Below are 571,706 nucleotides of genomic sequence, written 5' to 3' on the forward strand. Positions count from 1 at the left end.
TTCTCACAGGACAGACATAAGCAGCCTCCTGCCCAGACCTACAGTTTGCACTGCTCAAAGCTCCATACTCAGTGCCACTTGTTTGCTTTCTTTCAACATACTATGTTGCTCAACCCACTCAAACAATAACATGCATATGAAGTATTAACTACATAGGATTAAAACAGTTTTGATTATGCTGCTTCGTCATTTTTGACATAATGTAAACACAGCAAGTGATAACATGTATTGGAAAACAAATCACGTTTCTTAACTGAAATACAAGTAGCTATGAGGAAATACATGTCACTGGTCTCAGATGGCACCTTTGATTCTTTCTACAGAGGTGTTAAGCAAATTGTCTATCAAATGTCATCCTGACTGACAGAGCAAGAAAGGCTGGATCCTCCCATTCAGATGTTTCCATCTTAGGAACCAGCTGTTAATCTGTATGATGCCCATGTCCTAAATCACAGTAAGTGGAAATGGAGAACAAGGCTAAAGGTTTTTCTTCTGGATTTTTCACACATTATATCAAATTAGCTCCATAGAACACTCGTCTTGTGCTGTTTAACAAAGAACTGCAGGTGTTTGTTTTTTCTCATTGCTGCAATAGATATTAAAACGTCCTCCAAACTGAGAAAGCATATTTAATTGTTTTCTTGTAGCATCTTGTCCCATCTCCATCAAGTCTTGTGTGGTCCCTTATCTCACAGACTCTGGGACTCTGTTCTTGTGAGATCCACTGGCATCAGTAGGATTTGGTGTTTAATAGCAGGAAGTGTAAGCATCACATCTTTGCAGCACCCTCAAGTTAAAAAGGACAAGTATCTGCTTAAACAAATCCCAGACTGTCCTAGGGGTCCAAGTGGTTCCTTTCTTGGGCCTAATACCTTGTGCTGGTATTAGGCCCACTTCCTTTTTCATTCATGCCTCACTCTGTGAGATGTCACTGGAAGTGTCTGTATTGCTTGGAAAGACAGTCCCTTCCTGCTCCTTTTCATGTGGATGGGCCACAGTACTAGAAGATTGGTGGGATCGTTTTCTTTCTGTAGATGAGACAAATACATCAACCCCTGCTCTTGGAGAGATCCTGCCCACCTCTCTGAACTAAATTGTGGAAATACACTTTGAGGGGTTCTCCTGCTTGTAGACAAATGTTGGGATGGGCAAAAGCAGCTGGAAGTTGGAGGAAGAGGTAGGAAAGCTCTGAAGGCCCAGTCAATTCTGTTCAGCATTGATGCAAGTCCCTTTGCAATTTGCCCTGGCAGCCTGGGAATTCCAGTGATTCTTTGTTTGAGTGTGCAGTTTCAGACTGTGTGGGCTTCAACTGTACCTACGCCAGCTGAGCTGCGTTTGCAGATGAAGAGCAGTTCATGCTTAATGGCACTCCTGTGCCATTAAGATCCAGGAATGGGCTCAGAATTCTGGGCTCTGTTCTGCTTACACAGGAAACACTTTGGAAACCTTATCAGAGAATGCCTGGCCATTGGTAAAATGAGACAAATAAATTAAAATACATTTCAAACCAAAAACTGAAAAAAATAATGTTTGGCCTTTCTGTGCTCAGTTTGGCCTTTTCCAGGAACGATGTTAAAATTTGTCATTTTGGAAAACTCTGTTTATTTTTGTTTGGATGGTTTGCTTAGGAAATCAAGGGCATGAGATCACACTCTGTGTGTATACATATATGCATGTATGTGGAAGATGTCTGCCCTCTATCCAACACCAATTGAACACTGTGACAAAACTTACAGAGCGGTAGAGGCCTCAGAGATATTAAGATTCTACCAACTTCATGAAAGTAGATGGGAAAGAAATAGGGATTTCGTAAACGTCCTTGTTGAAAGGAAGACTGTATCAAGAGCTGAACCTCTATAACAGTGAAACCATACTGGAGAAAGACCTGAAAAACACTCAGCTGCAGGCAAAGCTTATCTTCTTAAATACACAAGCCAGCCAACACTAAGACACAAAGCTATGGGGTTCCAGGTTCCATTTACTCCTCTGTACATAGAGTTACAGGTTCAATTTCTTCTTGGTCATTGTTATGAGGAATAATAGATCAAAATAAATCTTGACTCTTAACTAGACCATTTGATTTTTCTCCCAGTGCAATGCTTCAAGTAAAAATGTGGGGTTTTTTACTTCTGGAAAATTCTGATTGCAGCAAAATTAATAAAACTGCAACTGCTTCCTGCACAGCAGCGCTTATCACCTTAAAAAGCCTGCTTGGATTTTGATGTAATGGAAGTTCATTGCTCATGGTATTTTATATTTTTGAAGAAGAGTTAATGTTTGGCTCCACACTAATCAATCCTGCTTGCTATGCTTGTCCATACACTGTTGTTTTGAATTGCTGAACTTAGTATAGCTAGCTACCTGACTGCCATCATCACTGACTTTGCTTCTGGTTTAATGCTGCCTTAGAGAAATCTCCACAGCGTTATTTATTGATGTTCTTAGCTGTCTATTTAATTTTTTGTTTTTGTCAGTTCTTCTTCTGTTAACAGTGTTTGGACATGGCAGAATGACCCTACAAGGATATTCAGAAGAGCAGTATCATTATCAATATTTGTTGTGAAATTTGGATCAGTTCTTTAGAAATAGTCACATGACACCTGCATTTTGAGCACTGGGATGTTCTTGTGCAGAGATGTCCTGCAATTGTCACCTCTTTATTTCCAAAAATATCACTAGAGTACATTTCCTAGCATACTTTTAGAAACTTCTTTCCAGCTAGTTGGATTTGCAGTGCCCAAAGCACAAAACCATATATTTAGAACCCCCTCTTGCTCAGACTGCATTGTCTGTGGGCAATAGCAAGAATGTGATACAGTTCCCAAGTGTCTTATGCCTTAAAACACCACCATAAACTTAACAGGTTAAATACTTCAAGAAGCATAGTTCCCTAATTCTATGTCTGTAGCATTTCCAATCCTCATGCTATCCAAATCCTAAATTTTAAGGGAGATAGGTTTGCCAAAGGTCTTTGCTTGAGACCCTAATCAAGGGAAGTCTTTCAGGGTAGCATCTTGTTTGCTTGAAGTGCTTGTCCTCTCATGCTTAGCTTGTCTGGGACACGAAGAGAGAAGGAGTTACTTACGAAGGAAGAGATCAATATGGGGGGAAAGAGCCAGAGAGATGCGCAAAAGTCCCAGAAATACATCATGGTTATACTGACATTTTTAATTAAATCTTCTCGGTTGTTTGTTTTTTTCTGGTTTTGCATTCCACAGAAATCTGAATGAATGCAATTTGCAAGCAAAATAATTTAAATGTGAGTGCTTCATGGTCTTGAGAAGGAAACTTCAGATTGTGTAACTCCTAATACCAACACACCTTTTAAAATCAATAGTCAGTGCCTCACGATTGAAGGAAGTACTTAAGTTAGCCTTGGATACTGAGCATTTAAATCTGAACGCTTTGGAGACTACAATGTATTTGCTGGAGAATTCTGTTCATTTAAAAGAGCAGATTTCAAAATGTATTTATGGGCTCCCTGCGCAGTGAGATGTGGAATACATAACTATTTGCTCAAGAGAACAATTATTATGGGAATAAGATCATGGTACAAATTTTACTTCTTTAACTCAAATGGATAAATAAGTTACATGCTTGAACTTTATTCTCAGAGCTTTGGGATCTTTTGTTTATTTAAGGTGTTCAATTTTGCATCAAGAGAATTACAATTCAACTAGTTTGCTTACTTTCAGTTAATGTATGAGAAAGTTCTGTCAAGTGTTCACCAGAATGAGCTACAAAAATTCATGGGTTTTTTCCTAGTAGATCTTTTCCGAATTTCCTTATTTCATCTCTGTTGTTTTCCCTTTTTCCACTACCTGATGTCCAAACTATCTCTGTTCACATCTTCTAGTTGGTGTTACTTTGAGATGTGTCTGGTTTAGTTGCACAGTGTAGGTACTTTGGTAATCAACTTGGCTTCCTATATTTCCCCTCTACTGAAGAGGGCTCTTCAGAAAGAAACTTTGATGCTTTGATATGCTCCATGGAGGAGCCTGTCTCTCCATTTTCTACAGAGGAAACCTCTGGAAATGTGCCTGCTAACTTTGGCACTTAAAAATGCTCTGAAAAATATTCCCTTCCACTGCCTCAGTGCCCTAACTAGCTCTTCTCTTTGATTATTTTGATTTACTCTTCCATTCCTCAACATAAAAAGGACATGGAACTGTTGGAACAAGTCCAGAGAAGGGCCACAAGGATGATCAGGGGACTGGAGCACCTCTCGTATGAAGACAGGCTGAGGAAGTTATGGCTGTTCAGCCTGGAGAAGAGAAGGCTGCGTGGAGACCTCATAGCAGCCTTCCAGTATCTGAAGGGGGCCTATAGGGATGCTGGGGAGGGACTCTTCATTAGGGACTGTAGTGATAGGACAAGGGGTAACGGGTTAAAACTTAAACAGGGGAAGTTTCGATTAGATATAAGAAGGAAATTCTTTCCTGTTAGGGTGGTGAGGCACTGGAATAGGTTGCCCAGGGAGGTTGTGAATGCTCCATCCCTGGCAGTGTTCAAGACCAGGCTGGACGAGGCCTTGGGTGACATGATTTAGCGTAAGGTGTCCCTGCCCACGGCAGGGAGGTTGGAACTAGATGATCTGAAGGTCCTTTCCAACCCTAATTATTCTATGATTCTATGATTCATACTCCAGAGTGTCTGTTAGCAGTTTTGACATCTTCCTTGTTATCTGCCTCCCATCCTCCTTTGTAATTCCTACTGCTAAATCTCTTGTGCTGCCTCACTCCTTTCATCCCTCCGTCTCCTTATATGAAGAAATTTTCTCATTCTCCTCCCTCTCACATTTCTTCTGCTAGAATCCCTTCTTTTCAGGACTCCCAGTCCCAAAAGGCATTTCCCTACAAATTGCTGTTTGCTATTCAGTTAATTCTTCCATTTTTCAAGTGTCTCTATGAACTGACTGCCTTGTCTCTCTTTTAAAACCCTTTCTAATCCTCTTCAGTCTCTCTTCTGCTCTCTGTCAAGGCTGCCCATGCTGGAGATCACACAGATACATTGCTTGGAAACGTTTCAAGACAGTTATGCATATTTGCACCAGCTCTATATGTTTAACTGGTTTGCTTGTCAGACATCCTCAGAAATTCATCACCAATGTACATGACAAAGGAGGTTTTTCCTCATGTCCAACTGTTTGCAGCTGCTGGCTTTGGTTTGGTGTGTTTCTTCTGTTTTGCTCTATAGCATGGAACTCATTACACCTATATCTAGTGTTATCTGGACATTTGAAACAGCAAATCCCTGTTTTTTTCAGAGAGTGGAAAAACTGCCAGTACCTATGGTCTCTCCCAGTGTGCTGCTGGGACACACCATAGGTTTTGTGGCCTCTTGAACTGCCGTCTTATAGCTGTTGCAAGATGCAGGGGAGTGGTGGGTGATCTGAGGTGGGTGAGGGACAGTGAGCATACATTATGTGGATTTTCATGACCAAACTCCGTGGAGGGGGGACTTTACTAATCCAGGCACAGGGGGAATCTTACAGTAATTTGTTTATTATTATAGTGTAGTGGTAACCAGCTTTAGTACTCATTCAAATAGACTATTGAGGGAGTTTTGATGAAAATGTGGCTGGTGGGCTAAGCCAAAGGGGAAGAAATAATAACTTTAATATGCATTTCTGAAGATGAAAAAAAAAAAGTAGTGCAGATCCAGCACAATAAAGCCCCCACAGCTTCTGCACAGTCCAATTTACACTTATAATGGAAATGCTATGTGACAGTGTTAGCAATTTGCAAAATCAGTGAATGCTGTTACGCACAAGGGAACACAGAGGTAGACATGTCAGTAGAGAAGTACTTTGGTAGCACCTGGTTTTAAGGAAAACCATCTCTTGGCACAGCAAACATCCTGTATCTGTATAGTAGCATTAGCTGATCACCATTTTAAGGGGGCTCATTTCATCTCAGTTTGAAACAGACACTGGTGGAGCACCTGCTAACTTATCTATGCAGCACCGTGTAAGTACCCATCTTCCACTGGAGGTGAATGCCAGGTCGGATACAGCCTTCTGTGCAGCAGGTGGCTATAGCCAAAGAGGTGAACTGCACCCTTAAGCAACAAGGACTTCACCTGCTTCATTGTCTTTTTTTTTTTTTATCTCACTTGGAGGTTGATGCTTATTTCCACTTTCTCTGTTTCTGCAGTATCAGTCTCCACCTAGGTATCTTTTGCACAGGGACCTATTATTTCAGTACATTTTACTTCTATCACTTGTTTTATTTGTTCTGATCATAACTTAGGCCCACAAGTCAGTATTAGCAGCAGCAGCAGGGTCCAAAAGCTTATTTAATTTTTGTGGAAAGAAGGGACAGCCTTGTTTCTTTCCTTAGTGTTATCGACATCTCTGCTCAGAGCATCGATAAAATTTTCCATCTCTTCCTTCAGAGGTAATTCTTTTCCAAGCAAAGCGCAGTTGTATCTCCTTGTAAGTTTATTATCACAGACAGGGAGTCATTGACTAGCAGCAACCTGTGAGTTACGGAGTTAAGAACACATATCTGAGATGTCCCTAGAATTCTTACTGCAGTATGACTAGGGACGTTATCTAAAAGTGGACCTGATTTTAGTGGCAAATCCTTCTTCAGGTAACACAGAATTTTTGAAACCAACCAAGGAACCTAGTCACGATTGTTTGGGCCAGTTTATATAGACCAATTCTGGAACTTTCTCACGGATAGCTACAATTTAGCAGCCAGTACCAACAGTTGATAACACAGTAAAAGTGGAAAGAAGGGCTGCTTTGTCTCTTGATGCTGTGTAAGTTCTTCCATTTTTCTAAGCTACCCATAAATAAGTCATCAAGCAGTACACACCAAAATTAGACTGCTTCATAACAGCCTCAGTTTAAGCGTATGCTTAAATAGAATTTTAAAGGTGGTTTGGATTGGGCTTTTTTTCCCTAAAGGGCTCTGCAGTGCTGAGATTTTTAGGCCTTTTCTTGAGAGTTTCAGCTTGTGATGATGCCTCTTGGATCTATGGGTCCAGGAATGGTTAACTGAGGTACTGTTTCTGCTGGAACCTCAGAGCAAAGTTAGAGCTGCATATTAGGACATCTGAACCCTCAAATAAGGAAAAAAAAAAACCAAACACCAAAACCAACAAACCCAAAACAAAACAAGAAATTCACCAAAACCTCAAACCTAGGTACTTACATTTTGGATGTATCTTGTATGAATGAGGTGGATGCAGAGACATGGAGAATAGTATCAGTTGCTTTGTATGTTACCTTCTATTCAGTATCAGGAACATCCATTCCTTTCAGTAACAAAACGCTGAGCCTGGCCTTATTTGCCCCTGGATGTCATGCATAACTGACTTGGCAAGTTTGAAGGCAGAAACTACTTGAGGAAAGAAATATCCTTGACCCTGTTTTTCTATGATTTTGTGTTTTCTACTCACAATTAGCTTCTCAAAATCATTGTGAGAAATTGCTGTCTTGGATTACTGATTTATTTATTATTATTCCTCAGTGGCTTTTTACAGATAAAGGGACAGATAAAGATAGAGCAAGAGGACAAAAGAAAGAAAACTGCATATGGGAGACGGCAATGATTTTGAAGAAAGCATTCTCTGGTGTGCACCTGTTTCTAAGAGATTTTTACAATTTCCTGTCTTCCCTTTTTTTTTTTTTTTGAAGATTTAACGTTACCTTAAAGCAGTTGTGATCCCACAGCCCCAGTTCACCACCACACTGTCATTTCCAGCTTCCAAACAAACATGAGGGATTTGGAGTGAGGGGGAATCAGAGACTTGGGGGCATAGCTTCAGATCAACTGCTAAAGGCTTTATGATTTCTTCCTCGACATGCCAAATAGCCAGGTTTCGGGACAGACAGAAATCTGAGTTAGACTGTAATCAGACATTTACTAGTCCCAAGCAGCTGATAGCCTGGAATCCAGATGGTCTCTGTCAAATCCAGATGCCCCTAGTTCTAATGGTGAGAGTGAAACGCAGGAGAGAATTCACATCCCTTTTGCAGAACAAGACTCTATCCTTCCTGTGTATTTTCCCTTCCCCTGCTTCCTTTGTGGGTCCTCTTCCTGCTGCCCCTGTTGCTCACTTTCAACAATGCTGAAGCCAGTTCTGCTGCTGCATCTGTGGCAGAGGAGTGCGATGAAGAACAGCAGAAGTGTTGACTACTGCAAAACCCTCCTATCCCCAGGCCATCTCTATAAATGATGTCTAGAGATGGAGCTAGTACAGTCCACCTGTTCCAGTTCTGCAGCAGGACCCTGACTTGCAATAGAGGAACCACTGGTCTAGATGTCTCAAGATGTCAGTGTCCCTTTCTGTGAGAGAAGTCCGTAATGTCAGGATATTTCAGGCATGAACACTCAACCCCACAACCAAATAGCTGCTGATATCTGGGATCTATAGTCCAGCTCCTTGTCCAAAACCCTCGCTGATCTGCAAAGCTAAGGGTAAGTAAGTGAAATTCTCTCCAGGACTCAACTAGCATTGACCTGGAGTTGCACTATTTGCAGAATCACTGCGCTTCAGGCATATTAGAAAAAAAATGTGGCCAAACAATCCCACCAGTTTGCAGAACAGGATTCCAGTATCTTGTCTGCTTTGATTTTGAAAATGCAAATGCTCTTGACAACATCCTACATAATCTTGTGGGGGGTTTTACCCGCAAGGCAAGGCAAAATGCCAGCTAGAAGCTGAGGAGGAAACTGGCAGTGAAAATATGTCATTGTGTTGCAAACTTCCTACTTTCCAGAGAAATTAAAACAGAAAGAGAAAAAAATCTGTTTGCTTTGGTTGAAAGAGAACACCAAAGACAATACGCACTTGTACAAGCTGCCTTCAAAGCCACACCAGCTTTCTCCTCTATGAGGATTTTGGAGAGCTCCTGTGATGCAGTGGTGTTCCAGCCACATGCACCCCAAGTTGTTCTGTGGGGTAACTCGAGACAGGCAAGGAGAAGGACTTCTGGGTTCATAACCAAGGCAGGTAACTTTCACCCCTTCAAGACTCCAGTTATTTACTTAGTGTCATTAATACTGATTGATGAACCTACCTTTAGGCATCCAAACTTGGAAGTTGTTTGGCTAAAGTCACGAGTTTTTCTGTTAATCTGTTTGCTCATTAATCTATTTTTAAAATGCTCTGTTTGTATTAATCTATTTTCAAAAGCAAGATCTTCTCCCAAAGAAATTCCCTTTGCAAACTCCTTTCCTGGGACATCCCCATCATGAGCATATGAACATAGTAGAAATCTTACAGCTGTGCACCTCTGCAATCTACAATATTCTGTCCTGGCTACTCACTGCCTTGTACTAGATAGTATGTCCCTTAGTCAGAAACAAAGTCTTGCACAGGTTTCAGGAGTGTTATGCTTGTGGTGAATACGTGTAAAACTATGATGGAAGCAGGGCAACTCTACAATTTTAATATTGTGTACTTAAGTGGTTACTGAGACATGTCATGGGGGGCATTCACAGGATCAGTTGCAGATATGCACATATAATGGGGTCATGCAGACTCTCTGAGACTACCAATTCTAAGTCATGATTCATTTTATTCTAACACAGATGTCTCAAGTACAAGAATGTGCCTAGATCTGCACTGAATATAAAAGGAGCTTGAAGTGATTGCTAAGGGGCAGACATGTGCATTGTAAATGCTTCAGGTTATGTGACATGTATTCTGCCCTGTGAGACCATCCTGGGTTAAATATGGAGGTATTTTACCCCAAATTACTACTATAAGGCTAAATTGACAGTGCTCATTTAAAACATAAACCAAAACCAAACCAAAGGAAAGTGTAACATTGACTCAAGGTCAGCCACATTAGCAGAGGACAAGACTGCTTTGCTTCCACATAGAGTGGCTCCGGCTCTTGCTGAGTCCTGCAAATAATTTTGAATGGCAGGACTTAAAAGGCCAGAAATGGAGAAGACATAGGAATCTTAGCCCTGCCCCAGAAGTGCTGATGGATTACTGACAGGGACTGGTGGTTGTAGTCTACAGTGGGTGTTTGAAGAAGTCAGATCTGCATAGGTGACTATGATAGACGTGCATATGCTGTTTTACCACTACCTCTACGTGCCTCTACTGGTATTACTACTGATAAGCCATCATTCTTCAGAAGGCCATCTGCTTGCTGTTAGCACGGATTTCTGAAGGAGACTTGCTGACAGCTGGGCCCACCAGATTATCACAAGCTGTTGGAGCTGGGGTCTGCCCAGCGATGGGACAGCTGCAGCTTTTCCGGGAGCAGTAAAAGAATAAAGCCTGAGGCTGGAAGCATTGCAGTCAGAGATGAGTGTATGTAGAAAGGATTTTGTTAACATAGCTTTAACTCATACAGAACTGGGGAAGTACCTTCTGGGTCAAAGACCCTTCCCAGCTGAAATGCCAGACCTACTGTCATGGCCATACTGGTTTTGATACCTGTGCTACTACCCTGAGGCTCACTCAGATGTATCTCTGAAGGCTATATTCAGTGCTGGTTGTAATGCAGTCCACCAGTATTTCTTATGGGCAGAAGCTCTCATGGACATCAACAGCTGCAGGTCTGTCACTCCTTGGAGAAGTTGTCAGTTTATAAAGGAGCATTTAACTTTTTAAAAACTTCCTCTATTTTTTTTTTCCTGGTGGCTCCTCTTCTGCAACAGACAGAGCACACCTGAGCTCTTCTCCCTGTTGCTTTCTATGAATGTCAGGTTTCACTCATTCCCTTGGATTATTTTGGAGCACATTCATCCCAGAAAGTTCCATAACTCATCAAGATGCTATTCATAATGAAAAAAAGAGATGTTGTGGACTGGTTTTTTTTCGAGTTCACAATATGTAGGAAATGTATTAGGTGAATTTACTGATCATGTATGGAGAAGTATTTGTGCTTTTAAACAGCTGCAATTGGTGCCTAAGCTCTTTTGTGGCTCTAGACCTTTCCACATACAGTTACCTGCACTTTCTCACGGAGCCTGAAAACACTTAAGCCGACCTTTTGGAACAAAAGTGCATTCTCTTCCCACTTCATGCAAGTGCCAGAAGTCCTTTCTATTTCAGCCACAGAAGAGCAAGCTTTAAATGTAACAGCTGTCTCTGTAGTTCTCTGACTTTATAGCTGCTGCAGGAAGCACGTTCCCCTGCCTGTCCAGATGGCTATCATGTTAATGGCTTATTGCCTGCCCATGGGCAGCTTTTCTGGATGCACCTGGCAGCATTTAACCTGTTGAGTCTGTTCAAAGTTGTGGCTCCCTACGTGCTCTTAATAGTGAACTTCAGCCATGCTCAGAGACAACCTTGTGTCTGAATAACCTGCATGCCTGGTTTCTGAGAGCGGCCTTGATCTGCTTGTAACAGGCAGGACAGGCAGGCTAGCGAAGGACAAACTTCCAAGCCTTGTAAGCTGCAACCCAAAATGGTCTGTCATTCTGAGCCTGCTCATACTGCACCTGCCCAAACCAAAGCTTCATCCAGCTTTTAGTTCACCTCCCATCTCCCCATACACATCCTTTACGTCCCACAACTGCAGCCACAGGCAGAAGCCCCCACCAGCCCTGGTACTGCTGTAAGCACAGCAGTGAACAGCAATCAGTCCGTGACCACTTTCTCTTGTGCAAACTGAATCTGGCCAGGGATGTCAAGGGCAACAAGAACAAATTCTATGGGTGCATCTATGATAAAAGGAAGACTAGGGAAAATGTGGGTGCTCTCTGGAACAAAAAGTGAGACCTGCTTACCCAGGATACTGAGAAGGCTGAAGTACTCAACAACTTCTTTGTCTCCATCTTCACTGGCAAGTGCTCCAGCCACACCATGTGGGCCACAGAAGGCAAAGTCAGGGACTGAGAGGATGAAGAACCACCCACTGTAGGAGATCAGGTTTGAGACCATTTAAGGAACCTGACAATGCACGAGTCCATGGGACCTGATGAGGTGTACCCCCGGGTCCTGAGGGAACCAGCGGATGAAGTGGCTAAGCCACCATCCATCATATTTTAAAAATCATAGCAGTCCAGTGAAGTTCACACTGACTGGAAAAGGGGAAACATAACCCCCATTTTTAAAAGGGTGAAAACAGGAAGACCTGGGGAGCTATAGACCAGTCAGTTTCACCTCAGTGCCCAGCAAGATCATGGAGCAGATCCTCCTGAAAACTATGCTAAAGAACATGGAAAATGAGGAGGTGGCTGCTGACAGCCAACATGCCTTCACTAAGGGCATATTGTGCCTGAAAAATGTGGCAGCATTCTACAATGGGGTTACAGCATTGGTGGATAAGGGAAGAGTAACTGGTGTGTCATCTACTTGGACTTGTGCAAAGCATTTGACACTGTTCTGTACAACATCCTTGTCTCTAAACTAGAGATACATGGATTTGACAGAATGGACCATTCAGTGGATAAGGAACTGTCTGGATAGTCACACTCAAGTGTCATGGCCAACAGCTCAATGTCCAAGTTGGGGACAGCAACAAGTGGCATTCCTCAGAGGTCAGTGTTGGGATTGATGCTGTTCAACATCTTTGTCGGTGACATGGACAGTGGGACTGAGTGCACCCTCAACAAGTTTGCCGATGACACCAAGCTGTGTGGTTTCGGTTGACACCCTGAAGGGAAGGAATGCCATCCAGAGGGACCTTGACACACTTGTGAGGTGGGCCAATGCCAAACATATGAAGATTAACCATGCCAAGTGCAAGGTCCCGCACCTGGGCCAGGGCAATCCCAAGCACAAATACAGGCTGGAGAAGAATGGACTCAGAGCAGCCCTGAGGAGAAGGACTTTGGGGTGTTGGTTGACAAGAAGCTCAATATGATCCAGGAATGTGTGCTTGCAGCCCAGAAAGCCTGGGCCACATCAAAAGGAGAGTGATCAGCGGTTCAAGGGAGATGAGTCTTCCCTTCTACTCCACTCTTGTTGGACTCTACCTGAAGTGCTGCATTCAGCTCTGGGACCCCAGACATAAGGACATGGACCTGTTGGAGCAAGTCCAGAGGAGGACCAAGGACTGGAGCACCTATGGTATGAAGACAAGCTGGGAGAGTTGGGTTTTTTCAGTCTGGAGATGAGAAGGTTCCAGGGAGACCTTACATCAGCCTTCCAGTACCTAAAAGGGGCGTATGAGGAAAAACAGAGAAGAACTTTCTTACAAGGGCCTGTAGTGAGAGAACAAGGGTTTGAACTGAGAGAGAGTAGATTTACATGAGGTGTTAAGAAAAAATTCTCCATTGAGAGGCTGGTGACACACTGGCACAAGTCACCCAGAGAAATTCTAACTGCCTGACCTCGAGCCCCCCTCCCTACATACGCCTCGGCCGACACCGGCATCCGGCATCCTCCACCCGCCCCTTCCGCCGGCGGGTCCGCCTCCTGCTCCCGGCAGCCCGCGGCCGGCATGGCGGCCCCCAGCGCATAGGAGGCACGTGTGGGTGTCGGTGTGGAGCTGCGGGGCTCGGGACTGCTCTGTGGGTACCGCTGCCGCCATGAAGAGCAAGTCCGCAGCCCACAAGTCGGGGAACACGCACCGGGTGAGCGCCCGCCCGGTTCCGCAGGGTCTCCGCGGCTGGTGGCCGGGGAAGGGTCTTGGGGTTTTTATCCTCGGTGTTAGTTCAGTAGTAGTGCCCGGCTCCCAGAGCGGTGCTGGGGGAGGAGGCCGGAGGGCGGGTAGTGTGGTGGAGCCGCGTTGGGTTCCCGCAGCGCCGCGGGGGGACCCTGGCCATGACACCGTCGCCGGAGCGCGGCTTCTCCCGTGTCCCGGATCGGGGACACCAGGCACGCCACAGCCTTAACGTAGAAAATGACATGATTTAATAAAAAAGTAATATCCAGTGTGGATACATCCTGGGTGCTGTTTCATGAAAGACAAGAGCTGAGCAGTTTGTTCAAATTCGGTAAATTTCATAGACTCATAGAATGGCTTGGTTTGGAAGGAACCTTAAAAATCATCGGGTTCCTACCCCTGCCGCGGGCAGGGACACCTTCCAGTAGACCAGGTTGCTCCAAGGCCCATCCAGCCTGGCCTTAAACATTGCCAGGAGTGGGGCAGCTGGAGGTTCTTTGGGCAACCTGTGCCAGTGTCTCACCACCCTCACATTAAAGAGCCTCTTCCTTATATCTAATCTAAATCTACCCTCTTTCACTTTAAAGCCATTATGCACTGTCCTATCGCTACATGTCCTTGTAATTTCGTTGCATCTTTTTCACTGTGTTGTGAAAACTTGTGGGCTGCGAGTCTTGGTTGTGCAGAGCAAGGGAGCAGAGCCTTGTTCATGGGCATTTTAAGCAGAGTTGGTTTTTTTTTTTGCCTTAAAACTTGTTAATAGTAAGTAAATAAACTCATAAATCTGTAAATAGTAGGACTGTTTACAGATTGATGGGTACTGTGTGGCAGCCTGCCTTTAAAAGTGGGGGTTTCTGTTTGCAGAGTGTGCTATTAAGAGGGCTGTTCTCAGAACTGAGCATGAAACAAGTATATCTTTCTGTTTTACAGTTTCTTACCTTTTCGGAGCGCTTAAGCAATGTTAATATCAATATTATTCATCGGATTGACAGAACAGGAAGCTATGCTGAGGTGAGAACAGTAGTTGTGGTCATTTTCTGAAATCATATCACAAGTAGCTACACTAATGAGAGATTCCCATAAGACATTTATTCAGGAGGAATTTGGAAAGAAGCTCCTGCAAGAGTTGCCTTTCCTGGAGCCTTATTTAGTGCTTTGCTCCCCTCTATTCTTCCACCAACTTAGCAGTATTGTAACTCTTGTAAGGACTCTTTGGCAGCCACCATCCTGATGGCTTCCATGTGGCTGGACCTGTGAGTGTTTCTGAGCATGGAAGATGCTGCTGTGGCAGTCGACAGTCCTAGGTCTGGACCTGCAAAGATTTACAGGTGCTAAGCAGTTGCAGTATTCACAACATATGTATAAAGCATGAGCATGTGTCTTTACATGTCATAAAGAGGAGTCATTCACATGTGTCCTATAGATCATCATTGTGATTATAGTGTTCACTCAATAGGTGTGAAGATGGCAAAAGAAATCCCAAAGCATTTGTGCTGGCTGGGCTATGGCTCAGCATCTTGTATTATGAACGCCAGTCAACAGAGGTCTAAAAAGCAATTATATAAGCAAGTCTTGTCACCAGATAATATTTTCATATGTGTTTTGAACATAGCAAATTCTTATTTTCAGGGAAATTCCTTAGAACTTTTTGAAATGAAGTTATCAGGATTTGTTGAAATATTCTGAAAATGTTTAAGGCATTTGATAGTTTTCTTTATTTGAACCTCTCATCTTTGCAGGCTACATTCATTAGGGTTGGTAGCTGTTATTTTATCTTTGTTTTGACAGGAGGTTGAAACCTACTTTTCTGAAGGACTGCGAAAATGGAGGGAACTGAACCTCACTCAGCATTTTGGTATGTCATTTTTATTCAGGTTTCCTGCTTGCCTTAAAGTGTTAAAATTTAAAATAAATTTCTTCTGCATCCAGAGCCCAGTGAGAGACTTTCTATTGATTGTTTTTTTGGACTGGGCACTGGGCAGCTATTATTCTTTGACATCCTACATCCAACTGGACTCATTTTCAGGGTTTTTCTTTTGTGCTTTGAACAGTGCAATTCTACAATGAAGTGGCCAACAAATGCCAGTCCTTCAATCAGCTGGTCTATTACCAGAGTGCCATTGTGCAAAGCTTGAAGACACATTTGCAAGTTGAAGGCAGTCTTGCTTACCAACCCCTATTAGAGTAAGTATATGGTAAACAAAATGTAGTCAGAAGTCCTAATGGTATTAAAAGTAAGAATGACTCCTGTTGTGAGTGTTCTTTCTTTTTACTATACCTGAGGAAAATATAGTAGTGTTTTTGTTTGATGTTATTTATGTCTTCTTGTTTAAACTGTTACCTGCTTGGTTTTTAAAAAATTATAAGACTTTTGCCATCCACAGCTGCCTTATGGCTTCTCCCTTAAACGAAAGTGAGAAGTAAATGTGATGCTATCTTTCTTTCCAAAGAGACTGTGCTGGATTATGTAACATCCAACTGTTTTTTTGTTGGATTGTTTTTGCAGTGCACTAACATTTGTGTATTTTCTGAAATACAGTCTAGTGGTGCAGCTGGCTCGAGATCTTCAGACTGATTTCTATCCTCACTTTTGTGACTTCTTTCTGGCCATCACCAAGTTACTGGATACACAGGACACAGACCTGCTGGAATGGGCTTTCACCTCTCTTTCCTATCTCTACAAATACTTGTGGAGATTGATGGTGAAAGACATACACAACATATACAGGTAAAAGTTGTGTTTAATAACTGTCTTGATCAGCAGTCATTAGATGCTTTAGAAATGTAAATACTTAATGTTTAATACTTGTTAGCATACTTTCCCATCTTTCTGAGAGACTCTGAGCCTTTTTATCATACACAGCTCCATTTGAGAGCCTACTGACTTTTACAGGCCACTGTACGGGAGGAGGGATGTGGGTTGGGCTGCAGATTTGGGCTTTCGATCTCCTTTCCTCCTGTGGGAATTTGAGAGGAAGCATCCAGTTCAGCTGAGTGAACAAAGCTCAGAAAGACACTGGATTGTCAGAGTCATCTTGAAAATCTGTGACCAAGTCTGAATTCAACACAGGTACCCTAAGTATCTGTCAGGTACCTCTGTCATAGTTCCATAATTTCTGTCTTTCCGAGTTGCAGACACCTGGGCTCATGACATTGAATGAATTCCTCAAGTCTTTAATCATTCCTTGCCCAGTATTTTCTCCTTTATGTTTTTTCTTTCTTCCTGTCTGTTTAATGAGAGCAGATGAGATATGCAGTTTTATATGCTTTGAAACTCGTTGCCACAGGATGCTGTGGATGTGGAAGGTCACTGTAGAGAAACTGACCCATCTGGAGGGAGTTACCAGATGCATAGGAGGCACTGCTGGCTTGAGGAGTCCCTGAGTTGTAGGTGGTTGAAGGCTGATCTACATGTGCTTGTCCTGTTTTTAAACATTTCACAGGCATCTGCTTCTGGCTGTTTTAGACTGATTACTGGTCTGGATGGACCTGTGGGCTGACCCAGTGTGACTGCTTTTTCAATTTTACATTGCTGTAGTAGCAGTGCTGTTGTTTTTGTCAGCCGTTGTGTCCATATTGCTTCCTCCCAGTTTTGATTTGGAGCAGATGGAGCAAAAGAGGGGTTACAGATTTCCTCCCCAACCCAGCGAAAGCTATCAAGCATATTGAAAAAACTTCTGCTTGGTTGTAAATCTGAGGCACCGCTCGCTCTGCACTGAATGTGTGGTGAGCCACATGCAACTGTTACTGATACTTAACCAGCAGCATGCAAATATTTATCACCCCTGTAAATTGTGTATCTTTAGAAACTTTTAAGTGCACAGGAGAGTCTGTGGCTTATCAAATCAGTTTCGGTTTACTTTCTGCTGCTGAGTATATATATTGAAAATTTTGATGTTGCATGTGAATCTGTGTGGATCCAGAAACTTCAGAGGTATTTCTGAATGTGGCTTAATTTGCCTGGTGTTATCATTTAACCTTCTTTGCAAAACTCTGTTCTTTATCCAGGGAAAGTGGGAGGGAATTGAGTTGAGGAAGGTATTTACCTTCTCTAGGAGGACAGATTCTTAGTGTTTGTAAAAAGTGGCAATGTAAACTGAAAAAATTTTGAACTCGGTGGCAATTCCTGCATTGCCTTTAAGACAATGGATTCTTTTGTGTCTCTGTAGCCTGTACAGCACCCTGCTGGCTCACCACAAGCTTCACATCAGAAACTTTGCTGCCGAAAGTTTTGTCTTTCTAATGAGAAAGGTAAGTGAGGTGTTTGTACTTTGAATCTATCTCCAGTCTGTGGTTGCTCTTGGATTCAATGTGTAATGTTGGGTTTTCACCAAAAAAGGGTTAACAAGGCCTGAAGTGCCATCCAGCATGTCATTTTTAGAGAGTATTTTACTGAGAATGTCATGCACATTGTATCAGCAGTGGTAAACCAGAGGTCTTGGTGTGCTCTGTTTTAAGAGCAATTAAACCACATGGCTGTGGTTGGTTTATCTAAAATGACTAGAAATGGTAGGGTAATCTTACAGAAGGAAGGCTTTAGTTTGTAAGTGCATATTTGCTCTCTGACTTTTTCATGAATGCTTTAAGGCCTTTGTAGAAAGAAAATTCTCATGACAACCTTTTTGCACTCCTGAAAATCAAAGTATATAATGTTCCCAGGAATATCAGTCAAGATCAGACAGCAGATTTTCATGGAGTAAGGAATGGGAGCAGTAGTTTGGTTTTATTTAGTCAAAATACACAAAAGCCTGGATTTCTGAGACTGGCTAGCAAATCTGAGTATCCTCATTTTTGTCTAAGTTGAGAGACCTTAATAAAGCAAATGTGTTTGTTCATTTTCAGAAAATGCTGAACATCAAGTTAAATCCTCAGAAATGGAGGGCTTTAAAATCTTGGGCCAGAAGTCCTTGCAGTATTTCTGACTGTAGTTACAGTGTTGGATTACTTGATTCTCTAATCAGCTGCTACATGTCTCTTTGCACACCAGTGCAGCAGCCTTTGTGTTTCAGTTGGGGTCAGTTTAACGGTGCATTTATGCACACATTTAAAATCATAAGAATAATCAAACCCACATATTTCAGCTGCAGTGACCTAAGCAGACCTGTGTACATCTTCGGGCCAGAGGTGCTGTAGTAACCGAATAGCTGATAATTTTCCTGCTTTCAATTTCCTTCTGTGGTTGCAGAAATAATGAGTTTGAACTGTTATGGGAAGGAGGGACTCGGAGAGTAACGTGGTGCTATGGAGCCAATTAATTGCCTCTATCCATCTGGCAGCTTTGAATAGAAGATAACCATTTTTTTTCTCCTTATATTTTGTAGGTGTCTGATAAAAATGCAATCTTCAATTTAATGCTTGGTGACCTGGGGGAGCATCCGGAGAAAGTGGAAGGTGTAGGACAGCTACTTTTTGAGATGTGCAAGGGTGTTCGAAACATGTTCCACTCCTGTGCAGAGATGGTAAGGACAAGAAAAGATTGTTGGTTTAAATGTTGCTGTAATGGGGCTTTAGGCAACTCTCAGTGAAACCACTGAGTGTTGTCGTGTTCACCTCGGTGGATGCTTGATGATAAGCATGCTGTTCATTGCATAACAGGATCTGAAAGCTGCCTTTTAAGAATATTCTTTGAGATAGAAAGGTTGTTTTTAGAAATTCCTGTGCAGTATTCTTATATATTAAAATAGAACTGCTTGCTGATGGTTCAGATTTTAAGTCATAACTTTTTTTTTTTTCCTGTAATTGTTCTACAAAGAATCAAACTCACTGGAATACTTTAGCAGTATATACACTAATTAATTTTAGGATTGCTAGATTTATTTTCCAAGTATAAGGACATGATTTGCTCTTTTCCTGTGCAGGCCATGAAGTTAATTCTGTCAAAGCTGGGGCCTGTTACTGAAGAAGAAATTGAACTCCCATGGGTTACTGTAGGAGAAGCCTTTGAGCAGATGATCAGATCAGCTGTAGTGCATATCCATAAGGAGCATTTTGACATTGTCTTCAAGTGCCTGGAGGTATATTGGTGGTTTGTTGGGGGTATTTTTGTTTTTTTTTTAATTCATCAGACTGAAAAAATCCTGTGCACTTATCAAGAAAAATACTCATTTATATCCTCTGGACAGAAAGGGACACTAATGGGAGTGTTCCAGAGCAGTTATATTTACTTATAGTGTAGTGATATGAGTAATCTCACAGAATCCATATCAGCATAATGATGCTTAAAAAGTACTTCTGATAATTCCAGTGAAAGCTGGGTGCTTCCTTACCATGGGCCAAGTACTTCTTCCTATTTTGTATGTAATCTATTGGCCTTTCAGGAGACCCTTGTCTAATGAGGTATTTGTGTTTCTGTCCAAGCAATCTGGGGTGTGCGTTTTCACATAATGGGAATCACACGGTGTTTCTGCAAGGTTTAGTTTGTTGAACATGAACAAGAGTCAACAGTAGTTTGTTGGGCAGATGAGATGTTGATTCTTCAGAATCACTTTCAAGTAACAATAACTTACTTGAATAAGTTACAGGGTCCGATAATTTCTCTGAAACGTTTTTGCTTTCGTTTTTCATTTAAACAGGGGTCACTCTTAGACTTACAGAGGAGAATAACTAAGGCCAATTGCTGTATGGTTTCAGAGCAGATGCAGAGGGTTCTGCAAGCTTATCTGATCCTAGTGGAACATGCAAATGGATCCAAAATCTCACTGCCTGAAGATGTCTGTCAGGTAGGTCAGACCATCACATTGGCTGTTGTGCCAGAGAATTATCAGTTGGTACAAAAAGGTGTGGTCAGCTGAAGCACTTTTACACATTTCTGATGCATCATTTTGCTTAGGATTCGAGTTGAATGAACAGAGACCTTTATTCTGAGTATTGCTACCTCTCCAATCCACTGAGAATTTACCTCTGTACTGTAATTCTGGTGTGGTTCTTTAAATAAGCAAGGCTTCTGCTTCTAGATAACAGTTCCTGCTTCTGTGAAGGAGATCCATATCAGTGATTAGAACAGTTGTAACAGATACACATATGTTTGACCCCATTAGGTTATAATGTAGGTTTAGTGCCTTTAAACTTCGACAGGACTATTAGGATTCATTTCTGTGAAACAGTTCTTTAGAAAACCATGTCCTCCTGCTCCAAGTACTGTGCAGGTCATTCAGACCAAACAATCGCTGTCTTCATAGACAAATACCAGTTCTCTCTCTTTCATTTCAGATTTTAATAAAAATGTTACAAACACCAGGTCTCTCATCATCTTGCTGCAAGACCCTGCTGAAGACCATTTCTTCATTCCTGCTGGCCGAGAATGTTTTCTTACCTGATTCTTTGACCAAGGAAGCTATTGAGAAGGTAACAAGGACTGCTGCTTACAGCAAAAATCCTAGAGTTTAAGTTACATATAGCAGACTGATTTCGGGACATTCTCCTTCATGCCGGGAAATATACTGTAAGGTTCCCTTTAACATTTTTGCAGAGATAAGGGAAAAGCTGCCTAATGCCTTAGTTTTTGGAATTAAAACTAGGTTCTGATTCAGACACCTACAGCCTCTGTAGATAATGGAGGGAGAACAGGGAAGGGACATGTTCTGCCTTAGGTTATAAAGTGGGTCACTGAGTTGGACTTAGTGAAAAAGGTATGTTTTTTCACTAAGTTGCTAAGCATTTAGTGAGCTTGGCTTAGTTTTGTGAACAAGGTTCAGGTAAGTGGTTTGATTTCAAAAGTGCAAAGGTAGGCACATTTCAGTACTACCATTGCTCCTGAAGCATTGACAGGATTACCTGTATACATGCCTATCAAATGCAGCCTTGCAAAGGTTAATAGGAGATGCTACTATGGAGTCTGATTCTTCAGTTTTCTTATTACATTATAATTTTGGACCATAGTTGTACTGTGCGTGTAAACGATATTTGAAAGAAAAGATGTAATGTGATTTACAATGGGAAAACAAGGCTGTTGCAGTTGTTTGAAAAAGATCAAATTTCACCTGGTCTTCAACACGTCCTTGATTGTGTTGAAGTAAGATTGGTTCTGCCTGTGGCATGAGTCTAGTTTCGCTCAGGAAACACAGTCCTTCAAACATCTGAGGGTATTTGTATGGGCTTCTATTAAGCAGGAGGCTTAAAGTTGTCTTCTGAAGGGTCTGGGGAAGGAATATCTGGGTGTGTATTTCTGTGTCGCACATCTTGGCATTGAGGAGCACTGATCCTGAGTATTTCAAAGGGCTGTTCCTATCTTGGCACCTTCAGAAGCACAGAGGTTGACTGACCATGAGGTGGTAAACTTTCTACGATCTACTGCACAGAAAAAATGCTGAATTGAAAAACCTTTTGAATCTAAGCTTTTTCGTAACAGTTGGTGTGTCTTAAGTCTTAGAACTTTCAGCTTACATTTTACACATCATACTAAAGAGGTAAGTAAGCTGACTTTGCACAGAGCCAGCTTGGATCCAGCAGGGTTTGTTAAAAATGACTGTGCTTGTCTGTATTTGGCCCATCACTGGAAACAGTACTGCTGTGTGTGCCTAAACTGACAAACCCTGCTAGCTGGGAACAGAGAGCCAGGCTGGATGGCTCAGAATTCAAAGCATGGTTGATTCATAAACCAGAAAAAATGTCCCACAGGTAATGTAGTGTTTACTATGAAATGTTTCTTGTTAATGTGTTCTTGTCAACCTTTCATTTGCATCTTGCAGGTATTTGCAAGTGGATTTGAACGGTGCTTTCTTTTGGACTTCTCTGAAGCAATGTTTACGATGGAGCAATTTGAGAGGGTACGTGGAGGCTTTTGTGCATTAGTTTATTTTTGTTGCCAAAAGGAAATCCATAGCATAGTTACCTGCCTTGCAAGCTGAAGCATTTTTGTATATTGACATAATATTTATTTTAACTTCTGGCATAACCTGGTAAGAGCGAAAGAGATTACTTATGCCATTGTGTGGAAGTTTAGTAATGGTGATTGGGGTTGGAAAAGGTGACAGATACCTGTATACTCACAAAGAGAAGCTAGTCTGTTGGGAATTAAAAGGGTAGCCTTGTTTTGGGTGAGATGAAGAGGAGGAGTCCTGGAGAAGCTAAGTGGAAATGAAGAATAAGGGATGTCTGTAGGTCAGGCCTGGAACTGGTGACCTAGGAGAAATCAAATTCATGAAACAGAGTGGAGGTGAAAGTAAAGTCAGAGACTGGGAATGTCCTGGTGAGGCTAGATTTCAGGCAGAGTAAGTTTTTACATCAAATCACTGTACCTGCTGGGGTGGGAGGATGAGGATGTCTGTGTACTGGCTGGTGTCTTGGGGCACCAGGACTGATACGTCTGGTGCTTTGCAAGTGCTCGGTTGTCACTGTTTGGATTCCTCTGTGGCTGGTGTCATGTGATTTTGGATTTGATCATGATTGAAGAGACCTACCAATCCTTGACTGGTTTTCTGCCTTTTTTTTTTTTGTTTGTTTTTTTTTGTCCCTTCAGCATTTTCTTCCATACTTTCTGACATATATTGAGCATTGCTTCTCTGGCACAGATGCCCTTGCAAAGGATGAAGCAGTGGCAATTCTGGCTAAACTCATTCTGGTGAAAGCAGAACCTCCTACCATTGGTTCAATGCCATTTGAAAAGTATCCTCTCATTTTCACTGAATCGTCTGTCAGGTGAGACTTCCCCAGTTTAGCAAACCTAGATGTGTCTGCATGGCTGCAGGCCTGAAGGCAGCACAGAGCTACATAAAGGTTGTTCTACAGTTTTAGCCAAAGTGGTGTAAATGTCAGCATTGCTGGTAGATGTGCAAACCAAATGATACAGTAGGATCCCATTTTTTTTCTGAGATTATTAGAGAAGAGATACTCTGAAGAGGTTATTGCTGATACAAAAAGACTAGCAAGTGTTGCAGTAGGCGTGTGATGGGGATTTGTGACACTAACATGCATGCTGCATCCTCAGGCAGTAATCTTTGTAGTGAGTGCTGCAGTCCAGGTTCTCGTTATTATTAACCTGTTGCCTGTGGCCTGTCTTTCTTCCCTGTATGCATATGTCTTGTCCAGGAGCTTTCTTGGCAGTAGTAGTATAATCTTAACATAGAACACAGCTGGGTACCAAAGGCCATGTAATTAATCCAGATATAGCATTGTGCTGGCACAGCGTGACTGTTAGTTGCAAAGCTATTTTTATTGCAATGAAGTGGCTGCTTTCCTCCTGGAGCCTCTAGATTTGGAGTAACCGTTGTCAAGCACAGAATGACCGTTGCTAATCTGCTGGTAACAATTGTTTTAATCATTCTAGTTCAGATAATTCAAAGCATTTACCTGCAGAGTGGTGATTTGTATTGCCTTTTATGTCAGGTTTTATCTTTCCTGAAAGCAATAACTGTGGAGTTTCCTAGTTTTATTTAATAGAATGGGACAGAAGGTTGAATCAGTATAATTACATTTGGTTTTCTTCCCTCGTTTTCTTTGTCTGTTGATCTGTCTGGATTTCCAGTGATATGGAGTACTTAGCTGAGAGGACCTTGGTCCTACCTGGGACTTCTTTATGGTCCTGCAATGTCAGTGGCAGAAATTAGGGCTAGGAGACATCTCAAGAGTTGCATACCTCATCTGCTGCCTAGGATGGAATTAGCAAGTCCTGAACCAGTCCTGAAAGATGTCCGACCGAATTGTTATTAAATACTCCAAATCTGGAGGTTCCAAAGCTGCGCCTGGCAGCCTGTGCCAGTACCTTACTGTTTTCATGATTACACAGGTGTTTGTTTGGGTTTTTTTTTACCAGTCCTCAGTGTATGAACTAAACTTCCTTTATTGCAGTTTAAATTCATTGTGTTTATCTGCTGGGAACACAAAAAGCAAAATATTTTCTCTCTTTGTATGCAAATTTTACAAATACCAGGCCTTGATCATCAGAAACATCTGAAATCTTCTTTCGGTGGACCACAGTCTTAATTCCTTGAGGTTTCACTTGTAAATTTTGTTTTTGAAACCTCTAATGGCTCTGTTTTTATTGAAGGGTGGATCCTATGCAGCTTCTAACTGCAGTCTTACAAGCACACTGGGTGGAAAGATAGCTGTCCAAGAGGTGTGAAGTACTCCATATGTCCCAGTATGATGTTAACCCTTTCTGCCTGCAGATGGGCTTGTGGATTTGAGCTTAGCTTGAGACTCTTTTAAGTCACCAGACTTTTAATTCACTGGTTGTTTTCTGTCATTCATTAGTTCATTGGTTATTAACAATAATCTCAGAGATGACTCTCAGGTGCTTCTAGAAGCTATATGTCCTGCTTATGAAGGTATCCAACTGAGAACTACTATCTTTCCTTCTAGAAATATTTGAACTTGAAATACAGACCTGACACTTCCTGTGGGCCATGTTTGGTGCTTCTTAGCATGACTAGTTAATGTTTTGTGCTGTGGAGGACATTAGAAATAATAAAAAAAATCCCTTAGGTTGTACAAGTCCTTTTTGCTAGAAGTAGCAAACGTAACTTTGAACACTGTGGGAGAAAGTGCTTACTAAAACATTTGCTTTTATTTTTAGCTCTAATACAAGGCAACAAACAAGTAAAAGACAAGGAGGAAAGGCAGAAGAATTGGTGTTGGATCATGTATTGTCTTTAATCCATTTACCAGAGAAAGAAGACATCACTGACCTTTCACAGCCTTGGGTTGCCTTGGTTGTACTGCCACATATTAGGTAAGGGGTATTCTAAGGTACTGTTGTTATGTATTTATGTAATACTTGTCTAGTTGAAATCAGTGTCTGTCAGAAATCATTGTACTAAGGGAAGGACAATAATTACTAACCCTAGTTTGGGGAAACAAGTTAGAAGGCAAAAAAAATGCTGTGTGGAAGTGCCATGAGTAAATGACAGTAGTAGAGTCAGGAATAGGATATCCATTTCTTGATTGCCTACTCCTTAATTTTAGTACTTTAGTACATAGTAATGTTAATGACATGTTTCAGTTTCTGTGTTTTAAGCCCTGACCTCTAGAAGGTGCAGTGAATGCTACAAGTTAAATTGTGAATCGGAAATAACAAAAATGGTTTGCTGCTTGTTTCAGACTTGGGGTGAGCTATCTGTAATGTAATAAAAGATAGATGTCAAAGAAAGCTTTCCTATGCATGTAGCTGTCAGTGTCACATAGAGGTAAAGTCTTCCCATTTATTTTGGACAGACCAATGGACAAAATAAACACTCTGCACCGTGTGACAAATTTCATAGACTCTCTCTTCACAGCCATTGACAAAGGAAGCCTCTGCAAAGGTCAGTTATGGTTATTTCCTGTTTATTTGCTTTTTATTGATACATAGATATATGTAAAGAGTTTTTCTGATGACATAAAGCATGAAAATGAATAGCAGTAGTATTGTATTCAAATCTATTGACAAGCTCAAGTGAAACTAGAAAAGCAAAGCTTGGGAGGAAATGCCCTCCAGCAAAGGATTCTGCATTTGCTGTTGATAATAATAATGGGGCAGCAAATGTTCTGCAAAGTGAAAGACAGATAATTGGGAAGGAAAAGAAGGAAGTGGGAAAATGAAAGGATGGAGATCAATCTAAACCAGAAGCAATCAAGTGAAGGAGAGACTATTGACTGACAAACTCCAACTGGACTGTTCCAGACCTATAGTGCAAAGTTGGGGACATTACCATCTCTGACCTCAGTGATAGCACCAATTCTAAAACGTTCATCTTTCCTCCAGGCATTGGTTGTCATTGATCATCTTCCTTCTCTGGCTGGGAAAAAAAAAGGGGTTTTAACTGTGCTCACATTATACAGTGCAGTTGTTAATGAGGGAGATTGCAAGTGTTGGAAAACCCCAGGTTCGCTTAGTTTGAAAGGGCTTTTCCAGAGTCTGGTCTTTTCCCTTAATAATGCCTCTGTTAACATTCCTAAATCTATCTGCCAACTGGCTCTCTTGCTTTTCCTTCTCTAGTCTTTGTCAAGCATGGTCCTGCTGAATTTAGCCCTTTTTTCTGATCTGTTTGCAGGGTTTGCATGCTGTCATGATTATTTACTGGCAATATAGTTACTCTCAAAAAAGGCATACCCAAACTTTCTTTTCTTGGGTCTCATGTCAGCTCTGCAGCAGCTCTATGTGCATGCAAGAGGCATGCTGTTGTTTCTTCCTTTGCCTGTAAGAGAAAACAAATGCAACCTCAGTCCTACACTTCTGCATCCTGTTGTCCCATCTTACACTTCTTTGCTTGATTTTCCTCACCTTCCTCCCAGACTAGGGTTCCTGGACACTTTCTTCATCCTTTGGCATTCTTTCCAGCTCCATGATCTCTGCAATTCCTTCACATTCTACTAGGACTCCAGTCTCCTCTGCCAGCCCATGCAAGGCACACCCCCAGCTCTGTGCTCCCTATTTGACTTGCCGGGCCTCTGAGGCAAACTGCAGCCCCCAGAACCAGCTGTCTTTCTGCGGTTGTTGTGGAGTGCAGGGAAGATGGCTTGCTCTGGGACAGAGCAGCAGCAAGATAACCCTGCAGCTGTTACGGGATAAGTGCCTGTATGGAAGTGGTTACCCCTATTGATCATAAAAGTGTGTCTGTAATGAAGTAGGAGTTGCCATCTTTGTCCAGCACAGACATACTACTGCCAGATGATATGAATATTGGGAACCTGTGCCCCTACACTAAGAAGCTTCATTCTGCCATTACGTGCTGTTCTCCTCTCTTTGAGGAGCTCCTTGTGGACATTAATGGTGAGCAGGATTCAGCACATACCTGGCGAATGGAGCAACTTGGAATAGAGGGACATTTTCAAATGAATAAATGGAAAATAAGCGCTCACTTCCCCTTCTCTACCATGGCAGTTGGCAGTGTGTAAGAAAATGATATTCTTTAAAAACTTTATTCAATTTGCCTGGTTTAGGAACAGTGTTCTGCTTGGGAACAGATAAAGGAAAGGGAATGTTTTTTAATAATTTTTTTTTTAACAACCTACTTGCTGACTTTGAAGTGTCAGGGGGAAGGAATTGCCCTTCCCCTTTCTTGCCTAGGAGTGCTTTAACTCTCCTGTGCTTCTGGAAAACCCTCCATCCCTAAAGGAGGCTGAGAGGTTTAGGAAGGAGACATGATTGCCGTAGCAAAGTTCAGCAAACCCTCTTTCCATGCACTAACAAATATTCAGTTTTTAAGTATCTGGAACGGCTTTGTAGATCTCGTACTGTGCATTGCTGAAGTGCCAGAATTTATAGGCACCTGTGTGGTAGCATCAGTATATATTTTTGCTTCTCTTTTGCTGCATTCGTATCAATTTGGGCAGCATTTCTTCATTTCTGAGTATCATTTATAGCATAGAGCTATCTGAGACTCCTGCAACAGTGTTTACCTCCAGATCTCTGTTCTCTGTATGTGCAGGTGTGATAGAAACAGATGCAAACTGGGAGCTGCTCACAGATTTCTGTGCTGGCTTGCAAAAATAAGTAGGCACTTACTTTGATAGCCAGAGGACCGTTTCCTTTACGGTTATGATAATGGTTAGGAAATACACATGCCATTTCTGGGATCCATATATTATCCTATTTCTGTGACTCCAGCCATTTCAGGATGGGCAATCACCATACAAACACAAGTCGTTGAGAGCTGAGTAAATATACAGGCTGTTCTTGTTCTCTCCCTGCTCCAGGAAGCCTGTTTGTGGCCTGCCAAGCTGTAAGTACTCTCCTTAGTTTGGCAGAATCTTCTGAAATACTCCATTTGTTACCTGTGGAGCGTGTCAAGAGCTTGGTGACGTAAGTAAACTCTGCCTGTTCTGTGATCTTTTCATGATTTTCCAATGCGCAGTGAGTTTACTTTGCCTTTATGTAGGCAAAAATGCTTCTTTGTGTGTTGCCCATTCTGTTTACGCCGATGTGTTGCTTCAGTATTGTGGTTATGTAAGATAGCAGTGCTGTAGGCACTGTTTGTAGAACCGGGTAGATGTAGTGCCTGTTCAGTGATATTTTCTCTGCAAACTGAAGTTTTCTGAGGTTCAGGGTAGTGTGCCAAATATGCTTGTTATAGTTTCACCTAGGATCGCCAAGCTTAGTAACTGTATGTTACATTATGATGATAAAAGAGATAGGAAAGTGCTTTCTGAGTTGTGTCAGTAGCCTCAAATGCTGCAGTCTGTGGTAGTGTTGGGATTCCACCACTCCCTGCACAGTGGGAGGAGGTTTTGTATGCTTCATTTTATTTATTGTAACTCTGTTCTGCTTATAATTAGCACACATAAGTGAGAGGCTGGAGGGATCGAGAAAGGTCAGTCTCCAGCAAATCCTGCTGAACTTGTCTCCCGTTGTTGTGCTGAAGCATCTCCAAGTCTTCAGTGGCTTGAGCTTCCAAACATCCTGTTCAGTTAGGAAATCATGGTGCCCATGTCTGAGGCATGGAGATGAAACAGCTTGCCCAGATCAGACAGGAAGTCTTAGCAGGGAGCTTCAGTCTAGTGTTTTTCTGACACCTTTGGGCTTGGGGTGAAACCCGCCTAAAGCAAGGGCTGAAAGTAGCAGAAGGAGGTTTCCCTGTGGGCAGGCAGGACTCTTCATATCTCAGCTAGGCCTGGATTATTTTCTTTCAGTTGAAGTTGACCACTGACTGGGTACCTGGGGGAGGACAGGTCCAGCCTTGCTATCCTGAGCTTGACAAGCCTGATTAATACAAAGGAGGAATCTCATGCCTCTTGGGCTGTCATGTGTTATTGGGCTTTGAGGCAGCAGGCCAGCGTGCCGATGAAGTCTGACTTCACTGGGCTGCTGGTGCCAGTAGAGTCTGAAGTCACGTGGAATTTTCATCTTAATACTGTTACCGTCACTACTGCCTTATTTTCAAATATTTATATTGTTACAGTGCTCTCCATATGCTAATAAAACACTCTGTTGTTCTAGCGCTTTCCCTTCAGACCCCTCTGCACTGCTGTTGGCTGATCTCTATTACACAAGGTTAGCATTCTGTGGCTGCCAGGAGCCCCTTTCCCAAGGGAACCTAATGGACTTGTTTGAGAAGTTGCATCCTAATATTTCCACTGGTGTTTCTAAGGTAATCTGCTTTTTTGAGCACATGCAAGATAATTTGTATTTTAACAATGTAACTTAAGTAAACTGAGTTAAGTGACGAAGACTGAAAGGCGAAACATGAGATTGTGTAAAACTTTACTTCTGTGGTATCTGTTTAGGACTGCGTCCATTTCTAAGAGGTTGCTGTGGGGCATGAGTTAACAGAGGTTAACTTTTAGACCTGCAAGGCTTGCCTCTTCCCTTAGGGTGAAGCAGAGCAGTAGCCTAACGTATTCATTTTGAATTGCCTACTAGACTACTGGACCTCATCCATTTCTCAGCTCTGGGAAGAGCCTAGTGAAATCAGCCTTCAGTGCAAAACGTTAACCTCTGTGTAGATGTGTATGTATCTGCATATGTAGCCTGCATTCTCCTGCATGCTTCTGACATATGTTTCCACTTTGGATAGGTCCGGCTATTGACTGTTCGAATTCTAAACCATTTTGAGAATCCACCTTCTACACAGATTGAGGTAGGGCTAAAACTTTACATGCAGCATTTCGAAGCCATCTTTGTTTGATGTTGTGTGTTAACTGTTTTCCACTTTGCAGAAAAAAAGAATGTGTTTGGTAGAGGTTGTCCTCTGCTTTTGTGCTTTCACATTCCAGTTTTATCTGTTTGTCTTCCTGCCTCCTGATATTTTCTGATGTGTGAGTTTTGATGCCTAAGTGGTGGAACTAGAGCAAGTCTCTCAACTTTGTTCTTTGATCCAAAAATGGCTGGGACTCTGGTCAATTCTGTTGAAATGCCTTTCAATGAGAAAAGGATACTCTTAATAAAATGCATGTCACTTGTTTGTTCAGGGTGACAGCACAGGCAAACTCCAGACAGTATTTGCCATATTACTTCAAGCAGAACTTGTGCCAGCGACAGTGAACGATTACAGAGAGAAGCTTCTCTATTTGAGGAAACTAAGGTGTGATATAGTGCAGCCTGCAATACCAAGTGGATCTTTGCAGGAGGTAAGTAGTTAAAGTCAAAAAGCAGTTGTCTCATTCCTTTATTCCAAGAGAGCATTCTCTGCTCCATCACATGGATTGCAGAGCTTTTAATGAGCATTCATTAAAAAATCAATGAGCTCTCAGATTATGTTTTAGAATACTTGGTAGAGATCAGAGCTGCCATTGTGTTTAGGACTGTTGTTTTCTTGGATATTTAGTAGAACAACAGTAGTATCTAGATAAATGGCTCACAACCAGATTAGTCAGGTTTTGATATGAACTCCCATATGTGAACTCCCATCTGTCATTGCAGATCCTAGCTTCTGGATCTTGCTGCAGAATGAAAATCTTGTGCACCTGTGACTGTTGAATCTCCTCTGCTGCTGAGCTAAAGGGGACTTCACTTTCTGGATGTTGGAACGGTCACAGTTTTACTAGTTAAATGATCGTGGATTTGGTGGGAGGGTTTTTTTTTTATTACTGTTATTTTTCTGGCTGTTGCTGTACCTGTATAATTTTTTTACATTGACTTGTAAGTTCCTGTGAACAAGGGCTGTAGATCAGTTCTACTGCATGTAGGTGAGCAAGGAGCCTGTCTGGAGGCCATGCTTCTAGCCCTAGTTCAATGAAGACTCCTCAGGGCAAACTTTCCTCTTTCTGAGGTCCCTAATGCTGCTATAGCAGCCCTGAAGTTTGAGAGGGAGGCAGGCAAGCCATATCGTCTGCTGGGCTGAACTGCTTTTTGCACATTCACAGTGTAGGTATGGTGACAGGATCTCAGTGCAGCTTATAGTAAAAGCTCTAGATTTCCTCATGCAGCTATGAGATAATGAGTGATGCAGTGTGTTATGTGCTTCATAACTTGTCACACTTCTGAGAACAACTTTGATCATCCTTTCCTCTTTGAGACAAAAAAAGGTTAAGAGAAGGCTGATTGGTCTTCAAGATACGGTTTTTTACATCTCAACGAGATGGTATTGTGTGTCATTCTAGGTGCCTCTTCGGTATTTACTAGGAATGCTTTATATTAACTTCAGCCCTCTGTGGGATCCTGTCATTGAACTCATAACGTGAGTATATGCAGTTGGGTGCTGCAATCTGTGGTTGTCTTACAGAACATTCTTTCCATTGTTTTGTGAACAAAAGCTTAGCTAAAAATGTCCACTTTGAAGATATTTGTGCAGGATAACCTTCATGTGAAATGTTCTGGAACAAATTTGATCTCAAATCACAATCTTTTATGTACTGATACTTGGTTTCTGATTTTTCTTACTATTAAAGGGAATTCACAATGAGTATAGTCAAATAGCATCAGAATTTTCAAAAGTAGCAGGATTTGATTAGTGTTTCACAAATACTTAAAGGAACAAGAAGTTCCTCTCAGTTAATTGTGTCTGACTTTTCTGCCCTTACTGGAAAACCTCTAAATCCTACTAACGAGAGGGAAGACTTACCATGGTGACAGCTGAGCTAAATGTCGACATCAGTGTCTGCTTTCAGCATGACTTTTTGTTTTTTTCCCTCTGTTGTATGATTAATGAGGATGGGATTTTCTTCTTCAAACTAGAAAATTAATTAAAAAATATTGAACTAGCTCTTTGAAAGATATGCCCATACTAATTCTTCCTTTAGTTCTAAATGATGTTACTTTACAGAAGTCAGTAGAAATCTTGAGAACATTTTTACTCAATTTAAGCTCATTTGAAGTCATGAGATACAACCAGATTATTTTAATAGCAATTGACGTATGGGATACATGAGTAAAGGCAAGGAAGTGCTACATCTGTGTTGTGCAGATGTCCTCTCTTCGGACACCCACATTAAAGCAGTGATCAAAGCGTACTTGTACTGGTGTACTAGACTGTACTAGTGATGCATGGGTTTTTTTATTTTCTTTTTAATTTCATGCTGTCTTACACTTCATTAGTTCTCATGCAAAGGAAATGGAGAATAAACAATTCTGGAAGGTTTTCTATGAACATTTGGAGAGAGCTGCTACCTATGCTGGTAAGTCACAGCTCCTAATCATTATTCTAACAGTAACACAGCTAACTGTGAGTGACATGACTGTTTTTATGTGCCCCAAATTTATGTGTGATGGGGGAATTCAGGTTCTTGACTACGACCATCATGTCTAGCGCAGGAATAGAGAGATCTGGGAGAAAACTGTCTCCTTCTGTCCTAAACACCAAGAAGAAGACAAAAAAGGTGCCTGCATTTCAGGAGGGAGTTGCAGATTTTGGGAAGCCATGCAGCAGTTTTGTCCCTGCATAAGGTGACTGCCCAGACTGATCAGAAGCAATGACAAAACCTGTATAATTGGGCTGACCATTTTTCTGCTCCATAGATTGTGTGGAAGTCCTGCAAACAGTGTCTTTCTTGAGTGTACTCTTGAGGTTTACCTATGGGTGCATGGCATCTGTGATTTCATGATAGAACCATGAGCACACAACCATTTGCGGACTTCTCTGTTATTCAAGAAAATTGAGGTTAGCTGAGGCTGTAAGACACCCTAGAGTACTTTCTAAGCAGTGGAGATCTTTTGTGTCAGTGTTAAATACAGACGTCTAAACAGTTACATGTCACCAAAAGTATTAGTTTTGTAATGGGGGGCTGATCCCTTACTACTGGCAATTATGAAGTAACCTGAAGAGCTTTTCTTCTTCTGTTCTATAGAAATGGAGCTGCAGAATGAACTAGATGAACAGGAAGAAACCATTGCTGAAACAGAAAGTGAGAAGATGCCAGAAGGAGGGGTGGGGGCTCTCTTCCTGGAGCAGCTGAGGACTAGAACAGATTGCAGTGAGCGGCTGGACCACACAAACTTCCGTTTTCTATTGTGGAAAGCACTGGATAAGTTTCCAGACAGAGTGGAGCCTAGGTCAAGGGAACTTTCTCCTCTTCTTTTGAGATTTGTTAGGTAGGTAAGATTTATTTTTCAATTGAGAGGACGTTGCTTTCATTTGTTGCTGAGCTTTAAAACTATGGCTGTCCCATTATAGACTTTTATTTCCTGAGTGCATGGCTGGTGAGATGTCTGCTTCCAGTTAAGGTAACCTTTTGATTGGAATGTCAATTCTGTTAGAAACATCACAGAAGAAACAGGCTGAAATGAAATGGCAGTTTCTGCTGCTCAGTCTCTTATTTATTGACTTCCCTCTGTCACAGCCTCTTTACTCCATTAGGGAGTGATTTCAGTGGAAATAAAGATCCTTTTTAAAAAAAAAAAAGAAAATGCATTTTAATTTTGAGTCACAGAAAGCGAAGTATTTTTCCCAAGATGAGGAAAATACTGGGTTTGTTAGAGGCTAATTCAGTTTCATGCCTCGGGAGGGAGAGCTTGCATATGTGCATATATCAGATAATACAGATAATATGATGCACATGGAGTAGGTGTGATCTCATGGCAAGGGAAGGTTTCTGATATTCATTTCCTGTAATTAGAAAATCTATGTTTTGCTTCCCTTCCTGGAAAAATTGAACCATGCTGTAGTAAGTTAGTTTCTTCACTTAGTATCACACTGCCATAATCATTGTTCATCTGCCCATCTGAGCAAACACAACCCCCATGCCCTCCACATAACTTTACAAACCTCTAGTATTTCAGTGATTCATGTCTCTCTTCTCTCCACCAAGTACCTCCAGTCTCCTTTAGGGTATTTGGCCCACTGCCTTATATCCTGCAACTTCTAGGCATAAAAACGTACACTTGCTGAAATATAATTTGGGAATTTTTAGCCATATAGTATCCCAAGACACAGTGCCATTAATAATGAGAATGGGGGTTTTGGGGGGGGGGGGGGGGGGAATTGGTTGTTCTTGTCCCGAAACCCTGTGCTTTGTAATCCCTTCCTTTTTTCTTTTTTTTTTAAACACAGAAATGAGTACTACCCAGCAGATTCATTGGTGGCTCCATCTCAGGATCTCAGAAAGAGAACTAGTGATTCAGTAGCAGCAAAAGAAATACCTTGTGAAGAGGTGAATGATGTTCCTATGGAGGAGGAGGAGGAAGAAGAAAAGGAAGAAGGGGAGCCAGTTACTGTGGGACTACCAAAAAGGAAAACAAGAAGAGCTGCTGCTAAGTAAGTATTTTTAGTTTTTTCTTGCTAGTGTTTTCACAGAAAGGCAGGTTCAGCAGCTCATATTGAGATAAAAGCTGGTTTTATATATTCCTTTTTCTTGTTTTGCTTGCACCTCATTATTTTTCAGTGGACTGTAAGCACCTTAGAGTCAGAAACTCTGCCTGCACAGTATTAGATATCCAAAGACTCTGCCTAGGCTTTATCATTATCTCATTACCTGCTGACAGTCTGTGGTTTGTTACTTTAAGCTGAAATTACATGGTATTTTGAAGTTTTTGGAGGCTATTGTATCTGCATTCCCCTGGCTTCTCTGTGTGTATCTGTTTGTCTTTTAAAACCATAGGTATTGCCAAGCACTTCAAAAAATAAGACTTCAGACTGGGATTCTGACATTGCCTACCTGTTATCAGTCTTGATCCTGGTTAGGATTTTTTGTCCTTAGGGACAAAGAGGTTTTTTTAGGTGGTGTTTTACACTGAAGCTACATGTTGTTGTAATGTCATTGCAGTGCTGAATACATGGAGAAAGTGACTCTTTGTATGAAGTCTCCACAATTTGTCTAATCTGAGTCTTTTTGCCCCGATGACCTCTGTCAAATGTCCATTAGAAATACACCACAAGGGTTTGTATTTTGCCACTTTTTCTGGAAGGGATGGGCCTTGTTACAAGACAGAGAACTTTAAAATATCACCTTACATGTTGGAACACATTTGATATATAATCTGAATTGTCATTTAATCCCAGGTATTTTATAGGTGTTTCATTTTATTCCCAAATTCTGGCTTGTAACTGAGCAAATGAGCAGCAATTCAAACACAGTGACAGTCCAAGATCTATGTTTTGGCTTGTTTCTTTTTTAAGCCTTCATCTCAAAATGTCCGTGTACTTAAGTGGAAACATTAGTGCTGGTAGCAGTAACAAAGGCATAAAAGATTTACTGGAGGTGTATTATTCAGTTCTGGAGTGACCTCCCTTCATCTTTCCCCTACGTGGTTCATACAGTTAGGCTTGTGCCACAGTAGAAGAGCAATCGGCCCGCAAGGGCTAGCTGAGGCAGAAGGAGGACCCTTGCCTGCCCCAGGCTCAGGGTGGAGTTATTGGAAGGTGTCCTACTTGTCCTTTGGCTGATCCCAGCCACGGAGGAGATTGGCCCAGCCCAAGTGGCAGGAGAGTTCAGTGTAAATTGCCAGAGGGTGCAACTGGATGCAGAAAGTCTCTACTAGCCCCACAGCGCATCTGGTAGAGATCTCACACCTTCCTTATCTAGGTCATCTCTCTCTGCTCCCACATAGTGGAGGTGGAGCAGATGTGGGATGACACTGCCACTTCTAGAGGAACTAACTCCCCTCTGGGCTTGCCTGGTGTAAATCCAGCACAGTCTGTTGCTAAATGCAGCCTTTCATGTTGATAGGAGCAAAATGACCACCAGTTAAGGACAAGTGAATAAATAGAGGTAAATTCATCTGTTGGTGTTCCAGGCTGGTCTGGCAGAGAGAAGCAAGCTGCATTCTGATTGATTATATTCCTTTGACATGAGAAGCTGAGCCCATCTAGTGCTGCTGAGGAAATGCCCCTCTCTATGCCATTAAATTATGTCTGGAAGGAGGTGCTTAGGAGTGGGAAGAGGATTCCTCTTGCTGTGTCTCTGAAATGGAGGCATGTAGACTAAGGATCCTCTTGTGTTGTGCTGGCTTTGCGTTGTTGGGTTTTTTTTCTTTCTTGTTAATTTTAATGAAACTTCCGAAATAGCTTATAATAATGCAGGATTATGTCTTCTGGTCATTTTAAACCAATGTTTTCTTTTACAGGCAACTAATAGCCCACTTACAAGTTTTTGCTAAATTCTCAAATCCTCGTGCATTGTATCTGGAACAGAAGTTGAATGCGTTATATATCCAGGTGATGCTTGCCTATCTTCTTAGTAAAATACTGAACAGATGTGTACAAAATAGTGTGTGAAGAACAGCCTGATGTAAGAGAGATTACTTCATCATTTACCGTTCTTCATTTGTGTCTTAACATATGTATTTTCATGTCTGGTGTGCCCATCTGGCATAGGAGCATCATGGTGAAGTGACCTTTGATTTTGGCCTGTGCTGTTTGGTGGCAGATTGAAGAACTGATAGGGATCCTACTTGGGGAGATGATTTGCATGTCTTAGGGTCTAGGTTACAAGGAGTAATCTTTAAAAGGGGCAAATCTCAGTGAGACTTTCCATATCAAATTCTAAGAGTATTTTGTGTTTTTCATGGGAAAGAAATAGGGATGTCTTTGGGTGGTTTGAGTAGTCCGGTTTTTAATCCAGTCTTCCCAGGTACACAACTGGTAACTAGTTTGTAAGTTGAAAATGCAGGCTGACAGTCCAAAAAACAATTCATAGAATCATAGAATAGTTAGGGTTGGAAAGGACCTTCAAATCATCAAGTTCCAACCCCCCTGCCATGGGCAGGGACACCTCCCACTAAACCATATCACCCAAGGCTCTGTCTAGCCTGGCCTTGAACACCGCTAGGGATGGAGCATTCACATCTTCCCTGGGCAGCCCATTCCAGTGCCTCACCACCCTCACAGTAAAGAACTTCCTCCTTATATCTAATCTGAACTTCCCTTGTTTAAGTTTTAACCTGTTACCCCTTGTCCTATCACTACAGTCCCTAATGAAGGGTCCCTCCCTAGCATCCTTACAGGCCCCCTTCAGATACGGAAAGACTACTAGGAGGTCTCCATGCAGCCTTCTCTTCTCCAGGCTGAACAGCCCCAACTTTCTCAGCCTGTCTTCATACGGGAGGTGCTCCAGTCCCCTGATCATCCTCATGGCCCTCCTCTGGACTTTTTCCAACAGTTCCATGTCCTTTTTATGTTGAGGACACCAGAACTGCACACAGTGCTCCAAGTGAGGTCTCACGAGAGCAGAGTAGAGGGGCAGGATCACCTCCTTCGACCTTATTATGAAAAAACGAATGTTACAACTATCCTATGTACATGGTGCGTGTGTGTGTGTGTGTGTGTGTGTGTGTGTGTGTGTATGCATGAACTACCAGCAGCCGTGTGCGCTTTTTTTGAGTGACAGTTGTGTGTTTGCTTCTCGGCTTTATACTGGCAACACACACATTTTGTTTCCATTTTAAGTTAGTCCAAAACCTGCTTGAGCTCTGGGTTGTTTCACTATTTTCAGTAAGCACTTCCTTCTTCTAGATAGGGACTTATTTTCTTTCTTTTCACATTTGCAGTTACTGTCCCATCAAGACCAGAATGTACAGAGAATAGCTCTTGATTGTATAATGACATACAAGCATCCTCATCTACTGCCGTACAGGTAAAAGCTTTATATTATTTTAGCATGGGTGAATGAGCTTCCTGTCATACCAGAAGCCTGCTCGGGGTCAGTTCCCTCAAAGAGAGAATTGTATTTGTTGAAAACAAATGAATAAATTTTAATTTTAGCCAGCTGTATATTTCCTATCTATAACAGGAAATAAGGTCTTGAGGTTGGTCAGTGTCTCTTTTTTTGTTTACAGGAAAATGGCAACACTTTCATTCTGTCCCAGAATAGTGTGTGCTTAGTAGTTACATCATTTTCAAAGACGTCTTTGTACTGGTGATACATAACCATGCAAAGAAAGTGACAGCATAAAACTGTAGTTTGTGGTTGAATAATCTCTTCAGAACGTGTCCAGGAGGTAATTTCCTAAATAAGTGGTTTGAACTTGCTGCCTTTTAAATATTTTTTTTTATTAAAGGGTGGGAACATAGTCCTTTACTATTTTATGTACAGCATAGATTAGATAAGTAGGCAATTAGATATAGACGTGTGTGTATTTCTGTTCATTTTTATAACCCTACCTGCCTTCAAATAATGTTTTTTACTTTCAGAGAGAATTTGCAAAGGCTACTGGAGGACAAGAGTTTTAAGGAAGAAATAGTCCATTTCAGTATTTCTGAGAACAGTGCTGTTGTAAAAATGGAGCATCGACCAGATCTCATCCCTGTTCTTATGAGGTGTGTCATAGAGTAAGGATTTAAGTTTCATGTCAAAGTACCATAAGCAGAGATACAATGCTACTGCTTCTCATTTTAAACAGTTGAGATAAACCTATGGTTAATGGTATAGTTTGACAACTTGGTTTGTGATGTTCAGTAGGGCTTCCTTATTAACACATTTATGTAGTGCATTACGCAGATGGTGTTTTCTTTAAGACCAGCTTTTTGGTAAATACTGTTTCTGTTAAGGCTTACAGAGAACTGTGAGAATATTTCAGTTCTCTGAGTATTGCCACTTATTTTTAAAGATAAGTGATGCAAGTTGTTGTGCAGGTAACTCGTTTGTACCTGAAGTCTCCAGCAAAGCTTCCGCTGCAGTAGCAGAAGCAGAGCTTTCGCTGGGATGTTTTCTGGGCAATGTGTATTAATTCAGTGGAGACCCTGAAGGGGGGACCTCCACTCAGCTTGTGCTCACTAAAGAATATTTTTAAATAGAGTTTCTCCCGCAGAATAAGAGGCTAGGAAACAGATGGCTTGCTGAAAGCTAATGCAACCTCTTTTTGGCTCTTGAAGAATTCTCTATGGCAGAATGAGAAACAAAACAGGGAGCAAGACACAGGGCAAGTCTTTGGCGGGCACTCGCATGTCAATCGTTCTGCGATTTCTTGCCGGCTCACTGCCAGAAGAGATACGGATGTTCTTGGATCTACTCTTTGAAGCTGTGAAGCAATTCAGTGATGGTAGGTTTGGGCAGTAGAACCTGGGATATGGTGCTTTCTGGCCTGTAGAGATGTAGGAGGATAAATACTGTTATGTGCTTCAGTTTTTCTCTTAACAGTGCCTTGGAAGGATGAAAGTAAACTTTTAATATGGATGGGGATTCCCCTGAGTTTTTCGTTACAAAGCAGGATTGCTCTGTTCTACAGGTCCAAGGTCAGAAAACTTAATGACTTGCTACAGCTGTGCAAGTAAGCTGTAGCAGGCCAGGAATGAGCAATCACTGGCATCATAGGTTAGCCTGCATATGATGGCTATAAACAGAGATTGTGAAGTGTTCTGATACTGTAGCAGTATGAGTCTGAGTGTCACAGAGAGATGGAGACCCAAAGTTGTGCTTATTTAAAAAGCAGAATGTGAGGATCTGTAATTTAGGGCTGGGTTATGCTATTTTTCATTGAAAATTATTTTTGGTAGCAGGTATCTTCATGGTACTTCTAGATAAGTTGCTGTCCCTTTGCTAATCACAGGGCCTTGCCAGACTGCAGTGCTTCGAAGTATGTCAGAGCTGGATTTAGCTAAAGTCCTGCCTCTTGGCCGTCAGCATAGTCTCTTCAATGGTCTCGAAGTTGTGTTGAAAAACATGGGACATTTGATCCATCAGTACCTGCCTGAAATTCTACAGATTCTGCTGTGCATGACAGCTGTGGTATCCTGCATCCTCCAGCAAAGAGAAAAGGTACAAAATATGCAAATGATATAAAAAAAAACATGTAAATTAAATTCTTTTCTCTCCTCCTCTGCTTAGCTTGCACATGTACACACACCTTCACTGGCTCAGGTAAAGATAAGTTTAATGCCAGCGTTGAGTGAAGCTTTGCCAGTTAGATATTTGTCAAAAGAGGGGCCACTGATATTTATCTGAAAGTGCAACAGGGCTCAGGCAGTGCAGGTGGAGTTAATGTATTTAGAAAACTGTTTGGACTGCATTTTTGAGTTACTGAAGAGAGACTTGGAGGTGATCTCTGTGCATTGCTACCTGCCTGCTCTGTGGAGAGATGGGCATGAGGGACAGCTAAATGATTTGTTGTAAGGATGTGACAAGATCTTATGGCAGGAAGTTGAAATTGTCCTCAAAGGTGTAGTTTCTTGGCTGCAAGAATAAAGCATTTAAACAGGGAAAGGAGAGGATTTAAAGTTCCTTACCTGGGGACTTCAGATCAAAACTTGGTTTTGAGATGTTTTGTGGCAGTGCTAGACCCAAGGATGATCACAGTGATTATCTGCAGTGGTTGTCTCTTGTGGTATGCAGGGAGAACATGGCTACCAGCCATGCTTTCAGCACTCTAGAATTGTGTTCAGCTCTGTATCAGGAGTAGTCATGCTGATCCAGTGTCACAATCTGGGTCTCAGTCAGATATCTGTAGAGCACTGTGAATGTTTCTTCCCTTGCTGTGCAATGGCTGTACATGCAGAAAGGGTCGGGTGAGGAAAACATTCTGTTAAAGATTGGCTGCACCTAAAGATGGGGCACGTGGGCTCCTGTTGCACAGGAGAGCAGTGCAGAGGTCCCTTGGCTCTAGCCCAGCTAGCGCAGGGGGCCTGTTGCCAGCTGTTGGGAAACTATGACATTGAGCCAAGCTTTTCTGTCTTTCTGAAACTAGTGCTTTGCCAGGCTTCAGTCCAAATAGGAAAAGGAAAGCTTGAGTCAGGTCTGCTGCAGTCTGATCATACTTTAGGTGTGAAACAAGCAAACCACACAGTCATCATCATCACTATGGTGTTGAAAGGAATTATGAGATGATAGACTTGAGCAAGTGATGCGTTGAAAGGAATTATGTGATGATAGACTGAGCAAGTGGTGTTAGGTAATGAATGTTTTGTCACCATGCTCATGTGGTCTTGCCAAAACTCATTTGTGAGAATCCGAGGTTAGAATTTGTCTTGAAAACAGTCCATCAGACAAAGCAAGCTCTTGCAGTCAGGTGGCATCCAAGGTCCCATAGCTGCCTGCAGGCTGCACATCCATAACTATCTTCACTTATGAAGGGCATGAGCAAATTTTAGGACAGCAGCATCCCACAGTCTGACTTAAGCATTGGATTGCATGTGCCTACATGTTTTAGACTGAGAAAGGAGTTTTAAAAGCTGCTTCATTCATTGCTGGGTTAGTCACATTTTGCCAGGGTTACTCCAGTAATCCTGTCAACATGTAACATGCAAAGTGACAGTCTGTCATTTGTCTGGACTTAATTTAGCACTTCATTAGCCCATGAGATACTAAATGCTCAGAAAGAGTGTGAAAAATCTGTTTATCTTGGCTAATGATTAGAAGACCTTCATGGATTTTGAGAGTAATTTACTGCAGGCCGATACTGCCTGGAGAGTTAAACATCAACTTTGACCATTTTAAGACAAGTTATTCATTTACCATTTCCTACTGATTGTGTTCAGTATCGAGTTTCTTTGTCCTCTCAGAGACTATCTCAGAGGACTACTGTTAATGGCAATTGAACAGTGGGGGACCTAAAATTATTTTGCTTAGGGGTCACCATTAGGAATAGCAGCCTGGTTTGTGCTTTTTTTGTCCCTTCAGGCAGCTCATTTGCTGGCTGGAAGCTGATTGCATGCTGTTAGTACACATTCAGCACAGCTTGAGAGTTCCTAGGCAAGAGTGCATTTGGTTTCTTTTCCACAATCTCCTCTTTTTTACCTAGGGTTCAAAGGGATTATAAAAGTGTATTGCACAGTAGAAGGTAGTGTCTTCAGAAGTCCAGAGGGTATATCAAATAAATTATGTCTTTTAGTGAGGCTTTGACACAAAGCTGCTTCATAAAATAAGAGGTACAAGTGTTTATACTGTGTGGTGAATCGTGATGTGTACTGGCAACCGTGAGGAACCCAAGACATAACTCCAGTCTTGGACTGTGACCTTTATTTTCTCTGACACGGGTCTCTTGTTTCTGAGACTGAAGTTCAGTAGCTCGGCACTGTGGAGCTGCCTCATATATTTGTGCTGTGAGCTGCATTTCACAGTAAGGAAATTGTTTAGGTTACTCAAGTCAATACTTTTCTCAGGGAGAAGAATGAGAATGCAGCAATGCATGAATAACCTCATAATTAGCTGTGTGGCTGATTTCCTTACTGAAATGTTTTCCCCAAGAAAGGCTATGGAATGTAACTGCTGACTGGGTACAGGAAGCGTCCTCCTGTAACCGAATGCTATGCTCCCCACCATGGTGTTGGAGGAGGTGATTCATGTTCTTGCCTTCCTTATTCCTTCCCCTTCTCTTTGTCTGTTGATTTCTTTTCTTTCCAATAGATCTGTGTCCAAAGTACAGTTTTGCTTTCAAGAGCTGATTTGGGTCCTTTCCTGTGTAGAATGGAATTATTTAAGTGTCAGGGCTGGAAATGTAAGTGTGGTGTAGCTTTCTGCATCTTGTCCAAAAAGGGCAGATGCTACTTCAAACTTGTCATCATGGATTTTGATGGGCTGAAGGAGTCATGTGTAACTGACTCCATGCAGGAACAGGCAACTCTTACTAATATTTAGGTCTGTGAGAGGTAGATTACTACTGTGAACAAGTTACAGTAGGAGACAGAAGATTGTGATAGTTCCATCAAAAGTTTTATCTGTGGTCAGTGAGTTGCTGTATTTAATTTCAGAGCAAGTAGGTAATAGTTGTTCTCCGAAGGTCTTACTGTTTGGTTGGTTGTTTTGTTTTTTACAGGTCCAACCTAGGTTGATTAATCCACTGAAGAATTTGAGACGTCTTGGTCTCAAGCTTGTGGTGGAGTTTTTTTCTGATCGGGAGACTTACAACTTTAGTGTGGAAGAGATCAATGCAGTTTTCCATGCAGTGGTATGGCCCCAGGTAAGTATTCTTTGTTCTTCCAAACAACTTGTACGTAACATGTACTGGAGTCCATCATGTCAGCTATGTCTGTCATAAGGTTAGACACAGCCTCAGATAGATTCTGGCATTGTGATGTGTATGTGCAAGGCGAGTTTCTTGGCTCGTGTCTGATTAGTCCTGAAATAATCAAGTCACAGGCTAAAGTACAAATTAATTCATCTGAATAAAATGGATGTCATTTCTTTGTTCTTAGTCACAGAAGCAGACTTCCTGCCTGGATGCTTCAGGGAAGCAAAATAGTACTTATCACTTCTGGGTGCACTTTGCTGCTTTTCTGTGTGCCTGTTATTTGGCCTGTGGCAGGGGACTGCAGAAGCAAATGCTGCTGCAGCAAAGGAGGGACCCATCGGGGTCTGTCAGTGGGCTGTGTGCTCTTTTGCCTGCCTGCTGGGAGTCCTCTGTGAGGACAGAGACAAAGCACAGGATTGTGGCTGTCATCAGAGAAATTTAGGTCACCTCTGAGCTGGGAAAATGCACTAGTGTGAGAGGAAGAGAAAACACAGTGTTTAAAATGAAACTGTGCTGGCTGTCTCAGTGCATTGAGCTCTGAGGTTATCAGGGAATGCCTGTACTAGATGCTGGATTGTCTGCTGTAAAAACAGTCCTCTTCATCCACAGGGTAGCTGAGCAAGATGGGTTGATTCCAGCAGAGCTGTTCTGCTGAGGTTTTTGGGGTATCTAAATGTCCTACTTCTTTGCAGCAGAAAAGCCTGTCAGAGCACCAGGAGTAATTGCTACGCTCTATGAAAGCTCAGATCTGCTTCTGTTGACATTGTGTGTGTTTACATCTACCCTGCTTCTCTGCTCTATGAGTAACAATATGATGTGTAGTATGTGTGTGTGGACAAATAGCAGATAAAATAGTTTCAGGCATGCGTATAGCTCTGTATTTCACTGAGCTGAGTTTGGTGCTCCTGGTTTGTCCGTTTAGTCTTGTCCTGGTTTTAGATACGATAGTTAATTTTCTTCCTAGTAGCTGGTACAGTATTGTGGTTTGGCTTTAGTATGAGAATAATGTTGATAACATGCCGGTGTTGCAAAATTGTGCTTACTCTAAGTCTAGGACTTTTCAGTTTCATGCCCTGCCAGTGAGGAGGGGCATAAGAAGGTGGGAGGGAGCACAGCCAGGACAGCTGACCCAAACTAACCAAAATGATATTCTATACCACAGCACGTCATGCCCAGTATAGCAGCTGGGAGGAGTTGGGCAGGAGGGGCCGGTAGTGCTTCTGGTGGCTGGACAACCATCAGCAAGTGATAAACAATTGTATTGTGCATCGCTTGTTTTTCTTTAGATTTAATTCTTCTTTCTTTTTGTTATCTCCCTTTTCATTACATTATCAGTAGTATTAGTATTGTATTTTACTTTACCTCAGTTATTAAAACTGTTCTTACCTCAACCCATGAGTTTTACCTTTTCCAATTCTCCGCCCCATCCCACCAGCTGGGAGTGAGCAAGTGGCTGCATGGTACTCAGTTGCTGGTTGGGGTTAAACCATGACAGTTCTTTTCAAGGCCAGGGTTCCACATGAGCAAAGCAGTGAACATTTACTGCAGCCCCAGAGCAGTTCAGGCTTTAAGTCAGCAATGCAGTTAGTGTTTTTGGGGAGTATTGTGTTTGGAAACACTGAGTAAATCTGAACAAGATGTAAAATTGTTATTAGATAGTTAGAATTCCTGTTGTCCTTACAGATGTCAGGAAGACATGGCTGGTTTTGGAGCTTGGAGGGTAGTATGATGCAGAAGCTCCATCTAGAGGAAGTCTCCTCTGGGGAAATCCATGAAGATGTGATTTTGGGAGAAGAATTGCTTGGCTTATGCACTTTCCTTTTTTAAAACTATGGAACTGAGATGTGTAGAAACTCATGGAGAGCACAGATTATTTTAAGCCTGTTGTACTTGGAGCTGGAGTTTTCTGCTTTTCATATCCCAGGAGTTTGCTGCACAGTCTTGATATCATTATCCTGCACAGCAGCATTGCTGCAGGTTTGGATTAACAGTTTACTCTTCATTGTACATTATTCAGAAAAGTTTTGTTTTATGCAGAGCGATAACATTGCCAGCCTCTTGGGGCAGGAGAAGAAGCTTTCTAAGACCTTGGCTATGATGGTCAGACCTGCCTTCTTTTCTCTTATGCTCAGGTCCTGAGCCTAGATGGAGCTCGTCCAAACCCTGCATGTACCATCCTGGCTATTGCCCTTGAATGCACTGGAGCTACCTCTGCCTGTATGCTCGCTAACAGTGCCTGCTCACAGTCCAGCTGTGGTCAGGGTAGAAAACCAGCTGCGTGACTTGCATGCAGCCTGTTGGGTTGCAGAGTGACAAAGACCTGCCACTAGGTTTCTTTTACCTGTATCCAGTCATGTGAAAGAGCAGCAGCTACTGTGTAGGGCTTAGGCTAGGACGCTCTTAGGAGTGGTTGTTTAGGGGACAGAACCCTGTTAGGAGATCCCATTCCTGGGATGTGGTGGAGTGCTTGAGCCTCTCCCTGGGCAGAGAGGGTGCTTATATAGCAGTGAGACAGTGGAGGCATAGAACACACGCTGGAATGGCGTGTGCTGCGGCTAGGACAAAGACATTATGGGAGAAGTGAATCTTGGGTGTTGCGCTTGAGATCTCATAGGTATGGTATGTCTGGGAGAGGTTGCTAGATCTTTACAGCAAATATGAGGCTCCATAGGGGGCCAGTTTTGTGGGGAGGACAAAAGTGGTAGCTGGAACAGTGTATACATAGGAGTAAGATAATCTAAGAGTGATTCCACAAATATTGAGGAAGCTGGAAAAATTATGATGAAATTACTTTCTAAATAAAGGTAAACTGTAGGTTACAGTCAGGTCTTTGTTAGGGATGAGGGATTTAAGTAACCTCATGTTGCACTGGTATCTGATTTTTATCTCCTTTAGGTCTGCAGACTGGCTTCAGAGAGTCAGTATTCTCCAACTTTTCTGCTCAAACTCATTCATACCTGGAGTAAGAATCCCAGGTAAGTGTTCTCCTTGCAAAGAAGTGTAAGTACTTCTGTGTGCACAAAATTCAAAATAAAAAAGGCATGCTAACAGATTATGACAAATTGTGTCAAAACTCATATTTTCTTTTTCTATTAGACTGTTACCCTTTTGAAGGCAGTCCAAATGCAGTTAAGAAGCTTTCCAATTTATGCACTTATTCTCTTTTTAGTAGGCTGGTTTTCCCATATGTTAGCAACTAAACACACATGTAGCCCAAACCCTGCTGGCAGGTAAGGAGAGAAGGGCTGCCTTCTTAGAATGTGTCTGCATTTTGACCTATGACTTCTTAGTCCTGGGAGGTGAGAAGTCAGTTTCATAATACATAATTTCATTCATGTTTTTTGATTCCTTATTTTTTTCTATATTGTGAAAGAATATCGGCAGGTTCAGCATGGAATTTGTGACTGAGACTGCAGGCTGCAAAAGAGGGATTTTTTTTTTATACGGAGACAGTGAGAAATTCCAACTCAGCTGGCTTGAGTGATTTTTGCCTCTTTCACAGACTCACTGCTTTTCCTTTGCCTCAAGTATCCAGTATCTGGTTTAAGACAGATCATTTGCAGGCATGAACTTACATACAAACTTCTGTAAAAAATGATATTGGATCATTAGATTAGGAGCAGACTAACAGGAGACTTGGTCAAAGCACCTATGGAGATAGCATCATCTAAACATAACCCTATCTTGAGGAAGGAAAAGAGACTTGATGACTTCTGAGGCTCCATTCATTCCATTTACCCAACCTTTTTTATAATCTTTCTCTCAGGTATTTCCCCTTGCTGGCTAAGCAGCAGCCAGATCACCCAGAGTGTGATATACTGACAAATGTGTTTGCTGTGCTGTCAGCCAAGAATCTGTCTGAGGCCACATCCAATCTTGTGATGGACATAGCTGACAGTCTTCTCAACAGCCCAGATTTTGAACCCACGGAGCAGGTTTCCAGCTTGAGCGTAACTGACTGTGCTGTCACAGTCACTGGAGACGTGGCAGAAGGTATGCCTGCAAAATAGTTTTGGGGGCATGTTGGGTGCTTTGGATGGAGGTGTTCGATTATGATGAGGTTGTCTTTTCAGTGGCTGGGAATACCAGGGAAGGAGACCTCCCAGTGGGGATGGAATTGTCAATGTATAAATTCATCTTGGCATGCTCAAAAACTGCAAAGTACTGCTTGTCTAATGACTGGTGAAATCCACATTTGAGCATCAGGGTCCTGAGCATGGAGCAATTCTTTTTGAAGAATAAAAATGTTTGTGGTGTTGACCTGTTTTGACTGTGAAGCTTTGACTGATGTGATAACTTCAAGAACTCCATTGCTGACTTGACTCTGAGCCTAACATCAAGTTTTATATAATGGCCTCACTCCCTATATGTCCACGGTCATGTATCACTTTGATGTTCAGTCTGTGCTTCCTGACAAGAAAGACCTGTCATTGATTCCTTTTATCTTTGAGTGGTAGTAGAGAGGAAGGGTGGTGTGGTGTGTTTGATGCTGTGGAGCCGTCTTTCACCTGTAACACTCAAAGGTAGTGGGAAGATCACTCGATTGCTGTGCCCTTGTTATGGCAGCTTTATTTGTCCAAGAACTCAGTGGCAGAATAGAGAAAGCTACACCTAAAAAATGTTCCAGCCATTTTAGGAGATGGTAACTACCTTTGAGGAATGTCCTTGGTACCTTTTGATAAGCCCAGATTTACCAGGGCTATTACTGAAATCTGCAAGGAGAGCTTTTATTGTCTGTATGCTTTCTTTGGTTCCAGCTCAGATGTGTTAGACTTTGTCTCAGCAAGTGCTGGGGCATATTCCCAGCATCCTGCTGCCCTGCACATTTGTAGCTGCCACTGATCTTCTTTCTTTCACTGATGAAAGAAAGAAGCCTCCTTTATGTTTCTCCCTTTGTTTGTTTAGGGCTGGACTTCCCTTCTGTTGCTTGCAGCACAGAGTTGGGTGTTGCTAACTGTTGTATCTCTTACAGAGACCCTCACCCTAGGTTGCCGCTTGGTTATGCCTCATGTTCCTGCCATACTTCAGTACTTCAGCAAAACAATGTTGCATATGGAGAAGGTGAAAAAGAAGAAGTATAGAGCTCAAGTCAGCAAAGAGCTGAGTATACTTTCTAAGTAAGTGACTTTTTAGAGCTCAAAACAATTAAGTTGGAAGGTGGGAGGAAGACAGAGGCTTTGCATAGTAGGTTTCAAATCAAAGCACATTATGTCTCAAACTATTTAAATTTAGAACAGTTGAAAGTACCTGGATCTGTCATTGACCTTGCAAGTTGCTGGTGACTGTGGCAAAAAGTTTTCAGAAATTGATTCTAGCTGTTTCTGTTGCTGGTACTTAGAATCAATACCTTGGGAGTAGCAAAAGGTACAGAAATGCCTTTTGTTCCATAGTCATGTGGAACTAAATACTTAGACTGATTTTGGTGGGAACACTCTATTTGCCTAGATGGGCTGACAAAGCCCTGTGATATGGCACTAGTGCTGGCTGAGGAGTTCTTTGCTCTAGACTGGTGATTGGATTGATGTAAAATAGTAAATTTCCTTTTCTCATTGTGCAGGATCAGCAAATTTATACAAGAAAAGAGTCAGAATTCAATGCTTGTGAGCCTTCTCCTCCCTTTCCTTTATCAGAGTAATATGGAGCAGGTAGGTAGAAATTACCTTTTCCCCCCTATTCAACATATGGGGTTTTTTTTAATAAAGTATGTTTGTTTAAGATGCCTTTTCTTATGATTAGCCTGAAATCAAGTCTTTATGTATTTGTAGCCTGCTCAGAATGCTATGCCATTGCGTGTTGATGGGTATGAGTCGTTGAATACTTTGCAGGAATGCCAGTGCCAAGGCTGACTCCATTCCCCCCTTTCATGGGGAAGGTCTGCAGAATTTTTTTATACCGTATTTATTTCCTTTGCCACTGTAGTTCAAATCCCTCACAGTGTTCTTCACTGTGGATTTTATGCACCTCAAAGCCACAGCATCTGGACAGCAATATGAATACATATGATTGAATATGTGTGTAGTACATGCTGTGTAATGGCCAGTGCTACACTGGTCTAGTTGCAGGATGAAAGGCAAACATACAGTATTATTTGTGTCCCTGCCCATGACAGGGGGGTTGGAACTAGATGATCTTAAGGTCCTTTCCAACCCTAACTGTTCTGTGATTCTGTGGGTATTAACGTGCTCCCATATCTCCTGCTTCCATTTTGTTCTCCTTCCACTCTTAAGGAACCTATCTGTAGGTACAGAAGTGCGACTCGGAACTGAAACTTCCCTAAAAGCCTAAACTCCTCGGGCACGGAAAGCATATGTGCTGCAATTGAAGGAAGCAGAGTTCTTCATTGCTTAGGCTTTTGTAAACTGTTAAGTAAATCAAACACTGAGGGTATTGGTAGACTATTTTGTCTGTTTCCCTCACTGCCAAACCTTGTTTTTGGGACTACAATACCATCTGCAATGAATGAATCTCTTGTTTATTCAGATTGATTGCCTGAATCCTTGGATCAAGGTTTTGTTTCTCTTAAAAGACATGCAGTTGCTCAATGAGAGATTTTAGGCTTGCAGAAAGAGCTGCTAGGCAGAAACCTGTAGCTTCTACTTTGCAAGTGGTCATTTAATTGTTCACAGAGGATTCTTGGTTTTTCAATCTTTGAGTTACTAGGGGACCACATATGATTTCTGTTCAGGGAGATCATGCAAGTATATGATGCTGTTAATGTTTGCTTCACAGGCTAAAGAAAGACTACTTTTTAAAGCTCTGTTAGCTCTCCTGATCTTTGAGTCATTTGAGGAAAGATACACAAAAAAAGTGTTCATCGTGATGGCACTTCTGTCTAGCACTGTTGTGTCTAATTGAAAGGTTGCAAGTGCTTCTGAGAGATTCCGTGATTGCATTGAGTGTGTCCTTATCTCTCTCTTTCAGAGTACAGAGATTGACATTCTGGAAACAGTACAGAACTTGCTGCAGCACTGCTCAAACCCTACAAGCTTTCTTAAACCACTGGCAAAGCTTTTTTCTGTCATCCAGAACAAACTGTCTCGGCATAAGTTGTGCTTGGTATTTCAGGTATTGCATTTTTTACGTGTTTTCTGTGCTTTTTTTTCACTTGTTCTAAGCAGTCAAGAACAAAATAAGTAGCAGTGTTTTGTCTTTGTTGTACATGAGCTTAAAACCGTTTTTAATCTACACAGTCTCTCAAGTAGCAGACTTGTGTATAATAAAAATTAATGAGCTGCACAAAAATTTATATAAGTTTTGGCTTAAGCCTGCTTGACGTGAGCATCACCAGGGTTCTTTTGTGTAAGAGAAGCGAAATAAAGCACAATTCCTCTGTAAAAAAAATGTTGTGTTTTATGAAATAAGAATGGATTTCAGCATCCTGAAGGTGATTTTTATTTGTGTTCTTCTCTCACAGGTTTGTAGCAGTCAGGCTGTTTTGTACTTGTGAAGTGACTCATATAACTTGTTTTTCAGCAGGAAAACTCAGGAAACACTCTGTAAATGTTTAAAAATGTACAATCTTAAAACACACATCTTCCAAGTTATGGAAGAAAAACTGTTAGTAAGCTTCTAAAAGGAGAAAGATTGATGTTGTTGCTTTATTTTTTTGTCTTGAGTGGTCAAGTCTTGAGTTCTCCAAAATTTTAACAACTATAGCTGTTAAACTATTATCGTTTATGTTTCTTTTTAGACTTTGTCTGATTTGGACAGTGAACTGAAGTACATTACTGATGTTGTTAAGGCATGTAACCAGTTTCTTTGTTCCCTTTTTTCCCTGACATTATATTGTCATGTTTTCTGGCTACCTTCATGAAAAATTTGTTGCTCTCTCATAGCTGAATGCCTTTGATCAGCGACATCTCGATGATATCGACTTTGATGTACGTCTGTCAGCATTCCAGTCAATCACAGCCCGCATCAAGGAAATGGAGAGAGTGGATATCAACTTCCTCATCCCTGTTCTGCACAACTGCTTCTATACCATCCAGGTTGGCTGAATTTTCCTTCTCTTGCTTTGTGCACCATGTGTCCATGGTGGATCTAATTTCCAAATTATTTCTGTTGGCTGATTTTTGACATTCACGGAGCACATTTGAGTCTTCTTACAAACACCTGTTTTTAAGATTTTTCTGCTTGCCTTTTCATCTGTGTGTCTAGAAGGGTGAATACAGTGCAGCAAGAAGGTTCACAGTGCAGTGCACCTTTCTGTCAGTGAACCTTTGAACTCTTCGATTGATTTGTACTGTATAAAAGGCATATTACAGTCTTTAAAGGCTGCTTTTCTCTTTGTTGCGGCATGTTCTGGATGTGTGGGCCTGCTGGTAAATCTAAAAGGATTTTTCCTGTTTGGAAGTATGGGCATTAGTTTGGGGCTAGAACTTCTATAGGAAAGGGTCAAGAGTTACTGGGTTGCTATAGGCCTTGTTATGTTGTGTCCAGCGATACTGTTCAGTGCAGTCTTTCAGGGAGAAAAAGGTGTCATACCCAGACTCATGTGCTACAATTTCTTCATCCACTCAGCTAGGGGATATGGCTCTTAGTGACAATGCAAGCCTTTGCTTGACAAGTTTTATCCACCGGCTGGCAGAAATCAACCACACAAATGATGACTACAAGGAGCTAATCCAGCATACTCTTCTGGAGTCTGTGAGAAGGGGTCTGAAGAGTAAGACTGAGGTAAGGCAGTGCTATCTGATTACACATCTCTAACTGTCTTCAGGACACCAGGGTATATGAGACATTCTGTAGATGAATTCTCTTGAGTCCCTTGATGGGATAAGAAGTACAAGTACCTGCTCTGAACTCACCATTCATTTGAAATCTATAACTTTTCAGATTTTTGTAAGAACTCAGCTGCCTTGTATTTCTTTGCCATTGTTCAGCTTTTCTTAGTTGTAGCTCATTCTTTGGAGGGGAGACTTTAATTTATGTGCAGTCCACAATACAGGTGTATTTGCCGTTACCAAAGACTAGGACTTGTTGGCCTAAGCCACTTGCAAATGACAGCACTGCTCTTCTGAGCAGTGTGTAGCAACCTCTTCAAAGGGTACTTAACCATTTGCTGCTTGTGGTTTGCAGAGCATCCAGCAGGACTACACATCATTGCTTTCCTGCCTCATTCAAACGTTCCCAGCAAATCCTGAATTCCGGGATTTGGTCCAGTTGACCAACTGCCATGATCCCGACATGGACTTCTTTGAGAACATGAAACACATGCAGGTAAAAGGCAACAGGCATTCCCTAGTGCATCTCCCCCCTCTGCCAAAGCAAAAGCATTTTACTGTGTGGTAGTGTTTTCCAAAGCATCTGTGCCTTGTCTTTACAGAGAAATTGAACCTGTGGTCATTAGACATTGTTAAAAAAAAAGGGATGTGGCCATCATCACAAGGGTGATTATGAGTCAAATTCATATTTCATCTAAGGAATTCTTGATTTTATGATTTAGGAGCATTTTTGTTTACCTCTTCCTAATTTAGCTAAAAGAACTGCTTTCGTTTTAGATGATTGTTCATGATCCTGAGCAGGCAACTCCACTTTACAACCTGTGCGTGACCCAGCCCACAGTCAGTAACTGTCCTGAGGATCCCTCTGACATAGGCAGGGAACAGGTCTTTTTGGTTTTTTCTTCCTAGCCTGTTCTCAGCTACTCTCCGTCTGGAGGGTCAGCAGCCCCTTTTCATTCACAGACCTTTGTAATTTAAATGTTGCACAAAGTCTGGTCTCCTTTTTTTGTCTTGCAGTATGAAAACACACCGTTTCTCCTGCTTTCAGACACACAATGAGAGAGAACCTTTATTACATCTTAATTATTTTCCCTGTAGTTTTATCAGGCCTTCTCATCTTTTATCAGTTGCCTCCCTTGTCTGATACCTGAAGAAGGCAGTCTTATGATTGTGAATTGACCATGAAATATCACATTGAGTTGGAATATTTATTGAGGCAAAATACTAGTGAAAGGCCAGAGACTGAAAGAAAAGGGAATTGCCTTTCCTTGGAAATGACCATAATATGTTTATGTAATTATTTAAACTGGAGGCATTTTCAGAACTGCTGAATGTATGTGCTTCCTCATGTTACCTGACTAAAGCCCCACCTCATTCACTGTCTCTCATGTTTGACTCAGATCCACAGGAGGGCACGAGCTCTGAGGAAACTGGCTAAGCATCTCATGGAAAAAAAGCTTGTGCTATCTTCTAAATCCCTGCAGAACTACATTATGCCTTATGCTACTACTGCCATTTTTAATGAAAAGATGCTTAAGGTAGGCTTTTAAATTAGATGCATCCGTTTGAATATTGTCACCTTTCTTGTATACCATTCTCCACAAAAGACTTTAAAAGGCTGATAGGTTTGTAGAGTGAGTGTTCCACTTTCAGACAAGAGCTCTCCATTGCTTTTGGCGGCAGAAAGAGGGTTTGCAAGCTGTAGATGCAGTCGGGGCCCATTCCTGTATCTGTTAAACTTGTCCTGTTTCTTAAAGATGGATCTCTGTAACTGTTTGGGGATTTGGGGCTTTTTTTGTTACTTTGAGTTTTTTACTTGGGGTTATATTTGTTCACATTTTTTTATAATCAGGTTATTTTTTTTTTCCCCTCTGTCTCCAAACTTCTGTCTTCCTGTTCAGTTGTGAGACTAGTTACTGTTTGGCAGCAGAATGTGTGTGTTAGGCAATGTGGGCTGTGCCTAGTAATTGAGGTGGAAATAAATACTGTTTTCTCTGGAGTTATAGGGGAACTGCAGGAATCGGCTGAAAACTTCTGAAATCATTAGCAGTTTTGTAATTAAAGTTTGAAGGGTGACATTTTGCAGTCACTTTCCATAAATTTATTGAAAACATGTGTGATGAAATTAATGGTAATGTCAATATGGCTATATTTTCTACTTGTGACTTAGAAAAGCAAGGTTTCACACTTCACACTATCAGGAGAACAGCAGAGCTGCTTATGTCAGACCAAGCAAATGTCTAATTCTCTTACTGTAAGAAATATTCTTCTGAAGCAGAAACAGTTAAAACATAGGACCCAGCACGTGCAGCCATACAGGCTGTGCCCAGCAGTAAAGTGACTGCAGTTGCTCTTTGACCAATGGGAGGTAAAATGTGTTGATTGAAACCTTGGTGAAGAAATAAACACATTTTATTTCACATCAGAAGTGGGTTAATGATGTGCATTTCTAGTTGACCAGCATAGCCCAGCAGTGTCCCATGTGTCTGTGGTTAGATACCTTGACTGGTTTCTAGTTCTTCACACAAGTGATCCCGTAGATGTGCTTATGTGGGAAAAGTTAAATGCATGCAGAAATGTTTGGAGAACATGGATCTGAAGATCTGCTTGTAGAGCTGTGACTTAAATTTGGTTTGATTTGGTTTACCTGGTGGTCAGGAGATCTAAAAGAGCTGAATTCCAGACGTCTCTACTAGGCAGACATTACATCTGGATCTTGTTTTTCTGAGTAAAGTATGGTTTAGAGACATGCTCCTCATGAATGCTAACAGCAAGTCAATTTCTATCTTTTGGGCAGCATGAAAATATGGTAACAGCCTCGGTTGAAGTTGTTGGAGCTGTCTGCCACCATCTCTCATGGTCAGCATACTTGTACCACTTAAAGCATTTCATCCATGTCCTACAAACAGGACAGATCAGTCCAAAGCTGGGAGTCAGGTAGGTACTGTGAGAAATGCTGCTCTAAGTTTCTCCAAAGACTGCTAAGGGAAAATTCAGTGTCTTAAGAAGCATCACATGCATTTTAGCCTCTTCCCTGGAATGAGAGATTGCTGACTTTGAGGTGAGCATGTGCAAGTGAAAGTGGGCATAGTCTTGCAGTCTGGAATTATGAAGGATTAACAGGCCATTACTTTATCATGCTGTGTCTCACTGAGTGCATGTCAGCATTAGCAGCCTCTGCTTCTGTCAGGCTGTCCCTGCTCTGTGGTACACATCCGGCGCTCCAGTACCACTGTCTGTGAGGTTTCACAATGAGCTAGGTCACAGAATGCATCTGAAAAGCAACCAGTTTTTATTTCCCAGATTGTTATTTTAGTATTTGAGCAGAGGGCTGATCTACCTTTTTGCACAGAGGGCTGATCTATCTTCATGTTTTCCTTCCGCAGCTTGTTAGAGACAGTGCTGGAAGCCTTTCACTTTGATTATGAAACACTTGAAAAACAACTGGTGACCATTGACAAAGAAGGTGAGCTTTCTGCTCCAGATTATAGAAACACTAACTACTCAAAGTGCACTGAATCAGCCTAGCCCTGAGGTGTGATTATCAGAAACCAGTATGCCAGAGCTTTTGTACCCGGTAAAACAACTCTGTTTGCTGTCACTGATGATAAGTAGCAGCTTTGTCCTGCTATCACAAGAGCCTCTTATAAGGGCTAGATTTTTTGGCCTCCTGTGTTTACCTATGCTTTTGGCAATTATTTGACAGAAGTTGCTGCCATGGACCTTGAGCCAGCAGTGGAAGCTGAAGCCATGGAGCTGGAGCAGAGTGAAGGGGAAGGAGAGGGGTTTGAGGAAAAGAAAGGCAAGAATCTCCCTGAGCAGCTGTCAGAACCTGAGCAAGCAGCTGAGACATCTGAAGATGCTGAGCAAGTGACCAAACCTGTTTCTTTCTTACCCCGAAATAAAGAGGAGCTGGAGTGTCTGATCAAACACATTCAAGATACGGTTACAGTCAACATCTTGCCTAAATTGCACAGGTGTATTGTTGCAAAGGTGAGGAGTTGGCATTTGGAAAGGTGCTTTACAGGCTGTGCCTGTAAACTGTAAAGGTTGGTGTGCTAATTCAGAGCCAGTGGAAATGCAGCACGTGAAAAAAAGTAGACACAAACTGAGAGAAACCACCTGAAAGCACAAAAAAGGCTTAATCTGCTTTGTTGTGCCATGGGTATTGACACACGCCCTCTGGACAATGTGAGTGTGGTGTCTTTACTTCCCTGCTGAGAACTGGCTTTAACCACACAAGTGAAACAAGTCAGTTTGTGCAGCTTATTGAAAAGTTCTCAGTCACTTGCTAGCACCCAACTGAGCTTCTGTATTGAAAACACAGGGATTCATCTCACCTGTCCTTTAGCTGTCTGGGTTTTTTCTGTAGTCAGATGAGGGTAGGAGCTTGCTTTGTTGGCTTCATCTAGAGTTTGTTGAGAAAAGGCCAGATTTGTTTATGTATATTAAAAGTGCATTGTGTCTTGCTCTCTCACAAAGGTTAAAAGAGATGAGGAGCACAAGCTTGTGAAATCCAACGTTGTGAGTGATGATGAGGTAGTTCGTATTCCATTAGCTTTTGCAATGGTCAGGATGATGCAGTGTCTTCCCAAAGAAGTGATGGAAGCCAACCTGCCAAGGTAAATCCCTTTGGAGTAACATAAATGCTGTTCATTGTTCCGGGAGTGACTGCAGGCACCTTTCTCAAGCTGTCTTTAAGTACAAAGTTAAAGCCAAGAGGAGCATTCTAACAATCCTTAAATACTTATCTTGGAAACTTGTTTTCCTAGTTTCCTGGTTTTCTCCTCTCTCAGCATTTGACTTGTGTAAAACTTAAGTTTGAAAGGAACTTGATAAATCCTTAAATAAGAGCAGAGGTGTGAAGCCAGGTGCAGAGGTAGGGGTGGCAGAGCTGGGGAAAGAATAATGTACAGAAAGATAGGACAATTAGTAAAATGTCTTGAAGGACAGTAAGTGTGTGGCGTGACTGTAAGGCCTTTCTGCAAGGCTGCCTTTGGGTATAGCTCAGGTTGTGGAAGAGCCCTGAAAAGCAGCTTCCTTAGCTGGCAGTGTAATTAGTTCCACTCTGTTTGAGGGTGAGCTAAGCTGTCTATCTGTTTCCAGCATCCTGCTGAAAGTCTGCACATTTCTGAGGAACAAATTTCAAGAAATCCGGGACATTGCCCGTAACACCCTCACTAAAATCATGGAAGTGCTGGGAGTACAGTATCTTCTATACATCTTAAAAGAGATGCAGTCTACTCTTGTCCATGGATACCAGGTAATGGTGAAATTCTTCCTCTTCTGCTCTCTGTAGGGTTTTTTTAATGTTAGGAGGAGAATCCTAAGTGCTACTTAAAACTATTTTGCACTGGTAGAATAGCTTGGTATAATATGACTAAACACTATTGGTAGTGCCTGTTGATGTCTTTGTAATGTCAAGTGGCAGATGAGGGTTTGTACCCACAGAACTTGGAGTCTAAGCAGGGAAGTCAGGATCTCCATTTTTTTGCAATGAAGAATTTAGGTATGGAGGTGAAGGATGACTTTCTAATTCCCATAAGAATTAGTGGAAGTCTTTCCAGTAAGGTCATTGGCACTAAGCGTCATCTGAGGTGAGTTGCCACAGAGACTGCACAGACAGTATGTGGTGATGCTAATTGAAGTCTTGCTTCCTAGATCAAGAGCCAAGGCTCTATTAATTCATATTTCCTCTTTCCACAGTGGTTGGAGGTAAGAATAATTTTCTATGTGAATTACCACAGTGGAACAGTGTGAGCTTCTGGCTGCTATAACAGTGAAAGTGCTGATTAGCCCAACCTAAAAATATCACTAAGCACTGGGGAAGGAGGAGATTCCAACCCTTCTGCCTGTGAAGGTGCAGGTGTCCTTTTCCTGCTGCCAGTATATGGATTCTTGTCCTCCCAGTGACTTCTTTTTCCTATGACAGCTCAAGTGCAGTGTGTGAGCTGTGATGTCTCTGATATGGTATCTTCCCCATACAGTATTATTAGAGTTCTATGCATGGGTTTGGAAGCATGATCTGTTCTTTTTTTCTCTAGCTCCACGTGTTGACTTTCACTGTGAACCTGTTACTGAAGGGCCTTACTACCAGGCTCAGTGCTGGTGATTTGGACCCCTGCTTAGATATCCTGATTGAGGTAAAAACTATTCAAGATTGAAGGAAACAGCATCATGGAGTACCTTGGACAGGTTCGGGGAGGAGAAGGTTTTGTGTAGATTTTTTCAGATTTGGCAGCAAACAGAGCTGTTTATGTGTGTGTGTGGCAAAGAAAGAGGCATGAGCAGACCCCTTGTAGAGATGCTAAGTATAGTTGGGGCTGTATCCTGAGCCCTGCATCCTGGGAGGGAATGGGTTCAAGATTAAGGTACCTGGCTATGTTTCCCTGTACTCTAAATGGCTGAGCAAGTCAACAGACTTGTCAAAGACAGTCAGTGTGGTTCATGGGGCCCAGGAGCTCAGATGACCACCCAGATGGGATATATTTGGATGGTTTGGTCTGACTGCAGTCAGACCTCCTTGTATCACACCACCACAAGTTAAGCATTCTCATCTGGTGTGCTTAAACTGGGGTGTTTTATGTTGACAAAAGAAACCTAGACATGATTTGTGGGAAACCTGGAGAATTATTTTTCTCTGTTAGTGAGGAAAAATCACTGTGTTCTGCTGCTATTGAAGAATCTGGCTTTGCTTTTCTGCTCCTCTCATTCACTTCTCTTGCCTGTTTTCCAAAGATTTTCAACCAAGAGTTGTTTGGGAATGTAGCCGAAGAGAAGGAAGTGAAGGGAATTGTCTCCAAGGTAATGGAAGCACGCAAGAACAAGAGTTATGATTCCTATGAAATCCTTGGAAAGTTCATAGGAAAGGGCCAGATGACAAAACTTATTCTGCCACTGAAAGAGGTAAGAAAAGTCAGCCAGAGTCTTTCTTAGCTCTGAGTACCCTAAATTCTATATGGTCATATGGTCTAAAAGAAACTCTAAAGCCTCCAGGTGGCTACTGTGAAATTACCTGTATAATCTAAGTTCCCATTTTTCTTTTGGAAAGCAGTAGGCACCCAGGTCATAAGATGAAAATGGCATTTTGGGAAGCTTCCAACCTTTGCTAGAGAGGAAACATCCCACTATGAGTTCTGCATGCCCTCTCCCTCTGCCAACTCTTATTTCCTCTGGAGCTCCAAAGTCCCGCAGGGCTGCTTTCTGGTTTGATCTTGAAGGAAACGTCACCAGCATGTATTCAGGGTCTGTCTACATGCAGTAATTGCTTTTCAGAGTTGAGTTTTTTTGAGCAGAGTGCAAGCTCACAGAAAAATGGAATCCATGCTTATGTGCTCTGGAGTGTCCTGGTGGCCATAGGTAAACTGACTGAAGGCTGAGAAGAGGTTGGAGAGAAAGGGAGTCATGCTGGAGTAGAGCTGAGATGATGGAATGCTCTTTATGAAGAGAGCTGGGGACTCAGGACAGCATGTGATGAGAGACAAATTGTTCTGGCTTTTCCCATGATTTCTGAATACAGATCACAAACCAGTGCCCTCATGTTGCCCTCGTGACTCTTATTATTGTGCCTTTGCAGATTCTGGAGAGCACCACAAGCTTGAAGATAGTTTGGAAGGTGCATGAGGCACTGCGTCACATCATGCAAGGGCTGATTTTCAATACAGACATGAATGCAGAGTCCCTTCTCCTGCTCAGTCATGGTCTCATCAGTGAAAACTTGCCTCTGCTCACTGAGAAGGCCAAGTGAGTTCCAGGATGTTATCTGGGTGGTCTGTTATCAACTGGGAGGTTTGCTTGCAGAAATAGCAGCTCTCAAATCCAACTGATCAAATGTGTGAGAGTTTCCTTGCTTTCATTTGCCTTCTGTTTTTAATGTAAGTGAATTATTTAGACAGTCAGAGGGCAAGAAGAAAGCTTGGAAATGGAAGTTAACACTTGCTGAACTCGTGAAAGTGTATTCCTGCAAGTGTTCAGGGTCTTCAGCAAGGTTTTTTCACTATCTGGTGAGCCCGTATATGCATTTGGGTGTTTGGATGAAGGGACAAGGGTCAGTGTTTAGAAGTGAGCTACAAACAGCTTTGTAAGAGGCGTTTGGGATCCTAGATATTTTCATGGAGTCAAGAACAAAAAGAACTGTGGGCTGTCACTTGATCACTTTACTGGTGGAGAAGTCAAGGAGAACCACTGGATTTCCTCTCTGTCTGGTGGTGTCACTGCTCAGAGCTGGGTCTGGATGCATTTCCTGTGTTATGTAGGCCAGCTTGCTCTATCATCTGACAACTGTTTGCAGACTCCTTGGAGTTTTTGTAAGCCATCAGAAATTGAAGTAAATATCAGCAAATGAAGTGCAGTGGGCAGTGGCAGGAGGTGCATTTGCTTGAAGGAACTACCAAAGCTGTTTGGGCCACTAAGGGAAAAAAAAAAGTGGGGATGTTATGCAAATCAGTATCGTCTTTGTAATAGTGATACTGTGCTCAAGTCTGAGAGTCCCATCTGTCATGCAGCTCTCAAGTTTGTTTTATTTCATTGTGTTCTGGCTGTAACCTCCTTTTTCTTGCTGTGTGGGTAGCAGCTGAGCGCAGTCCAGCTCTCTTCACTCCCAAGAGAAGCTTATTGTGTAGAGGGTTGAAATCTGAATATTCTCCTTTCCAGAAAACAAGTTGCCCCTCCTCCAGATCCTCGGCTGCAACCCGAGAGCTGCCTGTTGCTCCAGCCCACTCCTATGAGAGGGGGGCAGAAAGCATGTGTCAGCAGCAGGACTAACATGTGTATCTTGGTTGATTCAGGACTTCGGGTAAGGATCTCCCCAGATAGAAAGCTTTGCAGTCAGAATTGTTGTTAACAGTATTCAAAGGAAAGTGTTGTGGATATATTGTCTTAACAACACAGCCACTAGCCATAACTTTGTTTTGCATGTGGTATCTCCAGTGGTGCCTCTTAGAGAGCTATGAAAAGTGCTCAGCTTGTTGCAGATAGTAGAATGGGGTAGGGCATTAATTCTACTATAACCTGAAACAATCTGGAACCTTACTTGACTTATTTGAGTCCCAGGCTGACTTTGAGATGAATGTCCTGTGTTTTCTATGCCAGCTGCTGCACATGAGCCTGAAGAGGTCCAAAGTAAATTCTTCTGAGGAGCATGCTTTGGAAATGTTAGACCCTTTTGTTCTGCTGCTTCTAGACTGCCTAAAATCTATGGATATCAAGGTACAGTTCTGAGCTGAAGTCTGCTATTCTGTCTATTATACTAAGAAAGGTCCTGCCCACAAATGTCATCTTGCAGTTGATCTGCAAGAGAAGAGAAAACCATCCAGTTTTCAAAGCTTTTTTCATAGATGTGCAGATTAAGTTGTTTGAGGACATATTATCCCAAAGGGGAAGAAGGATTGTTGCTGATGGAGGACTGAATGGTGTGTCCCTAGTGCTGCAGATTAAAGTATGGACCAGTTCTCCTGGAGCATGTCCTTGTAAGGACTTTGCAGACTTCATACACTGTTTGTGAAGGAGGTTCATGAGGTCCTGTGGCTGCTGCAAGCAGTGTTGTCACAACTGCGGGGTTTTTTGATCCAACTCCAATGTCTTTATTCTCAGCACCATAGGCAGCTTCCTTGTTGGTCAGTTTTAGGTTTGAGTGATAGCCTAGGAGGAGATCTGTTAAATCTTGAGTTTTCTGGGAATGGAAGGCATGCCTCATATGCTCTCAGATACCTGGAACAGGGATTTCAGGTGACCTGGGTTTTTGGCAGAGCAACTTTTATGTCTTGAAGGCACCTCCGCTTCAGAAAGAGTGGCTGCCATCAGCATAGTGTTAATGTCTTTACCTAGTAAAATCAAAGTTAGAGAATTAGGGAGTGGTAGATAGTGGTTGTAGAACTCAGCAACTTTTTGTATTACATACAAATGGTTTGAAAGAGGTTGATCTTGTTAGCTAATTACCTTTTACCAGAGTTGCAGATAACCTGCTCTGTCTGTAACAGAGTGAGAGAGTGTTCTTTCACTGTCATTGTACACATGTGCTGTCCTTTGGTTCTTTCTTACAGGTGATAACTGGGGCTCTGCAGTGCTTGGTATGGATTTTGAAGTTCCCCTTGCCTTCTATCAGTATGAATCTGGAGCCACTGATCAAGCAGCTTTTCCTCTTGCTGAAAGAATTTGCCAAGACAGGAATAGCCAAAGGCCAGAATTTCCACCTGGTTGTGAGCTGTTTCAAAGTAAGTCAGACCCAGCTCTGCTCTTTCCTAATTTAGGATTAACTTTGTAGAATGAGAGTCTTCCAACTGCAGATCTCTCCTGCAGCTGACCCCAGAGGAGGTAGTCTGGAGATCACAGGATAGCAGGGAAAGTGTGGCCTTGCTGATTCTTTCCCAAGTGCAGACTTAAAGAAAGTTACCCCCAAAAAAATGCACAGCTTGGATCTGAAGAAGTGTTTTTATGAAAGCATATTCGCCTTCTTTCTTCTTTTATAATAGTATCTTGTTACCACCCTGTCTTTTGAGAAGTGTCAGTATTGTACTTGAATAGCTTGCTTTTAACATGATTCATTGGAGTAAGCCCTGGCAACTGAAGTGAGACAAGGGAAGGGGGCAGTTATTAGCAGTAATAACTACACTTACAGTATGCAGTGTCTTCCTGTAGATACCTTCTAAATGCTTTGCTAAATTAATTACAGCTTCATGATCATAAGGGAAAGTTACAGTAATTCATGCTGAATGCCAGTGCGTGCCAAAAGAATTTTTTCTCTTCCTGTGTCCCTGCATCATAGCTCATGTCTGTGAGCGTCCCCAGTCATTTCAAGGACAAGTCTGAATTTGTGTATTGGCTTGCTTTCAGTTTTTGTCTCAGAATTGCCAGCTGAAAGGAAGATGTGATGAGAACAGCGTTAGCTGCATGTTTCAGAGCAGTTTGTCTTTTCAAGCTTAAGTGGTACAAACAAAGGCTTTGGTGTAGGCTTGTGTTTTGTGGCACTGCATGTGTATTGACAATGTACAATTTGATTCCGTAGTGTGTAACAATTCTTGTGAAGAACACAAAGAGTCAGATAACAAGCAAACAGCTCCAAGTGTTGCTTGGCTTTGCTGAAGAAGACATTTATGATTCATCACGCCAAGCCACTGCCTTTGGCCTTCTCAAGGTAATTCTGTGCAGCATGCATATGGGTTCTGTGAACCGCTGGAATGGCAGGATTCTCCCCTCCTATATTATGTCAGGAGCAGGCCATAGAATCCTGTTAAAGCTTTCTGTTATGGGGAGCAGGAGCAAGCAGCAAAACTTTCCTGTTTAACTTGTCACTCTAAAATTCTTTGGGAGGCTATTTTATACACATGCATAAGAGGATCCATTTGGATCTGAGTTCATTTTTACTGAAGAGTCAACGTCTGTGGTCATTAGACTGAGTGTTCTGTGTCCTCCAAAAGAAACAGAAACAGATGTGGATTTGAAAGCCACCTTTTTTTTTTACAGTTGCTCTGGCTATGTTTGAAGGTGTGAAAAAGTCAGTGTTAATGTACTATCTGACACCATTGTAGTCCCAGTTTATAGTACTGTATCTCATGCTGTGCAAGCAAAATGACATTGCTCCAGCTGTGCTTTCACATTTCTAGGCTATTTTATCCAGGAAGCTGATTGTGCCTGAAATTGATGATGTGCTGAAGAAAGTTGCCCAGCTGGCCATCACGGGTCAGAGTGAGCCAGTGCGAGTCCAGTGCAGACAGGTTGGTAGAATGGAGTCATCTTACTTCCTTTCTAGCTGTCTAACAGCCTAGAGGGCTTAGTGTCCATCCCAGATCTAACAGACATGTGCCCTAGCCCTGCTGAACCCCTAACCCCATTTTCCCTTCTTACTAATCCTTATTTCCCGTTACCTGTCAGTCTTTAGTTCTTGAGACTGGTGCATAGCAGAATCACAGACCGCTTGCCTATAGCACCACATCTACACATCCTTTAAATATCTAGGAATGACAACAACTTCCCTGGGCAGCCTCTTCCAATGCTTGCCAACCCTTTTTGTGAAGGAATGTTTCCTAATATCCAGTCTAAGCTTGTCCTTGCACAACTTGAGGCCATTTCCTCTTGCCCTGTGGCTTCTTATGTGGGAGGAAAGAAGGACACCCACCTCACTACAACCTCCTTTCAGTTAGTTGTGGAGAGCAACGTAGTCTCCCCTGAGTCTCCTTTTCTCCAGGCTAAACAACCACAGTCCCCACAGCCATTCCTCACAGGACTTGTGTTCCAGACCCTTCTCAGGACGTGCTCCAGCACCTCAATGTCTGTCTGGTAGTGAGAGGCTCAGAACCAAACAGAGTATTCAAGGTGCAGCCTCACCAGTGCCGAGTACAGGGCAAGAGCCTGCTCAGCAGCAGTGACATAGTACCTCCTTCAGAAGCTTTTAGGCCGATGTAATGATGAGCCATGCCCTTTTCTGGATCCCAGCAGAAGAGAATTTGCCACAAATCCATGATTCCTTCCTACTACATCTTCATTCTTTCCAAGCTAAAAGCAATCAAAAGGGAAGAATTGGTTGCTTCATTTCAGGCATTAGGATACACATGCAGCAGGAGCAGTGTGTAACCAAATAGAGCATTTCCACAGTTACAGGATGAATTCTGAAGGATGCAGAATCTCTCTTAACAGAAGCCTGTGCAAATCACAGTAATACTCTAAAGACTGATCTGGCAGATGTCAAACACCTGCAGATCCTGTTCTGAACACAGAGCCTGGAAGCAGTTGTTGGCTCCTTGTGTAATAGGAACAGGATAAAAGGGATGATTCTCATGAACTTGTTACTCCATGACTGAATTATCTTCATAACCTTTTTACAAGCTTTTGTGAATGTTTCATGTAACTCCTCTCTGTGGTGTTGTTTTTTCTTTCCAGATTTACTTAAAATATATTCTGGACTACCCCCTTGGTGACAAGCTGAAACCCAATCTGGATTTCATACTCGCACAACTGGAGTGAGTTTATAGTCCCAACATATCTGTCAGACTGGAACCTAGTTCCTTAAATATGACCTTAGTGGCCACTAGGTGTGCCAAAGGGCTGTTGAGGAGGCAGAGACAGGTTGGTTGGTAAAGGAAGTCGTTTTCCGCTTCCCTATTTCACAGCTGGTTTTGTTGTTCTTTGAAAGCAAAGGTTCTGTGTTTGCTTAGTATTTAACCAGTTCCACTGGCTGTGAACGAGGTGAACTAGAAAATCCAGAAAGAATAATGGAATGCACTTACTTGATGGCTGTCCCATGGCAGTGGTCTCAGCTACAGTTGCAGGCACAGCTGAGATCAACTGCACCAGTTCAGCAGGATCAGTGTGCCTGAAACCTCCCCCTGAGCATGACCCCTCTCTTGCTCACGGTGACGGTAGCTGACCACATTCCCCAGCAGGTGCAGCTGTGCTGGCTCAAGGTGGCTGGAGCCCTTTTTGGCCTGTTTGTCTCCCTGTGACCATTCTCTGAGTGAAGAGCTGATGGGCCTGCTTCTTCTCTCCTCCTAAGTATCAGACCAGGTCTGGTAGCTCTTACAGAAAGATCCCTGCCAGTGTGTGTTTCTGGCATAGGCCATTCTTATAAATTGTTAGCATCTTTATAGAGTATTAACCCAGCCCTAACCATTAATTGTTTCCTCACAGGTACGAATATGAAACTGGAAGGGAATCTGCTCTGGAGATGATTGCATACCTCCTTGACACATTCCCAAAGGTAATAAGGACCTCTCAGTGTTCCAAGCATCAAGCAGTTACTGCAGCTTTCAGTAAGAGTGTTTTCAGAACAGTTTATTTTGGAAGCATTTGGTAGTTCCTGCAATCTCTTATCACAGGCAGAATGTTCACTTATCTCTAAAGAACCTGGCTTTGCTCCAAAAGAGATATGGCATGCTGGAAAGTCTGCAGTTCTTTATTTAATGTGCTCAGTCTGCAATTAAAATAAAGCTCAGTCAGCTGGGGTTTGGATAAACTTGGTGGTGATTTAAGAGACACAACCAGTTTAGGAAGTGGGGCATGAATACAAAGTCTAGAGTTTCCTCATTGTGGGGGTTTTCAGCACTGTTGAGAGATGGTTGAACTGGTATGTGATTGGTATGTGGTGTACTGTATGTTTGTTGGCCGAACTGGTGAGAGAGGGCTTCTCAGTGGGGCAGATCAAAAAGAAAGCTTAAAAATAACCATGATCTTCACAGGTTAACATACGCAAAATGCTAAAGTGCCTTGAAGCTCTTCAGTTGGAGCTTGACTGTGTGCATTCAGGAGACTGAGAGAAGTGCAATCAAACAAGAATGTGGGAGGAAGGAAGAGAAATTCTGCACAGTAAGCTGTGCTTCACCACCATCTGATTAGATTTAGTATCTCAACTTGGTTCCTTGGCAACTCTGTCAAGTAGCAAATTGCTGCTATCTGTGAGAGAAGGACCTTTGGGCTGATTGCTGCAGTGCTGAGGGACTGCTTCAGTGAGAGCTAGGCATGAAAATACCCTAAGGTTTTGACACTTACGTTGCCGTCCCAGGGATGTGTTAGCAACTGAGAGTCTCAGCAGGGCTGGGCTGTATACTCCCTGTGCTCTCCAACAGCTGGATCCCATCCTTTAATTTTGTCTGCCTTGGTGTGGACCCCACCCAGGGCTGACATTGTTCCTGTATGTGGTGCAACAAATACTCCTCTTTTCCCTTTAAATGCCAGAAGCTCCTTTGGGATCCAAGGTTGACTAATGGTTGTTTCTTTCTAGGATCTCCTCCACAAATACTGCGGGCTGTTTTTTCTCTCTCTTTGTATGATGATGATAAATGATGACTCTGCCAAATGCAAAAAGATGGCAGCTTTGACATGTAAATCTCTCCTGAGCAAGATAAATAATGAAAAACAAGATCTGATGTTTTCGCTGGTCACAGAGTGGTTTCACAGCAAAAAGGTATCCTTTGGGTCTGAACTCTGGGGACTGACTAAGCTTAATTCAAGTGAGAGATCCCTCGTACCAGGTCAGGTGGATTGGTGAGCTCAGTTGTGCCTGATGTAGTAGTTCTAGGAAAGACGTATGGGCAAGACTCAGCTTAGAATAAAAGCTCTTTAAAGGTGTGCATAGTGCCATAGTTCTTGCTAGTAAGAAGAGCAAGAAATGATACAGCTTCATAAAGCTACACAGATGCAGGGAACTGCTAGTGCCGTAAGTCAGCCTACAGACTTCCCAGCTGCACTGTGCTGCTTTCCAACAGTTCCTGGTTTTGGTCCGGTGTTTCACCAGGTGTAGTCTTAGCTCAGGGTAAAGGTTTGAGCAAGTTCCTTAAAGCTCCTCTGATCCCAGTAATTGGCTTTTTGTGCTGTTTTGAGCTCAGACTTGCTTAATTCTGTCACCAGCAGCTAGAAGGTGGCAAACCTGGTCTTTACAGATCTCCATTTGGTCTGGGCGTCTGGGTGTTTAGTTATTCTCAGAGTGGACTTGTGTTTTGTCCCTCTACAGTAGTGGAGTAAGTGTTCTGCAACACTTCATCCGTTCACCTGTAATATGTTCAGTTCTGGTTTATAGCTGTGAGACACCTGTGGCATTGTGAAAAATCAAAGGGTGCAAAGTAGCCCCCAGAGCTTTGCAGCTGGCAACTGGGCTGGAAAAGGCCTTTCCGCATTCAGTTTTAGGGTGTGCTACCAGGGATAATTTGTGCTGCCACACAAGTTCCCTGGCAGCAACTCCTTTTTCAGTAGTACTCTGAAAACCAGCTTTTCTCAAGATGCTGTTGCTACAGGCAAAAAGTAAAGGTTGCTGCCAGCTCCTGCGCAGGGGAGCCGCAGGATTTAGTATCAAGAAGTAACAAGGGCTGTTCCCCTTTCTCTTGGCAGAGCTCCCACCGGAGGCTGGCTGCCCAGGCATGCGGTTTGTTTGTTGAAGTGGACAGAGTAATGTTTGAACGGCGGCTTGAAGCTGTCCTCACCTTGGTTGAAAAAGAAATCAACCCGGTTAAATATGAAGACGTAAGTACCCTTCCCGTGTAGCTGTCTTGGGGAAAGACAGCTACGAAAATGGAAAAAAGGGAGGAAGTGTGGGAAGAGATCTAACAGTTGGACCTGCTGTTTGAGCTTAGGAAATGAAACACACCCATCTGATCTGAAGAGGACTTCACTGATCTTGAACTGTATTTTTTTTGTCTGTAAGCCCAAATTTCATGGCGTGGGTCACAACACAAGGGGCAAAGGAACTTTGCAAAGCTACCTGGCCTGAGCCTACACCCATCCTGTGTAACCAGCAGCTGCATTGCTCCTTGCCCTGCCCTCTGTCACGTCTCTGTGGAGAGGAGCAGTTTTTGATAACCCTCAGGTCTCAGGCTTTTGGTTTTTACTGTGACTTGGTGGGTTGACAGCATGTAGCATCATGCATGTTGAGATGGTTTTCCCTGCTTCCGGTCTTTCCTGATGTGACAGAAGAGAGACTTCTATTTGTTGTTTAAAGTGGAGTTATAAAAACCACCATCGGAAAGAACAGCGAGGTGCACAAGTACATTGGGATGGGTTAGAATCCATTTAGCTGGAAAACAGGCAGATGATCACACTGACAGCATTTGATTTGTGTAAGTGTGGAAGGTCAGGAGTGCATTGCTTGTGACTGTCTGCTTTGTTCAGTGTTATCTACAGCTTTAACTTTCAAAGGAGCTCCCTTCCTGTACTTCAGACCATGGTTTTGTTATATGAAAAATGTTTTCAGTGCACATGATTAACTGGGTGTAACAAAGCTGCCTCAGGTTTGCTTGCCTTGTGGTAATCCCAAAGGGATCCCAGTGCTGCGCTTGGGGAGTGGCCTTGTATATTACTAATGTGCAAGGGCAACACCCTGAACAACAGAGAAGAACCTCGTGGTGTGTAAATTGACAAGGGATGAAAATAAAATAACTGCAGGAGGAGAAATCCAGTGTAATCATCCCCTGTGCTGAGACATGTGGGGAAAGCACTGACCAGTTCCGTCAAGCCAGCAGGAGATTGCAGACAGGGTGAGGAAGGACCTGAAGGCCATTTAATAAATCACAGTGCACACAGTGTTGTCATAACAGTTTGGGGCTTCCCAGGTGACATGGGCAAACTGCACTCAGCTTGGCTCTAGTAATGAGAATCAAATGTGCACAAATACATGTATAGGCATAAATGATACACAAGGTATGTAATTGCTTGCATTTAGAAACGGAATATTTTGTTACAGCAGTGTCTATATAAAAAACAAGAAGAATGATTCTGGTAACAATCTCCTGCAGAGGTTCAGTCTCCAGAAGAAATGCTTTACTAGAGCTGCTTCTCTTGTGTTTATTTTGGGAACTGGGTACATGTCAGTCTTCTGTTTGCAGGGTTGATCTGAAATGTATCTAGTAGGGTAAGTAAGCACTGCCTTCTGGTTCTCATAAGCATCTTTCTCAACTTGCTGATTTTATTAGATAACTGAAGAGGAGGAGGAAAAAGCTGCAGATAGGCTACTATTCAGCTTTCTTGTGCTGGTAACAAAGCTAATCACAGAATGCAACTTGATTCACTTAACCAAGAACAGTGGAGTTCTGAGCAATATCTGGGGTAAGTATCAAGAATTATTATGGCTGTGTTATAAAGAAGATTCTTTGTGTGATATGTGGTTTTTCACACCCTGATATAAAAAAAAAAACAGACTTTGTCCTACAAGGGTTGTGTGCTGCACAGTGCTAATACACAGCAGTTACTGGGCAGTGAAAGAGAAGATCTCAATGGAAAAGGTTACATGGTTGATGAAAAAAAGATGCCCTCTGTCTCAGTTGCTGGGAAGTATTTTCTATTATCTCAAGAGCAAATAGCTGCAAACTGCTGCATGTTTGACCATAATTACATCCTCTTGGATGAAAACATTCAGTTCTCCTGGGAAGATGGGATTTTCTTGATGAGATCATACATACTAGCCAGCAGGCGATGACACATGCTAGTAGTGCAGTGAATGCTATGTGTCTGCCAGGATGTTAAAGCCTGGAGGTTGTTTTGATTCAAGCAATTTCCCTGTGAGTGAAACCGCAATGTCAGACTGGCTTATTGGCATTTTGTTGCCTTGTTTGTAATTGCTTCATTTGCTGCTATTAAGTGGCCTGGATCTGGCTGGTTAATGTCTTCAAAGAGTTGAGCCTGCCAGGTGCCTTTAGTGAGACAGGAGATAACCCTTGTAAATCCTGGATTGCTTGGTGATGTGCAGCTTGAGCAGAGGCAAGACAAGAAGGCAACTCCATCTTTTCTCTGGGGGACCCGCAGCCTCTGTCCAGGGGTTTGATCTGACCATCTGCAGCAGGGCCATCTCACAGAGTCTCACAGCAACCAGTCCCCAGACATCATAGGCAGGTGAGCTGTGGCGCCGAGTCCCTGAGAGGGCCACAGTTGCTGCAGACACAGGACTTGGCAGCCAGGATCAGAGCAAGTGTCTTTCTGTGCCATGCCCTTTTCCTGCCCAGTTGCCATCACTTTCCAGCAGTGGCCCTATCTTTGGATGTTTGGATGTGCTGTGCATGCATTCAAGAATGCCTGCTCACTGTGGGGACATTTGGTTACCTGTAGCTTTTAGCCACTCTGCTTTGCCTGGATAGAGTTGCTATGAAGTCTTCTTTATATATATGAGTATGTTCTGAACAGATGAGCACAGTTAATTTCCTTCCCCTTTTTTTACTGTAGTATGTGCTATGGTAATTCTTGAGGGACCTGGTTATTTTTATGCTCTCGCCGGTGATGTGCTGAAAGAGGTTTTCTTTCCCCAGGTCATGTCCAGTCTCACCTGTGGTATCCTCACAGCTGGGTCTGGCTGACAGCTACTGAGATCTTTGGCTTGTTGTTTGCATCTTACAAGCCAGAAGATCTTGTCAACAAGTGGAGGGAAAGAAAGGCAGGGAAGAGGAAAAAAATGTCAGCAGAGCTGTCTGCATCAACAGTGTTCTTGACTGCTGAATTGGACAAGAAGGTAATGATGTCTGTATTACTCCTTCCCTCCCTGCCCATTCCCTGGCTGGGACATTAAAATGGTGTTACAGTTTGGCATGCACATCTCTTTTGGTTGCTTGCCTGCTGCCTAATTTTGATCACAGAGGAGGCATCCCCTGGGAACTGCCTTTGGTGACTGCAAAACATTGCTTTGACTTTCTGCTACTGGCTCCCTTTCATGGAGTAACTTCCTTCTCCTTTTTCCTGTTTCCAGATGAAGGAACTTGCGTTTGCATTCTGCCATCAGCTGCAGTCCAAGTTCCTGGACCTGTCTCTGGGAGAGCAGGTAAGAGCAGGAGTGGGTTTGGGACTGCAGGAGGGCACAGCACAGGCCCTGGCCCATGAACAAAGGGGTCTAACGTTCTAGTCAGGACAGCAGCACTGTGGCTGGCGGTGGCTCAGGACACATGCGCAGTGCAGGGCCTGCTGCTCAGTGCTGAGGGCATCTGAGCAGGTCTGTGTGTCAGGGGTCCAGCAAAGTCTCCCTTGTGGTGTCAGCCTGGTGAGAGGGGAAGGGCTGACGGGGTGGCAGGGACAGAAGGGGAGGCACCATGCAGGGCCTCATCATTACTGGCGTCCCTTCTGGCAGGGAGAGTCTGGCTCTGCAGCCCAGGCTGGAGCAGGTTGGACAGCCACGTTCTGGAGCAGGGACCCAGGTCTCTGGTGCTGGCTCCATGTAGCTGCTCTGGAGCTCTGTCTTTGCTGGGAGCCTGTAGTCCAGCTTTATACCATTGCTTGATGGTCTGTCTCCACTGTAACTCTGGTTAGAGATCTCCTTTGGAGAGGTGGGGGCTGCCAGACAGGAGAAGACAAAGATAAGCAGCCCTGCCTCGGGGAGTGCTGGAGCCCAAAAGGCACAGTAGCTCATGGGGAAAGGCTCCCAAACTGTAGGAGGGTATTGAGGTGTGCCTTCCTGTTAAGAGCAGTATGATCTGTCAAATATGGCAGTGGGGGAAGCTGTTAGAGCTTCCTGGGTTGGCAGGTTTCTCTTTCAGATCTAGACTTGGCTCTTATGTGCCCTGGTGTCATGGTTGAAAGCCAGCTAGTAACTCAGCACCACAGAGCCGTTTGCTCACCCTCTCCCTGGACAGGATGGGGAGGAGAATCAGAAGAATGTAAACATCGAGATAAGTACAGTCTAATAACTGAAGTATAATACAAAACCACTACTACTATTGCTGATGATGATGGAAATAACAAGGGGAGAAAATATAAAACCAAAAGGGGAAAAAAAAACCCAAACCAATAAGTACAAGAGATGCTCAATACATTGCTCACCACCCGCTGATACCCAGCCTGACCCGAGCAGCGACTGGTCCCTCCCAGCCAACTCCTGCCATTTGCTATATTGGGCATGATGTGCTGTGGTATGGAATACCCCTTTGGCTAGTTTGGGTCAGGTGTACTGTCTTCTCCCTGCTGGCTTCTTGTGCCCCTGCTTACTGCCAGAGCATGAGAGACTGAAAGGTCCTTGATCAGGGTTAGTGCTACTGAGCAACAACTAAAACATCAGTGTGTTATCAGCATTGTTCTCAGACTAAAGCCAAAACACAGCACTGAACCAGCTACTAGGAAGAAAATTAACTCCATCCCAGCTAAAACCAGGACACCTGGTGCTGACAGTGCAGGAACCCGCAGTGACTGACTACTCTGCTTTCACACTTCAGGTTATAAAGAATTTGCTTTTTGTGGCCAAAGTTCTTTACTTGCTAGCCCCTCCTTCAGAAGAAGGTAAAGAGGCCAAAGGAGACCTTGGCTGTGAAGTGGAAGAGCAGGAGGCCTCAGAAGATGAGAAAGACATTTCTGCTCAAGCGGAAGAAGAAAAAGAAGACGAAGAGAAAGGCCAGCCAGCCACATTGCTGTGGTTAATGAAGAAGCTCTCTCTCATGGCAAAGCGAGAAGCTGCATATTCCCCTAAGGTCCCTTTAAAGGTAAGAACAGGGTTAGACCAACTGCTGTTGATGTGGCAGGCACTTCCACAAGAGAGTGTTGCCCTGGCTCTTCACTCCCTGGGGGCTAGCTGCAGGGGGTGCTGGGAGCTGGTGCTGAAGTGAGGTGTCAAAGAAACAACATGTTTAAGTTCAGGATTCTACAGAAAGGCCTGTGTCAGTCTGATGCTCCTTGCTGATGCTTCCAGCCTTCTGTGGGGTGTTGGAAGAGTGATAAACCCAAAGGCACCATGCTGAAGGGGGCAGAGCACTGCCTTTGAGAGCCCAATAGCACTAGGTTTCTGCGGGCAGGGAATGGCAGTGCAGCGTTACTTGCTCGGGAGAAGCAGAGGGTACAGGAAAGCATCAGAAAAACTGGTTCCTCATGGTGTAGTTAGGTTTAACTTTCATGTCTTCAGCTGCCTCAGTACAATGCAGCAAGAGCAAGCCTGTTGTTCAAAGTGATAACAGCTGTCAGTCCAGTGGAGTCACAGCTCCCATGTTTACAGATCCGATGGGATTGTGTCTCATCTAACGACTGTACTTGGCAGCAGTAAGACCTTGTAACAGCAGTTTCTGACTCAGGTGTCTGAGACAATGCCTTGTACATTGAGCAGTGACACGTAGCTTTCTTCTAGCAGTTCAGTTAAGCAGTGTCCTTCCAGCCTTCCTTACTTCATGTTCCACACACTCATTTTCAGAGAAGCTGCATCTTTAAGTTCCTGGGAGCAATCTCGGTGGATCTGGGAAAAGACAGGATCAAGCCCTACCTTCCAACAATTCTGACCCCTCTGTACCGGGAGCTGAACAGCACCTATGCAGAGCAAGGTAAGCAATTTCCCTCACAAAGACTTGGTAAAGAGGAAAGTATGTCAAAGCTGTGCCTTGGCATGAACACCGCATCTCATTCCTTTTGTCTGTTGAGGCACAGATACTGTCATCAGCGAACTTCACCTACTTGCAGACTAACCCAGAATTATCAGGAAAGGAGGGGTATATGACAGCTGAAACAAAAATGTATGTGTTGACAAAGCCTGGAAGAAGGTTAGGCAGGCTTCTGCATGCAAGTGGATACAGCTTGGGCATGTTATGTAGTAGAAAAAGTGTAGTACTCCAGGGTGGACTCAATGGTGGCAAGATGAATAGAGCCCTTGCTGAGGAGAGGAACAGTGTGGCTCTTATGGAAGCCAGAACAAGGCTGTTGCCGAGTGTTGTTTTTTGAATTGCCATGTTAGATGTGCTGTGGTGCTTGGGGCTGAAGATCCATGCCATGTGGTTAGAAGCATGCTTCAGCTGCAGTGTAAAACAGGGTGTTGTTTTATGGCGCCCTGGGTTACTCTAGTGCCAGGGACTGTACAAGTTGGAATTGCAGGTTGTTAGTGGTTGCTTGATATTTTCCCCAAGCTCCCCCTTTTGACACAGAGAAAATGATCTTCAGCGTGTGACATGTGTGGTGACTGAAAGAGCATGACCTCTGCAGGTAGGGAAAGAGAGCTGCGTGCCACAGGAATACAACACATGGTGCGTGCAGGCAGGCGTAACACCCATCGAGCTGCGTACAAAACATCTCCCTTCCTCCTGAATGAGCCCAGATCACTCTCTCCTGCTGACTGACAAGGCTGGAACCACCCCTATTTCTAACAAAGCCTATTCCAAGAGCCCTGATAGCCACTTCTAATAACCTCTGGGATACCATTATCCTTCTGAAAAAAAAAAAAAAACAACCCAAACCCTTTTGCTTCTCAGAAGCATTATTTTTTGTTTGCCTCTGTGAAGTGCCGCTTGTGGTCTTCAGGAAAGCTGCTGAAGAACCAGCAGATTTCACAACAGCCTTTGCTCTAATCTCTGCAGTCTACTTGGGCAAGATGAATCAGTGCAGTCATCCTTTAATAAAGAAAGAGGAATCCCTACTGTTTGGCTTTTGTTCCTTGCTGAAAAGATTAAGCAAGCTAATTTTGTTTTATTAGATCCAACACTGAAGAACCTTTCCCAAGAAATCATAGAACTGCTCAAGAAGCTGGTTGGACTGGAGGCTTTTTCACTTGCCTTTTCTTCTGTGCAGAAACAGGCCAATCAGAAAAGAGCCATGAGGAAAAAGCAGAGGGCTTTGCAGGTAAGATTCCACTTTATCATCTTCTGGGTAAAAGCATTAGGGTTTCTCTGAAGGCTTGAAAGCCGACCGGGAAGATGAGTTTGAGAACCTCCTGGGCAGGTTCTGGCTGATAGCAGTGCTGTGCTTTCCCACTTACCTGAAGACCAGTGATGAACTTGGGCAGAGATGCTAGAACAGCCTCAGAATTAGCGGAGCCTAAGAAAACCCATGTCTACAGGGACAGTTGTTTGTTTAGTAACAACTGTGTTGTTTTTCACTAGACTGTAGCAAACCCTGACATCGCTGCACGGAGGAAGCTGAAAAGACATAAGAATAAAGCAGAAACCCGGAAGAGAAAAATAGAATCCCTGCGCCCTACTTACAAGGCCAAAAGAGCTCGAAGTCATGCACTGAAAGATTTAGCAATGGTGGAATGAAGAGGCTTTTCCTTCCTGGAGGATTAATTTATAAAGTGATTTCAAGCTAAAGAACTAATTACTGTTAAAAAAAGTCTTTCCATATTTTAATTGTATTTATTAGTATTTTTTCCATGTCCTCTTTTCATCTAGGATCTAAAGTAAAAGCTTGGTCAATTTTACCAGAGCATGTACAGTTGAATGGACAAACTGCCATTATCTTTTATATTAAATTTTACTTCCTTTTTAAGGGAGGGGTTGATGTGATGACTGTTCATGCCTGTGAACATCCACACTCCTGAGGAGAAAGCAGATGCCTCCTGATACTGATTTGTCTTTGCTTCTGCAGCTGTACTGAGAACTTCACTGTCATTTCTGGCTAAGCTTAGAGTACAGGAATAACAGTTCCTGAGGCTGGAAGTTAAACTTAAATTATGGCCAGGGCAGTGTGTGGTGACTGAAGGCATTTTATTGTCTCTTCAGAAAACCACTGGTACGCTAACAGCTGGAGGTACACTCATCTCTGTCACTGCACGTCACTGTCACAGTGTATGTGCACTGAAGGATGATGAAGTACAACACCAGCTTAAGGAAATCTTTTTAAGTGTTCAGCTACGTGGCTGTTTGAACTGGCAGCAGTTGGACCTGCTCCTGTAAGCAAGCAGCCTTGAGCAAGCAACACACCTCTGAGTACAACTGACAGTTCCAAATTTTATTAGTGTTTTAATTACACAAATACAGCAGCCACTCAAATCCACCAAATCCATTTGTGGCCTGAAAATACCCAACTACAGAAAAAGGGATGATGGATGTAGCTGAAACTGCTTTGCAGTGGTCACTCTGAATCACTGCCTGCTCTTCAAGGCCTCCACCAACCTATGGAAAAAGGTTAAGGCAGCTTACTGAAGTCATTTCAATTATGTTGAAATACTTTTACGAGAAAGCATCTCTTTCTTTCCCTGTGGATGTCTCTCTTAAGTCACACAGGCTTTCCACAGATCCAAGTCTTAATAAATACAGTAAAAGACATTTTTATAATGAAGCCTAGTTAGGCTGTTACTCACCATTCCATTGCTTCATCAAGCCCTGTGCCTTTGGTTGCAGAGGTTTTGAATATCTGCCATTTTCGGTCCTTCAGAGCCGGTAAGCCAAGCGCGTTTGCCATTTCTGTGGGAGTCATGGCCTGCTCCATGTCCTGCTTATTTGCAAACACCACCAAAATGGCTTTCTTCAACTCTTCTTCCTAAAAAAAAGAGGAATCATGCAAGAGATTGGTGTTGCAGAGACTTTTACTCAGTTTATTTAAGCATCAAAACCCCATAAAATGAAAAGACACTTCAGCAGCTCTCATAATGATTTTGTTTGCTGATTTTTGTCCTTCAGAAAATTCTTTAGTGAAAGATCAGTATTTCCTTTCAATTCCAGCATGATACCTGGGATCAATTTCAAAATACAGCTGGTTATGCCTTATACCTTATGAAACAAGCTGGTAGTTGGATTTAACAAGGCATATGGAAGAACTTTAAGGAATTGGAGGAGGGATAGATAAAAATGTTTTGCTCAATTCATCTTCTTACCCTTATTACCTGTTCTACACATGCTCTTCAGCTTCAAAACACAGCAGGATACTAATTACTGTTAATCCTTCAGGGCCTGAATTTTGCCACCACTGTGGTACTGAGCAGCTGTCCCTGTGGACAAATACATTCTTGGATGACCAAAAGGCTACATGGAACTAACAACTGCCTAGGCACTGCTGCACAGAACTGTGAAATGGCTGCAGCATGTTTAGTGCTTTCAGCCACAAGTGTTGCATGGGCCTATGCTGAGGGCTGAAGTTTCACAAGTGAAGGTCAGTTTCACCAAATTCACTATATGAAATTTCACATTTGCTCCAAACAGAGGTTTAGTTTCTCAATTTCCGTTTCAATGCTTATTTCCGTACCTCTAACATAGCAACAAGCTCCGATTTTGAAGTGCCAATTCTGTCTCTATCACAGCTGTCCACTACATAGATGACCGCATCTGTATTTGAGTAGTAACACCGCCAATATGGCCTGCAGAAGAAAGAGTAAGTCCCAGTCATATAATTTGCACTTTTAGCAGCGCTTTTTAGCCAGATAATGAAAACCAGATATTACCCCAAGGAAGCAGTAGGTATCTTCAAGAGACAGAACAAATACTCTTGGGGCAGGGGAGGAAGGAGATGTAAAAAAAAAAAAAAAAGCAAGCAGCTTAAAAACAATGAAAGAAGTGCTGTGGACAGACTTATTTGAGAATCAGCCTGCAGGACATCAGGTCTATAACTAAGGGACAGGAAAGCAAAGAACATTTAAACACAGAGAAATCTGAAATGACTAATACACATAGGCAAGGAATTAACAAGAAACAAAACCACCTTTTTCAGAATTATCTTACTGAAACTAAAAAGGGAAGGAACCTGCATGTTACTTATGCACTAACTGCTGCACCTCACTACCTAGTGCTCAGGAAGCATTCATGAAAAGGTCATAGCAGGGTACCGAAAAGCTCACTACAGTTACGCATATAACAACTCACTGCAAAACTTGTAAAGCTCGCTAAAAATGTTATTGTCTATACCTAAATTCAACCTCCCTGCTTTGCATTAAGAACATTTAAATATCCCTTGGGGTTTACATCACTCACTTCCCTCTCAAAATGCTACACAAGTGCCTTGTGCCTCGTTTTTCAAAGCAGAACAGTAGATAAGTGAAAACATTTGCTTGTTCCTTTCCAACCTGTAGTCCAAACCAGGTTTCACTGAGTGAATTCCATCTAATGGAAGCGCACTCCTGACAATGGGCTGTTTTTAAAAAGAACCAATTTTAAAAAGTGCCAGCCGAGAGAATTCCCAAGAACTTTGCACTTCTGAGAGACATTTAATCCTATCTTTTGATTTCAAGAGATCTTTTACCTTATGCTTGTCTGTCCTCCCAAGTCCCAGACTTGAAACTTCAGATTCTTGTATGTCACTGTCTCAACATTGAAGCCAATGGCTGAAACAAACAGTTTCACAGTTGGTGATTTCTCTTTATTTCTGAAGAATGTTACAGCACTTCATTTACAATTTTCAGGTGGGAAAATTCTCAATAGCTCCATAATGAAGTTCATACCGTTGCAAAGTTACCCCAACATCTGTGACTCAAAATAATGCAGCCATTTTTTCCTTTGAACAATAAAAACACATTGCAAACGTAAAGATTTCTAACAAATGCTAAGGTTGTTAAAAAATGAACAGAAGTGTGCCTGAAATCCGCAAAAGAAACAGAGCAAGTGTTAAAGGAATGGCCTGTTTTGATGACCAAGCACACAACCAACAGCAATAAACCACTAAGAAATGAAGAAATGTGTCCTTTGTGTCAACACTTCATAAGACCACAGCAGAACTAACTTCTCAGCAAAATACTTGACACTGTGGTATCTGGAAGATGGCAGCACACCACATATGTGATCCTTCTTCCTGCCAGGCCAGAGAAACCCAACATAGGGAAGTGAATGATGGATGCAGACTACCTAAAACTTATGGAGGCTGAAATAAGCAAAACCCTAGGGCAAAAGGATTATGACACATTAAACTGCTGGCTTCTAAAAAGTGAAAAAGACCCGACTAAATTCAGTTTATCACGGCCATTCAGAAGGAACCCAAGAGATATGACAGGAACTCAAAAGCCAAGCATCTCTTGCCTTTCAAGGTCAAATATGTTTTGCTTTCAGGAGGACAGCATAAAATACTCCTTTATGTAGCACTTCTGTAGCATGCTGTAATACTGTTGTGCAAAAGTTCTTGAATACACCAGTGCAAGGCTCCCAGGGCACAAGATCCGTTTATTTCTGAAGGAAGCATGAAGTAAGTTCAGCTGACAAAGCTTCTGTGTTAGAGCTACAGGCAAACCGGCTGCTTTCACTTACTTGGAATGGTGGTAACAACTTCTCCGACTTGTAACCTGTAGAGAATGGTTGTTTTTCCTGCTCCATCCAGTCCCAGGATGAGAATCCTCATCTCTCGAGTTCCAAACAGACTGGAAAAGATGGTGGAGAAAAAGCCCCCTACATAAAACAGGACAGAAGGATGTTTCAGTGTCAGCTTGGGATATGGAGGCTACGGAAACGCAGACAGATCCACCTCATTTTTTTACTGAGATACAGTATGTGTCTTTGCTCCAGTGATAATAGACAAGTTCAGGCTGTTGCCCAGATACCCATGTGCTGAATCACATTACATTTTCCTGGCTTTATACTGTTATTTTACAATATCTCAATCCAGCAAAATCACACTGCAGAAGCATCAAGCTGCCTCATTGTGGTTACAACTTCTGTTTTTCCTCTTCTCTCATTTGACAAAATCTGAGCCAACTTCTGTTTTATTTGTATTGGACTCTACCTGTTCAGTACAACAGGCTATATGACAACATGCTGAAGTCTGAAAGAATTCTTTCTGATGTTTATGGACTCCCACAGGAACATCTACTTCTTTCTTCTTAAAATTAAGTATAAAACAATTGGTACATGTTAAATCACAGTCCACTACCAGATACAAAACCCATTCCATTTTATTTTTTTCCAAAACTGGCTTGCCCCAAACTCATTTGTTCTTTAAGTTCCTGTAAGACTACTTGTGGCTAGACTAATACCGGATTTGTGCCTGCCAGATGCAGAATGTGCTAAGCCAGTAACAATAACATTTTTACCAATTATTTTTGTAACAACTATATCTGAGGCTAAGTAATAATGTTGTAAATCCAGCTAAACCCTGTAAAAGGTAGTGAAACACCAAACAAGCTAGAATCACATTTGACAATGTGAAAGGATGCATTCAGAGGAACCCTGGCATGCCTGAGAGGTGGGCCTGTTCATGAAGTTCAACAAGGCCAAGTGCAAGGTCCTGCACTTGGTTTGGGGTAGTCCCAAGCACAAATACAAGCTGGGCAGAGACTGGATTGAGAGCAGCCCTGAAAAGGAGGACATGGGGGTGTTGGTTGATGAGAAGCTCAACATGATCTAACAGCGTGTATTGCACACAGAAAGCCAATCGTGTCCTGGGCTGCATCACAAGGAGCGTGACCAGCAGGTTGAGGGACATGATTCTCCCCCACTCTGCTCTCATGAAACACCCCCTGCAATGCTGCATTCAGCTCTGGGGCCCCCAATACAAGAGGGACCTGGACCTGCTCAAGTGAGTCCAGAGGAGGCCATGAAGATGATCCAAGGGCTGGAGTACCTCTCCTATGGAGACAGGCTGAGAGAGTTGGGGTTGTCCAGCCTAGTGAAGAAAAGGCTTTAGGAAGACCCTAGAGCAGCTTCCAGTACCTAAAGGAGGCCTACAAGAAATATGGAGAGGGATTTTTTTTTATAGGGGCATGCAGGGACAGGACAAGGAGGAATGGGTTTAAACTGAAAGAGGGTAGATTCGGATTAGATATAAGGAAGAAGTTCTTTATTGTGGAGTTGGTGAGACACTGGCACAAGTTGCCCAGAGAAGCTGTGGCTGCCTCATCCCTGGCAGTGTTCAAGGCCAGGATGGATGGGGCTTTGAGCAACCTGGTCTAGTGGAAGGTGTCCCTGCCCATGGCAGGGGGGTTGGAGCTAGATAAGCTTTAAGGTCCACTTCCAAGCCAAACTGTTCTATGATAAATATATCAGAGGAGAGTCAAATTAGAGAAGATTTGTGACTAAAATCTTACTGAAAGAGGTTCTGATAAAAACCACTCACTATGTTTGTCTTTCTAGGCATCTGTGATGCCTTTCCAGGGAAAGGAGAGACCAATGAGCTACATGCTTATGCATAAAAAGGAATTAAAACTGATAACAGGTTGCTTTACTTCTTCTAAGCCCACCCCATCGCAGAAGCCATACACACTACACACCCGGAAAACAAAGAGAAGGCACAAGGGACCATCTATCAGTATTTTGCATAGTGCTGCTCAAAGTGCTGTTTACTGTGAGACAGGCAAATAACCTTAGAACTGAGATGCAAAAAGTATTTCAGTGTTAGTATTTCCAGCAGAAGGCTAACTATGCGATTGACCCATGGACGCCAAAGAGATGGCAATTCTTTCCTCTGTCAGTAACCTTACTGACTGCCAGACACTTCTCATTCCTTCTTGCATCATATTTGGTTTTCCCACACTAAGACACTGCTCAAATACCATGTGCAATAGGACAGATTTATTCTAATCACTTAACCCCTTGATTCAGGGCCTCTTACTGTCCTCTCTATTGACTATTCTAAAACACCTCTTTCCATAATTAATTTTTTATTAGCCAGCCGTTACACAGGTGAATCACAGTTTAATTTAGACAGGTCTCAGGCGTACAGAAGCATTACAACAAAGGTATGCTCCAGAAGCAGCGCCGCAGAAGAGCCACACCGGCACTAGCCACCCGACCGCCGGCAGGCACCGCTCCGTATCAGGAGCTCAGGCCGAAGGCGGGAGGTACCAACCGCTCCCGCGGCCGCCGGGCAGAGCCGGGCCGTGGCACCCTCCCAGCATCCCGCCTCGCTCAACACCATCCAGCCTGCTGCGACGCCGCCGCTTCCGCCGACCCCACGGGCCCCTTCTCCCCTCACATCCCCACAGGCCGCCGGGGGCGTGGCGGGATCCCGGGAGCCTCCCCCCGGCCCTGCCGCGGTGCCGCCGCCCGCCCCTCCTTACCCATGTCGAGCCAGTAGGCCGCGCCGCGGCTCCCGTCCGGTGCGCTGGTCCTGCCGCTGCCGAGCAGCCGCCGCTCGCAGCCTCCACGTCGCACGGGGCGGCGAGTAAACGAGGCGGTGCCTCCCTGCTCGCCGTTTCGACACGGAGACGGGAAAAGCTCGGCCTCCCCGGACGAGGAAGGGAAGGGCTGGGCGCGGGGCTCCCCGCGCAGGTACTCGAGCACGGGAAATGGAAGCAGAGGTGACCGTTTGTAAATGAAGATGCGGGGCGGGGGTGAAATGTGGCGAATCTGCGGCGCCAGCGGAAGCGGGGTGCCGGTTGAGGGGCGGGGCCCGGCCACGCCCGTGCCAGGGGGGGCAGCACTTCCTGCTCGAACCAATGCGGCTGGGGGGGGGGGGGTCCCTCCTTTCGTCCCATCCTATTGTAAGAAGAGATGATGTAATTAGTTGTGCAGCTGAGCTGCGGTAGTTCGGCCTGAGGAAGGCTCCCGGGAAATCCTAGAGCAGGCTAACAGTACCTAGTGGGGGCCTACAAGAAATCTGGAGAGGGACCTGTTACAAGGACACGTAGTGACAGCACTCCAAGGAATGGATTTCAACTGAAAGAAGGTAGATTCAGATTAGACATTAGGAAAACGTTCCTTACTGTGAGGCACTGGCACAGGGTGCCCAGAGAAGCTGTGGCTGCCCCATCCCTGGCAGTGTTTAAGGCCAGGCTGGACAGAGGGGCTTTGAGCAACCTGGTGGAGTGGCAGGTGTCCCTGACCATGGCAGGGGCTTAGAACCAGATGACGTTTAAGATCCTTTCCAACTCAAACCATTCTGTGATTCTATGAACAAACACAAAATTGGAAAAATGTGAAATACTAAGAAAACACAGAGGAGACAGAATTTGCAATGCACACATTTAAGATCAGACTGTAATAAGAGAAACCCAACACAGCTCAGGTTAATGATGAGCTGTTACGCTTTTTTTTTTTCTCTTGCATAAGAGACAAGGAGATAGATACGAGTTCTTTAACTACAGAACCAATTCACCACTCAAGCATGCTGGCTCCTCCTCATGCATTTTATTCTGTTTTTATACTCCTGTTGCAGCAAGAACAGCACAGAAAACTTTACTTCCCCCTTCTCTCTGAAAGCATCCACAAATGCAATATTATCACAGCTGCAGAACTTCTGTTTCGTTTATGTCCTCCATTAGAATTCTTTCTTGCTTGAAATTTTACATTAATCGTAAGTTTTTAACAAAACAATCCTTTATTTTTCCTGACAATTTGGGAACAGTAGGAAAGAATACACAAAAAAACTGATCTATAGGGATAAGAAAAAAAAAGTAACAAAATATTTTTGACATTAATTAGAAAATGTATCATCTATAAAATCTGATTATCCAGAAAGCCTGCCCGTGTACATTTTTGCTTGCTTCAGGGGGCAAACAACATGTTTCAGTCTCTTAGGTCCTTGATATCCTTAGGAGACCACGGATACGTCTGACAAGAGCTTGAATAAAGGTGTACCGTGACCGAACCTTAGAATATAACCCTTCGATGTCCAGAAGCTTCTTCTGCAGAGATTCACCAAAGCTGTTTGCAGTTTCAATCTGAAGCTGAGAAACAGAGATTTGTTGCAGTCATTAATACAAAACCTTCTCCTTGCGGAATGTCAGCTTATCCATCATCAACTATCTGTCAACCCTGTCACTACAACTGATTCTCTAAACCACTTCTCAAAAGTAAGTTTTTTCTGACTCCCCTAATGAATACGGTGTACATTCTTCCCTTATGTTTTTCTTTCTATGTTATATAATGGATGGTCTTTCTACAGGGGTTTTTGGGTGACTCAGAACATTTACAGATGATCCAAATATTACCACCTTACAACCTCACTAAATTTTAGGGATTAAACTCCTGTTTTACGAATGAAACGGTTTTATAGAATTTAGCTTCTTCAGTTACAGTCATACAGACGCTTCTTCCAACTGAAATTTTCCTAGTCCTTTAAGGACTGCTTAGGAGTTAAGCATCCAATGTGTCATCCCTGGAGACATTCAAGGCCAGGCTTGATGTGGTTCTGAGCAACCTGATCTAGTTGAAGATGTCCCTGCTCACTGCAGGGTGGTTGGATTAGATGACCTTTGAAGGTCCCTTCCAATTCAAACTGTTCTATGGTTCTATAAACTATGAAATCGCTGTGTAAGCAGAAATCACGTCTTTGCTAGCGTTCACATTTTATAGTCTCCTCAGTTTCTGTTGCCCTTTTTGATCTCATTTCTCTACAGCCTAGCTGTAGCTGCCCTGTAATGAACAGCTGCAAGATGACAGAAAATTGGGAGTTCTGCCCTCATGCTGCGAAGCTGTCAAGGATAACTAGTGTTTTCAGAAAGCTGTTGTTAAAAAATACATACTGTTTGACTGGTTTATATACATATAGTCTTTTAGTAAATTAGCTGATTTTTCACTTAATATATTAAGACTTGAAATCACGTGTGCAGCAGCACAACTGCTACCTCCTTCATAATACTTTCAAAAAACCAAAAAAAACAAGGATTAATGAAACATCTGCAGTGTTTCATTAATCCTGAACTAAGTTACACCCTGTTGGTACACATTGTTCAGAGGTGGGAAACCTAGTCAGACTGCTCTGGTTAGATGGCTGTAGGGTAATGAAGTATATTCTGTATTTCTCAGTTGACCATCACATCTCACCTGTTCTATATCATGCTGGCTCACTCGATTCAGTCCACTACTGAAATCCAAGCTAGGCTCTGAACCAAAGGAATCTAGTGGTAGAAAATAAGACATTAAAATTATGTCGGCTGCTGCTCTCCACTCTCTTTTCCACATCAAGTTATAAAACAAGATTAAAACACGGTGTTTCAAATTGGTTGGTAAACTTGCATGTAAGAAAATGATAATTTTTTTTTTTATTTAAATGATTTAGAGAATGTAAGTTAAGGCCATAACTAATTTTGATCACACAGGATGGCATCTTAAGCATAAAGCTCCTCCCCAGATCACTTCTCCCTTTCTGATTTCCTTCCATTACTAATTTTTTCAAAAATACAAAATCCTACGAACTTCAAATCTTCTGGTGAATCAATGGTGCCTACAATTCTAGAAATAATTTTAAAGCCATCAATACTGATTTTAGTTTTTACCTTCATTTTATAGTTCCTATAACTTGTTTTGAGTCACTGATCTGATTAGATTATTTGAACTTCACTTGGTCTGAACAACAGAAATAAAAAAGTTAATTTTACATTCCTTTGCAGGTTGTGTATAACAGACAAAACCCATGATCTGTGACTCAACAATAATTGTATTGCCAGTTCTCCAGCAGAAAATCCAAAGGTATGCCAAATCCAAATGAAATTATTAAATATGAATGACATAAGATTAATAGTAGCAAATCTACTTTTTGAAGTAGATTTTAAGAATCTACCTTGTAATCTAGTTTTAAAGTTAACTATAAAAAGTTACTAAAATGCAGTTTGACGTTTGAGAAATTTTACCTTGCAGCCTTCCTTTCTGAAAGGACATCCTGGAGGACATCAGTGGGTCTTGAGAGTCAGTGGGCGTGCAATGCAGTAGATAGTGTTCCAGATGACGCCAAAGAATGAAGAGACATGTTTCTATAATATCTGTAGACACACCTAAGTGAAGGAGCCTAATTTTGTTGTTTTGAGGTTGTACGTGTACCATATGAGCTTATTTACACACTTTGAAGCACCTGAAGATGTTAACATCTGTCACCTGCAGCAGAAGCTTCTCACCTCCACTTCCATGGCAAGATCACTTATACCCTCCTTACCTGCCTGAGCATGGTTACTTCAAATGACTGCTACTCACAACAGGCAAGTCTGTAAGAGCACATCTTTCCCAAAGCAGGTTTCAAAGGAATCAGCTGCAGACAGTTACTTTGCACATGACTAGGTACTTCCATAGAATTACCAATGTTTATGATATTAGGTTTATGAAAGGTTAACTGTAAGACTGGCGAGTCCAGTTGTTCTGATAGGCACCTCAAAATTATTTTTCAAAATATTTCTTCCACTGCACTTGCACATATGTGAATGTTTAGTGGGTCTGGATACTGAACTGAAGAGCTGGGCTGTAATAACTCCTCTGTTATAATGTTGCAGAATGTCCTAGCAGGGTCTCCATGATGGAAATTACTAACCTAAAAATATTTACATTCTGACAACAGCAGGACAATACACTCTTACTAATTTTCAGAATTTCAAATTTCCTTTTTGCAAAATACGTTGTTTGAAGTGGTCAGAAATATAGGTTAAAAGAACCTGTTCCTATTTCTCTGCTTTTCTGGAGCATCATCTTGAGGGTCATTTCAATTTTAGAAGGATACAAGAACAGAGAGAAAGCAGCTTGGCTCGGTTGTTTATTAGCTTCACCAGGCGTCGCCTTGCCAAAACATATTTTTGGGAAGTGGAGATTTTGTCAACCCCAGCTGGCATAACTGACTGACACAGCTGCGGTAAGAAGAGGAAAAACAAGAAGACTGTAACAAATCACAGAACCTCAAAAGAAATAAGCAAACAAAATTACTTATCAATATATAGAACTTCCTTGTTAGCTACTGTTTCTTCAAGACTGCACTGTTCTAAATTTGCATAACCTTGCTTACCAAAAGTAGAGAAATTAAACACAAACCAAAGCAACTATAACAAAAATCACAACTTTGTAAAGTTAAGCCAAATATTTTCCCTGAAGTTATTCCATGGACCTTCCTTCATCATCAGTAGAAAGGAATATGCAGAAGAACTGGAACTATTTACTTGTCTAAGATGCTTTGAGTCTCTGTTAGAGCTGTGTCTAAGTTACAAACAATAAAAGGGCTAGTCAGAAGAACTATTACCTCTTTTATTTCATCTGGTGGGAGCTGCTCTACATTTTGCAGCTTGTTAACACTCTGACGATGGCTATCATAGTAACTGAAGAAATCACTAGTGCTTTGTTTCAGCAGGTAGACAATAATGCCCAAGCCAGGCAAGTGCCAGTATGGGACCACTGGTGCTTGTGTATCTAGAAAAGATGACAAACAATTCAAAATTAAAAAATAAAAGTAAAAAAGAACAAGAAACCAATAATGTATGCTGTCTGTCAATAAAGCAGTGAAAGATGTGGAAGTTTATCTTTTATACTTCTGTGTCAGAAGTAATACCAATGAGACACTAGGCAAAAAGTTCTGTGGCTGCAGTACTGGAAGGCAGTCAGCATAGCACAGTACTGAGTGTAACATGTGAAATATAACTAGGCCAGAAGATTTACTATTTAAAGATTTTAACCACTCAGCTGCATAACAGCACACTATAAGCTCCTGCCATGTGGCATAATGAATAGTTTCGCTCAGCATCAAAACACACATGTCACGAATTAGGTGCTAGTTTCACCTAATGTAATCCAGCACAGCTGCTGAAAAAAGAAATGCTCACTTTCTCATGTCTTGTGCTATTTATTTACATACACTTTTTTTAATTGATATGTGTGTCAGAGGCTGCCGTGCAAAGTTCCAGAATTAGAAAATAGGCACCCACAGTACTGGCATAAAAGTGACTGAAAGTGTATGTGATACTACAGCCTCTGGTTCATTATCTTCTACTAGCCCAAAGTCACACCATTCAGTCTCACAAAACAGCAAGCCAAAAATCTCACCCTGACGAGGCCCATCTCGGTTGGTTGATTCTGACAGGCTAGGAGTAAACAGACAAACAGTGTGCTGAAAACTGGGGGCGCTTTGCAACATAAGTGACTCACAGTATTCCATCACATTTGCACAGATCTGCCAAAAGAAAATCACAGCATGTCAGTTACACTATCTACAGGCTTCGGAGCACTGAATTTTAACTGGAATAATGTCAATAAACAACGTGTTTAGTTTCCTGTCTCCTCACCAAAATGTAATGATTCACTTTTCTGATCAGTTATAGCCTCTCTTCTATTTCAAGTCTAGAACTTGCAACGTTGCCTCTTTTCCAACCCGCTAGTTAAAATTTCCGGTCAATTTTAAGTCCCCTTTGGCTTTAACTTACTGTTAGCCATTGCCCTGTATAATCAGCCTTTCTTTTGAAAATTTCTGATCAGTGTAAGGTTTCAGAGTTCACAGAATTTGTACCCGAAACAGTAATGGCTGCTAATGCAAATTTAAGTAACCAAATTTTCAAGATTTACTTTAAATAGAAATAAAATGTGGGATCCCCTATCAGACTAAAAACAGTGTAGAGCATTACCACTATGGTATGAAAGCATGACAACTAAACATATTTGCGCAGCAGGTAAAACGTCACAATTTGAGACTGAAGGTTCTAGCAGATTCTTGTGTCCTTACCTGTTGCATGGCCAACTCAATTTCATCCCTCTTGTTCACTCTGTCCCCCTGTGAGTTATCATCTTGCAGTTTAAACTGACGTAGTCTTTCTGAACCACCAAACCGACTTAGAAGTCCTAAGCACTGGCGCTGCCATAAGAAATTAACATTTTAATTAGTATCTCAACAAATGAAGTGCATGATTCTTTTCACTTAAGTGATACGTTGTCTCTTACAACATCTAAAGAGCAATGCAGTTAAAACATTTTGTAAATTATATTTTATTAATTAAATGGTTATAACATAATGTTTTATCTCACCTTTAATTAATTTAAAAATTAATGGCATCCTAAAACAGTTCCTTGAGAAACAAATGCAATTCAAATGTGCACAACTTATGTCTCTTGCAGACTGACTAGCATCAATGACAGTTTAAATTTACCCATTCCCACTTTCAACACCTTTACCTACATAGACAAACTGTCAAAATCTGGATATAGATAATAAATACCACGGAAATAAGAGTACAAAAACCAACTCAAAAGTTTCATAAAAAGAAGTAGCAATCAATAACTTTGGGGCTAGTTTACATGTGGCATGTTAAGATCGCGAAAGTGCCTCAGACTGCAAGCCAATTTCACAAGAAACAGCAAAAAAAAAAAAAAAAAGATATTAAAGATTTATTGGTAATTACTTTTGGGGAAGGGTAGAACACTTAAATCCTTTTATTATAACTGGATAAAAATAACAGGACAAACTAGAGAGAAAAGCTACAATAACAGATGACTGATTTTGTAATTCTGTGCTGTGATTCTATCCTATGATTCACTCAGTTCTGCTCAGAACAGCTGAGTTTTCAAATTAACTAATTAAAATTCCTTACAACTAAAAAAAAAGCAACTTTCTGCTTTCCCATGGGAATTTCTTGCTGACATGATTCATCAGGAAACCAAATATCCCAGCACTGCAGCAGTCAGTTACAGCTCGCTACATTGCTTCAGCCTGATATTTACTATCAAAGTGTTCAGAGAATATGTCTTTCTCTTTCAACCAGAAGAATTTGACAGGCCAGACCTTTCTCCAGATAGCTTTCAGATAAATATTTCTTTATGAAAGCCCTTGCTCACATGACCCACAAAGCTTCAAAAACATTGCTGGATGCTGAATGCTGAGCTGTAAAAAAGTCTGCAATGATTTTGAGCTTTCAAAATAACTGCTTTCAAGCAAGACATTATCTTGGCTTTCATTCTGGTTTCCAAGTCCGGGTTATTTATAAAAGGGAAGGAAGTGAATAAAACACTAGCATGTTTGATATTCCAAATTACTGAGCTGGAGATATGCTTGCAGCAGAAGTAGCAACAGAGTACTTCTGCATTACTTCACATGCTCGAATTCTTCTCCTCCACATAAGGTGAATGGTTAGCCATGGAGGGAAACAAAGTTCCTGATGCAGAACTGATGTTGCTGAATGCTATTTTTTATTTTTTTTTCTATTTGGTTGGGGGAATAAAAAGAAAAAAGATGAAATAAAAAAAGCAAACACAAAAAAAAAAGCCAAACCCAAACCACCAAACCACACACAATCCAGCTCCACCCCACCTCATCCCACCCCCCAAAAAAAAAACCAAACCACCATGGTGGAAAACATCCCTTTCATACTGCTACTAGTCAAAGTACAAAACCAGGAAGAAGCTTATCTACAAACAATTTTAAAAGGACAAGTGTTAAATATAAAACTTTATTACCTGAAATCGGCCTATATGCCCTTGTAGCTCCATCTGCACACCTTCACTAACATCAATGTCCAGCTCACTCAGCACTCCTGATAAAAGATACAGGCATTAACTATTGTTGTTTAGGTTCTTTTCCTTTCAAAATAAAAAAGGATTTATGCAGTACATTCATTTAAATATTGGCATTGATCAGAAAAAAATTCAGCAAGAAATACAACTTATAGTTTGCACATTGAGGAAAACATTTAGATATGGAAACAGCTAATAGGAGATTCATGACACAGTGTAGCTTACTATTCTAAGTAATGTCTGTATTTTATTTACTTAGGGACAGTACTTACTGTGGGGGAAGGAAGGGAGGTTAGCAAGAAAATTGCAGCTGTTGTGCAAAGCTCAGTGTACTGTAAGCAAAGAAACATTTGGGCTCAACCTACAGCTTTGCACTCCCTTCTATTGTAGTCAGACATCTCTCTTGAACAAAGCAAGCCATTAAATTAAAACAGAGAGGTTATTATGAAATGGTAAGCAAGTCTTCTAGCACACAGAAGAAATCACTATATCCATTACAGTAATTATTAGTCCCTTGTGAAGATAAGTCACCCATGAGCAATGTTGAAATAAATAAAATTGGAGATGACATTAACAAAGATACGGGTATGCAGGCAATTTTCTCTCTTCATTTCCTCAGTCATAGGATTTGCTGAATGAAAATTCTTTTTAAGATACCACATGCACCTTGAACACTACTATTTGCAGGTCATGTCAAAGACAAAAGTACTTATTGATGGATAGCACAATGAAAAGAAAATGGGGAGTCAAATACATAGATACGGGTACTTTGTCCACTGCAAATCCACCATACTTAGTTCAAGAACAATTACCTAACATTTTTCATTTTCCCCAGAGCTATACATGTTAAGAAAATTCTGTACTGGAGTAGGTATTCCCTTATATGTCTTATAATTTCTTTATAGAAAACAAAGCCTGAGATTCATGCAGATGGGGCGAAGAGACTTCAAAACTGCAGTTCCTACCAGGCAAAGCTGCCTTGCTGATTATTCCTGTCAGGGAGGCCAGCTCCTGGAGAGACCCAACGCTAACATCTTGACATCTCAGAATTGCCTGGATAGTATCTGAATGGGAAATTAAAAACTGCAAAACCTGTATCACAAGAAGAAAAGGGAAAATATGAATGACTAAGAATTTAGCAGAGAGGAAGCAATACTTTTTACTTTTGGAAAATTTTAAAGTGGTCTCTCATACCAGTGAGGATGGGATTTTAAAAAACACTTACTTTCAGAGCAAAAGGACACAATTTCTTTGAATGAGCAGTAGCAGTGATACTTTAGCATCTTTTGGAACTTACCTGTCCTGCTGCTTGCAGGTGTTGTGCCATGCTGGAAGTGAGGATCACTTGACACAGTTGAAGAGCTGGAAGAAGAATCTGGCGATAACGTTCCACTGGAGCAGGAATGAAGACAGGAGGATCTCTCATTCCGTACATTCTTAAGAGGTTTAAAATAAATAAAGAAAAAAGATAAACAATGCAAGATATGTGGAGCCCACTAGTGAGGCAGAGACTCAGCCTACAGTCACCCTTGTGAACTTGCAAACATTTGTATTTCAGTAACAGATCTGTACTTGAACTGAGTTTATATTGGAAAAGCAACAAATTTATGATACACAGCTGCTGCAATTTGCCTAGAAAGCAGCTGCCAGGCATTTTCTCTAAGCAGAGAAAATTACTTCTTCGTACTATACTACATTAAATCAGATTACTTTGTGGTAGAAATATGACATCTGTTTACTTATACATAAAACTAAATATTCTTAAATATTTTAGGAAGAGGTGCGCTTAAACTAAAGCAACTGATAAACACAGTCCTCTACAAGAAACCCACAGGGCTTTTACAATCTTACACATCTCACTGGCGCTTTTAAACTTAATACTTGTCTAAGTCTGGAATTTTTCCAGTGTTTGAATCCCCCTTTATGTCACTAAGAACTGTAAATTTAAAGCAAGGACCGAGGTTTGAAAGCAATGAAAGCAACTTCCCCTAATTACGCAGTTTCCTTCTCTGAGATCTCTCGGTCATCTCACAATGACTAGCAGTGTGAAAACACATCAAGAAACTTGTCAAGCAGTATATAACTGTGATGTTTTTTTTGAAACACATCATAAAATATTTCTGAAATAACATTTACTTCACTGCTCTCTCATTAGTGCTTTATGGGGAAGGACAAACTCTGCACTTTTTGTTCACCAACTGCAAAGCCCCTAAAATAAGTTTACATTGCAGGCTGTTTTTCAAACATTATGTTTCAAGCATTAAATTATTTAACAGTAGTAACACATAGACCATTCCTTTCTAAGGGATCAAACAAGTAAGTTTTTGCACAGTCTAAGTAACTGGGCATGCAAGTATAACTTAACACTCACTTATTTGCAGTTTTTCTCTCAACAAAAGGTAGTTTTGAACTGAACTGACAGGTTAAAGAAGCACCACACACAAAAAGAATAAACCCACAAATAATTACTCAAAAAGACTTGTGCCTATAAAAAGACATCATCTGCTTCCAAGCTTATATTACAATTTCAACATGAACTAGGGAATCAACACTTACCCCTGATGGTCTGTTTCAGGTCGCATGTCATACACTTGACACTGTGCCAGCCTCACAATCACTCCAGACCGCAACAGCTCTAGTGCCCCTTGCTGACTTTTAGCAACTCTAGTGAGGAATGCCTAGAGAAGAGAAAGATCAGTATTAGATGCACAACGAGGCTTACAACAACTATTTTCTCTCTTGGATTTTAGCATGATTTCAAAGAGCAGTATTTTACTAAAATATCTCTGAGTACAATCAATGTGAAGTACAGACAAACAACTTCTGTTCAGGTAACAAAAACAAAAACAAAAACAAACCACCATACCACAAAATAATTTCTGAAGTACTATTACCATTTTGGACTCATAGGTGTATAGCGCTTTAAGTAAGGGCGGTTGAGGTGTGAGCAAGCTCTGAAGGGTCAGATCATCATCTGCTAGGCTATCCACAAGCACCTTCAGGTAGCCACTATTGGAGAGATACAACAGCCACTGCTGCTGCTTGTCTACTGAGACAATGCGGTCAAGTAAAGCCAATGCCAGCATCTGGGATGAGGGAAGAACAAACAAGCAAGCAAACAAACAAATAAAAATGAAAATATAGTTAAATCTATAAGATCAATGAGATTTTTAACAAATATGAAACGGTAAGCAGTTGCTTCTAACAGCTTAAGACAGAATGTGTTTCTGCATTACAATGCAAGCCTTTATGCTAAAAATATTTTAAGATTTTTTGATGGTCTAGGATAGTATGAGCCAGTTACTTTTCCCCTATTATTCTTTAACAAAATATTACAGATATTGTTGACCAATAACTACGCCAAAATATTTTAATGAAGCATTGCTACAAGCACTATTACTATTTAAAACTAGTTTGCATTCCTGTCTGAAGTTAATACAAAAAAATATTTCTTCCCGAAGTCACAGGTCTTCCCAAAGTGATAAAATAAACCAGTAAGTTGACAATTTAAAAATACTAACAAATAAATGCCACAGCAGTTCATGTCTACAGTCTTTTGCAGCAGTGCTTGCTATCCTTAAACAATAGGACACACAGCTTTTTCAAGAAAAAAAGTTAATGTAGATGAATGCTTCTACTTTCAACAGCTTGAAGGATGAGTGGGAGGACAGAAACATGAAAAAGATTAATTATCTACAAAAAATGTTCTAGTTCTACCTCATGAAATTTCCCCTCTCTGCACAGTAGTAAGGTGTTCTTTAAAACAAACAGAACAGCAACTGCAAAGGAATAGACTGATTTACCCGGCCTATCTCATGACCATCACAAGCATCACGACAGACCACCTCCATGAGAGCTGCCCCATAACTCTCAATAGTTGCCATGTTTTCCCGTTGCAATTTACTAAACACATCTTCAGGAGCTGTCAGACGTTCCCACATTGTTTTTTTAGCTGTAAAAAGCAAATAAAATAAAAAACTAAAAATGCAAAGATGGGCAGCTTAGCATTAGCTTAGCTACACTACAGCTGAGGCTACATCCCCCAGGGCATTCTCTCTACCCTGCAACAGAAATGCCCCAAACAATGGACGGGGGTTTTAATTGAACTGTTTTCCTACAAATCTACTCTTTCCTGAATATCGCACACAGGCCAGCCAGAATAAAAAGGGTACATGCCTGTATACATCCACCACCCTCGCAAACAGTATGCTTAAAGTAATTCTAAGATTCAGTACATGTAACAGAGTATCTGTTAGGCCTAAGAATTTTCACAGGGATCAGAACACATTGTTTGAGGGAAGTAAACAAGGTTACTCTAAGTGGGAAAGGGCGGAATCCAAAGCCAGTAATAAACTACAAAGGGGTCATAACAAGTTTATAGACTGTGGGTTTTTTTCTACTGTAGCTTAAAATGCTGACCAAGTAATAGAAGAGTCTGCATGCACAATACTAGTCCCAAGTTTGTTTTCCAATCCTTGTCCAAGTTCCAAGATGAAACAATCATTAGAAACACTGATGAATCAAATATTTAAGCCACCAACAGAGAAAACATGGTATCTACCATAAGCTCTCTTGGTTAAGCAGCAGCTTTGGCTGGTTTATGTTCTGGGGGTAGGAGGGATGCTATTTTGTTTGTTTTCCCCTTCAGCTAAAGAATATGAAGTAATTTGGGGGGGGGGGGCAGGGAGGGTTGGTTGGTTGGTTTCTCTGGGGGGTTGGTTGGTTTTGGATTTTTTTGTTGTTGTTTTTATTTAACAGGATCCTGTGATTTGAGTGAACATATTGATATGGAGGAAATATATTTCTACAGTTGGACCTACTTGAGAACAGGTAGTTACAAGTAATCTCCAGTCCTTTGACAATTTTGTAGCCATGATGCATAGCTTTAAAGGGACACAAATCAAATACCTTCTTTAGTGCTGGAGGTCAGAAATTTAGTATCTTCATCCAGAACAAAATATTCTGAAGGCATACATAGCTAGGCGGGTCACAGAAGAGGAAGATGTGCATCATTTAGGATAAGCAGCTAATTTCAGAAGCTCTTGGAGTAAAATTACTTCTGTCTACACAATATACCTATTTCCAGAAGACAACTGTATGCAGGAACAGTACTGTTCAGGGTTTAATAACATTTTTTGTTTTCCGTAACACAGTTGGACCATACCTGCTTCTAAAGTGTCCGGTTCATCTGGTCTCTGGGCAATCTGCAAATAATAAAGTAGGGAACCATAAAGGTGCGTCCTCACTCTCTGGAAGCCACCACCTGTTAACAGGAAATATTCACAATTAAAACCAAATAGATGTAAATTCCGTAACACCATCTTCCACTGGCACTTAATTTAACTTTCTTATGTCAATGCTGCCAGAAAGGAGTAAAACAACTAGATTTCTTAAGTCAGAGTTCTGTTGTTCACATAAAAGTGCAAATAAGTAAATTCAGCAAGTTAATGCTTCTCCAAAAACGTGGCAATATGATTCTGCTTGTTAAGAATTAATAAATAAATAATACACCTCCATTTATTTTTTTTTCTTGTTAGTAAAATTACTTAGATCTATACTAATCATGTTAGATCTACCTAATTGACTGCAGTAAAAATCTTCACTGCAGTAACAGGAAGCAGCTCAACCCATCTTTTTTATTCTTGGTGGTTGGATTTTCCACATACACACACTGCAAGGGTCAACACACCTGTTTTCAAAATGAAATCCAGGAGCTTTTTTAAGATGATGTGGAGGGAGGAGTCACCAATGGAAGCAAAACCCATGGATATGCTCTCAGAGCTAGGTGATGAGGTAAAAGAACCATCCAGCATCAAGGTGTACTGAGATTGTCCTGCCATAGGGAGTGCAAGTGGCTGTTTCTGCTCGGTTTTCATGGACTGGCTCAGGTGGGCAGTCAGGGTGAACACAGCCCCTGCAACTACCGGCATCAACTCCTGAGCTGCATCATCATCAAGGATCTTAATACAGAAGAAGACAGGAAAGAACAGGAAAAAGAAAAAAAAAAAAAGTAGAAAAGTGTCTGATTGCATGAGCTATTAAACCAATTAATTTAGCTTCTCAACTATTTCATTTAGGTATGCCTAAGGATTTCATTAACATGTCACTATTCAAGACACATCAAAATCATTAGTGTCATGAACTTGTTCAGAAAGGTAAATTGAACACATTTTAATGGAGAAGGCCGTTAGTATTCTGGGGTGTATTTACACAAGTCACAGGCAGGATGATAATTAAATCTGGATGGGGAAAGGGGAAGAAATGCATTAACATCTGACTTGCTGTATTAGTAAAATATCTAAACCAAAGTTAGGGAAAGAACAACTGACACCCTCTTGGCTTTACAGCTATTTAATAAAAATATTACTATTAAAAACAAAACCAGCACTATACTAAAAAATACATTTTAGGTAACTCCTACAGAAAAAAAAACAAAACTGACCCCACTGTAAATTGCAACAACAACAAACCTTCAAATAGTTATTTTTTTTGCTTGAATAAATACAACATTTCAATATATATTTCTCAAAACACAACTTGCCTAATCAGGAAAACTACCAACAGCACAGCTCTTACAATAAATAAATAAAATAAAAGATACCCCAGCAGCCTAAACAATGCAAGGACCTTCCATTAAAATTTGTCTTAGAGACTGGCTGGGTCGGTACTAACTGCCTAGTCTGTCTCAAAAATTATCAGCAGTAAAACATTTAGACCTTAAATATTTTAAGACAAAGCAAATTCTCACATTTCCAAAATTGCTCTGAATTGTAAAATCTTTATTTTTTCATCTATGAAGCTTCATTCTACTAATTTTTCAAAAGCAGCAGCAGTATTATTTGCAGTGAGTCTAAACACAATAGATTATCAACTGCAGTTCTGTCTGCCTTCATCCTTCCGGTGAGTTCTTCTATGCTCCTCATCATGCTGTCTCCTTTTCACACATCCTTTACAGACTATGAGCATACCAGATTATACTGAAGTGTCTTTGAAATTTGTCAATATAGAGTTCATAGTTCAACAGCAGCTATGGAAGAATTCAGAGTATCTCCTCTGTCCACAGTGCATTCAACTTCAGCACAGTAACAATCAGAAAACTAAAAAGAATACTAAAAGCAGACAAATTTTGGAGGGATCACAATTAAGAAGGCTGCTTGACAAGTAATTTCCCTCACGTAAAAAAATACAGCAACAAATTTCAAGGATATGGCTGATTTCCAATACAGAATTACCTTGTCATGCACATCCTGCAATAGTTCACGAATAATCAGTTGCCTGTCCTCAGCCTGTATGAGATCCTGGGGGCAGGCAGTGAGTATGATTTCCACCAGTTGTCTCCATGACTCTAAAGCATGCCTCTTAGCATGGAGGCACTGCAGCAGCTTGTTACGCTCCACTACATAGTGCAATATAGTGTTGACCTCCTGAATACCCATGACAAAGACATTGAAATAAAGTAAGTTAATGGCAAAGACAGATTTCAAGACGACAATTTTATCTACTAGTAATAGTGTTTAGGAGGTGGGGGGGAGGGTAAGGTTTCAGCATCTCAGAAACAAGCTGCTATTAATCATTTTAATGAGATAGGCCAGTCTATTTTCTGAGCGGCTTTTCACAAGGCCTTTCCATCACGAATGTCTCATGCTTATAGTGGGGAGAGGAAGGAGAGGGGAGGAGAAAGGAATTAACTAGGGAAATTCTTTTCTAACATACACTTGAAAATCAAAACAAGAACAACTATGAAAAATCTCTGTGCCTTTTCTTTGTATTTTAGTCTGACTCATTTCTCCTTCATCCTTCAACTTTCAAATCCATTTAGCCAATTTCACCTAAATTTAAAAGATGGCAGGAAGCTCAGAAAATAATTAAGCTCAGGGTTCAGTGAAACTACAGCTGTGCAGAAGAAAGGAGAAATAAATTAGTGTTCCCTGAGCCCAGTGTGGCTGCTACACTCTGTACTTGTGAACAGCCAGTCTTGACGTTAGTATGTACTGCTTTCTGTTCAGTGGGGTGGGAACTGCAATTATCAGTAACGACAAGGGAAAAGGTTAAAGAAACAAGAGACTCCAGTTCTGCTATTAATGTAACAGTACAGTGAGACATAGTTAATCTTACCAAATTTTAATGTTTTGGGGTTTTTTTAATTTATTTTTTCAGGCATTACTAACTTAAAGTTAGGGCTCAAATCCACAGGCTTTCATGGTAGAAGCTTACTGCTTGACAATAAATGAAATCCACCAAAAGCAACAACAAACAGTAGTTACTTTTTCTATACTTACCTCCATAAATAAAGGTCTCTGGCCTATTGCTGCCATTCCTTGAAGGGCATTGATTTCTGCAACCAGAACTCTGTGAAGGTACTGAAATTAAAAAGTTAAAAAAGAAAGTGTAATGGTGTTGTGGAATGGAGAACTGGGTAAAAAACTAAAATTCATGGGTTGTGATAAAGACAGTTTAATAGGACAGAAAAGGAAAGGATAATAATAGTAATAGCAACAATAAAATAATAATAATAGAACATACAAGTGATGTGCAATGCAGTCGCTCACCACCCACCAACCAATGCCCAGCCAGTTCCCAAGCAGCAGTCCCCAGCCAGCTTTCCCTCTAGTTTATATACTGAGCATGACATGCTGTAGTACAGAATATCCCTTTGGCCAGTTTGGGTCAGCTATCCTGACTATGTCTCCTCCCAGCTTCTTGTGCACCCCAGCTGACCTGCTGGTGGGGTGGTATGGGAAGCTGTAAAGTCCTTGATTTAGTGTAAACACTAAGCAACAACTAAAACATCAATGCATTATAAACATTATTCTCATCCCAAATCCAAAATACAGCACTACACCAGCTACTACAAAGAAGATTAACCCTATCCCAGCTGAAACCAGGACAAATGACAAGGTACATGACTTTGTCTCTCCTCGAAGTATTTAGGAGATGGATACATAATGACAGATGCAACCAAAGGACTGAGATTCAAACAAGTTTTACTCATTTTTTTTAGGTTTCCCCAATACTCCATTCTCTAACTACAGTACTTTCAGCTGTCCAGTTTCTCTCCCTACTCACTGCACTTCTCATTTTTGCACTTACTCATTTACTTCTGGTCCTAGGTTGTTCTGTATCTGAAGGGGGCCTATAGGGATGCTGGGGAGGGACTCTTCATTAGAGACTGTAGTGATAGGACAAGCGGTAACAGGTTCAAACTTAAACAGGGGAAGTTTAGATTGGATATAAGGAGGAAATTCTTTCCTGTTAGGGTGGTGAGGCACTGGAATAGGTTGCCCAGGGAGGTTGTGAATGCTCCATCCCTGGCAGTGTTCAAGACCAGGTTGGACGAGGCCTTGGGTGATATGATTTAGTGTGAGGTATCCCTGCCCATGGCAGAGGGGTTGGAACTAGATGATCTAAAGGTCCTTTCCAACCCTAACCATTCAATAATTCTATGAGCTCTTCTAACACATCGCATTCCTTTTCCTCTTCAACCTCTACTATAGTTCTCTGACATAGAAGGGTCTGTTTCCTTTCACGTCTAAAATACATTTTCCAATAGAGAATAGCTGGTTCCAAATAAGGAATAGCTGCATTCCTATCACCATCAAGAAAAACTGTACATTCTGCTCCTGCTCTGTCTCTTGTCTCTCAGAGGACAATTTTTTCAGGACTATTTATCACACACTTGTCAAGTACCCCTCACGTGTTAGTAACTTAACTACAGCCTCTAAGAACTACCCCAGTATACAAGAGTGTTGTGTATGTAATTGTGTACACATATGTAGTGCTACACAGTTCCATATATTGGAGATTAACTAAATACGTAAAATAGATATCATATCTGCAACATCACTTTGGTATTCCAAGATGGGAAAAATAATAAGATAAAAAAATTTCATGAAAATGTCTTAAACTGATGCATCTGTCTAGTGCAGACAAGAAATCAGTGTGTGCAATGCAGAAATAAACTAATCTGAACAGTCTGCATAAATTAATGAACATATCTGAAACAGCTGTACTTTTTACCTGAAAGCAGTTTTCTAAGTATTATTAATCCACTGATCATTTTTATTAAGATATAAAATAGGACATTCAAGACTATAGACCAGTGCACACCTTGACATTGCAGACCACTTGTCCACGTGCATTCTTATGCTCGCAATTAGCAATGACTTGCTCAATCTGACGCCACTCAAAAACATCCAGTTGCAAAGGCTCTGGTATGTCCTGACGGAAGTCAATTGAATCCAAGACACTTAAGATCTTCCTGCGCACTGGAAATGCAAATCAATTCAAACTGTATTCAGCAACATCAAGGGGAAAACAACAAAAAAATCACAATAGGAGCCTAACTTACACTTGTAAATCTGATATTAATGTGTAGAATTTCAAAATAAAACATTAAATATTCAGAAAGTGCTATCAATCTATATAAGGGGTTTAAAAACATTTTCTAGAGCCTTAAATTCTGTGTGACACTGCATCATTCTCCTGTTATGTATGCATGTAATCCAATATTTAGAAATACAAGATTCATATTTCTTCTCCTAATTAAGAGGAGGTTGGTTTTCAATGAGAACCACACAGTGTTTTGTTGATACTCAGAAACACTAAGGAATCTGAAGTTACTTAGCTTTTATATTCTTTGCTAAAGCTAAACATGTTTAGCTTTACATGTTTAAACATGTTTTACATGTTTAAACATGTTTAGCTTTACCAACAGTCTCACTGGTTTAGACTGCAACCCTGCCATGCTGCCCTTCCACAGACGGGAAAGGGAAATGGAGGAAAAGGGAAACAGACTTCTAACTTCCTTTCCAGTTCAGAATTTCCCACTCGCTCCAACCATCTACATTAAGATTCTAAAATTAGGGTTTTTTTTACCCACACTAAATAAAATTGTTCTAGGTACTGCTGCTGCTTAGAAAGTCTATCACTGTCTTTTCCAAAGTGTCCTTTCTAGAGCTGGCCCTCCCCCCCATTCAGAAAACAGTCATAATGTTTACCTTTGGAAGCAGTATCAAAGTGGAGAAACCCACTGACTGATCGACTTTCATCTTCCATTCCTCCTTCACCATCAGCTGAAGGTAATGAAACGTAAGTTGTTTTTTTTTAAATACCACCTACTTTATTAATACTGAAAAAGAGAGAGCACACACTGACAGGCCCTTCACATGGAAGTCTTCTAATACAGCTTTGATCCTTAATAAAATGAAAACAATACTTATCTCACAGAAGTTGGCCAATTATCAAATACAGATTAGACAATACTAGAAATGCCCAAAAGGACACCCCACCCTCCAGTATAAATAACGCAGCTGGATGAACACTGTAAAACAAGTAGGGTATTTAGACACAGTTTCCCACACTGAGATCTCCACAAAGACAAAAACACTGTGCTAAGACCTATAAAAGTGAGGGAAAACACCATATTGCTGCAGCCCATTATCTTCTAGTCAGTATGTTTATTTTCTTCATGTAAAGAGTTTTATTACCACCTGTTTCTCTTCAAATTGATTCACTTTTTCCTCTGCTCTGAAACTCTGAAATCTTGCCTTGTTATTTAATGTTGCATTCTGCATCATATTGGAATCAGTTTTGTAATGTTATAATGTCAAAAGCGAAACTGACCTGTAGCTACTATCTACTACGTGACAGAGGGTTGGAAATGTGTAACAGACAGACAGAAGTTAGGACTGAGAAAAACTTTGTCTACAACAGTTTACTAAGGAAAACCTTCCACCTCTTCTACATAGTGACAACATGCCCTAATTTCTCTCACTTCAGAGTCTAAAACACCATCTTTCTTTCCATCCCTCCAGTGGCAATTCCAGACCTGATACGACAAATGGGCTGTCCAAGTCTGTGGAGGAAAGAATTCAGATAAAGCCCCTCACATTTCCATTTATTCAAGTTTATTTACCCTCACAATAAATTCCTCTTACCCAAGTATGGTTTCACAGGCATGTCATCAAGCAGCAAATGCAGCAGTCTCTGTGTATGGGAGCGCTGGCGATTCAGAGATGTCACTCGCATTTCTATGGCTGCAGTCTTCATCAGCCAAGACATCTGGTTCAGTGTTGAAATTTCATGTTCTGGGTGGAGATAAGGAACAGTTATAAAACTGAACATAAATATTATGTTTTATAAATATATAATAAAATATAAATAATAATATTAATAATATAAAAATATAATGATGTTTTAGAGGATGTCATTATCTTCTCACTGTTTGTTTATGGGACAAAATGAACATGCTGTTATTGTGAAAACAAATCATACACATACATGCAATTAAGAGTATACACATATGCAAAAAATCTGAATATAAATGTACTAACAGTCTTTGTGGAGAATGCAGTGTTTCACGAGCAAATAGGATCAGTTCTAATTTCAGTGAAAAACATTTATGCAAAATAAACTATAACTTTCATCAAAGTTGATAAGGCTTGAATGTAGGTCTCCAAGAATCTTCATATTCTATATTCATCTAATTTAGATTCTTAAGTTACAATAGAATTATGTAAACTGCTTTACCCATGCTGGATACATGTATGTGAATGCTATGTTTACTATCATTTAACAAAGAACTAGTGGTCAAACATCTGATAAAGCGAGTAAGTAGAGTTATTCAGTTTAAGACAATTGAGAAACTGTTTTGGTCTGAGACATTAAAAACATTTATTAGCTTAAAAATTAATGCTGTCACCAAATAAAATTACTTTATTCAAAGGAAGGGAATACACAGATTGTTATAACCACCAGTCTTCTATTCCCTCAGTTCTTCACAGCATTCTTGCTTTTCAAAAATATTTTGTTCTGTAGCATAGTCTAACAAAACTATAACAACAACTGAAATATCAATTAGGATTTGCTTCTGGAGACTTGATGCATTTGAAAATTTAGCATTCTTTTACAAAAGTTCAGTGCTAATCGTCTAAACTTTCTAAATAGGCAGAGTTCAATTTCTACAGAATTAAAAGGTTAGCAGAGGTAATAATTGATTCAGTTTAATAATGCTACCTATATTTCTTCTTCTGTGTTCCTACGGAGTCAAAAGATAAATTGGATTTTAAACATGCACAATCTTATCTTAGTATAAAGTTACCTTTGACAGAAAATGGCAAATACTGCAGCTGAGTGAATAAGAAATCCTGGCTGGTCCTCAGGTACCTCATAGTTGGACCTGACGTGTCAGAGCATGCACACAACTGATAGATCACCTGACAATCAAAACCAGTAGACAGCCATTTATGGAATTTATTTTAAAAACAAACTAACCACCAAATCAAAATATGCATAGCACTGTTTTACTGCTCAAATATTATTACCTGTATTTACAGTAAGTTTTCTACTCCAAAGCTGAACATATTATATATAACAGACACTGAATTATGGCATTAAAGGAGTACCAATGTGTAGATGATTCCAATGGCTATTTGCTCACATGACACCATGTAAGCCTTTCTGTCTGCTCAGCTCACTTAAAAAAGCCTTTTTCCATCTCCAGGTTTACCAAGACAGGAAACACAATCTTTCTTTTTTTCCTCCTCCTGCAATATGGCCTCTTTCACTTTTAATAGTGTTTAAAATCCTGTCTAGATTCCACAGATTTTCAACATAATATAGGTGTGCAATCATATGGCTATATGATTTAAAGCTAAAAATCAACTACCTTGCACACATGCCTAATTCAGCTGTCTTCCTCATCTCATCCCCTTAGACATATGTACATACATTCTGTCATTGCTACAGAATAAAGAAGAGGATTTTATTGGCTTATTTAGAATCGTTATCTTACTTGCTGGCAAACTGCAGTTCCAAAATTAAAAAAAAAAAAATAGTAAAAAAAAATTTCGTGTATGGTCATAACAGATTCAGGGGCTTGCCAGAAACATTTAAAACATCAGTTATATGAGTACATCCCAATTCAAAATTCTGCATGAGTACAGATTCTTTTATTTTCTCTGTTGCTACAAAAGAATACTTTTTCACTGAGGAAATGGTAAAATAGAAAGAGTTCAAGGTATATAAAAACCTGACACATGCATTTGAAAAATGAAACAATTGCCAAAATCATCAGCAGTCTGTATTCACCAAGTAGCCAGTTTTATTTAGGGCCTATTTTCACTATATACCAACTGAAAATATGCTGAATACCTGGTAACAGAGTTCTGCAAGATGAGGAGATTCCTGAACTGCTGTAGGCCCATTCCTTGTTTCAGTACCCTTCTCTAGTATGTTCAAAATGGCATGAAGGCAAGTCCGCGGGCAACCCAAGACACCTTAAAATAGAGAATTTCTTAACATTCTTGATCTTACTAGCCCCCACAGCAAATGTTGGTTAGTATACAGAATTACAGAAACTCAATTGTTCAGATACCTTGTGCTGCGCTATACTGCTCCACAGAGCTAAAGCAAAAATACCTGGCAGAGTTTTTTTCTCCATTAATTAAAATGAAAGACGGAACTGTGTTTCAGCAAAATTCTAATGAAAATGTTTATTGTTAACCTGTAGGCTTTTGAGATGCTTTAGAGGATAAATTAGGCAATCAAAACTTAAGAACTTTTCCTTCAGTTCTATGAAAAAGATTCAATTATTCTTTAATATTCTGCATGAAAATACAAAATCCTGCTCTTAAAAACTTTTAACTGAATACTCAGTTGGCAATTTCAAGAAGAGCTTGAAATTCCTGTCTTTATTTTACAATTACAGCCATTTTATGACTAATGCTTCTAGAGGCACCTGATACTGCAACTAAGGGGAACGGGAAGGAGATTTTAATACTGAAGTCAAAATCCTGACTTTTTGATTTCTTCCTTTAGCAAATTAATTCTTTAATCAACCCAGAAAGATATCCTGACGCACTAAAGGCATCAATAACTGCAGTTCTTACAGGGGAAATCATCTTTGTTTGGCATGTATAATTTATGCCTTAGTAGGAAATTATTATCTCATGGCAAATGGCTTATGGTCATTATTTTTTCACATTATGAATGGGATAATTCAAAGATGTGCACACGACTCTCTCATGGCTTTGAGACAAAGTCCCTGTCACTGACCTAACATATGAGACCATATAAAATTGTGTGGGTGCAGATGAGTTACCTAGATCACATCACTACAGAATTTCAAAATACCCAAAACATGTACCACTGCAACTGAAAGCTCCTTTGCAGATGAAAAAAATAAGTTGGCATTTCTTTTTCATCTTTCTGATATATCAAATAACTTCAAGACTTTTTTTTTCCCCCATATAAAATCTAGGCCCTATCTACCCTTCATTTATAACTATGAAAGACCAAACACTGCTGGGCCACAGCATCCAATACAAACCTAGTGAAAAAATATTCTTCTCTAAATAACTAAAATGAAATGTTTGTTCAAACATGTTCACATAAAACATCCTTTAAAACATCAGAGAAAATCTAGAACTTTAGACTGGAAGGGATTCCATGACATCTCAGCTCCAAACTACTGCTCAGTTATGATATAAGACCAGATTGTTCATGGCTTTATACAGCTGGGTCTTGAAAATTTCCAAATGTGAAGATTCCTTGAACTCTCTGGCCAACCCACTCCACTGCTTCACTGTCTTCATGGTGAAAAAGTTTCTGCTATATCCACTTGGAGCCTCTCATTTCAACTTGTGCCCGCTGTCTCTCCCTGCCACACACCTCTGAAGAGCTTGGCTTCATCTTCTCATTAACCTCTTTGTAGATATTCAAAGACTACTACTACTGGGTCCCCCCAAGGCCTTCTCTTTTCCACTCCCTCAGCTTCTCCTCATAGGTTCAGTGCTCCAGCCTCCTGCCAGCTCTGCTGAACTCACTTAAGTTTATCAATGTCTGTCTTGTACTGAATACAAGTTAGAAACTGAGGAGGCAAACGACATACTAACATACTATTTTTCTCACCCTTACAAGAAACATCACAAATGTCACTTCTGTTGCTTTAAAGTTCATATTACTATATATATATTTATATGTATTTTTATACATATATATCACTTCCCGCCAGAACTCTAATTTCAAGTCTGTTCCAAAATTCAATTTAAACAAAGGATCAAATCCTACTGCTGTTTAAACACTGCATTTGGTAACAACATCTCTTTTAATTTAGCTTTTGAGGAACTGAAAAAGGCCTGTTGTATTACTTTTAACATTAAGAGGAACTGCTTCTCCCCATGAATTTTCCAATAAATATTCTCAGTATTGGTAACAAAAGAGATTAAATGCCAGATCAATGTTTCTTCCTCATACCTGGATCTTGGAGATTTGTGGTGCTGACAGGTTTCTTCAGTTCATATCCCAGGAGATACAAAGCAAGGCTGGGAGGACTGCACTCAAGAGAGGTGATAAGGAGATTCAGAATATGGATCCTTGTTTCATGATGGATTCGTGCCTGCTTCTTTTCAGGCTCCAGCTCTTGATTAAAAAAAAAAAAAAAAAAATAGAAAAGTGAATAATGAAGTGAAGAAATGCATTTAACAGAATAACCCTCAGAGCCTTCTAGTTAAACAGAAGAAAGTGAAGGCATCAATTTATATTAGTACAAAGGGATACAAGACCAAAATTTCAAATTACTATTAATACAGCTCTAAATAACACATCCAGAGCAATGATGTCTTCTGAAAAAACACTCAGTTTGTAGTTGGCTCATCACACTGTGGACATATATTAACAAGACATTGGTGCTTTTCATTCATTTAAAGGTCTAGTTCTACAGAAAACACCACAAGAAAGGGGTTTTCTGACTTAAAAGCACTTTCTTCACCTCCCATTAATTTAATTCTATACAAAAGACAACTACATGAGCCATTTTTAAGAAGCCTTTTACATACCCTCATCTGGATTAATTAATTCCTCTGCATCTTCATTGTCCAAACACTCCACAAACCCAGCCATCAGTTTCTGGCTAATACTCTGTATTCAACAATGAAAGGATGAAAATTAAGAGGATTTTAACTGTACTAAAAAGAATACCTTTCATAGTTCCCTGCATATTAGTTAACATTAGTTCTAGACAAAAATTATATAACCTAGTTAATAAGCAGGAGTTAAGAGTCATTGCTGTTCTAAACATAGGTTAGCAATTAGCCACTGAACAGAAAAAAAATCTGTTCTTGATACATATGATAGGTTATCCTAACAGATTGAAGACTATAAAGTCAAGAAAAAGTCTTACTATCTCAAAGAATATTGTTCTTTCCCTTCTTGCAAACATTAATGATTTTGGAGTTCTTATTTTCAATTAATGTAGTTGCTTTTCACAGTACCACAGTGAAAGACTTTCTAGAGGTAAGTAGATATAAGACATATATAGTTTTAATATACTTGATCTAGAACCCTGACCTTTAAAGTAACACAATGGAATACCAGTATTACTCCACCAGTTTCTCTTTCCAGATCCAAAGAAACCATCACTTACCTGATCATGTGTGAAATCACCAACTAGCTTTATTTGGATGTTGGAATTACAAGAAATACAGCACAAAATCTTAGCACTTTCAAAAGCCAGTTCAGGATTGCTGCTTCCATGACAAAGATACCTTGAAAAATACAAGATTATTGAAATGAATTATTGAGAATTTTACTATTTCAAGATGGTAAGACACAGATGAGAAATTAAACAACATTTAGAACTAAAACATGCACAAATCAAACTACATGAGATAACATTAGAGCTACAAACCAACCTTAAATCTATACGAAACACTTAACAGTCCTCCATTAAAAGAAGGGTACTAGGCTGAGTAGGGATAATAATCTCTTCTGGAATTTTTACCATTCTTTTTATCCAAAATCTAGCACAAACACTACAGAGTAAATTAAAACAATTGGTCACAGGCTCAAAGCAGAAACATGGAGAAAATAACTTCAGATCACACAGAAATACATGTCACTGAAGAACCAAAACAAGCTAAAATCAACTACCGCGTGGACCCAAAACACACAAGATAAAAAAAATTAAATGTGGAAGCACCTTAAAAGGCTTGCTTTTTTTAAACTATTTGTCAACTAGCGTTATGTGAAAAAAGTAATATAATTGAAAGACAAAAACATGTATGATGCTCTGTGCAAAAAGAAACATTGGATAGTAAAACTAATGACAGGACCAGGACCCAAACTCTTATGTGCCTCTGAAAATCCTCCCTTCTCAGTACTTCACACATACCGAGCGATATTCACCACATGATCTGCCTTTTTAGTGCGAGGATTGATTCCTTGGAGCAGCTGCTCCAATGGTGTGACAATAAGGGAAAGGTGGCTCTCCCGCAACAGATCCATAAAAAGATTCTCCTTCTGTAGGGTTAAGTTTAGAAGTGCAAGGCAATACTGTACAGCTTTCTCTAAATGCTTCTTCCCTGCAGTGCACAAACAACAACAAACCATAAGAAAATCAAAGAAGCAGTTAAACAGACTGCATTCATAAACCTCATTCATCAAGCTTTGCACCACGAAAGAACTTGTCAGTTGTTTACTCCTAGGAAAATTCCCCCCCAAGCCACACTTTTTAGATGCAAGAGAAACAACATGAGGTTGAAGATATGTAATGTCAGCTTTAAATCCTATGTAGTATGCATTTTAACTTCATACAAAAAATAAATTCCAGGCACATACCAGGAAATGGAGCGTAAGTATCAAGCTGCTTAACCCCTTCTTCCAGCAAACAAAAGGACAGTTCCAGCATTGGGGACTCATTCAAGAGATGATACATCAAATTGAATCCAGGTGGTTTGTAGGCTATTATTTCTTCTCCTAAAGAAAGGAGGGGAAAAAAATTAATATCTAATACAAAAGACATCAATTACTCAAGCTAGCCTGAGCTACAAAATGTAGCAGTCCCTGTCATTGTAAGCAACATCTAAACAGATGAAACATACTCCAAAGTCTTCAGAGGTTTTCTTTGCACGTAAGCCACTTAGGGAAGTTTAAAAGTTTGGGAAGAATGGTAATAGCAATTACCAATTCTTTTCAGTATCTAATAGCACAATTTCAACTTTATCCAGTTAGACTTTCCCTAAGTGAATTTGACCTTGGATTCAAATCAGTGCTAGGACTTTATACCACACTGGAGCTACATTAAATGGTTCTGCAAGATTGAAAAGCAACTGGGAAAACTTTGCATCCCCCCCCAGCCTGTGTAAAGACCCTGGATGAGGGAAAAAGCACTTCCAGAAATCAAAGCTGGGAAGGTCCACTGAACCCTGATCCTCATAGTGTACATACAGATGCTTGTATGTCTGTTGTAACAATCTATACAAAAATGAAACTACCAGCCTAAAACTCAAAGGCCCTCATAAATCAGAAGGCCCACTGAACCCCTGATGCTCATTGTGTACAGATGTTTACATGTCTGTTGTAATAATCTATGCAAAACCAAAACTACTAGCCTAAAACTCAATGGCCTTCACAAATCAGAAGTCAAGGCTAATGTTTATCTCGTTTCCTAGTAAACTATAATTTGCTATAAATTATAGTATAGGATAAAAGAAAGCAGTAAGAATAATTTTTCATATGCAAGTAAGAATGTGGATGAAGTTTCTTCTTGGCATCAGCTTAAACAATCCCCTTGTCCTTCCGTTCACACCGTGTCTGTACTGCTGCCTAACACAGCAGTAAGACATGCCACTGCACAGTCACACACTGAATCAGTTCAAGAAATGGATCTAGTAAAAAAGAATGGGTTTAGCCCATTTCTCCAACATACCATGTAACCCACAAACAATCACACAAGCTGAAGGACTAGCTGAGGACAGGAATTGCTCAAGCCAGTTAGGCTGTCAAGAACTGTTTGTCAAAAGTACAGGGCATAGAGGCCTCTCTGATTGAGGCAAGCTCACTGGAGAGGTACGCCTTAAAGTTGTCATTCACTTACGAAGTGACTCTTGCAGCTTTCTACTGCTACAAGCCAATCCACAGGCATTCAATGTTAAGAAGAAACTTTGCATTAAAACAAAAAAAACAAAAGAAACCCAAAACACCCTGCAGACCAAATAAGCCTTAAATTTCCTATAATGAGGCATCTGCCATCTACTTCAGCCTTTCAAAGAATAGTTGTCCAGAATTAAATTACTTCAGATCATAATTCTGCTACTACTGTCTGCTCTGAATAATTAATATATGAATAATACTAATATTAGAGGATATATCAAAAATACTGACACCTTTAAATTAACCCTGTGAATAGTGGTGATTTAGATATAGACCAAAGAAACATAGAGGAACAAGCCCGAAACCAAGGTGCTTTTTAAGCATCAAATGCTGCTCTTTAATCAAATCAGCAATGCAAGAGACAGAAATCATCCTCTTAGTAGAGCTACGGAAATAGGAAATAGTGTACATGAAGCCCTACTGAATCAACAGCTTAACTTCTGATAGTATGTGGATATTTATTGAATGTTTTTCTGTCTTAAAGCCTTGGTCTAGCTTTCTACCAGCCTACTTGCAATATTAAACAACATCACCAGAGAGAGACAAGAAAGCAAAGCAAGTTAGAGCTCTGTTGGCCACTGAATAAACGAACAAGTTAACCTTGTAACTCCACATATTGGTCCACAAAGTCTTCAAGTTGAGGTTCATAGTCCTGCAGCAATTTGTAAAACACTTCCAGAACTACCTCAGCTACTTCCCACTGTAGATAACCACAAAATGAGAAAAAAGTCATACACCAATTAAGATTAACACTGCAGCAACAAGACCAGGAAACAAAGAACACAACAGGTAGTGAGTGCAGTGATATACTGGATCAGAATTATCAGAGGACTATCTGACTCTGAAATGCTATCCAATAACATTTATAATTCACCATGTCAAATACTGTCAAAGATCAAGCTTTCTTTCTGAAGTGAAATGGAACACTGAAAGAGACCGATTGCCTATTTTAAGCTCTATTATACAATATACATATCAGCACAGTGAAACTACAAGGCATAAAGAGTCTTATTAGGTATACAGCTAAAAACAGATCATTAATAGCTTCCAGGATACAATTTGGCATGCACTTTCATCCAAATGTATCATAAAGGAAACTCAAATACCATGGTTCAGCAAGTCAGAAATATTCTATAAGTAGCACTGAGGAAAGAACAAATCTGACTTGTAGATTTGGGCACAGAAGTCTTTAGCCATGTAGCAGAGTTGCAGATCCTGTATAGCAAATTGAAATTTAGCAAAAATATATATTTTTTTAAATTAAGGATACTTTATACAGGCCCCTTAGAAGTAGTTCATAGATCCTGATGACCCAAGAGCTGAAAAATCACCTGTTCACAGAATCAAAATATTATGAGGTTAACTCTGCATCAACCTCTTACAGCCTCTGAAACAAATCTAAGCCAGCAGCGCAAATCATTTTAACTACATACAAAACAAAAGCAAACAAAAAAAAAACAACAAACAAACAAACAAACAACCCAAACAAAAAATAAAACAAAATTTACTTTTTCAGCAGCTCTCCGGTAAGCTCTGGTGCGGAATCGGAGAAACACAGAATCCCTGAGGAACTGGAGATAGGGATCAAAGCCTGGCGGACGGAGACCTGCTCCCAAGTTAGAGGGGAATGAACTCTCCACTAGCGTGCTGATGAGTCGACAGAAGGCACGGGTTAAAGGATATTCCTCGCATCGGGACTCAATCTCGTTCAGTTCAACCTTCCCAAGAAGAAAGCAAAAACAGAAGGAGAAAAATCAAAGACTTTGAAGGTAGAAGAAAATGTGAGAACAGATTCTATAAGAGCATCATCCATTAATTATTTTACAGTGAATTGACTTTGCTGCATTTTTGTCTACGGTACATGAGAAACAAAGCAAAAGCAGTGAAGCAACAGTAGAGTTACTTCAGTTCAGAAATACACCATTCATTTCTGAGCTACTAAGAGATATGCCTCAACATTTATACACTTTGCTTTTATTTACCACTCTTCTTAGAAGTGATCTGTACTAAGATGTAACAAAAAGCAAGGCCGGTTTAGGGAAATAGGAAAATCTTAATAAAAAGTGCTCATGAGAAATATAAGCGTTTAGATGCTGCTCTGTTGCATGAAACTGCACTGGATTCATAAATAGAGAAAGTTCCCAGAAATTACAAGCAGGCTTGAATGTAAATTAAGAAGCAGTAAGATGACGGTGCCTACTCAAAGGCTTTCCTGTGGACACAACAGCAGATACAGCCCCTGCAAGTGTTCCCTGAACTCATAAGCAGAGTAGTCAGAAAGCTATCTAGGTACAGAAAAACCCTCACCTCAATACCAATTGCTTGCCTCTGGCCTGGACTTCTCACAGTTTGTAGTATCTTCAAAACAGAAAGAGAAATGAAAACAGACATGAAACACGAAAAAGTACATTACAAATCATCAGTTCATCTGTATCATTTCCATCAGGACTAAAAGGTATTCATCACTTTTCAGCTGTAAAAAGAGGCTTCCCAAATCCTCTTTTTTCTACCTTTTGGTAAAAAGCTAAGATTTCTCTGTCTGAGAGGCTGGACTGTATGTTGTAGACTTACATGCTTCTAGCTTTGCATCATCAAAGATCTGCATTATGTTTATTGTTAAATAAAGCACAGAAATACTTTCATATTAACAACTTTTATCTTGTATTGGCTAGGGGAAAGACATTTACTTTGTTATCTCTTACAACAGTACATTTTAAGGTATCCTAAATTAGCAAGCAAAGGAGAAGCACTTAAAATACTATTATACAAGATGTCATTACTGTCAGGGTCTTTTTATTAATAGCTAATAAACCAGCATTTGCAGTTCAAATGCCTCAAGTTTTTCCACATAAAACAGCGACTAGTCTGAACCATAACAGACTATAAAATAAGCCGATCCCATCAAGATCTTTTAATTAACAATACCAAGAACATTTTGATATTCATCATCCTTAGGATTTATATTTAAAATTTTTCTCTGAAATCAAGACAGAAGGAAAAAAAAACTTTCTTAAAAGGTAGGGCTTTTAATCCATATCTGACTTTTGCCATCTAAATGTGAAAGCTGGCAACAATATCCAGTAAATTACTATTAACTTCCTCTGAAAACTAAATGTCTGAAAGTGGAGCGTTTTTGCCTATCCTTTCTTTCTATGAGCATGACTCACACTAGAACAATGTCACAAACAAAAAACCTCAGAAAAACCCTGCAGAACATTTATTACTGATGCCATACACTGGAGAAAAAACATACCGAATGCATAGGACTGTCTGTCAGGAAACCTGCATTTACGTAAAATAAGCACAGCCAATAAGATATCTGAGGCATAAAACCATACTGTCATTTTCAAGATCATGTCAAAGTAAGAACTGCATTAACTAAGTGAAAAAAACCCATATATTCATTCAATGGCAACAAGAAAACATATGAGGAAATGCAATACTATTTCAAATCTACTGACAATTTCAACCGATTGGGATACTATAGTTCTAAGCACTGAAAATCCTTAAATACCTGTGTATATTCCAGAGATTGCCAGAGTGAAGCAGCTATTTCAGGTGATCTTCCAAAAGCAGTAAGGGTTTCTAATAGCTCCGCTTTCAAAATAGGAGGAATGCTGCACTGCAGAAGTCCCAGAATGACCACTACTGGTGTCCACTGAGGGTGCTCACAAAGAGCCAAGCGAGCATTCTCACTCTATAGAGTTCAACAGACAAAACCACAGATTATCACTTTGAAGATTATTCATGTTTTACAATCTCTACCTCAAAGTTCAGTATCAATGACACTGCATTATACTTGAAACTACACAAAAAATAGATGAATAGCAAACCATTCCAAAGCAAACAATTTTCATTTAACAAAAAGTCCAATTTATTAATTCACATGTACTAAAATTGTGCCTATCCATAGAGAAGAATTATGTGCATAACCTGAGAAATCTGGTCTAGTGGTTAAGGTGTCCCTGCCCCTGGCAGGAGTGATGGAACTAGATGATCTATAATGTGCCTTCCAAACCAAACCATTTTATCATTCTGTGCTAATATACGCTTCTCATAACCACTCAATTTTTGTTTGTTTTTCAGTAGACACACATTTGTGGACTTAGTCTTAAATAGGTTTAAGTCCTTACACTCTAGACAGCTTCTTCAAGCATCAGTACAGGGACTTCAATCAATACTTCTATTACAAACTTAAATTGCATTTGGACATTTGCTAGGAACTTATATGAATTTATTTAAGCCTAAGAGCAGGGTCATCACCAGTGTAAGCTCATTTGAGCCTCTCATGCTAAATACGCGACAGGAACATGCCTCTAGCCTCATCAAATCATAATTCCCTGGTTCTTTTAAACAAATTTACTTCCTCCCAGGTTATGGCTTGATGATGTCAGAAAATACTAGCTCTAAAAGTTCCTTTTTCCCCATGCTTATCCAATGCTGACACAACAGCTCACATAGGAACGCCATTATCACCAAGGATGATTTTAAAAAAAACAAATTAGTTTCACTGATCTGTCTTGTGTTTGTGTCAGCAAAACCAAAGGTATATCACTACAATGCAGAATTTTTGTGCTGCAGAATTTGGTTGGTACTGAAGAGCTGAATTCCACACTGTCCAGAATTACCCAGACAACTCTGCACTGCTGTTTTATTCTCTCGGAATCCTCTTCCACTCAATTCATGGCACATTTTGCACTCTTGGTGTGGGGACATTTTAAATCTAACTCTGGAGGCAAATTTCACAATTGATCAGTTTTGTCGCCAATCTTCTACCACCTTCTTTTAAATTCATCTATTATTTTTGCCTTTTCAAACTCAATTAAATGCAAAGAACTTTCCTACTCTGCAGTCATTTCTTCTGAATATACCTCATTTCTGAAAGACATCTCCATGACACCAAAGTGTCAGGAAAGCAAGAAAATCAGTAACAGCAGTAACACAGGAAAAGGTGTTACTCTTCCTGCTTCCCCCAGACTGTGTATGTTCGGTCATAGCAGTTATTCCTGATGCCTCTCATACTTTTAAAGTTCACTAGTCAAATGACAACTGCTAGGTAAATTTGCCCTACACATCTTTTTGATCAAGTGAATTTCTCAGCTGAATGATGATGTTCTGCTAGAAAAAAATATACATTAACAAAGAAAACCAAGTAAAAGGCTACTTACCCAACTTACTATAGCAGTGGTCAGCTGTAAAAATGCTATTAATCCATCCTGTTCTTTCTGTGTGATTCCTCGGAGAGGCAGGTGGCGATACTGGACACTGTCTGCACTTGGCAAGTCTTTCCTTAAGTGCTCATGATAAAGCATCAAAGAGTGGAAGAAATGCTCCCAGGAGACAGGGCTGCCACCTGCTCCTTGGATGTTTTCCGCTAGAAAAATAACACACAGGTGACAAGATCTTTGTAGTCTTTTCAAGGGATGACAAACAGAGTAGTTAAATTTAAAGGGAAAACTTTTTCTCTGGAGGAAAAAAAGTAAAGTTCAAAGTAAAGCTGTTGTTGCCAAAACTAGTGGTTCTGGTTTAGGGTTGGGGTTTTTTGTTGTTGTTCGGTACTTTTGTTTGGGTTTTTTTGTTTAATAGAGACAGAAAGGTGCTAATATGAAGAGCCAGTACAAATAAGTTTCCATTTTATGAATCAAAATGTTTGCAGCATTATTTGTATCTTCAAAGTAGGGTGGGGTATTTTTCTAATTTGATCTATGCAAAACACAGGACTGACCAGCATTTCTTACTTTGATAGTGCTATTATATTACATATATAAAAGAATTCTAATAGAACAAAGTCCTTCTGGAAAAAGGCAAAAAGGTAACTACAGAATATACAACTTGAAATGACTCTCTATATTTTACAATAAGCAATATTGATATTCATCTCTTATACCCTTAGGTCACAGCTTTTAAAAAAAATGTATTATTTCATTATGTGAATTACTTGCTAAGATGCTCAGATGTTTAATTACCCAATCAGTTGGGTTTTTCTTTTCCCAGATTACACTTTCAAGTGAAGCCTTCCGATTTCACCTTTGGACTAATAATGAAATGTTAAAAGTACGAAGCCACAATTCACCTCAAATGAGTCTTTGTACTTTTCTAAAGAAGAGTTGAGAAAGAGCTGAAGTGTCACTTTTCTTACCATGACTACTGCCATTGACTTTTAGCAAACTAAAGCAGTAATGAGCACACTGAGGCCCACTAGCCAGTCCCCGCAGCATTTTCAAGTATGGGATGTAAATTGTGGAAGGAAGTAGGTCTCCCATTTGCCTAACAAACTTTGACAAGACAACCTAGAACAAATAAAGATCAGTGTTTAAAAAAAAAAAAAAATCTGAGTATTTTAGGAACACAACAGGCAGCCAACAGAATCTAATGTAACCAGGGTAGGACAGAGGGGTGGAATCACAACTCATACAAAAAAATCCTCTGTAGACTGGCCTATTCAGTTTCCCTGGAGGTGGAAAACATGTTTCAGAGAGGAAATAAAACATTTCAAGTGATTGCAAAGTATACTAACTCTATTAATTCTCCAATTCTATATTTTTTGTGATAAAATTTGCTTCAGCTCACAAACGCTGAACAGCAATATTATTAACACATCTCACAGTGCAAGTTAAGCGATGCTGAGAAGAACTCACTATGCTTGTCATATCCACAGGCACAGTAATTCACACAATGGGTCCTCCCACGGTCATATTAGGGTGCTTGCAGATTGCACCAGACCTAACTTAAGTTATTCTGGGTGAATCTTGGGATGTGCCCAATATATCTTGTACTAGGTTTTGCCTAACACTGCATAGTCCTTCAAGAAGCATTGAAGGCTGACAGCATCCCAGGTATTTAGAGAGTTTTGGAACATCTGTTTCATCTGTTTAGATTGCTTCTTCATTCTGATTTTAAGTTCTGTCTCTTATGGGTTGTAAGCTTTGAGCTTTAAACAACCAAAATATTTTTATGGATTCCTACCCCCCTAAAATATCATCAACTACAGTTAATAGATTTTTTTATAATTACGGAATTTATGTTCTCGGTTACATCAAAAAGATATGAAGAGGTCATCAGACAGAAAACACAAGAGCACTGTTATCAGAATTCATTTAGCAACTGTAACAAAAGCACATCTGAACAACATTTTCAAAGAGCTTTGCTTAGCACTCTTCCTTAATAAACTTACTGAAAACCATGAATGACTGGCAATAGCTCATTTTAGCGTAAGCAACAATAACCATGTTATGCAGAGCAGGACACATGCACATAAACCACTGATAAAAGATGTCTTTTTAGAGGCTAGCTGTGATAAGGATACGAAACACTCTGCTGCCTGGTTTTTGACTTTAAAGTTATTAATGATTACTCAAGAAAAGCTAGACAACCTGGCGTTGAGGAGGTCGCTGATGAGCTACTCCAAGGTAGGACCCCATGATGGTAGATGTCTGCAAAGGCTCTGATGGACACCAGTATTCAAGAGCAAGTTCCAGATTAAAGGGGTCTTTCCTATACAATTCCGCAATCTATCAGAGAAAAGATGTTAAAAAGCATCAGCTATATTGAGAAGATTACTTCAACAATAAGCACTGCTTCCAGATAAGCTAAACACATCTGAGAGGCAAAGCATCCCACGGCTGGTGTTCCATTCCTTAAAACTCTTTGAAAATGACAGCTTCTAAATAGCAATATCAGAACAAATGACAGCCAGATGCACACATAAGTGAAACTTGCACAACTTTCTATTTAATTATTACAAATTACATTGCTAAGAAAACAAGTGTAATTTCTCCTTAAATAACCATTCATGTATCTCAATTTGAAGACTTACAGTAACATAAAACACCATGTAACCACTGAGGTCTAGATACACAAAGGTGTTCCATTCAAAGAACATGCATGCATTTAGACAGATCTCAACTCCAGTGATAGCCTGCAGCCTTAAAATTCTAAGTTACATTAAAATAAGAGAGCTTAAAATAATAGATACGTTAAGATAATTTTAAAATAACTTAAATTTTAGGTATGTAAATATTTTGCAAAATAACTTCAGGTCAAAAGTTCTTCAAACATAGAAACAATGCAATATTTACTTACTAAATAAGAATTAAATGATGCTTCATTAACAACAGAAGCCAAGGCAGTAAATTAATGCCTTTACATGAAGTTACAGAAAGTGTCTATATTTGAGGAAAAAAAAAAAAACCAACAACAAACAATCCCTCCAACCCAGCACTGTACGGTATCATTCAGGTTTTCAGATGAAGAAAAGTCATAACCACCTTTTGCCACAGTAATGTGAAAGAAAATAGAGCTTACCAAAAGCATTAAATGCTCCAGATCCCTCCGAAGGGAAAGAGGTGGATCATTACCCATCTGAATGCTCATGTGGATCATGCGAGCATCTTCATCAGCACGGTTTCTCAGCTGTTTCACCTACACAATTTATGAAGTGTTAAAAAACCCACTGTCTGTCTGTAGCCAAGAATAAAACAGAACAGGCATAGGAGAGTTGTCTAAACAGACTATTAAAAACTAAGAAAGGAAATGAGCTTGCACATACATGACAAGAATATTCATTTTTTTCTAATCCCCTTCCCCCAAGATCATACAATCAAAGGGATATTCAAACACTTCTTTGCTGCCAACTGAAGAGCTCATAGCTAAAGCCCTGAACTTGTACCATGGGAGTTTTTCACAACTGACTTCTCCAGATCCTCTGGTTTTGCTCCAAAAGCTGGAGCATTTTCCTCCTTTTAATTCAAAAGCTAGACGGGTTAGCTTCAAACAAAGGATGTCAGACCATTATCTTATCTGTGACCACCCCTTTTTTAGCCATTTACAACTACTTCTAGTTACAACTACTTTAACATTTTGAAAAGTTTTGGATTAATGGAATTATCTTGGAGCCAGTCTGACTCAGCTAAAAGCATTATCACACATCGGTAAGTGCAACAGGAAAAAAAGAAAAACAGGAACAGAAAAAAGCAACCAATTCAACACACCAAAACCTAAAATATGGTGATGGTCTATACAGACCAGTTCAAGGTCTACCATATATTTTAATTTGCAAAATTGAATGTGCAGCAAAATAATTATCTGACAAAGAAAAAAAATAGTTAAAAACTAGAAATAACAGAGGAAAGGGTCAGAGCAAACTAATCAAATTAGTATACTAACAAAATTAATACATGGACAAAATTGTGTGTTAATAAATGAAATAATGAATTATCTGAACTACTAGACCTAATTATCAAGTTGTGACTGTAATGCAGTCAACACAAAGATTTACCCAAATCATCACTGGCAAGCAACATAAATGTTAAAAATATACAGAAGAGTTAAATAAAATGCTGACTTAGAGATTCAAATAAAACTGAACACAGGTTCAGACACTTCCCTACCTAAAATTTGAGATTCAGTAGAAACAGCTGAGCACAAAAGCCAACCACTAACTAACAGCACTTGAGAAATTCCTTTGAGGGGTTGTATCCCAGGCACCGGCTAACAAAGTCTTTCATGTAAAAAAACTAGTACTGGCCTCTATCAAACTGGAACATAATTCAACAGCCAGATTTTTGATTACATGTATTACAAAATCCTACTTGCAATGAAAAACATCTCTCTTCATCTTTAGGTCTTAGCTACAATCAACTCCAGATCTGAACCTAAGCAAAAAAAACCACAAAAAACAAAAACCTGAAATGGAAGAGAAATATTCTTCCCAGAGGTAAAGCCTCCAGTTCCATAATGCAATGAAGATGAGAGAAGTACCAGCAAATCAACCAATAGCTTTGGGATTTTCAAACAGTTCTGCGGATACAGGGGACAGCGTCATATCTGTTCTAAATCTAGTATGGCAGCAACCTCAGCCTGGGTCAGTCTCCAGCTCTTCAACCTTCATTCAAAAAGCTACCTTGTGTCTCTCACATAAAGTGGTATTGTTATGGGGAGACATTTCATCTTTCATAAAGCAACACTATCCAATGACTAACTGCCTCATAAAAAAGTTCCCAGTTCTAAACCTTGCACTTGATTGTTAAGGAACATCTATAAAATACACCTCACATATTCCTACTATATTCAAAAGATTCCTAAGGGATACTGCATCTGTATTACAGAAAACACCATTGTGTGCACCTTCAAAGAATGTCCAAGGCCTGTTGACAATGTGGTGTTGTTAGGCAGGCAGCCACTGCAGCAGAAATACAGCTGCACAGTTATCAGCATGAACTTGTTTGAACTGACATTATACTTTTCTATGGATATTCTCTCAGTTAAAAAGACAGCTCGAGAAAACAACATGCAACACCCAGATTATAAATAAATAAGGATTAAACCTAAAAGCTGTCTACAACTTGTTCATATATGCCCTTAAAGACTCTTAAGGCTAAAATACTGTTTTTCCTGACAATATTGTTCTCATTCAGAGACGTTACAATGAACAAAATATATTTTTAAATCCTTCTTTTGCACACTGAAAAAAGTAATTGTTTGGCAACTCCAACTATAGCTCAACACGGTGAAGTTCACAAAATAAAGCCTCCATCAATTAAATAAAAATATTTTCATAGAATTTTAATCTTCCATGCTTAGATACAAGCTCTTGCACAAACTAAACTGTTGCAACTGCTTCAAACTTTTTTTTTTAACCCTTTTGCAGTATTTCTGCTGTTCTAGTGAAAAGTACTGCTCAGTTTCCCAACAACTGTTATTAGTGAAAAAGTAGAATCCCTCCCCTTAAATATGGAAAACATCACTACTAAAAGAATAAATTAAGAATAAGAGACAAAAGCCATAAGTAAATTTAGGTTATGTTACTGTCTGTATCAAAAGAAACAAAACAAAAAAATCAATACCCACATTCACTGCCATCAATTTCTACATTCATTTAAATTTCAATCATGTAAAACAAAACAAAACTAAACCACTAGTGCCACAAAAGCTTGCTTTGCAAATCTCACCACACTGAAGTGTTTTAAGAATCACATTCTTCCATCACTTCAATGTGGAAAACAAATCCCAAACTACACAGGTTCCATAAAGTCAACAAATTTTCTGAACTGCAGAGCCTCAAGCTGAGGGTCATACCTAAATCCCTAAACTATCTCTTCTAATGTTAGAAATACAGAAAATAAGAACTGCTATTCATGCAAACAGCTTACTTTCATTGGCATGAGTGCAAGGAAGTCTGTGACAAGGTTATGAATTTTGCGAATGTAAAATTCCTCCTGGTAGAAATTTTCAGACCCCACAACAGATTCAGTCAGGAACAGGAAGACATTATCAGCAACTGCCAGCTCTGCCATTGCTTCATCTGCCTCAGTGAATTCTGCAAGAGCTGGGCCACAGAAATCACAACAGAGGGAAAAAAATAAATTATAGTTACCAAACAAAACATATTTCAGAATATCCGGCTGACATGCAAACTGACATGCTTCTAGCAACTATGTTTTTTCTACCATACAGGAAAACACTAGACTGGAATATACAAGTTAATGTTTGGTGATGATCTCAACTTTGTTCTTTAGTAAGTGTTAAAGCACATAATCCATTTACCCAATCAAACCTAAGACTATGAACAAAGAAACATAAACCAACCTTAATTAGACATTAATTATAAAGTTCACATTTTCTTTAAATATATATTCTGGAGTAGACACAATTCTGACCTAGTAGGGAGCCTGGGAAGCTTATGAAGTACACAGATAAAGGAAAAAAAACAACATTAAAACAGATTTGTTCTCTCAAGATCCTGAGGTTTAACATTTACAGGAGTAAAAAGTCGTAAGAGTCTATTCTCTATTTAAGTGTTCAAATAATACTAAAGGCTGCTAAAATGCAATCTTTCACATTTCCAGTACATTAAAATATCTTTCACTTCTATGAGACATTATGCAATATTACTAGCAACGAAATATTTCCAAATCCACGTACATTTCAGAGCAATTCAATGCTCAACAACTAAACTCACATACTGAGAAAACTCTGAAAGAGTGTCAACTGTAATTTTATCATAAAGGTAAATACTAACACTTCAAAAAGGTTACAGATACTTTGACTTCTATCTCTTGGAAGCTCTGAATACTAATGTGCAGCAACTGCACTTCAGGGTGATTTACCTGTCACATCAGATAATTGGGATATTCCTCGTAATGCCAGCGCCCAGGCTAATCTAACAGTAGCTTGCAGGCCTGGTAATTTCCAAGGCTGAGACTCCTGAAGACGAGTGTGTATTGTTGCTATATACTGTCTTTCTGCTAGCAGAGGGAGCCGGTGCACCAGATCTTGAAAAACAACAAAAACAAAAACAAACACAACACCAACACCTAGTAAACAAATGTGAAAACAAACATGAAAAATCCTACCAATTTGTTACAGATCAGTAACAAAATTGGTTAAAAAAACAATTAATCCATCTACACAACATAAGCTCTATGGGAAAATTGCCAGCATTACCATCACGATCTTCTGTGCCTTGTTCCAAAGAGCTGACATCAAAGCAGTAAAGGAGAGCCATGAGAAGAGACAAGTTCACACCATCCAATGAGCCATCAGCTTCCACTGTTACTTTCTCCAGGTAACTTATGAGGATGAGAGTGTCATCTTTACTCAGTGGTGACTGGCAGGACCACACAAACAGACTTTCAGCCAAGGACTGTCGGCATTCTTTAATGAGGTCAGAAACCTGTAAGAGAAAAACCAAACTCTGAATATAAATATTCTGGTAACATGTTCAGTTTGTCCTTCACAGTCAATCAGGATGACTAGGTCAAATTTAAAATTAAAGACAACAGCTACAGAAAATGTTGGGGGTTTTAACCGCTAAACAACAAAAGGCACACTTCTGCTTGTTAGATATGTTTGTATTCCCATGTATTTCATATAAGGTTTGAGTAGATACCCTGAAATATGACTGATCAGCATCTGTCAAGGCCAGGAGACACGAGTTGACACAGAATGTCTGTGACTGTAGACGTACCACACAAAAGTTACATTGTGTCTGTAATACCCAACTACGCTAGTAGTTATAGCCAGATAAGGTCATAGTCTTCTCCTTCTCCCAAAAGAGATGACCTCAGCTGACTTCACAAATACAAAACTTTCAGGATGCTGAGAAACGTGAAAGACAATTAAAATTACAACTTTCTTCCCCCCAGAAAAAAATATTTGTATCAACTTCAGGGAACAAATATAAATAAAATCTATCATCCCAAATTACATATGGGACAAATATGATGCCCAACATAAAGGCTACCAAGCCTTTTCATATTAAAAGTATTTTTCTTTTTATTTGGCAAAATATTTCATGCTGTGATACAATTAAGTACAACTGCTCTTGAAAACAAAATTTATCCTTTTCTCTAACAGTTGCAACAAAAACTACCTGTTTTCAAACAAAAATTCATTTAATTTGTTAACTTCAGTCCTCCCCCTCAGTTTAAACTGCCACTAATGGCCTTTCATAATGATCTTTGTCAAACTGTATTTTATTTAGCTAAATCGTGAGCGTCTGATGACGTTCTTTCCCTGTTTCTATTGTACCTGGTTAAATAAAATATAGCTAGCTATAAGCATTCTATTTCCACTAAAATCACATATACTGTGATAAAAGCTTTTCAACATTTAACACAGCAAGAGATTTGTGCACAGACTCCAGCTGAATAGTTCTAATGAATACAGAGAGAAATACAGTAGTCCACCTAAAAGGTGGATGAACAAAAACAAAAAAACCTTCTAACATTATGCATTAAATGAATTTTAATGTTAAATTAAGATAATTTAAGGTAAATCAGGATATCCTCTGTATAGTTTCTACATTAATAGCAAAAGTGTAAAACTAGTTTATTTGGTGGAAAACAAACTGACTGATTACAACACAGAATAATTTTCAGACAGATCACCCATTAGAAAGAAGTGTAGAAAATAAACCAATAATGTCTGAAATCTTCCTACTAGAAGCATACTCTGCAGTTAGCCACAGTCTCAATTAAGTTCAAGGACTACAAAAAACAAGAACTAATTTTCAAGCAATTCTCACTTCAGTATTAGAAATGCTTCTGCTCATATAAACACAACTGAATTATTAAAAAGAGCATTATTTTCCCAACTTGATTTGCTTTCAATCTCTCTTACTAATTTCTGAACTATTTTTGTTCCATGGTGCTGAGAGCAGATGATTTAATACACAGTCTTTAGAATAATATTAAAAAGAAGAAATCTACAGATAATGCAAATATTAGGCTTACTTTCTTACTGTCCTTGATTACACTTCTTCACTAAAAATAAGGTATACTCTAGCATCAGGGAGCAACAGCAAAATTGAAATGCAGGAAGTAACCTTGATCCCACTCTGGTATATCACAAGCTGTGACCTCTCAAGACAGTAACAGAGCTTGCAAAGGTAGAGAACAGAAACTAGAAAGTAAAATGAAAAATCACCTCTTGTCTCCATGCAGTTTAACTGTATTCTAATCTGTAGTAATCAGAAGTAATTCAGAAGAATGTTCACAGCCAGTGAATATTTACCTCTTTGCGATGTTTCTCACTGCCTAACCCTCGCTCTCTCTGGAGTTTATCAAATTCATTGTTCAAATCAATATGTGACACAAGAGTGAGGATCTTCTGAGTCAAACCCTGCTCCATTAGGTCATCTGTAAAGCGTGTTGTCATGGATATTAACTCTTGACTATATTGGAAAGAATATAAATTTAACAATTAATCATACTATTCCCAGTCACAGAAGAAGTCTAAAATAATGAATCCCATCAAATGTATTTGTTGATGGAAAGCCTACAACTATATTATACACATAAAATAACTAAATGTGCATAGCTAATCTCAAACCATTATGCTGAATGGATACAAAGTCTTTAGACAACTGTAGGTTCAAGAACATGGAATACGAAAATACAACTTGTATCAACTAAGATTGCTACCAAAGGAAAAAGTACTGCACATAACATTCACTAATGAGTCTATCTAATTAGTCCTAAAAGAACTCAAAGCAAAGAACTTTGATGAGCTCATCACCCTAATACAGACCTAAGGTCAAAAGTCCATGTCTTGCCTTGGCGTGACTGGATGAGGGTTCTTAGTGAATTCGCAATGCATCTTTTTCCATCCCAGTACAACAGAACAGCCACTAGACCTCTTGTAAGGCCAGGAAAATTAGGCTGCTGGTGTTCCCCTGTTGAATGAAAATGCACAGAATAGTCACAGAAAGTCTACCTTACACACTTTGATAACAGTCTTACGTCTTTGCATTTCCAATTGAAATATAAGTGTAGAATTCAAAGCAACCATGATTATTCACTGTCACTTTGTTTTGTTTCAGGCACTTGAAAGATAACACAGATATTTTGAATGCTAGTATTTAAACTGAAATTCAATTATTAAAACACCAAAAAATTCAGAAGAAATAGAAGTCCATAAATACCACAGTCCAAATGGTATCTGTAGCTCGTATCTACCCATCTTAACAATCAATTCAAGCTGATTACCAGCTAAGTATCTTTTCTTTATTCAAAATAAAATTTTCTTTCTGAATTTATATTGAAAACTCAAATTCACAATAGCAAGTGAGGCTGATTTGAAGATGGCTTTCAAAAGGTGACAAATTTGCAAGCTACTTCTTCAATGAATTATTAAAAAGTTAATGATGAACAGCAGCTAGTAGTGACAACTAACAATCATATTTTAATAACTCTGAAATCAATTTTCTACATGCAAAGCCTGTCACTTTCTAGAATATATTTCATAATCTAATCAGTTACTAGATTATGATCCAAACAGACTCACGTATCATTGCATAACTACTACATAATTTGAAGAACCAAGATCTATTACACTGCTTCATGGAAAAACTCTCAATCAATTATTTTTAAACTATTTTCAAATTCAGTAATAAAGTAAATCATAAAACCCCCTCAAGTTATCCTCCCTTTTGCAATAGCTGCATGAAATACAAACACTGGTTCAGAACAGTGTTATTGTACTACATTACAGTGACAGCAGATTTTTTTTTTTTTAAGAACATTCTATGCTCTAAGGCCCTGACTGAATCACACATTCATGTTAAGTATACACTTAAATAAGAAGGCCCTATTTAGGTAGTATTTCTCCAGCTCTTTTAAATATTTTCCCTTCTCACCAGCTAGAAGGAGCTCAACAGCTGCCAACTCTCCAATATCGAAGAGGTCACTGAGGATAAAGGCCTCTCTGATTAGCTGCTCTGGTAAAAGTTTAGTTCCCTGCTGTCCCTGGATAGCAACCCCTTCTGTACTTGCTTTCTGAACTTTCTCATGCTGCTGGACATTCTTTGGCTGCAAGAGAAACAAGCACCGTAAATTATTCCAAATGGCAAGATCAAATACTGAATAAAGCTTTACACATCAGTCCTCACAAATAATAGTTCTGACAGGTTAGGTTGTCAACATAAAAACAAACGCAGTGCTTTTAAACACAGAAATAGTAAAGGCACCCTAAAAATGCTTTACAGTCACACAGCAATGGTCTCTTTGTTGGGACATACCAAAAATAATCTTATACAATTGGTTTTGATATTTAGTTTACTCAGAATAAAGGAGACAAAGTAAATTTTTATACATTCCTCAAGAGGAATTTGTATCAGCTCAAGAAAAGACATCTGGGTTGTTGATCAGAACTCTTGCAAACACTCCAAACCACTGTTTTCTACATCATTCTTTTTTCTATTAAACTCAGACAGTAAAATATACTAACAAAACTCTATAGCTGACTGTTAAATTTTCTGTCTTATCCATATAAAAAGCCATATACTATCACGGAAGTAACACCACTGAAAGAAGACATACTGCTAGTTGCTACCTTGTGATCCATCACCCAAGAAACAGCAAGGTTTTCCACATATCTAATAAGACACAATCTATATCTTGTAAATTCATGTGTTCCTCTGTTCTTTGTGTTCATTAACCTGACCGAAGCATGAGCATGGATGAAAACCAGACAAAATAGTTTTGTGCTTTATTTCAGACATATAAGAGTAGTAATAAAAGCTAATACTTGACTGATGGATTATCAGGTACTTTTACTATTCCTTTGAAAATGGCATTCAAATAATGTGAGGGGAAAAAAAAAATTATAAATCATCCTGTACAAGACAAAAAGAAAGCGCATTATTCAAGCTACTTGTATTCTTACAGCAGAACAAGACTGTTGTAACACATTCGTCCTAGGTACAGTAATAACATGTAACGAAAAGGATGGTTAGGGCCAAAACAGTATGTCATACAACCATACAATACAGAGTAAATTGTCAGCTCTCCAACTCATTCCACAAAAGAGCACTAATCCAGTACCGGATTTCTGAAGAGAGAAATGAAGTCCGATTTGTGTTTCTTTAAAACCTGGTCGAGGCGATGAATAGCTTCAGGTTGCCTTTTCCAAATGGCATTCATTACAGTCTGCCATATGTCCTTATATGGACCCCACAAGCTGGCAGCTAAAAGAAATAAAACATTGTATTTTGAATGGAGAAAGAAAGAAAAAAAAATAATTACACACTATTTCCAATAAGTAGACTTTTTAAACTTACTGTTAGTTTCAGCTTGACAGTATAGACTGTTATGTCCATCAAAGCAAGCATATTTTCCTTTCTTAAGGCACAAAAAATTACAACAGTGGTCCAGTATAATACCTCATTGCATTTAGGGAGCTACAGAAGCAGAAAAGATGATGTATGCAGCTACACTCTGAAGTCATCTTATAAAGATATTTGATACAAGCTCTGTAATCTTTCAACCTTATATGCCTATGAGATTCCATCACTTGGATAAGATTAAAGGATAACTAAGACCTGCAAGGCAGACCTTGAATCTGAATGTAACTCAGCAAGACTGGCTTCCTGCTTTCTATTTCTGACAGAAGAATCCAAAACAGAGAAATACCTAATATATGAGGGACTGAAAATGAACAGCAGCGCTGTCAGAATTTGTCATATCATTGCATCAGTCTGTAGAATAAAATACATTAGAAACCAAAACCCTAAGATTAAAGGCACTATTAGATAAGTAAAAAATCATGAACCTAAGAACACTTTCTTTCACATCTACTCATCTTTCTCATTTTGATTTTAAAAAAATGATACATGTAGTTTTGATCCATAAGACACATCTGCTACTAACATTCTGTAACAAGAACTTTACATAAAGATATGAATTTCCTGTACTAGAATATAAATCATTACCTGACTATGCTTAGAAGAGACTAGATTATTTTTGGAAGCTAGCAAGCACAAATATATTAACTAAGAAAAGTCTGACCCTATTCTAGGAATACAGTCTCCTCTTCCTCAACACTGAAAGAGTTTCCTTTGCATATAGAATCATAGAATCCATTCAGTTGCAAAAGACCTTTAAGATCATCAAGTCCAACCATTACCCCAGGACTGCCAGTATGTCAAACTGAATTTAGCACAACAACTGGAACATGTATAATTCAGAACCCAAATCTGTAGTATGAAGACTGCACTAGAAATTTCCTTATGATCAGGTCTCATGAAAACAGTATACCAAACTTGTCTTCAGACTTCAGCCAGAATCACTGTCTAAACTGAAAATCTTACAGTTGGAAAATTATTCCTACCACCTACTATTAACATTCTATTAAAATATACATATATCAAAACTAAAGACCGACATTAAACAGAAGTACCAAAATGTTTCACTTGCTAGATTTCATCTGCATTTGTGAAAGTTACAGATTCTACATACAAGTCACTGCAAGCTACAACAGAACAACCACTGCCTGACTGCAGGTCACTTTCTGTGTTTCTGAGCATTTACTGAGACAGTCCCTGACCCAGAGATATTATAAGCTAGCAGCGGTTTTTGTGTGCTACAACTTTGCTAGCAGAAAAGCTTCTTTAAGAGGCTGCTGCTCTCCTTCATTCAGAGCTGCTTGTTCCCAAACCGTACACATGCCTGCTCCATTAACTCTTGATGGATAGCACTGTAAGTCTTGTTAGTCAAATGATCCAAATCAAGGGGGGGGGAGGAAGAAATATCTTCCAGAGTTCTTTCAATCTTGTTTTTAAAAATCAGAGTATTTCATTAACACAGATTACAAAGTGTCCCTGCTAACCATAAAAACTAGTGAAAGAGCAATACCTGAAACATGGAGAGAAAGAACGAGTGGGTAGTGAATGGCAGAGGCCTCTGAAACCAGCTTGGTTTCTGAAGAAATGATAAAATAGAACTATGCCTTGCAGAGTAGCCTATATACAAAAAAAATACTAACATTTCACCTAAAACTGGTTAAACTTCCCCCTCCCCCTGCCTCCTTCTTTTTAATGTACAAGTTAACACTGTGTTATAAAATCAAGTACAGAGGCAACATTTTAATTCTCATACTTGGTTTGATCAGACCTAACCCTTAAGGTAAACCTGACTAGATGCATCTAACTCAAAACGTATCCACACCTCATCTTGACCAGGCTGCTCACATAATATAGCAAGCAAGAGGTAGCTACTCTGACAGGAAGATGCCCCTCTTTTTCATACAACCAAACACCACCTCAAAGTAATGCAATATGCTACACGAATACCCTGAATAATGAGGCAGCATAAGTCAAACTGAAACGTAGTGAGTGAGCATGGAGACAAGAGCATGTTTCAGAGCAAGAGCACTGATTTCAGTCACTACCTAAGGTGTCTTGGAAGCAGTAAACTAAGTAAAACTTTGTCAGTTTTATTCTGTTGCCAAGGAAGAAACCACACAAAATAAGAATAAAACCAGAAAAAAAACACTCTCACCAAACTCAACACTAACAAAAACTACCCTCATTTACAGCGCAACTAGCAGCACCAGTAGAGCTGCATCCGAGTGGACAACCTGTAAAAAAGTACAAATCCTGTCTCTTTTTTTAAGCACCAGAGTGTTTTAATCATACAATATTACCACTGCCTAGATAAGTTCACTAAAAATAGCTACTACCGGATGAATAATTTCACACTCTGGACTGTAACTGGCTGTCTCACATAACTTCAGAGTTCAGAGATTTATTTCCACTCTAAACTGTATTTTCACTCTCATTAAATTACTGAGTCCCATAAACACAAGCAGCAATCCACAGTGCCTGCCAAAAGCTGTTCAACTATTTTCGTGGCCTATTTGTTTGCTCTTGTCCCTACAACCCAATTGCTTTGTACCAGCCCAAATACTGTAAGGCATTAAGACATTCCCATCATGGACAGCAAGGAAGGACAGGTTGGGTTGCCTTTTTTGGCAACAACAGCAGCTGACACAACTGAAGTTTTTGCCAAGTTACAGACTTAACCACATTATGTCTGTCCCCACAAAAAATAAACTATAACTTAAGGCAAAATCTTCCTTAGTTCTCATGCCACATCTGCTTTAAATTTTATCTCATCTTTCATGTATAAAACTCCTTCTTCCATTATTTTTTAATTATAAGGCTATAGAATCTCTTGCCATGTAATTTACAGAATAGAATCACAGAATCATAGAATAGTTAGGGTTGGAAAGGACCTTAAGATCATCTAGTTCCAACCCCCCTGCCATGGGCGGGGACACCCCACGCTAAATCATATCACCCAAGGCCTCATCCAACCTGGCCTTGAACACTGCCAGGGATGGAGCATTCACAACCTCCCTGGGCAACCCATTCCAGTGCCTCACCACCCTAACAGGAAAGAATTTCCTCCTTATATCCAATCTAAACTTCCCCTGTTTAAGTTTTAACCCATTACCCCTTGTCCTATCACTACAGTCTCTAATGAAGAGTCCCTCCCCAGCATCCCTACAGGCCCCCTTCCAGTATCTGGAACTGCTATGAGGTCTCCACGCAGCCTTAAGTGTATTCTCACTTGAACTAGTTCAATCTTTACTTTAACAAAGTCACATTTCAAATGAAGAGCCTTTGCTTCACCACTGCTATTCTGTGAGGGGATAGGGAAGTAACTGATTTACTGAGATCAAAATATACTATCTGTAAAATTTACTCCTTGCTTAATACAGGAATGGAGCTTTTCATTTTATTAACTAGTCAGTATGATGTACACCACATGTCATGGTTTAAGCTCAGCCAGTAACTCAGAACCATGCAGCCACTTGCTCACTCCCCCTGGCCCATATAAACAAGTGATTGCTGATACACCTCTGAGAGTCCTTCAGTCCAGTACTGTCTTCAGTTTTGGGCTCCCCAAAGCAAGACACTGAAATAGGGAGCCAAAGAACAGGATTAATGAGAAGAGGCTGAAAAAACTAACCTTTTTCAGTCTTAAGAAAACAAGGCTAAAGAGAAATGGGAGCCTTATTATCTTCAACTACGGAATGGCAGTGTACACAGGGAAGAGACAAGAGGTATCCCCCCAGAAGATGAGCAGCAACTGACATAAACTGCAATACCAAAGCTTTCAATCAGCTAACAGGAAAAAAAGAACCCACTACTATAAGGCTGGTCACACATTGAAACAGAGGTCCAGAGAGGCCTCTGGGAGGATCTTCATCCCTATGAGTATTCAAAACTTGCTTAGATAAGGACGTGAGCAACCTGATTGAGCTGGCCTTGTTTTAAGGGGGTGGAAAAGGCGGAGGGTTGGGCCAGATGACCTCCTAGGTTATCATCTGATTATCTAGTAATTTCCTTTTACATTAGATTTATTTCCCTAGTTATGCTGGGTAAATGCTGCCTTAGTAATGCAAACTGCTCCTTGGGATGGGCTCTGAAAGGACCATAGATCATACTGATGCTAATCCTTAGCAACATTCAATGCAAAAGAAACAAGCTCAACACTTCCAGACTCCTTGTGGTAGCACTGAGCAACATGCAGGGTGCGCTTTTTGTTTTACTTTCTATTGCACACAGCATTAAGAGATGAGGGCAACAGAGCAGTGATGCTTAACCACACACACAAGGAGCTACCACAGTGGCCTTTGTCACCACCTTAATCGGCTCCTGGCAGGGACCAGCCAGGCATGGCGCAGCTCCGACCGCGGAACTCCATCACCAGGCCGCCTTGCACGGCCTGAGCTCCCCTGGTACCGCCGCACGGAAGACACTCCCCTCGCCGCCTGCCAGCATCAACGTGGTCCCGGCAGCTTACAGCCCCGCCGCCCGCTAGGGCCGCAACACCGCCTGACGCCGGCCTTCCCCGTGCCGCCGCCGCCCTCACCCCCGCGGCCTTTGAGGCGGGGCCGTCGCCCCCCGATCGGCTGGCAGGGAAGACGGAGAACGGCCCCGCCGCAAAGGACGGGGAAAAAACACGGCCCCGTGCTTACGTTTCTCTTACCCGAATTTACCGCCAACAGCGCCGCCATCTTAGCGAGAGGGAGGGACGGGGCGGCGCGGCGCCGCCGCCTGAAGAAGGCCCGACACGGCCCGGGCTGTCCGCAGCGGCGCCTCCCGAGGAGCGGAAAACGGGCCACCGGCTCCTCCCGCCGCGGACAACGGGGACAGGGTCCCACGGCTTTTCCTGTCCAGCCCTGGGGCAGCCCGACTGGCGAAAGTTAGAGCAGCGGCCAGTTCCAAGCCGGCGCTCCCAGAGGTGCAGGGGCTGGGCGGTGAGCCCTGCGCCGCGGGCTGACGGGGGTTGTAGTCGCAGAGGGGTGCGGAGCCGGAATTGCTCAGCTGTTGCTGGTGTCAGTCACAGAGTGATAGTTCTTCGTGTCTGTCAGTCGGCTTCGTGTTCGCGCTCAAACCTGCTCGAGGCGGCAGCAGAAAAGGGAGAGCAGCGGGATTCTGCATTCCCTACTCACTGCTTTTGTAAATAGCGTATCAGTCCTGTGCCGTTCGTTTTCTCTTTTCCAGATCACGCTGAAGGGAGTTCTTGCTTTCAAACCCTGTCCTAAAAGCCATATTCATTGAATAAGGCAAAATGCCTGAAGGCAGATGCTGCACTGGGAGATAGGTTTATTAAAAATCTTCAGTTTGCATGGTTGCAAACTAAATCAGCGATTTGTAAATTTTTCAATTAAAAAATAAGTGCCCAGAATGAAGACAAGCAAGCAGAAGGGATGTTTGTACATGCACGTATATGGAGCTAAGGAACAAATACTTGTATCTGAGAAGTACCCCATATCTGAAGCCAATTTACCACCCCGTGTCCCTGTAGTAATCAGGTCTCCTCAGAAATTCCCTCCTGTATTATCTTTAAGATAAAAGATTCCACTACAACTATACACTCATTTTTACTGCCCATGGTTTCCCCTCTTGAACTTTATTAAAACAATATTTCATGGTTACAAAACCATGTCCAATGAACTAAACCCATGGGAAACTGTCAAAATAACTGTCTTTGCTTCTCTAGATTTTCCCTATAATGGGGTGGCAGAGGGGACAATATAAAGAGAAGCAGTAGTCCTGGGCTTAGAGTGAATTAGCAAAGCAGCTATAAGAAAAAAGAACAGGCAAACCAGAGAAACAGTTTCACAAGGATTAGCCAGAAGAGGAAAGAGAAAAAGAAATTAAAAAAGGGGAGGGAGGGAAGAGTTTGTCCTGACAAGAACAGCTCCTGTCAGAGTTCCATAGATTAATCCATTATGATCAGTTTAGCCGAATTTGTTTAGTCAAAGGGACCCTGTTTCTTTGAGATTTCTCTTTTCCTGGTCTTAGCCATGAACCAGAACAGACCTGTTCTATGATTCTATTGCAGTGAGAATGATAGACTGTGAATTATTTATTTTATTCTAGGAAAGGAAAAGGGCCAGGCAAGAGGTGAAAACAGAAAATGAATGTAGTTATTCCACAGGCAGCTGAAATGAAGCAGCCTCAGCACCTGTATATAGCATTCCTGTATCTTCTCCCGGGTATCCATTACTGTGAAGCCAGAGCTCTGCTTCCAGGCTGCCCACATGCCACCCCACGACCATGAAAGAGAGGCAGGTATCATGATAAATTTGGAGAAATATGTGCTGGTCACCTGGCCACAGCAAACTTACTGGATAGCTTGAGGTTTTGCTTCAGCCTTTCTAACCACAGGGAGCATATTTTTGATCTTTTTCCTTTATATATGCTCTGAATTTCACAAAGTTTGTGAGGACTTAGATTTTTGAGCCTTTTAGCCCTTGATCAGATTAGGTTGGAATTGGTTCAGGAATTCAAAAGTTACTGAAAAATTTTGGCAGACAGAGTGTGATTTCCTAAGCCTTGTTTCCTTAAGAAACAAGACCTTTTTTTTTTTTTTAAAAAAAAAAAGAGAGAAATAAACTAATCAGTTGGGTTTTGTGGTTTTGTTGTTTTGTTTTTTTTTTTTAAAAAAAGCCTTTTCCAGGCACTATAAGCTGTCATATTTCTTTTGGCATTCCGATGCAGCCAGATTGAACACACTTCTTTTTTTTCAATCTCTGTTGGAGGAAAAAAAATCCTTTCAAACCACTGCAGATTTAATATTTTAAATTTCCAGATAATTCACTCTTCTCCTTGCCAGTTGGCCGATGATGTTTTTCCTTCACATGGCAACATGAAGGAAAAACACCACCTTGAAAAGAGTGGATGGCATGGGGTAAAGTCATTGGGCAGGTGAACTTCAGAGGAAAAATACCACATTTAGCTCCAGCTGCACAGCATTTATTATACTGTTTCTTTGTTGGCAGTGTAATATTTTAATGCAAAATAGTTGTGACAGTACAGCTCCTAGTATGGATTAAGTAAGAGAGGTGTCTAGATACACCATGCCATACATTCTGCACATATTTATATTGGCATAACTGCATCCATCCATGCTTTGATGAGTAGGCAAGTCCATGAATAGTAATTCTTTGCTTATTCTAAGTTTATTTGCTGTCCTTTAATTTAGGATCTTACTGTTTACCTGGGATTCCTGTTTGATTTGGTAGACTATTTTTGCCAAGTCACTACAGGGAAAGAATACCTCGTTCCTCCTAACAGCTCTCAGCGAGTTCTCCAGTACAGCTGGGTTCAAGTGAGGGACACTATCTTCTTTCATCCTTAATTACTAGACAGAATTCTCAGAAGTATCAACGGTAGGCTGACATTAAATACCTGGGATGGATATTAGTTCCTCTGGATTCCAGGGAAAGGAGGTCCCAGATTGCCTATGGGGTAGTGAATTCTGCTTGTGCATTAAGAGACCTTCATTTAAGAGATGTTATTTTATACATGCGGAAATAACTACTAGTAGTAATTAAAATGAGCTGCACAATGGGGACCTGCTCTTTAATTGCAACTTGTAGGTGGTTTGTGATGTACAATGTTACATCTATATAATAGTAAATTCAGTCACTGTGGTACATAGCCAGATCACACATCAAGATATGAAGATAATGATGATATAATTAATTTTTATTTACATTTTGTTATGATCAGAAGAATAATTATTAGCAAAAAAGAAGTATTATTTAAACGGCTGAGAGGTCATGCTTAATTTCCTACCTTTGATCTTGAGTGTCATTGTGATCACATCCTGCATAATGGAGTAAAATGAAAATTAAAAGGCTTTTCTGCATCACAGCTGAAAAAGATGCCTTCTAGAAGTACATTTACATAAATAGACCACTATTAACATTATGAAATATGCCTCTTTTCCAAAAAAGTCTAAAGCATTTTTGGCTACTTGTTAAACCATAAAACTTCCTTGAGCTCTTATTTTGACTGACACTAGGTTTGTACATTTCAACTTGCTGGACTGTAAAAACGGGTAGAACATTTCGCAGTAGGCCTGGAATGCCGATTGACTGGATCTTTAGCCTGGCCCCATCTGAACAGAGAAAAAGAATGTGTTTTTGGGTTACATTAAATTGGCAGAATAAAAATTCCTGGATTCTCTTACTATACTGGCTAATTTTCCTGAAAACTTCTTAGCTAGTTATGATCCTGTCTTTGTTGAAAAAAAATGTGTTTTATACATTGAGATAGTTAGCTTGGCATCAAATCTTAGAAGAAAGTCTAAGATCTTTCCCTGCAGCAATTCCCAACAAAATAACTTTGTAATTTGTCTTCCATCCTAGATATTTCTACTGTCACCATGGTATCTAAGCTCAGCAGAGAAACTGCATGAGGTAAGTGGTTAATCTAGTCCAAGGCAACAAAGAGCTAAATGTTCTCAAAGTTATACAAATACCTTCCTCAGGGTCTGGGGGCAGGAGAAGAGGACCTGAACATGGGCGAGTGTTGCGTTTCCTGTATAGGTGAGGACAATTATTGATTGTAAGCATCTCACCAGAAATGAATATCCTGATAAAGCATTATCAATACTTTTCCTGCTTGACAACTGAGCCTTTAGGATTCCTGTTCAGGCTTCAGAAGTAAAATGAAAAAAGTGTTCTTGGCCATGTGATGTGTTGTGAATTAATTTTTTTCTAATTCCTGCTTTGTGACCCTTTTTGCTATCTGTCTTGTTATTCTTTTTTCCTCTATCCTAGAATTAAAATCAGCTTTTCTTTTTTTTTTGGTAATAATTTCTCCATTCCACTTCTGAAGGGGATGAGGCCATGACTAGCAAGGGAGATAATCTGATTATTGTACTGATGTAGCTGCTGGTAATTGACAACAAGGTGGGGAGAAACAACAGGGGAAATGATGGGAAGAAAAAACAGGAGTAAAGTGGAGATACTTGATACAGTAAGTAGAAGTGTTAGCACATAAACTGCCTTATTGATACTCATTCTGTTCAGTGATTTCCATATCAGATTTATGGATGGTTGATGTTTTTGCTATTTGCCAGTCCCACAAATTCAGGCTTTGTCCTGAAATTCATGCTGAGCTATTTCTCAAGCATGTCATATATATTCTGAAGGCTTAATTATACACTTTCTGCATCCTTTTGGGTTCCCATCAGAGAACAGGTGTGTTTGAATAAGTGTAAAGCTACAGAAATGTAATGAGGTCATTTGGGCAACCCTGAAGGTGCATAAAGTTGCATACAGTAAAAATCTGTGTGCTAATCAAGTAAAGCACAGGCTTTCTATAAGTGGGTATAATACAGGAAATAGGAGAGGAAGTATCTTGACGGTCAATCAGAGCCAAATCGGAAGAAATCATTACTTTATTTTTACAAATTGAGTGAATTTGATATGGGAACCTGTGACATGCAGGGAAAAAGGGCATGTCACAATGCCATCTCTACTGCAATGTAAAATTGTTTCACAAATTATACTACCATTCTGTTAATTATCTTCCCAGCAGTGCCCACTTCTTTGGAGTTCTCTGTGTTCAAGATAAAAAGCTCCTGTACACCAGAGAGGCGTGCAGAATTTCCCTAGCCTTATGCTCTGAGGTATCTTATTTGAAGGAAAGCCCTGTTTGAATAGATAGCATAAGAAAGGATTTGCTTTCTGCTCCAGTCCATTTTTGTTTTGTTGACATTTTCTGAGGGTTGGGGAGAATTATCTTCAAGAGCAAGAATCTGAAGACTATGGACTGAACAATTCCAGTTTCTGGAATAGACAACTGTATTAATTGGCTCTGCTGTCACAATATTTCACTGGAAGTCACATGTCTATTAAAGTCTCCTCCTGCCTTATTTAGTTATGACTGTGCTGCAGAAGGATAATGAGAAGCAATATTAGCTGTTCACAATTAATGGTGCAATTGTTAAGAGCACACGTTCAGTAACTCCTGCCAAGGTGACACCTTAGGCATTGGAGCACTGAACTACATTATGTGCTTGAGTGATCAAGGCTGGAGTTTATTGCTTGTGCTCATTCAGTTGCTTAAGTGCTTAAGAATAGAGCAATATAAAACCTTTTCTTATATACAGGTTTCTGAGCTGCTTATACCTTTCTTCTAGATGGTGTCAGATGGTCAAAATTAATTTTCCTCATCACTCAAAAGCATTGTTATCCTAAATCAGACAAACCTAAACCTCTGCCTTTGAAATACAGTGCTCAGAAACACCTGGTCAGCTAATCTGAACTCTCTTTACGATGAGACCTAACCAATGAAGAAGAAAAATTCTCAGAGTTAATTGTGTGTGTCTGTAGATGTCCAGCATGGTGGAATGGTAATCCTTTAGGTCCTTCTACAAGCCAAAACTACTATTATTGTATATTAACTTTAGCAGAATTATAATGAAGCTACTTTGGAGAATAGTTCACTCCAAAGTTAACAACCTATTGAAAGCATGCATACAAGAAATACTGATTTGAAGAACAGAAATTCAAAAGTCAGGACCTACATTCATACCAGTTCTCTTAAGTAGACAGCATAGAATCATGATTAGGATCTCAGGATAGCTTTACATCTTGTGCTATCTCTTTATAAACTACAATCAATGTTTGCTTGGAAAGAACACTCAGAATGTGTCAGCTGCATTCCTAGGCACCTACCTATTAACAATATAATTTTGTTTTTCTTATGCATCACTCTCAGTCTTGTTTAAGTACAGTCTCTGTGCAGAAACAAGTAGTTGTAGTAAGGTCCAGCCCAGGAGAAGCTTGAGGTACTGACTCATTCTGAGACACCGAGGGAAAGGTTTGCTTGCAGGTATATTTAGACTATAACTACACAAGGATACTGAGCTATGAGAAACCCCTAAAAATTAGGTGGCCTTATTTTTAATGAAGATTTTATTGTGCCTTTTGGGTGGTTTGGTTTCACATTGGTTTATACTGGCAGATAAGCATGTTGCAGAGTGTGATATACCAGAATTTCTAGTATCAATTTTGAGGAGAGATCCAGACAGCACTATAGGAAAGATTAATGCCTCCTTTTCACTGGAGGAGTTCAGATCACTTCTCCAGGTTGTGAGAGGCTTGCTAAGTTCTGCCCTCCCCAGCCTAACATACATCTACTTCACATCAAGGTGGGAGGGGACTTTGGCATTGTGTGCTCTCAATGTCTCATTAGTGCCACTTCATTTGCAAAAGTAATTAAACTTTCACAAGATATGGAACTAGAATCTGTCAGGGAATGGGGTATTGATAATCCTACCATTCAGAAAATTAACCTGACCACAAGATAGAGAATATTTCTCCTCCAGTTTCTCCTGATGATTAAGTCTTTTGGGCAAAAGAATCACCGTCAACCAAAAGACTTGAGAAGCACGACCCAAGGCCCTCAACTGCCTAGAGCTCTTGCTCAAGTAATGTGAGACTCAAATACTGAATTACTTTCTGCCTAAATCACAACAAAATGCAACTTAAAGTGTCAACTACATTGGAATGGTCTTGAAAGCCTGAGCCGTATGTAAAAGTGACACCACTTCCACCAGCTCTGTCAACCTGACCAGCTGTAGCCTTTTTTTTTCTTTACAGGTATTCCAAACTGAGGCAATCTGTAGTCTAAGGGCAGATTTTTAGGTTTTTTTTTTCTGATCCCTGCAAGAACCAAAACATATTTTTATTTTTATTGTTCAGAGCCATTTTTTAATAATTCCTAGTTTGTTTGTCTACTCAGATAGATCAGTGAGTCATATAGCCCAAGCGCTCTCAATAAACTGGACTTCTTGTCTGAAAGCTCTGTGCCTCTTCTCTTTAATCATGGTTCCATAAGTCAAGTCTCAAAATAAGACTCAAGTCTTACCTCACACCGACTTTCCTGCATAACACCAGAAAAAGGACTTTTTGAGGAGTTTGTCTCCCTCTAGAATTAACAGCCTTTTGCATTGCTAAGGCCTCCTGCTCATAAACAACTTACCTCCTCTAAGTTTGTGTAGACACAAACTTAGCAAAAGTTAAGGGGATAATAATAATAATAATAGTAATTGATGGTATTTAAAGTTAAGGGGAAAAAATAGGAGGACAATAAGTACACACACAGCTAGTATCACCTAAGATAGCATATGTTCTCATTCACATGATGCTCCTCTGCCCACATCCTTCTCTCATCCAAATCATGGCTGCTGTCAGCCACATCATAGTAAGTTCTTCAATGGAAGCCTAGATGCCATTGCTAAAGCCAGTTGACACAAGCACTGCTGTGGTAGGACAAGAGTAATTTACTTTCTAGCAACCTTTTGTCACATGCTGTGACATGAACAAACTTCCCAAGCTCAGCCTTTTCCCAGTGGGGCACACCTCACAGGTAATTGTGCTGTCAGTCTGCTCCACAGCAGACTAAGCTGCCAGAGCTCACTTTTAAAACTTTTATTTAAAATAACTGCCTGAATTTCGCAGGTGGAAAAGCTTACACACTTCCTAAAAAGAGAGCTTAAAACCACCATCTTTTTGAACATTCGTATGCTGAAACTTTTGGAGACTTCTTTCATTAAGTGGTTGCTTCATGACGTGCAGGGCTGTTCTATCCATGTGTAAGGCAGATGTGACATGCTACTAAGCTTTAAAGGTCTGTACAAGCTGTAGATGAGCCATGAAAACCTAAGGTGGCTCTGTTTATCCTCTTAATTCCTCAGTTATCTGAGATGAAAGGTACCAATTAAAGGTGAATGCTGTATCATATCTAAATTTTCTTTAGGGAACACACTGCTCAAAATATTAGCCAAGCACCTTTTACAGTTTTTATTGTTCAGTCACATCACCAATTAGAAAGCAATGCCTAATAAAACTCAATTAGGCCATCATGTTCTGCTTTGCATAGAAGTACAACAGAACTATTGTTATTCTTTCAGCAGTTTTACTTTTTGAGACCTGTGCTCTTTGTTTCTGCTCTTTTACTCTTCATTAAAATAGTCATACCTCAATAAATAGATATTGTACCTACTTAACTATTTTTAAATAAAATCCACAGAGGTATTTTCATTTACATTACGAAATTGAGGTAAGCTTGAATTTTAACTAGATCTCGAAGATGAAAAAATAACTCCCTTGTTTTTAATTGAGATCTCAGCTGAGGCAACTTACTGCTTACCTGTCTCACCTGAGGTGAGAACATAAGACTTCATTCTAGTGAGAAAAGGTGTAAGTGTTTCCTCTGATTCCTGTGCCTTTGAAGTAGGCCTGCAATGAGTCAAGGTATATACTGCTCAGAAGAATGAGGAAAGGTATATATTACTCAGAGGGAAGAAAGTCCAGTGTCTAGATTCCTATCTGCAAAGAGGAGGAGCAAACACACAAGCAACCAGCAACTTGCTTCCCTCTCATCCCTGATTTTGGCAAAGGCTTTTTACCCAAGTGGGAAGTAGCTTGCTGTCCTCCTAGTCTTTATGCTCCTACTCTGCTGCTTCTGTGCTTGCGAGTGAAGAAAATGATGGCCCATCACGTCGGCTGAATGAATGACTTGCCTTTGAAGGACAGTGAAGCTGTCCACATGCTCATGGTTGAACCTGCTGTTAGGCATCACCCTGTGCATCTTACTCCATGGTACATTCCTTACTCTCTTCTCTCAGGAGATTCTTTACTACCTGCTATTCTCCTTAGTCATAGCTTTACCCTGAAGTCTTTTCCAAATTTATTCTGACATAATACACCCAAGAGATGAAACGTGGAAGATTCTGGATACAGCCAGTAGAATATGCTGGGTCCCCACTTTTTTCATAGACTCATAGAATAGTTAGGGTTGGAAAGGACCTTAAGATCACCTAGTTCCAAATCCCCTGCCATGGGCAGGGACACCTCACACTAAACCAAGTCACCCAAAGCTCTGTCCAACCTGGCCTTGAACACTGCCAGGGATGGAGCATTCACAACTTCCCTGGGCAACCCATTTTTGTTTTGGTTTTGGTTTTGTTTTGTTTTTTTTTTTTGTATCATAAGACTATACCCAGTGTTTTCAACAGTGAAGGTCTAATATTTAACATGGAAATCCTATGTGGAAAACTTGCAGAATGGAACTGTCTTACAAAGAAGATGAGTTTTCATTGACCTCAGGAGAAGTTGCAAATGCTCACCTGTTTTGGAAATCAGGCTTCTTTAATAGGATCTCATGTAAATATAAACACCTAAAAATATAAACACCTAAAAGTTTTGAAAGTTGGGGCTTTTAGACATCGCACTGTTTTATTTACTAGGTAGGAGAAATACTGCTAGGCATGGAATAAAACCATGAAAAAACTCAGCATGTCCTTCCTTCTCCCCATGTCAATCCAACAACTGTGCAGTACATTTTAAGGTCCAGCATACAGTGATTTTGCATAAAACAAATTATAAGCACTTCAGGCAAGCATGACACAATACACTATCAGTGGAAGTGCTGACGGCACATCTGTTCTGAAGTTTTCCATGTAAAAATTCATTTTGGTTTCCAATGTATGATACCAATACAAAGAGAGTAAGGAGAAGAAAACCAAGTGAAAGTAAGTTAAACACAGCCCATGGTTTACATTGTTTAGCAAAATATGGCTGCTATCAGAGGAAGAGTTTAAAATAACCTGTTTTAGAATCAGAGGCAATTTATAACTCCTTAAAGAAAGAAAGTGCTAGATTACTGGAGGTAAAATAAACTAGGTCTGCCCAGGGATTTAATTCTACTCCTGGCCTGCCAGCTGGAAATTCTGCTATTCATGCAGTAATGTGTCAATGATTTCAAAATGTTGCAGGGGAAAACACAGCAAAATTTTAAAATGCAGATGAAAGAATAAAAAAATATATATTAAAATATCTACCATCCTTTAGGTGTCTTGGTTAACCTATAGAATATGGTTGGGATACCAGCCAGGTCTCTCTTCCCCCTGGATATGATCTCTGCCCTCGGTGGCTCTGAGCCCAGCCCTGTCATGGTGGAGGGTACTGGAGGGAAGATGGAGCAGAAGGGGGAAGAACAACACAAGGCACACAGCAGAACCTTCACACTGTAAGCATGTCAAGCACAGGCTTTTAAGAAGAGGAAATGTTCTCTATCAGAATATAAGGGCCCAATTTCTCTGTACAACAGCACATCTATGTCATACAGAGTCTCAGTTATGGTGCTGCCTGTATGCGAGACTGATCTTATTATTCTGCAATCTCTCATTTGTCATCATTACAGTTGGGTTCCTGCAGCTTCTTGAGGAACATACTCATATTTCTGATTAACAAATGCTTTGACTTTCCTAGTTAACCTATTATTTTGCCTATCTAACCTATAATTTCAAGTTTGTTTCTCTATCAGCATTATTTACAGAGCATAAAATTAGCCGTGGTAGCTCACATTCCTTTGCAAAAGGAAGTACATCTGCCTGGAAATCTGCAAGATTGCAGCTGGAGCTTGTCTGGTGCAATATATCTACAAACATCAAAGTTCACCCCAGCACTTAAATGCAGTGTCATACTTTCTTGACAGGTGAGCTCATGTCACACCTGGCCTATGCACAATGCTCCAATGCCAATAAAGTCAGTGGAAATTCTTTTAACAGTTCCTGTTTATACGGCAGCCATGGAATCAATACGCAGGATGAAGTATTGCATTTTCTCGAGCCGTGCACTTTTTATTTTGTCTCAGCAAATCCCATATGGCTGAGGCGTTTTTATAAGAATGCGAGCAATTTTGAGCTCTGTGGAAAATGCTGAGTGCTGTCAGATGCAGGCAGAGAAGGGCAGAAGAGGAAAAATACATTCCTTTGAACACACTAATATAGATGGCAATTAAGGGACACAACAACAATGAGCAATCATTCTCTCACATAATGTATGTTGTGCTTTAAAGAGCAGGTGAGGACTCTGAAAACAATAACAAGTAACCTAATGAAGTCCTGTCTACACAGGGATTGTTACTTCAAATATTTTACGTAAGTTGACTTGAGTGTGTTCACAAAGATTGTTTTAAAGTGGCTGGGCTTTCTTTTTGCATGAATGAAACTCAGGTTTAGCAGCCCACGGCTGTAAGCTACATCAAGCTCATGAGAGGATTCTCTCAATTTTTCAATGATTTTCCCTCACTGTATAATGTGATAAGGTTTATTTGCTGTCTGGCCCCTGAGTGCCCTCTTCTGTTACAAGATCATCCAGATTAGATATGTTATCACTCTCACTGAATGCTGATGGCTTCCTTTGCAATTCCAGTGTGTGTGTGTTTCCAGATTCATACATCTCTTTTCCTCCCCTGATATTGTCTCATGGGTTCTGTGTAACACGTCAAGCCCCAACTCTATGACACTGCCTCAAATATTAGGATTTGTGAGTGTTGGCCAAACTGAATTCAACAGAGAGACATTCCTGAGAAATGAACCACTGCCACCATAAAGCAAAATAATGTTGGCTGGTCTACAAGAGGACAAGGGACATGAATAGGCTCTCCAACATTTCTAAATGTCCAGAATAGGATGTGCTGTGACAGATTTATCCATGAGAAGTCACTGCTGAACACCATTGTTGTAATGTAGCCAGGTGATTTACCACAGCTGTCAAATGATGTCACTTCAAATAGGGAATTGTAGAGCTGTTTTTTTATAAACCACTAAACTGAAATGCAAACACTAAGGTTACAAAAATGCTGTTTGAAATCCAGAGAGACAGTCAGCTTGAAAATGCTGCAAGGGGAAATATTCCTGTATAATATATGTACTGTAGCTCTGCATCTCTAAACCAGGTAGTATCTGGTTGCCATCTCTGGTGGTGGACACAAGCTATATGAACCATAAGCCTCTTTCCATCTGTTTGGCACTGACCTTCCCTAGTGTGGTCATTGTGGTGCTCCACAAACAAGAACTCAAATCTTTTGTCCCCACCTCGCCCTACTTGACTATGTATCTGGGCTCACTGCTACTCTTCCTGCCACTGAAATACTGTGGCAGCACTGCATGCGTTAAAAGAGAATACAGACTGCAGGGCAGGCATATTTATTGCAAAAGCAGATGCAGAAAAAAGCAATAGCAAATGTACTTTGGCTCATAGTTTGTTCAGCACTCTTTAGCTCCTTTCACATTTTATGAGATGTATTACCAAAATTAAACATTTCAAAATGCTGAGATTATACGACACTTATAATAAAATCTTCAGCAGTACAAAATTCTTGGATTCAGGCCAATTGCTTTAAAGTCTGTTCCCTTCTGGTGCACGTGATGCTGACCTGTGTGTGTTACAGGAGATCTTAAGGCTAGGACTGTGCTCTATTTTACTATGCAGAGAGCAAAGCAACGCAGCCTTCTTGGTTGCTTATCTGCATGGTGCCTCTTTCACTTCTGCAACTGAATATATTTCAGTACCCTTCTAAGCAATGCTGCGTATCATTCTGATTTATCCATTGCCTTTCTTTGGTAAGACTTTTTCGCATCTTGTGGAAACATACTTCAAGGTTAACATTACTATAGAGGCACACATAGACGTGCAAACTTGAATCCTGTTACTGTTCACCTTTCATAAGCCCAGGATCTTCTTCCCTCCTTTCCATTCCAGTACCAGCACAGGATTTCTATGGAGAGGAGATGTAGACTAGGACGCATCTTATTTTGTTACACACTACTGGGTTCCCTGGGAATATCCATTGCTTAGGGGAGCCCAGACTAGAAAAACATATGGGAATGACATTTTGAAATTGAAGAAAAAAAACCCAACCTATTATCATTGGTGCTGAATTCAGTGTAGAAATGACAAATACTTGCAAGTTGTCTCTGGCAACCGAGGCACCATTATGATGAGGAACATGAGTCTTGCAAACTTCTTGATGCATAAAAGATGTTTCAAAAAAAAAAAAGAAAAGGAGGATAAGAAGCCCAAGGATTCTATGAATGGATTTCAGCACAGGAGCCAGAAGGCAAAAAAAGAGCTGAAAGAATGCTTGTGACAACTTGTGTTAACTTTCACTTGAGTGTCTAGATTCAGAGGAGTTTGGAACAAGGAAAACAACGTACGGGAAAATTTGCTGTAAATTGCGCATAAGGAAACAGACCTCTGAAGAACATTAGAAGTAGTGGTGGCTTCCTGGAGGTCCCCACTGCACCTTCCCAGAAAACAGGAGTGATTTTCTGCCTTCATTTGCAAAGATAGGTGCATTTAGCAGATAAGTTGCGCTGTGACAGAGTTATGCTGAATAAGTAAAAATTATCATGCAAAAATTGGCAGAGGCATCCCACTAAAGTTTTTGTTTTCTCTTAATAACACAAACGCATTAACAAAGATGCAGCTCTTTCATATCTTTGACTATAATACATGAATTTCTCAGCACTGTATTCTCTCATTTAAGAAAGAGCAGGACAAATCCCTCCTCCTGTTTTTCTGAGCAGTATAGACACCTCCTCCTTATAATGGATTTTGAACAAGACATGATGAACATCTGCCACTTGCAGCAAATATTGATCAGAGTGTTTGTAAGGCTCCTCCACCTGCCGTTCAATTTCCTAACAAAGCCTTTCATTATTATTCTACAGTTACTCAGAACAGTCACGTAGTTCCTTTCTCCAACACATTTGCCCAGCAAAAGGCATCATTAGCAAAAAGATGTCTGGATCTCCCAGAGTGACAAAAGGAATGGATGCATCATTAACATCCATTGCAGTCTGGGGAGCAATTCTTGTTTTTGTTGCAGTAAATAAGGCTGAATTTCTAAAAAACCTGTCATCAACTATTATATATCATTCTGCATTAATATCTGTGAACTTTCCATAGTAATCAATGAGGCTTTGCAGAAGCTTGAAAAAATACCTTTTTTTTCCTATTTATGAAACCTGACTTTGAGACTGAAATATAGGCACATGTGTCCAGCCACTGCTTCCAGCACAAATCAGGGTCAACAAGTTTCCAAATCTTTAAGTATTTTCAAAGTGCTGCTGTACTGGTTGGTTGTTGCTGAATATTCAAACTGCAGTCTGTACAGATGCTTTGCAAAAATTACCATGCTAAAAGTCTCAGCATAATTAATCTTCATCCCAACCAGCCATAGGAATTACTCAACCTCCACCTCCTCCTTTTCTGCCAGTATTGGTACACCACCATTGTGTCTCTTTCTAATCCCTTCTCAGGACACTCCACTGTTGATCTCTGTTGTGTTTCCTCCATACAGCTTGGCAGCCATTTGAGATAGTGGTAGCTTAACACCAGTGAAGCCCTGAAAATAGCTACAGAATAATAGCAGAATCACAGTAGGTTCCTATATCCTGCACCTTGGTTGGGGCAATCCCAAACGCAGGAGAATGGATTCAAAGCAGCCCTGAGGAGAAGGACTTGGGGGTGTTGGCTGGTGAAAAGCTCAGCATGAGTGGACAGTATGTGCTTGCAGCCCAGAAAGCAAACTATATACTGGGCTGCATCAATAGAAGCATGGCCAGCAGATTGAGGGAGTTGATTCTCCCCCTCTACTCTGTTCTCATAAGACCCCACCTGGAGTACTGTGTGCAGTTCTGGTATCTTCAACACAAGAGGGATGTGGACTTGTTAGAGTGAGTCCAGAGGAAGGTCACAAAGATGGCCACAGGGTTGGAGGACCTCTCTCATGAAGACAGGCTAAGAGAGTTGGGATTGTTCAGCCTGGAGAAGAGAAGGCTGTGCGGAACCTTTAAGCAGCCTTCCAGTACCTAAAGGGGGTCAACAGGAAAACCGGAGAGGGACATTTTACAAGGGAATGTAGTGACAGGACAAGGGGAAATGAATTTAAACTGAAAGAGGGTAAATTTAGATTACATATTTGGAAGAAGGGTGGTGAGACACTGGCACAGGAGCAACCTGGTCTAGTGGAAGTTGTTGCTGCCTATGGCAGGGGGGTTGGAACTAGATGATCTTTGTGGACCCTTCCAACTCAAACCATTCTGTGATTTGTTCCACGAGACAGTGGCCATGGAGCATTGCCAGGAAGAACACCTTCCCAGCACATGGTGGTAATCAATGCACAACAGTGAGTATGCAACAAGTCACAGGGAAACAACAATGAATAGATTGTACAGATACACATTTTTAGTCTAGCTAGCACACATTGGTTATTCCCAAGAAAACGTATTCTAAAAGCTTTTCCTTGTAGATATGGAAACAATTTCTTAGAAACAGTCCTGCTTAGTTATCAGACCCGTTCAAAACAAATAAAAAGCACGCATTTCCAGAAGCAAATAAGGTGACAAAATGTGGCTATGTAAGACTAATCTAATGAAAACAATTACAATTACTTAAAGGCAAGAAAATAATTAATTTAAAGACATCTTGAATCTTACGATGTCCAAATGATGGCCTAGTGAATTATTCCTACCAGATTAAAGCAAAGGTGGTAGCAGGGCTATGAGTAACCTTCAGTAACATTATCCGAAGAAATCTTCAGCCATGTAGATTTTTTTCTACATTATTATTGGATGCTGCTGAGATTTGTGTTCATGCAGGACTCAGCAAAGGGATATGGACAGACTCTTACTAAGGGAAAGACTCCTCAGTACTGGATTAAAAGAAATCACAGAATTCACTTAACATACAGATTCAACTCTGTCTAAGAAGTGCACCTTTTAGATTTATTAATTTTAATCTTTCATTCCAAGTCAGACTACTTGCTTTTATTCAACAGGAAACATTCCTAGGTATTAGGTGTGCCAGCAATTACATTACATATATAAGTTACTAACATAATGGGTACTGCTGAAACCTAATGCTTCATACACAGGTTGATGTGAAAATGTGAAAGGTATTAACTTTTGGAGAAATACATTATTTTATATGCATATATAGTCACCTGAATTTGATTAATACGTAGCTATATATATGAAGTATATGTTACAGTCGAATATATATGGAATTTCTCACATTTATAGGTGTTTATATTCCCTTGTATGTTTTGTTTTCAAAAGAACATTGCATTTGTGTTCATATGTCAAGACTATTGCTGAAAACAGAATTTATGTTTATGCAGACCTGGGTCTTGCCTACAGTCAGAAGTGGTAAAGTTAATTCACACAGCTTTCCTGTTGTGGATATATGTATATCAATATAAAATTTAATCTGCATAAGGTAGTGTCAACTTGTTTTAGGAAGAAGAATGAACTATGCCAAGACAAGGCACTTTACTGTGGGTAGGATGAGCGTATTGCACTTGGCTGTACTAGTATTACACTTCAATCTAAGACGCATAAGTGAAGAAAAAAACCATCATGCCACTAAACAAAGTAATTATGCCAGTGCATTCTGTGATGAAAACCTCTCTTTCCTATCCATTGCTGAAATAAGTAAAATTCTCAGGCGGTTAATTTCATGGCAAAAGTAGGAATAGCTTGTGCACTGGAGATAAGTGATAATGAAACACCAAGGCTGCCTGTTTGGAGAGCTGAGGATGCCAGTGCAAGGAGAGATATTGGATAGCAGTAAAGGCAGTGAGTAAAAGTGCTCTTTTTGTCTGTTAGCTGAGATGATGAGGTCCTTTGTGTGGCACTGGGATTAAAGGAAAAAGGAAGGGAAAGTTATGGGTTCAGTTTTAACAGGCCCCTGTCCCAGGCTGTCTGCGGTAGAAACAGAAGACAGAAACAATGTGGTTTGGGCAAGTTTCTGACAACACAAAGACAAAAGAAGAACAAAAGAATTAAAAAAAAATGTTTTTTTGGGCAGGTGAAAGATCTCTACTTCTCTACTTGACAAGGACATCAAGAAGTTGCTTCTGTCAAAATTACTTACAACCCCTATACATGAAAACAGAATTTTTCTGGATTTTGCAAATGAAGAGAGAAAAACCAGGGAAACACCTCTTTCTGTACGGTTGGGCTCTGCTCCAAATGGGTCATGGACTTGCAAAATCCCAATAATAGTAACAACAACTTCTTCATCGAAGGAGAAGCACCTCCATGGGAAAGCCATACCTGGGCACAGAGAAGTGCTGGCCAGGTCAGGGGACGTTTTGGCCACCTGAAGCTAGGTCTGGCAGGACAGCAGCACAGTGTCCCAGGAACCAGAGGGACACGGAAGTGGTTTCCAAACTTCGCACCTTCAGAAACAGATGTCCTCATTAGAGAAGCGATCCTGTCACTCCGAGTTCTCCTGTTTGCAGCCTGTGAGGGTGGAAAAAAATAGAGGGGGAAAAAGGGAAGGATAAGTGGGGAGATAGCGCGGGGGTGCCTTCTCGGGGAGCGAGGCTGGCAAAGTTGGGGCCCTGCTAGGAGCGTGACAGCAGACGGCGACCGCGGCAGGGCAGGGCGCAGTCCCGCTCTCCCGGCGCGTGAGGGGAAGGAGGCGCTGTGAGAAACGGCTGCCTGTGTTGAGTTTTGTGGGAGCCGAATCCAGCCCTGAGCTAAACGCCGAGGCAGGTGTCCCGGCTGACTGACAGCCGCTTTGCGGGAGGACATTCCCTCCCCGGACGTTATAGCCCACAGCCAAAACGGGCTGAGGGTGGCGTGGGGGAAGGCAGACGGGATCGCTTCGAGCTGGCGGGGGAAAAGAACCCAAAGGAGCATCAATGAGACTGGAACATAATAATAACAAAAAAATCAGCCCAGTACTTCTGACCTGCGGAGGTTTAATAGCCAGCAACAGGTGGCTGGAAGTGCGGCGGCTTTACGGCGCGCTGGGCAGTGGGGCGGCTCTGCCTGGAGAGAGGGCCTGGAGTCAGCGGCCGCATCCGGGCGACGGCGGCGGGTGGAGATGGGACCCCGGCTCGGGGCCACACACAGCAGACACCGCCTCCCCCAGCGCAACCCGTGCCGGCGCCTACAAGTTCCGTCATGCCGAGCGCCGTCGCGGTCGTTACTGTCGCTGCTCGCGCTCTCTCCGGCTGTTGCTGCCCGCCCACTGTCGGCGGCGCAAGCGCAAGGGGAGGCGGCGTCCGGGGCAAGTCTCCCTAATGTAAGATGGTGGCCGGGCTGGCAGCAGAGCGCCCCGAGCTCGGAGATTACTCGTCTCTCGCGTAAAGGTCGTTGGAGCAGCCACCCAAGCGCTCGGCCGGCCGCCGCCGCAGGTCCCGCCCCAAGAGCGTCGCTTCGGTTCTCTTTCCCCCCGCTTCTCTCTTTTCTCGCCGCCTCTCTCCTTCCCTCCCCACCCTTCTCCTCCTTTCCCCTCGCCTCCTTTCCCGCACGCTCACCCACCCACCCGCCCGCCCCCGCCGTGCCGGGCAGCGTGAGGGAGAGCCGCGCACACGCACCGCGGGCCCGGCAGGGAGGAGGAAGGCGGGTGAGTGCGAGCTGAAGGCTGGGCTGGGGAAGGAAGGAGGGAGGGAAGGAGAGGCGAGGGGGGGGAGCCGGGCCGCTGTGACTGCGAGAGCGCCGAGGCTTCCCTGGGACGGCGAAGGCCTCAGCCCACTCCCCGGTGCCAGCCCCGGCTGCGGGGGAGACGCGCCGGTCCGCTGCCGTGCGCGGAGGACACCGGGCCGTGTGGGGAGGGCGAGCAGGCGGGTCCTCCCCGGGGGCCGCCGGGGCCGGGAGCTCTCTCCATGCAGCTTCCTGGGGGAGGCTGTGTTTATTTCCTCCCTGTGAGGCGCGGGGAGCCGCTGGGCCTGGCCAGGCCGGGGGCGCGGGGGGTCGGTGTCCCCGAAGCCTCTCGCTTGCGCCGGGAGAGGCCGGAGCGACTGAGAGCGGGGATCGCGGCGTGATTCACTTAGGATTTGCGTGGAAATTTCCTCTCTCCACTTCTTCCTTCTCCCCGGAGCCAGGCTCCATTTGTTCTTGTGATTTGCACTTTTTTTTTCTTTTACTGAGAGAGGCAAACAGATGGTAAATGGCAGCCTCTTATATTTGGTGTTATTTTGGACAGTCCGTGTAACCTCCCGAGATTTGTGTGTCAGTAAAATAACCGGTACGTAACTTTCCATCTCCTACTTGCAAAATCCTAGAAGCTCTTTACATTTTGTGCGTTAGCAGAAGCAAATGATAAGGCTGCATTCAGGCTCTCATCCTATTTCTAGCGGCGGTCGTACAGCTCTACCTGCCAGTCTGAAAGTGAGCATCCTGATGCCTTCATCTGTACAGTAAAAGGGGAGGGAAAATATACTAGATAGTGATCTTAAAATGCTTCATTACTGTACCTGAAAGGCTTTAATTGTCCATGGCTTATGTATTTGTGTCAGTATGGTGATATCAAGTATGTAGTTCATAGGAGAAGCAATTCTCTTTAGAGCATATGTTAATGCAAGCAATGCCCATCAGCTAGTTAAAGCTGTGGAAACTCAAGGCCTGCAGATGTTAGCTTACTTCTGCCCAAAAGTTCTAGAAGTTAATGTTGGCCAATCACGTTTACTGAGCCTGTACAGATTTTTAACTTGCTGTGTTTTATTTGTGTGTATTTTGTTTTGGCTTTAAAATGCCTTGACTCCAGCATCCTTTTATTTTGACTCCATGTTCTTGTAAACATGGTGACTGGCACTAACAGAAGAGAAGCTCACACCAAAATACAAATATGTAGAAGAATAAAATTCCTTCTAGGCCTTTTCACTCCTTAAAAAAAAAAAAAAAGGAAAAAGAAGAAAATAAAGTACATATTTATGAAGAGCAGGAATAAAATAGCAGTTTGTCTTGAGAGTGTGAATTAGTTTCAGATGGCCCACAAATACTCAAATATACTTCTAGTTTCTTAGCATCTAATAATGTAGCAACCTAGTGCATGATCTAAGATCTGTTACACCTTAGGCTTTTGGGATTCTGTGATAGAGTTTCCATTTCATAAGCAAGACGGACACATGCAAGCATTTAGAAATGCTTAGCAGTTGAACTTGCCTGAATTGAAACAAAGTTCATTCTAGGGCAAGGGATTGTTTTGGAAAGGGGGAGTGCAATGATAAAATCATCTCGGCTTTTAACTTGCATGTGTCTTCAGTTGCCTCTTAATTAGCTTTTCAAATGGATGAGTCTTGGAGGATCCTAACAGTTTGTCCCTTTATAGAGAAAAGGTGGTTAGTGCCTATCAGGAACAGTGCTCTATTAATTTCTTGGTACCTTTTCTTCAGAAAGTTTAAGCACAGCTATACGGTTCTCACTAAAAAAAAATGCTTGGGTTAGTGAAGCTGATGAGAGAATATACACGAGTGTGTGGCTTTTTTGTTTAGTCAAAAATATTCATTATAAACAGGTACATGACATCCTTCATGGCTGTTGTTCAGGAAAGTTAGGATATTCTTTGTGAATGAAATGTTTTGAAATCACTGACCATGATCTTAAGTGTGGGCCCTGAAGGCTTAACTCTGACAACTATTTCTCAAAATTTTGCTTAACTCTGAAATGAATGAGATTGTTTCAAACAGTGTTTTGTAAGCACAGGTAACTGCTAAGTGAATGATTGTAGATTGCATCTTAGGCATTGGATGAGTAAATTTGTTGTTCTGTTGAGGCTGATCTATAGGCCTTACCACATGTTGGAAGGAAATTAATTGCTCAGCAAGACTGTAGGATCAAGAGTTCTTCAACTTCCACATGGTGAATGGTGTCTCAGGTTGTACAAACCGCCTTTTGTCCTTGCTTGCAGCTATGTAGTATTGCTGAGAACTTGAGTAAGTGCATGTGAAAGACTGCATAACTTACCTTTCTTTAATGTCCTGAGTGTTTCAGCTCTTTAAAGATGTTGATGCTTTCTTTGCTTTCCAGTGTCTTACCTTTCTTCCTTCATTGTCCTATTTCTGTTGGATAGAAACAGGGTGAGGAGTCAGAGATCTGTGAATCTGTCTGTGCCCCCCTCTTCTGGTTCTTGAAGAATAGTCCAGGAATTTCTTCATTTCAGGAGACTGGTTAACATTTGTTAACATTTCAGCAACTGTAAACACTTGACAGGCTTGGAAAATGCAGTATAGCAGCAAGTAGTGTGGCATGGCATGAGATGCCCATGGCAGGGGGATTGGAGCTAGATGATCTTGAGGTCCTTTCCAACCCTAACTATTCTATGAGTCTATTCTATGATTTTATGCTGCTCAGACCTTGTGGGTCTTCCTGTAAGCAAATCGGGAGGGCAGTATAAGTGTCTATCAGGAAATATGAATATAATGTCTGTAAGTAAAAACATGTATGTATTTTTGCATAAACTATTTAGGTCAGTTAGGTGCATGTTTGTATCAAAATGGATGTTGTTATGTCATGCCATAAACTTTGTGCTTGGTTTTGTCAGGTGCTGTTTTTCTTGTGCGAGTCTGAAAAGGGAATCCTTATAGTTTTCTTAAGAATTGTATCAAAGATTCTACTAATTTAGTGAACCTTCAGAATACATATTTTTGACTGACTTACTAGACTGGCTACACCAGCTTAATGGAAATAATTATTTTTTAAACTAGTGATTTTCACATAATATTAAGATCAAGTAGCTTTGGTGGTGGTGTGTGTGGTTTTGGTTTGGTTCTTTTTTTTCCTTCCCCTTCACTCTTCTGTGAACATGACAACTCCAAGGTATTTCTTGTAGGAATCTATCATTTTAATGGGGCTTACAAGTGTTTCCTAAACACATATGTACAAAATAACACATTCATAAGCTCTCATGCAAGTGCTTTGACAAATTGAGAAAGCCTGCATCCAAAGCCATCAGGAGAATGCAGGCAGAGAGAGTGGCTCTCCTCATCATCACTTTCGGTGTATCCTGAAAGCTATGTACTGTGGTTTTATTCTGGAGCCGAACATGTTAGTGTTAATTTCATAATGATTAATCAATCGGTTTTGTATTTTATTAGGAATTTCAACTGTTGCTGGTTTTCAAACTGGAGAAAGGTGTGTTGGGGTCAGCATAAGGGTTTGTTCTGTTTTTTTTTCTTTTAGTCACCAAGTTAAAAATCAAGGTGGATCAAGCAAATGTGCTACTGAACTTGGTGGAAATGGAGCTTGGGTCTTGGCTGAGGCTTGTGCCCTGAGCAGTGCCGTCTGCTTTTGATCAGGTTCTAGTTTTTTTTTTCTGTTTTTTTTTTGTTTGTTTGTTTGTTTTTTTTTTGCAAGGGAAGAAGGAAAAACTTCAGCTGTCTGTGAGTGGTCTTACAACATGCTATGATCCCAGCATCAGTTTATTCTGTCTTGCAGCTATCTCAAGAACAGATGCATAATAGGAAATGGGTTCCATTTGACTGCAATACCTGATACAAAGTAACTGTACTTCTAGTGTCTTGATTATGGGACTGAGGGTCCTCTACTTCAGCACGGTTCCTTGAACTGTCCCTTCTGGGCTATGGGTGTTTTGCTTGTCACAGATTAGCAGTCCTTGATTGCTGGAAGGTAACATTGCAGTATCTTCTATTTGGTTGTGAGCATTTATTATTAGCACTAGGAGTTTGGGGTGGTGATTTTGTTTTTTTTTTTTCAGAAGAGATGAAGTGGATAGAGAGAAACTGAAAATGACAGCACGCTTCCCTTTCTTGACATTAAATTTCTTCTAATGAATTTTTCAAATTTTGAACAGAATCTCAGGAGCTTTGTAGGAATGACTTAAAAATGTGGTGGGAGTGAGTGTTCTCTATGGTCTTCAAGCAGTGTTTCATCCCTGGTTTTACTTTGGCACATTTTTAGGCCTTGTTTGTGGTGGACTGCAACTTAATCTTCTGTTTTGGACTACTGAGCTCTAATCTGTTCCTTGCTTCACAGAAGGCGCATTTAGTTTTCCCAATGTGTGTTCTTAAATGGTTTCTTCCATGCAAGATTTGATACAGAGAAGTAATAACTTAAAGGGTAGCAATCTCTCTCATTGTAGGACAAAATACACTACATAGGAAGACTCGCTACCAGTTTCCCAATTTAATGCAGTGGAGAAGTGAGAAGCTGGGCAATTTGTTTCAGGAATACTGAATTCAACAGATGAGCTTTATTTGAAAGGAGGCTACCTGTTGTGTTTTGGGTTCAAGTTTCTATGACCAATGTAGATTTGCTGTGAATCCTGTTTGAACCATGTATGGTAATTTTAAATTGCAAGATCCTCAAGATCTTTCTAATTTTTAATCACAAGATTGGTGTGTGTTAATTTTAAACTGCAAGTGTGAAATATTGCACTTGAAGGTGGAGTAATATTGTTACTTCTAAGCCCATCTCCTATTACATGTTACAATGATACCATCTTTTTAAAAAAATGAACAAAATTTGTGTGCAAGAGCAGGAGTAAGTAATTCAGTTATGTGTGCTTCGGAGCTGCCTACCTGAGGGAGTTATAGAAGTTTTGATGAAGGTGATGTCACAGAGAGGGAAGCATGTGATAGCTCTGTTGTTCAGAGTTTCCATTTTGCAATACAGCCTAGAAATTTAGAAAAATAGTATGAGGAAAGAAGTACACAAATCGTTAGATGTGTGAAGAAAGTGTTCACCTATCTTTTTCTTCTTTCTCTCCAAATATAATGAGTGATGATAGGTATATGTAGCTACAGCTGTGCCTGTCAAAGACCTAAAACTTCTACACGATCTGTAGAAGTTACCTTGGACTGTTGGATGTTGCAAAAATAGAAGCTACTCTCTTTGAATAGCTACTGCTCCATTACGTATGACTTCTTCCTTTTTCTTTTTTTTTTTTATTATTATTGAATGAAATCTATAATGAGTCTTCAGTATCTCATTCATAAAAAAAATAGTGTCCTCTGAGATCTCCTAAATGAGCATACAGTGAAAAGCCTGAGCTTGGTAGGTCAAAATTAGTGTTTATAGGTCAACTTGAGTGACAGTTAATTTGAATGCGTTTCTCCCAATCAGTGTGCACTGTAGGGGCCCCTAAACTGTTGGAGTTATGTTAAAAGCACTGGTCTGAATGAGAGAGGCCCAGCAGCATTAATCCAATTTGTCTTAGTGACTTAATCTTACTGCCATTTATCATATAACTGCTGCTTGTCTGAAGGAGCCTGCTTGCATGCACTTCTGTTGGTTGTTTAGTAAGTTGAATCCCTTTGCCTAAGAAGGTAAGCTTTCGTTTTACGAAACTTCATCCTAGGTTAAGGGTCAAGGAAGTTGTAAGTGAGGAACCACATTTGATAAATTAATTATAGCTTCTTCCCATCTTTGAAAGTTTCTTTGTGAATACTTTCATTTAATAAAACATGTATTTAACATTAATATTGTGGTTTCAGAGTTAGTGACAGACTGGTTCTGGAACATCAGGTGATAATTCTGAAACAAGGATGATCACTGGTTTTCTGAACTGTTAGTGTATGTCGAAAATATGGAGGAACAGCTGGAGAGTTTAAGGAAATACCAGCTTTTATACTCATCAGGCTGTCTTCTGCACAAGGGTAGTGTCACCTTCTGGCTGGATTGCAATTTCATTTTTGTCTTGAATAGTAGTTATACGTGTAAGCATGCTTCAAGGTAGGTCTGTTCTCATGTTGTCACTAGTGTAGTGGCTTTCTACCCTAATTGAGCCCTTTCAGAGCCATTAATTTCTCAATTATTTTGCTCATGGTCTCATTCTGATTTAACCTTGAGGCTCGTGATTCCCTGGGGGTGGAGCAGTGTCATACCTTGTATGAGAACTATTGCTTTGGTTACTACTATATAAATACATAGCACAGTGAAACTTGGTAAGAACCAGCTGCGTTGTGTGACCATATGACTTTCTGACAGTGTTAAGAGAATACCATACCTTAGGCAGAAACTGCTTAGAATTGGTTCTGTAGACAAGAGTATCTTTTTTTTTGGAAACCAGTTAACTGCTTTTGAGTTTGGGGATCAAAAAGAGAACTCCATGCAGCCATCTTTCTAAGGAGGCTTTTATTTTTTTGAGCTTAGTTATACGGAGTATAATTGAAGAGAAAAATCAGGAAAAATCAGAAAACAGGCTCTTAGAAGTAAAAAGCTTATTCTGTCTCTAGTTATCATTAATACCACTTACTATGAGTCTTTTAAAATTCTTTGCACATATGTATATTCAACTATTGAGTAGAGTCAAAGCAAAATTTGTTTTCAAACAAATGTAATTTGGTAGGATAAGGTGAGACAGGCAGGTTCCATTTGGCACTTGCACTACTGTAGTCATCCATGCTTAATAAATAAGCCACTTGCTGGTTGAGAGGAACAACCAGCTGCTGTTTCTGCTGTGTTCAGTGTGTGCCAACTCTGAAAGTGTGGTGAAGGTAACTTCCATAGAGGCACTGTGCAGCATCTTTTCACAGTACTATTTTTTTTCTGAGACTTACAGGATTAGGAAAGACCCTAGTGTATGAAAGTACAAGAAAGGAGAAGGATTTGGTGTCACTGGTTTGGTGGTGGTGTTTATATTTGGTTGTTGGGGTTCTTTACTAGCTATAAAGCCAGATATTAGAGCATCCCCTCAAACAGAGCTGACATCAGGTAGAGCAACTTTAAATCTAATAGCCAGTTCTTCATTGTCTTAAGGCAGTTATTTGAATTTCATGTGAGTTCTGGTTAGTTTGCCTCTCATGTGGGCTTATTGTTCTGTAAAGGACCTGTATTCAGCTGCTCTTGATCAACAGAAACTTGGAACTGTCCCTGTTAGTATTGAAAAGTCACAGCATTTAAAGAATATTCTGGGCAAGTGCATTTGTCGTCAACTTGAATTTCTGTGCTTTCTATAGCATATATTTGTCATAGTGTGACATTATTTGTTTGGGATTTAATTCAGCTCTCTGCACATATCAAATGTCTTCATAACATCACCTGCCTGAGTTAATGCAGCTCCATATAGTTGAGGTAGCAGTAGAAGGAATTTGGATAAAGCCAGTACTACACATCCTGCTTAAGTTTAAAAACTGATGCTCTGCTTTTGAGTATTTTACTAGATCGTTTCTTTTAGAATACTAAATTAGTTTTCCATTTCTGCCCAGCCTTTTTAGAAAATGACCTGGAAAGCTGTTTCCCCAGGATAATTCTTAATGTTCTCCCTTTCCTTTTCTTGGTTTTATCTTGTAAGGCAATTGTTTTGTATGTGACTGTCTCTGGAACTTGTTTATGACAGCATATATGTTATCTTCAAGCAGTCATACATTCTATTCCCCACTGGAATACAGGTGTGTCCCTGAACGTGGGTCCTGATCTTTCTCAGCTTTTGTTGTTTTGTAACAGATATATATTTCCCTGAAAAATAGAAGCAGAAGATTGTAGCCTGCGTACAAGATATGTTGGAATGGGAACTTATAGTGTGAGTGAATATTGCATAAAACAGCTACTTTTCTGGATTTCTAGCAGGTGTGTGGAGGGAATGATAGATCAATTCTCACATCCTCTGAAGTGTTTCTAGGTTAAATGTTTGAACTCTGGTTTGCTTTTCAAATAAAACTCCATTTTTGTAAATACAAAATGGATATCTGCTGTAATACTGCAACATGTTTTGACCAGTTTTAGACTGGACTATGTGTAAGTGGTTATATCTTCTTGTTTAATCTGTGAGTTCTTAAATTTCATGGGTTTTATCCCATTGTGGGACACAACCTTCATTTGAAAGCAGTGATGCAATATTCTTATCTGGAGTCCTTACGCTTCTGTTTTTAGTTACAATAAACATAAACTTTTGAATGATCTAAGGTCATCTCTCATTTCTGCCCCAAGGCAATAGACTTCAGTTCCTTCTAATGTAACTTTTACCCTTGGGACAGTCTTGTGATTGTAGTTTCCAGATTCATCTTCATTTGTGCAGATTTCAGAATTTCTTATCTTTATTTGTCTAATAAAAGTGAACCGTAATCAATACTTTCTGAAAGTTGTTGCGTAAAATATTTAGGCTTGTAATTCTTAGCTCTGCTTTGTACTGATTTTTTTATGATTATGATCTTAATGGCTAAACAATGCAGAATTAAGTGTAATCTTCTGCCTTATCAGAGGTATATTTTATAGAAAACTACACTGTATGCTGAAGTAGTAGAAAGGTTGGGAATGGAGTGACTACTTCAGAATTGAATTTCACCCCATGATTCCTAATATTTCTCCTTTTTTTCCCAGCAGTGTCTTCAGGAAAAAAAGTACGCATGCGAGAGAGATTGTGTTCTGCTATTTTGTTTTCCAGTTCTACATTTATGGGGTGGTGTTTCTCTCTGGTTGGTGGTGTCCCCCCCCACTCCAAAGTAAAAATCTTAAGTATTCTCTTTAGAAGCCAACAGTAATCCCATAGTGTGATTGAATGTGGCTGTGACATGATAGACATTTGTACTATTTTCTGGTGATACAGATGTCTGTGAATCTTCTTGAAGCAGCATCCTGTTCTTCTCTGTCACAAGCAGATGATGTCCTAAGCACAGTATTCTTATTTTCTGTACTTGCACTGAACTTTAAGTCAGTGTTTTTCTTCAGCCGATAGAAGTGGTAGATCGTAGGATTTATTTGGTAGTGCATTTTAATTAGATATACTTTGTGGTTTATCCAGCAGTTTTCTGTTAAAAATATAAATTGCTAAAAGAGATACTTTTATTGTCTTGAATTATGTTACAAAATTCCAGATTTTAGAGAAGGTTCAGCATTTGCCTTTTTCAGCATAAAACAAGAAATAAACCAGAAGCCCAACTTCCATCTAATTCCTGATAGTGCCACAAATCTGAACGCAGCATGTGTGTGGTATTTGCAATCAACTTTACCTTCCAGGTTTACATCAAGAAAAATGAAATGCTTCAGCCGTGCATTTTTTTTTTTCCTGTCAGGCTTTGCAGTTACTAGCTACAGGGATAATGCTTTAGTTGCTTGTGCACTCTTGAAAAATTCTAAGTGTAAGTACCTCATGTAGGTCTTATGTCCCTTTAAAGTAGAAATGTATTAGATTTCTATTGTAACTTTACAGTTCCACTATACCGTGTGGATTTACACACAATACAGCACACTTGTATTGTGCAATGGCAGTCTTTAAATTTTAATAAAACTTAATTTTTTTGCACCTAATATTTCAAATGTAGGTTTTTTTCTGAGGGGAAAAAAGGCTGGCACACATCTTGATTACTGCTACAAGGTCTGAATTAAATCTTTGGATACATCTCTTCTTCAGTCCTTCCCCTCTTGTCTCTGGGATTCATTGACTGACAAGTCATGGCATGGATTTTCCAGTAGTTAGTGATTCCTAATGTTACTTGATTCATCAAAGAGTGTGTGTCTCTATCTGAAGAGCTGATGCTGTCCTGAAGTGTCTTGCCATTAGGCTGATAAATAACTTTGCAGGACTGGATGGAGGGTTGGGAAAACTGATGTAGGAACTTTTGCTGTAATTATCAGGAAGGCACTATACCTTACCTGAAATGTACTTCAGATGCTGGAGTTCTTGTGGCTTCTTTGTTAATGTCTTTCACTTTTTAATGGCAACTTAATGATTTAGGCAGCAGCCTTAGTAATGTACTGTTATTCTCTTTCCAGATATATTTCTGATCTAAGTATATGCCCTTCCGTTCTGGGCATCTTTCTCCTATGTATCCGAGTGTATGTGTGTTTATATAAGCCTGTAAAACTTCTGCTCTTCTGCACAGGAGATGCTGTCTCTTCAGGAGAGGAACTGTAGTGAGCCTAGAAAGGCGATGTAGAACTCATTCAGCTTGTACTAGAACAGGCTTTAGTATGAGATCTTAGCTCCTGCAGTTGAATCTGTGGAAGTGCAGCGATGCAGATCAAAAGACACTCTGAATCAAAACTTAACAGTATAATAGAAGACCTAAGTCTAGCATATGTGTATGATAAGTGTTTGCTAAAATTGTACTGGTTGTTAGGAAAATGAGTTTTCATCCTCCAGAAGAGAAGGCTTTGGGAAGCAGAGGGAACTAATAATAACCTTGCGGTACCTATGGACAGGCTATTGAGAGTACTGAGCCAGGATCTTTATAGCAGTGTGTGTGGAAGGCAGGCAAGAGACAGCAGGAATACATTAAAATAACTGCATTTAAGGTGAGTATGTTTCACCTTGGAGTGGAACAGTCACTGGGACAAGTGAAAAGTTTGTCAGTCTTCATCCTTGGATGTTTTGATGCCCAGCTGGATACAGCCTTGAGTAATTTAGACTGATCTTGCTAACCTTGCTTTGAGTAGAAGGTTGACTAGAGAATCCTGGAGATCTTTTCCAACTGGAATTATTCTGTGATTCTGTAGCACACACAAAAAAAATCTTTATAAATATAAAGTTTTCCGTGTTGGGGCTTGAAAGTAAGCATCAGTAATGAGTCTGTATTAAAAGCCTTAATGTAGATAATATGCCTTTAGTGCAAATGCAAGAAAGCTTTGAACTTAAAGGTGTGCCAATGACACCAAGCTGTGTGGTTCAGTTGATATGCTGGATGGAGGGAATGCCATCCAGAGGGACCGTGACGCACTTGTGAGGTGGGCTGATGCCAGCCTCATGAAGTTTAACCATGCCAAGTGCAAGGTCCTACACCTGGGTTGGTGCAATCCCAGGCACAGCTACAGGTTGGGCAGAGATTCAGAGCAGCCCTGTAGAGAAGGAATTGAGGGTGTTGGTCGATGAGAAAATGAACATGAGCTGGCATTGTGCGCTTGCAGCCCAGAAAGCCAACTGTATCCTGGCCTGCATCAAAAGGAGCATGACCAGCAGGTCAAAGAAGGTGATCCTGACCCTTTACTCTGCTCTTGTGAGAACTCACCTGGAGTATTGTGTGCAGTTCTGGTGTTCTCAACATAAAAAGGACATGAAACTGTTGGAACAAGTCCAGAGAAGGGCCACGAGGATGATCAGGGGACTGGAGCACCTCCTGTATGAAGATAGGCTGAGAAAGCTGGGGCTGCTCAGCCTGGAGAAGAGAAGTCTTCTTGGAGACCTCATAGCAACCTTCCAGTATCTGCAGGGGGCCAATAGGGATGCTGGGGAGGGACTCTTCATTAGGGACTGTAGTGATAGGACAAGGGGTAACAGGTTAAAACTTAAACGGGAAGTTTAGATTGGATATAAGGAGGAAGTTCTTTCCTGTTAGGGTGGTGAGGCACTGGAATGGTTTGCCCAGGGAGGTTGTGAATGCTCCATCCCTGGCGGTGTTCACGACTATGTTGGACGAAGCCTTGTGTGAGATGGTTTAGTGTGAGGTGTCCCTGCCTATGGCAGGGGGGTTGGAACTTGATGATCTTAAGGTCCTTTCCAACCCTAACTGTTCTATGATTCTATATAAACACTAAAGCTTATGGGTGCAGTACAGAAGATCACGGAATCTCTTGCACTGTCAGAGGATGTTTGTTGTATTCCTGCAGCAGCAGGAATAAAGCTGGGTAAAATTTTCAAAGTGGCAACTTTCCTGTACACTGTCCATGGTACTGCAGGTGCAGGCGTTGCCCTTCTGCAGTGGTACTCAGTCTGAGAATATGCTGGAATGAAAGCAATTCAGTATTGATGTTGGGGTCGGTTGTGCGTGTAGTGGGGTTTTATGGGTGTTTTTCTTCCTTGCTTTCCTGTAAGGTTTTACTTTTTGTTTCTACTTTGGGCAAGATGCTTCTATTCAAAGGCTCAGGAATGGGGACAGCAGTGTATGTGACTAAATGCTTGTTCCTGTAGTTGTGTGTCTGCAAAAAGTAGAGAAACAGACTTTACATTTGTTGGCTAAAAAGCACAATTTTACAGGAGGTAATCCAAAATAATTTCTGCAACTTGTAACTGCAACTGTGCTATAATTTGTCTTATGGCAGAACTTGGTCTCAATTGTCTGCTTAAGCTAAGACTTTTAGGTAGCTTCCTAGTGGCAGGATTATGAACAGTCACAAATGAAAGATAAATTTAGATGTTGAACACTGTTACAGTGGTTCACAGCTTCTGCAGTCTCCCCTGGGAGAATGCAGACAGTGGAAGAAATCCAGTCCTAGCATCCTAAACTTATTTTCTTCATCTCTGCACTGTACCTATGGATAGTGTCTTTTGTGCTAGTTATTCTAGATTTTGCACATATTCTTTCTCAGGATTGTGATTTTTTGTTTTGGTAACTAGAAAAGTGTGTTTAAACCCTTTATGTTGATATTGCTGTTAGAGGAAAGCTGAAGTATGCTAAGTTTTCAGTACCTTTAAAAACAAGGTACTGATCAGTAATTCTTAATCTTTTGACTCTTTTATACTGGCTTGTGATGGTTTAGTGGCACTTTCAAATTAAAATTAATTAGGGATTCATGACCTAGTATAGGTGTATGTAATCTATCCGATAACTTTATAGAATGCTCTAAAGAAAGTGAGTGTGTTTGAGAGAGCTTTTGGTGTGTCCAGTAGTAGTCTTCAGCTCTTTGTCAGTCAAACAGGTTCAGCGGGCGTAATATAAATAATGAAAGTGTACCTTAAATTTGGCATGTAGGAATATGAAGGTAGCTCATTCTTCAGGACTTTTTTTGGCTTTTCCCCACAACTGGTAAGTTAGTGTGGTACAGTGAGGTACTGTGGGTACTGGAGACCTGGACTCTGGCACTGAACTAGATCTAGGTGTCAGCCAAAAGGTCAGAGTTCTAAAGTATTCAGTGACTACTGGAGAAGGAGTGTTCTGCAAACAACATAATTTTGGCATTGTTTTTGAAGAAGAGCAGAGATGATGGACAGGCTCTTCACCTAAATGTGTCAGGTTTTTTCTTTTGTTCTTCGAAATGTTTAACAGAACAATATCTTTTTTTTGTTTTTGTTGTGAGTTGTTGCAGTTTACTTTCTATATCATTTATCAATGAATTGCATTTGGTACTTTGGCTGTTGCTAGATAAATTGAAAATAAAATTTAAATAATAATGCCTTTCTCCACCTAGAAAAGCAAGTGTAAAGTTTATCTGGAGTAAGGTTTTAGAGGAGGAAATCTACTTACACCATAAACAGTTCTGCATCATAGTCCTTTTATAGACAATTAGTATGAGAGCCATTCTGGAAGCTAAAATACCTTTTAAAGGTTGAAAAATGTGCAGAAACAGACCCTGTCTGTTTTGTGGAGAGTAGTAAATTCCCAAGCATTCTTCAGTTCAAGCATGTCAGATTTTTTTTTTATTTTTTATTTTTTTTCTGTGGAAAGTGTGGTATGATAACAAATTCTAGCAATACATGACTGTAGCTTCACCTAAATATTCGGCATTATTTAAATACCTGTGTAATGGATTTTGCCACCTACAACCCAAATTTGTGCTGAACTGTGAGAAAAGACTAAATGCAAGACTTGTAAACGCCTTTAAATAGGAAGCAAATCCTAAAGTTGGAATGTTCAGCAACCATAATGCTGCCTCTTATGGATACCATGTGATGACTTATAATAGATAGTTCGGGGATTTTTTTTGATCCCTTTCAAACTGATGCAAGATTCTTATTTTACTGCTCAGATACAGTATGCTAAATGCTTTCTTTTTCTCCTACTTGTCTGAAAAGACTCGGATAGTAGGTAACTTAAGATGTGTTTTGTTCTAAGAGTACCTTAAAGACCTCTTCTACCCCTCCTGCCCTCCAGGTGTAGCTATTGGTTTCCTCTGTTATGCCATAGTTATCTTAGTCAATTTACTTTCAAAATGACTACACTTATTCTCTTGCTGGTCACTGAGAAAGCAAGGGAAATGACCATTAATTTTAATACTTATGCATACCATGAGGACAATTTTTATATTAATTTCACAAACTTCTCTAATTTTGGTGAAAGTTTGGAACACCAGAATGTGGGATTGATTGCTGAGTATACTGAAGAGCTTATTTATAACTTACATCCATCAATAATTACTGAATTTTGGAAGTGTCAGATTTTATCATCCTGTCCCCCTGTGGGGGGATGCAGAGGTAGTATCTTCTTGGCTGCAGAGATAGTATCTTGTGTTAAACCAGTATGCCAGTTTGTTATATGTGTTGGTCTAATAAAAGATACAATCTCAGCCTACAAACCTTGTGGGTGCTTTGGAGTGGGATGAATGCAGGAGTGTATGTGAGGCACAAGGATGTGTGTGGCTTTTTCATCATTGGCAGCCTCAGGACTCCGCAGAGGTGTGCAGTGCTAGCAGGAAGACGAGTTTGCTTTCCCTTCATGCTCACTCTAATCTTCTTTTGTGGTTGTTCTTGATCTATGTCCTGCTGTGTAAGAAAAGCTGCTGTGGGCACATGCTTTGTCTTTGATATCAACACCTCTGTGTTCAGGTATAACAAAGGACTTGTGACTTCATGTCACAAACCTTAATTCTGCTTAAATATCACTTAAATAGTGATATTTTATTCTGTTTTATATGCTGTCTTTGAATCCTAGTCTGCGAAGAATATTCTATGTGCTCTAGCATTCTTAGTCTTACGCGTAGCTATGTGTGTCGGGGAATTAAAAGCCCCTGTGGCTATAAATGTCCCTTTAAAAGTATTTAGAACAATTTTCATTGAAACTGTTTCATATGAAAGTTATAAAACCAACATGAATTGAAAGGTGCAGGGGAGGAGAAACAATATGGATTTTGCATGTGGTCAGTTTGGAGCTCTTGTCTTGCAGAGAAGGCAGCTAACCTGGCAGCTGCTGTACTCTCTAACCCTATGGAATGGGGCAGCGGAAAACACGTCAGGCTTTCTTCCTCCTGGGAGAGGATGTTTCTTTTCTGTTATTCTGACTTTGGATTTCTTCTCTGCAGTACTTACTCCACCCAATGAGCATTTCCTTCCAGAGGGTCTGGGAATTGAGTTGCTGACGTTCCAGCAGCAGCAGGAATACTTCATCCTTTTCCAAAGTTTTGTTGTTTGTATGAGAGCAGGGAATTTATCCGACTGATGTTGTAGCGTAAATTTGGGAACAGTGACAGTGCATAGGTAACGAAGTTTTAGTAAGCAGAATGGAAGAAAAACAAGGGTGTGTGTGTGTGCGTGTAGTGACCCACAAAACCAAATGTGCCATTCGTTCACCCTAACTATTAATTTTTAGCTATTTCTGTTAATGCCTTATGGGCAATCTGAACTACCTGTGCTTTCCTACGTCCGTTATGTTATGAACTAAAACTCTTGATAACGATTTGCCTATCTGATGCACATTACTGATCGCAAGCCTTCTCTATTACAGAAGCTAACAAAAAACACTAATAACCTGCTTTATGAAGACAAATGTCCCTTCTTACAAAGCAGATAAAATCTTCTCTTTTGTCTGTGGAGTCAGAATAGCAAAGGTATTTACTGTGTGTTCTGTCTGTGCGCTGCTGTGTGGCTCTGACCCTTGTGCAGATGGGGATTGAAAGAGCTTGGAATGTGTAGCCCATTCCCTGTGAGGTGGGGTACAGTGCTTGTTGGGAAGCAGATAACCTGGGTGCCACGTCCCTGAATAATATGATACGCTACTCCCTCTCCAAGTCTCCAGGAAAGATGCTTCTCTAATTATGCTGTTTACCAGATAAATCTTGAGATTTTTTTTTTTTTTTTTTTTTTTTTTTTAGACCCAGGGAGTAAGTCTGGTGACTTAGCATTATTTTGAAAGTGGACATTTCTATTAGAGGCAGCAAAACCACTCCACTCTTATGTAGGAACACTAACAGGGGTTTTCTGGTTGCTCTTTAAAACACTTAATTACTATTCAACACCTTGCATATGAAGACTAAACCACACTGTAAAGTTTCTATTATAGGTTTGTAATCATGCACAAGCCCACGCAAAAGTAGCAGTGCAATATGACCCATTGTTTTATTTCTGTACACACATTTCAGATGGAACTGCTGTGGTTTTAAGGCTAATTTTGGAAGATTCTTTTTCTCATCAAAGTAAGCTTTGTCCTCAACTGTTCTCCCAAATATATGACATTGGATTCCAGGTAGTGCTGGTCTGTCCTGTAGTTAATACACACAGTAGCATAAATGTAGAGAGCACACATTTGTATTTCACTCTGATTCATTACATGACCTCCTGATGCCAAGACCGTAGAATTTCTGAACACTGAAACAACAGACTGAGTAGATTATTATTCCTGTTGAATGCAGCTGCTGAACTGATTCAGCTTTACTTGCATATTAATATTGCAGTTACCTTTATTAGTGGGGGTATGTGACTATTTAGAATAGCCATGTGTTTAGCTATTTTCGTGTGTACAGTTGGATTTGAGTGATTTCTCTCTAAACTAGAGGTGTCAGGTTTTTTGAGAATCAGTTTTACAATACGTGTGAGTAACACTATAGTTATGTCCAAGACTCAAATATCACAAAGTATATGAAGTGGAAAGTCCTAATAAAAAAAGAATGATGCTGTCAGAAGATAGTCATAAATGGTTGCACTTTGAAAACCGAAGGGCAAGAGTCAATAACAACACATCTTAAATACTTGATCATTGCAGGGGGAAATTATGTTCTGATGCTTGCTGGATTCTGGTATCAGGTGTCTCGTATGCAAGTCTGGATATGTTGAACAGCTCTGTCCAAGGAGCTGCTGTACTTAGCTCGGGCCACTAAAAGAATAAGGAGAAGTAGGGGTGCAGTTGCCTCTTGGTTCTCTCACCTGAATTTGGTTGCAGTTCATATGTGTGCGATAGATATGCCTCTTTTAATGTGAGGCTTGTTTGGAATATTTTGCTTATTCAGTTTGCTGTTAGGTGCTAATGACTTTCAGAATAAAATACATGATACTTTTTTAATAATAAATCCCTGCACCTTGTAATTTTACTTCTTGATGGCCTGCTTTGATACATTTCTGTATGGGTTCAGCTTCTCTGGAAGGAATGCTAGGAGAGCCTCCCTGAGCCAGTGTTTTGAAAGGGAAAGGACTGTTCTACTCAAAGGCCTATGCTGGATTGCCATATTAAGAAACTAAGACGTTCTTTCTGCATTTAGTCTTTTAGACCTACTACTTTGAGACTTCTTTTGAATCTCTGTTCCTGACTTTTTATCAAGAGAGGGCCATGATGCTTCTGGCAGTGTTTTGTACTTAGGACCTTGGTGATTATCACTGTGCTGGCCGTGAAGGGTCTGGCACTGGAACACATCACAATAAACAAAGCACTTTAGTTGTCTCTGAGAGTGGAGAAACTTGAAGAGAATGTAAGGGTGCAGTAAAAAAATTGTTTCCTGATTTGTGACATTAACATCTGTGGCCCCAAATAAAAAAATCCTTGCACTGTGACTAGTAGAAGACAGCTTATGCTTCTTCCCAGAGAGTGAGAAAGGGAGGTGATAATCAAGGCAAGGATTTTCAGAGAGAGCTATAGCTTTTCAGAGAAGTCACGATGGTATACTAGGTTTTTTGTTTGTGTGTTTTGTTTTTATTTTGTTTTGTTTGTTTGTTTTGTTTTTGTTTTCCCTACTTGGTGTTTTGATGCTTCCACAATCTTTAATCATCCTAGCTTGAATGGTATGAAACCTTAATGCAGTAAGCTACCTTTGCAAATGCAGGGACCTTAACTTTTAGGGAAGGCCGCAAGACTTAACTCATTCAGCTTAATTTATAGAAAGGTAAGAAATATTTTACAAGTGCACTCAGATTTTACTGAGATCTAAACATTCATCCTCTTAAGTCTGTTTGTGTCACTCTAATACAATTAAGGGATGAGTTACAAAATTTCTAGGAATGGAACATTCTTGCTAGTGTACTCTGAGAGTTGACTTTGGATATAAGGGCTGTGGCACCTGACATTGGTATGAGATTTCTAATGTAGTTTCAAACATTAGTAGCTTCAACAGCAGCCTAGTCATTCAGTGATCACAGACAATATGTTCTCATTACAGGCACATATTTTTCCTCCTTTTCTCTTGAAACCTTAGTTCTATCTTGGGGAGAACCCATGGTGTTTTCGTGTGAGATTGGGTGTTAACTAGTCATTGCAGTCTTGTTAACACCAGCCCTCTGAATTCCCCTTCTGCAAGACAGGCTGTGTAGACATAGTGTATGATGCCTGCTTTATGTCTAATGCAGTGGTTGAGCACAATGGACCTTGTTTAGAAGCAAGTGATTCTTCTGTAAAACAAACTGTACGAACAGCCTACAGTTGAGGATTGCCTGACTTGCAAGGTTTAATGTTGCTATTTCACAGTATACGTGCATTGTGGGAAGGCAAGGAAAAGACCTCACCTTGATGCAAGATGCCATTTAGCTGGTGGGGCTAACTGCAGCTTCTTAAATATTAAACCAAAATTCTTGTGTAGTGACTTCCCTTGTTGGAGAAATTCTGTGATAGTTTTCTGCAAGATTTTCTTGTAAATGAAAAGTTTTGAAACACATTAAATTAGTTCTTAGTCACGGTTCTGGTCTGTGATTGGTGGTTTTTCTTCCTTAGGAACTGATTTAGGCTTTTCTCAAATTCCTGTGATTTGACTAGGTTTGTGAAAATGATCAGATGCTTGTGTGCTGGCTGCATTGATGTCATTCTGTAGACTTACTTCTAGCTCCTGGTTGTTACTGTTATACGTGTGATCATTACCAGAAGAAATGAAGAATTTCTTCATGTGTCTTTATTGTGATACTGATCTCTCTGGGTGCTTGCGCTTGCTGAGGATAAAAGGGTTTTCCCTGGACCTGCTCAGGCTGAACATAATGACTTTTTATGCCTACTGATGGAGGTTGGAGGATGTACTGTGGCTTTTTGGTCCATTGTGGAGTCTTCCCTGTGCCTTGGTTCCTAAAGATCTGGGTAGTGTATTTTAATCCGTGGCAGCCTGGTTCTTCTCTTCTACCCACCTATGAGGACAGAATACAGTGAAGACAAGCTTATTCTAGCAGTTAACCATAGGCATCACTGAGATACTTGGCTGTGATTCACTTCAGTTTAAGTATAGCATTACTGTGAAGTCCAGCCCTAAATTATTGGCAGAAGTGGGTTTGAATTTTTAATCTGGGCAGATACAGGATTAACTGATTTCCTTCCCAGAAACCTTATCCAAAGCAAAGTGAAAATGTGTGGATTTGAACTCATTATATTGTCCAGCTAAGAGGATACAAGCAGAAAATGTTTGAGGATGATCTTTCTCCACCTAGTGGGAGTCTTGATGTGTTAAGGCTTGCTATGAGGTAATAAACAGGGACCCTTGTGGAGGCTGCTCAGACTGGGTTTATGTAGCCTCCCTTGGTTGTCCCTTTTCATTTCCCACATAGATGCACAGAGTTACAGGTACTGCTATGAGTTCTTGTGTATTTTGATGCTACTGTTTTTCAGGATTTACTTCAGTCTTTCTTTAGATCAAAACTGTACTCTTGGCTGTTGAAAGCCATTTGCTAATGAGAAGGAACAGGATCAGTGTGAAAAACTGTGGAATAGAGTCCTTCTAACCAGACAATATAAGGCCATGAAATTTACTGACCCTACGTGTTTCGCTGTTTTTTTCTTCAGATGGTTAAGATTTCAGTTGTTGCTGCAGATCGCTGTATGCAGATTACATATTAAGTTGTAGTACTTTAGGAGGTCTGAGCTGCTGGATGTGGTTATTTGAGAGATTGCTGTGTCAAGAAACAGCTTTGTTTATAATATCAAGTAAGAAAAAAAAATAGTATGGTTGCAAACAGCTTGCTCCAAGTAATATTAGCAGTAGGTAAGTTAGTCTCTTGTGTGAATGCTGAAGCTTTGGAGCTGGGTTATAGCTTTTGTGTAGTACTGTTCAAATAATACTACAGAAGCAGCTTTGTACTCCCACTTTACAAATAGAGTAAGCCAATCTCAATCTATTTTCTTCCTCTAATTTTTATCACTTGTGAGAGTCTAGAAAAGCCTTATAGACAGTATCTCAGTGCTATGATTAAGTATTTCTCCATCATAATATCTGTTATTGGTGGACACGGAAATGATTTTCACCATAGATTTGCTCATTGTACTTTTTAAAGGCTTGTAATTGAAAGTGTCACTACACAGCAGTGAGTTCTGGGAACTTTGGGTAGTACCAATGGTGTGAAAATCAGAGTGATGCAGCTGTGATTCTTCTCATGCAGTATATGCAGATGCAGATTTGTAACATTAAATTAGCTGCTGACAGCTTTTGTTGATCAAAAGTGGGAATATTTTTCAACAGTTCAACATAATTTCTTGATATACTTCTGCAAAGAGCTGTGACATTTCTTGGTGTAGGTATCTGTTGCCTGGCTAACTGCTGATAACCAGCTTGAGGGCTTCTAATGAAGCCACTTCCTTGGCAGTGTATTTTCTGCTTAGTGGTGTTTGAGCTACTCACTTTACACTGTGTCTTCCACCCTGGTCAGCTTGGCTGATAATTTTTAAGGTGTTTAAATTCTGTCCTCTGCAACTTTAGATAGCAAGGAGTTGCACAGTTTGACCTAGCACAGTATTTATTTTTGTATGTGTGTGTGTATGTGTATATATATATATATGTATATATAAATAATGTAACATATATAAAAGAGTGATTATGTTCATATTCTTTGTTTCTTCCATTCTTGTGTACCCACAGTACCTTTTCCCCAGTGGGTCAGTTTTGTTCCTTATGATACATTTGGTAAGTCTTGTTATTCCTTCTGTACTTGCTAGTTCTTTCTCCATGTGGGAGAGGGAAACAGAGCTGTTCTGGGTACAGGACGCACATGCATTGTAGGCTTCTGCAGTGATGGGTTTTGGTGCTTTTCCTCCTAATGTAGTTTGCGTTTAGTTTGGCTAATTACTGAACTGATGTATCAGGAGATACTTAGAATGGCTCAGATGTTTAAGGTTGCTAGATATATTGGGGCATCACTGTGCTCACTTAGAAATCATTTTTTCCTGGCTTGCATCATTTGGTATTTAGAAACAATATATTTCGTACTATTTATTTCTCTTTAGTCTCATGAGATTTAGATTTTTGTGCCAGTCTTAAATGGCAAGTCCTTTGGTGTAGTAATTTTTATCCACTTCATCCTCACTTTCTTTTTGGGAGCACGAATAAGTAGAATGGCTTATGTCTGTGATATTAGAGAATTCTGTGGAGCTACCATAGTTGGCTTCCCTTTTTTCTTCGTTTCCAAATTTTTAAAATCGATTCTTAACATCTCAACATAGAAGCATAGAATGGTTTGGGCTGGAAGGAACCTTAAAGATGATAAAGTCGCAACCCTCTGCTATGGATAGGAACACCTTCTGCTGGACCAGGTTGCTCGAAGCTCTCTCCAACCTGGCCTTGAACACTGCCAGGATTGGGGCACTCACAGCTTCTTTGTGCAGCCTGTTCCAATGTCTTACAACCCTTGTAGAGAAGAATTTCTTCCTAATATCTTATCTAAATCTACCTGCTATGTTTCTATGATCCGTGAGAGGATAGATGCTTCTTGATGACACCTTAGTTTTTAGAGGTCAGCAGAGCCCTACTGAAAGTCTTTTTGAAACTTAAGGAGAAAACAAGATGGTTCTAGTCCTCATGATCTGAGAGTTTCCTCAAAAATTATTTGGGGAATGGGGGAAAGGGATATAACTGTCTCTCCATGGACATGCTTTCACTGCATGCTAACTCTGGCTCTAACTAGTGTGGTCATTGTATATCATTATGGGCTAAATCTTTAAAGTTACAGGCTTTGCAGTATTTGTTCACACCTGGAGAATCTGATGTGTTTGTATTTATGAATGGATCCTCCTTTGGATGGTTAATATCTGGCTGGAAGCCGTTACTTTTGGTATGGCACATTATATCAATGTACCTCTGATTCTGTAAACCCAATGGGAGGTGAGGCAAAGAAATTCAATCTGCTTATTTTCAGTGAAATATCCTAATGCTTTTCTTAGCAAAACATTTCCTTCCAGTAAAGGACAAGTATGCTAAGTCCCTTTAAAAATATTTTTGTTATCAATTCCCATTCTTAAAAATCTGGTACTGCAGCTACCTGTTATAGAGCAACTCTGTAAACTCATGAGCAGAAGTTTTGAAGTATGGGCTCAGTAGGCAGGAACTGTGCTCCTCCCCAGCTGCTTGATCAATGTGTATGACTGACCAGACTCTCTAAAAGTAAACCTGCAGATAACTTCTAAACTAATCTTGTAGACATAAGCCCAGTCAACTTCTTAGACAAAATAGCTTTAAAAAGAAATATGCTTTGGAATGTATAGCTCTTTTGTATAAAATGTTGAAGAGATCCTGTATCCCACTGAAACTTGGTTAAAAATTGTCTGATCGAGCATTAATGACACTTTATTTTTATAAATCTGAACTTCTCATTTGTAGCAAGTAAAGCTTGTATAGACGGAAGTTGTCATATAACAAATGTGCAGGTATTGAGGGGAAAACTCTTTTTGCCAGTTTTTAAGGCCGTGTATTTTAACGCATTGGGGCTTTTACAATTCTAATAAATGGAGGCAGGAAATCCTAGTTCTAGACTAGTGCTTAATATATTCAAGATTTTTGTAATATTTGACTGGGAATGGCAATTCATGTGTCAGCATTCCGTGACTGCTGGTTGTCGCTGTCTTTCCTAAACTGTGTTTTTTCTTGAAAATGTAACTTCATAAACTTTGGCTTGATGCTCCTAAAGAAAACTCTGGCTGTGTTCTTCCTGTGTTGAGTCAGGAACACTTAAAACCAGGGGATTTGTTTGATTCCCACCAGCTCCTCTGCTCCAAGCTCCATTTCAAGAAATGACAAAATGTAGTGGCTTATTTTCACATCAGAACTGCACCTGGAAATTCATGTTGTCATGTATCGCAGTTGTCTGCATTACGTCTGCTCTCTGTACAAGTGGCCTCTAGACCACAGCATATTCAAAAAATGTGATGTACATGAAGAAAAACTACTGCTGAGATACCTTATTTTAAAAAAAAAAGAAAAAAGGCTCTTCCTCTTGATTTGACCATATGCAACCAGAGACATTAAAAGGCAAAGTACTTGGTTCAGATGTGGGAATATTTTAAATGGTATAGTGCAAGAAAAGCTGATAAACCACAAACTCTGTTGCAAGCTGTTACTGCTCCAGCAGTTTTCCCTGCAATCTCTGCTATAGAGGTATGGCAGCGGCTGTGCTACTGCTCCTACAATGCATCCCTGGGTCCAGAAATACAAAGTGATTTATAAGTTTTAAATTTTAACTTTTACTGTCTCTGTTCCATCCTGACCTTTACAAGAATGTCTTGTGTGGTGATCAGCAGTTGGGTTTTGATCATGTAATCATTTCTTTCTTACTCTGTTGCTGTTGTCTTCAGTTAAAGCGAAGTCTAGTTTAGTAGCCACTGCTGGGAGTCCTGCTTATAGGGCCGACCTTGGTGTGGAAACTTCTGTTTCAAGAAGGGAGAGGTAAAGTGTGGTTTCTGCTAGCTTTCCAAGGAAGCAGTTTCAGCTCTGGAGAAGAGGTACCTCTGGAATTCTCTCTATCATTTTCTGACTCTCTTAAATACACAGTGGGCTGCTTTTCCCTTACTAGGTGGGGTTTTTTTGTTTTTTATTTTGTTTGTTTTGTTTGTCTTTTGAGAACTATATAAACTTTCAGGAGGTAGGCATGCTTCTTGCTGATACTGAATCTGTACCATTCAGACTATTTCAGTTATCACAGTTAAATTTAAATAAGTCCTGTGAAGGCTTCATTGCTTCATGGCATCTGGTAGGACACTTAGAATTGTTGGGAATAAAGCTACAACCAGGAAAATCAGACGATGATGTGAGACTTTTATAAAGCATCCACATAATTCCAGAGTGAAATGAAGATCAGGAATTACTGTGTCGTTTTTGTTTGTTTTTTTTTTTCCCCCATAAGGTTAGACTTAAAGTACAAGCTACTACTAGAACCAAGGGGAGGCATTAACATAGGTGCTTCACAGTTTCTGAGCAGGGAAGGGATAAAGTAGTAGCTTGTGTTTTACTTGAACAACAATAAGCAGGCATGTTCAGTCTAGTGCTGTATGTGGCTGTTGATTTGTAAATCAGTGTGTCATGCTGCATGCTTCATGCCAGTCCTCTAATCTCTGGCAACAGCTGGCAGTGAGATTCAAGATAGAGTTGTGAGCACTGAGGAGCGTGTGGACTTTGACAAAGCATTTCTGTTCTTCTGAACTCAATGCTTTGCATTATCACTCGATTAGCAGAAGCACTCGGGCTGGAATTGCTGCTCATCCAGAACCTATAGATGAGCTGTATAAGGCGTTCTCTGTGCAGATATCTCAGGCTTATTTTGGTGCTTCTCTCCCCTCCAGTCCAACTCAAAAGTCTTTATTCTTTTATGGATTGTGGAAGAACCTAGAAGACCTAATACCATTGTTGCTAAGAAAACAATAATTAGGCTGGTATTATGTTCATGTTTGTTTTTAACAAGGCAGATACAGTGTTCAATCCCCCCTGCTTATAGAATCATAGAACAGTTAAGGTTGGAAAGGACCTTAAGATCATCAAGTTCCAGCCCCCCTACCATGGGCAGGGACACCTCACACTAAACCATATCACCCAAGGCTCTGTCCAACCCAGCCTTGAACACTGCCAGGGATGGAGCATTTACAACTTCCCTGGGCAACCCATTCCAGTGCCTCGTCACCCTCACAGTAAAGAACTTCCTCCTTATATCCAATCTAAACTTCCCCTGTTTTAAGTTTTAACCCGTTACCCCTTGTCTTATCACTACAGTCCCTAATGAAGAGTCCCTCCCCAGCATCCTTATAGCCCCCCTTCAGACACTGGAAGGCTGCTATGAGGTCTCCATGCAGCCTTTTCTTCTTCAAGCTGAAGAGTCCCAACTTTCTCAGCCTGTCTTCATACAGGAGGTGCTTCAGTCCTGATACTCCTTGTGGCCCTCCTCTGGACTTGTTCCAACAGTTCCATGTCTTTTTTTATGTTGAGGACACCAGAACTGTACACAATACTCCAAGTGAGGTCTCACTCTCGCAAGTGAGGTCTCCATTTATACATAAATGGAAAATGTACTACTTGCCATGTGTGTGGTTTTTGATACTAATACGTGGGTAAGATGCTTTTCTGGTTTATCACTGCTGTGACAACTCAGCAATTCATAAGGAAGAGTTAAGGAATTTGAAATGTTCCTGAGATACTTTGCAGGTAGAGACAAGAAGCCCTGACCTGTGATCATCCAGTTTTCCATTTTATACCTAGTTTTCTACAAATCACTTTGAGAACTGTTATGGGCTAAAGAAATATGTTCCCTTAAAAACAAAAGCTAATGATGAATTTTTAACAATCAGAGGTCCTTGAATTAAAAAATCTGAAGAGAAAAATTTCATCTGGAATGTGCCTTAGCTCCACTGGCATTTTCCTTAGTTATGGTTTCTGTGGAAGATACAGTTTCTTTAACTACTTCTTTAGGGGCAGATAACCGATCATCCTTTTGCTCTAGAGGAAGTTGTTTATCTAGTGGGTAATAATTAAATCTCTAGAGATCTGTTTGCAGAAGGTTTAACTGATGATTCTTTTTCCTTCATTTTGGTAACAGAAATATCTAGCAATTAATAGGAAAACTGGTTACAGGGTTTATGCACTGGATAGTGCAGCCTGTGATTACTGAGTACAGCTGGACAGGTAGGCTAGGACTTCTAAAGATGCTGCAGTGGTCTTGTTTGTGCTGTGTCATGAAAATGCAATTGAGAGGTCTTTTTAATGCAAAAGCTGAGCTGTCTTTTAATGCAAGTTTAAAAAAAAAGTATATTTCTCTTTCTGAGCATACTGCATTGATGATGCTCTGTGCTAGACTGTTTCATTGGTGTTAAGACTCCTGTTCTTCAAGCATCTTTTCAGATCAGTTGTAATATTAAGTGTTTGTGAACTAATGCAACTGGAGCAGCAGGTCAAAAATAAGTCCTTCTGGCAAGTTATCCAAGAGGCCATGGCTGCCAGCAGTATGTTGCAAACTGGGTTATATTCACATATTCAAACACAGTCTTTCAACCTCAGTGAGGTGACTTTCACGTGTGAGAATTTCTGAGTTGTCTATGGAGCTCTTCAGAGTTGAGCTTTTCTTCCTAATTGGATCTGGGAATACTGGCCATTATTAATAAGTATGTAGTCTAACACAAGTTAGAACAAGAATTTTTTGTTATAGAATGGCATGTTCTTACCTTTCTTTAGTGAAGAAACGGCCTGATAAAAATTCCAGTAGCCAGAATGGGTAATGCTGGAGTAAATGCTGGTTTTCACCTCTTTTGGATGAAGGCATCCTAGGAAAATGTAAATAGTTTGAATGGTACTGGGGAGACTGATGAAAAGTGGGAGATGGTGAGAGGGCTGCCTAGGAAAGAGGCAGACAGCTGAGCTGTGTCGTGGGAGAGGGAGGACAGCACCCCAACTGCTGTGCAAAGGGAAAGGGTACCACTGGTGTGGTGATGAGCAGCATGTTGTGGGTTTTGGGTTGTGGTTTGGTTGAGGATTTTTAAATTTGTTTGTAGATCATGTCTCTTAAAATAAGTTTTTGTTCAACTCCCACATCAAAGTCAGTAACAAGTGTTACAATGTTATTCTTCTACTTAGTAATCTTTGTCACTTAAATTAGCATTTCCTCTAGTAGTTGTCATATTCAAGCTATGAATAAATGATACTATGTACGACTTCTAGCATTCATTATACTAGTAGAGCTCACTACCGAAAAAACTGAAATCTGTTTATTTGCTGAACCAACTTTTAAAGGCACAGTCAGGTCTTCACTTTCACTAGAGGAACCAATTCTTTTAAGGCGAAAAAGCTTTTTTCTCTTTTTACCCTTGGGAAAGGAAAACGAGAATGTGCCATACTAGTTCTGAAATCTCGAAGGATTTGGAAATACAACCTACCATTAACATTGCTACTTTTAGATAATTGGTTTCAAGTTTTGTGAATATACTGTCTTATGTTACAAGCACATCAAAGAGTTTGTATGACTTCTGTATGTTACGCTGGTTTAAAATTCCCTGTAGATTTTTTTAAAAAGATGTTATTAAATACACCATTGATACTAGATTAAGAAACCTACCCTCAGAAATTGGAGGAACGTACTACATACTGAAACACCAACGGCTCAAGTGTGGGTAATACAGACTTTCTGCTGGGTTACTTGGTTTTGGTTTTTTTAAAGCTTTGTTTAGTTGTAAATGAACATATTTAGTAGTTACTGGTAGGAAAAAATGGTAGTTGAAAAGTTAAAATCAGTTGAGGGGAGGGTTAACTTGCAGTTTGTTTTAGAATTGGTGATTTTAAGTCATTGTGAGTAAAAGGCAGCAGAAGATAAATGCATAGATAAGATGCTCCAGTGACACAAAGTCATTGTTCAGGGGGTTGCAACATGGGATAAGCTGAAGCCTAGAGGTGTTCTAACCAGTGTCTCCACACTTATTCAGGATAGCACCAATGGAACACCTGTGTCTAGGATTTTTAATCTGCAGAGGTAAAAACAGTAGATGTTAGAAACATCTGTGAAATACACAAAGGACAGGTGGGTGAGGTCAAGATGCTATTACTCACTCAGCCTCTGTGGCTTGTTGTAGGGAGCTTGAGTAGCTGAACAGTGTTAGTCTGTTATGTTATCATTAAAAAAACTGCTGGGGGACTCTGCACTGGTCCTGAATTGTTTTATTATGTTAGTGACTGCCTTTACAATTAAATATTGTCATATCAAAAAATACTGCAAGTATATGGATTAACAAAGCTTTTAGTCTCTTAAATCATGTGTCTTTTACAAAACACTGTTTTTCCAAAGTACTGTTCCAGCTGTCTGATAGTGCTGCTGTGCTAGAATGTGAGTCTTCTACAATGAAATCAATATGCTAGTCTTCAAATGCAGAGATAACTGGTGTGCCAGGATGTGGAAAGGAGTTTTTCAGTGCTAGTAGTGATTTACAGATTCACCAGGAAGACAAGTGTGTGTTTTGAGTATGTATCACCTTACTAAGGACTAAACAGAACACAGCATTATGGAAAAATTGAACTCTAGTATGCTAATGTGTAGGTAGCCTAACTGCAGAATCAGTGTTTCGTACTGGTGTGCTGCGTGAACTGAATGAAGACTCTCCATTCCCCAAATAGGCTATTTAAAAGATGCCGGTTGTTGCTGCATGATTGGCAAGCTGATCTATCTAGATCATCTTTCTGACAGTGACTGGTAACAGATGCTTTCAAGAAAAAGTACAAGGAATGGAATAGTACCCTTTTTCCTAGGAGAGAGAGATTTAGGGAATTCAGGATAGTTCAGATGGAACGTATTTCATGTTAAACAGGAGCTGTTCTGTTCTCTGCAATATTATTTGACAACAATTAGTGATATAATTTGCTGTATGCAGGTCTGTATAGGTGTGGCTATTTTGTTTCACCTGTTGCTTGAGCATCTCATGTTTGTGTCCTGAGGAGTGGGAATTAATCATGCTGGAATATGTGTATCAGTACTAGACAGTCACTGTCTGTGACTTAGGCTTTTAAAATATTTAAGCTAATAATTGTATAGCCTACTTCTAATTCATTATCCACATGCCTTTGGCATATCATGTCTATATATAGTGGTGCTATAGGCACAAAAATGAAATGAGGGCCTGCAGGAAGAAAATAAGGAATACTAGCATTCAAGTTCTAACATTAATTAATGTGGGAAATTAATTTGGACAGTTACAGAGCAGTATTATGCTTTTAATTTCATTGAATGACTTGACCTAGATGCTAGGTTAGTGTCATTGTCTTGGATAATTGCATCCACAGTTTTATGTGCTTGAGGATGAATCTTACTCGGCCTATTTTGTTTGTAAATAAACTTTACCACCTTGATCCTGTTCATGATTTGTAAGAAAGTAATTTGAGTAAATAATCTCTTACTTGGCATTTATGTGTCACTGATAGTATGTAGCCCTTTATGCATAAAAGCCGAGTGCTGTAACAATAAGCCTACAGTGACCAATTCCTCATTCAGTATAAATGAGAAAAAAGCATCTTTTTGTGGTACATAACTTTTTTTTTCTGCCACGTAACTGTCTTGAAATAGTTTGTGTTCACAGTGAGTTTATAAAGAATTAGTAGCTCCCTTTTCAGTTAGCTGGTGGCATCTCACTTTTCTGTTTTTGTTACTAAGGTACCTTCAGGGCATTAGGCTGAAACTTAGTAAATCCTTTAGCTGATTTTTGCACTGTTGCTGAATCTGCTGCCTGAGCAGACACTACCTCTGGGTACTCATTTCTATATCTTTACCATGCTGGTGCAAGCTTCTGCTTGGCTGTGTGATGAACTGGATAGAGGATTGATTTAAGCTAAATATGACCCAGTAAAAATAGTTATGTTTTGGTCTTGTTGGTTCAAGTGTTAGTACAGCTGCTTATGCTGGCAGAATTCAAAGTCTGCTACCATGGGAGCAAGCCTAAGTACCTGCAGGGAGGCTTAAAACAGAGGAATCTCTAGAGACTTCAGTTTTGATGTCTTTCAGCTAAATAACTTGGGGATAATCCTAGTCAGTGTAACACTATTTTTAGGAATATTGAGATGGCTAATTGATTCTTCCTCCTATTTCTAAACATTCAGGACTTTGTCTACCTCTTTTGCATTGTTTGTACTGTGATCAAAATGTAGCTGAAGAACACAGAGTAATAAACATTATTTCAGAGAGAAGACATGAGAGAAAACAGACTGTGCAGTTACTGGGCATGATTTTTCAATGCGTGCAGTTTGCTTTAAATGTTTAGCACAGTCAGGAAAAAGAAGTATGAAGTGACCTTTCCCTCTGTCTCAAATGAAAATCAACTTGGATGAATTCAAGAGCCTGCTTGCTTGCCACTGAAGTGTCTTTGTTCTCAGTAATAGCACCATAAAACTTAAAAAAGCATAGCCTTTTTTCAGTACTCCTGCTGTCTCCTGTGTCAGTGTTGCTAGGTGGTTGTAAAATAGCACTGTATTTTGATGTGAGTGAAGGGCTGGCGGGAGAAAGGGATGACCTTCCTTGGTAGTGCTCTGAAAAATGATGGGCAAGTAGACAGGCAAGCAAACAGGTGGCCTGGGGAAGTTCCCTGGGTTTCTAATTTGTGTGGATGACTTAATTAAGACACATCATGCTTTAATGACTAGAACATCCATGATGAGACCTGCGTATCTGAATGCCCTTCTGTATGGGTTGTCTGTGGGGCCTTGAATGACAAATATGCTGGATCCCCCTCACTTCTGCATGCTTAAAGTAAAAATGAGCTTTCCTCTTGTCCTGGGTTCAGCAGTAGCAATCATTTTTCTCCTTCTTGGCAGCTGGTGCAGTGCAGTGTTTTGACTTTCAGCTCGGGAACAGAACTGATAACAATGATGTTTTGTTTTGGTCAAGGACTTTGGTGAGCCTCATGCTCTGCCAGGGAGGAGGGGAAGCCGGGAGGAATCAGAGACAGGACACCTGACCCAAGCTAGCCAAAGAAATATTCCATACCACAGCACGTCATGGCCAGGATGTAACTGGGAGTTAGCCAGAAGGGCTGGTAGACTGTGGGGTTGGAGGAGGTATCAGTCAGAGCTTGGTTGAGCTGGGGGGGGGGGCAAGTTATCGGTCAGCTGTGGTGAGATGTTGTATTCTCTTCCCTTGTTATTTCCTTTATCATTGTTACTATTGGTGGTAGCAGTAGTGATTTATGTTATACCTTAGTTACTAAACTGTTCTTATCTCAACCCATGGGAGTTGCATTCTTTTTGATTCTCCTCTCCATCCCTCCAGGAGTAGGGGGAGGGAAAGAAAGGGGGGGGGGAGTGAGTGAAGGAGTTGCCTCACCGGGTTTAAACTACGGCACCTCTGCAGCCTACCTGAGAAGGGTTTTGATATAAACCTTCCAGTGGTCACTACAGTGCAGTGAAGTGAATCAATCCCCTTTCTAACAATCAGAGGCTGAAGGGGATCAAGGTTGCTTTCCTTTCAGCAGCCACTAGCAGGAGGTAATGCAACTGTAGGCCTCGGGCTGCTGTGTGCCTGCCTGGAGGATAGTGCTGTGCTGACACACCTGCTGCTTGCTCCCCTGATTCAAGGAAGCGATAACCTGTTATAGCTGCTGCTTATAGTCTGCTTGTCTTTCTGCTTCCAGCTTGTATGTGGTATCACCACAGTGGTGAAGTAGGGAAAGAGAAGTGATCCTTCTGCAGGGTGGGAGCAGATGTTTCAGGCATGGGAGGAGGTGTGGTGTAGCTGCCTCCCCTGTGGCATTAGGGGCAGCATCCTCAGTGTGCTTTTGAGACTTTTTAGGGCTGATGAGTTTCAAAGATACAAGGCCACAAAAAAAAAAAGGAGTTTCTGTTTGTATAAGTTTAATGAGCCTTTGCTAAAGGTCTGGTGCATAGACTCTGACCTATTTCACTTCAAGTGTCAGGTATGCTTGAACTCTAAGGGAAACATTAGCTAATGTATGTCTGCATTTTTTTCCTCCAAGAGGCCATAAGTATCCAAATATTTTCTGGGATGAGAGTCCTTTAATTTTCATGGCTAGATTTTTCACAACTTTTGGGGGAGAACTTAAAGGGACGTGTTTACTGAAATGAACTGCTAGCAAGTGGAGATGTTCCGGTGTCTGCTCTGGGGAGATGAAGGGGAGTGTGTGTTGAATCTCAAATTGGTACACTTGAAAATAAATGGATAGCAAGCTTGTGTTTCCCCTGACCCCCCCCTATTTTTATGGCATCTTTTAAAATTAAATGGGGAAGATAAATTACTGGAAGCTAAACTTGCTCACCTTAATGAAGAAGGGAAAGACAACGTCTCCATCTTCAGTGGACTGAAATCACTAGCTATATTAAAAGTAAAATTGTCTTTAGTAGAAAAAGAGAGATCGTACTATTTGAGTACCCTTAAATAGTAGGCTCTCTTTCCCAACTGCAAAATTTGGAGGATTTCATCAAGAGAAACAATTGTACAGTGAAGCTGATTAGACACAGCTGTGAAATCCACCAAGTAAGCACTTTTAAAAGTTAATGAAAAATTATCTTTTCATTCTGCATATGTGTTTGGAAATGAACTTCTTAGTTGGTATGGTAGAAAGGATAAGACACAAAACTTTATTTCTGTATTTTAGTTATTACGTATTACAAATACACCACATCTAAAAGGTGCTGCTGGACTTTGTCCACCTCTGCTCCATCCCTTTGTGCATGAATGTTTTGGCAGAGTCTCCTGTAAACAGGATGTGGAGTTGTCAGGGCCCTGTTTGACTGCAGTTGTCAGTGTCTTGGAAAGTGTATGGACACAGCCTGGCTGCTTGTATTGTGTATGTACATGTGCACAACCTTCTTCCTGTTCCTCTTCTGAGATGCTATTAATTTCATCTCTTTGAACTTGATCCCAAAGACTAAATGCTCTGGATTAAACACAGCATGTAATGCCTTTTGGTTTTTGCCATTGCTGTGTTACTTTTCTGATGTTACTATTGAATTGTTTGGAATAGCTTTAGAGCTAAGTAATTACTCTGTGTTTCTTGGTAGTGCTGTATAGGCAGTGCATTAATGATGCCTTACTATGTATGTTATTCTGGGTTTGTAAAAAAAAAAAAAAAAAAAAAAAAAAAAAAAAAAAAAAGGTGTTGTTCTGATGCAGAGTTGAGACGCGAACCCTGGTGTATAAACCCTCCTGAAATGGAGACACACTTCAGTGAAGAATCTCTAAATGGGATGCTTGAATGGTCTTTTCCCAAGTAAATAAATACTGCCTCTTACTTAGTTTCAAGAAACATGGCACACAGCTGCTCTTTTCTCCTTGTTATAAAATAACGGGCCATTTGCTGACTGAAGCAAGCTATTGGCATTATTTGTAGCAGCTGCTGTACTCCTAGCGTTAACTTACACAACTCATAAATGTTAATCATGCTGCAGTTTGTCTGCACATCCCAGAGGCGCTAGCTAATATGTTGCACTATTTCAGAAATTCCAAATAGTGACTTCATAATTCAGTAGTTTTACTGTGGTGGCTGAAGTTTCTTCAAAACCATGCTTTTAATTACAGCTTCACTAGTAGTAGTGTGGCTTTATTTATATGTGTTTCAGTAGGCCTAGCTGCTGAGCGTACGGTGGAGTACACAGTCAAAGGGGATATGCTGTCTGCTAACTGATCCATTTGGAGATGTGTGACAAAGTCAAATCCAAATCTAAATGGAACGAAATCTATTCAGTTTATCCTTGCTTCGGCTTAAAGTCACTTTCGTGTTGTAGCGGTTTTGCTACTATACAAGTGTGAAAAGTTTACAGGAAATATAAGGGTTGCTGTAGAAATGTGTTCTCTGCATAATAAGTCATTAAATAATGTGCTGTGGCCTTTTAACAGTCCCTCCCACTCTTCAGCCAGTGGGAATGTGTTCTTTAAAACAAGTCAAAGCTCCCAAACGAATCCTTTCCTTCCTTCAGGTCATATTCTGCTAGTTTTCTCTGAAAAAAACACTGTTAAGGTCCCAGGACCAGGTTTTGAGCGTGTCAAAATGATTGTAAATACGGCACTGTAAAGAAAGCACAGATAATGGAGTAAAAGCTGCTATGTTACTGTAGATACTTTTTTTCTATTATTGTAGTAATTGTGAAGGTCAGGAAGAGGGCAGTGTCATTGCTACTGCATACCATACAGAGAAATTATGCTTACTGCATCTAAAATCCATTCTCTCATCCTTTTATAAGAACATCAAGTGGAACATTTTTTCCTCTAGAGCAGTGGTGGTACATGTTTACCAGAACTGTACTTCCTGCTTAGAGGCTACACTCCCTACCAAACTAGTGAAAATTGCAGTTGGTCCAGGCTTCTGGTATCAGCCTGTGAACACAGTTTAACCTACCTACAGTATGACCATTTCTGGACAAAGCTATATACTTGGCTTGTGTGGGTGCATGCTCTTCCTCTTGAGAGTTCTCTCCTGGCTGCTGTACCTGAAGAGATGTGCAGGTGAGGGATAAGTATTGCAGGCTGATGCTAAACAGATCTTATCCTTGTAAAGTAGGAGCTCCCAACTTGAGCTGGAATCCCTTAGGCTTTACAAGATAGACTTCATGTAAGTAAGTATGGTTTAGAGTGTGAAAGATTGTGAACAGTTTTGTGGTTTGTTTGTGGTTGCTAAAGTATCAAACCAGAGCTATGTAAGGCTAACCCTACAATATACAGAAACCTCTGAGTAAGGATTTAATCTCAAAACATTGTCAACTTCAAGTGCAAGAGTAAATGTCACTCTTCTTCAAGTGGGTGGATGTGAGAATTTGTTTCTGGACTTGCTCCTGAAAGCCTGGAGAAAGATTGGATAGTATACGATCTAGTAGTTTTTGGTTAGAACGGAAAACTCGCTGGGAAAGTAGCCTGGATGCCAGATTGTGTGTGTAGTTAAATTGTGATTGTGTCACTGATGTTGTGGGGAAAGCATAATTGTAAAACGAATTTTGGATTTAAAAAAAAAAAACTTACTGTAAAGAAGTGTTGTAGTTCATTACAGATAATGACCATCCAACTGTCCGTTCTAGTCCCACCTTTCTCAGTGGGTTTCTTTCTCCTCCTCTCCCCATTCCCCCCCCCCCCTCCAAGGTCCACCACTGTTGCCCTTGAGTTCTGTCCCATCTATATACATGTTCTCACAAAAAAAAAGAAAACCCCTTAAGTGATTGAATAGCTTGGTGACAGCCATATGTCCCTTACTTTGAGTGTGAATGTAACTTTCTTGTGCTGCGTTCTTAAACTGACAGAATAGAAGCATACTCAAATGGCTGAGTTTGAGAAATAAGTGAAGAAAATGGTGACCTGAATGTTGGTTCTCTTCAAAATTCTGATCCAGAAATACCTTGTTGTGGCTACACCCTCAAGTTAAAACCGAAGGATTTTGGGGGTTTTGTTTTTTTTTTTTTTTTTGAGCCACATACATGTATTTGGGCTTTGGTGTGAATTGGATGCTGATGAAAAGCATGAATGTGATGAAAGCTTTCTGACACACAGAAAGCTGTGTACCTGACAAATCTAGGCTAATGCTGTAGTCCTAAGGCTGATCTTTTAAATCAGTTTCTGAACCAAATAATAAGATGGACAAAGAAACGAATCCTGAGTAAGAAGCCTTCCTTGTTTTTGTTTGGCAGTTCAGTAATCCTACTGAAAAGTCTGAATGTATGACTGAAATGTTAGTCCAGATCTCGCATTGTTCCAAGTCTCTGATGAAAGGAATAAATTGATCTTAATCATCAAGTCCTGCATTCAAGGATTTGACTTTGGATTTGTAGAAGATTTCAAGAAAGCAATAGTTAAAGGACTTGACAGAACTTAGAAGCAATGCATGGTGTACACTGTTCAGCATTTCTCTGCAACTGTACAGTTTGTGATCTAAATAGGCTAGTGATCTGCTGAAGTGCTTGCCTATCCAGGCAGGGTGATACATCATCAGTACCATCTTTCATGTTACTTGTGTGACTCATAAGTAGGAAGATGCGCATGAATTTCTTAGGGAGTAACTTGCGTGTTAGTAGATAATTTGCATAGGTAGAAGGAAAGCAGTGAAGAACTGAAATATATGAAAGGTACAAGAGAAAGATTGTCAGAAGCACTAATCATTCTTTTCTCTTTTTTTTTCTCTTCTCCCCTCTTGCAGACCTTCAAGTGCTGACCTTCACGGTCTATTAAGTTATTATAAACTTTTGCTGCTCTGCGAACATATAAAGATGTCTCGCAGCCCTGATGCTAAGGAAGACCCTGTGGAATGCCCCCTTTGCATGGAGCCTCTGGAAATTGATGACATCAACTTCTTCCCTTGTACCTGTGGCTACCAAATCTGTCGTTTCTGTTGGCATCGTATCCGCACTGATGAGAATGGACTTTGTCCTGCTTGCAGAAAGGTAAATATCCTGGAACAGTGGCTTGTCTTGCACATACCACAAGGCTCTTGCTTTGTGTTGGTACCACAGACATCCTTTTCCTTCAGGAAAACATTCATCTAGTGATGGCCTAGATCAAGGGTGAGGTGTTGGATCTTTCAGATTCTGTCTGCATATGTGTTGGAGCTGTTGCACAACGGCTAGTTTTGGTTTGTTAAATTCAGAACTGGATTAATAGGGGAAGCTGTGGATCAGAACCAAGGCATGCTGATACTGGGAGAACTGCAAAAAAAACCCAAAACCTGCGAGTTGAAATGCTCATGCATTGACAGTCTCTTTTCAGGAAGGACAGTGGGGATTCCAGCACTTGGGTTTGCTGGAGACCAAGATTCAGCTAAATTATCAGAGCTGTCTGAGGCAAGCTTATAAAGCACCTGCTTGTTTTGTTTGTGGCACTGGAGCTTTTAGTCCGTATTTTTCTGGACACTAAACATGTAAAACCTTTGGAATATATATCCAGTGGTGTTAAACTTTTAGCCTAGATTTTTAAATGCTTTAGTCTGTATAGTATTCTGATGTTGTTGCCAAATGCTTAAAGGTAGTACTTTGAGTCACACTTAATTCCTCCCTCTCTCTTAATTCATGTCTGGCTGGTACTTTGGTTGGCCACAACTGTGAAGTTCAGCTTCACTAAGTTGCCTCCTTTTTTTCCTTTGAATTATTTTCCTCCTCCTTTTAGTGTTTTGCTTAAACTCATTTTCTCCTTGTCTTCAGTGTTTAATAAAATTCTTTCTCAATATCTTCTTCTCTTTAGCTCTAATGACTTTCCTTGATTATAACTTTCTTGCCTGGCCTTCCTCGTTTTGTAATCGCAGCTACTTATGTCCCCTCTTTCTTCTGTTACTTAATTGTGATCCTATCCTTAGTTGATGCCTTTGTTGGCTTCCTGTCTCATATTACAGCTCCCTTTTCAGGCTCCAGAGTGATCTTACTTGGTCTCACTATATTTATTCAGTGCCATAGTATTCTATAAGCACTTCCAGTCATACTTCTCACTGCTCTTTTGGGCTTTGGCTACCCGAAAGCTGATCTGTGTTTGGAATCCTCTGCAAGCCTAAAGGCATTCCCATAGCAACATATGTTTGTTAACAAATTGTGCAAATTTGCTGCAGTATTTGAGCTGTATGCCTTGCAAAGAAGATCCACCTATCATCAGCCAGATTAGTCTTCACATGGGATACCTGCTGCAGATGACACATGCTATATAGCACTTTTCCTAGTACAAGCAAACTTTTCTGACGCAACGTGAGATTTCTGGAGTTTCCTTGTCTAAGTCATTTCATTTACCTGGATTTATTGCACTAGTTTTTTTGCTAACAACTGTTTGATTCATCTCTGCCTGTTCTTACTGGAAGTTTGTGGAATATATCTAGAAAATCACAGAATCAGCATACTGTTCTCTGCCTTTGGGTATTTGAACTCTTTGAAATATGGATACTGCCACAGCTGGACTTTTTAATGTGGAATAATCTGGAGTATGATTGGATATGCAGATACTTTGCTGAATTGGATACAGTTTGCTCAGAAAAAATGGTTTTGGGAGGAAAGTTAAAATGAGTGCTACAGTTGGAACAGAGGAGACCTCTTTCACAATGGACAAAGATATTTCATCTGTGGACTACACGATGCTCTTGGGTAGAGTTGAAGCTGAATTGTAGGAGATTTGCATGGAGGAGATGGAGGAGTACACTCCTCTTGTGGCATAGACGAAGACATTGTGGCGCAGAGACCCTTTCAGGATCTTGGGAATAAATCATTTTGAGCTGCACAGTTGATGGCAGCATCAAATAAGTCTGAAGAAGCCACCTTTTGAAGTGTGCGAGACCTGAACCAGGTATGTGCTTTTATGTGCAGTGTGTCTAAATAGTTCCTAGCTCTGTGTAGTAAGGCTTCTGGGGAAAAGATCTAAGTAGTTTTCTAATTCATATCTACTATGGTGTATATTGGTTGTGACCACTTAAAGTACTGAAGTGCAGAAAATAGCAAAGCACCAAAATTTTTGCAGGAGAGTTTATAGTAGGTACTATGGATTCAACATACATCATGGTATATAACAGGTACATCATGTTTATAATGTGTATATTAGTGCAGGATAATTACTGCAAAATGGACTGTGAATAAATATATGTTAAAGCAAAGCTGAGTGTTATACACCATTGCATAATAGAAAACTGCTATTTGTGCCAGTGGGATTGAATCCAGTGCGAGTTTTCTAGTGGTTTGATCACTTGTCTGTGGAAAGGAGCGATGAAGTTCCCTATCCAGGGATTTTGGTTGAAAGGTTTGGAGGAGATTTTAGAAGAGTCTGATAAAATTGTTTGGCTATAAATTATAGTGGTGCTGGTGCCATTAGTTTGATAGATCTTAAATGTGCATCATATATATACCACTAGTTTCCTATGCTTCTCTAGTTTACTTGTAACTGTAATTTTTCTGTAACTTTACAGTTATTCTGTAAACTTTATATCTATAAATAAAATAAATTTGAAGTAAACTGTATCTATAAACTTAAAACAGTTATTCTGTAACTTTACAGTATTTTTTCTGTAACTTTACAGTTTAACTCTGTAATTGTAACAAGTTACAATTAACTGTAACTTGTAGTTTTTCTACCAAGGAGAAAATACTTGTGTGTGCTTAAACTGTTATGTAGCTTAACATTCACATGTGCAGAATATGTTCAGGGGATGGCAGTCAATTGAGTTAGTGTGTTTAAGTTTCTTCCTGTTAGTAACAGTAGTACACAAACATTTGTTTTGTTTCAATTTTGGAAAGTAAGATGCTAGTATAATTTAAATTGAGTGCTGTTTGGAAGCTAGCTTTTAACACATTAAAACACATTAAAAGCTTCCTAAACTTTGTCTGAATTTTCTGAAATAGACTCGGAAATTGTTTCTGTTTAATTCATTAACTACAGAAAGTACTTCCTAAAAACCAGAACTGACCTGCTTTGAGTTCCTGATGCCCTTCAGAACTGTAGGTGTAGTCAATTGTAAGATGCTAAGCAAGCCTTCCTGTTTTTTCCAGTCAATTGATTTCTTAACTGTAAGTGAAATAGCTGCTAACTAGTCAAATTAAGATGAAAGTAATGCTGTTCTTAGTAGAGACTTATGTAGCCAAAAGCTGGTTTACAGGTCACCAGACTGATTTAAAACCAGTGACTTTAATCGTTGCTGTATTATTTTTTTTTTCCTTTAAAATTCAGCAGGCTAGGTACTGTTTGTCACTCTCAGTTGCTTGTGTTGCTTTAATAATAGCATAGCTCTCTGATCTTGGTGTCCGTTTTTGCAATTTTTAAATCCAACAATAAAAAAAACCTAGCTTTTTCACATTTCTTTATTGCTTTGCCCTTCCACCAAATAATACAACTTGATATACAGCTGTTCCTGTGGTAGGGCTTTGCCTTGTTCTCCAGTTGCTTTATTTAGTGAGCTTTATTCCTCCTAGCACCTTGTGTTAGACATGGAGAGAAATAAACTGCTATATTTGTGATCAAGAAATGAACATGCTATAAGCATGTTCTTGTCTATGTTTCTCCTACTCCTGCTTCTGGTCTTAATGCACAGTCTCCAAATATCAGTTGTTTTTTCTAGTTGTTACACAACTGAGTAGTTTGGTGATACAATTGATACTTAGGAGTATGTAGGAAATCACTGTTATTCTTGATATAAGTAGTGTGGTATATACTGTGCATAAACCTTATTGACTTTCTGTGTATTTTTCATTTCAGAACCTATTCGGTAGCAAGGCAACAACTGGGAAATGTTGGTACATCCATTGTGTGGAAGGAATGTGACCCATCTAGGAATGACAAAAGCAAAATGCTTGATAAATCCCAGCTCAGCTTTCAACAACTGGGAAAATGTGGGGGAAAAAGTCTGAAAGAAAACAAAACTTAAATGCCAAGACAAACTTAGTCAGGAAGACTGAGAAATCATCTCTGATTAAAGAAACAAGACTATGGAAGAGACATTCAGACTTTTGATGAAGTTCTTGTAGGACTACCAGCAACTTGCAGTTAGTGTAAACAAAATCTGGTCATGTTCCACGTAGGCACACCTTGTCCAGGTGACTTCCGTGGTTTATGCTGAAGAGGATTTGTGTAACTTGAGTGGAGGGTGTCAGCTAAACTTAGTCATTGAATCTCTGATGTTGACATCTCTTAATGTCTTGCATCTGACATAATGCTGATAACACTTGATGTAGCAATTTCAGCTGTTGCAAGACCTAAGAGTTTCTGGTGCCTGTGGTGGTCTATCCGTATTTTGCAGGGTTGCACAGAGACTAAACAACAGATGAAATGGTACTGTGAGATACAATATCAGTCAATTCACCTTGCTTGGCTTTCAGAGAGCCAGGTTCTGCCAGCCTTCTCTGCATGTTTTCTGTCTATAGTTGAATGATCATCTGAGTTCATGAGCTTCAGCACCGTGGGAATCAATGACTCTGAAGATGAAATCATTTATTGTCCTGTTTGTAGGCTGACTGTATGTCCTTATTTGAAAAGAACAGGATTTCTAATACAGTCTTTTAGAATTAGCTTCTGGTGGTGCTGTGCTTACTTGCCTTCCTCCTTCAAATGCACAGCATCTCTTTATTTGTCATCATGCCACACATTAGAGATACATATATGAAAATCTGTCAGTTCATAGGATTGGGTTTCTGATTTATTCTTGGAAATCAAGAGGTGCATGTAGATTCATTTGCAGGTCCTGCAATTTAGGATATCCAGTCACAAGAGTGATAAACATATATTTGAAACATTTCATATATAATACAACTCTACAGTATTTAGCAAGAACTTCTTGTTATTCTGTTGCTCAAGCAACTGCTGTTATCCCTGATGGCAAATTAACTGCTCCTATTTCTTAATTGATTGAAATCCTTATTGAGGCAGTCTTGTACTTTCTGCTGAGATGAGGATGTTTCTGTTCCTTGATTCTGAAGTTGCTGTGTAGTCATGTGCTTCTCATCAGTCCTTGTGCTCTCCTGTACAAGTACAAACCACTAGTTTTACTGTGAGCAAATAAACATTATGCTTGAGCTACCTGGGATGTTTCCTGACTGATCTTCAGGACCTGCAGTAGCAAATAGCTGGACAGAGAAGGAGCATATTATCTGACTTGCTTCTCATTTGAGAATATGCTTTGAATGTGGCTATACTTGGCAAGAAAGAAGCTATTTGGCAATGTCTGCTGTAGTTTTCTTGGACCTTCAGGAGCCTTGCTGTGAACCTACTGAAAACCATGAATTCATTTCTTGTGCTGTACCAGAGAGCAGCACACTTGCAAACCTTGCCTTGTGTAGTACGGGATGTGGGGAAGGAATTAATCTGTGAAAGGCTGTGCATATACCACATCCCTTGATGTAGGGTGAGCCATTTTGGTTTTGGAATTATATCCACCTTATACTGGTGCACTTGTTTTCTTCCCATTCCTACCTGAACTCAGCTTGACTGTGATAACTGAATTAGCTCTTTGCCAAGCAGTCCGTCTTCCCTAAAAAAAAGTCTGTTCTTTATTGTACATGATTTACTAACAGATTTTGAGAAACTCTTTAAGTGACATGACTTGCAGAAGTATTCTGCATCTCTGAAGTCCTCATGTCTACGTGTTTTAAAACTCAAGGTAATCATTTGCTATAGCCAATCTCAAATGACTCCACTAACAGGTCGTTGCTGTTCATCAAGTACATTGTGAAATCTGTATGAGGTACTCAGTGTTACTTGTGAACAACATAACTTTTTAAGAATGGTATGGTTTTAACTGTTCTTCAAGGGTAACGTGAGTCTTTGCTGTGTTTTCATGTTAGGGGCTTAACGTACCTCTGGTTACTGCCAAAGCATTTTAAAACTTAAATTCCTTTGTGGTACTATAACCATGTTCCAGAGTAGTTGGTGTTTAACGGTGAGATGCCATCTACTGAAGTCAGCTGCAGCATATTTTCAGAAAATGTCTCAAGTATAGCATAGTGATGCTGAACTTTAAACTCTTTGAACTGTAAAATGGATCTTCTTTTGTTTGGGGGAAGTACTCAGAAGACTGTTGGGTCTGAGCACTTAGTGGATCTTTTAGTAGCATCGTGGCAAGCATGAGGAATATATGCTTTTAACTTTCAATATACTGGTGAGCTTTAACTTTTTTATCATAAGTCTTCATCTTAATGCGCATCTCCTGTACTCTTATTTTTTACTTCCTGTCAGTGTTTAGAAACACTGCTTTTTATTTTATATGTATTTTTGCATACTTGCTTCTGTGCTTTAGCATTACTTTGTATATAAAGTGTGAAATCCAGTTTTTCAGTCTGAGAAAGCATGTACAGGTAAGGAATAGGGAATTGCTTTGAGGAGTAATCTGAGGCAGAGGACAGTGCATTGTAGGCTACAAGACCAGGCTAAAATAGTGCTTTTGTAGCAGTGCTCTGTATGAGTAGAGCAATCTTTTGAGGTAACTCTGAGGACATTTATACTTCTGGTAGATATTTTTGAGATTCAAATCTACAGTGTTTGTCTGCATTTGAGGAGTTATCTGTAGATGATAATCATGAGGTTAAAAATTCACCCTTGTCAAGGGAAGAAAAAGCCCAGATTTCAAACTGGTACACAAGCATGGCAAGAATACTATTAAATCAATATGTAGTAAGTGTATTGAGATGTGTCTCTTCACTAGAAGGTAACCATGTAAAGATTGAGCTGTGTAATGGTGTTACTGTCTTGAACTTGGGTCACTGAAATTACATTTATATTTTGCTTTCTTTTCCTGTCGTCTAATACACTTAATTATCCAAATGTGTATCGGACAACTAAATATAAAATGAATATGCAGGATATGTCTTCACCCTGCTTACTATGCTATGTTAGTGAAATCTTAAGAAGATGTGTTGGCTGTCATGTTGCAGCTGCTTGTAGTGCTAGCAAAGTGACAGGCAGCTGGGTTAGAATGTGGCTATTGCCCAAATCATCTATCAATAGGAGTATTCCATAAAAATGTGCAAGATGTTCACCTTTTCCAAAGGGCTGAAAATGCTAGTTCTGTAATGTGTCCGGCCATAACAATCAGAACAGTATAATGGAAGGAAAAAATCAGCATGTTAAAAGATTGGGATTAATGATTTTGAAATGTGTTGTTTTGTATGTGGTTTGTTTTTAACGGTGTTTGTTATATTTAGCCATATCCAGAAGATCCAGCAGTGTACAAACCACTCTCCCAGGAAGAGCTGCAAAGGATAAAAAATGAAAAGAAACAGAAACAAAATGAGAGGAAACAGAAGATATCAGAGAATCGCAAACATTTGGCCAGCGTACGGGTTGTACAAAAGAACCTTGTCTTCGTGGTAGGGCTATCTCAGCGTTTAGCAGATCCAGAGGTGAGTGGTTCGCACTGGCAGATCTTTCTCCTAACTTACTGTCAAAGAGCGATTGCAATACCGTTGTGCCTGCTCTTGTCTGTGTTCTGATGGGTATAAAATGAAGCAGCACTGGAAAGGTTCACTGCTTCTGAGGCTCCCTCTCATAAGGGAACTTACTCAGCTTCCTATTCCAAAATAGCCTTAGTAAGTGTTTGTGTTTGCTTTTCAGAGTACAGATGCTCAATTTTATTTTTTTTTTTTTAAGGAAATAGTTCTTTGTTTAAAAATGGCTTCTTGTTAACCTAAAAATAAGTTTTTAAGAACTTTTCAGGTACTCCTTTTCCTAGGCAGAATCTGCTGGCAGAATACAGCTGTGTTATGTGCCACATATTCTAAAATGGGAGCTTGGTTGAATTATAAAGTGTAGCACAGACCTGTAGGGACATAAGAAAAAAGCCAGCGCCTGAAGTGTAGCTAGGAAAGAGCATAAGGGTGGTGTCAATTGAAGGAAGAGTGTTAGTAAGAGGAAGATCCAGGATAGAGTTGGCTTGCTACTCTGCATCATCAAAAAGAAACTTTTGGTTTGGAAGACTGTTTAAAATGTTTTATTTACTTCCATCATCAGTCATCTGCATGTGGCTAATGGAATTAGGGCTAATGAGTAAAAGTACTTTGAATTAGAAGTTAAATTCACTTTAAGATTGGACTAAATTGTCTGGAGAAATCTCAGCTAGAAGTAGCAGTTTCTGAGGACTTGCAGCATATGGTCTGCATTTCGGTAGACTGGGAAGGAACATAAGTAAAAAGCTGCTTTCAGTTGAAGGGGGGGGGGAAGGGATATGAAGGGAAGAGAAAAATAGAAGTTAAACTCATCTGGTGTATAACATTTCAGTTTCTACAAGAATACAGCAAAAAGTATTTGCAAGCAATTGTCAACACTGGCTTGTTACTGTTACTGAAAACTATGTTCTGTTTTTTGTCCAAATAGAGGATTTCTGAGAGAAATAATAATATATATAGTTAATTTTTTATTTAGCTGCAGGTAATTCCTCACTGGATACATGAAGCTATTAGAAGTGGGTTTGTTGGTGTAGTAAGGTGTGGCAGTCTGGAGTTGTACTAGGTTTGTTGGTAGCAGTATTCTCACTGACATAACCAGAAGATAATGTATCCTTACTGAATATTGCCTATTGCAGCAAGTTGACTTGATTTCCAAGAAACCTAGCTTGAAAGAGAGAGATGGGCTAAGAAAAAAAAAGTATTCAATATGTTCGGTTTATGTTTTCCACTTAAGCAGGCAAAAAACTTCTCCACAAATAAAAATGACCTGGGAGATATGCTGCTCTTTGCTCATTCTGAATCATTGTGATCTGTGGATCGTAATGGAGTACACGTAGATCCACTTCTGCTGGCATGCTTTTGTAAAAACTGTGAAGGCCACACTGCCATATCTTAATAGGAGTATAATCTGCAAGATACTTGAAGAAACTCTATGTTACTCAGCATTATCGGTCTCCTCTGCAATGATGCATGAGGGTGGGTGTAGGATCTGTCAAGAAGGATTTAGGTCGGGTGAAGTCAGAAGAAATCAGTGGGTGACTGGTTGTAGTTCTACAGGATGTTCCAAGTGTGATTAATTTTGTTAAATCTTGAGGATGTTGATGCTCCCTTGAGAAGGGAGACGAGGTGGTTCAGTAAAGAAGTTCTTGGTTCAGTACAGTTTAACTGTACTCTCCAGTGTTAATATGGAAGACAGAGCTGGGGAAACCAGTCTTCCTTTTTAACCTTTCAGGTTATTGTCTACAGCTAGAAACACCCATAGTTTCTCTAACTTCATTTTAGTTCAGTGCTTCTGCACCTCCTTACCTCATGGGGGTAGCAAAAGTCTTTTGGTAGAGAATGTGTCAGATATATTGCCAATTCCATTGACCCACAGGTAATCATTATTCAGCAGAGTTGCATAACATGCTGGAGATGTTCCTGTTTTGCGCAGGATCCCTAGACGGTGTGTTTGTTAGTAATAACTGATGCAGTGAAGGGCAAGACAGGAGTATTTTTTTTCTTCAGGGATGTGATATTCACTCATTTATTTCAGCATGATGTTGATTCTGAAATGTTTTTTTCTTGCCCCTGGGAAGTGTCATATATTGTCTTCCTGTACTGAGTCTGGTCATCTGAAAAATTGAGGCTATCTTGAGCTGTTTGGTATATTTCTCTACAGAGTGGGGCAAGTGAGCCAAGATTTAGCATCTTATTCCTAGCTGTTAATATGTCTGAATTAAAGTTTAGGGTGGTTATTTATTTTAAAACTGGAATTAATATGATTCTTATTTTTTCCCTGAAATTATAAAATACATGTATTTCTTGCTGATTGGATTTATTATGCGAGGGCAGGGTTTGGGTAATCTAAATACCCAAAGAAATTTAAAAAATACAACATAAAATGTTGAATATTATTTAAGTTCTTTACTGCAGTTGCAGGTTATTCTGTATTGCAAGTAACTGTTTCACAGTAGAAGACAAAACTACATGCTCTCCTCTTTGTAGAAGAGACCTGTTTTTATTAGTTAAAGGCTTTAGTTGAACATTTAGAGAAGAATAAGTACAGCTCTGTATGAATTAATTTCCCAACATACCACTTTGATTTTCTTTCCTTGTAGGTTTTGAAACGACCAGAATATTTTGGGAAGTTTGGTAAAATACATAAAGTTGTCATTAATAACAGCACATCATATGCAGGCTCACAGGTAAGCCAGAGGCCCTTGTGATTTTATTTATTCCTTTAGAGAAAATACATGTGTGCGGAGTGAATCTGGGGCTCCCTATTTCTGATTAAGCAATAGGTTAAAGAAGTAAAAACAAAACAGAAAAACAGCATTGCAAAAATCAAATTATTGTGAAGTTACTGAGGCACTGTCCAACCAAACTCTCAAAGTTGGATATAAGATGCAGTGTAAAAAGATGGAAAAGCTGGGAGACAGGATGAGAACCTTCAAAGAGGCAGCAATGTGGCATTTATTTACTAATCTGCTTTCCAGAGATAAAATACCTTTATTTTTAGAACTTTCAGGCAGTGTGTTGTTGCGATTTATTTTTTTTCTTTTCCCCATTCTTTATGCATCAGATCTAAATTTTTATGAATTCTACCATTTTTGTCAGTTTTTCTGTAAAAACATTTAGCCTTGAGTATACTAGTTTAAGTGAGCTGCTAAAAGGTAACTTTATTTTCATAACTTTTTTGGGGAAGGAGTAAAATAAATATAATATGGTTTGTTTTCTTTCTAGGGTCCAAGTGCCAGTGCATATGTAACCTACATCCGGTCAGAAGATGCTCTCAGAGCCATACAGTGCGTCAATAATGTGGTGGTAGACGGCAGAACACTTAAGGTGGGAATATTTTACATTATTACGTGTATGTGCTAGGCCACTAATATCAGTGCATAGTATAAAATTTTATGTGTATGGATACGCTTGTGTTGATGAACAGAAATGTCCAGTTTATTGGGATTGTGTTTTGACCTATTTTCTTAGCATTAATCACAATATAGAAGCTTAGTGAGCTTCCAGCAGGCAGTGTTTTAGGGGGTTAGCAGGTAACATCTTAAAACAAAAGTTTGAAACAAGACGAAAAAGTACCACCATCTCCTTTCCACAGTGACTTTTTTGCTTTATAGCTTAATAGCACAGTATGAAAACCTATTTGCTTTTACAGAGCTTTTCTGTAGTCCAAACATTGCACCTCTCAAGCTCCATAGGAAATGCGAGTTTTTTCCTTTTGGTATCACACAGTATGCTAGAGATTGGAAGGGACCTCAAAAGATCATCTAGTCCAATCCCCCTGCCGGAGCAGGAACACCTAGATAAGGTTACACAGGAATGTGTTCAGGCGGGTTTTGAATGTCTCCAGAGAAGGAGACTCCACAACCTCCCTGGGCAGCCTGTTCCAGTGTTCCGTCACCCTCACTGAGAAGTTTCTTCTCAAGTTTAAGTGGAACCTCTTGTGTTCCAGTCTGTACCCATTACCCCTTGTCCTATCATTGTTTGCCACTGAGTAGAGCCTGGCTCCATCCTCGTAACACTCCTGCTTTATATATCTGTATATACTAATAAGGTCACCCCTCAGTCTCCTCCAAACTATAGAGACCCAGCTCCCTCAGTCTTTCCTCATAAGGGAGATGCTCCACTCCCTTAATCATCTTGGTTGCCCTGCGCTGGACTCTCTCCAGCAGGTCCCTGCCCTTCTTGAACTGAGGGGCCCGGAACTGGACACAATATTCCAGATGCGGTCTCACCAGGGCAGAGTAGAGGGGAAGGAGGACCTCTCTCGACCTACTAACCACCCCCCTTCTAATACACCCCAGGATGCCATTGGCCTTCTTGGCCACAAGGGCACAGTGTTGGCTCATGGTCATCCTGTCGTCCACTAGGACCCCCAGGTCCCTCTCCCTACACTGCTCTCTAGCAGGTCGTTCCCCAACCTATACTGGAACCTGGGGTTGTTCCTGCCCAGATGCAGGACTCTACACTTTCCCTTGTTATATTTCATCCCGTTATTCCCTGCCCAACTCTCCAGCCTGTCCAGGTCTCGCTGGATGGCAGCACAGCCTTCTGGCATGTCAGCCACTCCTCCCAGCTTAGTGTCATCAGCAAACTTGCTGATAGTTCACTCAATTCCCTCATCTAAATCGTTGATGAATATATTAAATAATACTGGTCCCAGTACTGACCCTTGAGGCACTCCACTAGATACAGGTGTCTGTGTAAACAGGTATTCAAGCTGACTGGGCGAAATCAATGACTGTAGAAAATCATCTAGTTAATATTAATTTCCTGATCCCGCTACAAAACATTAACCAGTTTCATGTAACGCAAATTCATGACTACTTATTTGTCTTCTTAGCATTATGAATGCAAATATTTACAGAGGCTCTTCATTTGATGTTTATTTAGATAGGATGAAAATAGAAATACATCCTAATTATCTAATCCTCAAGTATATAGATTTCTCACAAATGGACTTCCTAGTCCATCTGCATAAAAAAAAAATGCGCTATGGTGGAACTCCAAATCTTGTGAAGGAATTTTTTTTTATTTCCTGAAATACAGCTGTTTCGGGGTTTGTTTTTCTTGCACTGTAAAAGGCAACCGTAACTTCAAGTACCTCAGTAATGATTTTTTTTTTTTCAGGCATCATTAGGTACAACAAAATATTGCAGTTATTTTCTAAAAAATATGCAGTGTCCAAAACCAGACTGTATGTATCTACATGAGCTGGGAGATGAAGCAGCCAGTTTCACAAAAGAAGAAATGCAGGTATGTGTAATGAGAGGGAATGGCATTAAATGTGGCATGTATGTGTATTACTATATATGATTTATTCAAATATGTGTATAACATAGCCTTCTGCTGAATGTTATGGCAGAGATGAACTTTGAAATCCAGAAAGTGATTAACCAGTTGGATATTGCAAGTTATATTTTTTCATTGTGTGCTGCTTTTAAAGGCTGTAAAGCCTACCTAGGGTTGAAAAGATGGAGTTTATTCTTGGCAGAGAATTCAGATAACATCAAGTTAGCTACTTGCATTTTGTCCATACCAATGCAAGGCAGCACAGTCTTTTAAGTCTCTGTGAAAAAAAATTAAGGCAGATCTGGGTTTTCCTATAGGTTTCGTGTGTGTGGCCAGTTACCATGGCTGTGATTTGATCATGCTGTCTTAATTCACATAGCCCTTTTAGCTTGTGAAGAATGTAGAAACTGTGTGCAAATAAAAGACTGAGGTTATATGGTATGTGGGTTGTTCTGTTCTTTAAGTCCCCATCCAAATGATGACCAGCACATATTTTGTGTTTGATTGCCAGTGCATAATCAACTAACAGCTTCAGAAATTTGTTGGCAGTAACTTCATTATCTCTTCTCAGAGCTGTAACAACTAGTCCACAGATTGTTAGTATGAGTTTTAGGCTGTGTTTTATTACCTGACATGACCCTGGTAACCTTCTTGACAAGTTTTTTGAGGCTCTTTTGGAATTCCTCATTCTCAGCAAAGCAGTTTCCTACCCAGAGAGCTTGATAGTGTCAGCAAAGAACTTGCTCTTCACTCCTTTCTTATGCGTACTTATGATGTTGCGTAAAACTGATACCGTTCATAGTCGTCAGTTGCTTCTGCACCCTGAAAGAGCAGCCAGTCATACCTTTGCCTTTCTGTCCTTGAACCAGCTTCAATCCACACAGGAACCTTTTCTTCATCCCAGGGCAGCTTCGTGAATAACTTCCAGTGGGAAACATCCTCAAACAAAAGCTTTTTTTTAAATTTTGTGAATTCTCTTTATTTATGCTTATGGACACTATCATAAAATCCCATCATGCTAGTCAAGTAGAATTCCCCTTTACAGAAGATGTACAGCCTGATTCCTGGCAGATGGTGTTTATCAATGAACTTCTAATAGTCTCAGCGATGGAGGTTGAACTTAAGCCCGTAGTTAACAGCATCTTTTCAACAGCACTTTATAGAAGGCAGTGGCAATCTGTCAAGTCCTCTGGCCTAACTGCCAGTTAAAATTGATAGGCTGCATACCTTGACCAGGAATTCAATCTCACATAATCATAGAATCACAGAATAGTTAGGGTTGGAAAGGACCTTAAGATCATAAAGTTCCAACCCCCCCCTGCTGTGGGCAGGGACACCTCCCACTAAACTGTTACCCAAGGCTCTGGCCAACCTGGCCTTGAACACCACCAGGGATGGAGCATTCACAGCTTCCCTGGGCAAACCATTCCAGTGCCTCACCACCTTCGCAGTAAAGAACTTCCTCCTTATATCCAATCTAAACTTCCCCTGTTTAAGTTTTAACCTGTTACCCCTTGTCCTGTCACTACAGTCCCTAATGAAGGGTTACCTCCAAAGTATCGCTATAGGCCCCCTGCAGATACTGGAAGGCTGCTGTGAGGTCTCCATGCAGCCTTTTCTTCTCCAGGCTGAACAGCCCCAACTTTCTCAGCCTGCCTTCATACAGGAGGTGCTCCCGTCCCCTGATCATCCTCGTGGCCCTTCTCTGGACTTGTTCCAGCAGTTCCATGTCTTTTTTTATGTTGAGGATACCAGAACTGCACACAGTACTCCAGGTGAGGTCTCACAAGAGCAGAGTAGAGGGGCAGGATCACCTCCTTCGACCTGCTGGTCACGCTCCTTTTGATGCAGGCCAGGATACAGTTGGCTTTCTGGGCTGTGAGCACACACTGCTGGCTCATGTTCGTTTTCTTATCGACCAGCACACCCAAGTACTTCTCCACAGGGCTTCTCTGAATCTCTTCCCAACCTGTAGCTGTGCCTGGGATCGCTCTGACCCAGGTATAGAGCTTGCACTTGGCCCTCTAGCCTGTCAACTGAACCACACAGTTTGGTGTCATCAGCAAACTTGCTGAGGGTGCACTCAATCCCACTGTCCATGTCACCAACAAAGATGTTGAACAACACCGGTCCCAACACCGATCCCTGAGGGACACTACTCATTACTGGTCTCCAGCCGGACATTGAGCCATTGACCACAACTCTTTGTGTGCAGCCATCCACCCAGTTCTTTATCCACCGAGTGGTCCATCCATCAAATTGATGTCTCTCCAATTTAGAGACAAGGATGTTGCGTGGGACAGTGTTGAACGCTTTACACAAGTCCAGGTAGATGACGTCAGCTGGTCTACCCCTGTCCATCAGTTCTGTAGCCCCATAATAGAAGGCCACTGAACTGGTCAGGCAGGATTTCCCCTTAGTGAAGCCATGCTGGCTGTCACCAAGCACCTTGTTGCTTTTCCTGTGCCTTAGCATGTCTTCCAGGAGAATCTGCTCCAAGATTTTGCCAGGTACAGAGGTGAGACTGACTGGTCTGTAATTCCCTGGGTCATCCATTTTCCCCTTGAAAATGGGGGTTATATTTCCCTTTTTCCAGTCGTCGGGAACTTCACCTGACTGCCATGATTTTTCAAATATGATTGCCAGTTGCTTAGCAACTTCATTCGCCAGCTCCTTCAGGACCCACAGATGGATTTCATCAGGTCCCATGGACTTGTGCACATTCAGGTTCTTACGATGGTCTCGAAACAGACCCTCTCCTACAGTGGACGCAAGGTCTTCATTCTCACAGTCCTTGTGTCTGCCTTCCAAGACTTGGGTGGTGTAGTCAGAGTCTTTGCCAGTGAAGACCGAGGCAAAGAAGTCATTCAGAACCTCAGCCTTCTCCAAATCCTGTGTAGCCAGTTCTCCTGATAGCTTCCTGAGGGGGCCTGTGTTCTCCCTAGTCTGTTTTTTATTTGCTATGTACCTGTAGAATCCCTTCCTGTTACCTTTCACATCCCTAGCCAAGTTTAATTCTAACTGGGCCTTAGCTTTCCTAACCTGGTCCCTAGCTTCCCGGACAACATCACTGTGTAAGAGTTTCTTTAGAAATCTTGAGTGGATCCTAGTTGATCATGGTGACTTAAATGAATTTTCCTTTCTTGTTCCTTGTTATATTTCTTAAACTTTCTTTTTGATTTCTTACTGCTTTTTTTTTTTGAAATTGTTGGAAATTACTGGAGTGTATGGTGCTTTGTGGAGTTTGCGTTAGTGTCAGTGAATGACACGTTTATTTAATGAGATTGAATGTTCGTTGTCATGAACTTTGATTATTTAGAAAAAAATAGAATTCTTAATGGATTAACTTATGTTCTGGGCTCAATAATTGCTAATAGAACTAAACATTGTGACAAACTGAAAACGGTGAAAAGTACTGGTAGAACTTCAGGAAGTCTCTGAAAGTCAGGTTGGGAGTTTAGGGTTAGTGTAAGTTGGAGATGCTAAGTTTGGGCCCTGGGTTGCTTGTCGTAAATAAAGTACAATTATTGTAAGCTCCTATATAGGTTTTTAATCTTGTGTCTTTCTTACATTTATGTGGCAGCTGAGTGAGTTTAGGAGTAGGCTGATGTTCAGTCTTCTGCCACTGAAGTCTTAAGCAAGATGAGATATCTAGGAAAGTGTTGCCTTACTTGGCTGTTCAATGTTTGCAGTGCAGATCTGTCAATCTGAGCTAGTTGCTTATATTCCATTCATAGTGGATGGTAAAAGAAGCATTTCCAGGGTGCAGTATATATCGTAAAGTTTGCATTTAGGTGAACTACACTCTAGAACCATACTTTTTTCTACTGTAAGTAGTAACTTGGTTGTACTGACAGAGTTGATTAAAATGACGCATACACTAGATGTTTCAGTGTCTTTTTTGAGGGTTGTGTAGGCTGACTACCTAGAGACATGTTCAGAACCAGTCAGTAACAGAGAAATGGAGAATGAAGTAGCGAAAAATTTGAGATATTTGTAGTGTTTGACTGACTTGGAGTATTCGAATGGGTTATGCACCTGCCTTTCTAAAGGAGCCCATAAGGGAATCTAGTTTCTCATCCTTACTGTTTTTTGAATTTTGTCAGCTATTCCTATTATTCTATATTTTTTTAAAGCAAGTAATGCTTTTAAAGAAAAGTTTTTACTATACTGTTTTGTATCTTGATTCAGCTCATTACAATACTTAACTTGCAAGTAGTAGTTCTTATGTTGGAGTAGTGTAACAACCTACAAAAATGGGAATGTCCATCTTGAATGTGTTTTAGATACCACTTTAAATGTTGGGGGGTGGATCTTGCTGCTGGTGTTTTAGCTATTTAGCCACAGAATGTTACAGATAAACTAGACTGAAAAATACTCCTCAATATCTGAAAGCAAGAAATTGTTCTCATGAATTAATTGAAGGAGTTAAGACTTTCAATTTTTAAGTTATTAAAAAATACTGATTTATCAGTTATTGCTCAGAATATACTGATTGTCATGTGATAGTTCACACTCGGACCACCTCAGCGGGTTTTATTAAACTAGTATAAAATTGCCTCCATTTTGGAACTTCTGGTTTGAGACTCTTTGCTCCTTCCCATCTTTTGAAAAGCTTCGTATGCTTGACATATCAAATGCAGACTGCCTGGGAGATTTAGCTGTTCATGATTTAGAAAGTATATTGTGAAGCTCTTGATTAGAACTGAAGAGCAAATTCTAATAAGGTTGTAACTATTTTTCTGCTTTAAAACTCTCAAAAGAAATTTATAAACTTGTCTAGAAACCACTTGGATGTATTTACAAGCTGTAAACTTGTTGAGATTACACCTGCTGAAATTGAGAATCACTGCTTTGCATTTGTCAGGGTTTACCTGTTCAGTTGTTAAAGCTCAATTACTTAGCTTTGGGATTTAGATACCTAAGTTATATGATTTTGGGATTTTAAATCTTGAGAAAAATATTAAACAAGTACTTGTTCACTGTCTTTTTATCTTAGGCGGGTAAGCACCAGGAATATGAACAGAAACTACTGCAAGAATTATACAAACTAAACCCCAACTTTCTCCAATTATCTACGGGTACAGTTGACAAGAACAAGAACAAAGTGACAGCACTGCAGAGGTATGATGCGTAAGTACTGATGCTGAACTGCCTGGCTGTTTTCTTTCTGGTTATTCCCAAAGAAACCTTTTTTATTCCTATTGTATCCACTAAGTTGCCCACTGCTTTTTACACGATAAACTGAGACTGGTTTTGCCTGTGCAGACACACGTGCATCACTTTATTTTAATACAAAGCGAGTGTGAATCTTACTTAATAAAGAACTGATTTTCTGCCAAGTGCATTTGGATCACTAGTTGGGAACAAGGTATTCTTACTCTGAAAGATGGCCTTGTAGTTTAGAAGAATATTATGTGTTTATATTAATATAAAGACCAGGTGCTAGTTTTCCTGGTATTGTGTCCTGATGTCAGTTTGTGCACTGACAACTGAGATACCTTTGAGTCTTGATACATGTGTTTTATTGGTTTTTACATCATAATTTATAGTGCAGTCCTTACATTAGATATAAAGATCTTGGAAATTGAAAGTAAAATCAGTTTCTTTTGTATGAGTAAGAATTGTGAATAAAAAATATCATTGCTTTCATCTAGCAAACTTCAGTTACGTATTTCTCTGTTGTAATTGCATATCACTCATTACTGCTTCTTAATATTCTGTTGAAGTAGCTTGTTCAGTATGTTATGAAAAGATTTCTGTCCATATGAGTACATAGTCCATAAAAATATGTACATAGTACATAAAAATAAATGAAAGCCTGTGGTCATCGGTCCTTATGTGAATTATCCACTCAAATATTATGTTTAAGATAAAGTAATAAAGTGTTAACAATTTCCTATGCTCCTTTTTGTAGGATTTTCAAAATGAGATGGGCACAGTGGAATGTAAAAATTAGATTGCATTTTGCACTCACCTTGGCCTTGTGATCAGGGTTTGTATTGTGTGCCAGTTTATCCACTGCTGATTTTTTTTTCAGACGATAATTTGCCACTTAGCAGTGTCACTGTGCTTTAAGCAATAAAGAGGGGACTGTATCTAAAGTATTGTCAATGGATCTTGAATGAGCAGAATATAATTCTGAGAACTGATATCCCGATTGTCATACTGGGATTATTTTCTGAAACTTCTGGAGGGAAGTATCAAATACTCTTTGACCGCAAGTGGTTGGGACCTCCAGTTGGATCTTTCTTAAGGACTGTGCCACTTCTTATTTCTTGGGTCACTGGTTCAATATTGACTTGAAAAGTAGTGGGCAGTTAGTAGAGCCAGTACGCTACTTTCTGCATTTGGGTATTGATTATTTAATGTTAAAAAGTCTGAACTAATGTTCATTTGAAACTTAATTACATCCCAGCAAAACAAATTATAGCAATGAGGAAATAATGCTTTATCTGAATGGACAGCAAACTTTTAAGCCTTCAGAAAGCAATTAAGAATTGGAGCTTGGCCAGTCCATGGTGCTGACACTTTGGCACTTGTGGGAAAAATGGCAACAAGTGGTCTGGAGTTAATTTCTCTTGTCAGCTGAACAGCATCATCAGAACACAGACTCTGTTTTTTGCTAATGGCTAGGCACCACCTTTTGGGTTGCAAAGTGAATTTCTTCTTGCAGCTGGGATTTTGGAATGTTTCTTGAAGTCCTATCTCATCAGTACAAAATGTAGCTTGTGAGCTGGTGAATGCATGTTGTTCGCTTTCACAGCTTTCTACACAGTCACGATCTTGGTTTTGTCTGATTTATTGATATAGTATTAATATTTCTGGCAGTTTGTCAGAGCCTCTGACAGTTTTCTGGTTGTTCTTGTGTTTCTGGGGTACATTAACTTTGGAATTGAACAGAAGTTGATGTCTAAATAGTAGACGTTTAGTTATAAATATCCAGTTATAGAAAACAGATTTTTAAACTGTGCATAAATGCTTTTTCAAAATTGTTCTAATTTGAAAGGTCCTCGCACCTTTTTTTTTTTTTTCTTGCTGGTGAAAGCAGAGGTAAAAATCCCCTAGTGCCACTTTGTGTATGTGGGTATTCATCTCTTTGTCACTTGATAGTCATACTGACTGACTGCCCTCTCATACAATTAGACGTATATTCCACAATTAAAACAGATCAAGCTATTTTTTCCTCCTTTTCTTTTATTTTCTTCTTTTTTCTTTTTTCTCCCCCCCTTTCCTTCTCCTGACCTTTTCCTAAAGAACTGAAATGAATGCTTTCTTATGCCACAAGTGGAAAACACTTGTTAAACGCTGGCTGGTCTTCTAGAAAATAGCATGCAGCTTTGAACATAACCGAATCAAAAAAGCCTATATGCACAAAAAAACACCCCAAAGCATAAAACAGTTTATTTACCTTTCTTCTTGGGTGCAAAGCTGACATAACTGGCATTTTAAAGTTATTTTTAGTATAGAGGTGGCTTTGCACTGCAGTGGACATAAATCTTGATATTTAAAATAAATCTGTTAATGGATTGAAAGTCTTGTTATATCTGGATTACAGCTCATTTTTTATAAGGGTGACAATATTAAATAACTGGCTCATGATATGTTTTTATTCTTTAGTGTTCAATATCTGATAGCCTTCCTATCTCTAACTTATTTCAAATGTGTACAAAGCAAAGACGGGATCTGTAAATCAGGTTAAGGCTCTCATCTGTGTACATATCTTATATGAGAAAAGATGGAGGTAGAATAACACATTTTATAAATACTGAGATTTGAGCGTAACTGGTAATATCAATTTTATCTGAATAGGAGTAAGAAACATGTTGCTATAATCAGCATTCTGACGATGAGCTTACTAAATTGTCCTAAAGATGTAGAGTAAATGTTGAAACATATAATGAACATATGAATGAAGGGGAGCATCAGGAGGAACACGTGTGTTAAAAGCTATTTTTGAAGGCTTCTTCCTTATGCAGAAAGCACTTGGACACTAAAAACAGCATCCTTAAGAAAACTGAAGGCAAAAATTAATATAAAAGAAGTGGAGAAGACAGAAGCAAACCTGCTGTAGTAAGACTGTAGGGTTAGGTGACACTGACTTTGAATACATTCAGTTATAGATGATATTCCAGCTCATTTCAATTTGTATAAAATATAACTGTTTTCAGAAAAAACTTGGGCTTTGAGTTCATTCTTGAGCTTCCTTCAGATCTAATGTGGACTCTGAAATTAAATTTCATTTTGCTTTATAAAAGGGAAGTAATTATGGCTTTAAACTGTCAGTTAAGTGAACAGTAACTTAAATGAACAGTGTGTTGGTCTGACTGGTCTCATGGTCTGTAAATAAAGCTGTGGACTCTTGTGTAGTTATAAAACACAAACTTCATCTGTTGTGGCCAGGCTTTATAGTGCCTGGAATATAAAATGTTTTCTTGAAAAGTGATTTAGTTCATGATTTGCACAACTTAAATACGTATGGGATAAAGCAGATAATTCTGAATGAGGTGTGAGTAGGTCTGGATACTTGAAGCTGATGGAGTTTTTTGGGTTTTGTTTTGTTCTCCCTCCCCCACCTCCCCCCCAAAATGGACAAGTTTGGACTTCAGCATTGGCAGAGCAGCTGTCTGTTCAGTGAAGAAAACAGAATTCCCCCAGTTTTCTCTCTCCCCTCCCTACCCCAGTAATTCTTTTTTTAAGTCATCAACATTTAAAATCTGAGAAATGATACCCAGATAAATCTATTCTTATGGATTTTCTGGCACAAGGATTCCTTTCCCCAGTACTTATAATTTTTAGAAACACTTTCTTCATAACTTGAACTCTTCTTTTTTTTTTTTCTTTTTTTTTTCTTTTTTTTACTCTTGCCTTTTTCCAGACCCAACAGTAATAACAAAGATGCCTGGCCATCATTACAGAGTTCAAGTAAATCAGCCAACGGTTTAACAATGGAACACAGGAAAACGCCTCCTATATTAGAAAATGGCACAGACCCAGAACACATGACTCCAGATGGTGCATACTCAGATTTCGGGTAATTGTGCTGCCTTTTATACTTCAGATAGCTTGCTTTCTCTCTCACTGGTTGGTGTGGAGGGAATGATTCTCCAGTCTCTCTCTCTCTGATTGGAGAACTGGATTCAAATCCCGATCAGGTCATAACAAGTTGGGCTTAGCCTAGCCCATGTCAAAAAGACTGATTGGCAGATTGTACAGGAGAACCCTAACAGGAAGTTAATAAGGGGTGGTACAGGTAAAGGCTGAGGGGGACTGAATAACTGTGGGATCAACAGCTTATGTAGCTTCATGGTCCCAGCCAGAGCTAAGCCCTTAATTTCTGTGCAGAAGCTTCCACAAAAGTAACACACTAGTTGCTATACATCAGGAGGCTTGTAGTTTGGAAAAGCTTCAACAGAAGGAAGCTGAATGTTAGGGCTGAGGTCCATCACCTCTTTACAGAGGTGTGTTGCAGAAACAACTGCAGAGTAAAGGGTGCCCTGATTATTACTGTGTAACAGGAGCCAACAGGGCAGAAGATTCGTCTGAGGCTTTTGTGCAGAGGAAGTAATTCATCTGCTTTCAACAACTTCCTTATTGCTAACCAATATTTTTTCCTCTTTGGTGCCCTCCTTGAATGGAACTGATGTCCTCTTCCATCATAACCATCACTTGCGGGTCCCATGATAGTCTGTAGTCATGCTGTTAGTTTATATATATTCATGGACCCCCTTAGGTAGTAGCGATTGGGCTCATTCATAGGTGGGGTGGGAAAACAACAAGGTAAACCTTAGTATTTCAAGCAGTGGGTGTTACCAATTAAGTAGCCAATATTGAACCAATGCATTAACACTGAGTACTGTTCAAAGTGGTATCTTAGGCTTAATAGCGGCCTCACTGAGGTGTGATCAGAGATCCTGTAGTTGCATCTCAGTAATAACATACAACTTCCATATCTTTTTTGAAAAGAATGTACTAAATTTAAGTAAAATTTTTGTAGCTGATAATGAATTGTGTTCATTTCTGAGGAGTGGAGGCCTGCCTTACAATTAAAGGCTCCTTGCTCAGGTTCGAATATAGTAAACCTTTTCAGCACTTAGATTGTCATTCAAAGTTGTCTAACGCATAGCTTTTTAAACTGCAGCATTGTGACTTTCTATCAGCGGCTTTGATAAAAGAATTTGGCTGGAATATCAGCTCGGCAGTCAGAATGATTATGTAGTGAAGAGTCTACAGCAAATACTTGTGTTATAGGTATTAAGAAATTAACTAACCCAGGGCAGTTTCTTCTAAGTGGAAGAACTGTATTCATGCTGCTCAACCATTGAGCATGCTGCTCTAAATCCGTACTGGAGTGATGTTTGTTTACAAGTACATTCATCTGATTTTTATAATCGTAAATACTTCAGCTTCAGTTATCTCTTTTGCTACTCTGACTCAAATGGTGTTCTTTTGCACAAAAATAGGTTTTATTGACAGGTTACTCTTATACAGTTTCTTTAGAATGGAGAATTAATTCTGCTGGGTTTGACTAGTTATTCTGGGATGGAGAGAACACTTACAGAGAGAAGCAACCTTTATGAATTTTTGACCTTGATATGTGGCTCTATACATATTTGAACCTTGCAGCAGCAAGGGGTGTTTGAAAACAAGGTTTAGCTAGAATCTGAAGTCTGCACCCAGTTAAAATAATAACTATATGTATAATTTGTGCTGATACATTATGCCTGTAATTTTACTTGTATTGCATTCTGGCTTTTAAATGGAACTGGAATTCACGTTCTTCTGGTCCTTGTTGGTAGGACTAGTGTTTTGGGCTGTGCAGCCTGATGCTTGTGCATCTTCTCTTATGGGTAGATAAAAATGAAAGTATCCTGAAGTTGTAAAGCAGATATTTTAATCTGAACTGAAATTAATACTTCTCATTATTGTGGTATTTAGCATAATTAAGGCAACGCACAGATGCCTGTCAAAATCTTGAATCCTGAGATGTGCCATTTCAGCCAAGTCATGTTAATTTCTAGTTAATAGTTTTCTCAGGTGGTTTTCTGCTGTGTCTTACCTTTTATTCTCTTTAAGTTTGTTGGGAATTTTTTATGCTGTATCTTTCCTCCATTTTTCGCCCTTTGTCGTCTCAAAACTCAGTTTTCTTACCTTGGAACTAATTTCTGCTAGTTAAAGCTCAAAGGCTGGTGGGAAGATTAACTTGGCCATCAGAACTAAGTAGTTAATTTAATCTTTTACCTCTCCCCAGAGTTAAGACTTGTATGGGAACTGACAACTTAAGTATTTGGAAAACAAATTTGTTCCCAAGTTTCTTTCCCATAGTAGCATAAATGGAACTGAATGCTATGGAATAGCGCCATAGTACAAGAGTTTTTTTTTTTTGAATGGCATAGCAATACTATGAGCATGTTTAAAACTTTCCTTTTGTTCCTTAACAGGACAGTCAACAAGCAGAGTGGAGAGTGGTGGGAAGAAGTGTGCCAGTATATGGCAAATGTTTGAAATGTTTATTATATTAAAAAAAGTCTCAAGTGGGCATTTTCCCTTCTTTATTTCTCCTGTTTAATTTCACTTCATTTTTGTTTCAAGGCTTTTTTACCACTATAAAAGCAAATACTGATTTTTAAAATTAAATGCTTGAGTGTCTTACTGTCTCTTTTCCCTTTCCACTTTTGCAGCCCTATCGACAAACCTTCAGATTCACTCAGTATAGGAAATGGTGACAGCTCCCAGCAGGTGAGACATTAAGATAAATGCTGTAAAAGTAAGGATTAAGTTTGAGGCCTTAGTGCAGCTTGTAGTTGGAGAAGCCAGTACTTTCTGAAGTATATCATAATTTTAAACAGAAGTAAAAAATGCTACTGCTAAGTTGATTTTAATGTTTGATCGTGTAGTGAGTTATAGATTAACTCTTAACTGAGTTACAGATTGAGGAAATATTTCAATTGTATTAGTGAAGAATATTTTATATATAAACACTCATATCCTAATTGTTTCTCTTCTCTCTTGCCTGTAGATAACAAATAGTGATACACCTTCACCACCGCCTGGTTTAACAAAACCCAATCCAGTCATACCCATCAGTTCATCTAATCACAGTGCACGGTCTCCTTTTGAAGGGGCTGTAACAGAATCACAGTCACTCTTCTCTGACAACTTTCGGCACCCTAACCCTATCCCTAGTGGGCTTCCTCCATTCCCCAGCTCTCCACAGACTTCAAATGACTGGCCCACAGCACCAGAACCACAGAGCCTCTTCACATCAGGTTTGTACACAGGTTACATGGCTGGGTATTGCTTGCTTTTGCAACTGATTTCTAAAACTATGTAGAACCAAAAACTCTAGGACTTCCTCCATACTTTTTTTCACCTTCATGAACAATTAAAATTTGTCTCTCAACTACAAATGAATCGCACTGGCTTATGGGTTACTTCTAAAAGAAACTTTACAGAGTTTTCCAGCTGCATGTCTAAGTATTCAGAATGCTTATTTTAGTTTCCTTCGGCCATGTGCCTGTCTAAATAATAGGAAGTGATATGTATGCTTAATATTTAATGTTACAGGGTTTTATTGAGAGTTAGGAAAATGTGGTGTCATAATATGTTGGTTTAATAATTTGTTATCTGTAATTCTGACATCAGAAGCTGTGCAGCAGAATTCAGAATTTTCTTTACTATTCTGCATAGTTGTCTGAAGGTGCCTAATCTTCCACTTTCTGAAGCGAGATTATATATGTTCAGAAAATGCAAAAATATGATTAATAACATCAACTGAAAGGTAGTTTCCTATGAAATATCACTTCATATGAATGAAACATATCTTTAGTTGTATTTATATAGTCCTTGGTAATTAAGTGCTCAAATTATAAATCTGAGGGAATTGTTAGAAAATTAAGTGAAACAATATTAATAGTGGAATGTACATCAGTAATAAATAGAATGTAAATGGTACTGTAGGACACGGTTGGTTTACTTAGTGATTGGTTTTAATGTTTCTCTGACTTCCGGATGTTGTAGTCCTGTTTGTAAACAATATTTATTACAAGGAAATTAGCTACTGTTAAGGTAATGTACACACAAATTTTATGAGGATTAAGTAGCAGTGAGAGATAATTTCCAGGTAGTAGAGGTATTGTTTGTTTCATAATTAATATAAAGCGTATAGCTGCTATTTAAAAAGAATACAAAGGACAAGTTTTTGTCTGTCTGGAAACTATTTATTGTCATGATGTTTAGAGTGAAAATAGAAGCGTAGATTTCTTAGAGCATACTGAGCTTAATTTGAAGTACTTGAGGCAGCAGACCAGATTCCCTACCAGCAGAGGGAGATAATGTTGTGAGTGATAATATTTTGTATTCATCAGCTTGCTTTACCACGGTTTTGAGGAAAAATACTATGAAACTAGACCCAGCCTTCCCTAAACCTGAATAAGAGACTTAAACAGTATACTAAAACAAAGTAGTAATTGAAAATGCAGGGAAATTCTGGTAACCCTTTATTGCAACACTGCCTCAAAATATTTAATAATATCTTGTGATACAGTGATATAGTTCCTTCTGTTTTGTCAGTTCTTACCTGCTCAGGAATTTGGTTGGTTTTCATTGGGAGACGGGGGGGGTTGGGTGGTTTTTTGTTGTTTTTCTTAACCACTGCTCAGATGTTACCCTTTTGAGAGGAAGCATCATTCCACCTTTCTTGCAGAGCAGAGGTGAAGCGCAGCATTAATACTGAAAGCAAAATACTGAACTGAATAACTACCTTATTTAAACTTCACTTGGTCACATTTCCATTAAGTAATATATGTGTAAAGAATGTTCTAAGCAAGTGACGTCTCTTCCTAATTGGTGCTATTACTGAAAATACTTACTGGGTAAGGCTTTTCTGTAGTTTAGGAACAGAGCAATTCTGCAGTAAAAATACTATTTTCTAGTTCTACCATTTCACCCTAAGTAGAAATCTGACAGTTTGATGTGAAAATGGCATTCTAAGCTGATGAAGAAGGTGTCTTTGGGGAATATGTAAAGAAGTATTATATAAAGGTAACTGGCAACATAGATTCAGATTTCAGTAAGGCTGAAATTTTTGCATCGGTAGTTACTAATTCTCGTTCTAACTCCTGTTCCTCTTTTCTCTGACAGAAACTATACCAGTATCATCCTCCACAGACTGGCAAGCAGCTTTTGGGTTTGGTTCTTCCAAACAGCAAGAGGACGACTTAGGGTTTGACCCCTTTGACATCACCCGCAAAGCCTTAGCAGACCTAATTGAGAAGGAACTGTCAGTCCAAGACCAACCTTCCCTCTCGCCCACATCTCTTCAGAACCCTACCCCACACACTACAACTGCCAAAGGGCCAGGCTCTGGATTTCTGCATCCTGCTGCACCCACAAATGCCAACTCTCTCAGTAGCACCTTTCCAGTCATGCCACAGAGGTTCCCACAGTTTCAACAGCATCGAGCAGTTTACAACTCCTTCAGTTTTCCAGGCCAAGCAGCTCGCTATCCTTGGATGGCCTTCCCACGCAATAGCATCATGCACTTGAACCACACAGCAAATCCCACCTCAAATAGTAATTTCTTGGACTTGAGTCTCCCACCACAACACAGCACAGGTCTGGGAGGGATCCCTATATCAGGTAGGTGAATCGGGACAGCCATGAAAATGACTTAATGCTTTCAGCTTCTTTGAGCTAGGACAGGTAAAGGGAACAGTCAGCTGCAAGTGGTAGAGTGGTATCTCTTGACTGTCATGCTAGGTTTATGAACTGAGGGAGGAATATTATTTTAAATAGGCCCTTTCCTTTAAAAAAAATATATATATATAAAAAAAAATCTGGATGTTTAGCCTTGTAATACTGAGCTTTATAAGGAAGGTGGAGTATTGTGTGCCCTCTTAATTTTGTGCCAAAGCAGACTGGTATTTTGGTTCTTGCCAGACTGGCTTTCTTTAAGAGTAGGCCCTGGAAGTGCATTGTGACTTCTGTGTTATGCAGGTGCTGACCAGAGTTCTTAAAACTGTGTAAAAAAGCTGTAATGCTGGTACTTTGTACCAGATACCTTGGCTGGGTTGTTCCCTCTTGTGCATAACCAAATGGCTGCATGATAAAATATTCAATGCTCTTCATTTCTGTACTTCAGATGGTCTTAATATTATGCTAATCTTTCACTGAATGGATGCTTGCAATGTGTGTACGAGGATTCATCCTGATTGTGAGGACTGTGATGCTGGAGGAGGATAAATGTGCAGTCAGGCCAGTTCAGGCTGCTCTGAATGGATTGATGGCTCTTGTGGCAAACATTACAACTTAGAGCTAATTGTAACAATAATTGTTGTGACTAAAAATTCACTTCTGGAGTTTGAAGTCCTTCCATGCTTCTAATATAGCCTGGCACAAACAGGTTCTTAACAGGTGGGAAAAAAGAATGCATTAAATGTATAATGAACTGCAGGTAGAAAGTCTCTGCAAACTCTTGGTAGCCTTGAGATGGAGAAAACTGCTTCTTGAGATGTTGCCAGTGTAGTTTTCCTTCAATGGGTTTTGAGAAGTACTAGCTATACTATAAGAAAATGACCTAGAAAAAGTCACTGTGTTCTTCTGATGCTCTAGTACAAGAGCTAATTTTGGCTGTTACTTTCCTGTACTTGCCCTCTTTGAAGGCTTGTTGCAGGTACAGTACTGCTGTAGGATCCTTAGGCTTATGCATAGCATAAACATTTGGTCCAGACTACAAATGCATGTAGCTCAAAATTCTTTATACTGGCAGTGGCAAAGTTTTTTAGGCTAAAATGACTGATAATGGTTACACTGGAGGAAAAGGAAACAAAATTAAAGGAAAATTAATTATTTATGATGTGGATTCAAAAATGCACCATCTGTAACACTGCAAGTTGTTGCTTGCTTAGCCCTAAACCGTACAGAACTTCCAAGAACATTGCAAGACATCAAGTTTCAGCTTTCCAACTCAGTTCTAAAAATTGCTAGTTTGAGGGGCCAGTAACAAAATTATCTTCTGGGCTACGGGGAGCAGAAAAATCCTTTTGTGTTGAAAAAGATCAACAAAAGATAGTGTTTGTAGTAAAGGTTGATTCTAGTTTTGCAAAATATGCTTTAAATTACATTAATTGTCTTTGGCAGTTTGAAAGCGAGTCTCTGTGTTTATGGAAGACTCATAGATCCTTGGTGTATGGCTTCTCCCATGTTTTAAGGCAACAGAGTTCATATTTAAGTATATTCTTTTTTTTGTATGCAACTGCTTGAAACAATTAATCTCAGAATATTTTTGGCAGATACAGTGCTAAAACCACAAAATAAACATCAGCTGTAGTCTCTATGGAAAGTTCCTTTGAGTTGGTCTTAATCTCTTGTTATAGAAAACATTGCTAGTTGCCTGGTTGACAACCAGATAGTAGCAGTTGCTGCAGTGCAAACACTTCTCAGCTGATCTACGTGTCAGCTTGATATATCTTCTTGTCAGAAATCAGTTCTGGTTTTGTTTGCTGGACTATGGATTTGTATTACTTGCATGGTATTTAGTGCCTAGGGTTTTCTTTAGTGATCTAAGTGCTTCAGAAGTACGGCTAATTTCAAAGTCAGGAGATGTTCTCAAAAATCTTGTTTGTGTGCTGACTTAAATAGCTTCCAATTTATTGATTATTCTGTCTTTTCAAATCCATATCTAGTGTACAAGTGTCTCAATGAATTCCTTTTATGTTGTTTTTTTTCTTTTTAAGAATATTTCCTGTTCTTTATGCTTGCTTCTAATCTGTCAGTAGCTGGTGTATAATTACAGAATTTTCCTGGTTTTGTCACTTGATTTACAGATTCAGTTGTCTGGTGAGGTTGGGGGAGGAGGGTAGTGTACAAGTACAGAAAAATCATGTTGATAGGACTTTATTACTAGCTAACCTGCTAGGAAGGTGGTGCGTATCACAATAGCCGTTTAGCAATAGAGATTAGCTGTAGTATACCTGAAGCTCCTTTTTGTTAGTCTGTATTAGGGCATTTAAAAAAATGTCATCAACTCAGTTGTTCCAGATGTAGCAGCGAAAGAAACCTAGTGCAGGTGAAGCTTCACATTCTGTCTTCTAGCAGAGACCCTCAACTGCTATTGAAGTTCAGTGTTTAAGGCCTTTGGTCACAATTTTTTTCAGGACTATAAATTCCTAAACTGGATAATAGTGGACTATTTATTCAAAACAAAACATGAATTTATTCTGTGCATTTTCCCGCTCTACTTAAGCAGTCGTTGTAAACTCCTCTATTTCATTTATGTGAAATTAAGCAGACCTATATACTTCATATGAAGCTAATATACTACTTTTTAGGCTTTCTAAATCCAGTTTTAGTTGATTTCATGAAGTGTATTTGTGGCTTGGAAGCTTGTATGAAGAAAATTATGTCTTTTAAACTGCTGCATTGGCTTTAGGTAGGCATTAATATTCATATGAATTTGAAATGCTCATGTGTGACATGTTAAATATAATGTTCTAAAGCTACCTTTTAGTTGAGAATCAAAGCTGTGTGATATTCATGACCCCACAGTTTGAGGTAGGGTTGTTTTGTGGCGTGTACCAGATTTAAATGGACACATGCTCTACCTACATATTATTTTTTAATTTTTTAAAGCTGTCATTTAAGAATAATTTCTATGTGGAATTTGGTATCCTATTTCTCAGAGTAAGTAGTACTTATTAAACTCATTCAGCAGTTACCAGTGAAATAACACAATGACACATGATTGACTTAATAATTTTATTATGCATATACTTGAAATGTGTCACATTCATCAGGCATACATTTGTCCCCAACCCATATTTAAATGAACTTTTTGATTGACTGATTCTCAAACTAGCGTTTTGCAAACTATAGCAGATGTTACATGTTCTCACTGTAAGGGACAATTTAGGCTTGTTGTTGTTCTCTGGTGTGGGATGGGTTAGATGATTTGCTGTGTAATTGTAGCTGTGTAACTGTGCTTTAGGAGAAGAGTTCAGTGGCTTCTTATTCATGGAAAACATGAGTGTTGCTAAAAGCAGTCTTGCCCTAGCCTGTGTGCAAGCTATCCTAAGAACAAAGGACATTGCCTATCCTTTATTCTGCAGATAGGAAAGATCCACTGACAGAAGTGTCGGTGGGTACATGCCTTTATTTTTATGTTACTTTAGGATAACGGTTAACTCTTTGTAACTTGATAGCTAACGTGCTGTCATCTTTGCTACCCTACTGCCCAGTGGTGTGTTCTAAAATAATAGGTATAGCATTGGATCATAGAGTAAAGTAGGTCTCAAATTAACAGTGTGTTTTGAGATATAAGCTTATTAAATTATATACATGCATATTAATAATGGAAAAATAGAAATATATAGTTTGATTTATTAAGAACAAATTCACAGTTAAAGGTATGAGAAGAAGCTGTAAATGGTTAATTTGCCTTTCTCATCAGTTCTATGCAAGGTGAAGTACTTGACATTTTGAAACTGGCTCTTACTTCATTTATTAATTTCCTAAATATCCTGAACATAATTCCAAATGAGAAAAAAAAATTAATTGTAAGAACTTAGTTCAATAATGGGATAGTTTAAAATTTGAACTTTTACAAGAGTAATGTTATACAATATTGTGTGTCTATTTTACCCACGTAAGTCATTGAAACCACTTGAACTGGAAGAGATCCAAAAAGATTGAGCCCAACTTGTGACTTCACACAGGGCAGCCTAAAAGTTAAACCATACCTCTCAGAGCATTGTCCAAATGCTTCTTGAACATGGGCAATTTACGTGTACCATGCATATGTTAGAAATATGAAAGGGTATAGTCAAATGGACACAGAGACAGATAGGAAGTACAAAGAATTAAACCCTGTTCAGATTGGGACTGTTCTTGAAATTTCAAAACAGGAGGCTTGAATGTCTTAAGTCTTCATAGTCAAATATAACTGACAAATCAAAATTCTGTTCTCTTGGCCTTTTGTTTTGATATTGTGGCTTATATCTCTTGAATGTGCACAGCCTAATTGATGGAATTATGTGTACCTATTTATTGTCTCAGTCTCATCTTTAAGTTTACAATTGTATTAACTTTGAGTGCCATCCAACAGTCTTTGTGATAGTGGTGTTGCATTCCTTATCAAGACTCCTATTAGCATGCACATTTTCAAGTCTTGCCTGCATTTAGGTTGTGAAGCAATAGCGAGTAGCAGGGAGGGCAAAGCAGTGGAGATTATATTAAGAAGGTCCACAGCCTTACTGCTTATTTTATGTCCTGAGCTCTTCCATATCTGAACAGCTGATGGTGTTATATCTTGTCTGGCTTTTTACTTTCTGGCCTCTGTGCCCCCACCTAATAAATTTGTCTTGAACATAAAATCTTTTCTTGCTTAATGCTACCTTTTGGATAACTTCTTAGTAAAAGAAGGGAAGGTCCCTGTATGTTGGCTGTGATTGTATTGTTTAAAAGACTTTATTCAGACCACAGAGAAGGGTGGGATATCAGAATTAGTGTTGACATGCTCTGTTCTCAAAACAACCACATTTCCATTTGGGATGCACACTTCTTATTTGACCGTTGTCCTTTTGACTTTGTCTCCTCTCTCTAGGTTGATTCTTAATAGATGATTCTGTCTCCTGAACAAAGGAAAACATGGCTGGTTTTATATAGTCATGGACAAAAAAAATTGAATTTGCGGCTGACACTCTTCTGTGGTCTCAAGATTAAAATTTGGCATGGGGTTTGGAGAGGGGTTCTGTTTCTTCTATTTTGCCTTTTTGAAAGAGCCCATGTGGTATGGCTGTTGAATTCAGCATGTTGTAAAATGTGAAACTCTTCAGATGCTGTGTACAAAACGCATTTAATCCTATGCCCTAGCAACTGGCAATGTGACTTAAACGGTGTTGCCTCACATCCCTTTATATGGATGCAGTGGTTGAAAGAACGTTTTGCTACACTTTTTCTCTTGACCTAACAGTATTAGTTGTAGGTGCTGTGTGTGTCACCTCCAAAGGCTTGTGTCTTTACACAGTGCAGAGCAGCTCCTCTCAGAAGTGGATGTGTTACCCTGATTATCAGGGTCACTCCTCATTTGAAAATAAAGGCCTGAACACTGATTTGAAATGGTAAAATAAAAAGAATTGTTTGTAAACAACCCTCAGCTGTTACCAGTATTGCTTTTACTGACCCTTGCATAGACCCTGTGTATCCCATTTTCCTCAGCAAAAATAACTGTTCCTAGTGCAGTTTTTGCCACTGAACATTTTGTTCTTAGCAGTCCTTTCACCCAGTCCATCCCATTTCTTTCCATAGAGGTTCTTAGGCCTCCACAGCCCTTCTTTAGGAGGTGCTTTGTATCTGTGTGTATCCCCCACGCACAAAATGAATTCTTCATTTATTTCCCATCATAACTAATTTTGTTTCACTGGAGATGAAGTGTTTAGCACAATATGGAACAAATTTGATTTGAAAATGAACTATTGGCTTGCTTGCTTCCGTTGCTCTGGAGGTGTTTTTTTTAATGTACCTAGGTGCTGCCAGGTTTCAAATGAAGTAAATGGCATTTTGGATTAATCTCAAATACTAAATCAGTGTCAAGATTGAAGTCACACTGTTTGAAATCTCCTATGGATGTTCCTTGTCCTACCTCTAGTGTCTTATCCCTTAACTCCCCTATACTTGTTACATTTCCTACTAAGGCCTCCCTTCCTTAGCATAATCTTGTCACAGTCTCTGGGAGAACTTCATCCAGAGCACCTGTCCTTTAAGTCCTGCTGCTTCTTCATCTGTTCCAACATCTCACCTCACATACCCACCCTTCCCTCCTAGTGCCTTTTCAGTGTTAATGTTGCAATTGCTTGTAAAAGCTGTCAGTTTTTTTCATATTATTATATAGGAGATACTGTTTCAAATGAAGCCTGACATATAAGTATCTGTGCCTCATCTCCAGGAGCTTGGTTTTAAGGTCTTAAATATTTCTTAATCCTTGATTGTAAAGATCAGGGATGGCAGTGAAAAATAGGCATCCTTTTTGAGTAGTAAGATGCTTGTTTTTAAATGTGTAATTTTATTTCGGAAGATGAAAATGTGATAAAAATGCAAAGAAAAAGGTGGGGAGAAAATCCGCTTTTTTGGCTGCAGTACATCAGAGGAATGACTAATCACTTTAACACTGCTAGACTTGAAATAAACGCATTATTCACTGAAATACGTGGCCTGAGTGGCTGACCTAATCTGCATTCTAGACCATCAGTCCTGACAGCTTTTGGGGTAACTCTTTCCCAGAAATGGGGGAAGCAAGTATACAGGAGGTATTTCACATCAAATTCCTTGACTGTGTGTGTCTGTAGTACTGTCATCAAATGAGCTTCAGCTGCATTAGATACTGGACCTTTGTGTTTTAGGGATGGAAGACTGCATTTATTCCTTTCAGAACAAGAACTTTTCCTTCCTCTTTAGGGCTGGTTCACCAAAAGTTAGAAAAAGCTGTTTCCTTTCACAGGTAACCTGTAAGATCTTGGGACTGCTCTGCAGTGGTGTTAAAAGGCAGATCTGTTGGCTGATGTAGCATGTGTCTCCTCCAGCAGGCAGATGCTCAGTTTAGGGGTGCTGTGTTCTATTCAGTGCGTTTCTAAACTACAGACTGGCACTTCAAAATACACAATAAACCACCAGCATGAGTTAAGAGATGTAATTGTCTTAGTGATGTTAAAAACCTGGCATTTTTCCTTGTAAGCCTGGGAATTAGTATACTTGGCAGTGCCACCTGTTAGTGGCAGTGTTTGACAAGAGGCTGTGCCTTGGGCACGGATCTGAAACCTCAGTTCCTTCTAAGTCAAGTCCATCTCACAGAATACCAATTATGACTGATGAACTTTAGCAGAAAGCACAGACAGTTCATCTGCTTTCTGCAGAAACATGTTTTGAAATGCACCAACTTGAAGAATCATTGAGAAAGAGCAAACACAATCTTTTTAGAAATTGTACTGGGGAGGAGTGTAAATGAAATATCCTGAAGGGATAACAGCAATTGAAAAAGCAGCTTTACAAGAAGTGTGTCTCCTTCAGCAATACCAAATCACATTTCGGGGGGGGGGATAAAGAAAAAAATCTGATCTTTTCTATGCTTTGCTGTCTCTTGGTTCCTTCTACGTCACAACCTCATTTGAACTTCAGCTTGTTCCCAAAGGAATTACTTTAAAAACCCCATGTATTTAAAAAGTAGGTCACGTCTACTGGAAGACAGTATTTAGTAATCAGGATTAATTTCATATCATGGAAGGTTTTTTTTCTTCTCAGCTCTATCTGATCTTCCCACAGAATGATTGAAGTATCTATAAATGTACATTAGCCTTAATTGTTTGTTACAGCTCTGGAAAAAATAATTTATCATTTCTCAGAGTATGCATTTGCTGTGCTAATGCTGGTCTCACAGCTTTGGTTAGAGAATTGGTTTTGGGGACTCCTGGAATCTAGAACCTCCATAACTAGAAAAGCTCTTGCTAATTATCTATACAGCTTGAGGATCTGATTCCCCCCCTGTTCTAGTTATTGCATTTGCCATAGGGCAAATTCCATGTGTTCTTATTTATGCGTATATCTATAAGTACACTTATACATCCAGGATTTTCACGTAAGGTCAAAGTACTGGTTTTTGTTGACAGACAGAGTATCCTGGGTTCAGCAGTAGCAGTCATTTTTCTCTTGCTACTACTAGGGAACCCAGGACACAGGGCATCCTGGTGATGTTAAAGCATGGTACAGGATCTGAGAGTAAGCAGCATGTATATATACATGGATTAAATGAACATTTTTCTCAGATTAATAGAAATGCATGGTTTTTCTAAGCTTTTTAATCGAACTGTTCTATATGTAGGTTTCAGTATCTTAAGTCTTTGTATGTTCAGCTTAGGTTTATGTTAATATTGAAGATTATCAGTGGTAAGAGCTGGCTTTTTTCTTATGGGGTGCTTTTTTTTTTTTTTTGTTTGGATGAGAAGCATCTTGCTAGCTCACATGGAAAAGAGGCTATTGACTAAGGTGGAATCATTACAGAATATATTGTCTTTTTTGTATGCAGGACAGTGAGCCCCAACTAGATTGAAGTCCTGCAATTGACCACTATGTGGTTTTAGCAATATATGATTAAAAAGTCCATAATAAAAAGCGGGATACCGTGGAAACACTGAATATGAAGTCAAGCATGTTTTTCAAAGCAAGTTGGAGTCTCAATTTTAAGTTTATTTAGAGCTTAAAATTGGGTGGCTGGCTGCTATAACTATGTATTAGATTTGGTCTCTTGAGTCATGGTAAGTATGAGTAAATCACAAGAGCTCTTTGGAATACTTAATGTAAAATTGCTTTTTTCAAGCCTACTAAAATCCTGATACTGTACATATAAGCAAATATGAATCTTCCTGTTGAATATCTAAGATGAGATGTCCCCTCACTGATGTTGTAGAAGGGATTTCCCCTGGAAAGAAATTAAATTTTCTGACTCTTTATACTAACTTAGTCACAGACAGCTTAAAACTTGTGCTGTCAGATCTTCAGCAAAAAGGAAAATTATTGAGAAAAAATTACTTTCCCTTTGAAGTGTATACTTTCAAATTCAGTATATTCCTCTTCTACTTGATAATTTGGCTTACTGGCATGTTACGTTGCACTTGATTTATTTTGAATTAAAAAATAGTGCTTTTTTTGTTTACATGGCTGTCTTTCAAATTGAGCAATCTGACAATGGAAATCGATATGGAATCAAGATAAAAGCTGCTTTACGTGCACTGTTTAAAGCTGAGGGGAGACGTGTGTCTCTTGACTAACAAAGACAATTTTGTAGGTGTGTGGATGTACGTATACATGTGCATGTATGTATGTACACTTCTTGTTGCACCAGCTCTTAGAGCTCAAAACTGTAAGTCTTCCATGTGAAATCCACATTGTGGTATGACACTTAGAAAGCTGTTTTCATGGATTGGCAAGTTGCTTCCTGTGTGTCAGAAATGTTGGTGAGGCTTTTAAATGTTCCCTGCAAGCAGCTTTATCTGCCAGTGCTTCTGTCACTTGATAACTCCCTAATATAAAATGGTTATTTGTATTCCTGATGGGCAGCCCAGCTATTTACGCTGGTTAAATGAAGATAGATTCAGTTTTCTTTAATCTGCCAGTGACATTCTCAGGCCTATGTGAATGTGTGAAACTCCATCATTTGGCTTAAGCATTGTGGGATTCCTAGAAATCGCAAGCACACAAAATCAGTGAAGTCTCAGAGATGTCACTGCAAAGGATATGTTTTTCTGGTGGCCCCTTTATTTCTGTGTTGAAAGACTCCTGGTGAACTCCTTCTAGTAGTCTGTCTCTTCCTCCCCCCCTTCTTCCTCCCCCCCTTCTTCCTCCCCCCCTTCTTCCTCCCCCCCTTCTTCCTCCCCCCCTTCTTCCTCCCCCCCCTTCTTCCTCCCCCCCCTTCTTCCTCCCCCCCCTTCTTCCTCCCCCCTTCTTCTCTCCTCCCCCCTTCTTCCTCCCCCTTCTTCCTCCCCCCTTCTTCCTCCCCCCTTCTTCCTCCCCCTTCTTCCTCCCCCCTTCTTCCTCCCCCCTTCTTCCTCCCCCTTCTTCCTCCCCCTTCTTCCTCCCCCTTCTTCCTCCCCCTTCTTCCTCCCCCTTCTTCCTCCCCCTTCTTCCTCCCCCCCTTCTTCCTCCCCCTTCTTCCTCCCCCCTTCTCCTCTTCCCCCCCTTCTTCCTCCCCCTTCTTCCTCCCCCTTCTTCCTCCCCCCTTCTTCTCTCTCCCCCTTCTTCTTCCTCCCCCTTCTTCCTCCCCCCTTCTTCCTCCCCCTTCCCTCCCCCCTTCTTCCTCCCCCCCCTCCCCCCCTTCCTCCTCCCCCCCTCCCCTTCCTCCTCCCCCCCTCTCTCTCTCCTCCCCCTTCCTCCCCCCCTTCCTTCCTCCCCCCCCCTTCCTTCCTCCTCCCCCCCTCCTCCCCCCCTTCCTCCCCCCCCTCCCCCTTCCTCCCCCCTCCTTCCCCCCCCCTTCCTCCCCCCCCTTCCTCCCAACCCTTCCTCCCCCCTTTCCTCCCCCCCTTCCTCCTCCCCCCCTTCCTCCTCCCCCCCTTCCTCCTCCCCCCCTTTCCTCCCCCCCCCCTCCCCCCCCTTCCCCCCCCCCCCCCCCTTCCTCCTCCCCCCCCTTCCTCCTCCCCTCTCCTCCCCCCCCCTTCCTCCTCCCCCCTTCCTCCTCCTCCCCCCCCTTCCTCCTCCCCCCCTTTCCACAGCTGAAATTCAGCATTCTGATTGTCTTGCCAAGGCTTCAAAACTGTTACTGTACAGCGTCTTTGAAGATTTCACACAGGCCTTCTTACAAGCTGGTCATTGCAATAGCCAGCCTGTTACACAATACACCTTGGTAGCCTATTCAGTCTGTGCAGTCAGGTACAAGATGCTGATGACTGAGTTTATTTCACATGTTGATTTTCCTCTGAATTTCTTTTGCTTATTTGCTGCTTTTCTGTAGTGCTGTTTTGTGCCTTTGTCACGCACATGGTATACTGATAGGTTCTTAAAGAATAGAATCATAGAATAGTTAGGGTTGGAAAGGAACTTAAGATCATCAAGTTCCAGCCCCCCTGCCATGGGCAGGGACACCTCCCACTAGACCATATCACACAAGGCTCTCTCCAACCTGGCCTTGAACACCGACAGGGATGGAGCATTCACAACCTCCCTGGGCAAACCATTCCAGTGCCTCACCACCTAACAGGAAAGAATTTCCTCCTTAGATCCAATCTAAACTTCCCCTGTTTAAGTTTCAACCCGTTACCCCTTGTCCTATCACTACAGTCTCTAATGAAGAGTCCCTCACCAGCATGCCTATAGGCCCCCTTTCGATACTGGAAGGCTGCTATGAGGTCTCCACGCAGCCTTCTCTTCTCCAGGCTGAACAGACCCAACTTTCTCAGCCTGTCCTCATACGGGAGGTGCTCCAGTCCCCTGATCATCCTCGTGGCCCTCCTCTGCACTTGTTCCAACAGTTCCATGTCCTTTTTATGTTGAGGACACCAGAACTGCACACACTACTCCAAGTGAGGTCTCACGAGAGCAGAGTAGAGGGGCAGGATCACCTCCTTTGACCTGCTGGTCATGTTCCTTTTGATGCAGCCCAGGATACGCTTGGCTTTCTGGGCTGCAAATGCACACTGCTGGCTCATGTTCATTTTCTCATCAACCAACACCCCCAAGTCCTTCTCTGCAGGGCTGCTCTGAATCTGTTCTTTTCCCAACCTGTAGCTGTGCCTGGGATTGCTCCGACCCAGGTGTAGTACCTTGCACTTGGCATGGTTAAACTTCATGAGGTTGGCATCAGCCCACCTCACAAGTGTGTCAAGGTCCCTCTGGATGGCATTCCTTCCCTCCAGGGTATCAACCGAACCACACAGCTTGGTGTCATTGGCAAACTTGCTGAGGGTGCACTCAATCCCACTGTCCATGTCAGCCATGAAGATGTTAAACAAGACTGGTCCCAACACGGGTCCCTTGAGGGACACCACTCCTTACTGGTCTCCAGCCGGACATTGAGCCATTGACCACAACTCTTTGTGTGCAGCCATCCACCCAGTTCTTTATCCACCGAGTGGTCCATCCATCAAATTGATGCCTCTCCAATTTAGAGACAAAGATGTTGTGTGGGACAGTGTCGAACGCTTTGCACAAGTCCACGTAGATGACATCAACTGCTCTACCCCTGTCCATCAGTTCTGTAGCCCCATCATAGAAGGCCACCAGATTGGTCAGGCAGGATTTCCCCTTAGTGAAGCCATGCTGGCTGTCACCAAGCACCTTGTTGTTTTTCATGTGCCTTAGCATGCCTTCCAGGAGAATCTGCTCCAAGATTTTGCCAGGCACAGAGGTGAGACTGACTGGTCTGTAATTCCCTGGGTCATCCATTTTCCCCTTGAAAATGGGGGTTATATTTCCCTTTTTTGAGTCATCAGGAACTTCACCTGACTGCCATGATTTCTCATCAAATATGATGGCGAGCGGCTTCGCAACTTCATTCACCAGCTCCTTCAGGACCCACGGATGGATCTCATCAGGACCCATGGACTTGTGCATGTTCAGATTTTTAAGATGGTCTCAAACCAGATCCTCTCCTACAGTGGGGCTAAGGTCTTCATTCTCACAGTCCCTGCGTCTGCCTTCCAAGACTTGCGTGGTTTGGTCAGAGCCTTTGCCAGTGAAGACCGAGGCAAAGAAGTCATTCAGAGCCTCAGCCTTCTCCAAATCCTGTGTAGCCAGTTCTCCCGAGAGCTTCCTGATGGGGCCCACATTCTCCCTAGTCTGTTTTTTTATTCGCTATGTACCTGTAGAATCCCTGCCTGTTATCCTTTATATCCCTAGCCAAGTTTAATTCTAACTGGGCCTTAGCTTTCCTAACCTGGTTCCTAGCTTCCCGGACAACATCCCTGTACTCTTCCCATGCCACCTGTCCTTGCTTCCACTTATTGTAAGCCTCTTTTTTCATTTGAATTTTCCTCAGCAGCTCCTTATCCACCCCAGGAGGTCTCCTGGCCCTCCTGCTGCACTTCATTCTGGTTGGGATGCAACACTCCTGAGCTTGTAGCAGGTGATCCTTGAATATCAACCAGCAGTCTTGGGCCCCCCTGCCCTCTAGTGCAATGTCCCATGGAACCTTTCTAAGCAGGTTCCTGAAGAGGCCAAAGTCTGCTCTTTTGAAGTCCAGGGCAGTGAGCTTGCTGCACGCTCTTCTCACTGTTCTGAGGATCTCAAATTTGACCATCTCGTGATTGCTGCATCCAAGGCTGCCCTGGAGCGTCACATTTCCAACGAGCCCTTCCCTGTTGGTGAGCACGAGGTCAAGCATGGCACCTCTCCCTGTCAGCTCCTCTATTACTTGCAGAAGGAAGTTGTCTTCCACACAATCCAGGAAGCTCCTGGATTGCTTGTGCCGGGCCATACCGTCCTTCCAACAGATGTCAGGGTGGTTGAAGTCACCCATGAGAACAAGGGCCTGTGGGAGCGTGAGGCTTTTCCTGTCTGTCTATGGAGTGCTTCATCCGCAGGTTCTCCTCTCAGGCGGTCTGTAACAGATCCCCACAGTAATGTCTCCCATAGCTATGTTCCCTTTAACCCTGACCCACAAACTCTCTGTGGACTGCTCACCTGTCCCCAGACAGAGTTCCATACTCTCCAGCCTATCCCTAACATAAAGGGCAACTCCCCCTCCCCGCCTGCCAGGCCTGTCTTTTCTAAAGAGCCTGTAACCTTCCATTCCAACACTCCAGTCATAGGAGCCCATGTTGAAGGCGTCCTCTCTTGAGCTACTCACCTCAGCAATTGACCCGCTGTTCCTCCTGGCTCTGCCCCGTGTGAGTCAGCTGCTCGCGTCAGCTGAGCTGTTGGCTCCTGGGCAGGTCCTGTCAAGGACTTGAGGCTCCCTCGGTGGCTCTTGTCACTCTGAGTTGAGGCTCCTGGACGCTGATCTCTGCCCCCCGCCCCGCTCTGGTGTTGAAAGCATCCTCTCTCGAGCTACTCACCTCAGCCATTTTTTTTTAAATTGCAACCTACATTTGCAGGACTGCTTGTTTTCCTGTGGAACTAGGATATTTAGGACTCTTGGCATAAAGGTATTTAATGGTTTTACACAATTAGTACAAAAACAGGCTCATGTAATAGCTTGGAATATCATTTTGGCAGAGCAAAAAAATACACTTGCTTTACGCTTAATGTGGTGGTCTTGCAATCTTTGCTATTAGTTGTATTTATTTGTGTACTGTATGAATTTTAATATGGATTTGACCGTAGATTTGTATCAGAATTGGAGCAATAATTTGAAATGGTCTAGTCTTTGTAGGACATTTGTTTTACTGTGCTTGTCTTCCATCAAGTGAACTATAAGACATGCTGTCCCATTACCCTCAATGTAAAAGGTCAAGTGCATCAACATCACAAATGTAGTGCAGCCTAATCTAAAATGCTTCTGGGTTTGCATTTGTCAGAATTTATGAAGTCAGGGAACGCCCTGTGTCAATGCAGCTGACACTAGTGCAGACATCTTCTAGGGTATTTACTGTGTACAGCAGAACAGTGTTTCTTGCTTGGCCATCATCTTCTCTGCTGTCTCTCCACCAGAAAAGAAAACCACTCTTTCCTGATTTGAAGGAATGATGTTAAGGTGTTACAGGTACTGAAGTAACACTACCAGACTGGTAGGATGTCATGACTGGATGATGATTTTATTTAAAAATTCACTAATAACCAGGTTTTATACATTTGAATGTTCAGGCTTCTCAATCATATTCCATTTTGAGCTGACTTTAAGTAATATTTTTTAATTTAAATTGGGTGGGCAAGTTTGTTATAAAGTTTTTTTCCCTTCCTTTTGCTCACTTTAAGATAGTGGTTGGCTTTGAAAATTTTACATACAAGTATTTCATATTGGCATACTGCCTCAGACACATGAAAAAGTTCAGTGCTAGAACTGTGGGATCTGTTCACCTCTGTAAACACAAATTTCTGCTAGACCAGAGAGGATTACGAAATGCACAGCAAGGATAGACGGGAGTTCGGGATGTGTATTCAAGCATATTTTTCATGTGCGTAGTGGTGCTTTCAGTGATGCTTCATCAGATTATTCTCTCAGAGACAAAGCTGGGGCATGGGGGAAGAAATCTCCAATTTATCTTGGTGTGTAAAATCTTCTCACTGAAGTCAACTGGGTTTTAACTTGTTTTCTTCTACGTTTTCCTACTGTCTGTGGACATACTGCTTTAAAGTAGGATGAGTTTGTGGAAGGAGGCAGTATTTCCACTCCTTGAGAGAGGGAGACAGTGGTGTATTGGTTCTCACGCCCCTGTGTTATGACGTCCAACTGAGAAGTCTTTTAGCTACTCTAAAAATTACTCCCTTTAACCAGTTAAATTTAGAATTAGGGAAAGATAATAAGCAAATGCCCTTTTAATAGATCTTTTTTAACTACAGGGCTGGCTTCATGGGGGAGTATAAATCTAAGTAACAGAACAGGTAAGCTAGCTGAGGGGAGGAGAAGGTGGTGTGTGTATGAGTTTGGGTTTGGTTCTCCTTATCCTGGCCTTGGAAGTGTTCAGGGCCAGATGGGATAGGGTTCTGAACAGCCTGATCTAGTGAAAGATGTCTCTAAACGTGGCAGGGGGGCTGGATAAGATGACCTTTAGAGGTCTTGTCTAACCCAGACCTTTCTGTGGTCTTCCGAATATACTTGTTTTCTTTAGATGGTGGAAGTAACACCTGACTCTGGGGTGGACTTGTATTTTCACTTAGGCTCTTGTTTAAAACTTGTCAGACTCCAGCAAAGACATGCTCATTTAATTGTTTGGTTTGGGTACAGGTGCATGGTGCCTGGAGATGGCTCATGTACTTGGGGTTGCCATCAGGAGTTTTTCTAATTGGGTGTTTTACCTATCACAGACAGTAACTGAGGCCTCAGAGGGCAATGCAGGGAGTGTCATAAAGCCTTGCATTCTCCACTGATCCCATCTACTTTAACACCTTAATGCATTTTAATCCCTTACCAGATCCCATATTACAAGAATAATTTAATTGCAGCTTAAGGGCTGGGAGTATGACAGAGCTGTGAACTTTGGTCATGTTTGGGGCCTCTTTTTCCTTTACCATGTGCACTTGTTAGCCAAGATGGAAAACCCTGTTAGAGACGCCTGAGTAATATTTTTCTTGCTTTTCCTTTTGTGTTAGAGGGCAATGTTTTTATCAGAGCTTGCCTTTCAGCCCTGCAAGCCCAGCTGCTGGGAAAGATGATAAATCTTTGGGAATTTTCTGGTTTGTCACTTTTGCACCCAGGAGCACAAGACTTTAATAAGTAACTTCCTTATTGCTAGCAAATAAAACATGGATGTCTGTGGCTCTAACTGAATTTTGTACTGACAGTTGAGATAAAGACATTCTTCCTCAGTTTCTTCTAACTTTCTTCTGTTCTGTGTGAGGGTACACAGCAGTGGTGCACCATGCCTGTCACACAGATTGTCTCCTCACCAAACAATGCCAGCCTTTTCTGTTCCATGAAAATCTTGTATCAAAACTGCTTGTTATCTTTCTGGACTCTTACGTATGCCGTATTATGTCTATTTTTAAATGGAGAATAACATAACAAAAATACATGTATTTTCTTAGCCCCAGGTGGCCTAATGTCCTACTAGATTTTTTTCTTGTCCCATTCCTTGGGAAATGTTGCTGGCTTTGTCTTCGTTAGACTTCCTCAATGACGTTTTGCAGGTGTGTAGTTTACCACGTTTATTTACTTGCCCATGAACTTTGAGGAGGGCATATTAGTGGTTAGTAATGTCCATGATTAAGATCACTATGATCTTGCAGAGCTCACAGGCATTGCAGTGAGTATGCTCAGTAATGCATGCTTCTAGTAAGCATCTTGTGTATGCATTTTGCAGAAGCAAGTAATTAAACTGAAATGTATTTATTTGCCCAAGCTGTTGGAAGCAGCTGTGAGAAAATAAAGTAGAAACTTAAGGGGGTACCATGCAGAATCTGTTGCAGTTATTTCTGTGATCATGAGCTGGCTACTTCTGTTCCAGAAAATGAATTAAGAAATGTCTCAAATAGGCTTATGGATGTTCAAGAGGGCTGTGAGCGAATAACTGTTGAGGATAATTCTGGCTAATACTTTTTGAAATCTCGATTTTTTTTTTTATTTTTTTTATTTTTTTTTATTTTTTTTATTTTTTTTTTAAGCCTAGGAACATAGGTGTGAATGAAAAATATACTGCACCAAGCTCTAAAACTGTTTATTGTGTGCATTAGTATCGCAAAGAAAACAGCGGGAGCTCTGGAGGGAACAGGAAGTATACTTGATTCGCAGTGGGAGAAATGAATGTAGTTGTATGCACTATGGCTAACTGCTGAATGAATGCAGAAAAATTGCTGATAAGCCTGTTTTGGTGGGTTGTTTTTTTTTTCACCCTAAGTGCCTTGTATGCCCCATGAGCACATTGCTGCACACAGTGTGTGGATGGTCACACTTAAGTCTGGCCACTTGATTGTGTGTGTGCTAAAGTGCTACTAAAAAGCTGTTCCTAAGTTACTTGCTTGAGGCAGAGCTGCAGTTCTGTCACTGCTACTTTTTCTCCTGTAGCACTTCAAAATTTTATCTTTAGATACATCGTGGTGCATGTTGTAATAGGCAGGCTTTGGGGTTTATTTCCACTACCTGAATTTTGATCCGTCTCGTTTGTTTATGGGAATGCTTAGGAATTGTCCGTTTTCCCCCATGGAGGTACTTCATGCTGTAACCTCTGATGAAGAGTGATTCCCCAGCTTCAGTCAGTGCATGGCGATGACAGCAGTCAGCTGTAAACTTTGCAAAGTCTGTGGGCAGATGTATGCTGCAATCTTGCCCAGGCACAGAGGATGATTTTAGTATGCTGTTAGCATCTGTGCTGTTATCCTTGTCCAGGCTCCCTGCACAGTATCAGTCTGGCCACAGGAGTTCTAGATGTCAGCTTCTGTCCTGCTTGCTATGTGGGGACTTTTATGCTTGAAGGTTGGATGCTTGCACTAAAACAATTGCATTAGGTATGCATAGGGTTAGAAATGAATGCTTTGCTCCAACAGTCATCATAGGCAAAGTGGATATAGCAGATTTGCATAGTAATTTGTTTTGAAGTTTAGTTGGTTACATGGACTGAGGTATGACTGAGCTGTGATGTGTGATTGAAGTTGCTTGCTGCAATTCTGTACAGAAGCAGAATCTTATATAAATCTTACTCTAAAAATTATTTGGCCTGGGGAAGGAGAGTTCTACATGAAAGCACAGGCTTTCAAGAACTTGCTTCTCTTCCCACCGCCTCTAGTTACAAAATGATAATTGCTCAAAACATCAGTTCTTTCTGAGCATTCAGCTTTACAAAAATTGCCAAGGCAGGTTTTCATAGCAAGTGAAACTTTCTTCACCCCCTAACATAGAGTTGCAAGTTAGTGATACCCTCTTGTTTTCCATGAAGGCTTTAAGTCTCTTCTGTTGTTGATGAAGTTAACAATATTGTGTAAGTAACTCACTGTAAGACTTCTGATTGCCATCAAGGTCATTTCTTCGATTTGGACAGGCAGAAATAGTTAAAATTATATTATAGGATTTTGTTAAGGAGAGTGTGCTGCCAGTGTACTACCCGGCACTTTCTTTTAAAATGTATTTGACCACAAGTTAATTGTTACTTTCTGTATTGGCTGATAAATACTGGGATGCTCCTGCCTGATTTGTTTTGCTTTAATATACCTAAAGGAAATGGATCTTAGAACCTGGTAGTCTGTTCTAGATAGAATGGTTTAACATCTGTGTTTAGGGATCATTTGCTGTAGTGCTAATAGCCATGTTATCCTGTTGTCCTATTTTACTACGTGCCCTGAAACATCCAGGCAAATAGTTGAGACTTGTCTGTTTTGGTGTCCAGCTGGTTTGCCTCCCAAAGTTTTGAGGCTGTTGCTGTGTCGGGACTTATTCTTAAAGGTCTCTAAAGAATTTTCACTACTGTTCTTCAACTGCAAGAGGAAATTGCACTCCCTCCGACTTCATGAAAACCTAATTACCATTTCCTTCGGAAGAACATCTGTAGGGCTGTGAATGAGCAAGCTGTAACAAAACAAAAAGCTTCTGTGATATTCCTCCACCTCCCTGGTTCCTCATGTTCGGTTTCTATTGCAAAGCCCTACCTAGCCTTTCTTCATTTTGATACACTTCAAAGAAAACAACCCTTTCAAGCCTGCTGCCTGTTTAATAAAGCAGCCAAATTGGGTTGTCTAGCTTGCAACAAGAAGTATTCTCATAAAGGATCTGGTAGATTTTCCCCTATTAGTAATAGAGGGAGAACCACTGCGGCCTTGATAATTTGAGTCTCTAAACTGAAAAAAAAAAGGGGGGGGAAAGTACAAACTGGGGGAGGAGTTAAATCTTTCTCCCATTCCCTTATACCTGGTTTAAAACCTGCCAGCCCCTCTGAATAATTCATCAATCCCACAAACATTGACCCTAGTTTTTGGACAGGGGAAGTATTACATGCTTAGCATAAAAAGAAAATCCCATACCCCACCAAAGAAGGACATCTGTTTCTAACTTCAGCTTTTTATTTTTTTATCTTTCATTTTTTTTTTTTGTTGGTAAATCTCCCAGACAACAGCAGTTCTGTAGAGAGTTTAAATATGAAGGAATGGCAGGACGGGCTAAGGGCACTTCTACCGAACATTAACATCAACTTTGGTGGACTGCCCAATGCTTCTTCCCCCTCCAACGCCAACCACAGTGTACCAACGTCCAACACTGCCACCACCGACAGCCTGAATTGGGACAGCCCTGGCAGCTGGATGGACCCCGCAATCATCACAGGTAACCGTTTCTCACTCCTTCAGCTCCGCTGGCAAACCATCAAATGGGTATTTGGCACAAACTGATTTGACATCTGGAAAAAAGAAAAAGTCAGTATGCGGTGGTCTCTTCCAGCTTCCATCCACAAAACCTCAAGGGTCCAGGAATTTTTGTGGAACTGCTAGGTATAACAAAGTGTCACTTAGGCCTTTGCAATGCATGCCCAGGACCTTTGCAGGCAGTCAGGTGGATCAGCACTTATCTATAGGGTCCATCTGTAGGTGTCCCTTCTGTTGAGTGGCATGTCCGGTATGTGCGCCGCTGGTCCTGAGGCACTGAAGGCATTCACTGGACTTTGTTATTTAAAAAGGGGACATACTCCACTTGTTTATAAAGCTCTCTTTTATAAGGCTGTCTGGTTGTGTTTCCCTGTTAGAGAGGCTGAAGCATGATTCAGGCAGGCAGAGTAGGAGGTGAAGCATGCAGCGTACTGATAGTTTGGTGTGGTAAGGTCACGTCAACAGGGATGCAGTTCTTGCAAAGGTTGTTTGGTAGAAAAATGTGTGGTTATGAAGTGCTCTGAGGGGGAACTTTTTCCTGTCTGGATTTAATGTTAAATATTTTGCGGGCAGGGTAATTATATATAATAATGTAAAATGCATTTGCTGTACAAACTAATCATGTTTTCTCACTGTTGCTGTTTGTTAGGTTAAATTGACCTCCTTCATGCTCAGCTTATTGCTTCTGCTCTGACTTGCTTGTATCCCTGTTTTTTTCTTCTTTTCATAGGTATCCCAGCTTCCACAGGAAACAGTTTAGACACCCTTCAAGATGACAATCCTCCACATTGGCTAAAATCTCTTCAGGCCCTCACAGAGGTGGACGGCCCCAGTGCAGCACCATCACAGACGCACCACAGTAACCCCTTCGGCACACAGATCCCTCTGCACAGAGCCAGTTGGAATCCCTACTCTCCTCCTTCAAACCCCACCAGCTTCCATTCCCCACCTCCAGGCTTTCAGACAGCCTTCAGACCCCCCAGTAAAACCCCCACAGATCTACTACAGAGCTCAGCGCTGGATCGTCATTAGGAAAGGAGGAAGAATTAAAAAAAGAAAAAGAAAACCCAAAACGTTAGAAATGCAGGAAGTGTCCCTCCCTGACTCCTCCCTATGCCCACCTACTGTTTCCTGTCATATCTTTCTTTCTGAAGAATCCAGTTCCTGATCAAACTTCCCCCCCCAAATGCAATGCCATCACAGGGTCATGACTGTATCTTTTTGTTAAGTTTCTGCTGAGCCGGTGTTTGAAATACACTGTTTGAAATATTTCTAACCATTCTAAGGAAAAAAAAAAAAGAGAGAGAGCAATCAAAATGCAGTCTCAGTGCTTAAGGAGAATAGTACTGTCTTACGTCTTTTGCATATGAGTATTTCTGCCTAGTGGAAAAGTGTCAATCTGCAGTAGGGAAAAATGCAATGCAGAATCAAATGCAGAGACATGAAAAGGGTATTTCATTTAAATGACATTACTGAACATGTGGGGCAAGCAGTGGCCTAGCATTTATTTTGCATTCAGTGTGGCACTACACAGGGAAATTGCTGTGTTGGGGTTTGGTTTGGTTTTTTATTTTTTATTTCTTTGAGAAAGGGACTTTATTGTGTCAGTCAGTTTGACATGAAGTGTGTTGAAAGACAGAACACTTATAGCTATGAGTAACTGGCATGTTGCTAAAGAGTGGCTTAAAGAGGGGAGAATAAGATTTTTCTTTAATTTTGGCTTTAGATTTAAAGTAAACTTTAATGTTTTAAAAGTATTCACAGATTTAATACCTAGCATATACATAATATAAGCAGCTGAAACACGAGTGATATTTACTTCAGTCTTTCTGTCTCCTCTGTTTAGTCTCTCTTTCTTTTTTTTTTTTTTAATTTTATTTTTGGGTTTTTTTTGTATTAAAAAAAAATCCACCTGATTAGGGCACTCTGGGATAGCACTGCATTGGGGCCACATGATCACCATCAGGAGCAACCTCTGACCTCCTCTGCCTGCAGCTTTTACTTAACCCTGTAGTTTCTGGACGTTTGTGCAGTATTGAAAAGACAGGAAAAAAAGAAACAGATAAATAAACATGGTTATAACCTGACGCTAAAACTAAAACCAAGGAAATGTACCTCTTTCTTCAGAATTAAAACTAAAATCTTAAATAAAACAGAAAACTTGATGATGACTTTGTGTTTGCTTTTCATTTCTTTGAGTTTTTAATTACTGCATCTGGTTTAACTGTATGTCATTGCATGGGGTGTTATTTCCTGTTCATCTAGACTGGAGATACTTTTTTCATGGGAATACTGCTTTGCATGATGACTTCTGTACTGGAGGGTGGAAAAAGCGTACAGTGTTTACATTTTTAAAGGGATTGTTGTCTTCACTCATGGCAGTAGCTAGAGGCTGTGTGTTTCTAACCTTTATTGGTGGTATCTGTTTAGATCTGAAGCATGAAACCTTGTTTGTATGTTCTGATTTAAATGCCATGGCGCTTGGGACAGATAGCATGCAGTAATGTGTTTGAAGGTGTGGCAGAGAATTCTAGCTACAACTTCAGTTTCTGTCAGCAACCTCGCTTAAAGGTGTAAAATACTGTCACTGCACAACAGGAAATGACAAAATCTTAACATACAGAAGGCCTCCAACAAGCTCTTGTGCTTCCAGCCAGATATGTTTAAAACCAGCAACCTTGTGATTGGGGTGCTGCATTGATGGAGCTCATAAGGATGGCTGAGAGCCTGAAATCCTAGAGATACCTGTGCAGAAGGATTTCTCACTTGGTGTTACCTATAGTTCTGCCTGGCTCCCCTCCTAAGTATTTACTGCTGGCAGGGGAAAGGATGGGAATTCCCACTGTGGAACTTTGGGCACCTAATGAGCGTGGGGGGCACTGGCCTTTCACAGTCCAGGGAGTGGGAGCAAGTCCTGAATCAGTCACTGGAGAGGGGTACCAGGCATTGAATCTGCATAAAATTACTCTAAATGTCCTGCTTTGTAAAACATTACTTGTTGGCAGTTACCTGCTGTTGCTCTTCTCTTACCTGTGTTGATGTTTAGTACTCTATTTGCTGTCTATTTAAGGAACTGCATGTACTGTTTCTGGACAGGCTTGGTTGCTGCAGATCAGCGGTCAGTGTGCTCTGGTTACCTGGGGCAACGCACACACCCGTTGATGCCGGCATTCCCCTGCAAAGCAGACAACAGTTTTGCCACTCAGTCCTTGCTCAATCCTCCACTCTAACTGTTGGTGGTGGAAGGAGAAGCGCTGCAGACTTGGGACATCCTCTCTAGTGGCAGTGCCTGCTGCTACCTCTGCAACTGGGGATGCAACCCAGCAGGAACAGTCTGCTGGAGGTGCTGGTGAAGCTGTAAGGGGCTTTTCTTTTTTTCTCTCCTTCCTCACTTGTTAGACATGAGCATTTTTTGACCTTTTGCATTTCCATTTTAGAAAATGCATTTCCTGACCCTGAAAATAAGCCAGCCTCCCAAAGCAGCTGTAATTGTTTCCTATGTGTCACAGCAATTCCTGAAGCTTACTGGGTTTTGATTTGTCTCTGTCACAGTTTAGGATGTGTTGAGGGAAACCTGTGTTCATGGCTTGCTACCACTAGAGAATAGGCTTCGTCTCCTCGAGAGAACCACACAAGAGCTTGTGTGGTTGTCCTGCTTACAAACTCTTAGCCTTCAGCCCAAGGTTTACAACGAGTGATTTTTCTCTTTATGGTGCTGCCCTCCCCAAGAGACTTCTCTGGGGGTAACATTGGTGTTATTAAAATGCATCAGTTCATGTTGTGTGGGGGTGCAGCTTCTGCCTCCCTTACCTTAATTTTATCTACTGTTTGATGATAATTCCTGCATGTCCCCCTACCCCAATGGCAAAGCAACCTGGCAATTCACTGTTCGACCATGTGGAGCTCAGTTAGTTTCTCTTGAGATTTCTGTTGATGGACTTTTGCTGTGACAAAAGATATGTACAGGAACAGCTACTGAAAGGAGAGCATACTTGTGTCTGCTTTGTCCATGCTATTGTCTCAGTGTATGGTCTGTTGCTATTTTACATATTAGACTCTTGCAGCTCTTAAGCAAAGAGCAGTCCTTGACTAAAAGGCTGGTGTCCTAGCACTAGCAACACATTTGGTAGATGGTGTCTGGTACAGATGAAATTGGAGAAGGAGAATGGACCAGACTCCTCCAAAACAGACATGAATATGTATTGAGCCATGATTTATTATTATTTATTATTCATTGTTAGCCATGAACATGTTGGTACAACAAGTTGTGTTGCATTTTCAAAGAATTGTTAATTCAAATGTAGTAATTTGGGGGGCAGCAGTGCTGGATTGCTCTGAAGGGTTCCTGGCTGCTGCCGTTTTTGTTATTTTTTATTTTTTATTTTCTTTTTAGTATGTAATAAAGGAACAATCTTTTTCTGAATTACAGCTTCTAGGTAAGGTGAAGAGCCCTGCATAAATTCCTTTTTCTTCCTTTTATAACTCCCATTTCCTCCTTGCGAGTAAAACATGAGCAGGTATGTGCCCTTATAAATGCAGTGTCTAGACAGGAATGCTTTAACCGTACTCAAAACACCATTGCCAATTTCCATGACAGTTTTTAACTATGAAGTTGAGTTTGTATTCTAGTTCCTGAACTTCAAACTGTTGTTTTCCTTCCCCTTCCTTGTAGACTCTGTTGTCTGAAAGTTTTGTTTTGCTTTTATTTTTCTAAGATGCTCGTTTAATGACAGGCATTCAAGATGTTGGATTGTAGGAAGAATGCAGTGCGTTTAGTTTGTCTTGTGGGATGTGGTTTGCTTTTGGTTTGGGTTTTTTGGTGGTGGTTTGGGGGGGGATTGTTTTTTTGCTTTGTGATTTGGTTTGTTTTTTTACAGTTTGTAGAGCTGGCTATCCTGCTGTGGACATTTTTTAATTGAGCAAAGAAGTCAAAGGAAGGGAGAAGGGGGTCATGCACCAATTTCCTCCCTCACCCTTGCAAGGGAGCTTGGAAAAATACACTTGATTGTAGAACAGTTACCTAGGTGCTTCTTGTCCATCCCTCTTCTCAGGATGTATGGAAGTTGCCTTAGGTTGTAAAGGAGCTTAGGCTTGGTGTTGGTCTCCAGCATGCCTAAATCCACTGCACAGCAGGTGCTGTATTGCCTGGGACTGATTCCTTCTGGTGAAAACTATAGTGCTGGAATAAAAACTTACTGCTCATAACTGAGGTGTGTTGAGAAACACTGAGAGGCAGCACGATGCTTGAAGTGTTAGGGGACCAGCCCTGCTTGAAGGGATTGTAGGTACTTGCAACATCTTCAGGGGAGTGAACTCTTCTCCAGTCCAGCTACCGGTGGTGTGTATTTTTAGCAGAGACAAAGCAAATAATGTGAAGTGCTTGTTGACTTGAATCCATGCATTAAGAATACTTGTTGCTTTACATATTGCAGCAGCATGTGCCTATATGGCTAGCTACAGGAGTGCCTTCCACTTCACTGATTATCATTTGTTCTAGCTACATGTGTATGTACTAACTATAAGATCTTGTGTGCCTTTCTCTTCACCCAAACCCCAGCATCTTTCACCCTACTCTGGGACGTTCCACTGATGGGAAACAGCTCTCAGGTCTTCTTCTGTTTATGGCTGTGACTGTAAACAAAGCTCCTAAAGAGGAAGAAGGTGTAGTATCATTGTAGCGTTGGGTTACAGTTATAAGAAATGGTGTAGCCTCATTATGCTCTGGTCTATGTGAAAGATCGCTGTATATGAGCAGGATCTTCATCTCCCTATCCTTCTGGGGTTTGCCTTTGCCCTTAGCTTACTGCTTTATGTGGTAAAGTGAAGGCTCCTGAGGTGGAAATGGTCAAATGCAGTTCCTGCCACATAAGTACAGGGAGCTAGGGTGACTTGCAGGGATGCAGGAGCCTGAACTGCTGCACTGTGAAGGTCTGAGGTGAGTTGGGTGATTGTGGCAGCAACAGATGTGTTACCAGCTTTGTTGATGAAAACCATGTGTTTAGGGTGGTCTGATGCACTGAGACTAGGTGTGGAAGTAATTTGAACAGAGGTTGGTTGTATCAGAAAATCAGTATAGAAAGATTGTTGTTAATCTAAAGCTGATGGAATAGTGATCTGCCTGACCTGTGGCAGTCATGAGGAGCCCATCTACTGCAGCTCATTTGAGGTGGAGTGTTTCAGTGGGATACAATCATGGCACATTTACTGTTGCTTTCTCCTGTGGATCCTGCTAGACTGCTCTTTATCTCCCCCAGTCCTCAGACTTACAAATTTGCCAACTACCTCCTCCATTCCAGAGATACCTGGGGAGAGACTGGAACTTGCTTGCTCTCTTCTTTCTACCAGCACAGCGGCACTCAAAATGGTAGTCTAGAAAGCCATGGTGGGTGGCTGTTCTTTTCAAGTTTGCAGTTAATATCTTTTTGGAGTTTCATGGCTTTAGCATTTGAATGTTACAAGTCTCGGCATTAACCTTGTCCGTATCTGTAGAGTGGGTCTGAAACCTCTTCTGTTAGTGTGCACAGTCCTAGGAGGGTGCTATGTTAAACTTCAGTGAAGAACGTAAAGCTGTCACCAGAACTTGCTCAGCTCTTTCTGGTTGAGTTTGCAGGGCTCAGTGAGGTTTCCTGTGTGGAGTCTGAAGTTTAAAATCCCCAAATCCTGTTTTTTTATGAAGAACTGAGAGTGCTTTCTCTTTGTTCAGACGCTGAGCAGAAAGTGACTGATTGTAAGGTTTGCCTGGAACAGAATCTGCAATGAGCTGACCTTGCAGCTATCTCTGTCCCTCTTCAAATGGTTTCCTCTGGTTTTAGAGCCTACCTTTCTGTTGGGTATTGCATGTATACAATTTAAATAAGAAATAAGTAGAAATGCGATATGTGATGTGTTGCATAATTGGATATTGCATTTGGTTTTGTATAAAACATTACAACTAAACTTCTTGGAGCTTCAGCTTCCCTCTAGGGAAGCCAGCCTCTGAGACAGCTGGAAACCCCCTTCCCTATCCTGGAGAAGGTGAGTTTCTCTGGTGGTCTGCAGGGGGGGAACCGGTGGCGAGAGCAGCACCTCATGTTCTGCTCTGATGAAGAACAGTTGAGTAGATGATGGCTGTTAACAGGAATCGCTGAGTAACATAGAATATGTGGGATATAAGCTTGTGAGGTTGTTTTCTTCCTGTTTACAGATTACTTGCAGCTTCTACATGGTTACCTTCCTTCTCCTTCCTCTTTGGCAGATAAACAGTGCTGCTTGGTGCTTTCCTAATGGTGCCTTCCCAGGCTGAAGCTAAGTGTGGCTCTTCAAAACCTTCACTCTGCTCTTTGACAGGCTGGTCCAAGAGGAGAAGGAACTAAGGGTGACATAGGGAAACTGTGGTAGAGTTGGGCTTCCTGCCCTTAACCCACATTTCTGCTGTTGGTTTCAGCCTCCTGCAAGCTTGAGATGACTTTCGAGGAAGACCTGGCTGTGCTTCTCCCTGCTGAAGAACATGGCTATGCCTGACAAGGTTTTGGCATCAAGTTTTTGTGGTAGGAAGCTAAAGTTTGCATCCAAAAATAATCCCCAAGAAGTCAGGAGAACGTTGCAGCAAGGAAACTTCTCAAATTTGTCAAGTAAATATTTTTTTAAGTATCGGTTGTATGAAATGCTTGTTTTGAGTTGACAGCTGGCACTGTGTGTAAAGCCGTGGTATCAGGCGTTTTATGGAAAATGGTCACTTTTTGTTATGGTATTTCAAAATCAGCACCTTTCTGGACATGTTTGGCAAAGATTTTTGTGTTTAAAGTGTGTGTTGTTTCAGTTTGCAGTGAGAGCAGGTGTCAGCCTCATCTCATGTAGCAAAAAAAAAAAAAAATCCCACTTTTGGTTCTAAAGCGTCACTCTAATTCTGTGTCCCAGATGTGTTGTGTTGTTTTTTGGTTTTTTTTCAATAAAAAATCTCCTTGGAAAGAGGGGAAATCATAGCGAGGTTTTATTTATTCCTTAAAGCATGACAAGGGAGAGGAACAGAGAAGGAAAAGTGTCATTCCCATCTTCATCACTTTCCCTTTGTTTTTTCCCTGATTTTGTCTCTTGGACAAAAGACAGCTTCTTCCTATGTGAACAAGACATTGGGCAGTGCTATTCCCAGGGCCAATCCTGGGCTGAATTCCTGGCCATGAAACCTGTTTTGGTGAGACAGAAGTGGTACAGTGGTCTGTGGGTATGGTACTCGTGAGAGCACAGAACGCCCATAGGGCTTGTGTCCAAATCCATGGCTGGCATCTCTGCATGCAGAGCACCATTCCCACAGGTTGTCTGGGCAGATGGGAGGGGACCAAAGAGCACCTTACCTTGAAGCAGGATTATTCCCCTCCCTGTGTGTTAGACTTGGCTGGAAAAAGAGGGAGGACAGAAAGGTAAGGTTAGGACGTGAGCTGAAGGGAAGTGCAGAGCAGGTCCTGGTTTTTCTGTCCTTTCTACAACTTCAGTTGTCTTAGGAGAATGGCAAGGTTTTTCCTTCTCGTGGTGCTGTTGCTGGTAAATGGCTGCTGTGGGCATCGCTGTCTTTTGCTAGGAATCTGTAAAATCTTTGCCATCTGCTCCCTCCCCTTGAAACCCAGCCCCCAGACCAGACTTCCCATAGATTGCTGATGTGAAAAAAAGGCATAGGAGGTGGAATGGGGGAGAGCTTCCTTTATTATTATTAGAAATAGAAAAAACAATGTCTCTAGCCGTTTTTCCGGGGAGAAGTGGCAGTGGTTACCACATGTCCACTAGTAGGTTTTGCCTTATCTCAAGAATGTACTACCTTGTGTCTTCTAAGTCCTTTTTTCCTTGAAACATGATGCAAATGTGGATAGAAATGTAGTCGGCAGACAAACTCCTCGCCTCTGTAGCAGGTTTGAGTATCGCAGTTTGCATTCTTGAGCAGTGGATGGCAGGTGATGCTGGGGTTCACATCCTGGGTGCTCGTTCTCATTCGCTGCCCCATATATGCAGCAGCTCCTGGGGCTGCTGGCACCTCTTCTAACAGTGTAATACCTGCACAGCATCTCTGTGCACACATGATGCTGTGTTACTCGACAAGTCCCATGTGCCCACACTGTGTCAGTTGTGGTACACAGGCAGAGGTCTGTTCTGTGGTGCAAATGGCAGCCGAGCTGTCCTGAAGCTCCTTGGCCAGGCTCTGCATGTGCTGCCTGGAGCGTGCTCCTCTATTTCCACCCAGGAAATCCTGGACAGAAATAAGAGTGTCATTGCTTTCTAAATGCAATGATGGCATTTAGGCTAGCACTTTGGGTGCTGCTGTAGGTCTAATACACCTGATGTGAATTTCTGTTGCAGGGGAGAAGGGATGAAAACCTTCAAGTTTTGGTGCTTGCTTTTTTGTTTGGTTGGGTTTTGGTTGTTTTGGGGCTTTTGTCTTTGTTTTGGTTTTAATTTTTTTTTTTTTAATCCCTTCAGATGTGCTGGGTCATAGAAATCGCAGAGCGGTTTGGGTTGGAATGGACCTTAAAGCTCATCCAGTTCTAACCCCCTGCCATGGACAGGCAGGGACAGCTTGCACTAGACCAGGTTGCTCAAAGCCCTGTCCAGCCTGGCCTTGAACACTGCCAGGGATGGGGCAGCCACAGCTTCCAGATAAATTCATTTTTTCATCTTGACTGGCTCTCTTTGCACACTTGTCGCTGCCTCCTGCAAGTCTAAGACTGTCTCTGTAGAAATAGGAGGATATGGTGAGTTCTGAACAGCAAAAATTCCCCACTTTTAAATCTCAGCCTACATTCAAGTGCAGTGAATTGTAAATGCTTCCAATTATGCAATGACATAGATTCCTTGTTGCTGGTAACTGGCTGTCTTCACTTCCAGCCTTTGAAAGAGCAGGAAACAGAAAATCAGGCCCTTGTGTTTAAAACCTGAAAGTCCGCACATGCTCAGCCTGTGGGTTAAGCTGGAGCTGCTCAGGCTTGGCTTTATACATCTCACATCTTAATGATGAATTAAGAAGCTTGTCCCAGGCACTCTTGTTTGAGATGTGCATTTCTGGACATGTGGGATTATATCAAAAAAGCCTTTCAACATAACACATCAAATTTTGTCCATTTGAAAATCCAGGTGCAGGAACTGGCTCTTACGAGATTTTTCCCTGAGCTCTGCAGAGTTCCAAGGAATCTATGGTGTTAAAAGAAAAAAGGAAACTGAAAAAAAGGTCAAACAGCAGTTTAAATTTTTAAACTGGCCTCCCGAACTTGTTGAAGAGCTGGTGTTCCTCAAGGCTTCTGTGGTAGAGGGGCAGCAGGTCCCTGGGCCCGTGGGACTGGCTGGGCAGGATGTGCGGCAGGATGCTGTGGTGCGGCTGGCTGGGCAGGGCGCTGCTGGGTGTCACCAGCCGGGGCAAGACCTGCGCTGTGGGGTGCCAGCTCTGCAGGGGCAGCTTCAACAGGCTTTCAGGGCTGCTGGCAAAGGCAAGAGGGAGAGGTGAAAGGGGGCTGCAGCATTGCAGGGAGCCCGCAGCCCACCCATGCGATGCTGAGGCAGGGCAAAGGGGAACTGTGGTCCTCTGGTTCAACTGCCCCCTTGAAAAGAGCATATGCAAGGGTTTCATTGCTGTTAGGCGCTAGGTGGGGAGCACATAAGAGGGTAAGGCAGGGGAGTGAGTGACTGCCCAAGCGATGTGGGCTTTTACATCTGGCCTCTCCTGCCTCCAGGGAGACTGGGAGCAGCCCTTGGCCCCTGTGTGAGGAGTTGGGGGGCAGTACCAGCACCAGGGTCTGAGCAGTACCTTTGGAAAGCCAGGTTATTGCAGCCTGCCAGTGCCCCTGGGAACACAGAGCTGGAAAGGGCTGAAAGGTGGTAATCGCGCCGGTGATAGTGTTTCAGTCTCTCAAAAGCCTTCCTTGTCCTGTCAGGAGTGGAGTGGTCATGTCTCCATCCTCCTCTGGCTTTCCTCCTTTGCTGCTGCTGCCTGCAAGGTAGAGAGAGAGAGATGCAGATGCTTTCTTTGCTCACTGGGGGCTGGTTGTTTTCATTTACACCTCCAGACAGATTTGGCATGTTTGCATCCTAAACCCAAGTTGTTATCCTATGATTTTGTCCTCCTTCCTCTGCTCCCAGAGGAAAGCACCAAAACTGTTTTAGCCCTGCAAAAAAGGGGTACTGGTGCAGACTGGGGAAGAGCAGGACAGTGGGGGGAGGTCTGGCTGGTGCTTGCTGGGAGATTGAGACATTGTCTCTTGCAGGGTTTTTTACCCATTGTTCTTTTGCACTTATAGTAAGGAGTTAGGCTCTGTTAAAGCCACATCCCCAGGTAGGCTCCTGCATGGTAACTTTTGCTGTCATCACTTGTTCAGGACACCATCATTGGCAAAAACAAGGGGTCCCCCTGGACCTTAGGATGGGAAAGAAGGGCAGTGCTGCTGCTCTGTAAGAATGGTCCTGACTGGTGGCCCTGCTCCCCACCTGCTTCTCTCCCAGTGCTTACCAGGGGAGGATGCTCCTTTTTTAGAATCATAGAATAGTTAGGGTTGGAAAGGACCTTAAGATCATCAGGTTCCAACCCCTCTGCCATGGGCGGGGACACCTCACACTAAACCATGTCACCCAAGGCTCTGTCCAACCTGGCCTTGAACACTGCCAGGGATGGAGCATTCACAACTTCCCTGGGCAACCCATTCCAGTGCCTCACCACCCTCACAGTAAAGAACTTCCTCCTTATATCCAATCTAAACTTCCCCTGTTTAAGTTTTAACCCATCACCCCTTGTCCTGTCACTACAGTCTCTAATGAAGAGTCCCTCCCCAGCATCCTTACAAGCCCCCTTTGGATACTGGAAGGCTGCTATGAGGTCTCCACGCAGCCTTCTCTTCTCCAGGCTGAAAAGCCCCAACTTTCTCAGCCTATCTTCATACGGGAGGTGCTCCAGTCCCCTGATCATCCTCATGGCCCTTCTCTGGACTTGTTCCAACAGTTCCATGAGCTTTTTATGGTGAGGACACCAGAACTGCACACAGCATCTGCCTACCTTGTGTTGTACACACAACGTGGCAGGGCTGTTCCCACTCACTATCCTTTCTGTCTGTTCCCTTCCTCTGTTCTGGAGAGCTTTTTGTCAATCACCAAGCTAACGGCATCCCTTGCAGGACACCTCTCTGCAATCACCCACCACATCCCTCATCCCTGGGGCCACTATCGCTTCCAAGACCCAGCTTCCCCATCAGCGCCAAACGCGCCATTGCTTTGGAGCCATGACTGTGCCAAACTGCGTCTGGTTTTGGATGTGACACCCCCCCCCCCGTTGCCCTGCCTCCGTACTCACCCCGCACACCTCCTCCTCGCCCTGTCGCGCCAGCAGCAGACGGCGAAGGAGATGGACAGCACCAGGATAACAGCTCCACTGAGCAGCGATGCGGCCACCGCAGCGCGGGAGCCAGTGCCTGGGGGCTTCGGGGCGGCTGCAGGGAGAGATCAGGATGGGCCCATGGGAGCAGGGCCGAAGCAGGCATTGTGCATCCACCCGCACCGGCCCTGCTCCCCCTTATAATTACACTTCAGGGCATTGTTTTTAGGAAGAAGCATGTAAAGACAGCTCCATAAACACAAAAGTTAATGGGGTGAGTGTGTGTGTGGGGGGGGGATCCCCAAAATCACATTAAGAGTTAATATTTTCTTCGGGTAATTGAGGTGAAATAGTCACATCGGAGGGAAAATGTGAAATGCTGGATGCAGCTTGGGTGAAGCGCAAACGGGGGAGGAATGAAGCACGATGAAAAGGAAATGGTGGTAGCCTTGCTGTTGGTTGTTTTTTTAATGGAATGTGTATTTTTGGTTGTCTGTTGCATGGGGATTGGGATAGGGAAAAAGTTGAAAGAGAGAAATAAAATGGAGAAGGGGAAGAGTGTGGGAAAGGGGAAAAAAGGGGAGAAGTGGAAAAGGGGGAAAAGGAAAAAAAGGAGAATAAGAGTGGGAAAGGGGGAAAAGTGGGGAAAAGAGTAAAAAGAGTGGAAAAGGGGGGAGAAGTGGAAAAGTGAAGAAAAGTGAAGAAAAAAAAAGATAAGCAAAAAGTTAAAAGGGAACAAAAGTGGAAAGAGGGGGAAAAAAGGGGAAAAGTATTAAGGAAACATGAGTATTTAAGAGAAAAATGGGCTTGTGAAGTTTAAAAAAAGTTGATAAATTGAAAACTTTGGTGAGTGTAATCATAGAATCATAGAAATGTTTGGGTTGGAAGGGATCTAGAAGTTTATCCAGTTCCCATCCCCTGCCACAGGGGACACCTTCCACTAGACCAGGTTGCCCCAAGCGCCGTCCAACCTGGCCTTGAACACTGCCAGGGATGGGGCAGCCACAGCTTCTCTGGGCAGCCTGTGCCAGAATTTTCTTGGATGGTGTATGGGCCATCCAAGTGTGTGACCCGTACCTGCCGTAAGACCAGTGTTGGAAAGAGCAGATGAATTACATCCTGATCAAACCATAAAGGAAGCCTAAATGGTGTTTGCATTGCCAATGTCTGAACTAAGAAAGTGGCTCCCATCCCAAGAGCAAAATAATATGAAAGAGTTCACTAATGTCTGCAAAAATTGCATGTTTTGGTTTTCAAAGTAAAAAAAATACATGAACAATCCCCAGCCTTACAATCCTTGCAAAATAACCAAACTAAGACATCTGAAACTATGGAGATTTGCTTTTTGTTTTAAGGAGAAAAAGCATATAGGGATTTTCCCCTTAAAGCTGTCTTAAAAACCTTCTATTCTGGGGAGCCCAGGGTGTGATTTAATGTTTGGAGGATTTTTTGGTTCCCCCAAGTTGTTTCTGCATTCAGTAGTGCACAAACTGCAGCCTCTGTTTAGGGCTCAGAAGGCAAATACTGCTGCTGAGCATTAGGAGTGTTTCACTGCAGAAGCATCTGTAACTCATTGCAACAAAGTTCATTGCTTTTATTTTGCAATGCTTACTTTTATGAACGACAGACAGTGACTGATAGCGTATCAGCAAGTTTTACAGCTCTGAATTGAGATGAATTGCTTTATTTCTGTTCTCATCTTTAAAGGGCGAGCTGCCTGGAGTGCTTCTGAGCTGAAGCACCTGTGCCGTTGTCCTATGGTTGAAGCACTTTGGCTTCTAATTTTGAGATGCTACCTGTTTAAAATGGATTTGCATGTTTTGAGCAAATGATAGAGATGATATTTCTTGAGCAAGTGAGAGAGAAGCAGCAAAAGGCAGACTTTTTCCATTTCCAACTCTTTAGCCGGCTCTTGCACCACAGGTTTGCCTGTCAGCTGTTCCTGAAAGAGTCCCAGGTCTGATTCCCAGCATGAGCAATACAATTCACGCATAAACTATGTAGCATTTACAACTGAGGTGTTTTTGCTTGTGCTGCAAAAATATATACCTTTCTTGGGGGCAGTTTTCCTGAAGTTATTTAATGTGTGCACACAGTACGTGGTGTGTGAGAGAAAGCTTTTAAAGCAATAAGCTTTGTTCCGTCAATGTTAAGCCGTTTGTTCTCAATGAGCTGGTACCACAACAAATGTGGGGGCCATTTGCAACCGAGATTTGTTCTGCATGTGCTTTCGTAAACAGGATGTGCTGGGTTAATTCAAAGTCCAGCTTTCCTCCTATTGAAAATTTTATCTGTGCCCTGTAGTCCCTATGCCTGGCACCCGGAGTCAGATATCAGCTGGTACCAGGTACCAGCTCAGTGCTGCCTGTACCAGTTACTGGGAATGAGAGGAAGCCTGATCGTTTGCTGTGCTGTTGTTGCCTGGGGAATTCAGGCAACCCCTCAGCTTATGCAGCTCATGAAGCGCTACTGCAGGGACCCTGCTGAATCACATCACCTGTGCTGACAACCGCTTAACGGGACAAGCTGGACCTCTGCTGTCCCCTTCAGGGTGGCAGGAGCACCCCAGCTTGTCCCCCTGCCCTCACTGGCTTGGCCAGAGCGAGGACACCCTTGTGTGAGGTCCTGTGCCTCCCCTCCAGCGTTAGTGATGGGGTGATGATCACCTGCCCCCCCCCCGAGACCCTGTGAGCAGCTCCTTACCCTGACAGCGGGGCGGAGGGTGGCTCCAGGAAGAAGCGCTGTCCCGGCGGAGGCAGGACAGCCTCTGGCTGCCCACCAGCTGGTACCCATCCTGGCACCAGTACACGAGCACCGAGCCCAGGGAGACGCCCGAGCCTCTGTCCACGGAGTAGAATCCATAGCGTGGTGGAACGAGTGCTGTGCATGGTGCTGGGGAGAAGGGAGGACGTTAAGTGCAGGTGATGACAAAGCCCCTGCTGGTGATGCTCCTGAAAATGCTTCCGTACCCTGTGTCACTCCTGCAGGTCCTGCAAGTCTCTAATTTATTTATTATGTGTGTGTGTAATCCTAAAGGAAAGATGTAGGGAAGTCTGGTGGCTTTATCTGAAAAACAAGTCTTCTAGTTGCAAACTCTGCAATGTGAGCAGCTACTGAACAGATGTGGGACTGGAAAGGTACAGGATGGGGAGAGTGTGCAGAGAGCAACTCTTAGGAGGGAAAGGAAGAGGACAGGCAATTTTTAAATACCCCAGTATTCTGGGAGAATATTGTTGGCTGGAACTCAAAGCAATGAAATACTGTTCTATGCTGTAGGAAGATACTTTTTCCAACCCAGCCTTTATATTTTTCCTAATTTGTTGCCCACAGCTATTCAGAGCTACTCAGTTATCCTGCTTAGATCATCCTTTTTGCATGGCACCCTTTGTATCTTTAGTGCTGTTTGTTTCTCCTAGTATCTGTCAAGAGCCAGGGGTGAGACAGACTCCAAAAGAGATGCCAATCTGACTGTGTGCGTGCAGAAAATCCCTGGATATACTAACAGATACCAAGAAAATGTGGGTGAGTACATTCTCCTGTAACAGGTATCACAGTGCCAATAACCTGAATTAAAGGAAAATACTCTGATTAGCTCTAGTTAAGATAAGCTTAGAACTTGCAGGCAGAAATGTGCTTTATCTAGCATAGAGGGAACTTCTGAGGGAAATTCTGAGTGCAGCAGTAAAGCTAATGTGTGAGAGAGGTTTGGTCTGCCTCTGTGTTTGTTGAGTCAATGTAGGCTTCTCTTCCAGAGGGGCTGACAAGAAACAGACCAGGTTGAGCAAGATCAGACTTTCTCTAGGTTAGCAATGCTGTTAACAGGTAGTGGAGATGTCTATATGAGTAAATTCAGCAGTGCCAGGGAGGCTGCCCAGATGCCTGGACTGGATTTGTTGCACAGTTAAACTGTCTGACACTGGATAGCACCTTGCCCAACAATTCCTTGCTGTTGTTTAGACATAGGGTGGTCCAGGGACTGTTCCCACCAAGCATTTTGGAAATTACATGTAGTTCATAAAGATGTAGGAAGGTGAAGGGTTCAGTAGTATGGCATGGGCTGCTCTGTGCCTCTGCCTGCACTGGGCAGGTGCTCATTCCACAGCAGCCCCAGTGCCATGTCCCACTTGCTGGGAAGCAGTGTGGGCTCTGCTCTAGCAAGTGGATTAAGAAAAAATAATCACCCCAAGCACTTGGAGATCATCTGTGCTTCTAAAGAATGTCCATCCTCATTTCAACCCGGGGTCTCAGCTCATCTTTTGGGGACAAGGATGTGTTCAGCGTGCCCATGCCCTGGGCAGGGAGCTGGTCCATCATGATATTGTATAGAGGTTAACATGGAGGAGGAATTTACTCTCCAAGGAAGACAGTCGAGTTAAATTTTCTCCCTGTGCCCAGCGACTTTTCCTCTGACATGATACACCTCTCACAGACTACAGAAGCTGCTGTGGCCATGGGGACCACACAAAGCCCTGCAGCCGCCTCAGTGTGCCTCCCTCCGTGCCCACCAGAAGAAGCACCACAATGCTATCATCAATGCATCCCCCGCCTTTCACCCTGTCTGCCTGCACAGTGAGGCAGCCTGGCAGAGGGAGAGATGGGTAATCACTCACTCGAGTACCTGAGATGTTGTTGTGCAAGTAGGTCCCATTGGCAGTGTCTCGGGGCAGCCCCTTTCTGACGTGTCCTTCCCTGGGTGAGGCAGTCCCGGGCCCAGCAGCATCACTCCAGGCAAAGCCCAGGCAGCTCCAGGGCAGCAGGCAAAGGGCGATGCATTTTCTGAGCCTTTGTCCCATCATGATTTGAGGAAATGCAGCATCATCGGGTGCCCGGCCGTCCAGAGTGCCTGCAGTTTCCCCTTTGCTTCTGAGCAGGAGTCAGCAGGGCTCTTAGGGCATTAAGCCTTGAGTGGCAAAGCTAGCAGCTGCCTTTCCCCCAGGGCTTGCTTCTTCTCTGTGTCGGCACTAACCCCACATCCCTTCTCCTGGCACTGCCAGCCCTGCTCTGGCTGCTTGGCTGAGAAGCTCTGCAGGGAAACCAGGCATGGGAAGGCGAGTGAGAAGCAGCAAGTGCTTGGAATTCACCTTTTACAGATCCCTCCTGCAGGGACTGGCTTTCACCATCTCCCCGGCTGCTGCAGCTTCAAACTAGGCACCCTGCTCCTCCCTTATCTGCCAAAATACACATTCATGCTCGCTGCTGAGACCCTCTCATGCTCGTCTTCCCTCCTGCCAGAGCCTAGGGCTGGTTTTCTGTAAACAGCAGTGGAGTGGGATAAAAGCCGTAGGAATCAAAAAGGTTTCATAGCAGCAACTCTGCCAGCTTTGCCACCGTGGGAACCGCAGAGAAATCTGTTTTCTTTTTCCTTGGGGGTTCCCTCTGTCCAGCATCTCTCTGCTTGTCTCTTCAGGCCCTGATGGTTTATAATGTCTTATAGATAGAGGTGCTGTGGTAGCGACCACCTCTTGCCTCCTGGGCTGTAGATTGCTCTTACCTGCACCTATCTGCCTAGCCCCTGTGTGCACCCAGGAAGAGGCAAGGTGCCCTACGTTGCCCAAGCCCTTGAGACCAAGATGCTTTGGAGCAGGCAGTGCCTCTGTGCTGAAGCCAATGGCCAGTCCACTGCCTGCATAATGAGCAGTGCTTTGTGGTGGTTCTTGGAGCATCCCCTCCTAAGGCTATCCTCTCCCCTCCTTGCACCCCCGGGAGCTCCCTTTACCCCTCTTGAAAAGCCAGAGGCAGCTCAGCAGTGCTTCAGCCCTCCTTGCACTTGCAGAGACGTTTTTTGTTGCCTTCATGGGCCTTTGGACCTGAGAATGCCTTAATTCTCTCTCTCTGTCTGTCTGCCTCTCAGACACTCCCTTTCGGTTTTGGCTGTGCTGGTACCTCTCTGGGCTTCTCTCCAGGGGATTTACTTGTTTTCCCAGGAAAATCTGTTTCAACCTCCCATAACTCAGAACAATCTTGCTCAGAAATTACTTTAATTTCTTCTCTTCTCTGGGTAATCCTTAAACAGTGAGATTTCCTTGGCTTCCCTTGGAGAGTGGGCCAAGGAGGGAGGGTCCTCCCCAGCTCTGTGAATATTGCTGTTGTTTTTCCCTTCCCCTTCTGACTGCAGGGATTTTGTTGTTTGTGGAATGAAGGTAAGCTCTGAGGCAGGCTGAGCTGTGTGCGAGTGTGACCCTGACAGCCAAGGAGCTGGCCTTGGGGCATGCCCTGGCTGCAAATACAGCCATCTCCTGGCAGTGAGGAGCTGGGGTGCAGGCAACCCTATGGGCACTGAGGATGCACCCATCTGGTCACATGGGACCAACCCTGAACTGGCTCCTCTGCTGAGATGAGACTGGTGCCCATATAACTCCTGCTGGGTTTTAGAGCTGGCCTTACCACTGCTGGTGGCTGGAGGACAGTGAGAAGAGCCAAAGGCAGTGCCCTGTCCCCCTCCCCACTTCTGCATGTGTCTCGATGCTAAATAGGTGTGGACCAAGCACATGCTGCAAGCATGGCCTTCAGCACAGGGCCAGTGGTGGTTAAGTCTTGTCATATGTGCCGGGAAATGAACGGGATCAGCAAAACCCTGGGGACACAATAACTGTGCTTGAGCTTGTGCTCAAAATGCTGAGTAGATGACATGGATTATTCATTTGCTAATGCTCTTAAGAGATTTTCCTGGGGCTGAAGGAGACAAAGGGGCTTATTATTGCATAATCAATATCCTGCTAGGGTGGGATTTCAGCTCTGTTTCCCGCTCCCTGCCTTCTGGTGGTGGCTGTCTGTGCAGACCTGAGGAGCCAGGCACTGAGCTGTGTGTGCAAGGAGTGACTGTGGGCTCAGGAAAGAAGCAGTCCATATCCCAGCTCAACAAGCCCTTTCCTTGCAGGGAAGGCAAGGGGGAAGGGGTAGCTAGCAGGGGAGTTGGTGTGGCCAAGGGGCTGGAGCTATCCCAGCTCCAGGATCTTGGCTGGCAGTTTCCACTTTCCCAGCACATCACCTGTGCGTACCTTGTCCAGACCCCTGTGCCCTGCTTCCCCTCATGATGGTGTGCCTGGCCAGAGAAGGCAGTATCCCCCTTCCTCTGGCACAGGCAGCCAAACAGAGGTGTATGGACATAAACATGGGACCATGGCACCATCAAGATCCCTCCTTAAACCCCTTGTAGGTGTTTTTTTTCCATCCTGGCCAGGCCTACACCCTCATACCATTCTCCTGGTTTTGGCACAGCCCTTGTCAGATCTGCAGTTTTGTGCAGCTTTGACACCAAAAGCACAAGCCCCAAAAAACCAAGCACTTGCATCGTGTGATGTGAGGTTGTCTGCAGGAGAGTCCCTGGAGGAGCACAGATAGATGAAATGCAAGCGTAATCAGAGAAGGCTGCATGGCGTCCTGCCTTGTGGGATTTTGATCACAGTGTGCCCCATGGTGTGGCCTGTGGAGGGGCTGGGCATCATGGGCAGGTTCAGCCCTGCATGGAGAAGCACTCATTCCCTGGGACTGACATGCTCACCTGGCAGCAGTGGGATCCTGGACCTGTACTCGGGGCGGGGAGCTGTGGTGAGATTGGATGAGCAGACAAGAGGAAAGAAGAAGGGACTGGGTCAGGGGACACTTGCTGGGAGAGCTGGGTGACTGCAGGAGTCTTGCCAGAAAAGAGCTGGGGAAGCTTGTGCTGCAGCCAGCTGAGTGGGTGTTGATGTCTGACTGCAGCCTATGCAATTTCCCTGGGACACTTGCTGTTGCATACGTGGGGAACTGCCAACCAGAATGTAGATGTATGCCTCAGTGCCTCATCTGCCTTTTATATCTCAGGTCCTTTGGAGGAGAAAAGGCAACCAAGAGATGTGGGAGGGGTAGGTGAAGTACATGGGTAATTCTCCATCCAGAACTCTGTACTCAGTTTCTTTCTGTGCCGTAGAGATCCTGGTAAAAAAAAAAAACAGAAAGCAAGCATCCCTGACTGTTTAAGGGGATTTACTTTGGTCATGTTTATTCCTGTGTTGCATTTTAATCACGCATTCTTGCAGGTAGACTTTGTTGTATGCCTCAAGTCCATTGTAGTGTGTTGCATTGGTTGCACTTAAATAAGGAGATCCTGTTTCTCATGGGAAGTAGTGTTTTCACAGGCCAAGACTAAAAGCACTGGGCTCACCTAGGTCGGCTTGTGAACAGTGCAGAACTCTGCAGAAGCCAAATCTCCACTACTGAATGTGCAAGTCCTAATTTCAAGTCAGTGACCATGGATGATCCTCTCTACTTGCAGAAGGTTCTGCAGACAGAAGAACATAGAGTTACAGAAGAACAATGAGTACAAATTACTCATTGCGAGTCACTTGCTTAGCTCTCTTGCTAGTCCATCCTTCATGCAAGGCAACCAGGGCTAGCTCTGTGGAAACCAAATAGCTCTCCAGAAAGCTGATTCCAGGGTGTTTAGGTGCAAGGTCTTCGTGTCATGCTGTTTCTATACCACATACGTACACGCTACATAACCCTGGGTTCCCTCTAAACCCACCTTTCCGCAGCTCCAGTAACTGGGGCTTGGTGCCACAGGTTTGCAAGAGCACTGCGGATAGACCTGACCTCCCAGCAAGCGACTCACCAAGTCTGCACCTCCCTGGGTTATGTGTGCACAGCCCCCCATGAAAGGACTCCTCTCACTCAACTTTAGAAATCTTCATCTGTGCCAGTCACTTTTGGTTGTTTCATCATTCGGGTAAGAATAAGGGCTTGCTTTATCCAGCCCATGTGGGACTCCTATTTCAAGATGCGCTGGAATTTTTAAGAGGTGCCCCCTGACTGCAAAGGCAGCTCATGTAGCAGTGCCTGCACTGCAGATGGGTAAAGTTGCTGGGAGGACCCTCAGACACCGACCTTGCCTGTATCCACTGGCAGCGGATGAATCTGCCAGCATGTGCAGATTTGTCACTGCGCAGATTTCTGGGGGATTGCGCTTGGCAGGCCCTTGCCACACTTATATCAACCCAGTAGGGCCTTGGAAGTTGGTGTGCTGGTGTCATTCCAACTGTGATTAGGTGGGGACACCTAAGGAGTGCAAGAAGCTCTGTGGTCCTGAAGGCATGACCAGGGACAGTTCAGGTTTGCATGTCAGGGTGGCATTATAAGTTGATCCATTGTGAAAGACACCCTTGGAAAGGCTTTGAGTTTCAGCGTAAGAGAGAAAATGACCCCAAAAGGAGAGGCAGCATACAGATGGACCAAGCTCCCCTTGCGGTTACAGGAGCCTTAGGATCGAGTCTGAAGATTTTAACTTGCTCACTCATGTCCCCAGCCTTTTCTGTGATAGCTGCTATTCACACTTAGTTGGTTGCTTCTGCCCCCAGGGGCATAAACTGAGACAGCCTCTACAGACATGAGCTGGCTACATAGCTTGACTGATAGCAGGAGATATGCCAGACACAGGAGTCTAAAGAGAATCTGTACTGGGTATATGTGTGTGTATGTTTTCTTTCCTAACACATCATGAATGACTTGGACAGGTGGATACCTGCCCATTTATTCCTAAAAGCCATTCATGCAATGATTAAGCTGTCATAAATAACCAGTAAATGACAATATTGCCACTTAAGCATGCATTTTGCTAACTGAATAATTCCTTCCCCTGAAAAATCTCATAGTTTAGTTATTTATTGCTAATCCTCTTATATATGCACAAATATATGCATGTACATATGCATATGATGTACACATGCATATCGTGTACACAGATATTTGCATGCACGCAGAGACTTCCTACTTGCTTTGCTTATTTCCAAAGGCAGGGTATTCCAGACAGGGGCATTTCATGTGGACTCCATAAACTTCTACTTTGACATGTACATTGTGCTATTTCATAACCTCCTTCTAGATTCCAGATTACAGCATTAACCTTTTGTTGGCCAGAGGCTGGTGCTGTTAAACTCTTCATTCCTAACAGGCGTACTCTGATGCCCAGGCTTTTGGATACGTAGGACTTATTTCCTGTGTTTTTCATGAAAACCCGCAGTGTCTTGGTACTCTTAAAGTGGATTTTTTGCACCACAGACTTTCCCAGAATGGAAAAATTACTTTTACCCAGCTTTTTTTTGAGGAAAGGAATTATCGTTATTACTGGCTTCTTTTTGGTTTGGGTTTTGGTTTTTTTTTTTTTTAGTTTTTGATCTGGTTTGTCTTCTTATCTTCCTGTTCACTTAATGCTCTGGGCAATTGCACATGCTTTTCTAGATGACACAGGCATTGTTATGCCCCTTCACCTTTGGGTTACACAAGTTTATACAACCAAAGAGAAGACACCCTCATTATTGAATGATTAGGTCTCATGTGAAAATAAGGGCATGGCAGGTCTGAGGTGTCATTGAATGGGTGCTGGCCTGAAGTTAGGAGGTGCAGGACTTTTTTGAAGGGTGGTCTCATAAAAGTCTACTGGGAAGACAGACTAGCCCCAGAGGAATGTTGAGGGTGGTTTGGTGATTCATGCAGTGGAGTAGGGTCAGTGGCATATATCAGAATAGACAGACTCAGATGACTGCTTGGAGGACTGCACTGTATCCATCCAGTAATGCAAACAGGAATGTACCTTCAAAAAAGGAATGGAAAAATTCAGTACTCCTTTCCTTTGAGCCTTGCAACGGTGCATCCCCACTGGTATTGCCATCCTCACTAGCATTGCTTAATGGACGCTGCCAGTATATACAGCCAAACAGTAAATATACAGTGAAACCCAACCATACAGTGCATTGGATAACAAAAGATTAGCAAGCCTGTACAACAGGGTGGGGTGGTTGTGCTGCTCCCTCTGTGCTGGGAATTGGTAGAGTTGAAGGTGAAAGTTGTAGTTTGACCAGGAAAAGAATTCTTACTTAGAATTCTTACTTAGAGCTAGAGGGAAAAAAAAAAAGCAGCGCCCTTGTGCCAAGATCAGTGCAGCTGGAAATGCACTTCCTGCAGTTAAAAATACAGGGAGGTTCCTATATAATGGGACTTCAGAGAGGAGATCCGGCAAAACTGTTAACATCTATTCATTCTGATGCCTTAAAAGTTAGCTGCCCAGCAGCTCTTCACTTCTCTGATGGTGTTTAGGGCGAGGTTGTCTCATCCTATAATGTAGTCCTGGTCTGACATCTGAGAATACCAAAGCTCTACAGGAAAAACAGGGACCAGAGTTTATTTCAGTTACACCACTTCCTGCGTGGAAATCAGGAGATGTTCCCAAAGGGCGGTCGCTGTGTGTAGGCGATAGCATGCCTCTCTCCACAGGAGCTCTCTGCAGCTGGTCTGGGAAGTTTACTGCCTCAGGAAGCCAATAAATTAAACAGATATTTAATCTGAAGAGGGCTGGGCTGGGGTGGCCAGAAAAGCTTGATGGAATATTAACACCGTTTGCTACTTACTGAGAGTAGGGTAACTGTGCTTTGAGCCATCCATGATCACCATTCAGCTAGGAACCTTAGCTGAATGGAGATAATCATATGCCCTGAAGTAGCCCTTTTTCTATCTTACTACTTTTTTACCTCCATGATGTCATGGTCTGATGATGTGATTATTGGTTGCTGTGTTAAATAGGTTCCCAGTAAAATCCTGATTCTTTTCATATTGTAATAGGATTATCATACAAGATGAGGGTATTTGCACCTAAGACAAAATACACAGTAGTTTACATGCAGAATAAGTGCAACCATCTAGAAACTGAATTTTCTACAGATCAGCACAAAGCTCTTGAAACAGGCCCAACCCAAACGGAAAATACAAGGTGCTGTTGAATCAACAATGAAGCAACAAGTTTCAAGGCTATGCCAGGAAAACAGGGAAATGTCTCTCCCTTCGCATCCTTACCTACGGAGGAAGTTTTTTTCTGCCATCAGTTACTGATTCACTCAGTCCAGGGAAGGGCTGCTTTCCAGTTTGGTTTGAATGCCGGTCCTCTAATCAGCTGGAGAAAAGGAGTCACTTATATAAGCCAAAGGAAAGGAAATGCTTCTGTGATACAGATCACATGAAGAGCTAGGACTGAGCACTGGTTGTCTCCCAAAGTCCAGTTTCTGCATCTTCTCACCCTGATTCTTTAGGGCTGAGTTGACTGGGAGAAGTGGCAATTTAGGAGGCTTTCCTCTTCTTACTAGCCTTTCTTTTTCAAGGCAGTTGGTGAAGGCAAGTGGAAGGCATGACCCCCTCCTCAGACAAAGAGCTCAACGGGCTAGATAACCCCAGCTTCATGGTGAGTCTGCTTATCTCTGACGGGTAATTCTTGCATTAACAGGTATGAGACCTGAAAAAGGAGGAGAAAGGGAAAGCCAGGGGCTTTTCTGACTGGCTGCAGAGATGCTGGTGTGTTGTAAACGTCTGTCTCTGCTCCTTTATCAACAGGAATCTAAGGAATGATTTCCACACTACAGCCTGCTGCTGTGGACTCAGCATACTGCCTGCTCTATAGTGCTTTTTAAGCTTTTTTTTTCTCCATTATTTCTAAAATGGTATCATAGATGAATGGCAGCACACTTGTATCTGTACTGAAAAGCAAGCGGGCTTGTGGCACCTTGTGGCTGTGTCCCTGGGTAGAGCACTTTGCATAATAATTAGTAAAATTGCAATAGAAATTTAGCCTAGTGAAGAATGTTTATTTTCTGTGTGTCTTCTGCCTATTTCTAATGGGATGAATTGTCAGAGAGATGGGTGAAAAAGGGATTTGTGAGTCACTGGGAGAAAGCATGCTGTAGAGTTATAGCAGGGTAGTAAAAGCTGTAAATGATGTGTCAGTTCAGGGGCAAGCAGTGCCCTGGAAATGCTGCAGGCTGTTACAGCCATAGGGCAAGGGCCTGAGGCACAGCAGCCCCCTTCCTATCCCACAGCAGGGGCTATCTCCATTAGAATCTAAAAGAGCTGCCTATGTTCTGACAGCAGGTGTGAAGGAGTGAGGTCCTGCAACCATCTTCCTACCTTGGTACAGAGCACCCATCTTGGAGGACCTTGGAGGAGGCATTTAATGGAGTGCAAAGTGCCCCATTTCTTGGCTAGCTCTTGGTGAGCTTGCTGTAGCAGTGGAGGTGGGAGTGCTCTGCCAGCTCTGGGCAGAGCCTCCGGGAGGTGCTCAGGGAAAGTATAAGGTCTTCTTTTGGTATTGATAACAGGGTTTCTGTTTCTACCTGTTCTGACATAACACAGATAAGGATCGTGACCTCCTCTGGTTTGAGTCACCCCAGAGAAGGTAGAAGACAGAGGTCTTTTACCTGTGGTTCAAGCAGTTCAGTATCTGACTACCTTCCCAATGTGCTTATTTAAGATGCTGTTGAGGGTCCTTATGCTATGACTTGAGCCTGAGATACGTGGAGGTGTCCTGGTCTCCTGGGTTGCTGGGAGCATCTGGGCTGAAAACCACCAGCAGCATTTCCTTTTCTCTGCTCCAGACTGCTCCTGCCTTGTCCTTCTCCAGCATCTCAGCATCACAGACTGGCTGAAGTTGGAAGGGATCTCTGGAGGTCAGCTCTTTCAACCCCTTTGCTCAAGCAGGGTTATCTAGAGCCAGTTGCCCAGGACTGTGTCTAGACAGTTAAATATCTGTAAAGATAAAGAATCCACAACCTCTCTGGGCAGCCTATGCAGTACTTGGTCACCCTCACAGTGAAAAAATATTTCCTCATGTTAAGATGGGACCTCCTGTGTTTCATTTTGAGCCCGTTGCCTCCAGTCCTGTCTCATCCTGTCATCTCCACTCCATCCTTCTCCCACTGAACCCTGCTCACTCTCTGCCTTCCAGCTCCTGGGGTGATTCAGGCCTTCATGTGGTGATCATGTGGGGCTACTACTGGCACAGGCTCTGCCTGGCTCGAATATGCCTCCTAGTTAACATGGGAAAAGTTGCAGTGCAAGGAAAGGAGCTTACTGCTGTCTGCCTAGCTTAGGATTCGTCTACCCGTGGTGTTATTCAGGAGTAGCTGTCCTCAGATGACTCTGTGCATGGGCAGCCTGAAGTACCTGGCTGTACATTTGTTAATCAGGCTCTCCTGTTTTGAAGTGAAAATGCCTCCACAGGGAGTTATTCAGGGATGCCTCTTGCTCTCGAAGTTCATGCCTGAGTTCAGTTTGAATTAACTCTGCCGTCACCTATCTATTTTGAAGTACCTATAATGCTTCCAGCCTACCTAGGCTGGATATATACAAAGGTAATATAAATAAATAAAAGGTATTACATAGCGTTATTTCAACAGCCTGGTCTAAAATGGGACTTTGGAGACTCAGCTATGAGAATGGAAACCTGGAGGATTCAGGCAAACGATGAAGTCCTTCAGGATTAATCTGCCCCACCTGCAATATTTATGACTGAATGTAACATTAATTTTACATCCCTATTCCCTGACCTCATCGTTAGCTGTTTGCCCCTACTGGTAGGCAGGCCATGAGCACTACTGCAGCTAGCTTGCTTTGCTGAGCATTTCAGTGTCTTCAGCTTCCAGCAGGACTTGGATGATAAAAAAACCCAGAAGTCTGGTGCTGACAAACTGGTTGAGCTTCTCTTGACGACAGATTTCTGTCCCTGACTGAGCAGGGCATCCTAGCCCAGAAAAACCCTCTGCTGCCAGGGCACCAAGGACTCTCTGGCTGGAGAAGGGTCGGTGAAACAAATGGCTTGGGATCTGAATTAGCTTTTGCATTTGGCTCAAAACATTGTGGCTTCCCAGGCAGCCTCCTTCCATTACGTGCATGTGTGCAGGGATGTGCATGTCTGTGTGTGTGCACATGGGGTGTCCATGTGCACAGGCAACGTGTGTGTGTGCATGTGTATGCACAGGGGTCAGGGTGGGTTGGGAGGAGGAGTGGACAACCAGGGGCATTTACATAGCTTAAAAGCTGTGGCAAGTGAAGCAAAGCAGTATTTTGTTTTCCTTGGCAAAACATGTCTTTGTATAAATAAACTGTACAGGGCGTGCAGCTCTCTGGGGAGCCCTGGGGCTTCTGGGAGGAGATTCAAGTCTTCCTGGGGAGCTGTTTCAGACCCTGCCACTTCCCTGAGGCTCCAGGTCCCCATGCTGCTTCCTGGTCCCCGATGCTGCTCCTGCCCTGGGGCATCCTGCTGGGTGCCATTCCCCGCAGCATGTGGTTGAGCTGGGGCAGCACCCCAGTAGCCTTGCTTTGAGCCAGCTCCTTTGAACTGGGCACCGGGACTCCTCATCCACTGGTGTCCCTGTGTTTTACCGGGTTCCTCTGGAGGGTTGAGGTTTCCTAGTAAGACAAAGGGCAGTTGCGTTCATCAAGGCAGAACATTTGTAAGGGTGAGTGTAAGGAGGTTGGAAAGAGAAGACTTAAGAAGAAATTAAATGTAAAAATGCTTCTACTCTGTATTAGCGGTGACCAAGTTGCTTTACCATATTTTATCAAAAGCACTGTTTGGGTGGGACAGCCAGGATGGACAGGACCTACGGGAGAGTTCAGCTTTCACTGATTAACCCATTCCACACTCTTCCTTGCTTCTGATTGCATTTTCTCCACCCTTAGCTAGATGTTAATGATTCCAGCACACTTTCTCCAGTTGTCCCTCCGAGGCTGAGACACCCTCTAATGTTTCTTCTGGTCTGGACAGACATGTGCATATAAAAATTTTCCATAGGTGTTTGTACCTCTCTTTTAATTTTCCCCTTTGCTCTTCCTTTTTATCCTGGCATTGTTGAAAGCTACATGTGAGATATTCCTGCAAGACATGGAGCATGGTCACAAGAGAGGTGGCTGCTGGGTGCCTGCAAGGACAGACCGTGGCTAATGAAGGGTCTCTCCTATTGTCCAGGGTGAAGATGGGAAACACTACTGCTCCTCACTGGATCGTGCTGCCCAGGGCCCAGAGGAAGGCAGGGACATGGGCCACGGTGGTATCAAGCTTGCCTACACTGTCATGGACATGCCCCCCTGGTACCTGTGCATCCTGCTGGGCATTCAGGTGTGATGGGGGAGCAGGGGGAGGCTGGGACTGGGTGAGAGTTTAATGGCTCTTCAGCTGGTTAATGAGGGTGAAACCTGAATTTGGAGGTGCTTTACCATCACTGGGCATGGCTGGAGCTTTGAGGCTGGATCTTGTGAGCTCAAGTCCCTTCTACCACCTCCTCAGCAGACTGTTAACCTTGTGCCCTCAGCTACACTGCACCTCTTGAAGTGCAAGTGGGAAGGCAGGGTCCCACAGTTAGGGCCAAATAGTGAATAAGAACAGGTCAGATACCTCAGCTGAGGATGTGTAAGTGCTGTAATATAAACTTCCCATGGCAATATAAACTGCACAGAAGGGCCACACTGCTTTGGCTGGTGCTGGTGCCCAGGTAAGTTGAATGACCCAATGCCACCAATGCAATGCTGGGTACAGAGCCTCAGGGAAGAGAGACCTCAGAATGATTAAGGTTATCACTTGGAGCTTGGTGGACATTTTGTACTTTGATTTCCTAAATGATCACCTCAGATTTAGAGTGTATTAAACCAAGTTTTCTGAACACATCTGCATCGTAATTTTAATAAAGCATGCCTCTAATGAACACAGTGAGTTTCTGAGCGCCACCACTTCCACTGCAGTCCCGTGCTCCTGTAAGAACTGATAACTAAGGTTAATATTTAAAGCAAAAATTTGAAACATAATTTCTAGTAATTAACTGAAGATCATTGTAGAAATATGTCTGTGATTTCTGAAAAACGCAATGCCTGATTTTTCCATTTTTTGGCATTCATTTTTCATGGTTATCCATAACTGCACTGGGTGAGAAAAGCAAAGAATTGGTAGGCCCAATTTGCCAACTTCTTATGTCATCCTTTGTGGTGCAAATGAGATGGGCTGAAACATTGCATTCACTTTGCCTGATCTCCCTCTACCTTGGGATGTCCCTACCTTCCTGTAAGAGAGCCGCAGACAGCTTTGTCTGCAGGTGCTGTGGGTAAACTGGTTGTGCCTGACAGTAGTCTGTGGAGTCCAGAGCACTGCAAAAGCTCTTTGGGCATGGAAAGAGGGAGAAGTTTGTGGGGGTGCATTGCAGTTCTTGTAGGTGCTTTGGAACAGCGCCTAACAGAGCTTTCCAGTTGCCAAAAAAAGAGAATGGGTAGTACTAGTATCTCCCAAACACAAATCCTTGCACTATTAGATTTCCCTCAACAACACAGTATTAACGTACAGCCAGTTCTGTGTCCTTTTTCACCCAGTCTTTCTCTATGGCTCCTAGCATTTCCTGACAGCCCTGGGAGGTCTCATAGCCATCCCACTGATCCTCTCCAAAGAGCTTTGCCTCCAGCATGACCTTCTCACCCAGAGCCACCTGATCAGCACCATCTTCTTTGTCTCAGGGATTTGCACCCTGCTGCAGGTCCTCTTTGGAGTCAGGTAGGCCAAATGCAAGAAATGGGATACATGGCAGAAGGGCTTGTAGATGCAGAGTTTTTGTAGAATGCCTGTATAATTACTGCATGCACAGCACCAGCTTGGTATAGAGTGAGGGTCATTTTCTACTCTTGGGCAATCAGGACACATACGAAAGCATCCTGAAATTGCTGTACATTAATAGCTATTTGCTGTCCTGACTTTTACATCTCCTGGTACTTCGTGCACCTTTTGTTGGGTTTATACAATTCTCTCATGTAAAAAATAAAGTATTGACACATGCAGTAAACAGTATCTGCTTGCTCCTTACCCCAGGGATCCTCCAGCTGAGGCAGGACCCTTCTGATCTGGGCCTGGGATCAAGATCACAGATCCCACAGGAAACTGTAGGGCAAAGGATAACTGGGAGAAAACTGGTTAAAACTCTTCTACCATCAAATCACTGGTCAACTGCCAGCTCCAAAACATGTTTTTATTCCTCCTGTTTCTTCCCCCATCTCTGTCTGTCTTAAGAAGTGGCTGTGGGCAAACATCTCCTCAGAGGGTGCTCTCCTTCTCCTACGTTGCTAAAGGATTAGTGGAGGAGGATGGACATCCTGGCCATGAAAAAGAGAGAATCTGGTTCTTCACAGTTGTGTTAAAGTCAGGCTGGGGTACATGACCATGGCTGTGGCTCCTGGTGCAATTCAGGCTGGTGTCCTCCCAGGCACCCCCAAATGCCTCAGTGAATACCTGAGAGCTGTGATGTCCTCTGCTTGCTGTTAGCTGAGGATGAAGGAGTAACAGGGATCCTCTCCTGTAGCTGAGTGGCTAAATGAGGAGCAGCAGATCCAATTAAGTAGTAAGGAGCTGTTCCCATAGGATAAGCTTGAATGGCCTTTGCTGTGCTGAGGATGCAATTGCCGTGTTGCTGGCCTCAACTGTAAGGAAGGTGGGATTCAGCCTGTAGTTTGGCTGGAGGCAAACCAAGCCTGAGGAGCCAGTGGGCAGATTTTACTTTTTTTTTCTCTCCTTTTTTTTTTTTCCTCCTTTTCTGTTTTCTGAAACCCCGCAGTAGTTGTTGACAACCATAAGTCACCAACAAGTCAGCCAGAAAAATGGTGAATAATGAGCTGGAGGAGATGCTTTTTACTGGAAAATATCCATGCCACTCTCTGAGGCCCTGGGGAGCCCACAGCTGAGTGCTCTGCCCAGTTGTCAGTGCCCGCATTTAAAAAAAGACTAATTCAGAGGATAGGAGGTAAGGAGATGGTCTGTTATTGTGGCACGGGGAGACTGTTTGTGTTACAGAGGCTGGCCTGGTTAGCATGGCAAAGTGGTGGCTCAGAGGGGTACAGCTGCTGTCTGCTACTAGTCTGGAAGAGAAATGGGGGTCATCAGGCAGGACAAACCATTCTGGCTAAAAGACATTGTTGGCACATGAATGAATGGATGGGAACTGGCCATGAAGATGAGGAGGTTCCCACCAAGACCAAGCATGGTTCAGAAGCAGCCCTCCAGAAGCAATAGCCAAGGAAAAAGCCTGACTTACTGCAACCTGCAGCTCAGTCATGTTACACAGCGTGAAAAAGCAGTGATGGGTCACAGACAGTAACTGGAGATACTATTCAAGAGGCTCCTGAGGGGAGACAGATGTCACTTGCAATTATGGCGAGCCCCCCTTAGCAGATTCTTGGACATCATGTAGTGGTTATCAGAACATCACATTTCCTTCCCTAAACCTGCATCTTTTCCTCTTGCAAACCTCATGGGAAAAAGCTTAGTGTGCCCTGTTTGCCTTGCTTTGGCACCCCAGTTTCCTCTGAGCACAACCATTGCCAGCACTGTCTGTGAAATAGCTTGAGGGCCAATGCATCAGGAGCTATAAATCTATTGTTAATTCAACAGTGGTGGCACTGGGCCTTCTCTGTTTCCTTTTGTTTGACTTTTTGCCTTGCCAAGCAAAATCCTTTGAAGGCTGCAACATATTTGGCCAAATGCCACAAATAAGTAACTCCACAGATGACTGATATTCAAATACCACTTACTGGCTATGCTTTGACAGCGCTTCGATTGTGCATGGCATGAGTAATTGCAGTGGTATAAATATTTGCTTTAGGTGATGGAGACATGATGCTGTTACAGCTATGCCATCTCTTATTTTCCAGTGCTTTTCAGAGAATGGTCAAAATGCTTCTGTTTCAGGGGAGTCCGTGCCTTGCACTCACCTGGCTTTCTGAGCAGGAGCCATGAGACCTCTGGTGCAAGGGGGGGTTGCTTTGGGGACTGCTTCCTTCCTAAACAGAGGGAGCAGAAGCACCTCAAAAGTTTCCTTTGACTGGTTCAGAGCTGCTGTGCCAGCCTGCACCCTCAGGCAGCTTTGGCTTTCCCAAGCGTGCTAGAGGGCAGCCAGAGCAACTTGCACTGCAATGGGGACTTAATGCCTGTGGGAGTTTGAAGAACCAGTCAGACCTTTTAGGTCTCTTTCTCCATTTCTCCATGCATGGAAAGAGGCTGGCGTAGCTCACAGGAGCATTGGCTCTGCAGTAAAAGCCAGTGCTGCGTGCCTCTGGACATGCAAGTTCCTTGCTAGCCTGAGGGATTTGCAGAGTGAGGGTTACTCTAAGCCAGGAGGCATGCGTGGTGTGGGGAAAGCCAAGGTCTCACCCAGCCAGCATGCTCAGACCCATCCATGCAGGTTTCCTTGGCAGTGTCAGTGGAAACAAGGCAGAGGAATTAGCTTTCAAACCCAGTGTACTAAAAGCCAGGTCACATTTTCTACTGCCTTCAGGTGGTTGTAGCCAGTGCATATCCTTGTGTTCCTCAGCAGGTTGTGAAGAAAACTGAGGCAGCTGAAGGGGACAGGGGAAGAAGCTAGATATTAGCAAGATTTGGGCTTAGATCAATGCTGAGCTTACCATCTTCCTTCCTTGGGGTTTTCTCCTCCTCCAGCTTTTTACTTTTGTTGTTGTTCTACTCTGTGCAGCTCCATGGTCTCATCTTACCTCAACAGGGCTACTTTTTCCTTAATGGAGGGCAGGAGAGTTTGACTGCAGCACTGACGTGCGCGTCCAACGCTAACCCTGAGCTCTTCTCCCCAGGTCACTGCTCTTGAGTGCGATGGGCAGCAATTCCCACCCATGGTCAGTGATGGAGAACTGCCAGAGTATTTCAAAATATACTGCCAGAGGCCATGGGCAGACTGCTTTTTTAGGTTATTCTGCTTTCTCTCTCCCCTATGGAGCTGGGTTTCTTGCATTCTGACTCATCATCTTTTGCCTCTGCTCTCCTTCCAGGTTGCCTATTATTCAAGGAGGAACTTTTGCATTCCTGACCCCCACCCTGGCCATGCTGTCTCTCCCCAAGTGGAAATGCCCTTCTTGGACACAGAATGCCACCCTGGTGAATGCCTCTTCACCAGAGTTCATTGAAGTCTGGCAGACGCGGATGCGAGAAGTACATTACATTTTCAGTGTCACCTACTCTGTATCGGGGCTGTTTGCTTTCAGAAAAGTGCCTGACCATGTCAGGGCCATCACTTCTGGAGATCCCTCTATCCCCAGTACACATTGGCCCTTCACCCAGTTGCAGCTTCCTAAGCATCTATTCCCTAGCAAAAAAGCAGGTGCTTCACTGCTGCTAAACAGAGGGACATACAGGCCTCAGATGATTGATTTATGATGCCTGCAAAGTCTCCAGTGGTCCAGCCAGATCCATTCTCCATGAAGCATGGTTAGCCTTGAGGAAGCAAAGAAGGCAAGATGCTTCCAAGGAAGGGACCCTGTCTAAGCACAGAAAATAGTAAAAATAAATACAGAACTTACTGTAAGGGGCAGAAAAGAAATGCAGAACTTACTGTAAATATTAAGGAGAAGTGTATCCTTAGGTAGTCAAAAGAGATAAGGGAAGGTCAGGGATCTCACTACCTCGTTCTACGTCTGTTGCCTTATGAGCCTAAGTGGCTAAATTTGCTTCTGTTGATCCATTCACTGGGTGCTGTGCAAAGCTCTTGGGAAGCATTGATAGCTCCAAAGGACCTTTACCCCAGCCCCTGTGTTCCTCTTCAGCTTGAAGGCAGGGGAGGAAAGTGCTCAGCACCACAAAGAACCCAGCCTGGTTTTATCACCGAATCTGTGAAGGCAGGGAGCAGCCTCACCCCTGCATCCCCTGCATGGAGCTGATATGTACAAGCAGCATTTCTGGATGTAATTGCTGGCTACTTAGCAGTGACTGTCAAACATGGGAAAGTTCAGGGTGATGAATGTGTCCCCCGAGGGAAACTGATACTCAGAACAAAACAGAGGCTGTAAAGATCCACCTGTCCTACCAGTGTGCTGAAGTGCCAGAAGCCCTTCCCAGATGGTAGATGAGTGGAGATCATGGCCCTGCTCCTGTTTTCAGGGCAAGAGCTTTTCCCTTGTGTTTTGGGGGAACAGGGAGAAACAGTGTAGGGAAGCTGATGCTTGCTTGCTTGGCCCAGGAGGGCAGAGAGAAGGGGGTCCCTGGAACAAAATGAATCCTGGAGAGGACTAAATCCATCAGCTGAGAAGGAATTGGTGTGCTGGTACTTTGGGGGTCCTTTCCCACACATGATGCTCAGCCAGGCTTTGCTGTAGTCAGTGGGAGGCCTCTGAGCCTGGCTCTCACACTGGATTTGTGTGAGGCAGCTGGAGCTCCTTTCAACCTCTGCTCTCTCCCTCCCTCCCTTTTCTTCCAGTTGCAAGGAGCTATCATTGTAGCTTCTTGCTTCCAAATCTTCGTTGGATTTTCTGGCCTGATTGGATTCCTGATGAAGTTCATTGGCCCCCTGACAATCGCGCCCACCATCACCTTGGTTGCACTTCCTCTCTTTGACTCGGCTGGTGATGAGGCTGGGCAGCACTGGGGCATAGCGTTCATGTAAGTCTGACTTCCCCATGCAAAAGCTGAGTGCACACAAACCACTTACCTCTAATACGAAACTAAATGTCACAGTCTGTAGCAGGGTTCCTCTGGGTTCAAGGATTATTCACTGAGCACTAACATACAGTGGCCTTGTGCAAGGCAGCACGGTGGGAAAGCAGTGGAAACTAGCAGGAAGTTAGAGCCCTCGGCAACAAAGCAAACCCCAAAAATGAGTTAAAAAATCTGGTTTTTTGTGAGAATCCAAAGTTTCTTCATAGGTCAGTAGAGAAACAAGGCTTTCCAGGGGGCAGTCTCTGTCAGGGTTGTTTGCGCACACTGTTTCACACCCCATTATTTAAGTTAAAAATGCATTCCTAAAATGACAAAGCTGAGCACCCAGAGTTAGGTATTCCTCGAGTTAAAATAGCTTTTTGCATTGGTTTCGCATGTTGAGGAGGAATTGTTTTCTCCACAGGGTGCTCTGGAAATGTCTGCCCATGTGGCTTTGTGGCAGCGAGTGCTCTCTCAAGGGTATTTGTGTGCGTGCCCTGGGGCATCAGTGTACAAGTGTGCTTGGTGGCAGAATTCCCATGGTATTTCAGGAATTAATTTAAGAACTAGAAACCCCACTGCATGGTTCCCCTGCAGATTTGGTACCTTCAGATCCCTAATGCAGATTTGGTACCTTCAGATCCCTAATGCAGACTTCAGCTTGGGATAACATGCAGCAGGAGTAGGTTGTTACCCTCCCTATGGCCTCCCATCAGTTTGTTAGCACTTTCAGACCTGCCTTTGGAGACTCAAAGTCCAGGCTTGACTGCAGCCCCACAAGGCAGCTTGCTGGTCTGGGGACCTGCTCCAGTCCACTTCCCTCTCCTTCTTTTCTCCCTAAACTTGCCCTCCCAGACCCCAAAACCACCACCCTTCTCCACCCCCAGTTTCTCACTTAACTGCTGTCTTCCACCAGCACCCTGTACAATCCCAAACCCTGCCTCCAACCCAACCCTGCCTCCAGCCTGTGTCCCTGCTCTCAACCTAAGTCACCCTTTCTCTCTGGTTCATTTCTGTCCCATCTTCTACCTGTGCCAGTCCTAGTCCTGACTTTCCTGACTCAGGTGCCTTAGCTCCAACTTGATCATTATGCTCTGAGCCATCTCTGTGCCCTGTTTTGCTGCCTTCTCCATGCTCCATGGGTGTCATTAGGGAAAGAGGAAGGGCGATAATGGAGAAAGTAGAAGACATGAGCCATGTGGTCCCAGCACTGCTGTTCAGCCCCACCCCATCCCAAAGTCCCTGTGATGGGTGATACCCACTGTTGCCTCAAGAAACTGATGTAGAGTGTGCTCACTTGCTCTCTGTGATGGTGCATAAACAGTTCGTTGCTGGGCAGGGCCTGGACGTATTCAGAAGGCTCAGAATCTTTAGGGGCTGCAAATGCTAATGCCCGAGATGTCTCTGCTGACTGCCTGGGACCTGGGATGAGTGATCATTGTTACAGACTGAGCATACCTGAACACGTTTTTGTTCAAATAGAGCCCAAAGAGCAAGTTCTACTAAACCTCAATTTTCTGCTCCAGCTCATAAGCAGACCCTGCTACTGCTAAAGGCAAAATGACCTTCTCAATGCAGGCTATGTACTATGTCCGTTTCCTGAGCATCACTCTTTCAAAAAAGGTTTGGGATATATTTTTTCCAGAAACATTTAGCCTAAGGCTGATGTTTTCCATGGAAATTTTCATCCTGAATGGGTAAAGTTAGGTAGAATTCAAAGCAGCTGAAAATAGTGTTTGTTAATGGAATGTGCCAGGCAACTTGAATGATAAGCAGTGACACCTACCCAGCATAGACGAGGGCTCTGCTCTGCAGTGATTCATAAGGCTGTGAGCACCTTTGTCACTGCAAATGTACAAAATGTGCACTGACGCAGTCTGTCTGGGTTCTGTAGCTTTAGAAACCATGAATGGAAACCAGTTCCTCCTCAGACTTTCTGCCTCCAGTCATTCAGTTGTGATTGATAGATAACCTTTGGCTGTATGTTGTGGTGTGTCTCTGCAGAGAGGTGAGGTTTGTGTTTCCTTTGCACTGCTGGTATTCTGCCTGCACATAAATATTGGACCTATACCTCATCACTTTTTCACACATGGAAAGGTACCAGTTTTCCCTGCACTGTCAGGGCACTTCAGCTGATGCAGTTGACTTCTCACCAAATCCTACCTGGATTAACTCATTCAATGTATACAATTTAGAGTTGTTATAAAAAAAAGGAACAGCCCTTCAGAGGCCTGGTTAACACAGGAGGAAAATGTTCAAGGTCTTTTACCAATTCAGCAGTCAAAGTGAGGTGCCCAAGTCCCTGCCCCCTCACTGCATGTGGCAGCCTCCAGCTTCATCTGGTTGCCCTTTCTGAGGGGCAGACACTTGGGGGGCAGACAGGGCTTGCTATGAGAGACCCAGCTGTGCTGCTGCTCGCAGGAGATGTGTCCTACACAAGAGATGGGAGAGGAGCTGCGCCTCGTGGTTGATTCCACCAGAATGAGCCCCAGGTACTGCTATGGGCACACATGAGAACCCCTGACTTGGGCAGACCAGAGGGCCATGCTCTCCCTCCCCTTCTTGCCTGGCTGGGAGGGTTCTGTGGGTGCCATGTGCAGCCCCACAGCCCTACCATGTTTTTTTTCTTTGAAAACAGGAACTTGCACAGCAAAATCGGATCCTCTTTCTTTTACTCCATGCAGCTCAAGTCTTCTTGACTGGATAGCAGTATAGGTAAACCTGAAATCAGGAAACCAATACATCCTGCATTTCCACTACATCTGGATTGCACAGAAGGTCAGGGAAAGTTTCCTACAAAACCTGCCTGGACCTTGCACATCTCTCAGGGCCTTCTTTTACTGAAGCGGCATCCTTCAATTTCCTGCAACTGTCTCATACTCATTGATGCACTAAGCGGGGGGGGGGGGTGGGGTGGTGGTGGTGGTGGTGTCAGTCTTGAAACAAAGTGTGGGGGGGAAATACTTGCAAATGCAGAGGAGCTTGTTCCACCTCAGGCTTGCTGAAGTGGGGAGCCACTCTCTAGTGCTGAGAGCCTGGTTTTCTTTGGTCCTCTGGAAGCCTGTTTCCTTGGGTAACGGGTCTTCAGTTATTGTGGGGACAGGTGGGCACCCACTTTGTTAATGATCTGGTTTACCCTCCTTCTAGGACTATTTCTTTCATAGTTCTGTTCTCTCAGTACCTGAAAGACGTCCCTGTGCCACTGCCATCTTACCAGGGAGGCATGAAGTGCCACCTCTCCCCAGTCTACCTCTTCCAGATCTTCCCGGTACGTAGGGGTTCCCAGGGATGTGGCAGCAGGCCTCACCTGCTCCAAGCTGCCTTGGCTCTTTCCACTCACATCCAGCCAAACTGGTGCTTCCCAGCCCACCCTATGCAGTGAGGGGGCAGAGGGGAAGAAGGTCCCCATGGCCCTCACCATCGGGAGGGAGGGAAGAAGGGAAGATCACTAGGACCCACTGCCATCCCTCTGCTTCCATTCCATGTGCAGGGGACAGGATTGGGTGGGGAGGCACCTTTTCCACCTCGACCATGCTAGAGATGCGGCCATACCCTAACCAGACCCCACTGCTGCATGTGATGGGCAGGTGCTGATGGGGCTGTCCCTGAGCTGGCTGCTCTGCTACGTGCTGACGGTGACCGACGTCCTCCCTGCAGACCCCACTGCCTATGGCCACCTGGCCCGGACGGACATTCGTGGGGATGTTTTATCCCAGGCTCCCTGGTTTCGGCTGCCTTACCCAGGTACCACTGTTCCGCCTTTCCTCATCCTGCCACGCTGCTCCCTGCTCCGGCTTTCACCTCCGCTTATGGCTAGCAGGGGGAGAGTAAATGCCAAAAAGCAGGCAAACACCCACAAGCATCCCTGCTGTTCTCCCCTAACCCCCTGCAATAGATTTCAGGACAAACCAACCTGAACCGAGCTCTTTACTTGCAGGCCAGTGGGGAATGCCAACAGTCAGCCTGGCTGGAATATTTGGCATCTTAGCTGGGGTGATTTCCTCCATGCTGGAGTCTGTGGGAGATTACTATGCCTGTGCTCGCCTGGCCGGGGCCCCGCCACCACCAAAGCACGCCATCAGCCGTGGCATCGGGGTAGAAGGCATCGGCTGCCTCCTGGCTGGTGCCTGGGGGACGGGGAACGGCACCACCTCATACAGCGAGAACGTGGGGGCCCTGGGCATCACCAAGGTGAGCCTCACCACAGCGGGGTGGCTCCTGGAGGTTTACCCCAGGAGTGTCTGTACAAAGGGGTGGTGCACATGGGTATGTGCTGGACCTGGGGTGTGATCTTACCCCACCTTCTGCAAGGCATGCTGGAGGATGTGCCTTGGCACATTGGTGACCAGCTCAGCAGCACTGTGAAGCACCTAACAGAGGTGGCCAGCCCTGCTTTTTCTCTGCTTGTTGTCTGTGCCTGGGATGAGTGCACACTGCTGTTATTCATGGCACATGGCTTAGCTGAGACTAAGAGAGCTTGTGCTAACCTGAAAATGAGAGAAAAGGAAAGGGGAAGGGAAATGGGAAGGGAAGGGAAAAAGAAAGCTTTATTAAAACTTCAAATTCCTGTTTTTATAACACAAGGATGGCAATCATGTGAAAGGTAGACTATTTCTTTGGGATTGTAAAATGTGATGTCAAAGGGTTATGTTTTTACCTTTCCATAAAGTTTTGTGAATCCCTTGAATACCTTACTGCTTTTATAAGGGAAAGAAATTTCAAGAGATAAGCTTGACAATCAGATCATAGATTTTCACTAAGCTTTGCAGCCAGGGGATGGGTACATCCAGCAGCCAACTGGAGACCATTTTTAAACCATTGTCAAATAAACAATGTCATGTCAGCAGAGCTGTGAGTCAGTAAATAAATGCAGAATTTGATTTATGGCTCCCACTCTGTAACATTGCTGATTTCACTGGATTTTATAAACCTCACTCACAATAACCATTTTTCAGCATGAAATGTGTTTGACCAAGATGGCTACTTCCAGCAAAAAGGGCCGTCTGGATGTCTGCTTGGAGTCCAGTTTAGCCTGTCACCACATGTATCTTGTCCCTGTGAAATCTGAGGATACTGACAATATACCTGAGCCCATTCTTTCTTTCATAAGGGACTGTAGTGATAGGCCAAGGGATGTAACAGGTTTAAACTTAAACAGCGGAAGTTCAGGTTAGATATAAGGAAGAAGTTCTTCACTGTGAGGGTGGTGAGGCACTGGAACAGGCTCCTAACAAAGTAGTGAATGCTCCATCCCTGGCAGTGTTCAAGGCCAGGTTGGACAGAGCCTTGGGTGACATGGTCTAGGGTGAGGTGTCCCTGCTCATGGCAGGGGAGGTTGGAACTAGATGAGCTTTAAGGTCCTTTCCAGCCAAAACCATTCTGATTCTGTGATTCTGTAACATATAGTTTGCTGCATACATTGTGCATATGGGATGTAGCACAGTGCAGAAGTGCCCAGAATCATAATTACCAGATCATAGGACATGTTCTCCCATGTACTTCAAGTCCTCCAGGTGGACATGCCATCCTTGCTGATTTAGGAGAGATGTTTCCCTTAGATTCCACTTCTGTTCACTGTGTTCACACAGTGTTGTGTGCAGTGGGTAAACAGAGCAGAAAATAGTCTCGTTTCAGTCAACCCTAAATCAGTGTAAAGACTCTGGCTGGAACTGGTGGGGGTGCTGAGACCATAATGCAAATTTTATTAAAAAAAACACAGGAAACACATTTTTCCATAACAAATGGAAACATAAGGGCCTTGTTTCCCCTGTTTAACAGAGGTGTCCAGCTCCAACTGAAAAATCTTTGGAGGTTTCAGATATCCACAGGATCTGTCAGATAAGGCAAGGAGAAGCTGCTGGAAGCTGCCAAGATGCAGCAACTTAAATGGCACCAAGCACCTATATTTAAGCTGCTTGATCAAGCCCAGCATGCCAGTAAAAAGAGGATTTCCCAGAAAAAGGGGATTTTAAGGAGAGGTAAAGACCTCACAGTCACCATGTAGATAGCAGGGAACTCTGCAGTTTCTTCAGTCTTAAGAAAGAGAAATTATTTTCATGTTTTCCTGACATAATTGAAACAAACTCTAAGCTAGAGGCTTTAGCAGCATATGCTCACACTTGTGGTATCAGTGGATTACGTAATTTGCCTTCAAGGCCAATTCCATATACTGGGTAATTTGACATTTTGGCAAATTAAGAATCTGAAGCTTCATTCTAATCTTGGAACAAATAGATCTGTTGGCTTATATTAAATTACAGTTTTGATGGTAATGGTGTACCAAGGTTTTAAACCAAGGAATATAGAAAGCCCACCTGAAGGCAGTGAATGATTTTATTTTGAAGCTCCCTACCAAATCTTTTTCATTTATCTTTCACAATCAAGTAATACTTAAAATATTTTAAAAGGACATGTTTAAGAAATACTTAAAAAGAAACAGAATTAGTTACTAAGAATGTTTTTTGTTTAAAGCATTCACAAAAAGCCCTGCCTGTAAATATGACGTTCTTCAGGTATTTAAAGGGATGGATTAAAATATTTAATTGAATTATAAAATGTTTGCAGAGGATTACAGAGTTCCCTGCCTAAGACACAAATGTTGTAAATCTTAGCATGATTCTTTAAGCTGTCCAAGTTTTGGTGTGGCAAGGCATATCTCAACTTGAAAGTCTCATAGACTGCTGCTTTTCTTTTTAGTTTCCATAGGATGTAAATGTCTCTTTCATCCCTTTGTTTGGCAGATGATACTTTTTTTTTTTTTTTTCCCTATTTGCATGGTCTGACAGATCTGGATGAAAGGCATGGCTTGGTGCTTCATGCCGTCTTTGTTGTAGTGCCCAACCCAGAAAAGGCCACCCTGGCTCTTTCTAGGGGGAAAAAATGAGGGTAAAAATGGTTTTACTGAAGCAATGGGTGAGGAGAGATAGGGACAGACCAAGATACTTCCCCATTTCTGATTAGCCATTTGTTGACCATGGAATGGATATATCAGATCCCACAGTTTGGCACTGGAGCAGCCAGCCAGCTCTGGTCTCCCAAATCTTGGTCTACGAGGATCGGTGTGGGACACCTCATTGAAAACCATTTTTAGGTAGCAACCCAAACACTGGTGGAAGGATTATCCAGTGGATTGACTGAGTGGTTGCAGCGCTGTGGGTATGCCAAGACATTTCTAGGCTTCAGTGAGAGCAAAGCTGTGTGTGGGGATTAGTGTGCTTTTAATGTAATAATACTCTTTTTGTTTAAGAGCAAACCGTTAAAGTCATGACAACAGTAGGAACGAGGATAAAACCATGTAAATAGGTGTGGATCCATGACTGCTCTCAGAGTGCCTTTCATGATGCACATTTAATAGTGCACAAATACAGATGCTTCCCACGCCGTGTGAAAACCCCAGGTCACCGGTGGCTGCATCTGAACCTGTGACCAAATGTGCCATTGAGTGCTTCATCCAGAGGTGTAACCCCTGCCCGGCAGGCTGGAGCTGGAGCCTGCCATCCCTCACCTCTTTGTGCCGGTCAGCGTGTGACTGCCTTTGCTCTTCCTCTTGCCCCAGGTAGGGAGTCGAATGGTGATCATTGCCGGTGCCTGCACCATGCTCCTCAGCGGTATCTCCGGGAAAGTCGGGGCAATGCTTGCCAGCATACCCACCCCCGTGATCGGAGGCATGTTCCTTGTGATGTTTGGAGTTATCACGGCAGTGGGGATTTCCAATTTGCAGGTAATGGCTGTGCAAGTGCCATTGCTTCCCTAGGGAAGGGGACTTCTGTTTCAAGTCAGGTTATTACCAGGCTGAGTCAGATGCAAACATTTGCATTGGCAGTTCCTTGGGAGAAGATGAGGGGATGTTCCCAGACGGGCTAAATCACAGAGGGTTCCCTGGTCAGATCAGGGTTTGCTGGCACTGACAGGAGCAGGATCACCAACACCCCAGCAGCAACAGGGCTGCTGCCCGTGTCTGCTCCTGCAGGCAGTGTTTACATCCAAGCATGTCTCATGAACATGACAGTAATCCATAGGCTTGGGTAACTCCAAATGTAATGTATACAATTTCTCTATGCAGTACACTGATATGAACTCCTCGAGAAACATCTTTATCTTTGGATTTTCTGTATTTGCTGGCCTCACAGTTCCCAACTGGGCAAACAAAAATAGCATGCTGCTGGAAACAGGTAAGAAGCAACATCAGAAGCATTTCCTGTAGCATAAAACTGAAGCAAAGGCTGATCCATAGAAATCTTATAAAATGCACTTTTTCCTGATAACCCCCTGAAACATGCTTTGACTGTTGCCTGTTTCTTTCTGGGAGTGCTGCTCTTGTCCTTTGCTCTGATGCACAGCTCTGGTGCAGAAATCTCTGGTCTCGATCAGTGACTGCACCTCACCAGATTCCTGTTGTGCTAAGAACTGCAGAGTGCTTCCCTGGGACACGTTCCCAGGATGGAGCAAGAGAATACTCCAGGGCTGAATTTTGATCAGCATCTTAATGAATGAGGCTTCCTTATGGGCTCATACACAATAGCACTTTGTATTTCAAAAATGCCCAAATTCCATCAAGATCACTTTATTGAAATTTCCAGTGCTCCAACACTTACCCCTTCATCGTGTCTTGTGTGACTAATGTGTTCATCATAAAGGCTGCAGTGTCCTCTGTTAAGGTATATCTGGCATGCTCGGTGGGCTGTTGAAGGAGTTGGGCTCACAAATCACTCACTGTGTAGGTGGTCTAACAGTGCCACTGGGCTTTGCTCATGTCTGTTAGCCCTCACAGAGAAACATTACACCTGGTTAATTCGCGGTGAAATCACATGCTAAATATACCTGTGTTTTAATGGGAACTGAAGCTTGTGCTTTTGTAGGAAACTGCTTGGTGTTATGTTGTGGAGGTGCAGAGTGAGTTTGGAGCAGAAGGCAGCTTTTTCTGGGCCAGTGGTGTGGTCTACACTGTTAGTAGGCTCTTAGTATGTTCATGAGTTACCTCCTGCCCACTGGCAGCTGGGTCAGTGGATAATTACACAGAAGAAAACTGTAGGTTTGGAACTGGCAGTGAGATCAATCTCTCTTGCATTGCCAAATCTTAAGCTCTGCTTTGGGATTTGCAAGTCTTGTCTAAACAAGCATGCAGCTTGCAGCCTCTTGGCACTGGGTATGTTGCTGGTCAAACATGCGTCTCTGCACCAAAGCTTTGTTTTTTTGCTAGGAATCATCCAGCTGGACCAGGTGATCCAGGTGCTTCTCACCACTGGCATGTTTGTAGGTGGACTCCTGGGGTTTATCCTTGACAACACCATTCCAGGTAGGATTTGCTGAAATGAGCTAAGCTACTAGTTTGTGCCTGCCCTAAGGTTTGTTTCCTAGCATATTTTTGTCTTCATGACTACTGCTCTATGGGCAGGAGTTGTGCTACCAGCCATGAAACACCATGTGACTGAACTCCTCCCAGAGAGGGGTGAGAAACAGCAGACATCACTGACATGGTATCCGGATGGAAACCAGCAGATTATAAAAAAACTAACTCATTTTTTCGGGAACAACCTAGTCTGAGAGAAAGATTTATTTGGGAAAAATGTCTTTTAGGGAAAATACCAGCCTAGGGCCATTTTGCTGGTTGAAAGGAGAGAGAAAGGCAACCAGAAGAAGTGGAAAGCCCAAACGTGTGCCTCCTTATGTTTGCTGCTAAAACTGAGGCTTGAACTGGGGCTACAGCAGTGGAAAGCAGTAGGAAAGTCTGGTGACCAAAGATAGGATGTAGCACCTGCAGCTAGTCCACACAGCCAGGAAAGAGCCTTTGATTTTCATTGAGCCTGAGGAGGGATGGCTTAAGAACAGGAGAGGAAGCCGTCTTTTCTGCTACAGAAAAAGAGCAGGAAGGACACTCCGTGTTAACCAACTGCTTCTACTGTCTCAGGCTCCTTGGAAAGTGAATCTCCTTCTGTCTCATTACTTTTCTTGTAGCTCTTGATCTTCAGCTCCTCCAGGCAGGATTTACAGGTGTGCTCACTCCCTTTACCCAAGAGGGACTCAGCTGTTGCAACAGCTACAGGCACTTGCAATTCCTTGGCTGGGGTAAACACCTATGACAGACTACTAATTGCCAGCTAAACCTTATTCCTCTATTCTGCAGTATCTGGGCAGTTACCATTCAGCTTTGCTTTCCTAGCACTGTATGAATCCCCCTTTGAACAGTTCTTGGATCTCAGGTGGCTTGTGAAAACCTGTCTAGGTATACCTGATTCCCAGGGCAAGCAATGGAGAAGACTGCTTAAGACTGAAAGCCATTGAAGGAAGATGGGTATTGTCTAGAAGCTGGTTAGTGAGTTTTGTAAAGAGATTTGGAGCTAGAAGGTTATAAGTGCAAGGGACCTGTATGTCGTGCTGGGTCTGCCGGGCTTTCGGAAGTGGGTGTGAGGCACTCAAGGTAGTCCTGTGCTCAAACACCTGATGTTTTAAACACAGTATTCTCGGTTTTGCTGTTGCAGGAACACAGGAGGAGCGAGGGCTCCTGGCATGGAAGCACAGCCACATGGGAGAGGCAGACATCTCTCAGCTCATTTCCAAGGTGTATGATCTTCCATTTGGCATAGGCACCAAATACTGTGCTGTCTCTTGGTTTCGGTATCTCCCTGCTTGCCCCAAAGGGCTATCCGGTGGCAAGAGAATGGATGAACTGAAAGCTGCCAAACAGGAAAGCAGTGTTAGAGCAAGCTCAGAAAGAGACTCTGAGATAGGTGCTGATACAAGGATATAAGCACCTTCCTATCTCGGAAGCTGAGGTCTGAAAAGGATGTCTGCAGCCCACAACATTTGAACATGAGCTGGCAGCTGTCAGAGGCTGGAGCAGGAGAATGATAATGCCTTTCTCTTCCCAGCTGTGCCCCCTGCACCTCGAGGGAGTAATTTTTCTCCTCTCTGCTCCTGCCTGCCCACCTCTAGGAAGAACATATTCCTTCTTCAGGGAACACCAAAGGCCAAGAAATGCTTGGAAAAGATGTTCAATTTCCTTCCTTGTACCAAACCTTGGGGACCCCAAGGAGCAGCTGTTTAGCTGAAGCAGAGCTGTTCCTGTCCTCTGTCCTGGCTGCCCAAGGAACCACAGAAGATATCCCTGATGCGGGCCCTGTACCACTCTCAGGCATCCCTAGGGCTGAGGCTAATCCCCACCACCTTAAAGATCTGTAATTGCAATGCCCACCTCTCAGCTTGTGTTTCACACTCATCCGGCCAGGGGGAAGGAGTGGGCACCTTTAGGTCATGATTGTTCTTATTCCATATTCCCATAATTTAAAGTCAGTCAAATGAATGTGGTTGCAACAGAGGCGTCTAAGGTTAATGGGCTTGACTGTCTTCTGAACGTGCCTCTCCTATCTTAGACTGCAGAGGGAATCTAGAGACCTTCTGTTCTTGACCTAACAAAAACCCAGCTTCACTGCAATGAATCCCTGAGCAGTCTCAGGGAAGCCAGCTTCCCCAGAGCACCAAACCCTACAAAGATGAAGGCGACAATTCTTCTGCTCACAGTGAGATGCATCCCTGTTACTGCTATGTCCTGTGTCCCCTCCACTGTACTTGTTTGGTCTGGTGATTCTGCAGTTACAACCACTTCTCTGGAAAACAGTTTGCAGATTCTTATTCCTGTCCACTGTCAGCAGAAACAGCCTTAACCTATATGGCCATGTCCAATGCAGTTGCATGCAGTGCTGGCTGCTGGTGGTGTGTAATAACATTGTTGTAGTATGAGCTTGTGTTTCCAGTACTGAGATTTATGACTTAGTTGGGTTTTTATTGAAAATAAATGAAATGTACAGTGTAATGGTATTTCTCAGGGTGATCACCATAGTGAGTGGCTGATAGCATTCTAAGAATCAGTGTATAAGGGACCTTTGGAGGTCATCTGGGCCAGCCCCTGCCCAGAGCTGGTCCTGTTAGACCAGGTTGCAGAGGACTGTGTCCAGTTGAGTTACGGGTGGAGAGCCATAGCCTCTCAGGGGCAGCCTGTTCCAGTGTCTGACCACCCCTGTGGTGAAAAGCATTTTCCCTCATGTCTACCTGGAATTTCTAATGCTTCACCTTGAGTCTGTTGTCTCTTGTCCTATGACTGTTCTTCTCTGAGGAAAGTCTGACCCCATCTTCTCTGTACCCCCCACTCGACAGCTGAAGGCCATGATATGATGTCCACTTTGCCCTCTTGGGTCAAGACTGAACAAAACCTGGGTAGTTTAATTGTAAAGTTTTAGTTCCTTATGCTTATTACAGTCCTGTTCTTCAGTCCCATCCTGCAGCTGTAGCAGTATGTGGCTTATTTTGCCAGTAAGGGATATATTGTTTTTTTTTTTCCTTTGGGAGTGAATGAAGTCTGAATAGATCAACTGTATGAGCACTGGGATCCAAAAGGAGGAAAGATTGTGGTACAAATAGTTTGCTGTTATGGGCAGATTGCAGTGCCTCTGTTGAAGATTGTGGTTGTTATGCCTTTGGGAGAAAAAATAATTTGCACAAGTATAATCTGATCCCTCCCCATCATCAGAGATTTTACAGAGATGACTAGTCCCAGGCATCTCAACTCTGGCATCTGCATCTTCCACAACCTAGATTACATCTCTAGGCTTATTTAGAGCCAGCCTGTTCTCCCAGAGATCTAGCAAAGAAACCCATGGTGTTACTCATCATCACTCACAAATTTACTTGTGCTGCAGCACGTGTGAAAGCAAGTTGTTACTCTACCTCAGCCTGTTCCCGTGTCCTGTACTGAACCTGCCAGGCTGCTGCTGGCCAGACCTGCCACACACTGGAGGAGTAGTTTTGACTGGAACAGAATCCACAGCTAATGACCAAGGTACACAAGCCACACCAGCAGGGCCAAAACCTGCTGTACTCTATAGCCTTCAGGTGCTCCATCTGCCAAGTGAGACCTTTTCCTTCAGTGCTGCAGTTGGGATCCCCACATGGAAAAAGCGAGGTGGGAAGCACAGATGGGGAACCCTTGGTAATTACTGGCTCTGTGTCAGCTCTGTGGAGGCTGCAGCCATATCTTTTTACTTCTCCTCATTAAGACATGTTAGGATTCTGGCAAGTGCCAGAGGTTTGTATTTGCTTTAGCTCTGTTCAAAAAAACCCAAACTATTGCCCCAGGTTTTCCTGCAAATGTAAGTCTTCATTTGGCTTCTAGTTCCCCACGCCAAGGGTGGAGAACATTGTCTGTGTGTCTCCATCTTATATTTGACTTGCAAGCTCCCTAGAGTAGAGCTGGGTGCAACTTCACAGCTCCTGGGATGAGAAACCCCAATTCCCAATGGAGGGGGTTACCCTAGCACATCCTACAGCCCAAGAGGTACAGACAGCTCTGTGTGAGTGGGTGGGTATGCATGCTGGTCTGGGACAGCCATATCTGCTGTTGTTAAGGCTTAGAAGGCAGTTTTTCAGAAGCTGTTTATGTCCCTATTTCAAGCTCAGGCTTCTAAATGTCCTTTAAAATCCTCCCTTTGGTGTGTTTGTTGTAAATATATAAAATATCCTTTTATTTGCCTTAGGAGGACATTTCCAAATGTTAAAATGAAGTAGGCAGTGGTTAGGCTGCAGAGCCACCACTCCTCCCAGCTGCATGTGGCCACTTGAGGTTTGGAAACAGCTTTGGCTTTGCACTGCAACGACACAGCTTCTGTTTGTTTGCTACTTAATGAAAATAAATGAAAACCAGGGTATCCTCAAGTGTGAAAGTGAACACTTGAGTGCTGTTCTGGATTGCTTTGAGAACAGCCAGCTATCTGTTGACTGTACTACCCTTTGGGCTACTGTTGAATCCTAAGCGCAGCAAGACTTCCTGATTCCAGCCAGGAGTGGGGTCACCCTGCTTGCAGCTGTGCAGAGTCAGACGGCCAACTGGGGAGCCGCAGCACATGCTCCCGCTGTTCTGGCTGAGGAGACCTGGTGATGGGTATTTGTTCATACCAAGGTGCACTGGCTCTAGAACAGCTAATCAGAGGCTCATTTTCACAGCTTTCTCATAAAAAAGATGGGACCTGGGCAGTAGGACTGCCCTGTGTTGTGAATGCCCCATCCCTGGCAGTGGTCAAGACCAGGCTGGGTGGGACTTTCAGCAATCTGGTCTAGTGGAAGGTGTCCCTGCCTGTGGCAGAGAGGTTAGAAATAGATGATCCTTAAGGTCCCTTCCAATTTTAACCATTCTATGTTGTGCTCAGTGTGCTGTAAAGTGAGGGGCTGCTGTGCTGCACGCAGCAATAACATGCTAAGGAATTAAGGCTGCTTCCCTGCCAAGGCAGAGCAGCCCTCCTGCACACCAGGGCAGAACAGCTATTGTCTGTGTAGTGTTGGCTCTGCAGGAGAGGACGTACAGGCCTGCACTCTTGTAAACTATAGAGGGACCAAAGTAGTAAGTTCTTCATCTTCTCCTTAATGTTGGAACATCTCCACAAAGCCTGCTACCTTTTGGAGGAGTTATTATTTTCACATTACCTGAATACACCTGTTGTTTCGCATTACTGTTCAGGCCAGCCTTAGCCTAAAATTCTGCTAGTGAAGCATGTGTAACGATCACAGGAATGCATCTCCACAGTGTATGGTATCCATTTAAAAATGCATCCCCTAGTACCTGGCAGGCTGAAAGCCATTTGAAAATGAAATATTCTATTCTCTAACTTCTGTCCTGAACTGGCCTTCAAAAGTGGGGGATGAAGGGCTAATAAAGAAAGGTTGTTAACCCTTGAACATAGTTCTGAGATGTAAAGGATTTTATTCATCTTCACAGCATTTTTAATTCTGAGACACTATCTGAGCAGTATTACTCATCAAAGAATGAAATGTGACAGAGGAGCACAGGGCTGACCACTCGGCTTTACACACTTTGCAAAAGTAAATAAACCAGTGTAGTATTGTGCCTGCGGTGGCCAGGTGATTTGGAAATGGGTAGTCACTGCTGCTGTCCTTAAAAAGAGATGCAAAAGCCTCATTTCTCTGTGAGGCAATCCCTCTCTCCTTGTCAGCCCAACCTGAAAAATTGCACCAGAATAGTAATCACTGCAAGGGTGCAGGTACTTTGTGATTTTTTTCAGGTTGCAGTTTGAGACCTGCATCCTGTGAGGGTGAGTAGCCTAATGTGACCTCTCTGCAGCTCTTTCACAGCTTATGCTAGGCGAGTCACTTAACTGTACATGGCTCAGTTTACCTGTGAAGTGAGGTTAAGCATTAAGCTGCAATAGACAAAAGTATTTCTTAACATTTTGTAAGTATCTAAAACCTGTAACAAAGGTATAAATTACTCAACCAATACACCAAGAAGCACGCATGAGGGAATGGGAAATTAACCATAACAAACCACTTTAACACAGCATCTCCACACTCTGCTGAGAGAGGTGTTTCACTGAAAGAGGTGCAGTCTCTTGGTGTACCCAGAAATGCTTGGCAAAACATTAGCAAACAGAGAAACTGTTTAGAAATCTTCATCGTCGAAGGTCTCGGTGCACCTCAGCATGACAGTCTCATAATCAAACTGAAGATCTTCTTCCTGAAACACCCCCCCCCCAAAGTCAAGCAGGGTTAAAAACTACAGGAGTTGATTGAATTTCAAATATACAGTGGGTTGGTCAAGTGCTGACATGTGCCAGCTGATGTGTCATGAGCCCTCCTCTGAATCAGCAACCAACACTTGCCAGGTGCCTGAGGTGCCAGATGAAGAATAGCTCAAATCTTCAATCAATTTCTTTTTAAAATCACAGGGCTCCACCCTGTGTCTATCAATGTCATTTAGACAACTGGGCCCGAGTGTGGTAGCAAGTGGGTCACATAACAGGCTCTGAAGATATGAGAGCTTCTTTGTGAGCCCTTAATTTCTACTGACTTCAGGCTTTGCTGCTCTTTTAGCAACAACAGGAAATAGTTTTGTCTTTCACCAGCTTAAAGAGAGAAAGTGGCTCTTGAGAAAAATGTAAGTGTAGGAGATAAAGGTGTTCATGCCTGCATTCCATCTAATCCACCTTCTGCACTGATGCAAGACTCTTTAGAGCAAAACTACTTTTTAAAAATAGGTGCCATTTAAAAAATGAATAGTGTAAGGAGCACTAAATCCAACTTGTTTTTTAAGTGTCTCACCTAAGAATCTGTAGTTTTAACAGAAATTGGGCCTTCGAAGAAGCAAAAGCTCTCAGTGCCATTTAGAAAAGACCCTCAGATTTTTACTTAGATACTGTAAAACCTTTGGATCTCAATCTAAACTAATTCTTTACTACTTTTGCTGCTAAACATCTCTTATGTGACCTTAAGACAACAGCTCTCGAAAAATGACAAGACGGCTTTAATCTCACACTCAGAAATATTTCTCTACCATCTATGATGGAAGTATGCTCCTGTTCTCATTTTTGGGTCACTATCCTTTTAAGAGTCCGCCCCATCCTTGTCCAAATGATTTAGTCTCTCCTCTTGTGCAAAAGTCTTTCTCAAGCTTTTTGTACCAATGGGGTGCATGCCCTTGGCAGCCTTGAGAGCCAGGACAGCAGCTCAAGAAAGGCTGTGCTCAGTGGATCTGAGATTACAAAATCCTGAATATACACAATGCAACAGTAATACTTTGTACCTGGACAGTTACACAGAAATGGCATAACATAGCACTGGCATATGTTGAGCAGCAATAAAACCCATCACCTCATCAGCTCTGCAGATGAAAGGAGACCATAAGCTGTCTTTTGTATTTCAGTTAGGTGCAAACTGCATGCCTCGCCTTCATACTGGACCTGCTACCCACCTCTATGTCTTTTACAAAGTGTGTGCACAGTGCACCAAGACTTGACATTATCCTTGGGATAATTTATCTCAGCACTGCCCAGACTCCTGGGCTAGTGTAGCACTAGCACAGGTACTGCATCAAGGGATGGGGTTCAGTGGGCAGGAAGAGCTCCTTTCCCTGTCAAGTCCAGGAGTCGCTGATGCTCCAAGTAGCCCAGTTTCTGGGGTAATGTATGTAGCCTATACTGAGCTGTCTGCTGCTGCTTGGGTTAGTTATCTATACAACCACTTCCATAACTGCCTCAATTTGTTTGTTTGAGATGGAGCCAAATTTCTGCTCTCAAAACAAAAAAAATCTTGTCATTTCTTTTTTTTTTTTTTTTTTTTTGCCTCTTGGTGCAATTTGCTGTACTGCAGTTCTCTAAACCAAAACAGACTCTGACCTTCTTATTATCAGTACTCCCTAGCCTTGATTTCTGCTCACACACCCTTTTTATTGTCTTATCACAGACAACTCAAAGTTCCTCCCTAAAAGAAGTGCACACATCCTTTTATTTTCTTTTGGATTCAGAGAGCTCAGTCAACTGCCAATCTGCAGTACTTAAGCTTCTTTTCCTGCTTGTCTTCCCATTACTCATATTTTCCTAGTCTTATTTCAAATGTCCCTCTTCAAAGCTTGAAAGGGATACTATCTCTTATACCACCTCATCTGGGAGCTGTGGGAAGGACCTGGGCTCACACATAATAATGCAGCACCAAGCAGAAGGACAAAATGGGACCACTCAATGCTGCCAGGAATGACATTCACAAAAGCAATTTAAAACTGGAAAATACTGTATCTTTGTTTTCTAGGCCTGCACAGTTCGTGGTCATGTACATAAATATGGAAGAGCTCTGCTTTGATGCAGAACATAGTTATTCTATGTAATAAGGCTGTGTAGATCAGTGCTTGGTCTCTGACAAAGGCCGGGAGTAGATGTTCAGGCAAAAAGTCCAAGAACTGTGCATGCAGTGTGTTCTGTTCCACAATATATGCTCCAACATTATGGCAAACTGTGCTGTGAGGACCTTCTGAGCTGGGAATTGTATCTAGACCTTCAGATTTAGTAACTGTCAATGGATTGATGCCCAGGAGTTAAATCTGGTAATTTTCATGTGCAAGTGTTTTTTAATGTTGGGTTGTTTTTTTCTTTTTTAATTTCATGGAGTATCTTCTAGTTATTCTTACGTTAGACACAGTGAATAATCATTTTGGTACCAAATCACACCATTTCAGATCAAAATTCTCTCACAGTACATGTCAGTCTTTTTTGTGGAGAAGTCCTACTTAGTTGCTCCTCTTTAATGCCTTTTGGTGTGCCTGCTGCCATTCTCTGAGCTTCCTTTACTGCTACTGTCTCCCTGAGATGGGGGCAATCAAGTGGCATGCAGCAGTTGCTACGTGCTTAATGGTGCATCACTAGTTTCTGCTTAGTTTTCTGTCCCAGTTACCCCTCATCAGAAATACTCTACTTCTGTCAAAGGAGCATCTGCTCAAGTAACAGCTACTGGGCAGAATATAGGTGATGAAAAATAGCAAAAGAATGGCTACTGTGGAGGTACAATTGACTCTGAATCCGAACAAGCAACTCTGGCTGAGGTATAGCTCCCTTTCTCTCCTCCACCCATGTGCAAGCTCTGAGCCACCTCCTTGGGAGGAAAGCAAGAATGCAAACACCATGACTTCTGGCTCAGGGAACCTGCAACTGTAAGGCTGAGGTTAAGAGGCAGCTCAGCAGCTGTTTATCAGCCCTTTCAAGAACATGAATACCCTACTCCTAAGGCCTGCCAGCGGATGGCTCAGCCTAGGGAACCTGGCACCCAGACAAGCGGAAGGTGGTCCTGCTGAGCTCAGAATGGAGTGGCTGGATGTTAATGGAGAACTGCAAAATCAGCTTTGCCTGCTCAGATGAGATCACTCAAGCTTTTCCAAAACGAACTTCCATGAAAATAATTAAAAAAAGAAAAAGAAAAAAAGAGATCCTCATGTAATCTGCTATTTTGAATAATTTCTAAGCACTATCAACACCTCACACTTTGCCTCTTACAAAGGCAATCCTACTGACCTTTTGAAATGACACATCTGAAGTGATGAGCCCCAAGCTGTCATTTGTAATGGTTCTGGACAATATGATCAGAAGCACAGAAAACAGAAATTCTTTCTTGACAATGACAGAAACATACTGTTTATATAAGAAATCCTTTGGCAAAGCTTACCTGGCAAAACTGTGTATCAGCAAAGAAGAGTTTTTTCAGGAAGTCAGTGGTCTGCAGATAGAGCATGTGGTGATCCTTTGGATTTTCGTAAGTGCAGCTTGCAAATGCTGAACTGAAAATGGAACCAGACAATACATTCAACTTTCCATTCCTTCATTTCTCCTCCTACTTTAGCTCTTCCATATTTTTACTTTCTCTCCTTCGTATTTTTCTTATAAATTAAAAAAATATTCAAATTGTTTTCCAAGATAATTCTGATATTAAATACAATAGCCAAGCAAGACAGGGAAGAGAGGAAGTAGATGTACTGATGATATACTTTCTAATAAATGCAAGGAAAATATGTAAGAGAAGAGAACAGCAATAGAAGAAACCAGAATCACAACAAATAGATCCATGTAACAGCTTTAGTAACATTGTTTTGGGGAGAAGTATCTATCCATTATAACAGAGAGCAACAATGGTTATTTGTTGGTGTATTTTTTTAGGGTTGTTTAGAGGAACAGCTTTGACTTCTTTTGTAAAGTTTTTGAGTGAATGCAGTAACGTGTGGTCATGAAATGACAATCACCTATTGCTGGCAGGTTTGTATTCAGGTAACAGGTACTTCTGTCAAAAAAGCTATGAATTTTGTTCCTCTCCTCTATATCCTCCCTGGAATTTTACAAAGTTCTGCCATCATGTCTAGAATTACAAGGCACAGAGCGACAGGGAAGGAAGAGAAGAGGATAAACATTGACTATTGAAATACTAATCTAATTTGGGACCTAAAACAGATTGCAAAGATGATGGCAATACACTGTGGTATTAAGGAATAGTTAATCTTATTTTAAAAACAAACAACAATTGTGACCTAATAAATGTTATTTAATAGATATGTATTTCTTAAGCCCTATTATATATTCAAGCATATTCTGATCAACAGCCAAAACAGCCTTTTTCCATTCATTCTGCTCTGGAAGTGCAAGGTGGAATGGTGGTAAAAGAGATTCACAATAAAGAACTCTAAATATGGAAAAATAAGTAGGAAAAGGGATTAAAAAAACCCCAAACCAAAACAAAAAACAAACCCAGAATAAAAACATTATTTGCAAAAAGAAACAATCCTAATGAAGTAACAAGAATGCATAAAGATGAGTTTTAATGTGATTTTCCTCTTCAGGAAAGCACCCTTTTCTTTCTTTGGTCTGAAAAATCAAAGGCAGTGCCAGCTTTGCATCTGACATGTTCTCTTTTAGTTAAGTCATCTGACCTGTAGAGGAAAAAGATGTTTCTATTTAATAGGTCTTGTATTTCTTTCATGTAACTACTCAGGTCAACCACACTTTAGCTTGATCACTTCCTTGTGATTGAATTGGGGTACTTGAAAAAGGTAAGGGAGACAATGTTAGAAAATTATCTTTTTTATCTCATTAAATGTGGGTAGAGTTTATGACTAGCTGACTTATCCAGGGAATGCCTTATAGTCCTCCTAGACCTGGTTAAGTGAGAGAGAGAAAAGGAAAGCATTACAAATACTGTAATTTGAAAAGATGGAAAGCTATGCAGAGTAGTGAAGAAAATCAGAAGGGCCCCAGTTACTTTGAAGCGATGGGGTGTTCTTAGTAAGTGATTCTTACTAATTCTGTCGTAAATGCCTATTAATCATTTCACTTATGCACCCTAAGAGACAGTATTATTATGAGCACAATTGCTGGAGCCTGCTATTGTAACCATTTACTGAAAATCAGGCACAAAAAGAGAAGCTAAGCTATTACCTTACTATGCAGAAAACTTGCCATGGAGAATTGATAGTGAGCTACTAACTTAGTCTGTCTAGCAAAAGGGGTGAGTTTGCAATTTACCTCTGGCTAGACATTCCCTGAGTCTCACTTCTGTCAAGGAAACCAGCAGCAACATCAAACGCATCTTCAAACATTACCTATTGGAGAAACACTTCAGATGTCAACATATCCAGCCACCCAGAAGTTCTACCTAGTACATAATTTTATAAATGAAGCTTTTAAAAGGATGATATTCTTTCTTTCCTTTTACAAGTATGCTTACGGCTAGAGTAAACCAAGAGGGTTTTGTGAGGACAGGATTAATAGGGAATAACTGTATTTCATGACTAGGAACATAAGGTTAGTACATTCCCTTCAGCCTGCGTTTCAACTTCTAGGAATTAGACTTAACATTACATCTCCCAAAAATCAGTAAAACATGAATTGTATCAGTGCTTTAGAGACTTGACCATGGGCTGCTGCTTCTGGCTGGAGACCTCAGTCTCCCCAAATCTCATTCCGCTGTGTGCGACATGGCTTGCAAAGGAATTTAGATGCTCCCTGCGACAGACTGATAAACTCATTAGTTTACGGTGCCATAATGCAGTTCACACATTTTCTGTGCCAGAAAGTACTGTACATGCAACACCACCATGACATTTCCTAAGGAGGTCAGCAATATAAGTTGTGTCATGTGACTCAGAAAGAACTTGTCAATACCATTTACTTACATGCTAAAGGTGGACATCTGCAGCTAATAAAATTACACGTCTTTGAGCAGCTAGTTGCTTAAGTAATCAGTGCTCCAGGAACAGTTTACAAAGAGTTGGCTGTTATTTCATCTCTTTTTAACAAATGCTCGGTCTACTCAGTCACTAAGTTCTTGGCTCTGCAGAGGTGCATGACACAGGCAGTCATTAGCCCTGTATCACTGGAACTTTCTCTTTGCTACCAAGTGCTTTGATGAAAAGAAGCCACACAACCCAAAACACAGCAGGCCTTGGCAAACTGGGTATTCCTTCTGGATTTAGATCATCTGTGCTCCTTGGAGAGTTTGCAGAGAACAGTAACTAGGTAATTCTTGTCCTTGCTTCCTACCCCTGGAGCAAGTTAGAGCAAATTTAACTGTTACTTAGCACAAAAACTACAGGTCAGTGGAGACTATTGGGATTACTACCACTGCACTCCTATAGCTTGCCAAGGAGACAATTCTCTCTTTTACCAAGAGAGAATTTAGTGCGGACATTTACTCAAAGACTACTTATTGTCTTCACTTTTTGCATTCAAGTGGTCTTGGAAAGCTTAATTGCAACTACTGTATGTTAAAAATTAAAAGCTGCAGAGCCAATTAGCATCTGAAAGCTTGGAGTTTCAGAGGCAGATGTATGTTACTGAGCACTTACTTCCTCTGGTGTGGAGACTGAGGAATCACTGGGTTCCTCACTGTTACCTCGACTGTCCCTCACACTACCTTCAGTGCATGCAGGCTCCTGGCAAGCAGCCTTAGGATCCATGAGGAAATCTCTCTGGCTACAGTACTGCAAGATGCTGTCTCTCCTGTCTTCTGAAAGCTCTTGCCAGAGGTGGGAAATAGCCGTGGATACCTCAGGAAGAGGCACCTCCTCAGTGCAAACAATTCCATGCTCTATCAGTAGATCCACTGTGTGCTTATAAAAATACAGGTATCTGCAATGAACAGAAAGTGAGCATCTCTTAAGAGCAGGCTATGATCCAGCCATTTACTATAATTCAGCAGGAGCCTGGGGAGTAGCTCTGATTCATAACTACTTCGCTCACTCTCCCCCTAAGACTTCATACAATTACTGCAGGTTGTCCAACACTGTTTGAAGGTCTTAGCAACTCTTTGCCAAGGTTTCATCTGCAAGAGGCACATTCTAGCCACACTCCAAGCAAAGCTGCCTCACAACAGAAGCTCCAGGCACTTCACACTGTACTTGTTGCACAGGAAAACCTCATTCTGGCATTTCATAAATTTTGAGTTACTTGCCTTTATATCTGAGGATTTTACGTTGTAATTCACTTCTTATACTTTTAGTGACATCGCACTAACTTAGCCTTGGCTGAGGCTATATCCTGATGTATTAGGTACTATAGATACAGATAGAAAGAGACTACCCCAGGCCTGGATGCTCTGACTTAAATAAGCATAGGAGCTCAATTTCCTCCGTTTTATATCTGAAGAAACACATCCTTAACACTGACTTCTGTGCAGTCTGTAGTGAAATTTGTAATGGAACATATGTGCCATAATTTCAACCCTGTTACTAATCTCAGAATGAGCCCACTTCTTCTGTTAGCACTGTGTGGCACAGTGAACTAGGGATAATAATATCTACTTTGGAAAGGTTATTTTATGTTAATTAAATGCTTAGAGCCTCTCGGATGAAAATAACAAGATCAAAAGAATACAAACCAAGAGTTCTATAAACAGCAGTCACTCTTACTAAGTTTGGGCTCAAAATGATTCCTTGAAGATGTCCCAGATGAGCACATTTCCTGATTAACTGAACAGTATTGCATGAGAGAAAATAACTCAGAAGAGTTCAGTCTCTTTTCTTTACTCATTTTCCTTTCTTTTCTCATTTTCTCCTCTCCTCCCCTCTCCTCATAGTTGTTCCAGCAAACCAATATCGAAAAATCTTAAGATTCTGCACACAAGCATAAACATATTCAAACTCTGGTTTCCACACTCTGGAGTATTTTCCTTCATTGCTGGAGACAAAATAACAGAAGGAGAATAAGCATTCTCATGTACAGTATTGCTCTCACTAAAGATTCTGTATGTCCAGCTCCAAACAAAGGATCTGGAGTTTCTCAAACAGAAGAATATGAATGGTCATTAAACTGCTGTGCCAAAGAAATTAAGCTTGAACCATGACTCAACTATCTCCTTCCTGGCTGGAAGGATACAACAACATTTTGCACTGGACAGGGTACCCTACCAATGTAGCTCCTGTTGCTGGACATGGGGAAAAAAAAAACAACAACAAAAAAAACAGTTGAAGCTCAAAGCATTTCTGATGCTGCCCAAATAATATGATTATGCAGTCACCAAAAGGCTGTTACTTTCTTTGATGAAGAGTCCCTATTGTTTTATGCCTGTTATAAAAGACCATTTTTTGAGAAGAATTAGCTATGAACCAACTGTGGTCTGCCGTATGACTGTAGAACAACTGCCAGAGTCCATACAGTACAGGCCCTGGTCTTCCTCGTCAGTGAAGAAGCTCTTTATGGCTCTGTCGTGCATGCTTTCATGAAGTAGAGCTTACTTCCCCCAGAAAATCTTGAGTCAGCACATTTCAAGGTCTTGTAAATGATACCTTACTACAGCCACCGCCGATTCTCACGGGAGCAAAAGCAGGAACAGGAGCGAGAGGCTGGTGCCATCTGCTGGCACAACTGAAGCCTCACTTTGATGAAAAACTCAATAATCCAAGGGAATTTTATAAATAAGCACCGGCTCAAAGGAAAAGAGAAGGAACCGCGGAAGTTTTTGTTTACGTGGAAGGGGATGCCAGGCGCACCTGTGGATTCTCCTGCACTGCATATTCTTAACTCTGAAATGGTTAGGGTGAAACTGACTCTGCTTGATGGTACAGGATAGATTAGATACCCATCTGTTTCTCAAATCTTTACAACTAAATTATCATTTATGCTTTTGGAAAGCATCCATGACCTCTAAGTACCTCCTAGTGCTGTCTGACAGCAAGAGGAAGAATAATGTACTCAGTCTTAAGATACCAATAGCTTCGAAATAAACCCAGTAATTTTTACCATTTCAACCAGAGACTAAAATACATGGATCACTGACATGAGAACAGTGGTCTTTGACTTTTAGGTCTTGCATCAGGCACTTAGGAGCTGATTGTAAAGGAGGTTACAGGCTTGTACCCACTAGCTAGAAGTCTGACACATACAGGTGTTTACGTTCCCCTTCTCCCCCCTGCCATGTTGCAGACATTCTGAAGAGTGCTTTCTTGTATCTTCCAGACCACCACTATTTTGCAGCCCACAGGCTGAGGACTACATGATATTCCCTGACTGGATCCAGCCTCATCCTGCTCTGATCCCACAAAAAAGTACTGCAAGCTGTCAGGAGCTAAAGGTCTATTTCTGTGAGGGGCAATAAGTGTTCAAGCTCCTCGTAACAATGCTATTACAGGCAGAATGAACATCACTGTGGGGGAAAGTGTCTGCATACCTCTGGTTCCTGCACCTCCCCAGAACACATACAGCTAGACATACAGCAATTCTTACATTCCTAAAATCTAGCCCTGTTGCAGAGATACAACTTGATAGTGGTACAGATGCCACAAATACACATGGACATGCACCTACGTAAAGCACTCTGGATGAATAATCTCCTATTCCATCTGAGCTTGCCTACTGAACCACTTTTGTTAGGAGGTCTGTTGCATCTGACCCTGCCAGCAGTACGGACAGTGGTAAAACATGGCCATGCATGGACTGACATATTTAAAAGAATTTTTTTTCCCTTTCTTGAGGATGCATGGAAAACCCCCAGGGATTTTCCAAGGCCTGGAGAGCTGGGGGCTGCTATAATGCTGGGAGTCCATTGACATGCAAGTTGCCGGTAAGGGACATAGGAGGTGCTCAGGTTCATCACCAGCAGGGTTAAAATTGCTGGCATAAAGCTCCTGCAAGGCAGATACAAGTTCCAGTAGGGCTGCATGAACAGCAGCAACTGGATGCACAGTGCTATTTCAAACAACTTAAAAAACTGAAGTCAACATGGGATGCATCTACCGTTCAAATTCCACTAGATCTGGGGATGAAGTGTCTGAAGACTGGATCAGTTCTGGCTTCCTATCCTCTTCCAGCGTTGGCTTTTCACATTCTTGAATCAAATACGAGACAGAAGAGTCAGTCTCACTTACAGCTTCGGAGGCTGCTGCACTGCTGGAAAGAACACAAGAATACACAGAATAAAAAGCCACATGAACAACTTATGAATTGAATTAATAAGACCCTTGTCATGCTCACTCCCGAGTGAAGGGCCATTCTTTCCAAGCCAGCCTTCTCATCCTCTTTTTGTCTGCAGGCAAATGAGAAGTCCTTGCTGGACATCAGCTGCATAGGAGGGAAGGAAATACAAGCACTGACTAGAAATGAGACCAACAACATGCTTAGAGTGTTTTTTCACAGCACAGATATTACAGGGGTCCAGGTGAAATCTCTTTACCTCACACTGAAAGGCCTCTGCTTGGAAATACAGCAACAATGATGAAGAGGTTCAGAGATGCTGGGATGAAAACAAGTGCAAAGTATTATCATCTTTCTTTGATTGGTATAAGTCCTTACCTGTGATTGCTGAAGTGCCTCTTGACATATTCCTCCCTGAGTTCCTCCAAGCCAGATGGATTCCAATCCTCCAGACTGAAGGATTCTGTTGTCAGCGGAAAAGTTACTGTCACATCAGTGGTACTCTAGGCTTCCCTCTCACCCTCAGCCCCAGTCAAACAGAATAATTTCAACAACTGGTTTTTCACAAGCCAGAGCTTTTCATAAGGCAAAAATGATGTAAAAGGAGAAACTTCTGCCTCTTCTACAATGTAATTACCACGGGGGGGGGGGGGTATGATTATTGAGGAACTTTGAATCGATACCTTCTTCCTAATGTTGGTCTGATAGACCTGATGGTGAAAACAACCAGCAATCAATGTCCAGGCAAGTACTAGTCAATACAGTATTCACAAGCAGTATGAATTAATTAGTATGCAAGTAAATGCAAGGGGAAGTTTACCTCCAAACTCTCCTCAACCAGCCTCACTGCTTGTGATCCCTTCAATTTTGTAAAACAACAGAACAGTTTGTGTTGGATAGGACCTTAAACGTCATCTGGTTCCAGCCCCTTGCCATGAGCAAGGACATCTTCCACCACACCAGGCTGCTCAAAGCCCCGTCCAACCTGGCCTTGAACACTGCCAGGGATGGGGCAGCCGTAGCTTCTCTGGGCAACCTGTGCCAGTGCCTCACCACCCTCACAGTAAAGAATTTCTTCCTAATATCTAATATAAACCTACCTTCTTTCAGTTTAAATCTATTCCCTCTTGTCCTGTCACTACATGCCCTTGTAAAAACTTTGTCTCCAGATTTCTTGTAGGCCCCCTTTATGTATTAGAAGACTGTTATGTCTCCCCTGAGCCTTCTCCAGACTGAACTCTTTCAGCCTCTCTTCATAGGAGAGGTTTACTCTGTCAAACTACTCCCTCTACCTATGGCTGACTTTTATGATTTATGAAAGAATGTGTGCTCAGAGGAAATTGCTCATTTTAAGCACTGGGACTTCTAACAGTTGCAAATTATTGGGAGGAGCAAGTTGAAAGAATAGCAATGTCTGGGTATTTTTTCTAGCCAACATTAATTTGCACACTTGAAGGGACATAAAAATATGGTCAAAGTCTCTACCCCATCAGCCCTCAGTCCTACTTGCTGCCACTGAGGGCAGTAGCCAGCATCAGTAAACAGAAGGCATGTTGGCAAGGGTGTGAAGTTCCAAAGTGAGAGCTGCCTCAACTGCTGACAGCACACGCTAGACTGGTGTGATGCATGCTGTCACAAGTGATAATGGAAGAGTGCATGAAGATGACCCATCACGCTGAAAAAAAACAAAACTGCAGCATCTCTCTTACCCATTTCTATGAGAGGTTCTTAATTAGAGGCTTCTGTTTCCTATTCTAGGAAATCCTCAAAAGCTTCTCTGTCCCCCTCCTTTACCTCACCCAGAGCCTGCTGTTCTGAAGTTTAAGTCCTGGCTGGGCTCAACTTGGACTGTGCCATATTGCTGCAGCTGTGAGGAGCGCAGACGCTCCTGCAGCCTCTCACTGGGAGCCCAAGCATGCAGCCTAGGGACCCATGCCAGCCCCAAACCTGCCAGGGGTGAATTGGCAGAAGGGTGACAAGGACACTCTGCCTGAACTACTTGCTGCCACGGGTTAGCAGGAATTACTTGTTTCCTTCCTTCACCTAGGATGAGGACAGGGTAGGAACAACTGAGAGTCAGGGGGATTTCTGAGGTGCAGTGTTTAGTGGGTCAATACACTTTTTGCTATCCCCTGCTTACTGCTACAACTAAAGCCACAGTTTAATGTTTTAATGGGCTCAGTCGTGTACCTGTCTGTCTCTATTTAACAAATAAATTAACAAAACAAAACCAGGCACTCTGTCCACAGCAAATGCAGTTGCATACAGTTACCTTTCATCTTCAGCAAAGAACCCAAGGTTTGCTCCAGCTTCTGGATAGATTTCTTGGCCTTACGCAAAACCTGATACTAAACATAAGAAGAAATGAGAACTGATTGCTCTCTGCTCTGACTAGATTCCTGTTTTAACATGCCTTGGTTGCTTACTTCACTTTTCCTTCATTTTGACCTTCAGTTATATCAGTGTCTCTGTGAAAACAACTGTGTTTTTTCACGAGCAACTGTCATGCATATGGAAAGGGAAAAGAACTAATACCAGAACAAACTTAAATACAGGATATAAATATATAATTATATTATGCAACACAAACATGTAACACCTAGTTACATAGACATTTGTTACTTAACTCTGACCTTCTTTCGTCAGCGGATGGTCTTGTTTGGCTCACTCTCTTCTTGGAGCATGTCCAGAAATACCATGCTTTGAAGTCTTGCTGGATATCTACCATCTTCAGGCATAAGACTTTACTAATCATTTCCCATGAGAATTATGGCAGGAGAAGCCTTTGCCCTGTTGTAGTCTCAGCTACACTTATGTAAACTGGAGTAACTTCAGTTTGCTGCACATCATTCCATCATTTATAGAAAACACAGCTGAGAACATATGGCCAATACATTTAAACATATGCAGCTCAAAAATATTTCAAGATTTATGTGATTGGTGACACGATCCACAATTGCCATAGGCAGGGTGAATATCTTGTAGAGTTTTCACATGTGTTATTTTAGTCAGACACTAACCACTGGGATTACAAGTGAATGTCTGTGTTTAGGCTCTCACAGATACTGAGCCTCCTTGGCCTTCAAGTGTCACACAAGGGGCACATGATAGTATGAAAATGCAATTTCAAGAATTGATGTGAAGATAGTCCCCTTAGACTAGACAAAATAAGTTATCTGTTTAGTCCTGGCTTCTGAGATAATGGTGATATCAGCTTAACTTGCATCTTGTTCAGAACATGGCAAACTGAACTCCTACCTCAACCTGCATGAGAGGTAAGGGGCTCAGCAGGCACAAGCCCCAGATAGCAGTATTTTGCATATTTGGAGCCTTAAAACCACTTACAAGGACAATTCCCTTCCTAAGCAATCATTATGCTCTCCATTTTACAAACTGGAAAACTGAAAAGTAACTGATCTTACTAAATGAAGCAGTGGTGGAGTTGAGGATAAAAAGGACTCCCTGTGTTTATTCCTCTGCCTTGAGAATAGTAATATCCGTCTTTCTAGTAGCATTTTTGTGTCAATTTTATCTTTATAAACAATTTTGTTTTAAGGAAATAGTTTTGGGGGTTTTGGTTTGTTGGGTTTGGTTTTTTTGGTTGTAGTTTAGTAGAGACCAATAAACAGTACTGGTGGTTGTTTTTTCCTGACTTATTTTTCCAGTGTGTTGAATAGAGAGTGCACCCTCATAAGGCTGAATGAATTACTCCCTCCCCTACAATTTATTCTCTTAATCCTTAAACACACTATTCTGATTTCACAACAAAATGCTGCAAAATGAAGATACTTCATCATGGGATCCCTTGGTTTGTTTACAAAATATAAAGAAGCCGCAAAGCTATAAAGAAGCTGCAAAAACCCTCTGAGAAAAGTGCAGATAGGGCCCATGATGAACCCATGATCCATAATTTACAAAGTAGGCAATTTTCTTACACTGACCTGCCTGCTTTAAAGTAAATGCAATCGAGGAAAGCTGCACACAGTGAAATTACACACAGACTGGCATCCATAAAGATACAGTGGCCATCCTAAGGAAGCTGGTTAAAATTAAACACACCCACATATAACAAGCACTGCACAAAGTGCAGTCACTGCTGCGCACCTTTGATGCTGAACTGCCTGACCGGGACAAAACAGCTTCCTGCAAACTGCTGAAGAGGTTTGCCAGCGTAGCCCGGTGCCGTGCCTGTGATGAGCGCTGCTTGGCCACGTGAGGCTCTGCCTCTTGCAGTTGTCTCAGGGGACTGGGATTCACTCTGGCATGCGTCTTCCTACAGCCTCCAGCTGTCTCCATCAAAAGCTGCAATGCAACATTTATTTATGTTGAATAAATATGTAAGTGAAGAAAAAGAAACCTTAAAGCCTGCATAGTGGACTGACGAAAAAGGCAAGCTTGGGTGACTCAAAAGAGCACTCCAGCTCATTTTTCTGCAGTTTGAAGTTTGAAATCTTCTCTTTGCCTGAGGTATGTCACCTCTAAGTACTAAGGCCTAACCTATCACTAACGATAAACTGTGGGGCATGAAACACAGCTGAGACAAGCCTCCCACCTCCTGCACCCTTCCCCACAATGACATGATGCTCCATTTTCATGGGCTATGTGGGGCTCAGCTTCACATTGTGCTGAGGCTCCTCAGGCCCACCAATGGTAAAGACAGACTTCTTCTCCACGCCAGAATTCTTTCTCCAATTAACTGTGACATCTGAGCAGGCATCGATATGAAATGTACACGTGTAACAGAGACTGACACTTGCCCACCCGGGCCCGCTGCAGCCACCCCTCCAGCCTGAGAGAGCACAAACTGCCCGCCTTGGGAAGCCCTTCCTGGCACTGGACGAGTGCTCCCTGCCCCATTACCGACTGCAAGCACGGCCTAGAGATAAGAACGCCTACCCCTTCTGCAGCCGGGAGGGAAAAGGCCAGCCCGGATAAGCCCCCGCGGAAATCTGCCAGAAGCTTCCGTGGATCGACCGAGCGATCGATCGATCGAACCCGCCCTTCCCTGCCCGGCTCGGCTCGGCTCGCCTTCGGCCCGACCCCCTCTCATGTTCGCCGCTCCCCTGCCCATCCGCGCCCAGCGACTCGAGCCGCACGTGGCAGAGGGCCAATCGGGACGCAGTCGGAGCTCGCCGACAGCCAATAAGGAGGCGAAGAAAACGCGGGCTTTAGGTGCTGGCTGGGAGGGGGCAACGACGAGATGGGTTAGTGGTGCGCATGTGCAGCTGCGGGGACTACAAGCTCCGTCATACCTTGTGCTGTACAGGCACGGCAAGGCACGCTGGGAGCCGTAGTTCTCCTGGCGTTGGGCCGGGCTCTTCCTTCCCCGCCCGTGGGCGGGCGGTGTCGTGGGGTCCCCATGGCGGCGGCAGCGGAGCGGACTGACGAGCTAGTGCGGGAGTATTTGCTTTTCCGCGGCTTCACTGCCGCCCTCAAGCAGCTGGATGTGGAGATCAAAGCGGACCGGGAGAAGGGCTTTCGGGTGAGCGGCGGCCGTTTTCCCCCTGCCAGGCGCGGGTGGCCGCCGGGGAGGGCGCGGCATCCGGGCAGGCCCAGGGGAGCCCTTCGCCTACCCGCTCCCGGGGCTGGGTGCGTGGATCGGGCCGGGCGGCAGTGGGGAAACTCCCGGAGTCCCCGCGCTCCCCCGCGGAAGCGGCTTGCCTCAGGGCCCCCCCCCCCGCCTGGGCCCGGTGGGCCGTGCAGGCGGGACCCCTCTCGTCCCGGTGGCAGGGGCCGCCGCCCGGCCTCGTCGCCGGTTTTTGTTGGCGCAGCCTCCCGGTTGAGCGGCTTCAGCCGGTTTAAGGCTCTCCTCCTGCTTGGTTCTGAAGCGGCGTTCGCACAGGGCAGCGGCGGTGGACCGTGGGCTCCATCCCCCTCGCCTGCTTTCGCGGCCGGTAGTCGTCGTTCCCGGCCGGCTTACCTCCGCGCTGGCCGTGTCTGCTTGGCCCGTCCTAAACTGCTGTCCACGGACCTTGTGTCTGACCTGTGAACCACCAGAGGATTCTCAGTTTCGTCCCGAGAGGAAAGGTAGAGATGTGTGTATGAGAGGGCAGTGGCAGGCGGATGTCGCTTTGCCTGGAGCTGTTCTCAGTCATGAGGCTTTTTATCCAGCGGGTTTGCAGGTCTGCTCCTTAATTTGGGTATCTGAAGCACCAGCTGACTTGCTGGATGGGTGGAAACTAGCGCGGGATTTGCCACCCTCAAAAATACAGTCCGTTGTGCAAGCGTCTTGTTCTGTAGCAGCAGTTCTGGGCACTGCATATAGTGTTCTGAATAGTCAGATTTTTCTTTTAACTAGGACTGCAACCAGTATACCTCATTATTCATAAAGTATGTTGCTTTTATTTTTAGAGCACCAGCACTTTGCTAACGTTTAGAGGTCAGCAAACATTTGATTTAGTTGCAATGATATCGAACAAAATAGGACCGCTGGGGTCACAGACTGTCATTTCCTTTATCTGTAGGAAGCTGCAGAGGCTAGATGATGTCCTAAGGTATTAAGTGATGAGGGGGAAGCAAACCACATAGTAAACAACTTTGGTAGTTGAATTTTGTATAGGGTGCAGATGTTTTTTCTGATGCCTGTCTTGGCCATCAGAAGATCACTGAACAAAAAAATTGGTTTCCACACCACCATTCTGCCTTACTCATATGCAGAGATGATTTTCAAAGAAGCATGAGGACAAAAAGAAATCTGTTGCAGACTTCTATGCCTGCCTTGTTAGTAGATGATATTACTAAAGATAAAGGTACTTGAAAGATTGCAGCACAATGGACCTTCCTCTTTCTGTTGGCTAAATAGAGCTTTTTCAGTCTAAAAGTAATAAAATTTTCCACATTGCACTTAAGTTTTCAACATTTAATCATATTATTCCTGTTTCTTCATTATCAACTGACTTCTTCTAAAAGAAGAGGAAAGTTTTGCTTGCTTGCAAAACACCCTATCAGCTGTGTTTAACAAAATGTGATTTTTTTTTTTTTTTTTGGTCAAAAATCTGTTTGGCTATGTTCTTTCAAGTTTCTTCTTTTTTCTTTTTTTTTTTATTTGTAAAGGTGCTCCAGAGTGGAAGAATGCTGATGCCAAATGCAGAGTGTTTCAAGGGTTAGGCAAGCAGCTAATGCATAAGTGCTGAACTGTAATATTATTTGTGTGGTTAAAGCTTCTCAGCATTAAGTTACAGAAAATCTCTTGTGCTGGAAGAGCCCTCGTGACTGCAGTTTCCCTTGTTTTGCCCTCTTTAGGTGGATAAGATAGTGGACCAGCTGCAGCAGTTTGTTCAGAGCTATGATCTGGCAGCCCTGCGGGATTACTGGAGTTATCTGGACCGACGTCTTTTCAGCCGTTTGGAAGATGTGTACAGGCCAACAGTGAACAAGCTGAAAACCAGCTTATTCCGATACTACCTTGTCCATACTGTTCAGGTACTACTTCTTTTTTAGGCTTTGTTTTAAACAAAGATCCTGATGTCTGAAATCAGAGCAATAAAATACCCTTGTGAGCCTCTGGCAGGCCTGATGGGTTAGGGGCAAGCAATTCACATGTCATACATCAGAAGTATAGTGGCGAATTTAGTGAAGACTCACATGACAACCTTGTAAGCAGGATAAAGGAAGCTCCAGCAAGAGGGTTACATGCTTAGCTGTGAGCAAGATACACTTGGACATGAAAGCAGGTCCCCCTCAAACAGGTTGGCTGTACTGCTAGCTCAGTCCTGCTCAGCCTCTGTTAATAAATTGGATACCAGGAGATAACCACAAGGTTTGCAAATGCCTCCCCGTGGGGCATTGCTGTGAGAACAGAGGAGGACAGGAACAGTGCTCAAAGCAATCTTCATAAGTTAAAGAAACAGACAGGAAAAAAAGTCGCAAGCACCTGTATGTAGGTAGGAGTAGTCAATTGCTCTGATGCACAATGAGGAATGATTTAGCAGGCAGTGGTAGTGCAGGGGACTGACAGGCAGGATTCTCTGTTCCTTCCACTGTAACCTGCTGGCAGGACTCAGCTGGTCCTTCCAGGCACCACAGGCTTTACAGCACCAAGAGGGAAAAAGGGGCCAGAATTAAAAAAAAATGACTACTCGCACCTCCATGGGAGCTCAGAACCAAGGTATATTTACGATTGTATTTGCTGTCACTGTCTGCTGTACCTTGTGACACTTTTGAGTTCTGTATTGACTCTCATTTATATATGGATCCTGTAATTATTCAGTCTTTGTCTAGCATTGTAGTTTGTGGAGTTTTATTTTATAAGAGAGTGGAGAAGTAGGCTTCAAATCTGTACAAGACAATTTGTTAGAGAAAATGGGTGCTTTTTTTGTTCGTTTGTTTGCTTTGAATCAAACAGAAAATAATGAGCTTAAAAGGGAGCAAAGATTATCCTATTGAAACTCCAGGAAAGTGAATGGAATATACTACACAGAGTGGGCTTTGGCAAACAGAACAGATGAATACCTGTAAGGAATTCATGTTCCATTTCTTGCCATTTAGAAGTGAAGTTTCCTCCTTGATTCCATTTTCTGACTGAAAATCTTTGATGGGTCCACCAACACCCATCATTAATCTAATGCACATTTCTGGAAATGTGCTTTTTTGTGTATTGTTTTGCCCTGTGCTTACCCGAAGGTGTGACTGTCGTGTCTGAATAATGTAGCTTGAAAAGGTTTCCATCTAATGCATCTGCTACTTTGGTCCTGTATACAAATGCTTATGTCTGACATCAGTGCACAAACTGTATTGGTTAGCTGGAAATCAGTATGATTAGTTTGATTTGCCCATAAGCAAGACTGTGGTGACTGGAAAAAAGGTTGGATTAAGTGCATTTGCGAGCTTCTCCTACTGTGTTTGAGATTCTTCTATTCCCTGATGAATCTGTTAACTCTAACCGCTTGTTTTGTTGGGTGGTGATAGTATTTATTACTGTGTTTATAACACAGAGCAACTATTTCTAGAACCCATTTGATGGCATTAATGGAAGCATGAGCCCTGTTCTTCTTGCTGTGTTTCAGACCGGCCGCAATGACAAGGCGCAGGAGTTTTTCCTCAAGCAGGCCTCCGAGCTCCAGAACCAGGCAGAGTGGAAGGATTGGTTTGTCCTGCCCTTCCTCCCTGCTCCAGACTCCAACCCCACGTTCGCCACCTATTTCTCCCGACAGTGGGCAGATACGTTTATCGTTTCTCTGCACAACTTCCTGAGTGTCTTATTTCAGTGCATGCATATCCTTTTCTGCAACTAATAGTTAAATCTCCCTTGCCTTGGTGTTGTGCTCACCATTAACAGTGGTGCCAAGAATATAGTATTACAGAACTTGCTGCTTTCAGGTTATTGTCTAGAGACAAGACTTAATAGGAAGCTGGTGTTTACCAGAGGATGTTGGAATGTTTATTGTTCAATTATCCGATGATGTTATATTCCCTGGGCATAAATAATTGTGGTTGTTGCTAGCTCTGAACTCATCCCTATGTTAGCGACTAGAAATCTTGTGCGCATCTTGTTCTGAAACACTTTTTCCGCTTTGCTTGGCATAGTACAAACCAGGCATGCAGCCTTGGGTCATAGTCCACAACTGAGCTAGTAGCTCCTATTAGACCCTATCACCCGAGTGATAGCTCGCTATAACAGGGTAGTTCAGTGTTGGCAGAAATAATAGGTTTTGTCTCACACTACAGAGTTCTGACCTTGTTTGTTGGCTGATTGGCAGGTTTGCGCTGCAGCTAGAGTACAGCTCATCTTGAACTGTTTCTTCAGTGTATATTAACACTGTAATAGAACCTGTTGTGTCCTTCACTTCTGGTATGTAAAAAGGAAGAATCTAAAAATCCTTGCAAAGCCTGTGTGAAATAGTGTTCTGGTTTTGGCTGGGATAGAGTTAATTTTCTTCCCAGTAGCTGGTGCAGTGCTGTGTTTTGGCTTTAGTTTGGGAGCAATGCTGATAATGTACTGATGTTTTAGTTGTTGCTAAGTAGTCTTACCCTGATCAAGGACTTTTCAGAAGTCTGTCAGGCCTTGCCAGTGAGGAGGGGCACGAGAAGCTATTGAGGGAGCAGAGACAGGGTACCTGACCCAACCTAGCCACAGGGGTATTCCATACCCCAGTACATCATGCCCAGTATATAAACTGTGGGGAATTAGAAGGAAGGGGCTGATCGTGGTTTGGGGATGAGCTGGGCATTAGTCAGTGGATGGTAAGCAGTTGTATTGTGCATCACTTTTTTTCTTGGGTTTTATTCCTCTCTCTTTCCTATTATAATATTTTATTATTATATTTTATTTCAATTATTAAACTGCTCTTACCTCAACCCATAGGTTTACCTTTTTCTGATTCTCCTCCCCATCCTGCTGCAAAGGGGGTGGGGGAGTGAGCAAGCAGCTGGCTGGAGTTAAACTATGGCTAATGGTTTGGCTTAGGTAACTACACTGTTACTAGTCTAATGGCCTTGCACATACTTCCTGCTAGTAGTACGGACTCGGACTAGGCAGCTTTGCCATTTTACAGGCAAATGGCAGTATGGAGTGCTGGCTTGTAGAACTGAGCCAGATACATGCCTGGATTTTCTTTAACTTTCCTCACCAGTTCCAGTCATTTTGAACTTTGAAGCTGAATGTCTTAAGAGCAGTCTTGTACAAGAAGAAAATGAATCCTTGCGGCATAAGGTCAGAACTGAAGTCACTCTTTTAGCTGCTGACTGCATGAGGCTGTGAGTTTGTAAAATTGGTTCCATCTGTTCAAGACAGTTGCAATTAAGGACACTTATTCCAGGAAGATTCTTCTATAAGGCATTTGTTATTTTGGCTTATCTTTCAGCTGTGTCCAGTAAACTTAGGGTTGCCTGTTTAGGGTATTACTGTCCCTTCACTGGAGGTGACTGTCCCTCTCCCTGTACTATCTGGTAGGTGGCTAGATAATGTGCAAGCTCCTTTCCTGCTACACTACAAAGACAAGACAAGGTGAAACTAGTAGCAAGTTAGGAGCATATATGGCTGACTGCATGGAAACTTGTGAATAGCATTCAGTCACTTTCAGATTTTAGCTGATGGAGCAATAGAAACTGGCAATAACTTCTGGCAAAGAGGCAGAACTATTTCTTCTGAGTAGCCAGTTCACTGTGGTTGACACGCAGTTTAGATCAGCTAATGATAACATTGTGAATGCCTGTTTTCCAACTCAAGACCTTGCAGTAAATCATGAGAAGGGCTGACCAGTTCAGACAAAATGTTGCCCATCTCCGTGTCTTATTTTTGGCAGTATCATCAGTAGATGCTTAAAGAGACTGTATGAATATGTAATGTGTTGTTCCTTTGCCAGTGTAATTTCCTGTTAAAGAGATTTGTGAAATCTACAGTTTTAAGAGCTTTATAAGCTATAGATCACATGTGGATGACAGCGTATAAGTGGGAAGCCTTATTCATGCAAGGAGGACTTTTAGTTCCACTTCCTCAAACATACTAACTAAAAACTTGCTCTGTATAAATACTTCAGTAAGTTTTGTGCTTTACCTCCTGTGTTATAAAACACTATGTTGTATGTTGTGCTTCCTGTTTCAACTGTTTTGATAGTTGATCAGGACTGTTCATTTGTCCTAAAAATGTTGAAGAGAATAATTGATTTCTAAATGGAGGCACTTTTTGTGAAAGGAAAACAAGGTTTGTTGCTGTAAACTGTATGGATTCAGTGGTTCAGGCAGATTTTGATAGGAGAGTTCTGCAAAGATGGTCAGTAAATAGGGACAGCAGGATAAGGTATGTTTTGAAATTGAGCTCTTTTATTTCCTTGGTTTTTGTATTCTGTACTTTTAGTCAAAGCTGCTTTTTGTGGTTTTGGGGTTTTTTGCTTGTTTGTTTTGCTTTGTTTTTGTTTTGTATGCTGACTGATATTTTACAGACTGGATAAGTGTTCTCTGACAAATTGTAGAGGTAAAACTAGACTTCTTTTTGGAGAACTGATCAGGTCAGAAAAGGAAGAGGCTACCTATAGAATCATAGAATGGTTAGGGCTGGAAAGAGCCCTTCAGATACTGGAAGGCAGCTATGAGGTCTCCATGCAGCCTTGTCTTCTCCAGGCTGAACAGCCTCAACTTTCTCATTCTGTCTTCATATGGGAGCTGCTCCAGCAACCCTCATGACCTTCCTCTGGACTTGCTCCAGCAGCTCCATGTCCTGCTTATGTTCATAGAATTATAGAATAGTTAGGGTTGGAAAGGACCTGAAGATCATCTAGTTCCAACCCCCCTGCCATGGGCAGGGACACCTCACACTAAACCATCTCACCCAAGGCTTCGTCCAACCTGGCCTTGATGTTGAGGACATCAGAACTGCACACAGTGTTCCAAGTAGGGGTTTAAATAAAAAATGGTGTGAATGAATATTGAATTTGATGCTAGTTGAAATTAAGTAGTGATTCTGATTTCACTGTTGAAACAACACAAATACAGGAATAACAAGCTGAAGTTCTGAAGCTCCTTTTTCTTGTAATTTCTTTCCTTAAATACTATGATGAAAGGAAAACGAAGAATAACATCTGAAAAACAAATTCATGGAAATAGAAAAGCCTAAGGAACTGTTAATGTGAAAAAGAGTCACAGGCATAAAAAGATCTGTCCTGAGGTTCCTTTCTGCTGGGGGGGGGCGGGGGAGAAAAATAGCTCTTCCCCATAGTGAGGTAAATCTCATTGTCAAGCTTGGGAAGGAGTTGGGCAGTGTGCAGAGCTGGATTTCAGGGTGACCTGATGGTGTTGGCTTCAGTACACTGCCAGCTCATTGACCCCTTAGCTGTGGGAAGATTACCTTCTAGGCTCGGTGCCCATACATCACTACTGCCAGTCACGTGCATTGCCCTGGCCTTGAAATGCCTGCACCATGTGGCTGATTAGCTTTGCTGTAGCTGGCTCTTGCTTCCCAGCACCATTAATGTCCCTACAGCAGCAGTTCAAGGAGAAGAATGAAGGGTTTTAAGTGGGCCCCAGTTTCATGTGTGTAAAGTACTGACTGTTCTGACTACTTGGACTAATGTGGAGCTCAGCTAGTGAGAACAACTTTCTTCTGTCCACATCCTTGAGGATTGTTGAAATAAAAGGAGCAAACAGCCTCGGCAAGTGGGAAGGAGGTGAATCTCAGTGACCCTCTGTTTATTTGGCTCTCTTCTCTTGTTGTAGCTGTTTGCTTTGCAGGCTGAATCCTCCCGCATGAAGAAAGAGGAAGTGGAGGTGGAACAAGCAGTCATGCATCACAAGTTGCCTGCATATGTGGCCAACATGGATCGACTAGGGGACTCTGAGCTGTGAGTGCCTGCAAGGGACAGGCTCTGCTGCTTTTAATGGGTTAGGGAGGACCCTGAAGGGTCATTTCCATGTTTCCTGCCCTGCAAGTCAATGCAGAAAGGCATCCAAGTAAAATTTCTGGTGACCTAAGTGGTTTAATGGGAGAATTCATGATGGGCATCTCTCACACCATTTGGGAGAGAGATCTTTGCCAATCAGTAAGAGCCCAAGCACACATGGAAGTGATTCTGCTCTGCTCTCAGCAGCAAGGTGGTCTGGGCAGCCAGGGTACTGATAGCAGTGCAATACCCAGCTGTATTGCTCAAATAAAGTGGATTGTCTCTTGACTCTTATGTTAGTGCTTGCAGAGCAGTAGGTGAGTGTCCTATGTTGTTCTGTAGCCGCTGTTACTGTATAACCCAGAGGGGTCATTATTATAGAGATGCTTTCTTACTTTTGCAAAGTCAAGGAAAAAGGCGCTTCTCTTCTGTGAGGCTCAGAATTCTTCATAGACTTGCTGCAGTTAAAGTGTGTTCTATAGCTGCATCTTCTGTATTCTGATCTGTGGAAATTAGGCAACATACACAGTGATACAGCTTGTTTAATTGTTTCTTTTTGCCCCATTATGCAGTCATGCAAAGCAGGTCTGGGAGTTTGAATTCATTGTGTTAGGGATTTATTTTTTTTCTTGCTTTAAAAAGATCTGAAAGCAGATGTATCTATCTCAGCACAAGGTATTAGTAACTGCCAGGGCTTTCACTTTCTCATGTTCTTCTTTCACTTCAGATGGGAGGGGGATTGATAAAATTGATCTGCTGACAAGGACAAATAAAAATTTTAGCAGTGACCACACACAAAGTTTTAATTTTAGTGTAAAAATTGTCTGATTAAATAGACCTAAGTGTCTGGTGAACGATTTAGATAACTGCTCTGCACTTTCTGCATGAGACAGGCTACAGAGTTTGAGATTATTCTTGTTTGTTTTGTTTAACCTCTTAAGTGGAAAACCCTGATGTTCATCTGCACACATGGGGGAGAGCAACATGGAGGATGGGATCATTTATTCCCATATTCATATTTGCCCATTTGCATTGGAAAAACTTGTCTAAGAAGTGTCATTTTTTTTTGTGTGCAACTTGTCTGTTAGTCTGGGGGCTAGTTCTGGTTGCTTTTTCCATGTCTCTGCTCAACCCAAAACCCAACTTTGGTAGAAGTGTTCCTTCCTAGAACAGAGAATGGACACAGTGAAGATGATAGTATTCCACTTCTCCTGCGTGCTGCTCTGCTCCAAAGGAGCTGTAGCAGAGTGAGGTCAGACAATTATGTTCTGGGAAGCAGCTGCTGCTCTTAGCGTTGTGGGCTGAGCAGGGAGGTGTGTGTAATCACAGAAATGGGCCTAAAATTTCTTGTTGTCTTTGGGTCCAGTTTTTGAGATATTGAGGGCCTGTGCTTTAGAGTTGCTGAACATGACTTGCTAAATATCTGAGGGTATTCAGTGAAACAATGAATACTGAATGCCCCTCAAAGTAAGGCTGTGTTACACTTTGAATTGGGAATCACAGCTGAATAGGTTCTTTGGAAATCTGGATTCCCCTGCCTTTCCTTTGAGATCTTTCTAAACTCACCAGATGGAGTGGAAGGAATTTGAGGTGCCCCTTTGAGCCTGCAATCTGAATGGCATCTCTGAGAAGTGAGCTTTGGTTACAGTAATTCTAATGTTCTGCTCCAGGAACCAAGAGGGTGTTTTAAAACAGTGTTTTAATGCATAGTGGTCCATCAGCTTGGAAGGGAACATCACTGCTCCAGTGGGTCAAACAGCTGGCACTTGTTGGGTGGTCTTTGAGGTTATCTGGCTACACTTTCATATTCTGTTTGGTGTTTTTGTTTGGCTTGTCTTTTATTTATCTTTATTTTTTATTAGCGATATGACCTGCAGTCAGAGGGGTACTGCACATTCTCTCCAGTCCCGGGGAGGCTTTCTGTCCTCTTTTCTTTCCCAAAGTAAAAAGAGCCCTTCCAGACCAGCCCATCCAAGTGGGGCTTCTCCAACACAGACCAGCAGTATGCTGCTAGGAAAGAAAGAATCAACAAACCATCAGGTAATTCTCAACTGGGTTTGTTGAAAGGTGCTCAGTGTCCAAGGTGGTAACTTGCAGCACAGCACTGTTGCAAGCTTTTGTGTGCACCTGAAAAAAAGAAATATACTTTCCTTCCTTGGAACCCTTGGTGGGTTTGAATGCAGCACAAACACAGCTGCTGTTGTCTGGGAGGCTTCTGGAGCCCTTGCAGATGCTTGGTTTCTTTGTTTCCCCTTTTGCTCTTTGCTTTGCAGCCTAGCAGAAGTGTAACTTGGCCAAATTGTTCCTCTGCCTTCCAGAGTGCCAAAGGAAAAGAAGGAGCACTGAGCTCTAAGGACGGGAAGAGCCATTTCAGTGGCTTAGCAGGTGAATCGAGTTCCCTGCAGCAGCGGCAGAAGCGTTTGCAAGAGCATGGGAAGGAAAGGAAGGAACTTCTGTCAAAAGGAACCTTCCAGGTACTGGGCAACACTGTAAGGTTGGGAGGCAGAGGGCTGGTATTTCTGTAATTTGTTGTGCTAATTGGTAAAACAAGCGCAAGTGTTCCCATTTAGCTTCTGAATTGCTACTCAGATCTAGCTGTATCACAGGTTAATCTGTAGTTAATCAACTCCTTCTGCATTCGGTTTACTTCTGTGTCCCTGGAAGGGAATCAGCATTGACATTTCAGATGGAAGAAGAGTTGTCTTTTCCCATGATACTTTCAACAGGCTGGTCCTAGGGATGGTATATTTCATCTACGTGAATGGTTATGTTCAAATATCTTGTTATAATCCCCATTCCATTAACCAAGCAGTGGACTTGGCTCACCCATCCTGCCCAAGTGAGTTCTCTCCCAGTTTGTGCAGGCTCTGCATAGGACAGATAAAAATTGATAGGAAGTTTTCCTGGGTAGGAGTAAAAATACTGTCAGCAGCAAAGTTTGCTTTTCTGAGGTTTTTGCATTGTATGTTGCAGTTTTGCCTGGGGGTGTGTGCCCTGCTTTCTAATCAAATAAAATAAAAAACTGTGTCTTGGAATTTAATAATGAAACAATAAAACCGTGTCTTGGATTTTAACCACTGAAGGTCAAAAGACTACTACCATTTACATGTGTAATTTCTGGCTTTCAGAAGCCATGTGGTCAAAGGATACAGAGCACAGGAGGAATGATGGCAACATCTTAGTCATGTTTACTTTGGCTGTATGAGACACCGTGCCCTGGGGGAGAGCCGGTGATGAAGGACTGTTGCTTATTGTCCATATGTGTGGCTTTTCTATGGTGTGGGGGGGGAGTGGTGCTTTAGAGAGGAGATGTTACTTCACCCCTAAGCGTTCAAAGTTACGAGAGAACCTTTCAATTAATGTCTCATCTAAAACATTTTAATTAAACAGTGGCTGGAAAATTGCAAAGCCTGGTTTCCCAATAAGTATTCTTTGACTTTCCTATTTTTGTGATGATCCAGGTTAAGACAGTGTTTTCGTGGCTTTGTAAAAGCTGCTTCTGGTGCTCTTGGGGAAGCTGATCCTGTTCAGCTTTCTGTTGTGCTCAACACGTGAGCAGAAAGGAAACTGAGAGGCAGCACAGTTTCTTTCACATGAGTCTCATTCACTGGTTATCTTCTCACATTAACTAACACAGAGAGGGGCATTCTTGGATTTATTTCCTATTTTTTTTCTAGCTTTGTGACTTTGCTTGATTTGATTATTCAGTGTGTGACCTTGAATCATGTTGCTCAAGATGTGAAGCTACTGTAAATAAGGATGTATTAGGGATCAGGGATTCAAAACCGTCAATACTAACACCATTTTGGGGCACTTCATCTTCAGAAGATGGTTTAGCAGAGGAGTGCTTACGGATGTCTTACTGGCTTATGTGCTGTATCTGTTTCTTGGTCAGCTTCTGGTAGTAAGGGAAGATAAAGCTGCTTTCAAACACTGTACTGCAGTACAGATCTTGTCTCGTTCATATACCTTCACTTTCCAAAATTCCTTTTATGCTGCCCTATCAAATTGGGGTTTAAGCTTTTGGCCTTGAGTCTACCATTGTCCTCAGTCAGTTGGCTGCAGCTGTTGCCTCATTGTGCAGAAATTCAGTCTCTGGCAGATGAGGATAATCCATCCACTGGGGCTTACCATCCATCAAGAGATTTTGTGCAGGTTACTGATCTGCAAATTATACCAACCTAACTTACACTGCTGAATGCAATCGTTCCTAGAAATATGTCTATTTCCTTGTAAATCTGTCCCCTGATGGCATCAAAACGGGCCTCTGGTACCAGCTGATGTACGCCAAAGCGATGTTATGGTTGGTTTTAAAGTGTATGGCTGGGAACATGGAGGGGGATATAAGGGACTCTACAACCAAGGAAGCCATATTAAATGGTGCAGTTGTGCAACACACCATCATTGTGCTCAGAAAGGTCCCTGGCAGAACGTGTGTTGAGCTGAGAGCGCTTCTTTTCCAGTGTAGCTTTTTGTTTTTTTTTTTTTCTCCCAGCAGGCTGGGGTGGCTGAAGAGCTTGATCTGGAGGTGCTGCTGCTTCCTTGTATTTCACACAGGATTTCTTCCTTCAGGGCCAAAGTGCTGAGAAGAAAACAGATACTAGCACAGCTGAGATGGAGCCATGCTCAGAGCTGCATGCAGAGCAAACAGAGACTTCAGCCAAAATGCCTGCCAGCAATGCAGAGGCTGTGGGTGTCCGGCAGGAGCAGCCTTTCATCGTTCTGAGCCAGGAAGAGTATGGGGAACACCATTCATCCATCATGTACTGCAGGTAATGGACTGGCAGAAGAAGCCTCTTGTAGAAGGCTTTGTAGAGGCCGTCCAGCCCCTTTTCCCAGCCTCTGTTCTGTCCAGCACATTGTGCGTGTACCCTTGGTTGTAGGGCAGTAAAGTTGGCGTGAATGATAATAGCCTGTAGGTTGTGCAGTGAGAATGCACAGAGATTTTTGTGACTGGGAGATGCCAGCCAGGAAGAAACTCCCTAGTAAAGCAAGGTGATACTGCTTAAGGGCGTTATACTTCACATGTGGAGCTTGGTGCCCTTCATTGTGGAAGGGGCAGGAAGTGGTGCAAGGAAGTTCTGATTCCTGCAGAAGGAATTGGTGTGTGGCCAGGAGAGGAAGGATTACTGGGGCATATATTCACATCTAAGAACTTCAGGGAGAGAAAAAAATCCAATCAGTTTCCTTCTGCCCATAGGGTTGATTGTTCTGGACGGCGAGTGGCCAGCTTGGATGTGGACGGGGTCATCAAAGTGTGGTCTTTTAACCCCATAATGCAAACTAAAGCTTCATCCATTTCCAAATCTCCATTGCTGTCTCTGGAATGGGCAACCAAGCGTGATCGGCTGGTGAGTAGTTTGCGTGTAGAGGCTTGAGAAACATGTCAGATGATTTGGGGCTGTGTGGCTGCCCATTAACTTCTACATAGTTGCATTGTGGATAAGCTCAGGGCAACAGCTAGTTTCCACTTAGTGGGACATGGGGAACTGAAGTCTAAGAAAACTAGAGTGAGGAGTGTACTCTGTGTATTGAGCAAGGAATTCACTGGTTGCCTCTGAGACAGAAGTTCTGAAGATGCAGTGTGAGTACAGTGGCAGATTAAAAGCAGCTCCTTTAAGAGAAGTGCCTCTCTTCAGGCAGAGGAGGCAGCCACTTGGCAGGTAGAGACAGCCTGGTGCAACAGCCCATAGGAACCCTGCAGCAGGGATCTGTGGGGCTTTATTCACTCACACCCTGGGCCAAAAGCAGAGTAGGGGGGAGCATGGGTGTGGTATGCAGGTGTGAAAAGGGCTTTGTGGCCAGTTTTATACTGGTGCCTTATGAATTGGGGGTTGCTGTGTGCATAAGGAGCTCAGGGCTTGTTTAAATATCATGACAGTTTAAATGTTTCCTGTAGCGCTTTATTTTTTCTAATTCTCTTAGTGGAGAGAGTACAGGCCACCAGATCAGGGTGAGGAAGTTGACAAGGCTTTCTACAGGCAGCTGAGAGCGGCCTCACAGTCACAGGCCGTGGTCGTCGTGGGGATTTTAACTTCCCTGATGTTTGCTTGAAGGACCACTCGGCAACCCAGCCACAGTCCAGGAGGTTCCTCCAGTGTATGGATGATAACTTCCTCATGCAAATGGTGGATGAGCCGACCAGGAGAGGAGCGCTGCTGGATCTCATCCTCACTAACAAGGAGGGTCTGGTCGAAGCAGTAAAGGTTGAGGGCTGCCTTGGTTGCAGCGACCACGAGATGGTGGAGTTCAGGATCTTGTGTGGTAGGACCAGTAGAATAGCAAGTAGAATTGCAACCCTGGACTTTAGCAGGGCAAACTTTGGCCTTTTCAAGCAATTGCTAGGGGAAATCCCATGGGCAAGGCTGCTTGAAGGTAAAGGGGCCCAAGATAGTTGGTTGGCATTCAGGGATTGCTTTTTCCGAGCTCAAGATCAGAGCATCCTGACATGTAGGAAGTCAAGGAAGAGGGCCAGGAGACCTGCCCTGGGAATTGCTGGGTATGCTCAAGTGGAAGAGGGGGGGGGTATGCTCATGGATGGTATGCTCATGGAAGGAGGGGCTGGCCACTTGGGAGGAATATAAGCCTGCTGCTGGAGGATGTAGGAAGGCAGCTAGGATGACTAAGGCCTCCTTAGAATTAAACCTGGCGAGAAGGGTCAAGGACAGCAAAAAGAGCTTTTTCAAATACATGGCAGATAAAACTAACATCAGAGGCAATGTAGGCCCACTGATGAACGGGATGGGTGCCCTGGTGACAGAAGATACAGAGATGGCAGAGTTACTGAATGCCTTCTTTGTCTCTGTCTACTCTGCTGCAGGCAGTCCTGAAGAGCCCTGTACCCCTGAGACCTCAGATGAAGTCACATCAACGGAGCGGTTTGCCTTAGTCAATGAGGAATGGGTTAGAGACCAGTTGAGCAATCTGGACATCCATAAATCCATGGGTCCAGATGGGATGCACCCGCGGGTGCTGAGGGAACTGGCGGAAGTCATTGCTAGACCACTCTCCATCATCTTTACCAAGTCTTGGGAAACGGGAGAGGTGCCTGAGGACTGGAGGAAAGCAAATGTCACTCCAGTCTTCAAAAAGGGCAAGAAGGAGGACCCGGGTAACTATAGACCGGTCAGCCTCACCTCCATCCCTGGGAAAGTGATGGAACACCTTATCCTTGGTGCCACGTTAAGGCATATGAAGGATAAGAGGGTTATGAGGGGCAGTCAACATGGCTTCACCAAGGGGAAGTCATGCTTGACCAATCTTTTAGCCTTTTATGAGGAAATAACACGGTGGATGGATGATGCCAGAGTGGTGGATGTGGTCTACCTTGACTTCAGCAAAGCATTTGACACAGTCTCCCACAGCATCCTCACAGCTAAATTGAGGAAGTGTGGTCTGGATGATCAGGTAGTGAGGTGGACTGTGGCTGAAGGAGAGAAGCCAGAGAGTTGTAGTCTATGGGGCAGAGTCTAGTTGGAGGCCTGTAACTAGTGGAGTGCCTCAAGGGTCAGTAGTGGGACCAGTATTATTTAATATATTCATCAACGATTTAGATGAGGGAATTGAGTGAACTATCAGCAAGTTTGCTGATGACACTAAGCTGGGAGGAGTGGCTGACACGCCAGAAGGCTGTGCTGCCATCCAGCAAGACCTGGACAGGCTGGAGAGTTGGGCAGGGAGTAACTTGATGAAATATAACAAGGAAAAGTGTAGAGTCCTGCATCTGGGCAGGAACAACCCCATGTTCCAGTATAGGTTGGGGAACGACCTGTTAGAGAGCAGTGTAGGGGAGAGGGACCTGGGGGTCCTAGTGGATGACAGGATGACCATGAGCCAACACTGTGCCCTTGTGGCCAAGAAGGCCAGTGGCATCCTGGGGTGTATTAGAAGGGGGGTGGTTAGTAGGTCGAGAGAGGTCCTCCTTCCCCTCTACTCTGCCCTGGTGAGACCCCATCTGGAATATTGTGTCCAGTTCTGGGCCCCTCAGTTCAAGAAGGACAGGGACCTGCTGGAGAGAGTCCAGCGCAGGGCAACGAAGATGATTAAGGGAGTGGAGCATCTCCCTTATGAGGAAAGACTGAGGGAGCTGGGTCTCTATAGTTTGGAGAAGAGGAGACTAAGGGGTGACCTTATTAGTGTATATAAATATATAAAGGGGGAGTGTCACGAGGATGGAGCCAGGCTCTACTCAGTGGCAAACAATGATAGGACAAGGGGTAATGGGTACAAACTGGAACACAAGAGGTTCCACTTAAACTTGAGAAGAAACTTCTTCTCAGTGAGGTTGACAGAACACTGGAACAGGCTGCCCAGGGAGGTTGTGGAGTCTCCTTCCCTGGAGACATTCAAAACTTGCCTGGACACATTCACACATTCCTGTGTAACCTTATCTAGGTGTTCCTGCTCCGGCAGGGGGATTGGACTAGATGATCTTTTGAGGTCCCTTCCAATCTCTAGCATACTGTGTACTGTGTGTATAGAGGAGCCTTAAATTATATGCATTCTTCTGAGTCCTGGAGCTGTTGCTAGTGTTTCATGAGCTCCCTTGGTGAAGAGACTGGGCTGTGTGCGAAGGCAGGCCTGCAACCAGGGGAATATTGCATACATTCTGGCACTGACAGTGTGTTGCTACTAAACCCCATAATGCCACCTGTGAAGAGCTGGTGCTATAGCTTGTCTTTCTGAGGAAGTTGTCCATGCAGCTGGTTTGATGTTTGTTCTGCTTTGTGGAGTTTATTTCCTGCTTGCCAATAGATTTTTTTTTTCTGAAATTTATGGGGATTTTGCAGCAAGCCAGGCTCTCAATTAAGAAGGATCTGGCTTGTTTATTTTCCTATGCTAATGCATCCCTCCATGGTTTTACTTTTGATTTAAATTGTAGCACCACTTGTAAAGCATGTGTGAGCCCTTCTGGATGACTTAATTCTCCGCTCTATGAAAGGATGTGGCTTCTGCTAGTTTCCTCTTAAACTTAAGTTGTTAATTCTGTGTTACTCTTTCCTTGCTCCCCTAGATATTGAGACTCCATGTAAGTCTGGCATCCTATAATGTTGAGCCATAGTCTAGAAAGTAGCTTTTAGTCCACCTTTTTGTCTATTGGATCTTTTTCTTGCTGGAAAACAGTGCTTTTACTTTGACTTCTGTGGCTTTGGGGTAGTCTTACTCAGCATGATATGCAGAGGAAGACAGGATGTGCCCTAATGGGGGGGCACAGGAGTGATGTTTAATCTGAGTGCACAAACAGGAAAAAAAAAAGTGATGCTGATTGTTGGACAGTGTCATTGTACTGTTCACTCACATTCCTTTCATCTCCTCCTTGCTGGTTTCAAGCTATTGCTTGGCAGCGGGGTTGGGACGGTTCGTCTTTATGACACAGAAGCAAAGAAGAATCTCTGTGAAATCAGCATTGATGAAGACATGCCCAGGTAACTCTGGAATACTGGTTTTTGTATATAAATATTGCTGGTTTTGACTGTGAAAAGGTAGGTGAAGTCTCAATGTTCCCACTGCTTTCCTGCAACTGGAGGACTGTAACCTTTGTCCAGAGGGCAGTCCCTGTCTGAGCAACATAAAACTGTTTAGTTAAATGGGAAATGCACAAAATCAGTCTAAGCATTTGAATTCTGCCCTCCTGTACAATGCACCCTGTCTGGGAGAGCTTGTAGTTGAGTGTTGTGCTTGAGGCAGCTGCTGGAAAGGCAATTCAGACTGTTTGCTATGTTTCAGGATCCTCTCGCTTGCCTGCAGCCCAAGTGGTGCCTCGTTTGTGTGTTCTGCAGCAGCCCAGAGCCCCATCTCCCACGTGGACTTCTCAGCAGTCAGCTCTGGGGGCAAAAGCATGAACCAAGTTCCTGGGAAGCTGCTACTGTGGGACACTAAAACGATGAAGCAGCAGGTACTTGCTTTCTTGTCTCAGACTGCTTGCTTAGAAATGAGCGTCTTCTGTTTCAGTGTGTAGGAGCTCCCTTTCTAAATTATGCTGACTTTTCTTTAAATCCTCTTCTTTTAGCCCCCTTCCTGCTTTCCCCTCTGTCACATGCAGGAGAAAAATGAATAGTGTGAGCAGCTTTGGGGTTTAGGTAGAGGTTTTTGTTTTCTTGGTATGTTGTGTTTGGGGGGGGGGTATTTTTGTTGTTGTTTTTGTGTTTGTATTTTTGGTTTGTTTTTTTTTTTTTTTGGGGGGTGGGGGTTGCTTTGTGCGTTTTTTTTGTGGACTATGCTGCCTGCATAGTTCATGACTGAAAATGTCCCAGGTGGAGTGAATGATTCTTCACTTCTGCTCAGATTTTCTCCAGTTGAGCTATAGTGAAGGGTTTCCCTTGCTATTTCCACTGCCCTCCCTGCTTTTGAGTGAAGTGCTTCATTCAGAGGTTTCATCTTGTGTTATCTTCTCCATTGTTTCAATTTAAATGGGTCAGATTCTGGCAGGAAATCCTCATTCCATTCCTCACCTTTTCTCTTAAGAAATGCTGTCCCTGATGTGTAGGAGAAAGCAACATACTCAGGCTAATGCCTGCCAGAAGCTGGGTTTGCAGCCTTGAGACCATGGCCAAGAAAGCTGTGGCTTGGCTGACGTGAATTGTTGGGTTAGTGTCACAGTAAAATGCAGCTGCCAGCCTTAAAGCCTATAATTATGAGGGGTAAAAGGTTCCAAACTGGAGGAGTTCTTGCTGCTAGATATAGTCTTCCTTCCTCCCCTGGAGATCAGTTCCTCAGCACCCCAGAGCTCTGTTTCTCAGCATTAATGCAGACTTTCCCTTCCAGCTGCAGTTCTCTCTGGAGCCTGAGCCCATTGCTATTAACTGCACAGCTTTCAACCACAATGGCAACCTGCTGGTCACCGGTGCTGCAGATGGGATTGTTCGTCTTTTTGGTATGGTGGAAAAGGCCCTGGGGGTGTTGGTTGACATGCAGCTGAACATGAGCCAGCTTGTGTCCAGGAGGCCAAGAAGGCCAGTGGCATCCTGGCCTGTGTCAGCACTGGTGTGGCCAGCAGGGCCAGGGCAGTGATCATCCCCCTGTACTCAGCACTGGTGAGGTCACACCTCGAATGATGTGTTCAGTTCTGGGACTCTCAGTGCAAAAGAGATGTTGAGTTGCTGGAGCAGGTCCAGAGAGTGGCAGCAAAGCTGGTGAAGGGCCTGGAGCACAAGTCTGATGAGGAATGGCTGAGGGAACTGGGGTTGTTTTGTCTGGAGAAGAGAAGGCTCAGGGGGGATCTTACCACTCTCTACAGCTACCTGAAAGGAGGACGTAGTGAGGTGGGGGTTGCTCTTTGCTCCCAAGTAACAAGTAATAGGGGAAGAGGAAAAACTGTGCCAAAGGAGGTTTAGATTGGATATAAGAAAAATTTCTTCATCAAAAGGGTCATCAAGCATTGGAACAGGCTGCCCAGGGAACTGGTGGAGTTGCCACCCCTGGAGGTATTTAAAGGATGTGTAGATGTGGTTAGGGATGTGTTTTAGTGTTAGACTTGGCAGTCCTGGGGTAACAGCTGGATTTGATGATCTTTAAAGGTCACTTCTAACCTAGATGACGCTGTGAAATTGGGCAGTGAGGTGGCCCCTTGGTGTCCCTAGCTGGCTACCCCTAGCACCCTTCTTCTGCCAGCAGGGAGGCAGTTGTGGGACACGCTTGAACACCAAGGTGGAAGCTATTTTCTCCCCGCAATAGCTCTCAGGAGGGAATTGTATTAAACCTTTTTCCGGGCAATACTGGCTGGCGACCTTGGTAGTGCTGCTGGATCTGTTGTTTCCCTCCTGCTGAGGAGGAGAGTTGACTTGCCCTGGAGCCCTGTGGTCTTGGGTATGCCATGTAGCAGTACCACTGCCAGAGGCTGAGTCTTGAGGAAAGGAATTAATGTGTAACCTTCTTGTTGAAGTCACGGGTTTCCCATCTGTCCTTCTTCCCTGAGCAATTTCTGTTTCTCAGGTTTTGTCCTCTTCAGCCTGTCCTTGCAGTAAAGGCAGTTTGGGCCTGCCTCTCCTATGAATGTGAACAAGGGATCTGCTTTTGGCCTGGTTGCTGAGCTGGAGGCTGCAGGCCTGTGTCTAGGAGGACAGAGCTGGCAGCAGCTGTGAGGGTGGAGAAAGGGGGGAGAAGAATAAAGGTGTCAGTGGGGCGTAGATGCAGAATGCCTGCAGTTGACAGTGAGCAGCCCTGTAAAGTTAGGGGAAGAGGTGCCTAATTACAGGCAATGATTTTTTTGTGATCAGTGTAAAAGCCACATGCAGGAGGATAAGCACAGGGTGCTAGGATTGTCTCTTGAGCTCCCCCAGACTGGTTTAGAGGGCTGGGGCAGAGACCTTATGAACGTAAAGGACTTCTCTCTCTTCAGCTCAGTTCTGTGTGAGTATGAGTTGTGTTCAGTTCTGGCTCTCCCCTCAGATATGCAGCAGCATGAGTGCGCCATGAGCTGGAAGGCACACGATGGGGAAGTCTACTCTGTTGAGTTCAGCTGTGATGAGAACACAGTCTACAGCATAGGCGAGGATGGCAAGGTAGGCTCTGGATGACCACCTATTGCTCAGCTGACTGAGATACCTTCTGGAGTCTTCTCTATGTGGTGGGGATAGCAGTAAAAATAGCCTCAGAATCTGGGGATCTGCGGGCTGCTGACTGTAATTTCAGTGTGCAGCACCATCCTGCTCCGTGCAATTTCTGTAGAGAGAGTGGCTGGAAAGTATATTAACGGCTGGAAAGTATATTAACAGCTGGAGCTGCCTCAGACCTTGTCTGCAGATCCTCCTATTGGTAACATCCGCTTCCTAGGGAATCCATGTGAAGATGACCTTTCTGTGCCCCTGACATCACCACATTACAGATCTGGGGATTCACCAAGGAGCAGGTCTTTGACCACTTTGTATAAATTTCCTTGTCAGCAGCTCCCTTATAGTTGCTTATAATAAAAGGCTTCAATTTCTGCAGTTCCACAGTCTTGAGCAGTAGAGATGTGGCTCAGGGAGGGATCCACCTGCCTGAAGGTGGGGCTGGTGAGAGTTAAGTAAATTCCCACCAGGATACTGCATGCAATGTGGAAGGACACATAGGCAGCAGTACTAGTGGAAGCTAGAGCCTATGCTTGCCTGGATAGTAGGCAGCCTGCAGCCTTTGCGGCTTGTGTTTTATAGTCACTTAGATACGCATGTCAAAATGCCATATTCTGTTTGTGAGGAATAGCCAGTTGGCTTAAAAGAGGAATGGCCCCTCTGCTTTCATCCCAGTCAATGTAACTATGGGCTTTTGTAATCCCTTTTTGTCGTTCTAGTTTATTCAGTGGAATATTCACAGAAGTGGCTTGAAGGTGTCTGAGTACCATCTTCCCACCGAAGCTACAGGTCCTTTTGTTCTGTCTGGGTACAGTGGCTACAAGCAAGTCCAGTTCCCACGAGGAAGGCTTTTTGCTTTTGACTCTGAAGGCAACTATATGTTGACGTGCTCCTCTACTGGGGGAGTAATTTTTAAAGTAAGTCTGAGAAGTGGTGGGGAATGCTCTTACGCATCCGTACAAGCTCTTGTTACAAGCCTGCAACACCAGCAACTAGAGGCTCTTGAGCAGCATGTACCCATCCCTGCTCTGTGAAAGCTGCTGCTCAGTTTGATGTGGTGTTTAGCAAGTGTTTGAACCCCTTGTATGTGTTTAGCTTTCCGTATGTAGGCAGAGTATGGATGCTGCATGTTCTTCAGCTTAGCTGCAGCAGTTTTCCTTAGTGCCCAGGTGCCTAGGATGAAGTTTTGTGGTTTTTTTTTTTTTTTTTAACATACTGATACTTGCCAGTTCATTGCAAAATTTGTGATTATTGGCTGATGCTGATCTTTAATCTGCCTTGTGTGCTTGCTGCTACTATGTTAGTCCCAGCCTGATTATCTGCTCTTAGTGTACACTGAAATTAAGGGTAAGGCTGAATAGTTCCAAGTACCCAAATTTCTGTGTCACCACAACAGGTGGTTACTGATTGCAGCCCCCTTGTCTGATTCTTTAGTCATTACAGGTGAGTATAAGCCATTGCAAGGCAAATTAGAATTTTTACTTTGCATCTGGGGCATTCAGAGCACCCACACTAACATGAGTTATACCTTAGGCCTATGTGCTCCTCATCAGTTTGTGCTCTTAGACTGCCTTGCTCAATTCCTGCAGCTCGGCCAATGTCAGAAGCTGAGAACACATGCTTCTGTCATGAGACTGGAAGTCTAATTCTGCGTGTGTGCTGCATACTCTCAACTTCTCTCTGATTTTTGGCTCAATTATTTATGCTGATAAGGATATGGAGTCTGTAGCACGCTTTGGCTTTTCCTGTTGGTGCACTGCCCCTGCTGAAGAAGCTTGCCTCCTTAAAATCGTATGTTTTCCTTCTTTTAGTTAAATGGTGAGGAAAAGGTTCTGGAGAGCTGCCTTTCCCTCGGAGGACACAGAGCTCCCGTTGTCACAGTGGATTGGAGCACGGCCATGGACTGTGGGACCTGCCTCACTGCCTCTATGGATGGGAAGATTAAATTAACAACCTTACTGGCTCAAAAGTCTTAACTTGGATAGTGATGAAGGGAAAGAGCAACAGCCTTGACAGAAACAGTGTTAACTCCACAGGAACAAACTGCATGGGAGAGAGAAGGCAACACAGTCCCTCTTCTCATTGTAGCTTTTGTCTCGACAAACATTAAATACATTTGCCAAACCACTGTGCAACAGAGTGCTGATATGGGACCAAATCAGTGGCAGCACTGAAAAACGGAGCCTCCACTGACCCATTATAGCAGCTGCGATCCCTCTGTTGGGGAATCTCGAGTAGCACGTCGCTAGAAGGCTTGGTGTCTGCAACGGTTGCTGCCATCTTTGTGCCTGGCAATGCTGGATACAGTCTGCAGTTGTTTTGTCTCTTGCCAGACACAGTTACAGTTAAGAGGAGGTCAGACTCAGGCAAAAGGTTTGTGAAAAAGGCAGGAGGTCTGTCCAAATAAGACTGGGCCTGCATGAACGTATGTATCGGTATGAGATGTCTGGATCAGCGGAGACATCTGTGTGTTAAAAACACAGCGTCATGGAGGCTGGAAGTGGCCTCATCTTGTCTGGCCCTGGCCTGGCCTGCCCAGAGCAGAGTCAGGCAGGGCAGGTCATGCAGGGCCATCTCCAGTCTGGAGCATCTCCAAGCAGGGAGACTCCACAAGCTCTCTGTGGCACAAATGTAACTCACCAGCAGACTGAGCTGGTCCTCCAGCCCATGGGCTCAGGAGGCCCACTGGGGTGTAGGTGGAGGCCTTCAGGCCCCGCCTGAGCTGCAGTGTCCCTGTCTTCAGGTTCACCTTCACCTGGAGACGGAGTGCCTGTCCTCAGCTCTGTCTTGGCTGTGCCTGTGCCTGGCCATGGCCCTAGCTGTTCCAGAAACCGGCTTGCAGGCCGCCTGCTCTGCCTGCCCTTGGCCTGCCTGTGGGCCTGCTTGGCTGTTGCCTTCCAGCAGCGTCTGACCCTGCTTGCCACTGTTACCATAAAAGTCGGTCAGAGAAACTCTCTAAGACTCAACTTGGAGTTTTAGAAAGCAGGCACTTTTTATTGCAGTGCTGGGCGCGCACATGCATCGTTTTGCAAAGGAGAGTGCACCTGTTACTTGCCAGCAGCAGCTGTATATTTAGCATACTCATGCATATTTATAGCCTTTCCAGGAGCTAATTATAATATTTACATTCTAATTATGCATACGCTTTCTTGTTGAGTGGGGGTCTCTGGTGATCACTGATAATCTTCCTCACTGTGTTTACTGAATGACCTCAGTGCTTGTGCACGCTTGCAAGGTCCTAGTGATGAGTTAGCAATTTGTACATCCTTGCTTCTGTTCTGTTCCAGTCTCCTCTACACCGGGTGCCAGTCTGGTGTCTTGAACACTAGCATCCTTGGTCTCACTTACTGTCTCCTTAGTTGTTATCAGTCCCGTGATGTTCCTTCCCTTGGCAGCTGAACATCCTTTTCTCTCTACGTGTTAGTAAGTTAGAACAGTGTGGTCTAGTCTACGTTAAAGACACACACACTATTGTTAGTTTAAACTTTAAGCCTACACCATCACTGGGCCTGAACCCCAGCACAGCCTGGCCTGACCTCCTGGCTTACCCTCAAAGCTGCTGTCTCACCAGGCACTTGTTTGTGAGTCTGGGCCCTTGGCTGCTCACCCTGGGACTGTCCTGGCCCTCCTGCTGGGTAGGCCAAAGCTGCCCTGCTGTACTGGCCATGGGACCCCCTTTGGCTCCCTACCTCTGAGGGAGCAGCGTGCCTGTGCCAGTTACCCCAGTCTCTCACCAGAGCAAAGGTTTTTCTTTAGGTTGAAGTATCATTCCCCCTGCTCCAGCCTGTGCCTGCTTCTTCACACCTTTCCCCTCAGTGGTCTGTAAATCTGCAAGATCCTCATGGGATCTGCAAAGCTTCTGTGGCTTCCAGAAGCTCACCCACCATCTTGTGCCCATACTACCAGCAGGATGGCTGCAAAAAAGCAGGAAGAGTCTGCTAAGTGGTTATTAGCAGTTGCTCAGTGCTAGTCCCTGATCTGAGCAGAATCAAGCTTCAAGTTTCGCAAGAGGAAAAGGATACAGATGTGTGCTCCCTCTTGGGGCCCTCTGCAGGACTGATTCTCCAAAGGTGCTAGGTCCTAAGTGCTCCAGTTGGGCAGCAAAATTAAGACACATACTAGATGACACTGTTTTTTAAATACCAAGCTGTACCACGACACCTGGAACTAGATGCTAGTGGCTGCACAAGGTGGAAGGCAAAAGGTTTCCAGGCTTCCTTCAGCTACCTGTGACCCCTATCTTCTGCTCCTCTGTTCTGCTCTTGTGAGAACCCATTTGCAGTACTGTGCAGTTCTGGTGTCCTCAGCAGAAGGAGGACATGGAGCTGTTGGAGGAAGTTGAGAGGAGGCCGATCAGGGGGCTGGAGCACCTCCCATATGAAGACAGGCTCAGAAAATTGGGGCTCTTTAGCCTGAGAAGCTGCGTGGTGACCTCAGAGCAGCCTTCCAGTATCTGAAGGGGGCTTACAATGATGGTGGGGAGCAACTCTTCATCAGGGACTGTAGTGACAGGACAAGGGCTAATGGGCTTAACCTAAAACAGCGGAAGCTCAAGTTAGATATGAGGAAGATGTTCTTTATTGTGAAGGCAGTAAAGCACTGGAACTTGATCTTAAGGTCCTTTCCAGAGGAAACCATTCTATGATTCTGGTACTGGTGGTTCCTCTGCTCCGGCATCTGCTCATCGCTGACTGTGGTGGCTGTTCAGCAGTGACTGGGGAAGGGTGGGAAAAGAAAAGGCTGCATATTAGTTTTCCAGCAGGCTGGGCCAAAGGAGGCATAGGGAAGTGGATCACAGAAGTACAGCACTAATGTGCAGATCCTGATACCAAAGCCCAAGCATTCAAAGGTCTCAACAATAAAGTTACAGCCAGTGTGCTACAGACAGATCATTCATCCTGACTCCATGTAAAATGGGGAGCTATTCTTGCAGGTCTTGGTTTCATCTTGCCTGCTGCATGCATTTTTTCAACTGCATCTCCAGCTGTTGGGAAATGTCAGCAACTCGCATGTGGCAAAACAAAAGGAAATCAAAGAGAGCGCTAAAAGGACTCACTTCTGTGGCAACCCATAAGGTGGCAGGGCATTGAGGATATGTTCATCACCTGCTGGCAGAGTATTAAAATGTCTGGGGAGCAGCTCTGCTCTGCTTGCTCGGGGCCCCTGGGACTCTGTCCCTGCCTGTGAGGCCATTGATGTTAGCAGCCCTGCTGGGACTCCTGGCTCCTGGTTTTTACTCATCATGATAGCTATACCCATGTTCATCAACATCATCAGCATCTGCTACAAAAGGAGCAGGAAAAAATAATCCCCTCAAATCCACCAAACCATCCAGAGCTCACCTTTCTTAGTTCACCAACTTTGTTGGCCACTGGAGAACAGCTGTCCTTTATCTCCCCCTGGAAACTGAGCAGGGACTCCCCACCTATGCCATCAGCTTTCTCTTGAGATTTCTCCAGAAGCATCTTCAGACTACACAGCAAATTAGTAAGGAAAGCGTGAAGCAAAGCAACGGTCAGCTTTTATCACGTACTCCTATGTAAGCAGCACAGCCATGGCTTGCTTCATCAGTAACATGCTTGACAGACCAGGAATTACTGAGAACAGCACTACACGTCCCTTTGAGGCCCAAACTTTACCTGAACAGAGGAAGAAAGACTTCCTTCCCTCCCAGCAGAGCTGCAGGCAGCCTGCATTTGCAAGGCCTTTTGCAGCTTTTTAAAAGCACAGGCTCATGCACGGAAGCCCCTTGCAAAATTGGTCGTGAGGCTTGAATTTGCTCACAAAGGGTTATGTGCGTGCTTTTACATTAGAGTTCAGTAAAGCTTGACTTGTACTCAATGGGATATTTCTTTAAAACACTAAAAAGCCATGCCTGACATGTTCTTTCTCCAGTGCGATGTTTTGTCTCCATATTTTGTCCAGAAATACCGTGTTCGAATTGGTGTTCTAGCTGAGCCAGCCTCCGCACTTCCTTTCTTTCACTTCACCCCTTTCAAAATAGATACATGTCACACAGAGCACAGGAACAGGATCCATGTGCAGAATGTGCAGGCAGTATTCTCCATGAAGAGCCTCTAGGCTCAGTACCCCCAGAGCCCAAGGAGATTCCACAGCTGAAAGTACTAAATCTTTCTACTGCATGATTCTCTGAAGTGCTGGCTGAGTTCTCAACTTCACAACTGGTCTAAAGCAGAAAATACTTAAGCCAGTGCATTACTGTCTACTTTGTTAAGGAGAAAGACGGAATTAAGCAGGACTTGCTATTGTCTCATGGGGCAACCCTCAAAAGCAGAACCCACTGCGTCTTGCAGGACCCAAACCACAAGATGCCCCCTGCTTCTTGTGATTGTATACCGGTAAAACCAACAGCTTTTCTACAAGACACCCACTGTGTCTTGCAGGGCCCAAACCACAAGATGCCCCCTGCTTCTTGTGATTGTATACCAGTAAAACCAAAAGCTTTTCTACAAGACACTCACTGCGTCTTGCAGGACCCAAACCACAAGATACCCTCTGCTTCTTGTGGGTGTATACGAAACGGACACTAGCAGCCGGGTATACATCTTTACCCACGAGATTTCCTATCTCGATTTACGGAAGGCTTCCAAACCATGTGTACACTTACCAGACCAATTTACCAAACCGAGATGCCCCCTGCATCTTACAGACTATAAAAGAAAAGAATACCTTTTATGAGATGGTCCTTGTCTGCTCCCGCAGTGATCCGAATGAGTCGAGGGGTCCCTCCGGGAAAAAATCCCGAGGGCCCTCGGGAGCCCTGTCCTCAGCAGGTCCTGCAGCCGAGCAGAGAGGGTCCCATCTGGGGTGCCAAAATGATACGGAGAAAACTCCAGGAACAAACTCGCCAACAGAGTTTCAAGTTGACAAGCAGGTATTCTTTATTGCGGCGCCAGGAGACACGGGGGAACGTGTGTCCCCGAATACAGGTCATCCTTATATGGTCACTGGGCATATTACATCATTTTCCAGAAAGTTTCCCGCATGCATACAAAAATGTGATGGTGGTCTTTAAGGGTCGTTTTTCTCAACAGTGTTCATAACCAGCTTAATTAACATTACAGAAGTAGCAATCACCCTGTCCTTCTACTTATCAGTTAGTTTAACTGATCTCATCCTGGACATCTGCTAGTCCCGGGATACTCCCTAGTAGATGCTTACACCAGCTTAATGGGTTTATTAACACCCCAAGCATAGCAATCATCCTGTCGTTTTACTTATCAGTTGGTTTATCTGTGCCCACCCTGGACATCTGCTAGTCCCAGATACTCCCCATCCCCAGGTCCTGTTTTTCTGTTCTGCTTTTCCCACACTTTTTGTGCTCAGGTCCTGAGGACCTGAAAGTATGTCAGCTACCTTCAAGCACCGCGGTTATTTTCCATTACAAAGCCATCAAGCTTTAACATCACTTAGAACTGATTACATTTTGTACTTTTGTGCCTCCTTGTCTCGCCCTACACGCGCTGCACGCGTCACAGAGGGCTTATGACGTCGGAGCGCGCTCTTCCCGTTGAGGCTCCCGCGCCGGGCATGGCGAAGGCGGCTCCGCGGCGGCGGCGCCTCCCAGCCTGGATGAGGACGGCGGGTGAGAAAGGGCCGGCCGTGGCCCCGGTCCCAGCGGCCGGAAGGCGGAAGGCGGCGGCAAGGCCCAGGTAGCGACGCGGCCGCTGGGGCTGGGGGCACGGGGGACCGTGGCCGTGCCAGTCCCGCGCTGAGTGCCTCCGTCCCCATGCGGCGCCCAGGGCGGTGGCGGCAGTGCACTGCATGAACGAGTCGGAGCTGGTGAACGCGGCACTCGCGGTTCTGGCCGAGGTGAGCCCTCACCCCCCGCCCTCGCTGTGCAGGGGCAGGAAGCGCTGCCATCCGCAGCTCCCGGGCGGCCCCTCTCCGGCAGGCGGAGCTGGCAACGCTGCCGAGCACCGCCCGGGTTGCCTGGGCCCCTCCCTCCGTTTGTCGGAGGCTGCCGGTGCCTGAGCACTGCTCTCGTCCGTCGGCGCTGCGAGACAAACCCATCGGCCCCCGAGGTCCGGCGAGGGGTGTCCCGCGGGGTGCTGGGCTGCCCTCACCTCCGCCTCTTGGGGGCTCCCGGCGTGAAGCCGCGCACAGCCGGGCCTGTTTGTTTTCCCTTTCGTCAGAAGCTACAGCGCGAGGAAGAGGAGAAGGCCTGGTCCCGGAGTGAAGAGGAGCAGGAGCTCCAGCCAACGTCAGGCGAGGCTCCTGGAAACACAGCCAGCACGGGGGCAGGCAGCGACCGCAGTGCAGCTCTCCCGTCCCCTCCTGACGCTGGTGCCGATGCAAAGAGGACAGGCTGGGAGGACTCTCAAGATGATGTTCTGAAATATGTCAGGGAGATCTTTTTCAGCTAACGCTGCCCCTCTGTGACTGCCCAGGAGCAAAGGGGCCAGTGAGGCGGCTGTCCCCTCCCACAGCAGGGAGGATGGTGCGGGGAGGGCGTGGAGTGCGCTGTGTATCTGCTGTGTTGGTGGCCTATGGAGCTGGTAGGATGGCTCAGCATCCTCTTCCCTGCCTGAAAGGGGGATGAATAAACCACATGAGGCTGGCGCAGGTGCAAGAGCCTTTATTGAAATGAAGAATCGGTCCAACCAGCATTGCCAACCACATCCCCCACACCGAGACCACAGCAGGAGAGAAAACGGACCCTCATGTCCCTGAAGGGGATGGGGGAGAAGCAGGAGCTTCTCTATGCAAGGTTGTAGACAGGGCATAGAGCAGTGCTGTGCACCATTGTGGCAGAGAGACCCCATGCAATGCTCTGGCTATGGTGGCCAGTCTTTGCCAGCCTTCACCCTGCTCCCCAAGCACACCCTTTCGTGGGCTTGTGTTGGTCTGAGCTTTGTGGTGACGTGCTCTCACACAGAACCAGTTCTGCAGTCTCAAAGGCTGCTGCTGTGATGTCAGTGTTGAACCCCACAGCTCCTAGGGTCACAGTTCCACGCAGACATCCCTGGTAAGTCCAGGAGGTGGAGGAGGAGCAGTGTCTTTGGACAGCTCCAAGAAAGGAAGCCTGTTTGCTTCTCTTCCTGCTTGTACTTGGGCGAGATAGAACCAGGGGGCTCTGTCCACTGTGTGCTTGTTCTGGTCTGTCCCCTCCACTGCCGGCTGGCTCAGGGCCAGAAATGGTCACCTTGTTCCTGTGCCCCAGGTCGAGCGGTGTGTGTTACACACTGCTGTTCCTGGGAAGCTTTTGCACTCTGTGGTGTGTGTTGGTGTGTGCTGCGGGCTCACTGCAGGACTGCTGCACAGGGCCATGTGTCAGAGCGTGGCTGATCATGGGCCTTTGGACTAGGGATCAAATTCCTGCCAGTGGCTAAAGTTATAGCGGGAGTTTTGTTTTAAACCAGGTTAGCAATAGCTCTTGCATGTTCTTCACTGTCAAATCTCCATGGGCAGGGCGTTCTGTCAAACGGCTTTGACATGAGTGTGTGCTTGGCCCAGCTGAGGTACATGGTGGCAGTGGGAGTGTGGAGCCGTAGCAGAGCCTGAGTCCCAAGCAGTGCCAGGAAGGCCCCAGTAAAGTCCCAGCGATGAATCCACTGCGAGCTTTGGAAAAGAAACATACCCATCCCTCCAGACAGGATTGTCGTCTGGATGATGAGTACGATGACGATCATCTTCCAGCCTTCTTTTTCCTCTGTGCACTTTGCATGTGTGAAAAATATGGGGTAGAAGATGCTGAGGGCCAGGCAGGTACCCACAGAAACCCTGGCTAGCACCAGTCCTGGTAGGCTGATGCCCATCACCTTCAGATGCTTGTAGTCCAGGCACTGCAGCTCCTGGGCTGTCTCATTCCACAGGCAGAAGTTGTGAAAGCAAATATGTTTGTCAGGGAGGTTGACCAGGTTTCCGGCTTCCCACAGCAGCGCATAGAGCATCAAGGCCAAGGTCCCGTCAGCTTTGAGGAGGCTCAGTGCACAGGGCAAGTGCCCAGCGCACCTCTGTTGCAGCAGACCCATCCTGGTGCCTGCATGCTGTCTTGATACCATGGTAGAGCCTGCTGTGGGGACGCCTGCAGCAAAACATGGGGGGGGAGCACCTCTTGGTTGTTGTGTTTTATGGCACCCTTCCCAAGATGTGCTCTGAGCCTGTGTCACTGAGGTCTTGGGACTTCCCTTGCAAGTACAGCAGGAGTGTCTCAGTCCTGCCTCTGGCCGTGCTGCACAGGTGTTACTGGGTCGAGGGGGTGCAATTTTGGCCATGGTAAAGGTGGCTTAACAATGTCCTGAGCATGGACCAGCACTGAGAGGACGGTATGGTTCCATTAGCACTAGATATGGCCTTTGCACCATGGTCTCATGTTGGACAAGATAGGCAAGTGATGGGAGGGGAGCAAAACACTGCTGTTTGCTAAGGATGGGGTTAAGAGCTATTCTGAGAAAATACTTTTTCAGTTCTGGTCGGACAAGGACATCCCTTGTGATCTTCAGAGTCCTGAGTGAAATGCAGGCATGACAGGGTCTGAAGCACAGGGCTCTCCTGGCCTCCGCCCTACCCCACAGCTCTGGGACTATTGATGTCATTGATGCCGCTTGTTTCCAACAGCCACGTGCCGCTGAGGCCCTTGCATGCTCATACATTTCTGGGGGCAGCAGGGCTGATCACCCGCAATCCTGCTCCCCACTGAGGCTGGCAGACATGGTGCTTCTCTGTCCTGGTTGCCTGAGGACCAATGCCCTGTGCAGACAGGCAGTTGCCCACCACAGAGAGGCACCCCAGACTGACCTGCAGTCTCTCACCCTCCTCTGAGGCCCAGGGAGATGGGTGCTATGGAGACAGAGCTATGATTGCCATCCTCCTCACTCCTCTCTCAGACTGCCTGGCAAACCCAACTCTGGCTTCTCTTCCAGAAATGTGGACTGTCCTCAGCGCCCTCTTGAAGGCTTCTGCTTCCTGCTGGAAAACAGGCAGGTGGCATCAGGAGGGGGTATCACTGGCTGCAGAGCCATGTGTCATCACAGCACTGGCCCCCCAGCTTGGCACAGAGGTACAAACACAGTGCAAGGAGCTCAGAGACCTTGGCTTCAAGCTCAGCCTGCAGTGTGAGGTTTCTCAGATAACCCATTTCCTGCTTTTCCAAGCATGATCCCCTGTGAATCATTTACCACCTTCCCTCAAGGAGTTCATAACATCGAACCTGCTGTCTCCCCTCTGTTGCCCAGTGGTACATCATTGTGATGTCCTGGACATACCAGGCCATCCCTTGTGGATTTGGTACCACCTCTGAGTTTTTAGAGTGACCGGAGAGACCCCGCTCAATCAAAACCCAGCACCTGGTTGCAGTGCTGGTGACTAGAGACCCTTCAGCATCACCCTCTCACTCCCTGTCTCCCTGGGTACATGGGAGTGGGGCACCTGTATTTAATGTGCACAGGGATAAAACTTCGCTGTCTCAGACTGCTCCACCTCCACACACTCATAGCCAGGAGTATGGACAGCATGGAAGGGCGTCACTGTCATGGACCTGTCCCTTTCCCCTGGTCAATACCTCACTTCTTATAGCTTCTTAACAGCAGGCTTCTGGAGAGACCAGAAGGTCACATGGAAGATGCCCATTGTTCTGAATCTACAGTGAAGACACAACCAACCAGGAAAATATCTATGCTGAGCCCCAGAGCGTGCTGCAGAATGAGACCTCACGTACATGTAATTTCACCAGGGTTTGTCCTGCCCCTGGTTTTGCCTCTTGGTTTGTCTGTCTTTACATGTGCTCTGCAGTCAGGCATTGCTGCTCTTCCTTCCTGTCCTGTGAGGGCTCATGCCCACCCACCGTTCTCCCACCATCCTCCCTCAGAGGGAGAGCAAGCTGTGCTTGGAGGGGCTCTTGGTTACAGACCATCTCAACAGGAATGCCTGTTGGAACTCAGAGCTGGGACCGGTACACCCCAACCGGCTCCCAGCTCAGCCCACCCACCAACCCTTGTTGTCGTTTCTTTAGACCAGTTTCCTAAGGAAAGCAGGCTTGTCGAAACACAGTCTTTTTGTTCAGCCATCTCATGTTACATTTTATTTATTCCCCTGGTCATAAAATACGAACATGATTAAAAATTGTTCTAGTTGCACTTGTCTACAAGAGAAGGGACACAGAATCAAATTCTGAGCAGGTGCATGGAAATACACAGCAGGGGTGGAGAAGAACCACCTCAGAGACCCTGTGCTGCTGTATGATCTATGCGTATATGAGAGCCATGGGGAAATCTCATGGTCTCTCTGCCCTCTTCTCTGCATTGAGGCTCACATCTGTAAGGACCAATTGTTTTTTTCCCAGTGATGCCCCTCGGTTCACTCTGCCGAACTGCAGGCGGATTTGGCTCTCAGCCTCCAGCTGCCTCCCCACCTCAGCCCAGCCGATAAATCCCTGTTCCCAGGTGTGATTGTGCCAGGGACAGAATCGCTCCTGGTGTGGGTGCCCCTTGCTGTCTGGGTCAGAGAGCACACAGCTGGCCTAGAGGTGAAGTATGGTTTGGCAATGAGAGCTGAGAGCTGGCGCCCAGCCACCAGCACAGCCACAGACACGACATCCGGCATCCGTGGGGTCTGCGGCTTGGCCCCGAGGCTGGTTGGGAGGCAGCCTGGCTGAGAAGCGGTTGATGAACAGGAAAGAGCGGTGTCCAGCTGAGGCTTTTCCCAAGCTTCGGCAGACCCTCTGCCTCTAAGGAGGCGCCTGTGCCTTTGGATGTGAGAGTCTGTGGCTCTGCCTCAAAGGTGCAAGAAAGGGGAACCCAATGCACAGTGCAGCAAGAACCAGCATGGCTTCAGATCCTTGTTTCTGGGCAGGCATCGCTGGAGGTACAGCGCTTTTCCCATGGGAGAGCTGTGTTTCTCAGTCTCTCAGGAAATTGAGGCTCCACGTTCATGGGTTAGAAGTTCCCTGGGGTGTGTGTGTGCGAGATGGGGCTCGTAGGGACCCGCTGTGCTGATGGAACTCCACAGCCCTTCCCTTTGCTGGCTTGTAGGCGGGTGAGCACCTTCCCAGGCTGGGGCTGTGCCTTCCCCTCAGTACACGGCTGGCCAAGTGCCTGGGCAAAGGCAGCAGGAGAGGGAGGCCAAGCACGCAGGTCCGGCACAGGATCTGGTCTCTGTGCAGGGACAAACATCCCTGTGGAGATGCTGGACCCTACTGCATTGAACAGCCTGAATGCAAAGGGGTGAGGGAATGGGCATTTTCTCTCGCACCGAAAAGCCAGGAGATGGGCTTTCCTGCATCCCCCAACTCTGGATGCTCGGGGAGTAGCGCTGTGCGAGAGCAGTGGGAAGGGAAGGCAGCTTTGGACTTGGCACCTTTCCTGCAAGCCGCCCGCTCCGCCCCAGGATCCATTTTTCTCCCTCAGGCAGGATCAGCTGCAGGGAGGGAGAGGGGAAGACCACCTGTGAAACGAGGCTGCTGACAAGCTAAGGATTGCTGGCACACAGACCAGAGTGCCTGCCCCAGAAATGTCCCGCAGCTGGGGAAGCGCCTGTTGCCTCCCAGACATCGGCGCCTGCAGCATCACTTCTCCTGGCAGCTCCCGTGAACAGCTGCAGCATTAGAAAGGTGGGGGACACGGTGGAGGATACTTATGGGCTGCCCATCTGTCTGAGTGCGGAATCAAAACACACTGGAGAGGGACGAGGTGCCCCCCCGGTGAGCGGAGCAGTCTGTGGCTGCTGCCAAGTCCCACGTCAGCTGGGCTCTCACCAGTACCCCTATTGTGCCACAGGCAGCTGCCCCTGCTTTCAGTTTTGGTTTTGGAGGCCATGAAGCCTCATGCAGAGCTCCTCCCTGATACTGCGTCATCTAAATAGGAGGTGTGTGGTGGAGAGTGATGTGTGTGGAACCCCCTGCCATGAAGCTGTTCAGAGAGTCCCACCTAGTAATTCCACATTTAGGCACGGCCTGGAAGCTTCCAGGGAGTACACACACTGTGAGCCTGTAATACTTGCACTCATACCCAAGGGCACAAGGTAGGTGAAAGGAATACGTGAGGAAGCCCTGAGAGAAACTCAGTGCTTAAAGCTGCCAGGCAGCTGGTGGTGGGCAGGTGCCTTCCTAACTGGCCTGTGTGCGTGCAATAATTTTAGCACAGAAGAGGATCTGGATAAGCTCACAGATGGCTTAGGCAGCGGTTATGGTGGAAGAAATGGGGACAAAAGGCTTGCAGCAGGAAACTTAGCAGGACACAGCTGCTGAGCTGAAAGTGGTGAATGGTGGGGACACAGAAGGAAGCCTTGTGGCTGAACATGGCCATCATCTAACACTGGGGCTGCTGGCTGGGAAACTGAGGGATGAGCAGAGACCACGGAGGTGACAGCTCTGTCGCAGTGGAGAACCATCCACTGGCAGGAGGCATGTTTGTGCTCTCCAGAGGGGAGGTCACACAGTTTGGTCTCAGGCCACTCGCTTTTCTGTAACTCAGGAAGAAAAAGCGTGTATGATTTGGGTCTGGGGATCAGCCAACTCCTCAGATGACCTCAGACTGCAGGGGAGGCTTGCTGTTTTGCTGCCACAGGTGGAAGGCGTATGCAGCTCCTTCAGACACATCCTCACTTTGCTCTGGGGTCCTGTTTGCTGGGGTATTCAGGATGGCTGCCACAGTGGGCCTGCTCTGTCATGACACAGCACTTCTCCCTGGAGCCATTGTCCTCCTGAGGGGTGACTGATCCCATCTCCTGCACTTCAGCCCTCATGAGTGTGACAGATGGCCGCTCATTCTGGTTTAGCGTTTGCACACGTCTCCATCTCTGCAGCCTGCACTGCTCTGCTCAGGGCAATAAATGCACCAGTTGGGAATGTTACTTTTGGAATGTGTCGTCCTTCTGACCAGAGCTGGTTGCCTGATTGTGCAGCTATGGTAAAAGTGCTCCGCAGTGCTCCCTGAGGAGCAATGTGTCTCCTCCCCTGCAGGGTCTCGATCTTTGCTGATTGTAATGCCAGCTGGGATGCCATGGCTGCCAGCAGGGAAAGGTCCAGTCAAAGTCCAGTTCAAGGCTTGCCCTTTGGTCCCAGCTGGCCTTCTTACTCTGGAGGCCTCCTTCCACACCTTTGGCTGCCTCCCTGCCCAGTAGCTCACTCACCTTCTCCCCTTTGGGTAGGGAAGATTGTGCCTGAAGGCTGGCCAGGATGCAATCCTCCTTCCCAGGGACATTTTACAGGCGTGCCCTGGCTGACCCTTTGGCTTCAGGTGCCCAATGTCTACCTGCTGATGGAGCCACTGAAGAGGATAGCTGTGATAGCTGTGATGTTGGGTACGCAGGGGGATGATCATCAACATGTCTTATGGATAAAGAATGGGAAGGCAGAGGAGATAGAGAGCAGGACTTCTACATGGTGCAGTGAAAGCAAACAGCAACATTGTCAGCAGTTGTAGTAATATTAGCAATCATAAGCAAAGCATGAGATGAGCTGGGAATTTCAAAAGTGTTTTGCTTATTTTAGCCTACTATTTTAAAAGTAAGCTACTACACATACTCCAAAAAGTTGGTTATGACACTGGTCCTCATTCCTGAGGGAATACCCACAGAACTCTGTTCCGTCTAGTTGCTCAGATACCTTCTCAGCTACAGGTAGTACTGCCCCATAGCACCAAACTTGAGAGATTCCTGTGGGAATCCCTAAGCTGGTGAGAAGAAATCATAGAATGACAAGTATTTTTTGGTTTTTTTTCCTCATCTGTAACCTGCTGACAACCAAAAATAAATCTCAGTGAAACAAAACCAACTCTATGCTTTTCTTCCTATAGCTGTCATGAGAAGGTTGCTGGCAACCCAAAAGCAGGCGTTCAAGGCAGGGCAAAGCTAAATGACTTTGTGCTGTCTGCACGTGTGTTACACTTAGTATTCCATGAGACTGAACCCTAGTCCTACAGGGTATCAGTTGTGAAGCTCTCAGAATTCATTCCCTAGGACTGGTGACCAGCCGACTGCAGCCTCTCTCTTTATAGGTGCCCTTCCTCACCACATTTGTATCCAGTTCTAGCCCTGACAGAAGACTGACCCAGTTGTCTCTGGGAGGCCTCGTAATAATGGCTTTGTGCCTATATGTCTAATTTTGTCGTTGTCCCTGAATTTGTCTTGCTGTGGTGTGGCATGGTTTTCCCTTGTCTCTTCAACAGCACACAACAGATACGTATGTGTGGGGTATTTCCTTCCAGTAACCCGGGGTAATAAAACAGTCCTGCCTGATACTGCACACATTGTCTGTACTTCCCTTTGTGTTTGAAAAAAGGTCTAGGTCTGGTCTGTGTGGAAAACTAAGACTTGCCAATTGGTGTCTGTTGTGGTGTCTGTACTTGTCTTAAACAGCATATTCTTCATCTTTTCTCCCCAATGTCTGTACAATGCTATGCACATTAAGAAGATGCAAACTATCCAGGTATATTACTGTAATGAATAAAATATTTCCCAGGTATGTAAGAACACATGAATAGCTATATTGGTTTTAGACTAAGGGGCCATCTACCACAGCACCCTGCCTCCAAGTTGACTGCATCGATTTCCAGGGGAAAGCAGGCACAGAATAAACATATCCAATACTTTTCCCAAGCACCCTCATAGATTATCACTGTTTTCAGCTGAGGACATTTCTGAAGCCAATATATGTATATTCAAAACTCCCAGTGGCCTATCTATAAGGCACATGCTCACCTGAATCCAGGTATGTTTTTTGCATCCATGATACCCTTTAGCAAAGCGTTCCACAGACTTGACTGTGTACAGATTTTATGTCAAATTTTTTTGAGTGTAACATATTTGGTTTGTTGGTGAAAGGGGGAATGATTTTCGCAGCTTATGACTTGAGTTGTTTTACTCTGACCAAGGAATGGTGGCTTCAGCTGCTTGGTGAATAAGCCCTCTACCTGAGAATCCCAGGAAACTTCCAGAGTGAAGAAGGGAAAAATAATAAAAAAGGAAAAAAGAAGCAGGAGGGAATTTGGTTCTTCACCTAGCTCTTCCTGGAAGTGGAGTCTGCATAAAAAAACAGTAGGTATTGTTTAAGAAAAATTATACTTTATTTTCAGAGACTCCCTGTTAAACTGGTTTAGAATGTGGGATACTTCTTCATGTGTAAGAGAAATTTCATGGTATGAATTAGACGATGTGTGTGAACTTATTTACTTTTTTTTAAAGAGCAAGAATAATTTTGATTTCTGCAGGTATCTACCCCCTTGCTGGTAGAATCATAATCCACAACCAAAGTCTTGGGAATTGTTTAAGCGCATCAGATACATGACACTTTCATGTTCCTTCATTGGTGAAAGAACTGGAGCTCACGAATATATGCTGGTATTTTGCAGCGTGTTGTCTGTTCTTTTCTTCAGGCAGTAATGGCAGAGGGAATTGCAGCTTGTCTTGTCCCTGGCAGAATTTACTCTTCCCAAAATATACATCCTGTCTTGCTGTCTTGGTTTTCTGGAGCCTTCTGTTTTTTGAGGGGAGCCTCTCCTTCATTTTCCTTTCTCCCTTTTTTGAATCGCTCTTTGCACGATCATGACCTGAGCCAAAAAGGACAAAAAAAGCAAATCCATATCAACTACTACGGGGTCACTAGTTACTAAATAAGTACATGGCTTTAGTTTCCTTCACAAGAAACTGTGGCATTATGGCAGAAACATTTCCTTTAAGAAAGGAGAGCCACAGCATGATTCAAAATCTAGTGCTAAAATGTGGGAACTTCAGCCGTAGGAACAGGACCCGGTTTTATTGCTGCAGTGATACGATAGTCTATTGACCCCTCTCTGAAAAGGTTAATCCCAACACTTCCCAGGATCAGACTGTACATCCTTTTATGGCATGCTGATACATGCGAAAAGCAATGAACCAGTGGCTAGAGCCTTTCCTACCAGTAACTGCAGAAGGATAGTGCAGGGTCAGAGGCATTATCCTTTGCCATTAAGTTGAGATTTTCCAAGCTCTTTTCCCTTAGCTGTTTACAAAGAGGTTAATGAGTTTCTGGACTTCCAGTGTCTCAGCTGGGAAGCTCCATGAAACCAGCTCTGGTATCTGCCACAGCGTAGGAGTTTTCCAGCACTGCTAATGTACTGCTACCATCTGTCTTACATCTTTCAGAAACCCACCAAACAAAACTCAATCCTGTTCTTTGGTGTATTTCTAGTAGAACAATAATGGAGAAACCTGTTAAAGATTGAAATGTCTTCTCTGCAGGCTTGGAGACGCTTTTGCCCTTCTGTTTCTTCATCTTCTGGGAGAACAGATTAAAGCTGGATGAATGGAAATTTTCTCTTGTGGACAGGATCATATCATGGCACACATTCTTTCCTGCCTCCTGAGGCACAGATGTTTTTTCATGCTTTCCTTTAGCATTATGGGTGTGACTCTTGGAGCTATAACACACAGAGGTCAGGCCAGAAAATATTTTATCTCAACACAAATTCATGACAATATATACATAAAAGAACAGAAAATCCTGACAGGTAAAATTCCTGCCACTTTATTCTGAGCATTTCCTTAGAAGCATATAATAAATAAATAAATAAATAAATAGTAATTTACTATATTTCAAGCTACACAGAACCACAATGCCATCACATTGTCTTAAGGACACTAGTGCCAATATCATGTAGCCACTATAACACTATCCCTTCTGAGTCAGCAGGAAGTACCCATCACAGAAGCAGCAGCAGGTTACTTTTCCATCACAGAAGTAAAAAGTGGTGTTTGTGGCAGGATCTGCTGCAATCTGACTGGCTGGCTAACTCCACTTTGCTGTTACCAAAGAACAGCCAGCTGTGCACTCAGCAAGACACAGGACGTTGTATGCCATCAGCAGGTGAATGCTTATGAAAGTAATCCACACTGATAGTGTTACTGCCATGGGGCCTCACACACCCATCAGTGTACAACCTTCATTGTTCTTGACCAAAGCACCAGAATGCAGAAGTGAAGGGAATGCACTAGCAATGAGCTACGCACCAGCACCATGACAATACTGTGATTTTAAGATATCCAGCCATTCTAAACTAGTAACTGTCTGTTTTGGACTGTCTGTGCTACCTAGCCTGGCTTGGTCTTGTATTTTCTCACCTCTACCCTGTTTCTCAGTAGACATGTGGCCCTATCTTTTCCCTCCCTCCCAAGGCAGTGGCAATCATCCCTTCCTCCAGGAACGACCCAAATCACTGCCTGTGTGCCAGTGTGCAGCAAAGAGGGGAAAAGGAGCTTCAGCTATGTGCTGAAGGAGGGGGTCTGGTGTTCTAGATGAGACGGAGGAAAGAGGATTCTCTGCTTCTCTAATGTCACCTTCCACTGCAGTCTCAACCGTGGCATGAAGTGGCCAAGGACAACTGTCTAGTTTATGAATGAAAACCAGTGAAGCACAATGTCAGAGGAGCATAAAAAGCAGGAGCATGAATTTGGAGAGAAATCATCCTGGGTTCATTTTCTCACTCTTGCTTTGTGAAAAATGCTAGAAACCTGTAAAATAGAACAGTATCCTACCTGAGATCCTTCCCTACTTGTGTGGCAGAGGCTGCAACTGGCAATTCTACTGTGAAAAGTGAAAAAAAAAAAAAAAGTAAAACACTGAAAGTACGTATCAGATGTTTAAAAAGAAATTAAAAAAAAAACAACCACCACAATGAAACATCCAAATTTTGTCTTGGCCAGGTCAGACTCAATAACTGGCTGAGGCTCATACAGTTACAGTAAGCAGACACTGATGGAGATCAAGCCATTTACCCAGATGACTAATTGTGGGGATTAAGTCTTTCTTCATATTTAGCAGACCATAACTCATATGCCCACCTCCCCTTCTTTATCTATTGCCTAACAAAGGCTATCTGGGGATAAAGACACTACGTAGCTCCCACTGCAATTGCTCCACTACACACAGAACTGCGAATCAGGAAGTAGAGGTGCCAAAGGCAACATGACTGTTTTGTGTTGGTAGTCATGCAACTCTGCTGTTTGTGTTCCTAGTGTCTGCTCCAAGGAAAGCACATGTTTGATATTCAAATGACACTGGACTAGAGTCATAACAGACATCTCCAGAGCATGAATACTATGTCAAACCCCACCAGTCAAGCAAGATGGGAGTGGGAGCAAAGAAGAGCTGGTGCCACCTGACTGGTCTTGCCAGGTGATACATGTTCATGAGCTGTTCAGCTGCTAGCGCTCACTGAGCTGGTGCTCACTGGTGGCTGACTGGGTAAGAACAAGGTGCCCTAGGGCACCTTCGGACACAAGTATTGACAGCATTTTATAGCTTCTTTTATTCTAAGTGAAGAGGTGCTTTATACAGTTAAGAATGAATTTTATTAGTAATACTTGACCCAGTTGGCCAAAATGAAGTAGGGAGAGAAAAACGCAGGCAAACCTTCCAGTTATATTTACATAGGTTTAAAAAATACATAAAAAACAAATGATTCCCTCAATCTATGAATCCAGTCGTGAAGCCTATCACGAACCTTCCTACAAATGCTATCACAAACCATATATTCATCTGTTAGCTTTCCAGTTACCCTACCATTTTGGAGTTCTTTGTGTATGGTTTAGGCTTTGGTATTGTTTTTGTTAGGTTCTCTAAGACAAAACCATAGTCATAAGGCAGAATAGCTCTGGGTGTATGTCTGAGAAAAACAAGACAGGAATTCAGAACCAAGCACAGAGTCTGTTGGATTTTCAGCACCCGGAGTGTGAAAATCATATGAATAAGGATCGTCTTGAGAATTAATTCCAGGATCCTTAATGTAGGCAGAGAATAAGTATGTTCTTACCTTCCCCTGTTTAACTGATCTGTGATAGCTCGCTATGAATCCATAAATCCCTCTTGTATATAAACCCACAGATATTAGGGATGACTTTTAATATTTCTCAACCTGTCCTCACTGAGGAATTTTATATCTCTGCTCATGAAAATAACAGCTGAAATACTGTACTGTATAATTCGCTGGCATGACATCTGGAAAAGATTTTAAAACTCTTATTTCATAAGAAGAATCCTCTTTTTTTTTTTTCCTTTTGTAGTTCTTGGGACTATTTCATGAGGCTTGTTCAGCTGTGTAGGAAAGGGCAGAATTGAAGAGAAACGTGCTTTGCAAACTTTTGGCAATAATATAAGCTGTAAGAGTTTTTAAATAGTGACACGATGCTGTAATTAACACCGCTCACAGGTGTCTGTTGGAATAAATAAAAACAATGGCAAAAATCAACTTGTGACACTGTGAGGTGAGGAAAGACAGCTTTGTATTCAGGACATTTCTACTTCACTCTTTTCCTCACAGATTAACTTGTTGGCTTTGTAAGCTTGACAGTGGGCTGTTTCCTATGGCTTTGTGGGTATCTGCAAAGCCACAAAGTTTGACACAAAGCATAACAATTTCCATTGTTTTTCAGTACTCTGTCCACATCAATGTTTTGAATTAAAACCCTAACACTCTACCAAACCCTACCCTTAAACTTCTGAATTCAATAAACTTTATGTTCCTGTAAGAAGCCTATTCTGTCATCTGTCCGATGAAAATCAGATTTTTAAGGCCTGAAAGAACCACAGATTATTTCATATTTTGCTTCACCTACCATGAAAAATAGGCTAGCGATTTCATTCAGTCTTCTGTGACCCCTGTTGTAGACTGTGTGTTTGACTGAAGCAAGACAGAAAACTCACTATGTCTGGAGTTTTCCGACTCAATGCCAAACCACAAATCTCATTTCTAATGCAAATTTGTCTTATCAACTGCAGTCACAGCTTCTCATGCTTTCTTTTTCATCAGCTGAGGATCTCTCTGCTACTTTGAGCTACTCTTATGAAGAATGTTGTTATATTTTAGGGGACAACTTTCATTCCATGAAGTCTCATTTCATCATAAAATGACCGAACTCTCTTAAGTGTCTTGACTAGAGGTTGTCTCTGGTTCTTAAATACTTTCATTATTTTTTTTTTTTTTAAATCTTAAAAATAATGCTAACATCAGAAGCAGTTAAAGGAATTCAGTATTAGTCTCAGAGAAGTTCTACGGAGAAGTCAAGATAGCTTTTCCCTCCTTCTATTTTCACGTAGGTAAGAACCGTATTTGTTCTTGTGGTATATGAACTGAACTCATGTTACGCTACTTGTTCATTTTGACACCTAAATCTTCCCCAGATTTCCTAGCTTGCAATGACACAAGTCCTCCAGATCTGTTTCCTTAGCCTCCACATTTGCTTCTTTCATTTATCTGTACTGAAACCAAAAAGTTCCATAGGATTTGTTCTGCCCTGTTTGACTGATGAAAGTTTTCTTCTCTAGTTTCTCTGGACCAAATGAGCACATTGTCACATATAACATATGTATGGTACCGTAGGTACCGGTATGTACCATACTGCCAATATGAGCAAATATTTTTTCACATCTCTGGAACTTGCCTTGGGTTCAGTTTTTCTCCAGAGACAGTGTTCCAGTCAGTAAAGCAGAGGGTAAGAATGCGATGAAGACAGTTTAAACTAAAGAAAAATGAGGTCTTCTAAATGATGAGACTAGGTGAAACCCCAGCCAAAGAATTCTGTACTTATCTTTTTGGAACATACTCTTTACTGAGGTTTGAGATTATAGAGAAAAATTGACTTATTGGGATTTGAAGAATTAAACAAACATACAATGTTTACCTTTTTTCACTGTGTCAAATACCTTATGTTGAGTTTCAATGCCTTGAGTCTGTGAAACAGAATAGAAACACGACTGAATAATTAGTATTATTTAGTTTCAAAAGACTAACAAAAAGGTATTATCAGTCAGCCACTTTCTGGCTTGTTCAATGAGTGCACACTAGGTTACGACGGGAAGTTTCGTACGGGTTCAATAACTAGTGGGAAAAGAGTTAACATGTAAAGGCTGGGCTCTTTCTTCCTTTTTCTTTCCTTTTCCCTTTCTCTTCTCTTTTTTCTTTTTCCTTCCCTTCCTTTCCTTCTCGTTCTCTTTTTCTTTCTTTTATTTTTTTTTTCTTTTCTCTTTTTTCTCTCTTTTTTCTTTCTTTTCTCTCTCTCCTTCCACACACCACCACCAGCACTACACAACCCCAGCAGAAGGCAAGCTAGGCATTCAGTATTTGGCTCGCTTTTCAAAAGCTCAGAGAAGTCAGCAACTTGTGTTCACTTTGCAAGTTGTTGGGTGCTCAGCATTATAAAAAATAGTTAAATTCCTTTTCATGAAAGTAGGAACATAACATCAGACGACATTATGTCCATCTATGATTTTTAAGTGTGTGTCAACTACAGCGAGGCTCACATTGTTGAAATAGTTATATAGGATACCAAACAATAATAATAGAGAAGTTTTAAAAAAGATCAGATCTTATATCAACTGTTCTAACAATGACCCTTTAGTAAACTTAATTTTATGGTGGTTGCTAGGGAGGCTAATGCTGAGTACCAAATCACACACTCTGACTGGTGGGAGGAGCATGATGCAGGTTAACAAATATTGCCAGCACAAGTATTTCAGAGTCTGGGCTTGGTAATGATCCCAAAGTTAATTAAAAAAAATGTATTTCCTGTATCCCTAAAATGTTTTGTGACCTTTCCCTTTCTCTTCACAGCACTATACTGAACTGGAAAAAAAAAACAAAAAATACTTCAATGGACTTGACAAAAAAACTTGTTCAATGAAACTGGAAGTGTAACAGGTCCAGCTGAGGAAGTGAGGTGATAGTAGTTTTGAAGACTGATGAAAAGCTGGTATCATCTCCAGCTCCAAGGCATATTCTTTAACAGAAAGATCTAAATGTGTTCAATAATGTATAATTTTACCATTTTTTCCTGCCCCAGACTTGGTGGTGTTGATACTTCATTCACAGATAAAATAGACAATAAAAAGCAATGGGCATTCTAGGTCAGCACCTTTTGGTGACAATATTGTTTGTCTAAAGGTATAGTGATTGAATTAAGTTGTCATGTATCAGTCTCTAGTTAGAAGAAGAGCACAACATTTTTCTGCAGGGACGAAAAATACTCACATTTTTGCTTTCATGACTTCTGTCCTTAGCAGTGCTGTGAAAATGTTCTCCTGATGCTTTATTTTTTTTCTGCACAGAAAATAGTATGTAACCATTTTGATTCATAGGGGAATAGTACAGTTACAATGAAAAAAAAAAACCAAAACAAACCAGTTGTAAATAAACATGCTAATCACAATGCCAGAAGGAGCAAGCTGCTTCAGACTGAATTCCTTATGCTGTTCAGCAAATATTTATGAACCTGGACACAAACATACCATACTGACAAGGGACCTCACTTCCTACTCAATGGCTTGTTTATTTTTAGTCTGGAAACCTGGAAAGCCGTGCTTTCTCAGTAGTATTAATTGCCACAACTCTTTTTCCGAAGTTGCGGCTTCTGAAAACAAAGACTGGCATAAAATGCAAAAAGACTGGGTAGACCTATTGAACCAATGAAAGCCTTAATAAAGCAGCTAGCATTATAATGTTCATGCATCTAAAAAGAATAATACCTATAAAAAAATTAATGTGACTTCATCTTTCCAAACAACAGTTTGCTTTCTTTAGGCAACAATAACAGTGCTCCTATTTCACATGAGGGCCATAGTTTTCTAGGTTGAACACTAGTAAAGTGCTGTTGAGGGCTACTTACAACTCCAGCATGAATTTCCAGCAAAAAACCCACAACTGTATCTGTGATATCCCTTGTTATTCACCTTTTGCAAATGCCTTTAAGAAATTCCATCAAGAACAACAACAATTTTGGTAAGACTTTTGATCTAATAACCTTAATTAGTCACTGAATTGGATTCACATGGGGCAAGAATGCTCTAATTCACTGTGTGAGAGATGCATGAATGCAATTCATATAATTTCATTGCATGACAGATGTCTTTGCCTATGTTTCACATAGAAATTATAGAACAGGACCTAGTGAAGTTCAACCTAACAAATAGTTTTGCAATGTATATTTGTGTTTATAGGAATTGGCAATATAGGAATCAGGCTCTTAAGTGGCCAAAGCTGGGTTCAGTCCTAACCATACTCATCCTCTCTTACCACAGGGACTTCATGCGATAGGCTTTGTACCCAGAGGGATCTCTATTGGAGAAGACTTCCCCTCATAGTTTATTAAATTAGTGATTAATTCATAAAACACAATATATTTTAAAATAGAGAGGTTCAAGTAAGCTCCTGAAGCTGTGGTTTCACATACTGCTGAGATCTTCTAAGGGCTTCCTGCTACTGAAGGAGAAAGTCTCTTTTCCTTTGTTCTTTGTCCTGCCTGGTCCCCCCTGCCCTGCCCTGCCCCCCCCCAACTACTTTAGTCCCTGCTTCTGGCCTCCATCCCTTAAACTGGTTCTGATACTCAAAAACCATCTTGTGTGATCTAACTCATTAAAACAGCAGAAAACCATCCCATTTTTTTTCCTGTGGTTGTTTCAGTCACTTCCGTTTTACACACTATTAGTATACAGTCCTGGTACTAGTTTCCCCTTTTACTGTTGTTTATTTACTGTATTTATGTCACAAACAGGAAGCAACAATTTACAGGAACTATTATTGTTGGCTAACATTCATCCACAAACTTTCTGAAAGTATTCACTCACAAGAAGTTTGTTTTGCTTATCTACAGGAAACACTTTGAGTAATAATATGGTAATCTCAGGCACCAAAGAAACAAACACCAAGTAAAGGAGGACAAAAAAAATGTTTCAACCCATTATTTTCAGCCAAGCAAGTAAATGCAGGTTTCAGGAAAATAAAATGTTTCAGTGCCCTCCAGTGAAAGCACTCTATTAAATCTGGGGCTACATTTGCCTATAAGCTTAGACGTAGACAATGGGATAGTCTGATGCTGACAGCACTTAGCACAAGTGTGATGACCTGCCTGCATACATGAGAGAACACAACTCCTGAACACTCAGAACTGGGTATCTGCAAAGAATGGCTGACACAGGGTACACGGGCTTGTACCATAACTTCTTGTGCTTAAAGCTGGTGCCCTCCTACACACTGACCCTCTATCTGCTTACTTAGCTGTACTTCAGAACCTGACAGGTAGAAAGCCACCTTCTTCTGAAACAAAACCACCACTATCTGGACAATCTAGGTTAAGCTATCATGAAAATTAATACTATTGTTCCACACTGTTCATTTGGACTGTGAACTCTATTGATTTGTTAATGACTATTCTGAGTGACTTAACGCTAATGTTCTTTGAAACAGAGCCTGTTAAACTGTAGTGATTCTTTCCCAAGTGCCATTCAGGACAGAGATGTAAACAGACAAGGAAAAGTCATAGCATACCTTAGTACCTAGTTTTAGCTGGTGTGCATAAAGATCACAGGAGTTTGGGCTGTCAGAAGTTTGGCTGCAGTGAAAGATAAGCATTATTTTGTTTAATTTCCAAATTTGGTGATTGCAAACAGTAGTTTGCACCATTCATTCCAACCATTAGCGTGTGTTTTCTATAGTAACACTAGTTGCAGAGATGCCTGTCTTCCACATCCACATTTTAATTTTACAGACCTACAACTAACCTGCAAGAAGTCGGCATCATCACCTTAGAAAAAGCTTGGTTACTGGAAGAGATCTGCTGTATCCAGCGGGCACTTCCTGCTTCTACCTAGGTTTTAGCTCTGCTTCACACACCTTCTCCCTCCCCTCCTAAATCATCCCATAGAACATCATCTTCTTTGTTCCCAGAAAGTCTTCTCCTAGTTCTATGTGTCTCTTTTGCAGTTCAGGACCAGCTGTGGTCTGTGAAGCTCAGTTCTTGATTTCTATACTTTGGGCACCTCAAGTTTGATGAGATAGATCCAGCCTATTAATGTTCTTCGAAAAAAAGAAATGTATTAGTTTTATTCCCTAATAAATGACCATAGGGCCACAGCTGTTCATACTAAATACTCACCCCTTACAAATCACCTGCACAACTGATCTTGCAGTTACTCAGAGTCATCACTGGCGCAGGAGGAGCAGATCATGTTTAACAGGGGTATCATCTGGTCAGCGCACGGATTCTTGCACTGTTATCAGCTACCCTGAACTTAATCCCTTTGCATATATGGAATCAGACTAGTATCTTCCATGCTTAATTACATTAGGTTTACACAAAACCAAATAATATACCTTACATTAGATTGCTCTGCAAAATGTAAGGCTGAAAAAAAGTGTATTGATTTAAATGATGCAATAGATCAAGCTCTGTATCAATGCAGTTTCATTTCGCTTCAGGAAGGCCACCTGGGGTAGATACAGAGATCTGCTTCCAATTGAACTGGTTATTAAAGTTTGGCTATAAGATTTGTATGCAATTTCTTAAGGAGTGTTAAATTAAGGACTGTGACTATTAAAAGTCTAATTTTAGTAATATTTACTCTGGTACTTTTTATGAGATGCAGAGAACATATAATAAATGGTGGTATATCTGAATAGTTACCTGGAATCCAAGTCTAGCGCACCAGAATTCAGGACCTTGGAGCTCACGCTGGCTTGCTGTTTCATTACACTTTCATGTTCCTCAGGCACAGATAATAAGAAACATAAAAAAAATTAGTTCACTGTTTTAAGAAAGCCATTATCAAATTGATTATTATTATAACCCTATAGAGTATTATGTTTTGTCACAGTAGGATGAACTGAGGCAGGAGAAAAGTCGTAGGGGGATTTTCCTTACCTCCTTATTATGAACACAGTAGTTCAGGAGGGCATCACAGAAATGCTGTCCTATTGACTCCAAGTCTTTCACATCAAAATGAGTGCTTTGTCTGCAGCCTGCAGCATCAACAGGAGCAAGACAGAAATGAAAATGTCAGCAATCCTGCTGACTGCTAGGTAACTGTGATATTTCAGGGTGGTGTCTGACTGCAAATTCACTGACAGATGCTAGACAGGTCTATAACTGTTGTAGTTTTATATAAATGGTATTATAGATCATTATTCTGCCTTTATGAACAAATCTATCCACTCAGAGGGGGTAAGGCATAGTTAACTGATTCTCTAATCCAAAATTTCCTAAATTTATAATACAACTGGCTTAGTTACAGCTTTTAATTTGCCACCCACTAATGTTGTTTCATGATAAATATGCAATAATGCTACTGGTGAGAACACCAAAAAAGGGAAAAAACATGAAAAAGCACATTTTTTTTCCATGAAAAAAAACCAAGGTCTTGTTTGATTATTCCTATTAAATAGCTACAGGGAATTGTCTTACCCAACTTAGAGCCACAGATAGAGGCTTCCAAAGTGTAGCTGTTGTTGATGCCCATCTTCCACATCACCACTCGGCCTGTGCCTTCTTTGCTCCTTCGTACTCTGAACCTGCAGTCTGGAAATGAGAACTTAAAAGACAGGTGCAGCATCAGCCATTGAAGTAAAGAGAAAAATGCAGTAATTAAATTTTAATCCTGCAAGTTTTAAAACTTTATCTACCAGGCAAACAAATGTGAGTTTTCATTCTACCTGAATATTGCACAACATACCCCAGAAGATCATAGAATCACAGAATGATTTTGGCTAGAAAGGACCTTAAGATTATCTAGTTTCAACCCCCCCTGCCATAGGCAGGGACACCTCACCCTAGACCATGTCATCCAAGGCTCTCTCCAACCTGGCCTTGAACACTGCCAGGGATGGAGCATTCGCCACTTCTTTGGGCAACCCATTCAGTGCCTCACCACCCTTACAGTAAAGAATTTCATCCTTACATCTAACCTGAACTTCCCCTGTATAAGTTTGAGCCCATTACCCCTTGTCCTAGCACTACAGTTCTTAATGAAGAGTCCCTTCTCAGCATCCTTACAGGCTCTCTTCAGATACTGGAAGGCTGCTATAAGGTCTCCAATCAGCCTTCTCTTCTCCAGGCTGAGCAGCCCCAATTTTCTTAGCCTGTCTTTACTGGTATAATGGAAATGCAGGTAAAATAACAGTCCTTTGATTAGATTATTTCACCTGAGGATTTCTGAAACATCTAAACAATTTTTAATGTGGCTGTACTTACTGTTTCTAAATATTTGGACATATAGACAGCTGACCAGCTGAGTTACCATAAATCCTGTTACATACCAGCATGTATATTTACTAAAAAGTTAGAATAGCTCTTCTCTCATGATTTAATATCTCAACAGTTTGATGCCATCAATCTGAAGCTCACAACCACCTCATTATTGATACCTGAAGAAAACAGCATTAGCTATAAGTATGCAATGACATTTAGTAGTTCAGTTTGTGTGTTGTTTTATACCTGAGCCTTTGCAACCTTTCTTGTCCAAAAGCAGCTTACTGTAGTAAGATTTTGCCAGAAAATGATGTATTTCAAAAGCCATGATTTTGTACTGAACTTCCCCTCAACTGAAATAGCTTACACAGTGTGATTTTGACACATTTTTCAACAGAAGTTTTCAAAAGGATTAATCTGGAAAAACATTTTATCTTCTTTAATTTCTTACTTACTTGTTTGGTTTTAATTCTACAATATATTTTAAAAATATATTTATAAATACACAATATTTAATGTTAGGTTTTGATGTATTAAACCAATGTTGCTTTGGCATTCTGGTTTGGGTTGTTTTTTTCTTCATTCTTTAAAAAAGAAAATTTTTACAAAATGCTAACTTTATGTCTCAATTCAGCACGATACATTTTTAAGTGCTGGTATTTTAAAGAAGTTAAAACTTCATACTCCAACTGTTTCTAGTTTTAGCCAAATGAAGATTATTTCACTAGGTGAAATATGGTCTTTTATTAAATGTGATATCTTAACAAAAAATTAGGGATCCCAGGTAGTGCTTGAATTTTGAGGCAAGATTCTAGCCAGACTTTTGCTCACCTTATCTGGGCAGCTCTTGCTCAGCAGGAGTGGGAAGACACGTGGATGCACATATGGTGCTTTCACCTGGGGCCTTCTCTCACAACCATACATGAAGACATTTTGTTTCCTGTTGTGACCATGGATGTCGCAATACATAAAAACATCACGTTCCCCCATCACTCTGTAATACAGGACAACAGAGAATAGTCGTTTGGCTTTTTTTCTTCTCCACCTCAGAAACTAGTCTGAGCTAGTATGTTATACTGAAGCTCACTTGTAACCTGAAGAGCAAGAAATCAATACAAGTTCCATATTCTGAGCTCTAACTTAAACCTTCAGTGTTGCTAGATTAGAGCCAAACTACTCAGTTTCTTCTGAAAAAACTCACTTGTCACTGCACAGATGTAAGATACAAGTGTATGCATCATCAGCCTTTGTCCATGTATTTGTTCTTACCCCCATGATCAGTTATATACATTCAGCTCTCTAGATGTATACATGATCAGATTGTACAACTGAAATCTACTATTCTTATCTGCTGCTCTTTCAGTATTGTACATGTTGAATGATAAATGCTGTACTATTATGAGACTGAATGACTACTCCTTCCTTTATCAAACTGGAGACATCAATTTTTTTGACGTGCTAAGATTCTGCAATATATTCTTGCTTAATTACTGAAAAAAAATTTCAGGTAGACACATTGGGATTTAGCAACCCATACCCCCAGTGCCCAATTTGTGTTGAAGCAGAGCTCTCCAGGGAAGATGTGATGGCACAACACTGTGTCACCTGGGGGTTTACTCTAGGCAGGAGTTGGAAATCCATGGTGGAACTAAAAAGGAAGCAGTAATAAACATGTCTGTTGCAGCTGACAGTAGCTGAATATGAGGCTAAAGGTCAGCAGCACTTCAGCAGACACTATTAATGTTAATTATGGGGCACTCACAAGTGCAGGCTTTCTCCATATAGCAAGACAGAGAGAAGAATTGTTGTGGAAAATAAGGAGAGGCACAGTGCTCATTCCCTGAAAGCTAAGGGCCTACATGCCAAAACAATCATTTGGAAGAACATAGATCTTACTTTAAACATCCTGTAACTAGATGAAAAAAGTCCTGTTTGTATTAATTTGTTACAGAAGTTAAACCAGAGGGCTTTAGTTTACTAGCTGAAGGTTTAGTTTAATAACCAAAGGTTTAGTTTTATAGCCAGAGTATCAAGCAGTAAGTCTGCATAAGAAATCAAATGTATTTGTAGCAAAACATACAGCAAACTTGGCAATCTTTGCTGTCAAATAGACATCTGGGATCTATTCTGAACCTAACTTAATTCTGTGACATGGCTGTATGTGAGAAAAAAAGAAAATTAAAGGCATAAGGAATTTGATAAGTAGATTTTGGCAGAGGATAGTGGAAAGAAACATACTGAAAATGTTTTGACAAAACCTCTTATTTTGGAGATAGAACTTATTACCAGGAATGGAGAAAATATGTTAAAGGAAAATCTGTACGATACTGAAGGAAAAAATAACCCACTCTGAAATGCAACTGCAGGTAAAACGGTCAGAAAGGTTGGGGTACAGGGCAAAGATGTAAAAAATAACAAAACAATAGGGACACAGAGAAGTCACAGTAACAAAGAGACAGTGAAAGGTAAATCATCTATTCTAAAGGGAAAGAAAATAAGGTTACCTTTTGATCATTTCTCTGGTATACCAGATGGAAGGATAAATTTTTTTCCCACGAGATTTGTATTTGCGGTTCAAGTCCTGACCTGTTAAAGAGCAGCGGTGATTTCCCACAATCACACCATCTGGATTCAACATGGGTACTACTTTGAAGACAAAACTGTCCCGCAGGAGTTGAGCTCTGCCTGAATCGCCAAGAATGTAATCCAGAAAGCCCTTCATTATCCAGGAACTGTTAGTTTCTCCTGGATGCACCCTCGCAGTTAGTATCACAGCCTTCCTTTTGGTGTCCTTGTCACTTGTAGATAGGTTGGTGATAGTTAAAGCATACACCGTGTTTCCTGCCAGTGAATGGCACAAGATATGAATCTTGCAGAATTTGGATTTCACTGGATCTTTAGAGATGGCCATCAGGTACTCTTGCAGGTTGGAGTAGGTGTAAGGATAGCAGTGGGCAAAGTAGCAGGTGTCTTGGTCATAAGGGAATTGGAATGTCCAAGTGAGTGAGAAATACTGACGTCCATCTTGGCCCACATTGGTTTTATAATACTTGATATCATTTCCAGTCCTTCGCCAGCCAACCTTGTGTTCCTGAGCATCAGTTTCTGAGTACAACAGTGGCCGCAAGCCATGTTTATATAGGCTGTTCCGCTTGGTAAAGTTGACAATAGTGAAGCGATATGGCATCCCTGCCTGCGTATTGCTTACTTGGAAGTAGTACCACTGAGTGTGTCTGCTTGTGTAGAGGTCAGTGCGCAGGGTCAGCTGGTACTCAAATTCATTGCTTGTGGGCAGAAAGAAGACAAAGAGTTGTGATGCTGGTTAGTAACGTAGCATGATGCAGTGTCAAATAATGTGGACTGCCATGAAAAAGCACTCATGTGTGAGTCAAATTTACACTGTCATGAATTGAAGTCTATGTAGCTGCCAGGAAAAGATGCCTAATTGCACCAAGTGTGTCAATGATGCAACTGCTGCCTTCATTAGGACTTCTAATAATAATTAGGACTTCTAGAAACATTCTCTACACTATGCTTTAAGAGGAGGTGCTTAAGAAAAGGTGTCGAATATGTGTGGGTGATTATCACCTACAGAAAACATTCAGTGCTATGGAATGGCTATCACACCATTTCAAGTGAAGGCTACCTGAAACTACTTTTGAAGCTTATTTAACTAATGTAAGAACAATTCACAAACCCAGAGTCACACATCCTGCCCAGACACTGATAGCAGTCTGTTGATAATAACACCACTGATAATAACTACATTGTAATAAAGGACAAAAAAAGATCAGAAACTTACACTTTGACCACCTTCTGCAAATTCCCACTCTCAAACCGTGCTTCGAAGATTAGTGTGTTATCCCCTTCCTGAGGGAGGATCTGTTTCAGGGGGCGGAGATCCTTCACTTGAGAATACATAAAGCAGGATTTTTTGTCAGCTAGGGGAAGGAGCAGAACAGATGTCTTCGAGTCTGAGTAATTTTAAGAAATACCTGCATCCTTCTGAAAATTCCTTCTAGCAACAGACAACTGCAACTTCAAAGCTGAACTCCGACACTTGGGTTAGGGCCAGCTCAGGGTAAAGGAGCTGTAAAGTGGAGGTATTCCAAGCTGAAACAATGTACTCTGTGTTTCAGACTGCTGGTATCAAACCATATGTTTATCTGGCAGAAGTATCCCTAATTCATAGCTTTCTAACTGGCAAAATGAAGGATTTTTACTGGCAGTGGGGCACTGACTGACAGGCTTTTGTATTCTCAGCTCCTATATTCTTGCTTCTATCTCCTTACAGCTGGATCCACCTGAGGAGAAACTGTTGCCTTACCATGCTGCCAAGTAAGGGGGGCTGACCCTGTACCATAAAGCAGGAATAGGGCTGTACAGCACTCCCTGTTCAGATCAGAGCTGTGTTTGCCATTGCTTATCTGAGGCTGTGGAGAGATTTATTCTGCAGCAGTCCTATTCTCTCCTGTAGTCTTACTAAAGCTCTGACAGTACTCACAGTACAGTGAAAGTCAAGATTCCTATATGTCATTCTTTTTATTCTTTGAATCACTGTTGCCATATACAAAAGATATGCGAATATGCAAAAGATATATAATATCTTTTGTACATGGCAACAGTGATTCAAGTAATACAGCCATATTCAGCGTACTGCTCTCCATGACTGAAGTTAACTAGAGACCCACAGGTGTCTTCATTATAGAAGGACTGTTAACTTTGCTAGCTGGGATACCTACTTGAATAATTACTTTCTGTTTAACTGAAATTCCACTCACAGTTTCTCTATCCTTCCCTTCCTCTTCAAGCTCTTCCTTAACATCAAGGAAGAAAAATGTTTCAGTAGTTAATCCAGTAAAACTGTTTCTGGAAACGCAGACTCATAGAATGGTTAGGGTTGGAAGGGACATTAGAGGTCATCCAGTTCCAACCCCCTGACATGAGCAGGGACACCTTCCACTAGACCAAGTCTTGCTTCAAGCCCCATCCAACCTGGCCTTGAACACTGCCAGGGATGGGGTACCCACAGCTTCTCTGGGCAGCCTGTTCCAGTGTATCCAGTCATCTGTAACAACCACATTTTATAGAATGAAATGCATGCATAAAACCTGAGATCTCTATCATGGTATTTTATGTAAGTTTCATTAACAAAGTCTGGGAATCATTATACCAAAATACACACTTTGCTGGAGAGTTGTACAGGCCAGAATAAGAATCACTTCTAGTCGCCTGTGCATAAAGTCCAAGTTAGTAAAAAAGGCCATGGAAAGCTGCATTTTTGAAGAACAGCAACTAAAGGACCATGACAGAAATCACTGTCCTTGTTTGCAAAAATGTGGGGAGCTGGAAGTCAGGGTGTTCCTTCACATCTTATTCCTTGCAATAAATTAGCAGGCCCAGTGCAGAGGACAGAGGTTCCTTCCTCATCACACAGTAGGTACCAGTTTTCTTGGCCACCAAATGTAGCAACCTACTAGTGACAGGTAATACAGCCATACTGCATAAATAGCTAATTTAGCTAATTTCTAAATAAACATGATGTCAAAAAGTATCAATGCTTTTCAGAATATTGCAAGCTTTTACTAACTGTGTTGACCTCAAGAAAGGTAACAGCTCCCCTTCAGTATTGTGCTTCTGAAAACTTTATGGCCACATCTAGTTACCCTATGATTGCAAAACTGTTATCATCCTTTCTATGTAGGAGTAGCTCAGACACAAAATCAGCAACTGACAGAAGTTCCAAGTTCTCCGAGTCATCTGTACCAACTCAGCAAACACATGAAAGAATAACTAACTATGACAATCAACTGGTGATGATGGAATAAGGCAACTAACTCCTTTCAATTCTGTCTGATTAATCCCTGCCAGGCTTAGGAGCCTGTAATGAAGCACTTACCCAGTCTGGCCAGATTTTGTTTATGTCTTGGCAAAACCACTATAGCAAATAGGATAACAAAAGATTTTCCCAACACAGTCTTTAGTGTTGATCCTGCAGTTACACAGCTCTCTTTTTTTTCACTTTTTCTTTTGGTTGTTATCTTTCTCCACTCCTGTTTTCGTAACAAACTCATTTCAGCCTGCTTCATAGTGTTGTTATTCACTGAGAACAACTGTTTGAGCTGAGCTGGACTTCTGAGATAACTGACAGTATGAACCAAACTTATGGATGATGAGCCACCTGCATAACTATGTAACTTACTTCCTTCGATATCTATAGGAAAAATAAATTTATTCCAAACTGCTTTAAAATAATAGTAGAAAATCATATTGATTTCATCAGGCTTTAAATTAGGTTCACAAAGGAGATCAAAGCAGGTGCTTCATCTGTCTACAGCTGACAATAAGTTTCTCAGAGTGTTCCCACCTTCTCCTAGAAAAATCACAGTGCCTTTGTCAGGAGTTTGGTGTGATGGCATCATCTCCAAACCTGTTGCAGTGTACAATGGCTCAGGGTTAGTGGGTATCCAATCTAAAAAAAGAAAAGAGAGACACAAAAAGATTACAAGCAGGAAGATTGTATAAGAGACTTCATAATATGGACACATCGAAAAGCAGTTAATCTTATTTATACCAGTTGCACACAAACAAATACAAAAACCCCCTTTTGAACCTAATTTTTTGCACCTGTGAACAAATCTTCACTATAACTCTAAATAAAAATACACACTGATCTGTGCAAGGCCCAACTTTTGCTGTGCAAACTTGCCTCTTGCCTGTACATCTTGCTTACTACAGATGAGACTGATAATGGTGAACATTAGACAGCATTGGTACTGTTAGGAAAGCAGATGCCGCAACTACAAAGTCACTGACTGCTGACAACATTGACAGCAGATGCTGCATGGCTATAATGCAGTGTTCCCATGTAACTCACACGGCATCTACCTGGCATTGTCAAATATCTTTTCAACACTGATTCATTCTGACAGTAGGCCTTTTCTCACTGTAATACTCACAGCAGTCCTGTCCCATTCCATTCAAGATACTGGGATCTAGTTTCAAAGGCAAAAGAATCAGGGCCCAGCTGTTTCCATCCCACTTCTGCATTTCCATTTCTACTGATTACTTCCAAACTGCAATTGGTAGTATTTAAAAGCACAGGGGCTGCTCAAGTCTTCACTGTACCAAAATAGGCTTGCTGTATGTACAGACTGCATAAAAGCAGTTATTAGCTTATGTTCATATTTTACTGTATGACCCTGCAATATAGTACTGATATTGCTAGTAACAGCATATGAGATTAGTAAGAATTTAAATTTGTAAGACCTCAGGACTCAGGCTTGTTGAGTTTGCTCTGTCTGAACTTTTCTTTACCTGCCTGCAGCTTTGTTTCACTTAATTTAGCTGTGACAGCAATTTTTCTAATTGACCAGGTACGTACGGCTAATTTGCTTTCTTTTTGTTTACTTTTGCATGGTACAACCATAGGCTTATACAGACAGCAGTAACAAGGAGTTGTTTTGTGTAGAAATGCAGACCTAGAGGTGGACAAAATTTGCTTTAGGGGCAACAAAGAGAACAAGGAAATAACATCTTACATACTTAAAGAACAGTGTATACGGTAAATTCAGACGTAACATATTATAGCATTGTAGAATCATAGAATAGTTAGGGTTGGAAAGGACCTTAAGATCATCTAGTTCCAACCCCTCTGCCATGGGCAGGGACACCTCACACTAAACCATATCACCCAAGGCCTCGTCCAACCTGGCCATGAACACTGCCAGGGATGGAGCACTCACAACCTCCCTGAGCAACCTATTCCAGTGCCTCACCACCCTCACAGGAAAGAATTTTCTTCTTATAGCCAATCTAAACTTCCCCTGTTTAAGTTTTAACCCGTTACCGCTTGTCCTATCACTACAGTCTCTAATGAAGAGTCCCTCCCCAGCATCCCTATAGGCCACCTTCAGATACTGGAAGGCTGCTATGAGGTCTCCAAGAAGACTTCTCTTCTCCAGGCTGAACAGCCCCAACTTCATCAGCCTGTCTTCATATGGGAGGTGCTCCAGTCCCCTGATCATCCTCGTGGCCCTCCTCTGGACTTGTTCCAACAGTTCAATGTCCTTTTTCTGTTGAGGACACCAGAACTGCACACAATACTCCAAGTGAGGTCTCACAAGAGCAGAGTAAAGGGGGAGGATCACCTCCTTCGACCTGCTGGTCACGCTCTTTTTGATGCAGCCCGGGGTACGGTTGCCTTTCTGGGCTGCAAGCGCACACTGCCAGCTCATGTTCATTTTCTCATCAACCAACACCTCCAAGTCTTTCTCCGCAGGGCTGCTCTGAATCTCTTCTCTGCCCAACCTGTAGCTGTGCCTGGGATTGCTCTGACCCAGGTGTAGGACCTTGCACTTGGCATGGTTAAACTTCATGAGGTTGGCATCAGCCCACCTCACAAGCATGTCAAGGTCCCTCTGGATGGCATAACCACTCGTTACTGGTCTCCAGCCAGACATTGAGTCATTGACCACAACTCTTTGTGTGCGGCCATCCAGCCAGTTCTTTATCCACCGAGTGGTCCATCCATCAAATTGATGTCTCTCCAATTTAGAGACAAGGATGTCGTGTGGGACAGTGTCAAACGCTTTACACAAGTCCAGGTAGATGACATCAGCTGCTCTTCCCCTGTCCATCCGTTCTGTAGCCCCATCATAGAAGGCCACCAAATTGGTCAGGCAGGATTTCCCCTTAGTGAAGCCATGCTGGCTGTCACCAACCACCTTGTTGTTTTTCATGTGCCTTAGCATGCCTTCCAGGAGAATCTGCTCTAAGATTTTGCCAGGCACAGAGGTGAGACTGACTGCTCTGTAATTCCCCGGGTCATTCATTTTCCCCTTCTTGAAAATGGGGGTTATATTTCCCTTTTTCCAGTCATCGGGAACTTCACCTGACTGCCATGGCTGAGCAACTTCATTCACCAGCTCCTTCAGGACCCACGGATGGATCTCATCAGGACCCATGGACTTGTGCACGTTCAGATTTTTAAGATGGTCTCGAACCAGATCCTCTCCTACAGTGGGCGCCAGGTCTTCATTCTCACAGTCCCTGCATCTTCTGCCTTCCAAAGACTTGGGTGGTTTGGTCAGAGCCTTTGCCAGTGAAGACCGAGGCAAAGAAGTCATTCAGAACCTCAGCCTTCTCCAAATCCTGTGTAGCCAGTTCTCCCGAGAGCTTCCTGATGGGGCCTACGTTCTCCCTCGTCTGGTGTTTATTTGCTATGTACCTGCAGAATCCCTTCCTGTTATCCTTAATACCCCTAACCAAGTTTAATTCGAACTGGGCCTTAGCTTTCCTAACCTGGTCCCTAGCTTCCCGGACAACATCCCTGTATTCTTCCCATGCCACCTATCCTTGCTTCCACCTTTTATAAGCCTCTTTTTTCCTTCAATTTTTCCTCAGCAACTCCTTATCCATCCAAGGAGGTCTCCTGGCCCTCCTGCTGCACTTCCTTCTAGTTGGGATGCAACACTCCTGAGCTTGCAGCAGGTGATCCTTGAATATCAACCAAGAGTGTTGGGCCCCCCCTGCCCTCTAGGGCTGTATCCCATGGAACCTTCCTAAGCAGGTTCCTGAAGAGGCCAAAGTCTGCTCTTTTGAAGTCCAGGGCAGTGAGCTTGCTGCACGCTCTTCTCACTGTTCTGAGGATCTCAAATTCGGCCATCTCGTGATTGCTGCATCCAAGGCTGCCTTGGAGCGTCACATTTCCAACGAGCCCTTCCCTGTTGGTGAGCACGAGGTCAAGCATGGCACCTCTCCTTGTCGGCTCCTCTATTACTTGCAGAAGGAAGTTGTCTTCCACACAATGGAGTAACCTCCTGGATTGCTTGTGCCGGGCCGTACCGTCCTTCCAACAGATGTCAGGGTGGTTGAAGTCACCCATGAGAACAAGGGCCTGTGCGTGTGAGGCTTTTCCTATCTGTCTATGGAGTGCTTCATCTGCAGGTTCTCCTTGATCAGGTGGTCTGTAACAGATCCCCACAGTAATGTCTCCCATAGCTATATTCCCTTTAACCCTGACCCACAAACTCTCAGTTGTTACTGCTGCAGACTGATGAGGAAAGAGAAAGGTGTAAGACTGAGCATGCAAACATAAATGATCCCAGAGTTGTCTGGATCCTAGAATAAGGAAGAAGATATCATCATTGTATTTCTCCCAGCAAAAGACTCCAGACGCTGACAATTCTGAACAAATAGCTTCTTGCTTCCACCCAAAGGAAACATTTACTATGTAACTGCTGGCCACAGGAACAGAAGGGGCAGTGAAAAGAAAGCCAGAAGGGTTTGAGTGAAGCATACATACAACATTTTAAACTACATTATTATTTTTCTCTTCTCTGTAGCAATCAGATCTGGACTAATAATGATTTGTTTTTTAAGATTTCACTTAAACTGACAATAAATTCTTGGTGTGCTTCCTCTTTGCCCATATACAAGATTTTAAGCATAACACAATAACTTACCAATGTGCTCGATTCTGTCTCTGATGACTTCACATTGGTGTGGCCAGTACACTAGAGAAAATTGGCTGGCAGTTGACAAGTCATCCAGATTCTGAGGCTCCCCAGGTTGCGGTACCATTGCCTCCAAGTCAGATGGTGACAGAATCTGTTCTGCCATTGGAAAAAGATAAGCACAAACAGAATCTATAAGAAAATCTATTGCTCTTCCAAGTGGAAACAGGCTGCAGAGATTATCTACATGAAAAATAACATAACTAAGCATGACATAATAAAATTATATCCCACTAAAATGGAAATATAATGCTTCATCCTATCATTATGCTCCATATCTTAAAATCACACAGAATTTAAAAATAGTATTGAATGAACAGTTAATTCATTAAACCACAAAGCACATCAAGCATCCAACTACAGCAGGAAATAGCTTACCTGGGTTCTTATAGAAAATGTTGGCACCTTTTATTATTACTGCTTTATTACTAGTGTGTTATGGTAATGCTTACAACCTCAATGCCTGAGTCAAAATCTGTACTGTGCAGTACTATACGAATAACAAACAAAGCTTATTCCTACAAAACTTATCACACAGCATGTATGCAACAAGATAGTACTGGCTAGCACAACAGGAGAGGTAACAATCTGATGCTATCAAATTCTGTAAAGCAACAGAACCATTTGGACGAGGTGGAGAATTATTTTGCTCGTCAGCGAGGAATCTTCGAAAGTTGTGAGAAGCCACTTGAATGAAAACATGATAGGCAGAGAAAAAGCTTTGGAAAAAATCTAGTAATCAGATGATTAGGACTGAGGTATTGTGCAGTGACCTCAGCACTGCCTAAAGTTAATAACTTTTCTTTGTCATAGGTATGAAAAGATCCCCTTTCAAAGCATTCTCTGTCCTTCCTTCTATCTGCTTATAGTAGGCCAAATGGTAAGAGTTTGGTTCCATGGCACGTTTTCTATATTTACTTTTGGTGTGAATCACACACCAGCACCGTAAGACCTATGTTACCAGAAAAAAAAAAATCTCATCAGCTTTAGACCTAGTTTCTAGATCCAATTCTCCTCACAATAAACGAAAGAATGAATGTAGTAAGCAAAAGAGCTTCACCTGAAAGATCTGGTTTAGATGGCAACATGTGTGAAAAGTAAAGAAAAACCCAGACCTATTTTTAAACTCCAGTGGATACCTAACTCTAACAGATATCTGGCTGCTAAAACACAAATCAGTAACTGGTGATCAAGGGCATGCTGCAAGATAGAACTAAGATAACTACTCACCTAAGATCCATAAAGTGTGACTAGACCTACCTCCAGATTTGTTTAGAGCTTGACAGTTATGTGAAAACTCATATCTTCCTCCTTCCCCTTCCTTGCACCCTGTGGTCTTACAGGGAAAATGTAGGGGGATAACTGAAAGGGTCTCAACCAGTAAGAACAGCACATTGCTGACTGTCTTCTGTCACAAGTGAGTTAGGGGGCTAAAAAAAAAATTAAAAATACTAAAATAAAATCAGAAGTCCACAGTAGGACAGCGTGCAATTGTCTGCTGTCAAAGAGAACATCTCCCTCTGTTTTATTTTGGCTTATGGTCAGAGTAAGAATTCGGCCAAATCTGCATGGTCATTATTCCTGTCCACTGCTCAAGGACTTCTGGACCCTTCCCCTTGTCCTCTTTCGTTTCCCCAGTGCATCTCTCATGCAGTAGCAGTATCCCTACTGTTGTGTGAAAAGCTAAAGCAGCAAACTGGTATAAGAAAAAAACGTTTGTTTCTCAGTTGCATTAATTAACCCTCTGATCCCACTCATCAAGTAAGCCTGAGAGTAGGAGAGGCGAAGGAAACCAACAGCTACCATAGCCCTTCTGGTGGCAGGTGAGATACATGTCACTATTATCCGAAAGCAATAATGAATATGTGAACTTGATGCTGGGGAACTGAGGCATAACACTTGGCAAAACTTAAAAAAGCACAGCTCTGCAGCCAAAGTGCATGGGAGCCATGAAAAGCAATCAGCTACCCTGTGTTAAATTTGAAGCACATTGGCAAGGCAGCACTGAAATAATAGTGCCTGCCCCCTTCGCTGCACATAACAGAACTTTTATGTCCTGGGTTTTCAATCTAGTCCCCCTTCATAAATACCATATTCAATCAAGAGGCAAATTTCCTTCCTTAAATATGAATGCTGGTAACACAATACGCATTTTGCAGCTAGTAAGAATATTATTTACTGCTCCAATGTACATTCACCGTATTTGCAAACGTAATAGAGGATTCCTAAAAGCCTGCTAGTCCACCACCTGATCGGGAGCTTGATTTTTATCCCTGCGATATACAGCAAGGTCCCCAGATTTAGTTTACTGCCAAACGTGCTCTGCGATGCATTCCGGGTGCTTATAGAAACGGTCTGTTACCTGAGCTGCTTACTGATTTTCTCATAAGATGCAGCTGGTTCTAATGACAGCTAACTTACCCGCGACCTGGGACCACCTCAAAGGGGGACCAATGGGACTTACTAAGCTGCCTTCCTGACGGAGAGGCTCTCCCGAGTCCGTCCCGCTGCCGAGGGGCTCTGGCGGCGGAACGGGTCATACCGGGGAGGCAGCGGTTCCGCCGTGAGCCCCCCCTCCAAGGGATGGCCACGTCCCCCCGTCCCCCGCAGCAGATGCCTGCCGCGTCCATGACAGAGCGCGCAGGGCCGCCGCACAACCGCCCGCATCAACCCCCAGCTCTCGCGAGAGGTCAGTGGAGCGCCGTACATGTGGCGGCTGGGGTGGGCCGCGCGGCGGGTCGTGCCGGCGGCGTGGCGTTACGGGAACTGAATCAACCAAGTTGGAAAAGGCCTTGAAGATCATAAAGTCCATCCGTCCCCCCAGCACTGCCAAGTCCACCACTAAACCATGTCGTCAAGGGCCTCGTGTACATGGTTTTTGAATGCTTCCAGGGATGGTGATTCCACCACTTTGGAAGCCTGCTCCAAGAAAAATGCCTGAGTACCATTTCAGTGAAGGTAGTTTTTCCCAATAACCAGTCTAAACCTCCCCTGGCTCAGACAGAGGCTACTTCCTCTTACATTGCTTGGTACTTGGGAGAAGAGACCAGCACCCACCTCTCTCCATCCTCCTTTCAGGCGGTTGTAGAGAGAGGTAAGGTCCCACCTGCACCTTCTCTTCTCCAGACTAAACAGCCCCAGTTCCCTCAGCCGTTCCTCATCACACTTGTGCTCCAGGCCCTTCACCAGATTCACTGCCCTTCTCTGGACCCACTCCAGTGCCTCAATGTCTCTCTTGTAGTGAGGGTCCCAGAATTGAACACATCATTCGAGATGTGGCCTCACCAGTGCTGAGTACAGGGGGATGCTCACTGCCCTGGCCTTGCTGGCCACACCAGTGCTGATATAGGCCAGGATGCTGGTGGCTTTCTTGGCCTCCTGGGCAGAAGCTGGCTCTTGTTGAGCGGCTGTCAGTCAGCAGTCCCAGGTTCTTTTCCTCTGAGCAGCTTCCCAGCCACTCTTCCCCAAGCCTGGAGTGTTGCATGGGGCTATTGTGGCCCAAGTGCAGGACCTGGCACTTTGCTTTGTTAGCCCCTGCCTCGGGCCAGCCGGGCAGCAGGGGCTGAGTGGCAGCGTTGTGCTGCTGTGTCCACGCCTAACAAGTGCAGGGTGCAGCCACCCCGATGAGGCCCAACGCAGAGGGTGGCAGAAGCTGTGTAATGGCTTCACTGTGCCTGCAAGGCTCTGCTGATAGCTTGGGCTGTGAGGGGGAGATGGGCCTGTGCCTCCTTGTTATATCTAAACCGTAGACCTTTTAAATCAGGGAACGCAGGCAGCATGAGACACTTCAGTGAAGTAAATACCATGTTGACAAACCCTGTGAACTTACATCAGCAAGGCAACAGCTCTGGTATCAATCTGTTTGGTGGCAGTACCTACACCCTGGCACATGAAGGAGTTGCCACTCCTGGATAGTACTCCTCCCACTGTACAACTGAGACAGGGTGCTTTGCAAGCTGCTTGAGGAGGCATGAGTAAGCAGCCATACGTGGGCCATGACCTGACAGATACCCCAGGGGTTACATCTGCTCTAGGTTCTCTGTGCCTGAGAGACATTTGAATGATACATTTCCCAGTCTTCTCATTCATAGAATCATAGAACAGTTTGGGTTGGAAGGGACCTTAAAGCTCATCCAGTTCCAATCCCCTGCCATGGGCAGGGACACCTTCCACTAGACCAGGTTGCTCCAAGCCCCGTCCAACCTGGCCTTGAACAATGCCAGGGATGGGGCAGCCACAGCTTCTGTAGGCATCCTGTGCCAGTGTCTGGGCAACCTATGCCAGTGTCTCACCACCCTCGTAGTAAAGAACATCTTCTTTCAGTTGAAATCCATTCCCCCATGTCTTGTCACTACATGCCCTTGTAACACGTCCCTCTTCAAATTTATTGTAGGCCCCCTTTAGGTACTGGAAGGCTCTAAGACTTCCCTGGAGCCTTCTCTTCTTCAGGCTGAACACACCCAGCTCTCTTAGGTTGTCTTCATAGGAAGGCAGCTCCAGCCCTCTTATTCTTATGGTACCATAGGTGCCTTCTGTAGAGTTTCACCAGCACTTTCATGGACAAAAGATGTTCTGTGGAGTTACCTGTTTTCTAGTGTCTTATTGCATACTGGTGGTTACCCTATCACTTCAGTATCATGGCTACAATAATTAGATTTTTTGTTTTTTTCACATCATTCCTATTGTCTAAAATAGGTAAAAGGGGATATAGGAGGTTGCACTGAGCTTTATGTATCATTGCCAGCACCACAGCAGGGCTGCAAAAATCACATGTATTTTGATTCCTTCTTCCTTGGCATTGTCTCTGAGAGGGACTGCCCTCTTAATTTATAGCTCCCTTGCTATAATTCTTCACCCAAACAAGCTAGCTTCCAGAGCTGCAGCTCTGCACAAGGCCTAGAGAAGTGCCTGGAGACCTGTCTGTTGCTTTCCTAGGACAATGTCAATGGCTAAAGAGAGGAGCAAAGGACCAACAGAAAGGAGAATTTAGAGAGGAGTTCAGGAGTAACTGTGATGTTGGAGGTTGCAGGCACCTAAACAAACTAGCTGGACTCCCTCAGCTTCCTCTGTTATCCATGAAGGCAGCTACACTCAAAGAACAATCCAGAGAGGGACCAGTGGCTAAAACAGGAGTCCAAATTGGTTGAGGGTGAATATTCATCTTCAGTATTTCTGTGAATTAGGGCCAGGCTTGACTGCCCAGCACCCTGAACCTTGCTCAAAGCAAGTCACAAAGGTAGCATGCAGTCACAGAAGGAACTGTGACTGGTAAGCATACTCTTCTACTGAGCAGAAGAGAGAATTTGAGCCTTCCTCTTAAAGCAGAGGAAAACACCCCAACAACAAAACAGAATGCAACTTCTGTATCTCACTCATTCATTCATTCATTCATTCATTCATTCATTCATTCATTCATTCATTCATTCACTGATTTTGCATGCCATGGTTATCCTTTAAATCCTTGTAAAATAAGTAAACTGTGTGAATTTAGATAGTGGGAAGTACTTTGTATGTAGGTGGCTGCAGTAAGTGCAGCAGCACCAGCTGCTCCACACTGCTTTGGTGCCTGGATTTGATTTTAATGACTATGAAAAGCTCTTTGTAATAGATCAGTTTGCCTAGTTTTATTCTTGTTCTGGATGTTCGTCTTCAAAGCAGGTATGAATTTCTCCAACATTCAGTACAGACAAATAAATAGATACGTTGTTTTTTATAGGAAACCAAACATTTAAAACCATTCTTCAGCATAGTGGAAATTATGCATCTTTGTCTGCTTGCATCTTTAGATGTGCCTTAATGCCTTTTAGAGGAGCATTCTTATATCAATTGTAGGAATATACTGCTGCTGAAGCTGGTTTGGACATTTTCTCATGCTAATAAATTTGTAAAATACTTGGATTTTCCTGTGTTATGGTCCAGTTGCATTTAGTGAGTGAATGCTAGTGACATATTACTACTGCATGCTACTGAAAGTGTACAGTACTTTTACAGATCTGTGGTCTTTTGATCAGTGATAAACTAGTTGAATCAGAAAGTTAGTTGCTATTGACTGAAGTTGCTGGGGAAGAGTGGAGGCATATAAAGGTGCACTCTTTCTATGTCCATTAGAAGCCATGCTGACAGCTAATAGTCATCTCATGAGGAAACATTAACCCATTGCAAGTGCTGTTTCTGTTGCCTTCCATCATTCTTTGCTTTGTTTGCTACAGGCTGTTGCAAACTTCTGGAGCATTGAACTGTCTTTTACTCTTTTTATTTGTACATCCACTGATAAAATTTTTAAAATATAAATTACACTGGGAATGGGAGGTGTCCCAGTATGCCCATCTGAAATGCAGGAAGCACCTATATATACCAGCTTATTTAGACTGAGTTGCTGCATATATAGAGATTGATACGTATATAGACAGACACAACCAATACATGGTGTTTGGCTATTTTTGTGAGTAGTGAACAGTAATAATTTTCAATAGTGTAGAATTGAACAACTTCACAGAAGTTTGTGATACTGTAAGGGTCAATTCAAAGGCAGAATTAAGCTCTAAAACAATCAGTGAAATCTTATGGGTGTTCTAGTTGACAGAGTGATTAACTAGTTCTACTCAAAAGTCACTGGAGGAATTTGCATCTCATTGTGAGAGCTCACATTTACAAAAATCCAAAATACTCTTTTTTGTTTTCTTAGCATTCATTAGCCAAGCATTTGAAAGTGCTGGATTGGGTTGCACAAGAAAAGGTAAAACCTTCTACTGGGAGAATGGCACTGCCTTGAGAGGGGCCTTGTGAGTTCCTTGTGATTGTCTAACATTTACTTAAGCAAATGTAGAATTTGCTACAGTACAATGTTATTTCTGTCAGGAATCTTCCCCTCCACCCCCGCCGTGATTTATAACTATGACTTTGAAAATGAACTATTGACCTAACTCCAACTGCAGCAACGTAGAGAAGTCCCTGATTCAAGAAGGGGTTTTTGGTAGCTTAGCACACCCAGACAATGTTATTGATCATCCCTGTTTACTTTAATTTATACATGTTTTTCAGTAGACATTTCAGTCTCTTTTCAGATCTTGAGAATTTTTGGTTTCCACTGTGATTCTGTATGCTTGTCTTCCTGAAATACACATTGTCTAACAAATACACATACATTTTCTAGGGATGAAGGAGAATGAAGTGACAGGTATGAGGGTATGATCATTTACAGGTGGATTAAGCAGCCTCATAAGAAAAATCCTATCTGCTTTAGGCCCATCAAATAGCAGTTCCCCTTGTCTTTCTCTCCAGAGCATTTATGACTAGTATTTATGATTCGACAGCCTTAAGAAATTCCTGTAAAATGGCCAATACATACATGGTGCTAAAGGTGACAGGCTGTGTCACTGAATTGCTTTTTAAGATGCTGTGTGTAAGAACACACATCCTGAATCAGGTCTCACTGATGCCAACTTCAGACCCAACAGCCACCTGCACCAAGGTTATCCCTGCTTTACACTGATGCAAATGAAGTCAGAACTTACACTCTGCATTTCAAAAGCTGTGCAGGTCATTATGACCTATGTCAATAATTTATTTTGATACAAACAGAATGCGAAGAGGAATGTAAGTCTCATATACTTGCAAGTGAAAAGCTCCCTTACTGAATTCCTGGGAAGGGGCTGTTTGAGAGAGGAGGAGGATGTATAAGACAGTTTGGGGCTCTTGGCTGCTGCAATGTGAATATTCTCTCTGGGACTCTGAGGAAGAGAAGGTAACCAAGAGTTGTCTTGAATAAATTGCACTTGAGTACAACTACAGATTTTGTTTTGTGTTTTTCTAGGATGAACTAAGCTATTTTCTGTTACTAAAGGCCTTCCCCATGTTGTCAGTTTTCAGAATTCCTCCACTCTGCCTGACTATATTATATATTATATTATATTATATTATATTATATTATATTATATTATATTATATTATATTTTGTTCCTCCACTGCCCCCACTCCTGCCCAGAGAGGTGGTTGGATGCGCTATCCCTGGAGACTTTCAAGACCAAGCTGGATGTGGTTCTGGGCAACCTGATCTAGTTGAAGATGTCCCTGCTTATTGCAGCGGGGTTGGACTAGGTGACCTTTGAATATACAAATGCCCATAGCATGGGGAACAAACAAGAGGAATTAGAGACATGTGCACGTCTACGGGGGTATGATATAACAGGCATCGCAGAAACATGGTGGGATGGCTCCTATGGCTGGAGTGTTGGAATGGAAGGTTACAGGCTCTTTAGGAAAGACAGGCCTGGCAGGCGGGGAGGGGGAGTTGTCCTTTATGTTAGGGATAGGCTGGAGAGTATGGAACTCTGTCTGGGGACAGGTGAGCAGTCCACAGAGAGTTTGTGGGTCAGGGTTAAAGGGAACATAGCTATGGGAGACATTACTGTGGGGATCTGTTACAGACCACCTGATCAAGGAGAACCTGCGGATGAAGCACTCCATAGACAGGAAAAGCCTCACGCTCGCAGGCCCTTGTTCTCATGGGTGACTTCAACCACCCTGACATCTGTTGGAAGGACGGTACGGCCCGGCACAAGCAATCCAGGAGGTTCCTCCATTGTGTGGAAGACAACTTCCTTCTGCAAGTAATAGAGGAGCCGACAAGGAGAGGTGCCATGCTTGACCTCGTGCTCACCAACAGGGAAGGGCTCGTTGGAAATGTGACGCTCCAGGGCAGCCTTGGATGCAGTGATCACGAGATGGTCAAATTTGAGATCCTCAGGACAGTGAGAAGAGCGTGCAGCAAGCTCACTGCCCTGGACTTCAAAAGAGCAGACTTTGGCCTCTTCAGGAACCTGCTTAGAAAGGTTCCATGGGACATTGCACTAGAGGGCAGGGGGGCCCAAGACTCTTGGTTAATATTCAAGGATCACCTGCTACAAGCTCAGGAGTGTTGCATCCCAACCAGAAGGAAGTGCAGCAGGAGGGCCAGGAGACCTCCTTGGATGGATAAGGAGCTGCTGAGGAAAATTCAAATGAAAAAAGAGGCTTATAAAAGGTGGAAGCAAGGACAGGCGGCCTGGGAAGAGTACAGGGATGTTGTCCGGGAAGATAGGGACCAGGTTAGGAAAGCTAAGGCCCAGTTAGAATTCAACTTGGTTAGGGGTATTAAAGATAACAGGAAGGGATTCTACAGGTACATAGCAAATAAACACCAGATGAGGGAGAACGTAGGCCCCATCAGGAAGCTCTCGGGAGAACTGGCTACACAGGATTTGGAGAAGGCTGAGGTTCTGAATGACTTCTTTGCCTCGGTCTTCACTGGCAAAGGCTCTGACCGAACCACCCAAGTCTTGGAAGGCAGACACAAGGACTGTGAGAATGAAGACCTGGCGCCCACTGTAGGAGAGGATCTGGTTTGAGACCATCTTAAAAATCTGAACGTGCACAAGTCCATGGGTCCTGATGAGATCCATCCGTGGGTCCTGAAGGAGCTGGCGAATGAAGTTGTGAAGCCGCTGGCCATCATATTTGAGAAATCATGGCAGTCAGGTGAAGTTCCCGATGACTGGAAAAAGGGAAATATAACCCCCATTTTCAAGAAGGGGAAAATGGATGACCCGGGAAATTACAGAGCAGTCAGTGTCACCTCTGTGCCTGGCAAAATCTTGGAGCAGATTCTCCTGGAAGGCATGCACATGCACATGAAAAACAACAAGGTGCTTGGTGACAGCCAGCATGGCTTCACTAAGGGGAAATCCTGCCTGACCAATTTGGTGGCCTTCTATGATGGGGCTACAGAACTGATGGACAGGGGTAGAGCAGCTGATGTCATCTACCTGGACTTGTGTAAAGTGTTTGACACTGTCCCACACGACAGCCTTGTCTCTAAATTGAAGAGACAACAATTTGATGGATGGACCACTCGGTGGATAAAGAACTGGCTGGATGGCCGCACGCAAACAGTTGTGGTCAATGGCTCATTGTCCAGCTGGAGACCAGTAACAAGTGGTGTCCCTCAGGGATCGGTGTTGGGACCGGTCTTGTTTAATGTCTTCGTTGCTGACATGGACAGTGGGATTGAGTGCACCCTCAGCAAGTTTGCCGATGACACCAAGCTGTGTGGTTCGGTTGATACCCTGGAGGGAAGGAATGCCATCCAGAGGGACCTTGACACACTTGTGAGGTGGGCTGATGCCAACCTCATGAAGTGAAACCATGCCAAGTGCAAGGTCCTACACCTGGGTGGGAGCAATCCCAGGCACAGCTACAGGTTGGGCAGAGAAGAGATTCAGAGCAGCCCTGCAGAGAAGGACTTGGGGGTGTTGGTCAATGAGAAACTCAACATGAGCCAGCAGTGTGCACTTGCAGCCCAGAAAGCCAAGCGTATCCTGGGCTGCATCAAAAGGAGCATGACCAGCAGGTCGAAGGAGGTGATCCTCCCCCTCTACTCTGCTCTTGTGAGACCTCACTTGGAGTAGTGTGTGCAGTTCTGGTGTCCTCAACATAAAAAGGACATGGAACTGTTGGAACAAGTGCAGAGGAGGGCCATGAGGATGATCAGGGGACTGGAGCACCTCCCATATGAAGACAGGCTGAGGAAGTTGGGGCTGTTCAGCCTGGAGAAGAGAAAAAAAAACACGACTATAAAAAAAAAGGAAGACAGTCGGTAGCTGTCTTAGCAATGAATAAACTTGTCATTAGAAGTTACACCTTCAAATGAAGGCATGTGGCTTAACAGTTCAAGTATGAAAGCAGAGCATGCCATAGCTGCAGGAGTTTTTCATCTGGTTCTACAGGGCGCAGGTAGGTTCATTCTGGAGTGATACAGAGCACAGGTAGGTTCATTCTGGAGTGAATATGTGTTGGCTTCTGTGAAATGTTTTCCACTCTCTGTGCCTGGGCTGTTCAGCCATTAGACTGTGAGAAAGCAGTAGTAAGATAACAAAGCCCATACTCCAGTTAGGCTACTCAGCCTGTTTTGATTTTCCTTAGTACAGAATTCTGGTCAATATATGCAGTTGAAAAATGAAATCCCCTGATAGCTCTCAAAAAGGAACTGATTTTATTAGTAGGTGCCTGTGCTGTGTAAACTTTTTACTTCCAGCTGCATAACAGGTAAGGAAACAGAGAAAGGGTGAAGCTTACTAAACAAATAAAACCTGTGTATGTGTCAGAGAATCAAAAGAAAGACAGCATAAGACAAAAAAATACCCAGTCTTTGTGGTTTCACTCTTTTGATATGCTACAAAACTTTTCAATGATTTTCATATCTCTGTGTTGCTTGTCTCTTGCAGTTTTATGTTAAAAGAAGGGAAGAAAGAAGAGAAATGTGCTGCTTATAAGTTGACACAAGTGTATGCTGATAATTGCCACTCCCTGTACAAGTGGATTTGCAAGAAGAGTGCAGTCCTGGGTATCTAAGATACTGGAAAGTGAAAGTGAATAGGGTTTCTGAAGGGTCTTTGAAGGTTTACACCACTTTACAGTGGACAGGATATCTGATGTCAGATTAAGGGGAAATTGTAGACCTGAATTGTGATGAATCAATGTGTTGTGATTCTATTTGTGATTAAAATCCAGAAAGATTTCAGGCTTCTGTCTCTCTTCAGGATGAAAGTATATAATCTACATGTCTTTGTGCAAGCTGATGCATTGACCTTACAGCTATTAAAATAAGCAGCTTGTTAATTTTAAGTACATTATAGAGTCAGAGATTTGTATAGCATCTGTTTTCTAGCTAGCCTGAAGTGGACTTTTAGCCTTATACTTCTCTGTGGAAAGGTCACTATTATTGATCAAACCATTAACTGCTACCCTTTAAGTCGACATCATCACAAGAGGATGCTTTGGCAAGATCTGTGTCCATGGCTTGCTTTGCACATACTGTTGCTTTACAGCGACACTTCTTGAGTTTTCTTTCTTCAGTGCTTTAACTCAGCAGGCTCCTATTTCAGCTTTTAATTTCTCCTCTTTGCTTCTGAAATCTTAATGTCATGATCAATGTCTTGATCTAGGCTATGCATCTAGATATATACATCACTATGTGTCTAGACTGCTAGCTGTAGAAGCCATGCAGTCAAGACGGTAAACTCTTAGTTAGCTTGCTCGGTTACTTTCCCTGCAATGTTTTACATGGTGTTTTTGTAGGGACCTAAACTTGCAGAGAAAACAAACCAAGATCCAGGCTTTACTACTGAAAATTCTTCAGGGGCTGAGTTCAGCCTTTTCTCCCTGTTCTGTACCACCCCACGTTGTACACTGTAGTTCTGCTGACTTTGACTCCCTGTGACTGAGAACTGTGCCACTACCTCACATTGGATGTGGTAAGGTCATACAATATATTATTCTTCTTCAAGGCATTTTGATCACCATTTATATTCTGGGGTTTAAGATGTTTCCTTCCATTGGAAAAAAATATATGCACTTAAAATTTATACAGCATATTATGAAAAATATAAAAGGCATGGACTTCCTAATGGATTCCTAGCTAGTCCTGACAAAAAGTTCTGTGAAGACTGAAGCACAGTGTCCAGTTCCAGCAGAATCACTCAGTTGAAAGCTGAGAACAAATCCCTTAGCTTCACGCAAGTGGATCTCAGAACGAACAAGCACTGGTGCTCTACAGAGCTGTAACTGAAAGAATTACCTTTTGAATCTTGAAATTATATGACCCAGAAAAATTCGTTCATGATTGTGTTTCTGCCTTCTAGGGACCAATATAAAGTTGTCGCACACTTGTAGTTGTAAAGAAATAACGCTAGAGAGCACTGCAAGTTTTGTGGGAGGAAGTACTCGTTGTGGTCTCATTTGTTACGAGAAGTGAGCTGAAAAAAACATAGTTAAGAGCTGGAGAGCACCAAAACGGAGCTCCCAGTCTGATGTTGGCTATATGCCTCCGTGCTCCTTTAACTTACCAGAGGGGACAAAAATCATTACAGAATCATAAAGCCATCAAATAAATCGGACCTCTGGAAGCCTTCATGCATTTTTTTTTTTTTTTTTTTTTGCTGGTGCAGTCCTGCTTTTATGCACTTATTTTTCTTTGCTATAGGGGCACACAGCCTATTCACTGCACAGCATGTTTTATTGCATGGACTATGGTGCTGCTTTTCTGTGTTTGGATATCTAGCCACTTTTCTGGGGACTGGTATTGTAGGCTTAATACTATTATATATGTGTTATATACATGTCTATATACTTTTATACTCTGCAAGTATATGATGCATTAATAATGAGCCTGGCCTACTGGGTGCTGTGCTAAGTGACAGGAATGCTGAGCAATCTTCCAGCCTCTGCCACTGGCCTGTTGAGTGATCTGGGGCAAGTCCTTTTACTTTTGCCTTTCCAACTGTGTCCTGGCAAGAGTGACATGCCCTTCTTTGCTAAATGCTCTCACACCCCCAGGTTAAAATGCTGCTCAAGAGATAACACTTTCTAATACATGAGGGTAAGATACAGGGTAGATCTGAAAGCAAGCAAGCTATGCCTGTGTGGCAGAATAGAGGACATCATGGAAGGCCAAACAAGCAGACTTTATGCTGTAAGTCCACATTGTGCAGTGCTGCACTTTGCTGTAGGGGCACATCCAGCCCGATGCATTACAGTCTGTTGGTATTGAACCAGGATGTGCCCACTCAACCACTGGGCTGTGGTCATGCCAGGGTGATCTACAACTGTAACAGCATCTCTGTTGTGTCTCACCTTGCAAAGACATCCTCTGTTGTCCAAAGCACTGGATGCTGTTGTGCAGACATATGGTCTGCAGGGAGATACACGACTTTTTCCCCACCAGTCATTCTCCAAGTCACAGATACAGGGTTCCAGAAGACCTTATACCATTCCAGAATATACCTTACATCATCACCAAGAACATGCTACCTATGGAAGTGGTTCCAGCAGGCTCACTGCTTCAGTCCTTTGAAGGAAAACTAAGTATATGAGAATGAATGAAAGGAGAGAAGGCAATTTGGCAGCGTGCTGGAAGGGGTGTTCACTAGCTCCTTCCTGACATGCTGTCACCAAACTGCTTAGGACACTGAAACATACTCACCCCAGTACTGCTTAGCATTGAAAAATGCATCCAAGGGAATCCATGGCACTCAGAAAAATAATCTACACAGCAACATCTTTGAGTATTAACCTGAAATTCAAAAAGAGTTGACATGCCCTAAAACCACCCAAAACCCTGCATAGGGATGAAACGTATTTCACAGGCTTCAAACCTTGTTTGCTTCCTACCTACTCAAAGACCCACATGCTGAGCATGAAGCTACTGGCATGGAAATTCATGGGTTTGCTGTTTAGATGACATCTTTTTTTTTGCTGCAGTGTGGGATAACAATGCATGGTCTTTCATTTATGGCAGGAAGTGTCTTTGGCTGTAGCCTTAGCTCTAATCATGTCTGTCTTCTGGGTGCCTCATTGTACACACAGGCTTTTCTGTGACATAGGGTTTAGAACTGAAACCCATTGTGGAGATCAACTCATGGCATTCACTCAATTGAGCTTGGAAGTCAGTGTTGCAGCTCAGCCTTCGAGAAGTGGAAAGGTCCATTTTGTTGTCAGAGCAGCAGTTCAAGTTCTTCAAAATGTGCACCCCGAGGCTGCTGGAGCCCTGTGCTGAGCTGCCGATTCTGTGGCTGAAGGTGCTGAATTCTACTTTGCAGCCCACATCACTGTTTCAAGTCTACTTTTGCCCTTGCATGCAATGAAGGACACACTGTCACACCCACAGAAGGGGTTATCACAGCTGTTATCACATTTACTCTGTGCAGAACTGGAACTGGTAACTGTGCTAACACCAGAACATTACTAAGCAACGTTAACATGATGGTTACAAGTGGAGAGTCTATGTGCAATCAGCAGCACATGTCAAGATGGGGAAGAATGTGAGCATGCATTCACTTGCCTATGTCAACAGAGCCAGTGTAGCTCCAAACTGCCAAATTCTAAATGATGTACAAAGAACTCCTACACAACAACCCCACCATCTTTCCTTGCAGATGCTGCAAGAAAGTCTGAACTGCCTCTCCATGCTCCTGCAAACAGTCTAAAAGCTCAAGGCTATAAAATCACTCTCCCCTTCCCTGACATGTGGCTGACATACACAGCAATGCCTGCTGTTTTACTGGCCTCACCAGCATTTGTGTACTGTAAGCTAAGCATATTAATCAGGTGGCTGGAACAAAAGAGGAAGTTGAGGCAAGGCTCTGCCTGGTGAAATGAGAAGACACGAGGTGATTGTGAATCCTGGGATGAGTTAAGCCACGTGGATGCCCAACCCAGATTACAGCTTGTAAAGAAGCATTTTGATATTCAGATGACGTTTTTCCACAGGAGTAACAAACCAAAAAGACTGTGACAAGATGACAGAGGTTAATAACAAGGCTGAAACAGGCTGTGCTTCTAAAGCTTTTGTTCTGCAAAATACAACAGTAGACAGCAGTGCGTTGTCACAAGCAAAACGTTTTTTCAGAGGCTGGAGATGTTCATGTGATAAAAGTGCACCTGTGACACTGTCTAAACAAACCAGAAGAACTCAGTTTAGATGAATTTACAAGAACACTGATTTATTTTAAGATGTAATGGCACATAGTGAAAGTGGCTTGCTTTATAAAATCTAACGGTTGCCTGTTAGCTTGTCTGCAGTATTCTGTTAGAGAGAAGAAGCTTACAGAGAAACCAAATGCAGTCTTTTTGCAGAGGCGCACAGCAAAACCACAAGAATCAAGGTGTACAAGTTGCAGCCCAGAGACTGTGACCAGGCAGAAGAAAAAAACTTGCAACATGTGCCCAGGGAGGCCATGGGATCTCTGTCCACAGGGATTTCTAAAACCTGCCTGGACAAAACCATGAGCAACTTGATGTATCTGTGGAACCAGATGTACTCTGAGCAGGGGTTGAACTAGAGGCCTCCAGATGTCCCTCCCTCCCTCCCCAGATGACTCCATGAACCTGCAATATGCATGCTGGCAACACTGCTTAGCCTTGGATATCTGACTCATTCATCCCCAGACTCATGGGCAGGAAAGAGGGGGCTTTCTATTGTCTTTATGAGCAGTGGGTCATTTTGCTAACAAATATCTCCTAGTTCTACTGTGGTCTTTTCCTACAACAGCCTGGATTTTTTCTTCGTAAAGTACTGTTGGCACTGAGAGATCAGTGGGTCAGACCTGATGACCCACATCTGGGTATTTAGCAATAAAGCTAGAATTTAAATGGAAAGCAAAGAAAATGATGAAAATACTTACAGAGCTAAAATAAAAAGAAAAAAAGATTATCAAATGAAAATTCTGTAGCAGTGCAGTATCCATTTTAAAAGTAAGGAAAAAATCATAATTTTACAGTATGATATAAAGAATTCAAGAAAAATGCCTTGCAAAGGCTTCTAATCACCTATTCCTTATAGAAATTAAAATTATCCTACCTTTTTGTGATTGGTCCTAACAATGAGCACGTCATGTAGACTTAAAATCTAAACTGAGAAACTCTTATGGCTATTTTGTAAGTTTGCTCTGAAAAATAACTCTGTGCATTTGTCATTTTCTTTAGGCAAGTGAGAATCTTCAAGGTCACAAATGATGTAATTGCCTTGTCTGCACTGCACTTACTGAGATTCCTCTTTTGTCTGAAAATGCATTTTTCAGAGGAGAGAGGAGAGGAGAAGAGAGAAGAGGCGAGACATGTTCCCTTAAAACAGAAACACTATTTTTTTTCCACTAGTTCAGAAAGACCCATGCTTACACCAAGTATACATGATTACATCTTGATGATCTTGAGTAATTTAGGAGAGACTGATGTGAGACATAACTGCTTAGGTGTATATGCAGTGACAGAGAGAATGAGAGTTTAAGCAACCTGTTTGGCCATCTAGCTCTTGGACTAAAATTTAAAAAAAAAAAAAAAAAAAAAAAAACCAAGAAAAATTAAAAAGGAAAGCGGGTTTTGTTTTGGGGTTGGGTGTTTTGGGGGTATTTTTTGGTTTTGTTTGTATGTGTGTGTGTGTTTGTTTTTCCATTTCAGAGCCTGCTGTAAAGGATGGTGAGAAGTTCAGGGGGAAGCAATGGAAACTGATTCAATCAGAAGACAAAAGCTCTGTTTCATGTTAGGACCAGTGACACGGCTGGTGTGTAGTTGCCATGAAACAAACCTTATTGGTATCCAGTTAACAGTATCCACATCTGCATACTGATCACTTTGTGGCTGATGGTAAAGGAACAAAAATTTAGGTACGGTGCATATAAATTGTATCTGAGTGGCACTTCTGAGTAATCTGTTCCATGATTGTCAAGGGCTCTTTTTTTTTTTTTCCTTAAACCTTTTGTTTCTGCATTTAACATTGTTACCAATGCTGAAAGTAGGAAGGAAAAGATCAGTAACAGGTCACAAAACCAAACATTATTTTTTGTTCGAATCCAGAGCGTTGAAGGCCTATTGTATGTAACAGAAAACGTGAGTAGACTATATCACAGAACAAACATTATTTTCAGTTGACCCATGTAGGTTTGTAGAGCCTATCTGCATCAAAATCTAAAGGAATTTTCTAGGTGGGAATAAAGCACAAACCCAGTAATGTAGCTCTTAGCAGGGAAAGTCTGGACTGTGCATGCACAGGGCTCCATGTCTGTGTGTTCTGAAATGTGGTTTTAGGTTTTAGAAGGGCTTTAATTCAAATCTGTGGGGTTTTTTTTTTTGCTGTTTTTGTTTGCTTGTTTTTCCCTCCAAAATAGAAGACAATACCACTGCCATGAAAATAGCCTGCAGCAAACACATGGATCATGAACAAGGAGTTAAAGGCAACTCAGGCTTTCTGCCTGTAGAGTTTCTGATTCAAGCAGGGGATAGCTCAAGCAAGTTAGGAAGAGTGGCTCAAGTCTGGTCGTAACTACTCTTACACCGAAATATTGAAACAAAATTAGTTTTAATTTGATTTTAAATTAAATTTTATGCATCATTAACATAATCCAAATTCAGTTGTTAAACCATTATAGCACTTGTTGGATAGAGCAGGTATAAATTTGAGTTACATTTTTGTAGCTTTAACCATGGTTGCAGTTACATTAGCCCCAAAACATCTTGTACTGATATATATCTTGTTTATCTTCCTTTTAGGTGAATAGGCTATGTAAGATCATGCATACAAGCATAATACATCCACAACACAGACTGTACTGCTTCAGCCGTTCTCGTGAGAACCAGCAAAGCTTTTGTACCTGTGTAAGTCTGGGTTTGGATATTCCTTAGAAACCTGGCTCTGCTTTGGCCAAAAAGATTTTTTTTTTTTATTAATAAGAAGATTGTTTTTTAATCTTCATTTTCTCCTGTATTCTGAAAGGCAAGAAATCACACAAGAGACAGAATGGTGTCAATACACTTTGAAAGTGTGTTGAAAGATGTAACTTCCTTCCTTTTATCTGTTTCTCAGCCTTCCTCAGAGCCATAGCACAGTGTCTGTATACTTCTGGAGGCAGGCAAAGCTAATACAGGATGCAACCTACTATATTAAACCAGCTCTTTCCATAAGACAGAGGGACTTACTCATCAATGGCAGGTGATATCACATATGCAGACGTGGCAATGCTACCGAGGGAAAGACCACACATTCCTTCTCAGACATCAGTTCCAGGTAAAATACCTAATCAGCTCTTGTGCACACACTGTCTTCTCTCGAGTGCTCTCTTTCTCTCTTTTTAATTTTTAGAATTATCTATGGGTAATATTAGAAGAATGCTATAAAATGCTGCATGCAAAAGGGTGAAAATTTGCAAGTGGTGGAAGAGATACTCATGAGATACCGATGGGCAAAGCTACTCCTCAGTCACTATCGCTACAGAGTAGTGTCTTGGTTCTGGCCATTATTTCAAGTAACAGTATGCAAAACAAAAACTGGATATTTTTGAATAATGAGCATAATCTCTTTCCTTTTTTTTTTGGTTTTTTTTTTCTCTTTTTAAATCAGATCTATGCATTTTATGATGTCTTCATGGAAAAAGAGTAGAACATTATCTAGTAAATCAGAAAGCTAGTGGCAGTGCAGTCACTATCACTGAAGGAAGTACTGAATGATTCCTAAAACCCTCCTGCTCTTCCTCTTTAATTTTCCAGTAGTGATTTCCCTAAAACCACATTATCAATCTGTGATCACTTCATATATTTGTAAAAGACTACAGAGGATTAAGTCAGTATTCAGGGAAAAGAGATGATTTTTGTTTTTTTTAAGAGCTAAGATTTCCACTACTTGGAAAAAAGAAATTAATTCATGAAAGCATTTTGTCAAAATTCTGGATCACAGCTAATATGAATAACAGCTTCTCACTATGAGCATTTAATTACTTAAAGAAACAATATTGTGTGATGAGCATTTCTAGAAGATGTTCTGCTTACAATGTAGATTAATAGTGATGATGGTGTTCTGAATGCATGTACTTTTTAGTGCAAGGTGTCCCTGCCCATGGAGGGGGTTGGAACTAGATGATCTTAAGGTCCTTTCCAACCCTAACTATTCTGTGATTCTATGATTCTACCATAGAATATGATTCCATATGATTCTTCCCCCCCATCATTAAAAGGATGGGGGGAGAGGGGGAAAATTATATCTTTACAAGACGTGTATCTAAAAAATAAAAGTTCACTTAATTATATACCTAACATAAAGTACTACCTTAGACTGTATGTTTATGCATCCATGGATGTTGTTTGTACTCCCATAACCTGTACAACACAAACCACAGAGGGTTTGCCTAGAATTTTACCCAGTTTCTAAGAAGACATCAAGTCTTGATTTGAAGACATCCAAGTATGTCCCTTGATCATGCTGTCTGAAGGAAAAGCTTCAATTTAAATAGGCTAGGCTTTAATTTCCAATTCAAGTTCTCATTAACATCTAGATAGTTCTTGTTAAGACTTTATCAGATAGCTTTTGGCACTCGGTATATTCTCACATGAAGTTACTGGCCACAGTAATAAAGTAATTTCTCAGTGTTCTTTTGCTTTCAAGTCTTTCATTCTAGCTTTCTGAAGTTTTTCTGGTCATTCTCCAGTGTTTCCATCTCCTACCAAAATACGGGCACTAGAGATGCACCCAGTATTTCCACAAGTCGCAGTTATTCTGTCTCTGTTACACAGAGACAAAAGTATCTTAAATAATCCTTCCTTCACTGTTTATAATGCCTGGTGTCTCCTTGCCCTTTCTCTCTCCCCACCTTTGTCTGCTTATACTAAAACACGGTTTGTTTGACAGGGCTTGAATTTACAGGGCTATCATTATGGCTGGCTTTTTTTTTTTTATTGTTTGTTAACCTTCCTGTTATTTTGGATTTTATTAGCAATTATTTTTCTACTTTGACACAAATGGAAAAAGCACCAAATAGTATTAAGCAATATTGGACTTCATATAAGCATAGAACATGCTAGAAATACCTCCCTGATGACAATTCTTTCTCTGTCTTCATCATTAACATACATTAACATGACTTTTATCACTATTAAAACAGACAAGAACTTGAGCCATATCATCATGCTTTAAAAATGCAAATGAACAATTCCAGTTCCTTGATGTTTTAAAACTGACTGAAATTCACACATAGTCATCCAGGTGGTGAGTGTTCTTTTATTACAAGAAATTCTTGTAAAAGAAAAGAGTAACTTTCAGGAAGAAAGGGAGAAAATGGATTTTTTCCACAGAATAAGTTCTGTAATTTTTAAATACTTGGTATGAAATTCAGGAAATAATCCTGAAATGTGATGGACATGTTCAGCAATATTCATAAAACAGACTTAAGCTCAGTGTAAGTACAGCAGTGGTTAGTGTTGCTTCCCCACTGCATAGTAATGACTCCCTGAGATGCCCTGCAGCTCTTTACACCTAACAGAGGAGAGTCCGGGATCCTAGCATGGTGAGCAATGAACTGCCCAAAGTGGCTGCATAATAGGATAGAGCAATGACAGAAGGTGCTGCTCGGTCAACCATTTCTGGGAATTAGATCCTTCTCTAGGAGCTAGAAGGTGCTCTCTCCTACATTGACTGGGCTCAAAGCTGCTTCAGACAGGACAGCATCCACATGCCAAACACACTTGTAGCATGTCCCACTGTTCATGAAGAGGTTTCAATGCTTCCTCCTTTGGAACGGGAATTTGAATCTGATCCTCAAAGTGAGGATTCTCAGCTCCAAGGTGGGAGCTGTGGCAAGCATCACAAGCTCTCCCTTTGGCACTGTCTCTACGACACATTGAAATGCCTGCTGGAGAATGGCTCATACCCACATCCCTACCTTTGCCAGATTTTTTGCCAGTGTTGCTCTTGGCCAGGGATATCTGCCTTTCTTGCAAAAAAACAGAAGCGGCTTCAAGATGAGCATGAGGGAAAGCACTGCATAGGGGGTAAAACTGTCACCATGGAGGAGGGAGGGAGGGCTGGATTTAAACACCACTGCAGATTCAGCAGATGAATGCTCTGAGTAGCAGATTCCCAGACTTTAGGCAAGGCTTTAAATCACAAGGCTATCAGAAAGTAGAACATGCTCAGCTCCTCCTGGCTGCACTTTGTGCAAGTTTCAGACTGTTAGGCTGTAAACTGCATACTGGAGTAGATACCAAAAACTATGAGTGGGGAGCATAGGTAATTTACCTTGCTAACATGTAGCTTCTGTCAAGATCTGGTACACATGAAAGGTAAACATGAGGGAACCTGAATTTCTGCCAAGGTTTCTAGTAGTTGAGTAGGTGTTTTAAATATGTAAAATTTGGATTTGAGAATAAAAGTCTCTATAGATCATATTTTCTGTTTTTCCCTATCCATGCTAAAGGGATTTGGTTTGGTCAAGTTACAGAGTTTCTGTTCTTATCTCAAAATCTATTCAATGTATTTTCATGGAATCATAGAATCAACTAGGTTGGAAAAGACCTTTAAGATCATCAAGTCTTGTGAGGATACAGAAAAGGGATATAAAAATCACTGGTGGCATAATTGCAAAACATGCATAGATTCGCAATATAATGCCAAGGAAAGCTCACTCACTGAAATCTATAGAGTGGGAAAACTGTGTTAAATAATGTTTAACACAATGTATCAATAAAAAATGTCTGCAGCTCCCAGTTTGGGAGGCTGCACCCAGAAAAGGGGTCAAAATGGATTTGTTGTGATCCTGTTCCAATGAGAAGATCCATACCGGATTGTTGCACAACCAGTTGGACTTCAGCTGTGAGTCAGGTGCTCTGAATTACAAGGACAAGGTGATTTTGGGATGCTCTACTAGAGCAGGTTGAGGAGGAGTTGGTACTATCTGTGAACATGCTTTGGTGGGCTAGCAAGTGCTTCAGAACAGATGTTCAAAAGTAGAAAAGTGTTACAAAAATGCAAACAAAGATAACTACAGACTGGAAATCCATCTTCTAATGAAAGACTCAAGTTCCTAGTTTACTCAAGAATAATTTGAGAGTTACTTCATTATGATTCATAAATGATTACCTATAAGACCTTTCCTCTAGCAGAAAAACAAACCAAGAAGAGTTCAACTCCATTCTCAAAGTAGCCCACGAATAGTTGTAGGCTGCTATTAGTTCTCCCCTTAGCTTCTTGTTCCCCTCCCTACCATCCTGTCCAGTCCTTGACCAGGCCCGCTCTCTGTTGGACCCTCTCCAGTTTCCCCCAGGTCCATCCAGAATGGAGTGGACCACATCTGGACACAGTGTTCCAGGTGTGGCTGCAGCAGGAGCAAGTGGAGCAGCACAGGAACTTCCCCTCCTTTGCAAGCCAGAGGTCTCTTAACTCAGCCCCGCTGGTGGCTTGCACGATCTGTAACGATGAGGGTGCATTGTGGGCTCACACTCAACCTGATGTCCAGTGAAACCCAAGAGCCTGGTGTCTGTAAAGCCTGACACTTCTGAGTGACTGACCTGACAGAAGCATTCCCTGTTTGCACATTCACCACGTATAACCTTCCAGTAAATAGAGATGTCTTTCTGCACTTGAAAATTTGCATATAGAAATAAAGTGAAATTTCAGTATAAGTAAGTGACAGAGATCTCCACCTAATACCAGGGCTACTTGTTGCTAAACTAGGTAAGGGAGCATAAGCATCCGGTAAAATTAAGTTTATGTGGTACTTTAAAAATGCTGCCTTCTGAGGACTTGACATTCAGATGCCTATGTGCCAATACACACCATGATAGAAGTAATCCTTTTTTTTCAATATTCAGTTCATGTGGATAATAATTTCTTTTTCATACAGTCTGAGAGATGTTATTTAAAGGAATGGATCTTTATTTGAGAGAGAAAATACTTAGTAACAGGAGCAGATTTTCTAAAGTACATATTTTATAAGAAGTGTCTCCATTTATAAGGCTCGTGCATTGAAAAGTTTGAAAGTCCTAACTGTTGCTTGAAAAATAGTTACACTCTAAGAAGAAAAACTTTTATAAGCATTTCTTTTGAGAGCAGTTACTTATCCATGCAGGTAACCAGAACTTACACATTTTCTGCAATTCATTGAACTAATAAATTGCAATAAAGCAAGCAGCAAAGTGTACTAGGTCAGGTTCTCTAAAGCACAGAACAGCTTACCTGTATGAATAAATCTTATTTGCCTCAGGTCCTCACTATTTTTCTTACTGCAAAACCTCAACACACTTCAGTAATTCTCATATCAAAAACTACCTCATTTAACAGAGTAAGACCCTCTTCTTCCAAGTTTTTCCCTGATCAGTGAGATTTTATACAACACAAATTGCTTGCTTTGTTTTAAAAGCCCCAGTGATCACAAACTAAGACTGTAGCATGAAGCTTATTCTTGATTCAGATTGGTAAAATTTCACCATTTATGAAATCAAGATCAGTCTACCAAAGGTCCAAATACCATCTATAAAACCAGGGAGTAGCTCTACAAAATACCCCAATAAAACAGAATTTTAAATGTTTTCATAAAGAATCTAACTCACACCATGCTGTTTTAATAGTTTTTTTTTTTTGTTGTTGCTTTGGCAATGTGCACCTGGAAATGGTATCTTCAACCACCAGATCCCTTCCTCTGCTATTACAGGCATCACATAATATCCCAGCGTAAACATTCACAAGTCAGGAATGCCCCCAGGAGTCACCTTGCTGCAGAAACATTTCTCTGAATGGCAGTTTTCCCTTTGGGATCTCCCTGGTCCACAAAGGGGTCATGGCTGTTAAGTCCTTATGATATCTCCTGAGGTGGCTTAGCAACAATGGAATATTTGTGATGGATAGTACCCAGGTCTTACCCATCTTTTAGCCTGTCTGCCTGCCTCCTGGTCCAACCATACAGGACACAAGTCGTTCAAGCAGAGATTATGGAGGAGGCTTTTAGTTACTTCCTGGCAGCAGCAGGAAATGATCAGTCATCATCTCAACTGATTTTTCCTAAAAGAAAATGCTGAACTAGCAGCTATGGAAACACATGCCCCTTTTTATGCAGACTAGGTCTTCTGTGTAATTCTTTACTGTTTCTCCAGTTAATGGCTTGTACAACCACAAATGTCAGCATTTCCCTACTCCTTAACAGGAAACATGATCACATATGCTGAACTGCGTGTGAAGACGAAACCCAAAAGGAGCAGCAGATCAGAGACTTCCGCTTCTGGTAGTGTGCTATTTTGTTTGGCCGTTGGTTACTAACTATAGATGTAATCTTTCCTATTACCCAACAGTAAAAGTTGTTGTCAAAGAGTCTTTACATACAATCTCTCGATAAAGAACTGATTTATCACTTAATAAGGTTTCTTTTTTCTTTTCCTGGGTTCTCAGATAATACATTTACCCTATAAAAATAATATTGAAAGAGATTTTAAAAATAATTTTTAAAAATGCCTTTGTGCCCTACATTGAAAATTTAGTGAAGGAAAGTAAAATTCCACAGATTTTAGGAACCCTGCTGTTAAGTTTCTCTGCAGGAACAGTAACAGGGACACCTTTGGCTTTGGAAGTAGTGTAATACCCAGCTCCCCATGTGCAGTTAGTGTGCTGATGGACTGCCAGCCTCCCTGTATTGAAGGACATGTTCCAGGCAAGATCAGGCCCCCAGAAAGCTGCAAGGGAACATTACAAAACATATCTCAGGCAGCTGGAGAGTGGGGGAGTTGCCTATCTATCTCATGCAGGCAATGTCAGGAAAACAGCAGTATGAAAGTGCAACCCTGTGGCTTGTGGAAATAGCACCATGACCTCAAATTTCCTCAGGCTCTGCCTCCTCGTGAGTGATTCACTCTCACAAGCTGATGAGTGTCAAACAGCTGGAGAGATGCTTGTCAGATGTACTTCACTGTGCTATGGTGTCAGTATGTGTTGTGTTGTCTTTTCAGTGAATTCAGGTAAGTTAGCTTTCAGGCAGGTTAACACAAGAGAGTGCAGCCAGAGAGGAGCAATGTACCACAGACCATCCCCGATGCTTTCCCTGAACTGCTCTGCAGGGTCTTGCCAGGTGTGGGTGGGTGGGTGGCAGAAGGCAATGCCTGAGAAAATTAACTCAGAGGAGAGAGAGTGAATTCTTAATAGAGCGATTGATTGAAAATCACTTGCTCTATCTGACCAAATGATCTTTCAGTTTCACTTGCATGTATGTAAAATGGATGCAAATTCTTAATGAGTAAAATGTCCCTGCATGCTTGCAAACGGCAGACTGATCTCTCTCTTGCTTCCACGTAAGAAACTCACATAGATAAAGGCAGTGTTAACAGTGCAAAGACCTAAAGCCACTTTTCTTCCCACTTCCCTCCAGGCTGGCGACACAGGCGCTCAGCCTGGTTCTACATGGCACTGGTCCTGGGAGCCCTTGTGCTTGTCCTGCTAGGTGTCATAGCTGTACTAGCCAAGCAATGTGAGTAGATCTTTTGTCTCTTCATTGCATACATGGTGAAACCTCAAAGGCAGAGTCACACCAAAAGAGAAATTCCCTTAGTGTTGCATGAAAGGTGTCAAGTTATACACAAATGCAGGAAAATAAATGTGGCTTTCTACTTGCTACCTGTCATTTAACATATATTGTGCAGCTGAAGTGGAGTTGCTGCAGTCTACCTTGTCATCAGCGATGCTGAAAAGTGTAGAAGGTTTCAAATCATTATGACAATCAAAACATTTGCACTTCCTGACTTAGAAGTTAAAACTTGCATCTATAATGCTACTTTGAGACCATTTTGCTTAATTTCTTTGTAGGTTTGAACAAATGAAATAAAACCCAGACTCAGATAATTTCATTTAATGAGACTTCCCTGGTACTAGTAATATCATAATCCATAGCATGCTTCAGCTGTACAAGAACTGTTCCAGAGGGATATTCATCTCATAAGAGAAAAGAGTTTGAGAAAACTTCAGAAAACACATTCCTTCCAACTATCCCTAAAATCTCACCAAAATATTGTGTATTCTTTATGTAATGATAAACTTACTTTTTCTATACTGTCCGTATTATTTAGCAGCTACACCCTTTGCCAGGGTATGGCAGTATACACAGAATACACACAGAGTATGCTTATAACTGAGTGTTACCCCCCAGTGTATATGTACATACACGTATCCTCATATTCACACAGTATAAGACTAAATTTCCTTGACCCTGTTGCTAACCATTATCTTTTTGTTCAAGTTTTGAAGTGCAGAGCAAGCAAATCAGAAAGTTTGTCCCATATTGGTGTAAATAGCACTGGCAATCACACCTCCTCAGAGAAGACTGTCTTGGCAGTGCTCCTGAAATGGCTCATGGAGGAACTGTGTGAAGATGGACAGGGTGAGGAAAGTTAGTCCTTTCCCAGCACAGAGGACGTGTTGGGTGCACAATTCTGTTGTCTCTGTTCCTGTTTCTCTGACACTCTGCAGTTTTTGGTGACTCACTGATTCTACCCAGGGAACATGGCATTCTGCACAGAAGTGATGACAGGATCTGAATTAACAGTTTATGACAATAGTTTTGATCCTCTTTTGGTATAAATACTTTCTGGTACTTTCTTTACATTTATTTCTGCCAGGAGCTTCTGTCAGAAATGCCGTATCTTGTAGACCCTCCCATTGTTCGGGAAAACACCTTCCAGACAGTAATTGCAATAAGTGGGAGGTAATTTCCTATCCTTTTGCAAGGATCAGGAAGGGGAAGAATTTGTGGTCTTTCTATTGTGGATCTATTATTTGCTATCAAATACTAATCCTTTTCTAAGAACTGATTGTAACTGTGTTGCTTGTAAACATTAAAGGAAATAATGGGGGATGTTCCTTCCAAATGCTCTGTGTGAAATAGGAAGTAGACCTGGGAACAGCAGTGTTCCTCTTCTGTAACACAGTTCTTTCTCCAGCTCCATGGACACGGTTTGGATAAGCACCTGTGCTTTCTGGTCACATCATGTGTCAAATCCACACACTCCACATCACACAGTGTCTCCTCAGAGGGACTGCATGTGGGGAGATGAAAAGTGTCTTGTCAGTATTCTATGTACTTCCTGCTGATGCTCTCCACCGGGCAGGTGCCCAGGGAGGTGGAGAGCCCAGTGATGCGCAGTGGGAGTGCAGAAGCACGTAGCACCATGGCAAGGGAGTGGGAGTTTGAGCAGAGGAATGGCACTGGAGCCTTCAAGTATCTCTCTACACCCAGTGAACATAGGCTTGGGAATGGGGACAGGCTGCTTTCATGCTACCCAGGCACATGAACATAAAATGCTACAAGGCAAATGGAACAAGTCACTCTGCGAGCTAACTGTTCCCTTTCTCCACTCACAGGAAGAACATGCGAGCTGTGTCCTCCTGGGTGGCAACTGCACAGGAGCAGATGTTACTACTTCTCTGAGGAGGCTGTAAGCTGGGATGATAGCCAGAAAAACTGTCTGGCCAGGAAATCCCAGCTTCTTGTTATTGAAGATGAAATTGAAATGGTGAGTCTTTCAGCAGCCCTAAAATTGTGCAATGGGTATCTGCCTTAGCCAAACATTTCACCAGGTGAACATAGGCCAAATGTCAGGTGTACATGCAGGCAAGTGAGAGCCCCATCAAGTGCAAAGCATCTGACTCTCCACAGACAGGAGCTTGTTTTGAGAGTGTCAAGAGAGTAGAGCTAAAGAGGAGAGGCACAAGAGATGCAAGGGTAGAAACCAGAGTACTTTTGACCAGGAGGAGGAAATGGCAGGGAATTCCCACCCATTTCCATTAGTTGGCTCTGGGAAGAGAGGTCTGATTCAACCACTAAATGAGAATACAAACAGCCAGACCTGTTTCTCATTTTCCTTTGAGAAAAGTAGCTGAATGGCTCTTCTGAGAAACTCAAAATTCCCTGAGGAACAGGTCTCACCCTAAAGCCCAGGCTTTGCAACCTGGCTCATCAGGGTGAGGAGCGTCACTGAGGGGTTTTTTGAAGCTAGTTAACCTGAGCGCCAACTGGAATTAAAACTGTGGCTGGTCACATGCGTATGGGCCATTGTAATGGGCTGCTTTGCCACAGCTGGATTCCTGCCGTTGCTCTCCATGTGAAGGACTACATGAAAAGCTGTGCATGAGACAGGATCGTGACTTGGGCACAGCAGAAACGCTCTACTGTTGGGTAACATGCTTCTGCTTGTTCCACAGGAATTCATAGACAATAAAGAGAAAGATACCAAATATATCTGGATTGGCTTGAAGATTCCAGAAATGAAGAAACAATGGAGTTCAGTTGAAGATCCTGGAGTAAAAGAAAACAGGTCATGATTTGTGTGTGTGTGCTGTCTTTGGCAATAGCAAAAGTATAGTACTTTGCATGGAAATTCAACTCTGAATCCAAGCTAATTTCCCAAAGCACAGATCTAGTCCTACAGCGTCAGGCACCTATTCAGGGTCTATTTCACAGCCAGTTCCAGCTTGTCTGGTTCCTGCTGGGCATCTTTGGAAACACCTGGTTTTTGCCTGCAAGACCAACCACAGTCACAATTCATGTATGTATGAATGTAGAGGGACATTAACACACACTTCTCTCACTGATATCGCTATCAACAGACTCAACTGACTTTACAGACCATATATTGACCACCTCTGTTGAAAGTGATGCCTGTCACATAGCATGGGTGCTAGGATCTGTGCAGCAGATCTCTTACCATTACAGCTCATCACCATGGCTGCATGTGGAGCCTTTCTTTATCCTTCTTACACTAATGTTCCTGAGCATACATCCCTCAGCAGCCTGCAGTCATCTCTGCTGTGGATGCTCATCCCACCGACGCATGGCTGTTGAGGAAGTGGGCTTCAGTCGGTTACAGACTGGGTACCACACAAACCCCTCACTCAGAGTATCATCAATATTTTTATTCAGTACTGAATTTAAAGCTGTCAGCTCATTGCATTCCTTTTGTTCTCTCACCAGGAAAGCCATAAAGAGAATTGAGACTGACAAGAATTGTGCTGTTTACAGAAGAAAAAACATGATCCAAGTAGATAACTGCCAGACTTTAAAGAAGTGGATCTGTAAGAAGAATGCAACTTTGTTGGTGCTTTGAGCCAAATCATAGAATCACAGAATAATTTGGGCTGGAAAGGACCTTAAAATCATCTAGTTCCAACCCCCAATCATCAGCCAACAGGCAGAGCTTTCTCTCAGAAGACCCATTTTACTGATAAAACAACATGTGATGTAAATAATTTTAAGAGATTTCCACAGAAATCTGTATTTTGCTGTTCTGTGATCCCTAAGACTTTTGTTTGGATGCAAACAGGGAACTCAGAAGCTGCCAGGTGCCTGTGTGAAGGTCATGCAACAGGACTGCACATCAGCATGTCTGGATTTGGGGGTGCTGAGCCTTCTCACAGACAGTCACTGGCAGCAGTTGCCTCTGGGAAAAGGCAAGGGAGAAGAGGTACTCATGTGAAGATGAGCACTGTGCACCTGAACTGTGTGATGTGCAAGAAATTAGAAGCTGAATTCTTACTAATTTCCTAGAATTTATGCAATAATTTCAGGGCCAGTCAATGGGAGATTCTAAATTTCCAGAGTTTTACTATAATTTCATGTACTTTTTACCTTAACCATATGGGGTTAGTTGTGTTTGGAGGAAACAGAGCAAAACAAAATCTAGCATTAAAATCCAAGGTGCAACTCTACCACAACTGCACAGACTGGAATTAGAGTCTTTTTTAACAATGAGAGGGGGAAACAAGTCCAACATGGCTTTTGAAATTTAAAGCATTTATCTCATCTTTGCTATGATACACACAATTAAAGGCAGCTGCAGTTTCCCAGGCACATTGTCTCATACCTGCACTAGATGTGTAGTGTCCCTGTGGAGGGATGTGGTTAATGTCTAGCAACTTGTGATGAGTAACCAACATACATGCTTGCTTGCACATGAGCTCTTGGTATAAAGTCCTATGGCTTTTGCATGCAAATGACTGCAGCTATGGAACAAAATGAGCAATATGGTAAGACCTAGAGACTGACACCTCTCCATCTGCACACATTGATGGGCAACATTGCACTTAACAGAGGTGCTAGGACAGAGATGCTAGGAAGGTAGTAGGCATGTATAAGTGAGAGTTAAAATGGCATAAGAGATCTTCAGTGAAAGAGATACCAAGCACATGACACAGTCTGCTGTGTTCCACTGGCACAGCACAATGGATCTTCATTACTTTGGGGCTACAGATTGAACAGTACAGTATCTTCAGGGTGGCTGACTTCTTTTCAAATGAATAAACAACGCAGAATTACTCCCTCCAGAATGCAGCATCACCAGCTAAAGACTCATTTGAAAAACTGGTTTTCTCATGTTAAAAAAAAAATAACAGTGAAAAATCCCCCAAATTCAGTGCAGCTTGTGTTTGGGGAAGAGGAGTGGTTTGTTTATTCTAAACAGAGAAGCAAAGGCAAGGGAAGAGCCTGAAATGAGTAAGATATATCTATCTATCTACAGTATACATATCTGTCTATACGTATTTTTACATAGATATATTCCAATTGAGGAAATATAACTTCAGGGTACTTAAAGCATATCCTTCACCACTGAACTGCTGGTTTTATGGCAGATGTTTCTTGAGCCATGCTGAATTGACAAGAAAAACTTAAAACTCCCGAGCTGCCTTCTCTCTAATCGGTTTTGGTGTTTAGGTTTTAACAATATTCATGAAACATCTAGTATTTGAGCAATCTCTGTTACTAACGTAATTAAACATGTTTTTGCAGGGCCTTAGGAAGCTCTTACTGACATCTGAAACAGTCACTAGGTCTTGAGTAATTCCACCAATTAAAAAAAAAAGAAATGGTCACTGAAGTACTTCATCAAACCCTACTCTGAGTAAAGTTAGATCATTAGTTCTTGACCCTTCATTTCTTAGCATGACAGACTTTGGATACTGAAGAAGATGCTAACTGCACCCCTTAAGATTACAACAGAGCTTTCATTATAACCTACTGTGCTAACAGTTGCTCCAAAACCTCTTTTAAGAACCAAAATTTCCCTTTTTTTGGACTCTACCTATAGACGACACTGATGGAAAAGAAATGCAAAAGTGATGTTATTTTGTAGTTAAAGGCAACATTCAGGTAAATCAGTTCATTAAGAAAGGCTAAGACACAACATGGTACATGAATACTCCTTATCCCTTACAATTTCCACTGATTCTGTGAAATGTACCTCTAGTATGCCCCTAATGCAAATATTTAGAAAACCTTACAAGAACAAATGCATAAAATTCCACCTTTCCCTCCAAGGTTACTGTAGTTTGTGCGTTTCTCTATGTACATTTCAGCACAGTTTCCACAGGAGTACTTCAGCATTTCAGTTACATGCTTTTGTTAAAAGTCTGACACATTCTGAAACATGAAAGTGTGTCAGAAGTGTTAGAAAGTAAGATGCTCTCTTCTTTGGGTGAAATGTCTTGTCTCCTGTTAATGCCAACATTATGACTGAAGATCTTTTCATATTCAAAACCTGAACTTTTTTGCTTTAGTCTGGTGATTTTCTTTTCCCCCATATGGTACCTGAGCTAAAAAAATACTGTTAATGGCACCATACTAAGACACAAACCACTGTAATTCAGAGGCTCTGTAAAGATATTTAGTAAGTACCTTTTCAGGACTATTGCACATACCATATCCTTCAGAGCTAGTTAAGTTAAAAAGATTGCAGAATAACACCTCCCCAACTAGTTACATATAAATTAACACATAGATTATTAGGCTGTTCAGACCATAGAGTCCTGTTACTGTGCCTATAAAGAATATAAGCAATTATAAAAAGGGTAGTTCAGCAAAATTAGTGCTCAGATATAAATAACCATAGTAAAGTCAGTTGTTAACAATAACCATACTGCATGGTCCTGTTACAGCAAGGTCCCATTGCCACAGAAAATAACGAAGCCATAAACAAGATGCTGAACAAAAGTAAACAGAAACTAATCTGCATAAAAACACAATGAAGGCAAAAATAATGACAAATAGGACAAGAAAACCCAACGAACAAACATACATCAAATGAGCTGTCAAACATGGTGCAGTTTTACATTCTCAGCAATCGAGAAGACGCAATTAGCTTCCCTTCTCTGGAACTACAGTGCACTCTAGTGGCTACTCCAAAAATTGCTCCACTTGCTCCTTCAAGAAGTCCCACAGAGCCCATAGTCCTCTCCATAGCAGCCACATCACAAGAAAAACAATAGTCCGGACTTTATGCCGAGCAAGGAAGCTCTTTTGCCCTGCTTTACACGTGAATTTCCCATTTTTTTCCTTCTCTAGGTACCCGATAGGAGTAGTCCTTCCAGGAAAACCAGCTGCTTTGCTTCCTCTGGGTCAAAGTGCACTTTAAATCTTCAGGTTACCTGCTAGACATGAGCGGACAGGGTTCAGCGGGATTGTGCCTCAGTTCCTTTAAGGCTCATAGCAATTCAACAGCATGGGATGTTGCTGCTGAAAACAATATGCACACAGAAGAAAACACTTACTGTTCTTCCAGAAAATAGATTGTCCACCCTCATGCTCAGACAGGCACAGGCCATGAGAAAGCCGCGGAGGAACATCCTTTTCTCTCAATTCTCTTATTCATCCTTTGCTGTTAATTCTTTTATTCCCTACTCATGACTTCGCCTATTTGCACTGAAAACTATAGCTAACTTTATAACATTAATGCCTGCAGCTTCACTATTACTGTTTCAACTCAAACTTCTTCCCCATCCATGCAGATGCTCAGGTGAATACTCTTATCTATCCTGACTTTTCTTTTTGCTGTGGGAAGGAGAACCTCAGGTTATGTAGTGCAGCTACATAAATCCCACAGTGTTAATACTGTCAAGCTAATTTAGCAAGATTAATGTAAAATAACATTAACAAAACACAATATAATGCAGAGTCACACAAGATGCACCTCATCAAACTGGGAGAGCAGAATCTGCAATGATCCTGTCCAAACCAACAGTGCTCATTTCTGCATCATCCTGTATCTGAGAGGCACTGCAGAATTTCAGGCAGACCCACACTTCACAACCCATCCCTGCACACAGAGGTTGGCTAAGGAAAAAGCAGAACAAACACCTCCGACTGCACAACAAAAAGGAAAAGAGCAGTTGCTGCTGATCCTACAAGAGAAGAGTTAATGGAAGAAATACTGATAACATATCAAAAGGCACCTACAGGATGAGTGGTAGCTAGAAAAATGGGGCAATGAAATGGCTTATCAAGATGCTGAAGCCTTTTAAATGGTTACGTTTAAACAACAGAGGCTTCCTCCATGGGTGCAGAATTCTGGCTACCACAAAAGCCATTCACCTCCAAGCAGGAGCTGAGATGTGTTCCCAGGTCCCAGAGTATAGACATAGTCTGTGCAGACATCAGAGCACCAAGTATCAGGTGTGGTAGCTTCATCCCCCTTTATCCTGATAAGCCAATATTCAAACTACAGACCCACTTCCTGGTTAAATAACATCCAGAGGCCGAGACTCCTTTGGATTCAAGATAGGCACAGTTTCCAGAGCCTTTTACTTCAATCCTGTATAAGAGAATGAAAGACAATTACTTTGACACCCACAATCAAGTAATGCAATAAAGCAAAGAGAACTTCAGGATCACAGGTTCTCTTTGTACAAAGCCTGATTTACCATAGTCAAGGCATCACAGGATGGTAGCTTATGCTTTGAAGAGAACACCACTAAGATCATCTTTTTCTAATGGGGCCTGGCCACCAGAATACAAAATCTAGGACTTGCAGTACTCCCCCCATCTTGTCTAGTGGTCGCTTAACGTCAAATATGCCCGTATTGCAGAGACTGGAATTCAGGTTTGCCCTTCTCAAGGACGCTATCCTATCAAGACTGGCTCCACCTTTGACTTCCACATCCTTTTATACAGCTAAAACATCCCAATACAAACTGGGAAACAAATGCTTCTCTCATTTCCCTCTTCCTCAGAACTGAACATTGTACTATGGTTAAGAGGGTGGTGGAAAACAGGAAGCAAAATTCAATTTCCACACTGTAGGTGTCCCTGTATAAGGGGTAAGGGTCTTCTTCGCCAACTCTATTCTCAAACCAAGTGTGACAGTATTCTGTGAATAGTGCAACCAAACTACTGTGGTCTCTGGAAAAGCCAAGGGACAAACCCCGCCAGTGTTAACATAACAGCAGCAGCAACTGAGCTTAGACATTAAAATGTTTGCCTTTCTAAAGATGGAAGGGGGATTCTGAGGCAAGCACAGAAGCAGAAGTCTAAGAATGTGAACTTCATCACTGAAAATGAAAGCCTCAGTGGATGTCTGTATCACAGGCAGGGGATAAGCAAGAGTAGGAAAGGCTACAATTTTCAACTTGAGATGCCTAGGTGTTGCTCACATCTCACATTAAGTGTGTAAGGTCTTTATCAGATCAAGCCCTCAAGTCTTGGAAATCGACTGAATACAGTCACATACCACTAGTCATGTCACAAACTTAAAAGTATTTAAATTTTCCACTTTTTAAGTTAATTTCAGGCTTTTGAAATCTCAATGCTTATTACTGCCACCGGTAATTCTACCATCTCCTGCCAGCAGCTGCCCAGGACAAGAAGCAGCAACCTCTGAGAAGATGGGACAGCCACTGGGAGGAGGACCAAACCTCCCCACACCTGCCATTGGTGGGATAGAAGACAGGGCCATGACCACAGAGCAGCTCATGTAACATAAATTCACAGCTCCACCTTTCCCTCCAGCAGCCTTTTCTGTAGACACATCCTGTAGGAAGCAGGAAAACATCTTAAAAGCCTCCCAAATAATTAGCTATAAACCTCGTGCAGGTTGTATGTAGGTTTGCACTTTTGCAAAATGTATTCTATAATGAGGAATTTGTATTACTGTAATTCCTCCTCCTCATCGCTTTGCTATCTTGGTGGTTCCTTTGTTGCTTCTGAACCTGGCATCACAAATTTAGATTCTAACATTCATTTGGTTTAGCTTTAACAATGCTAAGTGAAATCTTTTTTGTATTCCATGCTCTCTCCATAGTCATCCCTTCAACATCACTACAGTTCTTTCTTTCAAGGATTTAGTTATCCTTCCTTACTCCCCTATAATCTAGTATCACCAGCAAAACCCCTCAACATCGACTTACAGTGTAGTGTCTAATGCTTTCCCATCTACCCAAAAGAACTCTTCATTTCTTTTACAGAGTCCAATCCAGGGGTCTTGCTTTGTTATCTTCATCATAAAACTCTGCAGAAATAAACCCATATGAGAATAGTTTTGCATGTTCAGTGCAGCTATCAAAACACAGCCTTTGACCCAGGGCTTGAAAGCAAAACAATGATCCTGCCTTTCTCCTGGAAGAAACAATAATTAAAATTAAATCTACAACGTACTGCAGTGTCTGGATCTTCTGTGATGCACATCACTGAAAGAACTTTTGGCCAACGAGAAACTTAACATGAGCCAGATTCAGTGTGCCCTCGTAGCCCAAAAAACCAACTGTATCCTGGGCTGCATCAAAAGGAGTGTGACCAGCAGGTCGAAGGAGGTGATCCTGCCCCTCTACTCTGCTCTTGTGAGACCTCACCTGAAGTATTGTGTGCAGTTCTGGTGTCCTCAACAGAAAAAGGACATGGAACTGTTGGAGCAAATCCAGAGAAGGTCCACGAGGATGATCAGGGGACCGGAGCACCTCCCGTTTGAAGACAGGCTGAGGAAGTTGGGGCTGTTCAGCCTGGAGAAGTCTGTGTGGAGACCTTGTAGCAGCCTTCCAGTATCTGAAGGGGGGCTACAAGGATGCTGAAGAGGGACTCTTCATCAGTGACTGTAGTGACAGGACAAGGGGCAATGGGTTCAAACTTAAATGGGGGACGTTTAGATTGGATATAAGGAGGAAGTTCTTTACTGTGAGGGTGGCAAGGCACTGGAATGTGTTGCCCAAGGAAGCTGTGAATGCTCCATCCCTGGTGGTGCTCAAGGCCAGGTTGGACAGAGCCTTGGGTGACATGTTTTATTGTGACATGTCCCTGCCCATGGCAGGGAGGTTGGAACTAGATGATCTTGAGGTCCTTTCCAACCCTAACTATTCTATGATTCTATGATTCTAAGTTACAACTGATCAGATATCAAATGAATTGAGACAGGATCCCTGCAGCACTCAGATACTGTAGTGACAAAAATGCCAGCTATGAGGATGCAATATGCTTCTGAATATTCAGAACTCCTGTGGAACTGCAAATGCATCATTTTAGTGTCTCTCCACAAGAAAGCTTTTGAAGAACAATGAACACCTTTGCAGCTAATGCATTTCTCCATTGCTGACATGTCTTCATCATATTGAGTTTTTATTATCAGCCAGCTTTGTGGAAGACATTGCAGAGATGAGTTAAGGAAGATCCTTGCTCCAGTGTGTGCAATAGAACTGACATCTGCACCCAACACACTCTTTATACTGGTGTCTGTGATAGGCCTGACTGACCTAAGGAGAGGCTGCTTAAAAATATCAAGGTCTGTAACAGATGTGGAAGAATACATTCTTAGGTCTTTGTGCTAGGTGAAATCTTTCCTAATATGGCAGTATAATACAGAAACAGATGCTCCAAGCTGTGGTAACTATCTCCTAATTCCAAAGGTCAAGGCTAACATAACTACAAACTCAGCTGTCATTAACCTATCTAGCTAAGAAAGAACCTAATTAAGATAAATGACACCCAATAATGTTTACCCTGATAGTTGCCTTCAATGTGAGTACTTACAGCTGTTAGCAGCCCCAAATTTAACAGGGGCATTAACCCACAGGCATTTTCTAAAACATCAACTGCTGAAACCTGATGTTTGCTGTGTGCAGGGAAAGGAGGCACACAGGTTTCTGCATGCTGTGACTTGTTATGGTCTCTGCATCAGCCTTCAAACGGTAAGGACTAAGAGGCTGGAAGAACACACTGGTTCATTGTGCAACTCCCTAGAAGTGAGATGGGGTGAAACCAGGACTCCCCCTCCCCTTTCCCCTTTTGTTTCCTTACCAGTTCCTGATGATTTTCTATCACCAAGAGGGAAGCATTGTGCAAAGAGCAAAAGCTCTGACTGGAGTTCCAGCTGGCTTCACTCTCAGAGATGTAGTAACATTTTCTCTGGAAATACAGCCAATCTGATGGACAGAGTTCCAGGGAAGGACAGATGGGAAAATCTGAAGAACGGTTTACTGCAAAAAGACATAAACCAGTCTACCTATTTCTTACAACTGGAAAAGGTTTCTGACGCAGTGGTTTCTGACTGCATCATCTCAAATCATCCAAGCCTAATTGTAGCATTATTACTTCTGCCCAGCAGAAACAATTACTGCAAACTAATTATATGCCCTGCCTCCTGCACCCCTATGGTTGCTGACATACTTTTAAAGTGATGATCAGAGGTGGGCTGGTAGAAGTATCCAAGAAAGTGACAGAAACGTACCCTCTAAGGACTCTTCTACAACTTACGTATTTCTGACAACTATAGTTTCTGTAAGGGTTGCACCTGCCCACAATTTTAAACAGTCTATCACAAGACATCTATTTAAGTTTGAGATGAGGCAAGTTCTGAATAAACCTTTTGAGGCTCTGGAAACCTAAAACTCTGGTAATTTCTAAGGCTAATTATATTTTCTTTTAACTGATTTACACACTTACCAAACTGAATACACAAAATCAAAATGACAGCAACAGCAAGGACTCCAGCAACACCTTGCCATAACCAGATATTTGAGAACAGACCTGAAAAGAGAAATGTCAGGAATTACAACCAAAACTAAAACTGAAACCAAACCACAACCAGCTGACAGAGGAGCAGAGCCCAGGATACATGACGTTATTCCCCAGAAAGTCACTCTTTGTGGAGAGCCAGCCGGGAGCAGGGCTGGAGACTAGGAACTGTGTGGCATTTAGAGTGTCATGAAGCTAGTTAGCTAACATGAACTCTGAATTACTCTTTATTTTCATTACCTCATCCAGCCCTTAACCTAATAGCGAGGTAGTTTCTGACACTCAAAAAGCACTGAAAAAGAAAGAAGCAAGCATGGAACATAAATATGAACAGTGTCTGAGGTTGACCTGATGCCTAAATATGGCATAAAGAGAAATAAGTTGTCTGCTGCAGAGCCATGAACTTCTCCTGAGGAACATCCAGCCTTATCCCACAGTGATAGCTTTTCAGAGTCTTCTTCTCTTCCCAGCTCCCTTCCAGGAGCCAGCGGTCTGGGTTTGGAGACGGGAAGAACTCACCAACTTGCCACTGCCGTGTCCTGCATCCAACTTGGTAAGCGATAGCAGGGGATGAGGCGCCCCAGCGAGGCCGCACAGGGAGGGATGGTCCCTCCTACTGGTGCTCACTCCACTGGCAGCACAGGGCAGCCTCCCCTCCCTGTGAAGCGCCGTAGCACGCAGAGGGGGTTACCCAGCCTCTCGCACAGGGTGAGCCCCACGGAATGCTGGCACGGGGCTGATTCCCGGCACCTCCGGGCATTTCTGGGGTGGGTCTCGCAGCGCGGAGCCCGGCTCCTTCTAGGGTTCCGCCCGCCCAGGGCTGCCCGGGATGACGGCGGGACCTCCACCGGATAAGCCCCTCGGAGCCGGGCGGGCACCGGCCGGGGGGACGTTTCCAGAGGCCCGGAGGCTCCCGGGAGGCCGCAGGGCAGCAGCCGGGCGGAGCGAGCCGTGCTCCGCGGCTGCACGGCCACTTAAGTCCCCCGTCGGCGCGCCCCTCTCGGCCCCTCTCTCCGGTGGCGGCTGCTGGCTGCTCGCCCTGCTGCTGCCATGGGAGCCCCACGGCGTCCACCCCGGCCCCTCTCCCTTTTGCCCCTTCACCTTTGCGCCATCCCGTCCCCCGCGCCCGGGAGGCTCTCTCCTCCCGTCCCATGGATGCGGAGCCGGGGGCCCACCGGTGGGGGAAATCACGCGGCCGGAACTGGCGGAGCGCCCGGGGTTGGGAGACGCTGGGGTCAGCGGCCAGGATCCACTTCCTCGGCTCCGGTTCCGTATCAGTCAGGAGGGTTAGTGCCCAGCACGGGCAGCTTGCTGCTGTGTTATGCACAGCAACTGGTTTACTTACAACAGAACTTGGCTGTGCTGCGTGTTCGCAGAGCCAGAGGAACACGGCTCTCTTCCAGTTTCAAGTTTGTGGGAGACCGATGAGGATTCAGTGATGTTTTATCCAAAACTGGCGTTCATCTGTACCTCAGGAGAGAACCTTAAATAGAAAGCCATTAGAATGGAGGGTTACACTTTATGCTTTCACTGCAGTCTCCAATTACTTTGTCAAGGATTTTTAGCAAGAGTCAGTTGCTGAAAATGATCTCCAAGTGTTTATATTTACAGGTAATAGAGAACCACATAAACTTTATGCTTCCATAAATATGAACAGATTTGCAGTTTATTTTAGTCTTTGTCTGCAGCAGACGCTCGTTTAAGCAATGAATTGGAAGAGATGGACAGGCCGGCCTGCCTGGGATGACACTTGAGAAGAAACAGGCAGAAGGGGTTAAAAAGAATCCCAAAGATACGTGTGAACAAGGCTTAAAGCACAGTGACTTCAGGGAAGTTAGGGAACTGAAGATTCCTGGGAGAAGGGGGAATGGGAGAGGGAAGAGCTGATGGGTCCAGAGAGCACAAGCTGTAGACACTTCAAAAGGGCTATTGAGACCCCAGTCCAGAGGGACAGAGAATGAGAGTGGGGTGTGGAATTAGGGCAGCGTGAGGTTCAAGACCTGTTTCATACAGAGCAGGTTTTGCATACAAAGAGATAGTGGAATGCAAATGTATGCACAGCTGTTATTCCAAGAACAGGTTATTCAGCACTCATTCACTCTGAAGAAGTGGTTTGCTCTCTTGCTGCTCAATCCTGCTTGCCACCCAGGTAAAAAATAACTTACTCTGGCTTATAACCACAGAGCATTCACAGGTGCTGTGTGCAACCTTACTCACCCACAAATACAGAAAATGCTTTTGACAGTTGTAGGCATTCTCCAGGCTGACCAAAAACAACAAAAAAGAGAACCTGTAACATACTCAATTGTGAATCATCTGTTGTTCTAAAACTACTATAGTTGTTAACCCCAGGTATGTGTAGCTGAGACACTCAACGTTTACTTTCCCCAATCAGTTTGGCTAAGACACCTCCAGGCTGAAGAAGAGTAAGGAGCAGGCTCCCACCACCTTGGCTGGGGGGGGAAAGTGTGTTGTGGGGGGGTGCTGCTGCTGAACTGCAATAGACTAGTTGAGTGTTTGCATGGAGTGTTCAGGCTGGTGTTGGAGGAGGAGAGTTCATCCTTATACCCGAGCAGAATGCAATGTACAGACTGAGTGCAAGAGGGACGCTTGTCTGGCCCACGCTGGGCTGCTGGCTCTCCTTTCTTGCGCCATACCAGCTTGAGGCGTATGGGCCTCTGCAAAGGTAAGTCTGCAAATTCCTCTGCACAGCCATCTCGCACAGACCTCACAGAGGCTGTTGGGGTGCTGAGGATAGCTTATTGGGAAAGGAATATATTTATTCTTGCAGGAAAAAAATGTCTTCCACAAGGCAGTGCAAGGGCTATGTATTTACTTTTTTACATGCAGGTTTGGTTTTGTGGCATGTTCCCATGTTTTATAAAATGATTGAAGAAGAAGATAGGGATTTCTTAAAGGCATAAGACAAAAATAGCCTGCAAACTGAATTAGTGGAAAATTGCTTTAAAATATTGCCACGTTGTAGGGGGAAATACAAACATGCTAAGTAAAAAGCATGGTATTTTACAAAATCCATTGTTTTCCATGGAAAAAAGCAACAGCTTATGCAATACTAGAGGGTCTGACTCAGAAAGTTACAGTTGGATTCTGCAGTGCCACCTCCTGCTCACTGCTACCACAATCTTTGATTGCCTCTTACTACCCACTAACGTTCTACCCCTACCTTTTCTCAAGAACTGAATGCAAGCTATGAACATAGTGAGACTGTGCAAGGAGAAATCACTGCATGTCAGAAATGTAGAGGCAGAGTATCCTCGTAGGAAACATCTGTGCTCTGGTCATAGCCGTGTACTGCAGAAACACCTGAGTTCAACTGCCACTGAACAGCTCCCATGGTAGTGGCAGTTTCCCTGTGATTGCATGGAGTGTGGTGGACTAATCTAATTTACACTGCTTTTGGCTGGTTTCATCTCTGTCTCCCCCTGCCCGTCCCAGTCAGTGGAAGGACTATTAGTGAATTCCAGGTCTTTAGTCAGACCTTGAGGCATTTGTATCCCAGATGAGACATTGACTTCTGATATCTGAGGGTGCTTTGGAAACTCTTGTAAAGTCTATGTGTATCAGACAAGTGTTAGTTTCTTAAGGTCCCACTGAATTGGGCCAATCCATTTATTAGAAAAGGAGCTGAATTAATGTGTTTCTTCTTGCATTGTTTTTAAAGCTTGTAAGTCTCGGTTGATCTATTGACCAGTACCTTTCATGCAGCTAAAAGCAAAGCTGATTTGTTATGTTTGTTGTTACTGTACTTCATCAAAGACTCCTGATCTCAATATTCCTCTGTACCATAGAAATGCTACCAGTAAATAAAGAGGAAGATGCTGAAAGACTTGGGTTTGCTTACTGTTCCTGAACTTTATTTCTCATTAGCCTTGTGTTCAGTTAAACAAAAATACATTTCTTTCTTAATAGTTACAACATTTTTACTGTTCTAGTGCCTATAACTTTTTGAGGCGATATAGTTTCAGAATGGTATTGGGAGGTTCCTGCAGTTCCCAAAGTGAAATCATCAGCCTGCAAAGTCAACTGCATTTGCTTATCTTTAAGTTGCAAACATTTCTGCTGTATAACATGAAACTAATCAGATTAAGTAAAAATAATATGGGAAATATCCATGTTTTAGACAATAAAATGAAAGAAAAAGGTGAAGGATGAATGTAGCAGAAATAACGTTAAGTAGCTTATGGGACATCATATGTGCTTAGTAGTTTTGAACATAAAAAGTCTCCTTTAGAAAGTGTTTAACAGAGGTATTAGCAGATTGTATTTACTGCAGAAGTTAAGTTAGTATTTGTGAAGTATTAAGCATTTTATGAAGTGCCAGGTTGAGAATACTGCATCAGACAGCTACACCAGAAAGGCTCAGTCATTCATCTGCGCAAGTCTTGAATAGCATTATTTTGGAATAGGAGGCACAAGGGAAAGGAATCCAGCTGTGTTATCAGCCATGTTTGTATTTTTGGTGATGCTGTTATTCGCTGGGATTGTTATTTACTGGTTTATAGCACTTGTAGTAGAAGACATAGCCTCCATCTTCAAGGACTCAAAATCTTAATATTGAAAATTACCTGGGGAAGGATAGAAATAAATCGGGAGGGTTGGAGTATGGAAGAAAAAGCATCACAACATTATAATGATATGAAAACGATTAACACTAGTAAGCTGAATAACCCAGATAAGAATATAAAAATAAGCATGACAGGAAATTGCAGTTGAAAACTCAGATGATATAAAGAAGCTTATTTGGCTTAATCTACAGAACCTTCTGGTCTGGCCATCAGTACCGATTAGTAGCTGTACTTTCTGTAAATGTTATCTTCCAGGAACGTGCAGAATTTGTTGTAAATACTAAGTGATTCACCATAGAGCAAACATCACGTTTAACCCTATGAAAGTCCCTCACCATTTGAAGCCTTTGCAGAAACCGAAAAAAAGGTCTAAAAAAGTCCAGTTGTAGATTTTGCCAGTTGAGTTTGGTGTCATCATGTCTCCTGTATGGGTAGCAGACACCAGAGTGTCTGCAGACTGTGCATCTACCCCAGGAAGCTCTTAGAGGCCAGAACTGAAATGAGATCATGCCACTACATCGTCACCCAGAGACCTCCATTGCTTCTACTGATAGGTCCATTGTCGACCAAAGAGGAGAAGAAAGAAGCTCGTGCAGTGTTCACCTGTGACTTTTGAATTGGTGAGTCTTCCTCTTGTCAGAGCTACTTGACTCCTGTTCAGCATCCTGTGCAGTTGTCTCCTGGCCGAGCACCTTCCATCAAAGGCATGAATAACATTTGGACTGCTCAGAAAGATTTCTTCTCCTAATCTGTATCACTTTAACAGCTTTTATTCCCTGCTAGTTTTACCATACAATTTTACCATTGCCTGCCATAGTGGTGAAGGTAATGTAGCAAGAAGTACTGTCCTCCCTGGTGGACCAAAGCAAGGGAAGGATGTTGTATGAGAAATGCAGTGAAAGGCCTGCATGGGGTGATGGTTCTGCAGAAGACATCAGACTGCCTCATGGTGTGAGGAGTACACGCTAAAGAGGAAACCAAAATATCACTGATTTCTATGAGTACTGTAATATTGTCAGCACTATCCTTCATGTATTCTATAAGCCTGCTTGCTCTTTTGACAGCAGATCTACATTGGCAGTGCATCATCGCTGAACTGTCCATTTGGCAGCATAGTCCTTTTCTTCTTTTGTTACATTTATCATTTAGAACCATGTATTTTTTTTTTTCACTTTAACCTCAAAGAAATTCAAGACCAAAGTGTCTGCAGCCCAGATGTTTATGGTCTAAATATCAAAGGAAAAAAAGTCCTTTCTTTATCTATTCAAGTAGCTACACTTATGCACAGCTCTGAGGAGCCACTCACAAAGAAAAGCTAGGGGGAAAAAGTGTAAAATACAGAGTGGTCAGAAGTCAGACATACAGCAGAGGGGTCAGGGTTGCTAAAGGCTATTATAGGGAAAAATGTCCACTAGAGAACTTTATTCACCCTCCATTCTAGGCTTATTTGCAGCAGCATTCAGAAAAGAAGGCTAGGTGATTGAGCCTAGGTTGCTTGAGCACAGCATGTTCTTTACTACATCCCCTTTAACTGATCTTCACAGTAGTTCGTACAAAACAGATAGGACAAGTCTAGTCTTGACAATAGTCCATAAGGAATTGCCTAGCTGTATATGAGTATGGGGTAAGAAAACCAAACCAAACCAAACTGAACCAAAACAGAAGGGTACTAGTGAGAGAGACAGCAGTGGGCAGAGCTGAGCAGCAGTGGAATCATCAGAGACCATGATGGATTCTGGAAACTCATCCTTTCTGGTCAGCAGTGTCTTTAGATGGATGCCATCGATGATGTGCCCCTTACATTCTGGCATGGAGAGTTCCAGTGAGAGCAGCTAGGGAACAGCAGTGGTCTGTCAGAAGGATGAATCCCTAACTTGTCTTTTTCCAGGACAACATTTTTAGTCCACACAGAACATTTTACAGGACTGATTTCTGGCTACCTCAAGATGTTCCTTCTCTCGTCTGCATCTCAGTGACCTTCCAAACTGCAGTGGGTCATTGGTTATTTTCAGATGGCAATTGTTGGGTATATACAATTACAGAAAAAGGGAAGAGATGTTCTGCAAGGGCCTGACTTACTGTGGCAGGAAAAGAAGCTTGGGACAGTTGCACTGACATACTGCTACCATTGGGCACCACGGGTTGTGCAACTTCCCAGACCAAAATTGCTGGGTCCCAGCACCACAAATGGTTGAATGTGACTGGAATGTGCAATAGTGGCTGCTGAGAGATTTGCTGAAATGCTGGCATCACTCTGCAGCATGCAGAAGTGCTATGTGGAGAAGAGCTTTTTTGTAGATTGCTTGTAAGATATTTGAAACATCCTAGATCAGTGGGCACAAGCCGTTTGAACAGATGTATGGTGTTTCCTTGACTGATTATTATGCACACAGAGCTGATGCAAGACTCCTTTCTTATCTACTCTACTGACATACCTACATGTTGGGTTTTTTTCCCAGTAGTTATTGTTTAGCTCGAGTAATACTGGATACTGTGTATACAAATATAAAATAGAGGGCTCAAAGCACCCTCTGCAGTCCTGCCTAGGTGCAAATAAATATGATGCAGTTGGGTTTATAAAACATATCCAATGCATGGAGTAAAATTTCTTCCATGACTGTGTCTCTGGTTTACTGCAAAGAAGAGGAGCTGAACACTGCCCTAGTGCTAAATGCTGGTGTTTGTATATATATACATATATATACACATTCTTCTTGTCTCTGAAATTCTGCAATACTGAGTCACTATACCACTCATATAAGGAGTTCTGGGAATGTATCAAGAAATCAATTAATTAATAAACACTGATATCCATCCTTTTTATAGTAATTATTTTAGAGGACACCTCATTTAAAAGTCACAGCATTGACTCCTGATGGACAAGAACACTGCTTGACCTCGGTCCTCCTCCTCAAATGCACTTCTCACAAGGCAAGTGTTGTAAACATCTAGCTGGGAATAGAAGTTCTGTTGCCAAATAAATGACACCAGAAGAGGGGGCAATGAAATCACAGAGGGAAGCATTTGTTGCAGAGTTGTTAATTTTGGATGGGAAGATTTTCATTCTATCTTGCATAATTCAGTTTCACAGCTGAAACTGAATTATGCAATTTATGCAGAGGGGCTTCCTTTTTTTTGTTAGATAAGACCGTGTGGGGGCAGAGGTATGTGGAAGGAAACTGCCTACTTATTTCTGTGGCAGCATGAAAACCAAGAAATGGTTGGAAATTATATCCTGGGCTAGAAGGTGCCTTTTAAGCAAAGAGAGTTACTGTGATGGATGAGTCCATTTGCGTGGGACTGTCCCTTCCCAGGAGCTACGAGGCGGTGATTCACACAGTGCTGTGAGTAGCCTAGAGGTACCTCTTTTATAACCCCTGACACGGGGTGGGGTCCCACACAGAAACCCACGCTGCAGGGAAGCAGTGGCTGTGGGTGCACAGGCACCATGCACAAATCAGGGCAAGGATGTGTGCTAGTATCAGCGCCTGGAGTTCATAAAATGAATGTGGGGTGGGGCACAGCTGAGTGGCCTGCCAACACCCTAGCAGCATGTGGTTGGGACAGTCCCAGGGGGAATATGATGAGCACTGTGGCAGCTGCCTAGGGCAGAGCAATAGCTCTTCCCAAGCCCCCTGTGACACTGTGGGCAGTCACTATCTTCTCTTGGATAGAAAGAGTAAATGCTCTGAAACCATCTGAGTGGTTTTATAGATATTAACACTCTTCTAGGTATTGGTGGCCAGGCTTTGTTCAGTTCCAAAGACACACACTTTCCAGGGACCTTCAAACTCATAAATGATAAGAACAGGACAGGCAATGAGGAACTGGAAAGGTTCAGGTGCTTGCTATGAAATTCTGTTGTAGTTTACTTCTTTCGTAACAGCAGGCTACTGAGGCAGCCCGTTTGCAATAACAAGCATGTTCTGAACTGGAATTGCTGCCATGAACCTGCCAAGACAAGTGTTATGTACTTGCCATGGTGGAGATGACTTTCAGGTTGCTGGCAGCATACCCTGTAACCCATGCCTCTGTCCAGAACAGTATCCTGGGCCTTGAAAAGCAAGTTGTTTAGCAACATGGTACCTCAGTACTGAGTCAGGCAACAGGACCTATTTTCAAAACAATTCCATAGTCAACCAGGGCCAAGGAACATGGCATTCGTTGCATGTATCACATCCCCTGTCACCTACTTGCTCTGGAAAGATTGAGCAATACAATGAACTTGCTAAAGACTAACCTGAGAGTGGTAAGTGCTGAGACATGGAAACACTGGGATGTAAACTTAGCAGAAGCCACTTTGCTGGTTAACACCAGTGGTTCTGCTGACTGACCTGTTCCTTCCCAGGCAAACGCTCCACACACTGTAGGAGGAAGTAAGGTTACCGTAGTAGATGTAAGGGAACTGCCTGGGAAAGACAGCAAGGATTGCTCCTCCCTTGGGAACAGTTAAATCCATTTGTGGGATTGCTTTCACTCAAGGATGTGGGTGCGCTTAGAGGGTGATGTGGGAGGATGGGGAAAACAGGCATGCACCTTAAGGGGAATTAACTTAGGGGGAAAATAATTCAGGATTTGAGTTGTATGTTATATCAAGTACTATAGCAGGAACCACCTGAACCAGTGGAGGGTAAGTGCCTCACAAGAACTGGGGCAAGTACAGCAATAACCCTGCCAAGACTGGTGTTAGCACCCAGCAGTCCATGATGATGTGCCACCCCTCTTGTCCTGAGTGACCACTGTAACATATGGAGTCACAGACTAAATTATCTGAACAAACTTTAATAGATATTTGGATGTATATCAGAATTAACATTTGATGGTCCCCTGTAGACTTAAGGGAATGACATCAATGTATATGTCAAAGGATAGCGTGGGTGTTGATGAGGGGTTATGAGCATGATGCAAATGATAGAGAGTAAGGGGCGGAGATTGTACAGGGCATGGCTGGGATGGAGTTAACTTTCTTCATAGCAGCCTGTATGATGCAGAGGTTTGGATTTGTGGCTAAACCAGTGTTGCTAACACTCTAATATTTGTCTGTTGCTGAACGCTGCTTGTACGGCATCAAGGCTTTCCCTTTTTCTTACTCTATGCCCTGTCTCCATCTACCACAAGTGGGCAAGAAGGTGGGAGGACACATAGCCAGCAGAGCTGACCCAAATTAATCAAAGGGTTTTTTCTTCTATATAGCATCTTACTCAGCAATAAAAGAAGGAGATGAGGGAGGATTGTTGGCTTCCAAGGTGGCTGTTGCTCAGAGACTGACAGGGCATAAGTTTGCTTGTGGGAGGTGGTGAGTGGATGCTCTTGCATCACTTCCTTTTTTTTCTGTTGTCTTCACAGATAAAATTGGCTTCATCTCAAGCCATGAGTTTTCTCAATTTTGCTTCTCTTGTTGTTTCCCCTTTCTGGCTGCTCTGGAATTTCACTGGGATATCTTGCAGGAGCTGTCTGCTATTGAAGCTGGTATTTTTTTCAGTGACGTCTCACTTCAGTATTTTCAGAGGGTAGTACTGGAATACGCTGCTACATGAGCAAGTTCAGTGGATAAAAGACTGACACCGTATTTGCCAACTCCTTTAAAAAATGTTTTTTAGATACTTCAGATTCCCACTGATTGTCCTTTCCATATGCATTTATTGATGCTGATTTCTTTTTTATTAACGTAACTTATGGAAAAGTATCCTTTGTCACCCAGCCATGATACTTATCTCTCAGTTGCACAATTTGAACTTTGCAGTGCAACAGAAGGAAAGGAGAATACAGATTTCAAGATATGTTATAGGCATTTGTGGTGTAAATAAAAAGAATTAAACCTAATGCACTAAGATACAATGAAAGATACAGTACGAATCAAATGATCTAGTAGAAAAGTGGTACACCGGTCTTACATGATAGTATTTTTATGGTCAAAAGCAAATCGTAAATTTCAAGCAGGAATCCTGAACTATTATGCATCAGCTGAAGTAATAAAATGCTGTAAGAGATATCTCTCTCAAGATGAAATTCAGTGAGAATCCTGAGTGTGATGTCTGTATGATAAAGCTATCTGGCTTATAAAAAAATCTCTGCTCTGCCACTGAAAATAGGTGACTGGTGGTGGATTCCTCTGAGGGCAGTTTTAGAGCAAATTTTTAAAATAGCCTTGAATACAGCTTCAGTTGCTGCTCTTGACGCTTTATCTACACTTTCTCATTTCTGATGCTCTCCATCAACAAGATCTCCACTTACATCCTCATACAAAGGGGTTTTGTATGTGTTTTTTATTTTGGGATAAATTTCTTAAAAGCTTTATCTAAAATACACTGAGACAAGAAGAAACTGTTAGAGAAACAGTCGTGAACTGCGCTTCTCGTATCACTGAGCTTAATTATACAGATCTTCATTGTCTGGGATAGATAACAATAGAAATATGGAAACTCTACATTTCATTGCAAAAATCAGTGGAGTTTCATCTACCAAAGTCAGATCCATTTCCAAGGAACTTGGTGAACTGTTAAATAGTGATGCTGTTCATATTCTTACTAACCTGTAGGAGTATGCTTGTCTATAGGTCACCTGTCCCTGTGTCTAGTTTTCAGGTCTGGCATTGTCTCCAATCCCAGACTCCTGTCCAATATGGAAATTAAGTATACTTTTGCAATCTAACAGGGTGGATCAGCAAAAGACAGATCTTTCGGTGTATCTGGAATTACAGCACAGCTGAAATTGTTGCTTTCAGACTTTCAAATTGAAAAAGGAGAAGAAAAAGAAGAAAAAATCTTCATCCTTATTGTCTGGTGTCTGTCTGTTTTTGAGAATGTCATTGAAATTTAATGATAATTGCTCTACTAGTTATGGATGTTAAATCCTCCTGAGACCTTTAGCTTTGCCATAATTTTAATACAGATACCTGCTTTTCAAGGCCCACAGTCTTCTCTGGAATACACAAAACCATGGTAAATTATTTCTGAGTAGCCAGTTTCTATGAGATGCTTCTCATTTCCTCTGGTTATTTGCCATGGACAAGATTATTTCCAACTGACAAGCTTATTCTAATGAGGTTTTTTCCCTTACTCCCCCTCAATGATATTCTGTTCATCTAAGAAAGCTGTGAGAAAGTAGCATGTCAAGGTGTTTTCCATTCATATGCCGGAAGAATGGCAATATTAGCCATCTATTAATTTACCTATCAACATGGCCATTGGTGAATGGGGACAACGAGGAGTATTGCTTGTCTGAGAGACATCAAAATGTGCTTTCAAATCAGAATGAGAGAATTTTTCCTGTATGATTCCATTTTCACTACCCTTGGCTGCAATGTTCTGATTATAAATTCTTTGATTAAGCAAAAAACCTTTTTTTCCCCCCAGTTAGAAAGCATGACGTCACTGCCACTTCATCAAGGAATTTGCAGATCTTTCTCCATCCTGCAAATGGAGAGAGCCATGAATGGTGCCATTGGAAGCAGAAATGATTCTGCCTCCATGGAGACAGTAAGAGTGATAATCCTCGGAGTCACAAAAGCCTCAGGGTCCCAGGAGCTGCTGAGGCACAGTGGGAGAGCTTTGGTAATATTCACCATTTGCTGGTCACATCTCTGCTCTACCGATACCACCCGTTTCCACTGTTGGCTCTACCTTCTCTGTGCAGGAAGAACCTTCATGCATAATTTTCTCCTTAGATCATTATCCAAGAAAAACAGGATAATCCAAATGTATTGTCATTCTCTGTAGGTCACTCTCATACTTCTCACCAGCTTCTTCACAGATAATTGTTTTTTGATTTGACTATTTTCTGTCCAATTGAGCTATTATTGTGATTGTGTTTTTCAGGCTTTGGTGGTTTCTAATGCTCTTCATCCTGTGCCCTTCTCCAGCAAGGCTCACTTTAAATCTGATAAACTTTCCCTCACCTACATAGGACTGGTGGTGATTTTATGCACAGAGCTGTGGTGAAGGTTCATTTCTGGATGTTCTGGTGAATCGCATTTTAGCCTTGGCATTTTAGGTTTGGTATCCAGTGTATTTTTTAACAAAGACAGTTTTTTACAGAGTAAGGTTTATACACACACACACACTTTTGACTTTGTCCTGTCAATTATATCTATGACACATGACAATGAGTGTGGTTGCACTTTTCTTCAGGATCCAAAATACATATATGTGCTAACCTTCACTTGTGGCTGCAGGGAGGACTAGTGCACATCAAGGCTTTGAAGTGTCTCCTCGTTCATAAGCGGGGCTCTGAATGTATGGGTGCATATGCATGTGTCTGTAAGAGACAGGATCTGTCTGTGATCACACCTATCCTTAAGGCTGGACTCATATCATGTAACAGTGGCTGCCTGAAACTTGGGCATCTGGTATAAGGAAGTCACCCAGGCTCCTAATGTGTGAAAATGCCCTTCTAGAGGGGAACCCATCCAGTCTTAGACACACATCTTGGGAAAGAATGTGCTATGCTTGGCAGGGTGTCTAGAGGGATCCTTTAAGAGTCCCTTTGACTAGATATTTAGACAGCTAGAGATAAATGACACAAATACCATCTGCCATTCCTACAGAAAGCTGGGGATCACATTGCTGCTTGGATCTCTTCTTTTTTAGCTCTCCTTCTGGCTTTCTGAAATATCTGCAGCTTTTTCGCACATATTTTGTGTTGATAAGGATCCACTGCAAGGTGCAGTTTCTACTTTGCCATGTCCAATGACAGTGCAGAAATAGTCAGTAAAGTCTCCTCCTATACAAAACCTGAACAGGGAGAGAAAGCCAGATTTAGTTGCATTCCTGACCTAGCTGAACTCAGTGCAGTCATATCACTTCCATGAAAGGCAGAGTGGCACCTGGCCTTGCTGCTAAGCTGTATTATTGTCAGTGGGATTAGAGGCTGCCTTGCTGGACTCTCACTCCCATTCCTTAATATTCTTCCCCATACCTCAACAAAAGTATATGGGCTATGCTTTCCGATCTGGAGACCTTCCCCTTCTTTGGCAGCCTCCATTCAGTGGTGCTGACATTACACTTCCTTGCCCCATCCTTTCTTCACTGAATTCAATCTAATCAGATTCCTCCTTACTCACCAGAACTACAGCTGTGTTCTCTCTTGCCATCCTGATGTGACATGCCTGTGTTCCCGCATGACTTACAGGCTCCCTTTGACTTGTCACAGGGATGTGCTGAAGCACCTGAATCAAAAGGACTCAGGTTGCTGCAGATTACGGTCCCTGACCTCGCTTGTACTCCCTGTTGTTTGGTCTGGGTTTTGTTTGGAGGTTTTTTGTATTGGTTTGGTTTGTTTGTGTGTTTTTATGTTTTACTTTTTGCAGACATTGCATCACAGTGACTTGCTGAAAAAGGCTTACATGTCTGAGCTAAGTTCCATGTTGTTAATCCACTTCCACTTCTTCTCACTGTGAGAGTATGTGAGACCAAGTAAGTAGTAACTACTTCTAGATTGTTTGTAGAGAAAATTCTAGAAAGGAAACAAAGAATAATAATACATTAGAATTATGTTGTTTTCACCAGAGGTACAGAGAAAGCTTAGTGCTAAATAACCAGCGTTACAAGTACACCATGCATCCAGCCACACATCTCTTTGCACGGCTTTAGGTGCTAAATTTTTCCAATTTATTCTCATTTCTCTTCCTGGGGATTCTTAGGAATAGAATAAAAAGAATAATACACCTGTGATACCATTTAAACTATATGCTATAGTTAGCCATGTATGACCTGATACCTGGAGATAACTTTTCTATTCTGATTGTGGTAGGAAAGCCTTTTCAGTTTTCGTCAAAAAAAGACTCTCACAAATAAGTGTCTGCTTGTATGTCTTGGTTTGTTTGCTAAATCTCTTTAAAACATAAGTCATCTAGGCAGAGAGTTTAGTCCTTCCCATGGGAGCATGCTTGCAGAGGGAAGCTCCCAGGTGCAAGACTTGAACCACCAAGATGCATCTTACTGTGAAGGTGTTTGCTGCCATATAGGGGTGCTTGGTGTATGCAGCTAGCAGTGGATTATAGATGTGCAAAGGCATCTAACATGAGAAGGCAGACATCTAACATGAGAAGACGCAAGTGTAACCCATTATCCCTTTGGCATACAGGTCAAACCCCATGAATTTTGATCTTACCAGTTCGTCCTTGTTGTCAATGATAACCAGGTCAGCCTTCATGTCAGTACATTCTTTACGGGAGTCATTCCAATTGGCTTTATTCTGCCTTTGAGAAAAGAAGTAGCATTTTCCCCCATTTTTTTCCCAGTGTTTGGGGCAGCCTGCCGGAGGGAAGAATAGCTGTGAAAAACTCTATGTTCAAACTAACAAAAGGATCCCAACAGAAAAGAAAGGCAAGAGAGTGAGTTGCAGCCAGAGAAGTACCTTTGTGTTTCTGCTTTTGATTTTCACCATACCACCTGGGATCCTTGCCATTCTCTGTAGTTAATTCCAGCCCTAGGCATAAGTCAAAGAAGTAGAATCACAGATAACGTTATCCAGCCTTTAAAGTATTTGCTGAGGAGGTAAAGAGAAATGGCCAGGTCAGAAAGCAGCTTTAAGTTTTCAAAAGTCCTATTTGCCTGCTGCAAAATATGGCAATAGTGATATTACTAAAAGAAAGAACATTTCTCTCCATTGCCAGGCAGGGTACCAGGAGGAACAGAGAATGAGGCCTGGAAAGGGTGATATCATTCAGGGAGACAGGGACTGCTTGATATAGTTTTGTTGGTTATCCAGCAGCTCCTAAACAGCAAAAGGGAATTGCACTTAGTTAAAATGCTAAAAATGGAGAGGTGCTTGAGAAGCAGTACGTGCATCATGTTCATGAAAATGGTGGGATATCAAAGGGATTGTTATATTTTTGTCTGTTCACCTAGCCATCAGCTCCTCTGTGCTAGCATGAGAGAGTAATTAGTTCTTACCTCTGAAAAAGTAATGCAGTGCTGACCAAGCACTACTTTTAAAGAATATGAAGATATGAAAAGTCTCTGGCCTTGAGAGTTTATCCTATGAGTGTACATGATAAGGTGGTTTGTTCCTGAGATGTCAAATTCTTTGTTTGTTCTTCTGAACAAAATCTGGACACATACTTTCCCCCAGTGCCTCCACCCCCTTAAAAGACAATTGAACAGACTTCTGGAAACTGTCTTTTGAATGGCAGAGTATTACCTACCTAGTGCATGTGCATCTTCACAGGTGATGGAGAAGGTTTTTGAGTCAGCTGGTCTGCTTGCGGTTGGATGATCTGGAAATAAGAATGAGATTTCTGCTTTGAATGTCTGACCATCTTGCCATACACTCTCAGGGCTCTTCTGGACCTCTTTGACTACCACCATCACCTCATACAGAATGCCTTCTCCTCATGTTTTTCCTCCTCCAATGGAGGATTTCAAGGACCACCAGAGACTCCAAACTGAGCAGTGATATATATGAATCTCAATTTTAGTACAAAGGAATAATCAGCTTCTTCCGTAAGCCTAGAGCCAGACAGTGGGTGGCAAGAGGAAGGAAGGAAGTATGAAATAACAGCATTATCTGGGGAAATGACTACACTTGTTTTCCCAGAAAACAGAGCCACTGGAGCAGATTCCTTTGTTCTGTAATTTTGCTCAGGTTTCCTAGCATCTGATCAGATCTAGGTTTTTCTATTGTCCTCTCTTTCTTTATATTATTAACTCTAATAAATTGCATTTTAAATAATACCCTACAGAGCCTGTGTGCTTTTCTTTTTTCTTTCTAAGTGGGATAGTAACAAGCTGGCATCTCCTGGTGCAAAACAGTTGTTGAATACTCTTTCACAAATTGCTGGCGTATGAATTGTGAGAGCTACTATGGTCTTCAAGAACACATTGCCTAGGAAAACCTACATTTCTTAATCTACATTTCTTTCCCAATAGCAAGCAAGAACCAGGCTTTCAAAGTTGTGAGAGAAAAAGCTTCACTGTAGCACCTAAAACCAAATGCTGACAATGTATAATACCGGTTTTACATTTACAATTCAAAGATCAAAGTTGATCAGTAAAAGTCTAATTTTGCAGAGACTAACTTGCATGATTTGCCCTGTTCCTTTTAGGGATTAACTTCAAATATATTGCTGTAGGAGTAGTTGAGTCTTAGATACCACTATTAAAAAACCCAACGAAACCAAAACTAAACGAAAAAACCCAAGGAAAGATGTATGTCTGAATATTAGAAAACAAAGGTTCTTGAAGTTCTGGTATATAGAATTACATCCAAACCTGTATACAGAGATACCCACAATAAAGTACGCATTATATTTTACGAAGTATTAACACTGATTGTAATAATGAATTTAAAGCTGAGGATTAAAAAGTTGAAGACACAATCACCTGTTTTGGAAGAGGGGGGAATCAGAATTTATTCTTCAGTAAAAGTTCTCAAAAACATTGTATGAACCAATGTCAGGACCATTTCATCTGAGAAGATGAAGAAGCTGGGTTTTGCATATTGCCTGATTCTGTGGGTGGAAGCTTGAAGTACTGCTTATAAAGGTGACCTGAAGACTTTAGTGTATAATAGTACCAAATATTGGTACTAGAACTACCTAACATAACTCAAAATCATTAATTTATGTGAAAAAATCAAAATGAATGCATACTGGTATGCACTGCAAAAAATAACACCATCACACTGATTCTCCTACTGAATGGAAATCAGTTTAAAACACGTAAGTGGTAGATTGAGATTGTTCCTGGAATATTGTCAACTTTAACTCTGAAATCTGCTGTATCAGACAGCACCGTTATTGAAAATGGTTCAAAGGCGCCAAAAACTAACAAAGCAATAATGCGTTATTTTCTAATTGGGGCAACTTAATACTGAACTTTATCATGCTTTGGCCATACACTAATTGTGAACATTTAGGCTTTCTTTGCTCTTTACTGAACTCCTAGAGCAATAATGGAAAATAAACCAGAAGAATAGGTTTGGAAGTGTATGTTTTCCATGCATACATGCATTTATATGCATATATCTTGAGGCTAGATATCAACTCCTGGTTTAAGAAAAGAGCAAAATTTAAGTCATATGAAAGAGTATTTCAAATCAGACCTATCTGTTATTGGAAGACCAGCTCATGAACTGCGGGGCTAATTTTTTACTTACCAGCAGATAACTTTTCTTTCAAGAAAAAATAAAAGAACATGATACTACTATAAAAATCATAAAAATTTCTGCTCATGTTCCACTGAGTAAGACTGTTGTCATTTTCATGAACAGAAATGGAAAATGCCTTCTGGCCTGCAGAGCTCTTGTAAAATGGAGCAATATCAAGAGGTGACAGTTTAGTTCATTTGAACAAGCTGTTCATCAATAACGGTATATTTAGCAAAACTAAACCATATGGAAAACTCATCTAAAAGAAAAACTTGGAAACAAACCACTCAACCTGGCAACAGTTTTTATTTGGAGTACAAGTAAAAACTATATGCTACTGAAATTAAAAACTAATTTGCTTTAGTTTCTCAAGTTTTATCTAGATCTCAAGTTTCTTAGGATTATTTTTTTCAGTTCACTGGGGCTGTACTGAACCCAACAAAGTAACTATAACTGAAGCCATACCTGAATCAGAGTCTAGTGGCTCCTCATTCAACTCCTGATTAAAAGCCTTATTAAATGGTGGTAATTTCACCTTATGATATTGTTAGGATTTTTTTGTTATATTATTTTGCCCTTCCTGTGCTATTTTGCATTTTATAAAGGTCACAGCACTATTAGACATCTCTCCTTTACTTTTTGCCTTGAAAAACAGTTACCTCCCCCAGCCCTATTTTTAAAGTTCCATGGATCAAAGGTTTTGTCATGTCTTCAAGAAGAGTTTCTCTGTATGCATCCAGAGTAGGTGGTAAACTCTGGGACTTGAATGTGATTGACTGTGGAAACCTCTTTAAGCTTGCTTAACTATTAAAGGATGAAAAGAAACAAGCAACCACATCTGAAATTTAAAAACGTTTCCTTAAAAATATTCAAAGGAATGTACCATGTGGCTCTATTAAAATTGTTGGTGTTTTGTTTTTTTTCCTCTCTAATGGAGATAAGAATGCTTGCTTTCTAAAAAAAAACCCCAGTTTTTTATGTAGTTCAAAGATAGTTGTGAACTCACTGATATATATGCAGAGAGGCCTAGCACTAAGCTTTTATTAGAGTAAGGTGCAAATAAATTCTTTTAAGTTGTGACTTAGCTACCTCTTTCAAATGAGTGAGCTTTTATTCATATTTATGTAAAGATTTTTGGTGTTATGGATGTGACGGTGACATGTTACAAAGTCATCACCTTAAAATATTCTCACAAATAGCAATCATAATACTAATAGGCATTATCTAATCTTGACTTGTTTCTTCAAAACATTTGAATAATAAATAATAAATTATTTACTGTTGTCCTGGGTTCAGCAGTAGCAGTCATTTTTCTCCTTCTTAGTAGCTGGTGCAGTGCTGTGTTTTTGACTTTCAGCCTGGGAACAGCACTGATAACACCGATGTTTTTAGTTGTTGCCAAGTAATGTTTACTCTGACCAAGGACCTTCTCAGTCTCATGCTCTGCCAGGGAGGAGGGGAAGCTGGGAGGAAGCAGAGACAGGACACCTGACCCGAACTAGCCAAAGGGGTATTCCATACCACAGCACGTCATGCCCAGGATGTAAACTAGGGGCAGTTACCCAGCAGAGCTAGATCACTGCTTGGTCAGGCTGGGTATCGGTCGGCGGGTGGTGAGCGGGTGTATTCTCTTCCCTTGTTATTTCCCTTATCATTATTATAATTGGTGGTAGCAGCAGTGGTTTTGTGTTATACCTTAGTTACTGGGATGCTCTTATCTCAACCCGTGGGAGTTACATTCTTTTGATTCTCCTCCCCATCCCTCCAGGAGCTGTTGGGGAGAAAGGGGTGGGGGGGGAGTGAGAGAGAGGCTGCATGATTCTGAGTTACTGGCTAGGCTTAAACCATGACAACTGTCTGAACATCATCAAGTTTTTTAATTGTGTTTTGGCTTTTTTCTTTTGGAGTTTTAAACTTCCAAACCACTTGACTCTTTATGGATTTCCTCTTACAGCCATGGTTGGCTAAGAACTACTGCCTTGTACCTTCAGACTGGCCTTCTGTTGCTGCTGGCTTTGGATGGCATTACTCAGATGTCAGCTGGTGGGTGAGGGTCAAAATTAATTGCAGTTATTACATTTTTAGTAGGACTTACACATGAGTATCAGACACACTGCTAAGACCAATAGGAGGATTATCACAGCAACCAATACAGCAACGCATGTTCTGGAGCAACAGCTTTTACCTACAGATAGACAGAAAAAAGACAAAGATTAGGGAAACAACTGGAAAAGGAACCTTTTGTCTTCATTCAAAGATGCCATTTCCAGGCTCACAGTGAGAGAACTCTTAAGTTAGACAAAGCGCTTTGATGCTGTCCCTTCACATGTTTGTTCTTCTTGTGATAGTTAGACTGTGGACACATATTTTTCCATCACAGACATTCAACCTGAACCCTTCTGCCATTGCTTACAATACTTTGATATATTCTGCTGCACTTGATACTGGAGTTAAGTGCTCACCGGGATCCTTATCTGCCCTCTCAAAATACTATGAAAGCAAAGCCCAATCTGACTACCAGAAAAAGGTTCTGCCATGTTATACTCCTGAAAAAAGCAAATTTTTCAGAGAAGTGAACTGTCTCCTCTTTTTGTTTTTACTGTTTATGGACTTTTGTTTAGGATTTAGTTCAAGAGGGTCCTTGCAATACTCATTAGTCTCTCAACTCAGTGGATACTGGCTGGGTGTTATAGAGCACAAGCAGGTCCAAGAGAGGATAGATAATTTGTTTTGTAGGCCAGTGGGTGGCAGGCTGTCTAGGAAGCATTCAGAAGATGAGGTCATAGTAGAGAAGCTAAATTAATCCCTTATAGCAGAGTTTCTGAGTAAGAACTGGGTAGATCTTCCATTTCAGGGCAGTTCCTTGTGAGAAGCTACATGAACTGGAAGATGTATGGCCCAAATAAAAGAATAGATAAGCTAAAAAATTCGAAGAGACATTAGGTGTGAGATAGCTGGGTTGCTAAACCGTTTTGTAACCTCAGTCTTAAAGCTATCATCTCTGCACCCAGGGACTGGAATTTAGCAGATCTAATGTGCATTGAAAATAAAAAATAGATGGATGTTCTAGAGGAGATCTGTGAACTTAGGTCAGCTGTCCTGACCACACAGTCACAGAGTCATTTAGGTTGGAAGTCATCTTTCCAGATCATCTAGTCCAAGCAGTGTCAACTACAGCAGGTTGTCCAGAACCATGCACAGTCAGGTTTTGAATATATCCTAGGATGAACGTTCTACAGCCTCCCACTTTAGGAAACATTCAGAAGGCAAATGAACAAAACACAGGATTTTTTGTCTACCACATGGTTTTATAAAATCATGATTTGCCTCTATTTTTAATGGTGAATGCAATTCTACTGCCAGTATGGGAAAAGATTCAGAGAAGGGAAGCAGTAAATGATGGTGCAGGCTAGGGTTCTGCAGTATGGAAAAGAGATAACCAGAAAGAAGCTATGTCAGAGTTATATAAAATCCTGAGTGTCATTTGGACCTTTGATATTCTATGGCTGCTTACTGTATCTTTCATGGAACGTCAGCTGAAACTAATAGAAGTCAAGTTCAGAGTGAAAAAATCAGATGTTTCTTCATGTGGTATTAAAAAGAGCTATCGATCCCCTCATCAAAGGACACTGTAGGGATCTGGGCTGTGTATAAAACCAAGGGGAGATTGGGCAAGTTTGTAGAAGAGATATCCACTGAGGGTGCATAAACAGAAATACACCTGCCTTGGGAAGTCCCTGACTACATGAGCAAGTATTATAGGAAGGTATTGTGTACACCCACCCTCTTCTTACTCATCTCTAGTTGTTCACGTATGCCTGCTGTGGTTTCTTGGTCTGGCCTAGAATTTCCGTGTGTTCCTATACCAGTGAACCCGTAAGTGTTTCATTGCATATAACACAACACATGAACAGCCCCCTGCTCTGGCTATGTAAAGCAGACATCTGTTTCTTCCTGTCTCCCATAAGGTTTCATATCACTGCATTTTTTTGAAAATAAGGACCAACATCCTCTCCTCTCAGTGTTTAAGTTCATATAAACTTAGTAGACAGCTAAAAACTCACCAGATGACGTGTATCTAACTGCAGCGCTTCTGTCTAGGGACTGCACTTTCACTTCTGCATATGTAGAATCTAAAACCAGGCAAAAATAACAGAGAAAACCAAGGAACAACTTAAATGGAACAAAAATGACTGACGTTATGAGAAATGCTATACACATCGCATCAACTGATATATGCGACTGTGTTTGACTATGCTTGAATAATATATTTCTCCATTGCATTCACAGCTAAGAGGACTTGCTATAGGCAGAAACAGATCTGATTTTTCTTCAGTGCAAACAGCAACAGAGGGGACATGGGTACCTGCACACATATTTTAAAAGGAAGTGAAGAAAAATGTGTAAGGTTGACTGTCTTATTCACATCCATACGTATGTGGTGAGACTGGCTACAACATCAAAGCAGACCTGGAAGCTGCAGATCATGCTAAATTTCAAGGGGTTAATGATAAGGTGGTGTGAAAAGAGAAAACTGTTCTAACATCTGCAGATAAAAAATACAAATAGAAACTACTGTTTGTGTCAGAGATGGTGAAGTTAAAAATGAAGAAAAAATAAAATGAAACACAAAGTGTATGAAGTCTGTTATTTTAGGTTGTAACTTCATGCAGATGTAGCAAAGCCAGTGCAAAATTTTATGCAATAATTCTTAGCTCATTAAAGCAAAATCAGTTTTATGTTAGAATTTTGCAGAGTCATTTATACTAAATCAAGCTAAATCTGCCCATGAAATATTTTATGCTTGATTTATGAAACATGTAGTTTATACAGACAAAGCCAGTAGAAAAAAAGAAACCCTGGGGCAATGCCTGCCATGCTCAGCAAGCAGGAACAAGCTGTGCATGAAACTGCTTCAAACAACAGAATCATTAGGCATTCGATCTCCTAATCAGTTTGCTGCAGGAATCAGTTTGGTGCCTGAGACCACACCTGGTTCAGGACAAGCTGGCATTCAACTGTGGAATAATCTCCCAGACTGATAGAAACTACTCATCACATAAGAAGCTCTCCCTCACATGTGTACCTTAACAAACAAAAATTAGACCCTATAACAATCCCCTTTTTGGGGGTAAAAGACCTGGATGGACACCCCACCTGTGCATTTTGCACAGCACTGGCCCTCACATTTTCTTAGTCCTGTTTGAGGCTTTGGTGTTCCACAAAAGGCTGAAGAATACAAAGAAAGCTCAATTCAGACCAATTTACCTACCTTGGACATCAGTGACCTTCTGTAGTTTGGGCCGGGTTGATTCAGTCAAGTTCAAGTCAGCATAAATGAGGCTTTCTGACATTCTTGTTCCCCCTTTACTTTCTTCCTTCTCGCTGCTGATTTTAAAATGGTCCACTGAACTGAGGACAGCTCATAGCCTTCTCCCCCATCTAACTTTCAGGAAGTAGTTCTTTCCTCTTTTAGTCATGCAGAAATCAGTGACAAGCAAGGAAGCCTACTTCTAACTGGTCTTTTTATAGCAGGCTGTTAAATGTAAGGTTGTGGATTGATGTGGTCATCTCTGTTGACAAGTGCTTCTGGCTTTAGTAGTGTTAGAGTCCAGAAGACAGTGCTCTCAAAAGCAGACACCTGAAAGCATGATATATTTGCCCCGATCCGTAGAGAAATGTATTCAGTGCTGCTGAAATAGGACCCTGCCATGCTTTGTGGCTCTTCATTTGTCTGCAGCTCTTTTAAACCAGAACCAAGCTGACTTGCTGTGGCCTGAGGAACGTGGGGTTTGTGCAGCTCAGGAACAGGTTCTTCTCCTCTATAGGTATTTGCCCTGATGGCAAATGGGAATTCATAAAATGGGATTGATCCAGCCTGTTTCAGGAAGTAAAAAGGGTGCTTAACATGCAAAGAGAGCAACTAGAATAGGTTAGTCTGGAGAAGACAAGCTGTAGGCTTTCCAGGTGTTTAATTCCCACATGACTAATGCTTTCATAGAGCAGGAGACAGTAGCTATGTGGACATTGTGCTGTGAATCATTGTTGGAGGAAATATCCTAGCTCATAGCATCATTTGAAAATGCCAGATTTAGTTTTTGTCCTGATGGGAGATGTAATTGGCCAGGAAAAACCTCATCCTCCAGCCTAATTTGCTGGTTGACAGCAGGATCAACAGGGAGTCAGCAGTGTGCCCTGGCAGCCAAGAGGGCAAACTGCGTCCTAGGGTGCATCAAAACACAGTAGAACCAGCCAGCCAAAAGAAGTGATCATCCTGCTGTTTCAGCATTGGTGCAGCCTCACCTTGACTGATGTGTGCAGTTTCGTGCCTGTTGCGGTTTAACCCCAGCTGGCAACTAAGGTATTCACAGTTGTGTGTTCACTCCCTTCCTGTGGGGTGGAGGAGAGAACTGGAGATGTGAAAGTAAAAAAACTCATGGGTTGAGGCAAAGACAGTTTAACAGGTAAAGCAAAAGCCGTGCAATGAAGCAAAGCAAAGCAAAGCATTAGTTCACTAATTCCCAACACAAGCAGGGGGTCCATCATGCATAATGGTTGCTTGGGAAGAGAAAACACCCTAATTCTGAATTGTCTGCCACTTGCTGCTTCTTCTCCCCAGCTTTATATTGCAGAGCATGACTTCATACAGTATGGAAATCAGTTGGGGTCAGCTGTCCCAGCTGTGTCCCCTCCCAACTTCTTGACACTTCGAGCCTGCTCACTGGTGGGTGGGGTGAGAAGCAGAAAAGGCCTCAACACTGTGTAAGCACTGCTTAGCAATGACTAAAACATCCCCATGTTATCAACACTGTTTTCAGCACAAATCAAAACATTGTCCCGTACTAGCTACTATGAAGAAAATAAACTGTATCTCAGCCAACACCGGCCCAGGGCCCCATGATTTAAGAAGGATGTGAAGGTCCTGTAATGTGTCCAGAGCAACAAAGCCGGTGGAAGGGCTGGAAGGCATGTCCTGTGAGGAGCAGCCAAAGGACTCTGGGTTTGTCTGGTTTGAAGGAGGCTGAGGGAGAACCTCATTGCTCTCTGCAGCTTCCTGAGGAGGGAAAGTGGTGAGAAAGGTGCTGGTCTCTCCTCCTGGGATCCCAATAGCATGAGCAGCAATACTGTGAGTTTCCTTCTCTTACCTGTATCGAGCAGCTTTCACTCCTCTGCCAGACAGGTGGGTGTGAAGCAAGCAGGCAAAGACATGAAGGTCTGGAACCAGCATCCCATTCATTCGCAATTCGAAATGAAGTGGGTCAGAGCCTGGCAGTCAGAGCATAGCACTGTGCTTTACACCTGCACATCAAGTCAAAAACTTGGTGAAACTCATTTAAACATCATCTTAACATTGTTTTTTAAAAGCAGGTTTAAGACCATTTCCTCATGTGAGTCACTACTGATTGAAGGATTGCTCTGGTTAGCCTTTCTGAACACTGCTCTTCTGGCTTTGTGTGCTCTGGCATAGATACCTCATGCTGGGTACTGTAAGCATATCTTGGTATCAGCTGTGTATAAAACAAAGACAAAGACACAGGTGAGATAGAAGTTAAACATAAAGATACATGGACTAAAAGAATGAGCAGATAATAAAAAGAGTAAAAGTAGAAATTGTAAGACACTATCAGTGGGCCATTAAAGGAACCATCAAAACATAAACCTTAGAAGGTTCAAAGAAAAACTTTGAAAATGGATGAAAAGAAAAAGAAGACTATTGCAGGTCTCATAAGAGGGAGCAAACCTATGGATGGGTTGTATGAGAGGGATTGTGGGATTGTGTAAAATTTAAGGGATATTCTAAGTGGATTGTGGGAATGTGAAAAAAAATGTTACCAGGCACTTAGGTAAGAGGTCAAAGGGAGGGAAGGAGATAAACAAACACGGGAAGACTGGGAGACAAAAAGGACAGTCCGGTGTACCTAAGCTGATTGTTGGTCAGTATGTTTGTCTGACCAAACCTGATCACTGCAAGCTACACTATCTTATTAAACTCTGTTCCTAACTATTTTCTGGGTGAGTATGCTCACTATGCTATGTATATGTGTGTGTTTGTGGTTTTGGGGTGGGATGATCCATTAGGGAGCTTCAACGAGGGCCTTTTATATAGATATTCTTATCAATTTCAAAGGACTTTCAATATAGAAAATTCTGGAAAATGTTCTCAAAGATACCAATAGGTAACATGGTTCTGAGCTAACTACACTCAGACATCAGACTTGTATCAACATTTCTTCAGGTGTGATGTACAGAAAGACAAAGGTACTCAAAGCTGGAAACAAGACAGAGCTTATCTCCATGCAAGCCAGACAAATTAGCTGGCTTATCCCAGTGATGGACAAACAGAATGCTCCCAGATTAATACTAAAATGCTGTAAAAGACAGGCTTGTATATGTGATTGAAGGAGCAAGCCTGGAGCGAGTCTGTCCTGTCCAATTTTAACTCAGTTGTGACAAGCCTGCAAATTTACCTTGTAGATAATGGTGTTTCTGATCAACAGTGGGATAAAGGTATAGGCATATATGGTTTCTTCAACTGGAACAGCAAAATGGAAAAGAAACACACATGGGTTACCTGAAGGTTCCCCTGGCAACTCAGTAATGTGCACAGGGAATTGGAGAAGCCAAAGGCAGCCAGTGCACACAGAATGAGACCCAAAACAGTGGGGGACATGGGGGAAGGGAAGAGGAAAGATGATGCTTTAACCAAAGAACTACTTGGGGTTTGGTTAAAATGGGTGAGAGGATTAAAGGGTCAAGAAGATGAAACTGTATTCTGTGGAAGGGCAAACTCATTTGTCAGCTCCACAAGGTCTTAAATTCTTTTTCTTTTAGATTTTTCTGTTTGTTTGTTTGTGGGGTTTTGTGTGGGGTTTGGTTTGTTTTGGTTTGGTTTCCCAAAAGGGAACTGCATTACTAATTTTCCTGTTGTAAGATGAACTGAGTGAACTGAAATCATCCATCCAGTTATTGAACATTTTTAATTGCTGGTTTTCTGGAGTCACAGGCACAGCACATGATAGCATTAATCCCACAAATATATACATAAAAATAGCATCCCTCTTTACTATGGAATATTGCCCACACTAATCAGCTGATTCTGCTGCAGCTTGGGTGAGTGCTGACTGTGTGGGCTGGTGCTGTTTAAAGAAAGAAGTTGTTAATGCAATACCACCTGGAATTGGTACTTTTGAACTCCATTTGACAAGAATAGGCCATGTATCATGAGATGATGCTAATGGGGGGCTCCAGCTTTCCTGGTAAAAATCCATAAATCTGACACAGATGCTGCATTAGTTAATACTGCAGGCAGCACGCACTGTAGTGTGTATTAAATATTCTGAGCTATTTACTCAAAGACTTGTCAAGAGCAGGTAAATGCATACCCATTGTTTCTCTTCTCTGTGACATTGTGTAGTTCCCACAAGACTAGGATGGGAAGCAGCAAATATCTTCAGTATATTATAGATATTTTTAAATGGGGCTGTATGGATGAGACAATAGACCTATATACGTATATGCTGAGTCAATAATTATATTGCAGTTCAGAAACACCACAGTCTGTGTGTCTGTGTTTGACTTCCCTTGGTCAAGGGAACAGGCAATACCTCACAGCTTTTCCTAAGAAATAAGCCCTTTACCCACACATAGCAAGCCTTCCATTCCCACTCCATTCCTGGCATTACTCTTGGCAGCTCTATTTGCATGTTTCCAAGATCAGTCACGTCCATCTTTTGAACATCATGGGCATGATCGATTTTGAAAAGAAAGGCAAAAGAATGGTAAATTTTTAACATGCCAAGTTCTTGTCCAATACTTACATTGTCCAACCTCCGGTCATAGGTGAAGAATATTTTGGGATCAGTTGAGTCAGATGGGCCTTTGTACCTCATCAAGAAAAGGGACTTGGAAAATCTTTGTCCTTTAAAGAATTGGACTGTGTCTTCAGTGCCAAATGCAGTAATGAGGCATGCTGCTCTCCTTACATGATGGGGCAGATCCAGGAGGATCATTGAGTACATTTGTGCTCTACAGTAGCTACTAACAGGGAATCAGTGGACTACAGTTTTGTTAGCTTTTTATGTAAGTCATCATAGCACTATATCATAGAATCACAGAATGGTAATTACTTGTAAAAATTGCTAAAACCACATTAACAATATATGAACTGCATCTGCTTGCTCTAAGTTATGAAAAGATCTATAGCACCACTGTACAGCTCCCACACGTAGAACAGTATCCAGACACTCACTATCTGAATATTTAAACATAAAGTGGTGCAGGTGTGAAATACCTGTTGCACTGTCTCATTAAAAGATCCAAATTCAAAGATAAGCAGTCTGCAAATGAGCTATTTTGAAATAAATAAAATATTTAAAGTTAAGTATACTTTATGAAAGAGGAAGGCAATAAACAGCTGGGGAAAAAAACACCTTTGCGAAAACAAGCCTTTTTCACTGGTTTTTCACCCATTGGATATTACTCAGATAATGACTTTGTTATGGTTGTAGTAAGGAGAAATATTAAAACAAAAACGAAGGATGTGAGAGAGAGGGCTAGAAGGAAGAATGTAAACTCAAACTTCATACGCAGTAACTCACATGTTTTCCCTTCAAACCGCTCCAAGGGTTCCGTGGATGTGCTTTGCAGCCTACTGAGCAAATGTGGATTTTTGTGGTCATTAATGTGCTTGTATACTGGAATGTCCCCAGACCTAAATAATTGGGAGATATTTTCTGACATGTAAAAGATTTGAAAAAACCTGAAACTTTTGTGGACCAAAATTATTTCCTGGTATAAATAAAGAGTTTCAGCTACCAATGAAGAAAAACATTGAAAATGTTAAATATCTCTTCTGAAACTAATAGAATATTTAATATTTTTGAAACAAAATATTTCTATTTTTATTTCATGATGTTCTTTTCAGATAAATTAACTGCTTCTCTTTTACCTCAAATCACTTTTAAAAAAATCATTGTTACAAAAATAAAGAATAAGTGTTTCTTCTAAATCGATCGCACTTTTTTCCCCATAGTCATTCACAGCCAAAACGTCCCTGTTTGTGTCACAATCACAAAAAAGATTTCTAAGCTGGGTATTTCAAGAACAGTTTTGCAACCAGCTAAAGGCCACGATTAAGGCGAGCTACCTCACCCAAAGCTTCCCCATTTCAGATGAACTCTGACACATTGCATGAAAACCACTTTTTACAGCTGTGTAAAAAGGGAACTGAAAACATCTGAACGAAATAAAGCCACTGTGACTTACAAACACTTCATCAGTGTAAACTTTCTTTCTGTATCTGGATAACATTAGACTGCCTATTTCTTTTTCATTAATAAAAACCCCCAAATAACATCCTTTTCTTTGAAATTTAACACCCACAGTGGTACTTCGTTCTTCTAAACTCCAGCTGTTTTAACATCAGACGTCTATCCTTAGTGGTTGCTTTACAGACAATGGAAGAAACAGCAAGTTCCAAGAATGTCCTATTCTATTCCTATGGGAGACATTTAAGACCATCAGGAAGAAGCAACCTTTGGAGGTGTACATGTCTCTACTTAATGCAGAGGAAACCAAGTAAACTAACCTTTGGAGAGCTTCAGTGAGGGAAAACATGGGTGTTTCACATCTGAATCCTGTCTGAACTGACCTGTGGTTTAGATGAATCAGAAGTTACACTTCCGCAACATTTTCTAGCTTTGTGGTAGGTGATTGCTTCAGCCATATCTAATTTGTTCTGGCTGTGGTTTTGACTTGCAGATGGGAACAGTTTATTTACTTAAGCAACATCATCTAGTGCTTTCTGGGATACCACAGGGTATCTCACATAGCTGCATGGGGCTAGCAGGCATGACACAGGACCTGCAGAAGACCTGGCTTCTTCTAGACTGTCAGAGGCCATGCCAACTAAGGTTTTCGAATGGCCTCAGACACTCATCTTTAGCCAGTTGAGCCCATTTGTTTTCAAGCCAATATACTTGGAGCATGATCTTTTGCAAAGGGGGATGCAAAGAAAGTCTTTACAGCTTACAGAGAAGTAGATGCTGGCATTTGGGAAGACACCTGCTATCACAATGTCATATCCAGGCAATTCTCCATGAGGGCTGAATCCGAATGCCATCCAGCCAGTTGTATGGACCTGCAGCTCAAATGTCATCAGCTCCTGTTCATCATGGTCCCGGTAGAGGTAGACCATGTTTGAAGGATCCAGGAAGGTGGAGGAATGCCACAGTGGAGACGCAGGCTGGCCAGAACAAAAACATGGGAGGAACAAGCAGAAGAGCATACCCTGGATTCTTGAGAACTGCCATCATCAACAGGACCACTGGAGTTTCTGAGTCTTGCCAACACCTTGGACAGTTACTGTGTTACAAGTGGCCCAGTTTATATGGAAGCTCATGAAGCTGTTGCCAAAAAGGAGGAGTGCGAACCGACTGTTCTATATTCAACTTAATACGTAGGAAAGATCAACACTTTACATAATATGCCCTGGCACGCTGCCTCAGTGAAACCATACTAGGCCATGCCATATACATCTTAAAACATTTCAATAGCTCTTTTGTACTGCAGAACCAAAAAAACCCAACAAGGCATGTACCTCCTACCCAGTACTTCCTCAGGGTGGGTGAATGCTGGCTCTTCTCACCAGGGAAAAAAGGCTCTTCTGACTAACTTTCCTTTGTGTTGAAATGAACCCCGACTATGTCATCCTATTGTCTGGTGTGATGATTATTGGCAAGTTTTTGTTGGAAATGGGCTGTTGAGTCTTACAGCCATGGTTTATCAGAGGAAGCTGCTGTGGCACATGAAAATAGGGACTGTAGTGGAATGGTAGAATAGGAAAAATGCTTTTGCATGCATTATGCCTTGGTGGGAGTGAGTGGAAAGAGAAAAGGCATCATTTGTTCCCTGCTTAAGACCTTTTGGTGTAATGATATGAAAAACAAAGAGCCTCCATAGGTTTCCAACTGGTTCTGCCAGGAAGTGCCTTGTGCATTTCTTCTCTGATTTGTTCAGTTGCATAATCCACTGTAGCCCAGTGACTATAGTGGCTATAGGCATAGCCCAGGTATGTCAGTTTTGAATGACGTGGTAGTTCATTCCTATTTACTTGCTAGGAAAGCCTAGAAAAGCCCATTTGTATTAGTCTGCTGAGACAAGTGCTTGCAGAACAGATAAATAACAGAGAAGAAGGGATATCTAATCTCATCTTCAGGGACAAAGCTTAAACAGATCAGATTGCATACAGATTGCTTGAATCCCAGGTTATGTTGTTGAGAGTCTTGCTGTGGACAGCAAGTATATTTGTGGTTTGTTTTGTGAATTATGTTAGTACAATGAAAACATTTCAAATTTTCTCTGCCCCTGAGAGTCCCAAAACACTGTTCTGGGAGAACTAGATGGCTGAGGGATATGGTAATGCAAAGGACAGCACAGGGATATCAAAACCGACGGACTTCAGCCAATCCATGGAGAGAACCAAAGACAGTTAATGATACAGGGGGGAGAGAAAGGGGGAAGAGAATCTGCATGCCTGCATTAGGGTGCTTTGCAGAGCTGCTGGCATGAGAAATTTTCACCATTGTTACTTCTTCATTCTTTTAAGCAGAAAACCTCTCTCTCACAAGGTGGGGGGAGAGTGAGATTAGGGGATGCAATTGAGACACTGCTGGAAGACATGCGTTTCGGAGGATTACAAGGAGGGATTGTTTAGCTGTGTGACAAAGATTAGACCTGCATGGCTTCTTTGATAGAGCAGGATGTGGTGATTGCATGCCACTGCTGAGGGGCGTGGGAGAGATATCCAGGAGCAGGAAGATACCACAGATTGACAGTGAGCAACATGCCAAAGAAGATTATATAATTATGGGTGACCTGAGTAGAGGAAAGAAGATAAAAACTGCTTCCTTTAAAAATGTAAGTGCTTATACAGGAGCCAAAAATGAAGAGAAAGAGGAGAGTCAGAACCACAGGGTTCAACAGCACTGTTGAGGGTCTGCCTCAGGCAGCAGACATAGAAAGAAGGGGAAAGCAGTGATGCTTCACTGAGTTTTCTCTTTGGAGATTATGATGATGTACCACAAAGTCAAGAAGAAGAATGAAAATGCTGTGCCCAGTACTCTTTTGAAATGACCATGAAGGCTCCAGTGCTGAGATATTTTGCTGGCAGCGCACACATCCCTGACACACAGACAACTCCAACTGCCATGTCTCCCCAGTCCAACAACTCCCTGTTGCAGTGCAGGGTAGTAAGCACGGGATTCCTTTTATAACCAGTTGAAGCAACATGCGTATTTCATGTCACAGTATTTGACCTTCTGTTGAGGTTATTTAACACTTTTGTTTCTTCTTTTAGGCCAATTTTTAGCAAAATAATTAAAAAAAACCAAAAAAACAAAAAAACAACCCACAGACTCTTGCTTTGTTAATGGGGACAGAAATGCAACCTGTACCTCAAAGACCAAAGGCTGTCAAAAGTGGATATCCAGGGATTTATTTAGGTCGCTTTCATGACCAGTAGCAGAGGAAGCCTAGACTAACTTAGACCGAACAACTGTTTTTTAAAGTGACTTAAGTGACATGGAATAAATCCAAAATGCAGCATTTCTATACCATTTAAATGCCTTCTCGTTTGTTAGTATAAAGCTAGTCACTCATTTCAAAACGTTCAGTTTTGAACTTAGTTTGAAAAACCTCTTGCTGAAGATGAGCTATAAGACTTTTAGGGAAGAATTAAGTTTGAGAAAAATGCATAGATATATAGAGGTCTAAACAAATACACGTGCATCCCTATCCATGAGCTGTCACTGGAGCCCTGAATAAGGAGACATAATTCAGTTGTCCACACATAGGCATCTATATTTGAGTTGCCTTCTTGTATTTCACCTGCCCTCACCTGCTGCTCCAGGAAGGCACAGTTTTCCTGCTGTACCTGCCTCATCTCTGTCAGCTCTGTGTGGATATCCTCAGTCAATAGGCCATCTAAAATAGCTGTTAGTGCATATAAGAAGAGTTAAGATCCCCATGGTCTTGTCTGGGCTCTGGCAGTGACTGTATATTTGACTCACAGCAATTGTACTTAAGGCAGCCTCTTAGCAAGGGTGGTGAAATGCAATTATTGCAAAGTTAATTCAGATCCAGAAAGACAGCAGGGTTAGGAGTATGTTCTATCATTATTTTTTTAAAGACAATGTTTTCTTAATGAGGTTTCAAAAACAGAAGAGGTATAACAGCTTGTTCACGGAGGCTTTGTGTTTGCACAGCTTTATTTCCTAAAGATTTGTGTCTCACGTCCTGTAAATACCCACTGTTGCAATAGTACTGGTTCCAGCAACTTCTCAAAGGATTCTTCTCAACCTTCTTTGAAGGCTGTCGTCTACAGCACATAGATGAACATGCTACCTGGATCTGATAGATCTCCTTGTTTCTGCAGAGGAATGTGAAAGCAGTGATGACATCTGAGGGATAGATCTTTCTGCTAAGTAATTTCAATTTATTCCTGTCATATCCGAAAAAAAAGTCAACACTTATCTGAGAGAGCCCTTATTAGGAAAGATTTTGAAGACAGAAATCATTGTGGAGGCTGAAGGACCTAAAAAAAACCCAGCAGGTCAGAAAGGAGGAGAAGACAGGAAAAACATGGCAGTCAGCTACAGTGAAATGCCATCTGTCTGTCTTCTGTGAATAGAAGGATAATCTAACTGAACTGTGGTCTCAGGTGGCTTTGTCACTTTTCCCTCAACATTGAATGCCTTGAAAAACCCATCAGCATATGCCATGAGGAGTAATATGATGCTGCTTACTACATAAAGCTATTGAAATTTATTAACTGCAAAGAAAATGTGGCTCCAGCACACAAGCCCATACACCAAATGAGGTTTAGAGCTTCATTAAGACTAGGCAATACTATCAATAACAACCTGGTATAATCAACCCCAAACTTTGCCTCTGAAGTACAGCAGACAAATACACAAATGCCTAATTCTAAGACAGGTATTTTAACTTGGAGCAGTCTAAGCAGTCAAGTGAATGTACCACAACAGAGAAGAAGAATGAGCAGCAACTGAATCAAAACAGTACAAATTATAGTTGCAAGGGTATAAGAATATGGCTTTTTGTATTATGTGGTATCAGGATAAGTATTTTTGCTGTTCTTAGTCCACATTGAACCCTTGCACTTAAGCATAAATCCTTTGCTTCTTATCTTTTGTGTGACTTGTAACAAAGAGTCAAAGTATTTTCCAAATATCTGCAAAAACCTATCTGAATATTCATTAAAACTGATGATGAGTTTGACTCTTTCATTCAGCTCTGACGTGGGGTGGGAATTCTTCTCTGAGAAGTATGAGAAGGGCTTGGCCCACATTCTACAAGATGCTCACTCACCCTGGGTATTCTGTTCCATCACCTAAATGCCACCACAAGAGAGAACTCACTTCTCCCAGTACATCATTCTGGTGATGAATGGGAGCATTTTATAGTCTCTCAGCTTCAAAGGAGTCTCTCTGAAGCCAGAGATACAGACAATTCTGGTGTTGCAAGTTGTCCTGCTTGTCAGTAGTGTCTGCATCACAGTAGGGTGATATTTGTCTGCCAAAATGCCCTTATAATTGACTACTCAATTACACTCAGTAATGGTCCACTGCCCTCCTTGGGTTCACTCATCTTCCAGGTGTTTCTTCATGAGTTCCAGGATTTGCCTGAAGCCAAGAGAATTCTTGTGATGCATTGTGCAGCCCATTTTTTCTGAGGCAACTGTTACCGTCAACTTTCTATTCAGTAGAACACACTTGCTATAGGCCTTTTGTTGTGCTGTCACCTCTGTACCCTGTCAGATGGCTTGTTTACTCACTGTTACAATAGAACTGTGTGAGGACCATTTTCATATCCTTTGGGCTTTCCTTTTGCACAAAGAGCCTGTGGAGTTTGCTGTTATGGTGACTTAACACCTACGAACGCTTGTTTCTCTTGGGACTACTGCAATATTACTGCTACAGTAGCAGCTGCATTTCATAGAACAATTTCCTCATTATTTCCTTTTAAACTGCGATACCATCCGTGAGCCACAGTAAAATGTGTCACAGTGAGATGGATGCTTTACAAATGCAGTGAAAAGACAGAGTTAAATGTTTAAACTAATTAAACATATAAAACATAGAAGTCATACAAATCTGGTTTTTTTTTCAGAGTTAAGTTAAATTTCCCATGGAAGACAATTTTCCTGAATCAAAACAGCTTGCTTTAATCCATCCTTCTTGTTGCTATGAATACTGAGTGGAGTCTCTGCAGCAGCGGGCCCAGAATACCACTCTTCTTTGCTGCTGCTAAAGAGCTAAAGAACATAATTTGCATTTCTAAATGCTTCTTCTGCTAAGAAGGTGTGACAGCAGTTTCCATCTAGTGCTTCACTATAAAGAAGAAGGAGATAGAGGAGGAAAGTGAAGATGCTGTGTTTGATTTATCTTCTTTTTTTTTTTATATAAAAGTAAATCCAGTAATCCTATCCATAAATTATTGCTGATTTATGCTGAAGTAAGTGAAAGGATTCAGATTGTTCAGGCAATGCATTCTTTCATTTAGATCCAGGAAACCTAAAATTCAGAAGTCTATTATAACATCAAGAATAAGCCACTCTCCACCTCTACAGTCTCCATTTTATTGCTGCTGGTTGTGAAGAATCTCAGATTACAAGGATATAGATAAGAAAAAGAAATGGTTTTCAAATTCCGTTTTGCTTGCCTGGACTATTTGAGGGTAAAATGAACATTAAATATACTTACAATGTGCACAGCCCATGTACAGACAGATACAGCTTATATTCCTGAGTACAAATAATACCTACAAAATATAACAGTTATGCAACTGAACTAATCATCACTTGTGCAGTGTATTACTTAATTGGTGGGAAAAAAAGAGAATGTTTTGGAAGAACTGTTTCACCACTGTGTTCTACTTGATTACTGTTTACAGGCTTTTCCTTTTGCGTTTCCAAATGTTTCTCTGGAAGAACATGTTTCCTAGTGTTCTGCAAATCATTTTCTATTGTGCCTGCGGAGGGCACAGTAGGAGTCAGTCTTTCAGCCAGTTCACTTTCCACTTCAGTTTCCACTTTGTCAGCCATATCTTTCCACATATTTTCTGTAATAGGAAATAAATACAGTGATAAGGTAAGACTGCAGGCTCTTAGCAGCAGGTAAACACGACTGTCACAAATTCACAAAAGAAAAAACAGTTGAAAATTTTCTCTGGGTCTTACAACTAGCACTGGTGCATTCTTTTCCTCTGAAAGTGAAGTGCATTATAGTGGGGTGTCAGATACCATTGTTATTTTGCTGTCAGCAGGGAGGAGATCTTTCTATGTAAATCTTTGGGACTGCCAGACTCCTTGCTGGCAGCTGCTATAAAACGTAAGTAATGCATTTCTACAGAAGTGAGAAAGAGTGGCTCTAACCACCACATTCCAGTGACCATCCATTATCTGCACACTGTGTACTATCACCTCACATTACTTCACATTTAAAGAAATACCAAACACTGATATAAATGCACTTAGTTCTCCAGGTAGCACATGCTTACGAATATTCTCTTTTTTCTTTTCCAGTGTAGAGAAAGAGACATCACTCAGCACTCTTGAATTCTGTTTTGCTCTGTATATTTTTGGTTCCTGGATCCACGCATGCTTCATTGCTTCATCGGGAGTCATGCGCAGGGCAGGTTCCCACCTTAAATCCGTGGTAGACAAATAATTATTGAACTATTTATGACAGAAAATTAATTTAAGCCAAAAGATTCAGTATTATCTTCTGAAAGTCCGGTCATGAGAATATTTCTGAAACAGATTTTTAGCTGAAAACTAAGAAAAATCATATGTGATCTCTTCCATCCTTCAAAACTTTTTATTTTCTCCAGCACTGTGTGCTTTGCTGATAAACCTTTCTGCAGAATCAAATCATTTTTAATACACAGTTCAAGGTGTTAATAGGGTAGAGACCCTACTGAATATTTGTTTCATGGTTTTCACATACTGTCAATGCAAACTCCGAGAAAGACAACATAAATGAGACATGGGATAACTCACTAGAAGATACGTCTTCCGTAATTTAGCTGCACTGAAACTACTCTAGAGACTTAGTGTAACAAAACTCACGTGAGATCTTATTATGGAAATTAAAGGTGTTGTTTGGTTTTGGGTTTTTTTGCAAAATCTCTACATTGACTTCATGTTTTCACAGTTTTCATTTACTCAGCTCTCACACCCCCATACTCACAAGTACCAAGTGTTTTGGACAAGGGCACTTGTGCGTCACACAGAGGACAAGTGCTGTCAGCTACTGAGCCATCATCACAAGTCATTGGGCATGTTCCTTCAGATCAGAGCCTTGCTAACTTCGGTCTCCATAAATGTTAGGCAGGGTAGCTACTCATGATCTGGTTTTCCTTTTGGAACATATATTTGTTTTCCTTTCAGGCTAATGGGCAAATGAAAATGAACAGCATACGTGATAATCAATCTGCAGCCTTGTCGCCATGCAGTGGCTGTGAGCTTTGACATTTGTCACTGTGCTGTGGTCTCACCAGAGTGCAGGCTTCCTGGCTGTGACAGACAACATGCTCCCCAGTTTTACTTCAGGAGCAATGGCCTTCATTACCAGTACATACCATTCTTTCAACCCCTTTTCTGCTGTTTTTTTCCAGTGCTCAAACACATTTACTTTTCCATTCTTACTGTGTTACTGTCAGTCCTAATACTTCTTTTACAAATCTCTGTATCAGTTGCAGACCGTTACATTCTGATTTGTTTCATCTTAGTGCTGTCCAGAACTGTACAGAAATAATATAGGAAAACAAACAGATTCTTATCATCACAAAAGCTGAATGATTTTTTGTTTGTTTGTTTGATGTTTTCATCTCAAAACAGTTATATACAAGTTGAACAAAACTATCTGTGAAGTTATGGCAAATGTATCAAGCTGCTTTGGACAGACACAGATTTGCAAACAAAAAAGACAAAAGAGTTCAATTCTTTTTGTCTTCAAAAGAGTTTTCTTTTCAAACCATACTGCGTTTTTTTTTTTTTAAATTTAAACAATAAATAAATTAAATTTTGAAAATTTAAACAATCCCAATACATAACATTTTTTATGTGCGACTTGGAGATACTTGTTCACAAGGTTGAGTTTTTTTCTGATTCACAGAAACTATTTCCTAAATGTTATGATTCAGCCAGCAAAACAAAATGGATCAATGATTCATTCAAATCTAGCAAAATGAGAACATTACAAGCAATCTCTTTGTGAAACAGAGAGGGTTGATTTTCTTTTTATCATGTAACCATATGGATTTCTTTGTTAAAGTACTACTGAACTGCTAGAAAGAAACCTACAGTCAGTGCTAAAAATGACAAAAAATACTAGTCTTGCGTAAGACAGAGGTAACACTGGAAAAGTTATGAGGCCAGCTTCTGCTGCCACCACAGAATAAAAGTTAGGATCCAAGCCCATCCCAAAAGCCTTTGTGCACCTGTGCAAGAGGTTAGTATTTAAGGCAACCAGACAAAAGTTTGTTCCTGCATGGTCAGTCTCTTAGTTTGATGGATGAGTAAAACCCCATTAGTAACCATCTCCCAAGCAAAAAGACCTATCAGTAAAACAGCACCTCATATCAGCAGGGTCTGTGGAGTCCCACCCTGTAAAATGCTTTAGTAACATGACCGCCTTGGAAAATAAACATGGTAATGTTTGAGCTTCTCCCACAGTACTTCATTTATTGAAAAGTCCCATTTATTTTGTGATAACAGATGACATGCTGGTGACTAAATCATGTCTCTCTTCCCCCACTCAAACACATAGGCACTTTGCCACTGATACTCTCACCATGAGTGAGGTTCAGTTTTGGAACAAGTTGCCCAAGAGGCTGTGGATCTTCCTCCTTGGAGATACTTAGAACCTGACCAGACAAGGTCCTGAGAAACCTGTTCCAAGTTTGCTCTGCTTTGAGTGGCAGGGTGGGCTAGATGATTTCCAGAGGTCCCTTCCAAGCTGAATTATTCTGTGATACTAGGTAAAAAGTTTCTGTATAGAGAATTTCTACCTTGTCTGAAGCCTGTTAACAGTTACATGCAGTTTGCATTTAGCAACATACAAAAATGTGCAAATCATCAATTTCCTTTAAGAAAAAAGCTGCGGACCACTTGTCATACTAGGTATTCAGTAGCAAAATCCTTGACTAAAGTCAACAGTTTATCCTAGAGATGATAGGTTCTGAGACATACTAGACTCTTTTCACACTCTGAGCTCCAGTGACTTATAAAAATCCATTCCAAACAAGAGAATAGAAAAATACAGTTTATCAACTAGTTCTTGAAATGCTGTTCTTGAAATGCCACTGCTATCAATGAAAAATAACTATAACTATGAGAAGGAGAGAAAGGTCTTAAATCAGCATACAAACTACAAGGTAACACTGTGCTAACTATGCTAAGTAATTCTCCACACTAACTACCATAATCAAGAGAAAGCAATCAATACCATTGATTCTGGGTTGGAGACATGGCTGAATGCCTTTTTATCCTCTGCTAAAGGTGAGGCATATGGTGTAGTGGAACTAAAAAGAGTCTAACCTCATCTGAGGGAATGTTCATGCAGAGCAAGATCTTCGTAAGCACATATTCGAAGAAGGAGAACTGTTTTCATTCATATACTACAGTATAACACCTGATTGCCATTTCCAAGCCCTAGCACAGAAAATTCCATGAAGGCATTCAAGCCACCTATGTCAGCTCCAAGTATAACTTCTGCTGGAGGAAACAAGACTTTTTCTCGTAGGAGCAGGAGTTAGATTTAAGTACAAAACCAAACCTTGATCTCCATATGCACACTGCCTTGAGACAGTGCATTACCATTATCTATGTTATCTGAATGAACCTTTTCTGATAAAACAGAAAGGTTTAACTGTAAAAGTTCTCAATGAGTAAAAAACATTGCTTTTGGAGTTTACTGTTCAGCATCAGAAGATCTGCTTTTAGACAGGATGATGTCAGCTTTCTTCTGTACGTTAGACCAATCCCATATAGGCTTTCTGTGCAATGATTTCTCTCTGGAGTAAGCTATGAATAATACTGTTATGCAAATGCTACCATGGAAAACAAAACCAAAGCAACCAAACCAAATCAAAAAACACCCTACCAAGAAAAACCCCAGCAGGTACAAAGGTTTTAAATGAACAATAGAATGAAAGCAAAGTCAGAACTAGCCTGCTGCATGTAAGTCAAAACTATGAACTCACCTCAGACATCCTTGCAGAAAGTCCAAGAAACCAGCATCATTGGTTTTCAGTACTGTGCTTAGATCCTTGGAGTCTGGGCATCTTTTTTTCCCCTTGCTGTTAGTTATGGATTTAGGAAAACCTTTGGAATCTTAAAAAAAAAAAAAATAGCTCAAAAAAATATGATATACATCCTCACCAAGTATTTAAGAGCTGCAAAAACAGTGCCCATATCCATCCCACTAACTCTGGTTTTGCCCTACTGGACTGATAGTCTACCAGCATTGTGGCAAACAATATTGTACACATCCTACAGACTGCATCCTGTGCTGTGGTTTTTTGGTTTTGTGTGATTTGCAAACCCAAATTATACATAAAGGAATGAACTCAACATGTATCAGTTCCCAAAGGTCACTGTGTTCCTTTGAGCAGTATTTTTAAGCAGTAATAGTGGAATGGATTTTTCAACCCCTTCCCTGTCACTTTGGCAATGAAAGGCCCATAAGACATGAAGAGGAAAGCGACAGGTTCACTTGTAAACTTCATGTTACCCTTTTGCTTCTCCCCAGTACCTGTCCCTGAAAAAAGTTTTGTTAGATAAGAACTAGCTAAGGTTATCTGGACCTGCTCTTTACCAGTGCTACTAACTAGTGATTAACTAGCGGGGAGGAGTCCAGCAACGACAATCAGAAGCAGTTACCAAAGAATGTTCGCTTCCTTGATGCAGCCTGGATAAAATCAGCTGGTGGAAGACCCAATACCTTCAACATAGAAAATGAATTCATGAAGTTACTCCTCATGTCATTAACACACCTAACAAGTATGTTAAGCATACTAAGCATCAGGAGAGAGGTGGTATTTCACTCTCCATTTGAAAGGAAGTCGAATGCCACAATTTACTGTGAAATGTCTGCAAACCATTTCCTCTTGTGCCACTTTCTGTGGAAGGAGTTAAGGGATTCCCTAAAGCTGCCTGCACACAGAAAATGTGATCTTATAAAGGATAATACCGGAATCTTCACTACCACATATCTGTTAATGACAGCAGTTGTAGAAGGTAACATGGAGAGATGCTGTCTTTTAAAAGTCTTGCACAAATTAACATGGCAAGGATCAGAACTCGGGGCTGAGTTCAGTATCGGGTTGCATTTTAGTGATTGGTGTGGAGTAACTAAGCAACTTGCTTTCAGTTTTGCACCTATTCTAAGATTTGCACTGGGTAGGTGATCTGAGGTTGGAGATGTCACAGCACATTCCTAAAACTCTTTGAAAAACATTAAGATGATAGTGCCAAACCCCTTGATATGTACAGACAGTATAAGAAGGGGCAGCATCCACAAACTGTGGCTTGAGAAGTGCAGGGTGACTATTAGGAAAAACTTTTTCGCCACGAGAGTAGAGCAGCACTTGAGTAGGCCACCCAGTGGGTTTCTACTCAAGACTTCAAGGTTTTCAAGATCTCTAGACAACGCTACAGCTGACTACTTAAATGTTAGCAAAAATCTCTTTCTCAGGAGGAGTCTGGACTAAAGAGATCTGATTCAATTGACACATATTAGATTTCTAAGAGAGAAGGACTGTTATCATTTTGATTGCTTTTTCTTCCCTTTAGATACACTTCTTCTGTTCTAACTTCTCCATACAAATTCTGACCAGAATAGAATATGTTTCCTTCAAAAGCAAAACAGTGAGCGTGCAAAGTGGTGTTTGGCACATGGAATGGAAATAACAGTTTTGTCTTAAAACCCATCATCTCAAAGAGGTCTTTGTCTCTGTAATAAAACTCCCTCTAAATGGCCAGCCTATAGCCAATTATATTTCATTATCTCTTGAGATTTCTTTGTTTCTGGAAATGTAGTTTATTGGGTGAATATACAATTAGAAAGATAATCCCAAAAGTTACCTCCATGATGCAGGCAAGTTGGTCAACTTCATTTTCCCCTGGAAACAGTGGATAGCCTGTGTAAAGCTCAGCTATAATACAGCCTAAACTCCACATATCAACAGCCATAGCATAAGGATGACCAAGAATCACTTCAGGTGAGCGATAAAACCGGCTCTGAACATAGGTGTACACTATATCAAAACAGAAAATTAGACAAAAAGCAAAATATCATAACTGGGACAGAAACGTAAATTCCAGACTTCACAGAAAAGTGAAATACATATTCAGGCATCATAAATCTCCTCTACCCATTAGATAACATTAAGGGGTTGCTCACACAGGCTCTAAAAACCTTTTCTAATCCCATCCTAAAATCAGTGGGTAATATACTTTCCACTATTCTGTCTGGAAATTGTTCAACCAATTTCACTGAAGGAAATTATTCTACTAGTGCTGATTCAACTTACTCCATGTTCATTTTCCTATCTGGAGGTCTTCGCCTTCCATCAACCAACAGTTCTTCATTATTACAGGCTTGCACTGTAGGAAATACTGGTTTCACTGACACCTAAGGAACTTCTACTGCCTTCTGATTTCTCTATTAATGCATTACCGTCCCAGAGCAGATGTCAAAAGATCTCATTCCAAAATTAGGACTCATCATAGTGGGAGGTCTAATTATTTTATCTCTTGTCATTCAGACAACTAAACACACTTACTGTGTTATTTTCTGTTATTTTCTTATTCCTACCTCTCTGATCATCACTTTGTATTTATGCACTTCTTTGCATCCCACATTCCATCTTTCTGGAAGGAAAGCATCCTGAAAAGTAAGTGCTGCATGATATGTGATTCCTCCAAATCTGTACAGTCAGAGAGTTCCATGGTGGCAATCCACCCTTGTGCATCTGACCAACTGCACAACTGTTGTCTGATTTTTGCCATTCCAAAGAAATCGCTGACTTTTTGCTTTTCACTCTCTAAGCCTATACCACTTTGAGGGTTGAACCAATTCTCCTTTCAGCTGACTGTCTCCTCTCCTCAGTCATGCTCCATCTTTCCTTTCACTTGTTTTGCATTTCAGTTTGTCAGCCTACCCAAATATTTCAGGCTGCATCTCAGATTACCTTCTACTCAAATATGGGCAAACTTAAAATGGTTACACACTCCTACAAAACTGGGATGCAAGTGGTCTGAATCTAGTGGTCTGAATCCCAAAATATAGGTGAAAAAGTTTAAATCATCTTAAATATCCATCATTCATAGGAAAAATATGAGCCATACAAGACTAGTTTTGTTTTTCTAAGTTAATGAAATGCAGTGCAGATTTCTTTCTTGGGTTTTGGGTTTCATTGTTGTGTTTGTTGTGTTTTTTTTTTAACAGATAACATTTGCATTCCTGATGATGATATCATTCTTGCTTTACAATATGTCTACTAAGATTTATTATTAGGTGAATTTTTATGCATTCATTTCTCTTCTACTAATTTGGTTTTTGTTACCTCTTGCACAGTCTACTTAAATCTTTGATTAAAAAAAAACCAACAAAAAAACAACAAACAACCAAATTTAGATTTTTCTGGACTAAAACCATAGTTTCCATCCCCCCCCATTGTATGAATCCAAAAAGTACCAATTATAACATAACCATCCCACTGAGAAAGGCTCTCTGCACCTGATAAATTCCTTGCTAAGTGAAGTATTGAGATTATACTCATATGCCTATTAGCAAGAGCTAGTCACTCTTGCAAAATGAAATTCTGATTTCAACAGGTATAGAGGATCCAAGTCATCAGCCTTGGGATGAAGAAAAAGCATGGCAATAGAATATTTGTCTCCAACTAGTATTTGTTCTACTACCAGTAGCTGAATAGTTCATCAGATTCTAAGGACATAGGTCACTATATGTGCTCAAGCAAAGAAGTAGTTTTCACATTATTCAAAATTAAGAAAGCTTATTAAGAAAATTACATCAACTTGACTTTTCTGCAAACCTCTTTGGTGTTCATAGCAGCTTGATCCAAAATCAATAACTTTAACTGAGCCTTGGCCTTTGTGGTATAATAGTATGTTCTCCTAAAGAGAAAAAAGAATCACAGGGAAAAAGGGGTTTTAACACCACATTAGATTAGTTAACACTTTGGAAAGTAATCAATGCATAACACATCGGGCTTACACTTATCTGCGTAATGAAAGCTTCAAACTAGAACTTCCTTGGGAATGTATTTGGTAACATGAGTAAGCATCCAATAATGGGAAATGAACCAAAGAGGCAAGATTTGTGGAGTTATCCAGTTTGAAGGTTAGCTAGACAAGGACATCATACAATCCAAGCCACTGCACTGTGCAGTGTGTGGTGTCATCAAGGTACCAGCCGGCAAGAATGCTTGCTGTGTGAGTAGAGTGAGCTCCACAAACCTCATTATTTGTTAACCTAGTAAAAGGCAAACTGCATCTGGTTGTATGCTGTGCTATATTAACCAGAACCATCCTTTTGTAACCACAGAAAGCCCCTGTCCCATGAATAAGCAGTGCTTCATGGTTTTTCCATCCACTGCTTTCAGTTTTCTCCAGACTGTCTTTAAGCATACCACTCTCCATCTCACAACGGTGTGATCCCACTGAGAAAGGCTCTCTGGGATCCCCAGGAAGTGATGGATGGAAATGGTAGGGTCTTATGGATTATTAGCTGGGTGCAGATGGGTACAGCACTGTGTGCCTGCAATTCCCTACAATTCCAGCTTGAGAAGTGATTCTTAAACAGCTAGCTCAGGAATAATTGCACCAATGAGTAAACATAGCCTATTAGCTCTCTTATACATAGCTGACTTTTATCCTCATTAAGCATCTACCTAAATCAAGGGTTTTCTTTGGTTTCTTTCCGTTTCTCAGTGGAGAGATGACTACCTTTATCAACCAGTTTTAAAGTTATTATATGTGAAAGCTTTGAAGCGCTGAGCAGTTCCCAGGTTGATGCCAAATAATGAGAAAGTAGTTTCTTAGCTAATTAGTAGGCTCATTAGGAAATACTTTGTGTGACAAGAGGGAGAAGCTGCTACTATGAAAGTCAAGGCAAGTACTGACTTCCACTACCAAAGTGCTCTTGGTCTTATTAAGGGAAGAAGCATCCTCCCTCTGCCCTTCATGCTCATGGTAGAACTCTGTCTCTAATACTAAATGTCTCACAATGCAAGGGGGCTGATTAACTGCAAGACCAGGTTCTGGGGCAGTGATTACCTAGCATTAAGTCCAGAGAAACTTCATACGCTACATTACATATAGAAATATCACAGGAGGCAGATGGAGTAACAGATGTGAGTTTCAAACACATAAATTCACAAAACTGTACAATTGTAGAATGAGAACAAAATTCTCTTTTAGCAAACTCATTAGATGTTCACTAATATATTATTCTGTTTAAATACACTCATTGATATTGCCAACCTCATTCCTTGTCAATGGCTTCCTGAAAACAGATTTCCCGTTGGGCTAATTGTTTCTGATTAAGATATTTTAGCTATTTGCAAGTCTCACTTCTCACTGCAAATTGATCTGGCAAAGATGTTGTCAAGACAATGAGTACAGACCGTATGTGACTCTTCAGAATTCTGTGTCAACATACATTAAGCAAAGTGAGAGCAGAATTTCGTCCTTCTCATTTTTACTTGAGAGCTGATTAATTTATTGATTTACTGGTTCATTTGCAGTTTTGTAAATAAATCAAGAGAAACATTCACATGAAATTAAAATAGAATTACAATACTCAGAAAATCTCAGAAAATTTGAAAAATCTAATACTGGGGATTAAGGAAAATGAAAATGTTTCACCTAGCATGAATGCTTAGCAGATATAGCAGCAGGACTTGGATCACAGATGTTCCTCCAGAAATAGGTGAGTACCCTAAACTTTGTACTGTAGAATTCCTTTGCCATCTACTAGGCTGCTTAATTTACAGTTACTTATATAAAATTAAATAGACTTAACAGGAGAACCTGAAATAGATGCCTTTTGAATATCATCTCCATATCTCCTTGAATTATAATGTCCCTTATCTTGGAATACTTAGTTCCACAAGTACTCTTTTCTTTCTTTAAGCAAAATGTTATTACCTGAATTTGATTCATATCTTCATGCATTTTGGCAACCAGCTGAACTCGTATAATAATTGCAGTGAATGAACTGAATCAATGGAAAGAATTACTTGGGTCTAGCAGTAACACAGCCTGGAATAAACTATAGCTTCAGTACAAACAGCCTACTGGGTTTTGAAGATTCTTCTGAGAGTTCCCTCCCAGTCAATAAAAAATAAATTGAAGCTAACGTATTCTGTGCAGAATAACAGGTTATGAAATAACTGTACTTACAGGCTTCAGATCACAGTGAATGATTCTTTCCTGGTAGAGCACTTGTAAACATCTCAGCACACACTGAGTGAAGTGTCGAATTAAAGACAAACTGAAACCTTGGAAATTGTTCTTTTTGATCAACTCATACAAATTTATTCTGCGGGGGTTGTGGGGGTGGAAGAAGACAGAAAGCAGAAAAGAGATTAGGGAACTTATTTTTAAAGGCATGATTGCTTACAGTGCATCAAGAGAGTATTTAGCCTCTCTTCCTACATGAGGAAGGACTCAAGCAGAAGAAAATAACTTAGCTCTTTTCCTCCTTGAGAATGCTGTTCTGCATGTAATATGCCCAGAAATCTCCCTGATCCTCCAGATCTAAAGACATAATGTCAGTGACTTGCTTGCTTGCTAAACTCAGTGCTATGTTATGCAGCTGTGCTGATTTTCACTATCATTGAACAACTACCATTCAGGAACTGAGAGAAATTAATTTTCTTCAGTCTCCTTTTGCTCTCGTTTCTCTTTGCTTTGGCAGTTTGCATAAATCCTTTTCACCTAAAGAGTCTTTAATCAGCAGTAAATACTTCTAGATAAATACCCCTGTGAAGTCAGGCCTTGTTAGGTTTTTGTATCTCTCCTGTGACCATTGTATCTTAGCTCCTTCCAGTAGGTCATTAAGTGATGTTGCAACATGGGAATGCTACCCAGGCACTCGGAGCATCAGCAGCCCTGATGACTCTCCCTAGTAGCCTGAGGTTACCCCCAGCTGCTTACAGCCCAGGACCCCATGACTCCAGTGACACCACAGTAGGGCTGGTCTCCAGCTACCCCATGAACGTTTTGCTATGAGTTTCCATAGTAGCTTTCTGAAAAGAGTGGTCTGTGTCTTCTGTGGAGGTAAGGATTCAACTCTTGTGTCTGTGAGTGACAGACTGACAAGCAGCAACACAGTGAATTTATGTCTCTTTGAGATTAAGTCTTCCATACGATAATGAATATTCAGCAAGGACTGTAACATGTGCAGCAATGGGGGCTTCAATTTAAGGGATGGGGAACTGTGAGTAACCTCCATGATTCCAAATTGATGCCCTGATTATAAGGGTGCTGGTGAATAAAATGGTCTTACTTCTCTAAAATTTCTCCAAAATTTCTCCTAAGATATGTCTTGCAGCACAGGTTCATAGAAAGCAGGAAAAAGCTATATTTTTAAATTATTTAATATTATCTGTATTTATATACCCTAAGGTTTAACAGTCCTGCATTCATTATTTTACTCTTTTCCCCATAGGTCTTTCAGGGACTAAGACTTTAATATACAGCACAAAAAAATAAGGGATGGATCATGTCATTATCTGTCTGAAGCCTGTGAATGGAGCTTTTTCTTGTTCACCTTTGGTGAACAAAGGCTCAGTTATGCAGTCTGTATTTAGACAGTATTCCTTTCTTGTAACATTAACAGCTGCAAATTCTTCTGAAGAAGACATAAAAATTAATGCTTGTAAGGCAGAAGGTCTACAATGCTCCCTAAGATTTGTGTAAAGGAAAGTATACTTTACCCCAGCAGCTCGAAGGAAATACAGAAGTGATTACGAAAGTAGAAGTATTCCTTCATGTGGATGATATTGTGAGTGTCATCTTTGTCCTTCTTCAGGAGAGCATCAAGGATCTTCACTTCTACCAAAGCCTGGCTGTGAAATCTGAAATATCACATGACATAGAAACGATAACATTAACTTAGTCAAGCATTTGTAGAAATACAAATGCTACGAACACTATGATCTTTCTGTAAACTCCACATGTCAGACAATGATTAAAAATTTACCATTCACCCGTTAACTGCTGTAACTTTGATTCATTATGCTGGTTTCCTTGTCTAAATATACTGGCCTTACATAACATTTAAGAGTAGTTATTTTTGACTTGTCTGAAAAAATGTTCTAATGAAAAAGTTTCAAATTAGCATCCAGAGTAAAATCCTAGCGCTTTCAAAGTCCATAGGAATGCTTCCGTTTACTTGAACAAGGCCATATTTCACACCTATCACAGTAAGATAGTTTTGAAGAGCACCCTTACATTTAGTGTTCAATGATGGTGAAAACTAAACAGCTAAAACTCTGATGCTTCATTCCCATGTGCTTCATTGACTCTGGTTCAAGCTGGACTCAACTGAAAATTTGTAACCAATCACATAATAAGAAGAGCTTGCTTAGGACCATAGTGTAGAACATTTTGTGTTAAAATGAGTGATTGGAGCACCCCAGCATATTCCTGTGGGTTTTGAGTCTTGGGGGAAACGTAGGCTCTCAGCTCTCAGTCATGCAGGGCTGATCTGATGTAGAGGGGGTTTGATTTTGCCTTGTTCACATTATCCCAGATTGTCACAGCCTACATAACAAAGAGTTGAATATACTCATTTAAAGTCAGCAGATGTCTCACCTTTTCTTATTCCTTATTATCTTCAATGCCACTAATTCATTGGTTTTATGATCCAAGCATTTAGCCACCTGCCCAAATGACCCTTTCCCAATGACCTCCAACACTTCATATCGATATGCAATATGGTCATGTAAAACCTTCAAAAGAAAACAAACAGTTCAGATTCAAATATTATTACAAAGATCAGGCTTTAAAGTAGTTCATGTTAAGTCTATGTTAAACAAGAGTGACAGAGAAAATACCAAGTGCATGCTTTATTAATCTACCTACCTTGAATCAATCCCAAGTTAGATGCAAAGTGGGCCTCTCTTTAGGATTCTCTTCTAAGCTTTAAAGTGATTGGTACTGATGTTTTCACTATGTGAATATCTTCTAGAAGCAACATTTATCTCACATATATCACTTAAGAGTTGGCATACAGTCACTACAAACTTATCCATCTGAAAATGAATACCATACTTTTTCCACTTACCTTTAAGTAGGAACCATGCTCATCATCATAACAATTATTATTCTGGGTTTCTGGCAAACCTTCAATCTTTTTAGCTTCCAGCCCAAGAAACCATAGCTCCGTGTAATTGAGAATTTCCTTTTGCTCATAGACTGTTAAATGGTTTCTAAAATATTTCAAGGCTTCTAAATCAGAAAACAAGAATGTAAAACCAACAATCAATAAAATGTTGAAACCTGGTGGCAAATTGCTTTCACCATGGAATACTTTACAGTACAGCATGCCACTGAGCAGGAGGCTGAGTAGGTGACTGTTAGAGGTCCCTTCTGAACAACATTTCTATGATTCTACAATGTTGACATTTTGCACAAATTTATGTTTCTTTTTTCTTATTTTTATTACTTACAGTATTATGTCCAAAGCAGTCAAAGCAGCAAAGCATTCATCATCTGTCAGCAAGAGCTCAGGTAAAAATTATTTGATTCTGAGCAAAGTTATCTACCTAGGTATTTTTGAAAATCCTGTATGTTGCCTATCTGCTTCAGGAAGCTTCATAGCATTCATTGGAAAAAAAAAAATGGTTTTATTGGTTTGATCATCATATTTTAAGAAATGGCAGTAAGCTTTACTTAACCAAAGGGGTTTTTGTGATAGAAGACATCAAGGAAGTTCAGATGCATCAGATTTGGAATCAAATGAGGCCCAAATGTGCTGTTGCCCTAGTTCTGATTCTTTCTGCCTAGAAACATTTGAGCTACCCTCACACCTCCACTTGCATCACTTAAATCTAGATAAATAATCAGACTGTAGCATTACAAAACATGTTCTTTAGGCGTGCATGTGGGTGTTTCGTTAAACACTGGCAGATCTTAATCCACTAATGCAGGGATGCTATATCATTTCAAAACAAAAAGCCACTACTTTTTTTTTAAATTTATTATTCCTAGACTCCTTCTAAAAGCAGATAAACTCTGTCAGAACTTTCTAGATCTGAGAACTCCCAAAATGCAATTTAGCCCACAGAGAGAAAATGTGTCACAGCTACAAGCAAGTGGGAAAATGTTTGATCATTGTAACAAAATAGTGCTGTCACCTACATGTTCTGTCATAATCTACATTATTTCGTATAATGCATACGTCTCTCATTTATATATTTCTGTTAGTCTATTCATTCTCCTATTGTGTACATCCCAAAGTAGGATTTTTGGAAATCCCTGAAACCATCCGTATCCCTGTCCTCCAAATAGTTTGTTCAGTATTTCAGTGACCATTTAGCATGGGGCCTTTGGTCACTGAGTGTCCTGACTACATATACTCTTTATCAATGCAGGCAGCCTGTCACCTCAGTTCTGTTATATTCTACCTGAAGCTGTCATAGGCAGTTTGACAGTGATGGTGGTGCTTTCCAGTTCTGATGGCTTTGTCTGGGCTCTGGTATCACTTTCAGGAAGACTGTCTGGAAGGTTAAATTGGGAAAAATTTCCTTGCGTTCCATTTTCCTGCCAAGCAAAAAAAACCCCAAACAAAAAAGTGAATTTTGTTTGATCTGTAATTATAGAAATATATACAAAACCAGATTTAAAAATTCTACATTCCCAAAGACAAAGCTGCAAGCTATCTATTTTGTGTTTGTTCAGTGATCTTTATGTCAATTTTGTGCTGCAAGAGAACAAGCATGTTTGGGGACTAGAACACCCTACTTACCCAGACGGCTAATTGTGCCAATATCACTAGAAGTTACTGGACCACATAAAGGGAAATCTCTAAATAAGAGAAGGAAGCTCATCTTTCAGGTTCATTTAATACATGGGCTCTCACTTTGTGTAAGTTTTACAAATTGCTATGGCTTGATTAAGTTGCAGTAGCACACATGCTAGTACAGAGAGCAGGAAAGAGAGTATAATAGGCATTATCAACCTCAGATTTCTATGTGGGCACATCTGCTGGAGAGTTGTGCTAGAATCCTTGAGGTTGCTTGTGCAACTCACAGGACGGAATCCACCCTACCCATGGCAGGGGGGTTGGAACTAGATGATCTTAAGGTCCATTCTAACCTTAACCATTCAATGATCTTATGAACTGCAGGAACACCAGCTTGGGTCTGCACACATACACATGTATAACAGAAACACCAAGACTGGTATGAATGTGTGGGTTCAGAAGCTCTAGAAGGAAGACACTGAAGAAGAAGGGATATACACATATCACCTATACGAGAAGATGATCAGGATCACAGCACATGAAGATTCTCAGGGTTTCCAGAATGGGAAAACAAATCATGGACTGCAGAATCAAGTCACAAAGAGATGATGAAGGGATGAAGACAAAAGAGCACCAGATAAAGAGACAGGAGACTGTACTCTAAGATAATGATGTAACGTTTGGTGTCCCAGGCCATGTGCTCCTCAATCCCTTCATTGAGGGGGAAAAAGACTCAGCAGAGATGACACATCCAGTGGATCTGGCAGAAGCTACAGAGGGCTATGGCTTCTATGAACATAAGATGAGGAACAAGAACTGCTGAGGAGAAATAATAGAATCTATTTGATGAACTGGGGCAAGATTGTCTGCAAAGAGACAAGTTTGAATTAGGTACAGCAGGGAAGAGTCATCATAACTTAAAGGCCTTGATACTGATGGGGTAGTTCAGTCACCCCAGTATTCACTGAAGTGGCAAAAGCATCTGGGGAGATTTCTGGACTGTTCTCAATGCAGGTGATTTGAGAGGCACCGCTAGACCTGTTACGCAAACATAAGCAACGACTGGTTGAGGATGTGAAGATCAAAGAAAAGGCAGCTTTGAAGGCAGTGACCATGTGATTGTGGGGTTTAAAATCCTCAGAGAAAAGAGACAAGTGGAATTACAAGCCATTGTCTCCAGGAAAGCACTTTTTGGCTTGTTCAGGGACCTTCTCATCATAAACCCATGGAAGACTGCCCTGGAGGGCAAAGAAAATCAGGAGAGCTCATTGTTCTTCAAAATCAATTTCCTAAAAGCATATGCATAGTCCATTCTATTGGTCTATGAGAAGTTGAACATGAGCCAGCTTCAGTGTGCCCTCGCAGCCCAGAAACCAACCATATCCTGGACTGCATCAAAAGGAGCGTGACCAGCAGGTTGAAGGAGGTGATCCTGCCCCTCTACTCTGCTCTTGTGACATCCCACTTGAAGCACTGTGTGCAGTTCTGGTGTCCTCAACAAAAGAAGGACATGGAACTGTGGGAGCAAGTCCAGAGGAGGGCCTGTGACACTGTCTCCCACTGTATGCTTGAAGCCCAAACAGTGAGATATGAACTGGATAAGTGAGTGGAAAATTGGCTGGTCAGGTTCCAACGACTGGTTAGTGGCAATTGGTAACTAGTGACAACCCTCAGGGATCAATACTAATGCCAGAACATTTTAGTGTCTTTATTAATGGCCTGGACAATAGATTGAGCTCACCCCAAGTCTGCAGACCATAGCAGGGCTGCTGTCCAAAGGGATGTCAGTGGGGCTACAGGTATCTTCTAAAGCCGAACAAAGACAAATTCTAAGTCCTCTACCTGGAACAGAATATACCCATAGAGCAGGTCAGGCTGAGGGACAACAGAAAGGATCCAGCTTTGCAGGAACGTGGGTCTGACAACAGCCTGAACGTGAGGTAGCAGCATGCCCTTGTAGCAAAGAAGGCCAAACACATCCTGGCTGCTGTTAGCAAGAGGATAGCCAGAGATCTCCCCCTCTATTCAGCATTTGTGAGACCACGCTGAGAGTACTGCGTCTAGTTTGGGGTTTGCCAGCACAAGAAAGACATTAACCAACTGGAGCGAATTCTGGGGAGAGGTCACACTGGTTAGGAGCCTGGACATATGATATTCAAGAAAGGGCTGCAGGAAATTTGTTTGCTCAGCCTGCTGAAAAGGAAACTTCAGGAGTGACGTTACTGCTGTCCAGTCACTTGACAGGATGGTATAGGGAAAGCAAAGCCAGACTCTTCTCAGAGGTGCATGGTTCTAGGAAAAGATGGGTACGTGTCTAATAGACACAAGTTACAACACAGGAAATGCTGATTAGATATTAGGAAAAAGATTTTTTTTACCATTAAAGTAGTTCACTATTGCAACAGGTTGCCCTGAGAAACTGTAGACTCTCCAGCCTTTGAGATACTCAGAACCAGGCCCTGAGCACCCTGCTCCAAGTTTGCTCTGCTTGTAGTGGGAGGCTTTCAGATGACCCTTCCAACCTAAATGCTTCCTTAATTTATTTATAATTTCTCATCCTTTGAGAAAGGCCTGATGACTCACAAGACTGGGGAAGAATGGAGACACAAAAGGTCAGTCTCAGTGTCAGGAGGGTACAAAAGCCATATTCAAATAACCAGCACATGGCTGCCAAGACAAGAAGAATCCAGGCGATGTGATATGAACTAACCAGTCGGAAATATCTGGAGATATATACAGCAGTGCTGGTAAGTAATCCATCTGATTGTTTACAGCTTTTCCTTTTGTTTTCTCTTTAAGGCTGGAAACAGAAACTGATGCAAATGCTGACACTACATTATTTCTCTCTTCCCACACACAAACACACTTGTGACACTCTCTTAGCTGTACTTAGAGAGAAGCTGATTTACCAGGCAAACACAAGATTTCTAAGAGCTTTACAACTCACCTGAATAGAGGAGAGGACATTCTGCAAGCTTTTATTTGTTATCTGAGGCAGGCTGTTTTCAAGGGGGAGAGGGTTTGCAGTGTCTGCAATCAAACCATGTTTTGCTTGACCTTCCAGATGCGGGAGGGAAATAACACCACGACTGACTTTCTAAATAGAAAGCATATGTAAATATTACACAGAGATCTAAAAAGCAATCCTCTGTAATGCAGAGAGACTTAAATCCTTGGAAAATAGGTATGATTCACTTCTGACACCTAATGGCAAAGGGGAAAAGAGCACGGACTCTCCTGCAGCTCTGCTGTACTAATGGGCAGAAGTTTGTCCAGGGAATCAGGCAGCCTGGCACATTTTAGGGCATGAAAATTTCCCCACAAGGACACCTCCATTCAGCATCAGAGCAGGGACTGCTTCAGCTGGAAAAGGCAGTTGGTCTTGGAAACTAAAGAGCTCTTCCAGCAGAACTCCTCTGAGTGGGGAAAATAAAGCATATGTAGGGTAATAAAAAGGAATGAGTTGTGAATGGCAAGGCAATGTCATTAGCTATTCCCAATGGTAGAAAAGAAACTGGGATTGGGCTGCTGCCAAACATCAGGAGTGGGGACAGTGGGAGAAGGTCTTCCCTGCACTGGTTTCTCAGTATTTCCTTCCCCCTCATTTCCCATGGAGTTTGCTTTGACTAGGCCCCTTTGTTGGTGAGGGAAAGGCAAGTTCTGTGCAAAATTTACTGAAAAATAAAGGCTTATACTAATTTGAAAACTCCAGGATTTTTAGTCCTTCCTTTAGACTTCTATTTGTTATTTGCAAGACATTTCTTCATTCTTTAAATTCTTTTCATTCATTCTTTAAAGTCAGCCATTTAAGGATGTTGTCTTATGAATGTTAGAACCTCTAATAATCTTTGCTATCTAAGTGAGAGAAATCACACTCTCAGCAGCAGAGAAAATTTTTGTGGTAGACTATTTCTTTGTACAATATTAAAAAAAAAGTTGAAATGGATCTGAAACTGATCAACCATGCATCATCAAAGGCAGAACAAGGACTAGAGAGTTAAGGCTACAACACATACAAGTCTGTAACATTTTCGTCATCAGGGAAGGGTAGAAACATATTTGTCAAGATTTTGACAACAGCGAAGAGGTTTGATACCTCATGGAAAAGCAAAGAAACAAAGCTCTCAATCCAACCAACTTCAGTGAATAAATTTTATTTCCCAATACTATGGAAAAGTCTTTAAAACCTTAGAACTTAGTCCAGTGGACTTTCTATGAAACCTTCAAGAAACAGGGGTGATTAGACATAAGTAATGTCTTAAATGCTACTGAACAGCTAGCAAACCCGAAGTACAGGTATTAGGGATAGGAAGTCATACAGCTACAGGGGAAAAGGAAGAGACCAGGGAATAAAGGATTTACCTCTGCTCAGATTCATTTATTATAGGGGTCCCCTAGAAAACAAGCCTTCAGATACTTTTAAAGTCAGTTGAAGAGTCACATACCTGGTGGAAGACTCTATTTGATCCCAGATGATCTCTCTCTTGAACAGTCAGCTGAGACTGAGAAAATGCATCCACATGGGAAGACTGCAAACATGAAATGATGCTTTAATAAAAATGGTACTGGAAAATAAAAATAATCCTGAAATCTCTGTATGGTTTTTATGTTCCTTTTCTTTGTGGCAATGTCTGTGCCAATACAGTATATGAGAGAGGACCACAAAAGCTACTGAAAACAGGCTATGGTCTAGCAATTCCTCTCCCAGTCAAACAGCTGTTTTGTGGGCAGGTGCAGAGACAGTTTGCTTTGACCATTATGCCTCTCAGCATGCTTCATATGCCCGTGTGGCCAGTGGAGGGGAAGGGGGGGCTTTTGCCATCTCTAAATACGTGCTCAAAAGCCAACAGTGGGCCTGCTTGGAAGGACAGCTTTAAACTGCCTCACAAGGTAGATTGTGTGTCCATCCATTGTTAAGAGCAGCACTAAGCTGATTCAACTTGTGGTACAGATTTAATGAAAACACAGCTATGTTGAAATTTACTGAGATACAGAAAAAAAAACCATTGGTTCCAATGGACAGGTATTATTAGCAATAAATACAAAGAAGAAAAAAAGAAACATGAAAAGTGCTAAGCAGCTCATCATTTTTAAGATTTTGGTGGTGGTTTCAGCAGGTTTTTCATAAAGATTAACATGATAAGGTAGCACTTTCTGTCCAATAGACTATAGTGAACTGCAGAAATCTGTAGATACTGAGAACTCTGTGGCTATCACAGCTTGGAGCTCTGCTCTCTAGACAGAAGTGAACCCCACTGGGTTTAGTCAAAAGTGCTCCCTTGTACCTGGGCTTTGAGATACAATGTCATTCCACTCACAGTCAAAAAATCATCTTTATCCCAGTAGACACATGAGATTCATTACAGAAGTTCAGAAGCTGCAGAACAACAATATTTTCTCTAGGGGCAGAGGAACTTGAAGCAAGGAATTTTGGTTTCCAAATAACAAATCTGCAGCAAAAATTATCCTACAGATGTGAGGTGCAGATTAAAAACTCTTAAATAAAGCAGCATGGTATTCTTCTTCATCTGTTTTACAGCCAGGGCTTCCATGGCCTGTATTGGGCACATTACCTGATGATGTCTTTGCTTTTTTGCAATGACTTTTAGTCTATCCAGTGCCAGTATCGGTGTCAGGGGATCACTTTTTAAAAGCCTCTGTCATGGACTTACAGTTAGTCCACTTGAAAATATGCCTACATACTGGAGGAGTATGCTTAATGTATTTTGTACTGGCTAGTGCCATAAAACGTCTGCCATGGTGCAGCCTAGCCACACTGAAATTGCCTCTGACTGAGCCTGAAAGCAGAAGGGACAATTCAGATTCCAATGCTGCATGTGTGCCAATAAACTTACAGGACCTGTAGTGGGTGAGGGATGCTTATATACAAACTGATCCATACATGTACAGTGATTTCAATATATCTAGAACACATCAGCATTGCTACAAATGTGCACATCAAGCTGAAGGTATGTACAATGGCTCTGACACATCCTGCTCTGTTAACATGGAATAGCTGCTCAGAGAGGCTATGGGCTCTCTATCCTTGGAGATGAGGTTAGATTAGAGACCTCTAGAAGATACATCCTAAGAAAATATGGAGAGAAAACTCTGTGTACAAATCTATCTGATCACATGAAGGAAATGCTGCCCTTTGACACGCAGGTTCAACTGTCTCACCATCAATCATGAAGACTCCACTAAAGCTAGGCAGACCAACTAGAAACTAGTGCGGTTAGTGTCCATGACAGGTATTTTTGTTTTCATTTGAAAAGTTGTGAGAAAAAAAAAACATAATCAAATAATATAATAAAAATAAGTCATTCTGCAAGCTTAAACGGTAAACTTCAGATACAGAACAAGTTGAAAGCAACAGCTCTGGGTTTAGCCTTATGTTAGTCGGTACAGTTTGCAAGGAAAGATCATGGATATCTGTGGAGCAGAGGAGAATATTAGGAAAGGAAAAGGTACTAAGACCTGTCTTTGCAGGACATAGTAATTCCCATCTTTGAAATGGGAGATCTGATGGCGGGGGTAAGGAATTATGTGTTGTAAATCCAATACATTCCCAGAGCCACCACAACAAATGCCCCCAGAAGAGAACCACTGGACTACTGCATTCCTACATATGGCTTTCCTAGAGCACAATATACTTCACCCAGTGCACCAAATATACTTGTGGTTTGGCTATCCTTCAATGTGAATTTGCATAGATGATCTATGGAAAGCCCAGTGACAGAGGATTTTCACAGACAAACACTTCACATGCAAACTACATATCCTGAATTTGAAGAAAGAATTATATTTGTTATGAAAGGTGAGTGTGGGATACACATTCATAACTGTACTAAATATATCAACTCAGCTCTTAATAAGACTATTAATTTTAGTGCATGGTATGCTTTTTCCCCACTCTGTTCTCAGCTATCTTGATTTTTCAGTTTTGGGAGATCATGAAAACAATACACACCATTTAAAGACGGTTTCTTAACCACTTTGTGCTTTTCTAACTACAAGTCAATATAAAGCCAGGATTTTAGAAAGTAGCAGTTATCACTGAAACCCAAAGAAACCGTGGACTTCACAGACCTGTACAGGCTGCAGTCTTCACTCCAAAATGACATTTTATTTTTCAGCAATACTTTTGAATAGATATGCAGTGATGCCTACATGACTGAATATAAACTTCAAAATATATTGTGTATACAGGCAGAGCATGAACAATTCACAGGCTGAGTGAGCTCCAACATTTGGTGCCAGAGTTTGGAATCCATTTCACTGGGGAAAGATTAACAAGATACTGAGACAGACATTTCTCCTTTTACAGTGCAAAAATATCTGTCCATCAGGCCATGGTTGTGCCTTATTTTTAATCATGGAAATCTGTGATTTTTTGTCTCTCCAAACCCACTTACTAAGGGTTTATAGTTCTGCAGTGCTCTTTGGGAAATTTATTCAAAACACTTTAAAAACAGTTAACTGATCAAGTCTCCTAACATTCCCCCAAATAAATGAATGCCATAATATTTTATCCATGGAAAAACTGATCTGTGCTTATAGTAGTCCTGCTGGTGGCTGAGCAGGTGGGTTGACCAGTTAGTCCACACAGTGACTTATTCAATGGTCTTGATTCACATGACCCACCCGCTGCTGCTCTACCATAATCCTGTATGTCTAAGATGGGATCTACAGTTGAGCTGTTATGACTATTTAACTCTTGTAGAGTTGAATTAAAACTGCATCAACTGTTACTATCCCAGTGCATTTCACTCCTGGCTGTCCTACTCCTATAGCATTCAACCTGTCCTGCAGCTGCAATATTGCACTTCAATCCCAAACTCTCATCTCCTACTATTCCAGCCCTCCAAATCATGTATTACCTTGCTAATTCTAACTATCACTCAAGAAATAGAATGATGTCCTTATTTACTACCTAGTCTGCAGTCATAAGGAGTTTTACAGCCGAGCATACAGCATTCTGCAAAATCAGAAACTGTGACACATTTTCGTAATTCCCAAAATGCTAGCCAATTTTTTCAGTACCCACTTGACCACAGAAATCAGAAATGCATTAAAATTTTATAAATTATCAAATGCACAACTATGTAAAATATAGACTTCATTGTCTCCGCATCTCCTCTGCCTTCTCTTTGTATTCAAAACTGAATCAAGCCTATAGAATACAGAGAATGCAATGTAGGTGTTAGATCGTGCAATATATTAAAAAGCCATACGAAATGCATTCTCACACACTCAAAATACAGAAGGAACATAAACACTTTCCCCACCTTGTCAACTATTTCTGTCAGCATAACTGCAAGAGCCGTTAACTGCAGGATAGATGTTGTTTATTCCGTTCGGTGAATGCATTTCAGGAAGCCCACCTTCATCTAGTCAGAGCATAGCAAGATCAGTTTCATACAGTACCCTGATCAGAGAAAAATGGATAGTGCTTCTGCTTGGCTTCAGATTTAAATTTTTATCCCGGAAATATGCCAGTGACTATTAGCTGCTCTAGTATTCTTTTGGTGGCCATCTGTTCCCTTCTCAGCCTCCTTCTAGCCAAATATAATTTTCCATATTTATCATGGCAAGTCAGTAATAAGAAAGACAAATATAACAGGATTGGCTGTTCTCCTTGCCGTCTCAGTCTGTTCTTTCTCACTGAGCTCATGTGCTTGTGAAACCAAAAAACACTTGAACTTGTATCTTCAAAATTTGTCGCAGCAACCTTGCTATACAGTGAGCAAAATCTATTCAAGACAGCCAGCCTGGGAAGAGAAATTAATACCTCAAGGGTTTATTTCTCATTGGATATTATGTGTCGTTTACTGAGGACCAAATTACGGCACCTTGGTCTGTGGTTCTTGTTGGCATCAGTGCAGAGCTGCTCTGCCCTGTGAGATAAACAGGCTCTCATTTTGGTGTAGATACTGAGACAAAGCGTAGCTGCCGTCCTGTCTTTCCTGTTCCTCTTAAGGGTGTTGTATGTGTGATGGAGCACTGATGGAGGCATCCCTAAATCCCCCACTATCTTAGGGGAGTATTTAAACCCAAAAATACAATTTGCTCTCCTCCTTCATACAGCCAAGGAATGGCATGTTCCCTGCTGGTCTTAAATCTGTCGACAGCCAGAATAGTCCTACTTTCACTCAGAAACCAGGGTTTCCAAAGGAGTACATTCTCGCCCACAGATGCTGTTCTAGAAGGCTGCCACTTTTACTGATGTGCCTCGAATGAGCACCACTTTTCACAGTGTAGTCAAAGGACAAACAGCTATTCTTTCGTATTCATGGTGCTCCAGCAATGCCCTTGCCTAATATAATTGCTGAGGTGCACCTATTAAAAGGCACATCGCTCCCATTTCCATCACTCCCACTTTTCCATCCTTCCAGGCTTTGTCGGCAACTCTCTTGTATCAGTATTAGTGCTCCCATACAAGAGAAACTTCTCATTCACTGGCCAAAACACCAGAGTGTCACACCAGCAGGGCAGGTTTAGCCCTGGCAATGCGTGGAGATGCCATGTGCTGGAACACAAATTAAACAGTACAAACACACATCAATTCTATTGAAGTTAAACCACTCCCACACAAACATATACAGACAAACCATCATGTGTGAGCACATACAGCTAGTTACACTCGACTCTTCTCTCCCGCAGGTATATTAAGCATTTCTGAGCGATTTTCACCAAGGTTCACAGGAAGGGAATTAATTAATGTAGTGTGTGGCATATATTCTGTGAAAATATAGGTCTGTGATACTAGAAATTCTCAGTGCAGTCCCCTGTTGAGATCACATTTATGTACTACATAGATGAAGCACCACCACAATCACTACTGGTGCTCGCTGATAACACTCAGTGCTCATCTTCACCAGCCAGCTGTGCCAGGTATATGAGGTGGGGTATGTAGCAGAAAGCAGCACACTTCATTCCCTTGGCTTGTTGCAGTGCAGGGATTCTTTTAATTAGAAGATTTGTAATACACCTTTACACAGGTTTTGACTCTGTTGAAAAACTGTTAGCATTCTCAGGGTAGTCTACATAGAAAGGAGTGAAGGACAAATCTGAAGGACTGAACTATGCCCCATTAAGAATAATGCCCTGTACTTTATTTCATTTATTTCCATTCTTTGTAATGCTTTCTATTCTCATTTTATTTTATTGCTTTCTTGTAAGAACATTCAAATTTGCTGTATTATGTCATGCAGGAATAAAAATCATCTTCAGGGTGATTCTTTCCTCATACCTGAAGTGGACCAACTCATTTTTGACAACACAAGAAACTGTATAAAGTTTTCTCCTGCATTTCTCAGCAATACTTTCAAAGCAAGAGAAATCTCTCAGGATTATTACTAAGCTTCAGTCATGGTACATTGAAATAAAAAGCAGTGCATAAAATGTTTCAGCTATAAATTACAAAAAGGTTGTGTTGAGTTTGACGAAAATATTTATGGACTTTGTAACTATATTTCTTTTTAATACCTGTTTCTGAAATATATTTAATTAAAGGAGCTAAATCCAAAGGCAGATAAATTCTTCAAGGGTGCAATCACTAGCTGTGATCACACAGACAAAGCCTTAACTACAAATCTGTTAAGTTTGCCAACATCTCTGTGAGGTAGAATAGTATTAGGCGTAAAGGAAATTGAAGTACTTCTCCTGTAAAGGATCAGGCATTCTGCAGTGAGTAGACATTTTGTTTCATCTTAGCCTAAATATTCAAGGTAAATGAATTTCCCTGTGAAAGTATTCCTGGTTTTTTATTGGCTTGGCTTGAGAACAAGCCTATGCATATAATGTAGACTAGCTATCCCAAATTTTTACATCCCTAAAATTAGACTAATTCTGCTCTTTGTGCTGTTTACTGAGCTCCTCCTGCACTTCAGCACTCCTGATCTGAGCAAGGATAAAAGATACAGAAGAACAATGAACTGAACACTGTCTCCAGCCCTATGCTGTGGCATATGTACAGGCTTGGCCAGTGGCATGGAGAAAGTCAAATGCTGCCACCGCAGGCTGAAGCAGGGAAGGTGCCTAAAATCCCTAAAGTATAATGTGAGTGGAATTGCCAGAAAATGCCTTACATCGCTCCTGCTCTATTTGCTGTAATAAAGCATATGAGCTATGTCAATAAGACTGCTGCAAAACCAATGCAAAGGGAATGGCTGATTTAAAGTTTTGCATACATTTACTTGGGCAAAGATTCTATCAGGTGAACCAATTATTTCAAGTCTACTGGAAATGGAAAAGCCAATTACATAGTTTCTGTGACTATGACACAGAAAAGAAATGTGTCTTCTTTTGTGTGTGTCTTCCACAGAAGAGTGCAAAAGCTTGGGATATGATAAAGTCAAGTTTCTGACACTGGAATTACTTGCTAGGATATTGGCTCTTTAAAGCTTATTGATAATTCCTACCATGGATCTGCTCCTTTTCCTAGCAAATAACAAAAAAAAAAAAAAAACAACCACCCAAATTTAATAATGCTGTTCAGTTCTAAAAGAGATCAAACGCTAGAAATACAAATGCAATTTTACATAAGAGAAAATGAAGGCATATATAGCTAAGGATGTAATTATTGCAACCTTGAGAGGTAATTCCTAGTGTCTGAGCAAAGGTCCACAACTGAATTCAAACAGAATTTGAGTACATGGGGATTTTCCAAACAGTTCTTTGATTGTACAAAGCCACCGGGACCCTAGCAACATCATCACAAACTGACTAGGCAAACAAAAGGACAGCCTAGAAATCAGTGCTCAAACAGTTTTTTCTAAAGCATCAATCTGTTCTTAGGACTATTCCAAGAACAGAAAATACGGTTACTCCTGGACTCACAAACTAAAGAGGAATCACATGAGAAGCAGGAATCGGACCATGACCAGATAAGCTGATTTAAATTGAGTGGGGGGGCACAGACGAAACACAGCTCTAGATATGTTGAAAAGTGATAGGCAAAACAAAAATGATAAGCAAATTAGATCATTATCATGACAAAAAAGAACCTTTTAGCTTTCCTGTCAAGCCCTGAAAGCATGCAAGTTCTTCCTTTCAAGAAAGAGCTCCAGCTGTTTCTACCAGTCTTGAGAAATGCCTGTTTCACCTCTGTGAATGACTTGGGAGTGGAAGCTGGAGAAGTTAGTCCAGAAGAATCAAGGTGTCTCAGTCATTGTATAGTTCAGAACCACACTTACTAAATACCTTCTCAAATATTACTGACATCAGACATTCACATATTCATTCAGATATACTTCTTAAATAGTGACCTCTTGGGGGAGAAAACCAGGGGCATCTTTTCACAACTATATTACCTCAGAGGGGTTATTCTAATGTAAAATTAATAGCACCTCAAATCGATTTTCCTGTAGAAGGTCAGTTTAAACAAAACAACCCAATGTTAGTTTTAAACTGAGAAACACATGTTTTTAAAAAGGCAGAACTTTTGATTTCAGATTAATACAACTTACTGGGATTTCTATATAAAAAATAGGCCTACAATATACATATTCTACAATATACATGTTGCAATATACATACAATATACAATCTACATAGTCTACAATATACGTATATTTTTAATAAACTAAAAATCCTCTCACGTAAACCTAAAGCTCAATTTGAAATCTTTTGCAGAACCCTAGGTGCTCTGAGATTGTACAAACTAATTATTTGCTTACCGTTTATGCAAAAACCTACAAGATACTCCTGTGTTTAACTTTGTAGCATTAATAATGTTAATGCATTCATTAAAAATTGTCATCTTAATTCCACTTCAACAAATTTAGATAATGACTAGTCCAATATCATACGAAATTGATGGTAAATGGTAGAACTGATCAAACTGTCTCCCTTCTGTTTTCTAATAGTTATTTTCCATTCCTCACAACAGGTATGCCATAATCTAATACAAACATTTGTACATCAAACAAGAAAAACAAATGCCAAGCATTATTACCTTAGGCTGGATTCTCCTGTTTCTTCTCATTCGTAAACAAGAGTTATTGAAGAAGCTGAAATCACAGCATCTCTCACTGCTTCTTTCCTTCCCCATAACGACAAAGCTCCATGTTTTAAATCAGTCTCCATTAAATTGTTCTCCTTGTTGTTTAAACCTGCTGTTACTGTTCATCTAATCCAACCCAGCCACACAGGTGTGCCTCCATGAATAATACCATGGGCTGATGGATGATTTTTATGGGGGAACTGGCTGGAATGAAATCACATGTTGTTTTACCACAGTTCCACAGTTACACAGTTCCACAACTAAATAATACCAAACTGAACTGTGAATAGTAGCATATCTGATGATGCGCTGTGAAATCTTTGAGGACTTAGCACAAGCACAACATGTTCATCAATTAGGCTCAGCGTGATTGCAAAACTGTCCCTTGAGGCATCACAAGGTGCATCATTTGCTTTCCTTTTCTTTCTTTTTTTTTTTTTTTTCCAAGACAGGACCATAGCTTTAGCTCTATCGCTGTAAACAGAAACTGTCTCATTAATTAATTCAAAAGTAATTTAGAGTTTCACAGAGAATCCGAGGGGTGCCCCAAGCATTTTACTCGAAGCTTCCTCTTAGCCCTCAAAACTACTTGCAGTCTTGGAATTACTGTTTCTAGGTAGTCCTGTCTCTGCTTAAATTTTGGCCTTCTATGTGGCCTGACAACCTTTTAGATACTCCTTCAGCAAAACAAATGTTTGCAGATGGAGCAGCCTTAGCTTAGATTGTTAAGGGAATAGTCTTCAATGATCTTTTATTCAGCACGCCGTAATCTATTTTTGCACTTCTGACAGACTCCATGGGGTATAACCAATACTCAGTCTCAATTCCTTATTTTCTTCACTTTTCTTCTGAGAACAAAAAAGCAATTCATGATTCATAAAGAGCAGAAAAATGCAAACACACTCTTTGCCAAAGAGAAAGACTTAAAAAAGCAGAACAGCAACACCAGCTTTATGACAAAAAGGCCATAGTGGGTTTGGAATAACAACAAAAAAGAAATTTCCAAATCTGCCTTTTGGAAAAGACTGGAATTAATATACTCTCATTATTTATTTTTTTAATTGCTTTGTAAAATTGAAAAACAAAGGGGAGGGAATAAAAGACAATTGGATGACAGAATACAAATGCCAAAAAGTCAGAACACAAAACTGTTTTTTTAATTAAGAAAAACCAAAGCAATAACCAATAAAATCTGAGGACCATAACTTTTCTTACAAAAGAAATAGAATCTCAAAGCTTGAGAAAGATTTTAGAAAATCAGCAAAGAGTTTGTCCCATGTGGCATTAGATACAGCAATAAAATAATAAAGGGAAGTACTTGCATGATAAAGTCTATAACAAATTCTGCTTTTGCCTTCATATTCTGCTCCATTTCACAACACTGAAGTGTTCTTCTGCTTCTGAGAGTCAAATTTAGAGCTTGAGAAAAGACAAGGAAAGTGATGGAAAACAGAGAAACTGCATAAAGTCAAATAGCTCTGTGTGAAGTCTAGTGGAAAATGGATCATTCCCCAGCTCCTGAACCGTAGTCACTATGAACTGAGCAAGTCACCATGAGACATATGAGCTTTCATTCAAGCACTGAGAAACCTGTCACGACTCCCCTAGTTTTCACAAACACAATACTTATGAACCTGAACATCAAAAGGTGCCAAATAACTCTGATCATTTTAGAGTAGGTTATGATACATGCCAGATTAATTAGAGGTGCTGGGAAGGGGTCAAATGGACTCTGTTTTCAGCTACTTGAAAAAGCTAAGTTTATTTGGGAGGGGAGGAAATGAATCTGCATCAGCTCCTTTTGCAACTCAACAAGTGCCTGTGCATGGCAGTGCTTTGACATCATTATACTGTTAGAGCAAGTATTATTGACATTTGGAAAATAACAGATATTAAGAAGTGCCGAGCTTGTGTGTAAATTTAACTTGTTATATCCTATAAGGGTATAATTTGATCTGCACTTGTGAAAAAATGAATGGGTACATACTGCAAATGGGAGTCTAAGCAAGGCATGGCTGAGGAAACTGGGGTTGTTTAGTCTGGAGAAAAGGAGGCTTTTTGGGGACCATATCAGTCTCTACAACTACCTGAAAGGAGGATGGAAAGAGGTAGGTGTTGGTCTCCTCTCCTAACAAGCGATAGGACACAAGCTGCACAAGGGGAGGCTTAGGCTGGATATTAGGAAACATTTCTTCACCAAAAGGGTTGCCAAACACTGGAACAGGCTGCCCAGGGAAGTGGTTGAGTCACCATTTCTGGAGGTATTTAAAAGACATGTAGATGTGGTGCTTAGGGATGTAGTTTAGTGGTGGAGTTGGCAGTGCAAGGTGAACAGTCAGGCTCCATGATCTTGAGGGTCTTTCCTAACCTAAATGATTCTATGAATCCCAATTCCTTAGTGTGGATCTCCCAACCAGGTACTTGCCAGACCCTTGAGAGCTGAACCACCTTCTTGCAAGTTAAAACTCACAGAGCTGTTTGCCATTGCAGTACCTACTTCAGTGATTAAATGTTTGCCCACCTTACCACAGCTATCTGACTCTACTGAACAGACCACAGGCCTACTCAAGCAACAATGCTACTGATATTAAGTGTCTTCCCATACTTCTCCCATTTACATTATATTAAATTTTTCATGTTGGTCTTGCAAATCTTTTAGTGTATTTCCCTTGAAGTTTCTACAGACCTGCTGCTAATCACAGGCCACATCTCTTCTACGGCCATCATAGAATCATAGAATAGTTAGGGTTGGAAAGGACCTTAAGATCACCAGGTTCCAACCCCCCTGCCATGGGCAGGGACACCTCACACTAAACCATGTTGCCCAGGACTCCTGGCCTTGAATACTGCCAGGGATGGAGAATTCACAACTTCCCTGGGCAACCGATTCCAGTGCCTCACCACCCTCACAGTAAAGAACTTCTTCCTTATATCTAACCTGAACTTCCCCTTCATTTCTTCATCTAGGATGCTCAAAGTAAATTGGTTAATTAAAACCATACATGTAACAGTTCAAGATCCTCCTCTATGCTTGCACACCACTTCACTACACCTCTTGTAGCTATCTGCATGGAGCAAAACTCTTTGCTATATACAACAAACCCATATGTAAAAATGACAAAAAAAACTAATGGATACTAATCAACATAGATGCATGTAATGAATTACATTTGTTTGCTGTCCAGGTTTGGGGTTCCTTGAGGAGTTTTTATATAAGGAATCTTCTTGGTTAATATTTTTGTACATTATTTGACTGGAATTATCAGTCAGGTGTCAGGACAATTTTGTGCTGTTAATGATATAAAGGTGAAGGCTGACCCACAAAATGTGGTTTCACTTAAAGCTGACATCAGTAGTCACAGCCAACAAGAAGGTAGAAAAGGAGGAAGAAGAGAAGAGCACTGCAGAACAGTGAATTGTTACACAAAAGAGGCAGTCACAGGCTTTTGCAGCTAAGCAGCAGAGGTTGATAGTTGGTAGCCTGGGAAAAATGTTGGAAGAAGGGACAATTAAATAAAAAACATTTCCAAAACTGGACAATCCACTTCAGAATGCAAAGTACATGTAAAGCAGATAACTTTTTCCTTTTTTTTTTTCAAAGGCAGCTGTATTGCTATATATGCAATCATCTGAAAATGTGAAATCTTCTATGACTCCTAAACTAAGAGAAATCAAGTCCCAGTCAATAAAACAGATGGCACAGTTTTTCTGGGCAACTGCAGCATGGCTGCCAGACACGGCAAATGTAATCTGAATGAGTGGATAAGTACAGGAAGAAACTTCAGCTCTGAAGATGAATTAATTATTATCAGAAAACAGAACCCAGATTAAGAAAAAAAAACCCAAACATCACAAAACCAAACAATAAAACCCAAACAAGAAAACCAGAACAAAACAAACAACAAGCACAAAGAGAAGTCTGACTTTCCAGCAGTTTGAATTAGGCTGATGAAAGAAATTACCTCTCTCTCCAAGCCTTACTTCACTTGCATCCTTAGTCATCACAACTGCAATTACATGGCTTCTACTAAAAAAATAAAGACAGCTCATCCCATATATTTTTGATTAGGAATAAAACCAGATCTAATGATTAGGTGGAAGTATCTAAAGGCAGGATGCAAATTCCAGGCACATCCCTTCAACTACATTTTGCTTTTGATTTGTTCTAAGTGACTTTGTTTGTGTGTTTTGAATGGTTCTGCCTTCCTGAAACGGCCTCTCGTGAAGTCCAGAGACGATGTTTGTGGAGGCTGGATTGTCTACTTCTGCCTACTTTTAGATACTGTGAGATATCTACACTTAGCTGCACAGGTTCTAGTGGCCAAAAGCCAATTTTCAGAAATGCTTTAGGCACTTAAGAATGTCAGAAACACAGGTGCATGCTTAGTGCAGTGGTTCACTGCTGTCCACTTCATCTTGTTCTCACATGGTACCTTATTTAGGAGTCCATGCCCACCTTCTTCCCCAGACCTGCAGCAGCACTGAGCTTCTGTAGAGGCACAGGACTACAGCTGCAGCGAGAGATACAGAGGTGCTATAGCATGAGGAGGAAGGGTCCAGACTGGTTCACATACTAGCAGCACTCCCATCCCCACTGCAGCCTTCTTGGGGAGTTAACAGCTCCTGGCAGCAGGAGCTTTCATATTATTTAGGGAAAATATTTTAATAATACTGTCTTCATGGGTATTATAAATACATAGAAAATTAGGGAGATTTCAAAGGAGAAGTATTTCCTTAACCATTGAATATTATTGTACAAATAATAATTTGGTTTGAAGTAGTTTATCTCAAAAGGTGTTTTCCAACCTAAACAGTTCTGTGAGTGCAATAGTGCAGTATCACTGCCTACCATACATATTAAGGTTGTGCTGACCTTTCTTTTTACTAGTGTTACTGCAGTCTTGTCCCACACTTTGGACAGTAACAGTCATTTTCTTACCCTATGTCAAAGACATCCCCTGCATGTTCATCTACAGCACGTAAAATAATAATGTCATAACCAGAACAGCAATACATTATATCACATGTTAACAAAACACAAATTTGCTCATAAATCCTTTCTCACAGGAAGAAGCTCAGAAAGCATAAAGAGTGTACAGAGGAGCTACTGCAGTATGTGCTGCGTAACATGTCTCAGGAATGATATGCATCAAAATTTAGCTAGGCACAATTCCCACTTAGGAACAGGCTGGCTGTGATGTGTGGAGGACAGAATGCTTCACATCACTTCAATACGTACTTCTCCACTCTTGCAGGAGCAGCTGGAAAAAATCTGCCTCCAAATTTCTTTGGCAAGAAAGATGAATCAAAGCAAATGAAAAAGGGGAAGCGGGAGCTGATCTTGGTGCAGACAAATTCACTCACCTGAAAAAGTACGCACAGTTCAGCAGAGAATATATGCTCTATTGTCATTATTACAGCCTCACTGAGGCTAATAAAGATACAGTGCACAAAGTTGATGAATGAAGAGAACCACACTTTCTATACATAACTGCATAGATTAGAGGTGGAAAACATATCCCATACAGACCATGTTTTTCTTTAAATGCTGATTTCAAAACTATTCAGTGCTATATCTATATCTTGCTGATTTAAATGTTGCCAGGAACTTTGGCAGCTCTCCACATTGACAGTTCTTTTTCAGGTAGCCTAAATTCAGCCAGCTCCTGGTAAATACATCTCATCTGCCTTTGCTTTATGAGCAGATTTCAGCCTAGCTAGAAAAGGTTTTGGGCCATTGTGTCTGCCCCAGTGCTGGCTGCAGGAATCTGTCAGAAGAGCTGATGGAACGGGTGGTGGGAGCCATACAAGGCACAAGAGCATTAAGGCCCATCCACATGGCAGGAAAATGAGCTCAGAAGTGTTCACTTAGGGATCTTTCTCTTAAGCGTAGCAGCTGGCCTGCCTTTCCAAAACCTGCAGGCTGGCAGTGGCTTCATGCTTACTTCTTCACAGCAGTGTGAACATAGACAAAGAGAACATCTTTTACATGGGAATTGGGTTCTACCCAAACCACTACAGAACTACTAGCTATTAGTAAGATTGTGTCCTCTTGCCATAACCTGATTAAACAAAGATATATTCAATGCTCAGCCAAAATCTTCTACATTGAAGACAACACAGCTGAGCCACCCTAAAAGGCAACTCTCAATATCTCGGTTCTCCCAGTGCCAGGAGAAATTATCCACCCTGTTAAAAAAAAAAAAAAAAAAAAAAGGACCAAGTGCAAAAGATCCGTGATAAAACTTTTTATTTGCGAAGCAGTGAGCCTATGATGATGCCTTGCTTCACGTTCTTCCTACAGTATCCATCATAGGTTGACTCAGAATTGCTCTGTTCAGTGAATTCTATTGGGCAATAATCTATTAATTTAAAAAGAAAATAAAAAAAAATTTACAATCTTCTTCATTACTGGCCATTATTCTCAAAATACCTGACCAAAAGCTTTCTGACAAGACAACTGATCACAGCCTCAGATGGTTCTGAAGCAAACTTCGAAGTTCTGGACCTGGACCGGGCCTAAATCATGTTGCTATTGTTAAGAGTGAAATTCCCAAATTGAGTTGGTTGATACTCAGTGTCATATTCTGCAAGGATAAAATGTAGGCAATTGGTAGATATCCCCCACATACCACTTCTACTGGGACATGTTATTGCAGTTAAAATGCTATACACAGAAGAAACTGTATATCCAACATTGCCATTGTTTGCTTTCCCCACCACCACGGGTTTAATTAACACACATTTTAAAAGGCTCTTTCACGCACCAAACTAATATTTAGAATTAATAACAGTAGTCTGGATGAGTCCAAACTGAGAACAACTGAGAATAAGGAGATAGCCAAGATTTATCTTCTCACCTATGAACCAGACCACAGCAGGACAGAGAACAACACCATAGCTTCATGAGCATTTCAAACCAGCACTCTAAAAGGGGACTGGGGAGGTGGGAAGAGAAGTCTGCTTCTGCTTTTGCTATTTATTCTTAATCCTCAGGTGTCCCCTTCTTCATGCCAGCACAATTGTTCATGAAATCCTACAATAAAGTTGATCAAAAAATAACTCAGGTTAAAATTAAACTAACAAAGAAAACTCAGCTTAGTTTTAACCTCATCAGTCCTCTTCCACTTCACCTTGCAGTGGCAGAAATGATCCCTGCTGTTAAGGACAAATGATCAGAGTCAGGGAGGTACATGCCATGCCTTTCCATGCTGATAGAATCACCCTGTTGGTAGCATCTCTACTGTGCTTTGACACTGCCATTACCGTCTGACATTTAAAATGGAGCACAGAAATATCTCAGCAAGCTGTGGCCTCTTTTGCTGGGATTTTTAAAAGTAGAATAATTAATATTTTTGATTTGTAAGAGCTCATACTCTCAAAGGCAGCTATATCATGTAAGAAAGGAGGGAAAAAGAGATACTTTCTTGCAGCTTACGAATAATTCTTAGCCACAAATTCTGTGTCAACCTAAAAACTTGGACCACTGTATTACTTTAAAATGGACCTATATTAAACATTGAAGTGCTATCACTCTTGTAATTGTGTTTGGAAGAAAGTAAAGGTGTGTGTCGCTGCTCTGCAGAGCTGTGAAACATTAGCTGAGGCAGTGTTAATGATCTTCATTCTTATTTGATTTTGAAATTACTGTACAGCATGTTATATATAGCAGGAACTTCTTTGGCTTCTTGTTTCTTATGCTTTGTTCCTTTCATATTCTGTAACGTGTAGCTACTTAATAGGAAGGTCCACACAAACAATAATATTTCCAACAGTTAGTTCTTTGGGTCACTGATTTTCTCCGCTAGCACCAAAATACCAGATTGAAATCTAAGCTGAAACATTGATTATAGGTGAAAGAATAATTGTCAACACTCAAGCATAGATTATTTCTATTGATGAAAATCATCAGAATTTACATAATTAATCAGGACATGACTAATTCAGCAAAAGTGAAAATCACAAGTAGCACCCAACAGAAATCACAGTATCATGAAATCAGCTATGAATTATTAATGACTTAATATTGAGACCAAATTGACATCAGAAGTACTGTGATTACTTGGGTTCATGTAAGAGCAAGGCAGGTATTCTGCAGTCTGAGCATTTTAGACACATGTGAAACTACTGATGTGCAGAAGTTATCCCTTATGCAAAATTTGATTGGAACAAACATGCAATACAAAGACATTATTTTGATTTTTTTTCACAGTTTTATTCTGTTGCTACCTCCACAGATCTCTCAAGTGACTGATTCTCTCACTTTCATTGTCATTTAAAATTTTTAAAAAGACTACTTTCCACATATTGCATATACAACATGACTCTGCTCATGGTCCTCCAGCAAAACACAATCTTTCCAATCGCCTTTATAATAATCCCAGACATGTAACACATGGCACAACATGGTTCGTTACTAGCATAGGTTAAAATACATAAAATATAGCATAGAGCAACAATTTGATTTTTCTGTTATTTCTGCAATCCAGAGTTAGAAAAATCTATCAATTTTGGAAAGGAGAATTATTTGAGAATCTTGCATTATTACTGTCAATGTTTTCACCCCAGGAAACCCCAGCTAGCAGTTGCCCCAGTCAGTGGAGTTCTGGGTCTCCTTCAGTCGTGTAGTCATTAATAGATCTTTGAAAGTTTTGGGCAACAAGGGCGGAAGGTGGTCAAGAATACATCAGCTGTGTCAGAGAGGAAGCTGGAAGGTGCAATGCACTAAAGAACACAAGGCGCCAGGCTGCAAAGATTCCTGCTATGCTCTTCTGAACATCCTACACAGGCAAAACAGGAGAGAAGTAACTTCTTGAGATAGCAATCAAATGCATAAGGGGAAGGCAGCAAGCCAAGCTAAGATATGGTCTACCCTGCCACCACAGGGGCCTTGGTCCTCTCCGATTCCTTAGAGGGAGGTTTGTCTTAAGGCACAAGAAGACAGATTTCCCTGCACTGCTTCAAGTGCATAATTGAAACTGGCCTCTGTGAGAGGAGCACAGAGAACGAAGGAGGATTTCAATGACTACATACCATCTGGACCTGGGCAATAACTGCCAACTGCTACTGAATTTCAATACAGGGAAGCACTATGACATTCTGAATATACTGGTAATTTAAATACATGCCTCCAACTTCTGTGCAGTTCTCCTCCTCCTGGTTGTGCTGAATGCATCCCTTTTTGCAACTTAGCTCTACTGTGGAAGATGACAGATCTGTTTTCTGACTTGTAGGTGACTTTGTTCCTATGAAAAGGTGACAAAGAAACTGATCTAGCTCACAACTCACATCCAAATTATTTTTTTACCCAAATAGGGGTTGACTTATTATGCTTTAGAAAAATTACAGCAAACATCCAGAAAAGACCTAATTTTTTTTGATTAGAACTGAATGAAATAATGCAGGAAATACCTACTAGCATTACTCATCTATGAAAATGTATTAGAGGAAAACTGTGTTGTTGATATATTTTGGCTAAAGGTAAGAGTTTAGTACTTATTAAATTTCTATTTCTGTTTTTCTATTCTACATATTTTGGATTCATAAGAAATAGCTGGGAAATAGATAGCTGGAATACCTTCTGGTTATTTTTTCCCTGTTTGGCAAATCATACTATGTGTCTCAAGCTGCAAGGTACATTAGGGCTTTAATATTTTATTTACTAAGTCTTATTTGAATTTTTTATAAAACACATGTGTTCAAAGAATCATAGACATCAAATACGGAAAAGATTTATAAGTTAATCCTCATGTCAGTGTGTATTTGTTTTCTGTAGGAATTAGAGTAGAATCTCACTTTTATAATCAAAAGATAATCAAATGCAAGCCTGTTAATACCTGAAAAGTTATTAATGCAAGCACAGTACAGATATCTGAATACCTTCATTCTTATTTTGCCTTCTGCCAAATACTACATATACTTCAAAAAAAATCTACAGCAGACCTGAGGAGCAGCCAACTGCACTGGCAACTACCACCTAACATGTCTCATTGTCCATTTTTAGCTTTTTTTTCCTTAATTCTAGTGCATTATTTCTATTTACATCCTTTGGTGCTCACATATGTCATCCAAGTCTCTGATATGTGTACACTTTGCAAGTACAAATGTCAACCATATAGCTCTACTGTATGGGAACAACTTAATGTACTGGCCTCTACTCTTGATTTCCTACATAGTTACAAGCTTTTTTTTGCATTCTGAAAGGTATGCACCTATCTTCCAATTTTTCTGCTGAGATGGGGTTCACAAGTATTTCTAGAACAACTACTTGATAACAACTCTTTAGAATCCTTCACTTTAATGAATCCTGCAAAATTAACAGAATGAAAGCAAGATTTACACAGATTTACTAGATGGAAGTAAAAAAATGTAAAATACCCAAGTGAGTTCTCTCATCTGTTCAAGGAGAGACACAGAAAGATAATCTGTCATCTTTGGCTCTACTTCACAAGATGGTCTATCTCCAAGCAGATAGTCTTTCATGTTTGATCAGTTCTATTGTCTCATACATCAGATGATTTCTTTGTTCATCAGAGTCTTATAATTTTTAATGACATCATAAATATGATTGCCTTGCCCCAAGGCCTGTAATTACAAAAAGGAATTTGGTGAGAGGAATTGTGGTGCCTGAGTATTAAACAAAGAGAAGCTTAAATATATTAAGGAATATGTAGATGCTGTCTTTTACACACAATGCCAATTAGACAAGCTTTAAGCCTTTTTTGTGCTCTTATTCAGTCAAGATTAGGGAAAACTAACCTTTAACTTCTAAGAAATTAGAGTTATATTTAAAAGCAATTAAATAAAAAATACCAAAACAAAACCAACCAAACCTCAAACAGAAACCCGATAAATGGAGGGGAAGACAGACACACACACACCCCCCCAAAAAAAAACCAAATGAAATTTCAGATTTTACATATCCAAAATCTATGGGAATAACGCATACTCGAAGTCTTTGTTTAAAATGTACAGAAGCATTGTGACTATTTGGTGTGAAGACGGAAAGATTCAGCACAGCAGAAATAGCCTCAATTCAAGTAAGATGTTTTTCTCACAGTTTTTTTTGGCTTCCTCTCAAGAGAAAGATGCCACACATGAGTGAAGACAGACCAGTTATTCTTTGAAGTAGCAGGACTTAAGTTTAAACACTTCAGGAGTGTTTTAAAATGCAAAGAGCAGGTTTCTGCCCAGAGGAACACAGGAAGTGGTAACATAGGGTTTTAACCTCTGCGGTTTACACTGGTATGTTACTATGTAAAAGAAAGTTGAGTTCTTTTACTCAAGTGATCAAACATGGAAGACAGCTCACATTTATCTGCTTAGGGATAGCGCATCTTGTAAATGTGACTATGTGATTTTTCTATGGACTATGAATGCAGATTATACATTGGAGCTCGAGCTTGAATACGAGTCAGTGAATGTAAATGAGGAAACTGGGTCCAAGAGCTTGGTTTTCATTCTCCTGACTTCAACAAGAGGCCTTGCAGAAGGACTGAAATAGATTGGAACACTGGGCAGTCAATTGTGTGAAATTTAACACGAACAAATGCTGGCTTCAGTACCTAGGGTGGAGTAATGCTGGGCACAAGTATAAACTGGGAGAGGTGTGGCTGGAGAGCAGTCCTGCAGAGAGGGACCTGGGTGTGCTGGTTGACAGTAGGGTCAAGAGCTGCATTGTACTGAGTCAGTGCTGCCTCACCTTGAGTATTGTGGGTAGTTCTGTGACAACGGTTTAAGAAGGATGTGAAGGTCCTTGAATGTATCCAGAGGAGGGCAAGAAAGCTGATGGAAGGGCTGGAAGGCATGTCCTGTGAAGAGTGGCTAAAGGACTCTTGGTCTGTCTAGTTAGGAGAAAAGGAGGCTGAGGGAGGACCTCATTGCTCTCTGCAGCTTCCTGAGGAGGAAAAGTGGTGAGGGAAGTGATGGTCTCTTCATGGTGGTATTCAGTGACAGAACTCATGCGAATGGTTCAAACTTTCCCTCAGAAAAAAAAAAAGAAAAGCAGAGAAATACTGGAAAATCCTCATGAATGGGAAATATACACAACTTAAGGAGGGGCTTAAGGACAGGTGGCAGGCTGAAAATTATGTCAGTTTTGAAAGAGGCTAAGCTGAAAACCAGAGGAACACAAATCTCAAGTGTATTTTTTGTGGAGAGAAAAAAGAAAAAAGGATGAAAGTAGAGTTGGGGGAAAATACGGTTACTAAAACTTCTAGCTGTAGAAATATTTTCCTGAAGTTGAGAAAATACTTTGCACCATTACATATATTTCCCTGTAGCAAGAAAACATGCAACCACATGAAAACTATCTTTATCCCTGAAAAAAAAACACAAAAGCAAAACAATTCATGACCATTTACTTTCAACAGAATGAGACCTGATGCAGTGAGACAGCTGTTCTTTTGCATGACAGCTCCTGTGGAAAGAAAAGGACTGACACATGAATGGGGGCCATGGATGGGGTGCTGCAAAAAACCACCCTGGGCCTGAGGCTCCCATTTTGTAGCAGCCACTTATCCACTGTACACTGCAGAAAAAGGCTGTGCATGTAAGCACAAAGAAAAGGGAGAGGAATAAAGTAACATACATACAACATACTGGTTGTCACAAGCATTGGTTTTGGATACCTACCTTTCCTCCTGTGGGTACTCCTGCATCACCCTTGTTTGGAATCAGTTTCAAGCTCATCTGATGGCAACCTGCTGTCAACTTCTAGTCTACCAATGTGTCACTTTAGCAAGCCAAGGTGACTTGTGACAGAGTCAGACAAGCGCTAGAGACACCAGGGCACTGCCTCCCCTCCTTAACTCACTTAGCCCAGCTCATGGGATCACACTTCACAGGGCTATGGGATTCCATGCCAGGAATCCAAAATGTGGAGATTTTATGTCACAATGCCTACGTTTCCTTTTTTTCTGAGAAACAGATTATCATCCACTGATTTCTTCTCATTCCTTCTATAAGGCAATCTGTACATTGTTCTTAATAAATGTAAAAAATATGCATGTATCTTATTTTAATAATGTAAGTACTATACTGTTAATTTTTTTTTTGTTATACCATAATTTTACTGTAGGCAACACCACGCTTTTGTCTGTGTAATTACTCTGAATACGGCTATATATTCCTTTGTTAATGCAATTCACTAAGTCATAACCAGATCCCTTTAGCAATACAAGGGAAATGCATCTGCTCTGTCATCTGACACAATCATTACACTTAGGTGGGAAATCATTTACATTGTGAATAACAAGTTTGAAAGCTCAGTTTCATTATTCAGTGCTTTACAAAATCTAACTATGCACAGTATCACGGTCTTCAATGAAAACCAAAGAGGTCAAAGCAAAAGTCTCACTGTCCAAGCCTGGTTAATGCTGTTGACTTCCAGTAACAGTATGCACAGGCAAAAATATCTGCCAGACCGCAGCAAAAATTTAGAAGTCATAAGTGATTTTCAAAATTAATAAAGTCAATTAATATTACTAATTTGGTTATATAAAGAATTTTATTTTATTAAAAAATACAACATTCTAAGAAACCTCCCATTTATAATACATTCAAAATAATTAACATCCACATACAAGATATGCAAACATTAACAGATTTTGAGAGTGGCGACATACTTCCCAAGAAGGGGGTGGAAAGCGGTAACTCTTCCAAGAAATATTTTTTAAACTGTGACTTTCACTGTGTTAAGATATCACATTCTATAACTGACATAGTGCTGTGTAGACTATTTTAATGCCAAGAGTTTAGATATCAGAGAATTAAAATTACCACAAACCCACATATCAGAATATAATACATGAAAAAGCTGGTGACCCAGATGTCACCTTGATTAAATAGTATTATTATTCAGTAGCGCTTAAGGATACCTAGCATTTTGCAGAATAAAAAATCATTATAAGATACATACATAAACAACAGTCCTCCAATACCGATGATGCCATGAGGCTTTTGCTTATTCATAAGCAAAACACTTTCCAAAGTCTTTTCTGTCACATGTCACCTTGTCACTGACCACTTAACTGCTGGCAGCACTGGGATGCAGTGGTTTGACTCTTGCTAGTCTGGAGAGGCCGAGTCTAAGACACTGAGTAGGTGATTTAAGAGAAACACATCTCATAGAGTTATTACTGCTTCCTGAGGCAGCTGAAAAAAAACCAACAAAACAAAATAAACCAGAAAGAAAGCTTAAGAGACTTGGGGAGAGGGGAGGAGGAATATTATATGACTGCTGTCTTTTTATAGTTGTCACAGTAGAACAAAAACAGTATTCTAAAGGTACTGCAAAAAGGTCTGGGAATCAATCTATTTGGGAGCCAATGCAGAAGGTATTGTGTACAATTTAATTAACCAGCAACACACTGGGGCAGCACTGGACAAGCATATACTGTTTCCAGAGTACTATGCGTTTTCAGGTGCTCCACAGAGAATCACACAACTGAACACAAGTCCAAGTGTGAAAAAAAGACTTGAGAGAAAGGAGCCAAACAGAAATAAACATGTACAGGAAAGAAGTGCAAATATGAAGGAAAATCAAAGTAAGAGGCAGGAGTCAGCAGAAGCATGCTCAAAAACCTTAAGAAAATAAAGCATTCGCTTTACTACAGCAGTTAAAACACTCCAGCATTTTGGTAGTATTATTTATTCAGAACAGGTAAGAATGCAGCACATACCAGAGATAAAGAAAGCTCTTATTAAGAGAGAAATGGCCACAAAACAATCCTGGATTAAGATCTGATCCACACTCTGTATAACATTTAATTAACCTCCCCACATGAAGCAGTTAAGAATTATGCTGGAAGAGGAAAAAGAAGCAGAGATAGCCTTTTTATCTTTTCTTTTAAATATAAGTTCAAAAGAATAACTTTCATTGCAAGAGGTCAGTCATTGTTTTGAAATATTGTTTGTTTGCTTTTAGGAGAGACTGCTAAAAACTTAAGTCAACTAACCTATCTGTTTATAATTGCAATCTTAAAGGTACCTGGTGGTATCCATTTAGGCTTATCTGTTACAGGACTTGATGTATGTAGAGGCCTTCCAACTGGGCCTGAAGAACTGGACATCATCTTTTGTGTTTGCTCAGATTTTTGTTCTGTTCTCCCAAAAGGAGAAACTACAGATGATACTTCGTTGGAAATAAAAAAAACAACCTTAGAAGAATACTCTTTAGCAGAGAAAATACCACACCGCATCAGATGATTGATCATTGTGCAACATGAGCTCTCTGTATTGAGCGAAATAATGTTACTACATTGTCACATCTTTATCAGTATATATTTATAAAGTCAGTCTTGTTATACTCTAGAATTTCAAACCTAGTTTGAAAATAAGCAGTACGACAACTTCTTCTTCAGGACCTGCCAAATGTTGGATTTCTAAGACAGAAGATTCTTCTGTCAACTACACAAAGCAAACCATTCTTTGTTACACCTAAAAGTAATTTTAAACTAAATTACATGTTTTAAATTTAGGCCTGAAACTAAAACACATTACCAAGTCAGACACAAAATTAACACCATGATTAAGTATTTTCTTAAACTATTTAAAATAAATTGCACTAGTGACACAGTGACCAATTAACTCTGAAGAGCATGACTATTTACTAGTTTTCGCCAAATGGATAGTAGGACTAGCTTTCTTTAGCTATCCTTGAATTAAACATTCATAAATGCAAATGCAAGAGGAAGATCTGAGACTATAATTTAAAAAAAATAACAATCCTCAGATCACTCACGCCTTTTCTTAAAAGCTAGGTATAGTTACAAAAATAGAAATGAATTGCCTATTCACTTTTGCCTGCTTTTCTTTGTAAGAAGCATTAGTTTACTACAGAATGTTCTTTCTTTCAGGATTTTTTTCTGCTTTCCTCCTTTTATTCTGCATATAGTTCATTTTCATCATAACCCTGCACAGTCAGGCTGTCAGCCAAATCTATCTATTTCTTCAGTGAAAATAAAAGTGACGTTCATAATAAAAAAGTCTATTTCAAATTCATCATGCAAACTTACCTGTAGTATTAATCTTGGATTTGGAAGTTTTCTTCTCTCTTTCCGCTGGCATCTTTTGTCTGGTTTCCTTTTTATTTCCTTTGGCTTTTTTCTTTTCCATAGCAAAGTCTTCATCATCATCTTCACTGTAATCTGAATCTTCTTCTGACTCCTCACCTACAGCAAGAAAAAGGGATGTCATCTCTCTACATGAAATACAATCTACTATTATATTACTCCAGGGCCTTCTAATCACACTCTGGACATAAAAACCCAGGTTACCTTAAAGATACAATAAACCAAATTTGAACATATTTATATGCTGAACTGAGAAAGAAATAACCTCCATAAAACATTATGTATTTACAGAATTCTTGCTCTAAACTTTAATAATGGAACACCCTGGTATAAACTGCATACAGTAATAATTTAACAGCAGAATTACCAATATTCCATGTGTGCAAGATGAAAATGTTAAAGTCATTTGGCAGGGATTCTGATTTTTACATATTCTTAGTCATGACTGAAGTGGAAAAACACTACGTCTAATTTCAGCTGCAAGAAAGATTTCACAGATTCACTATTAAAAAAAAAAAGACATTAGCAAATTCTAAAAATAGTTCTCTATCAACAGGAGTATCTGGATGATTTCCCTGATCTATCTTTTGCACTGGCAATTCTGGAAACACATTGCAATAATCCTTAAAGTAATGAATAAAAGAATGGATAGACACGTTAACCATTGGGGAATGAGGTGACTGTCATACTCTGCAGGCATTCAACACTAGACTTCTACCAGAAGCAGAGCATGAGGCTACCCTGACCTCCAGTCAGATGCAGCATTGTCTTCTGAGAGTTGAGGACTGAAGCAAGGAAAGAAGGAAGGCTACTTACTTTTTTTCAATAAGCTTAAACAAAGCAAATACTAGGAGCACTAATACCACATAGTACTCCAGAGTCAATGTTTTGATCCAAACCCCAGACAACAACAGGAAAAATTAACAGAGGCTCTCTAAAGACATGAAACCTTCCTGGACAAAGATGGTAGAAGAAATTTGTTCTGACATACTTCTGCAAATGCAGAGAAGTAGGATAACTTCTGCCAGTTTGGCAAATGTGTTAGAACAAGCTCCAACGTTTAGATTTAGTGACAAAGTGCAACTGAGATGTCACTAATATTAAAAGGTAATGCTTCAGTAAGGGGTCAAGGGGGAATATACAACAGAAGCAGTATGCATTTCACTGAAAATATTAACCTTGTTTAAGGAATCACATTCAAAACACATCTAAGGGTTTTTATAGAGGAGACCTTACTGGGTACACACTCTGGCTCAGAGTCAGTAGCATGCTTTCTGTCATCACTGTCAACAGTCAGTAGCTTCTTTTGACGTGCAGGAACGTTAGATGCTGTTGTCCTTTGTATACCATCAGCCCTAGGTACATCATCATCCGTAACTTGATTGAGACCTAGAAAGCAGAGCTTGGTTTAATCCAAATTCACAGTAAAACTGTTACTTCTTCTCAAAAAAAGAAGCAGGTATTTGAGCCCTCAGAATTTATTTTTGTGATTTTGAAGTATACTATACAGAAGTGCATCATTGGCACTTGTTTTCATGTGATTCTCATTTTACTATCTTAAGTGACAAAACTGTAAATTCTGGTTGTGAAAGTTGTCAATATTTATTTGTAATGCAGTTAACAAAAGGACAGGAGACCAAAAATAAAACTGGAAAAATTAAAAAGTTTCCAGCGGTATAGCTAATGTTTTGGTTATGTTTAGCTGATGCTTAGCTATTGTGGACCCATTCCAGAGCTGAAGGCAAGTGCAGCTTCTTGAAGAAGTAAATCAACTCAGCATCTAAAACCATCACGTCTGTTTGTTTTTCCAACAAACTTTTAGTGATCTGTAACAATCTCATTCAGCAATCCATGTCTTCCCATTTTAAGATTGGATGAAAAAGTTGCTGCATCTTTCAGTCTTTGTTTAAGATAAAGACTATTTTTTCCATGTAAGTGAAAACCAGAAACCAATGAAAACAAGACATTAAAATACTTAAATATATCCTGAAATTCTGTATCTGAAAAGACAGAGTATGAGAACAGCTTACCTAAAAGTTCACTGTCTACACTGCAGTTGGAAAAAAGGGGTCTCCTTTGTACATTTTCCAATTCAAAATCCTTACCTGTTTTAGCATCCAGAAAACAAACAAAAAAGAATATAAAACATAAGTACACAAAAAACACATTGCAAAAGGTTAAGATATTAAGAAAACTATGTTTGGATGTTCTTACAGAAAAGTTATTTTTCCACACAAAAAAAAAACCCAACCAAACCAAACCCCCCAAAAAACCCAATCCCCAAAACATAAGAAGAGAGACTACCTAGAAATTCTCATTTCCTAATCATGACATCTTGAAATAAAACATGACTTTCAAACCATTTCACTGTAAAATAGTCATGTTCAAATTCACTACATATAAATAGTGTTGCAATTAAACGTAAAATAACCTTGCTCTGAATGTTGCACCTCGGCAATATTTGCAGACTTTTGTTTGATGGATAAGGCTAAGGCAACTTCCAAATCTCTTTGATAAAGTTTGTCATCCAAAGATATCCTGAAAAAAAACCCGAACCAAACATGCTAAATAATAAAACAATGGCATGAGTGTTAGAGATTTCTGACTCACTGAACTTTGTAAAATTCAAATACTTGAAAAGATATTAATATTTCAGTATGTAGTGTATTATGAATATTACTTCCTTAAATGATTTAGACAAAGTACACACTAATATTAAAGCACACTATGTATAAAGGTTCTATGATTGCAAAACATTGTATGTATAGATATATATATAAACTAGTAACTGGTATTATCAGAGCAAATATTATCTTTGCTTGAAAAAACACACTGAAATGTAGTATTTATATACAACTTTACTACCAAAATAATCAGATTTCTTTTTTTATAGACACTGACTTTTTTATATATATCAAGCTTTAAGTATGCTCTGTTTTAAAGAGTAAATTTTTAAGTGTCTTTATATTTCTCAGTTTTAGGAGTCCTTAAGTAACTAAGAATTGTTACAATTATCATGCGCTGTAGAAATATCAAAACAAGATCAAGACATGCAAACTTGTTTCTGCACCTATACAGGCTGCTTGCTGGAGCTTTTTAGAACTGTAACAGAACAGACACAGCTCACTACTGAACTCAGGCAACTTTTCCCAACTCTATGCATAATTACATTATCCCTGATTTGCAACTATATCAATAAAGCTGAAAGTCTTTTATTATGCTAATATGCTATTGTGTATTTTCAGCTGCTTAAAACTCTTTAAAAAAACCTGCTTAAAACTGCTTAAAAAAAAAGGGGGGGTTGCAGGGGTTGGGGAGTGGGATGTAACATGACACCAAACTATTACTGAAATCCAGCATTACACAGAGTTAACCATATTTCAGTATTTCTTACCTTTTACTAGGTGTCTGCTTTGGCGGTGGAGTCAATTCTTTCTGTGGCTTTTTTTGCTTCTCCTTCTTCTCCTTTGGTTCCTTGAGCTGTGTTCTGGATTTTTTGCTTGAAGGTGCAGCTATACATGCAAAGTCTTCATCTATTTGGGAAACAGCAACAAGCTTAAATGAGTTTCCTTATATTCTTCTGTATGGCCAGAAGAAGTCATTCAACTTCATCACAGACTGAAAATATACCAAAAGTAACCTTTTTAAAATTAATTCTATTTTTCAAGGATACAACTAGAACTGTAGTATTCTTACATAAATGAATTTTAAATGAAAAGTTAACAAGACCTCTTTGGCACATGCTTGTATTCAAGAGATAATGATTTCGATTTTTATTACCAATAAGGCAATAAAGCTTAAATGTCCAACGTTACCTGATTTTCAGTAACTAGAAGTTCACCTTTTGATAGGCTGAAGAGTTATCAATTAAAATAGTAATCACTGTCATTAACAGTTTTGTATGTAGATCTGAGGTGCAGCTCTGTCTTGATGGGTGTAGGGTAAGGACATAGGAGTCAAGTTACATTGATAAGAAAAACAGATTGTAGATTATTTGTTTTCAACACTCCTTTGCTTATAAAGCCTAACAGGTATTACACTTGAAAAAAAAAAAACCAAAACAGAATTTGTTTGTGTTTATTTAAACAACTTTGAACTGGTAATCAGAACATGGAGTAGCAAATTACCACTGAAAACTGAGGTAGGGAGAGAAACTGATTTTCCTGCAACACGACACAGTGTATTCACCAGTTTCCTAACATACTGTTGTTACACTCTGGTTTACAACCATCAGACCCTAGTTGAATTAGAATATTCAGCAGCATTCCCAGACCACTTCCAGTGAAAACAGTCACAGCCTTCTCAATGAACTAATTCATTAAAGACACTCTCATGACTTTTTGGGTGGCTACATTTTTGTTTGGTATTTTTGTTACGTACAAGAATATGTTACTTACCGTCATCTTCTAAATCCCCAAACTGAGAATAGTCAACAATTTTCTTGCTCCTGTGGCAAAAAACCCATACACTATTAGACCTTTCAGACTGAGCATCTTGACTTGTTAACACTTTATTTTTGGGTAGATTACGTTTTATATGAAAAAAGCAACACACGTTTAAATGTATGTATAACCAATCAGTGTTAGTGTATACAACATTGTTATTGGGAATAGCTTCTAGATTTTTAACAAATCTTAAAGTGCTTCTCGTTCGTATTGTGGGAGCATTACATTTTGCTTACATCCACACCATCTCAGAGCTGCTACTGTGCAATTACTCCTCTCCCGGGTCACTTTTAGGCATTTGAAATATGTTTTCCGCGCACCTTCCAGCCCGTTTCCTGTGTGGCACTGCCGTCTCTGCAGTGAGGCGCTATTCTCTCCAGCGGGAAGCACAAACGGGGCTCCCAAGCCCACCCCTCAGCCCGGGGTCCGCTGCTCTCCGCGAGACAGATGCTCCTGCTGCCCGTCCCAGGGAGAAGCCCCGCGCTTCCCTCCATCTGGAAGGGAAAACGGCGCAGGCCTGTCCTTAAGCCCCAACGCTAGAAGGGGCCATGAAACGGCTCGGTGTGGAGGCACAGGGCCCCCGTAAGGCCGTGATGACCCGAAACGCCCCCTCATCGAGAAACGGCCGCCAACGGTGGCACGCGCGCGCCCGCCTCACGCTTTCAAGGAAACGTCACTCAGGGCCCCGCGCACTTCGTCGCCGGTCGCACCGCGGTCGGTCCTCGGTCCTCCCCGGCTCCGCCGCAGCCCTCACCTCCTCACCGGCCGCGCCATCCCAGCTCCCGGCCGCCGGGTACACCCGCCGCTAACGACGGCACTATCCCGCCCCCTCTGTCTCTCCCTTGGCGCCGGCAACGCACTCAACTGGGCGGGAGCGGGCGCTCGTCGGTACATTCGCTACAAGCGGGAGGGTGGGCGGCGAATCTGCGGCTCCGGATGCGAAGGGTTCATGGGGAGGCGGGAGCCGCCCGCCGTCGCCTTCCTCAGTGGCGGAAGCTCTTCGCTGCCATTCTCACCCGGGCGGCGCTGGCCGCCGCGCTCCCTCACCTGCCCGCCTGGCACCCAGGTGAGCGCAGAAGGAGGAAGACACCGGTCCTGCCTTCGGCGGCGGGGAACCGGCTGCAGTCCCCGCGGGCGCTGCCCCATCCGAGCTGTGGGGCTGTGCTTACTCTGAGGTGTCGGAGCCTTCCCGGCTGGGTAAATGTGGATGGGTTCCTGCAGGCGTTTTCTTCCCGCCGCTGGCTTTGTTTATGTTTTCAGCGGTGGGAGCTGATGTCGCCGCCTTTGGCATGAACAGCAGATCTGGCTCATCAGAGCCCTTGGTGTGGCTGGGGGCACAAGCGCCGGGTTTGGGCCTCTCTGCTGGGGCACATCGGCTGCTGAGCTGCACTTCTCTTCCCCGCTAAGCCTTGTTTTGTCGGGAGGTTGCAGAAAAAAGTTCGTAAGTTTTGCATTCCTAAGTGGTGCCGTTTAAATCCTTCTCTTGTGGGCCAGGAGACCGTTTTGGGTTGCTTTGGGTTCAGAGATTTTGGTGTTACAGTGAAGCAGTTTGTAACTCATTTGTTTAATCGCGTTTCCAATATATAGGTTTGTTCACACACACATACAAACCCCAAACAAACAAAAACCCCCAATACAAACGAAAAATGTGAACTGGCCCCATTAATCTTGCCGTCGAAAATACCATGGAAAATAGACTTTTTTCTTTTGTATTATGCTTGGAGAATAGTTTTTAGCATAGGTTTCAGCTGGAGTGATGTGTCCTGCTTTGCAGGTGATGTTCTAGAACGAGGAATGTAAATGAGTAGAGGGAAGAATTAGTGACATAGTTACGTTATCCCGTCCAGTATTTTCATTCTGTAAGCAGTTATCTTGCTTTTCTCCTGGCTTATATTCAATGGTATTATTTAGAAATAATGACAATCTATCCTAAAGTAGGTGAAAAAAAAAATAAGCTTTTTGTAAAAATGATTGCAAACTTCCACAGCCTCCCCCCTGCCAATTCAAACCTACCAGCTGCAGAAAGGAGGAAGTAAAATCCTAATGTACAGTGAGGGATTTCGGATTTTGAGATGTTCATGGCAGCAGTTACAGTGGTTTAGTTAGTTTGCTGTTTGTTCTGTTTGTTCTGGTTCTGCCTTTAAGTCAGGATGCTTATACTGTAATTGTAACAGTGAGTACCTAAATTATAGAATCATAGAACCACAGAATGGTCAGCATTGGAAAGGACCTTAAGATCACCTAGTTCCAATGCCCTTGCTATGGGCAGGGATGCCTCACCTTGGACCATGCCCCCCAAGGCTCTCCACAGCAAGGCCTTGAGCACTGCCAGGGATGGAGCATTCACCAGTTCTTTGGGCAGCCTGTTCCAGTGCCTGATCATCCTCACAGGGAAGAACTTCCTTTTATCTAACTTATATCTTCTTTATATCTAATTCATAAAATGATACACTCAGTTACAGTTTAGAAGCATTCAATGTTTTGTAAACTGCTATTTGTGTTACAGTTCCAACCCATGTATTTGGAAGTCAAGATGAGTATGAAAACTTTGGGGGTTTATTTTTTCTTTCCAGAAGCTGTTAACAAAGCCATGGTTTTAGTTAGCATTTTTACTTACATTTTTTACAAGAATTTAGGTCATGTTATTTTTGTTTCTAGCGCAGGAAATCAACTCAAGAAGATGAAGCCTAATAAAGGAAAGATGTGCAGTAGAGAGAGAGACTATATGTACAAATTCAATGCTGGAAATCAACATTTAGTGCTTACCGTGCCTCTCAAATTCCCTGTGCAAGAGAATATTAGTCATTTGCATGGACGTCTAATGCTTCTGCACAATTTGCCATGCTTTATAGAAAATGGTAAGAATTGATTTCTTAAATTAATGTCATATGTCCGTGTCCACAAGTGTCTTACAACATCCTTTTAGAAACCCAAAGAAGGGTGTTTGTTAGAACAGTCTTAAAAAATTGTTTTTAAGACAACAAAACATTCAACTATTGTCAGTAGTAGCAAGTAAGGTGCCCAAGTAAAATGTTTTCAGAAAAACTTTATTTGTATGTTTCCCAGATGATTACTGATACTTCTACTGGCATGTTTTGTTGATGCGGCATTCTTTTCTTGTTGTAATAGACCTGAAGCAATCTCTTAAGAAGTTTGTAGAAGAGGAAACTATAAAAGATTATGATAGAGAAGCTGAAATGGCTCTGGAAGCAGTGAAATCGGGAAAAGTAGACATAAACCAGCTGGCAGATACTTGGGCTAAAGCTTATAAAGAGGTAAGATTAAGGCTGAAAAGTTAATATTCAGGACTTGCTTTGTCAGTGTGTGTGTGCATGTACGGACAATTACATCTGTGAAGATGCAAAATTACACTGAAATTTACTGGTCAATTCTTACAATTTTCTTTTTTATCTGAAAGTGATCATTAGGTCTTCATCCTGTTAGTTATCAGACTTTTCTTGAATTTAGTAGAAACAGAAAATTGACAGGTAAATAGCTAGTGATAGTCAAACAAAAATAGGCGTAATGGCTATAATGTATTAGAATCGAAGCAAGAGATAGTAAATTAGTACTCCTATCCTGGATCTTAGTAGTGGCAATCAAGTCGCCAGAGGAATAGTATATACTTGGGGGATACTCTTCAGCGCATTTTCTGTGTTCATGTGACTATTTTACATTTTAGCTGGAGTAATGCATCCAGTTTTGCATGTGATCTTCAAAACAAGAATGCAAAAGAACTGGAGGAGTTCTAGCAAAGAGAAAAAAAAAAAAAACCAAAATGACAAACTGCAGCATTTGAGGAAAAGTTTATGGGAATTGAATTTGCTTCATGCAGTGTAGAAGAATGTTGTGAAAAAATCCGAAAAATTCTTCTGTTATAAAGATATTTGGAAGCAAATCATCTGCCTTAAAGAATGTCAACAAAACTAAATTAGCTTAACAAAAATCTGTATTGGGTGAGCATGGGAATGTGATAGAACATTTGAAAGAATCTACTGTCTTCTCTGCTAGTGGTCTCTACAAATAGGTCGGCCTGAGTGCAAGGGTTAGGATTAGATCATTCATTGACATTTCTAACCTACACATCAATGATATAATCTCAGTTTGTCATGGTGGAAATGATTACAAATGTAAGGAGTTTTCCAGTAAAAAGGAGCTTAAAAAACTGGAATCTTTGGGCCATTCTTTGTGCAATAAAACCCGACTTTTCTTAAATCAGTGCTGCTGATCAAATTCTAGTGATGTCAGAGGTTAGTCAGCCTTTCTAGAAAAAACATTTTTGTTTGCACAGCTGGTGTTTTGGACCCTATCTGAAATTCATCAACTGCAAATATTGTTATAGATATTGTTCTTTCCAATTGGGGATGGCTGAAAATTGGCAATTCCTCATTGCAGTCAAAACCTTAATGTTTGAAAGAGACTATGGGAAGGGAAAAAAAAGTGAAAACATTTTTTAAATTTGAGCTTTCTATATTCTAAAACAGAATATTAAAATAATATAATATTAAAACAAAAATTATCTTTTTTTGATAAGATAATTTTCATACATTTAAGATTGAGCAACAGTGTGAATGCCCAGTTGGTTTTGACCCAACATTGTGAGGGATCCTTGTATGTCCTAAAAGGTACCATATGCTTTAAAATGCCTTTTATCATTTTTAGACAACCTTAGAATATGCAAAACCTGAAGAAACCAGCTGGGATGAAGATTTTGCAGATGTTTATCATGATCTGATACATTCTCCAGCTTCTGAAATGCTGTTAAACCTGGAACACAATTATTTTGTTAGCATCTCAGAATTAATAAGTGAAAGAGATGTGGAACTGAAAAAACTTCGGGAAAGGTATTCCATTATTCTATTTTTTTTCCTCTCTTAATAAATAGGGGTGCGTGCCACTGGGTTTATACAACTTGTAGGACAATGTGTGTCAACTTGTGTTTGTTTGTGTAGGCCCTATTTAGTTTTAGGTTTCCCTCTTTAAAGTTGTATAATACTTAGCCTTATACTGTTAGGGTCCGCTATATTACGTTCTCCTCAGACACTGAAAATAATAAAAGCTAAGGCCATCAAAATAATAGAAAGTTTGATGTCCATTGTTCTATCCATGTTTTAAGTGGTATAGCAACATAAAGTGCTTAGGATATCTAGAAAATCCAGGCCAGGTTGGACAGGGCCTTGGGTGACATGGTCAAGTGTGAGGTGGCCAATTGCAGGGGGGTTGATACTAGATGGTCTTAGAGTCCTTTCCAACCCTAATCACTCTATGATTTATGAAAATAAAGTATATGAAAAGACGAGCATAGACTTGAACCAACTTTAAATCAGAAAATTTTGAATTTGCAATTTAGGAAAGTCTTCTGTGGGATCCCGCGTTTCCGAATAAGCTTGCATAACTGCATGTGGCTGCTTTGTCCACAAGAGGGAACACGTACAATACTATAGACGCTAAATACTGTAGATGCTTGTGAAGTGCCAGGATATTCTAAGTAGGTCTGTTTTAGCATTCAGAGTGGCAGTCTGACTCTTGAATTGTGCGTGTTTAAGCTCACATTATACAATGCATACCTGTTTATATAGTTTATTATAGACTGAATTGTACGTATTTCTGATTTGGGTATAGAGGTTGCTGATAACATGTTAGCAGACCATTTTGACTCTTCTCAAGTAGTATATAGAAGAAAGAGCAGTTAATCCTAAGAGCAGTAATGTTGCAGAGCTTTGGTGTGATATAGCTGTGCACTGATTCTGGTGGAATTTGTCATATCCATTTGTCATAATCGAGGAACACCATATGTTAGTGGCAGCTATCCCAGCTATCCCAGCTAAGTGTAGGTGTGTTGTTTACACAGGAGCTGTGTAAACAGCGGGAATCCCTGACCCTCAACTCAAATTTATTTTGGGGACATTCATTACTAAATCAGTGCTAGGGTAATTCAATTCCTTGCTGAAGAAAGAGCTGAATGTGAAAGATTAAGTGAAGCCAGGGATTTAAGAAGACTAAGGAAGGATGAGGTATTGGATGAATTGATGATAGCAGGACAGCCCTTTAACTCCAGGTCCTCATGTTGAATGTAATTTGAGCTGGAAGCTCATCTGACTGTTAAAAATGGTTATATTTAACCTACTTCCTGGTGTTTACCTGTCTGGATCAACTGTGGTATGGTTGGGCAGGAGGAAGGCAAGGGACTGAATAGGTCTATTTCAAAACCTCTTCTAATGATAAGGGTAGTGAATTAGATGCTGTATTAGAGTATCTGGAGATACTGTTGTACCTTCTTTAGAACATCTGTGAGGGCAGACTTTAAATATATGAATTCCAATTCCAAAATGAGCAGATGGACAAAGTAGCATATGACATAGCTTTCAGCTGTGCATTCAGTTGTATCTCTGCTTGTGATGAGCATTGACCAGCTGGCTGATACAGCTGATCATTGTATCAGTGACTTCATGATAGCTGTTTGTCCTGGGTTCAGCAGTAGCAGTCATTTTTTCTCCTTCTTAGTAGTTGGTGCAGTGCTGTGTTTTTGACTTTCAGCCTGGGAACAGCACTGATAACACCGATGTTTTTAATTACTGCTCAAATGTTTAGTCTGACCAAGGACTTTGTGAGTCTCATGCTCTGCCAGGGAGAAGGGGAAGCTGGGAGGAAGCAGAGATGGGACACCTGACCCAAACTAGCCAAAGAGGCATTCCATACCACAGCACGTCATGCCCAGGATGTAAACTGAGAAGTGCCCGGAAGGGCTAGTTCACTGCTTGGTTGGGCTGCGTATCGGTCAGTGGGTGGTATTGTATTCTCTCCCCTTGTTATTTCCTTTATCATTATTATTATTGGTGGTAGCAGTAGTGGTTTGTGTTATACCTTACTTACTGGACTGTTCTTATCTCAACCTGTGGGAGTTACATTCTTTTGATTCTCCTCCCCATCCCTCCGGGAGAGGGGGGAGGAAAGGTAGCAGGGAGTGAGCGAGGACTGCATGGCTGATTTATGACTGAGCTTAAACCACAACAGTGTTGTTTTGCCTTTTTTTTTTTTTGTTTTAGTTGCAAATCTATTTTTACTTCTATTTCAGACAAGGAGCTGAAATGGATAAGGTGATGCAGGAGCTAGGGAAATCGCTAACAGACCAAGATGTAAATTCATTAGCAGCTCAGCATTTTGAATCTCAACAGGTAAACTGACTTCAGTGAAGTAGAATATGCATGTCAAGCAAATACTAGTTTAAAAAGACAACACAAACTACTCAAATTATCACTGTTGTCTTGTTAGGATTTGGAGAACAAATGGACCAATGAATTAAAACAGTCTACTGCCATCCAGAAGCAGGAATATCAGGAATGGGTGATAAAACTTCATCAGGACCTAAAGAATCCCAACAACAGCACAGTCAGGTGTTTAATTCCTCTGTGATGCTTACTTCCATCTGTAATAGTTCAAAGGACTTGCTCTTACATAATCTTTATTTCAGGTTAGCCATTTAAGTAGGACAGTTGAAGCAAAAGGACTGCTAAAGGTCCAGAGGCAAGGACCTCTAAGAGAGAGTGAGGATGTTTTGGTGTCACAATCTGGGATGCTCATAATAGATGTGAAGTAATAGTGTTTTAATCATTGTACCTGGTATCTGAAATATTTCCAGCTAGTTTATAAAATACAATGGAGTGTTTTATTCTTATCTTTTTTTTAGCATCCTGTTTTGTATATGGGTCAAAATAGAAATGTTTTGTGTTGTAATTTAATAAATAAGGTTTTGGCTATGATAAATAAGCTGAGAAGAATGTTTTGTTGTGGTTTTTTTTCTTTCTCTGTTATTATCTTATAACTAGGTATTTTGATTAATTTTTATTTCTCAACCTCAAAATGCTTTGTAATTATTTAGGTAAATCTAACGGTGGAGTTAGCTCTTTCTGCCGGTATGCACCTAGAATATTGCATGCCAGAAAGGGAAAAGTTCAGATAAGTGGAGTTCATACCGATAGGTTTAGTCTCTTGGCTTCTACAGACTAGCCAAGAAAACTTTGGATAGCTTTCACAAGATATTGTTGAATTGAACAAAAATTAGGGCAAACTTTTCAGTACATTTTTCATTATTTTAGTGATGAAATTAATATTCAGCCCAGCCAACTGAGAGAATCTGTAGAAGGAAACGGAAGAATTTATGAAGAGCAGAGGCTGTTAGAAGAAAGTTTTACTATTCACTTGGGTAAGTAAGCTGACACCAAAATGAAACATCATGACAAATGCTAATAAATAATGTATCTAAACCATGTATTATTTACAGTATGACTTGTATTATTAACCATGAATGTGCATAATATATACAAACTGAACTGTATTTGTTCTTTGCATAAGTAAGAGGAGGACTGTATGGTGTAAGCTGTATCAAACAGTATCTAGCTACCTGAGAGATACTTAATGGCAAACTTTCTAGAAGCAAGTTTTTATCCACCCTCGCAAGGTACACTAACATCAAAACATATAGTGGTTAAAAATTGTATTTTAACTATTCTTATGTTTGGTAAGCAAATGTCAGTATTAGGTTCAATTCCCATGATCAATTAACAGAAAAATAAATACTTAAAGTTTTTGCTTTTTGTTTATGCAGTAGAGACTTCTTATGCTGTCTGTTTTGACTGCGTTAGTATTTCATCCATAGCCTTATAATAGCGAACAAGGCGTTGCTTTGTGACAGCATGTGAAAATACTGCATTTTTACTCTTACTTTGTAAATTGCTGGTATGTATGTAAAACAATATATGGTTGAAAACTTTGAGTATATTGATTGTATTTCCCTTATAGATCTTTATCAGAAAACTTAGGGAAGCACTTTAATCCCTTGAATTTTAATAACAATCCCAATTTTGCTCTTTCACTGTATGTATTCAAATCATTGATACTCCCTACAGGAGCTCAGTTGAAGACTATGCATAATTTGAGATTACTGAGAGCTGATATGCTAGATTTCTGTAAACATAAACGCAATCATCGAAGTGGAGTGAAACTTCACAGACTTCAAACTGCAATGTCTCTCTATTCAACTTCTCTCTGTGGCCTGGTTTTGTTGGTAGATAACCGTATCAGTTCATACAGTGGCATCAAAAGAGGTGAGTCCTCTAATGGGGTGTATCGTGTCAGTGAAAACAAATGTCAGTCAAACTTGCTGTCACAAAAAATATTTCCTGAATATTTCCTGTAGAATTAAAATTGAATGGAGATCTGAATGTTTTGGACATGGTATTGCAAAAGGGTGGCAAATGTAAAAAGAGATATGGGTAAGGATGGGGGACAGAATTGTGCTCTGATATGCTGATATCTCTCTTACCTCTTTCCTAGGGTTTGTGTTTGAGTAAGGAACATGTTGGAATGAACCCTTCAGGGTTGATTTCCTTGCACTAGCCAGAAACAGTTCCCCTTCCTAAAAGGCTCTTTAAGAAATAAATACATTAAGGGTCTCAAAGGTTCATAAAATTGCTATATAGAAGACTTTTAAATAATGCATTAATGCTGTTGTTTAAATAGAAATGCCATGGCTTGTGCAGTCTAAATTTCTGAATTGCAAAAGCGTAGAAACAATTTTCTGCTTCTGTTTTAAAGCTGGGGAAAAATACAAACCTAATAGCCTTTATTTTATGATGGGCTAGAAGCTCTCTCAGATCTTGATGAGATTTTCAAAGGTCTGGCAAACATTTTGATGCTGCATCTTAGGTAAATCTGTTATCCAAAAATGGTTCCATTTGTATACCATCTGAGGCAAGACTGAAAACCATGACTGCAATGTTTTCTGTATGCCTTACAATGTGTAAATGGCAACTAGCAAAATACACCTTTGAAACTGGATTTGTACACATCTCTAGAAAACAGCCTTGAACAGAAAGTTGAACTTAGGTGTGAACTTTCAACATTCTGATTTCATTCAGACTATTTTTTTGTAAGCTAGATAAATAGTTTCTTCATAGACTTCATGCATTGCCTCACTCAAGTCTCTTGTATTAGGTCTTTGTAGGGCTACTGTTGCTTGGATTTTGAGTAAGTGTAGCACACTCAGACAAACAATAGACTAAAATGAAAGTTAAATATAAGAGAGATTTCTTTGTTTCAGATAAAATGTCTTGTGACCTTGTTTTATCTCGATAAACGTAGAAGACAATCTTTTGGAATATGAGCTTCTTTCTCCCTTGGGTTTGAACACCAGAATTTAATAAATCTGTTTTGAAAATAGATTTTTGTGGTGGAGATTTAATGTAAAAAGATAAAATACATTAAGAACTTTAAGGAGATTAGAACAGGTACCTCAAAACAGGAAGTAGCAGTTACTTCATGTAGTCCTAGCTCCTTGCTAATAGCTTATTTTGGCTCCATTGACTTGCTTGGAGAGAAGGCTGGGCATTAGGGTAAGGAGCTTAGAATACTAGTTACAGAGGCAGTATTTTATGATCCTCATTATCAGTCCAATATTTCCAAGTCTGATGTAATGCTCACTTATCAGGAAAATGAACTTGCAGTTGTTTTTGGCTGATGACACTTTTCTTCAGCTTTCAGATCAGTGTTTTGAGAACTAAAATGAAAGAACTGTAATTTCAGCTTTCCAGATACACTGTTTATGAACTTTGTTAATAGCTCTCACTTTTCAAAAAGCACTTGGAATGCTGTTGTTGCTGTTGGAAGTATCTATTATGTATCTTTTAATAAACTACCACAGATTGAAGGACTCCTAGTAATAAGGCATCATTTTTAGAGCACAGTTACATTTAATGCACATAATAAGTACATATTATTGCTGGTGTTTTGGGATTTTATTTTTTTTTTGTCTGGGTGATTTTGTTTGAATAGCAATAACACACATGCAACTGTTCTTGGGATTTTGGTGTGTGTATGTTTGGTGCGGAGTTGTTTTTCGTGATTGGTTTTGTTTGTTTGCTTCCCAAAGCAATTAATTTCTTTCAAAAAATGTTTTGTCTCTGACATATATATTTTTAGAATTTAAAGAGGAGTATAGCAGGGCTGCTTCTGGTTTTGGGGGGATTGTCTTTGTAGCTGGCCTTGCTTGAACAGGAGAGCAGGATTATGTAATGTTACTAAGCACAGCCTTATGACGTGGATTTTAATCTTACTTTTTTCCTAGATTTTGCAACTGTTTGCCAAGAATGCACAGATTTCCATTTTCCTGGAATTCAAGAACAGCTTGAAATTGTCCAGAAGGTTGTACTTAAGGCCAGAGCACAGCGTAGCAGTAAGTCGAAAAGACATCATGGTCAGTAACAACCACAATTACTTTCCTTGAAATAGAATAGCGGTCAGCTGAATGTTTATGTTCCGGGCAAGCTGATTTCCCTTTTTTTCAGTTACCTTATCTGAAAATAATGGAATGTTCAAGTTTATTGATAAACTCTGAGAAGTCTGCATGAGATTGTCTTCACAGACACCATGTTCACATGGTGTCTTTTGCTGCCATAACAGAAATACCCTACCAAAAAAACAAGTGTAAATCCTTAGGTTCTGATCATGTGCTCTAACAGCATGGGAAGTGATAGGGACAGGACACTGTGCTGTCATCTGCCGTTTAAACTGCCTGCAGCAACAGAGACTTTATCTGACTTTACATTTAAATAGAAATAAAATTGTAGAAGAGATTTATGACTTCTTTCCCTTCTTTAAAAGTGAGTGCTGAAAACTGAATAATAATTTGACTAAATGTGTATATTTTTTTTAGTGCTGACCAAATCCTTGTGAACAGGTTACTTTACAAGTAACCTGTTGCTTTTACAAATGGCTGTGAAATTTTCTGACCATGATCAGTACTTGTACATCATGAAACTTTTGTTTTTTCTTGCAGAGAACTACTTATTTGATTTAAATACATCAGTAACATGAATAGATTTGTAAGAGTACATAGAGAAAAACAAGTTTTCTTTGGAACCTTCATATTGGTGTAGTCTTGAGCAAAATACTGAAAGCTGGCTTTATATTGCTAATTTATGTAAATATCTTTAAATTTATTTCTTGTAATACTAGGAACGAATTTGCTTTAGTTATGTTATTTCAAAAGCAATAGCAAGGTACTATGCAGTTGTGGGACAATTTGGAAAGTTTAGTCTTATGTCTGAGAATACTGTGTTTTCCTTTGTCCAAATGAAGAGGTATTGTAGGATGATTAAGTAAGAAAGCTTATGGTTTGAGATAAGATACAATTCAGTGCCTACTGAAGACATCAAAACCACTTCCTGTCCTTCTCCCTGCTTTTGGGGGACTTTACGGTAACTTTATAGTAAAAATTCAAGCCAGATATTATCTTAGTACGTCAAACTTTCATGGCAAAACGTAACTAATAGATATGTTTAATATTTGTGCTATATATTTATATACAGAAAACAAAAGTAGTGGAAGTGAAGATAAATTAAAGAATATAGAACGAAACCAGTCAAACATTTTGCCGGGTGAGTTCTGTTGCATTTCCCCCCTCTTCTTAAAGCAAATCATGTTTTATAGATGCCCATTTTTAGCTCTAAAGTCAGAACATAAATTATAAACTAAACCCAAGTTGACCTCAATTAGAGGAGAAGGATGTTCTTGTGGCTAAGGCAGAGAACTGGGTGTCAGGACATCTGGTTTCTATTCCCAGCTTTGCCACTGCATCATGTGACTTGGGGCAAATCATTTAACTTCTGTATAGGAAAAGGTAAAACTTAAATACTAGCAACTAATTTTATTTTTTTTAAATAATTATATATATGTCACTGTTGTGATAGAGCAAAACATTTTAGAATGTATTTTTTGAACCTTGAGAAGTATGAATCCATTCCTCGCAGACAAAGTGTCTTCTGTATATACTGTAATTTTTATTAAGGAAAGTTTCTGTGGCATTTGAAGATGAATACACAGTTGGGAGGGGGGAAGGAGTTAAATCCATACAACTCAAGACTGATTAAGAGGGCTTAAAATTGCTTTCATGATTGTTTTGGATCTTCTTGATATAAATGGATTATACATTAACTTGGGTCCTTAACAGGTAAACTAGGGTGAAAATTGCTGTAGTGGCTTGTGTATTTCTACTTTTAGATGGGTCATTGCTGGGGATTACTACCTCCTTAGCTATTGTCAGAAAGGAGTACATAGCTGTTCTTCAGCTGTCCCAATACAAAGGCAGTATCTTAAATGACCAGTGAGAATAGGTTTGAAGAAAGATGTTTATCTGTTGACTGAAACAGTAGGTGTATTGTATACCTACTTTTTCGATCTCTAGCAGAAGGGTAAGATGGTGACCTGCATTTCACCTCCCCTTACTCTTTCTCTGCCTGTGGTAAATGAATACCAAGTGTAAAAATACCCCAGTGAGATATCTTGGTAACTTTTTTGAAACAAGTCTAACTAATCTTCCCATTCCTATGAATTATTTTGAATTCTAATGGTCACTGATACCTTTGTCTTCTAGGACATATCTCAGATGTTATATAACCTGCTATCTTTTTCTGCAGGTTTTTTGCATCCTTTATTTTAACCCATCCTTTTTTGGTGTTTCCGCCTCCCACATCTGTCTGCAATTCAGTACTTACATTATATATTTTGAGTATTACACCTCCTCTGTGTTTGTTTTTCTGTTTCATACTATATATAGATCATATCCGCTTGTACTGGCACTGTTATGTCTTATTACACCAGGTGTCTGTGATGCCAGTGAAATCTATCAAAGCAGGAAAGTGAGTGTAGGATATGTTATAGAACAATGATATTCCAGGAGATTTTTAGATCAGTGGGTTTCTAACTTTTTTAATTTCCTTATTTATGTCTTATGATCTCTGTTGTGTGTTTGTATTTGCCTTTTGTCTTAACTGACCCTATCCATACATTGTCTAACAATTGTATTTCAATATAGATCACTACCATATCATCTTGCTTTCCTGGTTTATATTATTCTGCAGGAGAATTCTACATCACACGCCATTCAAACCTGTCTGAAATTCATGTTGCTTTTCACCTCTGTGTGGATGATAATGTAAGATCCAGTAACGTAACTGCTCGGGATCCTGCAATCATGGGACTCAGAAACATTCTCAAAGTCTGCTGCACACACGACATTACTACCATTAGTATTCCTCTCCTGTTGGTGCATGATATGTCAGAAGTAAGTAAATATAAGGATTTAACTTGGCTTTATCTTTTAGGATGCAACAAAAGTAATTTTTGAAAAGGGTGTGTTTCATGCCAGTTTAAGCCACATGGGACAGTTTATGCCAGTCACATGCTCCTGCCACATCATGATGTTGACACTCATTTTATATGGTGACCCAAATTAAGAACTGAACCAGTTACAAGCACTTCAGCCAGCTGAATGACTTTGGCTTTTTATTCCCACCCCTCATTTTGGACACTTTGCTTTCTTGGTCCAGCTCATTGCACACTTGTACTATTGAAGGATGGGACTACTAGAAGTCTTCTGGCAACATCTCTTGGTTAGAAAGTGTACCTCCAGAGTCTTTGATGCAGTAGTGATACCAGCTCCCCAGTTTTAATTGTTGCTAGCTAGAAACCCTTAAAACTAAGTTTTATGAGAAGCAGAACTAGCAAAGCTGGGCTTAGAGTTCTAGTATCCCTAAATAGCACTCTTTACCATCTCAACCTTACGCAGCAGCAGTCGAATTTCACCTTTGCTCTGAACTATGGTCTTCACTGCCTAATCACTTGCATCCTTAATTTCTGGCCCTACTTCCTCTTTTAAGTCCCCCAAACATCAGCTGGGCAAGAAGCAGCGTATTGTTACCGCTCTTTGTGGATACGAGTGTGCTTCCTTGTTGTGATGACCTTTCGTATTCACTTCTTCAGCGAACACTAATGTACAACATAAGTGTCTCTTACTTAACTGTAACTTTGAACAGTGCATATTACGTTAATAACATTGACAGTCTCTGCACTGTCATATGTGCCTCACAAGATACTAGCAGAGATGGAAAGGGGATGGAGAGGCAGGGCGAGAAGCAGTAGACAAACACTGCAGCCATATGCCTCACCTCCTCAGGAGGTGGAAAGTCTATGAACTTAAAAAAATGAGAAAAATAGGATAATACTGCCATTACTGTAACCTTGTATGTGTAATTATAGTCTCTTGTGGGTTTTTCTTAAGTAACCCTTTGATTTTTTTCCAGTTATAAATTTCAGTACTGCCTTTCCTTCTTTGAAAGTGCCTGGCTCACAGCAAAATAAAGGATCACCATAAAGGATTACCCTTAACAGTGACTTTCTATAGGGGAATTTGATTCGAACGCAGTGTAAAAGTGGCCCCCTTTTGCAAGATCTTTTCAGGATCTATTAATGTGACAGTACAAGCAGTGCAAAAGTTTAAAATGTCCAATTATGAAGCTTCTGAAGGATATACTTCCATACATAAAAGTAGACTTTTAGGAACTGATGATACTATTTCTGAAATTTTCATCTCTGAAGTCATATCAAGACTTTGAGGGGGAGGAATGCAAATAATCAACTTGCAGGGCAGCAGCCTGGGTTACTCATGGGACCCAGTTACTGTGTTTCATAAATTTATTCACCTTTTTTCTTAATTGTGTTGCCATCTGACTATATTCTTACCTTGTTTTTCTTTTCTTTCAACCTGGTTAGTTTTAGCTTTCATTTGCATAGCTGTATTTTAATGTGCAAATAAAGCACACCACCACCTGTTCAGTGTACTTTGGGAGTGTTTTGTTACTTGGATGTGTGAAACTGAGGAATTAGCTTCATGCCTAGTGCTGGATTCTTGAAGGGTCCCGGCAAAACAGTTTACCTTTTATATTAAGTTTTAAGTCTTTACAGAGAAGCAGAAAGTGATCTGTATTGTAAGTGTATGCTTAGCCAAAACTGTACTGTGTGAAATGTATTAGCAGCATTGCTTATTACAGTGCTTTGCAGCTGGCTGACCTAATTTGAAACACACACATATGTAACATGTTGTTGAGGGAAAAGTGAATAATAACAGATTTCTGAAAGTTAACCTGAACTTGATGCCTTCAGCAGCCCTGGTTTTGAATCTGTGTTTACCACCTACATGAAAACATTTTTGTAAAGTGGTTTACCAGGAGCACAGCTGCAGAGATGTTTGCATGCTTCACTGTGACAGGCATTCATCATGAGTTTTCTTTGTGCTTTTCCCAGAGGTTTTCTTCTTTTATGGATGGAACCATAGCGTTTATAACCTCACAGAAGTAATGAAGTCATTAGATTTTGTTATTTCTATGAAGAAAAAAAAAAGGAATTCTGTTTTCCTTAGTTTTTCTTACAATGAGAACAACAAAATCAAATTCATCTGTTCTGATCATTAAGTTAAATGAAGGAAAGAAACTGGGTTTGATACTTGACAAAGGCAAAAGCAGACAAGTTCAAATTCAGGCAAATGGGATGTTACTGTCTGCTCACTGTTCTGAACCCGATATAAACTGATACATAAACTGAGAATACAATGGCTCTCATAGCATTTTTAGCAATTCCATGCTAGAGCTGGCACACTTCTTTAGTAGTTTCAACATAGGAGCTGTTGCTGTTGTCCTCACAGCAGCACTGTGAGAAACATGTCTTTATTACGATAACAAAAATGTCTGGGGGAGAAAAAGTACAAATTAAGGAAGTATAACTGTTAAATATTTATGAACATGGTTTATGTATATAAAGAAATGATTGATGGGTGTATTAACATCAAATACTTGTCCGAGTTTCCTGCCTTTAACTGTATAGCTGCTTATATAGGATTTGCATGGATGTACTTTGAATAAACATCTTGCTAATTCTTAACTTATTAAATTAAACATTGACATTTGGTTTGAAATCTTCATCCCACATGGCATTTATGGACTTCAGCATTTTCATTACCTGGTTATGATGTGATCCGCAAAGGTGTGAAACCCCTAGCTTAGTAAAAGTGGCAACGCCATGTAGTAAGTCTGTCATAAATTTGTTTGAATCAGAAGGTTTGCAGCACATCTTCCAGGTTGGTGAAGCTTTCCCTCTTCCTCTTCCAGCCCCTTTTTTTTGTTTGTTTTTTATTAAGTAGAAGAAATCTGATAGAAAATCATTGCATGCTAAGGAGTGACGTGGTTTCTGCTAGTGAACAAACCCAGGAGGCCCAGATGTTCTTGTTTTTTTTACTTGCTTGAATGTTATTAACCAAAACTCACTTTAGGAGATGGGGTGTTTGTTCCCCCCACCTTCCCCCCCATCTCCTGCATTGTATGTTGAATTGGTATGTAACTGACCCTTTATCATTTCCACAACTGTTACTTAGTTTGCGTCTAGAGAAGAATCCTGACAGTGTGGCAAAACCCTGGGAACTTAGGTTTTTAAAGATGGATTAGAGTTGAATCACTACTGTGTCATTTTCAGTTCTTGTGGCTTGCATGGAGTGGCATTCTGTATTCAACCTGTTATTTCCATAAGTGCCCACAAGACTTATGTTCCTCTGAAATAGTCCAAGGGATAATGTCATATCCTGCTGTTTCAATCAGTCCTTTAAAGGCTTAGTTCCCTTTACTGATTACGCAAGGTACTTCTGAGTTGCCTTCAGAGCAACAGGACCTTTCTTTTTAGACACTGTTTTTTTTTTTATCTAAGCCAAAACAGTGATCAGAACTAACATGGAATGCCTACATTACTTATGACACATAGGCACATAAGTTAGAGGAAAGACCAAGGGTCAAGTATTTCTTCAGAAAGCTTAGAAATGAAGGGAAAAAAAAAAAATGTTGTCCAGCAACATTTGTGTGATTACTCTGTTGTATACCCTAAAAACATCATCTACTGATGCAGTGATTTACATAATAAAAGCAAGATTTCTGGAAAGATATTTCTACTTTATGCTGGTTTTAACATAGGTAGTGCAAGAGGCTGTCCCATCTAAGTAGGAACTTTGTCTTTCAGAGTTTAGTGCAGCCACGTTCAGTGTACTGTTTGGGGGTCATCGGTTGGCATTCCTGGATAATCTTGCTTCTCAAATAACTTTTTAATCCTGAAATTAACCTCTTTGATAATGACAGACTGCAAAATAAAGGCTGGCTCTACTGAATGGAAAATTATGTAAGGCTTAAATTTGAAAAGGTGCATAGAATGTTACTTTTGTTTCCACATCTGTGTTCCTGTATTCAGACTAGCAAGTGCTCCTTTTCATGTTGTAGAGTACATCAGAACAAACAGAAGCATTCTTTCATTGTGAAGCATTTACACTGACTTTCTCTGCTTAGCAATATTTATCTTAATATAATGTCCTTTGTAACATTCAGATAAAGAATGTTTTAATAAACTAAAGCATTTAAATTATTACTTAAATTATTTAGACTAGCGCTTGTACTCATACCTTAAGGTATCTTAAAGCACTGTGGTTTTCATATCCCATCTTGGTATTTAACTTAGGTAAGTATTTGCTGTCTGTTTATATCTGAAACTCCACCATGTGATGAAGATGAATTCTGTTTAGTTTGAGTCTTCACATTAATGTATCTTTAGGGGTGAAGGGCTTCTTCCAGTTCTGCTATTAGAGAGGAGTTTTTTGCTGAAGTTAGCAGGTATGCCAGTAAACCTTAAACAGTCATCAAGAAGAGCTAGGAATTATCAGTTACTTCCGCTAAGGTGTGGTCAGGAATCTGTCTTTGGCTGGCTGAGGCATAAATCTGACAATTATCCATTGGATGTTACACAGTTTTCTGAAGCCCCATAGGGGAATTAAATAACCTTATTTCCAATCATGTTATTTGATTGGAAATAAGGTTATTTCAATCAGTATTATGAACAGTATTTTTCTTCAACATCTCAGCTTAAAAAAACATATAGATTGTTCTGACACTGGGCTCTCCTACCAGTAGGCAGTGGCAGTGCTTTTATGGTCACCTATAAAATATATAGGCCTCTTCATGGCTTGTAATGGTGCTTGAATACCTGCTGGGAAAATGGGGTTCTATGGCAAAAATGTGTTATTGTATTGTCTTCACTGCTACTCATGTTGGTTAGATCCATTGAGCACTGAGGCTTTTCATTTATTAATTTTTAGGAAATGACTATTCCATGGTGCTTGAAGAGGGCAGAGCTTGTGTTCAAGTGCGTAAAAGGTATGTTAGTGAATGCTTCACGCTGTTTTGGTTGGTTTTTTTTGTCTATGCTTCATTTGGTGACATCCAGCCTTAGCTGAGGCTGAGTATTTTCATTAAAAAGTGATTTTCAATAATTACTGATTGTTAAACCAATAAATAATTTTCTCTTAAAATTATTAGCTGTCATACAAGGAAGCAGTCTCGGACACTTAAAGACTAAAAATGTGAAAATATCTGCAACTTAAACACAGACAGTAGAAGAAAAATCCTTTACTGCTGCTTTGAGCAGTCTCTAAAGGAGGGCAAAAGCTGGTGATTCTCTGCAGTATAATTTCCAGTGGCTTTTGTATTTTGATTGCCTCTATCAATGAGGACTCCCTGCATTTTTCCAAGACTATTCTATAGGCTAATTCATCTCAGTGCTGAAAAGTCCCTGTGACTCAACTTGGTTTCCTGCCTTTCCAAGTGATCTTAGTACTTGCTGCATTCTGTGTGCTGCACTTAAATACTTGAGTCATTTAGAGTATTTAAAATGTTAATAGTGTTAATGTTCTTTCTACACCTACTTGAGGAACCTCTTCCTATTGTGACCTTTAGTAATTCACAATGGAATATCATCCATATAACTATTTTCATTAATCAAGTATTTTTCTAAGTGTACCTATTTGCCATGAGTTTGTTCCTTTGGACTTTGTAATTCATTTGTAAGGACATACTAGCACAAAAATGCCATATTATAATTTGATCAGTAAATGAGTGCTGAGCTTTTTCCATATAAGTAGGTCCAGATAATCTCTGTTGCTGCCAGATTGCCAGTGTACTTTTGGCAGCAAGCTTGTATTTGTTAACGTGGATATGGTCACATCAGAGCTAAAGGAAAGTGCTATTTCTTAGTGAAAGCAAGTCATTGAAAGAACTCATAACACACATATTTGGAGAAACCTCACACTTCTTCTGGCTAGTACTGTGCTATACATAGGACTGGTTATTCTGGTCTTCAAGGGTATATTGATTTTCTCCATAATTCCTCATTAGATTTTCCAGTTAAAGCAGATTTCAGTCAGGAGATTGGCTAAGTCTCATTTAAGTGCAATTAATGACATCCCCAGTTAAGGCAGTAAAAATCCTAATTAGATGTGAAAAATCCCTCATGGCTTGATAATGGTGTAATTGATGGGAAAGACTGCACATAGTATGAATATTGTTTTATAGGTTTCATGATGGAAATGGCCTCATGGGATGGAGGAATTTCTCGGACTGTACAGTTCTTGGTACCACAGGTAGGTTAAATCAAGTTCCTAACCAACCTAGGAGATTGTTGGCAGAAGTTGTTAAATTTCAGCAGATCTAGTTTTGATTTCTTTGCTATCCCCTGCTCTTTTTCTGTGAGCTTATATTAACCACTATGGGTTTGATTCCTTGCCAGTAAAACAAGAATAAGAGGGATTCATGTTTTTTGATATCTTATAGTATCTTCTAAGGATGTTAAATTTTCAAACTGGGAAGTTCACCTTTATAAATCATGAATATACCTTTATAAATCATGAATATACCATGAATGAACCTTTGAAAAAGATATCTTTTTGCTGTTATTTACTCTGAAGAGATGGCTAAACTAACTTGCATTAGGTAAGTTTAGGTGTTTGTTAGTCTTACTGCCTTGGAAAGCTGCAGTGCACCGAGTTCATTCAGGCTTCCCCGAGGTCATTGTTAACTCCAGGTTTTTGAAGGCAGTTGAAATTAAGATTCTGAATTGATCTAATTTGATGTTCTGGCTGATCTTCAGAAACAGGAAGTTTTCCGAAGGTGGCCAGCACCAACTTGTATTTGTTCTAGAAAGTAGTACTGCAGTATAAAAATCAATTATATTAGGAAAGAAATAGCATGTATTTCTTGATGAAGTAGTAAACTGTTGAGCAGGGAGGAAGCCAAGAATAAACTTAAGTACTGAAGTTGAATCTAATCCTGGAATTCAGAGAGCAGGAGTCCTGTAGATAATAAACAGCACTGTCCTGCTTATGCTGGGCAGAAATAATCAATTACTGGAACAAGAAATCTACTGGAAACAGGTATATCCCAGAAATACATAAACAGTATTTGTAGGTCAGTGTTTTCCTTTTGATTGAATTAAATAGAATTATAACACATAAAACACAATTATAGTCTTCTGAAAAACAGCAAATCTCTTAAGTATCAAAAAAGAGACTTAATTCTTCCAAACTACAGCAAAAATGCCAAAGCTTACTGGTGTGTTTTTTTTAATATTGTTTTCCAGACAATTTCTGAGGAAATGTTTTACCAACTGAGTAATATGCTTCCACAAATCTTCAGAGTATCCTCTACATTGACTCTGACCTCTAAGCACTGAATGTTGTGCAGCAGGCAGTAAGACGAATCATGTTGCCACAGGATGAGATTGCAGAGATTCTGGACTGGAATGTCTCTCCTTTGAGGGATGATGACCCTGAAGTGGTATTTGTTGCAACTTCAAAAATCATGACATCATAATAAAAGATAAATACTGTCTGTACTTGGGTGATAGCAGTTGATTTTTGCCTCTTGCTTTGTTGCAGCACAGTTTTAATGCTGAATTCCTCACCTTTATCTGAGAGAATTCAATGTAACTTCTTGGATGTAAACAGCAGAAATACATAGGTGATGCTCATACTTAAGCAGTAGGACCGAAGAGCTTATGGTAGGAACAGGATCTTTTGGATGGACTTCAGGTGGCTGAGTTTTGAAAACATTTTCTGAATTTGCTCAGTGACATTTAAGAAAATATGAATGATGTCAGGTGTCTCCTTAGAATAACTTTGACATAATTTGTCACCATTGTCTTTCCAGCATCAGTGACCACAAAATAAAATCTATTACAGCCTTATTTCACTGTTACAAAATGTAAGACATGAAACAAGTATTTAACCTGTATTTTGTAAATCACAGAAGTGTTCTTTTGAAAAAATTCAAAATAATACACCTGTGACAATAATTAGATTTTTAAATTATTTCTTCCCTTTTTTAGTATGTTAACATTTTGCTTCACATTGACAAGCTTGTTTATCAACAACTTAATAGGAGCACTACTGTGTTCTAGACTCTTGTGCTGGGAGGCTGAAAGCAATCCTGCAGTGCAGAGGTTGGGCATCCAGAAAGCCCTGTCTGAAATTAAGTCAGGCTCACAGTTAAGCACCTAGGGTGTGAAGGTCCCAGGTAGCTTTCTGAAGTCCATAGTTCTGTTAGACAGGAAGCACAGGGATCCTCTCAGAGCTGGCTTTGAATCTGAAATCTCTTTCCATGTATTTCTGAAATTCCCTTGAAAACTGGAGATCCAGGAAGCCAACTAAAAAGCTAATTATTTTCTTGGGCCACAACACCCCCATGCAACGCTCCAGGCTTGGGGAAGAGTGGCTAGAACGTTGCTTGGTGGATAAAGGACCTGGGTGCTGATGGGCAGAGCCAGCTTGTGCCCAGGCAGACAAGAAGGCTGATGGCATTCTGGCCTGTATCAGCGCCTGTGTGGCAGCAGGGCCAGTGCAGTGCATGCCCTGGTACTCGTCACTGGTGAGGCCACACTGAATCCTATGTTCAGTTCTGGGCCCCTCACTGCAAGAGAGACATTGAGGTGGTGGATTAGGTCCAAAGAAGGGCAATGAATCTGGTGAAGGGCCTGGAGCACAAGTGTGATGAGGAACAGCTGAGGGAACTGGGGTTGTTTTGTCTGGAGGAGAGAAGGCTCAGGGGAATCTTACCGCTCTCTACAACTGCCTGAAAGGAGGATGTAGTGAGGTGGGGGCAGTCTCTTCTACCAGGTTGCAAGTGATAGGACAAGAGGTAATGGCCTCAAGCTGTGCCAGGGAGGTTAGGTTGGATATTAGGAACAATTTCTTCACCAAAAGGGTCATCAGGCATTGGAACAGGTTGCCCAGGGGAGTGGTGGAATCACTGTCCCTGGAAGTGTTCAAAAAACATGTAGATGAGGCCCTCAGTGATATGATTTAGTGGTGGACTTGGCAGTCCTAGGGTGATGGTTGGACTTGATGGTCTTAAAGTTCTTTTCCAACCTAGCTGATTCTATGGTTCTGTGATTCTATTATATCTTCATTGCAACACCCCCCCTTCTCCCCCTCCCCCCCAGTTCTCATTATAATTTAGTTTGATAAATGTGAAAATGGCAAAGGTCTGTTCTGGTGAAGCTGCATGACTTAAAATTCTCACAGAGGATCAAAGGAATATAAATCAGTTTATGGTGTTTATGAAGTCACTGTGTAATGAGCAAACTCTTAGTATTTTTATCGAGTCCTGCATGCTGTACAGAAGCCATGTAAGTGACCCAGCAAACATCCATTGCTGGACTGTCACATGCTTTTTTTTTCTTCTGCCAGCAACTTCTAAAGAAGAATCATGCAAGTAATGTGGTCTAATTTGGTGTTCTAGAAAAGAAGGATGTAAATTAATCTAGAAGGAGCTTGATTAATCCCGCTAGAGCTCATTTTACATTGGTTGCCTTAAGTTAAAATCGAACTCTGGTATGAGAAAAGCAAGTTCTCTAACCACTATTCTGTTTGTGAAAGGTGTGGTAGCAGAAGTGTTCCTTTTTATAAGTTGTAAGACTTATCTGTGTTAGGGAAAAGGTCTGTGTTACATATTTGGTACTTTCAGTCCTTCAGTCAGTCCATCTACCAAGAAGTAGCCTGTGGAACACCAAAAGTTCTTGAACAGATCATCTTGCTTATACAGGCTCTTTGTTGATAAATATTATGACCAGATTCTCTTACTTTGCCAAAACAAAGACTCCATGTCATTTAGTACCACTTCTGTAAAACTGACACTGAGTTCTAAGAAAATAACTGAACTTTTTACTTTTCATTTTTTGAATCTGTATGTCTTCAGTGGATTACATATAAACTTTTCAGTTAATAACCAATTGGTCTTTGATTCTAAAATGGACAAGCAAGCTCTAGTGGTGAGGTTTTGAGAAATCAGTGGTAGGAATGGTACTGGAAAACTATTAGTTCTACTTAAAATTGTACTGAAGCCTGACCCTTGTAAATGCTGAATTGGACAGCCAAAATGAATCTTTGTCTAAAGGGTTCTTGATACAACATCTTTTATTTCCATTTTTCTTATCTGTTCTGAAGGAAGTAGTGCTAAAAAACAGACTGTAGAGATGGGATGACCTAAAGTGTACTTTCTGTTTGATCTCTACCTGGCAACCATACAGAACAGTAGCATGCAGACTGCAATTTATGGGGTAAAGCCACGTGGGAAATCCTGTTTGGGTCATGAGAAGCTATTTGAGATTAAGAGGAAAATGACTCAAGAGGCATGAGGTTTTCTATTTGTATACGCAGTGTAGCATTCCTTGGAAGGATGACAATTATTAATGCCTTGAAAATGTTGCATAAAATTGTAGAAATGGCTCTTGCCCCCAAGAGAGATGAGGAGCAAATAACATTGTTTAACTTCTTTAACCTTCTCATGGTGATCAGTATAAACTGCAGTTGCCTTTTACAGAATCCAAACTGAGGTTATTACAAGAAAAAAAAACATTTTAGAGAGTCTGAATTTGTCAAGGCCATCAGTAAGTGACCTTCAATCTTCAGCTATAGGATCTGTGTCCATTTGCTTACATGGTGACTGATGACAAACAGGAGGGGAAGAATGCAGACAGCTGAAAACTAGGTTTACAGACCTTGTCCTGACCAGACTGCTTTTATCCTGTTGCAATTCCAGAAATTTCACTTTTAGTAGATGTCACTGCCTGGAGAAGAAAGAATTGCATCTGAGCTATTTCCTTTGCTCAGCCTGGATTCTAAGTTAATGAAGCACAGCTGAAAGGTGTTATTTTATAATTTCCCATTGTATGAGATAAGTGAAGCTATGGAAGGTGATTATGAAGAGGGGATATAATTTAAAGGAGGAAATCATGAATAAGTTTGTGTTCTAACCCAGTTCTGTTATTTCTGTGAGCTTAAAAGTTGATCTTTTTTTTCATCTGTACTTCATTTTCCCCTCATTAGAGCAAAGTTTTGTTTATGCTTGTGTAATATTTTGGGCATTAATCTTACATGCCACATTTACTCTTCTTTTTTGCCTGTGCTATATCCAAAAGTACAGTACCATTCCCTGGTATTCACACCAGGTCAGAAGGATAGAGAGATGCTTATGCTCTATTTGTATCTTTGCCTTGTTGAGGTATCAGGTCAGTGCTGCATAAAAATAAATTTATTACTTCATACTTGTATACTGGATGTGGTAAAAGCCAGTAGTAACCACGGAATTAGGGACCACAGAATTAGAATAATGTAGTATTATGCACAAGTATAAACAACCTTATTTCTGGTTGTGTAAGTTGAAGGGCTTGACTTTATGCTATAATCACATTTAAACACTAAGTTGTAATCTTACCCCAACATTTAGAAGCGAGTGGAACAAAGCAACCAAGAGTGTTGCTGCAGAGGAATAGAAGAATACAGCAGATGTGACCCACCCATCAGCTCAGACAGATATATTGGTGCACCCTGGTAAGGAAAAAGATACTGAGTGCGTTGCCTGTGTCCCACTGAATAAGTATGAGGAAGGGCTGCTCTCTGTGGAGGAGGAGAGAACCTCTACCAGCCTCCTGGGAGACAGTCCCTGTCACTAGGCTCATATCAAGGCTGGGAAAGTGGATAACCTGCAGAGGTAATGGCAATTTGTACAGTGACAGGCATCATACCTGAAATAGCTGGGCTGAGTGGACAAGAAATGGAGGGCACCCACAAATCCTATCTATTACTGGTATTAAGGAGAAAAGCATAAAGAAATGGAAGAGTGCAGTGTAAAACAGCCCAGAGAAACTTGTCAGTGAACAGCTAGCTCTTCTTTTGCTAAGTTTAATAAGGAAAGTTTCAAGGAAAAACATTGTCTGCATTAACAGTCTTTAATGTGGCTGTGACAGGAGAGTTATAATACAAGGAAGTCAGCTGGAACAGCAACAATTTAGACAAGGCCAAAGGACATGGCTAGGAAATAACTGATGTAATTTTGCAGATTGTGAAACATTCATTAGATGTTCAGTAGAATGTGGCAGAATGAACTGAGCAGGCCACAGAAAGACTGCAGAGGTGGTAGAAGATAGTGTAAAGTGAGGTGACAAGCACAGCTTGGGGAAAATAGCTTTGGTAAGCAAAGCTTTTTGGGGGCTCTTTCTTCCCACATGAAGTTTTATTCATTGGAAAATGCACTATAGACTTAAGCATATGGTACATAGCTCTTGTCTCACTGACCAGTTTCTCTGCTTTCAGAACTGACATGGGACAGTGCTTTCAACCAGCCCTACTCAGGGCCAGGAAGAGGCAGAGACATTTTCTCAGGTGAAGTCACAGAACAAAACAATGTTGTTGTGTCATGTTTTTCACAGACATAAAAATATGAAGTATGTAGTAGCAAATATTCTATACAGCACATTAAAAAAAAATACAAAATCTAGCAGTGTTAAATCATGAAAGAACTCAGCACAAAGTGCTCTACCTGCGTTTCTCAGAAGAGCCATGGTAGATACTGACATCTTTCAGGTGGCTGTTGCGGTTCAGAATGTATTGTAAATTTTCAGTCACTGTGAATGCAGCAAAAGATACCCTGATAGAAAATCCACCAACCCTGTGCAGTCCAGGGCCTGCAGGGTGTGATGTTAGTTTTGATTGTCTTCCTAGTTTTAGTTGGCATTCATTTTTATTTAAGAGTCACCTTTTGATCTACATTTTGCTGGTGTAAATTCAAGTCTACTGAAGTTCACTTACTCCAAAATTACACAGATGTAACTGAGAGCATAATTTGGCCTCGAGTGCCCTTCCAAGGGTGCTAAGTTTGAAGACATATACAGCAACACTGGGTAAGTGACAACTGAAGGGGAATATGAAAACCATCTGTAAATATTTAAAGAGTGCAAAGATTGAAGAGGAGGCGGGTTTGTACTGCATGTTTTCCAAGGTTTTCAACTTAACTAACATGGATAAAGGTAAGCGAAGAAAAATATGTAAGAATTAGAGAAGCAGTATTTCTAAATTTTAGAAATCCTATCATAATGTACAAAAATTTCTCTGAGAATGGAGAGATGTCTACTGCGTAACTTACAAAATGACAGGAGGATACAACTATGCCTGTGTGTTATAAAGTACTCTTAAGCTGCCTGGGAGATGTTAAGATAGGGCTTACCTTGGGAAGTGTCTGCCTTCCCAATTGCCCAGCTGAAACGGATTGATTTCTCTTTCCTGTTCCAGCTTTGGGAAGCACATGCATGACCATCTGGGTTCAGACAGACATGGTTTGTCCCTGGCTGACTTAATATGTTGACCGGTTTTAAATCTGCACACAGGAGCAGAGAGAATAGCTCTCTGTTTCTTCAAGACGTACTTTCTGTGAAAGACAAAACCTTGGGGGAAGAAGTCCTTAAGTTGAATTAATTCAGGTTTGGATAAGGGGTATAAGATAGTCATATGCTACATGCCACTGCCAGTGCTTTCCTAATGGGTTTTGGTTCATTGGTAACAGTGCCAAATACCAGAGCATCTTTGAGACCTAGTGGTTTCAATAAGAGTTCAAAGCCCTTGGCCCTATGTAGTAAGAAACCCTGTCCATACAAATTTAGGAGTGTCTTGAACTGGGAAGTTACCAGAGTTGAGGCTGGTTTGATTGTGTCCCAAAAGTCTTATTTTAAGCTGCTTTAAGCTGAACCATAACAGCTCCTGCCCGGCATAAATTATAATCCTCCAAACTGCTCTGTACTCACTCATGCAAGTCATTTATAGTCACTTTTCAACTTTGTTCCAAACAACCCTTTTAAATCCCAGCAGAAATAGCATCGCTCCACAAACAGGGGCCTGCTTCCTTCCGCCACTCCTTGTGTGCAGCATCCACGTTATCAGTCTTGCGTGTGCCTATTTCTGCAGCGGAAATCCAACCAGCACAAGGCAGCCAAGCCTCCTTTTTTGAGAAATGAATCTTTGCTTGCTCACCAATAAAAAGTGGAAATTGCAGTGGGCCCATGACAGGAGCTTGGCCTCAAGTTTGACCAGCTACACAAGAGGATGCGAGTGCTTCTGTTGAGTAGTTGTTTGGAAACCGCGGCCTGACCACCAGTTGTTATCTTGAATATGTTTTTAGCCATTTTGGAAAATTCTTCCTGCCCATGGAAGTGGTTCTTTCTTTCAAGCAGTACATAAATTATGGACAAGTCTTACAAGCTACATGCAAAATGGTACACACCACCCTTGTGTTGATAGCTAGTGCCTCTCAGCTCTTTTTATGGAGTCTTCCTGTTGAGAAATATGAACTCCAGATAAAAATACATCATTGGCATCTTTCTGAGGTTTGCCTGATTTCTAAACCTACAGAATAATTCAGGGAACCTGCCTGACTGTGAGGGATATTGTGCTTTCCTTGGCGCAGGTGTTTGTACTAGCACCAGTTTCTGCCATTTCAGTAGATGGAATTGGTTGTGCAGATTCACTGCTTCTTCAGTTCTGCCTTTGTTAATGGATGTGCTCTGCAGTCCTCAGGGAAGGCAGTTTTCCCATAACACATTTTCTGCTTGTGTTTCTGAATCACATGGTATCTGACAGTTCTCATGGAGCCCAACAGAGGTGACTGTAGAGGCAAAGCTAAGTGATGGATGCAGCATTCAACATCAGTAGCATAAAAACTCTGGACATCCAGTCTGTGGCACGCGGACCATGGCAAAGCTTTACATTCTGGTTATCATAGCCTTAATGGGAATTAGCTGCCTCACTGTGAAGTACCCAATACCCAGCAAAGTCAAACTCTGCATGTTTCAAACTATATAGTCCTTTTAAATTGCCTGCCATTGCATCAAACAGTTTTTTCTACCAAGTTGATTTAAAACTGGAAAGACTCAAACGGTTGAATGATGATATATAGCTGACAGTTGCACAGAAGATAGGCAGCAAACTTGAAGAATTTTTGTTGTGAGCACTGAAAAGAGACTTTATTGCTCTCTACAGCTACCTGAAAGGAGGTTGTAACATGGCTGGTGTCAGTTTCTTCTCCCAGGTAAAAAGTGATAGGGCAAGAGGAAATGGCCTCAAGCTGTGCCAGGGGAGATTTGGATTGGATATCGGGAACAATTTCTTCACCAAAAGGGCTGTCAAGCATCAGAACAGGCTGCCCAGGGAAATGGTGGAGTCACCATAGAATCATAGAATCATGGAATAGTTAAAGCTGGAAAGGACCTTAGGATCATGTAGTTCCAAACCCCTGCCATGAGTAGGGGTGCTTCACACTAGACCATGTTGCCCAAGGCTCTGTCCAGCCTGACTTTGAACACTGCCAGGGACCCTTGAAGGTCTTTAAAAGAAATGTAGGTGTAGCAGCTAGGGACATTGTTTAGTGGTGGACTTGGCTGTGGTAGTTTAACAGTCGGACTGAATGATCTTAGAAGTCTTTTCTAACCTAAATGATTCTGTGATTCTCTGTTCTATGATTCTATGAAGCTACAAACTGGGCCAGATAATGGTAGGATAAAATATGAAGCAGTAAACTGTAGTTTATCAGGAAAACTTTACTGACTGGGAACATTATCACGCTATAGGAAAGTTAAAATAACTTTAAATCACCTGGGCATTAGAAATCACCTGGACGATGGACAGGATGTTCTATCACGCAGAGATGGGAGCAGCTTTCCTCTGTGAAATGCAGAGGCCACCCCTCATTCCCATAGCTTTCTCTCCAGCCTTAGGTTCATGTCAACCCTGCCACAGGCACCCTGAGTGGAAAGGAAGCTTGCTTGTTGCTTTTCTGTTTGTTGGTTAGTTGTTTTTAACATTTAATTCACTATTTGTAGGACACAAAGTTCTGTGAGATCAGAGTCCTTTACGTACTTCATGATACTGAAGTCCTAACTCAAAGGCTACTGGAATTAGTGAAAATTAAAACAGTGACTCAAGAGCACTGGAGATCTCCAGATCAAATACAGAGAGATTTGATCACTTTATTATTAAAGTGTGGCCAGACTTTCCTCACAACCTTGGCTTTTTATGCCTCTGTAGCCAAACACTCCAGCAACCATGGCTGTTCAGAACACTGTGGTCTGTAGTGGGGTAAGTAACATGCCCAAGCTCTGATAAGGCCTCAGAGGAAAATACCAGCACTCACAGGTCAATTGAAGCTAGTTACTTATAACTGCAGTCCTGTACCATTGAGAGGATCTTCCAGCCAGACCAATGTCCTTCAACAGCTACTTTCTCTTGCCTTGAAAACAGCAGGATGAGAACTGTAATGGCTCAGTTGTTCTTCCATGACTGTTGTCTCTCTGAGTTTTCAGATTAAGTACAGTTCAGTTCATGAGCCTGTCTTAATTCTCACACACATAAAATACTACCTAGGAGAGCTGAGCAGGATTTTGCACCTCAAAAATATAGAAAAACATAGTGAAAACAAGAAAATTCTCTGCTGATCAACTGAATAATGCAGGTAAAAACAAAAGACTTGTGTTCAAGAGGATGACTCCAACTGACACTAAAAGAAGGCTTTCAAGTAACTGTCAAGTATTTAATATGAGATGCGAGTGAGGAAGCCAGAGGTGAATCTTTCCACACATTTCCTATAAAATCTCTGCCCATCTGTTTAAACTTCTTTGCTCTCTGAAGAGCAGCATCAAGGCTCTTTACACTGGAACTATGTAATTTGATAAGCTAAAGCCCAAAACCTTCATGTGGTGAATCTTTGCTGGATACCGTTATATTGGCTGACTTTATAGTCAGTCTTCTCCATTTAGTTGCATGCCTAAACCAAATTCAGGGCTTTTTACAGCAAAGCAGTGTTAACTATTGGCTCTTCTGAACTTTGTGTGAGTTTTGCTACTGGCTGCAGTGGGCTCAAGATTTCACTTCCCAGTTTATTTCTAGCAGCATGTAATGGTTAAATAAGAAGATGAATGTGTTCAAAACTTCAAATCTTTGCAGCTCTTCTAAATGAAAGATAATCTGGCAGCCAGATGTAAAGGCTTAAAATCCTTACTGGGTCTCAAAGAACAAGACTCACTTCCTTGGTGTCATCAATGCTTCACAGCATCTTTAGCCCCTTTTATCCCCTTTCAGCTTCTTCATTTGAAAACCATTGGTTATGAAACTCACCCTTGCAGAACTGAGATACAGAGTACAAGAGGGCTGGATAAGTGTCATAATATGCATAAACCACCAGTGGGCAGATGGTTTTCTGGTAATAATATATACAGCTCCTCCCCATTCAAATATACAAAGCCTCCTTGTTAGCAATGTATCAGTGTAGGTTGTGTGTATCTCAGGAAAAAGGAACAAATTAATAGACCCTTACATGTTTAATTCATATCAGTAATGTTACTCAGGTGCTTATGTTTTCAAAAGACCTGGTCCCTTGCAGTGAAAGAGAAAGCTCTGAACATTTAACTTGCAGTTAAATAAAAGAGAGAAAAAATCCATTGCAAAAGTCTATGCAATAAATGGGACTAGATACCATCCAGTGTATTCAAAAGATCACCCTAGTCAGGAAATTATTCTTAGCTCTATAGTAATCATCATGTGTGAGGTTAGATGGCTATCTCTCTATGTCTAGAAATATGGCATGAAGGTCAGCCATGGCTTGACTTTTCTAGAGCTGGCAAGAGTCCCACTTCAAGTGGGAGGTTAGACTAGATGACTTCCAGAGGTTTCTTCCAACCCACATTTCTATGACAGCATGATCTTACACCATTACTGCAATTAAAGGGGCCATGTTCATATTTAAAAAATCTTTGGGATATGCAGACCTCATCCAGGGTATTCATAAACAAAGAGTTTAAAGGAAGGGACATTCAGTCCTGTTGATTCTTTATCTGTGTGCACCACACTTCAGACAACAGTTTTTATCTTACTTTTGCTTACAGTGGCAAATAATTTGCTGAAAGCGGATAACATTTCACAGTTTTCCTTCTCTCCACATTTATTTTACAGTCAATAGAGGTATTTCTTGATGAAGACGATCAGCCCCCTTGTCTGGGTATGAGACTCACCAGGCTCTCTCCATGTCCCTTTACAGGATGAGGTGGGTTGCTGCCTATAGGGGTGTGGGACTCATTGGGGCATGCAGGGGAAACAGCATTTTGGGATAGCACCAGACATATTATGGTATGTTTAGAGAAAGGACCAGAGGTGGGGAGGGAGGGATCAAGGTAGACTAGGGAGGATCAAGCATAGAAAAACAGAGGGATAAGGGGTGAAAAACACACAGTTTCACATAACAGGTTGCTGGTCAGCACACTTGTCTAGCCTTGCCTTGCTCCTGGTCACGACAGTCTCTTCTTACTAAGCTCTTGTTCCTAACCATTGTTCCTGGGTGAGGGGCTCTCTGTTCTGGGTGCACGTGTGTGTATGGAGGTCTGAATGCCAGTCACTGGCAAGGGGCCCATGAGTCATAAAGGGTCAATGAGACTAAGAAGCCAGCAACTGGGGAGACTGGAGACCATGCCTATTGTGTCAGTGTGGGTGTCAGTGTGCGTACTTTCTAGTGAATATCATGCTGAACTACCCACAAGTAGGGTAAGAGGCCTGTAAACTTGGTTTCCTGCTTCAAAGAGATTGATTGTAGTCTTATGTACTAGAAACAAATGCATACAAATGCAGGGCATCCCTGCCATGGCAGAAAAGAGCAGGTTGACTGTCATTCGTCTTTGGTGCCTAACCTCAAAAAAGGGTTTGGGGCTACAAATACAGACCTCAGAGGAGGACCTGAATCCAGTGGCCTTTGCAGACACCCGTTAGTATTCTCTTATAGTCACAGTAGATGGTGCTTCCATAGTCCTCTGGCTGTTGTCATTCAGGGTGACTAGTGTTCTCTGCTGCTAATTAGCCTGAGGGGGCTCTGGATTCAGCATGCAGTAAGCAAAGTGCTACAGTGCTGAGCATGTCTGTGGGAGCAAACACATCAGGACTGGGAAAGGAACTTTACCAAGGGAGGCTGGAAAACTGCTGGAGCTCTGAACCTTGTTCTCCGGCTGCAGCTCTGCCCATGGAGAGGGTGACTGCCTGCAGCTGGTCACCCCAGCTGCCTTCCTCTCTGCTGAAGGGTGCCATAGGGTGAAACGCTCCCCTAGATGTTCCCTGAGCCTCTGCAGGCAAAATGAGGTGGGTCAGAAGAGCTCTTCTGCTGCCCTGTATAAACTGACTCACCATTGTTTGACTGAAAGGCAGCAGCAATGAGCAGCTGCTCATTTGATAATCTTTCAGCTGATGTCATGACACTGAGAAGAAAGTGCGATCAAGGCTAGAATATTAATTTGAGCAAGGCAGTGGAGAGATCACCCCAATTCCTATGAGAGGATTAAGAAAAAAACAAAAAAGAGAGAGTCTTTGGATCTCTCCCGACTTCCCTTCCCATTTACCAGGGCTTTTCAGCTTCCACACCTAAAAAGGCACCAAGAATGTGACAGTGCAGGCTGTACACAGTACACACTAGATCGAGTCATTGTGTATTTTCTGCCTTTTTATGGGAAAAGATGCATCCATTTATGATTTTTGAGAAGCATTTCCATGCACATAAAGGAAAGCTCTCTCCTGTCTGTCCAGACTCCAAGCCGTGTCTTCATATTCGAGAAACCAAACTAAGGCAGCCTAAGCACGTTGGCTTTCAGATGGGGGATGCTCAGTGCTTTCTGAAACCCAGGCCCACATTTCTGAAGTTGAATGCATCTCATAAATAGGGGTACTTGGAATCACAGGCCATCTGGGAAAGCCTTGGTCTGTGCACGATGTGATGACACTGTATAGGGACACAACCTGGCTGCTGCCCTGTGGTCTGCTCACACGGAGGGTCGAGCTTGCAGTCATGAATAGGTCTGTAAAGAACCATTCTACCCAGTAAGAACTGCCTGCTAGATCACCTACTTGTTGCATAAACCATCTTAATTTTTACAATGGAGTCATAATGGTCCAGACCTGCCAGACACTTAGTAAAACAAAACTAGAACAGAGGTGGCAAACACAAAGCAACCAAAGAGAAGAAAGGATGCATCAAACTTGTGATAGCAACAAGGTTCAGCAGCAGATGAAGAGGCTTTAACCTCCTGTGTTTATGTCAAACAGACAGTAATAAAGTGCAACAACCTAGGACCTATTAACATGCACTCCTGTGGCCAGTTCCTAAACTGGTTTCTTAAGGTGGATTTTATTGTGCCATGAGCACAATTAATTTTCACAACATTATTTTCATGATAGATTATTACATGTTACATTACAGCATTCCCATGCCTCAGGCTTTTTGTAACACTAGGAGAAATGGTGGGCTGGAGAAGACAGCTGGGTTTGCACGTGGTATATGTCAGTTTACTTAAGCAGAACCATTTTACTGCTGCTGGAGGAATGCAGCAAAAGGTCAGTGCTGAAACTCCGCTAAAGTAAGTTGAGCACACATTCCAGCTCCGAACATATGCTCAATACTTGCTTGATCAAAAAGGAAATTTCAGAGCTCTGCTACATGCTTGCCTTGACCCTGCTCCATACCGCCTGTCTAGCGTGCATCAAACTATTCTTTAATCCTGCATAGAACACGCATTCTGGTTAAAGGATGCTTGGAATAGTTGCATATCATCATCATCAGCGTAATCTTAAACTGGGCCTGTGCATATGGAAAAGTGCATGATAGTATGGAAAGGGATGTCAAGAGGAGAAGTGTCACATGAATACATGAAATGTGTGGGTTTATTTCTTAGTCTGGTGCATCCGTCACAACCTGACCCTGTCCAAATGAGACTCATCTTTGCAGGGAAAAAATAAACTCAACATTGTTATTCTGCTCTTGCGTTTCCCTTGCCTGTGTCTTCTTCAAATGTTTAATCTTCTAGAGTCTGCCTGATCTGCTTAGTGTCAGGGGAAGAATTCCGTGCTATCAAAATGCACAGAGAAGCCACACCGACTTAATTGGGCTGTTAAAAATTGCAGGAGTGAAGCTGTTATAGCTACAAGAGCTTTCGGCTGATTTAGAACATGCCCTCATAACATCATTTGATAAAAATAAGACTCAGACTTTTTAATAGCACAAATTACTTAGGTCTCATATTTAACTACAGTCACTGTTAAAGCTATAACTGGTTTTTAGAATATTTTAGGAATCTGATCTTGATCTTCCATATGTTAAAAGCCATCACAATAAATGCCTTATACTGTGGTTCCTGACGAAGAAATAACAAGGTGGCTGCAGCCTTAAGGACAAAGTGTTTATTCTGTGCTCAGATTTGCTACTGTCATAGCAGAGTAAGTATCAAAAATTATAATTTCAAGGCAAAGAAGGAGGCAGTCATGAAACCTACATGATATCTGGAGAGAGGGCACTGATGTTCTAGTTACTTAACGCCAGCTTTTCAACAGCTCCCAGACTCCAGTGTGAAAAATGGCACTAGTATTGAGGAGCCCACGGTGCACTGGGAACAGAGGATGTTTTGACACAGAGAGGTGGGTTCCTTTCTGAAAATGGGACTTGAAGGCTTTCAAAATATTACTCAATGGCCATTGTAATCAATGAGGTTAAAACTGATTTCAGCTCGTCTTTGGGTTGTGCCTCAGGAGGAAGAAGCTTCAGTCAGTTTAACCGTATTGTACAGTCAGGGATTAGAAGCAAAACATCTAAAACAATACACAGATTAAAAGAGGGTGTTAAAAATATGAGGTTAAAGAGTGAGCTCTTTTCTGGCAGAAACCCAACCACTTCTTTTCATACTGCTTTTTACTATGGGTACTCTGTGGGATAACCACATAGTACAAAATCATGTTGAATGACAATTTGGGAGTGGAAACAACATGATACATAAATGCAGTAGGCATTTCAGGAAGATTCCATCACTAGCACCAGGTTAGTTTATATTCACAGACTCATCAAGTTTGCACCTCACAGCAACAAACTGAAGGAAAAGCTGATACAGTGAGCATAGGGCTGACATCCATCTGGACCCTGAAAAGCCGGAGGAATGGGTTGATAGAACTCTTATGTAGCCTGGCATTAACAAATGCAAAGACATTACTCCCGCCAATAGTACAGGCTGTGCCCTGACTGGTGTGGGAGCAGCTTTACTTTTACACGAGGCTCGGAATCCTGGTGCAGAATGAGCCAAACCTGAACCAGTAGCTGTGGTGAGGAAGACCAAACACATACTGAGCTGCATTAGCAAGAACGCGACCAGGCAGTCAAGGGTTGACAGAAGTTATTATTTCCCGTACATCTGGTGTGCTATGTCCTGTTTAGGGCATCCCAGCACAAGAGAGGTCAACAGATTGGAGGAAGTCCAGTGGAGAGCCATAAGGATGCACAGGGAGCATGCTGAAGATGTTCAAAGAGAGGCTGAAGTTGCTCTCAGCGACTCACCAAGGTTCAAAATGCTCCTAAGCTGTTTGTAGCATTTTTTTTTTTTTTTTTTGAAAGAAAGAATGTTTGTCTTGGAAAAATGCCTTTCAAACAAAGTCCAGAGTATCATCAGGGAAGTCATTCTGTCATCCTTCTGTGGAGAATTCACAGTATTTGAACACCACAAGTGTGTCATAAATGTATCCCTTCTTCAAGCACAGAAGATGCTAACAGGTGGCATCTCAGCTCTCTGCAAGAACTGTACAGGTCTAATAGAAAGAGCAGAGCTCATATTATGGCTCAGTTCCACTTTTTAAATGCCATATTTTACCTTTTTCCATGTTTCTTTTTATAATTTCTTTATTAATCTTGTTATGCTACTGGGATACAGGCCATCTCATCTATTTCACCTCTTCTCTAATACTGATACCAAAAAGAGGTTCATATCTGTTTATTTTGCACCATCTGCCCCTTAATGCTCTGATATTAAAACACTTCTACTTTGTGCCCATCTTTACTGCTGTAAGTCAGGCCAGTTCAACAATCTGCAGCAGCATGTGCCTAATTTTAAGTGTGTGAAAACTCCCAGATTCCATAGGAGCCAACAACCACATACTCCAAAAGTACGACTTGCTAAGAGTTAGGTACTGGGTGATCCCAGCCACCTGCCAAGTATCTTTGGTCCTTGATGGTGTAAGCCACAATACTTACTAGCTACCTATTCTCCATAGTTTTTTTTAGTGTTTGCTCTGTAGTTTTCTCTTTTCTCCTGTATGGCCCTGCAGATCTGGTGTGCTCCTCACAATTCCCCAGGTAAATTTCCACACATGAGCCTGAATACCACATCGCCACCTTTATGTTTCAAAAAGATGTGGTTTTGATATTCTTCTTCCTTTTTCTCCATTTCCTAGACAGACTTCTCCCCTTAATCTTTTTTTGCAGAGCTAAGTCTTATCAATTATATTACTTAAACAGCTCACCTGTCTTGCATTCCTGGTCCCTTGCAAGGTCTATACAAATCCGGACCTCCTTGATAAGCTATGGCATAGCTTGAGCCCCTCTGCTGTATTACTTGTCCTGCTATTGAGGTGTGAAGAATTATCCTATTCTCTTTCCCCTATTCAGAAAAGGAGCTATAGGAACAAAAGCTGAATTGCTGTATTTGGTATGAAAACTTATCCTGTTTGCTTTAGCCTGCAAATCTGACCAGAATGTAAGATCACTTCTGAAATGGCTCAATTTCTTCACTTAACCAATGAACTTTCCCTTTGGATGAATATCTGGTGGCTGAACATTTAGCCACCCATCTAGATAACTTTCTGATAATGCATTTTGTAACTTTACTAGACCTTTGGTGATGAGAACAGGATACAGTTTTATGTTCACATTTTCAAAGAGAGAATATCTACTGTTACTCCTATAGACCCAGTTTAACCACTCACCCTTGTGTTGCTGGGAATATGCAAATGCTCCAGGACAAAACAAAGGAACATGGTCTTTGAAACACCCTGAAAACATCCAGGGTACTCCAGCCAGGATACTGAGGCACTTGCCCATTGCAAACATATATGAAGATTTTGTGGGGCTTTGGATTATGGATTTGAGATTGCTTTTCAGACTCTAATTGGGAAACATGTCAGTGCCACTGGGAGAGAGGTTTCCAAACTGACACTGTCACTGAAGATGCTGCTGGGTCCAACACCAGCTCACACACTTTTACCTACAGTCTGTTTGCTGCTCTGTTCCCACACAGGCTGCTGGGTGCCAGGGAAGTGATTCATCTCCAGAGTAAAAGACTTCTCTTTAGGTGTCTTCATGTGCTTCATCTCCCGTGGAACACAGACCTTGTCAGTGAAGGCAGTGTAGCCTCTGGAATGGTTCAGCTTATCCTGAAGAAGACACCTTCTGGGTGGTGAGCTGTGTGAGTTATGGGCTCCTTGATTGTATGAAGTAGATCACACTGACTGTACTGCATGCTGAGCCCCTCAGTACACACGGACCCACACACAGGGGCCTGAACACAAAGCAATTTCCCCCCCCCCCCCGCCCCGCTCCAAGTGGCCTAAGGACTTTTTTCCTAGGACCAGGCTCTCCTCTTGTGGTGGGAGTCCCTGCATATTGACCCCTTCTTCTCACTCTCCAGTAATTCATTCAGACTTCCACTGTGGAAAGCAACACAACAACAAGGGTTACACACCTGTCTGCCTTGTGCGATTTTGGATGCTTCAGATGCTGTGAGTGCCGCAAAAACATGAAGTAGTGTTGTGTTTCCTCACCTCTATCCGTCCATCATCTTCCTATCTTCTCTTCCTTCGCCAGTACAGCAGGGGCAATGGGAAGAGGGTGAGGGCAAAGGACGGGAGGAGATGTGAAAGATAGGATCCTTTCCATGAAAGTTAAACAACAAATCACAACTGCTATTGAAGATGGATTACAAGCTATAGATCTTCAAGTGTTGCCCACCTTGTAGGAGCAAAGCTTGACAAAAGCAAGAGAGAGTTCAGATGACTGCACAAAAGGTCCAGGATTCAGAACTTTCCCCTGAAATATGAGGAGGAATCCAGACCAACAGATGAAGAATTAACATGCAAGAGAAAGTCTTCAACTGAGGTAACTGTACACAACACAAAGAAGACAGAGTTATCTGGCAAATGGCATAAATTGCCTTCAAATTTCTATTCTGGATTACAGCATATCATCTGAATAGTTTCCGTGGTCAGGAATCATCCACCTGGGCTCTTGGACAAAATGTCATCACCACCACTACAACAAAACCAAGTTACTTTTGCTTTCCTGTTAATAATGTTACCTAAGTGGGACATTTAGCAGTCCCTGTTCCTGTAATGTCCCTGTTCCTGATGTAATGAGAAAACCATACGTGTAACAAACTGAAACCAAATTAAACATGTTCCATGTCGTTCCACCCTTCTAATAAATAACACCAAGCAGATCCCTGGGGGGGCTGGCGGCTGTCACTCCTTTTCAGCTCAGCATTTTGCCCTTGGGCTGCCTGTCCTTGGAGAGTGGGAACAGCTGAGGAGGTGATGAGAGAAGCAGTGTGGGCTGGTGTGCAGAACACCAGGTTGGGAACCCACACGTTCACCGGGGAGTCACCACTCTGTCTTATAACAGCCATTTCAACCTCAGTAAGATATGGAGAGGCAGATGCTGCCATCTCAGAACTGTTCAGGGTGGGATTTTCTTGTGCCCATGAATGGAGCAGGACCAGAAAGCCGGGTACCCTGAAACGCACCTCCGGCTGACAGCACCTCAGAAGGATTTTTATGCACCTCCAGAGAGCTCCAAATCTTCAAGCCTCCTTCAGCCTGCACTGGCGAGAGCTCCACAGGGGAGTCAACACAATCACCAGCAGCTTTGGCTGTTCCCCCTCCGCCTCCTCGCCAACTGCTTCTGCAGGCTGTAGGTGACTTTCACCCACACCCTAGAATAGAAGTTGAGACAATTTCCTTTCATGGAGGGCTTCCTGCCTTCGGGTTTCTCTGCCAAGCTTTACACAAGCAAAAGCCTAGGGACAGATATTGTGTAGAAAACAGCGAGGATAAAAGATGCAAGTTCTGCTCTGATGTATCATGGCACATGGAGAACAACTCTGCCACAGAAAGGAATTTGTGGTTGTGTCATAAAGAGCAAGATTTGCCCATAACCCAGTCTGTGTGCAAGCACAGCAAAGCTACTCTGTGTACCTATGAACTAGCTTCTGTGGTTCAGATGGAATGAAAATGGTGGGTATGTTTGACTGTATCCGTGCTTGACATACCCTCTTCGCAATATGAATTTAGCAAAAATAAGCAGCAAACCTGGATTTTTTTTCCAAGCAAGCTCGCAATCTAGTCCTAAATCCTCCACGGTTTCCTTCAGGAGTGGATCCTTTTTCCCTCTTCCCCCCACAAAATAACAGGGAGCTGTTCTGTCATTTGTGCCTGCTTGTAGGAAATCAGCATGAGAAAACTCAGGGAGAGCCCTTGCTGAGAAATGGGAGGATAACTGTTTCTACATTGTTTAACCTACTTTCTTACCCAAGTACTCACTTGCACCAAAATGCATGTGTCCCAGTGGCCTAGCCAGGATTGCTCTGTGTCTGACATGAAGGGCAAGGTAGATCCTCTGGTAAGTCTTCACTGTATCTTGAGTTCCTTTTGACTGGTGATGACAGACTGGGTTTGAGCAGGTCTTTTATCTGCTTTAGGAGTCAGCACTTGTAATGAGGTGATACTTTTGTTGCAGTAGCTTTGCTTACTTCAGCCTCCAAGGGCCTCAGGCAAGGCTGCTGTCTGTTGTCTTGTTTATTCATTTTGGGTATCTGTATGGCTAACATACACATCTCTGCATACTGGCCAACAAACTCCCTTAGCTGAATGATGGTCTGATGGGACTCCATGGTCATACTTGGTCAAACAGGGTTTCATGCATGTTATCTAGAGCCTGCAATACTTCCCCTGCCCCAACAGCCAGATTTGTCACCTGGAGATCTCCCTTCTCCTCTGTTCCACCAGCAGCCTGTGTCTTCAGCACAGGCGAGGTGAATAATTTTAGTCTGTCCTTATGTGTTTGAGTGAGGGATTGCTCTTTTCAGGCCTTAGAATAGTGAGAAATTTTTAGAGATTTGAAAATGGAACTTGGGATCCTAAATCATCATTCATTTTTGAAAGACGTGCTCTGCATCCATATCATGTTACTGCTCAGCTGCATGGCTTTTCCTAGACTATCTGAAAGTGGATCTCTACTGCTGTGTTCCAAAGGGGGGTTATTTTAATATTGTACTAAAATACTGACAATGAATACTTGTTACTTTGATTAGGCAGTAAGCACTCTCATCCTGGGTCTTGAGATTTTGAGTAAGCGGAGGTTGATTGCCAAAGTAGATTTTTACCATTTTGGAGTTCACTGGATTTATTTTACTGCCAATGCTATTGGTGTCTCCCATGACACCTTCCAAATTTCACTGGGTGCATGAAATCAAGACAACATGCGATCTCAAAATCAAAACGTAACTGGAACCAGTTACTTCATGGGCCAAGAAGACAAGTTTAACCACAATGAGACATCTTTTAGAAGAGACACAGCTTGCCTAATTGAATCAGAAGCTCCATGATTTACATGGCAGTTCATCTTGAGACCACTTTGCTAATACACAGAAACTCAGCAATCTGTCGGACACAGATCAGACTACAGAACAGTTCAAGACTCATTTCAGCTCCACTGAAGAATAGCTGAGCATTACAAGACTACAGCATGCACTTCATCTCCCATCTGCACACCATTTGTTCTTAGACCAGATACCAGGACTCTTGGTCTTATGAGGGCCAGATGTCCCAATGAAATCACAATTTTTAGCTGTTTGTTTTGGTTTCTGGATCAAGCCAGATAAGTTCTGATTTTTGCAAGCAAGCTGTTTGGCCACCTTTTCCATACAAGTATGCTGTCATCTCTACTTGATCACATGAAACCGCTGGTGAGAGGCTGTCCCCAGCTACCCTGGGCCAGCTACTCTGGTCCACCACAGCTCTCAGCAGTCGCTTTCCGGATGCGCTGACAAAGCCAAAGCGGTGCATCCCACAGACTTGGCAGAACTTGTCCCACGTATTTTATGCGGCCATCTAGTATTCATCCTAGGGCCAAGGGTACCAGGATGCAACAGGGTGCATCCCACCAAGGGTTCCTTTGACTTGGGCCACTTGTTGGGAATCTGCAGTACCAGATGTGCCAGCGCAGGTTAGAGAAGCTCTTTTAGCCCGTACCTTGGCTTTGCTGTGAGGAACCTGAAAGATGAGACACAAAGATAGTGGTGTACATTATTGGCATTGATCAAAAGCCAGTGATAGAAAGACAGCTCTGCACTTTTGTCTCTCAACCCAAATGTTATTTTTCCTGCTGATTGGCAGCTGTATTCTAATTTCCCTCTTAGGACGCTGATTATAAGCATACTCCAAAATTACACTTGAAACAACCTCTGGGGAAAACCAAAAATCTTTGGAAAAAAAATATTAGAATGCATATTTTACAGACAGTGATGGCTGTGACATCAGGCAATAGTTTTAGGAGTCACATGCATTGGGAATGGGCAGGTCTTCAGAATGTAGCATAAGACAGCTTAGGAAATCATCCTTGTAACAGTGACCCTGGGCTTGGTTTCAACCTGACGCTGGCCTCTCACAAGGACTGCACCTATGCTGAGGCGGGGGTGTGTAGAATACTAGCATTATTCCATGCTAAAAATTATCGATGCGCTTTGCATAGCTGATAAATCATGAAATTAAATAGAAGGCAGGAGAGGAAAGGGCCTGAAGATTCTCATTACAAGCAAAAAACAGACGATATTCCTAGTGCTGCTTCAACAAATGCAGAGAGGCTTTGAAACAACACCTGGTGCAAGCCAGGGTCTAGTCCAGTGGTTCCTGATCTCTTTATAGGTGAGCTTCTCCCAGGAGAATAATCAGTATTTCCTATGTTACTGAATCTAACTGCTCACCTGCCTCAGAGCTGCCATCTCCCCGTTTGCTCAGGGTGCTCCTGCTTGAGAGCCTGCGGTTTCCAAGGCCTCGTATTACACCCCTGTTAATGTGAAACTGGCTGTCATTCCGGGTGCGCTCAGTTCAATCACGCTTCCAGGTACTCTCCTTATTAAGATGCAGGGATCTCAAATGACATAGACAACGCAAGTGCTGTGCTGTGAAAAGCTCACAGGCATATTGCAAAAACGTATCTGCGTAAATCTCAGACTTTTTTCTCCCATTAAATTCTTAATGAGTCCTGTGAAAATAATGGAGTTGGAAGTCTAATCTGTCCAGCTCCAAAGAAGCTGAGACAGCAAAATGAGGGGAAACAAGAGCAAATGGAAGGAGAGTAAAATTAAGACTCTCATAAACTACTACATAAAAAGAGTATTTGGGCTTACGGAAAAGAGACAGTGAAACAGTGGGAGGTGTGGCCCATTTCCCTTTTTCTTCTTCTTTAACACATTACCTTGACTTGGAAACACAAATACAATTGCAGCTATTCAAGAGGCACACACCCTCCCAAAAGAAATGTGATCATTTGGAAGGCACCTCAGTGAAAAACATGAACACATCCATGTCCCCAGCTATGTGTAACTCAAATCAATGCTCCAGCCTGTGCACCCTGCTCAGCAGAATCGCTGCTGCAAGCAGCAGAAATGTGCTTGCATTAAGAACAGTGGGAGCGAGCACCTGTTTTTAACATAACTTACCTCTCTGTTAGCCAGCCAGGAGCACTCCTTTTAGAGGTACAGACCAGGTTTTAGCACGTGGGCCACTACAGTAAAAAGGGCCTTGGATTTGCTGGGTATGCATAAACAGAGCAATGGCCACTTCGAGCCAATTCTCCCCAGATATTGAGCTGCCCTGATGTACACACAGTGACCGTGCCACCAAGGAAGTGACTGCAAAGTTTTCATTGCTCACTGATGAGGTCCGTGACTGTTTTTACACCTTCTTCTCTAAATAAGGAAGCCGCCTGTTTGGCCTCCGACAGCCCAACCAATTTGACCCCTTTGCTTTCACCAGCCAATGAAACCCCACTCCTGCCTCCGGTCTTGGGTGACAGCATTCGTCAAACCTCAGCCAGCCCGGGAGGACGGCAGGTTAGTGTTACAGCCATGGCAGGCTTACCTCTGGCAAGCTGTTGATGTCAGAGTGATGATGCGGGGAGGGACAGACTCTGCACTATAAAGATGGGTCAATCAAATATAACTGAGGCTGCCCACGGGAGAGCAGGATCTACAAAACATGGTCCCTACCAGTTCGAGTCCTGCCGGCCTGTCTCTGCTTCCAACTCAACTGCGATCGGGCTTTAGTTTCATGTCAGCAATCTCTATTTGCTTTCCAAAAATAAGCCTCTGCCACCATGCTGAAGGGAGAAAACCAAGAAGGGCGGTATTTTTAGGGCCATTAATTCTGACCACGTGCCCAGGAGATGAACCGGATGGCCACTGCACAAAGACTTCTCATCACTATGTCCTGCGAAGCCAGCATTCACCGGTCGTTGCCTGCTTTCGTTCTCCTGGGTTTTCTAACTGGGATTGCTTCAACACATCCAGTTGTAAGCAGAACTAATGGCACATTGCTGGAAAGAGGATGGCAATCTCTGTTGTCCAGGTCCATTGCTGGGATGTCAGGGGAGAAGTCAGATGGCAACTGGGAGAGTGACTATTTGCTAGGAATCAAGAGGCAGCGGAGGCTTTACTGCAACGTGGGCATCGGGTTTCATCTTCAAATCCTCCCAGATGGAAGGATAAGCGGAGTTCACAATGAAAACCAATACAGTGAGTTGCATCCAGAAATGAAATAGAATAGATGTCACTTAATTGCTGTGAACTCTAGTAATTACCCTTCACAGAATGCAAATGTTATTACTTGATATTATTAATCTGTGCTGCATCTGTTGCCTTTTAAAAGTCTCTGGGATCAATAAACATTAGGACCCTCCAGGCTGAAACATATCACAAATGCTTAGACAAATTTGAGTACATTTTATTTTTACTCTGCTTTACTGCCCAGATGAGAAAAGACAAACCAGGTTGAAAATGGTCTCTCTGCTGCGTTTCCTCACTCCTCCCTTCTCATTTGCCTTTTGAATGTGAGAGGCTGTCACGGAGCTCAGAGTGCCAAAGTGTGGTTTTTGAATCCTGGATGACTAGTACTTCTGGGACACCTGGGGCTTGCTGTTCCTGGTTTGCTTGTTCTTATGAGTGCTCCTCTGCTACCATAAGATTAAAGAAAAGCATTATCCCCATGGATTTTAAGTTTCTGTAGAGAACAGTTGCTAAAATCCTTTGCAGCTAAGACAGCACAGGAGACTTCAAAATACAAGAAATGCTTCTCTGAAGCTTAGTAGCTAACACTTTGTAATTATAGCATATTAGCTACAAATAATTAGCTTACTGGAAGACCTAAGAGTTTGACAGATCAAGATAGTTTCATGGAGCAAAAGAATTATGCAGAATGTGACTGCAATTCCAAAATAATTATTTTAAAATCCTGCAGCATGTAGTAAAAAACCTAGAAGCTTCTCTGTGTATTTCTAGGGAGATAATTCTAATAAGTGAATATAAAGAGTTCATTAGGGTTTTTAAATAAGTAAATTACAGCTAAGTTGCCTTTGATTAGCTCTAAATTCTATGATAACTTTTCTTATTTTTTAGGTCTCTTTGAAATATCCACTGTAGAGAGAGGTGTTGTTAGCCTGTTTGGTGTGAAAAGTGCTCTCTTCATCGCAATGAACAACAAAGGGAAGTTGTATGGAACGGTGAGTACAAGTGCAGATAGTTTTCTGAGGCTTAAACAAGGCTGCAAAGGTCTTTTCGGGCTTTTTTTCCTTGTGTAAATCTCTGATTACAAGCAGAGAAAATAGCCTTTAAATTAGAGGGAGCCTGCCCAACCTGGTGTCATCAGTGTTATTCAGTCCAACTGGCAGCATGGCTATCAGAGGTCTGTTGTTTTAAAGCTTTCCAATAAGATTGTAGAGGGAGCACACTAGGAAAATGAATGTATTCTGCAAATAGTATGCATTAATTAGATTGCTCAGCACTGCAAGACTGACCTTTGTTGATTCCCTTTGTCTATAAAGCAAAAGGGTGTGCTCTGCAAAACCACCCCTGAGATCAACTGTGCATGTCCATGAGTGTGTGTGTGTATGTGATTGCATGTGTGTGTGTGTGTGCGCATACAGGCTTGTGTAGGAGAGGCACAATCAGAGCCATCTATACTAGCTACCATTAGTAAAATCATGTCCACATGCTTCCCCCTACCAAAACCAAGCACATAATGAAGAATAAATAGTAAGTCTACCCTACAAAGTCGACACATGCACTTGCGGTTATTTTAGTGACCAGTTTTGTGAGATCAATCCAAAAGGGTGAGAAAACAATAATAGCTCTTAACAATGGTATGCAGGTCATACTGAAATACCATCACCATCACCCTCATCTAGAAAGTGCTAGCTGTGATATCTAAATGCAATTTAATCTCTGAGGCATGAGCAAGGCATCTCCAATCTCAACATTCAGCAGAAAAAATACTTGTTAGGAAGCAGGTTTGCAAGAGGCTGGGTTTGGGCAATAGGCAAAAGCAGTCCATCTCCAAATAATGAATAGCACTGACTGCATTCATCTCTTTTGCCAAGAAACAACAAAGCCATTTCCTTTGAAACAGCTGTACTTTCAACAAAGCATTTCACTTGCTTAATAAAACACCAAATGTTGCAAAGGACGCATAGCCATTCTTAACCTGACTGATTCCTTCTCACACAGATAATGACAATGGGTCATTTTAAGGTTCCACTTTAGGAATATTATTTTAATCATGTCTGATTTCAGGCACCTAAAAAGAGCCACAAGTCCAACCGCTTTGCTTGGCTAGGTCTTCCTAAAGAAATGCATGGTCTGTCTTCAGAGCTCCCTTTGATATTTCCCCCTAGTTTCAATCCAGTCTTCTTTATTTTCCTGGCAGTGTTCAAGGCCAGGTTGGACAGCCTTAGATGACACAGACTAGGGTGAGATGTCCCTGCCCATGGCAGGGCGTTTGGAACTAGATGATCTTAAAGTCCTTTCCAATCCAAACCATTCTGTGACTCTGTGATTTTCAAAGATATTTTTAAAAGCTTTAAGAGATGAGCATTTTCCCTCGCAGAATGCAATGCCCTAAGTTAAACTCTTACAAGCTTTGAATGGTGTTTTTAAGAAGTCCAAATAGAGCAGCACTGGTGGTGTCTCGTGTGCCAAACGTTTAATGTCAGATGATTATTCTGCTTTCTCTTTAAATTTCCTTGGTGCTCTGTGTATGTCTCCTGCTAGTCCTTGCACCTCCTCTGTCAGATAACTCCCTCTCTTTGGATTTATGTGATGTGACATGAAGAAAAATAAAACTGTTTTCCTGGTTTAGAACCTGCTGCGTATCTTACTAGCAGCTAAATATAATAACACTAATGATTTAAAGAAAAGATTTAGTGCAGATCTGAGGTCTTATTCAAATGTCTTATTCAAGCAAATAGTAATATTCAAGCAAAAAGTTCTCCCTGGATGAGAATTGAAGGTTTTGACACCTAGCATGTCATTCTTTTATAGATTAAAGGACCCGTTGCAGGGGGGAGATATGAAATAAAGCCGCATCATTTGGACAAAAGAATTATGATGCTGGCAGAAACTATTGTTTTTATTGCTTGCAAATAAAATGAAGAATTCTATGATTTATGATGAATTAACTTGATCTATCACAGGAAGTGCACAGTCCATTATCTGGACAGGTGGCATCTGGGTTCATCTGACACCAAATTAGCACTGAGGAGGGAGATTTATTGTTGGATGCAGTCGCTGCGGCACCACCTGTTGCACACTGCAACAGGCTCTTCTGTACTAGCGCTAGTAAGAGAAATTACTTGAGTCTTCTTGAGATATTTACTGTACCTGCTTTGTTCTTCCCCACCTCCTATTCTTTAGGCTGTTTTCCAAGATGAGTGCAAATTCAAAGAAACCTTGCTGCCTAATAACTACAACTCATATGAATCAGATGCTTACTGTGGTGCTTACATAGCACTCAGCAAACATGGGAGAGTGAAGAGAGGAAACAAGGTTTCTCCTGCTATGACAGTGACCCACTTTTTACCAAGAATATGAACATGGGCAAAGCTGAAGATTAAATCCCAGGAAAAACTGTTTCATTTTGCACATGGGAATAATCTCCCAGGTAAAGTATTTATACTGTTCATTGAAAAAAAATATATATCTATGTGTATATTTGGATAAAAATATTTGTACTAGATTCATCACATAGCATATGTAATACAATGCTACTTCTCTTCTACTCTGTGCAAATTTTACATGGCTGTGTGCCTCCTTTGGTGCTGAACAGAGAAAAATGCAAGCTGAATTGCAAAGGAAGTATTCAGAAGACAAAGTGGCTGTAGGTAATCATCTGATTGATCATAGATTATCTACTAAATAATACTAATTACCTCAGAAAATAACCTTTCATAGTGAGCTGTTTACATATCATGGGCCAAATCATCAAAGGACTTTGCTTCATCAGAGCTTCAAGCAGTTCACTCCATCTGAATATCTGCCTGCACCTCCCCTTCTACACACTGTGTCCTGTCTTCTAAAGTCCTCAATCTATTATATTGATCATTAGGATGCCAGTTCCACACCCGTTTCTGCACAAGCAAACTGCCTACTCCCATAGTCCCTCTGTCTGTGAAGGGATTCTCCATGGTCTTCTCACATGGACTTGTTGGCAAAATGAAGATCTGCAATCAATTTCCCTTAGGAAGGGCCACAGGATAAATGACAGATGGGCCTCAAATGCAAAATATATTTGAAGCTGGGGATTTTGAATGACATTTTGTGAGCCTGTTTTCGATTCAACTCAAATACAAAAGTGTACATCTTTACTATAAATACATATGTATACATATAGACATGGGATGTGTGTGTACCTGTGTAATTACATACTTTTAATGAACCAAACATCCCAACCTCTAGATGCTCAGGTGCCTTTATATGCATACGCACATAAAAGAACATAAATATTTAAGGGCACTGTATTCCATTTAGGCTGAACCTTGTCAATCTCTAAGAATTAGAGCTGGTCTGCAGGATCCATTTTATAAAATGTATGAAATTCATGAAAGCTTCCAGCAGAGGGTTATTTTAGAAAACTTCTGTGCTTTGAATTTTCTTGTATTTACTGCTTTAAGTGTATTTGATTCTTCTCTGTCATATCTCACTGAAGTATGAATAACAGAGGAAGAAGGAGGTTATAAAAGTATGTCTTCCTGTGTTGGGGTAAAGGAATTTGTGCTGTAATTCCAATTTCTGTCACTTGCAAAGCATCCTTTTCAAAGACAACACAGCAAGGTGTATGAAATACTCTCCAAAGCTCTCCTAGAAGCCATACAAACGGTGCATGACATTGCCTTACTCCTCTGACAACCTTTTTCCAGATCACCAACGAAGCTACATTCTCTGTGCCTTTGAAGGAGTATTTTAAGAGGTCCTAAGTCAATAGTCACTATAAATGTCAGTTACCAGAAGCCTTGGGATTCCTGCACTGATGGCGTGCTCCTAAATTTGAAACTAGATTCAATGCAATGTCAGAGCATGAGCATTTTCAGCATAGATGGACCATGTTGCTGTAGAAGTGAACATCTGAGTGCAAGATAATCTCCCACGTCCAGCCAAAATGTGGCTATGTCCAGCCTTGACATGCCATTCTATTTGCAGGAGGTGTCTATTCATGATGAATTTGAGCCTTCTGACATGCATGACAAACACTGTCAAGGCTAGGTCCTCAGCTGGAGTAAACCAACCTAGTAAGACTACAGTTTATAGTTGCAGAAGATTATGCCCAAAGAGCACACCTACAAGAATGCATCTACAGCCACGCTTTCTGAAAAGTTATCAAAACAATTGTTTTGTGAAGAGGATACAGTTTTCCAGCTCCTTTTGTGTAATTTATACTTGAATTTGTTTTGCTCAAGTGTAAGTGGTGATCACAGTGTAAACGATGAGAAAAGAAGAATGGAATACTGTTTACAGTACATGAACGGGACACTTTGGATATGGTGAAGGAACGGAGTTACTCTTCATTTTCTGGTCTTGCCGTAAGCAGAGAGAAACCAAGTTGGCACACTTTGTTCATCCACAATGTGTGCAGCAGTTTGTTTTGGAAAGATGTGCATTTTTAAGAGAAAAGGCAGAATGGTTTGAGTAGGGAGAAAGGGTGAGAGAAAAGTTTGGAGGATATCACACACCAACCTAGAGTCTCCAGATGTACAGATTGGAAGACTACAGCTGTGCTCAAATACATTAGCTGGTAACCTGTATCCTTGTGTTATATTCCTAATTGTCTTTGAAAATAGGTTTGAAGAAGGACTGAAAAGTACATGGATGTAGAAGAAATCATAGTTTAAATGCTGACACACAAGTTTGTTTCTGATTACAGCTTAAACCAGTGCCCTTAGGATAGGATGAAGTCTGTTCCCTCTTAAACCAGTGCAGTCAAGATTAATTTATTGTCACCAGTACTGACAAATAATGGGATAGCTGGCATAAAAGGTGAGAATTAGACCCACTGGTTCCATTTTGCACACACTGGTCAACAGCAAGAACAAACTGTAGACCATGTCACAGGAAGTCTGTTTGGACACAGCCTGTCAGGAAGAACTTGTTCTTAAGAATTGCAGACCCTCGCGGATGCAGTTTTGGTGGGCATTTGGAAAGCCCCACCAGTCACTCTGCTGAGTTACTCTTTACACCACTTTCCTTTTCCTTATTGCTTATCAGTGCCAGCCAGACCAACACTGAAGTCAACACTGAAATCGAAACAGGTCTTCCAGTGCTAGGTATCTGACTAATATGAGAGTGAATCATGTCATTATCAGAAGTGACAATGAAAGATGCCATTGCCAGGAGTGATAGCTGTGTCAGTAAAACCCTCCAGCACAAATAGCACAGTATGGGAGTGTTCTGGAGTTTTAGACTAGTTGGGTATGATACTTTGACAGAGGTGAATGCATAGCTACTGTCAGGAGAGTGTTAAGGCACATATGGACACATTAATGTGGATGTGCAAGCAGTCTAGTAGCAGCTCACAGTAGCAGAATGCACTGTGGCAGTGTTCAAGAGGTGATGCAACTTGCCTGGGAAATGGCCTGATCCTGTTCTGCCTCAATCTTGAGTAGCTAAATTCCACTTCCTCCTTCTCAGGCCATTATCGCCTGCATGGGAGTAGAAGGATTTAGGAAGACCACCAAATATTTTACACACCTCAGGATAAATTTGTTGAGCTGGCACAGAAGAAAAAAAAAACCCTAAACAAACTATTTGTAAGCTGTATGTACATGATACAGGGGCTATGGAGACAATATGGGCATAGCCTGGCAAACTCTCAAGCAAAGCTTTCTTTGAAAGAATAGCTCAATGGATATGTAAAAGAAAACTCATGAAAGTAAAGGAGCTTCTCAAATCAGAGCCAAATTAGGAACCTGCTATTGACAGTTCTTGGGTGGTCCCTTTCAGAGCATATATAATCTCAGTGTGCATTAATGCAGAGTTATGATATGGAATACAAGCTTTGAAAGCATTGCTGTTGAATGCCCCACACCAGCCTGTCTCACCCATATTTTGCACATGGGTTTCTGCGTTGAGTTGATGATACCTGTTTTCAAGTTTTCTTCTTCTTAGGCAAATCCCATAATAATTTAAGACCTAATCCACCTCCATTAGAAAACAGTCTTGGCTGGCACTGAATTAAATATTGTAATTTTCCCAAAACATGCAGAGATGCAGACACACACAGTGGGAAAGCAGAGTAATTTTTGTATACCTCACTAACTATTTCAATTCCAAGATTTTATTTTGCACAGTAAAATGGTGCCAAAGTTCTCACACTATTTTTTTCACTAAAATATACCTCATATTCTGACTCAATATGGACTCGCAATTGAGACTGTAAATTTGCAAGAAACACAAAACTGTCCAATCGTTTGTGAAATTACTTCTATTTTTATATGTATGTGCTGCGCACAATAGTTCAATGTATTCGTAAAATAAACTTTTATACATTGTTGGTAGTGTTTTGACTCCAAATCCCTCTTAAGTTTTGTTTTTCTCCTTGCTTCAGAGTTGCTGTGTTAAATGCCACACAGAAACACACACAGTTTTTGTTCATCCCTAGAACTGGAGGATGTATTGGTACACTCAGAATTGTGATAGACTTTTGTGTTCTTCAGACTCCTTGCCTAGGAAGTCATAAGGGAGTTGTGCTTGTTGTAGCAATCTGGGAGTTTCACAGAGGAGAAGGAAAATAAAAATGCAACCTGATTAAAGACAATCTGTTGTAGTCACCTGTCTAAATTCCAGTGATTTTACCTGGGAATGTTTTAGTGCATCTCTCCTGTTGATAGTGCTCTTCAGTGTGGAGCTGCCCTTACATATCCCTTACTTCATTAAATAAGAAAGGCCTTTTTTTGATAAATGGCTTTTCTTCTTGCAGCTTGGGAAAGCAGCTTCTTGCAGCCATCTCTGACAGTTTTTGCCTCACTATGGCTCAAAGTTGGGTATTTTGGTAACACTGCTACATTTCAGTGATTTGGTAAGTTTTGCCCTCCGTTTCTCCATTCACAAGTTGTCATTTAATCAGTCCTTCAGTTAGTTAAATGATCAAGAACCTCTCCCAGAGGAGACAGATTAAGGTATTAGAAACCAATAGCTGGGAATCTGCTACATGTTTTTTTGGTTCAAGGACGCTGTTTAATCCATACCAGCATGATATCACAGAGCGCACAGGTCTCCAAAGCTCTGATTGCTGGTGGCCCTTCTCAGGAGCAAAATAACATCAGCACCACTAAACTGGCTAAAAACCATTCTCTGCATTTGTGTTTTGGCTTTCTATGCTACCCCTTTGCTTACATGTTGTCAGAAATTCTTGCATTTCTTGCTCTCTGCATGTGCCACATTTCACCAAAGAGAGGACTACGTTTTGCTGGTGGGTTAAGCAATGCTTCTGTCTGCTATAGAAGTTCCAGCTCTGAAGGCTGGTTGCTGTAGGTGGAAGTGGGAGTAGGAGAATTTACACAGCTCACATGCAGAGACTGGAAAGGACAGGACAAACTGGCAGCTGATGTAAACCAACCTACCCCCAGCAAAAGAGAAACATCAATGTTCCCATATGGATTCATCTGCAGAGGCTGGGAAAAGGCTACAGGTGTCCAGCTCACAGGACACCCCCTCAGACACAGGATAGTTTCTTCTCCCTGCATCACAGTTTGTCCTTTGAAAGAGGATGCTGCAGACACACCTAGGCAAGTGCCCAGGTGCCCTGTGAGGCACAGAGAGTGCCCATGCTCCATTCCCACCCAGTGCTTTCAGCTTAGAGAATGAAAAGTCTTCAAGGAATTCGGAGGACAAGGGATAGTAAATAAGACCATTGCTTGGTTTCTATAATTTCCTGCTTCCTCCCAGGTAATTTGAAACTTACTGATGTACCTGTTCCTACAGGTACACGTGTGTCACAGTAACCTTCTCCTCCTCCTCTTTGATTTTGGTTTCTGCTCCAGCAACTCTCCACTGCTCAGGCTGGACAAGCTGTGGGATGCTTATCAGGGAGAGAGAAACTTTAATACACAGGAGCAAAAACAATTTAAACAAAAATAATAGTCAAATGGCTTTAAAGGGCACCTCTGATAACTTACCGTGCCAATCCCATTCTGGTCTCTTCATTCCTCCCAAGTCTTTTTGTCTGACCTGTCACTGACAACATAACTGCTCTTATGAAAAGTCTCTCCTTGCACCCGGAGCAGAGCAGGAGTATCCCAGCATGTCCCTTCCCTCCCCCTTCCCCCAAATCGTGCTGCCCTCTGTGTTCCCTGGCCTGAAGCCATTGGCAGAGAGCCAGAATCCATCCACTTACTCAGGCTCTCTGGTGACCCACCATCTATATGAGGCAGCAGGTGCTGTTTTGATTAGCACGATGAGCCTGGGTTGTCAACAGCTCCTGATAGACATGCCAGCCCTGAGCTGGCCAGAGGTGACACTGTGAGGAGGAGCACAGGTGAAAGCAGACAGCACTCCATCTTCCTGACGCCAGCAAAAGCTGCTCAGCAAGGGTAGTGAGGTGAGAATAAAGCAAAGGGCTAAAGAGGTATTGGGAACAGCCTGGTCATGGTACCAGAGACTGCTGGAGAGCTTGAACCCAAACTCTAGCTCAGTGAAGGGGAGGTTACATCAGGTAGAATCCTCCCTATCCATCCCCTGTGATAGCCTTATGATTCATTAAGCTCTGGATGAAACTCTGTATAGCAATTCAAAAAGGGTCAATCACCACCACAAACAGATGTCTTAGAGGAGTCACCAGCACAGCTTGTGCCTTGCTGGAAGGCAATCTAAGAGCTGGTGGCATCTTCCTATCCAGCCTTGACAGGAGCCACATCTGTCCTGTGCACTGAGCAGAAACTGTCCTTCCTACTGGAACTCACCCCTACCAACACAAATGGCTGCAGAAATCACCTGAAGGATTCGTTCCCCTGAAGAGAAAGGAATGAAAGGGCACAGGTAGAAAGAGTCTGACCTCCTGAGGCTGATGACTGCAGTTTTTTATTGGCTGTTATTATTATTGCCCTCTGGTGGCTATTTTGTTATTTCGCAGCTACATGTCGGAGCCCATGCGTGGGTTCTGTACCACGGGCCTGGGCACAAGGGGAAAAGGAGACGATCACCTCATGGCTGTGATTGGATATAGGCTTCAGGTCCGTCGGTTGCAGCCTTATATAGGAAAGTGACAACTGCAACTGGGAAGCCACAGAACGCAGTATTTGGGATACAGGTATTTTCTTGACGAGCAGCTTTGCATAAGAGTAGGCAGGTAAATTGATGATGAAAACTACTTTGCTTTTGCCCCTAATTTTCCAACCCGAAGATGTGCCCAGTTTTTTGCAAACACAGAGGCTGAGCCTAGGCATCAAAGGCAGTGCTACACATAATACCTTAAAGGACATAGACATGGATATGTTTTGAGAGGGTCCAGAGGAGGGCCACAAAAATGATCAGAGGGCTGGAGCCTCCTCCTGTGAAGAACGGCTGAGAGAGTTGTGGTTGTTCAGCCTGCAGAAGAGAAGGCACCAGGGAGACCTTATTGTGCCCTTTCAGTACTTAAAGGGCTTATAACAAAGAAGGGGACAGGCTTTTTAGTAGGGTCTGTTGTGACAGGACAAAGGATGATGGTTTTAAATAAAAGAGGGGAGATTCAGACTAGGTAAAGGTAAGAACTTTTTTACAGTGAGGGCAATGGAACAAGTTGCTGTGAGAGGCAGATGATGTCCCATCCCTGGAAACATTCAATTTCAGGCTTGATGGGGCTCTGAGCAACCTGATATAGTTGAAGATGTCTCTGCTTATTGCTGGGGGAGGTTGGACTAGATGACCTTAATGGACCATTCCAGGCCAAAATATGATTCTGTGGTTCTATGACATAAAATGACAAGGCTCATTGAATCCCCCTGCTATTGCTCATACCTGCGGCAGGAAATCCTAGTTAGCAGCATGGAGCACCCTGAGTGGGAAAGCAGAAAGCAGCACCTTTTCCAAATTATACTGAAGACAGCAACTTTAAAACGTTAAGAAATCCCTCCCCCCCCCCCCCCCCTTACCTCACCCAGCGCATTGTTACAAATGGTGCTGTGGGACCGTTTGCAAGCGATCACAGATAATAACAGCCTCCACCGCGCAGCAGAGGTGCTCTTTGCAGAATCAGGATCCCCGGGGAAGATGCTGGTGCTCTGGCTGCCAGGGGGCAGTGTGTCACCTGCAGAAATGACGGCTCGGGGGGGTGGAAAGAAACACAGCAGGGAAAAACCACAGGAGGGTCATCCTCACTGGGAAAAACGCATATGAAGAAATTCACTAGGCAGAGATTTAACTCACCTGGAAAATCCAGAGCATCTTATAAAGCTATGGACACTTCTCCATCAGTTACTGCACTAGCACAGCTTTTCTAGAAAAGTGGCAGGTGTGATGCTAGTTTGACATAAAGATGCAGTCAGAGCTTTCTTTCCTCAAAGGAAGAAAACCCTAGGCTTTCAATTCAGTAAAAAACCCCAACACTTTCAGAAGTGTTGTTTACGTGTGTAACTGCAGCTCACATGCTAGAATATGCACACAGGTATGTCAGAAAAGTGACATCTGAAAGCATTCAGCATTTTTCACCCTTTTCTTTTTTAGATCAGCCCCTGGGGCTGGTCAGCCCCTGAGCCCTAAGTCATTCTGTCATATGCCTTCCCACTTTGCTATTCTGGCTCTGCACCCCATAAAATCCCACTAGTGCCCCATAGCATGTAGTCACTCAGGAGCAAGTCCCTCCTGATCCCAGACCAGTGTGAGTATGTGCCTGGCTGGACAGAGAGGCTGCTGCTAGGGCCCTGTGGACACTAATTGGCCTTGATGGCCCCTACCGGCCTCACCTGGTCTGAAATACATGGATTGAGATACATCATCATAACCCTGGAGATGAACAACACAGTTGTCTGGGAATTGGCAGCATTAGCATGGATTTTCAATATTCCATACAAACTTTCTGATTCTGGAGTTGGAGGAGAAAGACGCCTCTGGGACAAGGTTCACAACGGGGCTCTGTAGTTGCCGAGGAAGCAGGGAACAGTTTACACGATGCTCGACTAGCATTTGGGAGTCCCAAAACTCAGTTCCCAGCTCTGCCACAGGGCTCGTACTTAACCCTGGATTGTGAACTGAAATTCACTGCACTGCCTCCCGTATGCAGGCAGGGGACGCTGCAAAAGTGATAAAGCGGGAAACTAAATCAGCCGTGCAGGCTGGATTGGGGCAACTCTGGTAAGGAGGGAGCACACAAATACTTCAGCAATGTATTTTCCACGTGCTAATAATAATCACGCTCCTCTTCTGTATGCTGTCCTTCATGTAGAATAACTGCAGCCAGATCTGCCCCCTCATGTTCCCCAGGCTGAGCAAACGCTGCTCCAACAGCCTTTCCTTGTACATCATGTGCTTCAGCCTGCACACACCTTAGTCCCCCTTCTTTAGACTTGCTCCAGTTTAACATCTCTCTTGCAATGTGTACAAAGGGTTCAAAACTAGACACATTGTCAGATGTGACCTCAGAAAAGGGAAACAAACACTTCCTTCAATCTGTTGGCTAATGCAACCCAATATGCCATTGTTTTTTTATTGGTTGCATTGATAGTGTTTCTTATACAGGAGTCTCAGAGGGCAAGGAGTGGCAAAGGCAGAGAGTCTATAAACCGGGGATTCCCCCTCCAGCCTCTCGAGGGAACTGCCAGACATTCATTTAAGACAGTTTTGTGTAAGAGCATGACAATGGGGTGAGGCTGTTGTCTGGATTTCATTAAGTGATTTGCAAACAAATTAAAATGTTGTGAAACAGTCTGGTCCCTATGGAGCTTAGCAATGCTCAGTTCCATTCTCACTGTTGCTAAGGAAAGCAGAGGATATTTAGCATCTTTGACAGACATTTACAGGGCATGATCTAAAGGTGTCTCAGTGACATCAGAGTGCTGGTCAGTATCAGCTGTGTAACTTAAGATATGCTCATAAAAGGAAATAACCCCAAATTGTTTTTGCATTCTGGTTTGGGGGTTTTACCTTTGGCATTTACTGAGGCCACCCTGCTCTGCATCAGTTTAAGCAGTAGAGGACAGATTTAGGTCCCAGGTACTTAACTACAGATGACTTTGTTCCTTGGAAAAATGACCCTACTGCAAGCTCTTGTGCCTCACATTTGGAATTACAAATGACTCAGCAGAAACCAGGAGGACATTTGATTTCCTTGTCAGAATGCAAGATTAAAGGAGGAGGTAAGAATCTCTTCCAGCAGTTGGGTAACAGGGGGAGACTGAGGCTAAGACAAGCAGTGTGTGAATATCTCTATGTTTAATATACATAATGCAAACTGGAATTACAGTTAAGTGCAGTGACCGATCCTGGCTGATGAAATAGCTGTCACTGCAAAAAGGTCCTAAAACCAAACAACCAAGTATGCAGCCACAAGCGGAGATGTCTTTTTTCTCCCCAGCCAAGCTCTGCATCCAGCTCAACCCAAAAGCATGTTTGTTTTGGAAGCTGTAGTCTGCTGAAAAGTGTCTGGCTAAAATCCAAGGGGCCAACAAGTCCAGATGAGCTGAACAAGCTGTGTCCTTGGATCATGAGATGTGAACATATTATTCAATCCTGGATTGCATGCATGCATGCATGTTGCTGTTGGTTATTTTTTGTTACAGGGTGGGGACCAAAATGCCTTGACTGGGACTAAATTTCTGTCCCCTAAATTAACTGTTTACGATTCACAATTTTATTGTGCGCTTATGATTTCATGGGCCAGAGCTTGCAGCCCTAGAATAGCTCCTCAAAGAGCAGCACAACCATACCAACTTATGTCAAATGAACAATCACCAGCGACAGTGTACAAACCAACAGAGTCATCTGCAATTATATTTGTTTCAGGGCTGTCTGTAAAAGAATAACTATTTTTTTCTTAAGTATTCGTGATGAGAACTGAGCTGTTCCAGGTGATCAGAGCCTGTTTCTTTTTCCTGGGGTTACTCTGTCTGTGACCTGGGCCCAGGATTCACTGGGCCAACACAAATCTTCCAGTTTATTGAAGAGGCTGCCAAAGCATAAGGAAGGTAGCTATGATAGCTTGCATAGGTGTCATTCAGTGAGATCATCATCAGTTTTCAACAGCACTTTAACTGCCTCAGTTATCCACGAAGGGTCAAACAGCTTGTATTTGCCACAAGGTCAAAACACAAGCAGTTACTGCAAAATAGCTGATGCATGACAAATCCTTACCATACCTTGACTCTTGGCAGTGCTTCCATGAAGCTGGGCCTTCAGATCTCAGGCTGAATTGATGGGAACAAGCAGCTTATTTGACTCTAACTTCATGATCTTGCCTAGCTTGATCCACAGTCCCTTAGTGAAAATATTTGAAGTACTTAGCCACGTAGCTAGCTCTATGCAAGAGCACTAAATTCCAGTGCTAGACTAACAGCAATCTTGGGAAACAGGAAACTTTACATAAAACAGTTTTACCAAAATAAAACAGTCTCTCAGCCTACTTTTAGTCACCTTCCAGTATACTACAACAGGAGATAGATGCATGAGCTGATTTTCTTGTGGAGGCCTGATTCTCAGTATTCCTAACGACCTAGAAGCAAGCACAACAGGAGGAAGAATACATCTTGAGCTTACCTGTAGACATCATGTTGCAGATTTTCGAGGGAAAGTTGCAGCTTTCAAAAGAAGACAAGGATAATCTCAAATAGGATTTATTTTCTACACCTCTGTAACAATCAACATGCAGGAGTACAGGCCACTTGGGTGACTGGGAAATTTCTTATGCGGGAAATTTCTTATGCCTGTTCGTGTTCTGCACAACCTCACATTACGCTGAGCTGTTCATCAGCTGCCATGAAGGTGTTAACTTGAATTAATTTCCACTCTTTCCCCAGAAGTGGAGCCTGAGGGGTGAATGAATCATGGAGGGGTCTTGAAGTGACACCAGTGTCAAAGAGCCATGTACGGGCTAGGCAGCCTCTGGCATGTAAAAAGGTCAATTAGGGCTATGGAAATGTTAAAAAGATTATTTTTTTTATTATTAAAAAAAAAAAAGTTAAGTTGCATTTTCAAGTTTTAAAGAAAATGTCAGCCAGCAAATCTTTGTTTTTGGAAAACTGAGCAGTTGGATGAGAGTCCAAAGCTTCCATAAAGATGACAAAACCAGCCTACTTGTCTTCTTTGAAAGAGAATGCATTTCCCAACCAGCCCTAGCATGACACCAGCTTGTGCCAGCTGTGAAACAGCCAAAGATCAGTAGGGCCCAGGTGCAGGATCAGTGTCCCAGCAGCTGATGAACCTGTGCATGCGGGGTCCAGTGTGTCACTCAAGTTCCTCCTTACCAGCAGCATGACAGGCCAAGGAAGCATCATGAAGAGCTATTGTGTCTGTAATACTCAGAAACAGTGTAGGTGCAAATCTACCTGAAAATCCATTCTGTGATGGAAAACATGAATTGGGGGCAGAGTCCAAGACGTATCTTTGTCGGATTTCCATTCAGCCTAATAAACTCTTCCCTATACACTCCAGGTGCCTCTTCACAGAAACACCTCGCAACCAGACCCCAGCTTCTGACCAAAGCTGAGCTAACCCAGTTTTAGGTGACAAAATGAAGTCACTGTTACTTATCTTGCCCTACCATTTACAAAGTTTGAGCTCCATGTTGCTTTAGCGTCCAGATTCACATGTTAAGTCTTGCAGTAGCTTAGGAAATCTTTGTACTTTCCTTGCATTAGAAGTACTGGGTATAAGAGTAATGCTTGTTTCAGACATGGGCTTCTTCATTCACTGTTTAGGTTTTCGCGTTAAAAAATTGCTCTTAAAACTTAGAGAGGAAACATTTCTTGAATCAAGTTTTAGTCTCAGAGATCTCATTTAAAAGTAATTCTCAGAGCTAAAGAGCAACATGCACTTGTACTGAAGTAATTCTAACCATATCAGTCACATGCTGTTATTACTGTCCCACAGAAAAAGGGCTCTTGGCTGATGATGAGGTTGTCTGCATATTTTGTCTTCTGACAGTTTCACTGCATTCCCCCCTCCCTCTTCACATTTTCCATTCTTCATTTCTTTAACCTAAGCCTTTTTGTCTCTTCTTCCAGGACAGAATCAAGTGAAACATGTGAACTCAAGATACAGGAGTAAGTTTACCTCTAAGTTAGAACAAAGTTTATTATCTATTCTCCTCTCTAGCAGGAAACTGTCCTATCAGTTTATTGCAAACTGTCGATGGCACTCATTAGCATAGAATCAGAGAAAGATTTAGGTGGGAAGGGGTCCCTGGGGGCTTCTAGTCTGAGCTGAGCTAACAGCAGCACCAACTCCAGAGCTAGATGAGCTCACTCAGGACCTTGCTCTGAATATTTCCAAGGCTACGGGCTACAGCTGCTCTGGGCATATGCTTGATCACTCCCAGGAGAAGAACTTGTAACTTCTCTCCAACCAAAATTGCCTTTGTTGCAACTTGTGACCATTGTGTATTTTACCCTAAATTACTAATGCTTACTTTTGGTCTTGATAAATTTTAACATATGGGTTTTGTGCAGAAAGTGTACATTACAAAGGGCTGTTAGAGCAGACTGTTTGAAACAAAGCACTATCCACAGAGCTGGAGATAGCTGGGAACCAATTCACTCACTTTTTTACTTTTTTCATCTTTCTAACTAAGGTAAAAGGTATGTTGTGACTTCTGCTCCTGTTTTATTACTTTGAATTCCTCCTTTTTTCAGTGCCCTTCGTTAACCTAACATCACACTGTTTGGTTTACAAACATGTGCAGAAATACTTTATAGTTGCATTTCAAATGTGTTTGTTAGAATCTTGTGTAATATCAGTGTATCTTTAATATCTTGTAAGGCTGTTCTTTGTTTCTTTACATCTGAAACCAAACTGATGCTACAAAGGCCCATTTTAAATCTGTCATCTCCTCTTCAGAAAAGAATTCAGAACTTGCCTATCCACTAAAACTCAGGTGCAAAGCTGTGGATGTGAGACTAGACTGGCTAGACATTATCTTCACTTCTGTCTAGATCAAATACCATTCCTGAAAAGTTGAAAACTTAAGGGTTCTGGATAGTGTTTTGAATTTTTCCTCCCCAAGACAGATTGGGAAACATAAAATAAGAAAACTATCGTGAAAGGAGAAGTGCCTTCTAAAACCTTTTGCTTCTGCTTATGAGGCTTCCACCTCCATCCCTACTAACCCCTGTGTAAGGGCATGCATTTCTCAAGAGTAAAATCACATTGCAGCTGAAAAACCAAACACCCTCAAAGGTTGCAAGTAGTTTGCCATGCTAGCAAACTACATTTTACGACATTGGACTCCAAACTGAGTGCTGCCAACTGCTACATGGTTTTATGAGAAAAGGAGTTCACACATCTATAAAAGTATCTGTAAAACTGAGTTCTCTACTTTGTGTGTGTTGATGTGCAGGAGAAAAGAATTTCCTTTACCAGTTCAATACCAACACTATTTCAACAGCATTTGCCTTTGAGGGTTTGGATTCAGTGTAGTGGCCATAATCAAACACCAAAGATCACAAAAGCAGCAAGACATTTAAGTTCCCCTCAACCCTGAACACCCAAACGTTTCAATTCCAAGTCTGAAAAACAGCACAGGAAAAGAAAGCTTCCCCAAAGGCACATTTCTGTTTATACTTGCATTATGGGATATAGGAAACAATGGAGATGTGTCCAGGGAAGAAAGAAGGTTCTTGTAACGAAACAAGGTATGGACAAGTGCTGCAGGTTCTTACTGTTACGCATGTGGATTTTATTTTACAGAGGGTGGACTGAAGCAAATCAAGGTCTTCAGTATGGGACCTGAGCAGCAAGAACAACAACCAAAGGATGCTCAGAGAAAGCATGCAGAGTCCTCCATGTGAGAGCTCAGATTGAGCTGGGCTGTCTAGTTTTGAGGAGAAAAAAAACCTGAGAGATAATACAAGTATGTGTGTAGGGCCAGAATTAACTTAAAACTCTTTCATTCTTATGGCACCTTAGATGTAATTGTGAGCTGCACACCGAGAGGTGGAATTGTGTGTTTTAAAATATACATACATATTTTAAGTCAGATTTAGATTATCAGGAGAACTTGATACCACAAGACACAGAGAAAGGCCATTTAGTTCAACCACCTGCATCACTCTAACAGATTACCTCAGAGTTTGCTCCTATATAAAAAAGCAGCAGCTACCACAGCCAAATGTGAAAAGATGTCTCTGTGCACTCTTCCTCCATTTTTTGGTGTACTCACTCACTCCCATCTTGACCACTTATCACCCACTTAATCGTATGCTGGGACCCACCCTCAGATCCCCACGGACATTCCTCATTTGGGCAAGGACATTCTCTCATGTACCTACTACCAAGCACATTAGATAATCTATGGCGTTGGTTGTGTCCAGATGCTGACCTAAGCTGCAGGAGAAGCATGTCTCCATTGGAAAGGGGCTTCCCATTCACAGAGAAATGGGTCCCACATCCTGGGACACTCCATTTCAATAAACTGAGAGCAGCTCTTTGGAAATGAAGGGTATCAGCAGCTCTAGTCTACAATACCTAAGAAAATTCAGACCCTTTAAAATGACAGAAACACTCTGTTCAGAAAACACAACCTTTTACGGACTCGTTCTGCTTTGACTGGGAGCTTTGCCAAGGATTTCAGCTGGAGGAGGAATGAGGCCCTTCATTTCAGTTAGCTAGAACAAAACAACACAAACAGCATCGCAAATGCCCATCTGGGACGTTTACAGGCAAGGAAGTCTGTTTTCTTATCTACCTCCTCCTCAGAATACAGTGAAACACTGGGGCCCTTTTTGCCTTTGTTGAATTAAATTTTGACAGCACACAGAAGTAAAAAGCTGCCCCCCTTTTTGGTCCTGTGAACCACAGCTGGAAGGTTACGCCAGTCTTCTGCCTGACTGGAAATAAAAGTGTCAAGAATAAAGGATGGGCACTTCTTAGGAAGACCATACATCCCCCATCCTGTGGAAAAAGGCATCAAGGAAGCTACTCTAGCAATATCACTGCCTGAGCTGTCTGCACAAGTGACTTAGCACTTCTGAAATTAGGAATGTCTACTACATAGAGAAAGGTTGAGGGGGGGAAATAGAAGACCGAAAACAATATATTTGGCAAGCACATTGCAGAAACTTCTAGTACACACTGCTGTCCCAGACCCAGTGGGCTGTGCTTAACTCATTTGTTTCACGTAGGTGAACCTAGCCAGGATGTTTTCTTTAGTCGTGGGCAGTGTGACAAGAATGGGACATCCAAATAAGGTCACTCAGGATGTGTTTAACAACACCGGGTAAAGTCTGTGGCAAAGGCTCCTGCACACACAGACACAGAGAGCATCCACTGTATGTACCGTTGGCTTAGTGCGTCATTATTCCTAGAATAAATTCTGGAGAGCCACTCCACCCTTGTATTTGCAACGCAAATACACAAAAGATGTGATTGTCCCAGAGCCAGTTATTACGGTGACTTTAAGGAAGGGGAGGCAGAGAGAAGGGCCCCTGATTTCCCTGCCTTTTTTGAAGAGATGCAGTGCAAGGGAAATTGTTTAAAGCAGAGGTGGTTTCAAATCTGTCAACCCAAACTCCCTTGTGATCTTTGAAACAGCAGAGAGCAAAAGGCTTCCTGAGGCCATCCCAGACACCCAGAGAGCACAGAGTTCTGCAAAAGGACAAGCCACACACCTGTTTAAATAGAAGTCAATATGCTTTATTAAGCAACAGTGCTACAGGTGCTCCTACATGATGAAAGCTTGTCCAGCACTGAGAGGGAACGTGCGTTTTCACTCACAGGCCGTAACAGGGAAGGCAACCCCATTGTACTGAGCAGGAAGCTCCCTTTTTTAGCCTGAAAATTTTGGATGGTGCATAAACCATTTTCAAGGGGTCTGTAAAAAGTGACTGAGAGCAAATCACTTGTAGTGACTTGAATTTGTTGTAAAAAGCTTGCCTTTCACTTGCAAGTCCTCTGCAGTTGATTGCAGTGATAAGCAATAAAAGAAAGGAGTTACTTTGCTAGCAGTGGGACAAGGAATGACATAAGTTAGTGAGATCAGGGTTTTACGGATTTGAAACTATAGTTTTGATCCAAAAATGACTTAATGCTGAAACTTAAAGCAGTCAAAATGAGGGAAAGTCAGATCCCAGGGTGCCTCCATGACCCTCACTCAGTTCCTTCTGTGTACAGCTTTGGGTATAATTTGCAGTTAAATGATAATATTTAAATAAATTACAAATCTTTCCACTGATTTGCTTTGCTTCATTCAGCACAGGTGTTTATGTTCATTTACAGATGTTCAGCAGTCTGGGCCCCATTTGCTGTGTGTCCTGGGCTAGCACTCCTACCAACGAGGCACAAATATCACAGGCATTACAGCTGAGGCACCCAGCCCAGTTCAGCACCCAGACTAACTGCCTTAACCAGGCCTGTGGTGTCCCTGAAGCAAGGAGCATGGAAGCAGCAGGAACAGGCCTGGGATGAAGGCATGGCAGAGAGAGGGAGGGGAGTGAGACCCACTAAAGGGCAGAACATCAATAGTTTCTTCAAATTTCAGCCTGTGAGTTTCTCATCCATCTTTTCCTTTCAACCTTGCTCCAAAGTGAAAATTCCCTCGCTTTATCTCAGTGGTTCCTGACATCCCCCATGGGGGGTAACTCCAGGCTGTCTCCCAGCTGCAGGATGCTTCCAAGGAAAGCCCTGTGGCACTTGACACTGGTTGTATAACATCACTGAGATGGGACGTGGACAATGTGACCATCTTGACCATAGAATCATCCGTGTTCAGTCCTAAAGCATAGGTCAGACCTACTCTTTCCCACCAGCATGTCTCATGCTCCACATGTACTCACATGGCTGTTTTCACAGCGCTCACTTTCCCTCCTATCTGCTTAAAAGTGTAGGCTCCTCATGGAAGGGACTAAGCTGTTTTCCTATTTGAACAAAACTGAGCACTACCTGAATATCCATTTGGACTAAGTTAGCAGTTAAAGATGAACAGCAGTTCTGAGTTCACCGAAATGTTTTTGCTCTTCAAATTCAGTTCTGGTTTTCTTTCTTTCTTCTAAATCAAGTAATATCTGTAAGACTGCAGCTGATTACTTACTGAGAACTGAGAAAAGCTGCCTTGATTCATCAAACATCTCAGAACAATATAAGAAATCTAAAAAAAGCAATACCGACATACGTGGTAAGGGTGCAGAAATGTTACTGCTGTTGTAACAGCATAACAATACATGAGAAGAAAGGCTGTTCTCACTAACAGACACAGCTGAAGAAGTCAACAAGCTTTCATACACCCGGTCACTTCAGTAACAGAATGGGTAGGAGAAGGTAAGTGGCATACCAACAGAAGGAATAAGTGGAGCAGCCTGGAATAAAAAAGAAAAGGACTGTTAAAAAGAACAACGTGTAGTGGTCATCCATAGATTTAAAACAAAGGCCTATGAAAAGGCAAAATTTGCCTTATGACCTTCACAGAGACTTAAATACATTCACTTTAGCCCAGCAGCTTAAACAGAACTCTGAGGAGTATGGAGTTAAGCTGACCCTATAGGAAAATTTTGAATATGTCAAACAATTTAACCACGTGAAAGCAGTCTTTGCTTCTTTGACACACAAAACACCAAAACAGCTCCTCACAACTGGCATGTGCTAAAATGGGGTTTCAATACATTTTTCTAACATCTGAGATCTGTTTCTCTGCAGCTATGACAGTGGAGAGAGATCAGCTCAGTGAACAATGGCAAGCACAGAAAAATGTCATGCTGAATATGAAATATCAAAGCAGAGAAACTGTGTTCACAAAAGAATCACAAAAAAAAACCCCAAGAGGACACACTACCCTCTCACAGAAGGACATGAGTGACTCTCACAGAAACTTTTGCAACAGCTTCTGAGGTATACATATGCACATTTCCATGGTACTCTAGTGGAAAGGAACAAAAGAAAAACAAAATAAACAAACAATAAACCAACCAACCCCCCCAAACATTTGTTTTAATACCAGAATGAGAAATATTGGTGGATAATTTCAACAATAAAAAGGCATGTCACTTTAAAAAGAAAAAAGCAACCCTACTTTCTTTCCAAGGTATCCTTTAAATTGAAGCATGTCAGACATTATAACCAGTAAAACATCTGTAGCCTAGCTTGTCTTTCAGTGAAGACAGCTTTGTCACTCTACTTAGTGAAAGATATGACCCTTATACACTTTGGCTAAACAATGCTATCATTTACACAGTGTATATACACTGATGCAAGTCTCTGGCTTTACACAGGTATGACAGAAGAATTTGGCAGTGTTTTGCTAATTTTAAGCAATAAAAGCAAATCAAATCAGCTTATTCAGTTGGTTTCACTTGTATCAATCCATCAATCCATGTTTGGTGGTGGCAGCATTGCTCCACAGCTTGTTAATGAAACTAAGAATTCTTTGTACTCTGTCCAACAAGAGATTGTAACTGAACCTAAGACTGCTACAACTAAAATCCTCATTTTTCCTTAAAAAAAATGTATTGTCCAGTACTCTTTCCAGTTTTGTATTAATTTTTTAAAGAAAACTTAACACAGTCTCGTTTTATAACCTGTTCTTCCTATCACTCTTTACACAGTGTTGCATTAGTACAGCATTTTCATACAATAAATGGAAGTATTTTTTTTTTAGCTCAGAAAATCTGTTTGTAAAGATGCAGAACATTGGCAGGACAACTGGAAAGCAGGTATTGTGTCCTGGAGCATTTTTTTAACATCACTGCCCACTTATTACTTTTCCCCTTGTAGTCCTTCCAAGCTTGCTTGCTGTACCTGAGTACTAAAAATGTGCCAGTATGAGTGATTCAGGTTTGATTCTGATCTTAGATCTGCTGGTCACACTAACCCCTATGACTCCATGAAAGACTGCCAGCCAGATGTGCAATGCAGGAACAAACATGCAGTTTTAAATGTTTTACACGTAATTTTCAGTTGTTTGGCTGGCTTTAAATTATTTAAGTGACTCAAAATGAATCAGGAGAAATAAAAGGGACAATTTATTTGAAGTGGGTCATGCTCATATCAAGTTTCCTTTGCTTAAATGGAGTGACACAAGTATCAGCACCACAGGCTTACTGCTAAACTTGCACCATAATGAAGGAGGAACTAGGCCCAGAGCAAACTAATATCAGCTTTTGATACACTTGCAAAATATTGTATCAGTATTTGCTGTTTCCAGTGGTAAATCAGATCTAGTTTGGAAACCGAGAGTGCAGGTGGCAATCTGAATAAACACGTCTGGAAAAAAAGGGATTGTTCAGGTTTGGAGGGTCATTCCCTTCAGTAAAAGTAAACTGCAGTGGATTGCTCTTCCTGGACCGAACAGTAGGGGCGTGGGAAGCTTTCAGATGTCACAGGGTTGTCGATAACATTTGAACATATGATTAGCTTTCGTGAGCTGTCTTTAGAAACCTTACATTTCTTCCCCCCCGCACCTTAGCCAGAGATCCTTCCCTTGAGGTTTCGGGCCACTTAAAATGTTGCTTTGACAAAAATCAAGGATGTGGAGAAGTTTTTCCTGTGTGATGTCACTTTGCTGCCCTTTATAAGACTCTGCAGAAAAGAAGGGAACTTATCTGAGGGTTCACTCTCCAAACACAGGTGACCAGGAGCAAGCAAGAAGCACAGACTCACATCAAGTTGCAGATACCGACCAACTGCAAGGAAGGGTGAGCCATGCCACAGAGCAGTGCTTACTACCTGCTGCTGGTACTCTGTAGCCTGAAGGCTACCCTCGCCTTTCCCAACTCCTCTCCACTGCTGAATCCCAGTTGGGGGAATGAAGATCGCCTGATGCACCTCTACACAGATACAGAGAGGAACAGCTTCCATCTCCAAATCAATGCTGATGGCTATGTTGATGGTGCTCCTCACCAAACCATTTACAGTAAGTGGCTTACTATGGAACCTCAGTCTTCAGGGGACTAGGGGAGGGAGACCAAGGCTTTTGCTACTTCACTACCTATAGAAAATCCCCTTCTCTTGTTAGGCAGGCAGAAGAGGAGTATACCTATGGGAGGGAAAAAAATATTCCCTCTTGTAACTAAAAGGTTCTTAAATTGCCTTGTCATAATTAATTTTCATGGAAAACTGAGATATTTTTCTTCCTTTGCAGAAAACCTGGCCCAAACACTATGGGTGATAGAAAAATTAGGGTGTTTTTTAAGACGTATAGTTCTTTCATAGCATTTCAGAAGTACTTCTCTTTTAGCGGCACTCAAATCACAGGTAGGTAGGAATCATAAAGTCATGTTCAGTATTATTGCTGCACAGAATCTTCTTCATAAACTCAAATAAAAACATAAGCATATGTAATGATGTTTTCACAGAAGTCTATAAGGCGCAAAGGATGTTTTCTAAGTTATCATATAATCAAGGAGAAAAAAGGATCATGTTCTGCTATTTTTTTGTTTTGTGTTTTTTGGGGCTTTTTTAGGAATCACTAATGAAAGTAATTATTTTTAGGAATTACTAATGAAAGTAATGAACACTGGCAAGAAAGCTTGCACTGTCTTCCTGTATCTTTAAAGGTGTCATAAAACTCCTTTTAGGTTTATGGGTCAAGAACAAGAGTGATGTTTTAGAGAACAGAGAGGAAAACATGTTTCTCCCATATCTGCCATGAAGCAAACACACCAGCATTGGGAAGGGTGGGGCAAGAAGGGTAAAAAATCAGGCAACAAAAGGGGTCGTTAAAGGGAGGGTCACTGAATCTCTGCTGGGTCACCACAGTACCACTGAGATAAATGAGAAGTGAAAAGTTCTGCACAAGGGCTGCAACAACCCCCTGCAGCTGCACAGGCTGGATGTGTACAGCCCTCCTGGATAGGACCTGAGGGTTACAGCAGGCACTGAGTCAAACACTGGCATTGAGAGGAAGGCAAACCATCTACTGTGATCAGCAGATCAAGGAAAGTTATTCCCACGTTACTCAGCACCGGTGAAACTGCTCTTGGAGCTCTACAGCAGCCCCAGTTCAAGGTGGATGTGGAGAAACTGGAGCTGCTCTGACAGAGGGTTTTCAGGATGGTCAGGGGCCTTGAGCATGATCTGTCAGGAAAGGCTGGGGGAGATGGGTTTGTTTAGTATAGCAAAAAGGAGGCTAAAGATGACCTAATAACACAGGGCGGTCACAAAGGTGAGAGAGACAAACTCCCCTTGGTAGTGGCCAACGACAGAACTAAAGGCAATGTCCCCATACTGTGGTTTGGGACTTCAGAGAGGATGCTAAGGGAAATAAAAAGTTGTCTTTGGGAGTTAGTACAGCGCTCAATAGGGCACCCAGGGGGGTGGTGGTGTCTCCATCCTGGGAGCATTCCAAAACTCAGACAGACAAAGCCAACAGCTAACCTGATCTTGGGTGGGCAAATAGTCCCGGGTTTCACGGGGAGGTTTGCTCAGACCCCCAGAGGACACTTCCAGCCACAGCATCTGTAGATCTGCAAAGCAACTGTGCAATGTCAAACTGGGTCATGGACTCGACATCTTTGTTTTAATAAACAGGTGCCCTAATGATCAAGTCCGAGGGTGCTGGCTCGGTGATAATCACAGGCGTGAAGAGTGGACGCTACCTGTGTATGGACATGAGAGGAAACATTTTTGGTTCGGTGAGTGACCTTTACTAAGACAAACCTGAAAGGCAGGTGCAGTCTGCAAGCATGGTGCCTACTTCCTCAGCTACAGCTACAGTAGGGATGCAGATTTAAGTCAGCTGAGAACCTGTCACTTAGGTTAAACTTCCCCCTGTTCTTTGTCTGTATTGAGTTGTGGAGCTGACAAAAATCACCTGAGTTCCTGCTTGTGTAAATGAGGAAAGAACAAGATCCAGTGATGGATCAATCTGAATTCCTGCTGTAGCATAGAGCCATGGGGTGGGAGTAGCTCAAACAGTGCTCAATTTCTCTGAAAGAAAACAGTGTTATTGTTATAATACCTTTGCTGAAAGCATGGGCAAGCATCTCAGACCTACATCTGACTAAGCCTGAGTTACAGGGCTGGCAGATCAGAAAAACATTTGCTGCAAGAACTTGCCCCCTTTTCCATCTTTAGTTGGAACCTGGCATTCACTAATCCCTCTGCTTACACCTGTCTTTCTTTTTCCCCTAAGCATTACTTCAGTCAAGACGACTGTGTGTTCAACCACAAGACGCTGGAAAATGGATACGATGTGTACCAATCTCCCAAACACAACTTCCTGGTTAGCTTAGGCAGAGTTAAACAAGCTTTTCTCCCTGGTGTGAATCCACCACCATACTCCCAGTTTTTATCCAGGAGGAATGAAATCCCTCTGTTTCGATTCAACACACCTGAACCCCACAGAAACACTAGAAGCGCAGATATCGACCCAATGGATCCTCATCAGATCCTGGTCCCACAGAGAAAGACCTCTCTGTTTGGATCTCAGCTGCAGCAGCAAACAGACTTTTCCCATGTGCCCAAAGAACCCATGAGAATCAACCAGAACGACGTGGTCAACCCAGATGACCCTCATGCTATGATGGATGCCAGGAGGTACGCAAGTCCTCGCTTCTATATTACAAAATAACTGTGGTCCCACTGCTTGCAAACTGAAGACACGGGCAAATATAATAGGCAAAAGGAACTGTCTGGCATATTCAGTCTGAATGTTGAAATGGCTACTGGAAATCCTGGGAAGAAATCCTTAATTTTAAATTTTGTACCTATAAATGACAGTTTCTGGAAAAAACGAGTTGGTCATTTTCCAGATGGGGATGTGCTTTACTGGAAAGAAGATAAATTTTTTAAAAGAAGAATACAAACCAAACATTTTAGGGTCTGAATCACCACCGTAAGCATGCATCAGCAAAAACGCTAATTCACCTGAATGAAACAAGAAACCAATGTTATGTTTCTGATGTAACTGGGAAAAGCCCTGGAGCATCTGAGATGCCAACAAAGACAGGGAATCCCTTACTAGCACCATCCCTGGCTGTGCAAGCACAGCAGACAAACTGTTATATTATTATATAAAAATTACTATTTATGTTTTTCACTGCTAAGTTGGCTCTTCAGTCTCTTTTTATGCCCATATGAGTAAAAAAGTGACCACTCTGCTGTCATAGGAGCAGCACACATGGAAAACTGGAGTAACTGACAGGAAAACAGGACAGGATCAAATGGCCTGGTGTAGAAAGAGTAATTTCTGACACTTACTGAATCCAAGCTGAGGTCTGAGAAAAAGAGTCTTACTGTCTCGCTAGTGCTTCTCTATCATACTTCTATATTGACTGAGTTCTACCATCATAATATGGAAACATAATGTAGAAACATTAGTTTTGCATATTTCCAAGCCAGAGAGAAGTTCCAGGATCGCTACAAAACCTAATTGATGTAAGGTCTTAGGAACACAGGACAAGTCAAATGATGAGGATTAGACCAAGGGCTCTGACTCGCATTTTGATGTTTTCTCCCTCTGAACTCATTATAGTTTTGATTGGTCTCAAAAGGAAAGGAGTGATTCTAATGAATTTAGGAGAATTTCGGGACAGGCAGATAGCTGCATACTTTCTTGCTTACCCAAATTAAAGCAAGACTTTTTACCTTGCTGTCTACACAGTGGAGAGGTATGATTTCTTTTATATATTCTAGTTTATTAATTCAACTTGATTCCTGTACTATTCTTCTTGGCTTTTGCTTCTTGAGAACTCTGGACTGCAATTACACAAGCAAAGTTTTCATTTTGCTTAAACTGCCATAAGTAAGTCCACAGAGCTCTCCAGGATCCAAGTCAACAGACCTACAGCAACTTGAATTGTGAAAAGTTCTTTCTTGATCTATACCAAACTTCGATGAGAAATGTTGATGGGGTTAAATCTCTGTACCAACTCTATAGTCTATATATTCTCTATATATTCTGTACATTAGAACAAAGGAAGAAGGATTGCTTACTCCATGAGGAGTTGGGGGATTTAGTCCCTAAGCTAAGAGTGAATTCACAGTGGATTTTGCATCAAAAAACATATTTGCAACTATAGAGAACTGTATAGAAATGCTGAAAGAATCAAAGGAGATGCTGGCAATCACCAGCTATAAGAAAGCCTTATTTATATTGCAATATTTATTTATTTATTTGAGTGGGCCTTAAGCCCCACAAAATATTTATAAATATTTATAACAATGTATTATAGAGATTATTTCCTTTTATAAATGTACCAATAAACTTTTCCTTCTCTCCAAATGATGGATTCTGCAACTTCTGTTTAAGCTCCCCATTCCAGAAGGACTCGAGTGAGTAAATGCCATTAGCAGTGTCTGAGATTTTTTTGTCTCACTATCCCCTGTGTTTTTCAGCCTCATAGGATGCATCTTCTGGGGTGTTTCATTCACCACAACTATGAAAGGTCTGTGAAAGGTGATAAGGAAAAAGTGTTAGTAGGTGTAGACTGACCATGAAGGGATTGTCATCTCTACTGGGAAACAACTCCTGCGACCCAGAAGCAGTGGGAAACCACTGATCTAGCAGCTAAGTCCACTAGGAAATATTTGTCATCCTGGCTTCAAGATCTTAGGATAAAAGATGCTTGGTAAATTACCATTACTGCTCACTTATTGCTGCTCATACAAACCATTGTAACTCCATTCCTAGGGCTATGCTAAGGCTCTGTTTTGCAGCAAAACAACCCCATCAGTGTTTCACCCCTCCTTCTTTTGCCAGGGTGGGGTTTTGGAATTACACAGCTTGATGCTTTGATATACCCTTATATCTTCCCTTCCGAGACAGTGCTCTTTCCGCCCAGAGCTGATGAAGGTGCAAGGACAAGGGGCAGAGGAGACTGAGCTGGCCCTTTCAAGACCTCCCAGCTATTTTTTTTTCTATTGCTAGATTTTATTTCACTGCAGACTATGTAATTTTACAAAGTGCTCTTCAGTAATAATCCTGTAATCCTGTTTGAGAACAGTCCCAGGCAGTAGAGCTTGCCTAAAGTACTGAACAATGTAACAGCTTAACATCTGCTCATGCAACCACTGTTTCTGCTCTCCTGCCTGCTGTGCAGGCCTTTGCTAGGATATTTTCATCACCCACCATTCTGTCTTCCCCTACCCTTGTCTTCAACCCTTATCCTGATTTAACAGGGATTCGCCCTCTTTTTACATTATTATCTGATTCTGTGTTTTTTAGAAAATCACAGACATTCAAAGAAATTCCATGGCTAGGAAAGAAAGAGCTTCATACAGAGGATTTATGCTGGAGCAGAAAAACAACATTTCTGCACCCTTTTCAGCCAAGCCCCTGTGTTTTTCACAAGGACGAATGAAGTTTTGAGTTATGTATGCTTGTGAAAGGAGCATGAAAAAAAGAGTAGGGTGCCAGTCAGATACAGGTCTCGAAGGCTACCTAGAGATGAAGATTATGAGATGTATTTGGCTACTCAAAGAAATAAGAGACCCCTTCATTTTTTTTTACCTGGAGTAGTTGTGCTAACATAGGAAGACAGCACCTATGAAGGGTCACACCTGGTTCAGGCTCCTGTTTCTGACAGTAACCAGAACCAGGCATCTGAAAGGATAGTTCCAATAATGATAACGTAGCGCCTGCTTTTTTCCAAGCCTTGTCACACTGTTTTAGATCCTGGAGCATGACGATTCACACATCTTAGAACATCCTTGCGCTTCCCTTTAACCTTTATTCCTTTAATTCTGTAAAACTTCATTAAGCTACCACACATCCCAGTCTACTCTGTGTTCTGTTAAGTGATATTATCTGGATAATATCTAACAGAAATTGAGTATTTTGCTTAGTAACCTAGTTGAGGGCTAGGTGGTTTTGCTGAAGCACACTGTGGACAGCAGCTTGAATTAGACCACAAACCCATTCCAGTACTCTGAGCAAATCCTCATCCCCAACAATTCTTCCCTGCATTCAAACAACATCTGGTGTATAAGCCAGGAGTCTATTTGCTGAGGCTAAGGCACAATCCTAGATGCAGCCTAGATGTTTTCAGAAGAGAGAAGGACCGATTTTAAGACTCAAGAAGTAGTTAAGATTGGCAAATTAGCTAAATTTAACTTCCATTTCTATGATTGCTTGGGTGTTTCACTGATTTTGAAGTCCTTCTGTAAAGTAGGTCTCCCCTTCTTCAACCCTAAATGAAATTCATGTGCCCAAGAGTGAGCTTCATTCCTGTCTGTAAGCTTTCAGGGTAAGCAACATAGGAAGTCACAGAGTTTAAAACCAGCAACTTCCCAAGTGGAATATTGCCTACTTGTTCCCCCAAACTTAACCATGCATTAAGCACCAGCTCCCGGATCTGCTGGTAACAGGAAGTCTTTTACAAAATGCTGTTGGTGTTTTATCTGAATAACTCGGAGGTTTTGATTTATTTAACCCATTTTCAAGGTAGAACTACATTTCCCAGCTCCTCCAGCAAGAATTACAGGTGAGATCTCATCAGTGCCTGCACAATGGCAATGACTGTACAATGATTCCTTACCTGGATGAAAGGCACCTTTCAGGATCAGGCTTGCCTTTCTAAATTCAACATCACCAACTCCCCACTGTCAGTCAGAAGTTAGTATTACCCCAGGTTTTTCTCCTCCATTGTTTTCAGCAATTATCTTCCAGTTTGTAGAGGATATTCTTGTCATTGGTACCAAAGTGCTGTGGTGGGTGGTTTCATGCCATGTCTTTAATTTCACACCTCCAATTCATCATTTCCTCCTCTGCATGATATTCTGACTTAGTTGTTGATGATGATTCCTCACTAATATTTCCACATTCCTATATTTTTATTCAAAGTCATAAAAAAAAAATGCCCCTTAACTTAAGTAGCAACTTTGCTCCAGCTCAGTGCTTGACCTCGGACGTTACTACTTACTCAGATGCCCATAAATTGCTTGCATACCTACTTCACCTTTTTTTTTTTTCTCTAGTAACATTTATCTTTTCCAGTTGAGCTGATGGTTTCCATCGAGGCATGGTGTCAAGTGCTCAATTAAAATTCACCTAAATCATTTTCCATCATTTTTGCCTTGCTAAACATAAGTTCTTCCATTAAAGGACTATCAGTTTAGTCTAGTGTGAACTACTTATGGCAAAAATTCATTTAATTATAGTCAAGGTTTCATTTACCTCTCTTGTCTGTAATTACATTCTCCTTCAGCATTAATTCTAATGCCTCGAATGTTATTAAGGTGAAACTAACAGTTCTGTAAGATTACTTTGTCCTCTGTTCTCAAATAAAAAATATTTTATTTCCTATTCTCTAGTCACACAGTTCCACACCCAACTTGACAGATCTATTTAAAATACTTGCTTACGGATGTGTAATTTTAGATGTGCTTTCAGAATTCTGGGATAAAGATTAGTCATTTCCCCTGACAGAAGCATATTAAATTCTTTAATTCTTGGCTTTAAATGTGGTATTTTGCCTTTCCTCATTCCCATCATCCATCTTCTTTCACCCTTGTGTTCAATACTGCCATAAATGAAGTAATTCATTTGGGGGATATAATTTAAGACCATTCAATCTCTCCTCCATCTACACACTACAACATTTCTGATACTCCTTTTGTTGTTTTCTATTTTGATATACACATATCTCAAGATGGTTTTGCTACTGGCTTTAATTTATTTTGCAAATTCTCATTATTTCATATCTAGCTTCTTTCTACTCCTTATAGTTTCTTTCCCAGAACCAGTAACTCATTCGGAAATGACTCTTGATCCAATCAGGCCTAGAGACCCTCCCTGCCATTTTTGCCTGTTTGTGATATAACTAGGCAATTTTTACACCTCTAATTTAAACAAGCAAAGCTTTCCCCCTTTCTTCCATATTAAGTCCATTTAAGGCTCTTAGGTATAGTTGATCTTGCTAATTTTGTGACTCTTCAGTACAGCTGACCTTATGAAACTAATTTTGTGATTCTTGCCCTTCTGAAATAAAACCTTTTTAAATTCAATTTTCAATAGCTAGCTCTTCCAAAAATATGCTCATGACCTACCACAGTCAAGTCTAGTGCATCACCACTGCTTCACTTCACCTATGGCTTGATCAACCAACTGGGCATTAAGAGGGAGAGAAAAGATCACATCTAGTTATGCTCCAAAAGGGGTTCTGCCTGGACCTCAAGTGCATTCCTTTAGCGCCCAGTAATTGCCTAGTCCCGATTTGTGTTTTTACCCTGGTACCCTCCTATGCCCATAGTCTCAGGGACCTCTGCTATTGTTCTCTGATTGTGCTCTCAGGGGCCCCACTGCCATCTTCTGGTGTTCAGGTAGGATATTCGTAGACTCATCCAGGGCTCCCTGCCTGCCAGAAAACCCCAGGGATGTTCACAAGTGACATGAGAGCCATTTCAGCACAGGAGACCTGCCCAAACAGCAGGTTGGATTTACCACACACAACCAGATCATCCACACAGCAGGTCTGCCATAGCTGTGGGTGTCAGGGAAACAGCTCACATACTGTGCAGTTGATATGTGCTCATGCAGCTGCCATTTGCCTGGGATTACTACATATTCAGAAACCTCAGGCTCATGGCCAAAGCCCTCAAAAGAGGGACACATCTGGGGAAAATCTGACATATTTTAGGTCCAGGCATGTGGGCTGTGGATCTGAGGCAGTCTCATGAAATACCAAAAGCTTGGATAGAGAATACATCTGAACTCAATTCTGTATGTAAAAAAACCCAACCAAACCTCTTCCTATTGCAAAGTCAGGGCTATGTCTGGAAAACAGAAACCCAAGCGAGAACTGTGGGAACAGAGCAAGTATCTTGAAAAAGAGCTGATAGTTTAGGGGAAGGAAATTGTGATATTACCAGAGCACTCTGCCAAAAGGCATGCCTGATGACTGCTAGACATTTAGCAGACTTGCCAGGAGATGATGTTGGTGGAGCCAAAACTGAGGAATAAGTGTGCTATCATGCAGGGAATTTTGAATTCTGATTTGTCTGTACTGTCACCTTTTCCAAATCAAGCCCAGCCTGGAAAAGTACTGCCTAAACATGAATGATGACTTTATCAAAGGAGGGAACAACTTTGCTACCTTCTGAAGCATGCCTATTTTGGGAGATTACCACTGGACTCTTCAGCAAAAGAAAAGATCAGCTCAGAAAGGAGGGGACTGAGTTTCCTTTTGATCTTGGTGTTCTTCACAGTCACCTTTTCTTCTCCTATTCCACCTGAAAAGACCTGTCAAGACAGCTTTTATTTTAACCTTGACCAGTTTAAAAGACTGGCAATTGGTTATGTCACATCTGACTACAGGCCATTATGTGGACAAGCTGAGATATTTCTAACATTTATTTCAGCACTATTTTCCCACAAAGGTATTCAAAAGGAATGTACCTTTTTCTTATCACTTGAAATTCTTATCATCCTGGTAATGTATTTAACAGCTTGATCTGCTTCCACAGCCTCTCTCGCATCTTGGCAGCTACTGCTGAAAATCCACCCTGTAGTTAAAGCCTTGTCTCCTGCTGCTAATTAGAGACTGGCATTTCACAAGGACAAAACATTCATTGCCCACTACTGAGTAATCCCTCAAATATTTATGTTCTGTTACTATTCCTAACAGAACCATCTATAACTGCAGCTCTCCTTTCCCATGATCCCAATAAACTGTATGGAATTACTGTACAAATGTGCAAGAGTCACTTTATTAAAAGAGCAAGAAGACAGATGTCATCTCAGTGTCGATTTAAAGACTTTAAAAGACCAGTGCTGTATATAGACCTAAAGAAAAAAAGACTTTACAATTAACTTCAGAAGCTTCCAAAATTACTGATTTACTTTTTAATGCATAGAGAAGCTTACATCTGATATGATGAAGGTGAAATAATACGTAACTGTATTAGGGGAGGCTATAAGATTACCTACGCCAGCATCCTGACTCCAACAATGTCAAGTGCAGATACACACGGGAAGACTGCAATAGAGGAACTGCAGAACACACTTGACTGCTTATACTCCCCCAGCCACTGGCACATGTTTTTGCACCAATTTAGTGTGTTTTATAAAGTGTTGATTAGGACATTCTAGCTCTTAAGTTTTTAATTGAAAAATGTTATTTCATTAACATAGGAGCTGTTTAGAAAACTGGAACAGTTTCACCCTTTGATATTTTTCATGGTCAGGCACTATTGTATCATCTGCATGCCCTATGGAAGAGTTAACCCAAGATAAAAGAATTTGTTAACAGTAATAGAGAGTAATTTATTAACAGTAATAGAGTCAAAGATCCATAGATCTATCTTCCTCATAGAAGAATAACACCCAAGTGGCAAAGCATTTAACAAGTAGACGTTCCCCCTGGATATTAACCTCATCAGCAAGAGCAAAGTGTTAATTAACATGCTTGAGGGTAGGCAAGAAAACAAAAGAAACCTCTTAAACTCAGGGAAGCACATAAATCACCAGTGTGTTTTGAAATATTTGACAAAAGTTACTGACTTAAGGCAGGATTAGGTGCCCACTCATTTTCTAGCTGATGAAGGATGCACATTTTCAACTTGGTTACTCTGGCTCCAAGAAGTATTAATGGAATGACCGACAAAATTCAGGACATGACAATTACAGAAAAGTTCTAGCTATTTTAAGACCAGCAGTCTCCTGCTATGTAAGCAGCCTTCCTGAAATAAATGGGCACTACCACGGACAGGCAAATTAAGAATGGCTCACCCTCTGCCATTAACTCTGTTAGTAGTCATCAATAAAACTTTTTTGCCTTCTTTGGCTGTGATCAATTTAGTATTCTCTGCTTCAAGGTAAAGAAACCAAGTAGTTTAAAGGACACTGGACAGCATATTTTTAAAAATTATGAAAAAGTTAAAACTTCAAACAGTTAATTTTGAACAGTTGCAAGCAATTTAAGTATATCCTCAACATTTTACACCAGTGGTTCTTCCAGGTAAGAGTCAGGATAGTGCTGATCCGTTAGCCCTAAAAAAGGCTCTTTTTCACAGTAAGAGACCAGCGTAGGGTTTTTCAGGGCTAAAAAAAACAAACGGGAAGTTATATGACCTGAGTAATGCTTCATAAAGTAATATCAACAAAGATTTTTACCTCAAAAGAAATACAGATGAAATGGAGTTCTATTCAGAAGCCTTTATTTTTTAAACAGGCTTAAAATACGCAAATGAAGAAAAAGTATGTGGACATAAATAACATAAATCAGATAGTCACACTCCAAACACCCTAGCTGGGAAAGAATGCAGTACTAAAGCAACTACAGTCATCCAGCGATCAAACTTGCCTAATTCGAGGCAAAACTACTCATCCATCAAGTACCTGATATAATTGACAAAAGGATTCCAGTCAGGTATGACTCACCCTATTGACAAGGTTCCTTTTCAGAAGAGAGACCGTTATTTCAACTATGTTCACATGAGGTTCCTCATCCTGCTTACAGTTAAAAATAAATACTTTATGTTCGTGTACAGTGCTCTTCAACAGAGGTCTCAAAAACCCTAATGGTTTCTTACAAAACACTCCTGAGAGGTAGGTGTATCATCATCCCCTCTTCACAAATGGAAGAGAGATTTGCCCAGAGTCTCACAGCTACTTAGCACCAGAGCCAGGAACATGTCTCCTGACTCTGTACCAAACCTTTTCCACTAGACAATGCTCCTTTTTATGTTATACAACTGCATTCCAAAAAAGTTATTTTAAGACAATATATGTTTAATATTACAATATAGCATATTGTAATAAAACAATGATACAGTACAGTTCATCTTTGAGGTACCATTCTTCTCACCTCCCCAACTCTTTTACTGGGGGAAAACCAAATAATTATGGACTAATGAAGTTTCTGTAGGTGTAGATATACAACTGACTAAGTATTAAGTTTCTGTTCATAAAGAACATTTATGTTATTTCACAAGTGCCAACTTATATCAGGCACTAGGACCATGCAAATCATGTTATTTTAAGACGGTAAGCAGTTGCATGTCTTAATTTTTGCAGTTTAATGTCAATAATTCCAGTCAATCTCAGTACTTACTACAGATATCTTTTCCAAGTGCAGGATAATGATGATCTAGAACCACTTCCTCCTACAAAGCTTCTTAAAAGACTTTTTGGGCTACACATTCAGCTCCCACATCTACTAAGTGAGAATCTTGATTTAGACAAACACATGTGATTTCAGGTTTTAACAAATTTCCATTTTCAAGTTTTATAACAAAGTGACTAACTCCTGTGTTGGGACTGACAGAAGACAACTGAGACTTTGTTAAATCTGATGGCAAAGTACAGTTAAGATGTGAAACAAAATAACCAATCCAGTTCCTCATGTAGGCTCCATGACTCACCACTAATATATTGGCATCTAGTATTTTAGAAACTCCACCGTTATCACAGCTAAGTTCTGTTTCACTGCAGTGGTTCGTCCAAGGGAAAACAAACTGTTCTTCAGATGTTCCTGAGTTTCTGCTTCCTGCACCATGGACATCTTGCTCCTTCTGTTCCAATTCAACAGCTAGCTGACACAGAAATTCAAAGAAATCCCTTGCACGTTCTTTTACCTACAGGGAAAGGTCAGAAAAGATCATTGTGAAGCATGCAAGAGACTTTGCCTTTCAGAAATCTGAGATGGAACTACTTCAGTTAAAAGAAAAACATTAATCACAGACAAGTCTCAGAAATCAGTGAGAAGTTACTGAATGCTGGAAAAACTCCTCTGCCCTTCGAAGCCAAGGCTGGAGGTAATTGCTATCATCCTTCTCCAAATGACAGCTTCATGAGGAGACAATCTCAAAATCAATACTATAGTTCTAAAGAGATTCCCTACTTGGCAGACACTGTAATCAGGTCAAGTGTTTTCAGCTAATAAAATAACGACCTTTAGATGGGCTACGCTCTCAGTAAGATGTTTGAAAGTACGTATGCAATAGCTGCATCTGCACTGAAAGTAAGGCGCAAATAAATACCATACTTCATCCAGTGTTTCTCCTCCAGAAGGCGTGAATGAAGGACATTGCTCTCCAGCAGCCTTTGCCATAGCCTTGAGGTCAGCCAAAGGCCTTCCTTCTGCAACACCGTATTTCTGTAAGAAACCAGAGACGGTTTAGCCAGATGTATCAAGTCTCCGGTACCATTTTCAATACAAACATCTCTTAAGAGCTTTGTTTTAATGGATTCTCGAGTGTAACACACGGGCTTAACTACTTTTTACATTTTATTCCAATACTGGGGGAGGAGGTAACTTCTATCTGCTATTTAAGCTAAATGTATACATACAAAGCGTGCGTATATATATATATATATATATATATATTTGCTGGTGTGCACGCGTATATTTTCAACACTCATTCTTAGCATACAAAATTCAAGTGTCTTTGTAACTGACACTACATTGCAAACACCTCTGTATGTTGCTGTTCACATCAAGATAACTGTACTGTCAAATGTTGTTACGCACATTCCAGAAACCCTGATGTTGATGACTAGGATACAGACACATACTTCTTACTGGGGCTTTCTAGACTTCTATGTCACTATCCACTTATTACAGCACCTAACTGCATATCCACAACAATTAATTTATTAGTCTTCAGAATTTAAAAGTATTGAAACACATCTATTTAAGCCTCTCAATCTCTTTCTCTACAGCAAAATATTGAGAGTTTAAGAACACTAAGACAGATATGAAGAATTCAGTGCCCTGAAACTGATGAAAACGAAATCCTAATCTTATTTTCCTAGATTTCTCTCATGAAAGCAAGGCACAAGAGAATAAAACTTTCCTAATAGGATCAATGACATATGTTCTCTTAAAGTACTTTGCCTCTTTTCATGCAATTCAAACTTAATTCCAGTTATAGAGTAGTGACTTACAACCTGTGTCCTGCAGATACTGTACTGGCATTTCTATACATCCATACAAGTGCTATAAAAGGGGGAAACAAGCATACCAGTGTAACTTTCTAAAATTCTGTATTAGAAACTGTAATAGCTTTTTAAAATATCAGGTGATAAAGCAACTAGAGGAGTTTGGGAGAAATTTACTTGCTGATTTCAGTGGAAGAACTGGAATTTCCGACAGAAAACAAAGATCCAAATGGGAAATGCTACAATCATGTAATGCTCCTTAAACATGTATTTGCATGCTGGCAGTATGCCAACCCACTTTTGGTTTTGTAGCATTTCCTTATTTAAAATTCAGATGACAGTCTTACTGTAGCATCTGAAGGGTGGTTCATACTAGCAGTAACAGCCAGCATCTGAATTTATTCTTAGCAAGACATACTTAAAACCAGACAGGAGGTACATGATGCCTGTTATCAGGCAGAGAAGCTAATCAGGAAAGGAGATTGTTCCATAGACAGAAGAAAGCTTTCCAGGAGTCCTTGTGCAAATGAAAAGGTATAAACAGCTGAAAAGTCAACACTGAGTTGTGCCATCAGGCTAGAGAAGGTAAGCAGAGAAAGTATCTTTAACACTTTACATATGGAGTTAGAAAACAGCTAAGCTTTTTATTACACTTAAGATAATTCCCTCTACACTAAATCTTACCTTACATCACTAAAGCATCACAGTTACAGCACTAATCACTACATTTTGGCTTTGCTTCACAATTCTGCAAATGATTTATAATACCCAATGTGAAGCGTTCAGTTTTCAGTGACTAAAAGTACATCAAACAGTGTTCTCCACTATTAAATTTACCATTTAATAAGCCAAGATACCCATCAATAGCAAGTTACATTTCAAATTGTTCAATGTTCAATATTAAAACATACTGGTTTGGCACTTACTCTCTCTCGAAGTCTTGCATCACACTTGATTTCCAAATCTTTGCAAAACTTATTTTTTCCTAGAATTGTGGCAGCAGTCTAAAAAGTGAATACAAGTCACACCAATGAGCTGTTTTCTCATGGAATAGCCAGACCATCTTAGACCACCACATCCAATGTCAATCACACTAGCAGGACCCAAAAATCCAAGATAAAAAGGCTTTCAGCTAGTAGTCTCTCTCAGAATTGGATATAAGGCCTGTGTCAGGCCATAAAAGGCAGAAAACCTGCATCTTCTGAAAGTTCTTTCACAATTCAAAGCCCAGAACAGTTGAAGACATTTAGCACCTATGAAAGGTGTGCAGCAAGATGAACAGCAGCACAGGATTTACCAGGATAAAAGCCACATCTTCTCTCAAGTATACTGCCACTCACAAAGCAATCATGCCAACACATTCTTTGTAGTATGTAGATCAGATTCACAAGCAGTACATTCCTAAAAACTGATCAGTTAATCCAACCACAAAAGAAAAAAAATGTAACATCTAACAAATGAAATTACATTCTGGCAAGTGGCTGCTTAATGCAACTCAGAAACCAACTACTCCTGAAGCAGTTAAGAGGCAGGAGGATGTTTGCTGCAACTAACTGAAGTTGTTACAAGGAGGAAACGCACTGGATGATACACTTGAAAGGAGGAAAAAAAAATACCTAGCTTATTGTATTCATCTGCCTCTAGATGGCATGGCTAAGAGACAGAGAAAACCAAAAGGGCTTAGTTTGCTCTTAACAGGATGACGAGCCTTGTACTATACATCTTTTTCTTCCTTCCAAGAAAACATGATTTTGGGAGTGCAGGGAGGGCAAGACGACTGATGAAGAAGAAATTCTGATACCACTTCGGAAAAAGTATTGCCTAATGGAGGCTCTAATGTGTTGGATATCGCATACCTGTCTGGCTGCCACAGGAGCTAACCTCCTCCTGTTCTTACATGCAGTAGTGTGTGAAGGCCATACTGGATTCACATACCAGTTTTGACTGGTAATATCAGCTGGAAGTATTGTGCAAATGTCCATGTCCAAACAAAATGACATTCAAAGGACTCATTTTGAAAAGGCTCCTTGGATTCTGACAAATAATAAAAAACTTCGTTGTACTAAGAAGATTTTATGACCTATTTAATGCATTGCTCAGAAAAGGCTTTAAGTTGCAACTTCAAATTTCTGCCACAGGAAAACATCAAAATTCAGACGCTTCCCTGTAAATATGAGTAACATAGTTATTCATAGTATGATAATATTCTGAAATTTCTCCAGGGCTGAGATCCTGTTCACTACATAGAATAGACAATGCTCACCTACTGAGCACTAACACATACTCTTGAGTTGCAAGTATTAAACATGAAGCCTTATTTACTCTGCTGAAACCAAAATATGTTCCAAGAGCTTAACTTCCTCACAGTTTCCCTATGCCACCATTTACTAGAATATAATGCTTCAGAAACATTACTGAATCTTCACATTACCACAGTGAGAGAATGGATATGAGCCCCATTTCATACATGGAGAAGACTCAAAAGATTATCTTTGATTCCTTCCCAGGGCCCAGCCTGTCCCAGTCCTGAACCTGGTTTCACTACTGCACAGTTCTTGTTCCAACAGCATTAGCACCTCACATAGGCCCCATATTCCCCTACAGACTTTGTTGTTATGCTCTGTTAAGCTTTGTGGTCTTACGGAGTTCTGCTGTGTTCACAAAACATCCTAGTCTGCCCAACTAGTCTTTTTGTATTTTCACATTGCTGGTCTGCCCTGCTTTCTCCTGCACTGCTGATTTCTGAAGCCAGTCTCTGACCCCCTTTCTAGGCTTAGTCTCTCAAGCAGGCTTCCCTGCAAAGTTTCTTCCTGCATTTCTCATACCTACTATTCATGTTGCATCTCCTGTAGCTCTTGGAATTCCTGCCCAGGTAGTACAACTCTCTCTGCACACATCCCCATTTTCTCCTATCCTGCTCAGTCTTGCATGTTCAGCTGTTAGCCATGTGCAGTAGCCAGGGGACTTCACACGACTCCTGGTTCCAGTAACCACTGCACAACCTGACTACAGCTGATGCAGGAGACTTTGCAAGGAAAAGTAAACTTTATCACTAACAGTTTCTTTTAAAACAATTTTTTATCTCTTTTGCAAGGGAACTTATACATTCCTCTCATACTTGAGCTATGAAGTGACAGCGTAGTAAAATCTTCATAGATTTGCAGATGCCAAAAAAGTGAGTTCCAAGCAAATGGAAACTGCAGGTTTGCCCATCTTTGAAAAGCTTGCACAAAGTCTGGATAGCTTGTCAAAAAAAATAAAATAGCAAAATACATTTCCCTTTTGCAAAGGACAAATTCAGGTCTGTCTTCTACACTATGAGCATGCAAATGTTTCTCATAGAAAAGGTTGTCTCTAAAATAAGGAATAAAATTAGCAAGCTCACTCTCAAGTGGCTGAGTGTTCAAAAACAATTCCCCTAAGGCAGGCACACAGCACAGAGTCCCATGAACATTATAACACACTATTAATAGAATCATAGAATAGTTAGGGTTGGAAAGGACCTTAAGATCATCTAGTTCCAACCACCGCCACGAGCAGGGACACCTCACACTAAAACATGTCACTCAAGGCTCTGTCCAACCTGGACTTGATCACCGCCAGGGATGGAGCAACAACTTCCTTGGGCAACCCATTCCAGTGCCTCACCACCCACAGAGTAAAGAACTTCCTCCTTATATCCAATCTAAACTTCCTCTGTTTAAGTTTTAATCCATTACCCCTTGTCCTATCACCTCCATCAGATACTGGAAGGCTGCTATGAGGTCTCCATGCAGCTTCTCTTCTCCAGGCTGAACAGCCCCAACTTTCTCAGCCTATCTTCATACGGGAGGTGCTCCATCAGTCTTATGGCCCTCCTCTGGACTTGTTCCAACAGTTCCATGTCCTTTTTATGTTGAGGACACCAGAACTGTACTGTAATGTTTCTAAATATCATCGCTACCATTCACACACTCAAAGGAAGTGACTTATCAGGCAGTTATAAGGCATTTTTAAAATACCTAATTATTGCAGTACTCTCTTCCTGTCTCTCCAGTTTGCTTTCTGCCTAAGTTGTGCTGCTATAGCAGTTCATGGGGCTGTGCTGCAAAACTGTTGACTAATGTTGATGATCTATGTTTTAAGGGAAAAAAGGTGATTTAAGCTAGATTTTGTGGATCTGGTTTACATCAAGACTTCGCAGTCTTTTGTAGCAGGACAATGGAGGGAAAGGCAAGCAACCAGCAGGGCTATCAAGAACTGCTTAGTTGTTTCAATGATGTGAAACCTACACATCTCCTGAAATCACGGCATCAGTCAAAGCAGAGAGAATTAAGGACAGGGCTTCCACAGGAGACATGACCTTCCTTCAACAGCTGATCATGAGATCAAAAACCTCTACCTTTCAGAGCTCTGTTTCCTAAAGTTTTTGAGCATTTTGTAACTTTGCACACAAAATTACATGGAATCCCATTCAGTAATTAACATTTTTTCCTCTTTAATTAACCTACAAAAATAGTACATCAAGATGAGAAGTGTGCTATTTATTCAAATCCAACCTCTCCACATACTTAATGATCATTGCACTGAATTTACAGCAAAACTTGATCTTGCCTATATTGGCTTGCATTCCTCAGAAAGACACAGCAAATATCACAGCAAATTTGTTTTGTTTCTTCAAAGAAAAACTGACTTCAGCCTGTGTTACTTCTCAGTCCCAATTACTCCTTTAGTAAGAACCTATGCCCATAAAAAATAACAGCAAATCCATTAGAACAACATTGCAAAACATCCTGCAAAGCAAGGTAGCCTTCACTGGCTCCTAACAGAGCTGTTCTCATTGAAATTTCTTCAGAGGCCTTCTTGAATTCTACAAAACTCAAATTGCAGTTCTAAGTCCCTCAAAATACCTTTTGGCTCTCTCTCACTGTATTATTTTTTGCATCACCAATAGCAAATAAATGCCAAATTCTGAAGCTAATATTTACATTCAGTTGCCTCAAAAAGCACTTGCCTGCTTTGCTCGAAGAAGGTCACTTGAGAAGACATGAGTAAACTTCACATTACTGAGAAACAAACCAGCAGCATCTGCTTGTCTGAAACCAGTTGCAGAGAGCGGCTCATCCACTCCTTGACCTAAAAAATAAAAACCCATCAACATTAAGACATGCAAATTTTTGATCATTTAGCTGAGCAAGCACAGCAGCAATAAAGAATCTGCTCAGTCATGATAAAATCCTTCTCCTTCAGTAAAGTCAGCCTCTGGTAAAAGTCACTGTTCCTCTGGCCTTTCATAAACCATCACACAGATGACAGAAGTGGGAGTACAGACTAAGAATACAGAAGGATCTTTATTGATCTTTATATTAATGTATTCATACGACAAATTTAAACATTAAACAGACATACATTTTCTAAACATAAGCAGTCATTTCAGAACATTTGTCCTTTTAAGAATGTCACTGGTAGGCTTCCTGGAAGAGGTGCCTCACAACTGAAATTGAAATGCTATAAACAGACTGTTGATTGTAAAATAAGAAAAAGGACATTACAATTGAGATAATGCTGCTGATACTAAAATACATCTACGGGGAAAAAAAAAAGCCACGTACATGGGAGAGTCAAGTCATTTGCTGATATTCTGTGGAGATCCACTTAGAACCTTCATAGTAGTATGTAGTTGATAGCTGTATGTAGTATGTAGTTGATAGTGGTAAAACTATCAAGCTAATGTCTTGGCTTACAAATAACACCTGTTAAGGTTTACAACATTATTCCATAATAATACTTAACATTTCAGGAATTGGTTGCAGGATTTCCCATTCTGCAGGGAAGAATAATTTTCCACCTCTAACAAGCTCGCGGAGTAACTGATACTAACCTTGCAGTATCTTGTCTTTGTTGTACCTTGTTTCTCCACTGAAAGAGATTATAAACAAAAAAAAATTAACTCACCATGATTTTGCTGAATGTTCAAAACCATTATTGTATTAGGCACCAACAAGAGACAGCAGAGTCTGGATATGAAAAACGAGATATAATACAGCACAGCCTCTTTTCAAAACCACATATCTGAAGACTTTTAAACAACAAAAAAAACACCCCATATTTTCAAGTGGTCAACCCCAATCATGCCTTCAATATTTACTAAGACAAACCCACCTGGAATGAAAGGAAGTAATTTCTTAAATTTATCATAAATGCAGAATAATGTATCTATTACAATTACACCTCCATGCTGGAGAGAGAGAAGTTGCAGCAAGACTCTGGAGCCCTCTTATGAAAAATCTATGCTAGCCAACTGGACCGCTGTAGTTTAAAGGGAAGCCAATTCAAGAGATTATCAAAGACAGCAGCAGAGCAGGCTGCACACCTTGAAGAAACAGCATAACAAGCCAGAGCTGTAGAAAAACTAGTAGAATGAACATCACCTTCTTTATGAATATTCTACCTTGAAAACCATAATTGACAGTATTTCATGAGAACAGTGACTAAAACTATGAGCAGACTTATTTAGGCGGGAAAGTCTAACAACTAAACTTCACATGAACAAAGTTAAAATCCCTCACCTGACTGAAATGTCACATGCTTAAGTTTTTGCATTACTAAGTCCAAGTGCTCTACTTGGTTTTTATACAGAGAGCCATCAACAAGCTTCATGGAAAGCCCTCAAGATGAGCCTCAAAGAGGTAACTGATCGCAGAAGGCTAGTACCTTTAAGGCAAATCACTGTATTTCAGTATGCTTTAGACTCGTGCACAAGGGGGGGAAATTTAATTCTTTAGGCTTGCTCCATGTCCTGACAGCTACTTTCAGCATATATTATGCTAAAGGAGAAAAAAGTTTAGCTTTACTAAAAATTAGACAGTTAATTACTGCCAGCTGCAGGAAACTGGAGCTATTCAGCCTAGTTGACTACAAATCTTTGTCAATATCCACTGCAGCCTGAAGGCAAAACTCAGTAACTTCAATGAAGGCTGTCCAGCCTGGAAAAGAGAAGCTGTGTGGAGACCTCATAGCAGCCTTCCAGTATCTGAAGGGGGTCTACAAGGATGCTGGAGGACTCTTCATTAGGGACTGTAATGGGTTCAAACTTAAACAGGGGAAGTTCAGGTTAGATACAAGGAGGAAGTTCTTTACTGTAAGGGTGGTGAGGCACTGGAATGCGTTACCCAAAGAAGTTTTGAACGCTCCATTCCTGGCAGCGTTCA

General features: G+C 41.6%; 20 protein-coding genes and 4 long non-coding RNA genes across 56 annotated transcripts in view; 10 read left to right on the plus strand and 14 right to left on the minus strand.

Annotated features, from left to right (window-relative positions):
* Positions 1–13,380: 13,380 nt before the first annotated feature.
* UTP20 (UTP20 small subunit processome component) lies at positions 13,381–75,544 on the plus strand. The gene is made up of 62 exons (XM_062615484.1): positions 13,381–13,499; positions 14,462–14,542; positions 15,320–15,386; positions 15,583–15,715; positions 16,071–16,259; positions 17,701–17,782; positions 18,853–18,990; positions 19,390–19,545; positions 20,104–20,250; positions 20,741–20,875; positions 22,219–22,296; positions 22,989–23,167; positions 25,044–25,199; positions 25,682–25,770; positions 28,145–28,250; positions 29,385–29,535; positions 29,962–30,024; positions 30,356–30,514; positions 31,487–31,563; positions 32,421–32,500; positions 33,170–33,413; positions 34,372–34,575; positions 36,384–36,474; positions 37,806–37,891; positions 38,449–38,574; positions 39,130–39,296; positions 39,804–40,012; positions 43,005–43,148; positions 46,095–46,174; positions 46,966–47,192; positions 48,172–48,316; positions 48,757–48,844; positions 50,121–50,264; positions 50,890–50,940; positions 51,035–51,187; positions 51,720–51,875; positions 52,278–52,418; positions 53,323–53,460; positions 54,720–54,859; positions 55,309–55,388; positions 55,629–55,915; positions 56,405–56,544; positions 57,029–57,185; positions 57,967–58,065; positions 58,661–58,828; positions 59,499–59,665; positions 60,575–60,716; positions 61,013–61,129; positions 61,963–62,133; positions 62,925–63,053; positions 63,523–63,633; positions 64,796–64,875; positions 65,543–65,612; positions 66,633–66,815; positions 67,736–67,867; positions 69,313–69,445; positions 70,639–70,838; positions 71,073–71,144; positions 72,526–72,789; positions 73,488–73,614; positions 74,754–74,899; positions 75,160–75,544. Exons 1-62 carry the CDS (start codon positions 13,455–13,457, stop codon positions 75,313–75,315), a joined length of 8,376 nt encoding a protein of 2,791 aa, XP_062471468.1. The 5' UTR covers positions 13,381–13,454; the 3' UTR covers positions 75,316–75,544.
* A 447-nt stretch (positions 75,545–75,991) lies between these two features.
* On the minus strand, positions 75,992–82,178 carry ARL1 (ADP ribosylation factor like GTPase 1). Its single transcript, XM_062615499.1, has 6 exons — positions 81,969–82,178; positions 79,225–79,362; positions 78,230–78,311; positions 77,240–77,351; positions 76,359–76,537; positions 75,992–76,170 (listed from the first exon to the last, which is right to left on the minus strand). Exons 1-6 carry the CDS (start codon positions 81,970–81,972, stop codon positions 76,140–76,142), a joined length of 546 nt encoding a protein of 181 aa, XP_062471483.1. The 5' UTR covers positions 81,973–82,178; the 3' UTR covers positions 75,992–76,139.
* Positions 82,179–83,143: 965 nt separating this feature from the next.
* Positions 83,144–132,450, minus strand: NUP205 (nucleoporin 205). Its single transcript, XM_062615483.1, has 43 exons — positions 132,303–132,450; positions 127,350–127,492; positions 126,164–126,335; positions 125,056–125,200; positions 124,540–124,699; positions 122,470–122,698; positions 122,133–122,297; positions 121,176–121,351; positions 118,330–118,446; positions 117,399–117,536; positions 116,165–116,315; positions 115,194–115,399; positions 113,540–113,722; positions 112,333–112,383; positions 111,534–111,743; positions 110,626–110,725; positions 108,712–108,849; positions 108,266–108,455; positions 107,519–107,639; positions 106,932–107,013; positions 106,351–106,515; positions 104,248–104,372; positions 103,196–103,310; positions 102,033–102,182; positions 101,094–101,168; positions 100,204–100,361; positions 98,376–98,456; positions 97,329–97,520; positions 95,786–96,056; positions 95,261–95,359; positions 93,900–94,048; positions 92,991–93,182; positions 92,653–92,774; positions 91,394–91,532; positions 91,062–91,188; positions 90,040–90,116; positions 88,316–88,444; positions 87,643–87,769; positions 86,846–87,012; positions 86,336–86,459; positions 85,482–85,610; positions 84,676–84,749; positions 83,144–83,576 (listed from the first exon to the last, which is right to left on the minus strand). Exons 1-43 carry the CDS (start codon positions 132,328–132,330, stop codon positions 83,424–83,426), a joined length of 6,045 nt encoding a protein of 2,014 aa, XP_062471467.1. The 5' UTR covers positions 132,331–132,450; the 3' UTR covers positions 83,144–83,423.
* On the plus strand, positions 83,487–85,626 carry LOC134162048 (uncharacterized). Its single transcript, XR_009964175.1, has 3 exons — positions 83,487–83,702; positions 85,242–85,320; positions 85,489–85,626. It is a non-coding gene; the product is annotated as an uncharacterized LOC134162048 (long non-coding RNA).
* A 15,003-nt stretch (positions 132,451–147,453) lies between the features above and the next one.
* Positions 147,454–150,235, minus strand: LOC134162027 (uncharacterized). The gene is made up of 3 exons (XR_009964166.1): positions 150,181–150,235; positions 149,538–149,726; positions 147,454–149,183 (listed from the first exon to the last, which is right to left on the minus strand). It is a non-coding gene; the product is annotated as an uncharacterized LOC134162027 (long non-coding RNA).
* Positions 150,236–150,438: 203 nt separating this feature from the next.
* On the plus strand, positions 150,439–258,637 carry CNOT4 (CCR4-NOT transcription complex subunit 4). Of its 12 annotated transcripts, XM_062615486.1 has the most exons (14): positions 150,439–150,840; positions 151,524–151,604; positions 186,779–187,022; positions 194,229–194,426; positions 197,069–197,155; positions 197,694–197,795; positions 199,596–199,721; positions 204,757–204,890; positions 208,636–208,791; positions 211,439–211,496; positions 211,777–212,026; positions 213,900–214,397; positions 233,923–234,135; positions 234,904–236,344. In XM_062615486.1, exons 3-14 carry the CDS (start codon positions 186,849–186,851, stop codon positions 235,203–235,205), a joined length of 2,298 nt encoding a protein of 765 aa, XP_062471470.1. In that variant the 5' UTR covers positions 150,439–150,840; positions 151,524–151,604; positions 186,779–186,848; the 3' UTR covers positions 235,206–236,344. The 12 variants fall into 12 exon arrangements, with proteins under 12 accessions (XP_062471470.1, XP_062471469.1, XP_062471474.1 ...); XM_062615485.1 differs by lacking the exon at positions 151,524–151,604; XM_062615490.1 differs by lacking the exon at positions 151,524–151,604 and having other exon boundaries at positions 204,757–204,881.
* Positions 242,854–251,590, minus strand: LOC134162028 (sushi domain-containing protein 3-like). Its single transcript, XM_062615446.1, is given in 5 exon segments — positions 242,854–244,609; positions 244,936–245,111; positions 246,465–246,604; positions 249,193–249,381; positions 251,108–251,590. Coding segments are annotated over 5 exon segments (909 nt in total). The 5' UTR covers positions 251,286–251,590; the 3' UTR covers positions 242,854–244,383.
* LOC134162052 (solute carrier family 23 member 1-like) lies at positions 258,610–281,908 on the plus strand. The gene is made up of 12 exons (XM_062615498.1): positions 258,610–258,691; positions 262,250–262,399; positions 263,658–263,815; positions 267,088–267,247; positions 268,509–268,690; positions 271,874–271,994; positions 272,314–272,470; positions 272,664–272,917; positions 276,282–276,446; positions 276,789–276,897; positions 277,926–278,021; positions 279,205–281,908. The coding sequence occupies exons 1-12, from the start codon at positions 258,638–258,640 to the stop codon at positions 279,471–279,473; spliced, it is 1,875 nt and encodes a 624-aa protein (XP_062471482.1). The 5' UTR covers positions 258,610–258,637; the 3' UTR covers positions 279,474–281,908.
* Positions 281,909–283,945: 2,037 nt separating this feature from the next.
* On the minus strand, positions 283,946–299,425 carry STRA8 (stimulated by retinoic acid 8). Of its 5 annotated transcripts, XR_009964176.1 has the most exons (9): positions 298,546–299,423; positions 296,714–296,789; positions 294,820–294,907; positions 294,265–294,417; positions 290,880–291,162; positions 289,558–289,634; positions 287,714–287,825; positions 285,309–285,386; positions 284,205–284,243 (listed from the first exon to the last, which is right to left on the minus strand). XR_009964176.1 is itself a non-coding variant. In XM_062615506.1 (8 exons), exons 1-8 carry the CDS (start codon positions 298,735–298,737, stop codon positions 285,381–285,383), a joined length of 987 nt encoding a protein of 328 aa, XP_062471490.1. In that variant the 5' UTR covers positions 298,738–299,423; the 3' UTR covers positions 283,946–285,380. The 5 variants fall into 5 exon arrangements, 4 of the variants coding, with proteins under 4 accessions (XP_062471490.1, XP_062471488.1, XP_062471489.1 ...); XM_062615506.1 differs by having other exon boundaries at positions 283,946–285,386; XM_062615504.1 differs by lacking the exon at positions 285,309–285,386 and having other exon boundaries at positions 283,946–284,243; positions 298,546–299,421.
* Positions 299,426–299,745: 320 nt separating this feature from the next.
* WDR91 (WD repeat domain 91) lies at positions 299,746–322,726 on the plus strand. 2 transcript variants are annotated; one of them, XM_062615500.1, is made up of 15 exons: positions 299,746–299,923; positions 301,684–301,863; positions 303,447–303,653; positions 305,009–305,092; positions 307,591–307,715; positions 309,617–309,794; positions 310,073–310,228; positions 312,327–312,526; positions 312,955–313,105; positions 317,085–317,179; positions 317,481–317,649; positions 318,519–318,627; positions 320,142–320,254; positions 321,022–321,219; positions 322,114–322,726. In XM_062615500.1, the coding sequence occupies exons 1-15, from the start codon at positions 299,801–299,803 to the stop codon at positions 322,276–322,278; spliced, it is 2,253 nt and encodes a 750-aa protein (XP_062471484.1). In that variant the 5' UTR covers positions 299,746–299,800; the 3' UTR covers positions 322,279–322,726. The 2 variants fall into 2 exon arrangements, with proteins under 2 accessions (XP_062471484.1, XP_062471485.1); XM_062615501.1 differs by lacking the exons at positions 303,447–303,653; positions 305,009–305,092 and having other exon boundaries at positions 299,747–299,923.
* Positions 322,727–324,862: 2,136 nt separating this feature from the next.
* LOC134162056 (uncharacterized) lies at positions 324,863–326,229 on the minus strand. The gene is made up of 2 exons (XR_009964177.1): positions 326,183–326,229; positions 324,863–325,767 (listed from the first exon to the last, which is right to left on the minus strand). It is a non-coding gene; the product is annotated as an uncharacterized LOC134162056 (long non-coding RNA).
* A 1,593-nt stretch (positions 326,230–327,822) lies between these two features.
* CYREN (cell cycle regulator of NHEJ) lies at positions 327,823–328,884 on the plus strand. The gene is made up of 3 exons (XM_062615447.1): positions 327,823–327,975; positions 328,066–328,135; positions 328,459–328,884. Exons 1-3 carry the CDS (start codon positions 327,854–327,856, stop codon positions 328,687–328,689), a joined length of 423 nt encoding a protein of 140 aa, XP_062471431.1. The 5' UTR covers positions 327,823–327,853; the 3' UTR covers positions 328,690–328,884.
* Positions 328,885–329,289: 405 nt separating this feature from the next.
* TMEM140 (transmembrane protein 140) lies at positions 329,290–331,203 on the minus strand. The gene is made up of 2 exons (XM_062615448.1): positions 331,064–331,203; positions 329,290–330,350 (listed from the first exon to the last, which is right to left on the minus strand). The coding sequence occupies exon 2, from the start codon at positions 330,325–330,327 to the stop codon at positions 329,677–329,679; it is 651 nt and encodes a 216-aa protein (XP_062471432.1). The 5' UTR covers positions 330,328–330,350; positions 331,064–331,203; the 3' UTR covers positions 329,290–329,676.
* A 6,212-nt stretch (positions 331,204–337,415) lies between these two features.
* On the minus strand, positions 337,416–362,272 carry AGBL3 (AGBL carboxypeptidase 3). 10 transcript variants are annotated; one of them, XM_062615518.1, is made up of 15 exons: positions 362,231–362,272; positions 359,716–359,860; positions 355,617–355,721; positions 353,052–353,190; positions 351,754–352,533; positions 350,081–350,243; positions 348,467–348,593; positions 347,927–348,024; positions 347,690–347,769; positions 346,555–346,621; positions 344,263–344,331; positions 342,908–342,965; positions 339,773–339,821; positions 338,450–338,658; positions 337,416–337,809 (listed from the first exon to the last, which is right to left on the minus strand). In XM_062615518.1, exons 2-15 carry the CDS (start codon positions 359,831–359,833, stop codon positions 337,553–337,555), a joined length of 2,319 nt encoding a protein of 772 aa, XP_062471502.1. In that variant the 5' UTR covers positions 359,834–359,860; positions 362,231–362,272; the 3' UTR covers positions 337,416–337,552. The 10 variants fall into 10 exon arrangements, with proteins under 10 accessions (XP_062471502.1, XP_062471496.1, XP_062471499.1 ...); XM_062615512.1 differs by having other exon boundaries at positions 359,716–359,865; XM_062615515.1 differs by having other exon boundaries at positions 359,716–359,865; positions 362,188–362,272.
* Positions 362,273–376,763: 14,491 nt separating this feature from the next.
* Positions 376,764–389,808, plus strand: LOC134162059 (killer cell lectin-like receptor subfamily F member 1). Of its 4 annotated transcripts, none has more exons than XM_062615519.1 (8): positions 376,764–376,961; positions 378,158–378,358; positions 384,258–384,335; positions 385,470–385,568; positions 386,334–386,474; positions 387,455–387,606; positions 388,295–388,407; positions 389,064–389,808. In XM_062615519.1, the coding sequence occupies exons 2-8, from the start codon at positions 378,277–378,279 to the stop codon at positions 389,194–389,196; spliced, it is 798 nt and encodes a 265-aa protein (XP_062471503.1). In that variant the 5' UTR covers positions 376,764–376,961; positions 378,158–378,276; the 3' UTR covers positions 389,197–389,808. The 4 variants fall into 4 exon arrangements, with proteins under 4 accessions (XP_062471503.1, XP_062471506.1, XP_062471504.1 ...); XM_062615520.1 differs by lacking the exon at positions 376,764–376,961 and adding an exon at positions 377,882–377,949; XM_062615522.1 differs by lacking the exon at positions 384,258–384,335.
* Positions 389,809–391,727: 1,919 nt separating this feature from the next.
* On the minus strand, positions 391,728–399,117 carry LOC134162060 (C-type lectin domain family 2 member L-like). Its single transcript, XM_062615523.1, has 5 exons — positions 398,958–399,117; positions 397,785–397,868; positions 397,140–397,318; positions 395,264–395,364; positions 391,728–393,672 (listed from the first exon to the last, which is right to left on the minus strand). Exons 1-5 carry the CDS (start codon positions 399,007–399,009, stop codon positions 393,555–393,557), a joined length of 534 nt encoding a protein of 177 aa, XP_062471507.1. The 5' UTR covers positions 399,010–399,117; the 3' UTR covers positions 391,728–393,554.
* An 8,945-nt stretch (positions 399,118–408,062) lies between these two features.
* LOC134162061 (C-type lectin domain family 5 member A-like) lies at positions 408,063–421,364 on the minus strand. Of its 2 annotated transcripts, XM_062615524.1 has the most exons (8): positions 420,804–421,359; positions 419,596–419,664; positions 417,627–417,716; positions 413,589–413,660; positions 412,799–412,870; positions 412,553–412,695; positions 411,786–411,895; positions 408,063–411,174 (listed from the first exon to the last, which is right to left on the minus strand). In XM_062615524.1, exons 1-8 carry the CDS (start codon positions 420,883–420,885, stop codon positions 411,027–411,029), a joined length of 786 nt encoding a protein of 261 aa, XP_062471508.1. In that variant the 5' UTR covers positions 420,886–421,359; the 3' UTR covers positions 408,063–411,026. The 2 variants fall into 2 exon arrangements, with proteins under 2 accessions (XP_062471508.1, XP_062471509.1); XM_062615525.1 differs by lacking the exon at positions 412,799–412,870 and having other exon boundaries at positions 420,804–421,364.
* Positions 421,365–433,173: 11,809 nt separating this feature from the next.
* DYRK4 (dual specificity tyrosine phosphorylation regulated kinase 4) lies at positions 433,174–461,831 on the minus strand. Of its 2 annotated transcripts, none has more exons than XM_062615526.1 (14): positions 461,573–461,831; positions 453,060–453,143; positions 451,562–451,711; positions 448,277–448,412; positions 446,935–447,098; positions 446,463–446,599; positions 445,583–445,723; positions 444,045–444,183; positions 441,674–441,755; positions 439,698–439,870; positions 438,495–438,555; positions 437,816–437,945; positions 434,108–434,253; positions 433,174–433,669 (listed from the first exon to the last, which is right to left on the minus strand). In XM_062615526.1, the coding sequence occupies exons 1-14, from the start codon at positions 461,666–461,668 to the stop codon at positions 433,422–433,424; spliced, it is 1,887 nt and encodes a 628-aa protein (XP_062471510.1). In that variant the 5' UTR covers positions 461,669–461,831; the 3' UTR covers positions 433,174–433,421. The 2 variants fall into 2 exon arrangements, with proteins under 2 accessions (XP_062471510.1, XP_062471511.1); XM_062615527.1 differs by lacking the exon at positions 461,573–461,831 and adding an exon at positions 456,903–457,255.
* A 13,335-nt stretch (positions 461,832–475,166) lies between these two features.
* RAD51AP1 (RAD51 associated protein 1) lies at positions 475,167–483,043 on the minus strand. The gene is made up of 8 exons (XM_062615532.1): positions 482,893–483,043; positions 482,091–482,140; positions 481,088–481,226; positions 480,125–480,231; positions 478,930–479,082; positions 477,637–477,792; positions 476,610–476,753; positions 475,167–475,774 (listed from the first exon to the last, which is right to left on the minus strand). The coding sequence occupies exons 1-8, from the start codon at positions 483,030–483,032 to the stop codon at positions 475,647–475,649; spliced, it is 1,017 nt and encodes a 338-aa protein (XP_062471516.1). The 5' UTR covers positions 483,033–483,043; the 3' UTR covers positions 475,167–475,646.
* A 75-nt stretch (positions 483,044–483,118) lies between these two features.
* FERRY3 (FERRY endosomal RAB5 effector complex subunit 3) lies at positions 483,119–503,723 on the plus strand. 3 transcript variants are annotated; one of them, XM_062615528.1, is made up of 14 exons: positions 483,119–483,204; positions 484,802–484,996; positions 485,268–485,413; positions 486,801–486,982; positions 489,214–489,313; positions 489,411–489,532; positions 490,235–490,341; positions 491,045–491,242; positions 493,261–493,368; positions 494,504–494,572; positions 496,055–496,257; positions 501,154–501,211; positions 502,406–502,473; positions 503,469–503,723. In XM_062615528.1, exons 2-14 carry the CDS (start codon positions 484,819–484,821, stop codon positions 503,559–503,561), a joined length of 1,632 nt encoding a protein of 543 aa, XP_062471512.1. In that variant the 5' UTR covers positions 483,119–483,204; positions 484,802–484,818; the 3' UTR covers positions 503,562–503,723. The 3 variants fall into 3 exon arrangements, with proteins under 3 accessions (XP_062471512.1, XP_062471514.1, XP_062471513.1); XM_062615530.1 differs by having other exon boundaries at positions 483,120–483,204; positions 493,261–493,389; XM_062615529.1 differs by lacking the exon at positions 483,119–483,204 and adding an exon at positions 483,439–483,579 and having other exon boundaries at positions 493,261–493,389.
* A 22,272-nt stretch (positions 503,724–525,995) lies between these two features.
* On the plus strand, positions 525,996–530,633 carry FGF6 (fibroblast growth factor 6). Its single transcript, XM_062615533.1, has 3 exons — positions 525,996–526,838; positions 527,718–527,821; positions 530,010–530,633. Exons 1-3 carry the CDS (start codon positions 526,490–526,492, stop codon positions 530,184–530,186), a joined length of 630 nt encoding a protein of 209 aa, XP_062471517.1. The 5' UTR covers positions 525,996–526,489; the 3' UTR covers positions 530,187–530,633.
* A 19,373-nt stretch (positions 530,634–550,006) lies between these two features.
* Positions 550,007–554,919, plus strand: FGF23 (fibroblast growth factor 23). Its single transcript, XM_062615534.1, has 3 exons — positions 550,007–550,608; positions 552,225–552,328; positions 552,829–554,919. Exons 1-3 carry the CDS (start codon positions 550,398–550,400, stop codon positions 553,264–553,266), a joined length of 753 nt encoding a protein of 250 aa, XP_062471518.1. The 5' UTR covers positions 550,007–550,397; the 3' UTR covers positions 553,267–554,919.
* Positions 554,920–557,067: 2,148 nt separating this feature from the next.
* On the minus strand, positions 557,068–560,887 carry LOC134162068 (uncharacterized). Its single transcript, XR_009964178.1, has 2 exons — positions 558,684–560,887; positions 557,068–557,460 (listed from the first exon to the last, which is right to left on the minus strand). It is a non-coding gene; the product is annotated as an uncharacterized LOC134162068 (long non-coding RNA).
* An 887-nt stretch (positions 560,888–561,774) lies between these two features.
* TIGAR (TP53 induced glycolysis regulatory phosphatase) overlaps positions 561,775–571,706 on the minus strand; it is a 10,756-nt gene continuing 824 nt past the window's right edge. The window contains exons 2-6 of the mRNA XM_062615535.1: positions 570,377–570,414; positions 569,510–569,631; positions 565,443–565,520; positions 563,621–563,731; positions 561,775–563,210 (exon numbers count right to left, since the gene is read on the minus strand). Of these exons, the coding sequence (XP_062471519.1) occupies positions 562,752–563,210; positions 563,621–563,731; positions 565,443–565,520; positions 569,510–569,631; positions 570,377–570,414 (808 nt within the window). The 3' untranslated portion in view covers positions 561,775–562,751. The remainder of the gene's footprint in view (positions 563,211–563,620; positions 563,732–565,442; positions 565,521–569,509; positions 569,632–570,376; positions 570,415–571,706) is intronic.

Source organism: Pezoporus occidentalis, unplaced genomic scaffold (genome assembly GCF_034315485.1).
Source record: "Pezoporus occidentalis ecotype Australia unplaced genomic scaffold, CSIRO_AGI_Poc_V1 ctg182, whole genome shotgun sequence".
NCBI classification, from domain to species: domain Eukaryota; kingdom Metazoa; phylum Chordata; class Aves; order Psittaciformes; family Psittacidae; genus Pezoporus; species Pezoporus occidentalis.

Coding starts and splice junctions, on each gene's coding strand:
- CYREN (XM_062615447.1), top strand. CDS start 327,854: ATGGCGAAGGCGGCTCCGCGGCGGCGGCGCCTCCCAGCCTGGATGAGG. Junction 327,976..328,065: donor AAGGCGGCGGCAAGGCCCAG/GTAGCGACGCGG, acceptor TGCGGCGCCCAG/GGCGGTGGCGGCAGTGCACT. Junction 328,136..328,458: donor CACTCGCGGTTCTGGCCGAG/GTGAGCCCTCAC, acceptor CCCTTTCGTCAG/AAGCTACAGCGCGAGGAAGA.
- AGBL3 (XM_062615510.1), bottom strand. CDS start 359,872: ATGGCAGAACAGATTCTGTCACCATCTGACTTGGAGGCAATGGTACCG. Junction 355,722..359,715: donor AGACAGAATCGAGCACATTG/GTAAGTTATTGT, acceptor TTCTTTTTTTAG/ATTGGATACCCACTAACCCT. Junction 348,594..350,080: donor GCAAGAGCTGCCCAGATAAG/GTGAGCAAAAGT, acceptor CTGTCTTTTAAG/TTCTCATTTCCAGACTGCAG.
- STRA8 (XM_062615504.1), bottom strand. CDS start 298,737: ATGGAGACAGCTGGAGGCTGTAGGAAGACGCATGCCAGAGTGAATCCC. Junction 289,635..290,879: donor CAGTCTCCACACCAGAGGAA/GTAAGTGCTCAG, acceptor TTTCTCCAATAG/GTAATGTTTGAAGATGCGTT. Junction 284,244..287,713: donor CTGATACACAGTTTTGCCAG/GTAAGCTTTGCC, acceptor GGGGTGTTTCAG/GAAGAAGATCTTCAGTTTGA.
- FGF23 (XM_062615534.1), top strand. CDS start 550,398: ATGCCACAGAGCAGTGCTTACTACCTGCTGCTGGTACTCTGTAGCCTG. Junction 550,609..552,224: donor TCCTCACCAAACCATTTACA/GTAAGTGGCTTA, acceptor TTTAATAAACAG/GTGCCCTAATGATCAAGTCC. Junction 552,329..552,828: donor GAGGAAACATTTTTGGTTCG/GTGAGTGACCTT, acceptor TTTTCCCCTAAG/CATTACTTCAGTCAAGACGA.
- WDR91 (XM_062615500.1), top strand. CDS start 299,801: ATGGCGGCGGCAGCGGAGCGGACTGACGAGCTAGTGCGGGAGTATTTG. Junction 305,093..307,590: donor ATGAATCCTTGCGGCATAAG/GTCAGAACTGAA, acceptor CTCTTGTTGTAG/CTGTTTGCTTTGCAGGCTGA. Junction 318,628..320,141: donor TGGGATTGTTCGTCTTTTTG/GTATGGTGGAAA, acceptor CTCTCCCCTCAG/ATATGCAGCAGCATGAGTGC.
- FGF6 (XM_062615533.1), top strand. CDS start 526,490: ATGAACCGGATGGCCACTGCACAAAGACTTCTCATCACTATGTCCTGC. Junction 526,839..527,717: donor TCACAATGAAAACCAATACA/GTGAGTTGCATC, acceptor CTTATTTTTTAG/GTCTCTTTGAAATATCCACT. Junction 527,822..530,009: donor AAGGGAAGTTGTATGGAACG/GTGAGTACAAGT, acceptor CCTATTCTTTAG/GCTGTTTTCCAAGATGAGTG.
- LOC134162060 (XM_062615523.1), bottom strand. CDS start 399,009: ATGGGACGGGAGGAGAGAGCCTCCCGGGCGCGGGGGACGGGATGGCGC. Junction 397,869..398,957: donor GGGGACGGGATGGCGCAAAG/GTGAAGGGGCAA, acceptor TTCTCTTTTCAG/GTCTGTTCTCAAATATCTGG. Junction 395,365..397,139: donor TAGAAAATCATCAGGAACTG/GTAAGGAAACAA, acceptor TTATTTCTGCAG/AGTTTTATGATGAAGATAAC.
- LOC134162061 (XM_062615524.1), bottom strand. CDS start 420,885: ATGTCAGAAAGCCTCATTTATGCTGACTTGAACTTGACTGAATCAACC. Junction 413,661..417,626: donor AGTGTGTCTGATACTCATGT/GTAAGTCCTACT, acceptor TCTTATTTCCAG/ATCATCCAACCGCAAGCAGA. Junction 412,871..413,588: donor TGAAGATGCACATGCACTAG/GTAGGTAATACT, acceptor ACTTATGCCTAG/GGCTGGAATTAACTACAGAG.
- DYRK4 (XM_062615526.1), bottom strand. CDS start 461,668: ATGGGGAAGGAAAGAAGCAGTGAGAGATGCTGTGATTTCAGCTTCTTC. Junction 451,712..453,059: donor CAAATAGAGTCTTCCACCAG/GTATGTGACTCT, acceptor CTTTCTATTTAG/AAAGTCAGTCGTGGTGTTAT. Junction 448,413..451,561: donor ATGTCCTCTCCTCTATTCAG/GTGAGTTGTAAA, acceptor TTTGCTTGGCAG/GAAAATGGAACGCAAGGAAA.
- LOC134162052 (XM_062615498.1), top strand. CDS start 258,638: ATGACCCCCTCCTCAGACAAAGAGCTCAACGGGCTAGATAACCCCAGC. Junction 267,248..268,508: donor GGCAGACGCGGATGCGAGAA/GTACATTACATT, acceptor CTTTTCTTCCAG/TTGCAAGGAGCTATCATTGT. Junction 272,918..276,281: donor GGGCCCTGGGCATCACCAAG/GTGAGCCTCACC, acceptor CTCTTGCCCCAG/GTAGGGAGTCGAATGGTGAT.
- ARL1 (XM_062615499.1), bottom strand. Junction 76,538..77,239: donor AGCTTGTTGCTATGTTAGAG/GTACGGAAATAA, acceptor TCTTTTTTTTAG/GAAGAAGAGTTGAAGAAAGC. Junction 76,171..76,358: donor CTTGATGAAGCAATGGAATG/GTGAGTAACAGC, acceptor CTTTTTCCATAG/GTTGGTGGAGGCCTTGAAGA.
- TMEM140 (XM_062615448.1), bottom strand. CDS start 330,327: ATGGTATCAAGACAGCATGCAGGCACCAGGATGGGTCTGCTGCAACAG.
- RAD51AP1 (XM_062615532.1), bottom strand. CDS start 483,032: ATGTACCGACGAGCGCCCGCTCCCGCCCAGTTGAGTGCGTTGCCGGCG. Junction 480,232..481,087: donor AAGCAGACACCTAGTAAAAG/GTAAGAAATACT, acceptor GTTTTTTTTCAG/GATATCTTTGGATGACAAAC. Junction 477,793..478,929: donor TGAGCCAGAGTGTGTACCCA/GTAAGGTCTCCT, acceptor TTCTTGCTGTAG/GTGAGGAGTCAGAAGAAGAT.
- NUP205 (XM_062615483.1), bottom strand. CDS start 132,330: ATGGCGGCGCTGTTGGCGGTAAATTCGG. Junction 107,640..108,265: donor CATGTGGTGAATATCGCTCG/GTATGTGTGAAG, acceptor GTATTTTTCAAG/GTATCTTTGTCATGGAAGCA. Junction 95,360..95,785: donor GGATTTCATTTTGAAAACAG/GTGTGTTGACCC, acceptor TCCTGTTAACAG/GTGGTGGCTTCCAGAGAGTG.
- FERRY3 (XM_062615530.1), top strand. CDS start 484,819: ATGAAGCCTAATAAAGGAAAGATGTGCAGTAGAGAGAGAGACTATATG. Junction 489,314..489,410: donor AGCATTTTGAATCTCAACAG/GTAAACTGACTT, acceptor TTGTCTTGTTAG/GATTTGGAGAACAAATGGAC. Junction 501,212..502,405: donor TGTGTTCAAGTGCGTAAAAG/GTATGTTAGTGA, acceptor ATTGTTTTATAG/GTTTCATGATGGAAATGGCC.
- UTP20 (XM_062615484.1), top strand. CDS start 13,455: ATGAAGAGCAAGTCCGCAGCCCACAAGTCGGGGAACACGCACCGG. Junction 34,576..36,383: donor ACAAGAAGAGCTGCTGCTAA/GTAAGTATTTTT, acceptor TTTCTTTTACAG/GCAACTAATAGCCCACTTAC. Junction 53,461..54,719: donor TTAATGAAAAGATGCTTAAG/GTAGGCTTTTAA, acceptor TCTTTTGGGCAG/CATGAAAATATGGTAACAGC.
- CNOT4 (XM_062615486.1), top strand. CDS start 186,849: ATGTCTCGCAGCCCTGATGCTAAGGAAGACCCTGTGGAATGCCCCCTT. Junction 187,023..194,228: donor TTTGTCCTGCTTGCAGAAAG/GTAAATATCCTG, acceptor TGTTATATTTAG/CCATATCCAGAAGATCCAGC. Junction 197,156..197,693: donor CATCATATGCAGGCTCACAG/GTAAGCCAGAGG, acceptor TTTTCTTTCTAG/GGTCCAAGTGCCAGTGCATA.
- LOC134162059 (XM_062615519.1), top strand. CDS start 378,277: ATGGCAGGTGATATCACATATGCAGACGTGGCAATGCTACCGAGGGAA. Junction 386,475..387,454: donor ACTGTGTGAAGATGGACAGG/GTGAGGAAAGTT, acceptor CTCCACTCACAG/GAAGAACATGCGAGCTGTGT. Junction 388,408..389,063: donor CCTGGAGTAAAAGAAAACAG/GTCATGATTTGT, acceptor TTCTCTCACCAG/GAAAGCCATAAAGAGAATTG.